The 504,840-nt window shown below is 41.9% G+C and overlaps 4 protein-coding genes and 3 long non-coding RNA genes across 13 annotated transcripts; 5 read left to right on the top strand and 2 right to left on the bottom strand.

Moving 5' to 3' along the window:
• Positions 1–10,607: 10,607 nt before the first annotated feature.
• khdrbs2 (KH domain containing, RNA binding, signal transduction associated 2) lies at positions 10,608–104,470 on the bottom strand. Of its 2 annotated transcripts, XR_011644477.1 has the most exons (13): positions 104,090–104,470; positions 90,897–91,024; positions 72,249–72,365; positions 60,362–60,508; positions 39,223–39,350; positions 36,568–36,751; positions 22,172–22,254; positions 21,581–21,639; positions 20,092–20,188; positions 17,148–17,194; positions 13,174–13,267; positions 12,235–12,288; positions 10,608–10,738 (listed from the first exon to the last, which is right to left on the bottom strand). XR_011644477.1 is itself a non-coding variant. In XM_034101211.2 (9 exons), the coding sequence occupies exons 1-9, from the start codon at positions 104,211–104,213 to the stop codon at positions 20,094–20,096; spliced, it is 1,065 nt and encodes a 354-aa protein (XP_033957102.1). In that variant the 5' UTR covers positions 104,214–104,470; the 3' UTR covers positions 18,281–20,093. The 2 variants fall into 2 exon arrangements, 1 of the variants encoding a protein (XP_033957102.1); XM_034101211.2 differs by lacking the exons at positions 10,608–10,738; positions 12,235–12,288; positions 13,174–13,267; positions 17,148–17,194 and having other exon boundaries at positions 18,281–20,188.
• Positions 104,471–117,500: 13,030 nt separating this feature from the next.
• LOC139435260 (uncharacterized) lies at positions 117,501–118,467 on the top strand. The gene is made up of 3 exons (XR_011644553.1): positions 117,501–117,664; positions 118,189–118,249; positions 118,333–118,467. It is a non-coding gene; the product is annotated as an uncharacterized lncRNA (long non-coding RNA).
• Positions 118,468–124,620: 6,153 nt separating this feature from the next.
• LOC117459410 (isoaspartyl peptidase/L-asparaginase) lies at positions 124,621–155,094 on the top strand. The gene is given in 7 exon segments (XM_034100191.1): positions 124,621–124,646; positions 125,061–125,230; positions 142,368–142,459; positions 153,264–153,427; positions 153,686–153,804; positions 153,956–154,066; positions 154,886–155,094. Coding segments are annotated over 7 exon segments (891 nt in total).
• Positions 143,511–147,157, top strand: LOC139435242 (uncharacterized). 4 transcript variants are annotated; one of them, XR_011644530.1, is made up of 5 exons: positions 143,511–143,991; positions 144,661–144,739; positions 144,837–144,945; positions 145,219–146,448; positions 146,812–147,157. It is a non-coding gene; the product is annotated as an uncharacterized lncRNA (long non-coding RNA). The 4 variants fall into 4 exon arrangements; XR_011644529.1 differs by having other exon boundaries at positions 144,834–144,945; XR_011644527.1 differs by having other exon boundaries at positions 144,661–144,945.
• A 14,228-nt stretch (positions 155,095–169,322) lies between the features above and the next one.
• phf3 (PHD finger protein 3) lies at positions 169,323–180,474 on the top strand. Of its 2 annotated transcripts, none has more exons than XM_034100802.1 (16): positions 169,323–169,430; positions 170,831–171,080; positions 171,479–171,604; positions 171,701–172,982; positions 173,340–173,616; positions 173,984–174,026; positions 174,335–174,446; positions 174,540–174,696; positions 174,798–174,914; positions 175,480–175,602; positions 175,691–175,835; positions 177,017–177,200; positions 177,284–177,431; positions 177,517–177,606; positions 177,847–178,042; positions 178,127–180,474. In XM_034100802.1, exons 2-16 carry the CDS (start codon positions 170,843–170,845, stop codon positions 179,866–179,868), a joined length of 4,980 nt encoding a protein of 1,659 aa, XP_033956693.1. In that variant the 5' UTR covers positions 169,323–169,430; positions 170,831–170,842; the 3' UTR covers positions 179,869–180,474. The 2 variants fall into 2 exon arrangements, with proteins under 2 accessions (XP_033956693.1, XP_033956692.1); XM_034100801.1 differs by having other exon boundaries at positions 170,827–171,080.
• Positions 180,475–181,197: 723 nt separating this feature from the next.
• Positions 181,198–456,794, bottom strand: eys (eyes shut homolog). The gene is given in 53 exon segments (XM_034100069.1): positions 181,198–182,387; positions 185,595–185,756; positions 185,868–186,040; positions 186,275–186,449; positions 188,781–188,925; positions 190,056–190,222; positions 191,329–191,511; positions 196,037–196,209; positions 205,397–205,620; positions 208,406–208,514; positions 222,671–222,747; positions 222,750–222,814; positions 248,924–249,109; positions 266,021–266,271; positions 276,571–276,574; positions 282,603–282,720; positions 282,901–283,051; positions 285,503–285,594; positions 286,031–286,221; positions 291,016–291,229; positions 291,716–291,840; positions 292,420–292,544; positions 295,365–295,564; positions 295,956–296,034; positions 296,363–296,534; positions 304,164–304,309; positions 305,675–305,782; positions 306,263–306,359; positions 317,525–317,784; positions 318,557–318,678; positions 321,806–321,927; positions 326,743–326,940; positions 336,652–336,765; positions 337,619–337,732; positions 343,918–344,031; positions 344,121–344,243; positions 351,063–351,296; positions 351,855–351,968; positions 352,490–352,612; positions 354,635–354,748; positions 356,752–356,874; positions 370,996–371,100; positions 372,259–372,512; positions 372,671–372,834; positions 374,511–374,650; positions 379,124–379,228; positions 396,264–396,423; positions 397,701–397,815; positions 399,414–399,541; positions 400,348–400,544; positions 447,915–448,031; positions 448,790–449,667; positions 456,757–456,794. Coding segments are annotated over 52 exon segments (9,204 nt in total). The 5' UTR covers positions 449,532–449,667; positions 456,757–456,794.
• On the top strand, positions 434,906–444,087 carry LOC139435168 (uncharacterized). 2 transcript variants are annotated; one of them, XR_011644437.1, is made up of 2 exons: positions 434,906–435,606; positions 439,774–444,087. It is a non-coding gene; the product is annotated as an uncharacterized lncRNA (long non-coding RNA). The 2 variants fall into 2 exon arrangements; XR_011644436.1 differs by having other exon boundaries at positions 436,222–444,087.
• Positions 456,795–504,840: the final 48,046 nt, after the last annotated feature.

Genomic DNA, 504,840 nt, shown 5'->3' with positions numbered 1-504,840 from the left:
CTCTCTGGTTGAGTCTGCGATTAGCTGCTTGCATCCACAAGTCAACAGCTGGTTTTGGTTCGAAAGTCTCTGTTGTCATCTTAGACAAGTGGATGTAATCAAATAAGTATATGAACATAACCAATAACCTACCATAGCCAATAACAAATGAATGTAACTTTTTTTATTTGTGTTGTTCATTCATATCTTATTTTACCTTAAAGGTGGGGTAGGTAAGTTTCAGAAACCGGCTCGAGAGATGGAATGCTCTTAACATCCCGATAGCAATGAATATCTTAAGTGCTTTGACAAAAAATCCATTACAAAATTTCATCTGTGGAAGCCGTAATACTGTAAAAAGTACAACCAATCGGATTGGTTGTACTTTTTACAGTATTGGCCTACCTGCCTGTCAGCCTTCCATCGGGGCACAAACTTATCTCGTGCCCTCATTGGTCATGTGCGCGTTCGTGTGTGTTGGAGGAGGGGCTCTATAAGGAAGTGGCAGATTTTCTCCGGTTGTGTATTTTCAAATTCTAGCGATCTCGAGCCGGTTTCTCAAACTTACCTACCCCACCTTTAAGGGCCTACACAGTTGTTATGCTATACCACATTGCCCTTTACTGGATGTCTAATGAGCTGCACTAAACTACATGTTAGCATTTAAAATACCTAGACATTCTTTTGCGGTTATTTTGTTGAAAGTAACTAAAAAGTAACTAAAGTAGTGTAACTCATTACATTTCAGAGACAGTAATATTGTAATGTAACTTATTACTTTCAAAAGATAGTAATAAGTAATATGTAATATATTACATTTTGGAAGTAACTTGCCCAACACTGCTTCTTAAGTACTTTCTTTCCTACAAGTAAGAGCCTTGAGTAGGCCTACCAATTATATTTAATGACATATTTCTAATGGAATTCAACCAAAACAACATAATGGAATTCATCAATTACTTAAAAGCATTAGGGTTCATTAAGAAACACAGGTTTCATAGCACTCAAAATGCATGAACTCTTACTTTCTTTCCATAATTATCTAACTAGTGTTACTACAATTGTTGATTAAATGCATTACTTGTTGTATAGAAAAAGCCAATTTATAATTAATGCTATACCTTAACTTTACCTGGTTGTTCCTTGACAAATTAACTGATGTTTGAGTTTTATACCAAGCAAATGCAGAAGGCAGGATTTCCTTCTATTTGACTTGCATGGTTTTTGGAGGTGGAAGAAAACCAATACAAACAGAAGGTGAACATTCAAACTCTTCATTTGGCAGGAAATTGATATGTATGTTTTTGCTGGGAGGCTGCCTTTGGCTTGAAATGTAAAAGTAAATACATCAGCAAAGTCAGTCACACATTTGTTTATAGAATCTGTCCTTGTCCTTCCTACAAGGGTTGTTCGGTGAAGATACACCTGTTGGCATCTGTCCATTGGTCTAAATCTGGAGATCCATGAGGGTCCATTACTGTCTCTTGATGACGTTCTTTGGTATTGATTGTAACAGCAGATACATTTCACTCCCATCAGCATGTTGTCCAATTCCTGTGAAACCTAGCAGTTGTTATGATGCAGTGTGATGTTGGTATCTTTGTGTTAAAAAAAAAAGAAGAATAAAAGAAACCTTTCCTTGTCGTCAGATGTAGGCCTACTGGCTCGATTTACATAACATTTACCAGGAGCTGTGACAATGCTGTTGATTGTGAATTTTGGGGATACATTTCTGCAGCTGTATGTTAAACGTATCATTATTCCTTGGGGTGTCGTCTCATTAACCTGACAGATGTGTGAGCCGCGCTGTTCATGTGATTAATTTTGCATTAACTCTTCCTAAGCTCCACCTGCAGCCATGCTGTCTGTCGCTCTCCTGTGTTGCTTTTCTAAACAGGTTTAAATGCACCTCTAGTGCAAGTTAATTTAAAAATGTTGCTCAATACTTCATATTCGCTCAAATAATCGTGATATAAAGTTTGCCTCACTGAGAATGGGCATTGTGTTCTCATCGTTGCAGTTATTTAAACATAAACAACATATTTTATTAAAATAATGTTGTATGTTCACCTTAAATAAATAATTTGGCTGTATCAATGTCTGTGTTTCCATTAATTGTTCTCTTCATTGCTTGTGTGGACAGGGTGGTCATATGCAAATATATCCACATACCAAAACGTATTGTGTATATTCCAGTACAAGTAGTACCCAACATTTATTTTGTATTCCACTACACTTTTTTAACGTGATTTATTGTGATAAAAAGTGTACCTTTGTGTGTTGAGAACAATTCTACTTCCATACTAAAACTCAGCATGCACTCTAAATCAAACCTAAAGAATAGTTCAATAGTGTGGACCGGGTTTATTAGACGATTTGTAAATAAAATATAAGCAAAATATTGGAAATACTCTTATTTGTGTTCTAGCTGAGTCAGGCAAGAAGATTGACCACCAGTAGGAAGCTTCCATTTTCACAGCAGATATTTTGGAAGGTCAAAGCATGAAAATCACAGGTGTAAATAATCGCATGGACGATGGCTCTAGAGTCTATTCCATTAAGTATCTGAGTAAGCTGTGTCATGACATGAGCATGCGCAACACCAGAGCCCTGCACCAGGCTCAGCTAAATGGAATGCACCCCTCATTAGTCTTATCAATTTCACCTGCGCGTTCCCTGCATTGACGAGTAAAACGTCCTCTGTGAAACGAGTCTTACAAAAATAACTGTACTAAAGCCCAGTTTTACTCATTTTTACATCAAATATGGTGCTACATTTTAAGATTGCCTTCCTTACAAAATAAAAACAACAGTGAATTTGCACCAAAAAGGCAGAAAGAAAGGCAGACTCAGGGGGCGCCCAGATGACACCCCGGAAATGATAGCTGGCTTTAATGTAACCAACCTAAGAGGAGTGGGTCAACATTGCAAGCAGGTGGGGCTAGAAGTATTTAGTGAAAAGTACAAAAACAACATTTCAACCAAAAGAGGATGACATGCCTGTTAGCATTATTATTTCCATGAAAGTATATTGTTGCATACCGTCATCTTATCTAAAATGACTTAATGCTAAATGCTACTTAATGCTAATGCTAACATGGCCATGGTTTATGTATGTTTATTATGGCACACTTTTTAGGAGTACAGAGAGGCTGGCTGAATTGACAACTAATGCTTTGTGAATGAACAAGCAGAGAGGTTGAAGTTGGAGCAGATGGTAAAGGACGTCACGGTGGAGACTCTCACAAAGCCATTTGGACAGGTGAGTATGACTCATTAAACTCCTCATATGAGAATGTGTGTGCACACCATGGTGTGTCAAAACGGCTGTATCTCCTTTGGTTTTATATGTGTGCTTGTCGCTGTTGTCTTACAGTTACTGTACTGCAGCGTCTACAGTTGTGTTGAGGGCTGTGGTAATTTATTATCCTGCTATTAATCCTATAAAAAGGAAATGTCTATGTGGCTGAATGTCTGTTGCACCCGCCATGGTCACTTTTATTTAATTATCCTGGCTTTATCTTCTTAAATGTTTTCTGTGTGCATTAAAGAAACAACAATATAACTTGTTGATAGTAGCTGAGGCAGAGCCATGCAGGCTTGCTGATTCCCCATGTTTTCCGTCTTTGTGCTGAGCTAATCTACCCAACTGCAGACTTGTCTCATATTAAACTGACAGATATGAGTTGTATTTATTTCTCTCATCTTACACTCAGCAAAAATGCAGTAAATGTATTTCCAAAAAATGGGCTACGTTGTCCATTAATAAAATAATACACAGTAACCAACTGAAATGCGGATGTAACATTAGTGTGAATGGCTGCCCCCCCAAATAATGTCTTACTTCCTCTCACCGCCAGTTAAGTGGATTCAGTCACACATTAAAAACAAATCTGCAGCAGAGTGTGACACATCAAAGAGGAAGTGGAAAGTAAACCCCCTTGTTAATAGAGGGTATTGTGGAAGTATGGACTGTGGGGTGTTGTGGGGACATAATGGCCCTGACAATCAACCAGCTGAGTGCCCATCCTTTTTCCCTGCAGGGAGTGTCGCTGGAGAGTAGCGCTGGAGCTTGTTGATGCTTCACGAGCTGACACAGAGTTAGGTCTGTGTCAGCTCTGAACAGACGGGAGATAATAATTCGAAAGATGAGTGTTGAGGAACCAGAGTTGAGAGCAATCCCCTGGATTTCCTCTTTGACTTTGATAAATTGATGAGCCAGAGCTCACTGCGGTACAACATATTGTTCCCCTTGAGATTGATGCACAAGAAAGAAGGTTTTTTCTCCCTCTTACTTTTAATGTTGACACCCTCCTAAAGAGGTACATCTTGATAAGTTCTAGCAGTATAAAAGGCTGAGAAAGTACATTTTGTTGCACACCATCCATTCCAATTTGAGAGCATCATTTAGATGAATGATGTATTTGATATCCTCTTTTGGTTAGAGCTCATGTGTTGCTATTAATGTGCTAGAGCCAGAGTGTGAAGCTGCTTCAATTTCATGTCGTCTCTCTTAACTCTTATCTGGCAAACTCTTCCAAATGCAATAACAAAGTAATGTAATTCTCTATCTTGTAGGCATGACTACGTGACACAGTTACAAAAAGAATATTATGACATTACATGTTGTTTGAGCTTCTCTGATTTTGTACTTTCAGAAGCAGTAGATTTATCATTGTGAAAACAAACCTTTCTTTGGCCCCTTCAAGTTGACACAAAGTATTTGCTCCATTAAATCCCACCCTGTCTTGGAACATTTATTAAAAAATAAATTATGTTAGAAATGATCTGTTTGAGAGGGAGAGCGGGGGAGAACAGGGAGCTCACCTCTCTCTCACAGCTGCAGTGGTTAATCTCTTTCTTGTGGTTCATAGCTTCAGAACCCCTCAGGGAGCTGGGATTTTTCACTACTGACATGCATTTTTCATCTTCACTGGGTCTCCAGCAAAACCCACTGTATAAACTGCAGTTTTCCCAAGCCCACTAATTGTCTATGGTTTGATGTCTTAGCTGTGGTAGGCTGCACACGTGTGCTCATTTTAGCCAGGAACTTCAGAGCGAGCTGCAAAGAGACTTCACAACACCTCACATGGCTTAATGGTACAGGCTACACTTTCACAGATGACTCATTCACACACCGAGCAACAGAAATTATTTTGGCCCTTATAGAGAAAATGAAAATGTGTCAGGCAAAAAGAGACCTTTCTTTGACCCATTCCCACAACACGTTTGAAAATGACGTCCGAAATGAAAGACTGAGAAAGTATTAATTAGAAAATGTCAGAGCCACTGTATTTGCCACTGTATTTGCAGAGTTGCGATTTATGAATCCTGAAAATGACCCGGGCTACTTACAGTTAAGAGAAGGCACTAATACAGCTCCACGGATTGCCCTACTGAAAAGGAGAGGTCAATTTCATTTCATTTCAAACCTTTATTTATACAGATAAATCCCATTGAGATCATTGATCTCTTTTTCAAGGGAGACCTGCTCAATGGAAGCTCGTAATCAACTTCAACAGCTCTCTGCAGCAATGCTCCGGGCATTTTACCAAAGAAACAAAGCAGCAGTGGAGTTATAATTCAGTAATGTTTAAACTGTGGCTGTGGAGTCTAGGTTTAATAATTCTATCAAAAATGATGGTTACTATGGAGCCCCAAAGGTGACAATATGGATTCCTAGTTAACAGAGACATTTTAGAAATGTAACTTAATAGACAAACATGTATTGTTAATTAGATAACAGAAATGGAGTGTAAAATTAAATATACCACTTTATATTTAATCTTTAAATGGACATTTTGGTTAAAGAAAAGAAGCAACAACCGTGTCTTATTTTTCCCTAAACTACTCAGTTTTATCTTTCCTAGTTTAATTTTTAACTCCCTTATTTTTTTGTCTTCATAAATATATAATACCATGTTTATACTTATACCTTATACCTATTTGACATTATTTTATTAACCATACTTTATTTATCTCAACACTATGGAAGCATTGGTTGTGAGGTGCAAAGTGAATATTAGCATCTCGGGACGGGTGCTGCGAGACTCCGCTGACCAGCTGGCGGGGATCTTCATCAAGATCTACAACCAGTCCCTGTCCCAGGCCATCGTCCCATCCTGCCTGAAAACATCCACAATCATCCCGGTGCCGAAAAAGAACACCATCGGCTGCCTAAATGACTACCGTCCAGTGGCACTCACCTCCACTAACGTTTTTGAGAAGGTGGTCCGTCCCCACATCGTCTCATCCCTCCTTCCCGGTCTGGACCCCACCAGTTCGCCTACAGGGCCAACAGGTCCACGGAGGACGCCATCGCCACAGTTCTCCACTCTACCCTGTCTCACCTGGAGAGAAGTGGGAGCTACGCACGGATGCTCTTCGTGGACTTCAGCTCGGCATTTAATACCATCCTCCCCGACACACTGGTGACCAAGCTATCAGTCCTGGGAGTATCCCATTCCTCGTGCCTATGGATTAAGGACTTCCTGACTGATTGCCCCCAGAGGGTGAGGATAGGCCCCCACACCTCCACGTCCCTCAGTCTCAGCACCGGGTCACCACAGGGCTGCTTGCTGAGCCCCTTACTATACGCCCTCTACACCCACTATCTCGTCCCCGCCCACACCAGCAACTCCATCATAAAGTTCGCTGATGATATCACCGTGGTGGGCTGCATCTCCGGGGGTGACGAGACCGCGTACCAGGACGAGTTGGAGCAACTGTTAGCGTCGTGCAAAGTAAACAACCTGCAGCTGAACAAGCTGAAAACCCAGGAAATGATCATTGACTTTAGGAGGAAGAAGACCGTCATGCAGCCCCTGTACATTGATGGAGGCTGTGTGGAGAGACTCAGAGTCTCAGTGTTCAAATTCCTGGGTGTTCACCTGGTGGATGACCTGTCCTGGAGGACCAACACCATGGCGACCGTCAATAAGGCACAGCAGAGACTCTACTTCCTGAGAATACTCAGGAATTACCACCTCAGACAGGACCTGCTTGTGTCCTTTTACCGCTGCGCCATGGAGAGCATCCTCACCTACTGCATCTGCGTGTGGTTCATCAGCTGCACAGCCGCAGAGAGGGGTGCGCTCCAAAGGGTCGTCAACTCGGCCCAGAAGATCATCGGGTGCCCTCTCCCCTCCCTGGAGGTACTGTACAGCTCTCGGTGCCTTAAGAAGGCAGTCAAGATCCTCAAGGACCCATATCACCCGGGTAACGTGCACTTTGTACGGCTGCGCTCAGGCAGGCGCTTCTGTACCATGTCTTCCCGGACAAACAGACTCAAGTTTAGTTTGTTTCCCAGGGCCATATGTGCACTTAACGCTGCTAATATTGAAGTTATCATGTCTTCCGTGCAATAATCATGTCTTCCGTGCAATATGAGGGGAATCGTGCAATTAATTTATTATTTATTTATGTACATATTCCCTATCATGTCTATTTAAGTCCCATTTCTTGTTTTTATATTGTCTTGTTGTTGCGTGTTGGCACCTTGAGTTCATATTGTAATTGTGTTGTACTTGTACGATGACAAATTAAAGATCTTATCTTATCTATTGCAGCCACATGCCCTTACACATTGAATGTGGCATTCATGAGTTGTCACATCTAATCTTTTGAAAATAGCTGAAGCATTCGATGATTACGTTTGCCCATTAGTTGTTGACTGTCAGTCATTGTGAGGAGCACTGAGTGTCCTTTGCAGATATGTGACAGGTCTAAGTATAGTTCCACTTTTGCAAAGAGTTCTCTATAGAAGCAGACTTTTGTTATATTCTCTTCATTTAAGCACCCAGGCATAAAAAGACTCAAACTTGACCTTGTCTAACAATCAACGTCAGAATCAATAGTCTGCTGTTTGCGCGTGGGCTGCATGGATCACCTTGCCTTCTGAGCAATGGCTTCTGTAGGTCTTTTTGTCATCCACATCTAATTCAAAAACTGTGCATCATTTCCTCGGCTGTGAAAAGAAATCCGATCTTGGCAAAACAAAAAGTTCATTGGGGACGTCAGTGAATCCCACATCACAGTCTCGCCTGTCGGAGGCATTTATCTGACATAGCATCTTGCACTGTAACTCATGGGGGGATGTAAAGCAGAAGGAGAGAGATACCTGTACGGCTGTCTTATTTCACAACAATCTGGGATGTATTTTATAAGCTGATTTCCATGACTGATTAGCTTACCTGAAATAATAACACACATGTAGTCTACATTGTGGAACAGAATGAAAACAGATCCATGTATGTACACTGATGCTATTACCAACATAAAACAGAAAAGCATTCAGAATATGAGAGAATTCATGTAACAGTAAACAACTTAGTTCATTTCGATTCTTAGAGAAATTACCATTTTAAAACATTATGCAGAAAAAATGGAACAACAGATGTCAGATTTGTACTCGGTTAACAGTTTTGGGCTTTTACACCTTTTAGATTTTGTGTTTTATCAAGTGTAGTGCAGAAATGAATGATGTAATGAATAATTATCTTTCATCATATATGTTCAAAAGAAGGTAGTTGCACATGTGCTGATTTATGTTTCTCCAAACTAAACTACTTCAGTTAGACAAATGGTTTTGAGTCATACAGTGCTCCAATGGAGGCTTTTTGAGTTCACATGAATGCATTTCAATTGACAATTAAGGAATCCTTCAAAAACAAAGTTAATATAGGGAGTTTGTATAAATCTATTTTAGATAAATATTTCACACACAGTGTTAAAGAAATTACATTTGGTATAAAATTAGGGCAAATTAACAGATGATATTAGCATAGTATCACAGTTAATCCTGTTCAGATCTGGAACACATATTTGTCTGTTCCTGTTTAGATTTGCTGGGAAATATACATAAACTATGGATTGTCTACTATCATTAGCAAGGATACTGTGGCATATTAACGCCTTATCCTGTTTACTTCTGCCTTTTGTGGTCTACACAGACTCAGTTGCCAAGCAAATCATATGTTTATTCATAAATAGCTATTTTATAATCTGAATATGGAGATGTATGTAACAGCTTGTATCTGCATTATGCATGGAAATATCCTCAATGGAAAGAGATTCAGACTCCAATGTTTGTTTAGGACATTATTCAGAGGAATCGGTTTACTGTTCAATTATAGAGACTTTTGCACCCAACTAGTGTCTGGTTGTGAAATGTGTCTCTTCGGGTGGACTATTGTTTTTCTTGGGGACCATGTTTTTTTTTTTAATAGCTGTATATTTTTCAATGTTCTTAATACTCCAAGGAAAGCTACATCCCGCCAAAACATGTTTTGTTACGAAGAAACAAATGTTGTACGTGCAGCTCAATAGTTGTGAAGACGTTTTGTGTACCAGATTTTCCCAGTAGAGAAGATAGTTAGCCCATTTCACTTGCTGCTTAGTTCAGCCACACGTGACGCACGAAGCAACACACCATGTCACAACTCATCTCGCCAAAAATAGCTCTAATGAAACTCGAGGGGGCTGGATTTTGTGCAATGAGACCTAAGATGAGATATACAGTAGTTGTCGGTCTACAGTAGCTTCTTCAAAACTGCAGCTCAAGCTGAACATCCTCACCTTCTGTCACCTGGCTTAGATCCCAGCCTGCTGTGGCAAGGGGGAACAACACAGAACTCATCAAAACACGTCAAGGACTCTGCACACCGTTTCATCAGTGTGTGTGCAACGCTGGTGAAGAGGCCTTTTAGACTCTGGAGATTATAAGCCTTCATTTTCTATTCTGGCTCATCAAGCAGCTGTCTAAACAGAGCTGAGTTTGCTCAGGTACCCGTCCCTGGCTGGGGGAAATGCTGTGTCAGAGTTATTACCATGCACTGTTTTGCATCATTGAACATTTCTGGGTACTCGCCTAGATCCTGACCCACTTTGATGTCTTTGTGTTTCAAATATTTAGATCAAGTGACATCGAGGAAGATAAACGCTCTGCTGTCTGACAGGCTGCATGGAGCAAATGAATAAAACAAATGCAAGATTCAGGGGTGAATGTTTTAATGAAATAAGTCTGTTTACACATTTGGGCATATTCATGAAATCCCTTTGCATCCATAAATATAAGCAGTGAGTTATCTTCTGCTTCAAATCTGACTCGTTAGCCCTGCAAGCTGTTAGAGTCGAGACGCTGAGATGTGCCCGGTTTACGAGGCCATCGATTTATTGTTTTGTGAATCCAACATGAACAAACAAATTCAGGGAGAAGACATTCATGAACATTCATTTGAACAGTGGGATGCGCGTATAGCTTCTATCAATCTCAAGTGTTATTCACCGCGCACCATATGTAGAGCTGCAGACAGCGCCATTCATTACCACTACCACTCGGAAAATGACACAAGGTGTGAGCTGTGTCTGGCTGCCGGAGGACATTCTGACGGGCTGCGCTGGTAAAGGAGCTGTGACAGTTGGCCAGGACGCCAGCAGTGGGCTCGACTTGCTTAATGAACTAACATGTTCATGTTGGCAGCACTAAGTGAACCATTTATTATTGAGCTGGGAACAGACACGGGGTTTGCACGGGTCCGTAATGACAGCAGCCACCAGATGACAACGTTAGATTTACCTCTAAATGTCCAATATTAGAATTGCATTTACTTTAATCCATATCACCGGCCACGATACAACATATTGTTGCGATAAAACTGAACAGAGGTGACATAAAAAACACTTGGATTCTTTAGTAACATTTTTTTTATTGTCCACCAGGAAAAATGTCTCACTGTTATCTTCTTGTACAGTCAACAACCTGCAACACAAAAGAAAGACAAAGAGAAACACATTCTATACTGAAAAGCAAAAAAAGAAATAAACAAATACATTCACATATTTAAAAGATTTGAAGGGCCAGGGTAGACATTTGTTTTGGCAAATAGGCTTAGTAGCTTTCTATTTAAAATAAATACATTCATTCTCTATGACTGTATGCTAAATATGTCACTAATTTGGGGAGACTGTTAGCTTAGCTAAAGATTATCAAACTGAAAAAAGGTAAAGCTCTGTCGAAAGGGACACAATTCTTCCTACTAACGCCTCCTTATCTGATTTGTTTAGTCCCTACATAAAAGAAGTTTAAAACCAACAATTTATGTTTTCATGGATGCTTTGAGATTGACTACTTCTTACTGTTTCGATATGCTGAGCCAAGCGAACCGTCTCCTGGCAGTAGCTTCATATTTAAAGGTCAGTTATAAGAGTGGTATCAATCATATCATCTAACCCAAAGCAAGAAAGCAAATAAGTCGAAAATGTCAAACTACTCCTTTCCGTCTATAATAATCAGAACTATTTACTTGACGGGCATGTTGTCATCTGTCTGAATTGATTCTGAGATGTTTGACAAATGACATTGTGTCCTTGTTATGCAGGAGTTGGTAGCCTATATAGCGTGAGCCTCTGAGCCCGATTCTGACATTTGGGCTGGGAGTGCATCAAAGGCAATACAGTAATTCCCCTCCATCCACTGGCTGTCTCTGTACGAAGCCCCCAGTTATAATCTGTCAACATGCGTCTGACATCCAGGGTGACGTTCAGTATGGAGATGCAGCTTTCAGCCAGAGACAATCAGCTCGTCCTTGAGATAGAGATGGAAGGAGATAGACCTCCTCACTCTCACCTCAACCTTTTCAAATGAGCATTTATTGTGTTGTTAGGAACAAATCGGTTCCATTATTCGAGAAAATAAGGCTCTAAGCATGAGAGCTGGCAGCCGTCATATATTTGTTCACACAGCCATTGACTGAATTAGTGAGTTCTCTCTCTCTCTCTCTCTCTCTCTCTCTCTCTCTCAGCCCATCACCACAAGCAGATGGTGACTGGAATGGACACATCGAGTTGTGCCACCTTTTATTTTCAGTCATACATATTCATACATATATTTTCACTTTTCTTGCCTCATTACCAAGGAAGGCAGTGTTAAAAATGATTTTGTATCGGAAAATAATAGGTCCACAATTACGGAAAAATGTAGACCTTTTCTTGTTGATCTTACTCATGAATCCCCCTTTGATCCCTGTGGTATTTATTTTCTCATCTAACTCTTGGCAAAAAGCGAAGAGTATTTCAAATAGTTCTGTATAAAGTTCAGTCTTTCGGCCAATTTTACCAACACCAGTCCAATAAAAAGACTTCAATGTAAAGGAAAGTACATTTAATTTAACAGTCCAACTTCAAAATGTGAAACCAATACAATACAAGGACAGATATTATTTGCATGCATTGTAATTCTAACAACGGCTTCCTTACCTGTGAGTCATTTGTCTGTCCTTGTTTCATGTTCCATCTTCATTCCTCTCATCTCTGTGCAACACATACAAGTTAATACAAACGGTAGTATCTTTATTCTTTACACATAAACAGATGCATAAGCAGAGAGTATTCACTAAATTGACTAATGTGTATTCTATTTGTGGCTGCATAAACATTGTTGCCAAAGGTGATAAACTTGGCAGATCAACAAAAACAAACAGCTGCCAGTTTGTATTGCGCCCGAGGCTGCAGCCCAGGACTGCCTAATGTGTAACAATCACCGTGGATCCATGTGCTAAGAGACGGGAAGACAGCTGCAAAGTCTTTAAGCACTCCATCCTTTGAGCAAGGCAAAAAGTAGTGGAGCTTTTTTTTTTTCATCCGTAATCTGTATTTGAAAGTTTTATCAGTGGCATTGACTAAGAAACGCATCAACCTCCGTGGAAGGCTTTGGGATTTTGACTCTTTAGCTGGCAACAGGCTAGTTATTCAAATGGTTTGAGAGCACTTTTGGCAAAGGCTGCATGAACATCAGTGGCTTTCACTGAGTTTCCAGCACTCATCACTTCCAAATCTTAGGTGCAAATAAACATGAGATTTAGTTTTAAGAAAGAATGGGAACACGTCGAAATAGGGGATTATATTTAAAGCTTTTCCCAATTCCTCAATTATCGAATCATCATTTTATCCTTGGCAATTATTCTTGAATGACAAAGATCCCTTCATTTGACTGACTGTCTTTGTCTTGTTCCTCGAATGTTTAATTTGAGCTTTGTATTTTGATGAAAAGCCCATTGTCAGTTTACAGTAATTTATATTTTCTAATATCTTTTTGCATTAGATTGATACAGCAATACTTCATGTAACCTCAACAACTAATCTTTTCGAAACTCGGTACTAAGCAAGAGTTGGCAGCTTTAAAGTTGAAATACGCACCGAGCTCCTCTGCTGACTGATGAAGGGCCCGAACGTGTCTGATGGCTGAGTCCAATCTTCAGTCCTCTGGGAGCAGATTCCCGAGCCTACTGCTCTGCAAAGAAGTAGACAGTAAGAAAATGCTTTTTTGCAGAAAGGGAGCATGATTTTAAATGGTGCTACAGTACTGCAGAGTTGGACTGTCTATTATTTCTACAATACAGCACTTCAGCACAGATTGCAGCATCACTGTGGAACAAACTCAACCAGCGTAAATCTTTTTGACCAACCTCTTCAGGCAACTAGTTGTTTATCATATAATAATATGTGAAACACATAGGTTGATAAGCATGCTTTTCCCATTTTAAAAACATTTGGATGAAATATTTTATTAAATCTACAGTTTTGATTCTAACAAAAACATATTGCTCCTCCGAAACCTATAATACAAATTTAAATTATTTTGCAAAAATTAATATTTGTTTTCAAAGTTTACAATAACTTCAAAACAACAGTTTGTCTTTTGACACATACAATTTTAAGATCTTTTTGAGAGTTATTATTGACTGACTCAATGGATTCAGAGAAAAATATGAGCTTTTCCACTTCTTCACAAGAATTTATTAACTGATATTATTATTGTTGGTGTTGCTGTCTGATCACTTTGCGTGCCACACTGCATTTGATTCCAAACAAACAACGCAAAGAGACAGGGATAACATATTTTCAGGTTTTGATTTGCATATAAACAATAATAATAATAATCCTTATATTTATTATATAATATATATATTAATATATATATTATATTTACAAATACACATTACACATACAGATCATACATGTAATGGTAATCTACTGTGGACAATACCCACAGGAGAAAATTCGGGTGAAGTGTCTTGCCCATGGACACAACGGCCTGACGCAGTGGGGCGGGAGCGGGTTTCGAAATGGAGTTCCCCAACGCCCCCTTGATCTGATGATCAAACGCACAGACCACTGCGCCACCCGTCCCTGTGCGTGAAACAAGATGGATCTACTTGCTAATATATTCTTAGCATGGCTATTGCTCGCAGCCTGTTTACCTTCCAAAGTAATAATGGAGAATGGAGAAGTTTATTTTTTTTACAAATCACGCACTCAAACAACTATTGATGCTGTATCTTGCTCTTCTGGGCCAGCTTTGTTCATAAATCTTTTTATGTATCAACAGCACAAGTGTGCAATTAAGATGGTAAGGCTTTGAATACATTTTCAAAAGAATTGCACCTTTGGAAGAAATCTCAGAAGAAGAGCATGAATTATGGATAAGCCTGCAGCTATCTGTCCATGGGGATTAAATGGAGCTGCATTTGCAAAGCTTTAAAACACAGGTCGGGGTGAGACATATAAACAAATAGGATTTAATGCAGAAACAGCATAAAAGAAAAGATAGAATTTAGTAAATGTAGGTATGGTGATAATATTAATTTGTTTACTTAAATTCTGCAGCTTTGTTTTTTTACATTTTGTTTGTACAATGCATCTACCCAACCTACACTTCTCCTCAAAGCAGCCTACTGTGATACTCTGCTCCTCAACTGGCAGATGATAAATTACCTCCAATCACACTGCACTTTAATAAAGTTTTCTTTCCTTTATTCCTTTTGTTTCCATTCTTTTAATTGCATGTCTTCGCTTTATTGTGTTTTAAATGAGATGTCAGATTTATAAAAACTGCGTATTAAACCATTTTTAGTTGATGTTAATGAGCTTTAATGGTGTATTCGTAAGAAGGAAATTATATTTCAATCCTTTGATAGTGTGCACAGTAGGGCAAGAACATTTTATTCTTAAAGGTCACCAATTATGCAGAATCCACTTTTGTATGTCTTTTGTACAGAAACATGTGTCCCCTCTGTGTAAAGAGATTCTGAACGTTTCAGGAAAAAAGATTCTCTCTCTTTTTGTCCGGATCCATTTATATAAAAACCTGTCAGAAAATGAGCTGATCAGATTTTGGCCACTTTATGATGTCATAAAGATTTGTTGGCTTGTGTCACCATTAGCCAATCGCCAACCAAGGTAACACCCCCACCTTATCAAGGGGCGTGGGGAGTGGCACCTTATTTTCTGTTTGGTATTTGGAGCCAAACACTTCAGAGACATGTTTTGTATATATCTGAGACCTATACTATATTGATGAAAAACTGTCACGATCTGTCTTTATTGTATTTTGTCTTGTCTTGTTCTGTCTTTTGTTTCATGTTTTATTTTGAAAGGTCTTCACCTCCTGTCTTGCCTGTTTCTGTCTGTGTTGTGTTTTGTCTTTAGATCTGTCTGTGGTTCCCTGTCGTTAGTTTCCCTGGTGTGTCTTATTACCCGATTGTGTGCACCTGGGGCCTATACTACGAAGCTGGTTCAACCTAACCTGGATATGTTTGAGTTAGCCGGTTGGCCTAATCCAAAACATACGCGCTCTTGCTAAACGGTCCTACGACACGGGTTATCAAGTGGATCGCTCAAGCCAGCCGTGTCCTATCTAGTTAGGTGCGCGTTCACATGAAAGGGGTGGTATTTGGAGCTTTCGACCAATCACAAACATGGAGAAGCGTACTGACAGCGCAGCGTCATACTTCCTGAATGAAAAGTCAACTATAATATTAGACATATGAAGAAGTTAAATTAAATATCCATGACTTAAACACTTTATCCAGGATCAAAGCCACAGAGCTGCACCTGCAAGGTAAATACAGCTGGCAAAAGTGTTTGAATGCGTCCATTAACAGGTTTATGATATCACTGCCCCGTCTCTAAGACACGATCTGACTTTAATTACATTTGACTCGAGAGTGTTTCGTCAATTTATGTGTTGCTTAAAATAATACTTCTGCATACAGTATGTGACACTGAGTGTTGCACGGCCAGATACGGCTCAGCTGACTCAGATCAGGAGATATATGATACATTATGAAGTGATATGCCGCGGACTGTACTTAATGTACTCTGATCCGGTTACTTATGTCGTGGCAGATATTTAAGTAAGCTTTCTTAACGCTAATGTTATAATAGTCAGATTGCTCTGAAGATGGAGGTGATATTCTATTAATGTTCACGTTCACACAGTCGGTGATTTTTGCCGGCCGTCTTTCCTGCAACGGCAGCTTTTCTGTATTTCCTTTCTCCTGTAATATGACTTGATCGCTTTAAACTCCGCACACTGAGCTCTGATTGGTCAGCAGGCATTTCTTTCTCTGAGTTGAGCTCTTAGCCTGCAACCTAACCTGGTCCCGACCAGGTTAGCCGCTAAGCATAAGTTACCATGGAGATCTAGCCTGCTAAAAAGAGAACCAGCTTCGTAGGACCGGAAAGCCGGAGTTTCCCCTGAATTTAGTTCCCCTGAATTTAGCCGGCAAAGCGAAAATCCTGCTTCGTAGTATACCCCCCTGGTGTCCCTGTGTTTTCTCCTCCCTCCTCACCTGTGTCTTGTTTGTATAATTAGTCTTGTGTGTATTTAAGTTCTGGTTTTTCTGTCTGTCTTTGTCGGTTCGTCTTGTGTCATGACTAGTTCGTCGGTGAGTGTTCTGTTTTGTCTTTCTTTATCACCTAGCCTTGAAATAAAGGAGTTTTTTCAGTTTATATCTGCATTTGGGTCCTGCTTCCAACATACACCGTAACAAAAACAGTATAATAGGGGACCTTTAATCCCAAAAAATGGACAAGTTCAATTGCTAGATAATATTTAGTATCAAAATCAACAGTTATCCATTAACCAATAGGAAGTTGGGTGTGTTTTAAACTGTAAGCCATGAGTCAGAGTAACAATTTAACGTCTTTGCAAATTGGTGGGTAAATTAAATCCATCATGAAGGCAGGATGAGCTAAACCTTCAGATTTTCTGTTCATTATGTCATTTAAATGTTAGACTTAAATCATTACAACAACCCTCGCTTCAAGTGTTGTAATTTGCATTGAACATGACAAACTAACAACATAATAATAATATTTCCACTCACCTGTAATGGTGGTCTCTGCTTTGACCAAATCACACAGCAGTGTGTTTCTTTAAATAAAGAGAAAAACAAAGAAATATAAGGAATGTGTTATTTTATTATTATAATGTATCATCAATAATAAATAGGTGACAGACTTCATGCAATATGTAATAAAACAAGCACAGAACATTTATACCATGTCATCACTGTGAAAAAAGTAAACCAATTCAGAATATCTTGAAACTTTATGAGTTTTGAGCAAATGTTTGGAATTTATTCACTGATGTTTAGTTTCCGGACATTATTTTTAGTATCTTTTATTATTTTTTCTTTTAAATCAGTTTAGCTGAAATTCCTTATGGACTATTTAGTCAGCGATAGGAAGGGATTTTATTTGGCGTTAAAAAGGGCAGGTTTACTTTTTTTTAAGTGGAAGTTAGCATTTTGCGATTTATATTAGTATTATTATTAGGGTTACCTGCTTAGTGTTTAGTCTTCTTTTCAGTCCCGTGATCTACACTCTTAATGTGGGTCGGGCTTCAGGTGTACTAATCAGAGGAGAATTCAAATTTCTAAAATGGACGTCAGCTGTGATGCACGGAAACTGTATATAAACAGTGCATATACAGCTTTTCTCAGGTTAAATGACAAAATGCAGAAAGAGGTTAGCAGAGTCAAGGATGAGGCGCAGATAATAGACACACTGAGTGCACACTATCAGAGTGAACATCAAGATCTACTTCCTGAATGGCCCATTATGCTCTTCACGAGGCAGCTTCAAACGCCGAGGGTCTTATTATGAAAGTAATATATGGGGACTTCTTACCTCTTTTAACTCCATATCATTCTCAGAGTCAATCTGTGTCTCTTTAATGATGTAAAACCTCACAGAATGGATTAAAGAAAGAAGTTTATTAGTTTCCAAATGATCAAAGATTCAAGGACGATAGAGCAGGAATATAAATTATTTAACAAATGAGTGGTTTGGGACAGGTTGGTGGGCTTTCTTTATGAAACGAGTTAGCCGCTACCTGGATTCACATGTTAACAAAGAATACGGATTAATAGTTCCTATTTAGAGAGTCTTACACACTGCGTTGAGGTTTGTTGTTTTTATTAAATGCTTTATGTACAAATACAGGTTACACACAGAACAAAGCACGCATTAGAAATGACACACTGTACATTGCTTTTTGCTTTCAAGCCAAACCATTTTTTGAATTTTTCATGATTACGGTTTCACACAATTTAATTCACAACATAACTAAGGCTAACTTTAGTCGTATCAACTCAGTTTTAACATGAAGTCATCTGAGGTTCATATCGCTATCAGTTAGGCTTAGGGGGAAACTTGAGGTGCGATTTAGATTTCGGAAAAACATTTCATAGTCCAGGCTATTTAGTCACTTAGCATTCAGGTCTTCAATTCTGGACAATGTTTGGTTTCCATCTGTTGCCTTTAATGGAGTTTGTCAGGTCATTTGTGCTCAGAGCGATTTGTGTTTCTCTGTCTGTCACCATAAAAAAGATGAAAAGTTAAAGCCACAGCTGGAATCAAAACAGGAAGTGAAGCGTCTGCAGACAAACACTTTATCTGCAGACTCTTCAAAAGACAAATTAACCACAGAAGAGTTTATGTGCGCAAAATGCGTACATGAAGCGCTACGTCATGAACGCAAGAAATCATACCCTCGTGGGGGCGCGCTCATGTGATTGGCTTAGAATGAAGGAGACATCTGATTGGCTCTAGATAGAAAAAATTCCATGTACGAATCGGGTAATCATCAGGGGAGTCTAAAAAAGCCCACACACGAATGCACAGCGATCCGTGCACAGAAAGCGGTTTGTGAATGCAGGTGCAGTGGATTTAAACGGAAAACCAATATGTGAGGATCAAAAATACATATGTAAACTTTTTTCTGTATTTGGGTTTTATTTACATGTATATGAAACGGAACACATTTGTGTGGATCTGGAAATACAAGTGTGAATCCTTTTGCGGATCATGAAGTACAAGTGTGAATCCTTCTGTGTGCATGCGTATTATGAGACTGTTCTGAGCCCATACAGAACTGCTTTTGATTTATTTTCAAACAAGCCAAACAATTTACACGTTTTGTGGAAGAAACATGTCTGGTAGAAGCGTGTCAGAACCGAACACATTTTAGCTGTAGGGTATGAGTCTGGGAAAGATCCACTTAAACCAGACTGAGCCTATAGCCAGACCAATCAGTGAACTGTGGAGGAAGGGGATGGAGGTTGAAAAAAGCTAATTTCAAATGTGAGGTAATGTTGGATTTGCAGCTGTTCCTGGTTTTCAGACCCATCCTGTCTTTACGCTCATTTCGAGTGACCCACAATTAGCTAAGCCGATGTGGACGCAATTTTTCTTTACCATGGACACAATTCTTTTGCACCTTGTAGTGTGTCATAGTGGAGGACAATAGACATGGATGTTTCACACACTTTTCAATATTCTAATCTACCTTTTAATGCTGTGTTGAATGACGTTGACGCATAGGAACAAAGAAATTATGAATATGACAAATATGAGCACCTTAAAAGGCACACATATTGTTTTCCTGGCATTACAGGCGTTGGCTAGTTAACCCTATTATTAACTGCACTAAAGGCAATGAATGGAAACTATTTCTCAAACATTACTCTGCAGTTTAATGTCAGAAATCTGAAATATTAGTATTTACTTTTTTTGGGAGGGAGCAGAGGAATTTAAAAGCTAAAAACAACCTTTCCCTACATGAATGAATGTCTCTTTTTTTGTTACCTCTGCATTTATAAAAACTGAATACTTCAATAATGTGTTACATATCAGGATATTGTGCTTAATGGGTTTTTTTTTGTATCCAAAGGAGACGAACAAAAAAAGGGAAACATTTCAACATTTTATGAGGAATTTAAAAAATATATAAAAAGTTTGAAATAGGAGGTCACATATCTGGAGCACCTTCAGTATCTACCATAGGGATGTTTTCTGTAGCCCCCTCTTGTCAGCCGTAAAACAGGGGCTTTGTGACTTGGACGGGAAGTCCCCCAGTCCTCCTCTGCAAAAAGAGTTAACACACATTGAAGGCAGCTGCTTCGTTCACTGTGCTGCCATAACTTCTGTAAGCTCGGGTGTTTAATACCTTCCTTTCACAACCCGTTTAACTAAAGCCAAGAACATTCAAACCAGCAAATGCTATCCCAGCGTCTCCCCACAGAAAATACATTTCACAAGCACTTGCCCTCTGTTGGCCCACTCCTGAGATCTGACTGTCAGCAGCCCCTTCCTTGAAGCCAAATTACATAAAGATGGCACCTCTGCTGCATGGCACATTGCACTGCTTCCTAATAAGAAAGTGTTTATGGAGCAGAAAATCCAATCATTGCCCCCTTGGTTTTGGGTTTGGTACGACCTCAACACCCCAATGCACAATGCATCGTGCTGAAAATGAATGAGCCTGCAGACCCTCTGTGACGACCAGCTTACTGCACCGCGCCGCTGTCATGGGACAACCAACGTTTAGTGATTTTAAAGGTTTTGATTCAATTAAAGGTGTACATGTTTTATTAATGGTTTGAGGAATGGAAATATGCTTGTGCTTATCTGACAGCAGTGATGTGTGCACAGCAGTGGTAAATAAGCCAATAGTGACAGCTTTTCTGGAATAAGCCAATGAGGGCACATATATCCAAAAGGCAAACACACTCCACCTTTTACAACGGGCATCGGTTCAGAAATATCAGTACAGCAGCAGACAGCATTGTGTGGCCAATACTCTTTTCTTGTGAGGAATTTAAATGAGGTCCAAGGATGTTTCTCAAAAAGTCTGTTTTTAAAATCATACACTGTGTCTTGTCTACAAATTCAAGAAATTCAATTCAACAAAACGGGGAAATTGCTTTTGTGAAATATTACTGGCTTAAATTCAGGTGCAATGATGACACTGGAAAACACGCCATGTGTTATCGCAGATATTGCTGCATGTGCTAAACTGACTATGGGGTGATAGGATGGCGTGATGTGATTTTATCACGGATTGCAATTCAAAACACAATAAGTTATACAATGTGAATTTCCATTAATGCAATAATTATAAATATCCTCACTTTAGTGACTTGAAAGACTTTCTCAATATCGTTAAGAAGGAATAAAACATGTCTGAAATACAGAAATTGTCTTGCAAGAAATCCCAGACTTTTATTAATGCAGCTGAACCTTTGGAATTATCATAACCTTATTTAAGATTGTTTGTTTGTGCCCTATCTTAATTTTCAAATAACCTACCAATTAATAATTATTTCCAACTTCATTTATGCTTTCATAGTGTAATATTATTACATAACAGCAAACTATTGACAGTAGGAGAAAATAGAGAGAGAAGAGATGACACATGAAGGGTGTGACTCATATTTGTATAGATGTTCAGCTTACAGAAATAAACAGTACTTACCATAGTTGTTATAGGTCTCATCACTGTTGCCATGTCCATATTCATAATATTCTGAAATACTAAAAGAGGATACATAAAATAGTTAATATCAAGAACAACAAGCATTTGTCAAGAATCCCGTAAAATATGAAAAGATGCTGACATATTTTCTTTAGGTAAAAATAATTTTAAATATACATGAGGTTGGCAATGTGTTTTATCTTATCATATACTTTCTTAACATGTCTTAACACAAAGCCATGTTTTTACAAAGCTCTGGAATTTCCAGTAAGCGCTGGGCTCTGAAGTTTTCATCAACTTTACTAAGAAGTATTTCTTCAGACAAACACAGCTGTAGTGAGAATTGACGGCAGCTTGACGGTGTACGTTTGATTAAGAACACCGACAGTGCCATGTTGCTCGCTAATATCTTTTAAATTATTTTTGGATTCCAGTGAAGAAGTCTAAGATATTTAGGGTTTTGGATTCACAGACAAAAGGCCAATTTGTTTTGGGATTTATTAACAGTACCTTTTATCATATTTCATTATGAGTGAAAGTGGACATACTGTATGGTGACTGTGCGTGTGCATGCGTGCGTATAAACTTCACCTCTTTGCCTGATTGCTGTAGTTTTCCTCGTAGGCTTCGTAACTGTCGTCGTCGTATTCTCCACCGTACCCATCGTCGTAGCCCTGTGAGGAAACACAGTTATTAAAGTCGACTTGCCTCCAAATCTCTATCCAGTCTAACTGGGTAGAGGTGAATGTAAAACGACCAATCCTTAGCTCCCTAGGCAAAGTCCATTACTTTGTGTCCATAATAAGAGAGGGAACAGAGATTATTGATTCAGGCTTTCAGGGAGCATGTCTCACTAATGGAAGCGTGATAGACAGCTTCTGACTCTCACACTGCAATATGGATCTGAACTATTGATAAGTAGCTACTTGAGAATCGCGCACAGAAAGCCAGCAAGTAGAGTCATGTTAAATAACAATTCAAATGGCTTCACAGCATGCACAGCAACAACAAAGACTTGCTGTATAAAGAATGTCACTGTTAATATGTGTACCTCCCATGCTGCTGTGAAGCAAGAACTAACCGCTAACTAACCACACAGCTCTTCTGTTCTCTTCCAAAACAGATTCTCTGTTGTGTTTGATGAGAAATCTGACAGTTTCATTAATGCTATATGTAATTGCGTGATAACAAAAAGCTGTCAACATGTCGTTTTAGTTTTTGATGACAAATGGTCAAAGAAGAGAGTACATTCTGTTGCAGGTTTGAGCCTCCAGTCCTAATATTCAGTTAAGAACCATCCACATCAGAAGACTCTGAGGCTTTGCATGTAACCTGGTTTTGAAACAATTCAAGTAACCATTATAACTTGGTTAGATGAACAAGAAACCACAGAGGGGCGCGCTAAGAAGATTTTAACATCAAACTATTTTAATAGGAAATTGATTACTATAGCATCTCATCACTTGCATGATCAGTCGGTTTTCTTCTTTCACTGTTACACTTAAAGGTGTCATTTCCACAGGAGGTAGAGAAGACATGTCCCCCTCACCTTTACAAATCCAATTGCTCATCAAAGTTGCTTTCAAATCAAGACTGTGCACTCGCAGCAGTTACGTTTTAGGAGCAGATATTATTACTTTAGGGCTCATGTCCTAGCAGGACAGAAAAAAATATGAATGTTATGTATTTAAAGCTAGTTCTCCTTGGACACTATTTACTGTACACTCATGCCTCTCAAATAAGGAAGCTAGTATTGGTCAGTTGAATGATAAAGCAGTCATTTATGTACCATTTTTATTCCAATCTAATTTCAATACTGCTACATTTTTCAGTACACAATATAAATAATTTCATTATTTCTTAGATTGAGATGCATGTACATTTATATAAATGAAGGAAACACATTTGTCTTTAGACCGTTCACCCACTTCTGAAACCAAACCGTGTGTGGACTGATCTATCTGAAGAGTGTACTCCACACAATTTTCAGTTTAATGGTTTATTCATGACAGAGGGGATAATGAATCCCGGCGGACAAAAGGTTTACGTAAACAGCTTAACCTGAATAACACCTCCACTGGAATAAGGCCAAAGTGTGTGAAGAACAGTAAACGTAGCCATTGTCTGCTCTTGTAATTGTGGGATCTCGCTCATTGAAGATATTTAGTAGAGTTTAAAGTGCTTATGTTTATTTTTTCATCATGATCTAATCTCTTCTAATCCTTCAAAGCTTTGCTATTTAAAATCGAGCTCCATGTAGATGCATGTGTGCAGCTCATCTTAGAGATCGAATACATTTTAAATCAACAGGATGGGATGTGTTGAAAGGCTTCAATAACCTGACGGGGTTTTAACAGTCCATTATTCCTGTATGCCTGTAACAATAGAGTAATATCATCTTGCTTTAGGTGTCGCTGCTTTTGGTAATGCTTTATGACACCAAAGCATATTGGTGAGTGTGGAGGACATCAAGTGCAGCAACACAAATAAATTACATTTTCTTGTTTCTAATGACGGGTATAGCTGACTCAAAAAGCTCTGGTTCCTGTGTGGCTTCATTTTTGGAAACATGAATTTGACTAAATTAAAGTTAGGGATTATGTCAGGGATTAAGTTGTTCAGGGGATCCAATACTTCTCCCTTTCTTGCACGAGTCTTTCCCCACAAAGGCCGAGTCAGAGACCTGCGTATCTCAGTAATTGACCGGTTTTGTTAGCAATCCCACGTGACAAATCGCTCCACGCTGGACTATAAATGTAAAGAGATCAGTGGACTAATTTCAGTCAAATGTGTTATTATGTCTTGATAGAGTTATGCAGGAATAAAGTAATGTAGCCTAAGACTTGAGTTCTTTATAGTAATATAGTATCATTTAAAGTGTGATTCTATTAGTAGCCTTTTATACAAATTATGAAAAATAACTCAAAAAAATTACATTGATGCTGAATTCATTTGAACCCCTCTTGTGTCAGCATAATGTTTGTTGTAGCTGTTTGTTAACTGGATGTGTGTGTGTGTGTGTGTGTGTGTGTGTGTGTGTGTGTGTGTGTGTGTGTGTGTGTGTGTGTGTGTGTGTGTACCAGTTATCTCGGTGTCAAGCTGCTGTTTACAAAGATGGCAGCTGTCCAGTTTATGCTTTTACATCTAGAGAATGTGAGGCTACTTAAAAAAACAAACATAGTTTCCAACCTTACACTGTATTCTAAAGAAGCTTTGGGCCATACTGTTAGGTATTTCTTCAAAACCTTAAAGCTTTTGGATCCTGTAAGTGAAGGTTAATTGACTGTGGGCCCAGAGTGAGGAGAGCATTATGTCTTTGTACATCTATAGTCTTACTTTATCATCTTTCTGAAACAAATAAACTGACTGAATAAACTGTGTCTCTTCAACATAAGCAACTCGTGTTAGCATGTCTGTCTAAACTGCTTATACTAGCTTTCTTAGACCGTAGCACAATGAGATCAAAAGATCTACCTACAGGGCCGCCCCTGCCCAATCTGTGTCGCGAGCGCGCGGGGGGGTGCTAGTGGACTAAACGGCGGATAAACTGTGTACACTAATTGCGCCGCATAAGCGCATAATAGTGCACCGCATTTGCGCTTCAGATGAGGAGGTGAGGCCCCCTCATAACGGCATGAACCCGTATGGCACAATACAACTCAGACTGGCTTACCTGTACGTCAATCAAGTGGCACATGCCTTAGTAAGGATGGATGATAGGCTTTATTTTTCCTTATTTTTTTTCCAATGCCATGCGATCTACCCACACTACCTTTGCGATCGACGTATTGGGCACCCCTGCCCTAGTACATAAGTAATGTGAGACGGATCATTTAATTGTTGTTTCCAACAGGATGGGTCTCTGCGTACACAACGTTGTCTCTCTTATGCTTCCTGGTCACAATTACGTGGATTATACACAATTTGATTTTGTGGGATATACAAATAATAGTAAATTCCTTTATGTTGCTACAAAAAAGTCTGTGAGAACAGCTTGAAATATTTGTTTAACTTTTTGATTTGTAAAATGGACAAATCTGAATAGCACTGTTAGTAAGAAGCACTACAACCCATGCAATATACTGTATAATCCTTTAATTCAGCATCAGCTCAGAAAGAACATAACAAAACATCTGTCTTATCTCTCAGCTGACCTCGGTATTCATTTGACATATGACACAGGCTTGGGTTCGACAAGGTGTTATGTGTGAATCGCCCGGCCCCTAATTAATGAGGCTTGATTCCACAAGTTTGACTCATCTGCAAAAACAATTAACACTGGTCCTTTTTAACAAGGCAGAGGGAATAAATCAAATGTTAACACAAGGGTGGAGAGTCCTCGCTCAGTGTAATTAGGACAGCAAGAACCTAGAGGCCCTTAGCACTGTGCTTCATTATCAATTGACAACCTGTATGGCCCCTGACAGTGACTGATCTTCATGGGGGGCTGCCTGTGAGTGCCTCTCCACGCCGCAGAGTGTGCAGGAAAATGAGATTTGCAGCCTTTTGTCTCAGTGAATAGATGCTGCTCTTTACCGCCTTCTACCTGTGCAAATTCAAAAAGCAAGAGCCCTTTGTTGTTTGTTTAACGCTTGAAGTAGGAGATCACTTTTGAATATATTCACTCAACTTGTGTCATGGTTAAATGCGAGAAAAGGGCTAATCTCTCCACTTGAGATTGATCCTTAAATGCTTTCAAGAAAGGTGACATTAAACAACATCGTGTTCGTCATTTTTTGGCTGAACGGATGCTCGAGAACAAAACAAACAAGTCTTCAGATGTAATCGCAGTACTTGGTGTGCTTGTAGGGTTTAGCATTAAGCTTCTGTCTGCTTCTTCCTTCACACTGGGCTTCAGTGCCTGATGATATCCAATTGGAGCCATTATGCATTGTAAGGCAAGGCAAGTTTATTTATATAGCACCTTTCAACACAAGGCAATTCAAAGTGCTTTACAAAAAACGAAAGACATTAAGAAAATGGCATTTAAAATCAGTCATTAAAAAGAAAAGATAATAAAAGAAACATTAAAAGAAAAAATACATGGATAAAAGTTACAGTTTAAGATGTGAATAGTTCAATTAAAAGCAGCGACAAAAAGAAAAGTCTTTAGTCTGGATTTAAAAGTAGTCAGAGTTGCAGCAGACCTGCAGGTTTCTGGGAGTTTGTTCCAGATATTTGGAGCATAATAACTGAATGTACCTGAGTCTTTTTCTCTATTATATAATCGAGTGGAAGTGTGTGTCATACAACTGTTTTAATAAACAGAAGGGTTATGCATGGAGAATTTCCATAATTATTCTAACAAATGTGAACTCAGCAGTGTATCCCAACCCATTGTTACAAAGCAATTAAAGGTGGCCTGAGAAACCGCTCAGCTACAAGAAATATACAGAATCTCACACATCTTTTTTGTTCATGAAATAGATGATATGGGGAGAATTTTCCCCCCGTTTCAAAAGGGTGTCCTTTTGCCTTTTCCACAGTAGATAGATTAGATTTTTTTTCTTCAAAGCCTCCCAATGCTCTGTTTAATCACATTATGGCATTTCCCGCACTGCCTCGGTATGGTTGCAGGGCTCAGGTTTAAAAACCAAGCTATGCGTTTCAATTTTTACCAGCAATTTGTACAATTCATGGTCGTTTGTCAGCGACAGATTCCTGCATGACTCTCCAGATTCCTCTCTTCTATCATCAGCCCTGACATTTAAAGATAAGATGTGATCCAAATGGGATTTGATCTCTAACATTAAACTGAGGCCATGGTCCCAGTCTATACAAAATGCCATCAATCACATATTTAATCTCCCTCTGCTTTCCCTTCTTCACGGAGCAACTTATCCTGATCACAGTGCCACACTGCTGCTCTTTCCGGGGGATGAGTAACATTTATTCATTACGGCCTGTTTAAAAGTCACACAATCTTGGTTATTACTGGTAATTTTAGCAGATGCACAAACCTGAGGCAACTGAACCTATCTTAGTATAAATGTGCTTATTTGGAAACTATAAAATACACAAAAAATTCATATTCTGAAAAGTGGCACCACATCGAATCACATGCTGTTTTTATATGAGCTTAATAGTGTGAAAACATGTTCTCTGGTACCAGTGTAAATAAAATAAATGCAAATGACAGAGAAAAGAACGGCTGATTGCTGAACTCGTGGTAATTTATCTCTAGAAAATACTGAATGACAGATCTGCATTTCAGGCACTTTCACTGTCAGGAGGAACAACAGTGTTGTGCTTAGGTGGCACACTTTTCATTTGTGAATAGATTATGTGCTTTGAATTCATTTTTCAATGCTCAGACCGTTCATAATTAATAAGAAACTCTTCACCTTAAAAGGACCAGACTTCTTCTTTTTAAAGTGAAAACAATTCTTTATGGATAACTGAATTACTGAAGTGAATATCAATTTATCTGAAATGATGCTAAAACCCCACCGGCACTTCAGCGTATGAGACGCAGATTTTTGACAGACACAAAGCAGATAATTTTGCTGCAATATGTTAACATCTCTCCTTAAAAGTCTGACTTCTAGATTAGAAGGGTTTCATTGGACGATGTGAAGAATCTGATAAATACCCGGCTGACCTGGACTATAACAAATCTGTTTGGCTCATTATGTGGAGGTGGTATTTATATATAGACTCAACCGCCTATAACCCACTTCACTTCTGAATGGTTGCTATCCTTTAAGAGGAACAATAATAGTCACTGTCACTGTATTAGTTTTACAACACTGACCGTGTGACAGAGTACATTCATCACTACAGCCTCCAGAGGAAGCCCTGTTACACGATGACCTGCTCCACAGCAGAAACACAGGAACTGTTTATAGGAACTGCACCCCAATGTATAAATAGTCTGTCAGTCATTTACTTTACACAATGACTGCAAACTACATGATTCATGAAAAACTGCATGCATATGCGCTAGGGCTGTGCATCTTCACTGGTCTCACGATTCGATTCGATTACGATTATCCTGTCAACGATTCGATTCGGTTCGATATCCCGGTGCATCACGGTGCATCACGATTCATACCAATGCGTTGCATCCTCAATTTTCTATATTACTGCACATGGCTTATTTTTCATCAATGCATACATGCAGTAAATACATATGAACTCTCTTTTTATTATTTAGAAAGTGCTTCAGAAATCAATAACATAAATGTCTTGACATTAATTTATAAACCAAAATAAATGAATTGTATAGGTCTAGCCTCCGTGTGTGAAGTTGTTCCATCCTCAAAAACAAAAAGCTAATGCTTCTGCAGTCTAGCTGCAGCTTCTAGCAACAGTCTTCTGTTAAGAAAGGACACTGAATGTCCTGAATGAGGCATCACACACAGGACTTGAGTCTGAACACAGCAGACAACAGGAGTATTTACAACAGCATATACAAACAAAAATAGTGCATGTGGGTGCACATTTACATTCTCTGTCTTACTGTTACATAAATCCCATGAATGTATGAGATTAAATTAGCTTCATTATATCTCAGTGATTAAGTGAATAATAAAGTTTCTATCGGGTCACCATCAGCCTGTCACTCATTATTTTCAGGGAGGGGGTGGGGCTTGGAGGAACGGAGAGGAGACGGTGATCGAGCTTTTTTCCTCCTGCCTTCACAAACTTTACACACGTATATATCGTCTGAAAATTGCTAGAGGACATTCATACTTTGCAATCCAAGACTTAATTAAATCCACCAAAAACCTGACATGATTGTAACGCGATTATTTTTGAAAAACATAAATCCCTGTCACACTCCGTGTCGCTGCGGCTCAGAGACACAGGGACCCTGTGTCTCTGACACGGAGTGATTGAGAGCGGGTCCTTCTGCTGTCGGTTCTGGACTGGTGTTCTTGTGTTGGTGGATAAAGCAGACTGCTCCGTGTTGCTATGCCGCTGTCACGTCTGTTCCCTGATCTCTGCGTCACCGACCGATTTGATATTAAAGTGACAGAAAAAATGTTATAGTAAAGCCGCGGCCAGAAAATCAGGAAGCAACGTTACCACTCTATAACCGATTATCTTCCGTCACTGCATCGAGACCGAATCGTCCACGTCCGCATCGCAATGCATCGTAGAAACGATTATTTTCAACACCCCTAATATGCGCTAGTTATACACTGAACAAAAATATAAATGCAACACTTTTGTTTTTGCTCCCATTTTTCATGAGATGAACTCAAAGATCTAAAACATTTTCTATATACACAAAATAACCATTTCTCTCAAATATTGTTCACAAATCTAAAAAAATCTGTGATAGTGAGCACTTCTCCTTTGCCGAGATAATCCATCCCACCTCACAGGTGTGGCATATCAAGATGCTGATTATTGCACAGGTGTGCCTTAGGCTGGCCACAATAAAAGGCCACTCTGAAACATGCAGTTTTGCTTTATTGGGGGGTTCTGGGGGGGTCCGAAAACCAGTCAGTATCTGGTGTGACCACCATTTGCCTCACGCAGTGCAACACATCTCCTTCACATAGAGTTGATCAGGTTGTTAATTGTGGCCTGTGGAATGTTGGTCCACTCTTCAATGGCTGTGCGAAGTTGCTGGATATTGGCAGGAACTGGAACACGCCGTCGTATACGCCGATCCAGAGCATCCCAAACATGCTCAATGGGTGACATGTCCGGTGAGTATGCTGGCCATGCAAGAACTGGGATGTTTTCAGCCTCCAGGAATTGTGTACAGATCCTTGCAACATGGGGCCGTGCATTATCATACTGCAACATGAGGTGATGGTCGTGGATGAATGGCACAACAATGGGCCTCAGGATCTCGTCACGGTATCTCTGTGCATTCACAATGCCATCAATGAAATGCACCTGTGTTCGTCGTCCATAACATACGCCTGCCCATACCATAACCCCACCACCACCATGGGCCACTCGATTCACAACATTGACATCAGAAAACCGCTCACCCACACGACGCCACACACGCTGTCTGCCATCTGCCCTGAACAGTGAAAACCGGGATTCATCCGTGAAGAGAACACCTCTCCAACGTGCCAGACGCCATCGAATGTGAGCATTTGCCCACTCAAGTCGGTTACGACGACGAACCGGAGTCAGGTCGAGACCCCGATGAGCATGCAGATGAGCTTCCCTGAGACGGTTTCTGACAGTTTGTGCAGAAATTCTTTGGTTATGCAAACCGATTGTTGCAGCAGCTGTCCGAGTGGCTGGTCTCAGACGATCTTGGAGGTGAACATGCTGGATGTGGAGGTCTTGGGCTGGTGTGGTTACACGTGGTCTGCGGTTGTGAGGCCGGTTGGATGTACTGCCAAATTCTCTGAAACGCCTTTGGAGGCGGCTTATGGTAGAGAAATGAACATTCAATTCACAGGCAACAGCTCTGGTGGACATTCCTGCTGTCAGCATGCCAATTGCACACTCCCTCAAAACTTGCGACATCTGTGGCATTGTGCTGTGTGATAAAACTGAACATTTTAGAGTGGCCTTTTATTGTGGCCAGCCTAAGGCACACCTGTGCAATAATCATGCTGTCTAATCAGCATCTTGATATGCCACACCTGTGAGGTGGGATGGATTATCTCGGCAAAGGAGAAGTGCTCACTATCACAGATTTGTGAACAATATTTGAGAGAAATGGTTATTTTGTGTATATAGAAAATGTTTTAGATCTTTGAGTTCATCTCATGAAAAATGGGAGCAAAAACAAAAGTGTTGCATTTATATTTTTGTTCAGTGTAGATAAGCAATCCTGGGCCATTTAGTCTCTGGCAGGAAATTGTAAAGCAATGTTTAAAAATGTTGTGCTTAAAAGGATGTAGGACAATGCAACTCCAAAATGCTGCGATAAAGGAAACAAAAAAGGGGCTGCATCAATGACCAATGGAAATTATCCATGTGCAGAATACTTGGCTTTAAATCAAGATATTTCCCCTGAATTATGAACTAATGTATTTGTATTAATAAGTTCCTACATGTAATTCATCATTTGTAAATTGGCAACCAGTGTGCTTTGACAGAATTGAAATAAGATGTTCCACACACTGATGGAGATGTTCTCAATACTTTGTGACTTAACTACATTGTTTGTGGTTCCTATATGTTACTCCAAGTCCATTGATTTTCACTAAAGACGTAACTCATCAAACATTTATAGTTTAACAAGTCTTATTCATTTACTCAAACAGCTGGTCATAAGTGGCAGTTATTAGTCAATGATTCACAAACAGTATTAAACAATGCATTTTTGGGCACTATTTTCTGCTGTGGATTTATACACTCAAATTTTCTACAGAAGCAGTGGATTAACTCAAAACGATAGTGCTGAAGGAAAATTTCCTTGAGGGCAACAGCGGGGCTCAGTGATGTGTTTTCAATAGTTTTTTTTTTTTTTTAAATGGGATTTGTTGGCAACAACACAAATACAATATCAAGGAAGACATCTCAATAACCTTATCCTTGAATTACAATTTGGCCTTGAATTATTTCACAGTGTAAAGTCAAAACCCAAGTTAGGAGTGCAAATCTGCTTTTGCTTTTGGCGGGGCTGCTTTATACGGTTTCAGTGAGTGTTGGACAAGTGATACTACAGGATTCTGCAAACCTTAAAGGTGGGGTAGGTAAGTTTGAGAAACCGGCTCGAGATACACTTTTTGTTATATTCCATGGAATGCTCTTAACATCCCGATAGCAATGAATATCTTAAGTGCTTTGACAAAAAATCCATAAAAAAATGTCATCTGTGGAAGCCGTAATACTGTAAAAAGTAGTAGATTGCCGGCCTGTCTGTCAGCCTTCCATCTCGTGCACGCACAAATGTATCTCGTGCCGTCATTGGGCGTGCCGTCATTGGGCGTGCATTGTAGCAGTACTTCAATGACTCGCCAGCAACAGGCGGCCACTTTCACCATGGCAGAGTTAGGTTCAACATCGTCTACTGGTGGTAAAAAAATAAATAATACGGAGCAAATTAGGAACAAAAACAAAGTGGAAACTAGGAGAATTCAAACCAGAGTCAATATCGGAGTTGGTTTTCAACGATGGCGACTACTGATGGATCACACCTATGGGCGTTATTCCCTATCTTTATTCAAGAGCGTGGTATTTAAATTTGAGAGCATACTTTATGTATTTATTTCCCTCAAACCCTGTCCTCGCACTCAAATAGTGCCTGCTTGCACTTAGATTTGCTCTGCTTCTGCTCAAACTGTACGCTTGCACTCAGATATATTGCTGCTTACAGATTTGTTCTGCTCTCAGATTTATTCTGTGCACGCTCGAAACTTTTATGCAACAATCCTGTCAAAATCCCTCAACCAATAGGAGGCCAGGTGTCCTTGCGGGTGCGTTCGCTTTACTTATTACAGCGTCCCGTAAGGGCGGTTACTCTTTGGTTTGTCTTTGGTGCGATGACAGGGTTTGAGTGAAGGAAATCAATAAAGTATGCTCTCAAATTTAAATACCACGCTCTTGAATAAAGATAGGGAATAACCCCCATACACACCGAGTTGAAATCTGACGCCGTGGTCGCTCTTTTTCTCTTGGACAGGTAATTATCTGTTTTGTATGGTTTACAATTCCTCTGAACTATATAGCCAACCTAACGGTACGTCCACACAGCAGCTTTTCAAAAATCTTGAAAATCTTGGAGCTGGGCGTGTCTGACAGCTTGGGGATTTTTTGCGAGCAATGCGACCAACAACCAATCACATGAATCTTCCGCCCCCGACATACAAAGCAAAAAACCCCGGGGATTTTATGCGAGCAATATATATATATATATAAACTCCCCAAACAGGCGAAAACCTACCACTTTCACCCACTGTCTCTGCCACCTCCATCCATGCCTGGTTCCTCCGGTTTGTATCCCGTTAATAGTTCTGGTCGTAAAGAACCGGGTGATTTGCTACCGTAATTTCTCGTTTGGAATATGAGGAAATTAACTGCGGTCTGGTTCTCCCTGCTTACACGCGGTTTGATTGGCTAGCGCTTCTACTGTCAGATTTGCATAAACGTGTTTGATTGGCTGGCGCTTCCAGCTCAGCTTCAAAAGTTGAACATTGCTCAACTTTTGAATCCTGGAAATCCTGGACATCCTGGAAATCTTCACTTCGCTCCCCCACAATGCAGTTCGACGAAAAGCGAGGCAAAGTGACGTCATCCCCATTCAAAGTCAATGGGCAGAGAAGCGTTGGAAGCGGTGGAAGATTCTTCTGAAGCTGCTGTGTGGACGTACCGTCATGTGCGCGTTCATGTGACTCCACTTCGAGCGATAGAATGACTAACAAAGAACTGCTAACAGAGCACTTATATACTAATAAAGGACTGGCTTAGCCAGTTGAGCAGCACTTGAAACGATTGGCTCTTTGAAACCTGATGTTCTTATATGATTCTGTTTTCCTCAAGGTTGTGTCTTCCTGGTCGAATGTACTTATTGTAAGTCGCTTTGGATAAAAGCGTCAGCTAAATGCAATGTAATGTGTAATGTAATGTGTGTTGGAGGAGGTGCTCTGTAAGGAAGTCTGAAGGAAGGGGCGGATTCTTTTCTGCTGTGTACTTTCAAATTTTAGTGCACTCGAGCCGGTTTCTGAAACTTACCTACCCCACCTTTAATGATAAACTCTAACTTGAGTCATTACAAAACCAATTTCACTCCAGGAGGAACAAAGGAAACTGAAAAAGAATAGAGCTGATGTAAAAGGATATAGCAAGGTGAGATTTGTGGCGGAAAGATAAGGATAAAACGTTCATAAATTATAAAGCATAAACGATACATGATAACTACCAGCTTCCTCGTGCTTTTCCCTTAAAGTGTCAAATCGATACCACCCTCGATTAGATGCAATTATGGACATTCTCACAGTATCACTTTTATGAGACAGACTGACAGTCCATCAATCAATAGGCTCTGGAGAAATCTACACGATACCCTCACACATTACAGCATTGCTTTGGCCATAGACAAATACAGGATGTAGCAAACGGAGATGTTTCTGCTGCTGATCTATTATTGTGTTCAGCAGATTGTACAGGATTCTTGTAGGGGAATAACAACAAGCCGTGTGTCCTCCGTGATTGAAAAACCAAACACACCTGGACCTTTGTATAAAGAGGTCGTGCTACGTTCTGGAAACATGCTCAAAGAAAATTGTTGTAATGTAGTAGGAAAAAAAGTGAGATATAAGGGAAGAAAATGTTCCAGACAAACTCATCTTTCCATAATACCCTAGTCTCTGCGCTCCCATCCTTCTTTCCAACCTCCAATTACAAAGAGAAGAAATGCCCCGCTTTTTACCGCTCAGAAATACACAGGCTCTACATCAGAACTCAATTTGGTTTGGTAATGAGACTGTGCTTGTGCATTTCCCCATGCAGACAGCCCAATCTTCAATTGCCAGCACACATGGGGGCTTTGCTTAGCAGGAAGGCTCTGAGGAAATAGACTGGTAAAAGCGTTGCCTTTTTTCATTTGGAGGAAACTTTGAGCTCACCTTGTGTAGTCTTTTCAAAATGACCTTGAGAAATTTCAAAGGACAAGCTTACCTTTTTAAATAAGGCTTTGAGTGTGTTTTGATATGGATCCCAGCATTATTTCAAGTGATGTGAACAAAGACTTTATAGACCCCCGGTCACGGCGTTACACTTCCAAGAGTTTCCTCTTTTTGCATGCAGCTATTCACAGTGCAGAGCTTCAGTGCTTTGCTATTATGTAAAATCAATGTATGTTTATTCAAGTCTTTTACTCTTACTCTCACTTAACGTGATCCATAGTACATTATGCTCTCATTACTTGTGTAATACTATTCACATTTGCTTTACTGCAGTCTGTACCTTTCAGGCAGCCATTTTTATCAATCTATTTCACCACAGAATGAACATCTGGCTCTCCCGAGGGACTGTGAACTGGTGCAGATAGACTTCATATGATATGATTCACATCATACCAAAAACATGTTTGCGTATCACATTTATCAAAGTCTGATATCAGAATGTGGATGCTTTCTGGCATTAACCTTTGGATTGTTTTACTTTTCATTTTACCCCATCAGAAGATAAGGTATCATTTCATAACTTCCTCCATGTTTCTTTTTTAAATACAAGATGTAAGTATGCAATTAGTTTGACAGGAGAACGTTTCTAATGCACAGCAGTCAAAAATATGACCAGTTAGAGCAAGTGATGGATAGATTTGTCACATCAAATGGAGCTCAACGCTGACATATCTCAGCACTCAATACAGTGAAACCTGAGCTAAAATGCACCTGTACGTGTACACGGAAAGGTGCTAAGCTTACAGACTTTTGTGGACAGGAAAATCTAGCTGTCCCGTAATAAAATGCCTTGTCCATGGGACAAAACTGTCAAAAGTTGCAAAGGTGACATCTTGAGACCAAACACTCCTCTTTATAGCAGCAAAGATACTTCCATAAAACCTAACATTTATTTAGGTTAATCTACTTTTGAACAGAACTAAAGTAATGCATTCAACCAATTATCATAATTCATTGACAGATTAATTAATTATTTTGTTTAATATTTATCAGCAAATGGCCTTGTTTTTGGCTTGAAGGTATGTGGGCCAAAGAATATCTATAGTTTTAAAATGTTTTAGGAAAAGAGGAAAGGGAATTTTTATGAAACTACATACCGAGCCATACCAAGGATGCTTATCAACTTTTAATACAAGCAAGTGGAATTTAATATTATTCTGATATGAATGGAAATCAATGGCTGCCAAACAGATACCAACATTGTTGCAAACATAATTATGGAATGCATTTAATTTAAGTTAATTAAATACATATTGTCAAAGTTTCCTGCTTGCCCTAATTATTCCAGCACATGTCCCTGAATACCTTACCTCTCCTTGTAAAATAAAGACTCATGCAGATTCTCATTAAGGGGATTAAAACCTGTCTGATATATTCACAGTTAAAGTCACAGCCATACTTTTCAGTGTGTGCAAAAAGGGTTGGACTTACATAGTCGTCGTATGACTCATGTGTGACTGCTAACAGCAGGGGTCTGTATCCTGCGCTCCCTGCTGCCCCCCTGGCTCTCGGGGCTTGTACCTCCCTCGTGAGAACAGTCGTGGGTAGTTTGCCGTGCGTCGCGGCTGCTGTCCCCCGAGGTGCTGCTGCACTCCTCCCTGTGCCTCTGTGGCCCCTGGGAAAGCGTCAAACAGACACACATTTGCCTTAAGAGTCTCACCCCATAACATGTCATGCAGTGATTTAAGTGAAAAGTGGGGTTAAGACATTAGGGAAGTTGTTGATTCCCTTTTATTGCTGCATATGTGCATGCTGCTTCAGTAGGTGGCTGCCGTACAGTCTGCTCGGGTGAAACACAAGATAAGCATAACCTCCGCTGGCACTGAGGTAGATTTTGTAATGATCAGAGGGCTCAAGAGTGTCACTTTGTGTCTCTCTCAGCTTGTCAAACATGCCTGTGGGACGCAGCGTGCTTATTTCAATAACACGGCGGAGCAGTGCCGAGTCTTTGTACAAAATCACACCTCCATCTGCCTGAAGCTGCACAACATTGTAGAATTACAAAGACCTATTCAGCACGGTCCAGAAAAGAGACATTAGAAGCCAAAGGACATGGGCAGGCAGGAGCATTTAAGGTGGATTGTTTCTTTTATGGGGGGGTATGACTGTCCAGTAGCAGAACCACAGAAAACACTGCAGGGATTGAAGGGTGGGTTTAGCATTGCTAATCTGTCTATTGTCCGCTAATTTCACATTTTTAACAGCGGCATGATGTAGGTGGGCTAGGATACCCTTTCTTCCTCTGGCACATCCTTCACTAGGTAGCAGCCCATTGTGATCCAAAAATACATCCTGTCAAAGGGGAATTACTGGTGCATATTTTTCATGGAGATTAACAATAATTGCTTATCGTTGTGCTACAAGGAGAAAATCTAGGTAGGGAAGTGGTGGTGGTGACTTTAAATTGTTAGCGTCAGGATTTAGCTCATTTATGCTACCTGAAATTAGGCCAGGTTTTCATTGCACACCGTACCTGGTTACTCCTTAGGGACCGCCACGGCAAAGGTAGATTACAAAAAACAAATTTTAGAGGAGACTTGAACAGGCCGACGTTTCATACGAGCAGCTGCATGCATGGCTAAGCCGATCAAATGTTCTCTGACACTAAGTTATTTCTGTAGCTGCTCCTGTCTGTATCCTAAAATCCCCATGATCTACAGTAGAGGACGTGGAAATCAACTCAAGACACAACTCGAAAAAAACATTAGTAAAGGATAAAACTTTTAAAAAACGATTTACAACCTGATCAAGTTTTGATGAACCATTAAATTCACCATAAAACTGGCCAATTCCTTTTTAATTTCCTACGGTTGAGTTTTAGTATGCATCATATTGCTACACATATCAACTGCTAGAGGTTGACATCTTTTAGGTGATGCACATAGACTGTATATGGTGATGCATCAAAGAAACACATGAAAATGATTTACTCATCATGAAGATACTGCTCAGCCATTTATAACAGTCATATTTTCATTTCATTTCAAACCTTTATTTATACAGATAAATCCCATTGAGATCATTGATCTCTTTTTCAAGGGAGACCTGCTCAAGTAGTTCCACATGAAACATAAAAACATAAATAGAACAACAAAAGGACATCATCCAGCATCATTTACATAATTATCCACATAAACAGGTACCAATAGCTTCCGATTGACAAGCATCCAACCGAGCTTTAAAAACATTTAGTGGCACCAGATTAAATATAATATAATTATTCACAAGTAATATATACGCTCAACGGAGCCCCCCCACCTAAGTGTATTATCATTTATTAATCTCATAATATATTTCTGCATGACAATGCGAAAATAAGAGTCCTCAAAGGGGGATGGGGGATAAGACAAACTGCAGTTAATACAGCTGTCATTCTTGTGAGAATGACTGACCGGGATCTTTTTTTTACTGTCTTTACAATGAACGACGTGTCCCATGGCTCATTGTTCCCAACACAGGCTAATAAAAAAATGGGCCTAGAGACGTGTTGATTTAAGGCCGGCGATGCATCTGAGCAGACCAACCCCCACCTGTCACTCAAAGTGGCCATGTCCTTAGCTAAACATAACTCCTAGCCTTTATATAATTTAAACAGTCGAGATATAAAAATAATGGTCTGTAGGGATTTCCGATTTTGAATTTAGCTGTAGATACCAGCCTGATAACATGTTTATATCTGCTCAAAAGTCTTAGTATTTTACCATGGGGTGTGTTGGGATTGATTTGATGTTGGAGCCAGCCTCAAGCACCAATGGTTGCCGCTTGGGTAAACAGTGTTAAAACGAGCTCTCTAAAGTTAAATAAAGCCCCCTGACAATGGAGAAAACCCATTTGAGCTCACCATGATGTACATATTAACATATGGAAGACACCTAACCTAACAGTAAAGATATATTTCAATTTTCTGCAGCAAACATCCAGCAAGTTTTCTGAAATGAAGTTTGCCACTTTTTCTCAGCAAACTTTTTGTAATAACCGTTACCTTCAGAAATACTAAAGTTCAAGAACTGTTATTATTGCATTAACACACAAATACTCAGTCTTAGAGCCCTTTTTCTTTCACACCGCAGTATTATAGTGCTTTACCCTGTGGATATGGTGGCTGCCGGTCGTGCACTCCTCACCGGCGCGCTCCTGCCTCGGCTCGACTCTTCGGAGCCGTTCAGCAGCGAGAGCTCTCTCAGCTGCTCCTGTCTGATCTCGTCATTGTAGTCCTGCGGGAAACAAAACACAGCAAGTCACATTTGTCTTCTGACTGCAACAGATGCTCGCAACAGCAGCATATGTCATCTAATCAAAATGATCTTGACACACACATAGGAAACACATGGTGTTGTTGAGTGTTGAATACTTAATGAAGAATATTTCCTCTTGGTTATGTTTGGACACAGCATGCTGGGAAGAGATTCGTATTGTAGGAAAAATCTATGTTCATAAAAGAGACTTGGATTCATTGTTAGAAGCAGTTAGTGGAACAACAGTTTTTTTGTTAAAGATTTTGCAGAACTAGTTTGAGATTTTGACAACAAATTGCCTTCTGGAAGGATGGGAGAAGAAATGGAAGAAATAACCAAGAAAATCATAACTTGATACCAAAACCTGGATGTTACAACAACATACAAATGTGAATTTAATATAAAAAACCTACTCCAAAGCAACAGCAAAAACACACCTTATTTTGTTACAAACAACTTTGTGAGAAATCTTGAAGTCTTTCCAGCTTTTTCTGAACCTGTTATCAAACATGATACGGATTATTACACATCAGATAAGGCAGCAGACAAAGCAGTATTCATTATCTTGTCATTGCTGACAGATAAACATGCGTATTTCTCAGAAAGCACACCCACCTAGAATGTGGAGTATCGGACAAAATATGTTTCTAATGACAGCAAAACAACAGAGGCAGCAAAGGCTTTCTTTGGTCTTCAGTGGGTTTGACAGCCACATTTTGTAACTTTTGTTGGGTCTTAGTGACTGAATGACTGGTTGCCACACACCAAAAAACCTACGCCATCCAGAACACACACAGAGGTTATTACAAACAAAGCTGGAATGACAACTTAGACCAAGTCTGCAAAAATATATTTCCAGAAAAGACAGTTACAATTGAGTTGGAGTTGGAAATCTAATCTATTATGATATTCTGAGTTGTGTCACCTTTTTTTAAGTTCTTATTTCATGACATTTGTTTTAATGTGTTGTAAGCTCATCAACACGACACTAATGAATTGGTGTTTACACACTGAGTTTGACAGTTTTGACACTGAATGTTGCCACACAAAAGCCTATTATTAGTTAAAAGTTATTCAGTGTGAATGGGAAACATTGTGAAACTGATTTATTGTCCAATTGTGTGAAAGGAAAAATAACAGAATGTAGTCTGGTGACTTTAACATCCAAATGTGCAATCACACTCTTCGTCGGCTCGAAAATGTCTTTCACCATAAAGTCATTAATGTTTGACTTTTCTTATTATTTGTATTCTTTTTCTTTTTTTTTCACCTTATGTTTGAGGAACACTATGCAGAATGAGCTTCAGTTAAAAAATTGACACCGTAGCTATAGTTTAAATTAGTAGCCAATAGTTGTTTAATATGCAACTTATACAAGTGTCTGGAAACTTCCTCCAGTGTCCATATGTGAGGATGGCCTTTACAATGAAGTGAAATATCTTGTGTCCTCCGGTATAATTCTTTGGGTTTTTTGACCGATATAACAGTGTGGAGCCATGTTTTGTTGTGTGTACTCTGCACTAACTAAGGTTGTGAGGAAGAAGCCTGCAAGCCGGTATACACAGATGTTATCACTGCAGACTTTGCAAATGTTTTACAAGGAAGAAAATACACTCGTTTGTTTAAACAAATGTAAAGCTTTAGTGAGTAACACTGAATGAAAAAAACAAACGTTGCTTGTTTACAAGAACACTCCACAGGGACCCTTAAAACGTTGCATATTCATAGATAACGCAAGGTTTTAATGAAGGAGAAGGAGTACATTGTCTTGTTAAAAAACAGACACACATTTTTCTGTACACTACTATACTATATGGCTAAATAATAACAACATTTCACATATTTGGACCTTCAACCTCTCATTTAGAAAAGTATGGGTTTCAATTCATTGTGGTGCTTTGTGGCAGCTTGATATTCTAGAGGTTCAATGATGCCAGATTAGTGGAACTGAACGGAAACACCAAAAGTATCACGTCATAAATTCAAAGAATATTTTTGTCATATGCAAGCATTGAATATTTTGAATATTAAATGAAATGACATGCAGCATTAATCTCCAGAGCATTAATTTCTCCTTCTCTCCCATTTATTTCTCATGCTTTAACATCGAGACAGCCTATGTTTAACATAGAAACATAACGATATGTTTACAGCACGTCTGAAGGCCACAGTACGGTGGTTTAGCCATATACTAGATCCTCAGTGCCTTGTGTTTTGCTCTCTGATGCCATCACCCCATCTTTTCTTGACTATCAGCTTGTCTGTACTTAACGTTTCTGCCGGAATGAACCATGGGCGTCAGTCTACTGCGTTTATCATAACCCCTAGTACATCACCAATGCCCAATAAATATATCTGTACACGTTTCACATACAAATTTCGTCCTAATTTTCCGGTCACGTTTTCCCATCTCTCCATTTACGTCAATGTGATATTAGTCAAATTGGGGACATATGAAGAACAGATTTTGACTCATGTCACAGAGGAAGAAAAAGCATCTGGTGATTTCCAAAACACTTGACACCTGGCACACATAGCTTCTCTTGTTAATGAATTAATAAGTCCTACAGCGTTGTGCTGGTTTGAAGGAGACTGGCAGGACATTTAATTGGAAAGCTGGCAGCTTATTCAAAGCACAACAAACGTGCCAGAGCTTGTAAAAGTTGACTGTTGACAGAGGCGTTAGCATGAGTACACAGAGATAAACCGCATTCTGAGGCTTCTCAGGTCAGACTGTTTGCTCACTCAGATTAATTATGACCATGCGTGACCTTGGACACACACACACTGCCCTTCACAGAACTATAGTTAGACTTGAAGGGGTCGGCACAGTATACGTGGCGATACCGATCTCTCTTGTGTTTGGGTCTACCTGCGACATGTCTCTGTTGCCGGCTGTGTTGATTGATTTCTTGCCTTGTTCATTTTTTATCTAGCCTCTATCGCTGTGATATGAGTCTGGTGGCTTATGGACAATTTATGAAAGAACTCCTCCTACATCCTTGGACATTTTTTTGGCAAAAACACCAGAAATGTTGGATAATCAATCTCAGTAGATCTTTAATTAAAAAAGATGGTGATCTCCTCTGAGACCTTGAGGGAGTCTAGTAATGTCATTTTGCTGAGTAAATATAATGCTCCAATAGAAACAAATTATGAAAGACAAGCAAAGACAGCACATCAATCCCAGCTTTTGGAAAAAGTCTTCTAGCCTTTGTTGGATTAATGATATTGTTCAATCAAGAGGGATCCACATTATCACTATATTGAGAGAACTATTATAATATACTAAAATGTCTGATTTATACACGTCAGTAGATGCATTGCTTCTCTAAAATAATTCAGTGCTAATATACATATTCAGAGATACAGATTCATGGCACCCAGGCCTGTGAATGAGCTGTTTTCCATGAGCTAGCACAATCTGAAGTGAGATATGTCTAATTTTTAGATCAGCTGATGAAGACGCTCTTATAAAGGGTTGCGTCTGCATAGCTGGATAGGCAGAATTTAAGTGTGTGATACTTCATGTTCCCTTACACAGCAGGTCAATTTGCAGGGCTGGACAAACTCATATTTGCAGGAATGGCAACCTCCAACCGTGAGTTTTTTTCAGTCCATGTCACCTGTGTCAATGTCCACATAGACACAAATAGTTGCTGACTTATATCAGAAGTTATATAAGTATATTTAAAGTTCAGTGAGAAAGAAGACTTTAAGAAAGACCTGTGTATACAGTAGTGAGCTGTTGCGACCTGGCTCAAAAGGCCACATCAAAAAGGAGACACAACATGTCAACGGGTAGAAAAATATGTTTATTAAAGAAAGTCATTCAAATTAGCCAGATTCATAGAGTGCAACAAAGTGGAGCAACTGAGAAAACCCGTACTTCATACTCAACCAAAACCCAGGTGTCTGCAGGGGAAAGCAGAGCGAGAACAGAGAGGAGCAGAGAGGCTTCAAATAGCTGCAGGACACCAGACCCAGGTGCCCTGAGTTACTGTAATCAATGCAATCACTAGAGCAATGCAGCACAGACAGAACAGCCACACCCTCTCTACTGATGGACCCACAGGGGCATCACAGCCCCCCCCTTAAGACGGGGCCCCAAAGGGGTCCACGACAACCCAACATCCTTCTTCTTAACTCCAGCTTTTTTACTTTCCTTCTTAGGACTCGAGGGCGCTCCTCCTCCGCCGCTGTCTTCGAACTCTTGCCTTGAGATTTCGTACTGCTTCTTCGCCTCCACTGCCTTTATGTCCCACTCCTCCTTGGGTTGGCTGGCGTTGAGCCACAGCATGTAGGCGCTCATTGGCCTCGCCGACCTCCTTCGGCCTCCTCTCCTTCGGCCTCCTCTCCTTCGCTTTGCGGGGTTTCCTCTCTTTCTTCTCCTTCTCCTTCACCACTTTGACTGTCTTCTCCTTCTTCTTTGTCTCGATCTCAAAGTCAAAGGACCGTGCTGGACCACTTTTTCCAGACTCCGAAACAGGTAGGTCAGTGGACATCCTACGGCTCTACACACGCGTAATAGTATAAACTGGAGACACACTTGGAAATTGCAAACCACTCTCATCTGGCTCCCCAGATGCCACCAGCCTGGAAACCATCAGAGGCGGTGGCACACCAGCCCACACAGCACTACCAGCGAGATCGTTGCCCAAAATCATATGTATCCCATCAAGTGGCAACGCGGGACGCACGCCGATAGACACAACTCCCCGTACCAGCTCACAATCCAGCACTACTGTATGACGTCGCACAGGAATCAAGCCCATCTCCATGCCCCTCATCAGGACAAAATCCCCCGTTTCTGTCTCTGACGAAAAAGACAACACTGACTCAACAATGAATGAGTATCTAGCCGCTGTATCACGCAACACCTTAATCGGCACATATTTGTCACTACCGACTACTGATACAACAGCTTCAGTGATGAACGGCTCAAAACCAGAACCCGCATCCGGGTCGGCACAAACCGGCTTCTTATCAGGCCCCATGCCCGAGCCTACACCCAACGGTTTTTTATCCAACACGGCAGAACAACACAGGGCTGGAGCAAGTGGTGACAAACGAGGCTTCCCCTTAGTTTCCAGCAACGGACACTGCTCCTTCCAATGACCCTCTCCTCTGCAATAATGACATAGGTCCACTTTGGCCCCCTCGGGTCGCCCTGTACCTACAAATCTACAGGAGGAGCCTGGTGAAAACTTTGCACCACCGCGGGCATAGCCATCGTCTTCTCCACGTTTCCAATCACCCCTAGAATACTTCTCAGTAAAACTGCCCATATGTGTCAACACAAAATCGTCTGCTAATTCAGCAGCTCTAAACGCGGTGGAAGGTTTCTGTTCATTCACATAAGTGGCCACACGCTGAGGGAGAATGTCTTTAAATTGTTCCAAGACAATGAGCTCACAAAGACCGTCAACACTTGCAACCTTTGCTGCCGCGCACCACCGCTGAAAATGAGAAGTTAAATCACGGATAAACTCCACATGTGTCTGCTTATCTCCCTTGACCCAACTTCTGAACCTTTGACGATACGCTTCAGGAACCAGTTCGTAAGACTTCAACACCGCTGATTTGACTCTATCATAGTCCAAAGCATTTTCGCCACAAACAGCTGAATAGGCTTCCTGTGCTCGCCCAGTGAGTACACACTGAAGTAACAGCACTCTGTCCGAATCTGACCAGTTCTCATTCATAACACTCCGTTCGATGTCTCACTATGGGATGCGCCTCATCGCGGAGCAAACAGAAGCATCAATTTCATTACGCCAATCCTGATTGGCTGGTGATCTTGACGTCAGCGTCAGGGAATTCACCTCCTATAAGTAGCTTGCGCCACGACGCATGCGTCATTCAAACACCTCTTCTCGCTTCAGAGCACATCTCTATAGTAGCCGGACAAGCTTAACGGTCCACAGACTGAACCCGAATATAACCATTTCGGTCGACGGGCGCTCGCCGGCTACTCCTTCTGCTTTTCAGGAAGACAGTAATACTAACGCCAGTTAGTATTGAAATCGACCTCGCCCTTCTCTTCCCCGGAAAGTAAGGTAGGTCTGATTTTTTCAAGCTAGCAACACACCTGTTGCTAGCTAGCTTCCCCTTACTACCGTCACCACGGTAGCGAGGATGCTTTTCTTTTTCTCTCTCACGGAGGAGAGAGAATGTTATGAATGAGAACTATAGGTTACTTACGTAACCCCAGTCTTCTGAGTAACATGAAGTGAGATGTCTCACCAGACGGCCCTCCTTGCTATGGTGAAGCGAGAAGAGGTGCTTATTTTGAATGACGCATGCGTTGTGGCGTAAGCTACTTATAGGGGGTGAATTCCCTGACGCTGACGTCAAGATCACCAGCCAATCAGGATTGGCGTAATGAGATTGATGCTTCTGTTTGCTCCGCGATGAGGCGCATCCCATAGTGAGACATCTCACTTCATGTTACTCTGAGTCCTGGGGTTACGTAAGTAACCTATAGTTCTCATTCATAACACTCCGTTCAATGTCTCACTATGGGATATTGTAGCTCCTGTATTGCCAGACGAGCTTATCTCGAAGATCACCGATCAACCAGAATTTAACAGGTGGAGTCCCGACTCAACAAGGTGCCCAGCACTGCTCGGGCCACGCTTGGAGCGGAGACGTCCAGTCTGTAAAAGCGGACAAAAGTGAGCGGCGAAGACCAGCTTGCCGCCGCACAGATATCCTGGATGGAAACACCCTTGAACAAAGCCCAGGATGTAGCCAGGCCCCGAGTCGAGTGAGCCCGCAGACCCAAAGGTGCTTGCAGATTCTGACTCGTATAGGCCAAAGCAATCGCCTCCACGATCCAGTGGGATAGTCGTTGCTTAGTAACAGGCTTACCCTTGTGAGGTTTAGCCCAGGACACAAAGAGTTGGTCATTAAGACGAAGCTCTTTTGATCTGTCCATATATGTGTGCAAAGCCCGGACTGGACACAATAAATCCTGCTGCTGCTCCCCGGAGGAAACCAGCTGCGGAGGAAATGCCTCAATGTCAATCGGGGTACACAAACCAACCACCTTTGGTGTAAAGGCAGAGTTGGGTTTCAACAACACTCTCGTTTGCCCTGGGGCGAACTGAGTGCATGAGGGATGAACAGACAGTGCATGGATATCACTGACCCGTTTAGCGGATGCCAGGGCCAGTAACAGCACTGTCTTGAGTGACAGATGTTTCATGTCAGCTCCCTCCAGGGGTTCAAATGGGGTCATTTTGAGCCCATTTAAAACCACTGCCAGGTCCCATAAGGGCACCAGCGACCTGGAGACAGGGAGGAGCCTGCGCGCTCCCTTCATAAAACGGCAAACCAAAGGATGTTGGCTAGCCGTCTTACCCTCAAAGCCCACATGGCATGCAGCAATAGCAGCCAGGTATACCTTGATCGTGGAAAAAGCTCTGTGTTTATCGATCAAGTCCTGTAGGAATGATAAAATCACCCCGATAGGACATTGAAAAGAGATGTGTCCTTCTTGAAGGCACCACTCCTCAAACACCCTCCACTTACAGTCGTAAAGAGACCTGGTGGAGGAAGCTCTCACACTCTGAATAGTGTTTATCACCTTCTGAGGGAGTCCCACTGTATTCAGATTGTACCACTCACGGGTCAGGCCCATACTGCCCCGCGCTCTGGGCGTGGGTGAAGGATCGCCCTCCCCGCCTGAGACAATCTGTCCCTGCGTGGTGGGGGCTGCCATGACTGCCCGCACAACAGCTGATATATCCCCGCCAGCCCGTATATTGCGGGCTAGGGCGGAAACATCAGAGTACATGTGTGGCGTTGCTCTTTCACTCTGGCCGGAGTTAAGGGGAACAGAACCAGGGGTGGGAACGTGTACAGAGGACCCGGAGGTTAATCGTGTACGAGTGTGTCCCCGCCTAACGGTGCGTTTAAATCGTGCATTAAAGAGAACAGCTGTCATTGAGCATTTTCTCCCCTTGCGAACAGATTTAACGCGGCTCCGCCGTAACGCACCCACAGCGGACTCTCGATCCTTGGATGAGGAGTCCAGTCTGCATAGAGTGGTGCACCCTTTGACAGTAATTCTGTCCCTAGGTGCGTAACCCCCGGTACTTGTGTCGTTCTCAGAGAGAGGAGACGTCTGCCGCTCCACGGGATCAGTTTGTGTGCCAGTGTGTGTGACTGGAGACAACGCAAACTCCCCTGGCGGTTCATCCACGATATCGTGTTGTCTGTCCTCACGGGGACATGAAGTCCTCTGAGAGAGGGCAGGAAGCATTTTGCTTTACGAGGACATTCTCCTCTGTAATCTGACTCCGCTCGGTGGGCTTTATAGATAAAACCCTTCTTTCTGGGAGAGAGAGAACTCTTCTCTCCAGAATGTGGGTTGACTCTCACTGGGTTTGTGAAAACAGATAAATTATAACTGTTTTGAGAAGCCCAGGCAGACATCGTGAGTATCTCCTGCTGTATGCTCCTTAGAGCCAGCTGGGATGTCACTCTTATGGCTCCGACCGGCACTGCGCATGTGTGTGCCGGTGGTGCCCTCACGGCTCCAGTCGGCACTGTGCCTGCGCGTGCCGGTGGTGCCCTTAAAGCCCTGGCCGGCACTGCGCATGTGTGTGGCGGTGGCTTCACGGACCCGTCAATAATCCGTCCTTTGAGAGATGCCGTAGCTGCTCTTGAAAGGGGAAGGATTGACGGGCCGTTCTTTACAGCTCTAGCCGGCACTGCGTACGCATGTGGCGGTAGTGCCCTTAAAGCCCCAACCGGCACTGCGCATGCGCGTGGCGGTGGTGCCTTCACAGACCCGTTTATTATCCGCCTTTTGAGAGAGGCCGTAGCTGCTCTCAGAAGGGGATTTATGGTTAACGGACTGTTTATTGTCTTTCTTTTCATTTTTTTAGGCTGCGCCCTTGGCCGGAGCCTGGATGCGTCAGCGGAAAATGGTTTATTCAGACAATAACGATGTGACATGTGTCTTGTGCGGACTTGAGGATGGCGTTGAGGCATCTCTCGAGGCGGCGGGGACACATTTAGAGCCGGGGAAGGAACTTCCAGCTCCGTCACGGAGGGGAGAAGGAGGGGCTGTCAGGCCGCTCGCTTCTTCTTCCTCGCCTGCTGGCCGAAATTCTGGGTCGGCTGCGCCTGGGCTACAGCCGGAGCCGGAGATTTTCTAGACCAACTCGCCCTCGTCTCCTGCCTGGGCTGGGGACTCGGGGCGGGCTGCGCCCTCTGCTGTCCCGGTACTTTGAACCCAGCAGAGCGCGGTGCAGCGTGGGCGAAGGGCCGCCGTTGCAAAGGCCGCGGCTGGACCCTTCGAGGGAGACAAAGGTGGAGAGCCTCGTCTTCCTTCTTTTTCGACTCGCACTTCCTTTGCATGGAAGCGAGAGCGGAGCTGAAAATCCCCTCGGGAACGATGGGCATGTCAAGCACATCTTCCTTTTCCCGGTCTGGGAGGTTGGTGAGGTTGAGCCATCTAGCTCTTTCCTGCACCACCATGATCCCCATTACCTTGCCCGTGGCCTGGACGGCGCAGCGTTGGACACGGAGACAAATGTCTGTGACCGCGGCTATCTCGTCCAGAGTGGCCGGTCCAGGATTGCTCGACATATCCTCACAGAGCTCCGCTTGGTATGCGGTTAGCATCGAGGAAACGTTCAGAGCCCTGGCGGACAATGCTGCGGCTCTGTAGGCCCGTTCCGTCATGATAGACTGGAATCGGTCCGTTTTTGCTGGCAGCGTGGGGTTCCTGCTTGGCGGCTGGCCCATCCTCGGTAGGAGGTGGGCTGCCACCAGCGGTTCCATAGGTGGTATGTGGAGCAGGCCGAGCCTCTCCATATCGTCACAGTCAAGGGAGGAGGCACCCTGGATTGGGGCCTTGTTGCTAAAGGGCCGGTCTCTCCACGAGACCGACACCTCATCCAACATCTCCGGGAAGACCGGGAGGAGTTGCCTCTTTGCCCTCGTTGTTTGGGAAAAAAGTTTTCCCTCGTAACGGGACCTGGAGGTCTCCTTGGCCACTTCGGGCCATGGGATGTCTAGTTTGGCCGCAGCGCGCTGACACACGGCTTGTAGGTCCATACTGAGACAGGGCGAAGCTGGTGTGCTGTCGCCCGGGGGAGCAGCCATCGCTCCCGGCTTTGCAGCCTGAGTCGATGACATGAAGATGTCGTCTTCCTGCTCATCCGAGTCAGACAGGAGGAACTCAGAGGTGTACTCTTCGTCCTCCATGCAGTCTAACTCCAGGACATCTTCCACGGGTGAAACCGTGGTGAGGTCCAGTCGGGAGCCCCAGCTTGGTATAGCGTGGGGCCCCGTTCCCGCGTTTCTTGCCGCCACCGGATCTCGGCCTGATATGGCGCGGGATTCCGGTTCTGCGGGTGCCGCTGTCGGTGAGCCCCAGACCGCGGTGAGGGGCTCCATCTCTGCGGCAGACGTCCCCGTGTCTTGATTGCCGGTCGGCGGATCAGTGGACATGAGGGGGTCCCGTCCCGACAGGTTAACTTGTTGCGCTAACCTTCGGTGGAGGCTCTTCACGGTGAGGCGGGCACAATGCCCGCACGAGCCGGGGTTGTCGATGGCCTCCTGGGCGTGTTCCAGCCCGAGGCAGGACGAACAGATCTGGTGTGAGTCTGTGCCTGACACTTTCAACCCGCAACCGCAGCGCCGAGCCTCCGAGTTCCTGACTCCTCTGGTGTGAGGGGGAGAGGCATCCATCTCGTTCGCCGTGAGGCGTGGAGAGGGTCCGCTCATGACAGGTACGTTCGAGAAATTATTATTTATTTTTTTACCGATCTGTCTTTTAATCCGGGGGAAAAAAGGACAGCGTGGGTATTTTTTTCTCTCAAGGATATTACCTGGTATGGTAATATTCCTGTAATCCTTTTCTCCTCCGTGGAAGAGAGAAGAAAAAAGTGTCCTTGCTACCGTGGTGTCGGTAGTGAGGGAAAAAACACAAGTTAGCAACTGGTGTGTTGCTAACTTGAAGTCAAAACCTTACCTTACTCCAGAGGAAGAACGGCGAGGTTGACTGTAATACTCTTCTGTGAGAGAATCGGGTAGCCGGCTAACGCCCGTCGACCGAAAATTAGTTGGGTTCAGTCTGTGGACTGTTAAGCTAGCCCGGCTACCGTTCGAGATGTGCTCTGAAGCGAGAAGAGGTGTTTGAATGACGCATGCGTCGTGGCGCAGGCTACTTATAGGGAGTGATTTCCCCTGACGTTGACGTCAAGAATCACCGGCCAATCAGGATTGGCGTAATGAGATTGATGCTTCTGTTTGCTCCGCGATGAGGCGCATCCCATAGTGAGACATCGAACGGAGTGTTATGAATGAGAACAGCTGACACTAACCACGTCGCCACAACACTATGAAAACAAAAAAACACAGACGCAACCCAAGGGGAAACGCCACTTAAGCCTAGCGGGGAATATCTCTTTTACAAAAGCGTAACAAACAGCAACATCTTACCTTCTGATTGGCACACAAAACCTGACGACATGTCAAACACTACAGCTTCCTGAAACCCAAAAGACATGATGTGTCCCCCAAATAGCAGCGACAAGCCAGTACACAGCTGGACCACAACAATGAATCAGCTGCTCAATGACACCATGTGCTCTGAGCACTACACACATTTTTTAAACAAATAACCCGTTGGACGAGCCCCCATTTGTTGCGACCTGGCTCAAAAGGCCACAACAAAAAGGAGACACAACATGTCAACGGGTAGAAAAATATGTTTATTAAAGAAAGTCATTCAAATTAGCCAGATTCATAGAGTGCAACAAAGTGGAGCAACTGAGAAAACCCGTACTTCATACTCAACCAAAACCCAGGTGTCTGCAGGGGAAAGCAGAGCGAGAACAGAGAGGAGCAGAGAGGCTTCAAATAGCTGCAGGACACCAGACCCAGGTGCCCTGAGTTACTGTAATCACAGACAGAACAGCCACACCCTCTCTACTGATGGACCCACAGGGGCATCACATGAGCAGATTGTTTTCTAGGATGTAATATAATAAGATTATTTTAATTTCATATGCGTAAATTCCTAAAGGGCACAGTCTTGTAGGATTTGTTTTCCAGCTAAATAAAAGTCTGAAAAACCATTAGAGAACATGCTGTCCTGTGTAACAACCTTGTGAAAATTGTTCTTATCTTCCCAAAGCACATCAGGCCCGTTGATCCAGCGGCGCAGAAGCAGCTGCAGCAACAGCTGTTTATCTACATTTTGATATAATGCTTGTTAAATTCGGTACTGTATATCAATATGTTTTCCCGCATGAGCTGCTCATTTATGCTCCTAACAAAAGCACTGGTTGAAGGCCTGGGCTTCTGATACCAAAAGTTTTAATTTGGTAGTATCATTTAGGACTTGTGCTTGTTTGTTTCACTTTATTGTGCTGCTTCGTAATTCAGGGTTGATACCGATTGCAGAATCTGTGCTACTATCAAGATCCTGATGCAGCAAAGAATAAGTGAACTACCACTGCACCTGAGAATTGCACATCTGCATAATATAGTGCGCTATTAAAGGACAAAATCTGCTACCATTGCGTGATTTAAAAAAAAAGTATTCTTTCTTAGGATTTCTTTCAAAGTTAGCTCAACATTCATTGCACTTCCTTCATTTCCACAGTAAATTGGCCAGGTATTGTTAGGAGAACCTGCTGTCTGGGTCTTTGCTGAAGGTAATAATGCAGATGACTGAACAGAAGTGGTTGCCCCTGCAACATCGGGCAAGTCTTCTGTCTCTTTATGTGGGATCATATGGAACAAATAGATTAAATGTAATTACGTTTTAATCGGCTGTTTATTTTAGTTTGACGTCATGTTTGACTTATGCAAAAACAAATTACCCTCACATATCTTCTTCAAGCATCTGTGTCACCCTCTGTCTGCCAAAATGCAGTCTGGCCCGCGATGAAGGCCACACACTCATCCTGCTGACAGCAGGAGCTCCTCTCCTCCTTCTCGCTTCTCTCAGCGTGTTTATACAGCATCGCACTGATCAGGTTCCTGTTTGCACTTTTTCCAGGGTGCATAACTGTGAGCTGACAGCACTGACAGCACTTCTGTAGTCAGATTTAGCTTCACGGCAGATCTGAGGGCTCGGTTTAGACAATCCACTTTTCCTCAGTTGCTTCAACGATAGATAAAACTCACAGTCAGACAAACTGTAGTCCTTGGCGGCCTTTGTGTGCTATTTCTGCATACATTCACCAAAAATACGGTAATGGTGCCTGTGAAATTGGAAATGGTCACACAGCTTGTTCATGTAATAGTGTGTTCCTTTTTCAATAATTGTGAATATCAGAAAACATGTGTAGAAACGGCATAAGAATTAATTAAACATTTAACAAGTTATTCCCTGTTTTGTAGATATTAGTTCACTGGGAAGCATGTTTTGTTAAAATCCAAGACATTTATTTTCAGATTTTTACATTAAAAGATTGTTTCTTTGCGTAGAAGACGGAGCACATTTGAGTTTTTGTTGGAGAGAGGTGTAGCAGTGAGCTCACTTCAGCTCTCTGGCTCTGGCACATACTTATTATAGCTTCCACCAGCGGTGTAAGTCACTTAACTAAACATGTGGCGCTGTGGGAGACGGCTCCATGTCTCTGTGATCCTGCCTGCTGCATCACTCTGAGCTGAGTTGGGTTTTTGAAGCATAATGTCGCACAAGCAGGGGTATATTGGTTACTGGAGCAGTGCTAGTTTTCCTGGTGGGCCGTCAGAGAAAAGCAATAGTGTTGCACACCAGCTGTCTCGAATCAGGCATGTCTGTAGCTAGATCATAAATTCAGTCAATATTTCCTCCTGGGCCAAATTGTATTTGGTGCATTCTACATTTTACATGCTGAGCTGACAAAAACTGATTTCAAAAAAGGAGTCTGTCCTGGAATTTCTCTAACATTGTTAAACTCAAGATAGACAGTTTAAACAAATTGCATCAAACTCAATCGTCCTCTTTGTCAGACCAGGTGCCGACATATCCACAATGCAACACTGTAGCTGACAGTTTGAATGGAGATCTGGGTGTGTAGAAGCAGCTGAAAGTTAACAATTTAAACACCTTCAGAGTTTTTTCATTCTCAAACTTGGTCTTGTATTTAAACCAATTACCACATTGGGTTAATTTCTCAGACTTTACACTGGACCTCCTGGAGCTAAAGGTTTTATACATATGCAGTAGTACTCCCCAACCCCAGTGAACAGACTTTGATGTGTTAAATCGATGTAGTCCCCCTTAAGTTAATCAAATCCGATAAACTAATTAACATTATGCTGCCTTTTGGAAGTATGAGAATTTAAAAATTGAATTAACAACATTAACAAGTTATCAAACCCAAGCTGATTATTTTCGACCAAACTAATGCCCAATAGCAATTCACTTGAAGTTGCATTCTGAAAACAGTAAAAGTCTGTTAATACACAGCGAAGCAATAACAACAAGATAAACAGCAGGGCACATTTGCCACTCTCCACCAGAGGCAGGAAACATCTGTTACTATGGATACTGACAGATGCCTTTTGTGTTACATTATGCAGTTTATTGGCAAAACTATAAGACCCCTGAGGCAGCATGCATGTGCTATAAATATACTGTTTGGTCTTTATTTTTTCTGGCATAAACATGACAAGTGGACTCTTAAGGGAAAGTGTGTTCATATTTTCTAATTTCATATTATATTTTTCATCAATAGGTCTCCCTTGAAAAAGAGATCAATGATCTCAATGGGACCACACCTGGATAAATAAAGGTTTTGAAATGAAATGAATACAAATAAATTATATATGTTTAGTATTAATTTAATAATATATAAAATTAGCAGGTATTATTTTAGTTTGGAATAGTATTTATAATAATGGCAACTGTATTTTAGGTTTTAGTGTTCACTGCTGGGACTAAATGGTTCCCCGCAAATATAGCAAACAGTGCCTTCTCATGCACAGTTATCATTTCAGCTCTTATGTCACTAAGTTAAACCTTATTGATTTGCTCTCTTCCTACAGTTCCACTGCATCATTAATTATTTCTGTTGGCAGATTTACACAAAAGACTCAAACTGTTGTCTGGCCTTAATGGTTTTACACTTGTATCGCATTACAGCCAACGCTATGTATAAACTATTTAGAAAACACACTGTACTGTTATTATAATAATTTAGAATACACAGTACCTCCTCTTTAACTACTGCAATTAAGCAAGAGCTGAGACTCTGCCAGTAATACATTTATTTTCTTGGAAATATAGTGTGAAAGTAAAGCATCGTGTTTACTGCAGTTTATACAGTGACCCCAGCTAACGATACACGAAAGCTCCAGCTGATCTGACCCTTTTTTACCACAACAAGCTGGTGTGGATGGCACAATGCAAATCACATCAGAGCACAAATGGGTTGTGAAGCAAATGAGCATTTCTGAGAAAATGTACGCCTGGTGTGCATTTACAGCACCAAACTGCTGAATGTCATCTCGGCAGAGGGTTGCTCAAAGCTTGTTTTACCATACTATTGAGCACAGTAACAGTTCCGAAATGTGCTCTGAATGCATAACTATAGGTTACTTAGGTAACCCCAGTCTCAGAGTAACATGAAGTGAGATGTCTCACTATGGGATGCGCCTCATCGCGGAGCAAACAGAAGCATCAATCTCATTACGCCAATCCTGATTGGCTGGTGATCTTGACGTCAGCGTCAGGGGAAATCACCCCCTATAAGTAGCTTGCGCCACGACGCATGCGTCATTCAAAATAAGCACCTCTTCTCGCTTCACCATAGCAAGGAGGGCCGTCTGGTGAGACATCTCACTTCATGTTACTCGGAGTCCTGGGGTTACGTAAGTAACCTATAGTTCTCATTCATAACACTCCGTTCGATGTCTCACTATGGGATATTGTAGCTCCCGTATTGCCAGGCGAGCTTATCTCGAAAATCACCGATCAACCAGAATTTAACAGGTAGAGTCCCGACTCAACAAGGTGCCCAGCACTGCTCGGGCCACGCTTGGAGCAGAGACGTCTAGCCTGTAAAAGCGGACAAAAGTGAGCGGCGAGGACCAGCTCGCGCTGCACAGATGTCTTGGATGGAAACACCGTTGAACAAAGCCCAGGATGTAGCCAGGCCCCGAGTCGAGTGAGCCCGCAGACCCGAAGGTGCTTGCAAATTCTGACTCGTATAGGCCAAAGCAATTGCCTCCACAATCCAGTGTGAGAGCCGTTGCTTAGTAACGGGCTTGCCCTTGTGAGGGTTAGCCCAGGACACGAAGAGTTGGTCATTAAGACGAAGCTCCTTTGATCTGTCCATATATGTGTGTAAAGCCCGGACTGGACACAACAGATCCTGCTGCTGCTCCCACGGAGGAAACCAGCGGCGGAGGAAATGCCTCAATGTCAATTGGGGTACACGAAACCAACCACCTTTGGTGTAAAGTCAGGGTTGGGCTTCAACAACACTCTCGTTTGCCCTGGGGCGAACTGAGTGCATGAGGGATGTACAGACAGTGCATGAATATCGCTGACCCGCTTGGCGGATGCCAGGGCCAGTAACAGCACTGTCTTGAGTGACAGATGTTTCATGTCAGCTCCTTCCAGGGGTTCAAATGGGGTCATTCTGAGCCCATTTAAAACCACTGCCAGGTCCCATAAGGGCACCAGCGACCTGGAGACAGGGAGGAGCCTGTGAGTTCCCTTCATAAAACGGCAAACCAAAGGATGTTGGCTAGCCGTCTTACCCTCAAAGCCCACATGGCATGCAGCAATAGCAGCCAGGTACACCTTGATCGTGGAGAAAGCTCTGTGTTTATCGATCAAGTCCTGTAGAAATGATAAAAGGACAATGACAGGACATTGAAAAGAGATGTGTCCTTCTTGAAGGCACCACTCCTCAAACACCCTCCACTTACAGTCGTAAAGAGACCTAGTGGAGGAAGCTCTCGCACTCTGAATAGTGTGTATCACCTTCTGAGGGAGTCCCACTGTATTCAGATTGTACCACTCACGGGTCAGGCCCATAGTGCCCCGCGCTCTGGACGTGGGTGAAGGATCGCCCCCCCCGCCTGAGACAATCTGTCCCTGCGTGGTGGGGGCTGCCATGGCTGCCCGCACAACAGCTGATATATCTCCGCCAGCCCGTACGTTGCGGGCTAGGGCGGAAACATCAGAGTAAGTGTGTGGCGTTGCTCCTTCACTCTGGCCAGAGTTGGGGGTAACAGAGCGAGGGGTGGGAACGCGTACAGAGGACCCGGAGGTCAATCATGTACGAGTGGGTCCCCGCCTAACAGTGCGTTTAAATCGTGCATTAAAGAGAACAGCTGTCATTGAGCATTTTTTCTTTATGCGAACAGATTTAACGCGGCTCCGCCGTAACGCACCCACAGCGGACTCACGATCCTTAGATGTGGAGTCCAGTCTGCATAGAGTGGTGCACCTCTGGACAGTAGTTCTGTCCCGAGGTGCATCACTCCCGGTACCTGTGTCGCTCTCAGAGAGAGGAGACGTCTGCCGCTCCAAGGGATCAGTTTGTGTGCCAGTGTGTGTGACTGGAGACAACGCAACCTCCCTTGGCGGTTCATACACGATATCGTGTTGTCTGTCCTCACGAGGACATGGTGTCCTCTGAGAGAAGGCAGAAAGCGTTTTAGGTTGGGGACCACCGCTAAAAGCTCCGGGTGATTTACGTGCGCCCGCTGGAGGTCTCGTCTCACACCTCCTTTGCATGGAGGCGAGAGCGGTGCCGAAAATTCCCTCGGGAACGATGGGCATATCCAGCACATCCTCCTTTTCCCGGTCTGGGAGGTTGGTGAGGTTGAGCCATCTCGCTCTTTCCTGCACCACCATGATCCCCATTACCTTGCCCGTGGCCTGGACGGCGCAGCGTTGGACACGGAGAAAAATGTCCGTGACCGCTGCCATCTCGTCCAGAGTGGCTGCCCCCGGGTTACCCGACAGGTCCTCGCAGAGCTCCGCTTGGTAGGCGGTTAGCAGCGAGGACACATTCAGGGCCCTGGCGGACAACGCTGCAGCTTTGTAGGCCTTTTCAGTCATTGCTGACTGAAAACGGTCCGACTTTGCTCACAGCGTGGGGTTCCTGCTCGGTGAGGGGCCCACCTTTGGTAGAAGGTGAGCCGCTACCAGCGGTTCCATGGGCGGCATGCGGAGCAGGCGTTTGCACACGGCCTGCAGGTCCATGCTCAGACCGGGCGAAGCTGGTGCGCTATCGCCCGGGAGAGTAGCACTTGCCTCAGGCTTTGCAACCTGAGCCGGTGACATGAAGGTGTCCTCTTCCTGTTCATCCGATTCGGACAGGAGGAACGCCAGGGCGTCCTCCTCGTAGTCCAGCTTGAGGACATCCTCCGCGGGTGAGACCATGACCAGCTTGGTAAAGCGCGGGAATCCGTTCCCGCGTGTCTTGTCGTCACCGGGTCCCGGCCTGCCAGGGCGTGGGATTCCAGTTCTATAGCCATCGCAGATAGTGAGCCCCAGACCGACACGGAGAGGGGTTCACTCTCTGTGGCGGACGCCCCCGTGTCTTGACTGCCGGTCGGCGGGTCCGTGGACATGGGGGGGTCCTGTTCCGACAGGCTAGCTTGTCTTGCTAACCGTCGGCTGAGGCTCTTAACGGTGAAGCGGACACAATGTCCGCATGAGCCGGGGTTGTCGATCGCGCCTCGGGCGTGTTCCAGCCCGAGGCAGGACGAACAGACCTGGTGTGTGTCTGTGCCCGAGATCTTCAACCCGCAGCTGCAGAGTCGAGCCACCGAGTCGAGCCACCGAGTCCCTGACTCCTCTGGTGTGAGGGAGAGGGGCGTCCATCTTGGTCGCCTCGTGGCGTGGAGAGGGCCCGCTCTCGACAGGTGGGACGGGAGAAAAAGGTATTACCACCTTGTCCTTAATCCGGAGGAAAAGGACGGTGTGGGAGAATACTGACAGTGTGGCAGTATGCTCCTTTTTAATCCTTTTCCCCTCCGTGGAGGAGAGAAAAGAAAAAACTTCCTCGCTACCGTGGTGTCGGTAGAGAGGGAGCGAGCTAGCAACAGGTGTGCTGCTAGCTTAAAAAATCGGACCTACCTTACTTTCCGAGGAAGAGAAGGGCGAGGTCGATTTTAAGTATTATTATTATTATTTAGTACTACCGTCTTCCTGCGAAGCAGAAGGAGCAGCCGGCGAGCGCCCGTCGACCGAAATGGGTATTTGGGTTCAGTCTGTGGACAGTGAAGCTTGCCCGGCTACTGTAGAGATGTGCTCTGAAGCGAGAAGAGGTGTTTGAATGACGCATGCGTCGTGGCGCAGACTACTTATAGGGGGTGATTTCCCCTGACGCTGACATCAAGATCACCAGCCAATCAGGATTGGCGTAATGAGATTGATGCTTCTGTTTGCTCCGCAATGAGGCGCATCCCATGGTGAGACATCGAACGGAGTGTTATGAATGAGAACCTTAAAAAGGGCCTTAAAAACAGAACTGGCCCCTGCTGAAAACATTTTTCAGCAGGGGCCAGTTCTGTTTTTAAGGCCCGACTTCTCATCACAACTGTTTGCACCTCCAGTCAAAGAGGCTCATGAGCTGCTGAGGGGCAGAATGGCATCGAAAGGTACATTAAATATGTTTAACAAGACCTCCTATGAAATATACCCAATTCTTCCAAATCTGTATTAAAGGTCTCCAATATGCTATTTTTAGGCATATATTATGGGTCTCAGATATAGAAAAATATATAGAAAACATGTCTATGATGTGTTTTGCTCAAAATACCAAACAGATCATGCATTTTAGATATCCCTCATATCCCTCTATGTCAGCCCTGTTAGAGAATGGCTGATCTGGGTCCTTAGCTTGAAAAAAAAAGAAAAGAGGAGGGGGTTTACCAGAAGATGAGTTCCTTTTTATTTCCTGCTTTTTTACACATGCTCTCTCCAGTACAGGTTAGCTCTGAGTGTTAGCGATGCTTGCTAATGTAAACAAAGACCATATTACATCCAAAACACGTCGGGCATAGTTTCTGATAGCAACGTTTCTGATAGTGCCGTGGGTCCACATTTCTGATATTACGTCATATCGGACGCAAATTTGGATCAGCTCCATTGTACCCCCTGTTTTTAGAGATTTGGGTACGGAGAAAAAGAGAGAGGGTTTTGCTTTCTGACACTTTGTGAGTTCCCTGGCACACCGGGGACACATATTTATGTATAAAAGACGTACAAAAGTGCATTTTGCACGATAGGTCCCCTTTAAGGAAGGAAATACATGCACCACATTCAAGGTGACGTTTAGCATTAAGCAGTGTGCCCAGTTAGTGAAACGGCACCTCTTAAAGTGTCAGTCTGGTCTTGGACTGATCTGGGAATTTAACCGGCAACCTTCAGGTACCAGACCAAAGTCTGAACCCAAGATATGTCTAGTTTTTACATGTAGTATTTTCTCTGAAAGTCTAACACAGAAACATTAGGAGCAGCTTTATAATGTAGCTATACTTGCTTTTTTCTGCAGACTGTAATTTGTACTAGGAAGGGTATTAGCTGTACAATGAAGATGCAGCATCATCCTACTGGCCCGGCGAGCAGAAATGCTTGTAAGAACAAGGTTTCGGAATAGGAAGAAACAACAACAAGTAGACTCATGCAGCACAACTCCTCTATAAGGCTTGTCACATTGGCAAAGCTTGATTAATATTTGCAGCTTAGACTCAGCAAGGGTACACAACATGCACATTAATTATTGCTCAGTTCTCCGGGCTATAAGTTGCCAGAGTCTTGCAAGTATTTTCATACTGCACATTAATTGCTGAATACATTAGTTTTCATTTGTAAGTAAGGGCATGAAGTGTAGAGAAGTGGCTGTAAAGCGGAGAAAGTGCTTATCGAACCCTTATAATAATAAACCCTGCATACTGTAAACTCTTGGAGAAACAATCATGTCAGCAGTAATAACTGATTTCCATATACTGCACACTAATGAAAAATAGGAGGGGGAAATAAGGTGAAGTATTAAACTTACTGGAACTAGGAATTTCTTTATCTCTTCCAAGGCGTGACTCATGCGCGAATAGGCCTCTCCAGGTGGAGCAAAGACTTCAATTAAAACGTGTAGATCATTACTCAGATGGGCGTATTTGGCCTCCTCGCTTTTCCTTAATTCTTCTTCCTGTGAAAAAACAAAAAAGCAAGTAAAATATGTGTACAGATAAAATAGAAACCCAATATGCACTTCGAGGTTGTTTGGGTTAGTGGTAGTAATTACAATATTGCACACCATTTGGATTTTGGAATCAGTTTTTGATATTGTACTGCATATTGAATAAAACAAAGCAAGTAGTCTATGCTGATGAATCATTATGAACTGTTGATTATATATTCCAGTATGTGTGTACAACAAAAACAAAATATATGATGGATAACACATATTTTCTCATCTTCTTTAATTACTATAGACTCGAAATAGGAGTGCATTATGACTTGTTTTGGGCTTGAAATTCAAAGTTTAGGAATTAGGCCTAGCCTGACTTTACTTGAGACTTGACTTGGGACGAGTGCAAAGTCAATTGGATACTTCACCAGTTACCAGACTGTTTACACAGTTCATGGCAATCCATTCAATTGTTAAGATATTTCAAAATTGGTCGGGCCAAAAACTTGCTAGCCTGGTTAAACATTTGTATTGAGCCACAAAATATTCCTGCTGTACTATCATTTTGAAAATAAAGATGTTTTGCTATGAAACACAACCTCTTTTTCCTCCTTTCATTACAAACATTTATTAGACTGACATGCTTCAACCAACAGTAACTTTTTGATTTAGTTTCAAGTCAAGGAGACACTTGAGAAATCACTACATTCATCACTGTAGTACCCACACAAAAACATCTCTGAATGATATGTGGCCTTTTCGTCACTTGCGTAAGGCATATGTCAACTTCCAAAGAATATTAAAAAAATAAAATACTGCTCATCTGACAACTACACTAAAATAACCTGACAAGAATAACGGAGAAATAGTACAGATCAGTCACATATTTGGCACGAGGGATGCTGTTAGTGAATGTGTTTTTTTTTTCTTCTAGAAATTGCATTTGGTGATTCTTTGTCAAGAAACTTCTGCAGGCTCGGCTCCAAAACAGCTCGGGGAAATGTTTAAATGGATTGACATCCTGTGCCTGAGACATGGCATATAGTTCATGTCATCTTGATGGACAGTAAATGATGAATTTGTGACCATTTGTGCCAAGTGGATGTGGGCAAAAATCAAGGAACACGACATAAATAATTCCCTCTGAAAAGGCAAATGTACAGTTAGAGTTTAGGAAGGAATATCACATCATGAGCAGGCTGATTATCTTTGGGCATTTCGTTTTCAGACAGCAAGGCAAAAAGAAAGATTAACGAGGTAACAAGGCGCAGCTAGGGAGGCAGCAGACCGATTAGCAGATGAAGGACAGGTGTGCCAGGGAGTAAAACACACAGGGGACGCCTGGTGGACAGGTGAGGCATGACATGTGTGATCAATAAAACCACAACCACACACACACACAGGGAAATGATGCAGGCACCTCCATGACGAAGACAAACAGTAGGTGCCATGGGTTCTATTTCGTCCCTACTGACCGCCAGAGGCGGTGCTAGGATATGGATATGTGCACTGGATATGCGCGCATGCGCAGCTCGAGTACCAATAACACCTGTGACCCACGTGACACCGGCTATATCCGCCGGTATTGTCAGAGGATCTGTTCCTTTTCATCTTCTCGCTGCGCGAGGGTACCGTGGCTATGTTTTCGTAGCCTACAGCGTTCAGGTTTGAGCGTTTGATCGGAGGGATTTCTCTGCAAACAGCTGGCCGCGTGAAGCTTCGCGACTGACAGTCGGGGCTACGGGTCGTTAGACGCGTCCTCCAGGAGCTGCGCCGGCTGTGCAGAGCCTCGACAGACAGGTTTGTGTCAGCTTGTTGCTGGTGATGGCTGTGTTTCCACACCCGCTCCCAGCCAAGTTGTCCTGATTACCGTCTGATTGTTTGTGGCTTAGACTTTCTGGTGACGACAGTGTTCCCGCTTCCTCTCCCATAAAGTTGCCCTTATGCTCTTCTGAAAGTTCTGCTTGTGGCGTTGTGCCCGAGCTATCATTAGCATTTGAGTCCCAGCTTTGGCTGCGTCCCTCATTCGATTTAGTATGGAAAGCCAAGAGTGTCATACTTTAAACCCGTTTTTCGTTTAGATGCAGAAAGTAAGGTAAGTACTTTCTATTTCCTAGAAGCTATTATCTGGTCTTAACATTTGTGTTCTGACTTGGTCGCTTGGTTGTTAGCAGCAGCCGCTTGGCTAACACCTTGCTGTTGAGCTTAACTATTAACTCAGGGCAGTGCTCCCGCTCCCTGTAGCATAGGGTTTGATTGCAGTAGCGCTAGTTCGTTGTATTACTGCTCCTAGTACTAGACTCCTAGCACTAGGATGATCTGCAGAGAACATCTTCACGGCGGGTGCTGTGTGCTCGGCATGTGCGGTTAGTACTGTAACCAGACACGGTTCTATGCGGGCTGTTCTCTTTCTTAGAAGCTAATTATCTGGTCTTAACAGTGTGTTCTGACTTGGTTGCTTGATTGTTAGCAGCAGCCGCTTGGCTAACACCTTGCATGTACGGTTAAGCTTCATTATTTAACTCAGCCGGTGAGGGCAGTGCTCTCGCTGCTGCTCCCGGTAAACGCATGGTGTGGTTGCAGTAGCGCTATATCGTGGTATTTACTGCTCCTAGTACTAGACTCCTAGCACTATATGCAGAGAACAATCTTCACTGTGTGTGCCGTGTTCTCTGCATGTATGGCCATTAAGGAGGATTTCGTCCTCCCAATATTATATTGTCTAGTGGGCAGCCGTTGGCTGACACTTTTAGGCACCGGCCACAGTTACTATTGTAACTAAGGTTCTAAGCCGGAAGTACTGGCCATAATTACTACTGTAACTACGGTTCCAAGCTGTGTAAGTACTGGCCATAGTTAATACTGTAACTACGGGGTTAAGCCGTAAGTACTGGCCATAGTTACTACTGTAACTACGGTTCCAAGCTGTGTAAGTACTGGCCATAGTTAATACTGTAACTACGGGGTTAAGCCGTAAGTACTGGCCATAGTTACTACTGTAACTACGGTTCCAAGCCGTGCACGTACTGGCCATAGGCAATACCGTAACTACGGCTCTATGCCGTGTAAGTACTGGCCATAGTTACTACTGTAACTACGGTTCTAAACCATGCAAGTACTGGCCAGAGTTACTACTGTAACTACGGCTCTATGCTGTGTAAGTATCCAAGCCGTGCAAGTACTGGCCAGAGTTACGACTGTAACTACGGTTCTAAGCCGTGTAAGTACTGGCCATAGTTACTACTGTAACTACGGTTAGATGCCGTGTGAGCCCTGGCCATGGTTACTGCTGTAACTACGGCTCTGTGCTATTATATTCTTTAGAAGCTAGTTATCTGGTCTTAAACATGTGTGTTATTTGACTTGATCTCGCTTGATCGTTACCAGCTAGGTGAAGGCAGTGCTCTCACTCCCGCTCCCTCTACCGGTAATGCGGATGTAGCTACATCCCTTTTTCTGTTCGGCGAGTAGTAGCACCGCTCTACTCTTCCCGTTCAGCAGGTAGCCGGTGAAGGCTGTGTTCCCGCACCCGCTCCCGGTTACACTGCATCTGGCGTTCGACTCTAACTTAACCAGTGAAGGCAGTTCTCGCCCCCGCTCCTGGTAGACGCCAAACGGCCTCGTTTTTCCGTTAAGCAGGTAGCCGGTGAAGGCTGTGTTCCCGCACCCGCTCCCGGTTACGCTGCATCTGGCATTCGTCTCTAACTCAACCAGTGAAGGCAGTTCTCGCCCCCGCTCCTGGTAGACGCCAAACTGCCTTGTTTTTCTGTTAAGCAGGTAGCTGGTGAAGGCTGTGTTCCCGCACCCGCTCCCGGTTACACTGCATCTGGCATTCGTCTCTAACTCAACCAGTGAAGGCAGTTGTCGCCCCCGCTCCTGGTAGACGCGGAACTGCCTTGTTTTTCTGTTCAGCAGGTAGCTGGTGAAGGCTGTGTTCCCGCACCCGCTCCCGGTTACACTGCATCTGGCATTCGTCTCTAACTCAACCAGTGAAGGCAGTTCTTGCCCCCGTTCCTGGTAGACGCCAAACTGCCTTGTTTTTTCTGTTAAGCAGGTAGCTGGTGAAGGCTGTGTTCCCGCACCCGCTCCCGGTTACGCTGCATCTGGCATTCGTCTCTAACTCAACCAGTGAAGGCAGTGTTCTCGCCCCCGCTCCTGGTAGACGCTAAACTGCCTTGTTTATTCTGTTAAGCAGGTAGCTGGTGAAGGCTGTGTTCCCGCACCTGCTCCCGGTTACGCTGCATCTGGCATTCGTCTTAATTTAACCAGTGAAGGCAGTGTTCTCGCCCCCGCTCCTGGTAGACGCTAAACTGCCTGGTTCCGTTAAGCAGGTAGCTGGTGAAGGCTGTGTTCCCGCACCCGCTCCCGGTTACGCTGCATCTGGCACTCGCCTCTAGCTCAGCCAGTGAAGGCAGTGTTTTCGCCCCCGCTCTTGGTAAACTGCTTTATTTACTAATCCAGCTAGGTGAAGGCAGTGATCTCGCTCCCGCTCCCTCTGCCGTAACGTGGGTGTAATTACATCCCTCTTTCTGTTCGGCGAGTAGCAGCAACGCTCTACTCTTTCCATTAAGCAGGTAGCTGGTGAAGGCTGTGTTCCCGCACCCGCTCCTGGCTACGCTGCATCTGGCTACCTACAGAATGGTTCATTCATGTAGCGCCTGTAGGGTTTCTCTTGAGCCCGAGGACAGCCACGACCGCTGCCCCTCCTGCCTCGGCCGCTTCTGGCGGTCAGTGGGGACGAAATTCGAGCATCTGAGGGAGGTTCTCACGGTAAACGCCTGCATGAGCTGTAGCTGCATGCCTCGGGTGCTCAGAGTGGCTCGAATCACTGAGGTGGAACGTCTGGCAGCAGCCAACAGACACCTCTCCTTGTCACGTACTCCTCCAGATCAATTCGGCCGTTCCCGGCGACTTGAGGGAGCGATGGCTTTGTGTGCTCCCCCCCAATAGAAGGACTAGAAATAGGCTGTCCTCTAAAGTGGATCGGCTAGCTGCCGATAGGGGCATGATGAAGTCGCCTCTTGGCCCTTCAGCCTGGGCCCGGTGTAGGGGCTGCTAGCGCCCCTCCTTCGGTTGGCACCCCTCCTTCGGCTGACGCACCTCCTCCGGTTGACGGAGAGTCCTCCGTCGCGTACCAGTCGAGCCAGGGGAGCTGTTTAGATCAGCTGCCCTGGAGGCACTGGAGTGTGCCGCCCAAGCTAGGCAGACCAGGCAGCAGCACTCGGTCCTCGCAGACCTGTGCCCACTCCCAGCAGGCCCAGGGGCCGCTCTAGCAGCCGCACTCAGCCGCTGGATTACAGGGGTGGTCTGCAGAGGTTTTAGCGGCCCACTCAACCGCCTCCCAATGACTTTCGTGCCCCATGTCACCCCGCCTTCCAGGCGGCCTCGTGCCCCAGAGCCTTACCGGAACCCCCCCCAAGAGGCTCCAGGGTCCGGGGGGCTGGGCTCTGAAATCCCGGGGGTGGTCGGCGGCTGCTTTCCCAGCAGCAGCTCAGTTTCTGGGCAGTCTGTACTTCCGTCCCTTGGGTGGTTTTCACCTTAACCCAGGGGTACGGACCGCAGCTCCGGCCCCTAGCCTTCGGCTGGGTCTAATTGACAGTCGTCAGCGATCCGGCAGGGGCCCTACCTCTGGGCCCAGAGTTGTCCGTCCTTTTGTCCAAGGACGCAATCAACCCAGTAAGACCCTCTGCTTAGCCAGGGGGTTCTACTCGGCATACTTTCTCGTGAGCAAGAAAGTCGGCGGATTTCGCCCGATCTTGGACCTCAGAGGAATCAACAGATTCCTGAAGGTGCTGCCATTCTATATGCTGACTACTGCATACGCACAGGTGGAGTGGTTCCCAACCGAGGGATGCCTACTTCCACGTGGGCCGGGCAAGAGGGTGCCTTATATTCAGTTCCTCCGGCCCTTGGGCAGACTGGCAGCTGCCTCGGCCGCTGGGCCCTTAGGCCCGCTCTCGTTGTGCCCCATGCAGATGTGGCTGAACAGCCTTCACTTGGACGCCAAGTGGCACAGGCACAGTGAAGTCAGGGTGTCGCAGCATTGCTCCACTCTCCGTCACGCTGGAGGGGCAAGGCCTATCTCTGGTAGGCGTGCCCATGGGCGCCATCCCATCCCATCCTCAGGGTGGGGTGCAGTGCGGCAGGGCAGGACCGTTCAGGGTCAGTGGTCTGCCCAGCAGAGTGCGCACCGGGTCAACGTGCTAGAGCTTCGGGCCGTGCAGCTTGCACTCACGCACTTTCTACCCCAACTGGGGGGCAAGAATGTGCGTGTTCCTTGGGGACAGCATGTACATTGTTGCTTAGACAACAGTCCCTTCTAGATAGTGGACGTTCTCACTCCACTCTGAATTTATGTGGCTGCGATTCTGCCCAACATGTTCGGGTCGACGGCGCCACGGCGGGGTGCCACAGGTCGGTGTCCCTCTTTATGAGAGGGGCTTTACGGCAGCGTCCCCCTTGCACCCCGAGGGCTCCGGCTTGGGACCTGCCCTTGCTGCCGGATGCCCTATCACCTCCTCCCTTCGAGCCCCTGGCCCAGGTGGGGCTTAGGTGGCTGCCCACAAAGGCAGCATTTCTGCTTGCCATAGCCTCAGGGAAGCGAGCCGGGGAGTTGCATGTCCTCTCCATAAACAATACATGCCCGAGGTGGGACTCTCATGCGTTGCCCTTTGGGCAAATGTGGCATTCCCGCCCGGGGTCCTTCCACAAACTCACTTCAATCAGCCTGCCCAGCTGGCACGCTTTGACATTCAGGAGTACGGCACATCGAAGTTGCTGTGCCCGGGGGGGGGGGCCCAAAGGGCGTATATCAAGGCTACTGCCTGTATACGGCAGGAGGAGCAACTCTTGAGTTTGCCCTGGCGGCACTAAAGGAGGTTAGGCCCTCTAACCAGTGGCTTCCCCACTGGGTTGTCGATACCATCTCACAGGCTTACGGGGCCAGTGGCCGCCCCCTGCCACCAGGCTGAGATGCCACTCTACAAGGAGCATCTCAACATATTGGGCTGCCCTGAGAGGGGTGCCCCTGGAGACCATCTGCGCCGCGGCGTCGTGGGCGTCTTCTGGCACATTCTCCAGTTGTCATCAGGTCAATGTCGCCACTCCCCATTCTTTGGGCGTGGTCCTTTTGCCGAGCTCCGCTGCTTCCAGTGGTGAGCAAGGGCTTGGATTCTTCATGACATTGTTGGTATAGGTCATCCAGTGCTAAAGCACCGCCTCTGGCGGTCATCCGGGACTCATAGAACCGTAGTTACAGCCGTAACTATCGTTCTATTTCGTCCCTACTGACGCTCAGTTCCCTGTCACTCAGAATTCTTGTGTGCTCGCGAGAAGATTCGGGGAACAGATCCTCTGACAATACCGGCGGATATAGTCGGTGTCACGTGGGTCACAGGTGACTTTGTTGTTATTGGTACTTGAGCTGCGCATGCGTGCGATGGACATATCCAGTGCTAAAGCACCGCCTCTGGCGGTCATCCGGGACTCATAGAACCGTAGTTACAGCCGTAACTATCGATTTCTGTCTCTACATTATTGTCAGATTACTCCCTTTACATCCCAGGAACATTAGATTTGGAAAGAAAACTGGTCTCTTTCTCTTATCAGAAATAAAAAAATAGTTTTGGCATTAAACAAAACCAAGATATTTCATAAAAATCAAATTAAAACAAAATACACTTTACTGTGTTTCAATGTATTTCTGGCTGGTTAAATGCCTCATGCTAATTCTAGCCCCTTTGTGTTCAAATCACTTCAACTCCACACTATCAGTTAAACAAATCCTTAAAACAAAAGAGTTCCACATGATAAATGAAGTAGGGGCAGGGAGAAATAAATTACAAATGCAGAGAGGTGTTCAATTTGGATAAGGGGCTTTGATTTAAAGAAAGTCTACCAGAAAGCACTGAAGTGAGGAAAGATGTCAATCCATGCTCCTAATGCAAACTGTTCAAAAGTCTGATGGCAAGAAAAGCCCAATCACTTAGTGATTCAGTCTTAGTCTTAACGGAGTCCCCGAGGGGCCCCTTCCTGAGGCTGACACTAACTTTAACGGCTTAAAGGATCTGTTAGCTCGGGGCCAGTCCTTACTATGTTTTAAAGAGACCAGTTGAATCATGAACTTTTTGTTGTGCAAATAATAGGAAGTGATGTCAGACCTTGTGGGTACGTTTTGTCATCTTGTATTAGTTGCAAAAGCCGCTGCTACTTAATTAACAATTTAGGGTTATTGATAATGCCAAAATACATTTAGTTGGAACCTTTGTGTATTCATACTGCACTGCAACAATTGGGTGTTGAGTGTTTAGCTCAAGGACACCTTGATGGTGGCTGTTAAGAGAAGCTAGAGAGCCACTCACCAAGCCAATCTGGGGATGCAAACTGTTGTCCTTGCATCAGAGGGCTGTTATCTACCCTAGAGGAGAAATCAGCTTTAATTAAAAATCACTCCTACAATTTCATCCGGCTTCCCATTCACTGTCAGAGAGCTTAAGTCATCATGGATCAGATCAAAACATGCATGTGGGCGGATGATCGTGTCCCCAAGTTGTTTCAATAGTTTGTCACTGGAATGTTCTGGAGAGTTTTACAGACAGGGCAGCACACTGAGATCAGTAACCATGACTGCAATATGCCTGTATTAAACCCATCAATACTTTATGTTTGCACTTCTATAAGGAACTGAAGAATCTCTCTGACCTTGCCGTGTTTGCTTGCAGCGGTGTTCAAAGAGGACTCTCAGCCTCTACACACACCATATTAACCAATATAGTGCACAAGGTGTTATATTGACCATATGGTCCATTATGTGTTGGTGGGCTGTTCTGATGCGAAATTTCCCAACATGAAAAATCTATAATACCCTACAGCTAGACAGATGCGCTCAACTGACAGACAGGATGAGATGGCAGAAATGTGTGATGACAACTTTTGCTTGTTGTGAGACTTTTGCTGTGTCTGTCCCACACTGTGACCAGCTGCCTGGAGTGACAGGCAGACGTTCAGTCACGACCTAACAGTCTCATCACGGAGTCCTTCAGACTTGCCCAGAATGTACACAAAATCAATATGGCACACAGGAAACACCGAGCTAAGGCAGATCGTTACAAAGCTGACCAGTAAGACACTGTTTGGGGTCTATTATTTTCCTTTGTGCTGCACAACGCTCCGTGAATCTGACTCAGACTGAATCTCCAGGTGAAACAAGCAGTACGCCATGTTACTCATACTGGCACTGAGTAATGACTCACAACTCTTTTCTGGAACCTGTAACTTGCTACCTGATCTTTTGTAGTTTGCTGCAAACTTCACTACTTTAATACACTTACCAAAACCTGTTCCAGCAACAATACTATACTCTTTTCTTGCTTTTGAATGTAATATTTTGTAACCTTCTTGTTAACCTCACTGTTCTAATAATTTCAAAAACAGCATCCATCGCAAACACCCCTGCCTATGCAAACACTTGCATAGGATTAAATGTCCGTGTTTATTGTATCTCACCATATCAAATAAACCTTCAATAAATATAAATCATTGATATAATAAATTATAAAAAGTCATTTTGCATGATGTGGTGTGTCGTGCAGAATCACATCTTTATTGATGCGTGCATGTAAACCATTGTTTTGCGTAATGCACCTCTTTCCTTCATTTATCACACTGCAGACAATGCGGCACACGAGTGAACTGAATAGACTTAGTGGCAGGATGCCAACATTTTAAATGAACTCTTGCACCGGCCAAGGCCCATTCAAATATGTGATGGTAAAGAAACGTTTCAGTGCACTTACTCGGACTGAGAGACAATTGATGCAAATTAGAAGCCATCCATTCGTTGAAGAATTTGGGGATTTATTAACTTATACAAAATCTTAGTCATCCGGAAGATTACATGGTGTCCACTTTTACAGGCACATATCATTAAATCATAACCTGATGCTGTAAAATATGTATAACTACAGTATATAATAATTATATCAATACAGATACACTGCTGTGATTTTATTACAAGTTCATCAAAACTGGACTCAACTCTTGCAGCTTAAGAACATCATGTGAAATTCAGAATACCTGAAAACACATCTACAGTTCCAGTTGTATAGCTCTTACTATTAAGTACATGACAACTAAGCCAACTCTGAATTCTGATTAAGATCATTGATATGGTTGAAAGCCCCAGAATAGCAAATAAATCCACCTTAAAGGTGGGGTAGGTAAGTTTCAGAAACCGGCTCGAGTGCACTAAAATTTGAAAGTACACAACCGAAAAGAATCCGCCCCTTCCTTCAGACTTCCTTACAGAGCACCTCCTCCAACACACATGAACGCGCACATGACGTCAGCAGACTGGTGAAAGTGGCCGCCTGTTGCTGGCGAGTCATTGAAGTACTGCTGCGATGCACGCCCAATGAGGGCACGAGATACATTTGTGCGTGCACGAGATGGAAGGCTGACAGACAGGTCGGCAATCCAATATATCAGTGTCGAGCCCGGCCCGGCTAAACGGATTGGTTGTACTTTTTACAGTACTACGGCTTCCACAGAGGACATTTTTTAATGGATTTTTTTGTCAAAGCACTTAAGATATTCATTGCTATCGGGATGTTAAGAGCATTCCATGGAATATAACAAAAAGTGTATCTCAAGCTGGTTTCTGAAACTTACCTACCCCACCTTTAAGCAAAGATTATTTGTTCTCAACTAAACTGCATATATATACAAATGACCAAGCTGAAATAAGTTGTATGTCAACAGCAACATTAGCTTTCATTGTGAGGTGTCTTTCTCTCTACCTGGCAAATGTAGGTCCAATATTCTTTCTCTTTTAGCTCTGTTTTTGCTCTCTACCATCTCTTGAGGGAAATGTCTGACTCCTTAACTGCTAAATGCCTCAATATGTTCACCAGCTAGGCAGTGACTGTGTCAGACTGTGTCAGTCTGCTGTTTGATGCTGAGCAGGTAGTGTAGTTTGTGAGCTTTAAGACCTTTTGTTCTAAACTAAAAAAAAACTGTGCCTACCGTGGCCAAAAGGATGCTGAGACAGTGAAACAATGAGCTGACACTGACTATAACGTTATGTGAAGCTCAAGGTTGCTACATTTTTTTTAATATACATAGCTACAAATCTTTGCATTTTAACGTCACCAATATTTTCTACATTTGATCGACATTTATTGTAAAAGAGCCACTTTAAAGCATTAGTAACAGCTGTTGCATTGAGTTACCTAAACATGTTCTTGATGCTATAAAATGCAGCTCCAGTTTTACCAAAGAGGTGGCAACACTGCAAGTCTTTTGTCAGGTCTAAATGTCTGAATCTGAGGCTACAGTAATAATAGCATTGTAACTCTATAGCGGCACAGATCTGAGATCTGTTAAAAGCGTGAACACCAGATACAGCACGCTGTCTGTGTACACGCTCGGATGGCTTTGGCTCCAGGGGAACACCAGTCAGCAGGATAAATGACTTTGGCAAAAGATTCATTACTCCACATTCATAATTGACTATTACAGAATATGCTATTAAACACCATACAGAAAACCATTCACATTTTCTTCTACATATATTTGTGAACTGAAAGCTATTAATTCTACTCTGGGTGTTATTCATCTCAGTTACAGCTCAGATGTTGTGGGTTAGAATATTCTTCTGGGCTTTTGTAGAATATCAAGTGCTTCGTTTTTCTGTAAATATTTACTCTTGATATCTCGAACCAGCCCAACAACTATATTTCAACACAAATCGATATCTTACCTTGCCTTTATCCCTCATGGACCCTTTGCCGAGGATTGACATCTTGACTCCCGTCTCCTCCTGTAGTCGTTTCATGGAATTTCCCCGTGGTCCCAGCAACTTTCCGACAAAATTAAACTGTGACACAGGAGGAAAAAAAGCAATCAGACGCCTTATCAACGCTTCCAACATTATGTATAGGAAGAGGACAAAATGGAAAAGACATGTTTTTCTGAAGACAGTCTTTATGTGTCGGAAGCTAAAGGAATTTAATACATTCGTGAAAAGGTTAACCATAAAATATGTCGGCTGCATGACCATTACTCAACTTTTATCAATATAATCTCCCATTCCAGTCGCCATTTATCATGCGAGAAAAATCTGTAGCCTATGATAAATCAATAGAAATATGCTCTGTGTGTAGCACATTAAATGGGAGTGAGACTCGTATGCACCCACCCATTTGCTTGAACTGTGCCCTGGCTAGTCGTGTATTTAATAAGGGTCATCTATGTCGTGCCGAGTAAACGAGAAAAGGAAACATGGGCTCAAACCAATAACATTCCTGAGACTGTTCCAGAGGTCAGTGCTGAGATAAAGTCAGTAATAATGAGTTTCTTCCCAATGGGAAATTAAGTAATACTATCCAGATGACAAACTGTCAGATTCAGGCCTCGGGGCTCTGACTATCATTCCCCTCTCGCTGTGCCCCAGCTACTGTTCACATTGAGAGAAGTAGCTCTGGGTGGTTGAAGCCGCAACAATGCTAAGATTAGCGGTAATTAATCTGAGAGATGAGACTCACACCTGAAGTCAAATGGGTAGTTTCTGAACAAAATACGAGCAAAAGATCAATTAAGCAACACGATATTTTTTCCTACTTAAAATACGCCATAAAAGTTACGTGTACCAGCTCACACACTTTTTTTTGTATTATTGTGAATGGTTTGACCTTGAAATGTTAGCTTCTAGATGAGATGATAAGAGCCCACCTCCCAGGCTGAACAGGTGGTCAGCCGCCCACCACAACACACTGGCCAACCCTAAAATGATATTAACCTTTTCACGAAGCGGCTTCTCCCACTGTGGCTGGCTGGATAATAACTTTAGTGCCAGCTGTGTGGCTGCTGCAAGACAACTCCGACAACTGCACACTCAGCTCATTTCATGAACATCATTAACATCAAGAGTGAGCGCTACATCTCAGGTTAGGGAGCCGCCTGGGGACGCGGAGATAAGAGCATGTTCTAAAAAAAGAGAAAGAAGAGTCCCTACTGTCCTTGGCTGTCCTCTGATCTGAATGATTAAGGCACCTACGTGGACGCCTTTCTTCACAGGGGTTGCTTTGACAGGACTATCCTATAGCTGACAGGGAGCTTGAGAGCAGATGGTCGCTGCAGCTAAGTTGAGAACGCGCACTGGGCGGTAGAAGAAGAGTGGCCTGTTTTCATTAAGCTAATGAATGTCTGGAGCCACTCTGCTGCTCCATGGCGAGCGATTTAGGCTTCAGAAAGGGGCATGGTTCGGTGTTAAATGAGGTTTGAAATGATGCAATGTGCCCCCCGCAGGCTCGACACTGATAACTATGCAGATATTAGATGGAAGTGTGTTGGTGGATACAACAATTACCCACAAAGACATTTGAGACATTGAACAAAAAGTGATGAAAGTTAATTTCATCTACTTATTTGTACTTCTAAAAGTGTCATTTCTGCATGAAGGACAAGTGCAAGATAAATTTGAATGTATTAATCTCCATATTCATTCTGAAAAGTAATTTTAATGAAGTTCAAGTCTACAGGGCTTTGAGCAGGAGGTGAAGGTTGAGTCACGTCACACTAATGTAAATCTGCAAACCTGCTAATTCATCTGAGCAAAGGACTTTCCACAAGACCCTCAGTGAATGAGGACTGTTGTATGTTGGTGTTTGGAAGAAGATTATGATCTTTGAAAATCTCACAATGGACAGGTATCATGGCCTTAAGAGCTCAATGCATTGCAACATAATAAAACATCTGCAAATGGACAAGAATTCATACCCCATTTTGACAGAAAATATCCACCGTGATGAACCCAAAGCAAATACTGAAAACACAACCAGATACGAAAACCCTAGCCAAATACAGAAATGCCCTGCATTCACAGAAAATGAAAGCAGTTATTTCCATAAAACCATTCATGCTCACACCTACGGGCAATTTAGAGCTGCCGATTAAATAATCTGCAAGCATTTTCATTTATTCTATTTATTTATTCTTTATTTACTTTAATCATTTTGTGCTGGAGTCAGGTTTCATAAATGACATTGGTTTAACACATCACATACTGTAAAGCAAGTCTGCACATTTACAAGTCAGGGTTATGTTATAGGTCATTGTGGGCATTCTCCGTATATTGCACATTTTCTCCATCTCTGATTGAGACTTTTTGAAGCACACAGACTTATCGTTTTCCTTTGAACCTGTGATGCCTCACAACAGCCCTGAGCGGGACCTTTTTAATATTCATTAAGACTTTGGCGAGTAAAGTCTGGCAACACTGTATGGCTTATCTTATACATTATGTAAAACAATATAACCACTGCTGTCTTAGAGATGATTTATTTATTTGTTGAAAGAAACCCTGTTTCTGCTGCAGGCTTAAGCATTCTATCTTTATTTCATACCACGTCACTGCAGTGCCCTACAAGCCCCGAGATCTCTGTAAACACACAGGAGCATCCCAGCCGGGTGTCGGAGCAGCCCACAAAAATATTTTTCCATACACTAAAAATAATGATACTTGGTTATATTTTACACTCTTATGACCTTGATTCTTTAACGCTAATTTTAAAGTAACACTAGATGTGAAAAGAAAGGCCTAAGGAAGCCGCAACAATGCTAAGGTAAGTGGTAACTAATCTGAGAGGTGAAACTCACATCTGAATTCAAATGGGTCGTTTCTGAACAAAATATGAGCAAAAAATCAATTAGGAAACAACACTTTTGCACTACTTAAAATACGGCCATAAAAGTCACATGTGCAAGCTTTTTTTGAAATAATTGTGAATGGTTTGACACACAATAAAAAGCCTAAGGAAGCAGTCACATAAATAGAAACTAAGAAACCTTGGGAAGATTTAACTTTATAACCAGCCTGTGTCTCTGCTGTAGTATAAAGTCAGTTCCCTAGAAAGCAAAAACTATTGAAATGAGGAACCTAAACTTCTTCAAGGTGCTGCAGATCTAATAAGACAAAAACCTTTTTCGGCTTAAGGTCTAAAAATGTGCGTGGTTGCCTCCCTGTAATGCATTGCAGCGGGGCCAGGCAAGATTTGCAGATGTCCAAAGGCACTGTAGGAGCCAATTAACTGTGGGTATAAAGGTAGGAACCTATGTGTGTTGGTGAGAGGTTCCGCCGGAAGGCCCATACAGTTTTTGACCACACACAGAACACACACACAAGGAGCACACACAGAGAACACGCACACACACAAACAGGGGATTAAAAACAAAGCAAAATGTATTGTGTAAACCATAAATATCGTGTGGTGAATGAAACAAAGAAACCAGTAAAAAGGGAAATAAATGGACAATTTCGAACTGGAAACTTTGTTTCTGACTTTTATTCGGCAGCAAACAAGGTGTGCGTCAATTACACCCACCAAGCTTAAAGCGTTGGCTTAGCCTCTACAGGCACTTTCTGCCAGAGTTGCAAGATGTGCTATTGGAGAAGTCCAGGTCCGGTCTGATAGGAGGATTAAAGCCTCAGGTAGAGGTTTAGGCTATAATGACAGTTCTGGATGACTGGGCAGTGAGCGTGTTCTCGGACCGTGTCCTCTCGGCTCCGCAGACATTAGAGGAAGCAGGAGGGAGGGGATTTACTGCTCACCTGGTTCACTGGTAAAGGTTTAAAGACAGGGATACCAAACTTGCTGTACATGGGTGCCACTTTTAAATATATATAAGCAATAAAGTCCCAGAACTTATCTTTCTTTGAAATGATTACATTTAAAATTATATGACTTGAGTCCTATAGGACAAATTCATTACTGCATTTAATAACTGTAACGGCATTTTAGATCTAGTTGGGTAACTTTTGAAAGAGCTTAAAAAACATTAAACATAGCTGGAATTAATGATTATTTATTAAGCATAAACGGCCCAAACCAGGGACCGAATAGATTGCATAGTTAAGCTCTTTTCATGACAAATACACATTTATGGGATTGGAATGATCATAATTGGTCTCTATCTTCTGCTCCTAATAGTTGTCTTCCCAGACTCTTTCCTCCCTTAATACTTTGATAAACAATCTCTGTACGTCTTTTTTTATGTTTTTTTAATGCACTCTGGCCCCTTATTTCAATTAAAGTACAGACATATCTTTTTTTAATCAATTACTTTGCAATGTGAATTAGGAGATTGATTGGCAGGCCACTCAGCACCCTATCTAAAAAGTGAAGTTAAGCATCACTGTATTGAGGTATGACTTTAAAACTGTTGACTTTGTTGAGGGTGTTTTCTCTGGTGAAAATATGACTCAAACCTATTTTCGCACATACTGTATGTTCTAAATCTTCACAGTTGCTATACATTTCACATAAAGATGAGAGTAAATCAGTTCAAATAAAAAAAATAAGTATAATTGTCTGTTCATTTGCAGAGGATAGCAAACCTAGATCTTCCCATCCTACCCGACATCTTCAGCTAACAGGAGCAGAGTTTTCTGGTAAAACTGTAACAACTCCCATGAATGCGTGTAAACCCTGAACAGTCACCCAGATGGATTCACACACAGAGTAAACAAAACAAATATCAGGATCCCTGTATATTTTAACAGGTGACAAACACCTTCAGCCAAGATCAATACAGACGAGCAGCCATTGATGCCAAAATGCTGAGAAGCTACACAAGCTGTTTAAGACCATGAACGTGTTCCAGGCACGCTGTGTTCTGCTGTCAGAGCAGCAGATACATAGCTTTTCAAAAGAAAAAATATATTTATACAACCTTCGTGCACGTCTCTAACAAACTACGGCTTTTAAATGACTAACGACAAACACCATTTATTTTTTCTAAATTGAATCTCATCCACTTTTGTAACAGAGAGCCAGAGCTTTACAAATCCTGCTCAAAATGCAACAACAGAGAATTGCACTCTTTCTTTGCTGTAAAGTATTCTATCCATAATGAGACTAGATACCATCTGGTATTGTAATCTTAATAAATGGCAAATGTGTTGACTATTCTTTGTTTTAACGCTGCATTTCAGGTAATTGTTGTCTTTTTCTGAACTTTACCTTTACTCAGTTTGTTATTCATATCCACATTACTAATGAGTATTCAGTCAAAATAGGATTGTGTCCATCCTACAATATTGTCGCAATAAATGAAATTAGCTGCTGCTCCCTAAATGTGGTTCATAAGAGTGGTGAGAGTGGACCAAAAAGCAAAGTGCCAGAGTCCGTAATCCATCCTTACAAGCACTGAGCTTCATAACATGTAGTCATTTGATACATTGTGTTTGATTAGAGCTGCTTTAATGAGGAGGCAAATGCTTTTCAAAACATTTATTCCTTTATTATGTTTATTTATCTGTTCTTCATAGCGGTCTCACCAAGTGTTGCAATTTGTTTAATTGTCTTCAGCTGTGGTCTAGTCTTCCATTTGTGTTGTTCACTGCATTGTGGGACAATATTGTTAATCAACAGCACACTTCAAAATCAAGTGAATTTATGCTGCGTGCTGACATTTAACTAGATGTTGTCACATTTCCAGAACGAATGCCCTTTCTACTGAAATCCCTGTTAGAATGATCGGTATAGAGCCGTGTCACTGTCTATGTGCTGCAATTTTGAACATGGGGAGCCATTTAACGTTATTATATCTCATTGAAATCCCAAAGTGGAACTCTGACGTTATCGTACAAGTGCTGAAATGTTATTCACCCTCAGTATTCCCTCTACTGTATTCCTCACTTATCTAGAAAAAACACCTTTCCACATGTAGGCCTTTCTTTGGCACACTGACATCTCTGCAAGACAAACATGGAATTCCTCTTAAGGTAGAGCACCGCTGCTGCAATTTATAAAGGTCACTATTACCCAAGACCGATATGCTCAAAAATAGGGCACCCGAAAGGACAAAATACACTTCAACATGTTGTGGGGTGCGCCTGTATGTACCTGCAGAAGGGATGGTGAAAGCCAATGAAGGTTATACTTTAAAAACAAGCTTGTTTAAATGTAATAAGAGCATAAATATGGCCATTATGTTTCTCACTAAAAGTGACACATACAGGTGCAGGTAGTCCCAGCACTGGACTCAGAGAAGCAGACAGTATTGGCCATTGAAAATCCATTTCATGCCCCAAGGTTATGAGATGCTAATCAAGCTGTCTCATTAAACAGCAGAGGATAAATTCTTGTTAGGCTATAATGAAAATGACTATGCTGCTTAATCATCTTCTTGTTTTTTTTGCTGAGTAAATAGTCATATCAGTGTACAATATCAAGGCTTCCTTAAGGTCGTTGTGAGAGTATCATTTGTTTACGTGTCAAAACCTGACGAGTACAGATGTACCTGGTGTTCTGCCGAGATCAACTCTGTTTCAAGGTTTCGTCACTTTTTGAGAGGAGATTAAAGAAAGTGATGGTGAGCTGGTGCAAAGCGCCAAGGCCAACTTATCTTGACAGGCTATACAACAACAAACCTAATGTAGATATTACAGCGAGTGGTGCACAAAACACACAAGTCGTCCCCCTGTGAATGATGCTTTGCAACTGCGACAGGTCTGTAATGAAATGCATCATCCCTCCAGGTTTTTACAGTAGCTGCAGCTTTAGCAAGTAAATCTAATCACTGCCGATTGTAGACTTTACTATTTTCTTGCATCAAACTGCTTGTTGCTAGCAGACTCTGACCAGAAGCCAGTGTATTATATATTATAATATGTTTTTAGCTATATTGGAGCAATATATGTATGTATTGTCCCTACTAAAAAAGGTCAATAAACTATAACAATGCTCACAATTGGCCAGTGTTGGAATGGACTAAATGGTTTTGTCTGGTGATGCCAAATAATATTTCAAGAACATTTTATTATTATATGATATACAGTATATACAGGGTTTTGTCCAAACCGGTTAATAGGGGCTCTGCGCCCTCTTACTTTTGACGTGCGCCCTCATACCAAAATGCAGATGTTCCTCTTTAAAATGTTAAACTGATGCCAGAAAACAATATTTATTTTCTGTAAAAACTGTATAATTACTCCAAAAATATGACAAATTATGTCCAATAGATCTTCTATATATATATTTCAAATGTTTGATGTGATCTCTCTATCTCTGACTCAAAGCCTGAGAAAGTTTCCGTCACTAACTTTGTTGTATTGTAACAAAATTGAATAACATTACCTTCTCATTGCAACTCAGATATTTATGCGCCTGAAGCTTGTTTTGTTATATTGTATCATCATCAATAAAATGCTACCTAGACCATAACATGATGCAATACCACAGAACAGACCTTTTTCTCAGCAGGCATGACATCATTTCAGGAGAATCACAGGTGGAACTAATAACATTAACGATACCTGAGCCCTGTAACTGACCAATGAAATGTAGCCATCAATAATTACACGTGTGTTTTTTCCTGCTATGACATGTCTTCAGTTTAGTGAAACCTCCCACAGTGGGTGTGTTACAGTGTGCCATCAAGAATGATTTAATCAGTACTGGTTGTTTCCCTGTTGGATCACATTAATCCTCCATGTGTCACGTCGTCAAATCCGAAGCCATGAGGAAGAATTATCCCCAGTAATAATTTAATTACTTTGCATTTAATTAAGTAGCAGCAATATGGCAGCTGTAAGCACGAATGAGCACTGATAGACTGTTGGAACGTGAAAAAACAGATTTATGACATTTTATAATTTGCCACCGGTGACAGAGAGCAAGACTGGGCATTATTGATTAGCATTGACACAAAGTGAAGTTTCAATGTGAAGTAAAAAAAACAATTAGTTTGTGACTCTCAGCAGAGCCCATGTTGCTCAAGTAAAAAGCCAAACGTCTTTTAAAATCAGTTTTCATGGCAATTAAACCAATTGTAATGTTTGTATCTGTTTTTTTTAATAGAATTGTTAAAGAAAACAGACTCGTTTTCTCTCGTTTGCCAATTGTTCAGGTGTAATGAATATTTAAACATGCATTCTTAAAGAGAATTCAACAATACAGGATACAGTAATATTTTTGTTGGAAAACATGTACAGTAAGTGTTGAATTATCTAAGTCTAAGTCAAAAATGTGTTTTTAACTTTAGGAAATTTGCTGTGTTTTCATCTTACTGATCTTTCTAAGCTCTGCATTACTTTTTTCTTCTTTTTTCCATCCTCTTTGCGGGCCGTGCCCCCGATCAAAGAGTTCCTTCATGTGGCTAATTACCATTAACTGAAAGTGCAGTGTTACCAAGATGTTTAAGATAGTGACCCAGCAGTGTCTTGATGGGTGCTGACTGTGCAATTCGGTCACAGAAGTTGTTGTTGGACAATAGCTCTGTCCCTCCGGACTGCTCTGCTTTGCTTACTTTGCAATAAAGAGATTTATTTTCTCTACTTATGTTCATTAAAGAGAACCAGGATTCTGAGCCAGTGTATTGTGCCTGTGAATATGTTGTTCATGATCATGTGTGTATGTTTTCACAACACATTATTATGACTCCCTTAACGGCGACAACCCAAAACTGGCAAGGCCTTTTTGCACGGTCCAAGGGCTCAGTGGTTCTCAGATTTATTTTTACCCCATGCTCCACTGGTTTTCATTAACCAGGAGCTGACTCACACCTGGGACACATGATCAATGCCAGAAAGTAAGATAGAAAAAAAGGACCTACAATCTTTTAATTTAACTCCAAATCTGTTGTCCGTCATAGTGTTTCAAAAGAATCAGTAACTTTTACATTGTTGAGAAGGAAGAGATTTTCACTTAATGTGAGTGTTAGGTTGTTTAAATAAACTCCTATGTGGGATTACATCAATTATAACCCCTTAAGAGTATGAAACATACTACTAAAAACATTGCTAGAAGTCTCTAAAATGTTTATTGCTAGATTTCCATGTAGTATGTGTGCTGTACATTCATGAAATGGTGTCATTGAGAAGCATGTTTGAATAGAACATAGTGTAACATTGGGCAGAACATGCACTTAATTAGGCAGACACACAGGGACAGAAATATACCCCTTGTACCCCCTTGTGGGTCTTCTGTTCCCAAGAAACTGTCTCAATTGGCATTTTCTTATGGATCTGAAATCTATTTAATAGAGTGAGGAGTTCCTGAAAACAGCTTAATTACTTTCTCAACACTGATCCTGAGGAAACAGCAAATTGATTTCTATGGAGTGTCCTGAGGGGCTCACTGGACTAAAACACACCACCTCTGCTCCTGAAGCCCCTGACATCCTCCTCTAGTCCTTCTCTAATAAGGCCAGGACAAAATCAGTAAGCCACAGTTTTAAAGCCACACAATTTGGCTCAAATTAAATAGCTATAGGATAATGAAACAAGATGTAGGGGCAAGACTTAACAGAGAAAGGAACTTGACTTGAGTTAGACTGAACAATGAACGCTGTCAGTCTTTTGTTGGGCATCTCTTCCCCATAACTCTTAACTGAACACTTACACCAGCAGCGACAACAAGAGAAAAGTGACCAGAAGTGATTCATCTCAAACGAGTGCTTGGAGGCAAAAAGTGTCAGATAATTGGGAAGCAGAGAGAAGGTCGACAAAATATGTTTGAGATTTTTAGGAGAGGAGAGTGCCCACTATGTTTTGTGTCGAGACCATTGCATTTGTCCACTCCAGACAGTTGGAGACGACTTGTTGACGATTCTGTCTGTTATCAGACCTGATGATTAAAGCAGTATTGTTGTTAACTGACAGCGAACATCAGACCCTGCAGGGTTTTTATAATGTGAGGCACTTGCAAGGTGACATTAAAACCTATGATTAGATTGAAAGAATGTGCACCAACAATGACAAGATGCATAAGCAAAGTATTATGTTTTAAAGCTTACAGACAATGTTGTTTTATGGGCCCCCTAGAATTAATAAACCTGAGCAAAAATCCTAACCAAGCATCCTAGACCCTTACACCACCATGTAACAAAACGCAGCATCTGCAGTGAGGCTGTAGGAGCCAAAATGCTTGTTTTTGCCTTACTTATTATTTGTATTATTATCTTGTATTTCTGTTTGCATCGCGTTTCATTCTTATTGTTTATCACTTCCGGGAATGGTCACGTGGGTGTGGTTTATTGGTATTTAGTCACCTGTTGGATGCCGGTTGGGAGGAGATGATGTAGGAAGAGGGTGAATTTGCTCCGATACTTTCTGTTGACCGTCAGGTCTGGAGTCGTATATTGTTTGTTTTTGTCTTTATTAAACACCATGGACTACAAATGACTACGGACTCTTATATGGAACGCGTCACAGCAAAGAGCATCTTTTAGCCTCTCAGCAGCTAACTCATAGGGAGTTATTGCCGCTACAGAGGCTATCAATTCTTACAAATCATCATATATCTCATAATCAATAACGCACTTTCAGATACAATTTAAAATGGTTTGACTTAAAACAACATTGTCAAAATTGTTTACCAGAGGAACAAAAGGATATATAAAAAACAGAACAATATTTACAGAAAAGAAAATGACTCCCAAGTGATGTGTCTGTCTAACTACAAATCAATGCAGTATTTATTGTACTAGCAGAGCAGGAATTAAGATATGTTTAGTTACAATCTGTGTTGCTACACTGATGCTATTATTCTTAAAGTTTCATCAATGTTCAAATGCGAACCCAGTGGAGTAGGTTTCCTTGATTACAGTAGCAGCAAAGCCTTTGGGTCTCCACAAGCAGCTGCGTGTTGTTGCTTAGCTGCCTGATGGAGCAGCCTCATTAGGCTGCATTTCAAACTTCGTCACTAATGACATTTCACCAGTCAGAATAAGGCGTACTGTGTCACACAGTGATTTATGGTCACTGTTCTTCACTGTACCCTTGAGTGCGTTTGTGCACTAAAAACATAGTGTTTTGATGACTACATCAAATAAGCAGACAGTGCTTGGTGACTTTCTATTAGCCGGTTTGAGGCTCAGTGGGATTTTCAGAGCAAAAGTATTTGTGCAAGGAGGTGAAGAAGGAGGGAGACCTGGTGTGCAGCTAGAACTAATGACTTATTATTAGCTCACATTTCCATTTCTGGTCAGTTTTTTTCCACATATAAAAAAAGGGTCCCTACAGGACAGAGGGGCTAAAGAACTGTTTTGTGTTCTTGATAGCTATGGACTGACTCAGCATGTGACGGAGCCCACACACAATAAGGGGCACACTGGACTTAATTATCTCAAAGGGTCTGAATATCTCTAAGGTTGTGGTGACTGATGTTGCACTCTCTGACCATTCCTGTGATTTCTTTGAGAGCTCTATTTCTGTTCACAATCTTTTTTCAAAAAGAGGTAACCACAAAGCGATATTTAACTGAAAATACTAGGGAAATGTTTACTCAGCATTTTTCTTCCACACTTGCCCCTGCTAACTTCTCAGTAAATGAGCTAGTAGATCATTTTAATTCAAAAATGAAAAATGTTATAGATGCCATTGCTCTAACTAAGGTAAAGGAAGTGACTGGCAAGAAAATATCTCCATGGAGAAAGGCCATGACCGTGAAAACAGAAAAAAGAGAGTGTTGAAAAGCTGAACGCAGGTGGTGAAAAACAAATCTCCAGGTTCACTTTGAAATCTATAAAGAGAGACTTGGCCTTTATAATTTAGAAAAACAATGCACGTGCCTTGTTTGCTACTGTTGACAGACTAACAAACCCCCCAGTGTCAATTGCCTCTGAATTTCTATGCCTGCAATGAATTTGCCTCCTTCTTCACTGACAACATTCAGAAAATTAGACAAGCAGTAATACCTCTGCATCAGGTACAGCAAATGTTTTGTCCCTGTGTCCACTTCAAGCACCATGACACAATTCCATCAGATTAATGATAAAAACCTAGAGGACATTATTCAACTTCTGAAATCCTCCTCCTGCTGCCTTGATATTATTCCAACAGGATTTTTCAAAAATGTTTTTCATTGCATGGCCTCAGAACAAGTAACTTCACTCAGGTGTTTTTCCACAGGCCCTGAAAACTGAAGTCATCAAACCGCTCTTAAAAAAGAATAATCTAGATGCTTCAGTAATGAACAATTATAGGCCCATATCAAACCTCCCATTTCTAGGTAAAATCTTTGAAAAATTAGTTTTTCAACAGTTGAGTAATTTTTTGCATTTAAATAACTGTTTCGATGTGTTCCAGTCAGGCTTTCTTCCAAACCACAGCACTGAGACTGCTCTTGTAAAGGTCTTTAACATCCACTTAAACACAGACAGTGGCAGAACTTCAGTGTTAGTATTATTAGATCTCAGTGCTGCGTTTGACACTGTTGACCACAGCATATTACTAGACCGACTGGAAAACTGGGTGGGACTTTCGGCAATGGTTCTAAATTGGTTTGAATCCTACTTAAAGGACAGAAACAACTTTGTTTCTATAGGTAAATACTAGGGCTGTCAAACGATTACAATTTTTAATCAGATTAATCACAACTTAAAAATTCATTAATCATGATTAATCACCATTCGAACTATGTCCAAAATATGCCATTTCTTTATGTATATTGTTGTGGGAATGGAAAGATAAATGAAAGAAGGCGGATAATATCCATTTAACATACAGTATCTATATTTATTATAACATTTTTCTGTGTGTCAAAATGAAAGACAGCCCACACACCTATCAATCATCAAACCGTGGGGTCTTAATTCACTACGTGTTGATTTCTATCAACGGGGGAGTACTTCAGGAAAGTCGACAGAGGGGGGGGGGGGGGCGCTAGTGGAGTACTTCGTGACCACAGAGTGTGAACGTTGTGATCAGCTGTTTTAGCGTAGTTGTCCAGTGAAGGGAGGAGTCTCCCTCCTCAGCCGGTTGGCGTACTTTTGGCACAAGTCCGTTGTACAGACCGACGTTAACAGCAGCCCTGTCTGTGCACACGGAGACCGACTCTGTCGTCCGGTGATCTAACCGCCTTTTGGAAAAGCTTCACAAGTACGTCGGTACGCAAATGCGCTTTGTGACACAAGTGACGGTACGCATTTCAGAGTACATAACCTGCGTACCAGTTATGTGCACCCCTGTGCTGTACTACAGCACAAGTATTCTCCGTCGCGACTTCCTGCAACAACCAATAGAGTCTGTCTGCAGACCGCAGCAAGGAGGCGTTTCCTATAGGGGCGTTTCCTATAGTGAACGACGGGAGCCGGGCTGAAGTCGAATAGTCCATTTAGCTTAGGAACCTTCCTAAAGGAGTGAAATGACCCGGAAGTCCCTCAGTGGCAGCCATGATAAGTGCCGTTCGAATTCTCTAGAATGATGAGAATGATAGGAAAGGAGGTTTCAAACTTCCTTTATCACCTCCTTTAGCTTAGGAACCACTGGACCTCCCTAACCGGCAGGAGAAGCGAAAATGCTGCCCCACAATGCCTTGCAGCCGCAGCATTTGCCGTCACTCAACAGTCGGCCGTTCACGGAAACAACCGATTATGACCGAGAAATGATATCATGAAAGTTACGGTGCTTATTAAGCATTTTAAAACATAGGTGGTAAGTTGCCAATGTGCTTTGTTTTGAACGTTCATCAGTATTATAATCAAAAAGAGAAATATGAACGTTAGTTTTCACTGAAATGATCAAATAAAGTCAACATTTCACAGTCTTTACTGAGCTGTGTGGGGTTTGTTCAACTTTTAAAAGATGTCTGAATGGTGATATACACAGTGATAGATGTTAAGGACTAACGTTTATAATAAATACATCTGTATTGATTTTAAGATCTTTAGTTCATACAATCATACGTATTGGGATCATTTGTATTAATGTGGACCGGAGGGAGAGGGTGACGAGCATAAGTTTCACTTTCCTTTTTTATTTCAATTCCAACGTTGGTCATGAAGAATATGTTTCTCTGTTGTCCACGTTCATAAAGCATAAAGCAACAGCATCAGAGCACGGTGCAGAGTCTCTAGATGAGTTTACAGTAGTCCCTCGTTCTTATTAAACATCCATGTTGTAGTCCGCTGTATAGAAAACTGTGGTTGCCATAGTTTCCCCACAGCAGCAGACGCACACAATGACGTCCGCTGGCGCATCATAAACACGTCGGATAGTGAAAGTGCATTCGGATTCTCTAAAGTACCGCAGCCTCTTCTCCTAAGTCCTTTTGAATTCTCCTGTCCACTATCCCTTAACCCCGTGACGTTTCACTCAGAGGTCAAGGAATAGACGATAGGGTTAGAATTTAGGAGCTGATCTTTGGACTATTCGACTGCAGCCCCTGTGTTGTGTCACATTATGCCTCCCCGTCATGAAATGCCCCCCTTGTCACGGGAACGCGCATTTCTAAATGATACGTTTACGCCTCTAAATGACACGTTTACACCATAGGTTTACACCTTAAAAAGATGTTTAAAACGAAAAGTAAACGTTCAGGATTTTTATTAATGGTAATATTCAGACTGTGAGTTGTTTAGTGGTAGCTCATAGTCTGATTCTTATGGTTTAACTTTCGCTCCGTATTTGAGATGTCGAAATTCATTCGTCACTTCCTTTTCAGTTTTTGTTTTTTTTAATCTTTTTTTTAATCATTATTGTTACGTCCTGTCTGTATAAACGTGCTTTAAAATGTATTGTTTAATTTTACATAGTTGTCATCTAATAATCAAAATATGTTTACAAATGTTACATAGTCTTTGTCAGCATATTATTATATGCGCTATGCGTACAAAATAAAAGTGTGACATTCATGAAACTTGCTCCATTTATTGGTACCACTCCTAGAACCATACCCTGAAAAATGCTTGAGGGTGGGATTCATAGAAACCTCTTTTTTGGGGGGGGGGGCATTTTATGACGCGCCTGGCCATCACGATATGCCCCCCCTTGCTATCTTACAAAATAAAAGTGTGACATTCCTGAAACTTGCTCCATTTATTGGTGCCAGTCCTAGAACCATACCCTGAAAAATGCTTGAGGGTGGGATTCATAGAAACCTATCGTGATGACCAGGCCTGTCATAAAATTCCCCCCCCCCCCAAAAAAAGAGGTTTCTATGAATCCCACCCTCGAGCATTTTTCAGGGTATGGTTCTAGGACTGGCACCAATAAATGGAGCAAGTTTCAGGAATGTAACACTTTTATTTAGAAATGAACGTATCATTTAGAAATGCGCGTTCCCGTGACAAGGGGGGCATTTCATGACGGGGAGGCATAATGTGACACAACACCGGCTCTCGCCCGCGAACGAGACGTTTTTTGTTTTGTTTTTGCGGAGGGATCTAGATCGGCATGAAGGCACGTTATGCAATGTGCAATGTGGACATTATCCCGCTTATTACACATGGACACATTCTCAACAAAGTAACGACATGACTCCCAATAATAATTTAAATGCTTTTATGGATTTAGAAAAAGATTTTATTGATTTAAAAAATAGTTTTTTGTATTGATTTAAATTGACATGCATCCGCTAAGAAAAGTAATCCGTTGTTACTGTTTGAACTAACGTAACAACGGCAGGAACTGCTTCTATAGTGTTTTTGAGGAGCTTTTTGATTACAGATTTGAAAACATCGTTGCTTGCTTTAAAAGTAGCACAATTCATTATGTCAAACCTTGAAAGATATCCCTGCCCTAATGCCAAAAGTAACTGGCAACTGAATATATGTCGCCGTAGCTATGATGTCTATGTCTGGACCGCTGCGTAAAAAGGAGGGTTTCTGACCCATTACGGCCCGTCTACACTACAGCGTCGACAGCGTCGAAAGCTCCAAGCTGCTCCAAGCTGCCCATTCACTTTCAATGGGGTGACGTCACGTAGCCGCGCTTTTTTGCCGAACTGAATTGTGGGTAGCAGAGCGAGGCGTCTCAGGCGTCCAGGCGACCAGAAGTTGAACAATGTTCAACTTCTGGTCGCCTGGGACGCCTGAGACGGAGTAGCCAGCGCTGGAGTAGCCAGCGCTGGAGTAGCCAGCGCTGGAGTAGCCAGCGCCAGCCAATCAAATCCCGTTTCCCAAAATCTGACAGCTGAAGCGCTAGCCAATCAAACCGCGTCTAAGCTGGGAGAGATATCCCGCCGTTCATTTCTATATTTCAAAAAAAGTCGGAGGAGAAACTAACTATCGCCGTAGCAAATCTCCCGGTTTTGTATGACCAGACCCTCTTCACCTCCCGGGATACAAACCGGAGGAACCAGGCATGGAGGGAGGTGGCAGAGACAGTGGGGGAAACTGGTAGGTTTTCGCCTGTTTGGGGAGTTTATATATATATTGCTCGCATAAAATCCCCGGGGGTTTTTGCTTTGTATGTCGGGGGCGGGAGATTCATGTGATTGGTTGTTGGCCGTGTTGCTTGAATAAAATCCCCAAGCTCCAGACACGCCCAGCTCCAAGCTATTTTTGGAGCTGTAGTGTGGACGCTCCGTTACTTCTCTTCCTACTTGTTGTCCCCCTCTTCTCCCCGCTGCAGCCTAGCAGTTGATCTCAAAGCACGCTCCCCTCTCCTGCAGGGAGAAAAACTATATTTATATACTTTATATAGGTTGATACAGTAGCCCCTTTTTTTAAATAGTTTTTATAGGTGTTGCCATCTGTTTTGTGTAGCGTGGTTCTACAAGCAAGTCAATGCATTAATTGGGTGGTATCTGAGAGTTACACGGGTCTGTAAATGCAATGAAAACAATTGGCCACAGCAAATAATTTATATTAAACATGTAATTTTTACTTTTGAATACTTTAGTACAAAGGATGTCTTGAATAATTTAAGTGATATATGTGTACACATATAAATCATTAGTCAAAACAGCGCTACATTTGATTTAATTAAAAGGTATAATATGTGGTAAACTGAAAAGCCCTTTGGGTGCCGAAAGAGCCGGCTCTTCTTGGTGAGCCAAATGATCCGGCTCAGCAAGAAGAGCCGGAATTCCCATCACTAGAACAATGACTTCTTCTGCAAGGATTTATAAAAGCAGCTGGATAAAAAAAGTTAGGAAACGCCCCTATAGGAAACGCCCCTATAGGAAACGCCTCCTTGCTGCGGTCTGCAGACAGACCCATCTCGCAACAACACCACGCCGTTATCAAAGATGTTCTATTGAGAAGACGATCACTACGTGACAAAAGTTTTCAAAACCGTGGCTGCAATCAATCTGACTAACTGCTGTCTGTGCAATTTACGCCGCGCGAGTTGACAGACTTTATTTTGCTTACTTTAACATCATTTCTCATGGTGGGGCTAAGCCATTTCTTGGTATGGGTGTAGCCTACCCCAGCCATACCCTGGCGCTGCCACTGGTGGCACGTATGGGGCGGGCCATTCTGCACATGCGTTAAATATTTTAACGCAATTAATTCAAAAAATTAATTACCGCCGTTAACGCGATAATTTTGACAGCATTAGTAAATACACATCTGAGTTGACAAATATGACATGTGGGGTTCCTCAAGGCTCCATCTTGGGGCCTCTTCTCTTTAACATCTACATGCTACCACTGGCTCAGATAATGAAAAACAACAAAATAAGTTACCATAGTTTATAAAGCATTGAAAGGTTTAGGCCAAAAATACATTTCTGATCTACTGCTAAATTATGAACCATCCAAAACTCTCAGGTCTTCAGGGACTGGTCAGCTTTCTGTCCCCAGAGTCAGAACTAAACATGGAAAAGCAGCGTTCAGTTATTATGCTCCAAATATCTGGAACAAACTACCAGAAACCTGCAGGTCCGCTGCAACTCTTACTACTTTTAAATCCAGGCTGAAGACTTTTGTTTTTGCCACTGCTTTTAATTGAAATATTCATATCTTAAACTGCACTGTAACTTTTATCTTTGCTTTTTAATGCCATTTTCTTAATGTCTTTCATTTTTGTAAAACACTTTGAAGTCCCCCCGTAGGTAGTTAGAGTCATTATTGGGGTTAAACTCCCCTCATAGGTGGTTAAAGTCCCCTACGTGTGCCGTTTTGGTTTCAAGACCCTGGTTCACGGAGGATACCAAAAAAGTCCTAGAAAGACAAGGTAAACTTAACTATGTGCATTTAAAAATAAAACAGAGGAATAGTTTCGGCGAAAACTAAAAGGTACAATGGGGCCAGATTATAATTTTCCAAAGGGGGGGTTTAGCATGAAACACTTGAAATAACTAAAGGACAAGTTAAACGAGAAAGTAGAAAGAAAGGGAGGTGATAGAAAACTATTTCTGCTAAAAAGTTAGCAATGATTGAGAGTCAGACCTAAACATTTCAGATGTGTGTATCTCACACTGCACTGTAACTTTTATTCATGTATCTTTGCTTTTAAATGAGTGTTTTTAAATGTCATTTTATATCAATGCTTTTAAATGAGTGTTTTCATTTTATAATATGTTTTGTTAATGCTCTTAATATCTTTCATTTTTACAAAGCACTTTGAATTGCCTTGTGTTGAAATGTGCTATATAAATAAACTTGCCTTGTCTTACCTTACATTGAGTGTTTTATAGTCGAAAACAGTCATAACACAGTGCTGTTGTGTCTCTTACCTTTGGATACTGTTGGATTGGAATGAGAACTCTTTCAGAGAGCTTGATATTTTTATTGCTGATGATATCTAGGTATTTGTTAGTGCTGCCATCTTTTCTCGATTCATCACCTTCATACTTTTCAATCTCTGCAGGAAAACAAAATAGAAGAAACAGATTAAAAGATCATTAGTTTATGTCTTTGAAAACAACATTAGTCAATATCTTCTGCATTACTTTGGAGCCAACAGCGGCATTGAAAAACAGGCTGGGGTCACATTGGGAGAAACGTTACTCTGCATTACGGTTAAATATCTTTCTGATTATTTTGTATCTCAGCTGTAAATATGCTCACATTGCAAACTTATAATTATATTAGATTATCCCACTGACTCCTGGTACCTCCTTTTGCATCAGGCTCTGTAATCTCATGATCCAGTAATTCCAATCAAAATAACAACAGAGGCAAACAGTCACACTCGCCGCGTTCTTCAGGGCTTTTGGCAGTCTCTGATCCCTGGGACTTGCACGAATGGTGTATTAAACTTATCAGATGAAAGTCCATTGGGCTGGTAAAGACTGGATCTGTGAACTCTCCTAGATCATATTTGCAGATCATTGGTTCCAATCAAACTGCAGGATAGGCAAATCTTGTGCAAATTAGCCCAATAGTTTCCCCAGCCCTTAATGTAATAAGATGAGAAATGAGTAGTGGATATTAAATGTCAGGGTGAGTTTGACAGGAACGCCCTGCGCAGAGCTATTTTCTTGATTGATGCATATTAAAGCACTTGAGCTGAACCACTCTCAATACATGAAGTGCTACAGAAATGAAGCTATCTCTTGTCCACCTAGCAGGATGCTCCTTGTAGTTTATAATAACCGTTGGAATTACAATTATCAGCCTGCAACACACGGGCTACACAATTAAGGACGTTCTTGAATGAGACCAAGAACGAGTCAGCAACAGCTACTTGGTTTAATTATTAAAAAACTCAAGAGTTCATTTAGTCTGGAGCACTTCACCGTTATCTGAGCCGTCAACAGCCAGTGGATAGAGCTGAGGTCAAAAACAGCTGCAGCCAATTGGATGTTTCATTACGGACAAATGAATGTAATGTATTATCACCGAACAACATTCGGATTGACGCATTCCTCAGTTTTTCTGTTCACCAAGGAAGGAAATTGCTCACAGAAAGGAATATGTTCTCATGAAGGGGCTGAATCCACCATAAGATTCATGTTTCCCTTCCCAGGATTTGACTAGTAGGCTAAAAGTAATGCCATGTTGAAACAGTGTTCTGGTTTATGTTCCCAGTGAGACTTTTCCTTGACGTGACCTTCTGGACGTCCATTACTCCAGCTTAATGATCCCTCTGTTCAGTTCCAACATTCACCCACTAGCAGTTCCTAATGGCCAGTGGTATCATTTTTACACCCAGGGTTCATTTGTTTGATATTGCTATTGTCTTGGAAATCACCAAGACAAAACTCCAACAGCTTGAAATGGCCCGATTTCTTCCAGCGTGACACAATCTCTCTGATTGTGCCTGATTGTCCGAGGAAGATCGTTTAAATTGGAACATGCCGTCTCCAGTTTTTTGCAGGTTTTTTTTGTGGGATGACTCTAACGAGGCTATAAGACTTCCTGGAAAAATTGAGCTGATCCAACTGGGCGGGTGCTAATAAATGAATGTTGAAAATTGTTGGTAATCAATTATGTAGAAATCGATACCAGATGGAGGAGCCTTAAACTACTAATATTAAGCGAAGAAAGAATTGTGTTAATCACTTTTGAAGAATTATTCCAGTCTAGACTATAATGTTTTCAATGCACTCAGTCTTATTTGAAAAATCTACACTATAGAGTGTATTTTCACATCCCACGATGAAGCTCTAATGGAAAGGACTGTATCGGTATACTCGGTGAACTCTGTGAACAGGTAATGCTTACTCACAACACCATCGCCTACCTCTGGGTACAGACTGTGCCTGAAAACCTTTGCTGAATCACAGGCAAACAGATTGAAAGACCCCTCCAACCTTTTATTCCCTTCAACACGTGGCTGATTCACACCTCCTTTTGTGACACTTTACACCAGACAGGTGTCCCAGTAAACAAAACATGTCTTTTAAAAATAGCATTTATGCGTTCTTGCCTGAGGAGAGAAATCAAACACAACCTTTACAAACAGAAACACATTTTGAGATAGCTCTGCTTTATAGACAGTAGACAGACAGGGTACTGATGAATACAGTATGTTTGTATACAGGAGGAGAATGTAGATTCAGTTCTGTTAGTGATTGGGTTCTGGGAATGTCAAAGATTGTCAGTGGGTCCACCACACAAACTAAAAAATATCAACAACTACTGGATGAATTGCAATGCATTGTGGTACATTCCTGGTCCCCAATGGATGAATCACAATAAAACGTTTGATTTTTTAGAGCTTCACAATTAATAGAACTTCCATTGAAATCACAATATGGGCTAGTGTAAAGGGCAATTCGATTTCTTTCAATGATAATGAAAATAATGATTTGTAAAGGATCAATCCCTCCAATATCGTGAATCATATCACAATTGGACTTTCAGTCGCAATTCGTTTTTATATCCAAATCAGGCAGCCCTAATAGGTGCTCCTTTTTGTTCTCTAGTGGCATCATCAGGGTAACATAATGAGGTTGATTAAATACCTACAAAACTATTTTTTCCCATGTCAATGTGGCTGACATTAGCATTAAGCTAAACGCCCTGCTGTGTATAAAAGCCGTCTCAAAAGAGCTGTTAGCATGTTCTCTCAACAATAACCAACGCACCATCAGCTAACACCCTACAAACAGCATATTTTAAGAACAAATCCTTCTACCGGCAATAAGAATTATCAGCAAAAGTGGATAACATTGTTATATAGTCACAACGTCCACATACAAAATAGCTTTGATTCGATGGACGGGTCAACAAAATATTGGGCATCAGGAAGATAATTTATTTGTTTTTACTTAAATTCAGAATACTTGTTGATTGTTAAAGTTGTGATAGTTTGAGTACTAGTATTTGCATATATGTTGGTTAGTCATCCCATCGTATAAAGCTCATTTGCATTTGAACAGTTTTTTTGTCCCAGTTTCAGGTTTGATCAAGCATTCATCTCTTGATATCCTCTAACAGTAGTTTTGGTCGCTTGGGTCAGAATTTGTTTTTGGCTATGTTTCTATAATGGTGAGTTTCACTGTCAAATGGACATGGTGTTTATATCTTATGAATACAGTAATAGTGTATTTCTAGCCAATGAACATGATTATACTCTGGAACAGCACAACATGGGAAACACCTTTATTCTGGTCTGCAGCCTGCCAGTGAACTCTGAAGAAGATTATGTGTGTGAGAGAAAAAGAGGGAGAGAATGAGGTAAATTATTTCCCTCCACAAAAAGAGTAAAATTAGCTTACAATGCTTACAATATATATATATATATATATATATATATATATATATCTGGGGAAACGTTCACATGAGTATCATCGTTGTCAAATATGTTGCAGGGAATGACAGGAGTCAAAAGATCAGAAGAGCGAGAATGTGCTTTGAAGGTCACTGGTTTCACACAGGATGAAAAATATCTCATTGGGGGAACTGAATGAGTAAAACACTCACGGTTATTCTGGGGCTGTGGATCCCCTCTGTTGCTCTGCCCAAACTGCTTCAGTGGAGCTGCTCAGTGACCGAGAATGAAAATACAATCTGTGGTTTAACTGGGCAGCTATACTAGATACATTTGTGCAACTGAAAAAAAAAATGGTCAGCCTGCCATGGCTTAAGGTTAAAACCAGCTTTGGTCTGTATGAAGCAACACAGACTGAGAAACAGTTTGAAGTTCATTTATCCTGGACACTAGTAAAATATCAATACACAGAACTGTATTCCTAGTTTTTATAATACCAGCTTCTAACGGAGATTTGGATATTCAAAGGTTTTATTGTCATATGCACAAGCTACAGTGTAGCAACGGAAAGGACATTCTTCTGACCTGAGCTCCTCCAACAATGCAACATATATAATAAAATAAAAAGTAGTGCAAAAAGTCTATATACATATCAATAGAATATGGGATGTGTACAAGAACAGAATATGAAATTAAATAATGTTAACTAAGACTAAATTAAATATGGTTTATTGCGGTGATAACTATTTATTTATTTAATTCTTGCCGAGCAAAAACCTATTTTTCTATTGAGGTATGGCAGGATGATGGACTGTGTTGCACTGATATTATCTCTCACTACTTGCACAGACTGGAATTCACCAGAAGCTCTCGTATATTTTGCTAAACGGACAATACCACAAACATAAATAGGCTACTGTGTTTGAACTGCTGCCAGTAAATAATAGCATGATGTATGCAGAAGTTCAATAACATCTGAAGAAGGGGGAATGGGAGCGGCACCATTTGTTGGGAGATAATATGTTTACTGTCGGCTGTTTATCCTCACATCGTAGCTTTATTGGATTCACTTGTTGTTTGCCATACAGTCCGTGCAACTAAAGCATGCACTTTCTTCTGCTGCTGGATGGGAGCTGTTTGTAAACTCTGTATGCTTTTATTTCTGATAATGTTGGTGTGTGGAAATTGTCTCTTACTGCACTGCTAGGGGGTTTATGTGTTGTTTCTTCTGATGGGTCAACAGATAAATGTGGACTCAGAGAAACCTCACACACTATAATACAGCCAAACACATCACTGGTCCCTATATAAAAAACTTTGATTAACTCCCACATTGTAGCGCTGACGTGCCACAAAGCGACTTGATGAGATAAAACAAGAGCATGAAGCTGAAGCTCATCACGGCCAACAAAGACAAATTTGATATCTGACGTGCTCTGTGCGTCCTTCCCAGTTTTCCACTGTGCTAACCTTTTATTTTGCAAACCTGGCTGAAACCTTGAATAACATGCAAAGGATTCGACAAGCATTAAAGAAAACTGCATAGTAAATGCTAGAAAAACATATTTGAACTTCCTATTTCTATCAGGTTTAGTTGCTGCTATCAATCTTTAAAAATCTGTGAAAACAAATCATTACTGTAAGATTAGAGTCACTTTATTTATATTTACCCTGCTAAATGTGTCAATACTGAAATTGAGTGATTATTAATTCCTTCGCTTTATTACTTCTTTCCTTGACAACTGCAGTTACAAAACGCAAAGGCTTTTTAGAGTGCAGCCATTAGCCTGAAGACGGCTAAATTATTCTTTGATTTCTTCCACCTACTGAGTGCTATATCTTAGACTTCACAATGCAAACATGAATCAATGTAAGTATTTTTCCAATACCTAATTGCTTGTTCACATCCAACACGGAAAGAGGTAGGGCTCCACAGTGTGGACCTCTGGGGGGTGGGGGGGAATGGAGGACGAGATGTGCAATTAATTCTGTCCTTATTCACTCTGGACTGGTGAATGTAAATGCATGGGGTTGGAAATAGGTTGGCCACATGCTGTTTATGTGTTTGTAACTGAGCCGCACTGAGGCAAATTGCATAGAGCCCGTTGACACACTGATAAAGTATTACATCTTCAAAGTAATTATAATGCCATCTTCATATTCTCTGCTGAGTGGTCGATGGATAGCGAAGTCAAAAACGAATTACTTTTCAAATTAATGACATATTAAAAAGCAGGCAACCTACACACATTTTAATCCTGATGGTGGTTGAAATATCATATATTTATTTTAACAAGTCGGACAGGATTGAAAGATTTTGTAGACAACATGGCCTAAAGTCATACATATATATATATAACACACATATGTTCTGTTTCTCTAGTAGTCTATATATATGTGTAGTATATGTTATTTTTATTCCATTATATAAACAGTGTGATGGTATTATACATGACATGTGTGACTGAAATGTACATATAATATACATCTGTAATTGTACAGTTATGCTTTATTATATCTGAGGGTGCATCGGTGATTGAATGTTTCTGTTATGTGTGAGGCATTCTGGCTGTTATACATATATGTGCATATGTTTCACTACCACTGGATATAACTCCTAGGTGTTTCTTGTATATTCTCACTGCTGTGTGCTTGTTGTTGAGTTCTCTGTGTGTCTGTCAACTTTCAAGCATGTGACATTTAACATTACCACAGTTAATACTGTCTTTGTTCAACAAACACAAGTTGTATGTATTCCTTCTATAGAGGGTGGAGGCTTGGCTTTGATAAGGAGGAGATGTGGGAATATATTTAATGTGGCTGACCATTTAGTGCTGTTGAATCTTTTGAAAGAAAATATCAATACACATATTCAGAAAGAAAGACAACATGGAGCTTGGAAAAATGATTATGATTAGTGGTGTCTGCCTTCACTTTTGTCCTGTTGATGACAAATGTCCAACAGAGCTCCATGAATGAGATCTGCAATTATTCCTCTGACTTGTTGAACCGTTTTTTTGTATTATATTTATTTTGGTCGTTTTTTAAAGTTGATGTGTAATTGAATTGCCATGTAATTAATAGTAAATGTCAATTTTGTTGTACTGTTGCAGCAATTATTGACCTATTTATTATTTGATTGATTGATCATCAGTTTTTGCTGTCTTGTTTATTTTTTTGCTTAGGCGTCCTGTCCCCTATGAAACTTGACTTCCTTGTCTGATTGGACGGTCTCTGTTAATGATATGTTGAACAGCACATTGGCTTCCATCAGCATAGTGGTTTATAAATAATGCCTAAACAAAGAAAAAGACCAATGTAAGCAGACTTTAAATCCCTTATAACAACAAATACATTTGCCTCCACACAAGCATATTGTGTGAACCTGTAATAAAGTTGGCAGTCACTTCAAATAAGTCACCTACAAGTGAACTGAAAGTGATTTATCAAACACATTCCCGAAGACTTGCTGTCATTTAGCTTCTTTCCTAAATGTGTGATCTAAACTCTTATTTTTATTTTCCTTGTTTTTCCTTTTTTGACTTTAAAAATCCCATTTCTATTTCTGTATTTAATGTTCCTGTTATATGTGAACATTGAGGCACAGTCTCTAAAATATCTTGTCTGTGTGCGCCGCTCCTTTGGCTCGTCCACTTATTTCAGATTCTTGAAATGCTCGCGACCTTGGAGTCTAATCTTATTCGACCCATGCACTTATTGTAACTCAGTCTTGATAAAGTGTCGGCTAAATGCTGAAAAATGTAATGCAATGTAATCACTTTCCTAAAATGTAATTTTTGTGTCCTTTTGATAGGTCATACCTAGTGCTGCGTACCTGGACTCACATTCAGGTTCAGGTCCGGACTCAAGTCCAGAGGTTCAGGTTCAGGTCCGGACTTATAAGTCCGGACCTGAACCCATGGCTTGTGTCAAGTTGTGTGAGTAACTAAAGTGAACTTATTGTGAGCTAATTATCAATTTAAAATTAACTCATAATCAACTCAAATTCAAACTCATCAGGTTTATTGTGCTCCCTTCCAACTTGTGTCTACATTTCTCTACAAAGTACAAATGTGCCACTTAGTCTACAAATGACTTATGACAGCAACTACAGTGAACTACTACAAAGTTCAAACATTTATTTCATTTACCAAACTAAAGTAACCAAACAGTCCCTGAGCTGACTGAGCCTAAATCCCTAAAGCGTTGCTGAAAGGTAGAGTGTAGAGTAGACTATACGCATCACACTGTTACACACCTAATATACAGTATAGGCTACACTCTAGTGACTGTACAGTCAGAGTGTACTGTACTGTCTGTGCACCATGTCTTTTCTACAACTCTACAATACATACTGTTAGAAATTAAAATCAATGTTGATATGGCGTAATTTTGAATTAAAAACACTAATTTAAATCACTTTTATTCTGAAAAAACCGAAAGTTCACACTATTAACTTAAAACTTTTATTCTGAAAATTCTTCACTTCCGGTTAGCATTAGCATGTGGCGAAATTCTACGTTTTCAAACCGTAAATCGAAGGTGAAATGACATGTGATGTTGTACACTGAGCACACTGGGATTAGCACTCATTTATTGACGCTGAATAACGTTTATCAGGGAATGTTTAAATAACCACAGACACCAGCATATACGTAAGTGCTAGTTTTTTTGCGAGTCCAAGTACCGGTTCCTGACGTTCCGGTTTTAACCGGACTTGAACCGAAACTTTTTACAAGTCCAGTACCGGTTCGGCGTACCGGTACGCAGCACTAGTCATACCACATGGGCTGCTGTTTTTCTTTGGCTATGAGCTGGGTCACTGCTGGATACTGAACAGTCCATAATGGATAGACTGATGAAAGCAGCGGCCATTTTTAAATAAGAGAGAAATAGATTAAATGCAAATCGTTTTTCAGAGAGAGAGAGAACTGCATCCTGTGGTGAGGCATCGTCCAAATCAATTATAACAAAGTTGTACGTTCCCGACTTATCAGGCCATGTATTTGTGAGGAAAGCCTGTGCCCCTGCAATATGTATTTGTACTGCACCATACAAAAACAGCAACTCTTTCTGGATGTAAAGTCTGATATTCAGAGTATAGAGTTCTATTTACTGAACAGTCACTGATTGAATCTAACCATCTCAACAACTAATTATAACTTCATTATCAGCTGACTGAAACCAAAGGCTAAAACAGTTGCAGTGTATTGCATGGGTTCATGCATTGTCTGATTAATTTGAATTTAAGTCAAAGGGTCATTGCCCAAAATGTGGTGTGAGCTTGTTTTCAATAAAGCCGTGACTGAACATTTTCCTCTGCCCGGAGTTGGCACAGTATATTCTCACATTGACAATGTGTGCAAGCAGAAATGGAAAAATACTGTAATTTGCTGCTGGTTACTTCCTCACTATCTAAGGAAGTTTCGTCCTTTGGCTAAATGGAAGGAGGACAAAGACATGATAATTAGAAAACTCATATATTATGTGGATTAAAATGGTGATTTGATAACAGACAGTTTCAAGACAAAGGCATTTTAAACTGAAAATATTGTACTCAATGGATATTAAACTGTCAAAATCATGACATTGCGTAAGTGAAATGTCTTAAAGGGCCCTTGAGCGGTGGGGGGGGGGAGAATAATACTCATAACTATGTATTCATTAGAATACAATGACCTGAAACAAAGAATCGTGTTTTCGTTATCCTAGATTCTACATAGGGAGTGGGTCCTCCTCACAGTCTGCTATGAGCGGACAAACTAAACACTGTCTCTAGAGGGCCTTTAGTGTTTTTACGCTACCTAAAGGCTAATGTACTTCTCCGACACGCTTGTATAACTGCAGTAACCCCGACCGCAGCCTGAAGTTTGTTGCTCATAAAGTAGAGTTATGGTAAGGAGGACCTCTGAGCAAGTAGTTAGGTTAAACGTTCTTATAGATACCACGGCTTTAGAAAAACAAAACATATTTTCTTGTCCGTGCTCTCTTATGCTTTACTTACTATGAGTCACAGTGTTGGTCCTCCTCCATATCTCATCTCATCTTTTATTCAGAGAAGTCTACATCTTTCAAATCTCATACAGATTTGTTTGTCCTGTCACTGTGCCTAGCAGCATTTGTGAGTGCATTTAAATATTACAGACCCTGTCAGAACGCTTAGTGACATTGTTAACTAGATCTGTGATTGAGAAAACAAATGTGAGAAAGTTCCCCTTTACATTACAAATATAAACACAGCAGTTTGTTTTTCTCAACATTTCCTCCCTGTCTGTTTTTCTTTTGAACTTATTAGGAATCACATTGGTTTTCATGGCATGGCCGGGCTACGTGGCATGTAGGAAAACCACTGGGATCCATTAAAGGGTTCCAGCTTTGACACTCACTTCAACCCACTTTAAAACAAACAACTACGCTGTTGTTTTTCATTAGGTGTACGCTACACTGAAATATGATAATAAGGTCTGAAAGGAGCACTTTTGTTGTCAAAAAACTCGTATACATGTTGTATGAAATCTATTACAACAAAGGAATTCATAAAACTCTTCCCTTTTCATCATCAATCCAGCTCACACTTTGCTCTAAATGGGAATTATTACCACCCACCACTATTGTTCCCAAACAGCACTAAATGTGCTCAAAAACACTCAAATGATTTGAGGCAACATGATTTAAACACTTATTCACTTGAAATGAAGCTGCTAAACTGAGACCATAGTGAGTCCATGCTGTGCTGTTTGTTGTGTATGATGAGGATTACATGCTTTGCTATTCAATGATTTACTAGCTGTGAATGTATACATCTGTCATTTGTAACTGTCCTCTGATGTGATTCTACATTATCTATGAGGAATACATGACAACAATAATACAAACTTTGTGGAAAGTTTTTAAAACTATTAGAGATGTTGCTCACAGATGATTATGCTGAACATTTTCAGAGATGATAAAAAGAACTGACAGTTTATTAAACTGATTGTCCACAATTGTGTTTGATGCATACTGTTCTGGGTTGACATTGGAATGCAGGGGATTATAATGACAATCTATTTTTGTTTGAATCCTTCTATCCTTCAGTACATTTGGCAAAGTGTGTTGTGTGAAGGATGATCCCATCTGCATCACAGTTAACAACAAGAGCTGGCCTGTCAGGTGTCTCATCAACACATTTCAGCTGCAAAACTCAAGGGGCGGGAGTCACCAGAGCACTAACACCCCGTCCAATCAGAACGCATTAATCTGACACAGATTTACTTTACCGCTTTCAACCAACTTGTCAGAAACTGTTCAAGCAAGAAAAGTGGTGTTTCATTCGGACAAAAAAGTAACAAATAATAATTGACTTAAACCAATTGGTCACATGTTACAGGAATATATGAATACATAAAGTAATATGTTTGAGATTACTTTACAGTAAATATGTACATTGCAGTAAGTAAAAGGTGTTTACCTGAAATGTTGTTGAGGATTAATATACCACATATGAAAGCATTGTGTTTTAGTTCGGTCATTTCATATCTGATATTTGCTATCTTCTGAGACAAACATACGATGCCAAGTTATTTCCTGATGGTTTTCTTGCCTCTGTTTTTAATTTGAATAGTCCTTTAAACCCATGTTGCCTGAACGCTTTTGACTCTATAGGCGCGTTCACACCGCAGTACTTTTCCCACTTTAGTTCCGATATAGTTCCAAAATGTTGTGTTCACACCAAAAAGAGCCGATACTAAAATTAGTTCATGAGAACCTTTTTACCCCCTTTTCCGTCCCTGCTAGAGAGCAGGGACTTTCGTGGGAGAAAAAGTTTCCTATGTCTGATTGGCTGGGCGGATTGCAAACCACGCCCCGTAAAACTCCCAAAAAGTTTTGTGAAGCCGCCATTTTATTATCCTTGCATTAGCATTATTAGCATTAGCCCAGCGCAGAAACGCAGAGAGACTAATTTATGGCAACACAAAATAAAACATGGGAGCGGTGGAGATGAGGAGGTGTCGGCGTTCTGGCGATTTACTCGGAAGGCTTCAGTAGAAGCTGCTGGGACTCCCAGCAGCTTCTACTGAAGCCAGTCCCCAACTCCGGGGACTTCCGGCCGGGGACTTTGGGCGGCAGTATACGCCGTGAAGTGGGTTGCGGCCTGCCAGTAAACCCAAAGCAGAAGAAGAAGAAGTGACGTCAGCGGCTTCATTTGCCTAATCCACCCCCACGGATTTATTCCGGTGTGAACGCGATCTGTACTTAGTTCATGAGAACTAAAGAGTTCTCATGAACTAAATTCTCATGAACCTTTGTGGGAAAAGTACTGCGGTGTGAATGCCACCAGACACCAGAATAAAAGTAAATTAAATCACCCAAAAAAGCACTCAAACCTTCAGAGCACTGAATCAAAACTACAGAAATATATTTTAGACCAAATGAGCTGAGCTGTGTTTTTGAGTTTGCTTTGTGATAATGAGCTTTGTTTGAAAGTGACACATTGTTAGCAAGTGAATGACACAGAGGCGTTCTGCAGTATCAAGTTTTATTTTAATGCTGCATTTTGGAGCTGATTATAATGATATGTTAGATATACTGTAAGGTTAAATCAGAAGAAAGACTGGAGAGCATTTGTCTCAGCATTAGATCCCCCCCTGTGACCTTGATGACAGTTTGCAGTCATAACTTGTGATAAAGAGAGAACAAAAAGACCATGCCACATTCACATTAAAGGTGGAGTAGGTACATTTGAGAAACCGGCTCGAGGTCGCTAGAATTTGAAAATACACAACTGGAGAAAATCTGCCACTTCCTTACAGAGCCCCTCCTCCAACACACACGAACGCGCACATGACCAATGAGGGCACGAGATAAGTTTGTGCCCCGATGGAAGGCTGACAGGCAGGTAGGCTATCCAGTTATTTTAGCCCGGCCGGCTAAAATGATTGGTCGTGCTTTTTACAGTAGGCTACGGCTTCCACAGATGACATTTTATTATGGGTTTTTTGTCAAAGCACTTGAGATATTAATTGCTATCGGGATGTTAAGAGCATTCCATGGAATATAACAACAAGTGTATCTCGAGCCAGTTTCTCAAACTTACCTACCCCACCTTTAATAGTGTTGCAGTTGTATTTTTCATAGTCTATCTATGACTCCTGTTACAAATAGCACTTATGTGTCAGGTAGATCTCCTCAAAATATCCGACTCATGTAATTTGATGAGTGTAATGGATTTTAAATCAAGAAAGTGTGTTAAATTTACTGAAAACTGAGTAATTATGTTTTGAAAAAGATATTGCAATCCTGATATGCTGAATATGCAACAGCTGTCAAAATCATAAAAATGAACATGTGTTCAACCTTAAAAATAAACAGTGCATTGTTTCCCCAGTTAATTATACATTAAAGCCAATTAGTAATTTTCCATTTTAAATCTTGGGGATCAGTATTGTGGATGTTGTCTGCCAGAGCTTGACCTTGGAGGGCAGTGGGTTACAATAGGAGGTGAGAACTCACTACACTCACTTTACTTTCTTTGTTTACTGCATTATTCCCTGGATGAGAAACCCCCAGAAAAGTTCTGCACTGGAGCCAAACAACAGCTGCCTGCATCCAACACACAGCACAGTGAACCCACTGCCATGAAACAAGCATTAAGAGTCAAGGGCAGTGGGTTAAAATAAACTCACATTGGGTCACTAATAGCCCACACAAATCCAACACTGATGGTTTTTAATCGCAGGGATCATGGTGAATGCCTCTGAAGAAGAGGACTTAAAATACCTGACTTACCTTCTGCAAGCAGACGCACGGCATGAACATAGGTGGGGTCCAAGCCCTTCTTCTCGGCTACCAGTTCAGGTAAGCACTTCTCCGGATGCATTGTTTTATTTGAGCAGACCTCTTCCCCAGTCATGGAGGTGAAGCGACAGAGGGCTGAGCGTCGGAATGCAACTGTAAACCTTCCCGCTCCGGCTTTTCAGTAGCTTCAATCTACCAGTCTAAAGAGCGCCACAAGAAAAAACAAAACCCTCCAAAAATAAATCGTCCCGGGTCTCCGAGATGCCTGACTGGAGGCTGAGATGTAATTCAGAGGTGTGAGCGACTGGAGGAAGCTTTGACTTGTGATTCAGAGGTGTGAGCCCATTTCCTCCACCGCTGCCTGCTGCCTCACCTCGGCACCCCGCCAGACACTCAGTGGGTCTGCAGCCCGCGCTGCTCCCCGCCCCTCAGCATCATTATCGGCCATATTCCGGGACAGGCGCTGCTGGAAAACAAAGCCGGCCCCCGTTGAGCGAAAACCAATTGAGCAATGTGCATGGAGGGAATGGATTTAAGAAATACAAATAAAAAAAGTTGACGTTGCAGTGGCTGACAATAATACCTGCAATATTTCCCTTACAAAATGAAAGAATATTAACTTGTATGCTTGTTATGTTGCCTATTAAAAAACTATTGCCTAAGGTCAAGGTACATTTGTTATAAGGTGCCAGTCCCTGTAAGAGCTATCAGTGGAGTCTATTAAGGTGTGTATGATAAGTTTAATTATGGATGAAAAGTCTTACTAGTAAGAAAGATAGTTCCTTATCTCCAAGAAAAAACATTCCTTATCCAATTAGTTTCTTAATTTAGCTGGGGCAAACAAAAAGGTGGCCTGTGAGTTTGTGTTAAAAGTTCCCTAGAGTAGCTCACACCTAAAACTACGTGTGCATTATGTAGAATATAATAGAATTGGGAGGGATGAAACCCTATTTTAATGTTCACAAATGCAGAGCACACAGCACACACAGTGACATTTGGCCTCTGCATTTAACCCATCCCTGTACCAGGAGTCGTGTACCCATGTACTTTATGGAGAAAGGACAGGTTTTAAACCCATGTGTCGCTGTCCGAGGTGCTGAACACTTGCTGCATGACTGATATTTCTCTTGTATTCTAAATGATAACCTACCACGAGAATACACCACAAAAAGGAGCTCTTTCTAATGTTGCATTTGCTTTTTACAGTAGGGCAAATATTCTGACTCATTAGTGCACTTGGATGTTAATCAGCCTACCTCGGTATATTTACAAGTAAACAATCCAGTATAAGAGTCAGAATAATGTATAGTTCTCACATCCTGCTGTGGGGGCTCAGGTAGTCAAGAAGAGCTATGTCTGCTTGTGAAGTGAATTATATGACACTACCTTAAAGAGGTTTCAATGTCAAGTTAATGCTTCATTAGGTCTTTATGAAGCAATGTCAGTGGTGTCAGCAGTGTAAGCATGCATCCCATATGAAACGCTTCCCTTGTCCCGTAGTATGATATTGGCTTGAGTCCTAAAGTCATCTGAAGCGCAGCACGCAGGCTGCTTTACTTACTCACTCTTCAGTTTGAGCAGAAGAGGCTGGTGAACGACCAATTGTAGCTCCACTTGACCTTTACAGTTGACTCCGACTGCACTGACCAGAATCACTAAGACTGTGAGGGGAATACACACTGGTGAATGAGAGTCCATTTGTATGAATCTATTATTGTTCTACCACAAATGTAAGACTATCAATAAACGTTAAAAGTATGAACATAAGATGAAAGTTTGTTGACTATGCCCACATAACTGCTGGTTACATAACATGTACTTTTTAAACACTATTTCTTCCATTTGACCTTTAAAGTATCTTGACATTGAAGATGAGTATGACGTTTGTCTTTGTTTGGTAGACTAATACATGGTGCAATGCTATTGGTTTCAGGGTCACAATACAAAATATGTTCTCTGTCACAACATGTGAACATTTAATCTGATTTCATTTCATTGATGTTGTTAATTGCTATTTCTTGTCATTCGTGAAATGGCATTATAAGATGGCAATACAGATCATAGCTTGTCCTTTGCCATTTCTCTTTATAATTAACAACTTATTTCTCTCTGAAATGAGACACAATTTCATTCTTTTGCTTGATGGCCAACAATAAGTGACTGGACCCATGTCGGCCAGTACTGGCTTTGCATTTCATGCTTGCTGAACCTTCACTGATTTAATTGCATTCAATGATGTGATTTATAATAATGATAATCCTGCTGTGGCTACTGATGGTAATGATGTTTATAACTGTTAGTGTGGTTAATCGTATAAAATGCACGTGAATGTAGACAGAAAAGACATTAACACACAATGTGCTCCTTCTTACTGAAAATATGGATGGGCAAAATAGCTTACATTGATGTTTATCAGTGCAGATGGGAAGAATACTTTTTTTTATCAGACGAGATGTCATTAGAGACAAAGAGGATTGCAAGTGACAATTTTAACTTAGACTCTCTCTGTATCAATACTGAAAAGTGTTCAAAGCATCCCATGCAGACTTACTGCGCTCTAGTGGTCAGAGTGCAATGTTACACAAATCATGGCTAAATGTATCAGCTTAGACCTAAATAGTGCAGCTGAAGGATAGGTTATATATATAACTAAATATTTTCAACTTTGTTTCCCTTATTGTCGTCAAAGTTTAAATGTCTGCAGAGAGGAACTGTGCAATAAGAAGAAAGGTGCCTGATCAAAACAAGTTGTTGTATTTGCAGTACTTGTTTATCTTGTGCATTCAGTGTGTAGGTCTATAAGAGTCTATATTTGACAGTATTGCACATTATTTACCTTTATTATTTGCTGGGGAAATGAAAAGGAACATGCATGAGGAAGGATAATTGGGAATTTTAACTTGTTGTTCAACGTTGTGAAGATATTTTTTACAGGGGGTTAACAATTATGTGTGAATCACAGAAGACCCTCCTCTATGCACTCATTGTGATTGTTTGGTCATCTAGTAAACTCTGGCCTCTTTTTCCCCTCGATATCTAATCAAGAGGTTTTCAAAATAAAGCTATATAAATGCCCTGCTATATAACACACTTCTGTTCCTTTAAAAGAATTGGCGTGTAAAATAAATCCATCTCAGGCCTTCCTGACCTTTTGACCCTTACAAAGCTTTTTTGTCTGTTTTTATTCTCAAACAACATCAACCGTCACACTATTTTGTGCAATACATATCATTTGAGATAATGCCTTAGAGACTTCATAAACAGGGACAGGCCATACTTTTATTTATCAAGTATGTATGTAGTAGGCTACTATTGGCAATGTTTTCTCTGTATTCCAAAAATACAATACATTCTACTCTGAAGCAACACTAATCGCTTGGGATGATATTAATGTAAAGGTGAAACATGCTGAAAACAATATTGCCTGGTAGCCTGGTACAGAAGTCATGCCTTGTCACAAAAGAGTGAGCAACACCTGACATCTCAGGCATATAGAGGCTTGTTTTGGAGGTTCCTTGTGGTTACATCATGATTAAAATGATTATGTCAAAATACATTTTAAAACATAGATTTGTCAGTCCAATGACACTTTCTTTTAAGGCAGTTATATGATATACACGTACTACTCAATGTTCAAGTTGGTCTACAGGGGTTTATTATGAAAAACTTTACCGGAAGTCTTACTTTGAACGATATGGCTTGACATTAGTATGCAGCATGGCATGCAGGCTCTCGGGAAAAACTCCCACAGGCAAAGGAAAGCTCCACAAAGTGTTCACATAAGTGTGTGATAGGAGAGGATGCATTGATTGTTAATACTGTAAGTACAAATGTGTGGCCTTTATTGGAAACGTGGTGAATGTTGCTTTGCAACAAGCAAAAAAGAGGTCAAGACTGAAAACAATAGTGGAAGCAGCAGGTGAATGTTTGGGGGTAAAGGATATAACCGTTGAAATGATACATGATATGCTAGCCCCCAATAATGATGATTCACAGATTAGTGAGTAGATTAATGTTTTTCTCATTTTGCAGTGGAATGCTCGAAACCTTATTGCAAATGGACAATAATTCAAGACCTATATATATCAGCTAAAAGAAAAACCAGACGTTATTTGTATTCAAGAAACATGGCTGAAGACTTATTTGAACTTCATTATTGGGGAGTGCTATAAGACATGATAGAAGTGATGGTCAGGTAGGGGTATGTGCAATCTTTATCAGAGAAGTAATGTCTTATAGTAGGCTAACATTTAAGAACAGTCTTGATTTAGAAATAGTGGGTGTCAAACTTTGGATTAATAAAAAGAAAATTAGTGTCCTGAATTGTTATAATCCATGTAATAAACTCAAAATAGAGGAATTAGACAGACTTTGTCAAGGAAATGAAATAATAATGGTGTGGTGATTTTAATGCACATAATACAATGTGGGGTGGGAGATCAACAGATTTCAACGGACAGGTAGTGGAGCACTTAATGGAGGCAAAAAAATGAGTTTCTTTAAATAATGGTCAAGGTACAAGACTCAATTTTAGAGATGGAACAGAGTCTGCGATCGATCTAACTCTGGTAATAAGTGAATTCGCTTCCGGTAGCAGTTGGGAAGTATTGGCAAATAACAGTATTGGGAGTGATCATCTTCCGATTATAATCAAGTATGATAAGTAATGTGGTTGAGCTAGACGGTATAATAAGATGGACTTTTTCTAAATCAAATTGGGAGATGTTTGCTAAATTGTGTGATAATGAAATTGATAAGATTGATATGGCAGGAAGTATTGATGAAATAAATGAGCAATTTACTTCAAATATAATTAAAAGCGCTAATCAAACTATTGGGAATAAAATTGGTAAACTTAGTAAATGTGTTAAGATGGTACCGTGGTGGAACAAAGAATGTAATGATGCAACCCGAAACAAAATCAGGCTGTTTGGAAAGTTAAGAAAGACACATTCATTACACAATTTATTAGAATATAAAAAGGCATAGGCTCAGGAAAATTGTTAAAAGAGCAAAAAGGGAATGTTAGAGAGGATTCTGTTCGAGTATTGGGAGAACTACGCCATTAGATAAAGTATGGGGAATGATTAAGAAGATTAGGGGAATTAGACAGCAGAGTAACTTGCCAGTGTTAGAGAATGGAGGAGAAATTGCCACTGGTGCTATGGAGAAGGCAGAAATTCTAGCTAAGAATTTTGTCAAAGTTAATTCCTCTGAAGATTTGACAGAAGAAGGTAAGATCAGGAGACAGGAAGTGTTAGATGAACATCCTAGAGGAAAGAAATTCATCGCAGAGTGTTGTAAATGTACCTTTTTCTATTCAAGAGTTGAGAAGAGCACTAAGTAAGTGTAACATGACTGCTCCTGGGAAAGATAATGTATGTTACATAATGTTGACCAAACTAAGTGATTTTGCATTTGGAAAGCTGCTGGAGATGTACAATAAGATTTGGGAGAAAGGGAAGCTGCCAATAATATGGAAAGAGTCTGTCATTATTCCTATTAGAAAACCTGGGAAAGATCCAACAAGTCCAGGCAGTTATAGACCTATAGCTCTGACATTGCACTTGTGTAAAGTTATGGAAAGAATGATAACAGAAAGGCTGACATACTATGTTGAAAAAAATGAATGAATGACTCCTTATCAGAGTGGGTTTAGAAAAGGGTGCAGTACTTTAGATCCACTGCTGTGCCTGGAATCTGAAGTCAGGAAAGCCCAAGTGAACAAGGAGTGTGTAGCTGTATTCTTTGATGTGGAAAAAGCTTACAATATGATGTGGAAGGAAGGATTATTAATACAACTGGACATTATGGGTCTGGGAGGTAACGTATATAATTGGATTATGGATTTTTTGTTTGGCGCACGGCCAAACAAAAAATCCATAATCCAATTATTATATAGAGTCCGAGTTGGCAATTGATATTCTCGAAGGCATGAAGTTGAGAATGGAACCCCGCAGGGGAGTGTAATTAGTCCTCTTTTGTTTTCTATCATGATAAATGATATATATATCTAATATTGGTAAATCACTTTTTGCAGATGATCTATTTGGAAAAGGGGCAGACATGTAAATTATATTGTATGATTCAGGAAGCCATTACGGAAATTGAAAGCTGGTCTCTGACATGGGGGTTTAGATTGTCGGTGGAAAAAACTGAAAAGGATAGGTGAGGAGGTTAGGTTAAAACTTTATGGACAAGAACTAAAGAAAGTGAAGACATTTAAGTTTCTGGGAATATGGTTGGACGAGAGAGTCACATGGAGTATTCACATTGATAAAGTAGTAGATAAATGTAAAAAGATTTTAAATGTTATGAGGTGCTTGAAAGGCACTATAGTGGGGGGCTGATAAATCTGCTTTGAGGAATGTATACACAGCCCTAATTAGATCAGTCATAGAATACGGACTAATAGTGTATGGTTCAGCTGCATTTTCTTCTCTAAAAGTTAGGTAGAGTCCAGGCACAAGCACTAAGGATATGCTGTGGGGCAGTCAGATATACACCAGTGTCGGCACTTCAGGTAGAGGTCGGAGAAATATCAATTTCTTTGAGGAGAAAACAGTTAATTGTTAATTGCTGGGCAAATCTACAGGACCATAACGATACTCACCCTACTAAACAAACTGTAAAAACAAGTTGGGAAAGTAACAAAATTAAAAACGAAATTTTTTGTGTTTCGGAATTATGTAAGGAATTCAAAGTTAAAGAATGGAATATTAGTCTGATGGTGTTGTTATCAGCTGTTTCACCATGGTTGCTACTTCAACCTGTAATATATTTATCTTTATTGAAACGGTTAATTTCAATGAAAAATAAAATCAATGTGCAGGCTTACGTGAACACGGTTCTACATGAACAATATGGGCAGTTTAGACAGATATTTACTGATGGATCCAAAAATCCATAAAATGGTAAAACTAGTTGTGCATTTTATGTTCCTGAGTTAAAGGTCAAAGTGGGAAAGCGAACGAGTGATCACATCGCAGTATACACAGTGGAGATGATGGCTATCTCACTTCAGTGAATAGAGGAAGTACAGCCAATGTGAGTGGTCATTTGCTCTGACTCCAGCGCAGTTCTGGAGACTATAAACAACTTCTCTTCAGAATGTCGTCAGGATATTCTACATGAAATTGTGCACATCATGTTTAGGTTAGTACATTGGGAATTGTTGTTCGATTTGTGTGGATTCCAGCGCATGTGGGTATTAGAGGTAATGAGGTAGTGGATCAACTGGCAAAAAATGGATTGAAAGCAAACCAGATTGATATAATAGTACCCATCAGTAGAACAGAAGTCAAATCAGTTACGAAAGTTGTTATCAAGCAACAATGGCAAAAGTTATGGGACAGTAACACTAAAGGAAGAAATGTATACCTGATACAAAGGGAAGTAGGAATGGAAAGCACTTGGGGGAGTCATAGAAGAGAACAGAACATTAACATTAAACTCATCACTGCATCTGATTGTAAATCATCCAACTGGCAATTGTGATGGTTGCCAACAGTCAGAGAAAATACATCATGTATTTTTTAGCTGCCCGGAATATACAAGGCAAAGACTCATTCTGAAAACTGCACTGGAACAACTTAAAGGTCACATGTCATTTCCACTGATCATAATTCCATTGTTGTGGTCTACTAGAATAGATTTATACTGTGCAATTTTCCAAACTCACATTGGTTTCGCATATGCATCTCTGTAAAGTATGTGTATTCACTCTCTCCACTAAACGGCTCGTTGCAGCTCTTGCCCCCCCCTCCCTGTGAGCCCAGTGTGCTCCGATTGGTCGGAACCAGTCGGGACGTTGTGAATCGTGCTAAGCTCCGTAGAGGTGTGATTTCCTTGTTTAGCGATACACAGCGAAACACAGCCAAACTCACCCTGAGCACACACAAAGTCACAGCTGAAGTAAAAACAATAAGTGTGGCTTGATATTGAGTAGGAAAAAGGTTGATAAACGCTGTGAGAATGGGTCTGCAGAGAGAATTTCGCCGCGATCCCAACTGTCTGTTATCAGCCTGCAGCCAGGGAGGAGAAATCAGCTGAGCTGCATGCACTGAGTGTGTGAGGAAGTCCGTGGATTGGTCAATTTGGACCAATCAGCGGGGGCTTAACGTAACAGCTCTGCGGACGTAACGTAACGGCTCCACGGATTGGTCCATTTCGTTCCGGGGACGACATGACATCATGATGTACCCGGAAGAATCAAATGGACAGTGACGTATCTCCAACGAGGCGTTTTGGGGAGGTATTTTCTGTTTTAGAGTTTTACTACCTACATGGTGTACTTTGAGGGTTTTGACTCTGCAGACCGTTACATGCATAAAACCCTTCATAACACACAAGGGGACGGGCAATAACCGGAAAAGCATGACATGTCACCTTTAACATCAAGGACATGGATTTCAAGGCAATATTCCCAAGTAACTCAAGAAATGAAGTAAACAAGCTGATCTGCAAGTTTCTCAAAAACACTGGTCTGAGGACAAGGATTTAACATGAACAGTAAATAAATTAACAGTAGGTGGCGATATATGCTCCAAGTGGAAGCGATTCGGCATTAAAGCGAAGAAGAAGAAGAAGAAGAAGAAGAAGAAGAAGAAGAAGAAGAAGAAGAAGAAGAAGAAGAAGAAGAAGAATGACAGCTGTCACTACCCGATCCGTCCCCCTGCCCGATCGGTACTGCGCATGTGCGAGATGGTCCGCCATATTGGACAACTCCGGACGGCAACCCAAGATGAACACTTGACACAGTGGCTTTTAGCAAAGCTCAAAAAGAAAACTCGAGAGAGATGAGTTATTGTTATTACAACGTGACTTCACTATTATTTAACAACTCTTTTTATTGGGTTCTTTTATTTGGGGTTAAGTACATTGTCAGAATAAGTGAGAAATGAATTTAACTTCTGTTAGACAGCCATATGCCATACATTTTTGAATACATTCACAGTAAATATTTATTCAGTATGATAGCTGTCTAACAGAAGTTAAATCCATTTCTCACTTGTTCAACATCATTTATTTAGCTAATACTATTGAAGGCTGCAGGCGAACCAATTCCGTGTTTCCAGTTATAACGCCGGGCTCCACCGCTGGCCGAAGCTAACGGAGCCGCAAAGGGCTAGCTACGGCTCCGGTTAGCTTCGGCGGCGGACTCCGGCAGACACCACTGGGATAATTGGGTCTCCTTTTAACATTTGCTCCCATTTAGCATTATGGGCGTCATAGCCATAGACTATAAAAGTCTTACCCAAGGCTGAGTCATAAACTAAACTGTATATATATATACACATGTATAAAGGGTTACGTCCTTAGCTGGCTAATAAGCTACATAACAAGCTAAGCTAACAAGCACACAAACACCTGCTAACGGGGTTAACATGTATAATATTATCATTTTACTCACCGAAAAAAGCTGAGAGTAGACTTCTTGGAAGTTCTGTTAGTACATTCAAGCGCACAGCACGACATTTTAATTGTCTGGTATTTGTAACAATATTCCCTAAAAGGCACAATCACCACGAACACGGCTAAAGCTAAAGGGTCAAGTACAGTACTATGACTAACTAACGTTGTAGCCTCTATGGTTGTAGCCTAGCAGAGTGGACAAGTTGCTGTTAGCTGACAGTGAGGCATCATGTACGTGTCCATCAACGTGACCACGCCCTAATTTATGCAAAAACTTTAAGACCTAATATAAATAAAAGGGTCGTGTTAGAAAACAATTCACTCACAGATCCATAATCATGAAGGTGGAATCTAACTATATCGATAATAAAAATGTATGGAGCCAGGGGTAGAAACATGTTTTTTTCTGCTGTAAAATTGGGCATTTTAACATGGGGGTCTATGGAAATTGCTCCTTTCTGCAGCCATCGCCTATCAGCCAATATATGAACTGCAGTGTGTGACACTTCCGTATTGGCTTCCCGGCTCTTCCCCAAGCGGCAAACTCTGGGGAACAGCCGGGAAGCCAATACGGAAGTGCCAGACCTCAAAAAGATATTTTATGTGTTTTTGTTTATTATTTTTATCAGGGAAGGAGATGCCTGAAAAACACTGCAGTGCCCACCATTTTCTATTTCACCAATGGCAAAGAACAACAGCCTAGAAGGAAAAGCAGGGTGAGTAACAATGACGAGGTAAGTGACACTCCTAGTTCAACTGTTAACAGCAAGGAGGAGGTTGCAGATGTCGACCATGGTAGTGGTGAAAACAGTCTTGCTGCTGATCAGAGCAATATCATTATGATACAAGGCACACCTGAGGAAGCCTTTGTTGTTCCACATGTGGAGCGTAATGACATTCCAACAGTCAATGCTTGTGAGGAGGATGTTGGTTTGGGTAGCAGCAGCCAACAAACAGACTCCGCCTCTGTTCACTCTTACACTTGGGCTTTAAACTAAGACGGGTCATACTGAATAGTTTGTGCACACATTTCTAACATGTGATCTTTCTTTCATGTAGGACGCTTGAGGGAAGTTGCAACGCCTCGGCCAATGTGATGTCTTCTCCACGTGAAAGAGATTGAAGGCATAATTTATAACTTGAGACAATTTTCCAAAAGTTATGACTTGTATTGGCTTAGATAGTAATGGATTACATCTAACACGAATCAAGATCGTATAGAAAAAAATGAAAGTGTAATCCTTAGATACAGAGGAAAAGATGTAATCGGATTAGTTTTACTTTTTTTAATAATAGGGAAACTCAGGAATACAATCTTATTCAAAACCTAAAAAGAGCATATATATGTAAAATGATCAAATGGTATCTCTTCTCTGGAAGCCGTACTGTTCTGTAGGCTAATACTTTAATTGTGAATCTATACACCTACTGCCTGAATCTGCTTTATGGTATTATATTATACATTTAAGTAAACAAATCATATTAATATTTCTTCTCTCCTGTGTTTATTTGCATTGCATTTGATATTGAGGTAATCCAAAACAAAAATAAAGTTATCACGTTACATTACTTTTATATCTTGATACTCACAGTTACTGGTTGTGTTTTTGGCAAGTAGCCCTCCCAACCCTGTACATAAGTTATATCATTTTAATTACTGATACAGTTGTTGCACATCTTTAATTTATTTTCTAGTGTACTTAAGTCATACAATGATTCGAAACCTTTACTTTTCATAAAATGCAAGATGTAACTTTCAATGTGGCTTGTGTATTTATCACATTTTCACGTGTTATTGTTAATGTAGTGGTGTTATAAACAAAATGTTGTCCTAAAGGAAATTAAGATGTTTTTTATTTGTTGACAAAAGATTTAAAGTTGATGCTCACATGTGGGAACATTTATGGAGAAAAATGTTTCTATTGTAAAACAAATATTTATCTGCATACTGAACAATTTAGAAACTCTCTAAAAGGTATTATCTTCTGTGACGTTACGACCCTGTAGGGATTGTGGGTATTGCACTTCATAATTACAGTCTATGGTATGCTTATGACATTGATGCCAAAATACATGGGATTAGGGGAGACCTTCTTGTTGTTTGCATTGTCACTGATAAATGACAGCGTAGTATTCATTGTCAAGATTTTGTGTTTTTAAACTTGGGACTCTTTTCAGACTGCTCCGGCTTGGGAAAAGATTTAAGCCTTAATGTGTAATGTTTTCTGTATTGTATGGTAAGCTTATCCTTTCATTTGATAGTCCCATTTGGATGTGATAGCTAACATTTTCAGTAAGCAGTAGACAAAAGAAGTGAAAATATGAATGTAATTTATTTTCAATATTTACATAAATACATAATTATTTTAACAAATAAAATAACAAAAAACATCATATCAAATACAAAATAAAAGGTTTGACAGACAGCCATGCCCAGCATGGGCCTGGAGAGCTGCAGAGTCCATTGGGGGAAGAGGGTGGGGTGGGTTGTGGGGAAGAGGAAGAGCAGCCATGTTAACAGTGTTATGGCTACAGATGTAATATCTAACTCAACATTAGCCATGACAGTCTGGGCTTAGCAATGGCCTTAGAATACATACTCTAAAAACAAAAACAGTGATACTGACATTTTAGCAGTTCACAGTCTTTGGAGGTGGTCTTTCAGGCAATTGGCTAGTGACTTTAAAAAAATATCATTTCACCTAGGGGTGAAATGAACTCCATGCTCTGGGAGAGCATGATCTTCAAGCCAGGGTGCCGATGGTGAAGCTGGTGCAGGTCCTCCTTCATCTGGTTCAGCAACTGAACACTGGGCACATCCCCCAAGTCATTGCCGCCACAGTGGATGAGGAGGACATCCGGGACTGCTCTTCCTCGCAGGGAGTAGGAAAAGAAAGGGAGGACACCTCTCCAGCGCAGTACACTCCAACCTCTCCAGCACACCCTCAGGTCGAGGCCAAGGTTGCTGCTGATGGTCTCTGTAGCTCTCAGGGCTCCACGCCGGACATAGCTGTCTCCGATTATCCATACAGTCACTATGGGAGGAAAACAAATGAGAGTAACAAATGCTTCAGATAATGAGGAATATCAAATTAAGTATAAAGGGTTGCTCATTTTGTTCCTTTGACAATAACATACAAAATAACTGAAATCACACCTGTATGGTTAAAAGTAACAAGAGAGCAACACCTCAAAAAACAGATTAACAGCACACAGTTTATATATATATATATATATATATATATATATATATATATTTATATACTGTGTGCTGTTTATCTACACATGTATATATACATATATGTATAGTATGTTTGTGTGTAATGTCAACCATCTGAAGTCATGTAAAGTAAGCCAGGACCATCAACTTACAGGTTGTGCAGTTTGGCGTGGAGGAGGTTGCCATCTCCTTTTTTCTTAATGCTGAAATAAATAAAAATGGTTTAATCAATATAAAAGCACCTTTCTTTTTCTACAGTCATATTTCATTAATTAAATTAAATTCACGCAACACTGGCCATATCTCTGCTAGTTTACAAAGTTTAGTTACAAATGACATTTATATTTGAAAAACGGTGAAGCACTTAAAAAACAATTGTATAGTGTAGGTTCAAGAACATTTAAATCAAAAGGACACGTTTTGTAAAGTTACAGGGTATCTTACCTTCAGAATATGCCGGGAACGAGGAGCAGTGACCACAAGCTGGGTTGTTAGCATAGGTTGTTAGCTTAATACTGAGCGCATGTTAGCTTAGCTTCTTAGCCTGAGCTAGGTCTGGAACGTCACGCTCTGTGCCAGCAGGTCCTGCCCTGTCCCGCCTCAGCACCGCCTCTTTGCCCTTATTTGGAGCAGGCGGGAGAAGGCGGGAGTTAGACTCTGACGTCACTGTCGAGCCGTTAGTGGCCGACTCCGCCTACTAAGAGAAGGTCCTCGCTGCGGAACGCGGAATGGGGCGGGGTCGGATAAAAGGCGGGGTTGGATGCCCGACCCCGCCCAGAGAAGAGTTCCGACATCTCCGTTCACTCAAATGGACCAGTTTTTTACAGCAATGGCAGATCGCGGAGCACTTCCGGGAAACTATTGAGAGGATCTGCGGCTAGCAGTGCAGTAGAGTTGTAGCATAATAGACCGTTCGTGATGGACTTTTAAAGGTAAGAAGACGTTTAAAGATTTATATTGCGGATATTATCAGAACATCTGAATCAAATTAACTACACATGTGTATTAAAGGATGTTAGTGGATTATCCCTTCAATCAGTATATTTGACGTTTACAGATAACAGATTAGGCTAGAATGCCGGATAACGTTAGCAACACACGTTAACCACGAACAGCCTATTAATCCGTTCTCTTAATGTTATTTCCTCCAACGTTGTGGAATTAGAGAAAAGGGGCTTCTTAACGTGCTTTTATCCGGGGTGGAGGGAGTTACATATTAGTTCAATATAACATTGGGGCGTGTGATTGTAGTGGGTGGAGGTGGTGAAATGAGGATATCCATTTTGGAGTTCAAGCTAGTATAATATAGTTAACGTTACACAATAATAAGGAAGAGAGCTATTTTTGTGATACATCGCTATCGAAACAGTAAACTAAAACGTAATTTATGGGTGAGTGTTTTTAGCAGTCATATTATGTATTCTGTTGATTATTACCTGTCTGTATTATGTTGCAGCTCAGCTGATGTTGGATTGATGGCAAAGAGAGAGGGACTTAAGTGAGAGTGAAAACACAAGGTACGTTTTAAAATAGGTCGGCAATTTCCCATCCTCTAGGTTGCTAGATGTATCTAACCCTTTCTCCTGTCTCCCTCTTTCAGCACAAGAACCCCAGGGGGATTCAATGGAGCCTAAAGACCTGCAATGAGACCCTCACCCTGCACCTGAGTCTCAACTCCCAGAGCTTTGCAAGCCTCTCCCTGTTCCTTATTTTTATTAAACAGACGTTAAGCTTCCCAATGGTGTGGTCTTCGTTTTGTGAAAAATATGATTACCTCACATATGTTGTTGCTGTTGTTGTCTTTTGTGATAGTTAAATTGCTCCTGCTGACTTGAGCCAGCCATTCTTTCCTCCTCTCTGTGTCAGTGGGGAAACCTTACATTCATACTCCTTTCTCTGAGCGCTTGGAGCATCCCCAGGCAGCACAGCATTTATGTTCAGGTTCAAATTTGAGTCGGACTTTTCTATCATTCTATGAAATGCAGTGCAATATCATTTGAAATATATGGACTAGATATGAGTATGCACAGAACTGACTAAATGAATAATCAATTAAAACAAATATTAAATAATATACTTAAATACACTATATCATTTAAAACAAATATTAAATAATGAACTTAAATACACTAATATAGAATATATGACTTTTTATACCACATATTTAAATACATTCATGCATTTAATTAGTAGGAAGTTTTTATATTTAGTTTTTAAATTATATTTAGTCGAGTGCAGATTAATTATATTTAGTCAGTGCAGATGATGCTGTTTGTGTCATTAGGATATCCATACACCCCGCCCATCGGACGTCCAGCCCCGCCCACATCCCACCCCGCCCCATTCCGCGTTCCGCAGCCAGGGCGCCCATAGATATATATATATCTATGCTATAGCCTACTAAGGGCTTCACGGCAACTCTGCAGAATCCTATGGGTGACGTCACGGACCCTACGTCCATTTATATATACAGTCTATGCTCTTCCCCAGAGTTTGCCGCTTGGGTAGTGACACGAGCAAAAACTTTGCAAATACTACGAATTCACGTGACTGTTGAGGAAGTTGTCTATCCAGGGATTACGCGAGAATATCAGGTATGAAAATAACGAATGTTTATTGTACATTTTGATTCAACCAGCGGCAAAAATAATGCCAGACAACTGTTGGCTCCTGAGAATAACATGTGGACTAAGTCCAACACTTGCAGTAATGTACACAGTAATCAATGATAAACTAAAGGTTACATCCCATTGTATATTATTCAAATGAATCAAAATGCAATCATGGTTATAGTTGTTTTGTTTTTGGAGTTACTCTGTTGAGGGAAAGTTTCATGTTTGTCTGCCACTCATGTTTCAAAGTCATTTTTTGCCTTGGGAAAAGAAGTTGAAACAAGTCTCAACAGTGTGCTCTATCTCATACAGAGTTCCCAATGAGTAAAGCCTTAGAATAACTCTAAACAACGAACATAAAATCATGTTAACAATATTGTATTTATTCCAGTTTAATGATTGTGATTGAAAAGCCTAAAGAGGCTCGTAAACATTTCAAAGAGGGATTTGTATTCCTTAATAATATTCGTAAACTTAACCATGTTGTAGCCTAGCTGAGAAAGGCTAAACCATATCAAAGACTACATTTATTAACTACATTATCTAATTTAGCTGTAGCTTTTATAAACAAAAAAAAGACATATTGGCCAGTCATTGAACCAGGGACCCTGCGGTTGAGAGTCAACTGCTTTCCAGCTGAGCCACAGCACACTCACTAACACTGTATACTACTTATTCCTGTATTTATTCATTTACTGATGTTTTTATTCCTACTTTTATTTATTTATAGGCCTACGTATGACATGTTCCGACCTCTATATGAGTGAGGGTCTGAGCTCTCTTAATTCCATTGTGTCACCGCCGGGCCCGGGTACAGGAGGGGTAATATCATTCTTTTTATACATCCATGGGTTATAGAGAGGCGAAGTCCCTCCCTTTCCGGGAGCCTCCATGGGACCCCGGAAGCGTAAAATTATACATTGAAGTCAATGGAGAGAGAAAGGTTATCTTTTGATCCCGTTTGAATTGTGCCACGAATGACACATATGATGTTTGTCAATTTAAAAGAATATTTTGCAAGTCAAAAAAATAAAAATGTGTCGTAAAACTGTGAAGTTACACATTTTTGTGTGTGAAACCGCTGAGTGAACTACAGGTCTCTTGGTCTCGCACAATACGCGTCACCATCACAAAGACGGCCGTCACGTTAGCAAATTTCACCTGTTTCTTTCAGAATGAGAATAAAAGTATAAAACTAGGTGAACATCACTACAAGTCTGGACACGTTGAGAGCTGTACATACACGAAAGGGGAGTTAGTCGGTTCTGTAAGAGCAGCGGGACTGGCTTTACAAGGTTTCGGTGAGTGCAATGTGTAACGTTAATGTCAGCTAGCTAACATTAGCTAACAAGGTACACTAACGTGTTTTGTTTCAGGAACTAGTTTTCTCCTTAAGAACTTCGTGGTCTCTGTGTATGCTGTGTGGATAACATTAGTGTTCACAAGAACAAGGTAAACTCCCGTGTTTTGTTTTAGTTGCTCTTCAGATTGAAGCGGCCAGTTTTATATCGACTATACTGTATGTGTGATCTCCTTTTACATCTCGTTGTGTCATTTGAGTTTATTTGCTGTGTGTAGATTCAAGGGTTTTGGTTATCTTGTCAATTTGTTTGGTTATCCAGGCACAGCTGTGTGTGACTCCCTCTGGTACACTGGTATGTGTTTTCCTAATGTAGAGAGCATTGATTAATTAATAAACTACACACTGAGTCTAGATCCTGACCAAATCCTTTTTTATTGTTGATCAAATGTTTTTCAAAAATGTATTCATACACATTTAGAAAAATACAATGTACAATCACAACCAGTACAACACACATTACAAAAAATACAGAAAAAACAAACAATAACAACAATCAGACAAGAGGACAAAACTATGGAAAAATAACCCCTCCCACCCCCAGATCCGGACCATCCTTGTATTATTGCTCATTCAAGCTATTATAGCATGCTAACAAACATGGTACTTACTTTATTTGTACAGATCTGCATGGGAGACGATGGCGCGATGCAGAGCGCTGTCTGTGATTGTGCACGGGGGATGTACAAATGCAGCCACGCTGCAGCATTGGCAATATGTGCCATGTGGCAGATCAGCTCCACAGATGTTGAGTGCCAGTGGAGGAAGCCTGGCACTTCCAAAGTAGTCCAGCCGGTGTCTCAACTTTACCAACAGTGAGAGGAGACATACAACCCACTGGCCAGAGACATCGCCACTCAGGATGTAGACTGGTTCAGGTCTGCACTGAGGGGCGCACAGTGTGGCATGGCATGGCTTTTGTCACCTGAGCCAGAGCCGCGGCCTCAACATCAGGCCATTGTCACCGAGCCGGAGCTGGTGAAGGGGCATGGGGGTCGGGGGCTTGAGGCAATGCTTGCCTCAATGCGACTGAGCAGAGACCAGCAAGCTGCCATCCAGACAGTGAAGTGTCCACCATCATTATACATGATGGTGTATATAGGATATATATATATATATATATATATTTGTATACATATCTGTAAATTGTATAATTTTATTTGATTTAAAAGTATTTTTGATCTCTCTGTCTATAAACACAAACTGAGTAAGATTGACAATAAAGTTGACTTTGAAAAATATATATATTCTTTATGAAAATAGTTGACTGTTGGAGAAATTAATTGATTTGATTTTCTGAAGTTAATTTAACTTTGGCGACCATGTAAGGTCATTATTAAAAAGGTACAATCAATTTGTTTAGGGTTGACTAAAATAATGATAAACATTTCATTTGGATAATTTACTGACAGAATAAGAAACTCAATAATGCTCTACTCACCTGTTCCTTTTTATAAAGTGAAACAGTTGAAACGATAGATTTTAGTAAACTTAAAAACAACCTTCTCCAAAAGCTATCAAGGAATATACCGAATACTTATTTTAGAACGTTATTACATATTATTTGTATATAGTTTGAATGATCCATAATTGACAGCTTGTGTTTACACTGACCTGTTACTCATATATTAATGTCTTTGTAACTTCTGTAAACCACTACCTCACTCATTTCTTTCATTCATCACGGTTCAGTAAACTAAGTGATACATGAACCAGTTTAATCATTATAATAACGTAGGATTGCAACTCTTTGAAACTGTAGGTGGCTCTTAAAAGAGCCGTTGTGTTTGGGTGTGCTGGTCTCGGGTCAGTCTAAGCCCTCTCTCCGCGGATGCGGCGCGCCAGCTGGATGTCCTTGGGCATGATGGTGACCCTCTTTGCTTGGTTCATCTTACGGGGGGGGCAGCTACATGGATGTCGGTGCAGTCCACAGTCATTGTGCAGTTGAAGGCAGAATGGATTTATTATTGACTCCGAATGAAGCACAACTTCATGTCATACAATACATTGACTTTATTTGTAATTGTGTAAAAAAATAAAGCATTGATTAGCAAGCAGGACCTTTATTATCGGATATTAAAACTTTATTATCGGATATTAAAAATTCAATTTCAAAACAAGTTGCCGCTCCTACAGTTTTCTAGTGCGTAAAGATGATTTCACTTGACCTATGCAAAATATCACACTCAATACATGTGTGTCTCTGGGGGGTGCATTGTGCCTTTGATGTATATAAATAATATACCATAACCAAATTACTATTACGTACAGTGGAAATCAGGTTGCCAGAGCAGGTCAGTGTGCATGTTCCTCAGGGTCTCAGCAGTTACAGGTGAGGTAAAGGAAATAAAAGAGGAAAAAGCTCAGTAACAACACTTTAAAGTAACAACACTTTGAATAATTATCTCTTCTAATAATTTTCTCTCAGTAATCACTCAACTACTGTCTTTCCAACAAACAGATTGACTCACCCTTACTGTCATCACAATGAAACATGTCCAGAAGAATGTCATGCAAAGCTATCAGTACTTGAGATTATATTGGCCCCAAAAAGAAGGACACGTGTGTGTGTTTGGTAAGATGAAGTGTGTGTGTGTGTGTGTGTGTGTGTGTGTGTGTGTGTGTGTGTGTGTGTGTGTGTGTGTGTGTGTGTGTGTGTGTGTGTGTGTCAGGGAGTGTATTGTGTGTGTCAGGGTGTCTGGGAAAGTGTATGTGTGTGTGTGTTGATATCTTGGTCAGGGAGTGTAGTGTGTGTGTGTGTGTGTGTGTGTGTGTGTGTGTGTGTGTGTGTGTGTGTGTGTGTGTGTGTGTGTGTGTGTGTGTGTGTGTCAGGGTGTCTGGGAAAGTGTATGTAAGAAGGTTTATATATATAGGATTACTTTAAAACAGTCCCAAATAATACATGTTCACTTCAATACAGTTCAAGATAATACCTGTTTACTTTAATACAGTTTAGAACAATATCTGTTTGCTTTAGTTTACTTCATGTAATAAAATAATAATTTCATGGTAAGGCTACCATTACTAAAGTAATGTAATGCTAACTAACGTGCTCGCTACTCGTCGCTACTAGCTAGGTAGCTAACTTGACTGTGTTCCATGCACAACACGTGTATTACCTGATATGTCTGATCCGGCGACTCCTGGTCCTTTCATCAGACGGGAATCGATAGAACGAGCAAGTGGTATGATCACTTATGTGATTACAACCTGGTACAAAGCACACATGCATCTTGTAAAAGTGAATTTATTTTTTAGCAATCTCTTATTTATTGAAGGGAATAAATCAGTTATGAGATCTTCTTCTTCTTCTTCGCTTTAATTACGAGTCACAACCACTTGGAGCATTATCGCCTGTGACATCACTTACGCGAGCCAGAATGGGATTTGGGATTTGTAGTCTTTGTAGTCGCGTATTTTTCATAGTCTTATATTTCAACAGTTTTACGACAAAATGTGACTTTTTTGACATGGAACATATTGTTTAAGATTGACAAACATCATATGTGTAGTTCGTGGCACAATTCAAACGGGATCAAAAGATACGTTTTCTCTCTCCATTGAATTCAATGTAAATTTTTCGCTTCCGGGGTCCCATGGGCCGGAAGTAGATGGGCGTGACTTCGCCTCTCTATATGAGCGTTGTGGTTCAACCGATCTGAATGACTTTCTGAAGCAGTCACGTGGTATTGACAGGCAGGAGGCAGCGAGGCTTCGTTTGTCATCGGTGACGTCACTGGCCCAAAACTATACAAGCCTCGATACAAGCTTCACAAAAAGCTTCGGGGATTACTCGACACACGAAGCCTCGGCGCAATACGTAACATCACTACTGTTTTCTATGTGAAGAAGTCCTGCATATGAAATAAACTACATTAGATGGATGGATTTGGCATACAAAGTGAACATTCTTACCATGCCCCCTAATGCAAAAGTTGTAGGGTAATAGATGTGTTAGCATTTTAGAAGGCCTTTCTGCATATTGTGAATATTTACATTTTTTATTGTAATTTTGTGTTTTTCCTTTACGATTGTAGATTTGATTGTTCTTTCTTGAAAAAAGTTAAACTAACCCTCCAAGGATGAGACACATTTTATTTTTTAAAAAACATGTATTTATTGAGTTTTTACATTAATGACATTACACAAACACAACTCAAAATTCCCCAGCATTAGACATACGGCAGATTACAAAATAATGCTAAAAAATAAATAAAATAGAAATCAGTTTAAAGTACAGACCAAGGATATAATTACATTTGAAAATTCAACAAAAATACAGTAAAAGTACAGTTTGGGATGAGACAAATTTTAAAGATATCATCAAACATACTTTAACACTGTGTTCTCCTGCAGGAGGATGTCAGCAGTGGTGGTGGTGCATGGGGGGGCGTGGGCCATACCTGTGGATGGAGTGAAGGCTGCAGCACGTCAAGGCTCTTCTGTGTTGAAAGGAGGAGGAAGTGCTCTGGATGCTGTTGAGGCAGCCGTGAGGGCTATGGAGGATAACCCTGCGTTTAATGCAGGTATACTGTACACAAATACTAGTTCACATTCCCATATTTAAACATTTATACCATGCAGTCTGCACTAGGTTAATGAGTATATATGCACACAAATTCAGTTCAGTTTTTCTGTAGCCCAATGTCTCCATCTGCTGGTGGGGATGCCAACATTCATCCAAACTACGGCCCAGGGGCCCCAGGGTGAACTTTTTGTTGCTAATTCTAAAATGATTATTGAATATGGCCCAAACCTAACATTTATTGTTATATATATATTAGGGCTGTCAAGTTAACGCAAAAAAATAACGCCACTAATTATTTTAACGCGATTAACGTATGTGTATTTTTTGTCCTCGGCCGCCCCGTAGTTTCAGAGCGCATCGAGTTTAAAACACCATCTACAACAGTGGTTCTCAAACTTTTTCTGTCAGGCCCCCCCTTTGGAGAAAAAAAAAGTCAGGCTCAGTGGCGGCGCCCCCCACTCTGAGAACCACGGACCTGCCGTCCGCTTGCGGCAGACCACACTTTCACGCTCACCGGCAGGCAACGACTGGCCATCGGGAGGACCGGGAGGGTGTGTGTATGTGTGGCGCGAGCGAGCAAGCGAGCGAGAGAGAGACCTTACGTGTATTGTTGTTGTTAGCACCTGGTGCTAGTTAGCTGCGCTAACGGATATAAGGAGCTGTTTAACTGAAAAAAGAGGAGCGACATATCTTCGACAGTCAGCACACTCAGCACGGGTAGTGGTGCTGCAGGTCTCCCTTGAAAAAGAGTTCTATGATCTCAAGAGACCAATCTGATTAAATAAAGGTTTGAAATTAAATGAAATGAGTGTGTGTGTGCAACACGTTCTCACTCCCATCCCGTCACATATTGACGGACGGTCAGGGCCCCTCCCCGTCGCTATATTACGTACAGGGTACCCCTTGCCCGTCAGGCTTCTACGGGCAGGGCGTCCCATAGACCTTCAATGTGGACAGCGGACCCCTTGACCGTCAGGCTTCTACGGGCAGGGCGTCCCATAGACCTTCATAGACCACGTGATCAACAACGATGGCCGTCCTTCGTGTTATTCTCGGTGGAAAATGCCTATTTTAAGGTTCATTTGGTCATTAAAATGCGTTTTGATGTCATTTCATGCGAGTAATGAGTTTTTATTTCTGATTATTTGTGCAGTACATGTACATGATGTTTAGTTTGCTAGTTATGACGAAGATTACTTCATGAATGTGTACACATTCATGGTTACTAAGGTGGTTGCTATGGACGCTGCAACAGCTCCCAGACCACGTGATCAACAACAATGGCCGACCTTCGTGTTATTCTCGGTGGAAAATGCCTATTTTAAGGTTCATTTGGCCATTAAAATGCGTTTTGATGTCATTTTATGCGAGTAATGAGTTTTTGTTTCTGATTATTTGTGCAGTACATGTACATGATGTTTAGTTTGCTAGTTATGACGAAGATTACTTCATGAATGTGTACACATGATTGCTAAAGTTTTTTTGGTGGAAATGTGTTTTTTCACAGCAAAGTCACCCTCTGTACTTGGACTTATTGGGAGAATCTAAAGGCAAGAACATCCCAAATATTCATTTAGGTCTTTATTTTAGACCTTTAGTGTTGCCGTCTGTGAGGAAAATACATGGGGCTCAGAGCCTCGTGTTTTTAAAATCTTTTTTTCCTTCTAATTTGTTATTCTTTTCAAAATAACACACTGTTATTTACTCACCAATAACACACAATTATCCTTGCTTTTATTTATTGGTTTAATTCCATAATCTCAGGCTTTTTTGGCGTTCGTCAGGAACTGAATTTCAAAATAAAAATAACCGGAAACAGACGTATTTCGAGCGATTACCCAAGATCCTCAGCTACGCTGATTGGATGTTTTAGCCGCAAAGCATGCTGGTATTTGGTGTTTATATTATATGAAATCCGGAAAACATTTTAAAAGAATAAAATAATACTTAATTCCGAGTGCTCTTGCTTTTGTCTTTGAAAGTCATCACATAACGGAATTGTAATACACGGTTCGGCTGCATTACATATTACAGATCTGCGGTAGTTCTTTATTTAGAGAGCCCTGATGAGAAGACCTTTGGAAAAACTGAGAAAATGCAGCCGAAACTGAATACTTGACGTGGATCATAAATATATCAACAATTAAAAAACATCTTCAATTTCTCTTCACACAATACGTCTCCTTGCAGTATCAACACTAATTCGGCTGACTTTTACATTTGATATAATTCATAGATAGGTTATATTTACACCATAACGGTGCACAGCTGATATAAAAGGACTTGTAGTTTTTAAAGATATTACTGATTTGAATTGGATTGAATTTTGAATGTAAATACTGAGTCTGAAATAGTATAGCAATATGCTGTAAAATTATGTGAAAGCATGAATAAAACTACACATCTTCAGATGTTGTACATACACACTAATAATACAAAGTTATTATGGCTGTGTGTACCTTGTGTGCACCGCCTAGTGGTTAAAGCACGTTATTGAATTATTGTTTTTATGTGTTATATTTGATTAAAAAAATATTAAGAGTACATATACTTTCATAAGGGGAAAGTAGAAGGTCTGTGATAGAAATATAGAATATAAAAAATCAAGAAGATACTATAAGTGATCTCTACAATAAATCAGTTTAGTGCAGGATGTACAAAGATATTAATAGGAGGAGGTCCATCCATCCATCCATCTTCTCCCGCTTATCCGTGGTCGGGTCGCGGGGGTAGCAGTTCCAGCAGAGAGCCCCAAACTTTCTTTTCCCTGGCGACATCAACCAGCTCTGACTGGGGGATCCCAAGGCGCTCCCAGGCCAGCGAAGAGATATAATCCCTCCACCTGGTCCTAGGTCTACCCCTTGGTCTCTTCCCAGCTGGACGTGCCTGGAACACCTCCCTAGGGAGGCGCCCAGGTGGCATCCTAACTAGGTGCCCGAACCACCTCAACTGGCTTCTTTCGACGCGAAGGAGGAGCGGCTCAACTCCGAGTCCCTCCCTGATGACCGAACTTCTCACCTTATCTCTAAGGGAGACACCAGCCACCCGGCGGAGGAAACCCATCTCGGCCGCTTGTATCCGCGATCTCGTTCTTTCGGTCATGACCCATCCTTCATGACCATAGGTGAGGGTAGGAACGAAAATGGCCCGGTAGACAGAGAGCTTTGCCTTCCGGCTCAGCTCCCTTTTCGTCACAACGGTGCGGTAAAGCGACTGCAATACCGCTCCCGCTGCTCCGATTCTCCGGCCCATCTCACGCTCCATTGATCCCTCACTCGAGAACAAGACCCCGAGATACTTGAACTCCTTCACTTGGGGTAAGGACTCATTCCCTACTTGGAGTGGACAGTCCATCGGTTTCCTGCTGAGAACCATGGCCTCAGATTTGGAGGTGCTGATCCTCATCCCAGCCGCTTCACACTCGGTTGCGAACCGATCCAGTGAGTGCTGAAGGTCGCAGACCGATGAAGCCATCAGAACCACATCATCTGCAAAAAGCAGTGGTGCAATCCTTAGTCCACCGAACTGCAGACCCCCCCCCCCACGACTACGCCTCGAAATCCGATCCATGTATATTACAAACAGGATTGGTGACAAAGCGCAGCCCTGGCGGAGGCCAACCCTCACCGGAAATGGGTCCGACTTACTGCCGAGGACCCGGACACAGCTCTCGCTTTGGGAGTACAGAGATTGGATGGCCCTGAGTAGAGACCCCCTCACCCCATACTCCCGCAGCACCTCCCACAGTAACTCCCTGGGAACCCGGTCATACGCCTTCTCCAAGTCTACAAAACACATGTAGACCGGATAAGCGTACTCCCAGGCCCCCTCCAGGATCCTTGCGAGAGTAAAAAGCTGATCCGTCGTTCCACGACCAGGACGGAATCCGCATTGTTCCTCCTCAATCTGAGGTTCGACAATCGGCCTGACCCTCCTTTCGAGTACCTTGGAGTAAACTTTCCCGGGGAGGCTGAGTAGTGTGATGCCTCTGTAATTGGCACACACCCTCTGATCCCCCTTTTTGAAAAGGGGGACCACCACCCCGGTCTGCCACTCCTTCGGTACCGTTTCCGACTTCCACGCAACGTTGATGAGACGTGTCAACCATGACAGTCCCTCAACACCCAGAGCCTTCAGCATTTCCGGGCGGATCTCATCCACCCCCGGGGCTTTGCCACTGTGGAGTTGTTTGACGACCTCAGTGACCTCCCCCCGGGAGATTGGCGTTGATCCCCCGTCATACTCCAGCTCTGCCTCTAACATAGAGGGCGGAGTTGTCGGGTTCAGGAGTTCCTCAAAGTGTTCCTTCCAACGTCCCAACACTCCATCAGTTGAGGTCAACAACGTCCCATCCTTACTGTACACAGCTTGGATGGTTCCCTGCTTCCCCCTCCTGAGGTGTCGGACAGTTTTCCAGAACAACTTTGGTGCCGCCCGAAAGTCCTTCTCCATGTCTTCTCCGAACTTCTCCCACACCCGCTGCTTTGCCTCGGCCACGGATGAGGCTGCTGCCCTTCGGGCCTGTCGGTACCTTGCAACTGCTTCGGGAGTCCCCCGGGATAACAAATCCCTGAAGGCCTCCTTCTTCAGTCGGACGGCTTCCCTGACCACCGGTGTCCACCAGGAGGTTCGAGGGTTACCGCCCCTTGAGGCACCTAAGACCTTGAGACCACAGCTCCCCACCGCGGCTTCGGCAATAGAGGCTTTGAACACCGACCACTCTGGTTCAATGTCCCCAACCTCCACAGGAATGCCCGAAAAGCTCCGCCGGAGGTGTGAGTTGAAGGCCTCCTGAACTTGGGCCTCCTCCAGACGTTCCCAGTTCACCCGAACTACACGTTTGGGCTTACCAGGTCTATCCAGAGGCTTCCCCCGCCACTCGACCCAACTCACCACCAGATGGTGATCAGTTGACAACTCCGCCCCTCTCTTTACCCGAGTGTCCAAAACATACGGCCTCAGGTCCGATGATACGATAACGAAATCGATCATGGACCTTCTGCCTAGGGTGCTCTGGTACCACGTACACTTATGAGCATCCTTATGTTCGAACATGGTGTTTGTTATGGCCAATCCATGACTAGCACAGAAGTCCAGTAACAAACCACCACTCCGGTTCAGATCAGGGGGGCCGTTCCTCCCAATCACGCCCCTCCAAGTGTCTCCATCATTGCCCACATGTGCGTTGAAGTCTCCCAGCAAGACTAAGGAGTCCCCTTCAGGAGCCCCATACAGGACTCTTTCCAGGGTCTCCAAGAAGGCCGAATACTCTGAACTGCTGTTGGGTGCATAAGCACACACAACAGTCAGAGTTTTCCCCCCCATAACCCGCAGGCGTAGGGAGGCGACCCTCTCGTCCACTGGGGTAAACTCCAACAACGAAGCACCTAACCGGGGACTTGTGAGTATCCCCACACCCGCCCGGCGCCTCACACCTTGAGCAACTCCGGAGAAGAATAGAGTCCAACCCCTATCCAGAAGTAAGGTTCCAGAGCCGACGCTGTGCGTAGAGGTGAGCCCAACCAGATCCAACTGGTACCGCTCCACCTCCCGCACAAGCTCCGGCTCCTTCCCCCCCAGAGAGGTGACGTTCCACGTCCCCAAAGCCAGCTTCTGCCGCCCGGGTCTGGTCCGTCGAGACCCTCCGCTTTCACTGCCACCCGTCTGGCAGCGCACCCGACCCCATCGATGTTTCCCGTAGGTGGTGGGCCCGCGGGACAGAGAAGCGGAGGTGTTGCCCACGTTGCCTTTTCGGGCTGGGCCCGGCCGGGCTCCGTGGCAAGCCCGGCCACCAGACGCTCGCCGACGAGTCCTCCTTCTGGGCCTGGCTCCAGAAGGGGACCCCGGGCTTCCTCCGGGCCGGGTATCCTCACTTCTTGTTTTTCCTTTCATGAGGTCTTTTGAACCAATCTTAGTCTGGCCCCTTGCCTGCGACCAATTTGCCATGGGAGACCCTACCAGGAACACAAGGTTCCAGACAACACAGCCCCCAGGTTCATCAGGGCACACAAACCTCTCTACCACGGTAAGGTGCTGGTTCTAGGAGGAGGTGCAAAACAGAAAAACGAATTAACCTTTAGTTAAACATTAAATATCAGATTAAGGTCTTCTTTTAAATAAGACAACAACTTTGGGGGTATCTATCTACAGATAAATATTAAGCCTGACAAAGTACTTAACCTCTAATATATTGCTTTCCTGCAATGTTAACTATGTTGAAGCACTTATTTTAACTGATATTATACATATGGATTATACTCTTATGTAGATAGTATAAGAAATGTGCAGAATTTGACAGTTTAATGGTGCAGGTACACACATATTGATAGATGTCTTGTAATGCACTGTTGAGGAACCTGTGACCCAAGTTTTTCATTCATTGCATAACTACACCGTAGTTGTGGATATGATATGTCAATAAACCTTTAAAATCTTGAAAGGGATGTGCAAAATAGCCATAATATATAGTCTTTAATGAACTATTAGTAGAGAATAACGAGTAATTAATATACTTTATTATTCGTTTCCATTAATGTCAATTGCAGATACATGTTTAGTCTTCTCAAGCACCAACTATCAAATATCTCTCCTGATTTTTGGCACTTGACAATCACCTTCCCTGAATTTTACTCGGGTGTAACTAAAGTCTGATTTAAGGGTTGTTTATATTTCACATCATTAATCAGAATCTGCAAAGTAACTCAAATAAGTGTAGTGGAGTAAAAATACCAGGTTAACCTCTGAATTGTAGTGGAGTAGAATTACAAAGTATCAATGAGCTGTCATGTGGGTATATATTAATGCTATATATTGATGCTGCACATTATGGACAGCGATTTTCACCCATTTATTAATTATATGTTTTACATTTGATAACACCAATGTGTTTAATACTGGCAACTTCTAATTGTGGGAAAAACGAAAACGTTCAGTAGAGACGTCCCATAGAACATTTTGCGAAACACAATAGTGTATTGCAGGGATCACCAACTACATTTGTCCAAGGGCCAAAATGTATCCAATAGACACAATCTCGGGCCAGTGATTTTTATATAGTCCACAATGCTAGTGGAGCACGCTCAGGTACTGCGGACCTTTAATTTATTATCTGAAACGATGTAATAACTTTTAAAACTTGTTCCAGTCACTTTGCCCCATGCATTCAGCAGCAGCAGGCCATTCACTTTGATTTGATCGTTATGAAATGTCATAATTTCGACAATAAAGAAATGCTACATAAACGTTATCTTGCACATTTTATCCAACCATCTCCGTTTCTAACTTTCAATATATTTGAAGAGATCTCTCTCTCTCACTGAGTGCGGGGGCGGGGCCTTACAGACACACTGCACCTCTCTCACTCACAGACATGCTGCAGTGCAGCGCTGTGCAAAGTTCACACAGTTCTGCCGGTAATGAATATTACATTTTGTGAGGAAACATTTCCACCAATAATTCCAATAAGTATTCCAAAATGTATTCACTTCAGGTTTACGAAAGTAACTGTAATCAGATTACTCGTTTTTGAAATGTAACGCCAGCTGAATACAGTTAGCCTACTTGATTTTTATATTCTGCGTAACGCCGTTACATGTATTGTATTACGTTACAAGCAGTCTATGGTTACAACCCAACCCTGCTTCTAGGCTACTGTCCCGCAGCTCCTGCCTCTCTGTTGGACTCCGTCGCAGCAGGGCTACTGCTGCGGAGGCGGAGCGCACAAAGCAGACTCTTCACAACGAAGGGTCACTTCTTCTTGAAGACAGGGAAGGTTTCGCAGTACGCAGTCTACTGTCCAGCAGCTGCTGCCTCTCTGTTGGACTCCGGTACTGCACCTTACTCACGACGTTGTAAAAAAAAAATGGGTGGGAGGCGAAAGCAGTAACCAGTGTGACCATAGACATATAAAGAGTAGACGCCGCATCGACCGCTGCTGCCTATTGGCGCTGACGAGCCGTGGGGCCGCCATCTTGGACCGGTCACCCGCTCCACTCAGTGTAATCTGTCTGGCAGGCGCAATGAAGTGTCAGCGCATTTTATCAATCATAACTCGCTGAATACAAAACTGATTTTCACGGGGGGGGGGGGGTTTCTGCAAACGTCATATATGTAGGCATGATACCGGACACATGATTCGGCGTATTTTAATATTCATAGTAGGCTTAACAGCAATAGAATATTCTGGTATTTGATAGCCTATGTTATGTATGATAGGTATTTTGCAAAAGACACACGATATATAATATATACACACACACACATAAAAAAACACTAATGGTCTATATATGATAGAGAAGCATATTGTGTAGGCCTATACTCAGCTATTTTAATAAGTTGAAAAATGAAGAAACAATAATACATTATACATAGACAGAAGTTATATATCAGTAAAAATGGATATCTATGTCATAGAAAATGAAAATGTACTTCTACATCTATATAAAAAATGTAAATGTTCAAGTTAAACACAAGAACATGACACCACCCCGCCCAAACCATATTTACACAAAGTTGCTCATGACACCCGAATGCCCCGTGCATGCGGCTCCTCCAAAGCATGACTGAGAACCTCTTTCTCATATCTTTGTCTTTGGGAAACCATCAAAATAAAAACGGGAGATTTGAGAGTCAACACAAAAACATTTTAAGAAGGAGGTCAAGCTTATTTTCTTCCTTCTTCTTCCTAGATAGATTAGATTAGATTAGATTTTAGATTTAGATTAGGACCCTTTGTGTTTCAGGTGACAAAGACTTCGTCAGGTAATATGCAATGGGAGCCTTCCAATGTCCGTGTAGGCCAACCACCATGAACACAAGAGCCTCAGTAGCAGCATCGGTCTCATTGTTTCCATCACCCATGTCTACAAAAGCAGACATTGACTGGTTATGTGGATTATATTGCACATGTTTTCTGATGGCCATGTCATCCAACATGAGTGAAACACATCCATATTTAGCCTGGTCGTCCTGGCATCTTCTCTCCAGCATATCCAGCATCATCTTGTTCAGGCCAGGCTTGCCATCCACCGAACACAGCCACCTGTAAAAAAATTGAGAAGTAGCTATTTAACGTACTTGCAACCGTAATTTCCAAAAATGAAATTGAACAACATTAAGACTACCTTTTTGTTGTAGTCTCTCTGAGGTATTTGTATGCCTTTGGACCATGTAGATGGAGTGTGAGGGCACATTCTCTGTGGTCCTTGGAGTACTCATGGCCCTGCTTTGCCTTCAAGTCTATTTGAAGATCTGAAATTGTATGAGAAAAAATTAATAAGTCCCCTTCATATAATAACAAAGGAGTTTAATAAAGAGTGTAAGAGTAAGATGTACATGAATCTCAAAGTGCTACTTTCATCTTCCCTGAGTAGAAATCAAGCCTCTTTGAGTTCTTCATTAATGAGGTTCTTTTCCCTCAAATCCCCCAAAAGAGTCCTCACTGTGGTCTCTGCCCTCTTTTCTCTAGCCATGGCATTCTTCCTCTCTCGCTCGAGACTCTCCACTCTTGCTAAAGCTTCATTGAGTCTGGCCTTAAGAGCAGTAGGAGAAGCAGGCGAGACATAGCTATGATCCCAGTAGAAAGAGGGATGAACATGGTTTGAGTGATGTTTCACTTCACACACAACACTTTGACACAACTAGAGTATGGCCCACATTCTTTCTTATAGTCATCACCTGTCAAAGCCACTGCCAGCATCATGCGTGCGTGTGTGTGTGTGTGTGTGTGTGTGTGTGTGTGTGTGTGTGTGTGCCAGGAATGCATGTTCAACATGTCTTCAATTGTGTGTGTATGTGTTTATTTGTGAGTGTGTTTAATATGAGTGGCAGCAAACAAGAGAGATGAGATTTGACTTTGTCTAGGACCATTATGATATGATGTTGAAAATAGAAATACTCACATCATTAGGCTGAGGTTGTGAGTGTGAGGTTGAAGCTTCTGGGTCGTCCTGAGGGGCCACAGACAGGCTCTCTTCAGCTTTTCTGGAAGTAGACGTAGTCCTGCCCTTTTCTGGCTAAAATGAAAAAGCAGAATACCACACACACACACACACACACACACACACACACACACACACACACACACACACACACACACACACACACACACACACACACACACACACACACACACACACACACACACACACACACACACACACACACACACACACACACACACACACACACACACACACACACACACACACACACACACACACACACACACACACACACACACACACACACACACACACACACACACACACACACACACACACACACACACACAATATTCTATTTACAAAATACAACCAATTATAATGTTGAATCTTACTTGTGAAAAGTAATCCCCCGACCCCTGTTCGCAATCGTCCGCCGATTTGCACAGCAATACGCCGCACAGTGTTCTGGCATCTTGAACCCTCTGCTGTCTATGGGTAGAATGTCTGTAGGATGACCGGTCCAAGATGGCGGCCGTATTTCTTGCGCCCCAGCAGCCAATGCGGCGTCTACTCTTTATATGTCTATAGAGGCTTCTCAATACTCAAATTTCCCCTCCTCGACTCCTCGACTCCTCGGTCCTCCGGTAGTGACCCGGAAATGAATTTCAGCGCGCCATTTTGAAGGACGTCTCATTTCTCTAAATGCACACCGAGGACCGAGGATCGAGCGTCGAGGAGGCTCTCTGGAGGAGCTATAACCGAGGATACACTGATGGTTCCTCCACGGCTCCTCCGCGGATGCATTTCCGGGAACGGTGGAGGCGTGACGCACGGCCGGACTTATCTCAGCCAATGACAGCTCTGCATGCATCCCCTGGATATTATTTTAGAAACTGCTCTCATCGCAACGCGATGTTTACAGTGAGAACAGCTGTGAGGTCCTGCAGAAAGCAGAGCAGTGTGTAAAATAAATATCACTCAGTATAACAGACCTACTCTCTTTATTTGCTTTAGTTTAGTAGATATATACAAACAAAGAGTCGATATTTTTCTAAAACCATTTAGTGCTTCACATAATAAAATACACAACGGCTGTAGCCTGATTATGCTTTAGGAGCTGTAGGTGTGTGTGGTACAGTGTGTGTGTGTGTGTGTGTGTGTGTGTGTGTGTGTGTGTGTGTGTGTGTGTGTGTGTGTGTGTGTGTGTGTGTGTGTGTGTGTGTGTGTGTGTGGTACAGTGTGTAGGTGTGTCCTGTACAGTGTGTAGGTGTGTGTGTGGTACAGTGTGTGCGCAGATGCGGCGGACAGACAGGTCTCAGTTGGTTTGGTGTCCTCTGCTTACTTTTAATACTTGCAAATACAACTTTTGGCCCGTAATTTCAATTCCCCATTTCAGCGACCAGAGAGAGGGGGGGGATATATCCAGTCTCTGATTGTGTTACGTTATTATGAGAGTGCTCTCATACTTTAAATTGCATATATTTATATAAATATATTTGTGTGTGTGTGTCCGCATCTGTAGCCTGTTATTGTCTCATTATACCGCACTCTCAATGAATTCAAGGTAAATATGTGGGGGAACAATGTTCAGCTGATCTAACAGAGATTATAAAATATGACAAAACACTCGACAGCTGATGCAGCTGTTGCCACGTAATAATGAACGGACGTCGCTTTAATATGACCGCTCAGAGGAGAGGAGTTCTCATTTCTTTAAACGTCTGCTGCTTCCCCTCCTCTCTCCTCGGTTCCCCTCCTCGGTCCTCCGCTCGCATCTCCTGTGGGCGGGACTAAGTCTCGAGGAGGGGAGTCGAGGAGGGGAGTCGAGGAGGGGAAATTTGAGTATTGAGAAGCCTCTTTAGAGTGTGACTACCCGATCCGTCACCCTGCCCGATCGGTTCTGCGCATGTGCGAGAGGGTCCGCCATGTTGGACAACTCCGGACGGCAACACCAGATGGACACTTGACACAGTGGCTTTTAGCAAAGCTCAAAAAGAAAACTCGAGGGAGATGAGTTATTGTTATTACAACGTGACTTCACTATTATTTAACAACTCTTTTTATTGGGTTCTTTTATTTGGGGTTCAGTACATTGTCAGAATAAGTGAGGAATGAATTTAACTTCTGTTAGACAGCTATATGCCATACATTGTTGCATACATTCACAGTAAATATTTATTCAGTATGATAGCTGTCCAACAGAAGTTAAATTCATTCCTCACTTATTCTGACAATGTACTTAACCCCAAATAAAAGAACCCAATAAAAAGAGTTGTTAAATAATAGTGAAGTCACGTTGTAATAACAATAACTCATCTCTCTCGGTTTTTCTTTTTGAGCTTTGCTAAAAGCCACTGTGTCAAGTGTCCATCTTGGGTTGCCGTCCGGACTTCCGGACCATCTCGCACATGCGCAGAACCGATCGGGTAGGGTGACGGATCGGGTAGTGACAACCAGTCACCCCCGTCGTGCGGGCCGGATGAGAATGTCTGGCGGGCTGGATGTGGCCCGCGGGCCGCCAGTTGGTGGTCACTGGTGTAGTGTGTAGTTCTGGGGGGGCGTTCGATTCCAGTTTTGGATAGTCTGGCGTGGTTTTGTTCCATTTCAAACAGCTGTTTGACACTCTGCATAACCTTGGCACACTGCCACTCCAACATCTAATCATGGGGACTGTAGTCCTAAACGATAGCTGGGGATTATGGGAGTGTAGTGTCTTCGGCCATCCTAAATTAAAAAATGTTGACAATCGCAATGATGCTCGAAATGTCCCTTATAGGCCTACGTCTGTTTCCGGTTATTTTTATTTTGAAATTCAGTTCCTGACGAACGCCAAAAAAGCCCGAGATTATGGAATTAAACCAATAAATAAAAGCAAGGATAATTGTGTGTTATTGGTGAGTAAATAACAGTGTGTTATTTTGAAAAGAATAACAAATTAGAAGGAAAAAAAGATTTTAAAAACACGAGGCTCTGAGCCCCATGTATTTTCCTCACAGACGGCAACACTAAAGGTCTAAAATAAAGACCTAAATGAATATTTGGGATGTTCTTGCCTTTAGATTCTCCCAATAAATCCAAGTACAGAGGGTGACTTTGCTGTGAAAAAACACATTTCCACCAAAAAAAACGTTAGCAACCATGTGTAGCCTACACATTCATGAAGTAATCTTCATCATAACTAGAAAACTAAACATCATGTACATGTACTGCACAAATAATCAGAAATAAAAACTCATTAGTGGCATAAAATGACATCAAAACGCATTTTAATGGCCAAATGAACCTTAAAATAGACATTTGCCTAACACGAAGGTCGGCCATTGTTGTTGATCACGTGGTCTGGGAGCTGTTGCAGCGTCAATAGCAACCACCTTAGCAACCATGAATGTGTACACATTCATGAAGTAATCTTCGTCATAACTAGCAAACTAAACATCATGTACATGTACTGCACAAATAATCAGAAATAAAAACTCATTACTCGCATGAAATGACATCAAAACGCATTTTAATGGCCAAATGAACCTTAAAATAGGCATTTTCCACCGAGAATAACACGAAGGACGGCCATCGTTGTTGATCACGTGGTCTATGAAGGTCTATGGGACGCCCTGCCCGTAGAAGCCTGACGGTCAAGGGGTCCGCTGTCCACATTGAAGGTCTATGGGACGCCCTGCCCGTAGAAGCCTGACGGGCAAGGGGTCCGCTGTCCACATTGAAGGTCTATGGGACGCCCTGCCCGTAGAAGCCTGACGGGCAAGGGGTACCCTGTACGTAATATAGACACACACACACACACACACACACACACACACACACACACACACACACACACACACACACACACACACACACACACGCGCGCGCGCGCGCGCACACACACACACACACACACACACACACACACACACACACACACACACACACACGCGCGCGCACACACACACACACACACACACACACACACACACACACACACACACACACACACACACACACACACACACACACACACACACACACACACACTTTGTATTGTATTATTGAAGGAGAGAGGTTCCAGGTTGAATTGAGGCGAATATTTGTAATGTTCAGAGGTTGTTGTGTTTAATATTCATGAGAATATTTGTCATTGTTCAAATGATAATAAAGATTTGCATAAAGCATATTTGTCCACTCATATGTTGATAAGAGTATTACAAACTTGAACAATATCCCTCTAAGGAACATTTAGAACCGATAAAAAATGTGCGATTAATCGCGATTAACTATGGACAATCATGCGATTAATCGCAATTAAATATTTTAATCGACTGACAGCCCTAATATATATATATATATACTATTATAAAACGGACAAGTCAAATCAAGCAATCTGATATACTAAGCGTATACCACGGGTAGAATTGTAAGTTACTTTTCACAACAAGTCAGTATCCCTCCGCGTCTGAGAAAAACAGTATACAAAAGCAGCGGAGAAGTAACGGGGCAGAAACCCTCCTTTTACGCAACGGTCCAGACATAGACATCAAACGGCAAAACATATTCAGTGTGCAGTTCCTTTGGCATTAGGGCAGGGATATCTAGATACTTTCCAAGGTTTGACATAATGAATTGTGCTACTTTTAAAGCAAGCAACGATGTTTTCAAATCTGTAATCAAAGAGGTCCGCAAAAACACTATCGACCAATCAGATTGCTTGATTTGACTTGTCAGATTTATAAATATATTTACATTTCTTCCGTTACGAAACAAACTTACAAAGCATAAGATGGAAACATTTAAGATTAACTTCGACCTCCGGGGGGTCTTACGGCCCGTCTACAATACAGGCATCGAAAAATGCTTTCAACGCTTCTCCCATTCACTTGAATGGGGTGACGTAGTTGATTTTGAATCTTTGCCGAACTGCATTGTGGGGAGCGGAGTGTGGCTTTGCAAGCATCGCGAGCATCAAAAGTTGAGCAATGTTCAACTTTTGAGGCTCGATGCTTGGCATCAGCCAATCAAAACCCGCGTATGCAAATCTGACAGTACAAGCGCTAGCCAATCAAACCGCGTGTATGCTGGGAGAGACTACGCAGGTCATTTCCTCATATTAAAAAAAATGGAGCGGTAGTGAATCACCCGGTGTTGTATGATCAGTCTCTGTTCATCTACCGGGATACAAACCAGAGGAGCGAGGCATGGAGGGAGGTGGCAGAGACAGTGGATGAAACTGGTAGGTTTTCGCCACCTCCCCCCATGCCTGGCTCCTCCGGTTTGTATCCCTGTATGTAAAGAGGGACTGGTCATATAGTACCGGGTGATTCCCTACCGCCACGATCATTTTCTCCTCCATTTTTTGACATATGGGAAATAACTGCGGTCTGGCTCTCCCAACATACACACAGTTTGATTGGCTAGCGCTTGTACTGTCAGATTTGCATACGCGGGATTTGATTGGCTGACGCCTCCGTCGAAGCGGCAAAAGTAGAACATTGCTCTACTTTTGCAGCGAGCACCGCGAGAGAAGCTACGCTTTGCTCCCACAATGCAGTTCGGCGAATCGTGACGTCACCCCATTCAAAGTGAATGGGCAGAAGCGTTGAAGCAGCAACGCACGCTGCCGTGTGTAGGGGCCGTTAGTGGCCACAGGTGCGAAAGCTCTCTCCAGAGCTACTGGAAGCCAAATCTCGGGGACCGGAGAAAGTGGAGCAATATTCTCACCACGCCAAGCAACAGCCTAGAACAACCTCAACCTATACAAGTAACCACGTAAGCCATGCTACTGATGCTGGACAGTTTTTCAGTGGGTGCACAATAAACGGCAACATACAAATGAATGTAAATAAATAGCCAAATAATGGATCAACGCTCTCTGTCTAATATGTTCGCTAGCTGTTAGTGTTGTTGCATAGCAACCACCTCGCACTATGTTTCGTGCAGAAGGCAACAGAGGGACTATTTTATTTTGAACATCATTATTTACTAATAAAAACTATTTAAATTAGAGTGTGTATTTTTCTTTCATATTGCCACACTTGGTAACCGTTTTATAAAAGCAATAGCTCACTTCAGGCCGTGATATATGCTCATTATATCACGGCCTGTCGTGAGCTATTGCTTAAATATATAATATTGTACTTCTAACATATATATTAAAGATATAAGTAAATAATAAGCCCAATTTTTCTATAAATTAAGTCAAATAAAGTTGACAACATTTTCTAAAAAATCTTAGTTGATAAAAAAACATCCCAATAACTTATTTTAATTAAAAGCTTGAAATATAACCTTCCTATTTACCCTTATTATAAGCAATCTGAGGCTAAGGTTTGAAGGGATTTTTATACAATGAAGTTACCCTACAACTACATTGCAGAACTTAAAAGCTATTGAATTCATCAAAACTAATATTACATTACATTACATTGCATTTAGCTGACGCTTTTATCCAAAGCGACTTACAATAAGTACATTCAACCAGGAAGACACAACCTTGAAGAAAACAGAATCATATAAGTACATCAGGTTTCATAGAACCAAACATTTCAAGTGCTACTCAACCGGCTATAGATAAGTCAGTCCTTTATTAGTATATAAGTGCTGTTTTAGCAGTTCTTTGTTAGTAATTCTATCGCTCGAAGTGGAGTCGAAAGAGATGAGTTTTCAGTCTGCGCCGGAAGATGTGCAAGCTATCTGCTGTCCTGATTTCAATGGGGAGCTCATTCCACCATTTTGGAGCCAGGATAGCAAACCGTGTTTTTGCTGATGGGAACTTGGGTCCCACTCGCAGCGAGGGTGCAGCGAGTCGTTTGGCTGATGCAGAGCATAGTGCACACGCTGGGGTGTACAGTTTAACCGTTTAATAAACATGTTAACATTTATTTTTATGTACCAAACAAATGTGTACGAGTAACAATCTGTTCATCAATAATGTGTCATTCACAGTACTGTGCTGTTTTTAAACTGTTGTGTCACCACCACCCTGTGGATATGAGAGGATGTAGCAGGCAGCGTAAAGCCTCTGTTTCCAAAGAAGGAAGGAAAAGTCTGTTTTTATCACACCCTCTCTGTCTGTTGCTATTAGATTCTATTAAGTTTCTCAGCAGATAAAAGCCCTTCAGTTCACATGCTGACTCACTCATAGCTTGGCACATCAGATTTTTATCCGAACCATTGTATACGTTTCTTTGGTTGTGATTGTAGGGCATGGATCAGCGCTAAATGCTGATGGATAAGTGGCTTCAGTGAAGAACATCGCCAATACTGTGTCACTGGAACGGGCAGTGATGGAAAAGGTGTTGTCTTAAATACTTGCTTTTGTCTTTCTTTGAAGAAACAGTAAAGACCACTAACTCAGGGTTTCCATTAGCCGGTAATTACCGTTTTTTTAGCTGGTAACATTTAATAAAAACCGGTAAATTCAAAACCTGCCGGTCAAAATGTCCGATACTCCGATCGATTGGCCGCGGATCATTATCGGCCAATATTCACTCTTAATAGTTTGATCTGTGCTCTCTATAAAGGCCGATCAGCAGAGCTGGATCTGATCGATATGGACATAAACGCGAGTGAAGTGTAACCAGACGCGCGAGAGAGATCAGATCAGCTGCTGCATAATCACCTGAAGCCCCACCCACTGTTTAGCGAGCTGCATGAGAAACTGACGGGCTGTCAGGAGAGAGGGGAAAAGAGAGGATCCGTTTCTCCCGTGTTATTGTTCAAAGTTGATGTAAACTTTTGAATATTGTTTGTGGAATCATTTATTGAAAAATGAATCTGAATTTTTCAATCTGTTACGATTATAAATTGAAGCAATATAAAAATGATTCCCATTAACTGAGTTTTAAACATCAGTATATCCGGTCCTAGTCCGGTAATTACCTGCTAACGGAAACTATAGGTTACTTACGTAACCCCAGTTGTCTCACTATGGGATGCGCCTCATCGCGGAGCAAACAGAAGCATTAATCTCATTACGCCAATCCTGATTGGCTGGTGATCTTGACGTCAGCGTCAGGGAATCCACCCCCTATAAGTAGCTTGCGCTACGTCGCATGCGTCATTCAAAATAAGCACCTCTTCTCGCTTCACCATAGCAAGGAGGGCCGTCTGGTGAGACATCTCACTACATGTTACTCTGAGGACTGGGGTTACGTAAGTAACCTATAGTTCTCATTCATAACACTCCGTTCGATGTCTCACTATGGGAAATTGTAGCTCCCGTATTGCCAGACGAGCTTATCTCGAAGATCACCAAACCAACCAGAATTTAAAGAGCTTACGAAATGCTTTTAGCACCTGTTAGTGGGCTTAGTATATGATAGAGGTTGCATTTGTATTGTGGAATGTGCCATATGATTTTTTTATTATTGATCTATTTTTAATAAATCACGATTATAACAGCATACAAAAGTTGTCAGTTAGTAACAATCGTTCGTTGCGCCGGAAACATCAACTTCGGCCATTTCCGGCGGTGACGTCATGAGTGGAACACAGCTGAGCTCAGTCCCGTTTGAATGCATTGAAGGGCCAAATATTACGACAAAGGATGCACAGCAATAAGACGCCAAGAATAATTGGCAAGCGATATGTTGTATGGGGATGTGGGGCCGTCTCAACATCTGGTTATGGGATGTTTTTGTGGCCAAAAAATGATCAAATGTTGCGTATATGGACAAAACAAGTGCGTCGTACGAGGCGGACCTTTGCTAGACCAGGTAACCCGGGGTCGATGAAACCGACGATGTGTGGGGCAGCACATCAAGAGATCGTGTTTCGAACAATCAACAATGCCCGCTAAGGAGAGAGAGTAAACGCTTTCTCGAAGGTTCGTTTTGCTTTCTTACAACGTTACGTTAACTCAACCTTACGTTTGCCATGAGGCTATGTTACTTCCCTTAAGAGCTAGCTGTCTTAGCTAACAACAGTTAGCAGCTAACGTTTTCTGCAGTTTGTGTTTCCACTGAAAAACGTGATGTAGTTATTTAAGGGTAAGTTAACTAAACGTTATCTTACAAGTAGAGAAAGTTAAGTTGTGTTTAAAATCGTCAATGTAATGCACGTTAAAGGTTTTGTGTTGAGCATGAAGTTAGCTTTACTGTAGCTCACCAAAGGTTAGCATGTTAAGCTGCACTTTCTGTGGCAGCTCGCTTAATACAAAGAGGGATTTTGTGCTTCATTGTAAACTTTTCTTACAAATGTGTGTTAATCTACCTGAAATTGTAGGGACAGTTTTTTTCTACTCAACTATACAGACCATTGTTGAGGAGATGCAAAACATACTGTAAATGAGTTGGGTCTGACATATACTTTGAGTAATGTTACTTTGCTGCTAAAAAATGAAACATTATCAGATGAGGACATCACCAAAGTGTGTGAGTCTGTCAGGGGATTTGATCTGTTCTTTGCATGTCGTACAGGGCCTGTACACACTGCTCTGGTATGAATTAAAAATATAATTGTAAAATGTATGTCTCTCGCTCTTGTCATCATTCAGGCTTTGCATTTGAACTCCTATGACTGGTTGCGGACTTGAAGGGAACGACTCCATGGCCTTCCTGACATCCAGGAAAAAGGTGAGATTCTAATCCATTTCAATGCCAACAGCAAGTCATTGTTTTTAACTTTTTTAATATGATTTTTTTGGGGAATTTCTGTTTTATTGGATAGTAGAGATCTACTGGAACCTAACACCAGAGAGAGAGAGATAGAGGGAGGAGATGATATGCAGCAAAAGGCCGAGCCGGATGGTTGCTGCTCCGTGTGGAGCGTGTTCTATCAGGTAAAGCACTTTGGTACCCAGTTATTTATGGTATTGAGTTTGAATTTAGCCTTTGGAAGGTCATTTCCTGAAAAAAACATTTATTTGTCTCAACATTCCTGTAATAATTTGTTTTTTATTGTTGATATTGTTTTGTTCTTTATTTTTGTTGTGAGAATCACTTTGCAATTGTGTAAGTGCTAGCTATATACATAATTATACTAATATTATTGTTGTTACCATCATTACCATTATTAAAAAAAAAATCTTTGTTTTCTTTATTTATCGCTGCAGAAAGGATCATGCCAGCCCACATCAAACACCTGATCAAGAACTTGTGAATCTTCAGGCAGAAAAGATGAAAACACCTGTTCAAAGTTCCAGTTTCCTGTACATGGAACCATGCCTGTCCTCTGTTCCACATGTCTTCAGTCAGTCCTGAGGCCTGTACTACGAAGCAGGATGTTCTCTTCGCGGCTAACTTCAGGGAAAACTCCGGCTTTCCGGTCCTACGAAGCTGGTTCTCTTTTTAGCGGGCTAGATCTCCATGGTAACTTATGCTGAACGGCTAAACTGCCCCGGAGCAGGTTAGGTTGCAGGCTAAGAGCTCAACTCAGTGAAAGCACTGCCTGCTGACCAATCAGAGCTCAGTGTGCGGAGTTTAAAGCGATCAAGTCATATTACAGGAGAAAGGAAATACAGAAAAGCTGCCGTCGCAGGAAAGACGGCCGGCAGAAATCACCGACTGTGTGAACGTGAACATTAATAGAATATCACCTCCATCTTCAGAGCAATCTGACTATTATAACATTAGCGTTAAGAAAGCTTACTTAAATATCGGCCACAACATAAGTAACCGGATCAGAGTACATTAAGTACAGTCCGCGGCATATCACTTCATAATATATCATATATCTCCTGATCTGAGTCAGCTGAGCCGTATCTGGCCGTGCAACACTCAGTGTCACATACTGTATGCAGAAGTATTATTTTAAGCAACACATTAAGTTGAGGAAACACTCGAGTCAAATGTAATGAAAGTCAGATCGTGTTTTAGACGGGGCAGTGATATCATAAACCTGTTAATGTACGCATTCAAACACTTGTTCTGTTCCCAGCTGTGTTCACCTTGCAGGTGCAGCTCTGTGGCTTTGATCCTGATCAAGTGTTTAAGTCATGGATGTTTAAAGTTTAACTTCTTCATATTTGACTAGTATTAAAGTGCACTTTTCATTCAGGAAGTATGACGCTGCGCTGTCGGTACGCTTCTCCATGTTTGTGATTGGTCGAATGCTCCAGATACCACCCCTTTCATGTGAACGCGCACCTAACTAGATAGGACACGGCTGGCTTGAGCGATCCACTTGATAACCCGCGTCGTAGGACCGTTTAGCAAGAGCACGTATGTTTTGGATTAGGCCAACCGGCTAACTCAAACATATCCAGGTTAGGTTGAACCGGCTTCGTAGTACAGGCCTCTGGACCCTATGACTCGGACACTAGTTCTACCAAGGCTTATTAGAGGTAAGAGTGGTAGGAGAGGAGTGGAGTTATCTTTGTATTTAGGCTGCAAGTCGACAAAGGTGATCAGATGCTAATAATGATCCGATTCATTTGATATTGATTGTCTGCCAATACCGAATCCTGATCCGATTCTTCTATTTCCCAGATAATACAGCTGCACCGTGTACACTAGCTCTATTTGTTTTTGCCATTGTAATTCACCATAAGCAATTGTTGACTGTAACGTCTAGACTCTATGCCAACCAACTGTAATTTGTAATGTATTATACTTTAACTGTTCTGGCAACCACAGCAGCCCAAATGTTAACGTAAATATTAAGTTTTCTTTTTACAGTGTACTTATATCTGTACATTTCTTTTCAGTTTGCTTCAAGAAGTGGCTTCAACAGACAGAAGTGCAGGTCAGATTGGGAAAGGCTGGACGCTACACAACGGGAAACATTATAGACATGAACAAGGAAAAACAACAAACACTTTCTTTGTTGCCTTGTTCTTATCATACATAGTGTTACGGTTTTTGTTACCATTTAAATATTGAATTCTATGTATTACTTTTATTTTAAATCAAATGCACCGGTTTTAGATAATATATTTATTTTGATGTGTAGGTTGATTTGCAGGTTGGTTGTTATTTGTATAATTATTGTATTGTTACTGTGTATTTTATTATATTAACTAGCTATTTATTAAATTAAAATACTATTGTGAACACTATACAATGTCTTTATTTTGTAGATACCAGAATACATGACACAATGAATCTTTGTAATATATTTATGTTCTCTTGTTTAAATAATCATACCAGTATTTAATGTATGCTGGTCACCTGGAATCCTGGTAAGCTCCCAGCAGGGTATATTTAATACTATTATTAAACATAAGCTGGTGATAGATGGATAAACCAGCCCTCCTGGCCAGCTGAAGTGTCCAAAACCCCTCTCCAGCCAACCATTCCAGCCTAATATATACTGGCTGGTCAATTTACAACAGCCTGACCAGCTATATGTATCTAAACTGGTTATTTCAGCAGAGTCATTATTATTTATTTACTATTTTTTGAGAATCTCTGAATTTTAGTCAAATGTATATACCAGTCTCTGTTCTGTTGCCTGAGCCAAGTTTGCCTGCTACATTACGATGTATTATTATTTATTTACTATTTATTGAGAATCTCTATGAATTAAAGTCAAATGTATACCAGTCTGTGTTCTGTTGCCGCATCGGATCTCCGCCAAATGAGTCTTGTCTGTCACTCGATTCTGTCTCCAGAGTCCGACATCAGCCACAGAGGTAGTGTATTATTCAACAGGTGTTCTACTCGTGACGTGCGTGACGTCACTAACCGGCGAAAGCTGTTTTGTTCGGAGCGGTCGTGTAACATCGGAAGTGAGCATGGAAAGTTGTAATAAACCACGATTTATAAATACTGCGGGCATATTGTCATGAATGACATGATTTCCCATTAATAATAGTATATATATTATCGTAATAAGAACAGTATTGTCCTTCATTTCGTAAGCTCTTTAACAGGTAGAGCTCTGACTCAACAAGGTGCCCAGCACTGCTCGGGCCACACTTGGAGCAGAGACATCTAGCCTGTAAAAGCGGACAAAAGTGAGCGGCGAGGACCAGCTCGCCGCTGCACAGATGTCTTGGATGGAAACACCCTTGAACAAAGCCCAGGATGTAGCCAGACCACGAGTCGAATGAGCCTGCAGACCCGAAGGTGCCTGCAACCCCTGACTCGTATAGGCCAAAGCAATTGCCTCCACAATCCATTGGGAGAGCCGTTGCTTAGTAACGGGCTTGCCCTTGTGAGGGTTAGCCCAGGACACAAAGAGTTGGTCATTATGACGAAATTCTTTTGATCTGTCCATATAGGTGCGTAAAGCACGGACTGGACACAGCAAATCCGGCTGCTGTTCCCCGGAGGGACACAGCGGCGGAGGAAATGCCTCAATGTTAATTGGGGTACATGAACCAACCACCTTTGGTATAAAGGCAGGCTTGGGCTTCAACAACATTCTTTTTTGCCCTGGGGCGAACTGAGTGCATGAAGGATGTACAGATAGTGCATGAATGTCACTGACCCGCTTGGCGGATGCCAGGGCCAGAAACAGCACTGTCTTGAGTGACAAGTGCTTCATGTCAGCTCCTTCCAGGGGTTCAAATGGGGTCAGGTTGAGCCCATCTAAAACCACTGCCAAGTCCCATAAGGGCACCAGTGACCTGGAACGAGGGAGGAGCCTGCGAGCCCCTTTCATAAAACGGCAGACCAAAGGATGTTGGCTAGCCGTCTTTCCCTCAAAGCCCACATGGCATGCAGCAATAGCAGCCAGGTACACTTTGATCATAGAGAAAGCTCTGTGTTTATCGATCAAGTCCTGTAGAAATGATAAAATCACCCCGACAGGACATTGAAAAGAGATGTGTCCTTTTTGAAGGCACCACTCCTCAAACACCCTCCTCTTACAGTCATAGAGGGACCTGGTGGAGGAAGCTCTCGCACTCTGAATAGTGTTTATCACCTTCTGAGGGAGTCCCACTGTATTCAGATTGTACCACTCACGGGCCAGGCCCATAGTGCCCAGCGCTCTGGGCGTGGGTGAAAGATCGCCCCCCCCCCCCCCCCCCCGCCTGAGACAGTATGTCCCTGCGTAGTGGGAGCTGCCATGGCTGCCCGCACAGCAGCTGATATATCTCCGCCAGCCCGTACATTGCGGGCCAGGGCGGAGCTATCAGGATAAGTGTGTGGCGTTGTTCCTTCACTCTGGCCAGAGTTGGGGGTATCAGAGCCAGGGGTGGGAACGCGTACAGAAGGCCCAGAGGCCAATCGTGCACGAGCACGTCCACACCTAACGGTGCGTTTAAATCGCGCATTGAAAAGAACAGCTGACATTGAGCATTTTCTTTTGATGCGAACAGATCTACCGCGGCTCTGCCGTAGCGCACCCACAGCTGACTCACAATCCTTGGATGTAAAGTCCAGTATGCATATAGTGGTGCACCTCTGGACAGTAGATCTGCCCCGAGGTGCATCACTCCCGGTACGTGTGTCGCTCTCAGAGAGAGGAGACGCCTGCCGCTCCATAAGATCAGTTTGCATGCCAGCATGTGTAATAGGAGAGAACGCAAACCCCCTTGGCGGTTTATACATGATATTGTGGTCGTGTTGTCTGTCCTCACGAGGACATGATGTCCTCTGAGAAAAGGCAGAAAGCGTTTTAGAGTGAGGAACACCGCTAAAAGCTCCAGGTAATTTATGTGCGCCCGCTGGAGGTCTCTGCTCCAGAGACCCCTCACCGGACGACCTCCGTAAATACCTCCCCAGCCTGTCAGACATGCGTCCGTGGTGACCACCTTCCGTGAAAGGACAGCACCCATAGGCACGCCCCGTACTAGAAAAGTCGGGTGCGGCCAGTGACGTAGTGCCATTATGCTTTTCACAGTAACCATTACTCTCCGCGCGCCATGGCGTTCAGGTGTAAACCCAGGAAGAGTACAGTCTGTGCTGGGCACAACATGCTCTTTTCTGTGTTTATTATGAAACCCAGGTTGAGCAGGTGCTTTACGAGAACATTTGTCTGCGTAATCTGACTCTGCTCGGCGGGTACTATAGACATAGCCCTCTTTTCTAGAAGTGAGAGGATCTCTCTCTCTAGAATATGGGCTGACTCTCCTCGGGCTTGTGAATACAGAATGCCCGAGAAGCGAGGGGGGGTGACAGCGAATTGGAGTTGGAATTGGAATTGGAATTGGAGTGTGTAGCCCCGTGTTACTGTCTTGAGAAACCCAAGCAGATGTTGTGAGCATCTTCCACTGTATGTTCCTTAGAGCCAGCGGAGATGTCACGTCTCTTACCCTCTGAGTCCCTATTTGTTGTGTTATGGGGCCCTCTAGTGTCTGAACACGGTGGTGCCCCATCTCGACAATCCTCACCGATACTGTGCATGCGCGTGACGGTAGTGCCTTCACAGCCCCAGCCGGCACTGCGCATGCGCGTGACGGTGGTGCCTTCACAGACCCGTCTATAATCCGCCTTTTGAGAGAAGCCGTAGCTGCTCTCAGAAGGGGAACAGTTGACGGACTGTTTATTGTTTTTATTGTTTTTCTTTTAATTTTTTTGAGCTGCGCCTTTGGCCTGAAGCCTGGATGCGTCAGCGGAAAATGGTTTATTTTAGAAACAACAACAAACTTGTGACATGTGTTTTTGCGGACTTGAGGATGGTGTTGAGGCATCTCTTGAGGCGGAGGGAACACATCTAGAGCTGGGGAACCGTGGACTTCCAGCTCTGTCACAGAGGAGAGAAGGAGGGGCTGTCAGGCCGCTCGCTTCTTCTTCCTCGACTGCTGGCCGAAATTCTGGGTCGGCTGCGCCTGGGCTGCAGCCGGGACCGGAGATTTTCTAGGCCAACTCGCCCTCGTCTTCTGCCTGGGCTGGGGACTCGGGGCGGGCTGCAACCTCTGCTGTTTGGGTATTTTGAACCGAGCAGGGTTCGAGGCAGCTTGGACGAAGGACTGCCGTTGTGAAGGCAGCGGCTGGACCCTTCGAGGGAGGCAGAGGTGGAGGGCCTCGTCCTCCTTCTTTTTCGACTCGCATCTCCTCTGCATGGAAGTGAGAGCGGAGCCGAAAATCCCCTCGGGAACGATGGGCATGTCAAGCACATCCTCCTTTTCCCGGTCTGGGAGGTTGGTGAGGTTGAGCCATCTAGTTCTTTCCTGTACCACCATGATCCCCATTGCCTTGCCCGTGGCCTGGATGGCGCAGCGTTGGACACAGAGACAAATGTCTGTGACCGCGGCCATTTCATCCAGAACGGCCGGTCCAGGATTGCTCGACAGATCCTCGCAGTGCTCCGCTTGGTATGCGGTTAGCAGCGAGGAAACTTTCAGAGCCCTGGCGGACAACGCTGCGGCTCTGTAGGACCGTTCAGTCATGGTCGACTGGAATCGGTCCGCCTTCGCTGGCAGCGTGGGGTTCCTGCTTGGTGACGGGCCCATCCTCGGTATGAGGTGGGCTGCCACCAGCGGTTCCACAGGCGGTATGCGGAGCAGGCCGAGCCTCTCCATACCGTCACAGTCTAGGGAGGAGGCACCCTGGATTGGGGCCTTGTTGCTAAAGGGCCGGTCTCTCCACGAGACCGACACCTCATCCAACATCTCCGGGAAGACCGGAAGGAGTTGCCTCTTTGTCCTCGTTGCTTGGGGAAAATGTTTCCCCTCGTAACGGGACCTGGAGGTCTCCTTGGCCATTTCGGGCCACGGGATGTCTAGCCTGGACGCGGCACGCTGACACACGACCTGCAGGTCCATGCTCAGACAGGGCGAAGCTGGTGTGCTATTGCCCGGGAGAGCAGCCATCGCTCCCGTCTTCTTGCTCATCCGAATCAGACAGGAGGAACGCAGAGGCATCCTCTTCGTCCTCCATGTAATCTAATTCCAGGACATCCTCCGCGGGTGAAACCATGGTGAGGTCTAGCCGGGAGCCCCAGCTTGGTAAAGCGTGGGGCTCCGTTCCCGCGTCTCTTGCCACCACCGGGTCCCAGCCTGACACGGCGCGGGACTCCGGTTCTGCAGCTGCCGCTGTTGATGAGCCCCAGACCGACACAGTGCGGGGCTCAATCTCTGCGGCGGATGCCCCCGCGTCTTGATTGCCAGCCGGCAAATCAACGGACATGAGGGGGTCCTGTCCCGACAAGCTAGCTTGGCGTGCTAACCGTCGGCGGAGGCTCTTTATGGTGAAACGGGCACAATGCCCGCACGAGCCGGAGTTGTCAATAGCTTCCTGGGCGTGTTCCAGCCCGAGGCAGGACGAGTAGACCTGGTGTGAGTCTGTGCCTGATATTTTCAACCCGCAGCCGCAGAGTCGAGCCTCCGAGTCCCTGACTCCTCTGGTGTGAGGGAGAGAGGCGTCCATCTTGTTCGCCGCGTGGCGTGGAGAGAACCCGCTCGTAACAGGTACGTCGTCGAGAAAAAAAAGTGTTACCAACTTGTCTTTAATCCGGAGAAAAAAGGACGGTGTAGGTCTTTTTTCTCAAAGAATATTAACTGGTGTGTTAATATTCTTTAATCCTTTCCTCCTCCGTGAGAAAGAGAAAACGTCCTTGCTACCGTGGTGTCGGTAGTGAGGGAAAGCAAGCTAGCGACAGGTGTGTTGCTAGCTTGAAAAATCAAAACCTTACCTTAATTCCCGAGGAAGAAACGGCGAGGTCGATTATAATACTAACTGGTGTGTTAGTATTAGCAGTCTTCTTGCGAAGCAGGAAGGGTAGCCGGCGAGCACCCGTCGACCGAAATTTAGATTTGGGTTCAGTCTGTGGACTGTTAAGCTAGCCCGGCTACCATAGAGATGTGCTCTGAAGCGAGAAGAGGTGTTTGAATGACGCATGCGACGTAGCACAAGCTACTTATAGGGGGTGGATTCCCTGACGCTGACGTCAAGATCACCGGCCAATCAGGATTGGCGTAATGAGATTAATGCTTCTGTTTGCTCCGCGATGAGGCGCATCTCATAGTGAGACATCGAACGGAGTGTTATGAATGAGAACTCTGCTACACAATTCTTATTATTGAAACATGACCGGTAAGTTTCAAATTTGTCCGGTAAAATTAATTCTGTCCGGACATTTGACCTGCGAGAAAAAATCCAAGTGGAAACCCTAACTATAAGAAATACACTTATTTGAATACAGATTTGGACTGAATCTTTTTTTTATTATTATTTTTCGGTACGGATTATTGTATTGCAGGATAATGAAACGGTTTTCAAATCCATTACATTTTTCTTACATGTCTGCTGCCATTGAACATGTCAGACATCCCATGTCATACTGACGGGCAGAGGTGCAAACCTCTTTGCAGAGAGTATCGGCATGGCCACCGTCCCCGCTGATGAACTGGTGACTGAGAATGAGAGGAAAGAGTGGGACAAACAAAAAAACTATGTAGCTGGAGTTATGGAGGATTTCAACTCTCAGTGGCAAGTATCTTCATCATTTAACCCATGCTATTCTTAAATTTCATTCATTCTTCACATCACCTTTTCATGTTAAATAGCATGGTGGGACACTACCCAATAAAACGTAAATATAATATATATAACCCTGGATCCTACTAGGCAGAGAATGTGCTTGTGTAAAGAGAGTTTAATAAAGGGTAATACTGCAGAACGTGATGATTGCTTGTTATATGCGAAGTGAAATATGTTATCCCTTACATCCTTTTGTTGTCATTCCAGGGCCCATGATACTGTTGGGGCGGTCGCTGTGGACTCTGATGGTAATGTGGCTTGTGCAACATCAACTGGAGGCATCAGAAATAAAATGGTTGGCAGAGTGGGAGACTCTCCCATTATTGGTATGACTTCATTCACTTTCACTGTAAAATAACATTTATAATTTCAGTTGCACTCCCAATGTTTTTATAGTATTTAAGGACACCAATGTGTGAAATCAAAAGAAAAGTAGATTAAATGGTTTTTTCTCCCGTGTTCTTTCTTGTAAATTAGGCTCTGGAGCATATGCAGACAACCTCAGTGGTGCAGTGTCGTGTACCGGCCATGGAGAATCTATTCTCAAAGTGACATTGGCCAGACTCATTCTTTCACATGTTGAACAAGGTGAAATATCACACTTTCAAACTCTCTACATTAAAGGTGGGGTAGGTAAGTTTGAGAAACCGGCTCGAGATACACTTTTTGTTATATTCCATGGAATGCTCTTAACATCCCGATAGCAATGAATATCTGAAGTGCTTTGACAAAAAATCCATACAAAAATGTCATCTGTGGAAGCCGTAGTACTGTAAAAAGCACTACCAATCATTTTAGCCGGCCTGGCTAAAATAACTGGATGGCCTACCTGCCATCCATCTGTGCACAAACTTAACTCGTGCCCTCATTGGTCATGTGCGCATTCGTGTGTGTTGGAGGAGGGGCTCTGTAAGGAAGTGGCAGATTTTTTCCGGTTGTGTACTTTCAAATTCTAGCGCACTCGAGCTGGTTTCTCAAACTTACCTACCCCACCTTTAAGACAGGCCACATATGGGTCGGACTTTATCTGGTCTTGATTTGATGTAAACGTAGTCATTATAACTATGGCTGCAGTTATTAAATGAGCTTGTTTATTAGAGTTTGTTTAGTTAGTTAGTTAGTTAGAACAAGCCTATAATTTAGACCAAAGGCAAATGAGGAAAAGTTAGATAGTGCGGGACTCAAATAATGAAATACGGTCTTATTGTCCTGTTTACTATGAGGTCCCACTTTGATGTAATTTTAGCTGTACATTCTGGCTTTCATTGACAATGGTTTGCAAGTTTTAAGAAGGTCTGATTTGTTTTGACAATGGCAGCAGGAACATGGACACACTTGTTAAAGGACATGACCACACATTGATTTCCTGAATATTAATTTTCCATTGATTTCCATATTTTCTCACAGGTAAATCTCTAGCAGATTCTTCCCAGTTGTCTCTGCAGTACATGGGAGACCGTGTCCATGGTGTAGGAGGCGCTATAGTCGTTTCTCCGTCAGGACAGTGGGCAGCAACATTTAGCACAAAGTGAATGGCCTGGGCAGCAGTGGATCAGGATGTTCTGTGGTATGGATTAGACCCAAAGGAAAAACTGAATGAAAAGTTAGGCCAATAACATTCAAAGTGTGGAGCTATAGAATACACATACTGTATTTCTTAATTGTTTTTCTACTAATTCTGGTTTGGTTTGGTTTGGTCTGTCATTGTTGATAGTTGCCACTGGTGTTTGTAGCCAAAGGAAATTAGTTGTCTTCATTAATTAGCATGTCAGAGCTACATACTGTATGTACAATGACATAATTGAGAAGCTGGTAGATATTATAAGTCTAAATCGGACGAGTTATAACTCTCACAGGCTCCGCTCTCTACTGGACTCTATGGGTACTCTCTTACCCCGCAAGCATTCTCCCACTGAGACTTCGATAGAGAGGCGAAGTCCCTCCCTTTCCGGGAGCCTCCATGGGACCCCGGAAGCGTAAAATTATACATTGAAGTCAATGGAGAGAGAAAGGTTATCTTTTGATCCCGTTTGAATTGTGCCATGAATGACACATATGATGTTTGTCAATTTAAAAGAATATTTTGCAAGTCAAAAAAATTAAAATGTGTCGTAAAACTGTGAAGTTACACATTTTTTTGTGTGAAACCGCTGAGTGAACTACAGGTCTCTAGTCTCGCACAATACGCGTCACCATCACAAAGACGGCCGTCACGTTAGCAAATTTCACCTGTTTCTTTCAGAATGAGAATAAAAGTATAAAACTAGGTGAACATCACTACAAGTCTGGACACGTTGAGAGCTGTACATACACGAAAGGGGAGGTAGTCGGTTCTGTAAGAGCAGCGGGACCGGCTTTACAAGGTTTCGGTGAGTAATATGAGTGTAATGTGTAACGTTAAAGTCAGCTAGCTAACATTAGCTAACAAGGTACACTAACGTGTTTTGTTTCAGGAACTAGTTTTCTCCTTAAGAACTTCGTGGTCTCTGTGTATGCTGTGTGGATAACATTAGTGTTCACAAGAACAAGGTAAACTCCCGTGTTTTGTTTTAGTTGCTCTTCAGATTGAAGCGGCCAGTTTTATATCGACTATACTGTATGTGTGATCTCCTTTTACATCTCGTTGTGTCATTTGAGTTTATTTGCTGTGTGTAGATTCAAGGGTTTTGGTTATCTTGTCCATTTGTTTGGTTATCCAGGCACAGCTGTGCGTGACGGTACACTGGTATGTGTTTTCCTAATGTAGAGAGCATTGATTAATTAATAAACTACACACTGAGTCTAGATCCTGACCAAATCCTTTTTTATTGTTGATCAAATGTTTTTCAAAAATGTATTCATACACATTTAGAAAAATACAATGTACAATCACAACCAGTACAACACACATTACAAAAAATACAGAAAAAACAAACAACAACAACAATCAGACAAGAGGACAAAACTATGGAAAAATAACCCCTCCCACCCCCAGATCCGGACCATCCTTGTATTATTGCTCATTCAAGCTATTATAGCATGCTAACAAACATGGTACTTACTTTATTTGTACAGATCTGCATGGGAGACGATGGCACGATGCAGAGCGCTGTCTGTGATTGTGCACGGGGGATGTACAAATGCAGCCACGCTGCAGCATTGGCAATATGTGCCATGTGGCAGATCAGCTCCACAGATGTTGAGTGCCAGTGGAGGAAGCCTGGCACTTCCAAAGTAGTCCAGCCGGTGTCTCAACTTTACCAACAGTGAGAGGAGACATACAACCCACTGGCCAGAGACATCGCCACTCAGGATGTAGACTGGTTCAGGTCTGCACTGAGGGGCGCACAGTGTGGCATGGCATGGCTTTTGTCACCTGAGCCAGAGCCGCGGCCTCAACATCAGGCCATTGTCACCGAGCCGGAGCTGGTGAAGGGGCATGGGGGTCGGGGGCTTGAGGCAATGCTTGCCTCAATGCGACTGAGCAGAGACCAGCAAGCTGCCATCCAGACAGTGAAGTGTCCACCATCATTATACATGATGGTGTATATAGGATATATATATATATATATAATTGATTTGATTTTCTGAAGTTAATTTAACTTTGGCGACCATGTAAGGTCATTATTAAAAAGGTACAATCAATTTGTTTAGGGTTGACTAAAATAATGATAAACATTTCATTTGGATAATTTACTGACAGAATAAGAAACTCAATAATGCTCTACTCACCTGTTCCTTTTTATAAAGTGAAACAGTTGAAACGATAGATTTTAGTAAACTTAAAAACAACCTTCTCCAAAAGCTATCAAGGAATATACCGAATACTTATTTTAGAACTTTATTACATATTATTTGTATATAGTTTTAATGATCCATAATTGACAGAAGCTTGTGTTTACACTGACCTGTTACTCATATATTAATGTCTTTGTAACTTCTGTAAACCACTACCTCACTCATTTCTTTCATTCATCACGGTTCAGTAAACTAAGTGATACATGAACCAGTTTAATCATTATAATAACGTAGGATTGCTACTCTTTGAAACTGTAGGTGGCTCTTAAAAGAGCCGTTGTATTTGGGTGTGCTGGTCTCAGGTCAGTTTAAGCCCTCTCTCCGCGGATGCGGCGGGCCAGCTGGATGTCCTTGGGCATGATGGCGACCCTCTTTGCTTGGTTCATCTTACTGGGGGGCAGCTACATGGATGTCGGTGCAGTCCACAGTCATTGTGCAGTTGAAGGCAGAATGGATTTATTATTGACTCCGAATGAAGCACAACTTCATGTCATACAATACATTGACTTTATTTGTAATTGTGTAAAAAAATAAAGCATTGATTAGCAAGCAGGACCTGCAGGAACAGAGCACGGTGATGGATGGAGCTGGGAAGAGAGAAGAATAAAGAAAACAGATCAACTTCATTTTCGGATATTAAAAATTCAATTTCAAAACAAGTTGCCACTCCTACAGTTTTCTACTGTGTAAAGATGATTTCACTTGACCTATGCAAAATATCACACTCAATACATGTGTGTCTCTGGGGGGTGCATTGTGCCTTTGATGTATATAAATAATATACCATAACCAAATACTATTACGTACAGTGGAAATCAGGTTGCCAGAGCAGGTCAGTGTGCATGTTCCTCAGGGTCTCAGCAGTTACAGGTGAGGGAAAGGAAATAAAAGTGAAAAAAGTCAGTAACAACACTTTAAAGTAACAACACTTTGAATAATTATCTCTTCTAATAATTTTCTCTCAGTAATCACTCAACTACTGTCTTTCCAACAAACAGACAATTACTAGCGGTAGACATTAAGGGTAAATAATGTCTACCTCTGGGCCGGTGGACTTGTATTATCACTGGCCCCACCATTGTAGCCACTGGCTCGGAGCATTCGTCCAAAAAAAAAAATCGACTAATAATGAAGAAAATGAACACATTTGTTGCAATAGTAATGTATACACTAACTACATTACTACTTGTACTACAACATTTGAATCATCAGTTCTTCCTCATTTTCCTCAATCGTTCATATTTGGTTTATTAAAATAATGATATTGTGGTCATTGTTAAAAAATGTCTGCTATTATTATTATTTGTATAATGCGCTTTCTGCCTTCCTGTCATTAGGAGTTAGATATGTAATGGCTATAATAGATTTGATTAGAACCTTCATTATCCTAAACTGCTGGGACATTTTGCCAATACCTTTATATTGTCTACTCTTCACTTACTTGTCAGCATAGGTCGGCATTGATGTACAGAGCCGACAGAAGACCTTGTTTATACTGGCATCATATAGAGAACCGCAGTGACGCGTCCTAAAACCCGGAAGTAAGTTAGCATTTTTAGCACTTCCGGTTCCTTCGTCAAAAAAGCAATGTATTTTCTCCATAGGGTTTTGGAAAATAGCTCGAAATAAGGTCTGTGGTTGACACAAATTTAAGAGATAAATCAGGTTTTGTTCTACGACAGTAGATACATCAGCAGTGACCCCACTGGTGATTTGTGAAGAGTTTACGTGTCTGAAAAACGATGGTTGTTACCGAGTGGCTGAATAGGACTACAGAAATGGTCGAGTCCGTTGTACGTCATTACGCCTACACACGTAAACACTCCCGCTAAGTTTGTTTTCCCCTGTGTTCTGCTTGAAAGCAAGTACCTGCCTATCTTTAGTAGCCTATCTGTAGTCTCTTTAGTATCTGTATATCTATATCTTACCATTAGAATCTCTATTTTTGAAATGGTCATTTTTAACACCGTAGTTTTATAAATTATAGAACAATTAATTGCCAGTGTTTTCCAATTTTACTCGGCAGTTCGTTTCATTGGCTAACGTTAGCTAAAGCTAGCGCTACTAGTTAGCTACGCAATGGTTTGTTGCTTTGCTCCGGGTTGCAGCCACAGGTCTTCGCATGAAACGTGCTCGTTCTATCGTTTCCCGGCCAATGTTTTCCAAAGGAGAGTCTGGATTCGTGCCATGAGGTAAGCTGACGTTACATTGTTGTCCATGTCACGGTGAAATGTAAATGATGGGTAGTGTATCGCCGTTTTAGAGATGGCACTGCTGAAAAGACCGCAAAATAAGTAAAGATAATGAATACATCCTATTAAAACCTGTGTGGCTTATATGATAAGTCTAATTAGTACAAGCAGCATAACGTTTCACCATGTAACTAAAGATTGTAGTCAGGGAAATCAGTTTGACATATTGAACTAATAACAAATCACCTCTGGCTGGCAGAGAACTCTCTGCTCCATAGCTTCTCTTGGACGTAACATCACATGTACATTTTACATTTATATTCAATTTAATATTCCATCCCTAACATACTTTTGTATATATAATAACTTATATTTTGTTTTTCTTGTTATGCTGCTGCAACACAAACATTTCCCCAATTGGGATCAATACAGTAATATCTTAATTAATTAAGAAATATAACTATTATAATTAGTGTAGCAGCTGACACCTATTTTCAATATGGATTAATCTACCTTTATTTCTTTAGTTCAATTTTGATCTATAAAAATGTCAAAATAGTGAAAATGTTCACGAGACAAAGTGCAAGGTTATATCTTTAGATGTTATGTTTTAGCCTATGTACTGTATGTCTTAATGCTCTTATTTGTGACGATGTGACTTCCATGAAACTAATATTTTATATCTTCCCAACAGACGAGCTGACAGGAAGCCTAACCCCCTAAACGCACCAGGAGCGTCTGCGCTGCGCCGCGTTACGGCTGCGCCGCGTTACGGCTGCGCCGCGGCGGTCGTAAGGATCGCGGCCACTCTAGTCAATGGGTGCTATTCCACCACACGCGCCGCGTTACGTCTCAGACGCGTCTCAGACGCGTCCCAGAAGCGGCTCGGCGCAGCGCTTCTCTAAAATTAGGATGAATCCTATTTTTGCCGCGGCGCAGCTGTAAGGTCGGACAGGCAGCCCCCCCCTCGCAGGAAGTGGAAAGGTGAGCATCCGGGCCAGGCCCATCCCGCGTATATACTAATTTAGCAGACCCCCCTCCTTCATCACAACACCTCCACTACGATACGCACAATGGACGACGAGGAGTTCATAATGGAAGTGGAGAAACACACCATTGTATACGATGTAACCAATGCTTTTTACAAGGACAACATCAGAAAGGACAAGGCCTGGTTTTTAGTCGCTGCAGTTTGTGGAGTGGAAGGTAACAACTACATATTAATGTTTTAAAGTTAATTAAGAACTGCGAGGCTGCACACACGACGCTCCGCTTCCGCAACGTTTTGAAACGCGCCTGGTGTGTTAGGTCGCAGGAGGAGGTCGCAGCGTGGCGCAGCCGCAACGTAACGCGGCGCAGACGCTCCTGGTGCGTTTAGGGGGTAACACTCTAACAACCACAACATTGCAAAGGCGAGTAAATGTAAATTAAAAACGATTCACAATTTCTTCTTCTTTCTTGCAGTGAGGTGAAGCTGACCTTGCACTTGGTGCCAGTAAGGATGCTCCTCACGCAGGCTGAATGTTTCTCTTCCTTACTGACACAGAAGCCCTTGACTTGCAATGCTTCACTAATTGTCATTTCCCTGGCTCCGTAGGGACACTTTACCTCCAGCACAGCGGGAGACCCTTCCAGACCATCTGGAGATGCCCCCAACACTCCTGATTGGGAGAGCCACAAACCTGACTCATGGACCTGCATCTGGGTTGCAGTGGTGAATGCCCTGACGCCCTCACATTCATTCATAGTCCCCCACTGTACAGACAAAACACCACCAAGGGCCTGTTGTTGCCCTAGCACCCTGGCAATAAGGGAAGCAGTCACACGCTTTGACCTCAGGACAGCTCCAACGTTGCTGGCAGTCAACCTTCCTTTCCTGAACAAATGCCAGTTTGGGTTGGTTCGCTGACCAGTGTAGCCACCTGAATTGCCCTCTGTTGCTCCTCAGACAATGCCATGCTTGCCACAATTGCCTCAGGTCCCTGATGCCCAACAGATTTGAGAATTTTAGGAACAGTAAGTGTTTCCAAGCTGTAGTGTTCCTCTTCTGGCTAAATATAGTAAAATAAAATAAACAGAAAAGTCAGTCAAGAGGTTTTGATTGAGAGGGGGGAGGGGGGCTTACAGAGTTGAAAAGATGTGTATGAAACACATGTGTTTACATGTGAAAAGACACTATTTTTCTGCCACCTCTTTTATGAGAGGACGTTGGAAGTTCACTAGTGCGCAACATACCTGCACCAGTTTATCTGCGAAGTGCCTCAGGTGAGATGGAATGAACTTTAGGATCCTAAATTCTTTCAAACGAGCATTTGCTCTCTCGACGTGAATCCTATTTTGTGCGATAAGCTTTGTAGCCTGTGCTTCACTGTGTGTCAGTTGGCCATGACAGAGGAATGGGGGAATGTTGACAGTGACTCCTTCAGGAAGAATGTTCTGGATTAAGAATCCCTTGTCAGCCAATATCAGATCTCCAGGTTTGAAATGCTGAAGAACACCAGAATCCCGTACTATCTCTTTGTCACTTGTTGATCCTGGGTATAGTTTGCTGCAGTATGTGATCACAGCGTTTGGTGCTACCCCCAGCAGTAGTTTGAAGGAGTGCATGCCACGGTAAGCAGAGTAGGTCTCTTTCTGGATATCCATTTGCTTGGGGATAGCAATTTTGATGTCCGTACAATCCACTATCATTCTGCAGTTTTGGATGTGCCGAAATGAAGAAGGCAAGCTGGTTTTATTTTTCTCCCGGCTGGGAACAGTACTCATTATATCCTTAAAAAGTAATTTATGGAGAACCTCTATAAATGTTACTATCACATTTCTGACAGTGCTTTCACCGCAGTGAAAGAGTGCAGCCAGATGAAGGTGTGTGTAATTATGACGCAGTTTCATGAGGGTCATGAAAACTTGGTCTTCAAGACTCAGTGATTTGGGGAACCAACCTTCTGGGTATGTAATGGAACCCTCAAAACGAGCAACATACTCACACACAGCACTGAATGTGTCTCTATCTGGCAATCCTGTCTCCATCCGAAGAACCTTTTCACTCAGCTGAGAGGCAGAATACTTGTCACGGCAGTAACTCTGCTTTGCCTTGGACTCCTCTAGCTGGATCTCTAGCTGCATTATGTGTCTTTGCTGAGATTGAAGTTTTTCTTCTACCGTGGTTGCTTGCTCCTCTGCATTCTCAGATAGTGGTTGAGGATCTTCATTAGCAGCCGCCTGTGTTGATGGACCTGCTTCGTCCTCAGTCATTAGACACGCAGCTCCTTCCTCCATTCCATCAATTATCCCTCTCAGACAGTAGGAATGCTCTTCTACATTCTGTGCTTCAAATGAAACAGGCCTTTTTCTCTTTTGTAAAGGAAAATGACAGCTGCAGATGCGGGAACTGGCATTGGGCTTCCTGTCAGCTCGTCTGTTGGGAAGATATAAAATATTAGTTTCATGGAAGTCACACCGTCACATATAAGAGCATTAAGACATACAGTACATAGGCTAAAACAAAACATCTAAAGATATAACCTTGCACTTTGATAAGTCTCGTGAACATTTTCACTATTTTGACATTTGTATAGATCAAAATTGAACTAAAAGAAATAAATGGTAGATTAATCCATATTGAAAATAGGTGTCAGCTGCTACACTAATTATAATAGTTTGATTTCTTAATTAAGATAAGATATTACTGTATTGATCCCAATTTGGGAAATGTTTGTGTTGCAGCAGCATAACAAGAAAAACTAAATATAAGTTGTTATTATATATACAAAAGTATGTGAGGGATGGAATATTAAATTGAATATAAATGTAAAATGTACATGTGATTTTACGTCCAAGAGAAGCTATGGAGCAGAGAGTTCTCTGCCAGCCAGAGGTGATTTGTTATTAGTTCAATATGTCAAACTGATTTCCCTGACTACAATCTTTAGTCACATGGTGAAACGTTATGCTGCTTGTACTAATTAGACTTATCATATAAGCCACACAGGTTTTAATAGGATGTATTCATTATCTTTACTTATGTTACGGTCTTTTCAGCAGCGCCATCTCTAAAACGGCGATACAGTCACTACCCGTCATTTACATTTCACCGTGACATGGACAAATATGTAATGTCAGCTTACCTCATGGCACGAATCCAGACTCTCCTTTTGAAAACATTGGCTGGGAAACGAAAGAACGAGCACGTTTCATGCGAAGACCTGTGGCTGCAACCCGGAGCAAAGCAACAAACCATTGCGTAGCTAGTAGCGCTAGCCTTAGCTAAGGTTAGCTAACGAAACAAACTGCCGAGTAAACTTGGAAAACACTGGTAATTAATTATTCTATAATTTGTAAAACTACGGTGTTAAAAAAAAAATACAGATTCTAATGGTCAGATATACAGATACTACAGATACTAGAGATAGGCAGGTACTTGCTTTCAAGCAGAACACGGGGGAACACAAAGTTAGCTGGAGTGTTTACGTGTTCGGCGTAATGACGTACAACGGCCTCGACCATTTCTGTAGTCCTATTCAGCCACTCGGTAACAACCATTGTTTTTCAGACACGTAAACTCTTCAAAATCACCAGTGGGGTCACTGCTGATGTATTTAATGTCGTAGAACAAAACGTGATTTATCTCTTAAATTTGTGTCAACCACAGACCTTATTTCGAGCTATTTTCCAAAACCCTATGGAGAAAATGCATTGCTTTTTTGACGAAGGAACCGGAAGTGCTAAAAATGCTAACTTACTTCCGGGTTTTAGGACGCGTCACTGCGGTTCTCTATTACGGAGAAAAGATACTCTTCTTCTTCTCTGTCTTCCGGTTGTTGCCTCTTTTGAATGACGAATACACACTACCGCCGCCTGCTGGTAAGGAGAGTTATTGCCACTCATGCACTGAAGTCGGTGCGGTGTGTTCCCGTGCGACACATGGCCAAAACGCAGGAGAACACGGCCAGGCAACAGCCGACTTCAGCGTCGGCTAGTCCTCTGGTGACTGCTTGGTGTGTCAGGGCCTTAAGACGCACCGAACAGCTGTTCGTGTGCGGGGTGATCGGGAAAGCTCTGTCCAAGAAACGCCTGGCAGGCTGGCTCTGCGAGTGCATTGCACATGCCTACGGACAGGCAGGGAGAGCCTGCCCCACGGGGGTTCGTGCACACTCCACACGGGCTGTGGCTGCGTCAACAGCCTTATTCAACGGTGTGAGTGTGGAGGATATATGCACAGCGGCGTCTTGGTCGACCCCAGGCCCCTTCATAAGGTTTTATCTCTTGGACATGTCGGGCTCTTTCTCCTCGTATGTACTTGCGGGGGCAACACAGGACTGGTAGGGGGGAGGGGGGTTGTGGGTCAGTTGGCATCTGACCCCCTCCCCGGACGTAACGCACCTTCGCTGTTCTCGGGCCTTCGGAGGGTCCCGGGAGTGGCGCACTGGACCCTTACAGGGCTGGAGGGCTGCTCTCCTCCTGCCGAGAGCAGGAGGGGGGGAGCCCTCCACACTTTAGTCCACACACTCGACACGGGGTCAGTGTTTGAGTGTGGGGCAGGGGCTCTGGCGCTCTCCCTGTTATCCTTAGGGATTCAGGGAGGCAGGCGTGTAGTTAGCCTTTTCGGGGCCGAGGGGGCTCTCCCCATCCAGGGTGGGGAGAGCCTCCGCATTCAGGTAGGCCCGCCCAGGGCCGGCTACGTCTATAGAAGTCTCAGTGGGAGAATGCTTGCGGGGTAAGAGAGTACCCATAGAGTCCAGTAGAGGGCTCCGCCTGTGCTAATATAACAAGGGTTACACTACGTAACCCGACGTTTTTGTTATCCCCTGATTTCTGGATTGAATATTACATTAAATACTAATTGAAAATGTCAGATCTTTTTTTCTTCTTCAAAAAACATTTCTTTTTTACATTATGTAAGTTTATTTCTCCCCATTAGCGTTTCTCCTCCCAGGACCGTCTATCATCACTCTTTCACACCTTTATACATAACGTTTTTTGCATGCCATGATAATCAGCTCTGGTGGTTAAAAATTGAAAGACTGTATTCAAGGTACACAGTGTGGACAAAACAACTAACAGAAAAGTGGCACCCGGTGATATGCATACAAAAAAAAATATCTGGTTACATATATGAGGTTAACTATTGGAGCAAAAATGATTGTTCTGTGTAACAGTAATGTGGATATAATGACTTATAATAGAACACCCATTACAATCTAGTGAGTGGAAATTACATTACTGCAACATGGCCTCTAAAACAAGGAAAAGACAATACTTTAGTCACATTACCACTAGACAATATCAAGTCTCATAATACTACATCAAATGTATTGCCCAGCCCTAAATGGAAGATGTATCAGTGTAAATGTGTTATTTTAAAATATAATAGACTGTTTACATCGGTATTCAAAACCATTGTATGCAGTTCTTTTTTTGTTTATCTTAAAGTGCTTTTAAAGTTCACCTGAACATCTTCTTTAAAATCTTCTTTATGCTGTTAAGCAGTTAAAAGGGTGGATAGGATTCAAGACCATCCTGCTCCAATTTAAGAATCAAGTGTTTGGTTTTAATTCAATAACATTTACTGAATACATAAATTAAGCGCTGATACTGAATCGTATTTTGTAATCACCTCTGAATGGACTATCAGGGGGTTGTTAACATAACAACAGCTTCATTCATGAGCCTCTTCATTTGGCCAGCAGCATTGTTGGCCCTGCTTCATCCTTTTAAATAATGGCTACTCAAACAGAGACAGTCACTGTATACAAACCTGATTCTGAATTTGAATGAGAAAGCAAAACCATTTACTTCCTGGTATATAAGTCATGGGGTAGCTCTTAACTGCTAGTTCATAAGTTGGTGGTTCACAAAACACTGAACTGGAGACCAGGAGTAGTTATTCTTTTGAAGTAGGGCTGCAACAAACGACTAATTTGATAATCGATTAATCTATCGATTAATGAAACGATTAATCGACTATTCGGACTATTACTGTATGCCTTGCACAATTTCTCAAACGCTCTTATTTAGCCATCAACTTTTAGATTTAGCTTGAGGTTGTTTTAGGCATGTCGAAACTAACAATGAAGACAATAAAGATGAATACTTGATTCCAAAATAAATATATTATTGAAATAACTTAAATTGTGAACAAAACTAACATTGCTTTTTATTCAAATTAAATAAATAATATTTCACATCAAAAGAAACAACAGTGTTTTAACAAATCGTATTAAATAATCTGATGACACAACTGTAAATATAAGAATAGCTGAAACTTTAACAAACTAAATAATAATAATAATATATAATATTTTTATAGCGCCTTTCAGGAAACCCAAGGTCGCTTTACAAGTCGGGTAGGAGGGGGGAGTAGGGGAAAAAGGCAGACAGGTTAAGGGGGTGGGGGGGGGGGGAAGTAGCGGACAAATAAACCTATTAAACTAACTATACAGTAGGGAAAGCCTTGGTAAAAAGGTGCGTTTTGAGGGCTTTTTTGAAAATGTCCAGGGTTGGGGCGCTGCGGATTTCGGGGGGGGAGAGAGTTCCAGAGGTTGGGAGATGCCACACTGAAGGCTCTGTCACAAAACGTCCGCAAATAACTCTGTTACCTCTAATCATTATGTTTGTATAATGTAGTTAGCTCCGTGTGTTGCTGCTAGCATACAGAACACCTGACGTGAAAACGTTACTGTGGACGGGGCTACAGAGCTACTAGAAAGACAGTGGAACCCGTTGCATTCCTCCGTCTGGATGTGGAGCACTTTTGCTAAATGTTTAGACAAATAGCTCGTGTTACCGCCCTTACATGCTAAACTCTTATTCCACTTTTGGTAACGAGCATTCTCCACATCGAGACGGGTAAAGTTTAACCACCTCGGAGCGCGTTCTCTCCGCCATCTCCCACGTGTGTGTGTTGCTGCATGTTGCAGCTGCCCGTGTGTAAACTGCCCCGCCCCCTCGCAAGCAGGCGGGGGAGAGAAAGATCGAAAATACATCATAGACGCATTTGTTTGTCTTTTTGCATATTAGAAACGAGTTGGCGACACTAAGACTACGATATAATGTCTTTGTAGCAATAATACATGACATATCTTTTTTAAATGTCTCCAGTACCGATACAAAGACCAATAAAGTTAGAGCTTAACGGGGTGTAAAACACACGTGATGACGTCACCAACGAATCGACGACTGAATTAGTTGGCAACTAATTTGGTAATCGATTTTAATCGATTAAGTCGATTAGTTGTTGCACCCCTATTTTGAAGCACAGCAGTATCCTCCTGGGCTTTTAATATAACTAACTATTATTTACAATTCTCAAATTACTTTTATGTTGTTCTTATAAGTAATCTCGATGTATTTCAGTAAATGGGAACACTTAAGATTCGTACTGTAGTGAAGGGTGTTGGTGCAGTGCTAAAGGTAAAAACTAAAGGAACTTGATCGTGGGCAAACTAAACTGTAACTGTCCTAAAAGTATGAAATAGATGTAGAAGAAGTAATTCAGATGCCAAGATGAGCAACATATATGGTATCATAACAATGTCCTGCTGTTGGTGTGCAGAGCAAAACTAGATGCATTCAGAATTACAGTTATATACATTTATAAAAGAGTATTTAAACTTTGCGCACCAAATTCCATTATAAAAAAATCCTTATCTCATCATACAACCCATGTCAGTTATTGGCTTAAATAATAAGAGATGGTGTTATAATGTTAGGATATTCTTGGGCTACACAAACTGCAAACTTGTAGGCTATGCAAGTTGAAAATGTTTGTGTTTACTCAAGAGTCCCAAGTCCAATTTTACTCAACGAAAGCTTTATGATCACAGGTTCCTTTGAAATGATTAACGACTGCATGAATAAGCCGACTGGTCATTTTCCCGTAAAGTTTAAAAGAAACCATGATCATTTTACTGAGTATATATGATCTCATAAAAAAACATAAATAAAGCTATAAATGATGTCACACTTAAACAAAAAAAGATGAATAAATAAATAATACATACACACATAATAAATACATTTGCTTTCCAGGCAAGAGGGTTTCAACTATTTCACATTGCACTATTTAATGCAGGGGTGTCCAAACTACGGCCCGGGGGCCAAATGCAGCCCGCTGACCATTTTGAATCGGCCCTCAGCAAATTCAAAAAGTACAATGTAATACGGCCCACAAATTAAACTTTTGCTTGACTTATATTGTACTTCTTATATATGTAAACATATATTACACAGTAATATTCATGTATTAATAAGCCCACTTTTCAAATAAATTCACTCAATTAAAGTTGGAAACATTTTCTAACAAATCTTAGTTGATAAGAAAAAAGGCCCAACAACTTATTTACATAACCAGCTTGAAATAGACCCTTCATATTTCCCCTTATTATAAGCAATCTGTGGCTTCACATATTTTGACGGATGAGCTGCCAACAGAATAAATGAAACCAAAGCTATGATGGCTTCTTTTGTCTTAAGGCATTATCAAGTATCAAGCATAATTTACCTATATTTGATTAATTTTGCTAACTTATAACTGAACTTATGAGGCAATATACCTCATCTCTAGTGGATGGCCCAGCCCTTCGTATATCTTTCTGTATGTGTGGCCCTCGGTAAAAACAAATTGTACCCCTGATTTAATGTATATGGAAGAAAGAAAATAGCCTTTCCACCTTTAGTTGGCTGAATACATTTCAAAAGTTAACATAGTTTGCTCTTCAATAAAGTTAACCCGTGTGGACACTTGTTTACAGAGCAACAAGATTGAAAACCCCGCAAATAGAAGTATAATGTAGACAAGTGTAATGTCCGCACCATCAGCTGCTAAGCTACCTGTAAACAGAAGCCACGTGACAAGCGGCGCTGCCTGTCAGGGTTTTGCAGCAGCAGGACGAATGACGGCCGAGTTGGAGGAAGTTACTGGGAGCAGCTGTGCTAGTATGTAACCCTAAACGAGTTGGAGACAGCATTGCAGTAAAAGAGAGGTAAGAGTATTATACGTGAATATAAATATTTCTTAATATCCGAATTGATCGCATTGGAGCAGATGCATGTGGGCGTGATCATCTAACGACCGTTAGCAGTACTCAGGCTACAAACAAACTTGGTAGCTTGAGGCCTAATGCTAAAGCAAGCGAACTAGCCTGTCTGACAGATTAAGCACCGAGCGGTCTAAATAAACGTTTACATATTTTCTGCAACACATTTTTGATGTTCTGGCCTTTATTTTTGTTGATGCAAATTATATTCACAGGATCAGTTCATGAATTTAAGACAGTGAGTTACCTAAGGTGGTAACTTCCTTCTTATGCTAGCATTAGCTTGCTAATGATGCTAGTGCTCTGCTGTGGATTGTTGTTAGCCGTTTTATAACGCTAGCATGCTAACTAGCACACACTTCATACATTGAGAGAACTAGGTCACAAACATGCTGTGTTTCAAATTGGGATTAAGTCATATTAGGGATCATTGCATAAACCCGTCTGGAGATCTGCTAACATATTAACGTAGCGTTTTTTTAATGCACTGTTTATTTCTGGCCTGCACAATATTGTGTAGTGTAACTTTATTGGAAGGAATGGGCAGCTTGCTGCTAATTTAATCATAGCTTTGCTTTTGATGGTTTTCCAAGTTGGTCATTGTAAAAGCTTTTATTGCACTTGCAGAAATATACCTAATCTGTATTCACAATGTGAAAGACCCACGGAAATGGCCACAACTGAGATCATGCGAGGTTATTTGAACGCAGCCTGACTGTAGCAGGACAGTAAACAGGCATCTACAGTTGATTGAGGCAGCACAGAAGCAACGCTTAAAGCTCCCCATCACTATATTTCCAACAACTTTTAAAAGGGACATTCCGTCAGTAATCAATCACTTTCAACTTTAATTTGTTTTCTCTACATGTTAACCTTTATAAAAGTGTTTAAACGTGGTTGGATAATCCAAAATGACCGACCATTCAGGATATAGGGGCCCTAAAATTGACCCCCACGTAACCTTAAGACACAGATATCATCTTTACAAATAAACAAAATTCATGGTTCCTTTAAAACCCCAACATGATTATGGTCCATAATAAACAAATGTCGACATACAGTATTATTTAAAATTAAATATTAGTTATCCATGATATGAAAATCTTATTTTTGTAATTTTGTGTTTATTATACACTTTGTACTGCCTGTTGCTTTGTATCACTGTGGAACATGGTAGTTTAGCCTTCAAAACTAATCTGCTCATCCTTACTAGCTTGCTGAGATAAGACCAAAGACATGCATCAAGATAGTTCTTCTATAATTATTCATATAATTGTTTTTGCTTGATCAAAATGGGTAACTGCTGTTTTTCCCTACATGTTGTCTGTTTGTTTTCATACAGGAAGGCAGCAGCATTCATGGATATTGTGGACAGCTTTAACAGTTTAATACCCAGTGACCAGTTGGACGACTCCCTGATAGCTGGTCAGAATTTGGAATGTGACGCGAGTAATGAGTTTGGGACAGGACTCCGGCTGGAAGAGTCGCTGAAGAACATGCTCAGTGATAAAGATCCCATGTTTGGATGTGCAAGCTCCTCTCAGTTCAACCTGTTGGACAATGAGGACTCCACTTTTCCAATTGCTGGCTCAACAGGTATGTCAACGGACAAAATACAAATGTCCAATATGGATTTGTATTGATACCAAACCTTGATTTGAAGCTTATTTACATATGCTACTACCAAAGCCCAATCTCGCTGCTTCACACTAAAAAGGCATTATAATTCACAATAGACCTTGCTAAAGGAGGTTCTAAGTATATATAACGGTTCACTTACATTTCACCTACTGCTAAGTTTTGAATTGCACACTAATATTGTGGTGTCAGCCCTATCAGGCTTTGCATTCAAACTATTTATTTAGTGTGTTGGAGTTCAATCTTTTTGACTGTTGTGATTGCCAATTCAATTTCTAGTTGTGTTAAATGTATACATAATTAAAAAAGAAATACCCTTGGTACACAGGAAGTTAAAATACCTGTATTTGTTTCAGCTGTTGCAGCTCTCAGTGATGGTTCAGCACCCACAGGCCTCAGCGGTGAACTGACCGATGCAGAGACTTCACAAGTCAAGCGACCTGTTGGCAGGCAGAATAAACGTCCAAGTCATTTAGAAAACGGTAAATTACTCATTTAGTTTCCCATTTCCACGATATGACACCGTCAACTATAAAGGGTGTGACATTTATTCTCTATGTTTTGTTTTGTTGTTGTAGAAACAGACACATCCACCAACACCATGACCCGAGGACAAATAGGAAGGGAACCAGCGAACAGGATCCGGAAGTCGTTTCTTATCGAGAAAGGAGTTAAAGGCGCCCAGCTGAAAAAAGAACTAATTCTGGGAGGACGTGTTGATATTAATGATCTTCAAGGTGCATTATGGCTGAATCCTTCCGTTGTATTGAGACGATTGACTGTCACAATTGCAGGATTTAAGATTGAGCTGCTTCCAGGACCCTCTTACACACACAATATTGAAGGGAGCCTTGATGGTGGCTTTGCGTATTCTGGGGACATTGGGTTTGCGGTGCTGCCTGGTGATACCGTCAGTGTACAGAATCCCACACCTGAGAACGTGGCAGTGGTGGCTGAAGTTGCTGAAGTTGAGAAGAGCTCTGCTGATGATGCGGCCCTGGGGCTCGGCCCGTATGTGAATCCCAACGACGTGCAGACCCCCAACGGGACTTTGATGGGGAGTGCCTGCACGCAAGAGACACAACATGACAATCATAGTGTTCCTGAAAAACTAAAAACCGTCAGTAAAGAAAAGGATGGCATCAAAGAGCCAGAAAACGTTCAGAATAACAGAACTACTGTTAGTAACAAGACTAATGAAAAGGAAAAACAACAGATTGTGGCCAAAACACTACCGAAGTCGAAACTAGGACTGCCTTCTAACAAGAATAAAGACTTGGTTTCTGATAAACCAAATAACACGGTGAAGGGACATAAAGTAACCCAAAACATGGCATCCAAAATCCAAAGAGACGACCTGCTTAGAATAAAAAATCTCAAGGAAAAGAAAGAAATGTCACCTTTGAAAAGGCCTGCAGAAATCACCCAAAGTGAGCATGCTACTAAAATCCAAAAGACACAGGGCGCAGGTGAGAGTAAAGGGAAGCCAAGCTCTCTCGGTAAGAAGAGCCCATCGTCTGGCAACCGCGTTGATCCGCAGGGAACAACTAAACACACGTCTCCACCAAATATCTCCAAGCCTGAGACGGCCTCTCAAACACCTGTTCGTCCAGGACATCCTTTAAAAATGACAGAAGAGGGGGGGCAGGAAAAGCCCAAACTGAAAAAGCCAGAAAAGATTCTTCAAAGACAGAAAAGTAAAACTCCAAGAAGCATCTCCGTGGATGAGCCGCAGCTGTTTATCCCAGACAATGCTCCTGCTGTGAAGAAGGAAAATGCTGAAGAGACACCCGCTAACAATGAGTCGGTATGGGATGGAAACAACTGCTGTGGCCTGTGCAAGAACCAGCACAATAATACGTAAGTGTTGCAAAACAGATCACTTTCTCACTCTGACATAATTGGTGTATGTTGTCGATTTAACTTTGCAGGTGGTTATCTTTTTTTTATAGAAATGTGAACAATTTAGAATTTGATAGTTGAACATTTACCCAGCACAACCTGCAATAGTTCAGTGGATATTTAAAGATGATGAGGAAAGGTACAAGTTACCACAGTGTTTGTACAAATATCAACAGATATTGCCTTAGTCAAATTAGTGTTTGTGAACAAAAATTGAATGGTTCTACCGGTGTCCTTATTATAGTGGGCCAGAATGTATCTGCTGCACAGAATGCTTAAAAAAACACCTTTTAATAATGTCTGCACTTCTTTTAGGTTCATGGTAGGCTGCGGTCGCTGTGAAGACTGGTTCCACGGCGACTGTGTTGGTCTCGACCTTACCAAAGTGCGCGAGATGGAGGAGGAAGATCAGATGTACGTGTGCTTGAAGTGTTGTGAGGAAGAAAGCAAAAAGGTGGAGCCCGAGCCCCCGATTGCAGCCAAACCAGAAGTTAAAGCAAAGGTGGAGGAACAGGATGTGAGGCCGCCCCCCAAGCCCCAACCAGGACCCTCCGAGAAACTCACCTCAGGAGGCGTCAGACCAGTAAGAAATGTAAGCAGTAACACTTTGAGGTCTTTGATAAAGCTGTTTGATCATACTTAAATGTAAATCTTTCGATATAAAGGATCATTTATTTGTTCCCCCAGGATATTTGATTTCATCCTCTATTAATCATAGCTAGTGTCAACACTGTACAATGTATTTATTTATTTGTTTGCTTTTACTTTGCACATGGGTGTGTGTATACCCACCATGGTTCAGGACATTTTCCCACACATAAATACTCACCCTGTATTTTCAATGTTTGGCCGTGGGTTAGAATATTTCATGTGGTGTCTTTTTCCAATTTAAATGTTGCTGTTTTATTGAATGTATTAACTATGATGAATGTGCCTTTTCCTTTTCTCTCCTAAAATAGGATCCAGACAGGAGGCACTCCACAGATGCAGCTGATAAAACAGGTATTTTTTAAGAAGTGTTTAGAAACTTGGATGGGAAGTTTTAACTACTATCTGACATATAATAGACCAAATGATAAATTAGGAAATTAATTAGCAGGTCATTTGATAATGAAAATAATAATTAGTTTCAGCCCTAAATGTAGTTACATCTACAACAAGTCTTGTTCAAAATAGAAGATAATACACATTATCTCTGTCTTTTCTTAGATATTAGATAACAGCCTTCTTGTATCACAACTTTGTATGAAATCCCTGTTGTCGCAGATTTCCCCTCCTGCTCAGTAGATATCTTCATTCTGTCTTCACAGGCTTTTATCTGAAAGAGTCAAAAAGCAAGTCGTCAGGTTCAAAGAAACCTGTGTCTGTGGAGGCGATCCGGCGAAGTGTGCGGGACTCTCTGAAAGAAATTCTCATACAGAGGTATGTTTTTCATGAGTGAAAGTAAAAGATAAACTGATATGTTTTTTTATTGAAAAACTAAGCAAATGACTACCTAAACTTTCTGCACCTCAGGTTGAAGGAGTCCGATTTGAATGTCTCAGTGGAGAAGGCCTCTGAAGTTGCCAAGAAAACGGAGAGAGAGCTTTTTCACTTGTATAAAGACACTGACAACAAATACAAGAACAAGTACAGAAGCTTGATGTTCAATCTTAAAGACACTAAAAATAATGTAAGTATCATTGTAAACCAGGCATGCTTCAAATGTTTTGAGTGTGCCTTTTGAGTTTTAATATATTCATAGTTACACTTGCTCTTCTGTTGTATTTTTAGGTCCTCTTTAAGAGGGTTCTCAAAGGGGAAGTTTCTCCTGGTAACCTGATTCGAATGAGCCCTGAGGAACTGGCCTCTAAAGAATTAGCTGCTTGGCGACAAAGGGAGAACCGACATGTAAGTAATGCTTTCCTGTGAAACTGAATATATGCCATCAAGTTTGTAAAAAAATGACAGCAGTCTTCTTAAAGCCCTTAACAATACAAAAGGTAGGTTAAAGGTGGGGTAGGTAAGTTTCAGAAACCGGCTCGAGATACACTTTTTGTTATATTCCATGGAATGCTCTTAACATCCCGATAGCAATGAATATCTTAAGTGCTTTGACAAAAAATCCATAACAAAATTTCATCTGTAGAAGCCGTAATACTGTAAAAAGTACAACCAATCCGATCGGATTGGATTGGATGGCCTACCTGCCTGTCAGCCTTCCATCGGGGCACAAACTTATCTCGTGCCCTCATTGGTCATGTGCGCGTTCGTGTGTGTTGGAGGAGGGGCTCTGTAAGGAAGTGGCAGCTTTTCTCCGGTTGTGTATTTTCAAATTCTAGCGATCTCGAGCTGGTTTCTTAAACTTACCTACCCCACCTTTAAGCTTGAAATGTTTTTCCCTTTATTTGGTTGTATTTTGGAATGCAAGACATTCAGCAGCCCTTTAAAAATAAATATATTCCTTATTTTACAGACTATTGAGATGATTGAAAAGGAGCAAAGAGAGGCAGAGAGACGGCCGATCACTAAAATCACACACAAAGGAGAAATTGAAATTGAAAGCCAAGAACCAGAGAAAGCACCTGAGCCTGAAGAGGTAAGGGCCCCAACAAATATTACTCTAGATTATCTAATGTTTTCGTGACATGTTTGCTTCAATGTCTATTATTTTCTCCCCTTGTCAGCTTGACTCACCTCCCAGAGTTACCGAAGTCACAGCTGAATCTCCAAAACCCCCTGAGGAGAAAGCAGAGGGTCCCGGCACAGAGAAAGACACAACCAACCAACACAAGTCTCACTTATTTGACCTACACTGCAAAATCTGCACAGGTAAACCCTGAAATAAAAAAGTTGTAATGTTAGTCATCAATAGGATAATCAGGGATAATCAATATGACACTTCTTTAAGATAACCTGTATTTTACCTTGCAGAACTCAAGACATGCTGGTCAACCGCTGACCTGTTTATTGTACGAGTTTGGTGAATCTGAATTAACCCTTTAAAACTGAAAATGACACTTTTACCACAAACGAACAGTAGAAAAGCAACTATTGATGATTCCGATTATTTTTCGATACTTTTCTTAAAAAAAGGGAAACAGTCTTAAATGTAATTATTGTGCTTTATATTTCACACCAGAACCATAACCACATTGGTAAGTTAGCTAAAAAGATAGCCATATTAGACAGTTATCATTGCCATTAATTGCCTCGGCAAACTACGAAAACGTTCATTTGTCACAAAATAAATTACACTTGTTTGACTTAGATTTGAGGGCATGGACTTGAGCATGATGTAATTACGTTATCTATCACATTCGCTAACCTGTCTGGATGCCGGTTGGCGAGGTGCTTAGCGAAATTTGATGTGTCTTGGTTTGCAGGGATCTAAAACATGTCTTACAGACAGGCCTCGTGGTGTCCGTAGGCTTGCCCTCACTGTCGGAGATATAGCTCAAATACTTCCAAATTTTGCTTCTGGCGTCTTTTTTGTCAACAAGCCGAGGCGCAGCGGCAGTTGCACTCGCAGCCATGCTTCTCGCTTTCTCACATGCTCTGGCAGCTAGCGCGTGCACGAGAGAGGGGAGGCACTTAGAGCGTGCTTGAGAGGGGAGGCTTGAGAGGGGCGGGACTGCAGGCACGGCTGCAGTGCAGGGAGTGGAAGCAGAGCGCTGAACACACACGGCTCTTATTAAAACGGCGCTTTCTCACCGGAGTACTTTCCCCCGTCATACTTAAAGTACCGAAACTAATGAAACGGAGGAATCGTAACGTTTTTAACGGCAGGGTATCGTGGTACCTTTCAAGTATCGGTACACCGTGCAACACTAGTCAGATGGTGAAAATATTCAAAATGTAGCATATAAACTTCTACTATTAGGTTGCTAAAATTAGTTTTGCTGCTGCCCTGGTCCACAGTAGTAAATTAGATGACATCACCACTTTCTATGTTTTTTCCTGCTGTCATTATCTTCAGTTACCAACTTGTGTTGTTTCTTTATTTGAAATAGGTCGTATGGCGCCACCTGTGGAGGAGGCACCGACCAAGGTGGTTAAAGTTGCCACTACAGTTGTCAGGAGGCAGTCCACCAAATCAGAAGAGACGAAGAGCGCGGGAACCCCTGCAGAGGACGACCTGCACCTCACCGTTTTAGAGGAAAGCTTCCGAAGCGCTCAGTCAGGCTACGATGGAAGGTAAACAGTCATTTCTGATAATGTGTGGTTCTCGTCTACAAGCTTAGTTTTTGCAAGCTAGCTCAATTTTGTATTTGCCACAGGTCGGATCATGTAGCTGGAAGAGATGAAGAAGCCGCTTTCCTGTCCAACCTGAAGTGCTTGTGGCAAGGACTCGTTCACATGCACGCTGTGGCCAAGTTAATGACAAAAGCCTTCCTTGTCTCAGGCACTTTGGACAACTTGACTGAGGTAACGTGGGAAAAAATGAATATATTTTGAGTAGCTAGACTAAGTACTGCCACTAAGGTTGGATCTTTGTTTCCTCTCTCAACAGGACCTTCCAGACAGCATTCAAGTTGGCGGGAGGATAACTCCACAGATAGTGTGGGACTACTTGGAGAAGATTCGGGCAATGGGAACTAAAGTGAGTTTTTGGCAGCTTTCCCACTGAAAGGGATTAAACAGCCTGTAGTAAAATGCTGTCATTAAATATAAATCACCAAGAATTACATAAGTTTCATTGTGATCAAGAGCAGCTTAAGTCCTTACAATTAACATCCACATGTGATGCATTATAAAGCTGCTCCATTGAAGATTTATGTGCAAACCTCTGGCACTTGCATTGCAGATTTTTTACTGACGCATGCTTTTTCTTTTATTAAAGGAGGTATGCCTGATCCGCTTTTCCCCCGAGACGGACGAAGATGAGATCTCCTATACTCTTCTGTATGCCTACTTTAGCAGTCGTAGGCGTTTCGGGGTGGTGTCCAATAACCGGAAACAAGTGAAGGATATGTATATCATTCCTTTGGGTGCCACTGAAAAAGTCCCACATCAGCTTGTTCCCTTTGATGGGCCAGGTAAAGATCATGAAACATGAATTATGTTCCTCTCTGTAGGTGATATTACATTTCTTATTTGACTTAATCTCTTCCTTTTGACAGGTTTAGAAAACAACCGTGCCAACCTTCTTCTTGGACTCATCATTCGCCAGGCACCTAAAAGGGAATTTCTTCCTGTGGACATGAATGAAACTGCCAGGATTATTCCTGAAATCATGCCCATCACCATTTCCACAAAAGAAACCAGAGCGCAAGAGGAGGAGGAGAAACTTTTCATCTCCTCCTTGACTACTACACATAAAAAAGAAAATGAAAAACCACTTAACCCTACGGAAGAAGTTAAAGAGCCGATTACAGAATCTTCGGAAGAACCATCTGCATCGGAGGAGCCCAACAATCAGGAGCCCCGAAAACCACTGCGCTTTCTTCCAGGTGTGCTATTAGGCTTGGGTGGGGAATGTCCACCTCTGCCAGATGTTGGAGGTAAACCTGCAACAACAGCAGATGACACCCAGAAGACCCAAGCAGCTCCAAAAACAGAGGCTTCGATTGGGAGCTTAAAAAGTCCAACAGCTGCTTCACAACGAGAGCGCTTTGTCATCAGGAAGAAAGACGCTAAATCTGTTAAAGCTGAACCGGCGCTACCCAACCCGACTCTTACATCTGTTGCTAACAACTCAGGAAAGGATGCCGCAGCGGTGACCCACAGTGCACCAGTCTCTCTGAAAGATAAGCCTCCAGATGTATCGACCGAAGCGTTTTTAGCGAGCCTTTCAGCAGCGCAGAGTGGGACTGAAACCAGCAGCGCTGCTTCTGCAAACAAAGGAGACGTTGGCCTTTTGTCTGAGAGTGAGAAAACACCATCTGAAGGGAATTCTTTGTCGCAGCCCCAACCCATGGCTCCTCCAGCTAATAGCTCCAAACCTCCTTTAAGTGGAATATTGAAAAAATCTTCAGCCTATTCCAGTGTGAATGAGGATAAAACAGCGGTGCTACAAAAGGATGAAGCAAGCCACCCCACTCCTTTGAGCCCCAAACCTGTTCCTGTTGTGAGCAGTGCTAGAAAAGAGCCGGTTACACTCTTTCACCAAGGATATTTACAGCTTTATCAGGCCAAGAGCAAACCCAAGGAAGAGAAACAAACAACTATTCCATTACCGTCGAGTGAAAAGGAGAACCCGGGCACATCCCAGGCTGATGCTAAAGCATTTCAGACAGTTTGTGCTCCCGCAGAAGAACCACAGGCAGTGAGTTACACAGAGATCAAGCAGGAATCGGTAGTGGCACCAGCTCTCTCAGAACACAAGGATGCATCCATCCCATCTCAGCAGCCTCAGGTACCTGGCAGCTACCCCACAGGCCCTCCTCCTCCTAACACTTTCTCCAGCCCACCCCCCCAGGATCAGAATCACAGTGCACCGTGGGTTCAGAATAGCTCGTCAGACGCTCTCGCTGCACTTCAATCACAGTACGCAGAAAGCTGCTCCGAACCAGCTCCCCCACCTCCGTCCCTGGCCAAAGAACACAAGCGTCAAGAGGAGAAATACAGCGATCCGTGGGAGAGGCCGCGCACGTCCGAGGACAGAGATCACCACGGGAGGCACAGCCATCACAGGGACACTAATCACGGGAAGAAGAGCCGGAACCACGACAGGGAGAGGAAGCGCGATCGCAGCCACGAGAGAGAGAGGAGCAGGCACCACGGACACTCTGACGACCGCTACGGCGAGAAGAGGAAAGAGAGACACCACAGCGACGATCACAGCAGCCGGAGTAAGGACAGACACAGAAACAGGAGGGACTCTGATTATGAGAATGGACGGAGAAGCTCAAAAGACAGTTAATTATGTTTTTTTTTTAAAAGCCCTGACAAGGTTTGGGGGGGCTTTAAGAAAGACTGTTGGTCACTAAACCGGTTCAAAACACTTGATTGTGAAGTTGTTTGTTATTTTATACAACGGTCCACAGTTTGTATGCCATTTCCTTCATAGAAGTAACCCATTTTATGTTAATAACAATACAGCCAAAATGAAATATAATTTAAAGTCAGATTGTGAAGACATGTTCTCTTCAAGCCAAGAAGAACTTAATATTGGAACATTTTAACCTTTTTACTGTATATATCCAGTTCCTTTTGAGCTGCCGTGCTGACTACAAACAATCAGTAAATGTTTTCAGTCTTGTGGGAACATACGAACAACGTGTGGACCATCTGGTGGACATTTTAAGTTGGCATGAATGTAACAGAAAACGTTTCACTAAGAACCTTGGAACAGCAGCTTTTCTCCCCCCTCCCCCCATTTAAATTCTTTTAAATTGCTTAATTATTTTTTAGACTTACTCTTTTTGAAAAGGTATGTACATTTTGGCTTGTAATATACATTAGAGATGAAGTGTGCCTTTGCACTGTGTGTTTCTGTACAGTTCGTAATAAAGCTAATTCTTTTTTATTATTGATTATAAAAAATGTGTTATTTCTTTCTAATTGTTATATTAACAAGATTTTAGACATTAGGACTTTAGTTTTATTTTTTTCTCGTTGGAAAAATGACTAATGTTAAAGCCTCACAACATATGTTTGAAATATTTAATCATAAAAGTTGTATTACATTTATTCTGAAACATCTACCCGTATCACATTGATTTCATCCTGATCTATATATCAGTCACATGGAAATCAAGCAGTACAATTTTGCAGAAACAAGTTTAAAACAGTTAAAGGTGGGGTAGGTAATTGTGGAGAAACCAGCTCGAGTGCGCTAGAATTTGAAAATACACAGCCGGAAAAAATCTGCTACTTCCTTACAGAGCCCCTCCTCCAACACACACGAACACGCACATGACCAATGAGGGCACGAGATAAGTTTGTGCACAGATGGAAGGCTGACAGGCAGGTAGGCCATCCAGTTACTTTACCCGGGCCGGCTAAAATGATTGGTCGTGCTTTTTACAGTACTACGGCTTCCAGAGATGATATTTTATTATGGGTTTTTTGTCAAAGCACTTAAGATATTCATTGCTATCGGGATGTTAAGAGCATTCCATGGAATATAACAAAAAGTGTATCCCGAGGCGGTTTCTCAAACTTACCTACCCCACCTTTAAGTGATAACATTTTAACCTCCTAAGTACTCTACAAAAATCTCCTCAGATACCATCACAAAATGTCACTACTATTCATTGCCCTCGTAAACATCGAATCCCTTACTATTCCTGAGGAACTGCAATTGCTTGGTATCTTTAAACAAAAAAACATTTCTTAGATTTCCTTCAAAGCCTTTTGAAAACAACCCAAAAGTAACAATTGATACATTTCTGTACACTTCAAACCCCCCAAAGTAAAGCTGACCTCCGTAGTTTAAAGCCACGTAACGCTCAAATGGATCTAAATCTTGGAGGACTCTCTTATTGTCCACCACCACCTGGATAATTGTGCTGTTTAAAGATATAGAGACATTGTACCACGTGTTGCAGCACAGTGTGACATTTCTGAAAGTTATTGGCAGGGAAAGCCTCTCCCCAAGATTTACAGCAACTTTGAGGTGTCCGTTTTCAAGTCCCACTGCAAGGTAGTCGTCATCTTCATGTTCAGCCTTCCCCATCCACATTACCAAACTGTTATTCGAGCTGGTTTTAAAGCTGAAAGAAACCTGTGTGTATTTAAAATTCCTCGTGTTGTATCTCGGGTCCTGGTATTTAACATATGAGCTTCCCACAAACTTGAGAGTGTCCGTGGCTATTTCTGAGTCGCAGTACCTCCCACCCAGTCCCAAAGGGCATATGCAGCGGTAAGAGGGGACACCAGATGGGGCACATAAGGAACCCTGTCTGCAGACGTGGTTTAAACAGCTTACAGACTGGTTACACACAGAGCCAGTCCAATATGGCGGACACACACACATAAATGAGTCACTTCCTGTTGACCTGCAGTGTCCTCCGTTTTTGCACACCGTATACCCACAGGCGGTCCCATCCCAGTCCCCCACATTTGCTCCACTAATAGCCCCCATCTCTGTTAACTCCAACTCTTCCCCGTTCAGTATGAGTTCTCTTAAACCCCCAGTGAAGCCCACCGGCTCCTTTTCTGTTGCATCTGTGGAGACGAAGCTTAAGGTTGACACGCCCCCGATGAAGATGTCAGTAGCAACATCGAGAGTGGCCATCCCCCCAGTCACATTCTCTCTAGTCTCCTTGTTGTCCAGACTGAGGAAGCCTTGGTGACCGACCCGGCCAGCCGTCACCGAGTGCCAAGTCCTCCCACGTGAGTCCACTCGCTCAACAGACTGCAGGATGTGGGGGCCATCCCCCAGATTGTACCGCAGCTGGACAAACCCCGATGTCAAGGAGAGGCACAAGAAGTCTCCTGTTGGAAGAAAATAAAATGGTCATACTTTTCAGTTGTAGTGATGTCCCTCTGTTAAAAAGTCAGTTCACCTACTGTTTTTGTAGTTGAAAAAAAGTACATTTGACAGGTTTAGATCAGTTTTCGACCAAACTCACAAGAACATTGTTTGTGGAACTCCTGACTGAAAATGTAAAGTTAAAAGTAAAAGTTAAAACTTTTATATGACGACATTGTCATGAACTACTATACTATTTTTGTAATATACCATGACTTTTTATGCTTTTATTTCATCACTGTTTTGACTTTTTGACACATTATTAGTGAGGTTACAATACGATACAAATATGCTAGATTTCAGATGCCTTTTAACCTGTTAAGCCCCAAGGTCCCCCTCTGCGGGTACTTTACTTTTTACAACACTGTGTCTCAGGGGATCTTAATATTTAAGAACCTATTAATGTGTTATACCAGATTAACGGGAATAATCTCAGCTAACTGACGATACAAACCATTTTTACCAAAACAAAACACAAGTCTCATAAGAAGCATCTAAATGACCCCTGAGCGAAAAATGCTAACGCACTTTGGCACAGACAGAACTCAAGATAAAAGATACCCTTATTACTTATCGTAGCTGCACATACAAGATATCCGATTAAAGCTGAGGTTCCACAGATTATTTAAGTATACCTATCATCACTGAGTGATCCGAACTCGCGACAGGGGAAGCAAACACAGACATCACAACACGTACCTTACGGAGCTTTTACGGGAGATCGTCTCACCGTAGCTGTCAATCTGATCAAAAGACTTGTTCAATGGCATTCAAACGAGAAAAAACGCAGATGAATCGGTTAATCCATAGGTTGATAATGTTTCTGTGTAATACTTTTTTTTATAATCCATAATTCCATTTTCATTCTCGCAAGGATCCTGGAGGGGGCCTGGGAGTACGCTTATCCGGTCTACATGTGTTTTTTAGACTTGGAGAAGGCGTATGACCGTGGGAGGTGCTGCGGGAGTATGGGGTGAGGGGGTCTCTACTCAGGGCCATCCAATCTCTGTACTCCCAAAGCGAGAGCTGTGTCCGGGTCCTCGGCAGTAAGTCGGACCCATTTCCGGTGAGGGTTGGCCTCCGCCAGGGCTGCGCTTTGTCACCAATCCTGTTTGTAACATACATGGATCGGATTTCGAGGCGTAGTCGTGGGGGGGGGGGGTCTGCAGTTCGGTGGACTAAGGATTGCACCACTGCTGTTTGCAGATGATGTGGTTCTGATGGCTTCATCGGTCTGCGACCTTCAGCACTCACTGGATCGGTTCGCAACCGAGTGTGAAGCGGCTGGGATGAGGATCAGCACCTCCAAATCTGAGGCCATGGTTCTCAGCAGGAAACCGATGGACTGTCCACTCCAAGTAGGGAATGAGTCCTTACCCCAAGTGAAGGAGTTCAAGTATCTCGGGGTCTTGTTCTCGAGTGAGGAAACAATGGAGCGTGAGATGGGCCGGAGAATCGGAGCAGCGGGAGCGGTACTGCAGTCGCTTTACCGCACCGTTGTGACGAAAAGGGAGCTGAGCCAGAAGGCACAGCTCTCTGTCTACCAGGCCATTTTCGTTCCTACCCTCACCTATGGTCATGAAGGATGGGTCATGACCGAAAGAACGAGATCGCGGATACAAGCGGCCGAGATGGGTTTCCTCCGCCGGGTGGCTGGTGTCTCCCTTAGAGATAAGGTGAGACGTTCGGTCATCAGGGAGGGACTCGGAGTTGAGCCGCTCCTCCTTCGCGTCGAAAAGGAGCCAGTTGAGGTGGTTCGGGCACCTAGTTAGGATGCCACCTGGGCGCCTCCCTAGGGAGGTGTTCCAGGCACGTCCAGCTGGGAAGAGACCAAGGGGTAGACCTAGGACCAGGTGGAGGGATTATATCTCTTCGCTGACCTGGGAGCGCCTTGGGATCCCCCAGTCAGAGCTGGTTGATGTCGCCAGGGAAAAGAAAGTTTGGGGCTCTCTGCTGGAACTGCTACCCCCGCGACCCGACCACGGATAAGCGGGAGAAGATAGAAGATGGATGAATTCCATTTTTATGTAAAAATCGGAGAGTAAAAGTTAGCTGCTAATGGTAGCCACCAGAGTTATCGCAGCTTCCGGTCTTGGCTATGCGGCAGTCTCATACATACACATTACCAAATAAGGAGTATGTGGGAGTTCCTCTCGATTCCATTGTCTCTGACGGTTAGAAAGAGATGTCAATCAGCAAAATCGGGCAAGGGGGGCCAGAGATAGGTCAAATCCACCCAAATGACCCCAGAAGTGTTTTCTTTTTGCTAAATCTCTCTAAAAAGGTCACATTTCACTTGTTTTGCATCAATCTTGATACAGGATACTTATTATATGTTATAGTTTGGATTCCTAAAGCTTTTAGTCTACCATCCCATCATTCAAGGGTGGTTTTCACTATAAGTAATTATTTTTTTTTTGGACGGACACAATTTACATTTTTTTACTGTGTTCAATCTGAATTTACTTTAATAATAATAATAATTTAATAAAAACATCTATATTGATTCGGACACTTCTACATCCAACTCACAGGTGTAATCTTGCTTTGAGAAAAAAAGATTATTAATTTAACCCTTTTAGAAGGGAAGATATGGTCATTTGTTCTGGGAATGTTATTTTCGAGCCTGAGACCTGAAAAACAGGCTCGGGGCTTAAGAAGTTAACATGGAATACTTGCAGTTTGAAGAATAATTAAAGCAACTTTTTTTACACGACAATACAGTATTATGGGTTCCAATTTGATATATATCTATTACTCAAAAGACTGTTTTTATAAAGGTAAGATAAGATAGAACTTTATTGATCCCAATATGGGACATTTTTGTAAGTGCAATGTGTAATTAAAGCAACTTTTTTACACGACAATACAGTATTATGGGTTCCAATTTGATATATATCTATTACTCAAAAGACTGTTTTTATAAAGGTAAGATAAGATAGAACTTTATTGATCCCAATATGGGACATTTTTGTAAGTGCAATGTGTATATCATTACTTTTTTTATTATACCGTGGAATAAAAGGATCATTGGCATATATAATGTTTGCCATTGTGGCAGAACATTGAGAGCAAATATATAGTAATCCTGGATACCAACACACTCACATTCTGCACCGCAAATGTAATATTTATTTTATCAAAATAAAGCAGGATATTAATGTCCTCACCAGATCTGGCACTGAGGTGCTGTGCAGTGTAGACAAGGATGCCATCAGGTGATAAAGGCTGGAACTGCAGCTGCAGAACAGTCCTGTGTCTAATGCTCATAGGTGGGAATGACATCCATGAAGACTGGTTACCGCTGAAGAACGGATCACTGATGGTCACAGCTGTCACAGGCAGAAAGATACAGCAGTTCAATAATTGAAAAGTGAAGGTCTTGTGTTAATAAATAAATAAAAAACACATATAATGATAAAGTTAAGGTTCAGTGGTACAACCTTTCTCGCAGTAGAGCCCTGCGGTCCCCAGGGGGCACTGGCAGGTATATCCATTGGGCAGGGGGATGCAGGTGGAGCCATGGGCACACAGAGGAGGGGGGGTGTGCTCCACATCACACACAGACACCGTCTCAGAGCAGAGTGCTCCCTTCCATCCAAATGGGCACTGGCAACTGCAGACGGACACAGGCAGGCTCTGTGAAAAGCTTGTAAACGCTGTCATTCCTTTCGCTATACTTGTACTGTGTAACTGAGTTTCTATAGCCTACTGATGTTTAGTCTCTTGGGAATATCAAGAACAAAAACATTGTCGGGGTGAATCCCTGTCATTTATAAAACCATTCACAAGAGGATTTGGTGCAAGTAATCAAAATGATTATACCAAATGTCATTTATTTTGTACTTACTACACCGATGAGCCAGAGTCCACGCATGTCCCCCCATTTCTGCAGTGAACATGAACACAAGGGGTGACTCCACACTGACCCACGCTGCGCCCAAAGGCTGGATGTCCCGCAGGCTGGCCCAGCATTTGGAACTTTCTGTCTCTTCTTGTGCGAAACTGCACATCAAAAATGCACCCTTTGGAAAGGACAAACACACACACTGTAAGTCAGAGGGGTATCTTTTTTAGGGGATAATCAGAGGAAACAGAACATTTTGAATTTTCCCTGAATGAGGTTTAATAGTGAACAAACTAAAATGTGAATATCCTGATTTGGATTTAAAATAGAATGAGTGAAAAAGGAACAACTCTGAGTTAATTTGTTAAATGGCTTTTGAATCGTGTGACACCACAGGGGTTAATATCAAGTATACATACTGAATTCCAAACGTTTTTATTGGATGTTAACTCTTGAATTTGATGGAATAAATGATCTGCAGTCTCTGTCATACACATCCAAGATGTCCGCTTTCATAATTCCAATCTCTTCCCCCTGTCATCATGCATCTCCCTCATCATATTTGCTTTTTGCTTTCATAATTCCATTTTACCAAGACAATATTTACTTTGGCCTGTACCTGCGGAGCACTGGGCCTTCTATAAATATAAGGCCTGAGCACAAGCCATGGAGTCATCTGCACACGCTGACTCCCATCTCTCTGCTGCATTAGTCATTGGCATAAACAGGATGCAGGGAAAATGTCATGCTCATTCATGAATATTCATGGCATGATGCTGTCTTCTTGGCAGACTCAAGTGATGGTTGCCGAGCTGCAAACATCCAAAAGCGAAGCAGATTCATGAGGAAGATTATTAAAGCTGGTTATTTTTTGTTTTGCTGCTCTCATGACATGCCAAAATGCTAGTTTTTGCCTTACTTATTATTTGTATTATTATCTTGTTATTACAAAGAAATAAGAAACCAGAAGAGCCAAGTCTGGCAATCATACATATGAGAGAAAAACATGTGCACAATGAATTTGCATTTGAAAAAAAACGCCTTACAAAAAATTGTTTCAGAATATTTTCTATTTAGTTCCTGTGGCAATCTTTAAAGATCCAAATAAAATGTACCACCATGCCAGTCATGTTGCAGTCATCATTTTATAATTTCATTCAGCAATTAAGGCCAAAAGCTTGTTTTGTTTGGTCACAGTGACTTTTGACCACAAAATGTTAACAGTTGGTTGGACATTAATGAAACATTTGAAGAAATACCCTCAAGGCGTTCACGAGAAAGGGAAGCAGAAGGTCACAGCAACCTTTACCTTTCGACCTTTGGTCACCAAAATCCAATCATTTCCTCCTCGAGTCCTAGTAAACGTTGGTACCAAATTTGAAATGTATCGCTCAAAGCGTTCCATATCACATTCACTAGAATGTTTTCTATAAATGAACACAGGGATATACGCATGTAACCCCAGTCTATGGTACAACCCCATTAATGTTGTTAGCACTGGTACTGACCCTCAATATCTTTCAACAAGTGTGATCAAAAAATATATGCATGATTTAAAAACACAAGCCTCCTCATTCCATGTTTTTTGATCAGCAGCTCAAATAGAGTAACTGATTTCCCCCCCCGCCCCAGCAGCCGCAGTACCTCCTCTGCCACCTTTCCAAAGGGGAGTGTGGATCTGTTGATAACTGGGAGTGAAGTGCATTATCAGTGTGTTCACTGCCAGCCATCATGATTAGGGCTCCAGGAAGGTCACACAGATCTGATTAGACGCTCATGAGTTCTCATTACATCCCGAGCAGAGAGGTTATGGTACCACCAGCGTCGCCTGACTCAGGTAGTGCTCACCATTACAGGGGAGTACGACAGGCTGATACAGCACCGCCTGACTAATGCGGTACCATAGCTGAGTCCATTTTGAAAGGTTTATTTGGCGAATGAATTACATAATGATAAATGAGCAAACACACAAAATCGCTCCAGTCCTTAAATACAGAAAAGCTCTTGTTCATCTCAAATGGATTAGCCATGACATCTTATAATAACCAGCTTGATAGCTGTAGTGCAGAGACTGCTGAAGCTGGTTATGATGATATTCATAGCTGTTGTCATCATTACGGTTATGGCAATTTTGCTCCACAGCCCCGAGCATTAGCAGCACAATGAATGCTCCCCAGAATACAATCCTACATGGGCTCACCTGAGAGAAAGCATAAAAGATGTTGATGATCACAAATGATAATTTGTATGGCAGCCTTGTTCATGTGACTTATCAGCAGTGGAATGGATTTGCACACAACGCAAACTGCAGAGGGGTGTGAAGTGATTAAAGGCACAATCAACCTCAACGCTCGGTGCAGGCCTCATACAGCAGTCCGAGCCTGTAACTCCCTTTTTCATTACACGCCTCCCCCTCTGCTTACAAATAGACCGAAATCTTTGGAGGAAGCACAGGTGCTTTGACTCCAGACAACAGTGTTGGGCTGTAATAAAGCTGTTGCTGTCTTACCCTGAAAGCCATTACGGAACCTGGATCCAAGTGGCAGGAGTTCAGGGGTGTACTCATTATATCCACCCACAAAGAGCTGGTTGAAAACATTGAGGCCCAGCAGGGGGCCTGGAGAAGATCCTGTTCTGTTACGTTGCCCGTCAACCTGAGAAAGGCATTGTAAAATGTCAATTTACAAGCACAACCTTGCCTTGCTGCCTCCACAGCTTTTCAATGTTGCTGCAGACTTTTTCAGCAGTGGTGGAGCAGCACTTGGATATTTTACCAGAGTTTAGGAATACTCTGTTACAAGTCAAAGTCCTGCATTCAAAATGTTACTCAAGTAAACCATCAAAATATACTTAAAGTACTAAAAGTAAAAGTATTTATTATGCAAATGAGTCCATCTCAGAATGGTATATAGTATATGTTTTGATTATAGCTATTGATGCATTAAAGTGTTGGTAAAGGTGCAGCTAGTTGTAATGACTTTGTATACTGCAGGGTAGATTGTGAAATTACTCCAGCTTTAAATACACTCCCATTTAAGTGTTGATTATATTTCACATTTTGTATCAAAATCTGTGAAGTAACTTAAGGTAGTAACTTGTACAAGTACATGATTTAACTCTGAATTGTTGTGGAGTAGAAGTACAAAGTAGCATAAAATGGAAATACTCAAGTTAAGTACTAGTATCTCAAAATTGTACTTAAGTACAGTACTTGTGTAAGTATACTGAGTTACTTCCCACCTCTGTTTTTCAGCCACACTTAGTTGATGCAAACATCCTTTTCCTGATCACTGGACCACAAATGATTTGTTGGTAATTAGCAGCCTGATGTGTTTCAGAAATCATTCACCGTACTGTGACACCATTTACATCCTGCATCCCCTACACTGGGCAGGACAGCTCTCTAAAGTGTTTATGGGCGGATGTACACAGTGTAATACATACAAAAGGTTGGACCAAAATGCCAATAAATGAGCGGTAAGAACAGTAAAAAAGTAAGATTCAGAGTTGAAAGTTGAATACAGTAAAAACAACAACAAGATAATTACATTTCTACTTGATACACATGAAAGTCAGATTGGAATAACATGAAATATTTTGTACACAAAATGCTGTTAAAGGAAATACACATGAATTCTTCCTATCCCTTTAACTATCTGGTGACTTAACCTTTGAATGATTTCAACCTTGAGGCTGTTTTCCAGAATAATTGTCTATTGAAGCTATACTGGCAGCCCAACACCTTTCTTATTAACAAAAAGGACACCTATCAACACCAAATCACCTTCAGCCATCCGGTTCTCTTTGACCTTCCAAACGTAACGGTGTGAATGTTGGTCTGCAGGTTCAGTCGATCACTGAATGTGACTGCCACGCCCGATCCAAGGTTGAATCTATGCACCACTCGGCCATTCCGCAGTCCCAAAACAAGGAAGTCATCTCCATCATCGCCTGGAAGACACATAAATAGTTTGTCACAAGCACAGTAGACATGATAACTGCAAACACTGACCTTACAATTACACCATTTACCGATCTACACCACTAAGCAGGATATGTATATGAATATATAGGGTTTGTGGGTGATAAGACGCATTGAGTACGTAGTATGCAGAACACTATGCGATTTTAAACAGCCATTAAAACATCATCAGTAAGACTGCATCTGTACTATAAACATACAAATACATTATGTTTGTTTGCTGCAATATTAACTCTAGTTTTGTTCTATATTTTGCCTCCTCTGATTGTTTAATTACGTGTACCTTGATGACTGCCACCCAATAATTAAAGATGCTACTTCATTAAACCAATTATCACACGAATTATTTGTTTTTTTATCTATTCTTACTTTGTGCCTTTGTACCATTTCAAACAGTGCTGCTCTCTCTCCTGACAAGCGTTTCATTATTCATATTCATATTGTTTTGTTATGCCTCCACCTTGATGAATTGTACTCTCAAGAGAAAACGAGTGCATACAATCCACAAGATCTTTTTTATTCCTTTGCCCTCTCCCTCGTTTGATGAAATGTGCTGGTGACAACGACACAGCAGTTACCTGCTACTAAGTCTGACCCTGCAGGAAGATATCCTAATTTAAAGTGATGGCTGCTGACAGCATCACATTGCACCTGCATCTCAAAGACTGTTGAATGCAATTAGCACTGATACTTTTGAGATGCTCAGTTCACGTGTTTGTTTTTATGCTAGCAATGCCATCTTGCTCCCTTTGAAAGTCAAGAACAATAACAGTTAGCTGTTAACAGCACCAGGATATCAACTAATTATTGGACTGCAGAAAGACTCATTTTGAATGTCTCTCAATCTGCCCAAAAATAAAATCCATTTAGGGTTTAAATTGATTGGAGGATCTCTGATGAGATTGAAAATCCATTAGTGAGTGCATTACAGCAGGCGAACACTTATTTGTAAATCTTTAATGAAGTATGAAAACAAAAAACGAACTAAGGGGACATTTCGATGTTTCTTTTCGTCTTTTCATTTGACCGGTAGAATGGTTTTAAATTGCTGTGCGGGTGTCTAAATTGAGCTCACCTTGTCCTTTATGCCCAGCGAACAGCATCAGGTTGTCTTTCAAAGAAGATGAATTATTGGCCAGTGTGAACTTCAGCTTGAACTCGTAGAAGAAACTCAGGCTCGGGATGGAGCAATACGCCACGAAAGAAGTGTAACCAAACTCATCACTTCCACTGAATCTGGCACGGGTAATATTGATGGCTGCAAAACAAACATTTATTTTACACATTTGTGTTAAAATGGGACTAGGGGTCTTTTGTGTCTGTGTGGCTTGAATTGAACAGGCCTGATTCATCTTCTCCCTCTCAGGTTACCAAAAGATGGCACTATTGCTACACATTACATACCAAGGCTTTTTGAAATATTTTCTTTTCTGAATCTATAAGATGATGACCTGTTTTCAAACACCATCACCTCTTCAGTCCTTTTTCTATTTCCATTAGTAGCTGTTTACAAAAGCTTCTGGCAAGCATGCATCGCTTCATACCTGATGTTCACAAGGGCAGCACAATAATCCCATGATATTCAATTACAATCTCAAATTTACTTATTCAGAATGCATGGTTGATTCGATAATGCCTTCTCTTGTATCTCAGCACACCATCTCTCTTTTCATTTGATTTTTCACTAGGGACTCGATGTAATTTCCCTCCCCTGCTCGTAAAAAAATGACACGATGTGCTGTTGTTATTTCAGCAGTGAGGATTCACAAACACAAATGCTCTTCTTCAACACCTTGCATACTCTTCTGCAGCCCCAGGCTACGGCTAAGAAGGGCTCAGAGCTCCCCTCTGCGACTGCCCTCCGCTCTGTGTGGTTGCTAAATTATTAATAAAGCTGGGAATGCTTCTGTTATCGTATCCAGAGTGGTAGAGCTGCTTCTGCCTTTTGTTTCCCTCAAATGAGTGTTGCAGCTATAGGTAGTTCTCACTTAGCTGTTTTGCGTGTGTTTCAATTGATGTTACACATGATCATTATAATGCCCTACAATAACAACTGAGCTCAGACTAGATACAAACATGTGAGCCATGATTACAAAGATAAAGGACCTTGGATTTGTTCATAAGAGACGGCTGTGGCTCAGTGGATAGAGTGCTGGACTTCGAATCAGGGAGTAGCAAGTTCGAGTCCCACTGCAGTCAGCATGTCGTTGTGTCCCTGGGCAAGACACTTCACCCCAAATTTGTCCTGTGGGGATTGCCCACAGTATTAAATGTAAGTCACTTTGGATAAAAGCATCTAACAATTGACATGTAATATATTAAGAGGCTATTTACTTTGTTCATGGACACACTACCCATGAGCTTACTGTACAAATAAAGTCCAAACCAATCCAAACTGATATTTGCAAATATTAAAAGACCAGTAATAAATACGAAACAATTTTGATTTGATATTCTGTTATTCAGTAATATTTTCTATCAAATAAGAGTTTGGGTTTTCGCATTTCTGATTACCTGATTTATTAATGAACTTTAAGTGCCTTCTAGCATCTTTGTCATATTATATTTGTACAAGCTTAAGTGGTTGGTATAATATCACAAACTGTACTATCTAATTAAATCTAGCAAAACAGATATGCTAGAATTACTTATTAATTAATTATAAATATTGTTTAAATAATAGTAGAAATTGTTATCTTCTAAATCTAAACTTCAGGTGCCACAGTTTCTAATGTTGCTATATTAAAATGTCTTTAAGTAGAAAGGGTCAAGCTTACAAGAGAGAGACAGAGAGCGTAATCCACATCACCCTGACTGTCTCCATAAAAACGGAGCATCAGAACAAATCTAAATGTAATTGCATTTCTTTTACATGGATTTATCTTTTGCAACTGATAACATAAAGTACAACATGTGAGAGCTATCCTACAGGCAGGTGGAATATAATACAGTCTCTCTAATCCTGTGAAAAGGTTGACTTTAGCATCAGTTACTTTTCGGTGAACCGAACAGCTTTCATAGAAAATCACAATGGTCTATATCCCTCTTGTGCTGAAAAGGTAAATAGGAATTCAGAAATAAATAACTGAGTACATTTTTAGGTTTTCGTCCCACATGTGACTAATTGAACGGAAGCCACCAGCATAATGAATAATGTATACTGATATAATTGAGGTTCTATTAGAAAAACCCATCATTGCATTATACTTCAGAATGAGGTTCAGTGCTGGTGAAAGTCACGTGCTTGCTGAACATATTACTAACAAAGAAGCTCATGGACTGTAGCTGTGAAATGCATCCATCTATGGATTATAACTTCACACTCCGTCAAATAGTATCACCTTACATTTACACTGCTGGGTATTTGAGTAATGTGCTGCAAACCAAAAGGAGCGGCAGAAGAAAAACAGAATGACATGCGGCGCCAGTCAGACTGTGAAACGCATTTTGACAAAAATGCATGTGGTCTGTATGGTGTCCATCTTAGCTGTCACAGTGCAGCTGGGAAACAACAACTCTCCTGAGTCTCCACTACTAAATTATTTTCAACCTGAGAACAATGCAAGGTTAACAGAAACTTTGCTAAATCAATACTCAACTGAAGTGCTGATTCTGAATAATGCTGAAAATGGATTGTTTGAAATATATCTATGAAAATATGATGACATGTCTACACTGTTTTTTGACTGTTGAAAGCAGTGTTCACAACGTTTTTCTGCCAACATCTTTTCTTCGCATCATCCCTCCCTGACTTGGAACATCTTTTTATTAAAAATACCATTGTAACTCAATATAAATGGCCAACATCTCATTATGTTAGACTTGGATTCGAGAAACAAGCCGTAGTACCGGTGTATGTCACATGTGGAAATTATTTTTGTCTTTTAATTCTAAACACAAACAAACTAAACATGAATATTTAACATGAGGTATGGGCAACTTGTATACTCAGGTTCACCATTAGTGATTGTGAGTGAAGTCATTTTGAATATTCATTCATGTTTAATGAGCACGACTCTTGAGGCCTTTCAGCATCAATAGCACTTATCTCTACAGGCTGGCTCATAGACCAAATCTATCCATTAACCTGCAGGTGGTAACATCTTATATTTAAAGCAAACATTTAGCTCTTTAAAGTTTCCCTGGTGGACATACAACTTTAGCTTTGTCTCAAATAAAGGGAAAAAAAACAGGCGAACTTCGGCTCTGATCTCATCTGATGTAATCAGGATTAAAATTCAAATGTCAGCCATATACTTAGTTTGACACTGGAAGGTTAGATTTTCCGTTCGGGATGTAGGTGTTGAAGGTCTGTCAGAGGCTGTGGCATGGCTGAGTGATTTATATGCCAAGCACCCTGCTGCTCCTAGAGTCAGGTTAGTCAAGCAAAACCCTTTTGTTTCTTAGAGCCACTGACTGTGAAGCCTCTCTCATGGCATTACTGTTAGAATAGAGACCTTAAAAATATCATTAAATACACTATACTACCAATAACAATAAAATATAATTCTATACCTTCTTAGGTTATCCCAATTTGGAGTCTACAGCTAGGTAAATGCTAATGTTAACATGCTAGCATAGTCAACATTACATTGCTTTAAGTGTTGATTTTAAAGCAGGTATGTACCATTGTCCCCATCTAAGTTTAGAATTTGCCAATTAGCATTTAACATAAATGGGAATGTTTGTTTTGCAACTACATTATTTTGTCATTAAGCAAAGTATTGGACAAAGATGTTGATGTGTTAACGCTGGCGGTGCCAGAGGAAAAGTCATGGGATCACCAAAGTCGGAGGGACTCTTGCTCTGTGGACATTTAAAAAGAACTTGATGGCAATTTTTCCAATATTTATTTCAGTCTGGACCAAAGTGTCTGACCATCCATCTGACATTGCTGTCCCCAGAGCCATGTTGCGAGCATGGCTAAAAATACAGCACGTTTTTACAGTCAAATTCAACAACAGTTGTCCAGTATGGCATCATTTGTTTTCTGCTAATCAGTTATCCAGGAGTCCTTGAATACATGCAAAATGTAGCTGTGCATTTTCTATGTCTTGGATTATTAAGAGACTTTATATAACAGCATTATTTGAGTTTCACTACTCAAAAACATAGTATTTAAAACAGTTTAGAGTCCGCCACAGAAATGTGTCTTCCTATTGTTGAATAATTTCAGGAATATTACAAATGTATCAAAGGATTAATAATACATTAGTGTCAGTCAGCAAATGACCCTTCATCAATTACTTGCTCTGAAGTTGTGGGATAGAAATAAGAAGTTTATGTTTCCATCCATTTGTGTTATAAATTAGTCTTTGATTAAATGGCGAAAAAGTGACCACAGATGGGCGCAAGTAACAGTAAGCGAGATTATTAATAACATTGCTGGCAATGTGAGAACACATGAACACCCTGCTGTTCAGGCAGAAACTTGACATTTTGTGAAGAAAGAAAAAGTTGTGAAGAAAAGTTGCTTTGAGTCACACGGCTAAATCTACAGTAGCAAGATATGAAGATCTTATGAACTAAAAAAAAGAGTAATTTGGGGTATTCAGCAAAGAGGCATAGAGTTTTCCCTTGATTATCTGACTATTGCTGGAGGAAGAGGTTTCTGCCTTTTCAGCACAATTTAGTTTCATTAATCCCTTTACTTAACAAGAAGCTCCTATGTTACCAACTGCTCAGGGCTCTAATTCACCAACTGTTTGCAGATCAGCCTCTTTATAAAGCTGCTAAATCTGCGGCGCATTGATCTGTGTGGAGCCCTTCTCTGTAGCACTCACGTTCATCACACAGTAGACCTTGTCTTCCGTACGGGCAGAGACACACGGCCTCCAACGGAGACTTTGGGATGCATGTTGCTCCGTGACCGCAGGGGTTGCGCTCGCAGGCGTTGAACTGGCACAGTCGGCCTGTGTAGAGCGGGGGGCACTCACAGAACCAGTCCTCAGCATCACTACACGTGTAGACATAGAGGGAGGCATCATTAGGACAGAGGTGAAAATGGACCATGACATTGCAGCAGCATGTCCAGTGGCAACACACACGGAGATAAGTGATAGAACACCTTGTGATGCATGAAAAGAACCTGAAAAGACGTTACAAATAAATGTGTCCAGCCTGATCTTCCTTGTGATATATATATATATATATATATATATGAGATCTGCTGAAACACTTGAAATAGAGTGAACATGTGGTGGAGAAAAATAAGAATCTTGTTATGGAGTTATTCATCTTAGCAGCTGCTGCAGAGGCAGAAATTACTTCTTTCGGGTGAAGGTAAACACCAACGCAGCCTGAAAAATAACAGCAGAAAGCAGAGATTAGTAGCATGTCAGAAAACGTATAACCATGTATTTTTTCCTCGATGCATGCATTTCCTGTCTTGGCTAGAAGGAGGGTGATCTAGCATACAAAGTAATATCCAGACAGGGACTTTTTAAAAAGCACCAAGATGTGCACAGCTTTGAAAGGTATATAATCAGATAGAGGAAGCATTGGTGGAGTTTCAAATCTATAAATTAATAATGTGTTTTGAGCAGCAGCACTGGAGGATGTATTTTGCTCTTAAGGAAACTGGCTTCTTGAGATAAAATATTTACATTCTGTCACCGAAGTTGAGCATTGTTAGATCTGACTGTATTGAAACATAAAAGGATTTTGTATCATGCAGTAAACATTTCTAGTGTGTGATTATTAACAGGCTGCGAATGTCATTTTCAAGACATTTAACAGCTGAGCACACTTTCATAGCCGATTGTGACCGCTATTTTCTAATTAACAGCAACAGATGAAAATTGTCGTGCGTTGAACAGAACATACTTTGCTATTTGTATAATCTTTGACAACCTGCAAGAGGAAGAATCAAATATTTAATAGAGCATCTCCTGGTGCAGTCTCTGTGTTTCAATGCTTTGGGTACTGCTAATTTGTCCCCAGCATTGTCAGTTAGTGTTTGTGTTTCAATGTTGACAACACACAAACTGCGTGGGCTTTCCTCCAGATGCTCCGCTTTCCTCCAGATGCTCCACTTTCCTCCCCCGTCAGAAAGCATGCAGGTTAGGTGAATTCATGGTAGGTGTAAATGTAACTGTGAATGTGTTTGTCTGGCTGCTGTGAGACTGCTATTTATCCTCCAATACTCCCCCTGAATATGATGGATGGATACACAAACTAAACCGTTATTCAAATTACAGAAATCTTTTTAAAATAAATGACTTGTGTATAGTACAAATCTGATACTATAGAAACCATGACAGTAGATCATTTTCACAACATTAAAAGCCATATTTTGAGTGAAGGCAAGATGTTCATGTTTCTGGGATCTTTAACATGCCTTTCTGTAGACACATCTCTATAAACTGCGTTTGTGATTTAATCAAATAAATATTCATTCATTTACATATTTTATGCATTCAAAATGAAGTTATTGTGTTAAATCTTACTTAAAGTGGACCTATTATGCTATATTGGAAAAATATATTGTAGGGCCATTCCCATACAAAACATGTCTGTGAAGTGTTTTGCTTAAAATACCAAATAGATCACCCATTGTAGCCATGCCCACTGCTCATACCCCTTTTCTGCAGCCCTGTTAGAGAAACGCGGATTTTGGGTCCTTAGCTTGAAAAAAAAAAAAAAAGAGGAGGCGGAGCCTGATCAGAATTCTACCGGAGATAAAGTTAAATTCTGCTGTGATAAAACGCCATCCTGTTCTAAACCACATCAAAGATTATTTCTGAAATAGTATGGAGCTCAAATGCTTTTTCTCTTGCGGGTTTATGACAAGGTGAGTTCCTTTTTTTATTTCCTGCTTTGTAAACACATGTGCTCTCCAGTACAGGTCAGCTATGAAGTGTTAGCGAGGCTTGCTAATGTAAACAAAGACGAGATTACGTCCAAAACACGTCAGGCATTGTTTCTGATAGCAATTTTCTGTGGGTCCGCTGCCTATTTGACGTCAGATCGGCAGCAAATCTGTATCCTCTCGTTGTACACCTGTTTTTAAAAGATTTGGGTACGGAGGAAAAGAGAGAGGGTTTTATTTTCTGACGCTGTGTGAGTTCCCCACATATATTTATGTATAAAGGACATCACAAAGTGCATTTTGCATGATAGGTCCCCTTTAAGTACACACAGGCTAATGTGAGTTGCAGTTTGGTTGTAAAAAAAGACAAATTAAATCACAACTTGTTAAAATATATCATGACAAAACAAGATTATCTTTAGATGTGTGAAGAGCAAAAAGATCAAATATCCCAAAGAAAATACAAAACATGTAACACAAGGTAATATGAAATATAACAGGAATATTCATATGTAATGAAAAGTAAGCACTCAAAACAGGCAGCAGATATTTCGGTCTCCTCAAGGTGTAACTAGAGGAGGCGCAGTAGCACAGTTGAGAACACTTTAGTCATAATTGGCTTAATAAAAAAAACGTGATGTGTGGGGTGACAAAAGGTTATTTTAATTTGGCTGAGGTAATCACTTTGATTATGTAATTGTTGAAATGTTTGCACACACACTTTAAATATGTAAATCCCAAAGGAATAAAGTTAGTGCTCTCACGCCGTTCAAAACCTACACCGCTGCAGCACAAGGGCTGGATAAATTATTAAGGAATACTACATTTTTTATCTAATGAGTACGAGATAAAATGCTGAATAATTGACCGGTTAGCTTATGATATCCCTGTCAGCTAGAACAATAAGCTCTTGGGCCATATGTATTTCTCACATTTTATCCCTTGTAAGTTATTTACAGAACACTTCCTTTTAAGTGCTTGTTGGTATGCAAATACAATCCTAAGGCCTTGATGAGGCTCTGCTGCCATGGCAGTCTTCAGTTCTCGGGATGAAAGCGTTTAGCCCACTTCATCCTTTGTTAAAAGCAGATATTATTTATAGAGAAGAACTGCTCTGGTACTGAAACGCCCTTTGCATTACAAACGGACGATTTGACACTGCTACGGACACTGTGATCCTTGGTGGGAAATCATTTGAAAGACAACTGACTCTTCACTCAATTGTTTGTCATCTGCATTTCATTATGAACAAAGGGATGAAGAGGTATTACACATGGTATCCACCTGACTCACTCAGGCTCCTGTTTTAGCAGACGGCTGTTCGATATTTCACTGACCTCTTCCAGGCACCCTTGCAAACGTTTCATTGGAGGCAAAGAAGGGTGATGTCTGTTAAGTCTCCACAACAGTATTCTTTGAAACACACCGCCATAGACAACGCATACTTTAGTTTAGATGATACTTGAAATGAAATCCTTAAAGGAAAGGAAAGCCTAAAGTGAGAGGGAACGTTTCTCAAGGGATCAGATAATATTTCTAAAAGGTCCAAACTTTTAAAGTATATACACACACACTTAAACTCTACACTTCTCGAATGTGCTGGTGTGTTTATAAAATTCTTATACAAGATTTATTTAGAAATCCTTAGCAGAACATGTCCTCTAAACTGCATTGCCTCCATGTATCAGAAATAAAGTTGTGCCTAACTATTCATAATTTCTTGACTAACGCAGGTTCAGACAGATAAATAATATGTGATGATAACATGTATTTGCTGGATATTTAAGCATTACTCAACCGTCAATTCAACCAGGTGGGATTATATCAAAAGTATTTTTCTCTTCAAACAGAAAACCTGTCCATTCCTTAGACTCCATGCTGTGATATAGCTCCATCACTGTTCTGCTCTCTCCCTTTAACACCAGCAAACTGTTATAGGCCAAATGTTCCAGACAACTTCTATGAAACAGACGTAACCTTTGCAATGAAATCAAATAAGACATGTTGAGCTGTATTGTTGTTTGAACCAAAACTGAAACAGTGATTAAAAGGTGAACGGAGACAAAAACACATCTCAAACTATCACTGATGTGAACACGGGGGGGGGGGGGGGGGGGGGGGAAGGAAAACATAAGTCTGAAAGGAAAGCAAATACAGCTATTAAGTGAAAAGTGGTCTGCACACTGAAGACTCTCTTTTGCCGATTTAATCAAATAACATGATGTTCTTTTCTAGACCGCAGAGAACGGGTTCCTTTAACTGGAGATGGCAAAATCTGCATCGACCAAATCTCAAATTCACCTAAAGGTTTCTCCAAAAGTTTCCAAAACTCAAACCACTGAAGTCAACAATGATCGATCAAAAGGCTAGTACAAACAAACACAGGGGCACAACACATTACTGATCACAACAATTATTTAGTGCCACATTATTTAGTGTCTAATGTTGCTTCCTATTTTGCAGATAGCTGTATGATTGATAACATGCAATTACCTGGTAGAGTCCTGCACATGTACATACTAATTACCAGGTTTAGGGTTAATTTAGGTCACATGATTGCTGTCTTTTGATGAATTCAATTGAGACATTATTACAAAGTCAGAGCTGTTATCACAAATCCAATTCAAACCATTCACAACGCTTTTCTACATTACTTTTATGGTCAAATGTCATGAAGCTACCAGAACACCAAGCTGTTTCACTTTTTGAGATCCAGAGTTATGCTCAGCAACTGTAACACAAGTTCTTGTTTTAGCCCTAAAAAACAAACCTAACAAAAAGTGTGGCTCGTTGTTGCACACGGTGAAATATTCTTAATAACAATTACCACCTGGAAAAACTCACTGTGGCCACATATTTGTATTCGTGCGCATGGCCGTAATTTCCACTGGGGACAGGGGGGACATGTCCCCCCCACTTTTCAAAATCCCGTTTGTGTCCCCCCCACTTTTCAATAGTGTTTAATTTTTTTATTTACGCAAGTGGTCATCACCACAGAGGATTACACAGCCCCTGTGTGTGTGCACATTTTGTGTGAGAGAGAGAGAGAGAATCTGTTTAATATAGTCGTAAAAAAATAAGGTAAGAAATTATTCCAATGTGTACTATACGACAGTAACATTTTTAAAATACAGTTTAAAGGGCAGTGATTAGTAAAATATGCATACATATGATAAAGAATGCTAACTAGGTAACATAAGATAAGGATAGGAGAGAGGAGGGAGTGAGGAGTTTATAAAATAAACAAGTTTAAATTATTTGTTATTGTTTGTGATCCTAAGGATTTTTTGATTATTGAAATATATACAGTTCTGTTTCATGAGTGTTGAGAGCTGTATCCAAAAATCCCTTAATTTCCCCTCAAAGTGCCACAGATCGATGAATTTAACTTTACATTTTTTTTTAAAAATCGTTCCCGGGGGAGCATGCCCCCGTACCCCCCTAATTGATGTGAGGTCCACCCCCAAATAAAGCAGGTTGACATTGATTGGATACTAGATACATTTGCACACTCATTATACACAACACATTTTGCTTGGATTTTTTAACACCATATCTGTAGAAAGGCAGTAAATGGGATTCAAATCGTTTTTCGTTGCGAAGGACCCACAGACCCCCTGTTTTGTGTCCCCTCCACTTCTCAAACCAAAGTTACACCCTTGTCCGTGCGCATTTAGAAACAATCCCCTGAAAAAGGACTGTTAACTCCTGTTAAAATCTTTCTTGCTAAGAACAACAGTGTCCAGCTGTTTAAGGAAATAACTGAGGCATTTTTACTGAGGCATTGATTTACTAAGAATCAATGGGCTTAGGAATGAGAGCAGAAGGCAGGGTAGAGAAATCTGAAAGTACTAATAGAATGACTAATGCTTTGGGTTTTTTCTTTTTTACTAAATGTGGTGATGACCTCAGCCTGAACACTTAATAGTAGCCTCGGATAGAAAATCTTTCTGATCATGTCAGATAACATAATTTCTATTCAGCACTGTCTGCATGAGACATTCTTGAATGTTCACGGAAGATTCCCCTCGGCCTTTTCTTCTTTCTGTTGTTTCTGAGGTCAGTTATAAAAGACAAATCAAAGCATTTCCTGTTCCTGTACGTTTTTATACTGAGTCATGAGAGACTCTAGTTATTTGAATACTTATATAATAATGATTATGCAAGTATGTCAAGGTTACACAGAAACGTCTTTTTAGACAAGAAACTGTGTATAAAAATAACCAATTCTGCAAAAAAAAGTTGTTTTGAATGCACTTGTCCTCCAAAATTCAAAGACACTAATGCAATGAACTCTGTAATGAGCAAGTTTTCTCTGAACATATTCTTCAGGGACTACAATTGCACTAGGGACGATAGCTATGTTTGTTTCTCAAGGTAAATTAAAATAATTGTTTCTTGGCCCTTGATTTATTTCTTGGGTACTTTGAAACAAGTATAGCTGGAACTCTGATTAAGATACAATTGGTTTCGCTCTCTTTGTGAGGAACACTTGCAGGCAGAGAAATTGAGCAAGGGGAGAATTGACTTTATTGGAGGTGTGTGTGTGTGTGTGGTGTGTGTGTGTGTGTGTGTGTGTGTGTGTGTGTGTGTGTGTGTGTGTGTGTGTGTGTGTGTGTGTGCTGCTGAAGATAGACCATCACAGTACTAACAAGACAGCATCTCTTCTGCAGGCAATTAGCCAGAAGAATCACCGTCTACATGATCTCTCCTCTATGTGTGTGTGTGTGTGTGTGTGTGTGTGTGTGTGTGTGTGTGTGTGTGTGTGTGTGTGTGTGTGTGTGTGTGCGTGCGCTAAGGAGGGAAAATATATTTCTATAATTCTCTCAGTAAACTAAATGTGGAACTATTTGTGTGATGTCTTTCAATCTGCTGTCTCTTAGTCCAATAAACAAAAACTCCCATTATGATAAAAATCAGTTAAAATCAATACTTACCTAATATATCCAAATGATTATTTCCTGATGCATCAGAATTTCATTGTCTTTCAGCTTTTCTTTGTTTAATTGAACTGCCAAGTTAATTCTTTTGAGTTACTTTCACTGCTCTCAACAACCATACACTACTTGCTCAACACTAAGCAGCAGAAAACCAAAATCAACAGCTAGTGAAAGTGAAGCATTTAGCATCTAAAATAAGTACATTGCGCTAAAAGCAAAACAAATATTGGACTTTCGGGATCAGGCTGCCAGAAACATGGCTCCATATCAATTTTAACACTTAATATAAATAACGTGTAAGTGAAAATCGCTGGGTGCAATATAGATGGTCTCAATTCATAGCTCCCATGCTGTTACTGAAGACGCCTACAGAGGTGGGTTTACTACAAAGCTAGTCATATTAGTATTGAAGTACAAATATTCAAGGTCTCAATTTATTAAATATAAACATGTCCTCAAGAGTGATCTTGTTGTTACAGAGCATCAACAAATTACTTTAGCATGACTGTGTCTCTTAAAAGAAATTCAGTTCTAGGATTTCAGTGTGCTATATTATTTAATGACATGGTCTCAGCAGCTTAGGTTAATAAGTGACTCAAACAACCGGCACTAGAGAGCTGGCTCTTATAAAAGGCCATAGCCCTTAGTTGCTGATTGCCTGGCTCTTCACATTGATGTCACTTATATACCTTACATGTAGGTATCCCCTGCCAACCACACACCATTATGCACTCAGGTTTAATATATATATTTCTGCATGTCTAAGTGAACAGAAACATTCCCATGAAAAGGCAGCATCGCCAATATTACCCTAAATGAACCCAAACCAAATCCTGTTTCATCCTATTATACTGCGGCAGTGCAATCCAGGGCAACTAACAGAATGAAGAGAGCTCCATGCACTCTGGGTGACCCCTGCATGCCTTGTAGTTCAAGAGGATACTGCATTAACGTGTATTCATCACACAGATAATTGCAAGGTGCACTCCTTTACACATGACAAGCCAGTGTGACCACAATGCCACCGGCTCTTAATTGGTATTCTTAGAACCATTCATACTATGGAATTTACGGCGCCCCTTTTTATTTCCTGTTTAATAAATGCAACGGTTAATTAACAGTGATATAACACAATGAAGAAGACATTTATAGCAGCTATTTTCAGGATTACCTCAGGTGAAAGAGCATCATATGTAGTTATTGCACACTTATAAAGACAGGCACAATTGCTGGTAAGTGGGGTGCGATGGCAGTCTGATGAGCTGCACTAGATAACGATGAAGGGAGAATAGATCTGCACATATTTGGCCTACCATGAAGGGACTTAGTTTGGCATAGGGATTGCCTTCACTGGGAAATGAAAACAGTGAAGATTTATAGAAAGAAGTGGAGTTTATCTTACGCTTATTTAACAATTAAGTGACTGACGATGAAACATTACATATTTCTAAATTTAAAAAATGTAATGAAATACTACCAATTGTTGTTACAAAAGATATCTTGTTTTTTGGAGGTAAAGAAAAGGTCAGAAAAGCAACAAAAAAAATGCTCGTTGAACAGAATTCCCCTTAAGGAATGCATGTTCAATGTTCACTAGTTTTAGCTCAGCTTTTGGTCTCCAACAACTTCTGACGGAAAATCCCGGGAGCTTTTCTGATACATGTATTAATCTCATCCATTTATTTGTTCAACATTAAGTTTCTCTTCAGCCAGATAACTAGCTGCTGCAGGACATTTGGGAAAATTGGTTCGTTATCAGTATTAACATTTCAGCATTTGATGCAATTAACAAGCAATTTATATAGATTTTCTGCTGAGTCCCAGTAAAATATTTCACAGTGCACTGTTAGCCTGGAGTAGGCTGACATTAAAATCAGTCCAATGTAGATAAGATAAGCTTGACAACTGAAAAGTTCTGCATTAAGAAGTGGTTGGTGCGGAGGAGGGAAGCCATTGCCAAAACTGTCATTTCCAGCTGGCTGGCTGGGTTAGTGTGTGCTCAAAGCTCCGACTGCAGAGCCACAACTCATTCATGTTTGTAGGGATTGGAAAAACAATTTAAAGTGGAATCTGGCTCTTACAGTATTGCTTCATACTGGGTCACACAGGCGGGAGGAAACCGCAGGTCTAACGTGTAATGACCCTGTCACTCATGTTACTGTACCGTTTTCATGATCTTCATTGTTTTTAGCAAAATGGTATTCTTCTTTCTTTGGCACGTACATGTATGTTACAACTCAGCTGCAGCTCACCTCATTGCTTAGGTAATTTATTGCAGGTCATTCATTATTATCATAGAGGGAAATTGCATTAGAGAAACTTATATTCTTAATGGCATTTAAGTTCAAAGGCAGTTTGGTGATATTTCATTAGTATAAAAGGTGACCCAGTACCTTACACACGTTCCTCCGTTACGACAGGGAAGATGTTGGCAGACAGGCGGGTCACAATTCTTGATGTTTCTCCCGCTCACAGCCTCACCCACCAGGTAAATCTCTTTTGAGTTGACCTGAAGCTGCCCGATACATCCAATGAATCTCCTTGCTCCCTTTGCACTCCCATCATGCATCTCCCAGTGGGATGAAACATCCCCAAGAAATATGGGTCCAAAGGTTCCCTGCAACAAAAAAAATATGGTAGAAAGCCAGTCATCAGTGTTATCGTTTAGTAAGTCACACTAAATCATAGGCTCTCAATATCAGTGTGTGCGTGACTATATTAACATTATTACATTAACGGGACCTAACTATATATTAAGATCAACAAGAAAGATTAACACTATCAGCTTCTGCTGCTCTTCAGCTTAATGCGGTTTTTGCATGACCTCGACACGAAACTGGAGTTATAATCGTTTCCTTTTCTGTCCTGCTGACATCATATGATAAGACACATGCCTGATACAATAAGAGAGAGGTAAAATAACAAAGAAATTCTGCAAGCCTTCTCTGATTTGTAAGGAAATTGGGAAGAATTCATGTAGATACATTCTGTGAACTTGCTACTTTGACCATAACGGTCAATTTAACAAGTGAGGCATAATTGTGTCTGTTACCAAAGCAGAGCTGCAAAAAATTCAAAAAATTAAGCACAAGACGGTATCATATTAAAACTAAATTAAACATTTCTTTGACCGCCGGATGTTCAGATGAATATTCAATACTACTTTCTATTTAGATGGTTCACATAACACTTCATACTCCCACTATGAATGATGATTCATTTATGAAAGACATACTAAAATGTATCCTAGCTTCATTACGCATAATTCAAGCCGATTATATAACCTTGTGACAATGGCCTTCAGAATACAGCCCTCCCCTGGGTCAAAGGGATTTTCTCTTTGAAAAGTATTGACCCCACCATTATAATTTGAATATATAAAAAAATGATGTTCAATAGAAACTGAGACCCTTTCATCTTCACATGGCTCACCTCAAGCTTTCAAGCCTATAAAATAAATAATAAAACAATGAACAAAACATGTTCACTTTTATTGCCACAGCTGCCAACATGTAAATGAGTACTGACTTCTTAGCATTGAATATATCAAATCTGGTCATGGTAGATATACAGACTGGCTTTCATATAAAAGGGTCATTACATTTAATACCTCACTTTAAAATGTATTCCTCTCATGTCATGTATTTAAATGCTTTGCATATAACAGACATTTTGTTATGGGAGGCTTTAGATAAGAAAAAAGAAATCTAAATTATGGTGCTTAGTTCTCCATGTGCTTTGTTTAGGTAAAATCTTGTGGATATTTTCAAAGTTATGCTGATGATATCCCAATTTATATGGCATACAATAGTATATAAATGTTCTGCCCTGAGTCTTTGAACATATACAAAAACACAGAATCTGACATTTTAAGATTCATATAAGCTGCTATGAAATCTGAGCAGTCACAATTGTTAAGACTTTGAAGTCCCTCACATGTAACAGTAATCATGACACCATGCTAGCACTTGGTGGAAAGGAGGAAAGGTGTCAGGCAGCTGCAGTGGACATAATCATCTGAGGTTCAATCAACACTAGCTTTAAATGTCATATCTGCTACATATTAGAAAGCATATAAAAAGACACGAGCACAGGGGTTCACAGGAATGTAATCTTACCACAGAGTTAAGAGCCTTTCAATCTTTTACAAAGTTGAAGATTCAAATAAAACAAGCAGCTGTGGCTGGATACTTTTATAATGAGCTGAACCATATTTCATGTGATATATCCAGCTATTGGCCAGAGATGCTGCATGACGGCAATGGGCTCATGTGACGACTTTATGGTCCCTTTAAGTGTGTTTACCATGTTTATGAGAAGAGCCCATTTGAAATACCCACATATGTAATATTCATGACTTTGTGAGTGGACTTGGAGCACTGTGTTCATGAATGCTATATGCTGATTTTTATGGTTCTATTTGACGGCAGAACAAGTCAATGTGTCCTCAGTTTCATTAACTTATTTCTATTAAGCATTAATATGCAAATGTGGTGCTATTTTGAACAAGTCACACTGAGAAACATGATGCCAACAGAAAAAAAGCTTCTTAAGTAGCTATTTTCCAACATGTAGAGTTCTATTTTTCCATATTGTATATATATATATATATATAATGATATTACTTTAAAAGCCCAACTGCATGGCAGCAATTATAACCCTAAAGTGTGCACAAACCACATTCTGATTAATTTAACTAGTGTTGAACGCCAAACAAAAATCAAATGATATACATTTCAAGTATAGCATTTAAATCATCGTAAACATTCATAGATACTGTACATTACAGTCCTAATATTCAGAGTTAAGGACCAGCCAACATGCAATAGTAGGGAAGATATTTGTGTAATGAATGTATCATTAACAAAAAAGGGAAAACAAATCTATAATTAAAAGACTATAAATACATTGAGGGAGGAAGTTGAGACATGTGGAGCCTGTGGGAAGGGTGAGTCCCTATCTGCCTCTTCGAAAGTGAAAAACTAAAATTATGAATTTAATAACAAATATAGGTGTTGTAAATCAAATTAATGAGCCAGAATGAAAAAAACAGGCTGTGATTAACAGGTGAGAACTAGCTTAGTGCTTCTTACATGTCACCATTAGGTACTACTGTGATCATCTGGGCAAATAACCTAACAGGTGCACACGTCTTTAACGGGAGCTCATGCTCCTCAAACATAAAGCAACTGCTGTTACTTAAAACTTGTTAAACAGTGTGCTCGCCTGGCTTTGATAACCTACGCTTAATCTGTTCATAATGTTTCTGTCATGTGTGTGTAACTACCATACAATGTGTGTAAACTGTAGTCTCAATAGACGGTAAAACAGGCATGGGTGAGAAATGCAAAGGTAAGAAAGTGATTGTGACAAAGGGTCGATTTGACTGCAGGTCATGTTACCTCTGACACGGGGTTTGACGCGTTCTCCTCGAGACGCTGAGCTGTGCCATTATCGGCAGCAATTTCAATCATACAGGACCCTCCTTGTTTGCCAACAGGCAGATTGTGTCTGTTGTGAGAGAAAAGAGAGACATGGGTTTGAAATATCTGACACTGAAAATAAATCCAGCAAAGCATGAAACATGATGGAGAGACAAACAGAGCGGTCACAGCATTAAAGCTGCTAATGTGACCATTGAGACTATACTGTAAAAATGTATGACTACTTATACATTTCACACTACGTTATGCACTGGTGGATAGGGTTGGAAGCAATGGTGCGTTTTTATCCCACTGTCCAAAAACCCCAGGAGAGACAACACAAATATAAAACGGCTTCCACGGCCGGATTTAAATAATAAATGCATGGATGTTCCTGCTCAGTGCTGCAGTGATATTCTTTAAGTTGTTGTGTTTCCCAGCAGATATATAAAATTCACAAAATGATGCCTGTAAACAAACAATAGATATACCATGAATTAGAATAGCCAGTCAAAAACTGTTGGATTTACATGATATGCATTACTGTTTCAAATAAAATATATTTAACAGCAACAATATTTCTAAGGATAAAATCAGCCTGCAACAAATACATTTTAATGAGTGCTCATTATGTCATTCAGGATTAATTAATTATACAAATGAGGGCACAAACTAGATATACATTATAAACCTAATGAGTAGGGAAGACAATTTTATCATTTGACCCTCTGTGTCTCTCTGGGGAAATACACAATGGCGCTAGTCATTAATGTTGCAGCCATAATGTTAAGTAACTGGTCTACTTGTGTCATATTCCAGCTAAGGCAAAGTCAAGTGATTGCCTCTCCCCAATTCATCATTGGCTTTACACCGACTTCATACAATAGCAGGCTCTCAGAAGGGTTGTACATTATGCAAAAGGTTGTCCAATCTGTGCCAAGCGCATAAACACCATTCCCAAAGTGGGAGTAATCTATATGACGCGCTTTTGTTCCGTAGGTTCATAGATCTGCAAATCTCCATATTCAGTCAACCGTTCTTTGCCTACGTATCATGTTGATGAAATATCTGCCATAATGGCCAGATGGAAACAATCAGGGCAATCGGCCTCCTGCTAATTTGAAACAGCCTTCCAGGACGTCTCCCTCAGGCAATCACACGAATACACCTTCGGGTAGGACTAATTACAGGTATGGAAATCTCAAGAGCTACTTTGTACACACAGCCAGTCCCACACACTGATACGTTAGGGCACATTTGAGACTGAAGATGTAAAATGCCACCTAACGTCCAGGGAAAAACGTGAATCAACATCTTTGAGGTTACTACGGGAGCTTGTTATTAAAACTGCTAATGCTGCAAAGACTGTCCCTATGAGACACAGAGAGCATGCTCACTAAGCAAACAGGATGGTTTTACTTGATGAGCTCTCGTGAGCACATTGAATGCTCCACCAGGCTAACTTACTTTGGTCTTGCTCTATGGCAAAGATGACTATTTATAAAGATGACTGCTTTACTTGGTCTAGTAGCCAGATAGCTATATATACCCCAAAGGCCCTCATCACCATCACACATAGACATACAAACACAAAACCACAATGGATTCTATTTCACAAACAAACATAGGAGTGTACTCCTTTGACCTGGCTGCTACACCTCCTCGGACGCAGAATCTGCTCTGTAGAGAGTTAACTAACTAGAGGGGCGTGGCACCTTAGCTGTGAGAACTCAGCAATCAGGCGTCCATTTAGGCAGCTGTTTCTTGAGCGTCAGCGGCAGCGTCAGACAGCCGAAGACATTGGAGTCCTGCGGGAGTCACGAGGGTGGCAAAGAGGAGGCAAATCCTACTCTAATTTGAGCTAAGTATCACTGGTGTCTTATTCTTATTTTTCTTTTGTTTAGCTTTCTAGCCCCTCATGCTATAATCATGTGTATTTTCTCCATTCCTGTTCATGTGTCTTCTCGCAATTTTCACTGGCCCCGTGTATCTCCTAATCGCTATAACCGGCCCGCTCTCGTCTATCCCACGTGCTCCACTGAGATCCAGCACCTAGTTTCAGGCGGCCTGTGGAACTGCCAGTCAGCTGTTCCTAAGGCTGACTTCATCTCTGGCTACGCCTCCCTGCAGTCTCTGGATTTCCTTGCTCTCACTGAGACGTGGATTACTCCATCCAACACATCCACCCCAGCAGCTCTCTCCACAGCATATTCCTTCTCCCATACACCCAGACCCACTGGCAGAGGAGGTGGCACTGGTCTCCTGCTCTCTCCCAAATGGAGCTTTTCCCTCTTCAAGCTACCTAACTTCACTCCTTCCACCTTTGAATTCCATGCCGTCACTGTGACCCATCCTATACAACTGACCATTGTTGTTCTCTACCGTCCACCAGGAGCCTTGGGGGACTTCTTGGATGAATTAGATCATCTCCTCTCACACATCCCTGAAACTGGCCCTCCCGCTGTACTTCTCGGAGACTTCAACCTCCAGACGGGGAAGATAGACGAACTAACATCTCTTGTTAACCACCTTTGCTTTCTCACTGTCTCCGTCCCCACCGACTCATAAAGCTGGCAATGTCCTTGATCTCATATTCTCAAGGAACTGCCACTACTTCTAACCTCTCTGTAAACCCGCTCCACACCTCCGATCACTTCTTCATTTCATTCTCTTTACCCCTTTCCAAACATAACAAACTAATCTCTTCTCATCCTGCACTTGTCCGCCGTAACCTTCGTTCCCTCTCCCCCTCTACCTTTGCCTCCTCGGTGCTCTCAGCCCTCCCTTCCTCTGACTCGTTCCAACTCCTGCCTCCAAACTCTGCTGCAGAAACTCTCCTCTCTACTCTCTCATCCTCTCTGGACTCTCTCTGTCCTCTCACATCTCGGCAGGCTCGTCAGTCCCCTCCTGCTCCCTGGCTAAATGACACACTGCGTGCTAATAGAACCGTCCTTAGGGCAGCAGAGCGGAAATGGTGGAAATCCAAACACCGTGACGACCTCCTAACCTATCAGGCTCTCCTCTCCTCTTTCTCTGCTTCCATCTCTCAGACAAAAAGCACTTTCTTTCAAGATAAGATCCAATCTTCCTATTCCAATCCTAAAAAACTATTTTCCATCTTCTCCACCCTCTTGGACCCTCCCAAAGCCCCTTCCCCCTCCTCCCTTCTGTCAAGCGACTTTGTTAACCACTTTGAAAAAAAAGGTTTACGACATTCGCTCTTCTTTTTCTGACTCACCCCTACTCACCGCCGGATCACCTGAGCCACCTTCAACCGGCACACTAACCTCCTTTTCCCCTCTCTCTCCAAGTGAGGTTCTTACCCTCATTACCTCTGCCCGCCCTACCACCTGTCCTCTGGACCCTATCCCTTCAAACCTCCTTCAGACTATCGCTCCTGATATTCTACCGTTTCTCACCCATTTCATCAACACTTCTCTAACTTCTGGTCACTTTCCAAACAGTCTCAAGGCGGCGAGAGTAAACCCTCTCCTGAAGAAACCCACTCTCAACCCGTCTGATGTTATAAACTACAGGCCTGTCTCTCTCCTCCCGTTCCTGTCTAAAACACTTGAACGCGCTGTCTTTAAACAACTCTCGTGTTATCTCCATCAGAACAACCTTCTGGATCCGCACCAGTCTGGTTTCAAGGCAGGTCACTCCACAGAAACTGCTCTCATTGCTGTCACTGAGGAACTGCACACTGCTAAAGCAGCCTCCCTCTCCTCTGTCCTCATCCTGTTGGACCTGTCTGCTGCATACGACACGGTGAATCATCAGATCCTCCTTCGCACTCTCCAAGAACTTGGAGTTTCAGGCTCTGCACTTTCCCTCCTCACCTCATACCTCAAAGACCGCACCTACAGGGTTACTTGGAGAGGGTCTGAGTCCGACCCTTGTCAATTAACTACAGGGGTCCCTCAGGGCTCTGTTCTTGGTCCTCTCCTCTTCTCCCTGTACACAAACTCGCTCGGATCTGTCATTAGCCCGCATGGTTTTTCATACCACTGCTACGCTGACGACACCCAATTAATTCTGTCCTTTCCCCGCTCAGAGACCCAGGTCGTCGCACGCATCTCTGCTTGTTTAGCTGACATCTCTCAGTGGATGTCCGCTCATCATCTCAAGCTCAACCTTGACAAAACTGAAGTGCTTTTCCTTCCGGGAAAAGATTGTCCCTCTCTTGACCTAACTATCAACATCGGCCCCTCTGTTGTTTCCCCGACTCAGACTGCAAGGAATCTGGGTGTTATCCTAGATAACAACCTGTCGTTTACTGCAAACATCGCTGCTACAAACCCGCTGCTGCAGATACACGCTTTTCAACATCAGGAAGATACGCCCACAGCTGACCCAGAAATCGACGCAGGTTCTGGTCCAGGCTCTCGTCACCTCACGCCTAGACTACTGCAACTCCCTCCTGGCTGGTCTACCTGCATGTGCCATCCGACCTCTGCAGCTCATCCAGAATGCAGCGGCTCGTCTGGTCTTCAACCTTCCAAAATTTTCCCACACCACGCCGCTCCTCCGCTCCCTCCACTGGCTTCCGGTAACTGCTAGAATCCACTTCAAGACACTGGTACTTGCGTACCATGCTGCGAATGTATCTGGCCCTTCCTACATCCAGGACATGGTTAAACCGTACACCCCAGCACGTGCACTACGCTCTGCATCAACCAAACGACTCTCTGCACCCTCGCTGCGAGGGGGACCCAAGTTCCCATCAGCAAAAACACGTGGGTTTGCTATCTTGGCTCCAAAATGGTGGAATGAGCTCCCCATTGAAATCAGGACCGCAGAAAGCTTACACACCTTCCGGCGCAGACTGAAAACTCATCTCTTTCGACTCCACTTCGAGCGATAGAATGACTAACAAAGAACTGCTAACAGAGCACTTATATACTAATAAAGGACTGGATTAGCCAGTTGAGCAGCACTTGAAACGATTGGCTCTTTGAAACCTGATGTTCTTATATGATTCTGTTTTCCTCAAGGTTGTGTCTTCCTGGTCGAATGTACTTATTGTAAGTCGCTTTGGATAAAAGCGTCAGCTAAATGCAATGTAATGTAATGTAAGAATCAGAAGAAATGGAGGCTGGGGTTTGAGATGAAACGCTATGTAATTTCTTATTGGGACTCCCTGTGCACCATTCATTGCAGAGTCTCATAGGACCGACAATAGCAAATTCCCAACTTGAGGTAAACAAACAAAAAAATGAATGAATATTTCATTTTCTCCAAACACGCAACACCACAATATGGCTGTGATCATTTTTAGTTACTCAATCATCATTTATGCATTTCTTCATCTGGCCAATGCTCTAATCACAAGTGATTTGTCATCTCTAACATCCTCATTTACACTGAGACTGGGTTGTGACTAATTCAACTTTCCCGAGGTTCTCTTCTGAAATATTATCTTGCAATGGTAAGGGACCTTGCAAGTATTTTCAGCACAGCACCTTTACACAGAGGTATTTGTTAAACCTGATGGCAGGTGTTTCCCTTTACAATCTTATTTGAACGTGCCTCCTTCACAGTCTCCTGCAGACAATTCATAATGAGGAAGGATCATCATTAAAATATTACTATTGCATAAAACATCTGAAAGTATTGGCAACAGATGGAAGTAAAACATCATGCACTGCGCTGGTGCCCTTGCAACAGTTTTCACAGGCTGGTAAGCAAATTCAACTTTTTTTTTAATGGATTATTATTCTATTCATATTTTAGATTCCTACAAAAGGCAAATGATAATGTGGAACACGTTAGTGGTTGAATTTATAATCCTGAAGTAATTTACTTATTTAGAGTCAAGAGTCTATTAGTTCTGCAGCTAGAGTCTGTGCTCAGTACTGTTTCAAACCTGTGAGCAGATACAAAGTAAAGGAGTCACACAGATGACATTATATAAAGAGTACCACCTGTTACTTTGATATGTGTTAAAACCAACATGCAGTAGCGTTATAGATCAGATATGATGAAAAGAGAGGGGGGAAATCCCATATGCTTTATAATGATGCATTGTTATTACATCACAGCACCTGTGTGTCAGGACGGATCTGTTTGTTAGCTTTTCCTTAAGTGCAACAAGCCCTGTATCAGACCATAATCTACACCTAATGCTCGGGCTCTGGTGCAGTGACTCTCTCACACGCAGCACTGCAGCATTTGGTGCATAATTTGTGCTCCGACTGGCAAACCTCAATTAATTTGGGTAGCCTGTGTTCTATCATTATATCGCCGGCAATACAATTAGACAGCACACAGTGAGCATCTTGGCATGGTTTCTTCACAAAAGAAACTCAAAGCAAGCAGGCCGAGCTGCTGGTTGCTTCTCCAATTAATCTTTTATGGGACTACTTGTCAGCGCTGAATGCTCTGTGATTGATAAACATACGTTGCCTTAGATTTGGCTTTTTGTCAAGAGGATGTGGATTTAAAAACAGAATGCTCAATATTAAGAATTCGCTATTCACCCAGTTGCACATATGGCATGGCACTTCTCCAAAATAAACGTTTTATTCCTCATTACTCTTCCAGCGATTAAAACCCATCGAGAAAGTGAGAAAAAAAGGGTTCTGTCCACTGTTATTGTGTGGTTCAGAAAAGGTAATCAATGGCTGTTTACTAATTACTTTTCCAAATTACAAAGGAATTACTTTACTCATTACTCAGATGAAAGACAATTACAGCAGCAATAATTTTACTTTTGAATTACCTACTATAGCCTAAACACATGCCAAAATGCAAAGTAGATAGATGGACACAAAACAGCTCTCTTAGCTTTTTATTAGCAAGCATGTGATTGGCCGAGGTTACATGAGGTAAACGCTTGTTTCTGACCTGAACACGAGAACTCACTCTGTGTGAGTTGATATTTTCTCACAGAACTAAGACATTCTGAAATCAATCAATCAACCCATGTTTATTTATATAGCCCAATATAACAAATGTTACATTTGTCTGAGTGGACTTCACAGTTTGTACAGAATATCAGTATGACAATACGACACTCTCTCGCCTTAGACCCTCACATCGTACAAGGAAAAACTTCCAGAGAAAACCCACAGCTTAAAGGGAAAAATGGGAGAAACCTCAGGGAGAGCAACAGAGGAGGGATCCCTCTCCCAGGACGGACAGACGTGTAATAGATGCCGTGTGTAAATCGAAAAGATAATAGATTTACAACATAGGTAGACCATGTCATACTACTTTGATATTTCTTCTCGCAGCATTTGTCTGTTGTCTTTCACTAACTGCAGCTGTTGCCAGGCAACATTTCACACCTACATGTGCATTTTTACATCAAAACAATATTCAATGGTCAGTGAATAGCCATTATATAATACTATTTAACAGTATCAAATTGAAACATGAATGTGTTTAAGTTAGTGAGAGTGGAGAGTAACAGTGACAGCAACATCTACTTATTATTTATTAATGCATTACCCACAACACATCCGTTTTAATATTTGAAATGTGCTGTCTTTTGTGAACTTTAGGTTTTAAAGCAAGAAGAAATTGCTCATGTAGATTTGAGACTTCAGGGAATGAAGGCTGTGTGACTCAAACATTTGTAACCAAAGGGAAAACATTGGTTTCATTAAAGGAGACAGGCCGAAATGTAAAACCTGTTCACATGAGACATATCTCAACAATGTCTGTAGTGCATTTACATGGGATAAGCAAAGTCTGAAATGTACTTTTAATACATTTGGAATAATACCAAGGCTCTGCGTAACAGCTGCTTATATTCAAAATATAACATATTCATGTTAATTTTATAAATATTATTATACCATTTAATATTATCAACATTTATCTGTATATAATATTTAAAATACTATGCTCTATAGTAAGATGAGCATGCTGAAATATATCCACCCTCTCCGTTTGGTAAAATATGAAGGGTAATTTGCAGTGGATTATTTTCCTTGACAAATTACGGACATGGCAGATTTACACAGGATTAAATTCACAGACGACCTTTGCAACTATTACCATTACTAGAGGTCCCCAAGAAATACCAGTCCCAGACGAATAAGGCTTAAGAGTGGGATGGGAAATCGTTGATGGTTTCTATTGAAGTTTTACAGTACTTGTACATAATAAGGTCATTTATATACAAAAATGTAGGATGGCTTAAAGAGGGACACTACGCCAATTTTATTTTATGAAGATCAGCCTACTTGTCACAAGGAGTAGTTCATAGCCTTGGTACCATGTCTCCTGTGGCTCTGGAGGAGCTTTTAAAGGCTGAGAAAATAAGGGTGATGTTGTAAGCTATTGAGTTGAATCATAGGAATTGCAATTCAAGTCGGAATTATTTAAAGAAAACTATATCCAATCACAAAATAAGTATACAGGCAAGGTATTTGGGTCCTTTTCTGTGCATTACATTGACATTTTAAAAACATCCAACTCAGTATTTCAGAAACCTGGGAGAAATGTTGAAGAGGAGATAGCCAGGTATTCATGTCTGGCTTAAACTGAACAACACCTTTTTTTTTTGTTAACAGAAATAATATGACATTGATATGTGCATCAAAAAACCCTGACTTTTTAGGCAGAAAATACTCCATCATAAAATAAATATTCCCAGCAAGTCAGAGCCATATTTGAGACACCAACCCCTGTTTTTTTACTGAAGAGAAGAAAAGCGCCCACAAAAAAAAGGCATACATTTGAATAATATACCTGCCTAGGCAGAAATGTGATGCTGCAGAGTATTATGTTTTACCTAGTTGATCTTTGAACATGTGAGGATGAAATGTACACCAACAGTGAATGCTTAGCACAATGGGATTCAACCAATAATGCGCACACCCTCACAAATGACCAGGGGAACATTTTTGGAGTCTCAAACTTTAATCATAGCAGTATTGCCCAGAACATCCCCAAAGGAAACCTTACTGACATCAAAAAGCCAAGCCAACAACAAACGTGTCGTCCCTAAATGAAAAATGACAGCACATCCCCCCTGCACACTCTTCTTTGAAATTACATGGCAGCAAAGGGCATTGCAGTATTGGCCTTATGTCTTTCCAACTTCACTGTGTATAAGGGATATCTACAAATGTGTTGAGGAATTGTAAGAAAATTATTTTTAACTATTTCACAGAAACATAAAAAACATACCTTGAAGTCGGGATGTTATTTTAAACCTTTTACTACCATTCTGCTTATCCATCATACGTTTCTTTACTAGAAAACACAATGCACCATTACATTCAGTACATGTGCATAGCTATTGATAAAGTGCCAGGATATATGTGAGCTATAATATCCCACTTTTCAAACTGGATTCTTCTTCACAGACTACAGTTTTATATAGATTATAAAGTCTAATCAAACACAAGCTCTGGGTCTACCCATCCAGTATTTTGCACGTTCATAGCAGCTTGTTTGGATCATTCAGATCCTTTAAGTAGAATCAGTTTCAGAAGAGGCTGATAAACACTTGATTACATTTGCAAAATGTCTGTCGTTAATAAGCAGTGAGCTGTAAGATTTTAAGCTGCAAGTGCTGCTATGTTGCTCAAGACATGTACTGTAAATAGGACTTTGTGTTGAAGCAGGAGCAGATCATTTTTTAAAGCTAAAACATTATATTAGCAGCAACAGCTGAGTAGACCACCAAATAGAGGGCTTTTAGTGTCATTTAAATAAGCCCCCCACATCAATGTGTTGTTTTGTACTCATCTTCCTAAATACGAGCAATTATATCATTATTAAAACTGCAGTGGTTTAAAGCCCAGAATGGAAACACATCAAGAGTGAAGTGCATCGTTTCATAGTGCCGTGCTTTATGTTGAACAGAGGTGTCATACCACTTCTTCCTTTCAACAATGCTTCATCAGTGCAAACAATAAAATGCAGAAGACAAATGTTTTTGTTTCCTGCAGATCAACGTGTCATCAGAACAATGCCTGAGAGGACAATATGTTGGTGGGGTGAGAAAAGAGTGAGATGCTGAAGAGTGAACAAGTTGAAAAGAGGTGAGTCTATGTGATGCAGTGACATCAGGCAATTCTCATTTTCCGTGTTTGGTCATTGGAGCTCTGGGATATTTACAGTTATATAAAACCCTCGCTTTGCATTGTATAGACGCTGAGAATTGATGCAGCTGTTTTCACTGTTGGCGACTATCATCCAAGGAAGGAAGGTATTTAATGCTCAACAAGACTAGATGATGTCATGTGCTCATTTGCATATGAATACAATTGCTGAACCGATCAAGAATAAATAGAGGCAAAGCTCAGCAGCAGCCCCATACTGTTTCTCCCGCTGGCTCACTGTGCCCCACAGGGCCTGAGCTGTAAGCCTGTGTGCGCACAACACAGACAGGAGATCAGCTGTGCATGGGGAAGCATTGTGATCAGACCTATTTGGATGAGACAAGCAAGTAGTGCGAATGCATATGGATCAGGTTCAACATTTGGTACCAAATCTGTTGCCAAATGCTAGCGATTCAACTGTTTTCCCTCGATAATACAAAAGAGTAGAAACATTTGCTGCTTCTGGCATTAAGAAGTAATTTCACTCGGGGATGTGTCTTAAGAAATGTGCGATATCTAGTGATAAGTGTGGAAAGATGGCAGAGGTTATTGCTTTATATAAATACATTGTCATATAACTGGGTTACTGTTATCTAACTCCAGCTGAGTTAATGCTACTGGGTTTATTTTATTTTTATATTATTCTGTATTTTTGTATCATTCATTCAGTGAAAAAGGCTTGTTGTGAGAAACCACGCCGCTCCTCCGCTCCCTTCACTGGCTTCAGTAACTGCTAGAATCCACTTCAAGACACTGGTACTTGCGTACCATGCTGCGAATGGATCTGGCCCTTCCTACATCCAGGACATGGTTAAACCGTACACCCCAGCACGTGCACTCCGCTCTGCATCAGCCAAACGACTCGCTGCACCCTCGCTGCGAGGGGGACCCAAGTTCCCATCAGCAAAAACACGTGGGTTTGCTATCCTGGCTCCAAAATGGTAGAATGAGCTCTCCATTGACATCAGGACAGCAGAAAGCTTACACACCTTCCGGCTCAGACTGAAAACTCATCTCTTTCAACTCCACTTCGAGCGATAGAATTACTAACAAAGCACTTAATAAAGCACTGGCTTATTTATAGCCAGTTGAGGAGCACTTGAAATGTTTTGGCTCTATGAAACCTGATGTATATGATTCTGTGTTCTTCAAGGTTGTGTCTTCTTGGTCGAATGCACTTATTGTAAGTCGCTTTGGATAAAAGCGTCAGCTAAATGTAATGTAAACTACTTGCCATGGCTGGGATCATTGTTTTCTCAAAATGGTAAAATAAATGATTCACAATTAGTTGGACTTTGACAAACAAAATGTAACATTAGTCTTAGCAAACTTAATCCTCTAATTAAACATTGTATTATGTATTTTGTAAATGTTCAAATAAGGTTACGTTTTTATTTTTAATTTTTAAATGGGACTAGCTTTTTTTTAGATAATGTACTGGTAAAGCTAAATGTGATTAAAAGTTGTGAAGTGTGCAAGTGCATTTTTACTTTAGATATTCAACTTTAATAGTCATAGATCATTAAGGGTCATTGAACCAGGCTTACAAGTTCTCTTTATGTGAGCAATATCCTCAGAACATTGCACATTAGGCAGAAAATGACTGGGTCAAGGTGTAAGGTTTGTCTACTGCAGCTACTTTTAAAGTTGCCAGTCTGCCGAGATCTACCAGTCCAAATAGAGAGGCATCATTACTGACAGCCTACTACCAGGAAAATACACACTCCTACTTGTATACAACTGTACGATTAATACTTCATAAAATACTGCAGATCCTTTATATTACCTCTTTCTAAACTACACACATACAAGTATTTAACTGAAGTTACACAACAGTGTTGTTGATAGAGTTTGAGTGGGTAATGTTTTCAAGAAACATTGAACAGTGCTGCCACATATGACACAGGAAAAAAAGAAAAGACACTGAACCGTTTCTTTGCCATTATATAAAAATAGTGTTGCTACAAAAGTATAAATTGGGCTTACTAATAAGACAACTCAGATCTGAAGCTACTCAGGAATCTGCTGCCAAAGTGCAATAAAAAAGACAAAATTAATAGAATCAAAACCTTTTTTTGTTGCATTTTAGTAGAGTATAAAAAGAAATGCCTTTAAAATAGGATGCAAACAACACTAGTTTCTTAACCTGAATTGATAATAGATTATAATCAATTTAAGTTTGCATTCTTATACCATTTTGTACAATAATTATAATGAATAAGTTCAAACAAACTAAAACTTACTAATTAATAACAGTATCTAACTTGAGTCTTTATTATATCAAAAACCTGTTGAAATGCTACTTTTACTGGCCCCAAAAGCGCGTCGCAGCCTCCAGGAATGCTTCTTTCACAACTTCGCCGTCTTTGAAAGACTTCATGTGTTTCGCAAGAACGTGACTGACACGATAAGATGCTACGGTAGCAGCCTTGCTCTTGTTGTTGGGCCTGGTGAAAATGGACTGCTGTGCATTTAGCTGTCCTTTCAGATCCCTCCCCTTTTGGGGCGTAGGGCAGAATTAGGAGGGAATTCCGTCTCGTAGCGTTTGTTTGTTTGTTTTGAAATGCCGCTCCTAAATTACCTTTCTTCGGTAAAGCCACGCTCGCATTGCAGATGAGACAGATAGACTAGAATTGGAATAGATACAAAAATAATCATCCTCCCACTCGGAGTGAAAATTATATATTTTGAGCTTTTTTGCTTCTGCCATAATTGTGGTCTTGTGTGTGTGCGGACTGTCACTCCTGTTGCCACGGACAACGTCAGCGAACTAGTGCCCACTGCCCACCAGCCAAGCCCAGACACATGGGGTCACGCCGGCCAATCACAAAGCTTTAATGCGTTCAAGTGCATTATTATGGCACAGGAAGTTTATGTGAAAGGACATTAACGATAAAACAGAATATTGTTGCATCTCGCGATCGACTGGGAATCTCCCCGTGATCGACTGGTTGGGCACCCCCTGGTACTGGATACGATACAGTCAAGGTAAGAGGGGCCACTTACAGGAAACCATCCTGCAACGATTTGCTGAAATGGCCAATTTTCTCAGCAGAATGAATACCAAAGTTTAATAATCCTAAATCTCTCTTTGAACTATCTGAGAGTAATCTATGAGATGCCATGTATGGTAAGTGTTTCTCTTTTTGCATAATATAACTGTAAAGCACAGAGAAAATATATCAACAACATAGAGTAAGCTTTAGTTGTTAAATAGCATATACCTATTTGTGCATGCTAACTTAATTATTGATGATGTTTATGTAAAGTAGGTACGTTTAACTATTCAACTAAAATCCAATGGAATACAAATGGAAATTTGTATCTCAATGTGTGTTCAATATTTTATTGAAATTAGTATTAGTATGACATGTCATTGAGTTTCTATGTATACTTTTCATAATAAGCATTGTACCAGCCCCAAAACGATCACTGCCAGCACACTGAATGATTTTCTTTTTTTTGACACATGTCAGGGTTATGACTGCTGTTCTGGAGGTGCACAGGGATCCAGGGCATTAAAGTGGGATTTATCTGATGCAGTGAGCTTTCATTGTACTTCTGTAATACCGCAGAATCAAATCTCTGATCAACACTGATATGGATAGCTGCTGTACATACAAGCTTTCACAGGGCTTTATCAAAGAGACCATGACATGGGACTTTGTGTAAAAACCCAATTGAAGTGGGAACAACTGAGCCCTGCACACACATCTTTTTTAACAGGTAAATGTGCAAATGTAACACTAAATACATTGCGTGGATCTATTGTGTTAATTTTCTCTCTCTCTTATTACCTCAATTCTTCTTTATAGGCATTTGAAACTGAGTGGAGGAAGTTACAAGTGAGGAAGGAAATTGAGGACTCACTTGAACTCTTCAACAAAACAAGTTATGAAGATAGAATTTCAGAAAATGACTTGGTGTTTTGAAAATGGTTTATTATGTGTCAGAGATCAACCATACATATCCGTAAAGATTAATCATTCTACAGACTGAAGGAGTTTAGTTTGGGGCTTCTTTTCATTAACTAATACTGTTAACACTTTTCACATCCTACACAAAGATATCCTGATTCACATCCTTTTTTAAAACAAATAAATGATAATCAATACAGGCAGTGATAATGACTTTGGAAATAGAATATTAAAGAACAGAGAGGAAGGTAGGAGACTTATCTTACCTGATTGTGATGGGCACCCATCTGTTGTTATTGATGTTCTGGCCCGCAACAGCATGCAGAACCTGACCGCTACCCACAACCCAAGTTTAGCAACAGCACTTCCATCTTGAAGGAACACATGAAGGAACTGCTTCCCCCAAGGTTCTGCTGTTGAGCTAAATGGAAAGAATGTATGTTTAGTCAAGAGTATTTTTTTCTGTATTGCCAACATTTTGTTGTAATGTAAGCAAGTATTTATGTAACTTTAGGATTAATTTCAACATACTGAATTAAACAAACAAGCCCAGTCAGAGTATGTGCAATGGAACATATATGTCTTAACAAAGGAGACATGGCTAAGGATTAAATGGTTTGACTTGATCATATGGGCGAAGATGTTATTATGCTCAGGTTAATTCCAATTAATCTGTACAGCTAACAGAAAACGGAGGTGCTATATAACAACAAGAGCAACTAGGACCAAGAAAAACCTACACATAACCAGCTAGAAGAACCTGATAAACGTCAGTGTGATTACCGCAAGGGCACAATTGTTTGTGATCAATACCTGGAAAATGAAAACCCAGAGGGGGGATTCTTGCATGCCAACAATTGAAATTGCACAACCACAACCTTTATGGGCTCAGAACAGTCTCATAATACACACATGCACACAGAAGGATTCAAACTTGTATTTCCGGATCCACACTTGTGTTTTTCAATGCACACACAAATGTGTTCCGTTTCATATACATGTAAATAAAATCCAAATACAGAAACAAGTTTTACATATGTATTTTTGATCCTCACATATTTGTTTTCCGTTTAAATCCCCTGAACCTGCAAACACAAACCGCTTCCTGTGCGTCTCCTCAATTCTAAGCCAATCACATGAGCGCGCCCCCACGAGGGTAGATGTCTTGCGTTCATGACGTAGCGCTTCATGTACGCATTTTGCGCAGTCCGGAGCTGACAGCTCCATGGAGCCTGCCTGCAGGCGCTAATGTGTCAGGACACCTCCACTCTCAGTACATTGCCACTTTCCGAACAGGAAATGCACGCAAATACAAGCCTTTATATTATTAACGTACAGCGCCACTTTCCGAACCATTGATGAATGCTTGTGTGCACAAAAACGGCAGGCAAAACCGTTTTAAATGTGTGTTTCCTATATGGCAAATACAGCTGCTTTATTTATGTCTGTATGCAGTTGTTGTGAGTGTGGAGGGAGCAGCTACTGGCCTAATCGACCAGTGCACTACGAAGCCAGTGCTAGACAGTGAACTGTCAACGGGGGGGGGGGGGGGGGGGGGTCATTATCGGCCGATATTCACTCTTAATAGCTTGATCGGTGCTCTCTATAAAGGCCGATTAGGAGAGTTGGATCTGATCGATATGGACATACACGTGTTACAGGCTTGGCCTGTCACTTTAAGAGTAGCAGCCGCAAGGGGTTGTGGGTTTTTGGAGTGTGTGTGTAAAATGCGGTGGCCAAGGCGAAGTGCGGAGTTATGAAGAGAGAGACGAAAGTATAGAGAAAGTGGTCAGAACGGGAAAAGTAACTAGTCTGTATGTAGGCCTATGCAATACAGTGTCAATGTAACTGATTAGTCTGAAGAACGTGAATAAACGGAGGTTCTTCCCACGGCACACGAACGCCCCGTTTGCATCCCTTTTCCCCTCGAAATGTCTGGGCAGCTGGTTACCCGCTGACAACGAGCCAAGTCAGAAACCACCGGTGTGTAACCGAAACTACGGTTTCGGTGCCGAGATACCGTTAGTAAAAAGGTAACAAACGCGAGTATAACCGGACGCGAGAGAGAGATCAGATCAGCTGCTGAGTCTGACGGAGACTCGCAGCTCTGCATAATCACCTGATGCTCCGCCCTCTGTTTAGCGAGCTGACCGGACTGCGCAAAATGCGTACATGAAGTTCTACGTCATGAACGCAAGAAATCATACCCTCGTGGGTGCGCGCTCATGTGATTGGCTTAGAATGGAGGAGACATCTGATTGGCTATAGATAGAAAAAATTACAAGTACGAATCGGCTGACCGTCAGGAAACCCACACACGAATGCACAGCGATCCGTGCACAGAAAGCGGTTTGTGTTTGCAGGTGCAGCGGTTTTAAACGGAAAACAAATATGTGAGGATCAAAAATACATATGTAAAACTTTTTTCTGTAATTGGATTTTATTTACATGCATATGAAACGGAACACATTTGTGTGTGCATTGAAAAACACAAGTGTGGATCTGGAAATACAAGTGTGAATCCTTCTGTCTGCATGTGTGTATTATGAGACTGTTCTGAGCCCAACCTTTGCTTATACACAAGTTTACCAAGAGCATCCTTGTGGACTCCACATAATAGCAATATAAACTCAGTGAACCAACAGTGCAAGGCTTATTCAATAAACACTGAACCGCCCCAGCCATAATAACATCTAATTGTTCGTATATTTGCATTGTCCAGAAAGCATACATTACATTACACTACATGTCACTTGTTAGACGCTTTTATCCAAAGCGACTTACATACATTCAGTACTGTGGACAATCCCCACAGGAGCAATTTGAGGTGAAGTGTCTTGCCCAGGGACACAACGACATGCTGACTGCAGTGGGACTCCAACTTGATATCCCCCTGATTCAAAGTTCAGCACACAAAGTTCAGCGCACTAAGTTCAGCGCACTATTTCACTGAGCCACAGCCTCCTCATACATGTGGAAAGTAAGAAGACCATCTGACTGAGTGTCAGACCGTGCTTGATGCGTCAACCTGGTTATTTTATAATCCAAACAACAAGAGGCTATTCCATCTGACAAAGAGCTTTCCACTTGCAATGACAGTCTATAGTGCAATGAACCAGTACTGCACCGCTATGAGCTTAATAATTTCCGCGTATCACAATGACTTCATTCTTTCTGGGACTAGTAGACAAAACAACCTTGTCAGAGTCTCAAGAAGAGGAATGTTTTTCACTAAACTTTACGGCTGTGGCATCTTGCAAATATTTGCAAGTATGGACTGAGATGAGTTAGCAGAGGGCTTTTGTCTCTAGAGAAAAATATTCACTTCCATCCACTTAAATAAACATTGTCCAGTGGAGTGATGTGGTCCGATCTTGTCAATGACGTTTTTGCATCCTATATGGAAGGTGAAAGTTAAAGAGCAGAGGTCCCTACCATCATTGATGACAGATAGGTCTGAGTCCTGCATCTATGATTTCTTGTTTAAAAAACATTAGCAGGACAGTAACAAGACAAAAAGAATGCAGCTTCATTAGTGCTGTCGGTCAAATCCTCTCCATGTTCCAAACTCTGTTTACAGCTGGTTGGGAGACAGGATTTCATTATAAGATATACCACTTCCCAGACTACAGCATCTTGTATGACAAAGAAAGCTTATGCTGGGCTTGCACTGAGTCTCTTGCAAGCGAGACAGTGCAGTGGGGAGCGACAGACAGCGGCCGCATTAATCCTCCCACACAAGCTATGATGGTCTTCATGAGAGAGGTACGACTTGGTTCTGCACAGCTGTCTAAGAAGACATGAGAAGAGTGAGAGGCAACATACGAATGCAGCTCAGCAAAGTAGACAGAGATAGAGCTTGCCACTCTTTTGCCTCTGTCAGTGAGGACATGGTTCCAGGGCAGAGGACAGAACAGAAAAACTGCAATGTTAGAGACTTAAAATGTTTCAGGGCTTTCAACAAGGCACATTTCACAGCTGGATTAGAGAGATTGACAGGGAACTACAAATCCAAAGGGAGTTGCTGAGTAGAAGTGACACTAACATGGCTGAAACCCTTGGATTTCACACTAACAATGATAATTGAGCCAGGACTCTGTAAGAGGGGTATGCAGGTGTAGGTCAATGGACTTGAACAGAGGTGTCAGCCTTGTGTCTCCACAATTCGTATCATCTCTCATGAAGTCATGGTACAGCTGGAGGATTTGGACACTATAGGAAAAAGTCACAAAAAGCTGTGCCCGTGTTTCAGGCTGCATGGGAACTGATATGAAAGCTCTGAACAATTCCTCTAGGGTAAGAAGGGCATCCGGAAAATCCCCATCTTTGTCAGAGGGAGGCTGCTGCTTAGTTTAATATGCTGCACTCTGATAATGCATTTTCTAAGCCGACTTGGAGGTCTTCCCTGTCATACGACTCAGCAAGAATGCACTTAACAGGGCCATATTACTAACCGCCTCTGCAGAATGGACCACAGGAGGAATATCTTGTTAATAATCCACCATATCCTCAATCTTCTTTTGAGAAAGGGAAAGAATTCTTCTTCCTCAGAAAAAAGCCAGCGAAGAGGAAAAGAAGGAAGAATGATTGGCTGCACAGTCAAGTTCCATTTGAACCTATTTTTGTTGCAGAATTTAGTTTGCACACATCGGGCTCGAGGGAAGTATCTTTCAAACGTCATTGTATTATTTGATGTCTAAAGCTTTTCAGGTTAAGTTCCTCAAGGATCCTTGGTCTCCTGATGTTCATTTAGACTATGCTACCAGCAAGCCATTTCATCTAGAGACACATCTCTTGCTCTCCTATCAAATGTATTACTGAGTTATGTTTTGCAATATTACTAAAACAGCTACATTATAAAATCATGACGTTAGAAGGTTCTTGTCACAGGCAGAGGCAAACCGAAGAAGAAGAAAAAGAACAAAAACATGTTCCAATGTTAATCTCCTGTAAATATTTAAAATGCTCTATCCAGAAGACTCAAGCACATTCAAAATGCTGTCCAATTCTAACAAGAGAAAATGTTAACGGATCTCACCAGTCCTAAGATCTGCACATTTGCTTCCTCAAGTTTAGAACTGAAATATTTAAATGAAACCTTTTGTGTGCAAAACCAGTGTGGCCTTGCTCCAAAGAACAAAGCTGAAATGTATGTCTTCATCATGAAATGAGGACTCTAAGTGTCTGTTCAGGCTTCCTGTTTTTCGCAAGGGTTGCTACAGGCTGACAATGCAGCTTTAATTCTCTTTAAAAAAGCTTAAATGATTCAAAATCCCCCAAAAAGGGATTCCAAGTCCCTTGCCCTAAATAGCCATGTTTTTTTTATTTGTTGTTTTTATTGCAACTGAATTTAATTTAATTGTATTTGCTAACATACAATGTCACAATGTGTATATGTACATTTGCAATGCTTTTGGAAATTAACAGATTATTAAAAATATTTGACAGTAATGCAGTTTAGTACAACATTGTTATACTTTGCAGTTTCTTTATTTATATATTATTAAATAATTGCATTTAGCTGGTAAATACAGTACATTGTAATTGTAAAAGGATGTTGCTACTGAAATGTTCATGATTATCTCTTGAATGCTAGTCTTTTAACTATAAAGAGCACATTTAAAGTGTTCTGCTTATTCGAAGAAAATGCAGCTTTGTAGCCCAACCTAGTCTCAAACTATTATTTTTGACATTATACTTTATCTTGTTTGTGGTGTTTAAGACAGATGTAAAGAGAACTTTTTCAGGAAAGCTTGAAAATGTAATAGAAAATGCATCAAACGTTGTGTTATACTGCAAATATATTGTGTCTGTCAGGGACTGTTTTAGCATTGCATACCATTTCTTGTGGCTGAGAGAGGCAGATCTTGAAATGTAACTTGAGGAAACAAACAAGCAGAAAAAGGCAATGTTTAATAATTTCATTTGATGCCTATTTTAGGTAAAGAAAGATTATGAATCTCAAGCAGGAAGTGGGTCTCTCCAAGTTGTTTGTGATGGAAGGAATACAGCTGCAGCAAATGAAGTCTTAAACACTGGGTGTAATGAAAAGGTGTCTGAGGTTTTCCAACAGCTGTGAAACAAAATATTTTTGGCCATTGTTATTATTTTTACCATGACAATGTTATATGTATTGTTATTATTCATTTTCATTATTGCATGTAAGTTCTCAAATGTACAGAATGTTAAATATGTTTTAGCTCACAAAGAAAAAGGTCTGATTGTCTGGTATTTCATTGTAGTTTTTCAAAAGCATGTCTGTGTGGATAGATGACACCAAAAACATAATTATGTTTGGCACCTAATTATCTATCATCATTGTTGCTAAACTACAGATTCAGTAGAGACTCGAGAGTTAATGAATTCAGCAGCAAAGACCGACAACAAAATCCACAGATGCACTTCTTTCACAATGTGCCTTTGTCTTCTCAAAGCACTCCTTCCCGCTTAGCACCATAACTCATTTGTTGACAATTATCATTTACAATAGATGTCAATGTTGCTCCATCTTTTAATTTTCTTCTGTAATGGTATTGTTCCCTACTGTCCCCATGGCCCTGTTACTGTGCATGGAACCTAACAGAGCGTTCGTCCTTTTGTCACCTATTCTCTCTGTTGCTCTCCCCCCCCCCCCCACTTCCTCGTATTTCTCTTCTGACAATTGAAGTCCAGAGGGAGACTTACATGTTTGCTTCAGGGGGAGGCGTAAGAAGGGGAGTGGAGAATAAGGAGCAGTTCTGGCGAAGAGATTCTCTGCATCTCAATGTATGTCTTTTCGTTCTCTTCTGATTAACTTTGTCTGTTTGATCTCTAGGGTTCTCTTTTCAGTTCCTTTCCTCTGATGTGAGAAGATGGTGCACTATGCGCCAGGAAGCATTACTAGATAAAAGGCACTGTGCCCTCTATATATGCTTTCTGAACATTCATCTCTTTTCAAGACAAGGCTCACAGTCTGCTTTCTGGCTTCCGTGTGCAGCAGCAGTGTAATATTGGTAATATGGTTATGGAAAAAACAATAGGTTTATTTAAACTACCCAACAATTATGATTATGTTTTACTATAGTGTTTAAGTTCAATTTTGTGAGGGAGGATGGCATAATGTTGTAACAGCAGTAATTATTTTTCAAACGTATCTATAAAGTAAATCTGTGAAGATTTAGACGAGCACTAACCTCAGATCAGCGTGGCAAGATAACTGGTGGCAGCGGATACACGAGGCAACTAATATTACAGGCTGAAGGTGAAGCTTGACGTCACAATCTAATTTACTTTGACATGTCACATCTGAAAACTATTTTCACACATTTTTCCAAGGGATCTTCCTCTAGCTAGCTCTTTATGAGATGCTCTCACTGCTGAGTAAAACATTAAATAATGAAAACAAAAAAACTATTCAGGAAAAAATGTCCTGTGTTTCAGTAGACTTTTTATTTCCAAAAATTATATATATTTAAATATTACAGATATATATATAGTTAAGGGATTTGTCTTTGTTCTATTTCATATTTCTAAGTCTTATAAATGCAAGATCTTTCATATACAGAGGATGCCTTTTTATAATCGTAAAGGTATTCACAATCAAGTATTAGAGAGCATCTAAGAATACGACTGAGAAAAAAGACACCTCAGTGTCCTTCTGCACTAATTTAATGAGCTGTTTCTCCAAAAAACATACCACAACACATATTCATTTAAGTACAGGGTAGAGAATCTTAAAAAAGCTCTGCTTTGCAATTATTCTGTTGCTCTCAAACATATTATTTGAAAGATGTAAGTATTTTCGGTAACACTTTATATTAAGGTACACAAATTAACCATCAACTAGTTGTTAATTATCATGCATATTAGCAGTATATTGGCTCTTTATTAGTCATTATAAAACACTTATTAATGCCTTATTCTACATGACCATATTCTACAAGTAATAAGCCATTAGTTGAGAGTTTTTCCTCAATAACCCTCTAATTAGGGCTTATTTATTGAAAGTAAGGAAGTTGTTGTACATGAGTTTTGGTCTTAATATGCGCTGCTCAATATGGGCCTAATAAGGCAGTAGTACCACAAGAATAGTTATTCTCCCATAATAACACTTAACAAATATGATCTCTTCTTATGCAACATGAAACTATAAGTGTTAATTGTATCTAAATAACTCAAATTAGGTTTTTATATCTAAGAACATGTTTGCTATTTTAAAGTGAAGTCTTGTTCATAACCAATAAGCTAGTAGTTTGACTCTAATTAGGTATTTCTATCTAAGAATATGTTCCCTATTTTAAAGTGAAGTCTTGTTCATAACCAATAAGCTAGTAGTTTGACTCTAATTAGGTATTTCTATCTAAAAATATGTTCCCTATTTTAAAGTGAAGTCTTGTTCATAACCAATAAGCTAGTAGTTTGACTCTAATTGACCTGAACATGTTATAACATGTTGTTATAATTATTAATTTGAGAATATATATATATTATTGTTGTATGTTTTTGTTTCTGACATGTTCAATAAACTGACTAATGAATGAAATGAACATGTTCCCTATTCTAAAGTTGCCACCTCTTCACACTTTGTAAATACATTATAGCACACAACTACAGAAATTAAGCTCTTAACAGTACATGAACAAAGTAGGCACACGTTGAAATATCTGTTTTATTAATGAACCACTGAAGAGAGGTTCAGACACATACCAAAACATGTCAATTTTCTCCAAGGCTGAGAACACATAATGCAGCCTGTACGTTTGAATAAAAACAGATTTTTTTTAACAGATTTTATTTATTTGTGATCATACTGTGTGACCTGCTTGTATGTACTTACACAATAGGTGTGCTGTTCTGTCTATGTGTTGTACTGTCTCAGTGTGAACATAGATTAAACAGCCCATCTGTTAGGATTTGTCTGTGTTGGTATTTTTCTTGTCCTTTTCTATCTTTGGGTTTCCTGTTTTATTTTGTAAAGTGTTCACCCCCGTTTCCTGCCTGTTTGCTTTCTGTCGGTTTCCCTCTCTGATTACCCAATTGTGTTCACCTGGTACCTATGTGTTTTCTCCTCCCTCCTCACCTGTCTCGTGTTTATGTGATTAGTCCTGGGTGTATTTAAGTTCTGGGTTTTCTGTCTCTCTTTGTCGGGTTGTCTTGTGTATTGGCTTGTCCTCGGTGAGTGTTCTGTCTGTCCAAGTTCTATTCGTTATCCTTGAAATAAAGGTATAATCAGTTTAATCTGCATTTGGGTCCTGCTTCCTTCGCTCTATCGTAACACCGCCAAACTCTTTTGAGAGCCAGGGAATGAGCAGCCATGCTCCTTTATTGAATTATTTGCAGTCCACTGACATTCAAACGGAGTGAAACTATACAAAAATAAGTTACAAGGCACTTAATGATCTCATATATGCAAGTGTAACATACACATATTAGCACATAGGACCACTAAGTGTAAACAAGGTAAATATAGCTAATGCTAGCTGTGCAATAAGCATGTGTACAGGCCATGGATGTATAATAAGAATGGTACAGGCTAGTATGGTTAACGCTAGCATGTATGCTAACGCTAGCGCGAATGCTAACGCATTTTCTCATTGTGTTTAAACCGTTTAAACATCTCCAAATGTCATCACATAAACACAATACATGTTACTCCTTACAGTGTATGTGTAAGAGTTACACTTACACTTACAGTCATTGCTTTCGGATGGAATTTACCCTTTTACTCTTCAGGTTGCAAAGGGAAAATTAGTAGCAGTCTACTCTACTGCAATGCTATTCAGTTCACTTTCTCCTATTTCCTGTACCCGGTTTCCTGTCTAACCTTCAGTATAAATATGCAAATATGAAACATACAGGTTAATATCACCTTGCTGTTGGTAGCTGAACTGAACTGAACCCCAACACATTCTTAGATATAAATACCTAATTTTGAATTATTTAGACACAATTAACACTTATAGTTCTCATTCATAACACTCCGTTCGATGTCTCACTATGGGATGCGCCTCATCGCGGAGCAAACAGAAGCATCAATCTCATTACGCCAATCCTGATTGGCTGGTGATCTTGATGTCAGCGTCAGGGGAAATCACCCCCTATAAGTAGCTTGCGCGACAACGCATGCATCATTCAAACACCTCTTCTCGCTTCAGAGCACATCTCACAGTAGCCGGGCAAGCTTCACTGTCCACAGACTGAACCCAAAATACCATTTCGGTCGACGGGCGCTAGCCGGCTACTCTTTCTGCTTCGCAGGAAGACGGTAGTAGGCTACTAACGCCGTTAGTACTTAAAAATCGACGCTCATGGAAGCACGGCATTCGTTTATGTCAGCTGCCCTTAAAGGCAATGTGAGCGTCCATTCCCATTGGATAACGGAGAATTGTACACCCGGAAGTAAGTATTCCTCTTACTGTCAATTGATTTCACAGTGATATCTGCACTACTCATCGACTAAAAAACACCAGATTATCCTTGTTAATTACACAACATTGATTGGTTTAAATTGTGTGCAATGCTTTTGTATTTTTCCCCTTCGATTCGAAGAAACAAATATTTTTTCTGAGTAAAGGATGGCAGAAGACACTACACTACCCAGAATCCCCAGCTATCGTTTGGACTACACCATGTGCTCTGTTTGACGTCACGTGATCTTCAAATTTCTTCCTGCAGAAAAAGAAAACATGGCCGAACTTCGTTTTATTCTCGGTGGAAAATGCCTATTTTAAAGTTAGTTTGGCCATTAAAATGCGTTTTGATGTCATTTGATGCGAGAAATATGAGTTGTTATTTCAGATTATGTGTGCAGTGGATGTACATGATCTTTAATTTGCTAGTTATTACGAAGATTACTTCAGGACATCGCGACGTTTTCATTGTTACCAAGGTGGTTGCTAGGGACGCTGCTATCGATATTATTTCTGTTATGTTGTGTAACTGTTTAATGGTGTTATCTTTATTGCTACCCCCTTCCCCGTCAATGTATAGTGTTGGTCCACAGCCTAAACATATTAGTTTAACAAAATCCGCATCTAAAGATAGCCTACGTTATTTTCCCCTGTGCAATTCCAGTCTCACATCTCACAGCACATCGTCATTAACAAATACCGGAAACAGACCGAAAACATTTAAAAAAAAAATAATACTTTATTCCGAGTGTGCTTGCTTTTCTCTTTGAAAGTCATCACATAACGGCATTGTAATACACGGTTCGGCTGCATTACATATTACATATCTGCCGTAGTTCTGTATTTATAGAGCCCTGATGAGAAGACCTCTAGATAAACATGAGGAACTGAAAACGTGACGTGGATCATAAATATATCAGCCATTAAACAACATCTTACATTTCTTTTCACACAATACATCTCCTTGCAGTATCAACACTAATTCGGCTCACTTTTATATTTGATCCAATTGGTAGATAGGCTGTATTTACACCATAAAGGTGCACAGCTGATATAAAGGGACACCTGGTGGTTAAAGCATGTTATTGAATTTAATTATTTTTATTATTAGATATTAATACGATCCCTATAAAGTATATTCATTACTCGTTATTCTCTACTAATAGTTAATTAAAGACTGTATATAATGACTATTTTGCACATCCCTTTCAAGATTTCAAGATTTTCTAAGGTTTGACATATCATATAGGCCTACACAACTGTGGTGTAGTTCTGCACTGAATGAAAAACTTGGGTCGCAGGTTCCTCAACAGTGCATTACAAGACATCTATCAATATTTGTGCATACCTCCAGCAATGTTAACTATGTTGAAGCACTTATTTTAACTGATATTATACATAATGTATTGTACTCTTATAAGATGTATGTAGATATTTCATCTCCGGCCTTGTCAGGTATTGAACAATCAATAAATAAAGAACACAGAATTGTTGAATATAAAACACAGCATTTGTGTGATTATACTAAATGATTTTCAAATAAACACAACTGCATATTTAACTGTTACACATGCTGATGTAACGCAAATGTTCCAACTTGGGATCAATAAAGTATATCTTATCTTAAGCTGATCGATGGCTACTGTCATATTTGCAAAATGTGCCTCTGAACCTTGACAAGTGCATGTTTCAGGCTTATCAATTAATGTAATGTAATGTAATGTTATCACAGGGGTCACAAACATAAGACCAGCTGTTAAATAAAGCTCTTCTGACCATAGCTGGCGTGTGGGTATATATATATTAATACTGCCCATAATGGGCACAAGCAATTTTCACCCATTTATTAATTATATGTTTTAAATGTGAGTGTTTCCTGTCCCCTAAACCTCCAGGGATGTACACAGTTGAATACTGGCAACTTCTTATTATGGGAAATACGAAAACGTCTTTTAAAACTACAACTCCCAGTAGAGACGTGCCATAGAGAACATGTTGCGAAACAGAATAGCCAGCATGTGTAGTTCTGGGGACGGGGTGGGGGAGGGGGAGGGAGGACGCGGTGGACCCGTTCAAATCCAGTTTTGGACAGTCTGCCGTGGTTCCATCCCATTTCAAGTGCTGTTCGAGAATCGGCTTAACCCTCGGAGCACACTCTCCAATCACAGAGCTTGAGGACTATCACGGGGTTTATCAAACAGAGCACATGGTGTAGTCCAAACGATAGCTGGGGATTCTGGGTAGTGTAGTGTCTTCTGCCATCCGTTACTCAGGACAAATATTTGTTTCTCCGAATCGAAGGGGAAAAATACAAAAGCATTGCACACAATTTAAGCCAATCAATGTTGTGTAATTAACAAGGATAATCTGGTGTTTTTTAGTCGATGAGTAGTGCAGATATCACTGTGAAATCAATCGACAGTAAGAGGAATACTTACATCCGGGTGTACAATTCTCCGTTATCCAATGGGAATGGACGCTCACATTACCTTTAAGGGCAGCCGACACAAACGAATGCCGTGCTTCCATGAGCGTCAAATCCCGACGCAGATGTGAATACATTGCAATCAGTTGAAAGCTATTTGCGTCCCTTTATGACGCTGAAGGAGCCTAGGAGCGTCACAATTGGACGCCACGGACACTGACCAAACGTCGTTATACGCTTAGGGAGTGAGAGTGTGTTGCGTGGAGAGACCGGCCCTTCAGCAACAAGGTCCCAATCCAGGGTGCCTCCTCCCTGGACTGCGATGGAATGCAGAGGCTCGGCCTGCTCCGCATACCGCCCATGGAACCGCTGGTGGCGGCCCACCTTCTACTGATAGGGTATCTACGAAGGTCACCCGGTGAGAGGTCTCTAGAGCAGAGATCTCCAGCGGGCGCACGTAAATCACCCGGAGCTCTTAGCGGTGTTCCCCACCCTAAAATGCTTCCTGCCTTCTCTCAGAGGACACCATGTCCTCGTGAGGACAGACAACACAATATCGTGTATGAACCGCCAAGGGAGGTTGCGTTGTCTCCAGTCACACACACTGGCACACAAACTGATCCTTTGGAGCGGCAGACGTCTCCTCTCTCTGAGAGCGACACAGGCACCTCGGGACAAAACTACTGTCCAGAGGTGCACCACTCTATGCAGACTGGACTCCATATCCAAGGATCGTGAGTCCGCTGTGGGTGCGTTACGGCGGAGCCGCGTTAAATCTGTTCGCATAAAGAAAAAATGCTCAATGACAACTGTTCTCTTTAATGCACGATTTAAACACACTGTTAGGCGGGGATGCACTCGTACACGATTGACCTCCGGGTCCTCTGTACGCGTTCCCACCCCTGGCTCTGTTACCCCCAACTCTGGCCAGAGTGAAGGAGCAACGCCACACACTTACTCTGATGTTTCCGCCCTAGCCCGCAACGTACGGGCTGGCGGAGAAATATCAGCTGTTGTGCGGGCAGCCATGGCAGCCCCCACCACGCAGGGACATATTGTCTCAGGCGGGGGGGGCGATCCTTCACCCACGCCCAGAGCGCGGGGCACTATGGGCCTGACCCGTGAGTGGTACAATCTGAATACAGTGGGACTCCCTCAGAAGGTGATAAACACTATTCAGAGTGCGAGAGCTTCCTCCACCAGGTCTCTTTACAACTGTAAGTGGAGGGTGTTTGAGGAGTGGTGCCTTCAAGAAGGACACATCTCTTTTCAATGTCCTGTCGGGGTGATTTTATCATCTCTACAGGACTTGATCGATAAACACAGAGCTTTCTCCACGATCAAGGTGTACCTGGCTGCTATTGCTGCATGCCATGTGGGCTTTGAGGGCAAGACGGCTAGCCAACATCCTTTGGTTTGCCGTTTTATGAAGGGAGCTCGCAGGCTCCTCCCTGTCTCCAGGTCGCTGGTGCCCTTATGGGACCTGGCAGTGGTTTTGAATGGGCTCAGAATGACCCCATTTGAACCCCTGGAAGGAGCTGACATGAAACATCTGTCACTCAAGACAGTGCTGTTACTGGCCCTGGCATCCGCTAAACGGGTCAGTGATATCCATGCACTGTCTGTACATCCCTCATGCACTCAGTTTGCCCCAGGGCAAACGAGAGTGTTGTTGAAGCCCAACCCTGCATTTACACCAAAGGTGGTTGGTTCGTGTACCCGAATTGACATTGAGGCATTTCCTCCGCAGCTGGTTTCCTCCGGGGAGCAGCAGCAGGATCTGTTGTGTCCAGTCCGGGCTTTACACACATATATGGACAGATCAAAGGAGCTTCGTCTTAATGACCAACTCTTCGTGTCCTGGGCTAACCCTCACAAGGGCAAGCCTGTTACTAAGCAACGGCTCTCACACTGGATTGTGGAGGCAATTGCTTTGGCCTATATGTACGGTGGCCCTGAAGTGCAAGACACCACAGCATTTCACAAAACACTACAGCATTTCACAAAACACTACAGCATTTCAGAAAACCCCGCAGCATTTCAGAAATCACCACAGCATTTCAGAAAACACCACAGCATTTCACATTGGACGGAAAGGGTATTCCTTTAGGGAGAACACTTCTTGTTTGTGATTGGACAGAGCCAGCCAGAGAAGCACTGCTGTGATTGGTTGTTTTTTCTGCCAGTCAAGAAATGACGCTTCGTGATTAGCCCAACACATCAGCCGTTAGCTGTTAGCACACACTCAGAGCTCACAGCTCCTCATATCTGTTCAGAAACTGGACAAAAGTTAAACATGTACAAACCACAGACTGTCTATGTCATGGCGAATACAGTCGCTGCTTTATTTATGTCTGTATGACGTTGTTGTGAGTGTGGACGGAGCAGCTACAGGTTAGTTTAGCCTGATGGATCCGATTCCGATAGGATTTACATGGAGATACGGCCCGCCCCCTCTCCAGCGTCTTGTTTGAATGACAGGAGTAAATACAGAATTAATGCTTTATTAACTCATGGTTTTTAAGGGGCTTATCTCCATGTAAATACTATGGTAGACCACCCAATATTCGCATCGCTCTAATCGCTCGAGTTTCACCGCGGCTGTCAGCTGTGTTTGCTCCTGTCAATGCTGTCATTCAAACAAGAGGCGCTGGAGAGGGGACGGGGCGTATCTCCATGTAAATCCTACAACAAAATGAACATATTTGACCGTGATTTAATTGTGATACACGTTTCAAAGTGATGCAGAAGTAACAACATACTGATAGCAGTTAGTAAAAACCATGAATTAACGCTTTGACAAGTCTGCAGACAAGACGGCAGGCGAAAAGCTTTTAAAATGCGTGTTTTCTGAATCGGATTCATCAGGCTAAACTAACCTGTAGCTGCTCCGTCCACACAACAACATCATACAGACATAAATAAAGCAGCGACTGTATTCGCCATGACATAGACAGTCTGTGGTTTGTACATGTTTAACTTTTGTCCAGTTTCTGAACAGATATGAGGAGCTGTGAGATCTGAGTGTGTGCTAACGGCTGATGTGTTGGGACCATACGTTGTGGGACCATGGTTGGGACATATTTCGCTGTCGGGTGTTGACCAATCACGAAGCATCATTTCTTGACTGGCAGCAAAAACAACCAATCACAGCAGTGCTTCTCTGGCTGGCTCTGTCCAATCACAAACAAGAAGTGTTCTCCCTGAAGGAATACCCATTCCGTCCAATGTGAAATGCTGTGGTGTTTTCTGAAATGCTGTAGTGTTTTGTGAAATGCTGTGGTGTTTTCTGAAATGCTGCGGTGTTTTGTGAAATGCTGTGGTGTTTTCTGAAATGCTGTAGTGTTTTGTGAAATGCTGTAGTGTTTTGTGAAATGCTGTGGTGTTTTCTGAAATGCACTTCAGGGCCACCGTATGTACGAGTCAGAATCTGCAAGCACCTTCGGGTCTGCGGGCTCACTCGACTCGGGGCCTGGCTACATCCTGGGCTTTGTTCAAGGGTTTCCATCCAATACATCTGTGCAGCGGCGAGCTGGTCCTCGCCGCTCACCTTTGTCCGCTTTTACAGGCTAGACGTCTCCGCTCCAAGCGTGGCCCGAGCAGTGCTGGGCACCTTGTTGAGTCAGGACTCTACCTGTTAAATTCTGGTTGATCTGTGATTTTCGAGATAAGCTCGTCTGGCAATACGGGAGCTACAATATCCCATAGTGAGACATCGAACGGAGTGTTATGAATGAGAACTATAGGTTACTTACGTAACCCCAGGCTCAGAGTAACATGAAGTGAGATGTCTCACCAGACGGCCCTCCTTGCTATGGTGAAGCGAGAAGAGGTGCTTATTTTGAATGACGCATGCGTTGTGGCGCAAGCTACTTATAGGGGGTGATTTCCCCTGACGCTGACGTCAAGATCACCAGCCAATCAGGATTGGTGTAATGAGATTGATGCTTCTGTTTGCTCCGCGATGAGGCGCATCCCATAGTGAGACATCTCACTTCATGTTACTCTGAGACTGGGGTTACGTAAGTAACCTATAGTTTCATGTCTTGTTAATAAGTGTTATTGTGGTAGAATTACTATTCTTGTGGTACTACTGCCTTATTAGGCCCATATTGAGCAGAGCATATTAAGACCAAAACTCATGTACAACAACTTCCTTACTTGCAATAAATAAGCACTAATTAGAGGGTTAATGAGGAAAAACTCTCAACTAATGGCTTATTACTTGTAGAATATGGTCATGCAGAATAAGGCATTAATAAATGTTTTATAATGACTGCTAATATGCATGTTAATTAACAACTATTGATGGTTAATTTGTGTACCAAAGTGTTACCGTATTTTCTTAACATGAGCAACACACATTTCGCTGATATTTCTCTTAATTTTTTGTTATGAGAAAAATATGAAAAAGTCCATTTCAGATGCCCCAAACTTTTGTTGTCACCCAAATGTTTGCTTCCTAATGCTGCATTAACACTGTGTTGACTGTGCAAACAAGATGATTTTTTCTTAACTTGGTTAGGGTGCTCTTGATCATCACAGACAGATATGCTTTATGGATTCTAGTTAAATAGGGAAGGCTTGTAATAATTTATATTGAAAAACGTCACATCACTTTAATTGGTGTCAGACAGGATACTGTATCTTTGTCTTAAATTGGATAGCTCCATGGCCTATGTGTGTTTAAGGCTTAGCTGACTGACCTTTCAAGTGCACCAATCTTGTATAAAGCACTAATTTAGAGCCCTCTTAGGTATTGAGATCTGGCTAATTAATAGCTCCTTAAATACAAAGATTTAAGTCTTTGGTGGAACACTTACGCATTCATGAGAGGCCAATATCAGCTCGGAGAGAAGCTATTATAACTCCAAGGAATGCAATGGTTTTATGGCATAGGTAAAAAAAAATTAAACATTTGAACAATAGAGCCAGGCCCGGTTCCAGAACAAAATGACTAAGGGTGCATCTGAGATTAGAGAGGGTGCAGTGGTAAAGTGCTATTTTTATAAGTGGGGAGTGTACCTAACACCCTCTATGGGGGTCCTCACCTCCTCTGGGGGGGGTCCGGGGGCATGCTCTCCCGGGAAGATTTTTTTTTAAATATTGAAGTTAAAACCATCAATCTGGTGCACTTTGAGAGCAACATTAAGAGATATATGGATCTATGTGCTCTTTGCTTGATTATGCCTTCCCAGTCCCTTATCACGTAGCCTATAACAGCATGGCGCCAGTTGTTGCAGCCAGTTGTGGTGAAGGCATCTGACTTACTTGAACCGAAATGTCTGCATGCATAGCAGAAGATGGCATCTTTTTTACATGAATATTCCAGCCAATCTCTGTTTTGAAACCATGAGCTGCAAAATGAGCGCCTTACCCCACTGTACAGGCGAGTTGGGTACTTTTTTAAATATACCTGGGCAGGCTCTGTTTTGCAGAGGTCCTCTGGCACTTGCGGGCTGCCGAGGGATGGTGGTGTTTGGGGCAACGAAGACGGCTGTGGCTGCTCCGCCTCTGTGGGCGAGGCGGGTAAAGCCAGCGAGTCGGGCAGGAGGACGTTAGTGTCCACGACAGTAACGTAATGTCCCCATGATCTGAATTGTTACCTGCAGTAGATGCAGTGTATGCTGGCGATAAGGGCTGGTTGTTTTAACCATTTTCTGATCCATCACTGACTGCTGTGTAAGCACCTTGCAGATGATGAATGTGCAGCGGCACAGGTCACGCGCACCTGACATAATAACGTTACTTACCGTTTAAATTGATCAAATAAATGCAGCAGACAATGCTATTCAACCACAATTACAATTTATTTTATTTCAACTATATTCTTCTTCTTCTTCTTCTTCTTCTTATTATTATTATTATTATTATTACTACTATTGTTAGTAATAGTCGGCAAAATGTAATATTTTTCACTTTTAATATTTTTTTTTTTTACTTTTAATTTTTCAAATGAGGGTGCATAACGACTCAACTGAGGGTGCAATGCACCCCCGTAGAACCGGGCCTGAATAGAGCTTACATATATATTAGGGCTGTCAAACGATTAACATTTTTAATCAGATTAATCACAGCTTAAATATTAATTAATCATGATTAATCACCATTCGAACTATGTCCAAAATATGCCATTTCTTTATGTATATTGTTGTGGGAATGGAAAGATAAATGAAAGAAGGCGGATATATCCATTTAACATACAGTATCTATGTTTATTATAACATTTTTCTGCATGTCAAAATGAAAGACAACCCACACACCTATCAATCATCAAACCGTGGGGTCTTAATTCATTACGTGTTGATTTCTATCAACGGGGAGTACTTCAGGAAAGTCGACAGAGGGGGGGGGGGGGCTGCTAGTGGAGTACTTCGTGACCACAGAGTGTGAACGTTGTGATCAGCTGTTTTAGCGCAGTTCTCCAGTGAAGGGGGGAGTCTCCCTCCGCAGCCGGTTGGCGTAGTTTTGGCACAGTTCCGTTGTACAGACCGACGTTAACAGCAGCCCTGTCTGTGCACACGGAGACCGACTCTGTCGTCCGGTGATCTAACCGCCTTCTGGAAAAGCTTCACAAGTACGTCGGTACGCAAATGCGATTTGTGACACAAGTGACGGTACGCATTTCAGATTACGCACATAACCTTCGTACCAGTTATGTGCACCCCTGTACCAGAGCCATATTATTACTATTATATGGCTCTGCCCTGTACTACAGCAAAAGTATTCTCCGTCGGGACTTCCTGCAACAACACCACGCCGTTATCAAAGATGTTCTATTGAGAAGACGATCACTACGTGACAAAAGTTTTCAAAACCGTGGCTACTGAAATCAATCTTACTAACTGCTGTCTGTGCAATTTGCGAGTTGGCAGACTTTATTTTGCTTACTTTAACATCATTTTTCATGGTGGGGCTAAGCCATTTCTTGGTATGGGTGTAGCCTACCCCAGCCATACCCTGGCGCCGCCACTGGTGGCATGTATGGGGCGGGCCATTCTGCACATGCGTTAAATGCGTTAAATATTTTAACGCAATTAATTCAAAAAATGAATTACTGCCGTTAACGCGATAATTTTGACAGCACTAATATATATATATATATCGGAGGCAGACAATATACATTTTGATCTAAGGAAAGAAGGTACATGGACCCTGTGTTATATTGTAATGCTTAATATATATGCAGATGTTTTAATTAGAGGTGAAAGACCTTAGACAACGTCACAGACTTATATTGGCAAGATCAATTTTGAGATGTCTGTACCATTTTTGTGGGATTTAATCACCTGTGGTGGTTACAGTTCTGTCAGATTTGCACCTGAATTGCTGGGGTGTCATACGGGGACAACCGTAGCCTCACAAGATCAAGGTGGTTGCAGTTTTTAAAACGAAGAGCTGCGATCCACGGAGACACACATTTGGATGTTTCTGGAGTCATTAGAGGACCCGCAGCTCAAGGCATTCATGTAGTGGCATTACCCCTAGGCTGGCTGGTACCTAACACATTGAAGGAACAGATGTATAATACACATAAAGCCGGATAAATGGAACAAAGTTCTCATGGCTCAGCTTTCTCAAAAAAAGAACCTGCTCACTCCCATTCTTCCAAAAACAATGCTCTATTGTTAAAAGGGTCTACTCAGTGGTTGTCAGGTCTACCTATCCAAATCTCCTCCAGTAACAAAAGATAATCTGTGTGTGTGTGTGTGTGTGTGTGTGTGTGTGTGTGTGTGTGTGTGTGTGTGTGTGTGTGTGTGTGTGTGTGTGTGTGTGTGTGTGTGTGTGTGTGTGTGTGTGTGTGTGTGTGTGTGTGTGTGTGTGTGTGTGTGTGTGTGTGTGTGTGTGTGTGCAGGTGTGGGAACAAAAGAGCTGATAGGATCTGGGTGTAATGTGGAGCTCATGGTTGTAGACAATACTCACAGATGTCTACAAATGCAAGGCTATCTTTCGTCCTTCCCCAAAGCATTGTATTCCACAATTGTATCACATAACATTAGCTTGTGGTAAAAAAAATATTTTGGGAAATACATGTTGCAAATGACCTTAACTCAACAGAACAGAAAAGCTGGTTCAATTATAATACTTTTCTTCTTAAATGTGTCTCAGTGCTTCCATGCCTTTCTCCTGTAGCCTTGGAAACACAGTAATCATCTTTGTGTCCAACAGGTCACTGAAACAGCAAAAAGATGAGTCATAGTGCTGATCTTTTTATCCGTCCAGTGATTTTAAAACAAATATTTAGAAATAAATATGTTTAACAAAGATTATAAAGAAACACCACAGGTAGTTATTACTCATCCTTTGTGTATGAACAAATGTTGTTATTAAAGTAGAATCAATTCAAATTACGTGAAGTGTTTTGTTTTTTCTATAGCGCCATAACCGTTGCCAGGCATCCAGCTTGCTAAAACTCAGAAACAGGATAATGTTTAATGTAACCAGTGGTAAATTAACAAAGCACAGGCTGTAATTTCTGCATTATTATTGATACAAAAATAAAAGATGTAATAATAAATAAATTATTTATTATTATTATTATTAATAATAATAAAAGATTGTGCACATTAATAACAGTGATAACAAGCGTGACAGTAACAAAAGGGGAGATAAGAACATCTCCTTAAGTTATAACTTATTAGGAAAACATTATGCAGTGTAGACTTACCCCTCTCTTCAGAGGATCTTGGGGACATTTGGAAGACAATTTACTTCTGATAATATCAAATATTATATACATCAGTTTTAGGTTTTATGTGCTTATTTATTCTTTGCCAGGCGTACGTTTTGTGTCTGCATAGCAAATATGAAGCCAGCTGCCGGTTTGCTTGTCAGGAACCTACAGTGGGCCCGGCTAGTAGATACTCTGGCACATAACCCACATAAATGGGTTGCCTTCATACTTTGTTTTGCAGAATTGCAGAAATTACATCGCTGTCAACCAAGATATCCAGTGATTATGGTAAGCTAACTCTCTCCTGCCTGTAATTGCATAGTGCAGCTTATGTATTCTCAAAAATGTTGCACAATTTCTTAAACTAAAGAGTATTTAATAAAACAAAAAGTTATGCATCCTGACACTCTAAACATACCAGTGTCCCGTTAATTAATTATGAAGTCAATATTTACACTATTACATACAGTAGCCTTATTAGAGGAAACTCTAAGCAGTTCATTTCATCTGTATGGCAGACACCGATCAAAATGGACCTTTAACCCACATACAAGGCACAGCAGCAAAGATATTAGCCACTTAACCCTCCGGTATCATTCGATTGGACTACGCAAATTAGTCATTCGAGACAAAAATGTCCACTGCAAAAGACTTTGATAAAAACATTATATTAAAAGGTTTTTTTTCACAACTTTTTTGGGTTCAATCTTTAAAGCAACTTCTACCCTAATAGAAAATATCAAAAATGTAATCATTTTCAGGATTTTAACCCTTTAAATGCTATTTTGAATACATGAAACCGCTGTTTTTTTTCATGATGAAAACAGAGGAAATGAGTTATTTTCCAAAAATACATATCTGGAGACTGGCTCTTTTTTTTTATAACAGTCTTGGATATGTCAAAGATTAGCAACAACATTGATTTTGGTGGATAATTAGTTTTTTCACAGAATCAGATTAAACAAAAAAGTCACATTAGCCACTCGCGGACAAAAATGTCCCATCCACTCCCATTATAACCACATATTTTGATCTCTCCACCATACCGGTATAACATCATGCATTTTGTAATGTCAGGGTTTTATATTGGAGGAAAATAGTTCAATGTGTCCTTTTTACTCTATATCACCAGATGTGACATTTTACCATTGAATTACATGCTTGTCATTTCTTGGTTTCTTTGCCTGTTGTATAATGGGGCCCTGCCAGCCATTGGAATACATGTATGCAACTAATATGATGTAGGTGTGTTGGTATGGATGTGGAATAGTGGTATCAGCTGAGAAATGTGTGTGTGTGTATGTGTTTGTGTGTCTGGATGTACAGTGTGTGTGCACAGAGACAACAATATACAGTAGATTTGGTTTACAGCAAGTCGCAGTTTTCGCCTCATATCTTTCTTTCTTTCTCTCTCTCTCTCTCTCTCTTTCTTTCACTCCCTCATTCCCAAACTCATACACACTCTTACATATTAAACCTCCTTATACCTTATGTGTGTGAGTGATTGTGTGTGAGAATGAGACAGGAGTAAGTGTGCTCTCATGAAGTTTTGTTTTTCATTTGTGCTGTTTCATGTGTCTTTGAGGTAAACGGATGTATTGTAACATCCCATCATGTCTGCTAAATTGTTCATGTCATGTTAATCAGGTTCATGTTATTGTTTCACGTTTAGTTCATAGCCCAAGTTCGATTTATGTTTAGTCAAGTCTTTTTGTTCACCTGTCTAGTCCTGTCATTGCACTTCCTGTTTTATTTTGTACTTACCTCTGGTCTCATTTCAGGTCCCCTTACTTCCTCCCTTTGTGTGTTTTCCCGCCATCGTCAGTGTCTGCCCCACCCCTGATTGTTTCCACCTGTTCCCCCTTACATCATGTATAAATAGTCCTGTCTCCCTTTCTCCTGTGCCAGTTCGTCTTGTGCCTTGTGCCATTTAGAGAGCCAGTTTGTCTCGCCAAGAGATTATTGTATTTTGTGACCATAGTCAAGTTTATTTAGTTTGTAATTTGCTTTGCTACGTTTTGCCTCTTAGGAGTGATTTTTTGTTTGAACTTTATACTTTTCCAAAGCAAAGACTATTTTGAACAAACTTTCTTTTGAGTCGTGCGTTTGAGTCCAAGTGTCTGTAAGGTTCCTAACATGTGTAATCTTGACCCAGCTTGACCTCGATGTTTTGAATTGTTTGAAACTTCTAAGTCCTTTGATAATGTCTCTTTAGCAAACAGACATACACAGCCAAACATATACTCCTTGAAGTAAATAAAAACACCTGGCTGCAAAGCCAAAGCTTCAAATATGTGTAGTTTGGCTGGATGGTCATTTCATTCCTGTGATACGCAACAAGCAGTAAGATGAAGAGGAGCTTCTCTGTGGGACAAGAGGTCTCATGCAGCCCGTAACTTCAGCTGCAGGACTCATCCTCTGAAACAGAAACACCCTGAGAAGGAGAATCTGGTGTGGATCTGCCTGAACTGTGCTTGAAAGGAGTCAGCACAAGGATAAAACACTTTTTTGCCAAACAGTTCATTTATCAGATGGGGGCAGAGAAGAAGGAACAATTCTGCCCCGAATCCAACGTTGATACAGAGGAATCGATGAGGTCCTTTGCTGAGGAGGTTGAGGAGCTGCAGAGGAACTGCTGAGGAACAACACGATGGTGATGAGATGTATGAAGGAATACAAAACCATTTAGATGGAAAAAGCCTGATGTTCCCAAAAGTGCTTAGTGATCTCCTCCTCAATCACACCACAAAGGGGATGATAGCACCAGAGATTGCCACAGGAGTAACAAGAATATTCATTGCGCCGCCACGTGAAGCCATGCTTAGAGAAATAATCAGATGTTTACGGTGGAGTCTGATCGTTCTTCGTCCGACCCTTCCCCTGAAAGTGGAGAGGACACAGAGGATCCCATCCCGTAGCTGTGCTACATTCCTCTGCACTATCCTATCCAATGTTTGCTCAAACATCTGTGGCATCAACATCCCTCCAGTTTGCCACCGAACGTCCCCATGCAGGTGTGTCATGTCGACAATACTGCTGATGATCTCAGGGGTAAAGAATAAATCAAAGAAGGATTCCACGTCATGAATTCTTATTTATGCCACTCGTAATGGCATAACGCGTGGGCCCTGAAACCAAACCTCTGGCAGCAGGAATGTAGCGTGGCGTTTCCTCGTGAGAGGGAAACCAGATTTGAAAATGTTTTGATGCCCACCCACTGCCACGATCGACACGATCCTCCGGATAGGATAGTGCAGAGCAATGTAGCGCAGCTTCGGGATGGGATCCTCTGTGTCCTCTCCACTTTCAGGGGAAGGGTCAGACGAAGAAGGATCAGACTCCACTACAAACTCCACATCAGATTCTCCTTCTCATTCTCCCTTGGACCGGGAGGGTGTGTGTATGTGTGGCGCGAGCGAGCGAGAGAGAGACCTTACGTGTATTGTTGTTGTTAGCATCTGGTGCTAGCTAGCAGCGCTAACGGATATAAGGAGCTGTTTAAATGAAAACACACACACACACACACACACACACACACACACACACACACACACACACACACACACACACACACACACACACACACACACACACACACACACACACACACACACACACACACACACACACACACACACACACACACACACACACACACACACACACACACACACACACACACACACTTTGTATTGTATTATTGTATGAGAGGTTCCAGGTTGAATTGAGGCGAATATTTGTAATGTTCAGAGGTTGTTGTGTTTAATATTCAAGAGAATATTTATCATTGTTCAAATGATAATAACATTTGCATAAAGCATATTTGTTCACTCATGTTGATAAGAGTATTACAAACTTTATATTAAAAAAATATTCCTCTAAGGCAGTGGTTCCCAACCTTTTTTCCCAAGGGGGGGGGGGGGGGGGGGGCGCAACAGCGGTAATTCAAGTTTAAAAGTCTCAAAAATGCTACAACTACTGTCACAAACTGGATGAATGTGATGTATTTTGTTAAAGGAGGAAGAAAGCGTAATTAAGGAGCACTATTGGAGTGACTTTGATGGTTATTGGACTCAGGATTCATTCATTTTGGATTCCCGCTGTATGAAGAAATTAAAGGACGGCGCAAGTGGAAACAATTCACAAAGGGATTAAACTGTTTAAAACACATGCTCAAAGTAAGCCGGATTTTGCCAATGTGTTTGTGTGGATTCAAAAGTCGTAAATAATCTACAAAATGGAGGAGACCAATCTGATCGGAGCAACTGTGACAAATAATCCAACTGAAACCGGCATGGACAATGACTATGTTTTAAAAATGCGCTTATCCAGAAAAGCCCAGTTTGGACACTTAACGCGCAGAAGAAACATTTATATTAAAGAAAAAATTATACATTTCTCTCTTTTTATGCCTATAATAGCTACTAACTTGAATTTGTATTCAAATTAATTAATCAATTATTTTTTATATTTTATTGTAATGTAGAGACAAGGCTTTTAGTGACAATCATGTATTGCGTTTAAAAAATAAATAAAAAAATAAATAAATATAATATTTGGCCTCAAATCATCTGAGGCCTGGCGTCCCCCCTGCGATCTTTGGCGCCCCCCCCCAACCCCCCTCTAAGGTACATTTAGAACAGATAAAATATGTGCGATTAATTTGCGATTGATCACGATTAACTATGGACAATCATGCGATTAATCGCGATTAAATATTTTAATCGACTGACAGCCCTAGCACCAACACAACCAAAGTTATTGCAAAATGAAAAGTGAAAAATGACCCATATGGACAAAAACGTCCACAGTGATACCGGAGGGTGACATTCTAATGGATAGTACTATTAATTGATATTTTTAATTGGAGGGTATAAACATAATTATTTCACTCACATGACACAAGTTATACTTTTTAATAAATGTATTCAACAAAATGGACATATTAACACAGATGCATGTTTTTTTCCTAAATGTGATCTACTTGCTATCAGCGTTGCAGTGCTTTTCAATGTTTGAAAGAAAATGGGACTGTACTCACTGTAGAGGATTGTGCCTTGAGCAGATCTGGTTTTCACTGTCAAACTAAGAATAACAGTGGTGTCCTTGAGCGTAGCAGGGAGATTATTAGTGGCACCAGAAGGCTGGAGATGGGATGAAAGGGGCTGCAGCTCCAAATAAGATGTGCCATCAAATGAGGGGATGTATACTGTGGTACCTAGAAAGAAAAAAATAGAAATAGATGAAATTCATTTAGATCAAAAGAGAAAAGCGAGTAGAATCCTACAATTCCTTAGAAAATAAATGTGTACTCCAAAACATTACACAACCAGACTTGTGTGAAAACAAAGCCCTACAGTGCTATTTGTTCGTCAACAGAACATAAATAGTTGGCTGCTGTGTGGCTTGGCAGCACTGAAGCTTGTCTGCGAGCAGAGTCTGCATGGCCTGTCAGTTATTTCCCAATGGATGAAAAAGTGAAATGACTTTAAGCAGAGGCGGAGGAGGTACCGGCTCAGGTCATCAACTCCACAAGCCAGTGATGATCTGCTGGCTTTTACACCGAGGACATTGTACACCTGTTGAATGGCTTGCTGTTCAGGTACATGACTGTCCATTTAAAATAGGCCACCCAGACCGAAGCTCAGGGGATTCTACCTTCAGAGTCCAGCTCTGAAGGAAAAACGCAGTTTATCCTCAGCAGAGGAGCTCTTAATGTACAGGATCTGGTGGGTTCAAGAAACTACTCTTTTATTGTCAGAGATACATGAATATCCTCTCATGACTCATGTTCACTTTTTTTTAGTGCTTTGATGTTGGATGAAATGGATTTTAAAAGCAGACATGACTGACTGACAGCATTAAGAGCAGAAAAATCAAAGACAAGAAATATAAAAAAGAGGCATTTGATGAAGATGTAACATACAGTTAGCAGTGGTCTTGGATTTTCTAGGATAGTGGCAATGGCGGAGGCAAATGGATGTTAAATCAGTGTCAGAGTTTAAGTAAGTAACAGGGTTTCTTAGTGATATAACTGTCACAACTCAGTATATAGTACATTTTCTCTGATAATGTGAAATCAGGTTAAACAGGAAATGTGCTTCTGAGGCATTGAGATTTGTGTTTTTTGAAATGTGTACACCATGTTATTGTGCCACGAAAATAATTAAGTAAATAAAGTTGCGATAATTTTTCAATTGCATGTATTATAAGCTACAATATGATAGTTAGTTAGTCTAAGCACTTTGAGTCATTGAAAAAGCGCTATAATAAATGTACGGAATTATTATTATTATTATTATTAGTTAAAGAAAAGAGGACTATGTGGCTGCTGTATTTTTGTTTTAATTTTCTGTTGGCCTGCTTAATCTGTGAGTCATATACTACTGGTGGAAAGGGCTCGAATGATTTTATTTATGACAACAAGGACAGCACAATTCCAGGATATAAGTCATTCATGTCTACAGCTTATCCTGAAATGGCTTTAATAGGCTCGAAAAGGAACCAAGTCAATAGTATGTGAAAATACGAGCAACGTTTGACAGATCGGACATCTCAGTGGCCTGGGGGACAGAAACGCAAACTAGGTCCAGTTTAATGATCAGTCACCAGACCAACAGAGAAGAGTTTTTAGTCATTTCTCAAACGGTCATAATCCTGTTATCTTCGCCTGTGTGCTCTGGCACTTTTTCGACACTTGCTCTTTTCACAGCCAATCGGAGTGGATGACACTTCAGAGTTGCACAAAGAGTTAAGTGGAGCAAACATGAAAGCCGATACTTCAAATTACAAAGAGCTTGGCTGAAAATAATGAATCAATCCTGTAATGTTTGTTGGCAATTTCTGGGTAACGCAGATTGAGCTGGCTCCTTTTTTAAAGACACCAGCAATTACAGAAAACACGCATTAGATGACAAAAAAAAAAAAAATTGGCAGCACCTAAGCAGTGTGTTGGCAAAGCAGGAAGCCGACAACCACTCATCAGGTCCCATTAGTGTCAAACACAAAAACAGAAAATGCTCACCACCTAAAAGTGTTTTCTGATTGCTTTAAAAAAAAAAAAAACCTGATCATCTTCACCACATTTACAGGAATCTCTCTGGTACTGATGTCTAAAAACATTACACTGAGGACCAATTCATATTTCATTTTCATAAAAATGATGCACAACAAAGTGAATTGTAGTCAATTAGGTACCTCCTGTTGTAATGTTACTGTTGGATGTTGTTAAACATGCACACAACAATGGTATGTTGTTGTTTAAAGGAAAATGGGTTGTCATTGGGATTGGATTGCATTAAAAAGGTAAGGGCAAATTAAAAAAGCAACCTATTTGACAAAGCTGGGTTTTAAAATAGTTCATAGAAATAATATAATGGAAGTTCAAATCCAAAAAGAAAAACATGCACAGTCGTGGTAAGGTAAAAGCAGACGAAAACACAAAACTGGGACAAAACTGTGCTACGAACTTTCATTTTATTATTCCTCTGGCAAACATCACAGCTTCAAATATACGAGAAGTCAGGACATAAGGTAATGAGCCGTAAAAGGAGGTCATGATCAATACAGACCAAGTCTGAATAATTTCCTGCCTGACTGGTTTCCTTTTTTTGCCAACTTCCATACCTTGAAGCCATTTACTTCGTAACTAATTTTTTTGATCACTTAGCTTTCAATTGAATGCTTACTTGACAGAGTGTCTTTGGCAAGGTCTACGACCCACTGTGTCTTATTTGGAGGGACAATTTATCATCGCTTAAAACTCTGACATGCTCAGATGAACTGGCTTAATCTTGACAAAACCTGTTTTACGGTTGGCTACTTGATATCAAATACTCACTCAACCACCAGGCACTGGCCTGCATTACGGTGTGTCCCACTAGAGGTGCAGAGCTGATGTCCAAACATAGGAGAGCAGGATTCACAGCTAATACGGTTCAAATGTCTTATTTTCAGGCCGAACATACCATTTCAACTAAATCTGACTCAGAAATAAGACTGAAAGCTGCATTGGTTTAACACTTAACTAAAACAATTTGAATAACTATATCATTGTTGAGATTTAGTGGATTTGGTGATATAGCAGATGTGTGCAGGCATTTTGTGTGTAATACTGTCTGAGTAATACATTTGACATAACACCTGACATTATAGCTTTAGAGAGGAGTTTAAAGCTTTGCTGTGTATGAAAATGTTAATATATTACCGTTCCCTGTTGTAATCTTAATCCTGCACTTACAAGCAAATATAAGATGCACGGCTCGGCTCGCTCACTGGTCACATAAACAGTAAGTAAGTGTAGGAGGGAGTATTGAGATTTTTAGGTAAAGGTAAAAGAATGTTATAGTGCCGCATACTGCATTTTACTTGAAGCATCTACAATCAGTATTTTACAATGTATCAAATGGCATGTTAGTTACAATGTGGGGGGTTTACCAAGAGTAATTAACCTACAGGGAATCATCTATTTGAGTTTCAGCTCATTGTTTAGCTTTCAGGATCTCATCTTCATATAGCATTTTTTTCTAATGAGCTATAATTACCCACAGTACACTACTTGCTCAGCACCAAACTGCAGACACAGAAAGAGACTATAGTTGGTCAACATAGTGGAGCATTTAGCAGTTAAAGAGACCGATTTGTAGAGAGCAACAAAGCCGACAGAGTCAACACTGGACTTATATTCACCATATGCTTTATGTTGCTTCTTAACAGCTGGAAATGTAAATAAGCAGATGTTGTTAACAGGTTCACCATATCAATTTAAAGGGTATGATTTGTCGGTATTGTGTTTGCTTGTTGCTACTCAACAAACTATAGGTTACTTACGTATAGGGTTGGGTATCGTTTGAATTTCCACGATTCTGATTCCGATTCCGATTCTACTTTTCGGTTCTTAACGGTTCTCAATTCCGATTCTTTGAGGGGCAGGGTAAAAAAAATGATTACGTTCTTGTTGAGAAAAACAAGCATATCTGCCTTCTCAGGCATACCGGGAAGAAATGTTTGAACATTTTAAAGCAAAATGCTTCAATCTGATCATGCACTTTAAGCAGAATTACTAGAGACTAGATCTAGGGGGTACATAAACACCCATATGAAAAAGATCGGTTTACATTTGAATAATTAAATAAGTATGTGAGCATAACCAATAACCCATAGCCAATAACAAATACATGTAAAGTATTTTATTTTTGTTGTTCATTCATATCTTATTTTACTATTTTATTTATGCATATTTTTTTATCTCTCCAGTTTAAAACGATATGTCTGGTTTACTGTCCTATAGTTTACATTGGAATGATTTCAAACCTGTTTTATCCCAATAATTGCCTTGGAAATATGTGTTTACATAAATTGTGATCAAAACGTTTGAGATCCACTGAGATAACTTAGACTAAAGTGAACTATCTAAACACTCAGAATCCTTTACCTCACTGAGCTGTAGTTATCAGCCTCAGTCTGACTGGAGAGGACTCTCCCTCCACATCATTGTAGAACAACCTGATCTCACCAGAATGCGTGACTCCACCACGACTCCTTAACACTCGTGGAGTCACGAACTTTGTTACATTTACGTGTCGCCACCACGCAAACAACCCCAATGTAAAGTGAATGAGGCTCCTTTGTCGTGGTGCACACACGCATTTCTACAACGTCCCGCAGTGAGCTTTTATTCTATAAAACGTTTTTTTAAATCTACTTTATAGCTTGTAGTAACTCACGGGAGGCTTCTTTTATTTTATTTGTATTCATAATTATTTTAATTTTTCGTCAGAATGTAAAATTACATTAGTTACGAATTTGTGTTCTCAAAAAACAGTGCATTGTGTGTAATGCAACTGTGATTTTTATTAAATTAGTTAGTTTTTAAGGAAGGCCAGAGCTTCAGCTGTGTCAAATAGATTGTTCCCTTTAGTTAACGTTATTTAAAAGATAATGATCATGTCCCCTGTATTGTATTACGAGCGTCCATTCCCATTGGATAACGGAGAATTTTACACCCGGAAGTAAGTATTCTCCTTACTGTCGATTGATTTTACAGTGATATCTGCACTACTCATCGACTAAAAAACACCAAATTGTCCTTGTTAATTACACAACATTGATTGGTTTGAATTGAAAAGAAGGGTTTTATCTATAATGCCCACCGAGCGGAGTCAGATTACGGAGGAAAATTTCCTCGTAAAGCACCCACTCAACATGGGCCTCATAATAAAACTAAACCCCGAACGCCACGGCGTACGGAGAGTTTTGGTTATTATGTAATGCGTAGTGGCACTACACCCGACTTTTCTAGTGCGGGACGCACCTACGGGTGCCGTCCTTTCACGGAAGGTCGTCACCACGGACGCAGGTCAGACAGGCTGATTTACGAAGGTCGCCCGGTGAGAGGTCCCTAGAGCAGAGACTTCCAGCCGGCACACGTAAACTACCCGGAGCTTTTAGCGGTGTTCCCCACCCAAAAACGCTTCCTGCCTTCTCTCAGAGGACACCATGTCCTCGTGAGGACAGACAACACGATATCGTGTATGAACCGCCAGGGGAGGTTGCGTTGTCTCCAGTCACACACACTGGCACACAAACTGATCCCTTGGAGCGGCAGACGTCTCCTCTCTCTGAGAACGACACAGGTACCGGGAGTTATGCACCTCGGGACAGAATTACTGTCCAGAGGTGCACCACTCTATGCAGACTGGACTCCTCATCCAAGGATCGTGAGTCCGCTGTGGGTGCGTTACGGCGGAGCCGCGTTAAGTCTGTTCGCAAGAGGAGAAAATGCTCAATGACAGCTGTTCTCTTTAATGCACGATTTAAACGCACTGTTAGGCGGGGACGCACTCGTACACGATTGACCTCCGGGTCCTCTGTACGCGTTCCCACCCCTGGCTCTGTTACCCCCAACTCTGGCCAGAGTGAAGGAGCAACGCCACACACTTACTCTGATGTTTCCACCATAGCCCGCAACGTACGGGCTGGCGGAGATATATCAGCTGTTGTGCGGGCAGTCATGGCAGCCCCCACCACGCAGGGACAGATTGTCTCAGGCGGGGGGGGCGATCCTTTACCCACGCCCAGAGCGCAGGGCACTATGGGCCTGACCCGTGAGTGGTACAATCTGAATACAGTGGGACTCCCTCAGAAGGTGATAAACACTATTCAGAGTGCGAGAGCTTCCTCCACCAGGTCTCTTTACGACTGTAAGTGGAGGGTGTTTGAGGAGTGGTGCCTTCAAGAAGGACACATCTCTTTTCAATGTCCTGTCGGGGTGATTTTATCATTTCTACAGGACTTGATCGATAAACACAGAGCTTTCTCCACGATCAAGGTGTACCTGGCTGCTATTGCTGCATGCCATGTGGGCTTTGAGGGTAAGACGGCTAGCCAACATCCTTTGGTTTGCTGTTTTATGAAGGGAGCGCGCAGGCTCCTCCATGTCTCCAGGTCGCTGGTGCCCTTATGGGACCTGGCAGTGGTTTTAAATGGGCTCAGAATGACCCCATTTGAACCCCTGGAAGGAGCTGACATGAAACATCTGTCACTCAAGACAGTGCTGTTACTGGCCCTGGCATCCGCCAAGCGGGTCAGCGATATCCATGCACTGTCTGTACATCCCTCATGCACTCAGTTCGCCCCAGGGCAAACGAGAGTGTTGTTGAAGCCCAACCCTGCCTTTACACCAAAGGTGGTTGGTTTCGTGTACCCCAATTGACATTGAGGCATTTCCTCCGCAGCTGGTTTCCTCCGGGGAGCAGCAGCAGGATCTGTTGTGTCCAGTCCGGGCTTTACACACATATATGGACAAATCAAAAGAGCTTCGTCTTAATGACCAACTCTTCGTGTCCTGGGCTAAACCTCACAAGGGTAAGCCTGTTACTAAGCAACGACTATCCCACTGGATCGTGGAGGCGATTGCTTTGGCCTATACGAGTCAGAATCTGCAAGCACCTTCGGGTCTGCGGGCTCACTCGACTCGGGGCCTGGCTACATCCTGGGCTTTGTTCAAGGGTGTTTCCATCCAAGACATCTGTGCAGCGGCGAGCTGGTCTTCGCCGCTCACTTTTGTCCACTTTTACAGGCTAGACGTCTCTGCTCCAAGCGTGGCCCGAGCAGTGCTGGGCACCTTGTTGAGTCGGGACTCCACCTGTTAAATTCTGGTTGATCGGTGATCTTCGAGATAAGCTCGTCTGGCAATATGGGAGCTACAATATCCCATAGTGAGACATCGAACGGAGTGTTATGAATGAGAACTATAGGTTACTTACGTAACCCCATACTTCAGAGTAACATGAAGTGAGATGTCTCACCAGACGGCCCTCCTTGCTATGGTGAAGCGAGAAGAGGTGCTTATTTTGAATGACGCATGCGTCGTGGCGCAGGCTACTTATAGGGGGTGATTTCCCCTGACGTTGACGTCAAGATCACCAGCCAATCAGGATTGGCGTAATGAGATTGATGCTTCTGTTTGCTCCGCGATGAGGCGCATCCCATAGTGAGACATCTCACTTCATGTTACTCTGAAAACTGGGGTTACGTAAGTAACCTATAGTTTTTTATGTACAATTTTACCATTCAATCTCATCCAACTGATTTTGCTGCCGTCACTCCTCGGCTCTTGGTAGTGCAGGCATTTATCAAACCTGGTAACTCCGGGTTTCCTTGCAGCTGTCAATCAAAGTCCAGTGGCTCCGCTCCAAAATCCCAGAAATGTTTCACGCGCGCGTAGACAGACTCCGCGAGGCTGACACTCCCGCGAGCGAGCAAGGAGCCTGTCTCTCGCAGAGCCGCTCGCGGGCGCAGAGCCGCTCGCGAGGGTTTAATCTGCGCGCGAGGGTCATTTTATGCGCGTGTAAAAGCACATTTTCCGCTCGTGAGTAGCTTGTTTTACGTGCTAGAATATTGACCCAAATCTGACTCCATATCAGAGCCAGGGGTGGGAACGTGCACAGAAGGACCGGAGGCCAAACGTGCGTGAGCGCGTCCACGCCTAACGGTGCGTTTAAATGGTGCATTGAAAAGAACAGCTGACATTGAGCATTTTCTTTTGATGCGAACAGATCTACCGCGGCTCGGCCGTAACGCACCCACAGCTGACTCACAATCCTTGGATGTAGAGTCCAGTCTGCATATAGTGGTGCACCTCTGGACAGTAGATCAGCCCCGAGGTTCATCACTCCTGGTACGTGCGTCGCTCTCAGAGAGAGGAGACGTCCGCAGCTCCATAAGATCAGTTTGCGTGCCAGCATGTGTAACTGGAGAGAATGCAAACCCCCTTGGCGGTTTATATACGATATTGTAGTCGTGTTGTCTGTCCTCACGAGGACATGATGTCCTCTGAGAAAAGGCAGAAAGCGTTTCAGGGTGAGGAACACCGCTAAAAGCTCCAGATAATTTATGTGTGACCGCTGGAGGTCTCTGCTCCAGAGACCCCTCACAGGTCGACCTTCGTATATACCCCCCCAGCCCGTCAGACATGCGTCTGTGGTGACCACTTTCCGCGATAGGACAGCACCCATAGGCACGCCCCGTACTAGAAAAGTCGGGTGTAGCCAGTGGCGCAGAGCCATTACGCATTTCATAGTGACCATCACTCTCCGCGCGCCATGACGCGCGGGGTCCAATCTGAGGGCAGCTACCCAGCTCTGAAACTACCTCATGTGTAAGCGTCCCAGTCGTACCACCAGAATGGCTGACGCCATGAGCCCCACCAACCGCAGACATGACCTGAAGAGAACATATTTGCGTGGCTGAAAATGAACGAGGCAAGCCCTGAAGGCTATCACTCTCTCTGCTGACAAGCGGGCTGTAAAGGACACCGAATTCAGGCGTAGGCCCAGGAAGAGTACAGTCTGGGCTGGGGACAACATGCTCTTTTCTGTGTTTATTATGAAACCCAGGTTGAGCAGGTGTTTTACGAGGACATTCGTCTGCGTAATAGCCTCTTGCTCCGACTGTGCGAGAAGGAGCCAATCGTCCAGATAAGTTTCCAGACGAATACCCTGTTGTCTTAACGGGGCTATCGCGGCTTCCGTACACCGTGCAAACACTCGCGGGCTGAGAGACAGACCGAAGGGAAGTACTCTCTACTCGTAACAGACACCCTGAAAGGCGAACCTCAGATATTTCCTGTGTGGGTAATATACTGGGATGTGGAAATACGCATCTTTCAGGTCGACTGATGTGAACCAGTCGTTTTGGCGCACGAGACGCAACAGAGATGTGTGAGTGAGCATTCTGAATTTGTATCTTTTGAGATATTTGGTCAGAGCTCTCAAATCTAGTATAGGCCGAATTCCGTTCACTCCCCGTTTGGGAACGAGGAAATACTTGGAATAAAAGCCGCTCTGACTCTGTTCGGCGTGTATTATCGATATAGCCTTCTTTTCTAGTAGCGAGAAAATCTCTTGCTCTAGAATATGGGCCGACTCTCCCCGGGCCTGTTAATACAGAATGCCCGAGAAGTGAGGGGGGTGACAGCGAATTGGAGCCTGTAGCCCCGTGTTACTGTCTTGAAAACCCAAGCAGAATCTGTGAGCATCCTCCACTTTTCGCTTCTCAAAGCGAGCGGAGATGTCACAGCTCTGTCGTCTGCCCTCAGTGTCTCTATTTGTTGTGTTATGGGGCCCTCTAGTGTCTGAACACGGTGGTGCCTTTACAATCCCGTCTATTGTCCGCATTTTGAGAGAGGCCGTTGCCGCTCTCAAAAGAGGGGCAGACGACAGACTGTTCATTGTTTTTATTGTTTTTCTTTTCATTTTTATTGACTGCGCCCTTGGCTTCAAGCCTGGAAACGACAGTGGAAAATGATTTATTTTGAAACAACAATGATGACATGTGTTTGTGTGACTTAAACAGGCAGCGGAACTTGCTGTCTTTGATGTTAAGTCCATTTCCCTGATGGCGCGAACTTAAAGGGACACCTCGTCCAGCATCTCCGGAAAGACTGGAAGGAGCTGCCTCTTCCTCCTCGCTGCTTGGGGCAAGTTCTTCCCCTCGTAGCGAGATCTGGAGGTCTCCTTGGCCACTTCAAGCCATGGGATGTCCAGCCTGGACGCAGCGCGTTGACACACGGCCTGCAAGTCCATGCTTAGGACGGGCGAAGCTGGTGTGCTCTCGCCCGGGGGAGCGGACATCGCTCCCGGCTTTGCAGCCTGAGCCGATGAAACAAAGATGTCATCCTCATCCGAGTCAGACAGGAGGAACTCAGAGGTATCCTCTTCGTCCTCCATGTAGTCCAACTCCAGGACATCCTCCGCGGGTGGAACCATGGTGAGGTCCAATTGGGAGCCCCAGCTTGACACAGCGTGGGGCTCCGCTCTCGCGGCTCTTGCTGCCACTGGGTCCCAGCCTGAAACGGCGTGGGGCTCCGGTTCAGCGGCTGTCGCTGTTGTTGAGCCCCAGTCTGACACAGCGCGGGGCTCAATCTCTGCGGCGGACGCCACCATGTCTTGATTGCTGGCCGGCGAATCAGCGGACATGAGGGGGTCCTGTCCCGACAAGCTAGCTTGGCGTGCTAACCGTCGGTGGAGGCTCTTAATGGTGAAGCGGGTACAATGCCCGCACGAGCCGGGGTTATCGATAGCCTCCTGGGCGTGTTCCAGCCCGAGGCAGGACAAGCAGACCTGGTGTGAGTCTGTGCCTGAAATCTTAAACCCGCAGCCGCATAGCCGAGCCTCCGAGTCCCTGACTCCTCTGGTGTGAGGGAGAGAAGGGTCCATCTTCGATCGCCGGGGTGTCGGCGTGGAGTGGACACGCTAGTAACAGGTACGTTACTAGCTTGAAGAAAAAAATCAAACCTTACCGTTATTTCGACAGAAAGAAACGGCGAGGCAGATTACAATATTAACTGGTGTGTTAATATTGCTCAGTCTTCTTGCAAAGCAAAAAAGTAACCGGCAAGCACCCGTCGACCGAATGTTAGCTTTGGGTTCAGTCTGTGGACCGTTAAGCTAGAGCGGTTACTGATAAATCGAGATGTGCTCTGAATCGAGAAGAGGTGATTGAATGATGCTGCGTCGTAGCGCAAGCTACTTAAAGGGTGGGTGGATTCCCTGATGTTGACGTCAAGATCACCAGCCAATCAGGATTGGCGTAATGAGATTGATGCTTCTGTTTGCATACGCGTTGAGGCGCATCCCATAGTGAGACATCGAACGGAGTGTTATGAATGAGAACTGTTATTGCTTGTATAAAAAAGCAACAACAAAAATGAATTAATGAAATGTACTCATAATACGAAATGACCTTAATAATTATTATATACTATATTATGATTATCATATATATTTTTTGCAGTGTTTAAATGTTTAATGACCAAGGTTCAGCTAATTCTGACAGCCCAGGAGCACAGCGGAGGGCCCGGAAGGGATCTCGGGCGGACGGCCCGGGGGCAAGGCAAAGTCCAAGGTGGGGGTCTCGGGCGGATGGCCCGGGGGCAAGGTAGAGTCCATGGAGGGGCGAAGACCACAGCAGGCAAACTCAGGGGGCCGAGCATGAGGGCGAAGGCAGCGGCAGGAAGAGTCAGGGGGCCGAGCATGAGGGCGAAGACCGTGGCACTCAGGGGGCCGGGCTCGAGGGCGAAGACCGCGGCTCTCAGGGGGCCGGGCTCGAGGGCGAAGACCACGGCACTCAGGGGGCCGGGCTCGAGGGCGAAGACCGCGGCTCTCAGGGGGCCGGGCTCGAAGGCGAAGACCACGGCTCTCAGGGGGACGGGCTCGAGGGCAAAGACCAGACAGCTCCGGAGGCCGGGCAGGAAGGCGCTGACGGGACAGCTCCGGAGGCCGGGCAGGAAGGCGCTGACGGGACAGCTCCGGAGGCCGGGCAGGAAGGCGCTGACGGGACAGCTCCGGAGGCCGGGCAGGACCCGGTGTCGGCCGGACAGGAACCAGAGCCGGTGGGACAGGCTTCGGTAGGATCCCCCACGGAAGAGGACCAGTAGTTGGCAGGACCCCCGGCGAGACAGGTAACGGCGGGACCTCCAACGGAACAAGACATGGGATTGGCAGGACTCTCAGCGGGTCCTCCAACGGAACAGGACATAGGGTTGGCAGGACTCTCAGCGGGTCCTCCAACGGAACAGGACATAGGGTTGGCAGGACACCCGGCAGAAGAGTCGTCGGCGGGACCCCCAACGGGACAGGACATAGGGTTGGCAGGACCCCCGGCAGGAGAGTAGTCGGCGGGACCTCCAACGGCACAGGACATAGGGTTGGCAGGACCCCCGGCAGAAGAGTAGTCGGCGGTACCCCCAACGGGACAGGACACAGGGTTGGCAGGACCCCCGGCAGGAGTGTAGTTAGCGGGACCTCCAACGGCACAGGACATAGGATTGGCAGGACCCCCGGCAGAAGAATAGTCGGCGAGACCCCCAATGGGACAGGACATAGAGTTGGCAGGACCCCCAGCGGAACCTCCAACGGCACAGGACATAGGGTTGGCAGGACCCCCGGCAGAAGAGTAGTCGGCAGGACCCCCAACGGGACAGGACATAGAGTTGGCAGGACCCCCAGCGGAACCTCCAACGGCACAGGACATAGGGTTGGCAGGACCCCCGGCAGAAGAGTAGACGGCGGGGCCTCCAACGGCACAGGACACAGGGTTGGCAGGACCCCCAGCGGAACCTCCAACGGACCAGGACATTGGGTAGGGACTTGAGAGGAGACTCGAGAGGGGACTTGAGAGGTGACTTGAGAGGGATCTCGAGAGGGAACTTGAACGGAGACTCGAGAGGAGACTTGAGAGGGGACTCGAGAAGGGACTTGAGAGTGGACTGGAGAGGAGACTTAAGAGGGAACTCGAGAGGGGACTTGAGAAGTGTCTTGAAAGTGGACTCGAGAGGGGACTCGTGAGGAGACTTGAGAGGAGACTGGAGAGGAGACTTGAGATATGACTCGAGAAGGAACTTGAGAGTTGAATTGTAAGGAGACTTAAGAGGTGACTCGAGAGGTGGCTTGAGAGGTAGCTCGAGAGGAGACTCGAGAAGTAGCTCGAGAGGAGACTTGAGAGGGAACTGGAGAGGAGACTTGAGAGGGAACTGGAGAGGAGACTTGAGAGGGGACTTGAGAGGGAAGTCGAGAGGGGACTTGAGATGGGTATTGAGATGGGTCTTGAGAGGGGACTCGAGAAGAGACTCGAGAGGGGACCTGAGAGGGGACTTGAGAGGGAACTGACGTCGGCTGGAGAGCCAACAGGAGACGAGGTGCTGGAGTCGGCCGGTACGCCGATAGGACACGGGGAGCCGGCGTCGGCCAGAGAGCCAGTCCTGGAGCCGAAACTGGAGTTGGGACCATGGCTACTGGGCCCGGTACTGAAGCCGGAGCCATGGCTGCTGAGGCCAGGACTGGGGCTGGGACCATGGCTCTGTGGGCCGGTTCTGTAGCAGGGACCATGGCTGCATGGCCCGGTACTGGGGCCGGAACCATGGTTGCTGGGGCCGGAACCATGGCCGCTGGGGCCAGAACTGGGACCGGAATCATGGCTCTTGGGGCTCGGGCTGCTAGCCTGGACTTGCGACTCCTTCTTTTAGAAGCTGCCTGAAGGCTCCGTGGTCCTCCAAAAGCCAGACGAGTTCCAGAAAACGACTCCTGGACAGGAGCAGGAACTGGGGCAGAAGCACTGGTTGACTCCAGACGGAAAACACAGAGACGTTTATAGTCAGCAGGCTGGAAATCACATACCCAGAGGAAGTTCAAAATCCAGCCAGGTAAGAATTTCACCAAGTCTGGTTTCTCCATAGCTAACCGGTGCGCCTCTACCAGAGCGGCCTCCTTCTGCAGAACACTGGACGCTCCCTTCCACCAATCATAGCAGCCAGCCAAATAAAAGGAAAAATGTTGTAGTTCCACCTCAAATGGATCATCTGCTGGGTCCATTTCTGGTTGGTTCGTACTGTCACGGTTGAGTGAAGGAAGCAGGACCCAAATGCAGATAACTCTGACTGTCACGGTTGAGTGAAGGAAGCAGGACCCAAATGCAGATAACTCTGATAAACCTTTATTTCAAGGATAATGAAACCATTTCAGACAAAACAGAACACTCACCGGTGAACTCAGTCACCAACAAAAGACGAACCAACACTGAACACAGGAAGAGACAAGACTAAATACAGGGAGGGGTAATCAGGAGACGAGAAACAGCCGGGCAGGGGAGGAGAAACACAAGGACAACAGGTGAACACAATCAGACAACTAGACACACCAGGGAAACTAACGACGGGAGGAAAAACACAGGGAAAAGGACCAGACAATAACCCAGGAGGAAAACATGACAGCAAACACCCAAACATACAAAACTACAAACGTGACATAACATGAGAATCGTGACAGAAACTCAATAATTGAAATTATACACATGACTTGATTAAAAGCACTAACTAACACTGACATACTGCATGTGCCCTGACACATACATATTTACATTCACATGTCATCCCTATGTGGCTCACTATATATCAAGTCAAGTGATAAACCGTTGTGCAACGTTTCAGAATAACAACATACTGTATACTAACATTAATGACATCTGTTGGTTTAACAATGAAGAGGCTGTAGGGAGTCATGTGCTTCCTGATATATGTCTTAGATGTACACTGTATGATATGTCAGCACTTCATAGGACACAAACAAGTCCACATCATTAGTCACTGGTTAGGATGATGCATCTATAATTAACCGGGAGCGGGGGCTATATCCTTCTCTTACTGTATGTCTATTCTTAATTCAATAAGATGTGAGGGCAAGGTTGTCACCCAGCAAAGTCGCAGTAGCAATACACAGACACTGTGTCAGCATGTAAACAGCCCCTGGACCCCTGTCTGCCTGACATCAGAACTAGTGTTGCAAAGCACATCGCTGGAAGAGTGCTCGTATGAGATTGCATTCTGTTAAGATGAGAGACTGAACTGCTTTTGAGGAAAATAAATTCCTCAAACGCAGCAGAAATGAATCTAAAAGGCCACTGCTGGTATTTAAACGAAAAGTTTATGAGTGTGACAAGTTAAGGAATAAGCAGGATATGACTTCACAGGCATGGAAGGAAAAGGCTGATAAGTCCTATAACTTTTTTAAAGATTTCATTTTTCATTGGAAAATATAAAATAACAAAATCATGAGAATATTAAACATCCGATTCCTTTTTCAGGGATGGTGATGGAAATATTATATGTTTTGTAGTATCATCATATAGTCAGATTATAATGCATGTTTGGCTTGTCAGAATTTGTTTCTAATTAGTAAAGGTTAACCTTGAACGTGCACATTGTCACACAGGCAATATGTCATGTCATGATATTTTGTAGCACTCTAGTAATTACCCTTCCATGAACCTGAAAGGTAAAATGACGAAAAAATAAATGAATGAATAAATTAGTTAATTAATCAATGAATGATTCATAATTCCTTAATCTCCACTGACTGTTTAAAAGTCGGCCATAGCTTCTTTAATAATTAGATTAGCAAAGCAGCATCTCTGTCACGTAAGCACCACATTTCTGCCACCCACAGAAAAACTAAAAATCAAACAAGAGTGAAGTTTAAAAATAGCATTATTTCTTTATGACAGTGCCTGGAGAGACAGATATAATTTTTTGATTACTAAAACACCAGTGAATTAGCATTTTCAGAACACATGGCAGAGGTGTCAAATAGGGCTGTAAAATGCACTCCGGATGCTCAAGCCATGTTAATGACTGCTAATGTTAGCTTTGGGGCGGCATGCTGTCAGATTTCCATGTATTCTGTAAATACGAGATAATGCTATCAGTTGAAATCACCTTAGGGGTTGTGAAGGTGAAAATCATTCCTGTTTTCATTTTTGAAAGTCTCTGCAATGCTAATATGAATTTCCATCTTTTCCATGCTGACAGCATACTTTACAATTATAAGAGTGACAGATAATCAATACACTACACACTACAGTACAAACTATGCATGATATGTTTTTTTTTACCTTTAAAATAAACAATTAGTTTCCACGGGAGGTATAGATTTGTGAATATGCTAAAAACTGCAGATTAGACTTTAGCGGATTAACTACGTTTAGTCCATTCCTCACAATTTCGCTTGTGATTTTTCTTTTCTTTCACAAAGGCAAAAAAACAACACCTCTCAAGCTTTTTAAATGGCGGGTATCGATCTTAGCACATCCCAATGCACAACAAAAAGTCTAAAGCTGATCTCGGCCTGCAATGCCGAAATCATGAATGATAAGCTAATTGGTCAATCACTGCTTGGGGGCGGTCCTTAGCCAACTGTCAATTTGAAATAATTAGCATTTCCATCATAATTACATTGTACAAAGCGCAACATGCAAAGCAAATAGAATAGAAGTACCTTTTTAATTCATGTTCGGGAGTTAATCATTTACTGTAGCTTAAGTGTAGGGAAGTGAACGTGATTATCATAACAACATATCTGAGATGTCAATCAGTTGACATCAGCAGCTTGGCTTGCCTTATCAAGCACAACATCAATTCATGTACGACTCTAGCATTACTGCTGCTGCCACTTCAGACAATGACTACAACAGCAAAATACAGGACTCTTTATTCTACGCCGTCAAACATGTCATGCATGGGGACGTCAGTAACTACATCATAAGTGCACTGAGAGGAAATCTCCAAAGAAGAAACTCTTTAGTATGCATGTCTTGTAGCGCTGTCTCCTTAACGTTGGAGCAGTTCGTACAAAATACATATTTTTTGGGAAAGAGCTGAGGTCCATTCGACAAGAATATCTAAGGCTTGCTAACATGCACAGCTGAATGTTGAGCAAATGCTGAAAGGTTGTGTCCTCATTCCCAATGAGCATTGGAGGTGAACATGGACACACAGCGTTGGTTCAAGCTTCTTATATGGATCTTTCATTTCATTAATCATATCCTGAATAATTCACATCGCTCAAAATTCCTAATGCAGCTCACTCTATTCTGCCTCATAGTGAAAGCTATTAGCCAAAGAGGCTCAGCATATATTAAGCAACATAATTTGTTGGCTGGCTCTTCATGATACCTCTACGGAGGTCACAGAAGAGGAGGTTTTTAAGCTTTTTACTGCCTGTGTGTTATATATTTCTACCACGTACACAAACTGTGAAACATTGTCAGATATCAACAAAAAAACGTCAAAATGTACCTTTCTCACAAAAAGTTCCCGTAAAATGAAGCGGGCATTGACAGGTAGGCAGAGATCCAGCAGGCAGCTGCACATCGTGACATGTTCCTCCGTTGAGGCAAAGACCATCAAAGCAAACTCCAGGTTCATGCAGAAGTTGTTTTGGAGTTTGTGCAGGAGCTGCCATTGTTGTTGTTGTGGTCACTCTGTCAGGATTGGTGGATTGATTTGTCCAACTTTTTGAGGAGTCTTCTATGGCAGACGGAGAAAATCTGTAAAATTTGACAAAAGTTTTAGTAGGAATTAAAATGGACTGCATTCCAAGGCAGCTATTTTATAGCATTATATGAGAACTACATCTAAAATTCTTCTGGTACAATTCCATATTTCATACAAGTGTGTTAACGTGTTCGGTTAATTTTAATTGTGTGAGCCCATAAAAATGTAAAAACATATTTTACTCAAAAAATGTCAGGTGAAAACTATATAAAAAGAATGGATCATGATGAAGCAACTTTATTTTTACTATACCTGCATTGGTCTATGTTGCTGCCGCCAATGGCATCAGATGTGTAAAAGCTCCTCAGTTTATTCATTTCAATCATTTCCATGCATCCAGTATAGTTGTGGAAAGGTTTTGCTCTCTACGGGACAAACACATCAATATTTTATCAAGACAATTGATTTTTTAGGAGCTTTTTTCCTATATTTATTATTATGCTGCCATTTTAGTGTTATACCCCTACAGTATACAACATGAATGTAACATGAAGGTAACTGTTTAATCAAAGACCGTTGAGAAACTAGAGAACTGTTAAGTCTTACCTGATTGAGTCGATAGTGTTGTGGCAGACCGCCTGTGAAGACGTGGTTTGTTCTTTGTCTGATGTGTCCCAACCAGTAATTACTTGCTGTACTTCTGATTTTCTCATGACCAGAAATAGTTAGCTCTGCCTCGCAGGGGGTCAGGTGTTGTCTATGAAAAAGTATGAACACTTCATGTGTTGATAATTCAATTATCACACCAAGCTCAAGAACACTTATTGTTGCTAACCTGTACATTTTGTTCTAAGAGAATAATGGGTTGTACAAGGGCACTTTCAGGTATCATTTCCACATGTGCAAAAATGAAATAGAGATGGATGATTTTGGATTTCTTTTTGTGACTTGCTGATATTTTCCATCTCATTTTGGCTGACCGCCTTTACTGATACTGATAAACGCACATATTTTATCACCTAATTGCAATAGTCTCTCCTTTGGTATTATTTATTTTTCATTATGCCTACTGTTATTGTAATACATGTCATCTCATCAGCCCATCCTTTAAAAAAAAAAGTTATATTTGTTGGCCAAAGCCCATACTTAATTTCAAAGCATTTATCTGCCAATTTCTATAACGCGTCATGATTATTTGGCATCCCTAAATAAAAGACAAAAAATGGTCTGACAGGAGTGTGCTGAGTTTTACAGGGAACTGTGACGAATGGATTTAGTTGTTTTGTTTACTCTCTGGATATATATCAATTGATCACCTACCTCTATTTTGTTTTCTCCAGGTATCCTAAACACAACTATTTTGGACCCCCCCCCTACAGCCATTCATAGATTTCAAAAACCAATTCTCCACTTTAGAAACAACAGGGGAGAGCAGATAATTACCTGAGTGTGGATCTGGTCTAACCATCTGCAGCTTGAGGGTACTCAGGCCACGAATGCACTGCCTCCTCTTTAGTGTCTCCTGATACCCCTTGTTCCCAGACCCAGAGTGGAAGTTAGGAGGCCCACGAAGCAATCTAGTCTGATTTGTTAAGCCTGTACTTTGCAGGCTGTTGCCTATGCCGGCTAAACACTCGGGGCATAACTCCGAGATGCATAAGTCCTTCCTCTAGAGCCCGGCGTGGAGAGGCGGTTAATTTAGAAGCAGTCTGCCAGAGCGGCCTGGCCCGCAGCCAGAGGGCACTGTGCTCACTGTCCTTGAGAAGTCAGCCCCACTGGATTTCTATTTAACATATTGAAAAGCGACTTTGACGGGAAGATATATTAAAAGTCTATAATGAGTTAGGCGGTGACGTTGAGGATGGCCATGGTGTTGTAGCTCTGGGTTAAATCAGACAAAGATAGACGGACTCGGCCATCAGACAATTACAAAGGATTTGCTTTGTGACACCAGGAACCATTTTTCCATACTCCCAACCCTCTAGTTATGACAGCTCTCTTTCTAGCAATGTCTCCAAGGGGTTGGAACAGAACATTATGATTGATTCATACTGCTGTTGTATTTCTATTGCAGAAAGAAAAACAGGGTTGGGCCTCGCAGCCCCTTAAACCTGATAGGCCTTTTAGCTGCATTAGCGTATTTAGGGCAGTGCAGCATTCTGCCAAGAAACATGAGGCAACCTTCACACTCAGCTTTGTTTCCACAGGAGATAATTATCTCACCTTTGGCACAACACGTTCATAATCACCTGCAGTAACTCATTATCCTTAATCTGTGTTTAATTCTGGTACATTTTCATTTTAAGAAAAGTTAAATGCTTTACTTTCTCTTAACTTCTATTAAAACATTTAAATGAAATGGCCCTTTTTGCAACATTGCTCTACCCTCAAATGCAAACTGATGAGTTGAACATTTGCCACTTTGTCTCCACTTCCAGCTCATACATAATAAACTTTTTGTCTTGAAACTGAACCACAATCTTCCTCATTTCAGAATATAATGGAGAGGGCTGGCAGGAAGATTGCACATGGGCACAACAATATAACCAAAGGGGGCCACAGCCTCACTTTAAATCATTTAAACATTGATTTTGTGCTCGGCTCTTGCTTGTTAATCTTTTCGTAATGAAAAACTGCAAATGAAGACTTTAGAACAGGCAATAAAACATGGTCAGTGATCGCTAATGCATTTTAATAGGCACATTCTGACGTTTGCTTTAGTTCTTTAAAATGTAAGCCCATTTACTCATTTGTAATAACATCTACATTCTCAGTCTGGTGATTTCTGCCAATTACATATCTTCCCCTGGTATTAGTGACAGCCCTTGTCTACAGAGAAAAGTCTCCCGCACTTGAAATGAGTGGATAACCGAGGATTCAGTTAATACCACCTGAGGTGCTAACGCTTTTCGAAAGCAACTTGTATATTACTAAGATCTTTTGTAAGCAGCTTATCTTGAATATGCCACTTTTTATTCTCATCAGAATATTCTCATCTGAAACAGACACATAATAAACTGCATCTGGGTTGATGTCTTTGTTAACTTGTAATTTAAAAAATGTAAAACGAAATAAGAAAATATTATATTTTGATATAACATGCTTTCTCTCAAATTGCACCAGCATAGCTTCTATAAAGCTGACCACAACACAGATCTGAACATTCACACCTTTGGTTTCTAAAGGTTAATTGAATATAACAATGCTGAACATACCTGATATTAACGATGTGAACCTGGCCATCAGCGACATGAGTTATTGTACTGATCCGTGTGACCTCTTCTTCTTCATTACAGCAAAAGGCGTACTGAAAGGGGAGAGAATAAAAAGGGATTTCTCATGTTTCTGTTCTATGAACTGTATAAACTGACTGCACGATAGCTGTCTTTTCTAGGCAAACATGAGAAAATCAGATTTAACGACTACAAAACCAGAGAATAATCATGCATAATAACCCTAAACATGTGTTTTATGACTTCGAAATGCAAAGATATACCCTGAAATAAGACAACAATCTTATAGTTTCTCAAAAGATAATATTAAGTCAGACAGGAATTCCATTTGAAGCATTACCTACCTGAATTTTTTCTTTTTATATCTTGTAATAGCTTTGTTGTTGCTAGCATTTATTTTTGAGTGGCAATTTTGTTATTTTTACAATATTTTCGATGTAATGTTTTGGGTCTGGGCAAGTGGGGTCATTGAAGGGGGGTTATTACAAAACCAATTACAAATAACAACAACAACAACAACAACAACAACAACAACAACCATTGAGCTTGAGTTTGTACCTGCAAGCTTCCATTCCAGATGAAGAGTTTCATGAAAAACAAATCACCGTTGGCCGGTCCTTGGTCCACATAAAGTATGGTTCCCTGGGATACTTGCGTCTGAAATCTCACAGTGATGTTGTTGAGTGCGCTGAGGTCAATACCCTCAAACTCCAGGTATGAATTCCCCAAAGTAATGAACATAGCTTGAATCTGGGAAAGAAAAAAGAAAAATAGAGTATCACTAAATGGGGGGAAAGGGTAAACAAAAGCAGGACAGACTTCAGTTTATGCATCTTCACAGTCAACGCTGCTGAGATTCTCTATTGATCCCTGAAAGGAGAATCCAACTTTTCACTCGCTTCCTCCACAGGGAGGTCAGTGCACAGGGTGAGAGACAGAACCACGACCTCAGAATTATTCAAGATGCAGAGTCTGTCTAAGGACACCACAGCAGGAAGGATGCTTGTTCCCACTGAGGCTTGAACAGAGACTTTCTGGTTTTGTTACTCTGCTTCACACACAGGTCGCTGCATTAAAATAGAAATGTAACCTCTGTCCATTAAATAACCTTGGTAACATGTTAGTAACACATCTTGAAAAGACAAATGCACAGTGTAGGCAATTTGGTGCGGGAAGGCAATAAGTAGTTAATTATCTTTCCGAAAGCAGAAAAAAAAGCTTTTAAAATCTCTTGGTAGCATTACAGTTTTGCTGTTTTGCTCACTGTACAGACATACTGTAAATAGTCTTATTTGCCAAAGAGCTGTGAAGCATGCAAATGGAACTATATTAGGCTAGAGAAGTCTTGGCTGACATGAACCTATTTGTACAAGTTTATTACATGGCTCATTTTATAGTGGGATAACTTGGCTTATATCATCCATGAGAATAGGCAATTATGGGATATTTCAGTAAAAGTTACACTGCTCCCAAGCTTATTGGGGGTAGTGACTCAGACAAACTTAAAAGACTGGCTCTCACTGCAATTGGAGGCAAGCATTAGGCATTGCTCATGCTCAATATATTTTTCATTTGAGGGAAGTAGTGCAATTTGTTGGAGAAAACTAAAATCGGAGAGGCTGTTAAAATGAAACACATTCCTGGTTGCACCTATCTCATGCTCTGTCTGTTCTTATCTGAAAAAAAATCATTACACTGGAGAAATCAGCAAAGCCCCTTTAAAGTTGTTGCTGTGATTAATCGGGCAGCTCAATATTTGTTACGCGTCAAATCCTAATACTGTAGGCTAGACCCTCTTTGATCTGACAGAGGGCCCCCCCAGGGCATTTGGCAAACAAGCTAACCTAAATACCCTCATTTTCTCTGGAGAGCATTACGACCAATACCCTGAGGAAAATCCCCTCACATAAAAAAGGGAGAATTATTAGCCGCAGACCTACTGTGATCTGTGACTTCATGAGGATAAATTCACACCGCAACAATGCAGTACTGTCTTCTGCTTCACTCCTGACAATGGGGTTTTCTAATGCTGATGATGGGATATTACTCCTTAGAGACAAAGCTATTCATTAATTTGAAAGCCTGTTTAGTCTGATGTAGGCTTTGATGCAGTCAGAGGCTGCTGCCAGGAGACAATATCATACCTCATTAGCAGTTAGCTTCAGTCGCTCCTTCAAAGGTCTCTGGTTTTTACCGCTACCTTACATTCTCATACTGGATTATTCCTACACACGTCTCAAGTCTAAATTGGAAATACATACACTTTACACAGTAGCTTATATTGTTGTCCCTTTCTTGTTTTGAGCACTATCATTATTTTCTGTTATAATATGAAACAAGCTAAATAATGCTGACCTAGGAATTTGTCATTACTATACTCTGTTCAAAGGCTTTTTCTAGTTTCAATAGAAAGAGAACTCAGTGGGAATATTTCTTTCCATAAATCTTTCAGATCAGGTTGAATTAGGGCCAGTCTTAGTACATGACCATAAAGGATGTGAGAACATTGAAATGAGTCATGTTACATGTAACTTGTAAAGGTGGAGCAAAACAGATGTCAGATAGGGTACGCACAGGATATTCCCCTAGAAGAATACATTTGGAGAAATATGAACTTACGATCAATTAAAATGGAGGATTGACTTGCGGTTGCAATATTTAATTGATATAGTCTTCATGTCCCATTTATTTTAGGAGAGGCAGGATGTAATTCCGGTTCCACCGCTGATTTATTGGGCAAGGTAATAGACTGACTGATTGAACTTGTCACAGGCCCGAGATAAAATACTGCTGAGGACCATTCTGGGACCCTTGTAATTTCACAGCCCTGAGGGAAGGAAAAAGGTCATCCTGTTCTGTACCTACAAAACTGGCAGAATCTTTTTTTTATATTAAAATACTGGTTGTAAGATGATTTAGTAGACAAGTAAAATACTGCTGACATGCACAGAGGAATACAATCCTAAATATAATAAGGTTCTTTTGTCAAGTTATATCTTTGTTGTCTGGTTTTAAAAATAACTGATGAAATTACTCATCAGTGACAGTTAGAGTACGGGAGCACGCAGTCCTTTAAGTGAAGCTGAAATCACAAATGTAGACCACTGCTTTTTTTTCATCTCGTGGAGCGTTCATTATTATTCATAACTGCAACACATCATGTGGACGTCATCATGACTCAACAGCAAAGTTGTGTCTCTGAATATATCTGAAAAGGTACAGACACACTAATATTCAGACACTGCCCACTCGTCGTAAAATAAACATGCAAACTATACATGCAAGTTAACTCAAGGTCAACGAGGTTGACTACCTCCAGACAGGGGACTGCATGTTGGAAAGGACCCCTCCAGCTAACCTCTTACTCATCAAGTGGATTTTTAGGAGCTTAAGTAATTTCATATTTGCTACACGTGGCAGCAACAGAATAACAGCTTCACCTGTGCTGTGTTGATCACTCCAAGGAAAGTCAACCAAATTGTGGCTTAGCTGCAGTAAGCCTCCCTCCGCCAGCAGTGTCCTCTCTAGATTCCCATCAGCTCTCATATTGTGCAGCTAAAATACTGTGAAGCTCAGCATTGAATAGTGAATTCTGGGGGTTGGGGATTAACCCAGAAGACAATCCTTCAATCTGTGGAATAATATGTCTTCAGCTACTCACTGAATCACTTTCTTCCATCAAAATTAAGAGGAGGACTGTTGAAGATGTTTTTAAATTCCCATGCTCTTTAGTCTTTGAACAAGAAAGGCTATCTTCTCCTGTCAGTGTACCATGTTAACTAGCCCCCCTATGTTTAAATTCCCAATGACTTGGTTTATTTCAAAGGTTGTGGAGCAGTCCTTAGGTTTAAAGGAGAACTGTCTGGGTCTATTTCAAGCAGCACCAAGGGCACTGCATGTGTGGAGATGGTGACCTAGTTAGATAAACTCATGAGTTTCTGGGTCCTCTTACTTTTAAACGTATTTACTTTGATTATGCACGTATATGTAAAAAGGTTAAAAGAGATGTTTTGGTGTGTAGAGGCCTGGGTTTGTTTTTCTTTGCCAGTGTCTTGTGTTTCTTTTAACCCTCTCTGAGCCGATGCAATATGCACTGGATGAAGGCTGGATCAGGTGCAGCGGGGAGGACTCCATTATGTTTGGCCCACAGTGATTTTCAGAGTGTCTCACTGAATTGGTTCAAGCTCGTCTCTGTTCAATAGGTCTGTTCTACAGCTCTGTGAACAGTTTCAAAGGTAGACAGACCTCATCTGTCAAGGAGTAACAATCTGCCCAGTACTCTGAAATCCTCCTCTAACATAGATGACTGAATCCAACCCCAATAACGTCAACATATTGTCTCCTGTGTCTTCATTTGAGTGTTAAGGATATAGCCAAAACTTGATTGGACTTACCCACTCTTTCAAATGATTGTTCTCAAATAGAAATTGAAAATGCACTTTCGGGGTTACAAACCTAGGACTTTTGTTCAACACAGCTGCACAAAACGACCACAATCTCTAAATCAATCCTGATATCTTATCGCCTGCTATGTTCCAAAGGCTATAAAATCACATTTGGAGTAGCAGCTCAGTTGGAGTCCTCTCTTATTGGAAATTGGCAAGCCTTGGGTAGCAAAAATGTTTAGTAGGAAGGACAAGAGAAGGATAGCGCTGTAATTTGTCAAAAAAAAGTAATCCCTGGACCACCTTCAGTTCAATTGATTGGTGTAATGGCCTCTCAGTTTAAATAATTTAGTGTCTCTTTCCTGCACCCATAATGTGCATGGAAGTAATAGCATAGTAATGGAAGCTATGACTTGATTGAGAAACGTTAGCATTTAAGTTGATGAAACCATTACGAACAATTCCTTTTCCAGAATCCCTGAGTCTGGGTTTTATAGTATAAAAATATCATTCATTATCATTTGATCTCAAGTTTTGCTCGCGAGGGGACAGTTTTCATCAAAAGTATGTAGAACCATCCTGAACACAGAAAGGTGAAAGAAAAAAGAAGGAGAAACTAATCTGAACTGATGTGAAATGTGCGCAGCTTTTGAAGTTGTACACGTCTTTCACAATTAGGATATAAGATACGTTTTAAGTATGCTTACAAAGACAGCACAGTGATAGCACACTCACGATATACCCCAGTGTGGGAAGAAGTATTCAGGTCTTTTCACTGAGGTAAAAGTAACAATACGATGGAGTGATGAAGTGTAGAAATACTCCATTACTCCAAGTAGTGCATTTAAAATCATCAAAATACTATAAATACTTTAAACAGTAAATTCATTAAGGGACACCTATGAGTATATTACTACGTTCTAAATGTATAAAGGGGGGGAAATCTCCGCCAGAAACTAGTATCATAATTCATCTTAAAGGGTATAAAAGGCCCAAAGTAGACACGTATTTTTTGTAAGAAGTCAGTAGCTCAAAGGATTGGTCATCACTGGTTTGTTCTGAGAGAAGCGTTGTATTTATAGGCTCACAGTGAACCTTGTTGGTAAAATCTAATGTTTGTATTGTGTACAATTTATCCATGACTTGCAATCCCAGCATACCCGTGGATTCCTCAGCTGCTGTAGCCGGGCCGATAGTTGGCGTTTGCATCCTAGGTGAGGAGCCGTGAGTGGTGTTCTTTACTACCCGTCGCCAAGGGAACAGCATCGGTAACAGGAGGCAGGCAGCTGACCTTGTTGATGCCATCTACACAAGAAAAGGCTTCTGGACATGGATTCAACAGGCAATCATCATAGTTGTGCTCGCAGTTCCTCCCCTGTGTATAGAAAAATAAACAGCCTTCAGATGTGTCAAGCAACTCTGCGATCAGATGCTAAATGGAATAAATGTTTACAAGCCTGAATAATTGAGACTGCATTAAATAGGGAGCATGAAATTGTGCATATTATTTTTTAATATGTGATGCAAGATAGTATTTGATTACTGACTAATCAATGATATCATATGTCATAATTTTCATTTGGTTTATAACGGAGGCTAAACATTTTTTATATACAGCAAAGTATTATTAGTAAACACAAATGTAACATGTTTATTATATGAGAAAGGCACAACAGGAATACATAATTAGACTATGAACAACAAAGAGAACAGGTAAAGGTACGTTTTTAACACATTGGAAATGACTGCCAAGAGAGGACTGAAGAGTTGAAGGTGTAAGGTTAATCAAGGTTAAGGTTAATTTAAAAAACAGAGAGAGAAAACAGACAGTGCCATGGGGAATAAGGTGGGGAGCCTCACACACAAATCCAGGACGACAGAAAACAGGTGTAGCCGTAGCCCGGATCATTCTGAATGCATATCCCCTGGTTGCAGGGCTGGGGAAGGCACTCATTAATGTCATCCTCACAGTGAAGGCCTGTCCAACCTGCCAGGAACAAAAGCCCACAGAGTGCCGTGGTGAGCCCAGACTCTCCCACTTCCACCCTCTGAAGTGAATATCAATCAGATTCTCTACATTGATTTGCTTCTTTTTGGGTTCACACACATACAAAGACAAGCAAAGGCTTTCACTAAAGAGTAAGAAGACACATACATTTTAATGAGCCTGAGTCGTATCGGCTTTTTATCACTGTCTTTTTTTAGTACTGTATAACTACACATTTCTCCCTGGAGAAAACTTCATGATTTTTGAATAGCTCCAAGGAACAGAGGCAATGTAGGCAACACGGTAACCTTGAGTGACACTTCATATGGCCCATTTCAATCCAATTTGGGCATTTTCTATGTATTAACATGCTTTACATATGGTAAAACTGACATCTGGGGCACAGTGAAGTGCTCTTGTTCACCTCAATAGTGTCTTTCCGTCTAGAATGTGTCTTTGTTACCCTGTTCAGGAGCCACAAAGCTTTCCTGTAACAGGCCTTATAAAGAAAAAGAATGTGCTTTGGTTGCCTCATTTCAAAGTAAATTGAGAAACTTGCAGGATGTCTGAGTGACTCACCTGACCTGCAGTGGCAGACGTAGCTATTAATAAGATCTTGGCAAATGGCACCGTTGTGGCAGGGAGCTGAGCAACATTCGTTAACATCCACTTCGCAGAAATCTCCCATGAAACCTGGTGGACAGCTGAGAAAACATATCATACTTTCAAACTGTGAGGCTGTTTCACAGAGCTGTCACTTCCTTGTTGTGCGGCTGACACACTGCATCTGTAAGAACAGCTTCTTTTCATTATTTGTCAAGACACACCATTTTCTTGTCAGTTGTTGCTTCTTATCTTAGAGTTTATTATTCAAAACAGACACATTGTTTTTGAATTATGAGAGCAGTGGAATTAGTAAGCTTAAACTGAAGAGAGGGTTCAAACCACCAACTAATGTTTTTTAATGAACGTACAATTTCAAGAACGTTTATGATGAATTTGGATTAGTTTACAATAATTGTGTTATTAGTGTAAGGATTGTTAAAGTCTGATTATTATCTGTATTTTCCCAAACTATTTGTTAAAAATTCAAGTCTGTACATCCAGATGTTTTCATAACAAAGAAATAGCAAAGCATTATGTAATGTCTCGTCTTTTATCTGGACCCTGAGACCTGTAATACAGTTTTCATTCATTCATTCATTAGTCGAACTGCACATTTTATATACATCCAAAAATAAATCCACAAATAAACAGTAACAAACCCATGATAAATTACTTAGGAGTTCTTATCAGAGCTGTGTGAGAAAACCGCTGTTCAGCGATGATGTTGCCAAAGGACTGCTCTCCAACTATGGCCCTTGTTGTTTTGTCAACAGTTTGGCAAAATGTATTGGTCATGTATCTATTTTTGATAAAATAGCAAAGACTAGGAAAGTACCTCCAATTTTACTTTAAATATTGCCATACGGATGTTTCAGGCAAGACGTCCTTCTTGAGTGTGTATTTTGGCAATTGTCCTAATGTGTTAATATCATAATGTTATTATATTCTTTGACAAACAGGGCCAAACATAACAAAAAACTCACTGATGAAACTTAAGTTTACAGATCACACACTGGAAATAAGATACCTTATTTAAAGGGGAGATAACACATAATGGATGATTCAGCGTGCATAAAATGAACGTGTAATTAAAGTGGGAATATTTATGTGTGGTTTAGTTTTTTTGTGGAATTGGAGATTTTTGGATGTAGATAGGCAACAACTTGAGCAAAGAGAGCGGTGCCACTTGATTCTGCAAATGTCATCCCAACTGGTTTTCAGTTATGTAGAAGAATCAGTCCTTCTCCAGAGCCTGATCATGCATCAAAGCTTCCTGAGGGCAAAGGGAAGACCAAGGTCTGCTGACTTGCATGGATTTCCAATTCACAATCAACAGACTGTAAACTCGTCGATCATCTTTGAACATATTTGACGTCAGAATATGTGACACAAGCAGAGCAATGGGAAATACATCATGTAGATTTACTAAAACTCTGATTGTTGTTTGAGGTTCGAATAATGATAAACAAACCCTGATTTCCTCTTTGGAAATATGATTTCTGTTGAAACTGAATCATACATATGAATTAAATCAGGTAACATCTGAAAAGGAGTGGTTACGAGGCTGAGTTTAAAAAGGGTCAACATGTAATATTCACACACCATTCAGATTAAAGAATACTGTATTGCATGTATTGTAGAAATGATGCATGACTGATTTTACATTTAAGGCCATTAGTAAGTGTGCTAGCCAGACCAGACACTCTTTATTCAAGTGGAAAAATGAATGATGTAAATGGATGTAAAAATCCTGTGACTGTGATGTAAAGGAAAATCAGAGGGACACATAGGAACCAGGTGTCACTCAAGATATTAGCTATACCTGTAATAATGGTTGGTGGTGTCAAATCCTGTAATTCAAACCCAAATAAATACAATTGGTGAATAGAACCCTTTTCTCTCTAAAGTGCACACAGAGCAAATCAAATTGCAGATCAGCAGGACACTAAAGGACATTGTTTGTCCTCAGAGCACATGAATGCATAACATATGCTATATTGCCTCCTTGTAGTATATACATGTGCCTACAACAACGTAAACATAAAACATGCTGTGCTGGGGCAGTAAGCAGTGCAACACATCAATATAAAGCAGTGTAAAGTGCACACAACCATTTGGAGTTGTGGTAATGATGATCACATCAGCACAGGGTTAGACAATGTAATCAACTGTAAGGCATCTAGGGAGCTGCTGTGTCAAATCTGCACACACGTACTACATACCTTGTTCAGATACACTTCATCACTCAAGGGGAGCATGTAAGCAATTAAAAGGAACGATTCACTTCACTTGCTACCAACCTGGACCACTGCTACGTTGTATGACTGCACAGACATACTCACAAGGATGGTACATTCAAGCACAAGAGGAATTTTTGTTAGAGATAAGTGCATTTGGAATACTGAAAGAAATCTTAACAGAAATACTTTTAAAAACTCTGCCAATCAGACTATGGCAGGTCATACTTCGGCCATGGAAGAGAAAGTCTCATGACGTCCTGAAACACATATCAGCCATGTGCTTCTGTTTGGGAGAGGGTGTATTTTTGGAGTAATGGGCCTTCACAACAATGGCCATTTGTTTTCAGGATAACAGACAGTCGTACAAATGGGATTTTGTGCAAATGGGAACATTTTCAGACTATTGGAGTTTTGAAATAAGGGGCCTTTGGAACAATGGCATGGCACCCTAGCGTACAGAGACATCAAATGCTTTCCAGGCCAATTGTTGCTTGTTACTGTTGCTAAGCTATGAGGCTATTTTTGGTTTAAGTGAGTCTCGACCGTTCCAATTCAGCAGGGCATGTTGTCCAAATCAGCTATGTTATGATATGTTATTACATAACTCCATCCACGGATAATCTTTCAGTATCATTAGATCCAAGTATTATAATACAAATAGTGCACTTCCTCACCTGCATGTAAAGTTTGATCCATCACCGTCAAGGCACGTAGCTCCATTGAAACACAGGGAGACATTAAAAGCGGTGTCTTTGCAGACATCAATATCAATCTCACACATTTTCCCTTTGTACCATCCTGACAGAAACATGCATATTTATCAATGAGATCCACACACGATCCTCCGTTAAAGCAGGGAAAGGATGCACATTCCTGGAAATGAAAAGACACAAGCACTTCAGCAATAACACTATCTATTTTAACAGGTACAGCCAAACAATGCATTGAGAAAAATGTCTCGGTAGTTAAAAAGCAGATAATCGAATTATCTATTGAAGTAAATGTTCAGAGAGACCTTGTAAGCAACTCCTTTTTATCTCTAGAGTCCAACACAAGCTGTGGTTTGAATCAATTAGGAATTAGACTAAGCAGTTCCTTTTAATCAGGTATTTGTACAATCCTTACATGATCCTTGTAGTTCAATTGACCTATCTTGTAGTAAAGTCAATAGAGTTTGTGATAGCAAAGGCCACACACAGATTACGAAATTCTCCCGACATTCCTCGTGGACAGACAGTAGCTTTATTAATTAAGCTCAACTCACGTCAATGTTTGTTTCACATCTGCTGCCAGTCCATCCAGATTCACAGACACAGGAGTAGGAATACACTCCATCTTTACAGCTGAGAAGGCCACAACAGATGGGGTTAGAATTCATCAAACAGTATGAAATTCAAACAATACACATTCATAAAATATGCAGGTTTTGCTTTATAGTTCATGCAGAACCTTTAGAGGCAAAATCATCTTTTGAATTAATGAGTATTGCCCCTTCAGGGGAATTCATGACTGTAATCTGGAGACCACTGAGACAACATTTAAATTCATCACATTAGCTACAACACGTGACATATGTCTCCACTCCACTATAATTACAAATAATTCTGTGCTATTTCTGCACTGCATTTTCACACTTTCTGTTTTAAATGGCGTGGAAAAAATCCGTACCTCCCATGGAGACAGGGCGCTGACATGCATTCATCAATGTTGGTTTCACAGTGGAGCCCAATAAAGCCATCAGGACATGAGCAGCGGTATCGATTAGACGCATCGATACATTTCCCATGATTTTGGCATGGGTTGGAAACGCACTCATCGATGTTCACTTCACACCGTGCCCCTGGGAAATGAAGCATATTTTATCAAGACATTAAATATTTAACAACATTAAGAGGAACGGTCTTTTTAGTACTTCAACAAAAACACTTTGCAAATTGTATGAAATCCAACAACATGGTTATAATCTGACTTTTGCTTATCTTTTCTGCAAAACTGAACAAATATATAAGAATGGCTCCGGAATACACTTTTTTAAGTCCTGAATGCAGTGGAAGTTAGAGGTAAACTACACAATAATAACACATTGTGGCCACAAAGATACATTTGTCGTTATAAGTTAATTCTCAGTTTATGTCTTTTAATGAAATGTGTTAATCATTATACAAATACTGTAGATACAACTTAATTTTTGAATGGTAACCCTAGGGTTACATGTGCCATTGTAAAGCCATGTTATGATTGAGGACTGTGTACCCCAATGACTGCTTAGTCAGCAACATCAGTTCTTTTCACTGTATCTAAAGATCATGTTTTACATCATGGCTCTCTACTTAATGGGTTTTTGTTTTTTGACTGATAATGTATTTTTGAGATTGTGTTGTGACTGACATTCATCAAACTAATTCTGACTTTATAACAAAGAAAAAACCCCACCGTTGCCTTAGTATATATCTATGTAGTATTAAATCATGATGGATTTGAAGCTACAGATCCTTTATGTGAATATAAAGCCTCAAAATCCATCCAGTCAAACTGCCCCTGTCTGCCAAATTGAAATCTAGATGTCAGGCCTATACATTTTTCACTAAACAGAGGTGGATGAATCTAAACCTTAAGGCACATACTGGACACACGTTTTAGCCCAGAATCCTTATGATAATAAGACTTTTAGCTTAAGTGTAGGGAAGTGAACGTGATTATCATAACAACATATCTGAGATGTCAATCAGTTGACATCAGCAGCTTGGCTTGCCTTATCACACAACATCAATTCATGTACGACTCTAGCATTACTGCTGCTGCCACTTCAGACAATGACTACAACAGCAAAATACAGGACTCTTTATTCTACGCCGTCAAACATGTCATGCATGGGGACGTCAGTAACTACATCATAAGTGCACTGAGAGGAAATCTCCAAAGAAGAAACTCTTTAGTATGCATGTCTTGTAGCGCTGTCTCCTTAACGTTGGAGCAGTTCGTACAAAATACATATTTTTTGGGAAAGAGCTGAGGTCCATTCGACAAGAATATCTAAGGCTTGCTAACATGCACAGCTGAATGTTGAGCAAATGCTGAAAGGTTGTGTCCTCATTCCCAATGAGCATTGGAGGTGAACATGGACACACAGCGTTGGTTCAAGCTTCTTATATGGATCTTTCATTTCATTAATCATATCCTGAATAATTCACATCGCTCAAAATTCCTAATGCAGCTCACTCTATTCTGCCTCATAGTGAAAGCTATTAGCCAAAGAGGCTCAGCATATATTAAGCAACATAATTTGTTGGCTGGCTCTTCATGATACCTCTACGGAGGTCACAGAAGAGGAGGTTTTTAAGCTTTTTACTGCCTGTGTGTTATATATTTCTACCACGTACACAAACTGTGAAACATTGTCAGATATCAACAAAAAACGTCAAAATGTACCTTTCTCACAAAAAGTTCCCGTAAAATGAAGCGGGCATTGACAGGTAGGCAGAGATCCAGCAGGCAGCTGCACATCGTGACATGTTCCTCCGTTGAGGCAAAGACCATCAAAGCAAACTCCAGGTTCATGCAGAAGTTGTTTTGGAGTTTGTGCAGGAGCTGCCATTGTTGTTGTTGTGGTCACTCTGTCAGGATTGGTGGATTGATTTGTCCAACTTTTTGAGGAGTCTTCTATGGCAGACGGAGAAAATCTGTAAAATTTGACAAAAGTTTTAGTAGGAATTAAAATGGACTGCATTCCAAGGCAGCTATTTTATAGCATTATATGAGAAGTACATCTAAAATTCTTCTGGTACAATTCCATATTTCATACAAGTGTGTTAACGTGTTCGGTTAATTTTAATTGTGTGAGCCCATAAAAATGTAAAAACATATTTTACTCAAAAATGTCAGGTGAAAACTATATAAAAAGAATGGATCATGATGAAGCAACTTTATTTTTACTATACCTGCATTGGTCTATGTTGCTGCCGCCAATGGCATCAGATGTGTAAAAGCTCCTCAGTTTATTCATTTCAATCATTTCCATGCATCCAGTATAGTTGTGGAAAGGTTTTGCTCTCTACGGGACAAACACATCAATATTTATCAAGACAATTGATTTTTTAGGAGCTTTTTTCCTATATTTATTATTATGCTGCCATTTTAGTGTTATACCCCTACAGTATACAACATGAATGTAACATGAAGGTAACTGTTTAATCAAAGACCGTTGAGAAACTAGAGAACTGTTAAGTCTTACCTGATTGAGTCGATAGTGTTGTGGCAGACCGCCTGTGAAGACGTGGTTTGTTCTTTGTCTGATGTGTCCCAACCAGTAATTACTTGCTGTACTTCTGATTTTCTCATGACCAGAAATAGTTAGCTCTGCCTCGCAGGGGGTCAGGTGTTGTCTATGAAAAAGTATGAACACTTCATGTGTTGATAATTCAATTATCACACCAAGCTCAAGAACACTTATTGTTGCTAACCTGTACATTTTGTTCTAAGAGAATAATGGGTTGTACAAGGGCACTTTCAGGTATCATTTCCACATGTGCAAAAATGAAATAGAGATGGATGATTTTGGATTTCTTTTTGTGACTTGCTGATATTTTCCATCTCATTTTGGCTGACCGCCTTTACTGATACTGATAAACGCACATATTTTATCACCTAATTGCAATAGTCTCTCCTTTGGTATTATTTATTTTTCATTATGCCTACTGTTATTGTAATACATGTCATCTCATCAGCCCATCCTTTAAAAAAAAAAGTTATATTTGTTGGCCAAAGCCCATACTTAATTTCAAAGCATTTATCTGCCAATTTCTATAACGCGTCATGATTATTTGGCATCCCTAAATAAAAGACAAAAAATGGTCTGACAGGAGTGTGCTGAGTTTTACAGGGAACTGTGACGAATGGATTTAGTTGTTTTGTTTACTCTCTGGATATATATCAATTGATCACCTACCTCTATTTTGTTTTCTCCAGGTATCCTAAACACAACTATTTTGGACCCCCCCCCTACAGCCATTCATAGATTTCAAAAACCAATTCTCCACTTTAGAAACAACAGGGGAGAGCAGATAATTACCTGAGTGTGGATCTGGTCTAACCATCTGCAGCTTGAGGGTACTCAGGCCACGAATGCACTGCCTCCTCTTTAGTGTCTCCTGATACCCTTGTTCCCAGACCCAGAGTGGAAGTTAGGAGGCCCACGAAGCAATCTAGTCTGATTTGTTAAGCCTGTACTTTGCAGGCTGTTGCCTATGCCGGCTAAACACTCGGGGCATAACTCCGAGATGCATAAGTCCTTCCTCTAGAGCCCGGCGTGGAGAGGCGGTTAATTTAGAAGCAGTCTGCCAGAGCGGCCTGGCCCGCAGCCAGAGGGCACTGTGCTCACTGTCCTTGAGAAGTCAGCCCCACTGGATTTCTATTTAACATATTGAAAAGCGACTTTGACGGGAAGATATATTAAAAGTCTATAATGAGTTAGGCGGTGACGTTGAGGATGGCCATGGTGTTGTAGCTCTGGGTTAAATCAGACAAAGATAGACGGACTCGGCCATCAGACAATTACAAAGGATTTGCTTTGTGACACCAGGAACCATTTTTCCATACTCCCAACCCTCTAGTTATGACAGCTCTCTTTCTAGCAATGTCTCCAAGGGTTGGAACAGAACATTATGATTGATTCATACTGCTGTTGTATTTCTATTGCAGAAAGAAAAACAGGGTTGGGCCTCGCAGCCCCTTAAACCTGATAGGCCTTTTAGCTGCATTAGCGTATTTAGGGCAGTGCAGCATTCTGCCAAGAAACATGAGGCAACCTTCACACTCAGCTTTGTTTCCACAGGAGATAATTATCTCACCTTTGGCACAACACGTTCATAATCACCTGCAGTAACTCATTATCCTTAATCTGTGTTTAATTCTGGTACATTTTCATTTTAAGAAAAGTTAATGCTTTACTTTCTCTTAACTTCTATTAAAACATTTAAATGAAATGGCCCTTTTTGCAACATTGCTCTACCCTCAAATGCAAACTGATGAGTTGAACATTTGCCACTTTGTCTCCACTTCCAGCTCATACATAATAAACTTTTTGTCTTGAAACTGAACCACAATCTTCCTCATTTCAGAATAAATGGAGGGCTGGCAGGAAGATTGCACATGGGCACAACAATATACCAAAGGGGGCCACAGCCTCACTTTAAATCAAATTTAAACATTGATTTTGTGCTCGGCTCTTGCTTGTTAATCTTTTCGTAATGAAAAACTGCAAATGAAGACTTTAGAACAGGCAATAAAACAGGTCAGTGATCGCTAATGCATTTTAATAGGCACATTCTGACGTTTGCTTTAGTTCTTTAAAATGTAAGCCCATTTACTCATTTGTAATAACATCTACATTCTCAGTCTGGTGATTTCTGCCAATTACATATCTTCCCCTGGTATTAGTGACAGCCCTTGTCTACAGAGAAAAGTCTCCCGCACTTGAAATGAGTGGAGAACCGAGGATTCAGTTAATACCACCTGAGGTGCTAACGCTTTTCGAAAGCAACTTGTATATTACTAAGATCTTTTGTAAGCAGCTTATCTTGAATATGCCACTTTTTATTCTCATCAGAATATTCTCATCTGAAACAGACACATAATAAACTGCATCTGGGTTGATGTCTTGTTAACTTGTAATTTAAAAAATGTAAAACGAAATAAGAAAATATTATATTTTGATATAACATGCTTTCTCTCAAATTGCACCAGCATAGCTTCTATAAAGCTGACCACAACACAGATCTGAACATTCACACCTTTGGTTTCTAAAGGTTAATTGAATATAACAATGCTGAACATACCTGATATTAACGATGTGAACCTGGCCATCAGCGACATGAGTTATTGTACTGATCCGTGTGACCTCTTCTTCTTCATTACAGCAAAAGGCGTACTGAAAGGGGAGAGAATAAAAAGGGATTTCTCATGTTTCTGTTCTATGAACTGTATAAACTGACTGCACGATAGCTGTCTTTTCTAGGCAAACATGAGAAAATCAGATTTAACGACTACAAAACCAGAGAATAATCATGCATAATAACCCTAAACATGTGTTTTATGACTTCGAAATGCAAAGATATACCCTGAAATAAGACAACAATCTTATAGTTTCTCAAAAGATAATATTAAGTCAGACAGGAATTCCATTTGAAGCATTACCTACCTGAATTTTTTCTTTTTATATCTTGTAATAGCTTTGTTGTTGCTAGCATTTATTTTTGAGTGGCAATTTTGTTATTTTTACAATATTTTCGATGTAATGTTTCAAATGACAACAACAACAACAACAACAACAACAACAACAACAACCATTGAGCTTGAGTTTGTACCTGCAAGCTTCCATTCCAGATGAAGAGTTTCATGAAAAACAAATCACCGTTGGCCGGTCCTTGGTCCACATAAAGTATGGTTCCCTGGGATACTTGCGTCTGAAATCTCACAGTGATGTTGTTGAGTGCGCTGAGGTCAATACCCTCAAACTCCAGGTATGAATTCCCAAAGTAATGAACATAGCTTGAATCTGGGAAAGAAAAAAGAAAAATAGAGTATAACTAAAATGGGGGGAAAGGGTAAACAAAAGCAGGACAGACTTCAGTTTATGCATCTTCACAGTCAACGCTGCTGAGATTCTCTATTGATCCCTGAAAGGAGAATCCAACTTTTCACTCGCTTCCTCCACAGGGAGGTCAGTGCACAGGGTGAGAGACAGAACCACGACCTCAGAATTATTCAAGATGCAGAGTCTGTCTAAGGACACCACAGCAGGAAGGATGCTTGTTCCCACTGAGGCTTGAACAGAGACTTTCTGGTTTTGTTACTCTGCTTCACACACAGGTCGCTGCATTAAAATAGAAATGTAACCTCTGTCCATTAAATAACCTTGGTAACATGTTAGTAACACATCTTGAAAAGACAAATGCACAGTGTAGGCAATTTGGTGCGGGAAGGCAATAAGTAGTTAATTATCTTTCCGAAAGCAGAAAAAAAAGCTTTTAAAATCTCTTGGTAGCATTACAGTTTTGCTGTTTTGCTCACTGTACAGACATACTGTAAATAGTCTTATTTGCCAAAGAGCTGTGAAGCATGCAAATGGAACTATATTAGGCTAGAGAAGTCTTGGCTGACATGAACCTATTTGTACAAGTTTATTACATGGCTCATTTTATAGTGGGATAACTTGGCTTATATCATCCATGAGAATAGGCAATTATGGGATATTTCAGTAAAAGTTACACTGCTCCCAAGCTTATTGGGGGTAGTGACTCAGACAAACTTAAAAGACTGGCTCTCACTGCAATTGGAGGCAAGCATTAGGCATTGCTCATGCTCAATATATTTTTCATTTGAGGGAAGTAGTGCAATTTGTTGGAGAAAACTAAAATCGGAGAGGCTGTTAAAATGAAACACATTCCTGGTTGCACCTATCTCATGCTCTGTCTGTTCTTATCTGAAAAAAAATCATTACACTGGAGAAATCAGCAAAGCCCCTTTAAAGTTGTTGCTGTGATTAATCGGGCAGCTCAATATTTGTTACGCGTCAAATCCTAATACTGTAGGCTAGACCCTCTTTGATCTGACAGAGGGCCCCCCAGGGCATTTGGCAAACAAGCTAACCTAAATACCCTCATTTTCTCTGGAGAGCATTACGACCAATACCCTGAGGAAAATCCCCTCACATAAAAAAGGGAGAATTATTAGCCGCAGACCTACTGTGATCTGTGACTTCATGAGGATAAATTCACACCGCAACAATGCAGTACTGTCTTCTGCTTCACTCCTGACAATGGGGTTTTCTAATGCTGATGATGGGATATTACTCCTTAGAGACAAAGCTATTCATTAATTTGAAAGCCTTGTTTAGTCTGATGTAGGCTTTGATGCAGTCAGAGGCTGCTGCCAGGAGACAATATCATACCTCATTAGCAGTTAGCTTCAGTCGCTCCTTCAAAGGTCTCTGGTTTTTACCGCTACCTTACATTCTCATACTGGATTATTCCTACACACGTCTCAAGTCTAAATTGGAAATACATACACTTTACACAGTAGCTTATATTGTTGTCCCTTTCTTGTTTTGAGCACTATCATTATTTTCTGTTATAATATGAAACAAGCTAAATAATGCTGACCTAGGAATTTGTCATTACTATACTCTGTTCAAAGGCTTTTTTCTAGTTTCAATAGAAAGAGAACTCAGTGGGAATATTTCTTTCCATAAATCTTTCAGATCAGGTTGAATTAGGGCCAGTCTTAGTACATGACCATAAAGGATGTGAGAACATTGAAATGAGTCATGTTACATGTAACTTGTAAAGGTGGAGCAAAACAGATGTCAGATAGGGTACGCACAGGATATTCCCCTAGAAGAATACATTTGGAGAAATATGAACTTACGATCAATTAAAATGGAGGATTGACTTGCGGTTGCAATATTTAATTGATATAGTCTTCATGTCCCATTTATTTTAGGAGAGGCAGGATGTAATTCCGGTTCCACCGCTGATTTATTGGGCAAGGTAATAGACTGACTGATTGAACTTGTCACAGGCCCGAGATAAAATACTGCTGAGGACCATTCTGGGACCCTTGTAATTTCACAGCCCTGAGGGAAGGAAAAAGGTCATCCTGTTCTGTACCTACAAAACTGGCAGAATCTTTTTTTTATATTAAAATACTGGTTGTAAGATGATTTAGTAGACAAGTAAAATACTGCTGACATGCACAGAGGAATACAATCCTAAATATAATAAGGTTCTTTTGTCAAGTTATATCTTTGTTGTCTGGTTTTAAAAATAACTGATGAAATTACTCATCAGTGACAGTTAGAGTACGGGAGCACGCAGTCCTTTAAGTGAAGCTGAAATCACAAATGTAGACACTGCTTTTTTTTCATCTCGTGGAGCGTTCATTATTATTCATAACTGCACACATCATGTGGACGTCATCATGACTCAACAGCAAAGTTGTGTCTCTGAATATATCTGAAAAGGTACAGACACACTAATATTCAGACACTGCCCACTCGTCGTAAAATAAACATGCAAACATAATACATGCAAGTTAACTCAAGGTCAACGAGGTGACTACCTCCAGACAGGGGACTGCATGTTGGAAAGGACCCTCCAGCTAACCTCTTACTCATCAAGTGGATTTTTAGGAGCTTAAGTAATTTCATATTTGCTACACGTGGCAGCAACAGATAACAGCTTCACCTGTGCTGTGTTGATCACTCCAAGGAAAGTCAACCAAATTGTGGCTTAGCTGCAGTAAGCCTCCCTCCGCCAGCAGTGTCCTCTCTAGATTCCCATCAGCTCTCATATTGTGCAGCTAAAATACTGTGAAGCTCAGCATTGAATAGTGAATTCTGGGGGTTGGGGATTAACCCAGAAGACAATCCTTTCAATCTGTGGAATAATATTTCTTCAGCTACTCACTGAATCACTTTCTTCCATCAAAATTAAGAGGAGGAATGTTGAAGATGTTTTAAATTCCCATGCTCTTTAGCTTTGAACAAGAAAGGCTATCTTCTCCTGTCAGTGTACCATGTTAACTAGCCCCCCTATGTTTAAATTCCCAATGACTTGGTTTATTTCAAAGGTTGTGGAGCAGTCCTTAGGTTTAAAGGAGAACTGTCTGGGTCTATTTCAAGCAGCACCAAGGGCACTGCATGTGTGGAGATGGTGACCTAGTTAGATAAACTCATGAGTTTCTGGGTCCTCTTACTTTTAAACGTATTTACTTTGATTATGCACGTATATGTAAAAAGGTTAAAAGAGATGTTTTGGTGTGTAGAGGCCTGGGTTTGTTTTTCTTTGCCAGTGTCTTGTGTTTCTTTTTAACCCTCTCTGAGCCGATGCAATATGCACTGGATGAAGGCTGGATCAGGTGCAGCGGGGAGGACTCCATTATGTTTGGCCCACAGTGATTTTCAGAGTGTCTCACTGAATTGGTTCAAGCTCGTCTCTGTTCAATAGGTCTGTTCTACAGCTCTGTGAACAGTTTCAAAGGTAGACAGACCTCATCTGTCAAGGAGTAACAATCTGCCCAGTACTCTGAAATCCTCCTCTAACATAGATGACTGAATCCAACCCCAATAACGTCAACATATTGTCTCCTGTGTCTTCATTTGAGTGTTAAAGGATATAGCCAAAACTTGATTGGACTTACCACTCTTTCAAATGATTGTTCTCAAATAGAAATTGAAAATGCACTTTCGGGGTTACAAACCTAGGACTTTTGTTCAACACAGCTGCACAAACGACCACAATCTCTAAATCAATCCTGATATCTTATCGCCTGCTATGTTCCAAAGGCTATAAAATCACATTTGGAGTAGCAGCTCAGTTGGAGTCCTCTCTTATTGGAAATTGGCAAGCCTTGGGTAGCAAAAATGTTTAGTAGGAAGGACAAGAGAAGGATAGCGCTGTAATTTGTCAAAAAAAAGTAATCCCTGGACCACCTTCAGTTCAATTGATTGGTGTAATGGCCTCTCAGTTTAAATAATTTAGTGTCTCTTTCCTGCACCCATAATGTGCATGGAAGTAATAGCATAGTAATGGAAGCTATGACTTGATTGAGAAACGTTAGCATTTAAGTTGATGAAACATTACGAACAATTCCTTTTCCAGAATCCCTGAGTCTGGGTTTTATAGTATAAAAATATCATTCATTATCATTTTGATCTCAAGTTTTGCTCGCGAGGGACAGTTTTCATCAAAAGTATGTAGAACCATCCTGAACACAGAAAGGTGAAAGAAAAAAAGAAGGAGAAACTAATCTGAACTGATGTGAAATTGTGCGCAGCTTTTGAAGTTGTACACGTCTTTCACAATTAGGATATAAGATAACGTTTTAAGTATGCTTACAAAGACAGCACAGTGATAGCACACTCACGATATACCCAGTGTGGGAAGAAGTATTCAGGTCTTTCACTGAGGTAAAAGTAACAATACGATGGAGTGATGAAGTGTAGAAATACTCCATTACTCCAAGTAGTGCATTTAAAATCATCAAAATACTATAAATATACTTTAAACAGTAAATTCATTAAGGGACACCTATGAGTATATTACTACGTTCTAAATGTATAAAGGGGGGAAATCTCCGCCAGAAACTAGTATCATAATTCATCTTAAAGGGTATAAAAGGCCCAAAGTAGACACGTATTTTTTGTAAGAAGTCAGTAGCTCAAAGGATTGGTCATCACTGGTTTGTTCTGAGAGAGCGTTGTATTTATAGGCTCACAGTGAACCTTGTTGGTTAAAATCTAATGTTTGTATTGTGTACAATTTATCCATGACTTGCAATCCCAGCATACCCGTGGATTCCTCAGCTGCTGTAGCCGGGCCGATAGTTGGCGTTTGCATCCTAGGTGAGGAGCCGTGAGTGGTGTTCTTTACTACCGTCGCCAAGGGAACAGCATCGGTAACAGGAGGCAGGCAGCTGACCTTGTTGATGCCATCTACACAAGAAAAGGCTTCTGGACATGGATTCAACAGGCAATCATCATAGTTGTGCTCGCAGTTCCTCCCCTGTGTATAGAAAAATAAACAGCCTTCAGATGTGTCAAGCAACTCTGCGATCAGATGCTAAATGGAATAAAATGTTTACAGCCTGAATAATTGAGACTGCATTAAATAGGGAGCATGAAATTGTGCATATTATTTTTTAATATGTGATGCAAGATAGTATTTGATTACTGACTAATCAATGATATCATATGTCATAATTTTCATTTGGTTTATAACGGAGGCTAAACATTTTTTATATACAGCAAAGTATTATTAGTAAACACAAATGTAACATGTTTATTATATGAGAAAGGCACAACAGGAATACATAATTAGACTATGAACAACAAAGAGAAACAGGTAAAGGTACGTTTTTAACACATTGGAAATGACTGCCAAGAGAGGACTGAAGAGTTGAAGGTGTAAGGTTAATCAAGGTTAAGGTTAATTTAAAAAACAGAGAGAGAAAACAGACAGTGCCATGGGGAATAAGGTGGGGAGCCTCACCACAAATCCAGGACGACAGAAACAGGTGTAGCCGTAGCCCGGATCATTCTGAATGCATATCCCCTGGTTGCAGGGCTGGGGAAGGCACTCATTAATGTCATCCTCACAGTGAAGGCCTGTCCAACCTGCCAGGAACAAAAGCCCACAGAGTGCCGTGGTGAGCCCAGACTCTCCCACTTCCACCCTCTGAAGTGAATATCAATCAGATTCTCTTACATTGATTTGCTTCTTTTTGGGTTCACACACATACAAAGACAAGCAAAGGCTTTCACTAAAGAGTAAGAAGACACATACATTTTAATGAGCCTGAGTCGTATCGGCTTTTTATCACTGTCTTTTTTTAGTACTGTATAACTACACATTTCTCCCTGGAGAAAACTTCATGATTTTTGAATAGCTCCAAGGAACAGAGGCAATGTAGGCAACACGGTAACCTTGAGTGACACTTCATATGGCCCATTTCAATCCAATTTGGGCATTTTCTATGTATTAACATGCTTTACATATGGTAAACTGACATCTGGGGCACAGTGAAGTGCTCTTGTTCACCTCAATAGTGTCTTTCCGTCTAGAATGTGTCTTTGTTACCCTGTTCAGGAGCCACAAAGCTTTCCTGTAACAGGCCTTATAAAGAAAAAGAATGTGCTTTGGTTGCCTCATTTCAAAGTAAATTGAGAAACTTGCAGGATGTCTGAGTGACTCACCTGACCTGCAGTGGCAGACGTAGCTATTAATAAGATCTTGGCAAATGGCACCGTTGTGGCAGGGAGCTGAGCAACATTCGTTAACATCCACTTCGCAGAAATCTCCCATGAAACCTGGTGGACAGCTGAGAAAACATATCATACTTTCAAACTGTGAGGCTGTTTCACAGAGCTGTCACTTCCTTGTTGTGCGGCTGACACACTGCATCTGTAAGAACAGCTTCTTTTCATTATTTGTCAAGAACACCATTTTCTTGTCAGTTGTTGCTTCTTATCTTAGAGTTTATTATTCAAAACAGACACATTGTTTTTGAATTATGAGAGCAGTGGAATTAGTAAAGCTTAAACTGAAGAGAGGGTTCAAACCACCAACTAATGTTTTTTAATGAACGTACAATTTCAAGAACGTTTATGATGAATTTGGATTAGTTTACAATAATTGTGTTATTAAGTGTAAGGATTGTTTAAAGTCTGATTATTATCTGTTATTTTCCCAAACTATTTGTTAAAAATTCAAGTCTGTACATCCAGATGTTTTCATAACAAAGAAATAGCAAAGCATTATGTAATGTCTCGTCTTTTATCTGGACCCTGAGACTGTAATACAGTTTTCATTCATTCATTCATTAGTCGAACTGCACATTTTATAATACATCCAAAAATAAATCCACAAATAAACAGTAAACAAACCCATGATAAAGTACTTAGGAGTTCTTATCAGAGCTGTGAGAAAACGCTGTTCAGCGATGATGTTGCCAAAGGACTGCTCTCCAACTAATGGCCCTTGTTGTTTTGTCAACAGTTTGGCAAAATGTATGGTCATGTATCTATTTTTGATAAATAAGCAAAGACTAGGAAAGTACTCCAATTTTACTTTAAATATTGCCATACGGATGTTTCAGGCAAGACGTCCTTCTTGAGTGTGTATTTTGGCAATTGTCCTAATGTGTTAATATCATTAATGTTATTATATTTCTTTGACAAACAGGGCCAAACAATAACAAAAAACTCACTGATGAAACTTAAGTTTACAGATCACACACTGGAAATAAGATACCTTATTTAAAGGGGAGATAACACATAATGGATGATTCAGCGTGCATAAAATGAACGTGTAATTAAAGTGGGAATATTTATGTGTGGTTTAGTTTTTTTGTGGAATTGGAGATTTTTGGATGTAGATAGGCAACAACTTGAGCAAAGAGCGGTGCCACTTGATTCTGCAAATGTCATCCCAACTGGTTTTCAGTTATGTAGAAGAATCAGTCCTTCTCCAGAGCCTGATCATGCATCAAAGCTTCCTGAGGCAAAGGGAAGACCAAGGTCTGCTGACTTGCATGGATTTCCAATTCACAATCAACAGACTGTAAACTCGTCGATCATCTTTGAACATATTTGACGTCAGAATATGTGACACAAGCAGAGCAATGGGAAATACATCATGTAGATTTACTAAAACTCTGATTGTTGTTTGAGGTTCGAATAATGATAAACAAACCCTGATTTCCTCTTTGGAAATATGATTTCTGTTGAAACTGAATCATACATATGAATTAAATCAGGTAACATCTGAAAAGGAGTGGTTACGAGGCTGAGTTTAAAAAGGGTCAACATGTAATATTCACACACCATTCAGATTAAAGAATACTGTATTGCATGTATTGTAGAAATGAATGCATGACTGATTTTACATTTAAGGCCATTAGTAAGTGTGCTAGCCAGACCAGACACTCTTTATTCAAGTGGAAAAATGAATGATGTAAATGGATGTAAAAATCCTGTGACTGTGATGTAAAGGAAAATCAGAGGGACACATAGGAACCAGGTGTCACTCAAGATATTAGCTATACCTGTAATAATGGTTGGTGGTGTCAAATCCTGTAATTCAAACCCAAATAAATACATATTGGTGAATAGAACCCTTTTCTCTCTAAAGTGCACACAGAGCAAATCAAATTGCAGATCAGCAGGACACTAAAGGACATTGTTTGTCCTCAGAGCACATGAATGCATAACATATGCTATATTGCCTCCTTGTAGTATATACATGTGCCTACAACAACGTAAACATAAAACATGCTGTGCTGGGGCAGTAAGCAGTGCAACACATCAATATAAAGCAGTGTAAAGTGCACACAACCATTTGGAGTTGTGGTAATGATGATCACATCAGCACAGGGTTAGACAATGTAATCAACTGTAAGGCATCTAGGGAGCTGCTGTGTCAAATCTGCACACACGTACTACATACACCTTGTTCAGATACACTTCATCACTCAAGGGGAGCATGTAAGCAATTAAAAGAAACGATTCACTTCACTTGCTACCAACCTGGACCACTGCTACGTTGTATGACTGCACAGACATACTCACAAGGATGGTACATTCAAGCACAAGAGGAATTTTTGTTAGAGATAAGTGCATTTGGAATACTGAAAGAAATCTTAACAGAAATACTTTTAAAAACTCTGCCAATCAGACTATGGCAGGTCATACTTCGGCCATGGAAGAGAAAGTCTCATGACGTCCTGAAACACATATCAGCCATGTGCTTCTGTTTGGGAGAGGGTGTATTTTTGGAGTAATGGGCCTTCACAACAATGGCCATTTGTTTTCAGGATAACAGACAGTCGTACAAATGGGATTTTGTGCAAATGGGAACATTTTCAGACTATTGGAGTTTTGAAATAAGGGGCCTTTGGAACAATGGCATGGCACCCTAGCGTACAGAGACATCAAATGCTTTCCAGGCCAATTGTTGCTTGTTACTGTTGCTAAGCTATGAGGCTATTTTTGGTTTAAGTGAGTCTCGACCGTTCCAATTCAGCAGGGCATGTTGTCCAAATCAGCTATGTTATGATATGTTATTACATAACTCCATCCACGGATAATCTTTCAGTATCATTAGATCCAAGTATTATAATACAAATAGTGCACTTCCTCACCTGCATGTAAAGTTTGATCCATCACCGTCAAGGCACGTAGCTCCATTGAAACACAGGGAGACATTAAAAGCGGTGTCTTTGCAGACATCAATATCAATCTCACACATTTTCCCTTTGTAACCATCCTGACAGAAACATGCATATTTATCAATGAGATCCACACACGATCCTCCGTTAAAGCAGGGAAAGGATGCACATTCCTGGAAATGAAAAGACACAAGCACTTCAGCAATAACACTATCTATTTTAACAGGTACAGCCAAACAATGCATTGAGAAAAATGTCTCGGTAGTTAAAAAGCAGATAATCGAATTATCTATTGAAGTAAATGTTCAGAGAGACCTTGTAAGCAACTCCTTTTTATCTCTAGAGTCCAACACAAGCTGTGGTTTGAATCAATTAGGAATTAGACTAAGCAGTTCCTTTTAATCAGGTATTTGTACAATCCTTACATGATCCTTGTAGTTCAATTGACCTATCTTGTAGTAAAGTCAATAGAGTTTGTGATAGCAAAGGCCACACACAGATTACGAAATTCTCCCGACATTCCTCGTGGACAGACAGTAGCTTTATTAATTAAGCTCAACTCACGTCAATGTTTGTTTCACATCTGCTGCCAGTCCATCCAGATTCACAGACACAGGAGTAGGAATACACTCCATCTTTACAGCTGAGAAGGCCACAACAGATGGGGTTAGAATTCATCAAACAGTATGAAATTCAAACAATACACATTCATAAAATATGCAGGTTTTTGCTTTATAGTTCATGCAGAACCTTTAGAGGCAAATATCATCTTTTGAATTAATGAGTATTGCCCCTTCAGGGGAATTCATGACTGTAATCTGGAGACCACTGAGACAACATTTAAATTCATCACATTAGCTACAACACGTGACATATGTCTCCACTCCACTATAATTACAAATAATTCTGTGCTATTTCTGCACTGCATTTTCCACACTTTCTGTTTTAAATGGCGTGGAAAAAATCCGTACCTCCCATGGAGACAGGGCGCTGACATGCATTCATCAATGTTGGTTTCACAGTGGAGCCCAATAAAGCCATCAGGACATGAGCAGCGGTATCGATTAGACGCATCGATACATTTCCCATGATTTTGGCATGGGTTGGAAACGCACTCATCGATGTTCACTTCACACCGTGCCCCTGGGAAATGAAGCATATTTTATCAAGACATTAAATATTTAACAACATTAAGAGGAACGGTCTTTTTAGTACTTCAACAAAAACACTTTGCAAATTGTATGAAATCCAACAACATGGTTATAATCTGACTTTTGCTTATCTTTTCTGCAAAACTGAACAAAATATATAAGAATGGCTCCGGAATACACTTTTTTAAGTCCTGAATGCAGTGGAAGTTAGAGGTAAACTACACAATAATAACACATTGTGGCCACAAAGATACATTTGTCGTTATAAGTTAATTCTCAGTTTATGTCTTTTAATGAAATGTGTTAATCATTATACAAATACTGTAGATACAACTTAATTTTTGAATGGTAACCCTAGGGTTACATGTGCCATTGTAAAGCCATGTTATGATTGAGGACTGTGTACCCCAATGACTGCTTAGTCAGCAACATCAGTTCTTTTCACTGTATCTAAAGATCATGTTTTACATCATGGCTCTCTACTTAATGGGTTTTTGTTTTTTGACTGATAATGTATTTTTGAGATTGTGTTGTGACTGACATTCATCACAACTAATTCTGACTTTATAACAAAGAAAAAACCCCACCGTTGCCTTAGTATATATCTATGTAGTATTAAATCATGATGGATTTGAAGCTACAGATCCTTTATGTGAATATAAAGCCTCAAAATCCATCCAGTCAAACTGCCCCTGTCTGCCAAATTGAAATCTAGATGTCAGGCCTATACATTTTTCACTAAACAGAGGTGGATGAATCTAAACCTTAAGGCACATACTGGACACACGTTTTAGCCCAGAATCCTTTATGATAATAAGACTTTTCTAATTAGCATCAGTAATAGTCATTCTTATTATTCATATCTTTTTGTTGTTTAAGATTTCTGCAAAGTCCCTAAACCAACCTTACAGAAGAAAATATTGCATGTTAAGGAAATCATTAGTAGTTAAATGACTGCAAGATGCAAAACCACCAAACACTGTTTCCTAAAAGCAACATGTTTTTACCATCCTCTTCAGCATGGCATGTTTTTAATCTCTGGACTCTTTGGTAACCTTTGATGTAAAGTGATCACAGGCTGACAGGGATGGTAAACAGGCGCGTAAAGTGTGTGTGAGGAATTTCTCTTTTTTTACCCCAAGTTACCTCGAGCTAAAAAATGAAAAGGGTTTGATATTAAAAGTATTTTAGATGGCTTTAATTTGTGACTCATGAGTATACAGCTTTCACATAAATATCATCTGAATTAAAGCACTGAGCAGAAAAGTGGTAAACTTCGATTTCTACAAAATATCAAGTGAATTCTTAAACTGTTATACAAGCATATGGACAGGGCTTATGTGGCTGATGATAGTAACACTAATTGCTAGTTTGTTAAATTTAGCAAACATGCAGTAATTAAAAATGTTGACTCACTAATATCTAGCTTCTGAAATCTGATGCTTTTCTCCTATTTTTAAAACTTGAAATTGAAATGTTTTGATCTGAAAATGTCTTGAGCCGTGGGAAAATGGGCATTATGATTGCGAGTCATTGACAACCCTGGGACAAATAATGTCTGCACCTACAGCAAAGAACATAACTACAGGTTGAACTCCAAGAATACAATAACCCATTATAATGTACTCAAATTATGTGCTTTTATGTCAAATGCTGAAACTCTGTGTGCTGCTATTTTTGCCAGGTCTCTCTTCTAAGAAATATAATTTATTTCTATAGGAAAAACCTGGTTAAAGAAAGGCAATATCAAAACAAATTTAAAAAAAGAACGTCAATGTCCCTGAGAGGACTCAGTGAAGTGCAGCATTGAAGTAATAGAAAAGTGTGCCACATACTGTACGCACTGTATATCCTTACAGCTGTGCCTACGCAGTACCATGTCTATAAAGGCACACTCCTTCTAACGGTACTGCACCAAATGTGCTGACTTAAAGGGAACATTTGTATTATACTGAAAACAATAACATATTCAGCATCCAGCACACTTAAGATAAGTCTGAGGATTCACAAAGTAAGTCAGCTATACTCTGAGAGTTGATGATATTCATTATTTATGCAGACCTCACCAAAATAGCAATGAGATCAGAGAAGAACTAAAGGGGAGGGGAGATTTCAAGCTGTGAGGGAAACACCAGAGAACACAAAGGCCCTTTCTCATTTCACTAATTTCCACTCCTCGACTCCTTGGTCCTCCGGTAGACACCCGGAAATGAATTTCAGCGCGCCGTGTTGAAGGACATCTAATTTCTCTGAATGCACATCGAAGACCGAGGATCGAGGAGACTCTCTGGAGGAGCTATAATCGAGGATACACTGATGGGTCCTCCAGACTCCTCCACGGTCCTCCACGGGTCCTCCGAGGATGCATTTCCGGCAACAGTGATGTTTAAAAGAGTCGTAACGCACGGCCGGACTTATCTCAGCCAATGACAGCTCTGCATGCATCCCCTGGAGTGGATATTATTTTATTAACTGCTTTCATCGCAACGCAATGTTTACAGTGAGAACAGCTGTGAGGTCCGTGCAGAAAGCAGAGCAGTGTGTATAATATATATCACTCAGTATAACAGGCCTACATTACTCTCGTTATTTGTATGCTTTAGTTTAGTATATCTACAAAGAAAGAGTCGATATTTGTCTAAAACCATTTAGTGCTTCACATAATACGGCTGTATCCTGATATCATATCATAGACTGCATATGTATCATATGCTTTAGGAGCTGTAGGTGTGTGTGGTCAGGTGTAGGTGTGTGTTGTACACGGGTTGTACAGTACAGTGTATGTGTGTGTGTGTGTGTGTGTGTGTGTGTGTGTGTGTGTGTGTGTGTGTGTGTGTGTGTGTGTGTGTGTGTGTGTGTGTGTGTGTGTGTGTGTGTGTGTGTGTGTGTGTGTGTGTGTGTGTGTGTGTGTGTGCGTGCGTAGATGCAGCGGACAGACAGGTCTTAGTTGGTTTGGTGTCCTCTGCTTACTTTTAATACCTGTAAATAAAACTTTTGGCCCGTAATTTATTTTCCTCATTGTAGCGACTAGAGAGAGGGGGGGGGGGGGGTATATCCAGATCTGACAGTGTTACGTTATTATAAGAGTGCTCTCATATTTGTTTGATTTTGAAATTGTATATATTTATATAAATATATATATATTATGTGTGTGTGTGTGTGTGTGTGTGTGTGTGTGTGTGTGTGTGTGTGTGTGTGTGTGTGTGTGTGTGTGTGTGTGTGTACTGCATATGTCCGCATCTGTAGCCTGTTATTGTCTTATTATACCGCACTGTGAATGAATACAAGTAAATATATAAGTCGTCATGAACACGCCCATCAGGCTGCTGTGCCTTCTGTCATCATTAATGGACGTCTCTTTAAAATGACCGCTCAGAGGAGAGGAGTTCTCATTTCTCTAACCGCCTGCTGCTTCCCCTCCTCCCTCCTCGGTTCTCCTCCTCGACTCCTCTGCTCACATCTCCTGCGGGCGGAACTAAGACACGAGGATAGGAGTCGAGAAGGGGAGTCGAGGAGGGGAGTCGAGGAGGGGAGTCGAGGAGGGGAGTTAGAGAAATGAGAAAGGGCCGAAGTGTCAAAATGAGTCTCTCTCCTGCCAACAAATCAGAACACAAGTTAGGAAACACTGATGTATAGATATCCAAGTGATAGCAGGTACTGCTTTTTCCACAGAAATGACAGTTTTTCCGGAGGAGTTCAAAATGAATAAATAGGTTGGAGCTAATCCCACAAAGCGGCATTGTTGTGGTTCTGCTTTTCACTAAAGGGGTAAAAAGAATATTTACCACCCACTCCTATCTTCCAGGATTCAACAAATAATTATAGATGAATGATTCATTGTTAAATATTCTGTTAGCTTTTCATTCAGGACGGATGCAAACAAACACAGTGATAATGGGAGCTGTGTGATTAATCATTAAAGATAATGAATATACAATATTTACACGGAAAAACCCCATTATGATCTCTCATCAAAGATTGTAAAACAGCTCTTTCTTCTGCAAAATATAATAATATATGTTTAATTTAGCCAAAAGAGAAAGCTATAATACAACTGAAAAACTCAGTGATTAAGGCAGATTTGCAACAGAATATGCTATGCATTAAATTTAGGTCAGACTAGTGTTAATTTCGTTGACTAAAACTATGACGAAATATGTTCGTCAATGACCTTTTTTTCCATGACGAAAACGAGACGATGACGAGACGGCACCGACGGCAGTAAACAATAACTGTAACGAAATCATCATGCAATATCGTTGACGAAAAGTGACAAGACGAAAATGTAGTTTACTAAATAAAAACTATGACAAAATCTCTCTTTACTTTCGTTGACGAAAAATGAGGAGGCGAAATATTATCAAAGATAACGTTAAATCTCTGATAGTTAGTTTTTCTCCCAGCAGTTCCACTTCCGGTGCTGCGGCAGAGTAGCAGCTGTTTCTGTGCTGCGCGCGGCGGTACATTTGAATTACACCGGGCAGCGGCACAATATGAACTGTCAGAAAGACTCGGGTCTAACTCATGGTCTAACTAACATTATTTAACGTAAAATAAAATGGCAACAACATGGCTTAGGAGCAGTGGTCGCGTTAACCGAATACCCCCCCCCCCGTCAGCGCGAGTGAGTGATAAATTGTGCACTCGAGGATAATAATGGATTATGACGGAAATGTTACAATCCTGTCCGTCAAAATGACTGACAACGAAAAAGTCTAAAGCCACCACTGCTTGGGAGAAAGAAACGATGTGATATTTGGGCCCATTTTCGCTACAATGAGGCGGAGAAAAAAAGCGAATGCATTGTTTTTATCAGAAGGGAAGCAATGTGGCCATAACACAGCTGGTAAAAACACCACAAACCTGACCAGATACTCTCTGCAAAGCTGCTTTCTTAATCATTCAACCTGTGTTTTTCATCAAATATGGACAAGATAATCTTATTTATTTATATACTAAAATGACAAATGATTGGTTTTGGCTAGACTAGTTTGACTGAAATGTTCTACAGTATATAATCTGATGACTAAAAAAGACTCAAAAAGTCATTGACAAAACGTAGACTAAAATAATTAGTTTTCTTTGACTAAAATAAGACTAAAATGCTCAGACTTTTAGTCGACTAAATCTTGACTAAAATGTTTACTGTTTTAGTCGACTAAAATAAGACTAAAATGCTCAGACTTTTAGTCGACTAAAACTTGACTAAATAAAAACAGGATGAAGGTGACTAAATATGACTAAAACTAAAAAGGAAATTTAACACAGGACTAAGACTAAAACTAAATTAAAAAATAGCTGACGAAATTAACACTAGGTCAGACGTCATCAAATACGTTAGGTCTTGGGCTGGCATTGTACACCAAATTCAAAACATGAATAGGGCTGAACTATGAATGAGATATGGGATTTCGTTTTTCATATTTAATGCTGAGGTTTAAAAAAGCTTTTAAAATATTTCACATGTGATTAGTAGCAAAACACATGTATAAACCAACTCTCTCACAGCATAAAGACTGGTCTCGGTTATCAATTGAGAAAACTAATACATTCAATTATCTTTTCACAATTAATGTACTGTCTCTGAAGCAAAATATCCATGCGAAATGGAAGAAAGGAAGAAATAAGGACCCAATCTTATTCATCATGTTCACAGTCAGAGCAAAATACTGAATCCACTGAAGCTTTTACAGCAAACAGCAAGGCCAGAACATCATCATCCGACAATGTGCTGACGGAGGAAGCTGCAACTATGTGCTGATTACACTGTACCATCACTCAAGGGAGCGTGCTCCTTAATGATGGGTGAAGAAGAGAAAACAGAAGGTGACGAATAGTGTGCTTAAACTGTGATTTATATAAACAAGATTACCCATTAATCATGTCGCTGTAATGACTTCTGACCTCAGCACAGAGCACGGTGCCTATGTACAGTTAAACAATACATTACTGTGAATACACAGCCTTTTAGAAACATCCTAAATGATTATTAGACCGCTGAGATCTTTGCAACTGCCAGGACGTTTGAGTGTGCTTCAAAGTGTTTGTCAATATGACACAAGAGCAACATCACATCATATAGATATAAAGCATGTGATTAGGTTCAAGCTATAACCAAAGGCGGTAAGTGAACAAGTGATTCCTTTTGACACACGAAAAGATAAAAAAGCAGCTTTAATCTGTCAACCCTCTAAGTGGGTCAAAAAGAGTTATAGAAAGGTAACATAATAATAAGCTGGTGTCAGAAATGTGAATAGAACAATTTCCGGCTTTTTGCTTCAATTATTTTCTCGAAGCTCGAGGGAAGTATTAGTCAGAACATTTACATTTTTTTCCTTTAAAAAAAAAAAAAAAAAATGTAGACGCACTATACCTTTATTTTTCATCATACAAAGTACAACGACATTTCCTTGGCAACTCTCACTGCAGTAAAAAATAGACACAATAAATAATCACTGACCAACAACAACGAAATAAGAAAATTCAATATGAAAAGCAATGCATGTGGGAATGAAATGTCATTATAGCTTAATAACCTCTTTGGAAGGGAGGAGATATAGCACAAAACTGATTTATTAGTAAGCACCTTCAACTGTAACAGTCAAATGAATCTTGGCATTTGATATACAAAAAAAGAAACACTCGACTTCCCTGATGGCTGAAGCAAATAATATGATAATACCATCAAGTGACACAATGAGTTAAAGTGATGGAGGAGATGACGCACCATACCATCAAAGCAGAATAACATTAGATCAATTCCAATCAGGCTGCACAAACAAGATGTGATGAAGGTGGAACATTTGCTTTTGGACTAGATTTAAAAGAAGCTACAGTCGCAAAATGAACCTTTTTGTGTTTCTTTGAAAAGTTGCAATACTAGTAGATGTTACCGGAGCAAATATTTTGTAGGAGTTGTAGATGGTTTGAGCCAATCCAAACTGTATCCTCTGGCCACTTGCTCTCTGGGGGAACCCTGTTTCCTCACATGAGCTTAGAGCAACAGAAAAAGTAATGACTTGTACCATGCTGTACGTAGGCCTAATAATAAAAGCTGCTGCTATGGGAATTGGGCCATGTGTGTCAGGTTGGGCTCTCCAGAGTAGCAATACCTCAGAGATTTCCCCCCCCCTTTCTCAACTGGGGAAGGATAAATTGATGATAGTGTGGAAGACAAATGAAATTAATCTTCCCACTACCTGACAGGAATCGGCTTTAGCGCACACACACATATACACACACATGAGCGCTAAAATAGCTTGATGCGTCTAAGTGGAAAATAAGACAAAATGGACTGAAGTAAAACAACAGTAGCATTCTGGGACTATGGACACCGATGAAATGAAATAAAGGCAACTAACTGATACTGAGATGTTTTTATCCGATTAAAACTGGTGACATGAATTTATCTCTTGTTACTGTAGCTTTACTGAAAGGCAGGCACTGTATCTTTCAGAGGCAGGCGGGCTAATTAAAAGCGAGTATTGAGAGGCAGTTTTTCTTTTTTTACACTAAGCCAGATCTGTGTCAGAGTTTCCTCAATAACGTGGCCGCAGCAGTTGTGATAAGCTTTTTAGACTCTCATATTGATCTTCATGTCACCTGAGGGCAAAAGAGCTACCTGAGTATCCAGGACGACAGACACACTCGAAGCCCCCGAGGGTGTTGATACAGATGCCCTCGTGTAGGCAAGGTGAAACTTCACACTCATTCACATCCAGGTCACACAGCGTTCCAAAATAACCAGCGGGGCAGACGCAGGTGAACCTAAGGAAGATGTGATAACACAATTATTAGGGAAGCAAATGCAATGGAGACCAGTGTGTTCGACAGTAATTATAGAAAACCTTGTTGTGGTCTTACAGTACTATAACCTCAGAATAAGTAGAATATTTTTTCTCAGTTAACTAACTCTGGAACATTCCATTAAGTGGACAAAACCTTTCATCCACACCCACCTAGACAAAGTAAAATGGGTATTAAGACGATTTTTTATATTCTCAAACTGACCTGAAATGCTATGAAGAATAACACACATTTGACAGTGATTACGTTTCCCTGTGTGTCCTTAATTTGAATTACATTTGATGAATTATAATAATTGGGGAGAGCTTAATCTGTCCAATAATGGGGTTTACTCAATTCAAGTCTCTCTCTGCAGCTGTCGGTGGGTTTAATATCCCTGACCACACACCTCAGAGGAGATGCTTATCCTATTTGTAAGCCAGATAATAAGAAGACATGTAATTAGATACGTCCGTGCTAAATCTAAACTAAATCTTTTCATTAGTGAGACACCTTCCTTTAGCAGTTAACCAATTACATTACTTTTTGCAATTTATGCTAAATATTTATAATGCCACAATTGAACTGTGATCTGAGACATTGTTGTCGACAATTAACACTTTTACTTGCCTGCGAGTCAATAACAATTATTTCAGATGGGTTTTTCATTACATATATAGTTGGACCAAAATACTTTCACAGAGTCAAACTCAAAGTTTCTACGAAGAGAGAAAAATAAGTCAAGGGTTCAGTGAATACATGGCAGTCTGATTCATCACTGAAGTACACATGGACTTGTTTGGCTTGTTGGGTCAGGGAGAAGGAGATAGCAGCATGTGCAGTGTTTGTGGTGGGCAGCGAGGTTAAAACACACCTGATGTGAACTCCCTGGACTGTGCAATCAGGGGAGAGCTCTGAGCAGGGCCAGGTCACATGGGAGCGAAATCATGATGGGAGACAAACTGGAGACAAACCATTTAGGACTCAAATTGGCCCTGGGACTTTGCTACCCATCTGTCCGACTAAGCCCGAAAGCCCCGGGGCTCCCATTACGCACAGCAGAGAGGAGCACCAGTGGAGTAAAGCCCAATCTAGATACATGATGTGTTCCTGCTGAATCCGCTCTCTGTCTTTAGAAGAGCAGCTTATGTATGTCAAGGATGAAGACAGGCTTGCTATATAGACTGGAACACCACCATCTTGTGTGTTTTCTTTGGACAGCCGTTTCGTTCATTCAATCACCAAAACAAAGACACAAATTAATTCTGCCTGCCCTTTACGGATATTTAAAAGCTCACATTGGATAAAGGCTAAGTCAAAGCAAAGGCAGAGTTTATTTTTACTTACTTGTTCACGAGGTCTTGACAAATGGCAGAGTTGTGGCACGGGCTAGAGGTGCACTCATTGATGTCTTCCTCACAGTGAAGGCCAGAAAATCCCATCTTACATTCACAGCTGGAAATGAAAAATCATTAATATTGATATTTAGTCTCAGATGGAACATTTGAATTCCCTTCTGGCACATGAACAGAACAGAATCAAAACCATAACATATTAATGATATTAATTACACATCTTATTTACTGGGTTTGCACATACAATACAGTGACATACAGTAGGCATTGGTTTTGACCATTTAAACGTAATGGCTGAATGAAAACAGGCAGATTTTATTTTTGCTGTTAAGAATATGACTTTATTCAATCTGAAATGGTACATAACTACATCTATTAAAATACATTTTAAGAAAGGCCACAAGATCAGAGCAAATCATTCAGGTCATTGTATTCAAATTAAATCACTGAAACCTTTACAGGAGTGAAGGTTACCAGTACCAATATTCTGGATTTACTAATGTTTAAAATGTCCATCACTACAATGCCTGACATTTTTCTTGCCTCCTAAGAAAAGCTGGTTATGGATGTCACTCTTTACCCGTAGCCGTTGACCCGGTCCACACAGTCGCCCTGGTTCCGGCATGGATTTGAGCTACACTCATTGGTGTCAATTTCACACCAACTTCCTTCGAATCCTGAAAGATAGATGAGATGGTCATGGATCAGGAGGCCCCAGTGGATCCTTAAAAGCGTCAGGGCCGATGATAACAAAGACCCCAGTGAATGCCATTTTAATGGAACTAGTAGCCCCTGTAGCATATATCATCGTCCAGCTCTCAGCACTAACTGTTTCCCCTTTGAGAGTGTATAAGTCTAATAATACGTTAGTGCCACAGACAAATTGGTCCGAGGGTTAGTGGTTTGGGGTTTGGGAGGTGTGTGGCTCTGTGCATACGTGTCTGTGTGTGAGAGAAAGTGAGAGAGTAGGGGGACATCTTATTAAGTTGGAGTAAGAGGGAGAAGCTAAACCCAAGAGCTCTTTTGCCCTCGTTCATTAGGGGGCTGAGGGGCAGGATGGCTAAGCAGATCAGCGTGGATGTTTTGTTGTACTTTTGAAGGCAGCCCTGGGAGCTGGTAATGTTCCGCCTGTCGGAGGTATTCCTCTGGTGCCTGGTGTGGTGGTGGTGATGCTTTACTGCTGAACAGTCCAAATTAAATGACTCTGTTATATGAAGTTAAAATGAATAATGCATGAACCACAAATACACAATTGAATAGAAGCAAATAATGCCCATAAAACCTGAATTTGTATATGAAAACTAAAACCTTATTCTGAATAACTACATTTGATGACATTTAATTACCACTCAAATTATAGCAGTGATTCCCACAGCATGTTAATACTTTGGGGGGCCCCCAAAGTATAATGGCTCCCCCCAAAGTATAATTTGTGTGTTTTTTTTTTTTTTCTACTCAGTGAGCACTCATTTGCATTTGCATTGGTGGCAATGAGTGCTCAGTGAGTAAAAAACTTAACTTAACTTAAAAAACCATAAATTATACTTTGGGGGGAGCCACCCATAAATTATACTTTGGGGGGAGCCATTATACTGGTAAACAGCCTCTATGGGCGCGAGTCCAGACCCACTTTTGGAATCAAATGATGACGTCAGTGGGATTATCTCCTTTATCAACTCCTAAACATCCCCGGGACAACATCACTAGCCCCGCCCCTAAAAAGGTGTGAACTTGAGCCAATCAAGGACTACTACTACTACAGTAGATCGTCCTTAGACGAGTTTGCCAACGGGTTCGCCAATCCTCACGGTCCTCCATACACCCGGCCAGCTCTGTGGAGCTTTCCACCCCCACATCCTTCCTCAGCACCTCCACGTATGTTGGCATGGGGCGCCCTCTTGGTCGGTGCCCGTGTGTTGGCTCCCAGAGTACTAACTTGCCAGCTGGAAGTTCCTGGTGTCGATGGCAGTGACCTGCACATTTCAGTTTCCTGGATGCCACCTTGTCACTCAGCCTGGGTAGCCCACCAGGACTAGCCCCGCTCCTACATTTTTGAGAGATTTCTGAGGAGATTTTTTTTGGAGATTTTTCATATTTTTGGAGAGAAATAAAGGTGGGTGCAACTTACAAAATAGCCATAAAGCTAGTTAGCATAAAAAACGCTAATTAGCATCTGCTAGCTAGTTACAACTTTTTAACACTTAAAGACCTAGACACCATCACCAGTTGTAGGTTGTCTGAAGTGCAGTGTTACTATGAAAATGCACTAGAATGCAGGAATTGAGAAAAAAATCTCAACATTTTTCAGAGTAGCCCAGAGTAGTTCCCCCAAAGTATATTTAATTTCTGTGGGAATCACTGTATACTGTAGCATTAACATTATTGAGTATAGAAACCATCTATCGTAATAAAGGCTTACAAAATAAATGTAAGCAGTGCATTTTTCGTTGTATATATATTTTTGGTTTAACAAATTCAGCAAGCAGTATTAAAAATATATTGTAAAACTCCTTAAATTCAATTAGTTTTTTTAGTAAGTTGTTATCAAAATAAGTAAAGGAAGGTTTAAGTCAAGTCAGAGATAAGATATTTAGAGTTAAGTGTCAAGGGCCAGGGATATTAAATAAACCTTAGCTTTTTTAATATTTAAGGCCAGCATTTGCTTCCATACTTTATGCATTTTGACACTGCTATTTCATTTGATGAGCTAAGAGTCGAAATACAGGAAGTACTGTACAATCCTACTCTTCTACTATTGAGCAGAGACCTCTACTGACTAACGACTACTATTGCAGCTCTCCCTGCCAAGCATAATTAGGGTTAAGATCAAAAAGTAGCTTATAAGTGTTAGCGATGTTATTGTTTCCTTGTCTCATTATGTTACTCCCGCTACTTTAAATTAAGAGCCATATATTTGGCTCTTGAACATATACATTCCCAGCTGAGAGCAGAATGTGTTGACAATGACGACATTTCCAATTAACAGGACATGAATGAAACCTTTATTGCCCCTTGGGGAATTTGTGTTGCACAAAAGAAAACAAAGAATTGAACATCAAAAGAACATCAACAACGATACATGACAGAACTGATGAAACATAAGCATCAAACACATGGTTTAATATTTGCAGCTGGTTAAAATTGAAGAAGATATGTTTCATATTATATTCTATAAACATGGATGCAGAAGTATCAATGAAGGAACATTTTTTAAATACTGCTTACTACGTGACAGTTACAATTAATTAGATATGTAATTGTTTTCCCGTATTGTTTGCAATCATACTATACATCTTGAGGTAACACCATGTATGCTTTGTAATGGCAACAATGCATTTCCATTTCAATGCTTTTAAACTGTACATAAAACAGATGGCAGACAACAACATAGCTCATACCTATTTGAGTTTAGATAGGTGCAGCAAATAGAGAGCCATTATTCGTGGTTTGCTATTCAGCCAGATGAAGGTCAGGTCTATTGATTAGTAAGTGTTGAATAAAATATGGCTTAACAACTAGATGGAGCTCTACAAGCAGCTCCCATTAGTAATCAGCTGAATAAACAATAAAGCATATTATTACGATAATACATGAAGAATCTTCTATTGAGCTAGAATGACGCTGATGAAAAAGTATGACAGCGACACTGAAGCAGCTCCGTGCATCTTGGGATGCGGGAGGGAGAGGGAATCCACGAGACCACAGAGCACCAGGTGAATTATGGGACAGTACAGGTTTCCCAGGCTGGTCTGTCAGTCAAAGCAATGGTGGAGCACCTCAGGGACCATTTCACATGTCACCGCAATGTAATGCATCTTCTGCCACTGAGCAGTGACTGGATGCTTCTTCTTGACAGAGTACGGAGAGGGATACCCAAGGCGTGTGTGTACGTAGTCATTCCATCATCTGGCTGGAGCTCCGGCATGTGATCACTGCCTCTGCCTGTGGATGTCTCCGAAGAGAAGAAATTGTGGGGAATCCTCAGCGGAGAGCGCAAACTAACTTTGATGGACGCTTCAATTGAAATATGAGTGATGTCTTCATTTTAAAAGTGTGTATTTGCTCAGGACTGCTACATCTGTGACTATAGTCTTCTCATCAAAGTTGCTGTCAGTTTGATGTAACAATTTCTCAGAGGGGGTTCATTTAAAATGATATTACCCTTTCACTCGTGCAATGTGGATTACTGTCTTTGTCTGTGGTGTCATCAGAGGGCTGTCATATGGTACATCAGATATCAGACGTCACTGATTGCATAATCTGTGTATGATTTCCCGGCTGCAACCAAATACATCAATTTCATTTATTTTTCTATCTGCGTTGAGTTCTGTTTCTCCAAAGTTAGACGTTTTAATTTGAAATATTTCGGCCTCTATTTGGCAGTGTACTGTATTTCAAACATTGCAAACATGCACAATCCCTGCAAGATTCATCAAATCTGTTTGCATTTAAAGCTTTCACCTCCAACTAAACAGAAATGCCCCAAAACTTTTTCTTGGAATCACCAAATCACGCGATGAAAAGAGTATGTATTTTCCTAAAAATAAACATGCATACTGTACCATGCATGTCCCATATAACCTGGTGAATGTGAGCGCACTGCACACATTGTTTAGACTAGTCGATTCTTAGGCTATAGCCATGTTTTTTTCGAGGTTCACATGAATCTGCCAATAAAATGTTCAGGTGTGTGATTGTTTACAGGTGATGAAGTAATTATATAAGCACTTGGGTTCATTGTCTCATGTGCATTAACAGCAGACATTTTCAAGGCAAACAGGGCAGATAGCCATGCAATTCAGTGAACACAACCAAGTTCCTGAGAGGTTTAACAGTTTACATTTGTGATGGGCTCTCTTGTACTGCACACGTTTGAAAATGATAATCCTGGAACATCATTATCTATTTGCAAATATAAAAGTTTACAACACAAGTTACTTAAATAAATACATTGATTAAAACAACAAATGACCAAATGAACCTGAATTAATTTATTATCTAGAAAGGCCTTGTTTGGTTTTGTATAAAATTGTATGTTTGTTCTAAAATGTTAATCTGCAAAAAGGGATACATCTGGCACAGGCAGACACATCATTAATTTTGCAAAAAACCAATAAATGTGGGCAGTTACAAAACAAATCGAAATGGGCAGACAAACCAGATATCAAATTAGTCTTCAGAGCCGGTTTCTAATCGGGGGTACATCATGCTTGTGAGGCCTTTCGGTGCACTGACTGTAAACTGGGTTACTTAAATAAGTGGGTTAAGGATAAATATCTCTTTCCATGTAAACACAAAACACTGCAGCCAAGTTACCCAGCAACCACAACTGGACCACCTCCTCAGTATTGCTTATGAATGTACAAAATGATTAAAACGCTGAGTTTATCTAAAAGTTGTTAAAAGGTACAGCTGTTGCCGTCCCAGGCAAATATACATTATGTAGAAACAAACCTCTTTCTCACAGCGGTGTGCAAGTACGTAACCACAGCTTAAACAATGCCAAACAAAATATACCCCTCATGTCATGATCAAACACTGTTGTCTGTGTGTAAATTCATCAACACTTTGTCTAGAACTTTATGGACCTTTCTGAATGGAGCTTTGGTTTGCCGGAACATACTGACAATAACAATATATTTAGTCCGATGGTTATAACCATTTCTTACATACAGTATGGCAAAGAAAGGCTATTGTTTTTTTAGCAGTCACCTGCACATTGAACAAGGGCCATGCATACAAATACATTAATCTCAAGAAGAGATGATATAAACCCGACCATAGCTAAAGCTAATGTCTATCTTCAGGTGAACACACCAGGGCTACATTTGAGCAAAATGGTTTCGTTTGACAGGAGTCTTTTTTTTTTCATATAACTGATGACTGTAAGTTTAGATTGTATCGACCCAGTAATAGAGGTACAATGCTGTGTCTTTGAGCTATGGCCAGGCATTACACATTAAACATTTAAGGGCATAGTTTCAATGAAATATCTAAGGTTTTTTAATAACAATTTGAGTAAATCACAACATCCACGTGTCCTCTATCGCATGTTGTCACAAGCTCAAAGAGCACTATGACTTAAAGTAAATCCAGATGCACTCATCTAGGCCGCCTTGGGCTGATGCCCTGTGCTTATAAGCTTCATGAGCTTTAGTGAGCACATTGGTGACTAGTTTTTCTTTTTAATGTTTGCCTCTCAGGACATGTGATTGCTGAAGCTTGCTATGGCTTGTTATGGCTTGCTATGGCTCTACATAGCCTGGCAGCTTTGCAAAAAGCAAAAATAAGCTTTACAAACAGCAAACATCAAAAAGTGATTGAAAAATAATATATAAATAAACAGAAAAAGACTTATGGAACCGTAAGAAAAGTTTCAGTGAAGAAAAGTATTTGGTGACATTTTGTTCTCCATAACTGAAAGTATGTATTCATACACAGAAGACTCCCTGAGTTCATTGTTTTCCCCAAGATCGGAAATTAAATCCATGCCCTTGGCTATATTCTACATGAAATGAGTATATATTGTCAGCACTTAAGCCAGTCTCCACCAGTTTATATTCAGACATTTGGGTATTTTTACCTGCTGAGAGGCATCCAGGAGTTAAACATCAATATGTTATCAGCCACCTATGGCTTAACATTTGTATGAAGAGAAAACTGCAGATACCACCAACATTGATGTTTTTTCTGTCCTATTTTTTATGCAGCTGTTGTTCAGGCAGGAACCAGAAGAAAGCTAAAATAGAAGAAATGAATCACCTCTTGCCCTCAGCAATGGAATATCACTAGCGTACTGAGACCTTTGCTCACTGAAGGTGCATGCCCTCATACTGAGCTAGAACACCTGCTACATTTTTATATTTTGTTGCCCCTGTGTGTGACTTTCAGAATATTAGACTAGATGCGTGTTCCCCATGGAGCTGTGATTTACATGCCATGAACTTTGTTGGAATACTGTCATGGACTAATATGTCTTTGAGAGATATTTCTTTGCAATATATTTGATTTCAGTAATTGGTTCGGTTTATTGCTTAAATTACAAAAAGCTTAAGTAATGAGTCAGAACACAACACAGTTTTATCGCCTCTCAGTGCCACTGCATATCTCTGTCTCTAAATGGACTTTTAACATCAGAGTGGCTATCTCCTGCTTACATTATGATTGTTATTATTAAGCATTCAATTGACGAATACTAAGCATGACAATAAATATACTGTAGCTCACATGAAATAAATAAATGCGATCGGAATTAAAGACGATGAAGAAAATCATGTTAATCTAGAATTCCGTCTTATAAAACACTAAGAATACAGTCAATTGACTCAGAGTATGTTGTTAGCAGTCTAGTCCCAGAAGTTAAAGCGCATTATGTTCTTTATCAGTATACCAAGACAAGAACCAAAGCCTAGTGATATTTACATCCATCTGGCAGGACAGATGGTTTAAAAATTAAAGAATATCTAGTATAAGTCATAGTATCTACTACCGCTATAAAACAGGCAGCGAACACATCTTTGGCATCAAATATTCTCAACACATCTTTTTTAATATCATGTTAGGTGTGTGTCAGTGCTCATGTTGGCACAGCTTCACAGTAGCTCATTAACCAACTGTTTGGTAGGACACAATCTCAATCTTGTGGAAGGTGAAGGCTAGTGTAGCATGCCATGCAAATAAAGGGGTTTGTATTCCATCTGGCCAGGAACACCTCTGGGGATATTCTGAGCCATGGAGACCAAATGGGTTTTGCATGTAAAGGGACTGCACAATGCTTCTGAATTAATTCACTCCACTGCAACAATCATATGCCTCCCCTGCACAGGCAAGCCGATTGTGCTCTTGCCAAATAGCCCACTTTTAAAATTGATAAACGCCAACTCCACACCCAATGAAAACGTAGTAATGGGCACAGCATTTTAACATATTGTAAAACATTAAATGCGACAGTCATTCAGTGCTCTTTCCATTGTGACAACAATCATACACTTTGTTATTGCCTTTCTGCAAATGACATAATTACCAATTGTTAATCCTGCATGTCGACTAGAAGACCCTTCTCTCTCATCACTATGTAGGATACATAATGTTTTGAGTTGTATTTTGTGCAGGTCTCAATTTAATTATTTACCATCCCTGAGATAACGCCAGTGTATTTTTAGTTTGAGATGTTTATATTTTAGAATTGTTTATTGCTACTCATTTAATTTCTGATTATGTACAATACCTTTTTTTATTATGCTGCTGTAACAATTTGTGTTTCCCATTTTGGGATCAATAAAGTACATTTTATCTTATTATCTTTTAAAAGCCCATCGCAATACAAATCACAATATGCCATATTATTTGAGTCTTTTCCACAAATACATTAATAAATGCAGTATTTTGTTGCATTGAATCATGTATCTCGTAGATTGTACTTTGTGTCTACATCTCCAGTTTCAGACTGAGTAAAAAACATTATTGTATCATATATTGTTTGTGTACTTTAAATACATTTTGAGACAGCAGTGTTGACAATAATCAAAACAATTGCTGGTCAAAATAAGCTCTAGAAAAAATTGACAGCTATGGCAACATGAAACATACAGTAGCATCTAGATCCAGTTTCAAACAAGAATGCAGCATTTTAAATGTGCCAATTGTTTTCTGCTAAGCAAGGACAGCCAACAGTAAAGATGGTGTGCAGGACTCACAATCTGTCGTAACTCTGCCTCTGTGGTGAGTGATGCTGTGCGTGTTTGTTCAATTTGTTGTGGTTGTCGGCCATCAACCCTCACCCCAACCTCTACCCTAACTCTCCCATTTTCCAGTTGCTCTTCTATCAGGTTTGGCACTCCCTGCTGAGGCGCCTCATTAGGAGGAGAGTGGAACATCTGTGCTGGTCAGGCAAGATGACTTAGGCCTCCTGGCCAGAGCCGCAGCGGAGAGTCACTGCTGGAAGAATACAAACTTCCTGCAGGGGCCCTCTACAATCAAGAGAGGATAACTGCTTCCTTTATATATTTTCTTTTAAAATTATTCTCTCAGCTGGCTCTGGCTTTATTCAGGCTTCAAGGTTGTCACGGGTGCACCTTTGTCGACAAAACTCTTTTCCATTGTTACTGTGTTTTACAAATCCTTTTAATGTACGCCCAGTAGGGAGCCCCTAATGGCTGCCTTTTAGTTCCCGTTCAACTGACTAACACTAAAGTTGCAACATCACCCCTTTTGTCGGACTCATCCTCTTGTGAAGTGTCTTGGGAAAACTATGGCCGCACACTAAGCTTGAGGACACTACACACAGTACAGAAGGTTTGAGAAAAAAACATCATTAAACCCACTGTGAAAGTGTTTAACTTTAATGAAAGACCCCTGTCAGCTGCCATCAGATATAGCCGGAAGACTGGCTATTAAAAAAGTTGGACAGCTAACATCCACTATCAGACCGTTACTGTCTCCTGGGTATCATCACAATAGATACCCGTGCATCTTCAGTTTACAAACAGCCCAGAAAGGAGCATGCAAGTTGAAGCCTTTTGCAACAACAGCTTCAGCAACAGTTAAGCTTAATGAGGTAGTATTTGTGTGACTGATTGCTATGACGATGGCTGTACTATGTTTATTCCAATCAGCACACTGGCGACGTCTTCAGTCTGAGCAAAGGTCAACTACTTTCCCAATCTACCTTCAATTCAATGTTTCTAATAATACTCGTGTTTTTAGACCTACATAAAATCTAGCAACAATGCATTTAAAAAACAAACAAATAACATACCCAAACATATTTGATGCGTATTCCTTTACCAATTTCTTTTCTCAAGAATCAAAGTAGCGAGACGGCTTTTTTTCCTACAAAAATAAGCTTGTCCGTGCTCTCTGGAGGAAACATGGTGTAATGGCAACACTTAAATATCTCCAACATAACTCAGCCTTTGTAGACTGCAATTACTTGTTACTCGTGAGCTGAAATACACACTGAGAAACATATACTGTACGTTGCTGTCCCTCCATCTCCACTGACACAATCCATCGACACATATATATTGTTTACACGATCCAATGCCATCAATACCAGCTTCATGTTTCAACACACCTATGTCTAGACGACTGATGTAGTCCATAATACAGCTTCATTAACAGCACAAGCCTTCATGTCTGCCCTGAGGCATGTTTACTACGGTGCAGCTGCCATGATTTCCAACTGTGCCGATACAGAAAAAGACACACATGGTCTGTATTTTAGTGTTGCTCGACTAAGCTGCACTTGGAAAATCTAATATGTGACATTTGGGCTGTACACCATAATTTCTCTACGAAAGAGACACTATCTTAAGTCAAATTAAAGGTTTCTAATTCAATACTTGTGTTGCCCATTAGCTTGTACACACTGCTGCCATACTATGTATGCACCAATGATTATACAACCATCTTCTTGGACTGAGACATGTTCAATATTATGTAATGTAAAATAAACTCCCATCTCCTTAATTCAGTTCATTTTCATACCCTGCATCTCTACCACACACCATGCAAATAAGCACAGCTAAAAGCCATGGGTGAAATGGCTAATTGGAGAGGATTTCATAACAAGTTAACCTTGATAATGTTTACTGTGTGGTGTCCTCTGTCCATCCAGAATGCGTGGGATGAGATTTGCTTATACTGTAGCAGTACATCTGGCAGACAGATTTCAATTTAATTAGGCCTGGGAATAATGTAAGACCTACACAATTTCCTTGACAAATATCCTACACTGAATGGTAAATAACAAGTCTGTAAAATTGCTGCACTGGGATCGAGCCACACATCGTATAACAGCTCTGCGTTTGTGGCGTAGTACTGTAGCTATGTAGGATGGATTTATGGTGAATAATAATGGAGAGCAGTGAGTCGCAATACTTGTGTGAAGTGAAGACGACCAAGCCCACGCAAAGCTCTTGGTGTAATGTATGCAGCCAGCACCTCATTTCCTATTCCTCTCTAAGGAAGCCTTCTGAAACTACCCCAGTCACTCTATTTATATCTGGCAACATCTTTTCATCTCTGCGCTGATAGAACCATTAGGTACAGCACAGCCATAGCATCTTCACCTGCACACTGACAGTATGAATGTTAAAAGACTTAACCATTTATAAATCCTAAGCTATCACAAAGAAAACTAATAAGACCTCATTATTTCAACAAGATGGTGGTCATTTCTTATGGCTCCATTGCTAATAGAATGGATATACGATGTGTGTTTGAAGTCTTAGTGTATTGCTTTACATGCATAAAGGAACCTGATTATATGAAAACATCGGAATTAGGACAAACGTTTATCTTCAAAGCGTTTACACTGTGTTCCCTTTTCAATATCAATACTCAGTGTGTGTGTGTGTGTGTGTGTGTGTGTGTGTGTGTGTGTGTGTGTGTGTGTGTGTGTGTGTGTGTGTGTGTGTGTGTGTGTGTGTGTGTGTGTGTGTGTGTGTGTGTGTGTGTGTGTGATGGGGGGAGTTACTATGCACATCCCACAACAAAAGCTACAAAATAAAAAGTTTAAATCTACATTTGATGTGACTCATGCAAAAAAATAAAAAATGTCTTTGTTAAAATAATAACATTTTTGAAACCCTCATACAGTTCAGGGAGGAGATACAAATGGTGCATGCTTCAGTATGACAGGTTTTTATTTTCATCTTGTTACCTGAACCCTTTGATCTATCATGTTTAGTTCGTTTTTTATACGAGTACTCAAAGTAGTTAACTGTGCAGGTTGTCTACAATCAGTACCTTCTTGAACAAAATGGTGCAGTTACTCTGGAAATGTGGACTGGAAACACCTCCCCACTATTACTATGAGTCTGGCGGTATGTTCACTCACCAGCTGGGCATCTGCAGGAGGCTGTTCCATTGGAGTGTGTCAGGCAGGTGGAGTTGTGCAGGCAAGGATTGTGGAGGGGGTCGCAGGGGTCATAGGGATGGGTGCACAAGGGGCCGCTGAAGAAGGGGGGACAGGTGCAGGAAAAGTCCCCAGGTACATCTGACTCCTGACACTGAGCTCCATTTAGACAGGGCCCAGAATCACACTCATCCACATCCTCTGCACAGTCCACACCTGTCCAGCCCAGAGAGCACAGACACCTTGGATACACCGGAGAGGAGATAGGGCACTGTAGAGGTCATTTTGGCATAAATAAAACTGAATCCTAAATAAATAAACAACTTATATTGGGTTCTTTTAGGGTTTGTGGTTGTCAATGAAAATAGCAGCTGTACTGTAAGGTTATGCACAACTACCACAGTAATTCAAACGATCCCCTCGATACATTTTCCTGCATGCACAGAAGTACACAGTGGTGCAGTCCATGTATTGGCACAGCACTCCTGGATCTTTTGTGAGACAGTGCAGGGAATTTAAAGGTTAATTGAACTACTGGTCGGGGCAGCTTTTAATTCTGGACAACTGAATGTAGGACACAGGAGGTTAGAGCACTGAGCGGGATTAAATGGAAATGTGACAGAGACAGAGACAGAGATGGGGACGGAGAAGCAGAGATTTCTGAAGTATCTGCTCTTAAGGCAGGTGAATATTCCACTTGGTGGCAGTGAGTACCCGAGCTCTACCATCCACTCCACCTCACATTCCTTTTCACCCTCCAACTTTTCCCCTGCGAGAAGAGGGCATTAGCTGAAGCAGATACACCAGCTTTTTCCTCCAATGAGTCACAGATCCCCTTTCATGCTGTGAGCCATTGATTGACTCATTTGTTTTACCTGCCATCTGCAATTCATTATCTCCGCTGCCAGTGGAAGGACATATTGCTATCTCTGAACGCCTTCTTTTTCTCTGCATTTCTCAAGTGACTGATGAACCTCGGGAGGACAGTGCCCTCGGGCCGGCTTGCACACCTACTTGTAGCTGTTAAGAAGGTCTGTGCAGGTTGCGTTGTTTTTGCATGGCTGCGATAAACATTCATCAATTTCTCGTTGGCAGAACTCCCCCTCCCAGCCTGAGTGACACACACACTCGTAACTCTGCAACACACAAAAAAGGAAACAGCATTATAATGAAATATAGTGACACCTTACATAGGCACTTGTCTTGGTGTAGTAAAGTAAGCCGTTAAAAGTCTATTGCTGTCATTATAATAGCAAAGCACACTATTACAATATAACTGTATTGTATATACATATGGAATCTGGTAATTAAGTTGCTGTGGATCAGCCGCAGGGCAATCTGAGACCACTTAGGAAACACTCATATTTTTGTAAACAAACAATGCTTTGCTATATACTCAATTTGCTCTAAAATATTGCAGAATAAAACCTCCTTCTTACAAAGAAAATCTTTCCTGTGGAATGATGTCTGAACTGTGAGTGTCATTCGTGTCTTGAATTATTACATTATGCCATGCAGATGTATTTCTTCTACCACCCACCTTCTGGATAATAGGCAGCCTGTTTTTTCCATGCCATTCGGTATAAGACTCCATAAAGCATACAATATTACCTCTGCATATTTTGTAAAGGAAGGATTTTATTATATAAGCAAACATGTAATATATATTGTTTGGATTCCTGGTAAATATATTGTTTCTACTGTACTGTAGAAAGAGATTTATAGCTCCTACTTCCATTTTCCTTTTTTTCTTCCACTCAAAGCAGTTTTTCGATGACTTGTTTTTTATTTCTTCATTGCAATATGCATCACGATCATTAATTATGATACAGTATATTACATTACGTGTTAGACGCTTTTATCTTGCCGCTTACGCTTGTCTTGCCCAGGGACACAACGACATGCCTAACCCTAACCCAGTGGGGTTTGAACCTGTGCTCCCCTGATCCGAACACCAACGCACTAGTCACACTAGTCCATTGCGCCACAGCCTCGCATATAAATGGTTTGTGTTAATATTACTTTCTAATGCAACTGGTTAAATATAAATTCTGGTCATATGGACAACGTTTTTTAGGATTCCTCATTGCCAACATCCTGTATATGGGGTTTTGGCTGCTGCTGGTTGAATGTATGCTAATCTGTATTTCATAAACAGGAGGGGAGCCGTTAAACTTTGTTGGATATCATTTTTACACTGTGGGCCCCATGGTGATGGTGGGGGGGGGCCGTCATCTCTTGATAAATTAGATACCTCCAGGAGCCTTCCATTACTTACCCCTGGCAATAGAGCATCATCTCATTTTTGCTGCTAAGTCACCTTCAGGGAGCGCGATTCTCCAAAATAAGCTAAAGCTCTGTGGGACATGATGTTCAGAGAGGAATATCTGCACTGTAAACAAGACTATGTTGTAGGGTTTATAAGAACCGACCTTATTTAAATAATGGGACAACAAAAAAGTTATAATTGGCAAACAGATAAAAGTTTGACAAATTTTTTTTAATTGTGACTCATATCGCTCCAAATTCCCTTTTTATGCGGTGTCCTTTTGTCTTTGGATTTGGAGTATTCAGTTTATCTCAGACAATTACACTGTAATGTTTTAACCAGGACATTTTGCTAGGGGAATTTCGAAACCTTGTCATAGAACTCCTTGTAGAATAGATCATAACATGAAGAGGGAAAATAAGCATTTGCCCTTCAGTTATCCTTACTACAGTAGCCCTTTTTTTATGGAAACACAAGAAAATGCTAGTCTGCTTCTGGTATCCCTGTGAATACTTAATACACATTTTTTTACAACATAATTACCCATGCCAGTATACTTCGTTAAGTAAATGATGGAGGACACTGAAAAGCAAAAATATGACACTGTGAAATTGAAACCTCAAAGCGTGGTGAAGCAATACATAATACGGCTTTAATTATCTACATAGAGTCAAAACCCCAAACTTGCTGTTATTCTTAAACACATCCCATCTTTCTTACATATATTATGCACTAATTTTAAAGAGCATAAACTCATTTTAAATCCACACATTTTGGGTGGACTATGCACCAGAAGTTATTTGTCTTTGTCTAAAGGGAAAAAAAGCTAACCCGAAAGACTTTATCTATGACACATCTGCTTCACTACTGCAATCTGTTAGCAAATAAGCAGCTGTTGGAAAAAGGCCCCTGGTACTCGTTGCACAGTTTGTAAGCAGCATGCAGTTCCCAAGGCCTTATTGCAGCTGCAACAGATCAATGTTATTGGCTGAAAAAAACACTTGAAAAACTACAAAAGTAGAGCTGTGCCTTGCATAAACTAAAGTCCTAAATGTTCTCTTCAACCCAAGCATGTGCATCTTTAAAAACAAAAATCATATGATAGAACAAATCATGTTCTATCACATGATGTTTTTTACTTGACATTTGACATATGAGTAACTTCCTGTCTATGCCTATATGCTAAACATAGCCAGGGAGGAAGAACCTTGCAACAAGTAATACATCATTTTAGAGGCCCTTTGAACATTTTAAATCACTGAATGGCCATAGAAAAATGATGCTTAATACATGCTTTTAATATTTGCTTTATGATCTCTAGGAACCTTTTAAATATGCATAATTACTGGGCAAGGATATCATTTTGCAAATAGACATATTCAAAATGGTCAATCTAATGCATTTCATGGTAAGAATATATACTATAAACTCTTGTGTTATTTTCTCAAGCTTACTTGGGTAACCTTTAGATCATTTTGGCACTTTAAAAGATCAGCAACAATGGCTTAATGGCATAATTGGCATGATTTGACTAATAGGAGATAATAATGAGGTTAATTTAATAGTCATTATGAGACAGCTTCTGTTCCCTTCTTGTTTCACCCAGACACCTGACACTTGCTTGAATCGCCTCCTGCTAAACACATTTTGTAAAAAGACCAATAAAGTCTGCCAGATTTGCCTGGAATATATAAACTTGATGGTTGTACAGCTGTAGCAGAGCCTAAAGCCATATGTTAGTGTTTTTAATAATACACCGCTATTCATGTTATTGCAGTTGTTTATATTTTACTGCAGAAGGAATGCTTTCAAACTTTAACTGCATGGCAGTCATCAAAGGTAATAAGCAATGCCTTATGTGGTTCAGGTCTGTCAATATGCAATAATACATATTAGTGCTTTGCAATGAGTTACCAACTGTAGTGATTTACATCATTTTAAATTCCATTTTATCAGGCTATTATAGTGGCAAACAAAGATAAGTGTGTACTTACCAGATGGAGGTCTCTACATATCGAGTTGGAGCTGCACAAACTGTTCACGCAGTCATCAATGTCTTGCTCACATCTCAGCCCAGCATAACCAGGATTGCAAAGGCAGTAGAATCCGTCTACAACTGAAACAAGATCAGTAGGACAGTTACAGCACCTTGCATCATAAATCCATTCAATCTACTCTCAGTAGGACATCTCTACACAGGTAAGAGCTGATTGCATCTACAAAGCACAACCCACCCTGTGATTTCATTCTTTAATGGATACAACCATTGAATAAACACTGTGTGCTGTATCAGTCAAACCTGGTAAATCCAAGTGACAGGTAACCTCCCTCTTCATCAGCCAGTTCGAGTTTGACACACTAACCATCTTTAAATTAACCTCCCAGCAAAAAGCCATTTGGTCTCTGTTTCTGCTTCTCGTTTCCTCGTCCCCTGTCTGTACTTATCCCTCTCTTCCTCAATGAAAGCCTGAAAGCCTTGTCATTTGTTTTCACACTCTCAACACACCGAATGAGCTGCAAAGAAGTGCGATGTCGGCCCATTTAAAGGGCCATTCTTTATTCACATGTTACAAATGCACTAATTTCTTCCATCAGAAGTTAGTATTTCCCACGTCTAATAATCCATTCCTTCCTGTCTTTAATTATTAATGAAGTTAAGGCGGGACTTATCATTCTGTTTCTCCTACACAACACTGGTGTACAGGCAGCCAGTGACAGAGGTAATTGCACTTCTTACAGGAGTGAATTTATTACTTCCCCAGTCAGGGTCCCAGGATTCTTCATTATCCCAAAGATTTACCACGTAATCTATGCTGTCACTCTGTCTTGGTGCGTGTAGCTGCTATTACTCTCATTAAATGCTTTAGGTCCTGGGTGGCAGTAGCATTACTCATCGCAACCACTGTGGCTATGCAGTGCTCTCCCTGGTGGCTGTGACTGGCTCGATGTTGCTGAGCAGCGGCCAATAGGTCCGCGAGGCCTGCTTCACTAACCTAAGGTGAACTGGCTGCACTGAAGATTAGTAAAGACAGCTGGCCGAGGTCTACTGTAGCATAGAGAAGGATAGGATACTCTCATACAGCAATCCACTGCCATCATTGTTTTTTTCCGGCAGAGGCCAGTTGAAACACAGCAAGATTTGGTTAAATGCCATAGCTGCTTGATGGTAATAATGCAACCCAGTCTCACGGCATTTCGTGTTCACCAACACGATTTTTAATCTATTGATTCGTGTTCACCAACACGATTTGCCCCTTTTTTTCGTGTTGCACAGCAGGATTTTAAAAGCAATGTATTTCTACTGCCTGCAGCACGTCTTTTTCTCCGGTGTTCTTACTCAATATCAAGCCACAGTTATTGCTTTTATTTGAAATCGTATAATTTCTGACTTTTGTTGCCGAAAATCTGAAATCTGTATTTTTTAAATCTTTTTTTCCTTCTAATTTGTTATTATTTTCAAAATAACACACTGTTATTTACTCACCAATAACACTCAATTATCCTTGCTTTTATTTATTGGTTTAATTCCATAATCTCGGGCTTTTTTGGCGTCCGTCAGGAACTGAATTTCAAAATAAAAATAACCGGAAACAGACGTAGGCATTTCGAGCGATTACCCAAGATCCTCAGCTATGGTTTTAAGCTCGCTTATTGGATGTTTTAGCCGCAATGCATGCTGGGATTTGGTGTTTATATGATATGAAATCCGGAAAACATTTTAAAAAGAATAATACTTAATTCCGAGTGTTCTTGCTTTTCTCTTTGAAAGTCATCACATAACGGCATTGTAATACACGGTTCGGCTGCAATACATATTACAGATCTGCCGTAGTTCTTTATTTATAGAGCCCTGATGAGAAGACCTTTGGAAAAACTGAGAAAATGCCGCCGAAACTGAATACTTGACATGGATCATAAATATATTCAACAATTAAACAACATCTTCAATTTCTCTTCACACAATACGTCTCCTTGCAGTATCAACACTAATTCGGCTGACTTTTACATTTGATCTAATTCATAGATAGGTTATATTTACACCATAACGGTGCACAGCTGATATAAAAGGACTGTAGTTTTTAAAGATATTACTGATTTTCTTTGAATGTAAGAATGTAAATACTGAGTCTGAAATAGTATAGCAATATGCTGTAAAATTATGTGAAAGCATGAATAAAACGTGTCCTACACTAATAATACAAAGTTATTATGGCTGTGTGTACCTTGTGTGCACCGCCTAGTGGTTAAAGCACATTATTGAATTATTGTTTTTATGTGTTATAAATAATATAACACATAAAAACAATTATGTACTCTTAATATTTTTTTCATCAAATATTATTTGAATACATATATGAAGAGTACATACTTTCGGGGGAAAGTAGAAGGTCTGTGATAGAAATATAGAATATAAAAAATCAAGAAGATACTATAAGTGATCTCTACAATAAAACAGTTTAGTGCAGGATGTACAAAGATATTAATAGGAGGAGGTGCAAAACAGAAAAACGAATTAACCTTTATTTAAACATTAAATAACAGATTAAGGTCTTCTTTTAAATAAGAGAAAAACTTTGGGGGTATCTATGTACAGATAAATATTAAGCCTGACAAAGTACTTAACGTCTAATATATTGCTTTCCTGCAATGTTAACTATGTTGAAGCACTTATTTTAACTGATATTATACATATGAATTATACTCTTATGTATGTAGATAGAATAAGAAATGTGCAGAATATGACAGTTTAATGGTGGAGGGACACACATATTGATAGATGTCTTGTAATGCACTGTTGAGGAACCTGTGACCCAAGTGTTTCATTCATTGCATAACTACACCGTAGTTGTGTATATGATATGTCAATAAACCTTTGAAAATCTTGAAAGGGATGTGCAAAATAGCCATAATATACAGTCTTTAATTAACTATCAGTAGAGAATAACGAGTAATGAATATACTTTATTACTCGTTTCCATTCATGTCAATTGCAGATACATGTTTAGTCTTCTCAAGCACCAACTATCAAATATCTCTCCTGATTGTTGGCACTTGACAATCACCTTACCTGCATTTTACTCAGGTCACGTGTAACTAAAGTCTGATTTAAGGGTTGTTTATATTTCACATAATTAATCAGAATCTGCAAAGTAACTCAAATAAATGCAGTGGAGTAAAGATACCAGGTTAACCTCTGACTTGTCGTGGAGTAGAATTACAAAGTAACAATGAGCTGTCATGTGGGTATATATTAATGCTGCGCATTATGGACACAATCGATTTTCATCCATTTATTAATTATATGTTTTACATTTGATAACACCAATGTGTTTAATACTGGCAACTTCTAATTGTGGGAAAAACGAAAACGTTCAGTAGAGACGTCCCATAGAACATTTTGCGAAACACAATAGCCAGCATGGCCAGCATGTGTAGTTCTGGGGGGGCGTTCGATTCCAGTTTTGGATAGTCTGGCGTGGTTTCGTTCCATTTCACACAGCTGTTTGACGCTCTGCAACCTTACGGGGACTGTAGTCCTAAGCGATAGCTGGGGATTATGGGTAGTGTAGTGTCTTCGGCCATCCTAAACTCAGAAATGTTGACAATCGCAATGATGCTCGAAATGTCCCTTATAGCCCTACGTCTGTTTCCGGTTATTTTTATTTTAAAATTCAGTTCCTGACGGACACCAAAAAAGCCTGAGATTATGGAATTAAACCAATAAATAAATGCAAGGATAATTCTGTGTTATTGGTGAGTAAATAACAGTGTGTTATTTTGAAAATAATAACGAATTAGAAGGAAAAAAATATTTAAAAATACAGATTTCCGTATTCTGAGACTCTAAGCCCCATTTATTGTCTGAGCCCCATTTATTTTCCTCACAGACGGCAACAAAAGTCCGAAATTATACGATTTAAAATAAAAGCAATAATTGTGGCTTGATATTGAGTAAGAACATGTTTTTATGAACGACACAGCTTCCGGTCTCCCACGACCCGACCGGAGAAAAAGACGTGCTGCAGGCAGTAGAAATACATTGCTTTTAAAATCGTGCTGTGCAACACGAAAAAAAGGGGCAAATCGTGTTGGTGAACACGAATCAATAGATTAAAAATCGTGTTGGTGAACACGAAATGCCGTGAGACTGGGTTGAATAATACAGCACAAATGTTATACTACTTAGAGAAACCCACTTTGACTCTGCACAACTGATGCAGAGTAATTTTAGACATCTTAAAACAAAATGTATCAAGGACATTTGTGCAGTTTCTATTTTATTTGTGTCCTTTACAATATATGTGAACCTTGTCAACTGAAATACATTACAATAATTGACGAACGCATGATAAATAAGCCTTAATTCAAGAATATTATTTTTGATCAATGAGTTTTTAAACACTTATGCTAGAAATGGAAGACATACAGTAGGGGTTACAATGTATCAAGATAGCCACAGGAAGAAAAACAATCTCCTGCCTTTGATTGTATTACTTTTGTCATTTATCATCCATTATTCAAATTACAACGCAGCATTGATGCTTAATAGATTTCCTTCTTCAGATATGTTAAGGAACTAATCAAGCCTACTCCAGCAGGTAATGTCCTAGATCCTCACATCAGATGAAATAACTCCACTCTCATAGCACTCTTATTAGCTGCAATGGTGACCTAATTGAAAACGGCCTGTCAGACAGTAAGTGAGCAGAACACAACTTGACAGATTCAATGTGTGTGTGTGTGTGTGTGTGTGTGTGTGTGTGTGTGTGTGTGTGTGTGTGTGTGTGTGTGTGTGTGTGTGTGTGTGTGTGTGTGTGTGTGTGTGTGTGTGTGTGTGTGTGTGTGTGTGTGTGTATGTGTGTGTAAAGAAGTGTGCTTCCATCTTGAGTGCCTGTTATTAAGCATGTGAGAAGGATAGGCCATTTCTTACCATCGTAGCAGAAACCATGAAAGCAGGGGCTGGAGCTGCACTCATCCACATTGATTTCACAGCGGGGGCCAGTGAATCCACGGCGACAGTGACAGCGGAAACCAAGAGGGAAATGGTCCTGATCCAACTCCTCCATACACACTGCACCATTCTCGCACGGATTACTGGCCTCACAGGGTAAGAACTCGCAATTATGACCTGGAGCGAAGCAAAAAAAACATGTACTGTAGGAGAAACCTTTAGTAGACAAGAATCTGTGAAGAAGTGCAATATAAGTGTACTACTGGGGTTAAGGATTAAACCCCTTTTGTATGTTTCCATCCATGATGTGTGGTAGAGTACACGTAGTGTCAAAGCCTACTCTTTAAACAGAAGGTCTTACAGGAAGCCTTGGTCCAGTAATTTGTAATTAAAAACATATGTATTGTAAATCCTGTCTCGTTCCTGTTTTAAAACTGAACCAAAGTGATAATCAAATGTAACTTTGCAATCACAGACTTCCGTCATAGTTATATAGAGAATCAAGCAATTTAGATGCATTTTTAGAACTGTTGTGTCCATTTCAGGCGCGGAACACTAGAAATGTAATTGCTTAAGATTTCACAGTACCCAAATAAAAATGAGTTACACATTTGAGCTTGTGACAAAACAATTACAAAACTAATAGTCTCCGTCCTTAGTTCTGTCAGGCAGCGCTGATTTAAATGAACTCATAGAAGCACACCTGTGGCTCTGTGGCGCTCAATGTTATTACTAAAGCACTAACTGAACATTAATATTTGCAATATCAAGATTTCCTGCCACTTTGTTTGAGCAAACTGCTAGAAATGAAAATGCCAGACACCATTACATTCAGATCATGAATAAAACCATTGACGAAAAACACTCTTCTAAAGCACAAATAAGAAATGCAATAGATCATGCTTATACTCACATTGCCTTAAAAAAACTTGATGTACAGTAACACAGTTATGTCCTATTTCAAAAATGTATTTCGGAAACATTATCAGTTAAACTACAATGACAACCTCACAGTTCTTTGTAAAGTGGTCATAATTTGACCGTAACAATTTGACCACCAAATGTCATCCTTTCATTAGTTGACTTTTCCACATTTGTAGAAATATCTTCAAGAAGCCCAGAGAATGAAACTGACAGACCCAGGAGAAAATTCCCAACCACGACTTTAGTCTGCACAGAAGCATACAAATTCCTGGTGAAATCAGTTTCTTATTTGTAGAGGAATTGCTAAACCCAAATGGGTTCTGCACGCCTTAATCAGAAGCATATTCTGTAGGCACATCATTGCTTTTGGCTGAGCCAGCAGGTTGTAGTATCCACAGCTGATTAAAGTTCTGTTCTGGCTGTGTAAGCTTGTTACAAAGAAATGTGATGGTAAATATCAAAATGTGGTACTTATACATTTTAAATACCTCTGGCATTATTGAACAACTGGTCGGTCAAACAGCAACATGCAATGGACAGTATTTAAATGATAGTTCTCATTCATAACACTCCGTTCGATGTCTCACTATGGGATGCGCCTCATCGCGGAGCAAACAGAAGCATCAATCTCATTACGCCACTCCTGAGTGGCTGGTGATCTTGACGTCAGCGTCAGGGAATTCACCCCCTATAAGTAGCTTGCGCCACGACGCATGCGTCATTCAAACACCTCTTCTCGCTTCAGAGCACATCTCTATAGTAGCCGGACAAGCTTAACGGTCCACAGACTGAACCCAAATATAACCATTTCGGTCGACGGGCGCTCGCCGGCTACTACCTTCTGCTTTGCAGGAAGACGGTAATACTAACGCCAGTTAGTAATTGAAATCGACCTCGCCCTTCTCTTCCCCGGAAAGTAAGGTAGGTCTGATTTTTTCAAGCTATCAACACACCTGTTGCCAGGGTTGGGTTGTAACGGAATACATGTAACGGCGTTACGTAATCAGAATACAAAAATCAAGTAACTGTATTCAGCTCGCGTTACATTTGAAAAACGAGTAATCTGATTACAGTTACTTTCGTAAACCTGAAGTGAATACATTTTGGATTACTTATTGGAATTATTGGTGGAAAGATTTCCTCTCAACATTTAATATTCAAGTAGTTATAGCCGAATCATCACAGCCCACAAAACCTATTACCGCCGCAGATGGACCAAAAAAGTTTGAAAAAAAATCGCGGGTCCGCTCGCAACGAAACATGGAGGAACAAAAGTCTGCGTTTAAATCGCCTGTGTGTATATATAGGTGTGTGTGGTTAAAACACATCAGCCTGCGGTCGCTCTTTAGTCTTTAGCCTTACTCATGATTATTTCTGAAGGTATACACAGTGAAGGCGGTGCGTGAAAGGCGGTGCGTGAAAGGCGGTGCGTGAAAGGCACTGCGCGGCGCACTCGTCTTCTCAGAGGCTGAGTTAACCCTCCCGCTGCCTCCTGGCGCTGCAGAGATTTCATGAAGTGAAGGAGGTTTTCCTTCTATAAAACAGCTGTGGGCAGCAGATACTGTGAGTGTCACGGACATGAATTCATAGATCAAGGCAGACTGGTGCACACACTGTTTTGCCAATCCGGTGCTTAAACTATAGCTCTACACCCCTGGCCGAAATGTCCTTAACATGAAGTCCGAGTTCGACATTTTAATTCATGTCCTGCCAACACTGGCAGGACAGAAGGCGACACGCCCGTTCTAAGCCGTGTCCCTCACTCCTCATATCCCAAGCTGCATCCCCAACAAGTGTATTATGTTGTTACATCGTTTCAGATGTGATGTTTCAGTTGTGCTCTTGATAAGCCATTAAAACAGTAAAAACACGTTCAGTTTCCTTTTGCTTTTTTGTGTCTCCTGTTCACCAAAACATACTGTGATGGAAAAAGAAAGTAATCCAAAAGTAATCTAAAAGTAATCTGATTACTGATTACTTTTTTGAGACACGTAACTGTAACTGTATTCTGATTACTTTCAGAGCCATGTAATCAGTAATCAGTAACTGATTACATTTACAAAGTAATCCTCCCAACCCTGCCTGTTGCTAGCTAGCTTCCCCTTACTACCGTCACCACGGTAGCGAGGACGCTTTTCTTTTTCTCTCTCACGGAGGAGAAAAGGATTAGAAGTATATTGACACACCAGTCAATATTCTTTGAGAACAAAGGACCCACACCATCCCTTTTTATCCGGATTAAGGACGTACCTGTTACGAGCGGGTCCTCTCCACGCCACGAGGCGAACAAGATGGACGCCTCTCCCCCTCACACCAGAGGAGTCAGGGACTCGGAGGCTCGGTCATGCGGCTGCGAGTTGAAGATAGCAGGCACAGACTCACACCAGGTCTGCTCGTCCTGCCTCGGGCTGGAACACGCCCAGGAAGCTATCTACAACCCCGGCTCGTGCGGGCATTGTGCCCGTTTCACCCGAAAGAGCCTCCACCGACGGCTAGCACACCAAGCTAGCTTGTTGGAACAGGACTCCCTCATGTCCACTGATTCGCCGTTTGGCAATCAAGACACGGGGGCGTCCGCCGCAGAGACTGAGCCCCTCACTGTGTCGGTCTGGGGCTCACTAACAGCGGCAGCTGCGGAACCAGGATCCCACGCCGTGTCAGGCCGGGACCCGGTGGCGGCAAGAGACGCGGGAACGGAGCCCCACGCCTCACCAGGCGGGAGCTCCCGGCGTGACCTCACCATGGTCTCGCCCGCGGAGGCTCGGCCTGCTCCGCATACTGCCGATGGAACTGCTGGTGGCAGCCAACATCCTACCGAGGATGGGCCCGTCACCAAGCAGGAACCCCACGCTGCCAGCGAAGGTGGACCGTTTCCAGTCGACCATGACTGAACGGTCCTACAGAGCCGCAGCGTTGTCCGCCAGGGCTCTGAACGTTTCCTCACTGCTAACCGCATACAAAGCGGAGCTCTGTGAGGATATATGGCCCAGCCGCTGCCTTCGCAGCGGCAGCCCTTCGTCCAAGCTGCCCCTAACCCTGCTCGGTTCAAAATACCGAAAACGCAGAGGTCGCAGTCCGCCCCGAGTCCCCAGCCCAGGCAGGGGACGAGGGCGAGCTGGCCTAGAAAATCTCCGGTTCCGGCTGCAGCCCAGGCGCAGCCAACCCAGAATTTCGGCCAGCAGTCGAGGAAGAAGAAGCGAGCGGCGTGACAGCCCCTCCTTCTCCCCTCTGTGACAGAGCTGGAAGTCTACGGTTCCCCAGCTCTAAATGTGTTCCCGCCGCCTCGAGAGATGCCTCAACACCATCCTCAAGTCCGCATAAACACATGTCACACACTTATTGATTTTTCTGTCATAAAACATTTTCCGCTGACGCATCCAGGCTTCGAGCCAAGGGCGCAGCTCGAAAAAATGAAAAGAAAAACAATAAACAGTCTGTCAACTGTTCCCCTTCTGAGAGCAGCTACGGCCTCTCTCAAAGGGCGGACAATTGACGGGTCTGTGAAGGCACCACCATCACGTGCATGCGCAGTGCCGGCTGGGGTCGTGAAGGCACCACCGTCACGCGCATGCGCAGTGCCGTCTGGAGCTGTAAGGGCACCACCGCCACACGCATGCGCTATGTCGGTGGGGATTGTCGAAATGGGGCTACAGACTCCAATTCGCTGTCACCCCCCCTCGCTTCTCGGGCATTCTGCACTCGCAGGCCCGAGGAGAATCAGCCCTCATTCTGGAGAAAGAGATTCTCTCACTCCTAGAAAAGAGGGCTATATCGATTGTACCCGCCGAGCAGAGTCAGGGCGGCTTCTATTCCAAGTACTTCCTTGTTCCCAAACGGGGAGGGAACGGAATTCGGCCAATACTTGATTTGAGGGCTCTGAACAAATATCTAAAAATATATAAGTTCAGAATGCTCACTCACACATCTCTGCTGCGTCTCGTGCGACAAGATGATTGGTTTACATCAGTCGACCTGAAAGATGCGTATTTCCACATCCCAGTATATTACCCACACAGGAAATATCTGAGATTCGCATTTCAGGGGATCTGTTATGAATACAGAGTACTCCCCTTTGGTCTGTCTCTCAGTCCAAGGGTGTTTGTACGATGTACGGAAGCCGCGATAGCCCCGTTAAGACGACAGGGTATTCGCCTGGCGACCTACCTGTACGACTGGCTGCTTCTCGCACAGTCGGAGCAGGAGGCTATTACGCAGACAAATGTCCTCGTAAAGCACCTGCTCAACCTGGGTTTCATAATAAATACAGAGAAGAGCATGTTGTGCCTCGCGCAGACTATACTCTTCCTGGGTTTACGCCTGAACTCGGTGCCCTTTTCAGCTCGCTTGTCAGCGGAAAGAGTGAAAGCTTTCAGAGCTTTTCTTGCTCTTTTCCAGCTGCGCAAACATGTTCTCTTCAGATCATGCCTGCGATTGCTGGGGCTTATGGCGTCAGCCGTCCTGGTCGTACGACTGGGACGCTTACACATGAGGGAGTTTCAGCGCTGGGTGGCCGCCCTAAAACTAAACCCCGCGCGTCATGGTGCGCGGAGAGTGATGGTTACTGTGAAATGCGTAATGGCACTGCGCCACTGGCTGCACCCGACTTTTCTAGTATGAGGTGTGCCTATGGGTGCTGTCCTTTCACGGAAAGTGGTCACCACGGACGCATGTCTGACAGGTTGGGGAGGTATTTATGAAGGTTGCCCGGTGAGGGGTCTCTGGAGCAGAGACCTCCAGCGGGCGCACATAAATTACTTGGAGCTTTTAGCGGTGTTCCTCACCCTAAGACGCTTTCTGCCTTTCCTCAGGGGACATCACGTCCTCGTGAGGACAGACAATACGACCACAATATCGTATATTAACCGCCAAGGGGGTTTGCGTTCTCTCCAGTTACACACACTGGCGCGCAAACTGATCCTATGGAGCGGTAGACGTCTCCTCTCTCTGAGAGCGATGCACGTACCGGGAGTGATGAACCTCGGGGCAGATCTACTGTCCAGAGGGGCACCACTTTATGCAGACTGGACTCTACATCCAAGGATTGTGAGCCAGCTGTAGGTGCGTTACGGCAGAGCCGCGGTGGATCTGTTCGCATCGAAAGACAACGCTCAGTGTCAGCTGTTCTTTTCGATGCGTGATCTAAATGCACCGTTAGGCGTGGATGCACTCACGCACGATTGCCCCCTGGGCCTTCTGTACGCGTTCCTACCCCTGGCTCTGATACCTCCAACTCTGGCCAGAGTGAGAGAGCAACGCCACACACTTATTCTGATAGCTCCGCACTGGCCAGCTATGTACTGGCTAGCGGAGATATATCAGCTTCTGTGCGGGCAGCCATGGCAGCTCCCACTACGCAGGGATATACTGTCACCCACACCCAGAGCGCTTGGCTCTATGGGCCTGGCCCGTGAGTGGTACAATCTGAATACAGTGTGACATGAAGCTAACCCTGGCAGCTGCAAAGCGAGCCAGTGGCACTCATGCGCTATCTGTACAGTCTTCATGCAGTTCGCCCCAGGGCAAACAGAGTGTGGTTGAAGCCCAACCCTGCCTTTATTTTAAGGCGGTTGGTTCAGGTACCGTATTTGACATTGAGGCATCCTCCCCGCCACTGTATTCCTCCGGGGAACAGCGGCCGGATTTACCGTGTCCAGTCCGTGCTTTACGCACGTAGAGGGACAGATCAGGGGTGCTTCATCATAATGACCAAGCCCCTTGTTTCCTGGGCTATCCCTTATAAGGGCAAGCCTGTTACTAAGCAACGGCTCTCCCACTGTTTGTGGAAGCAATTGCTGTGGGGCCCATACGAGTCAGAGTTCGCAGGCACCCTCGGGTCCGCGAGCTCTTTTGACTCAGGGTCTGGCTGCATCCTGGGCTCTGTCCAGGATGTCTCCCATCCAAGACATTGGTGCAAGCGGCGAGCTGGTCCTCACTTTTGTCCGCCTTTTAACAGTCTGGACGTTCTACTCCCAGTGTGACTCAAGCAGTGCTGGGCACCTGGTTGAGTCGGAGCCCTACCTGTTAAAGTTCTGGTCGGTTTGGTGATTTTCGAGATAAGCTCGTCTGGCAATACGGGAGCTACAATTTCCCATCGTGAGACATCGAACGGAGTGTTATGAATGAGAACTATAGGTTACTTACGTAACCCCAGTGCTCAGAGTAACATGAAGTGAGATGTCTCACCAGACGGCCCTCCTTGCTATGGTGAAGCGAGAAGAGGTGCTTATTTTGAATGACGCATGCGTTGTGGCGCAAGCTACTTATAGGGGGTGAATTCCCTGACGCTGACGTCAAGATCACCAGCCAATCAGGATTGGCGTAATGAGATTGATGCTTCTGTTTGCTCCGCGATGAGGCGCATCCCATAGTGAGACATGACACTTCATGTTACTCTGAGTCCTGGGGTTACGTAAGTAACCTATAGTTTCCTAGTAAAATTACTTGTCAAAGTGGCAGCACTATTGACACATCATTCTTACTTAACTGGTCATTTTATAAAAAATACACCTCCTTGAAGCAATACACAGATATAATCAAATCACTCTCTGTATTGTGACATTTTTACTAGACCAATCTCATTGAGAATCAACAGCCATTCTACAGCTGTTTGCCGCTCTCAGTTCCTTTGAGTCCTGGCAGCTCTCACAAACTCCAGGACTGAAAACAGCAACTATTCCACTGCCAATCCCCTTGTTTTAGTATTATCACACTTGTACTGTAATGTGGCAATCTACCATTTGGAGATACAACTACACTTGGACACAGAGTGGAATTGTGTAGTAAATCAAGGAAGACACAGGTTTCTCATTTGCTTTAGACGCTTGTGATTTGCGTGTGACCGAGGAAGATGAATGAGGTGCTGATTGGGTCTAACAACAAACTGGCTTCTGATTTTGTAGATGTAGCTCTGGCACAGCCCTGAACAAATCTATGCAGACTGGGACTCAAAACTGAATGATTATTCAAAGTGATTCAAAAGTAACTGCGTGTTGCACACATGGTTATTACCATGCCTGTCAATTACAAACTTTTCTCCCAACTTTTCAATTGAGACTCTCTTACTTTCTAATAGTACACGTGTATTGGTTCTATTACAGGTTCCCTTCATCTTTGACTATGAAAAGCCACTGCCATGCTTTATACTAGTAATGGTGTTACATGGGTAATCAACTTTGCCTCATTTCTGCCATACTTTCTATAGTGCTTTGAATTACAGCTGAAGACTTCCATGTTCATTTTCATGAACACTCTGAATCTTCTCCTTAAACTGTCAGCGGTCTTTGAAGTGCCTTTAATGTCATGTGCCTTTTTCAGGAGTAATTTCCTCCTGGCCACTAAAGTCTAGATTTGTGGAGTACTGCCCTGACTGTTGTCCTTCCAGGAAGATCTCACAGCCAACAGGCTCATTAGATCTGTCAGAAAAGTGTGTGAGGAATCTGGCTCAGTTAATGTTTTTTCACATTTGGTAATGACGGAGACCTTTTAGCTCCCATTAAATCACACTATTAGAATTGTATCCAGTTAAAGTTCCTCAGACTTTGTGGTCAAGTCTTTAACCCAACATATACAGTGCAGAGTGGGTCTCTAATAATGGAAAACAGACCTTGTTTGTTATGTTCAGAAAATTGTAGTCATTACCAAGACGGGACAAATTGAGCTGTGCCAACAAGTAAGCATCATTACAAATCTAGTCACCATTGATCAATTGTTTTTGGAGGTTCAAGTGGAGAAGTATGTTCCAAATCTACTTAACAACTGATGAAATCATAATTTATAAATGTTCAATTATATTAACACATTCCTATTGAAACATATAACTTAATATTGACAAAATATAAGATGCATTTGTTGCCCTCAGATTGTTAAATAATGTAATATTCTAGGTTTTATTTTTTACAAACCTAGTTGATACATACATTTGTGGTCAAATTAAATGAATTGTAATGTTAGCATTTTAACTTTGATTATCATCTGCTGGCCCTTAAATGTTATTATAAAACTAACATCAGGTTTTGGCTTCAAACATGCCCCTTTCATACCAACGCGTTTTCAGCTCCGGCTCGGAGCTGGAGCCTGAAAAGTACAGTTTTTTCCTGTTCACACCGCAGAGGCGCTCTTAGCTCCGGAATCCGGTTCATTTCCAGCTCCAAAAAATTGTCAGACTAGAGGCAAGAGCTTCGGAGCTAAGAGGCGGCGTCGCTCACGTCTCTCTTACGTCGAGGCGGGGGCAGGGGCATATTCGTCGTTGAAGTAGATGCTGAAGACCACAAAGAAGTCTTGCATTTTGCATGTGATGTTTGTAAAGTTCCAAGTAAAGTCGTCCCTTGTAAAGTCGTCCGATGCCTTCCATTTAGTTTCGTAAGAGGATAACCAAAGCGAACAGCGCTTCAATACAATCGGCCATTGTTGTTGTTGTCGATGTGAGGGATTTCCGCGCGGTTTGGATTTTATGAAGCAGGCACGTAAACGGTGATGTCATGACGCAGCAGCGGCAGCTCTGGGCGGTGTGAACAGAGCGGGAGCAGAAAAGGGAAACCGGAGCTGAACCAGAAAAGCTCCCGCTCGGAACTAGAAAAGGAAAAGCGCTGGTGTGAAAGCCGCTCAGTGATCATTTGTCACCAGATAGTCTCTTAATATGAGTCTAACTCCTTTATCTTTTGTTAAAAACATCTTCTACCCCAAATAACCCAACTACTTTTTTATTCCCATCGATATGCAACAATAACGCTGTACAGCTCTGTCATCTGACTAAATGATGAAAAGCTGTGACTCGTGTGACAGAAGCACCCACCACAGCTAACATCTCACTTAATTACTTGAGATTTCTTTATTTAACTGCAGGTAGCAAATGAAGATGTACTCATTTTGTTAGGATATGTGATGTAAGTTCAGACAGGTGAAAATAATAGTATGTGAAGTTAATTAACTTTGCTTTTTTGTCCCCATTCCCTCAGTGCTCATTACCTTTAAATGGAGCCGCACATTGGCAGAAGTAATTACCAGGCTGGTCAATGCAAGTGGCTCCATTCTTGCATGGAGATGAAGCACACTCATCAATGTCAAGTTCACACTCTGTACCTTTGACAAAGAAAAAAGAGCAAAGGTTGATTAATATGAAACGTTGATGTGTCGCTGGCATACATGTTTGACTTTTATCAAAGGAAACCAATGTTAAAATCACCTGTGCTTTGCTGTCTTAAAGATGACAGTTTGTTGTCCACATAACAGGCTGGTTACCATCACTTTAATACAACCACATCCTTTCATTTTGGTATAACCAGGGAATATATAAAAAAAAACAGCATGATCCTTAAATTCCTTTTATTTGTAAATGATTCTGGATACAAAACACACATATGTGGTGAAGGCTGAAACTAATGCTGTAAACAATGCTAAAACAGCTATATGATACCCATGAGGGCTCTATGTCGATGCAGCAAGGCATACAACAAAACTGATCATCCATTTCAGACACCATTTCTGAGTATTTAAAAAGTTTTCTTCAAAACATAAATAGGGATTCATTAATTGTTTTCAAAGGAGAGAAACAGGCTCCTTGGGGATCATACGATTCAGCACTTCAACCAGTTGTATTTTTTGTAATACACTGAATCTGTCTGCGTGAATTATTACCAATTATTACAAAACTGTTCAAAAGCTGTGTTTGACTGTTACGGGTGGAAAAACATGATCTTCTTTTTAATCTCGAGTTATTATTCATCTTGTACTTTCAACAGTTGGCATCACAGCATCACATGTAGGAGAATAATTATTCTGCAAGACTTCAAAATGTGTGCACGCCGGACTAAATCACTGTGCTGTATACTTTAAAGAGGAGCTGCTGATGGAAGCTGACTTCACTTTGAAAATGCACTTGAATTGATACATGTCATTGTCTGAAAATCTGAAAACATGAGGTGCATTCACTTACCTGTAAAGCCAGGCATACAGACACATCTATAGCCATGGACAAGGTCAAGGCACGTAGCATTGTGCAGGCAGGGGGAGGACATGCACTCGTCTATGTTGACTTCACAGTAGTTCCCTGTAAGGACATGAAATTAAAGCAGTCAGAGTTCACTACAGATTTGAGTTTGATGAACATTTCATACTCAGTTCTCCACTTTCCCTCAACTTAGTTAAATGTCTAATACGTTGCGTTTGACTTAAAACCTTTTTGTGGGGAATTTGATTGAAGGACGACAGCTTCAATCCCTTGGTTGAAGACAGCCGTCACAAACATTAAGTCAGCTGGATATTTTGCGTGAGCTTTTTGCAACACAGGGAATAAACATATCTTCACTGTTATGCTAGCAAAATGTATTTGACACTGAAATGTTGTTTTGAATATTCAACAAGGCTTTAAAAATCAAGGTTTAACAACACCACATCTACACTGTTTCTCCAAAAAACAACATTAAGAGTTTGCTCTTTTTTTCATACTCTATCTATTTCTATATAGATTTGGACACAAAGAGTAAAATATACATTAATATTATATGTTAAAATAATCAACGCTGACATTATGAAGCAGATACAGTAAGCTGCACAAAACTAAGCAATTTATTTTGCATTATCACTATCACATACATTTTAAGTGTCTCTGGATGAGACTGTTGTTTAGTGTAACATTCCAAAGTGAGAAGAGGTCTTTGTACTGTTGGCGCTGCTCTTCTTACAGATATAGGGGATGTTTTTTAACCTAATGGCCTCTGAGGTGGCTAAAGGTTAGCATTTGAGTTCATGAGTTCATGGTTGAAACACTCAGGGGTTAGAGATGTCAATACTGATGCTGAACGCAGCCAAAATCCTTGACATTTCTCAGAAACACTTAAGAGAAAATATGTCTACGAACAGAAGTGCAGTTTAAGCAATGGTTTGTTCAGTTTTATACTTAGTGTGTCACACTCCTAGGTTTATGTCACAGTTTTAGTGTTGTCTGTCTGGTTATGGGTTTTGGAAGTCTGTTCATTCGGTATTTTGTCTTCCTCCTTGTGTTTTGTCTGGTCCTCCTCCCTGTCGTTAGTTTCCCTGGTCTGTCTGATTGTCTCATTGTGTTCACCTGTTGCCCTTGTGTTTCTCCCTCCCCTGCCCAGCTGTGTCTTGTCCTGTGATTACCCTTCTGTGTATTTAGTCTAGTCTTCCCCTGTGTTCCATGTCGGTCCATTGTTTTCCCTCCATGTTATTCCACGGTCCATGTTCCTTGTGCTGCTCATTTGTTTTTGGATATTTTGGATACTGCCTTTTGCCACAGCTTTTATTATTTTTTTTATAAAAAACATTTGTTTTAAAAAACTTTTTGTTAAAATTCTGCATTTGGGTCCTACCTTTTCCACGCACCCTGACAGAATGGACCGACCACAAATGGACCCAGCAGATGATCCATTTGAGGTAGAATTACAGCATTTTACCTTTTATCTGGCTTGCTGCTTTGATTGGTCGAAGGGAGCGTCCAGTGTTCTGCAGAAGGGGGCCGCTCTGGTAGAGGCACACCGGTTGGCTATGGAGAAACCAGGCTTGGTGACATTTTTACCTGGCTGGATTTTGAACTTCCTCTGGGTGTGTGATTTCCAGCCTGCTGACTACAAACGTCTCGGTGTGTTCCATCCGGAGTCAACCCCTGCTTCTTCTGCTTCTTCTCCTGTCCAGGAGCCGTTCTCTGGAACTCGTCTGGCTTTTGGAGGTCCACGAAGCCTCCAAACGCCCCCAAGAGCCATGGTTCCGGCCCAAGTTCTGGCCCCAGCAGCCATGGTCCCAGACCCAGTTCTGGCCCCAGCAGCCATGGTTCCGGCCCCAGCAACCATGGTTCGGGCTTCAGTGCCGGCCCCAGTAGCCATGGTCCCTACTCCAGTTTCGGCTCCAGTACTGGCTTACCGGCCAACGCCAGCTCCCGAGGCCTGTCGGCATACTGGCCGACTCCAGCACCTCGTCTCCTGTTGGCTCTCCAGCCGTCACCAGCTCCCCGTGTCCTGTCGGCGTACCGACCGACACAAGTCCCCTCTCAGGTCCCCTCTCAAGTTCCCTCTCAGGTCCCATCTCGAGTCTCTTCTCGAGTCCTCTCTTAAGTCCCCTCTCAAGTTTCCTCTAATCCCCTCTCGAGTCCCCTCTCAAGACTTCTCTCGAGTCCCCTCTCGAGTTCCCTCTCGAGTCTCCTCTCGAGTCCCCTCTCAGGTCCCCTCTCGAGTTCCCTCTCGAGTCTCCTCTCGAGTCCCCTCTCAGGTCCCCTCTCGAGTTCCCTCTCAAGTCCCATCTCGAGTCTCTTCTCGAGTCCTCTCTCAAGTCCCCTCTCAAGTTTCCTCTAGTCTCTTCTCGAGTCCCCTCTCAAGTCTCCTCTCGAGTCCCCTCAAGTCTCCTCGAGTTCCCTCTCGAGTTCCTTCTCAAGTCCCCTCTAAAGTCTCCTCTCGAGTTCCCTCTCAAGTTCCCTCTCAGGTCCCCTCTCGAGTCTCTTCTCGAGTTTTCTCTCAAGTCCCCTCTCGAGTCCCCTCTCGAGTTCCCTCTCAAGCCACCTCTCGAGTTCCCTATCGAGTCCCCTCTCGAGTTTCCTCTCGAGTCTCTGTTCAAGTTCCCTCTCGAGATCCCTCTCAAGTCACCTCTCAAGTCAACTCTCAAGTTTCCTCTCGAGTTCCCTCTCAAGCCCTCTCTCAAGTCCCTACTGAAGTGCCGTTGGCGGTTCCGCTGGGGTCCTGCCAACTCCATGTCCTGTCCCGTTGGGGGTCCCGCCGACTACTCTTCTGCCGGGGGTCCTGCCAACCCTATGTCCCGTGCCGTTGGAGGGCCCGCCGACTATTCTTCTGCCGGGGGTCCTGCCAACCCTATGTCCTGTGCCATTGGAGGTCCCGCCGACTACTCTTCTGCCGGGGGTCCTGCCAACCCTGTGTCCTGTGCCGTTGGAGGTACCACCGACTACTCTCCTGCCGGGGGTCCTGCTAACCCTATGTCCTGTCCCGTCAGGGGTCCCGCCGACTACTCTCCTGCTGGGGGTCCTGCCAACCCTATGTCCTGTCCCGTTGGGGGTCCCGCCGACTACTCTTCTGCCGGGGGTCCTGCCAACCCTATGTCCTGTGCTGTCGGAGGTCCTGCCGACTACTCTCCTGCCGGGGGTCCTGCCAACTCTATGTCCTGTCCCGTTGGGGGTCCCGTCGACTACTCTTCTGCCGGGGGTCCTGCCAACCCTATGTCCTGTGCCGTCGGAGGTCCCGCCGACTACTCTCCTGCCGGGGGTCCTGCCAACCCCTTGTCCTGTTCCGTTGGAGGCCCCGCCATCACCTGTCTCGCCGGGTGCCTGCCAACTCCTGGTCCTCTTCCGTGGGGGATCCTGCCGAAACCTGTCCCACTGGCTCCTGTTCGGCCGACACCGGGTTCTGCCCGGCCTCCGGAGCTGTCCGTTCTTTGCCCTCGAGCCCGGCCCCCTGAGAGCCGCGTGGCCTTCACCCCTCCATGGTCTCTGCCTTGCCCCCGGGCCGTCCACCCAAGTTCCCCACCTTGGACTCTGCCTTGCCCCCGGGCCGTCCGCTCCTTGGGATCCGTCCCTTGGGGGGGGGGTTCTGTCACACTCCTAGGTTTATGTCACAGTTTTAGTGTTGTCTGTCTGGTTATGGGTTTTGTAAGTCTGTTCATTCGGTGTTTTGTCTTCCTTGTGTTTTGTCTGGTCCTCCTCCCTGTCGTTAGTTTCCCTGGTGTGTCTGATTGTCTCATTGTGTTCACCTGTTGCCCTTGTGTTTCTCCCTCCCCTGCCCAGCTTTGTCTTGTCCTGTGATTACCCTTCTGTGTATTTAGTCTAGTCTTCCCCTGTGTTTCATGTCAGTCCATTGTTTTCCCTCGGTCCATGTTCCTTGTGCTGCTCATTTGTTTTTGGATACTGCCTTTTGACACAGCTTTTATTATTTAATAAAGTTAGCTTTTTGTTAAAATTCTGCATTTGGGTCCTACCTTTTCCACGCACCCTGACAAGTGTAGGTATTGTTTGACCTATTGTTAATCCTTCCTCTGCATTAAAAAATAGCAACCATAAGTGAGGCTAATACTTTGACATTTAATTATAGGATGTTTAGCACTATTACTTACAAAAACCTCACTGAGTAGTGGCAAGACTACATTGAAACTCCACTAGCCTCTGGTAGCAGAACTTTGAGTGCTAGTTTTGTTCAGGACTGGATGAGCATCTGAAAATGTTACTCTTACAATACAAATCGAATACATCTTCATTATTAAGTCTCATCACAACTGTATTTCTTTTGCAAATAAAAGCCATAGCATTTTTTTTCTTCTTCTATACATTGAAACAATTATATTGTGTAAGTGCCCAATAAAGGTTTCTCTAAAAAAACCTGTTGTTTATGTACGTATTTATAATTTTAACTAATTTAAGGCAGTGGAACAATCAGATCACCTGCCACACAATATGAGCAGAGACAACAGATTGGATTTCTGTGGCTCTACATGTGCTTCAATAAAAGGTATTGAGAGGCATCAAAGTTGAATGGAATGTAATTAAAAAATGTGTTTGTTTCCATAAATATTTGATCGACAGCCAGAGTGAAATATACACTGAACAAAAATATAAATGCAACACTTTTGTTTTTGCTCCCATTTTTCATGAGATGAACTCAAAGATCTAAAACATTTTCTATATACACAAAATAACCATTTCTCTCATATTGTTCACAAATCTTCTCCTTTGCCGAGATAATCCATCCCACCTCACAGGTGTGGCATATCAAGATGCTGATTAGAAAGCATGATTATTGCACAGGTGTGCTGGCCACAATAAAAGGCCACTCTGAAACATGCAGTTTTGCTTTATTGGGGGGGTCTGGGGGGGTCCGAAAACCAGTCAGTATCTTGTGTGACCACCATTTGCCTCACGCAGTGCAACACATCTCCTTCGCATAGAGTTGATCAGGTTGTTGATTGTGGCCTGTGGAATGTTGGTCCACTCCTCTTCAATGGCTGTGCGAAGTTGCTGGATATTGGCAGGAACTGGAACACACTGTCGTATACGCCGATCCCAAACATGCTCAATGGGTGACATGTCCGGTGAGAATGCTGGCCATGCAAGAACTGGGATGTTTTCAGCCTCCAGGAATTGTGTACAGATCCTTGCAACATGGGCCGTGCATTATCATGCTGCAACATGAGGTGATGGTCGTGGATGAATGGTTATTTTGTGTATATAGAAAATGTTTTAGATCTTTGAGTTCATCTCATGAAAAATGGGAGCAAAAACAAAAGTGTTGCATTTATATTTTTTTTCAGTGTATATTTTAATCCCTGCGACACATTTGCTAAATGCCTGTAGTTCAAGGAACAGCAAAAAAATAACAAATTATAAAACATTAAGAAAAGCCAGTGAAACTCCTCAAATCCATCCCCAAGCATACAGATGTATATTTACTTTAATTTCAACAGTTCAGCTTTGAGCATTGATTGCTATTGGCAGTGGATCAGAGACAACTGTGTTTCAAATCAGATCAATCGCTGTGTTTAACAATAAATACATTTATATATGAATTGATTCACAAAAGGATTGTTGTTTAAAACACTTTTTTGAAATCACATTTAGCAACAATGTGTAGAATTATGTTCTGTTTTCCATGCTGCGATGTCATGCCATATATTTAAATGGCACTTAATTAGCATTGAAAAAGTTTAAAGATCAAAACAAGCAGATTGCAAAAGACCTCATAGTCAATTAAACATACCATAAAACGTGCCACACTATACACATCTTCTACATCTTGTCGACATTGTGTTATAATTAGAAATGTAAAGATCAATTATCATCGCATATTGTTTTTAATTAGTATAGTTCTTGCTATGATAAGATAACCAAACGGAGATTTTCTCGATGAAGAATTGGCTATCATTTGTATGAAGTTGATTTGACTATGTTTTAAAAGTAGAAAAGGTTACCTAATTAACTAAGACTTTACCATCCTTGACTTTGAGGTTAAGACACCCACAAACCTAATACATGATTCAAAATCTAATTTGACTGAATTTGAAGTTTTGTTTCTAAAAGGTCAATTGAAATGAAATGATCACATTTAAGAAAATGTGCCAACGAGCATTAATATATTAAATGTGTATTGTCTCTTTACTTAACTTTCATGTCTATAAGCACACTGGAATGGTATTGACTTTTCCTCCCACTCATCATTTGTAACTTACAAGTCAGAGCAATGTCTCACAAACAAACAGTCATGGTAAGAACATATCAAATAAAAATACCTGTGATTCCAAGAGGACACTGGCATGTGAAAGAGTTAAGATCATCAACGCAGGAACCTCCATTCTGACAAGGCTCACTGAGACATTCATTCACTTCAATCTCGCAGTCATTTCCTTGTAAAAATTACAACCGCACAACATGTTGACACATTGCTACTGCGAATAAGCTTACAAAGTATAACTTTGAGAAAGCTTTCACTTACCAATAAATCCAGGTGCACAGAAGCAATTGTAGCCATCGAGAGCATCTTTACAAACACTCAGGGCTCCACACGGCTGTTCTTCACAATCGTCAATGTTTACCTCACAAAATTGGCCTGTTAGCCCTGCAGAAAGAGGAAACAGAGTTCTATAGGATTTCTTCATTTGAGTCAGGGGGCCAACACTGATATTGCAACTTAAGTAATCGCTTTTGGGTAGAAGCTGTAAACCTATCCAGAATTCATGTTTAACCGCTTGACATATGGCCTAGCTATGTTGACATCTTTGAAAATGATTTGTTTGGTCATTTAATCATTGTATCATTGTAAGTGGTAAAATCGGACCTTTTTTCACAATGCTGACAAATTAGTGACAATTTGCTCTGTAATTTCTAACAATTTTGTAATATTATCCCTCATTATATCTCCTGTGAAAGTATGATCTTAACTATTGATTAAAAAAAAAAAACCAATGGTAAAACAATATCATAGCCTACCACATGGGGTGCTGTGGGTTGATACAGCAAAACACAGCAGCAATCAGTGAAGCAAAATAGTTATACAGTTCAAACTAATGGGTGGTATTTGAGATAATAAATAGTTTGAGTCTGATATTGTCGACTAAATAACAGTTACCTCCGGTTTCGACCACCAAGTGTTATAAAAAAAACAGGTATGCTAAACCTTTTTCCATCTACAAGCTAGCTAGCCCATCTGCTAGCTAGCTAGCAGCACAGATAATTCCATCTTTTCCATCCCAATTTGTCACTTCACCAACAGTCAAATTAAGGAGTACTGCGTGTACATGAGTTTTTGTGAGAATATGTACTGGTAAAATAGCTATAGCATCTATTACACATGTATATAGAACACTAGAAGTTTAAATCTGCTGGTTAGCTAGCCAGCTCCTGACATAATGTATAGCTAAAGATGTTGCAGTGATCCACTTTTTAATTTCTCCTCACAAGAATAGAGACTAGAGTAGTGATACTATGTATTTGCCTTTCAGATGAGCCAATATGGAGCCAGAGGGAGCTGTAGTGAGTAAAAGAAGAAGAATAGCAAATTATATTAATTGCTTTATTAAAAATGCTTTATTTGTCAACATGACTATGGGAAAAACAGGCAAGATAAACTACTAAGAAAAGCATCTGAGGATGGACTGAAATGTATTCAACTTCAAGTGAACGAGTAAAATACAAAGATGTACAATATGTTGATACTCTAGATCGGATTCAGGAGTTCCTGGACACAAAAGCCGAAGAGGTCCAGTGGCACAAGACATGCTATGCTGATTTTACCCATGCCGTTGTCATTGATCGTCTTAAGCAGCGCTTTGAAAACACTAAGGACACACTGGAACCTGCAAGCCGCCCTCGTTCCACTAGAAGTTCAATTGCTCCAGTCATTTGGGAAAAATGCATTTTTTGTCAGGAGGATAAGTCTCAGGAAAACCTCCACACTATTCAACTCTTACGCACATCGGAAAATATTCTTCAGCTGGCTCAGCTAGACACAGTTTTGAGATGCAGGCTTGCAGGAGTCAATGACTTGATTGCCGCAGAGGGCAACTATCATCTTATCTGCTACAGGGCATTCTCCAGGAAGTACCAAAGCACTACGCCAAGAGCAGACCCATATGCCATTTGCTTAGACAATGTGGCAGATGAGCTGAGAACTGGCCTTGTCAGGGGTGAAATATACTCTTTGAAAACTGTTTGGGAAAGATACTGTGAAATTATTGAAAACTTAAACTTGGAACCAGGAACATCAAGACTAAGCTTGACAAATTGCTTGAAGGGAAAGCATTATTTGTGCAATCATTGAGCCCAACGAAGCCCTTGATGATATTTCCTGAAATGACAGCTGAGGCTGCTCTCCAAAACCTAAAGAAAACAATGGATGATGAACAGGAATCCCAAGATGACACTAAAGGAATGAGAATGGCTAGTTGTGACGATGAGATACTGAGTTGGCTGTATTGGGTGTCATTAAAGATCAAGGCAGACATCAGGGAGTCCCCAAGACATGATGTAATGGGAGGGATTGATCAGCACCATGCAGAAGAAGAGATGCCTGAGAGTTTATACCTGCTGTTACGACTTCTATGCACTGATGATGACGACCAAGAAAATATGGATAAACAAACCGTGAACACAAAACTACTCAGCATTGCTCAAGACATTGTGTTCCTGGCATCTGGTCGACAAAGACCAACACCAAAGCACATTGGAATTGGAGTTGCAGTACACCAAGCTACACGCTCAAAGGGCTTAGTGCAGTTACTTCATGCTGCTGGGCACAGTATAAGCTACGAGTCAGTGCTGAGAACAGATACTGCTATAGCAAACGAGGCTGTGAAACAATACTTTGACAATGGTAGAGTATTTATTCCACAAAACTTTGTCAATGCAAAGCTCCCTGGATACATCGTGTATGCAAATGACAACATCGACATTAATGAAGAAACCCTTGATGGGAAAGGAACCTTTCATGCCTCCCAGACTGCAGCTTTCAGATGTTTGAGCTCAAGGATGCTAAAATGGAATCACAGAAGCCCCCTCCAAAATTCCATGGGCCAGTTACACCAGAAATGTATGATGCAGACACGCAACTAACTAAGCAATCAAATAACTAAGATCTTGCCTGGATTCTGTGCAGACAACAGAACTCGGAAGTTGTTCCATCTTGGAGTGGATTCAACCAGCTTATGTCAAAATCAGATCACCAAAAAACAGTAGCTGGAATGATGCCTATCATAAATTCTCCAGCACATGACTATGACACAATCTGGACGGTGTTACAAAACTGCCACAAAATGACTACACAGCTGGGCCAAAGGTACACAGTCATAACCTTTGATGAGCAGCTCTACTGCAAAGCAAAGATGCTTCAGTGGCATCACCAAAAAGAGTGCGAGAATATTGTTATTGTCCTGGGTGGCTTTCATGTGCAAATGAACTTTTCAAAGGTCATTGGCCAGCATCTTGCTGATTCTGGACTGAGAGACATCCTTGAGGAAAGTGGTGTGTTTGGAAAGAACACAGCTGAAAACATCATGAAGGGAAAGGGATGGAACCGTGTAGCCCGTGCACACAAGCTAACCTTTGAAGCACTTTGGAGAATATTGTGGCCAAGCTTTCTGCAATGGATGGAAGATAATGACTGCACAATCGACAACAGTTGCTTAGAGTTGGCAGATGCACTGTCTGGGCACATAGGAAGTGGAGAAATGGAAGCAGCTTCAGCATGCTATGAGGAACTTGTGCTGAAAGTTGGGGAGATTCAAGATCTCCTTGTACAGTTTGACAAGGCCAATGAAGACAAGCCAACCTTTACCTTCTGGAGACAGTACATGGACCTTGTGTCTATTCTCCTTGCGTTCACCCGGGCACTGAGATGTGGTGATTGGAACCTGTACATGTCAGCCTTCAAGAGCATGATGCCTTGGTTTGCTGTGTATGATCACACCCATTACACAAGATGGGGTGCTGTGTTCATAGCAGACATGGAACAGCTGGCACAGACAGCACCAGAGGTCTACCAGGGCTTCCTAGATGGTGATTTTGTAGCCAAGGAGACCAAACACAGCTTCAACGAGGTGCCTTTCGACCTTCGCCTTGAACACATCAATAAAACGGGAAAGGTTGCTGGAGGATTGATAGGCATCACTAGAAATGATCCAGCAAGAAACCGTTGGTCCATCACCTACAATGAACGTGCATCCTTGGCAGAGGATACCAGATCCCTGTTTGGACTGACACATGATGACGACGATGATGAGGAGACGCGCAAAGACTGCCTTCAATCAAGAATCAAGAGGGATAATCACGATGTCATTCAACTTGTTGATCAGTTCCAGAGATACAACGTCTTCCAACAAGAGCATATGTATGATTTAGTGTCGCTGACAACTGGTGATGTTGCCTCAGAAGAGATACTGAATGACCTTACACATGCTGCAGAGTCTGGCAAAAAAAACATCACTGAGTTGGTGAAAAAACTACTGGGCACAACGAACACAGACTTCCACGCCAGTCTCACCAAGAGAAAACCGAAAACATTCTCAAGCCTATACAGCACAGATACCAAGCTTGAACAACTCAGATCCAAGTGTGTGAAGCCTGACAGGGATATTTTTCGCCGCATCATTGTATCCATGGAGAGTGGCAGAGAGGTCAACATGGATGAGCTTCTCCAAAAAGAACTGTGTGCAGTCCCCCTGTCACTTGCCACAACATATTCAGTGCTCAGGCCTACAAACAAAGCTGACTTAGCCACCATACTACAAGCTGGTGCAAAGGAAACAGAGCTCAGTCCATCTGTTATGAGAACATGCACCATCATTGATGGAATGGCCTTAGTAAGAGCCATGGGAAAACCTCACAATGCATCAACCTTCGGGGAATATGCAGATGTGTTCACACAGAGAGTTGCATCTAATCTACATGGGAACGTCACCAGAGTGGATATAGTGTTTGATCGGTACCAACAAAACTCCATCAAGAGTGGAACAAGAACAAAACGCAGCACTACTCAGCGAAAGGTTCGCACAATTGTGAGTAGAGATGTAAAGCTACCTGCTAACTGGAATAGCTTCATTGAAATGGATGAAAACAAAGCCAACCTTACCCATTTCCTATCAACTGAGCTTGAGAATCATGTGCAGCTTTATGATGAGGAAATTGTTATCAGTGGAGGGTTTGAGGATCCTGAAAAAGTCACGTCAGCAGCTGGGATTGATGTATCTCCCCTACAAGCTACACATGAAGAAGCGGATACACGCATACTACTACATGCAGCTAATGCAACAATGAAAGGGTTTCAGAGGCTCATCATTCAGTGCCGAGACACAGATGTGTTGCTGCTACTACTTGTATTTACAAACCAACTAAGCCAAGAAGTTTGGATGAAAGCAGGAACAGCTAAGAAACCACGCTACATCAAAGTCCATCAAATCACACTACCAAATGAGATGCTCGATGGTCTGTTGGCATTTCATGCCATCACTGGATGTGATACTACGAGCCAGTTCACCGGAATTGGAAAAAGGACAGCATGGAAAGTGTTCCAGCAGTACCCGCATCTTCTCCACAACTTTGGTGAGGATGAAGTACCAAGTACCACTTCCCTATCCTTGGCAGAACAGTTTGTATGTAAGCTATATGACCTTAAGTCAACCAGCAACTCGATACAAGAAGTTCGCTGCACTCTTTTTCGAAAACTTAAAGCCAATGTTGATACATTACCACCAACAGAAGATGCATTGTCAATGCACCTCAAGAGGGCCCACTACCAAACGAAGGTTTGGAAACAGTCACTAGTGACACATCCACAACTGCCCTCACCAATCAATTGTGGTTGGCAGATGATGAATGGTATGCTGGTCCCCATGCTTCTTACCAAGGAACCTGTACAATCCACATGCGTACAGCTGACAGTGTGTGGATGCAAGGAAAGTGGAAGTCAGTGCAGTACCAGACAGTGTCTCTGTCGCAAGCCTGTTGGCTTGAACATGCCTAACCCCTGAGTTGCTCTGGTTCCTTCCGACCCTAACACTGGATTCATTTTATTGTTTTAGTTTTTATTTAATGTTTTTTGTAATATTTTGTATACATACAATGGTGCCATTACTGGGAGATATTCTATATTTATTGTGGGCATGTCATTTCGAGCAGGCAATCTGAAAAATTGGCCTGAAATGGCCTCTAAAAGTCACAAAATAATTGTTCAAACTTGTCAACCACCCTAGACCATCTTACATAGGTCCCCTCTTACCAAAAAAATATGTTGACAGCTTCTACCCAAACATGGCAGCAAAAGTGTTAACGGAAGCACTTTTCAGGATTGGCCCCCTGACTATTTCAGAAGACTTTAAAGTGATGCTTGTAGGCTGTAATATAACACCTCCTAGTAAAGACCTCCAGTATTGTTCACATGATGGTTAGTCTTTTAGGATTATTATTGAAAAGCAAAACAACTATGGTTGACTTTGTTCCTCTCTTTCCTTTTCTTCTTATGCACAATGACAACATGTACAAATACTGTGTTATCAATTAACAATACATATCAAAATGAGCAGTAACTTATAAAGAGCAACGTTTTGTGAATTGGTTCACTGTGATTTGCGATGATGTGTCATTGAAATAAGCAATATGCCCACAATGGCAGGAGTGAAAAAACAGCTACCTGGTCAACATGACTGGAAAACATGCACATTTTAAAGATATTTTAAAAAGTTATTCTGTTGGACAATAAATGTGTGTCAGATGTTTGCTGGAATGAAAAATAATAATAATTCTCTTAAATCCAAGTAAAAATAACCAACCTATTTGTTTGTCTTTTTGACAAATCATGACACAATTCATATTAGCCTTGACAGAATTAAAACACAAATTGCCTTGTGGTATATAAAAGATGATTTTCAGCCATTAATTTATGGACAGTTTGTTTATATATACATATAGACAATACTGTAGATGTAGATATATAAATGTATTCTATACCGAACATTATATGTATAATAACCTTAATTACCTGTGAATGACTGCAACAAATAGAATGATAATAACTAATTTGATCTAATTTCCTATTTAACCTGATTCAATCTTATTGTACCATACCATCTTAAAATAATATATTGTAGTGATAGTAAACAATTCCTTTCATAAAGTAGAAGCCTATTGGACCTAAAGTTGGCAAAAATACATTCCAAACATGCTCGCTGCTTTGAAGTCAGCTCACAACCTGATGAAGTGAGCCCTGACGTCCGCTTTTCACAAGGCTGTTACGTGTTGTTGCTTAAGGCCAAAGAGATTAGACTCCCACAGAGAAGGAAACTGAACAAGAGGAAGCATCAAACCGGGAGTTTGTCTGCTATATACATGATTCATTTGAAAGAATTTCCTCCATTTGAGTCAAGCCGCTGCAAAACGGTGCACCTACCTGGTAAACAATCACACTTGAACCCTCTTGATAGATCCAAACACGCTGAACCATGTTGACATAGGCCATCGACACAGTGGTTTATTAGTGTTTTGCAGTGCGGTCCAGAGTACCCATTTTGACACACACATCTATACGTGTTTGCCAGTTCTTCACAGAGGAGAGTTCCCTCAGGGTGGCAAGGATTTGACATGCATTGGTTCACAGATGAGGAGCACTCATTGCCCTGGTATCCTGTAAGAGGTGGGATCAAAGTAGTGATTGATGTGCGGCGCTCTGTACAGTATGCTCCTGACTTCCAACGTCTGGCACACATCATGGATTGTGATTTCACGTAATGTTGTCATTGCCAGTGTTCTTCCAATCTATTCACATAATATATCCAGCCAGACCCTAAAGCACTAAAACCAAGGAGGGATTTCAGCAACAGTAAACAACCTACAGAAGAATTGTAAATGTGGTTTGCAATTGTAACTAATTTGTGGATTTGTAAATGTGCTTTCTTATGATATTCACTCAGAATTTAAGGCTGTTTTGGGGATACCACATTACAACCATTGAGGGCTGAATACAAAAAAAGAGGGATTGATGTTGAATAAACCAAACACTGCATATGACACACTGTTGTTAATATGATTAAAACATGTTATTCCTACTCAGCACACTACTGCATGTTGTCATTCTTAGATAGATTACTGGAGCACTGACTAAAGAGATAAAAGCTATATATCAAAGCAAACATAGAGCTTAACAAAGGTTTTGCCAATCTGAAGTATGAAAGGGTTTTAATACCTGGAGGGCAAATGCATTGTATTTTCCCCGCTGAGTTGTAGAAACAGGTTCCTCCGTTACTGCACAACTCACCATCTGATGCACACGCTGAGACGGATGTGGAGCAATTCTTACCTGTGAGGTAAATACAAATTGTTAATTGAGCGCTATCAAAAAGGACACATGCTAAGAACACATCTCAATATCCTGTCCAACAAATGAGTTTGACCGCTGAGAGTGACAAACATTCATTTGTGTGTTCATTAATGAAGCCAGTAGGGGTGACACAATACAACTGCCATATATTTGCGCTATTGCAGTTTTTTACTCCAAGCCAAAGGCACACACAATTTATTTGGCCTAGTATTTACCTGAGTACATTGTCACATTACAGAAATATTAATATTACCCCCTTGCAGGTTTTGTTTATAACATTTAATGTAACCAATATATCATCTTTTGACCTATTTTTTCCCCCCAAATTCAGAAACAAAGACGTCTTTTTACTCAATCAGCTGCAGTCATTCTGATTTGGTTAATGAGCTCCTACATTAGACAATGGGGCCGCATTGATGGTTATCATTTCTGAAGTGTCATCAATCTGCACTATATTCATTAAAGTGTAAAATATGAAAATGATGACACAGATAACTCACCAGCAAAGCCCAAAGGACAGATGCACTCATAGTCTGCAACCAGGTCAATACACGAGGAATTATTGGCGCAGTATCCATGGACACATTCATCATAGTTGATTTCACAGTTAAACCCCCCAAACCCTGGTATGAAAGGAGAAAGAGAAATCTTATCAGTGAATATCAGTCAACACCAGACATGAAAAGATACTAATTAGTATCAAATTCAACCCAAAAGCAATTTATTGCTTTTGTTAAATTCTATATGACTTTTCAATGGGAGCTCATCACAAGTAAAAAGCGTATACATAAAATGGAGGGTTGCTTGCATGTGAATTTGAGGAAATAAATAAAAAATTATAAAGCGTGACATTTTTTTCATGCCCTTTCATTCAAAGTTACATCAGCACACTTGAAATAAAAAAAAAGCTTAAAGTCATGAAGTAAAAGTGAGTGCCGTCAATTTCTGACATTTCAGTCCCCCATAAACATATTCCACTGCATGGTCACGCTACAAAATGACTATCATTAGCTCTGTCACACACTGCAGCTACAGGAGACCCATGACTAATGCTCGGCTATCAGCACCATCGGTGCAGGTCAAATTCTCATCATTTCTCAAACTGACCATGGAACCAATTTCCACCTCTCTCCATGTCATAAAATTTGACAATTATCCTGACTTCATTAAAAATGCATAACAGGTTTCACCCGCACTCATGGTTTAATGAGAGGTATGTCTCGCACGTAAGATGTCAACTGGACCAGGAAATTATTGGAAAAATAGCTGAGATGTATTCCCTGTTACTCTAATGATGCGAGATACAATTTCTGATAGAATAATCTTATGCGATCAGAGAAATGAAAGGCAAATATCGGTTATCCTTTTGGGGATTGAGCTGAAAGCAAGTACAAATGGATTATTGAAAATCATGATGAATTAAGCAATCACGATCAGATGCAAGAAAACAAACCTCTTTTTGAGAATTCACAGGTTTACATTCCAAGAAAATACTAAAACAACTGATTAGTTCATATGCTTTGGCCGAGGTTTTATAATCAGCAAAATCACCTAGTGTGTTTGGTTTGGACAACATTCTGTTTACTTTCAACCCGTATTGCACATGCTTGTACAGGTGCTAAGATAAACATCATTTTGACGTCAAATAGAAGGCGAAAAAGAAGATAATGGCGAAGACTGGTTGAATGCTTATACATTCCCCAATTCAATGGAGGTGGTTATCTAGGTTTATATTTTCAGAACATATTGCGGAAAACCGAGTCTCCAAATAAGAAATAGTCGTCTGCGATGTGCAGGAGGTAATCTATTTGGATGGTAGTAATAACTTGTGAATGTTGAATGTTCTGTTTTGTTATGGTTCAGATATACTGAGGAGATGTTCTAGCAGACTGAAGAGGGATGTTTCAAATCAATTTTCTGCATAACTGAGTTCTTGCGTTCAGAATGTTAAAGTAATTGGTTTGAAAAAGATTCACATTTATATTGAAATAGAAACATGGTCCATTATCATTAAGATCTGAGTGGCAACATATTTATTTTATAAAAAAAATAAAAATGATATTAACAAACTTTCATTTTCTTTAACCATTTGAGACTGTGGACTGAAATAATTGGAACCAAGTAGGCTTCCATAATAATTGTTGATGTAAATATTGGATATATTGGTCAAATGGGATTTAGTAACAGTGCTCAATATTTGAGATGAAACTGCAATAGGGGATGTGATTACGTGGTTTCATAGTTGATCCTATCCATCTATGATTCGTATACCTACTGTGATAGTCAAAGTGAAAAAGGCTGTGGCTACATTTGTTTCGTATAGTTTCTTCTATTAGAGGGTTTTTTTCCTTGAAAGTTTGTTGAACATCGGCACTAAATGGAAGTCAACCTTGTTTCTAGATTCAAGTTGTTGCTGCAATGTAACTAAATCAAAGTCTTTTCATTTCCGTTTGCCCATTAATCCACCGTAATAACAAGGCATGAGTGTAAAAGTGTTTCTGAATAGCTATTTCATCTCAGCCAGGGTCATGTCTCCAGGACTGAAACCGGTTGGTTGCACACTTTAAACACCAACAAAGGACTGAATTAGCCATATCATCGCATTGTCTGGACTATTGGGGGGGTCTAATTGTGTTTCAACTTACCCTCTGAGCAGAAGCACTGATACAGGTCAATGCCGTCCACACACATACCCCCGTTCTGGCAGGGCTTTGAGTCACACTCATTGAGATTTACTTCACATAATGATCCTCCAAACCCTGCAGCATATGTAGAAAAAACCCATTATTGAAATCCTTTGTGCCTGGTTTCATTCCTCAGTCAATTAGGGTCAGCATGACTTTGTTTTCACAAACAAAAAGGTGTTTTTCAAAGCTTGTATTTATTCAAAGAGCTTGCTGGGCACATGAAGACTCAGCTCACTGGATCATTTAATCATGTTTAATGAGAGCCAGTCATTTCCCTTCTGATTTATTGCATTAAACAAGCCAGATCCAGTGATTTTTAAGATTAAAGTCAATCTATATACAAAGGGAACATCATAAAACAAATAACATGCATCAGTGAACATATGTAAATGCACTTACACAGACACCCACACACAGGCCATTAAAGAGAAGAAACATGTCAGCGTTTAAGGCACATTATTGCCGGTGCTACACAGGCTGTTTGTGGGTTAACCTAACACTTATCTAACAGAGTATTTGTTTTGTGTTTGCATTGTTTCACACAGTCAGCCAAGGACTAAAGATTAGGGTCCTTAGATGCTCTTTACAATTAGGAATGTGGGGGGGAAAATGAATATAAAGAAACTGTCAGAATAAGCAGTTTTACCTAAAAACAATACTGTAGGGCAAAACATACTGTACGCAAGAAAAACTAAACAAAAACAGCTGCTGTATTGCCAAAACCTGCAGAATGACAAAAAGGGTCTCATGCCAACTGGGTCTTTAGATGAAACAACCGCTTTTGGAGTTAAAATTATCTAATGGCAAAATTAAAATAAGGCTCGCACTGCAAACTTGTTCATAAATAAATAAATGCTAATGTTAAACAAAGAGATACTGCTGTCAAAAAACACAAAGGTAAGTATTGTCTCTGAAAATCTGCTTTTCAGGAGCGTTTACCATGTGAAAAAACTGGCAAGAATGTTGTTAATAAAAGGTTAGTACTGTATTTCTAGAATAATTAATACAAACACAACATCTCCTATTTTAAATCGATGAAACGTATTAAATTCTAGCAAAGGATTTGGTGTGAGGAATAAATAATGCTAGGTCAGAAAGTTGACAACGTGGGACAGGAGGGAGCGTATGAGTTACATGTTTTGCAACACATTAGGTTGGCAAGCATGGAATAATACAGATGCCAAGACTGCCGACCTGAAACATCTAGACAAGACAGCTTCTTACAGTTTGCCCTTGAGAAGTGATCTGGAAAAGCAGCTCGCCGCAGGGTTGCTTTCATTTACATAAGAAATCACTCACAATCCTTCAATTTGACATCTGCCAAGCATAAGTGCAACAGGAGTAATGAAGTTAGGGTTATTGATTGGGTTACATGAACTTCTATGCAATAGCCATTCATTTGCAAAAAGAGATAGTTGAACTGGAGTGGAGTAGTGTCGACTGAATTATGATCGGGCTGGCAGGAAACATTTTTATCATTTCAAGCACCGTAGCTGTGTCCAGAAATAAGCTGCATGCTTTCCAGTGCATGTACACGCAACTCTTTACTGGTCCTCTGTCACTTTCTGCACATATATCCTTGACTTGCAAGAGTCTGAAGCCTGATTACCCCTGGCAAGCCGTGGAGTTCCTAACAGGTCAAGCCTCTTCCTCTTACTCCTGTGTTATCCCTGTCACTTCTGGCAGCTACTGCTGTGATAACACTGTCATCCTCGTGGAGGGGAATCAGCGGGACTTGACTGACACACAAACAAAATTGTTTCTTTCTGCGGGAGCTGTCAAATTAATCTGCGAAAATCAGCGTAGTATTTTCAGATGGTTATAAAGGCGTGAAAATGTTTTCCACCTATTATTTTTACCTACTGTGTGATGCAGAAAGACAACTTAACACAGCAAGTACAATAAGCAAGTTTACTTTTGGATTTATAGACAACTAAACATTCACTGAAGCCGCAGTATGTACAGCCACCTATTCCTTTTAGTTAAGTGACCTTGAAGCATTACACATTTTATGATTTTGCGCCTGTTAATATACCTGCATGCTACATTTTACACCCGTTAAAGGTCCTGCTCACCTCTTTTGCACGTGCAAGAAACATTCTGTCCATCCTTGGTCTCACTGCATATTAATGTATGTTCACTGCAGAGTCCAAATGAGCACAGGTCAATATCCACAGAGCAATCTTTCCCCTTGAACCCTGCAATGAAAAAGGAATTAACAATAAGGAATTTCAAACAAGTGAAACCTTGGGAAATAAGAAACAAGGAATGAATTCATAAAACAACAGTTACACACAGTGCCCAACATATTTATGTGGCTGCTTGTTTTATGAGGTAGAGACACCTTTTCTATAGCGGATTAATGGGGGTATTGATTTTTCCCCTAGCAATCTACCTGCTATGCAGTATGCTAATTGAGTGAATCATTGACAGAGACCCACCCTACCAAACTGATCTATATCACATGTATCTGCCCCACCAAATGCACGCCTGGATGTCACTGATAGATACCCGTGTCAATATCTATTGTTGTAAATAAAGCACAGGCAGATGGTGAGAGGGATACTCATTACATGTGTTTGTACAAATACAGATGAGTTAAAGGGAGAAGACTAACATAGATTACTGTGTTTTTCTACTGACATCACACCTTTAATAATGGGGGTCGGGAAAAAAATGCAATTTACTGTCATATTCACAGAGGTGGATTGAGGCCGAGAATATCTGATTTGTGAGAGCAAAATACTTGAACAACTAATTTACATGAATAAAGGCTCTAAAGAGAAATATAACTCAATTAGGTCACCTTTCTTAGCAACCATCTACTGAATATAACAGATAGAGTAGTTACCAAGTTAGTGTGTTGTATAAATCATGTAGTTTGACGAATAACGATGTGTCTCTCTGCAACAGTTAGGTATTCAATTTATGACCGGTAGAGACTAAACCCATATTTAATGTTCTAATTAATTCTTGAATGAATTTCCTACTTATTTTATCTATTTGTTTCTGTGTTAATTGTTCCTGCTATTGGTTGTGTCAGGGTTTTATGTTGCCGTTGCCTTGTTCTTTTGCTCGTTCTGAATTGCCTGATGGATGTCTGCATAAAATACAAAAAATAACGTTCGCTTCTAAACATGAAGGATGTATCTATATCTCCTCCGCATTCATCTGTATGCAGCCTGCAAAGTAGGTCTCACTCACTGGCAAAGGAGTGAAATATTTCAAACATCACCTCCTAATGCAAATCCCTTTTATCAAGACTTGAATATACCCACAAGACAGCAGCTATATTAGATTATATACTTCCTGTTATAAGCATATTTTACATCAACACATCTACTGTATCTGGATGCTTGATGACCTTCCTACTACCCTTTTCTCATCATATTATGTATTGCCTGGCCTAGTTAATGGACAGCTATTGCCTCCAACAGAGTGTTTCAGAAGTGTTTAATAACCAATTGTGCATGCAATTCACTCCGAGGTTACTGTTGCATGAAGGAATGTCACATTTACAGTGTCACCATCTCCAAATGGGACTCCCTGTTCTATCTCACAGCTACTAGAGGCTCAGCCCAAAAAACAAAAGGTGAGACTTTTCACTTTATTCAAAATGTAGAGTAGTTAGAAGACATACTTTGATGTGTTTTTGAATAGAGGTTTTTGAATAGAGGTTTTTAGTCAGAGGCTAATGGTTACAGCCGTTGGTCATAACTGTCCCTCGGCTCAGAGAACTGCAGCACATCAGCACATTTAGTCATCTGTACATCACCAACGTTATGTCTGCTTCACTGAGAAACTGAAAATAATGTTTCTGGGTAAAAATCATCACATTCAGTTAAATACAATGGGACTAACTGTTTATATAACCTGTATTTAGCTTGTGTTGCTCATTACCTCAAACCAGAGTTCCTGGCTTTATTCTTTGCAAGTTAGAATAGTAAATACTGTACAGAATGTAATGAAATGTAGGGTGAAGTTTGTGAAGAAAATATTTTAATGAGATCTGTGCATGGGAGAATTTTAGTGTTTTCCCTATGTGTCCTGTTTGTAATTTATACAGGGCAAAAGGCCAAAAGGCCCTGCCTTCCTGTGGGGGAGTGTGGCTAATGCGCAGATGGTTTTAACAGACCAGTCCTTTGTGTTTAACATGTGTGATATCGATTAGGATGGAAAGAGCGCGAATATAGGCCACTATATTCTCTGTGTTGAATTGCGCTGTTCTGCTCTGTAATGGGCAGTGTTGACTCGGTATCTGTATGATGCAAGTTGTGTCGATATCTTGTAAACGCTCCCGGCCGTCACTCTCAATAAACTCAGGTGTTTGATTTAAAGCGGATTCCAGCTTCCATTTCTTTCATCACATTGCGGATCAGAAGTTTCTCTCACAGATTGGCGTCACGACAGGATACCAAAATATCTTCAGAGGCTGGTAAGTACATTTCTATTTTGAGATTGGCTTGCCAGTGTTTGGGATTGACGGTATTATACATTTCCTGAAAGAACTGAGCTGCTGCAATTTTTTTTTTGTTTCTCTACTCATTTACATTCGGAGGCTAATTATAACCTCGGGAATCGGTGTCAAGGGGGACGTTGTCCTGGCCGATTTTCCCCATGGTTGCTGCTGGAGCATGTGCTCACGGAGCAAACACGGCCCATGTAAAAACAATAAGAATATTTGGGGCTAATAAATAACCTCGGAATATCGAATTTCATCGATTTCCTCTGTGTGTGATTCTCGGAATTAAATCACCGGACAACTACACACAGCAAATATTCGGAGAGACCTTGAAAGAGAGCATCAGTAAAGTGGAGTTTCTGAATTAGAAGCAATGTGATAGATTTGTATTGAAACAAATCGACGAATTTAGGAGATTTCAGAGGATAAATTGCCTAAATCAACAGCACTTCTGCTGAGTTGCCGATTCTCTCCGCCCAGACAAAGAGAAAGGAACAGTTACATAGGCATTATTTCCGCGATTATTGCCATTTTTGAACTAAAGAAAGTGGTTGTACGTGGTCTGAGAATGTCATATATGAATTGCTGAATTTAGCTGTTGTGTTTTTGGGAAGAAACGGCGAGAAAAAATTAAAGTCTATGCTTTTGGACTAAAAAAAAGCAAAGCACCACTAAAATAAGCATAGTGGTTGTTGATTTGAGAATACAATTAGTTATTGCTCTTCAACAGATTGGAACAGTACTAAATGGTCATTATTTCCGCGATTATTACCATTTTTGAACCAAAGAAAGTGGTTAATACGTGGTGTGAGAATGTCATATATGGATTGCTGAATACAAGATTATGAGTAAGAAGGCTCTCATAATTAAACCGATATTTCTCTAACCCCCTCTGAAAGTCTCCCTAATTCGGATTAAAACTAAGCTGGAAGAGTTTTTGTCACGCTGAGTTGTTGAGAGTTTTATGTTTTGTTTGTCTAATTGCAGTGTTTGTTTTATTGTACTAACCGTTAAACATGGGTAATACTGTCTCCACAAACGATTCTGTTGGTAAGAGGACAAATAATTCACGCACCAACACACTTACAAAAAATCCTATTACAGACAGCCATTACACGCACATGTTTTCCCCCAATATGCCGTCTGGAATTGTAGGAAGAACCTTGGATTGGACTAAAGGTATGCCGTTCACATCGTTACTTTGTGAGCATTCACAACAGAATAGTCAGAAAGGACAGTTTGATTGGCCGTTAACGGGCACTTTTGACATGGCCGTGTTGTGGCAGGCATTCAAATTAATTGAACATGAGGCGAATTGCTCCTGGGATGTAACGTACATGAAGGACTGCGTTAAAGCTTGGATGACTATTGCAGAAAAAAGAGGTTATGATGAGCGGAAAAATTAAAAATCAGTTGGCACCGAGCGAGGCTCCATTGAGCTCAAAGCTCTGATTGATAGGGTTTCGAAATGCGCAGCTAGTTGTCATTTGCTTAGCCTAGAGGCTGCTTTTGATGTTAAATCAGAGAACATGTCCAGAATTAAAGAAAGACACGGAAAGGACGTCGCAGCCATTGCGAAATCAGTTATGTACGATTAGCTGAAAAGACAAGGGAAATCTCCCAGCACAGCTCAGCTAATTTCCATTTTAACAGACGCTGGGCTGCTGGAGGAAAAGCAGGCTGTAGCTCTCTGCGCACAAATAATTCCCGCGATAGGACTCTCAAATTCTGGGGCAAGAAACTCCGATGATGATTTATTAATGTCAGCTGCAGCTATCATGAATCAAAATAGGTTGACATATCAGGCAGGACAGTATAGACAACAAGATATTGAGCAGCAGGGACACAGTGAAGCGGACAGTGGAGACAAAATGCCAGATAGCAGCTCATTACACACCCCGACTTCTGGCTCCGCAACGAAAATGTCACACAATCCAAACACGCCATACGGCACCAGTTTTAAAAAATATGTCCCGCATTCAATTCTCACAAGACTGCGAACATCTCAGGATAATAATTCTGCTGAAGCTGTGACAGCACCGAAAATACTGATAGGAGAAGTTCCAGTTTATAAGCCTTGGACACCCTCTGAGGTTATGGATGTCACTAATCACGCTCCAAGTCCCACTAAAAGCCCAGATGAGTATCTGTCGTGGTTGACTAATGTCTGCTCAGTTTATAACTGTCTAGTTCATGATGTTAAACAGCTGATAATCCTAACATACAAGGCAGATTGGCCCACGTGTAGGGAGGAATTCAAATTCCCTGACTGTACACCTGCAGGTGATTGGCCTGCGACACAGACGCGTGATATGTGGATCCAGACTGTAGCTGCTATTGCAATCAGAACATGCGCCAAAACTCACACAGATTTTTCGCTGGTGACGGCTTGCGTACAGAACCCAACAGAAACTGTCCCAGAATTTCTCCAGCATTTCATGACAGTGTGGGATAATAATGCGGGCATTAAAAGAGAGGGCAATGATTTGTTCGCCATACAGACTTTGTTACATAATTTAATCCCTGAAACAGCTCAGGCGTATATGATTGGCAAATTAAAACATGGAAAATAACATTAGCCACAATACGCGCGCTACACAGAAATCAGATATTTCTGACCCCCAGAATTGCCCAGCTGATGCAAAAGTTGCCTCACAATACACAGGCTTATCAGAGTGCGGATAACTCCCAGCAGTTTCAGGGAAAAAACCGCACACAGCAGTATCAAAATCAGGGAAGATCACAGGGTTATCAAGACAAGGGCAGATAGCAGCAGAATAAAAATTCCAAAAAGTTGATGCCGTGTCACGTCTGTGGCGGAACGGATCACTGGGCGGGACAGTGCGAGCGGCGCTGGGGAGCAGAGCAGGATGCACAACCCTTGCCTGCTCTCCCCCAGCCCCCCCGCCACCTTGCATTACTGCCTCCCCCTCCCCTTAACAGTCAATACGACAGGCAGGCCCAACAGGGGCAAAACGGTCAGCAAAATCAATTTAACAGACGATAGAGGGGCCATGAAGAAATATGGTCAGATTCACAGCATTTCCCCATTCAAGCAGCAACAATTCGCCTTTCCAATAACCCGCGTGAAGATCCGATTATGCCCGTTGAATTCAGTGGTAAGGCGGTAGACATTTTGATTGACAGCGGAGCAATATTATCAGCAGTGCGCACGAAGGCAAAAGTGTGTGAAGCAACCAATAATTTTGTTACAACAATGGGAGTTTCTGGCATTCCTATGTCAGAGCACGTTTCAGAGAAAACTAATATGTCAATTGAAGGATCACATGTCCAACACTCTTTCATTATTTCAGATGGAAGTCCTATTAATCTAATGGGCAGAGATTTGCTTTGTAAATTACAAGCAACAATACATTGCACTCCAGACGGATTGTTTTTGACTATTCCTGACAGCAAAGTCTATCAAGCTGTCCAATTCATTCAATCATCTCAAGACAACCTTTATTGTTGGTCATTTCCAGATTTCAACATGATTTCTGTTTTCTCAACAACAGGAATTCAGAAAATTGCTAGCATTTCCCCTGTGTGTGCTTCTTTAATGTCCCTTATGCAGCCTGTATTGAATTGTCACTGCACAGCTGCTTTTAACCCATCAGATGACTATGCACTATCAGTAAGAGGTTTTTGCAACAGCTCAGATCAGTTGGAATGTGAACAGTTTCTATTTTTAGGACCCCAGGGGTGCGCATTGCCTGTTAGGCTAACACCCTCACAGCAGGCTTTTTATGCTGCAGACACGATCCCTCACCTCACAATAGCGGTCACTTCAGGAAGTGAACCTGAGGAAGTGGGGGCCATGGCAGCCCACTGCCATGCTCTGCTGAGGGCTGCAAAAGCTTCTCACACACACACACACACACACACACACACACACACACACACACACACACACACACACACACACACACACACACACACACACACACACACACACACACACACACACACACACACACACACACACACACACATAATCTAAGTAACCTCGGGGAAGAGCATTACATGCTGTATCTCTCTGAGCAACTTTCTCTCCCTCAAAGCACATTTCTTCATTTACAGCCACCTGCACCCACACAATATGGACCCCCTTCAGATTTTTCTGAGGTTCCGGCCACATTATGGGCTAAACACAAGAATCATGTGGGGTTTGTTTGTTCAGCCCCTCCACACAGAGTCACACTTAAAGCCAATGCCAGATTGCCAGCTATCAGACAGTACAATTTACCCCATAGAGACATTTTGGGAATTGAAGGAGTCATCCAATCTCTGCTCGATCAAGGCGTATTAATCTATACGTCCAGCCCGTGTAATACTCCGATTCTGCCCATACCTAAACACAATCGCCCTGATGAGTGGCGTTTTGTCCAAGATTTGCAAGCTATTAACGCTATTGTCATTCCAACAGCTCCTATAGTGCCTGACACTAATTAAATTCTTGCATCAATACCGTCAGATTCGAAATGTTACACAGTAATTGATTTGTGTTCAGCATTTTTCTCTGTTCCTCTGCATCCAGACAGCCAGTATCTGTTTGCATTTACTTTTAAAGGTAAACAAATCACATACACGCGCCTCCCACAGGGGTATGTAGAGTCGCCTACTGTGTACACTGCAGCGGTTAAGAGAGATCTGGACACTTTGGTCCTTACAGGAGGTAGTACCTTGCTTCAGTACGCAGATGACCTGTTGTTAGCTTCTCCCAACATGGACGCATGTCGCATCAACTCCATTCTGGAGTACTGCCAGACTGAGGTCACATACCTGGGTCACATTCTGAGGGATGGACACCGACTCCTCTCGCCAGCAAGGATTTGCCTTTTGAACAAAGTGGCACCACCCCGCACAAAGAAAGACATGCTGTCACATGACTGTGTCACAACGATTGACATGTCTTCTTCCCCCAGAACTGATATGTTGCAAACTCCTATCCCTAATTCAGATATGATTCTATACACAGACGGGTCTGCGAGCAGGCCGTCTGACACAGTACACTTGGCAGGCTATGCTGTTGTAAATGACTGGGAAGTTTTAGAAAGCCGGGCCTTGCCAAATGGCACGTCGGCTCAGGCCGCAGAGTTGTATGCTCTGCTGAGGGCGTGTATTTTGGCTAAAGATAGAGTTGCAACCATTTTCACAGACTCCAGGTATGCATTTGGTGTGTGCCATGATTTTGGTGTCTTGTGGAAAATGCGCGGTTTCTTAACATCGGCCGGTAAGCCTATTCAACATCATGCGTTAGTAGCTCAGCTATTAGACGCTATCATGCTCCCTACACAGCTAGCAGTAGTTAAGTGTGCTGCTCACACAAATTCTGATGATCCTATTTCGCGTGGAAATGCGTTAGCCGACACCGCGGCTAAACAAGCAGCAGTTTCCTGGTCTTCTATGGTGCTCCAATGCCCCTTGACACAATCCGCAGAGCCCATTTGTTTGCCTTCCTTTAATGATGTCGCGGACATGCAAGCCCACGCTGATGTTAGGGAGAAAGATGTATGGCTAAGACGAGGTTGTACACTTGACGCTGAGTCCAGCTTGTGGCTCCACCCAGACGGACGGATGGTCTGTCCACGTTCGTTCCTTCATGTTTTGGCACATGTTGCACATGGCAAATCACATGTAGGAAAAGGAGGGATGAATGGGATTATAAAGTCCCAATGGTTTGCTCCAGGCATTACACTAGCTACACAGACCCTTGTAGATAGATGCATGGTATGCCAGCAGACAAGACGAAGAAGTGGTCAAATTCAGCATGAACACTTACCGCCCCCCTCGGGGCCCTTTGTAAATATGCAAATTGACTTTTCACATATGCCACCATGCCAAGGATTCAAATATCTTTTGGTAATAGTGTGCCAGTTCTCCAAATGGGTAGAGGCCTACCCTACCAGAAAAGAAGACGCTAGAACAGTTGTGAAGTGTCTTCTCAAAGATGTTATTCCTAGATTTGGTGTGCCCACAGGAATTAACAGTGACAGAGGTCCAGCATTCGTTTCTAAGATAACCCAGAGTCTAGCTACAGTGTTAGGGTTCAAATGGCAATTGCATGTTCCCTATCACCCACAGAGCTCAGGCCAGGTTGAGAGAATGAACTTGACTATAAAGGAGAAACTCACTAAAACAATGTTGACCACAGGACTAAAATGGGTAGACGCGCTGCCGCTAGTTCTGTGCTCCATCAGAAGTTCACCAAATGCAACGACAGGGCTTAGCCCACACGAGGTATTGATGGGAAGGGTAATGTTCGCAGGATCTAGCCCCCCAGTAACACCCCACAAACTCACTCTTTTGTGGACAGATGATTACATGACTAACTATGTCAAATATCTAACTGACATGTTGAGAAAGTTTCACAAGCAGGTTGACAGGCTCCCCCAGCCGTGAGAGGAGCCCACGCACCCCTTTCAGATTGGTGATAATGTACTAATCAAATCTCTTGAAAAAGATGCTCTGTCTCCCAGGTGGAAAGGTCCTTTCCAGGTGTTAATAGTGACCAGAACAGCCCTAAGAGTACAAGGGAGACCGGAGTGGATTCACGCTACAAGATGTCGTCTCTCCCCTCTACCGGATGCTGGCGTGTGAAGGCAGTCATCATCATCGTCATGCTGGGTCTTCTGTACCTGGCCAAGGACGCCCTGCTAGATGGAGCTGTGGAAATCCTAACGACAGGTGGCGAGGGATCTCGCCCGTCTGAGGAAGAAAATAAGGTGCTCTTATCTACGAGCGCAGACGACTTGACCACTCAGGGCCCAGACCCTGAGGGCAAAACGATACCAACGGGCAAATCAGTGCCTAGCGACAAGGACAGGTTGTATCCAATCACCACACAGACATTCAGTATGGTGCAAGAGACACAACGAGAAAGAAAAGGAGGAAGAATCAGGAGGATTGTCTCCCTCCCTGATCATAAATCAGAGACTATTTATTTTAACTGTCCAGCTTTAATATGTGATCCATCTAACTGTATTATTATATTTTATGTGTCCTTAGTTCACTCAACGTGGGAGATATATCCAATGGACCAGTACTGTGCGGACGGGGTGGCGTCGGAGGGGGTGAGAATAGCACTCGACACCATTGAAGACATGCCCCCAGAACTGTGGTGTAGTACTAGAGAACAGGTTAAGACACTGATAAAGGATAAAGCAACATGTAGAGTGAGGAAACCAGATTACCAGGTTCCCAATCCAGGTGCTACTGCATGCAAACTGTCTGGACCAGATAGAAAAACAAATGTTCTATCCACTCCACTTAAACACTCAGGAGGTGATGTAGATTTTTCAAAAAAGGCCTTAATCACTCCTTTTAAACGAACTAAAACTAATTCTGCAGTAAGTTTAATGTTAGACTACGCACATGAACGTAATATTAGCAACTGTTGGCTGTGCCAAAATATGCCAGAATCCATGCATTCTCCCATGTTTAGCCCAATTCCTTTCACAAAAGCGGACTATAAATTAATCAGCTGGAACGATATTGACTCCAGGATTATGGATGAGGCTGAGGACTGCTACACTCCTTCATACCCAACAGACTCTGATAAACCATTACAGTACGAGGGTCTGGTCTCTCTCATTGTTGAGACAGTAAATACAAATTACCTGCCTGACGGTTTCAAACGATTGATGTTTTTAAAACTAATATATGTGAAGAAATACATTGACCTAGCTTTTGAATACAGATTCCAGTTAGCTCTGGTACAAATAAATTGTTCGATTAATTCCACAAGTCCAACATGCACAAAACAACCACACATGGCATCTTTATTAGCTGAAGCTTTAGTGACAGTGGTACCCTGGTTTGGCTCCAGAACAGTGGACTCCGTTGAGGTTAAAATACATGATTGTACGCAACCAATACCCCTAGGCAATCCCCCTACACGTGACTGTTCAATATATGTTCCCCCAATTGTAGTACATGAATGGAAGAATGTGTCCATCTGTTTCCAGAATGAAGCAGGATCTCACACCTCTCCAGATGTGGGACACAGCGACTGTAATACCATAGTGAGGGTAAAATTAGCCAGAATTCCCCTCCCACAGAGAGTTTACTTAGTTTGTGGCGACCGGGCTTATGGCTGCGTGCCGTATGACGTTTTTTATGGCACCTGCTATCTAGCCTACCTAATTCCTTTAATCCATAAAGTAGAGGCAAATGAGATTGCAGCGATACTTCCCTCTCTACACAGGAACAGCAGGTCCATTACAAAAGGACAACAGATAGCGAGCCTATTTTTGCCTTGGTACGGCATTTATGTTAGCAGTCAGCAGGAAATCATGGCATTATCCAAAGTAGTGGAAAATCATCTAAATGTATCAAACACAGCAATGTTAGCTGAACATAAAGAATTGCAAGAAGTTAGGACAGTAGCACTACAGAATCGCATGGCGCTGGACCTCCTCTTAGCTGCCCAGGGGGGCGCATGTAAAGTAATTGGTGTGGAGTGCTGTTCCTTTGTCTCTGACGCCACACCGGAAGTTATGGATATGATTCATGATACGGCTAACGGGATAAAAGAATTGCATGAAACTCATGGGTTTACATTTGGGGATTTAAGTGGAACCCTTGGATCCTGGGGAGCGTGGTTGGTTACATTTGTTGTTACTGTTGCAGTGTTTATCTTGGTTGTGCTAATCCTAGTGATTTGTTTGATCACTTTAGTTAAATTAGCCATACGCAGGGTTGCCAAGACTGCCCTCCAGGCCCCACAGAGGCTAGTGGGGTATTCTACTGTAAATGACACAATGTTGATGTACGACGCCGACCTCCCAGACCCATGGGTCTCCATGGCAGTTCCTGTACCATGGGTACCTCCTTTCAGGGATTGATAAATTGATTAAAGTTGACACTCAGAATAAAGAATAGATGTTTTGATTTTTCCTTCCTCAGGTTGTTACAATAAAATGTCTGACTTTTCCTTTTCAGATTTTGAACAACTGTATTTGAATAAAATGTATGTAGTAAGTGCCTTACTCTTGAATAAGTGTATTGAAGTAAACGTAAAGTAATGTTAAAGATTGAGGACACTGTACCTTTACAGATTACAGATTGATCGATTCATCACTGTGAATGTATACCTTAACTGTGAATCTTAACTGGATTCCTTATGATTCTGATTTTATACCTCAATTGGATTTCTTATAATCCTACATTCTAATTGTGTTTTAATAAGTAAGTAATTGCCTTGAAGTAAATCTTTAAGATGTAAGCTGATTTTGAATTTGTGTTTGATGAATGAGATTCACTGAGTGATAAATGATAAAAGATCTTGTTTTGAAACATATATTTTACTATTATATTTTTGTATTACATGTGTGTTATTATTGTGCTTTTGACAAAAAGAAATCAAACACTGAAGAGAGATGATTTTTCTATTATGGTTGTCTGTATCAACCATTGTGATTGACTGTTTCAATCTTATTCTGCTTTTGATGTAATTAATGTAATGAGAATCCACACAACTCTGAGGACGTTTTATTTGATTTAAGTATTGACTGAAATATTCTTAGACTAATGTTAATTGGTTATCAATAAATTGATAAAAGGGAGGATCTGTGAAGAAAATATTTTAATGAGATCTGTGCATTTTAGTGTTTTCCCTATGTGTCCTGTTTGTAATTTACACAGGGCAAAAGGCCAAAAGGCCCTGCCTTCCTGTGGGGGAGTGAGGCTAATGCGCAGATGGTTTTAACAGACCAGTCCTTTGTGTTTAACATGTGTGATATCGATTAGGATGGAAAGAGCGCGAATATAGGCCACTCCTATATTCTCTGTGTAGAATTGCGCTGTTCTGCTCTGTAATGGGCAGTGTTGACTAGGTATCTGTATGATGCAAGTTGTGTCGATATCTTGTAAACGCTCCCGGCCGTGACTCTCAATAAACTCAGGTGTTTGATTTAAAGCAGATTCCAGCTTCCATTTCTTTCATCACATTGCGGATCAGAAGTTTCTCTCACAAAGTTGATAGATCATTTAGAGAATTATTAGTTTTCAGTATTGGTTGAAACAGAGAATTGCAACATGCTCCCTTATTTTAAAGCAGCATCACATTCCCCTGGATTATATAGTTAAGGCAAAATGAATACGTTTGGTTCATAAAGGATTTGGATTAGCCAAATTCAGGTGACAAACACCAATCTATTTTTGCCTTGTGTTGGCTCTAAACTGTGTGTCCCTGTAGCAGTTGAATAATGTCATAATTACGAAATGTGATTTTAAATTGTCACTAAGTTTAGATGACATGCACATTGTAAGTGTCACTGCAAAATTACGAATTTAAATGGTGTTAACTTCACGGTCACGAGTCTGACGCATTTTCCAAATAACATAGCTGCGAAGAAACATTAGCATAATGCCCATCACTACAGTGATTGCGTGTTTTGATGTAAATCCAGGTGCAGATTAAATATTTGTATTTTTTTGTTACCAAGACAACACATTGGCTGAAAGATCCCTAAAAAAACTGCAAAGAGATACTGTACTGTAGATGCAAACAGTGAACTGTGGTCGGGTGAACAGGTCAGAACTCAGGATGGGAGAATAGTTACAGCCCAGAGTTGCTTCTTTTTGTATGTGTTTTTGTAGGCCGAAGCAAACAAACCTGACAGACCATGTATCTAATTGAATTTTTGAAAAGATAAAATGAAAAACACCCGTCTATAAATCTGTCAATGAAAACAAAGCAGTAATGGAAGCTTTACTGACACATTGGTGTTCTGTTTTGGCCCAAATCGAATTTGAGCATAGGGCAGAAAAACTAATAAGAGCATATTATTTACAGTGATGCATTTGCTGTGTCCATAATGTTGTAAAAACACACCATGAAACAGGTGCTGCACATGTTTCAAGGCTGTAAATGTTTAAATGACTTCACCCACATGTTGTTCTGATTTATTGTCCCGTAAAATAACAGGCAACTTCCCTAAGGGAAAGATACCTAAAACAAGATGCACCGTGAAAACCCAACAGCAGAGATATTGTTTCACTACATCACATTTAAACAACTTAAATATGAGGGGAGACTTTCAAAATACTACAAATATAAAAGCTTTCCAGCATTAAAATGTCCATTTCTTGCATCTTTGTGGAATATATTGAGAGAATAACTAGCAAAACAGAACTAGTTCCCAGTCCCAGAGTGTGTTTTGTGTCTGGTCCACACCTATGTTTTGTGGATGTATATGTGAAATACTTGCCTGTACATCATGTTGTGTGGATTCTGGCTGTTTACTATTGAATGTGACATTGAACTGTGGCATTCTGACTTGTGCAATCAAGTAGTGATTAAGTATTTTATTACCAGAGGGCAGAGTAAAATCAGCTGCAAACTGAGAAAGGCAACACCACCCTCTATTATGGACTGATTATGGATCCTTTTCTGAAAAACATTTTAAGCTTATAGAAATATGTGAATCAGGGTGTCACTTGATGAAAGGGCAATTCTGTGATCTCAGTCTAATTTGAAGACATTAACATGCATTAATACTTGGCAACATTGAAAACAGAGTTGTTTTCTTCCTGGTCAAATTTAACCTTGAATCAAAACAATTGAATGAGAATAAATCACCTCAACCAATAATAGAGATGTACTACTTCCATTAGCTTCTTAGAGGGCCTTTTCATATTATTTTTTAAACTATTATTTAGCCTTCATTCAAAATGGTGTAACTCATCCTTCTTGCCTTTGCTATTTTATAGGAGAAAACCTTGAACCATAACATACATATGTACATGAAAAATAAACAACTGCTACCATACAAATATACAATATATTGTACAAATGATTAGCATGATATTTATGTAAAAAAATGCTCAAAATAGACAAGTATTAGGCACTTACCAACAGGACAGTGACAAATATAGTCGTTTACTAGATCCTTGCACAAGCCTCCATTCAGACAAGGCTGCGACCAGCAGTCATTTACATTATCTGAGCAGGTCCTTCCTGCAGGACGAGGAGAGAAACAATAAACTCTAATGTCACAGGAACTACAGTTTAAAATTTGTTTCAGCCAATACGTTTTTCTGTCACTGTGGTAATTTCATTATTATTGAGTCGTTAAGCTCTAGTATGTGAATAATATTTCTAAACACATTCAGAACATATGCAGTTCAATTTCTGTTTATTTTCTAAACAAGGACCGGCATATGGTTTATTGGTGAAAGGGTTTTATTTCATGGGGCAGCTGATTGCCTCTGATTCCATTGGCTCAAAATGTGATTGAATGATTATGCGTTCAGCATGTTGCAGCTTGTATGTATGCAGAAACGGTGTAACCTCAATTTTATTACCCTCTAGGCCAGTATTAGATAGGGAATTGATTCTTGATTTTACCAACAAATGTAATGCTTCGCTATCCTGGCCTCTGGCGATATTTCAGACCTCTTAGTTCTCTGTGAGCTGGAGTGCTCATAGAGAACAAACAGCCTGACGTCCTCAGGCTCTCCTCATTGATGTGCACAGCTGTCTACACCAAAGGTAATTGTACCTTTTCCAACAGGACCCCCAGACACTGGCTTGTGCTGTGTTAATGATATACTGTAAGATACTCACATAATCAAGGTAGCTGCTGACTGTAACTCCAGACTAAATATACTGTACTGCACACGCTCGGATGCACAGCCAGATCGTTATGGCAGCCAATAATAATTCATTTAACTGCTTAAACCTTACTGCACCACTTTTCAATGTGGACATTTTCAACACACAAGATTGGTAATATTAACAATCGACAATGTGCCAAATGTCTAAGTTATAGTCAGACTTACTCACAACTCTTGTATTGTTTTAACAATTTACTTGATTTTGATTTGGCATAATGAGATAATATAGAAGGGACTTTTCTTTTTACATGTGCCAACAATAATATAATTCAAATTTTCAACGTGGATATTTCCCCTGACCACTTATACATATCAAACATCAATGGAGAAGCTCTACCTTATGGCCAACAATGGCAAGACAATTGTGATAAACCTGCATTTTGAATATATATTTCTCTCAAACTGTATACAAATATGTCTCTAAAACTTCTTATTCCTGTGAAGGCGTTAAATGGCAACAAATGTTCTCTCGTTCATTCCCAATCATACGGTCTCATACCCTCAAACCCTGGGGGACAGTGGCACCGATAATCACTGATCAGGTCCACACAGGTGGCGCCGCCTGCACAGGGGAAGCTGTTGCACTCATTTATGTCCAGTTCACAGAGCGACCCTTCAAATCCAAGCATGCAGCGGCAGGTAAAGTTATACTGCTGGTCTAGGCAAACGCCATGTTCCGAGCATCGATGGCCAACACAGTAATCAATGTCCTCTTCACAGTAGACGCCGGCGTACCCTCTGGGACAAAGGCAGCTAGCAACAGATTAAAGAGCATGTCTTAACACTGTAGAGGTAGAGGAGTTATTTCAACCCAGAAGGAAGAAAACAGTAAATGTCACAGCTTTTTACAATCATTGATATTCTTGTGTCTGAATGGCCTTGAGACAATCGAGATTTGTACACTCACCTACCTGTAACCATCAATCACATCCACACAAGTGGCTCCATTTCGACACCAGTGTTGAACACAATCATTGACATTGATACGGCAGTTTTGACCCGACCAACCAGGTGTACAGATGCAGGTGTAGCTTCTGGCATCATTCAACAAACAGCGTCCTCCGTTGGCACAAGGCTGTTGATAGAAGGGAGAGCTGTTAAGAGACGTGTTGTGAAAAATGATGAAAATATTAAATGACTTCATCTTTTATGGTGATATTTTAGATTGCAGTGCTGTTCAAAAATATAACCATTAGTTTACAATGCAAGCCCTAATCGTTTCTTGCTCCTGGCTGCCTGAAAATGAGCTCCATTACAGCCACATGACACACTCATGAATACTGATCAATGCTTTATACTGGGTACACTCAGTATTCCATGTAGCGTCTACATCATGTCTTACAAGACAAGATCAATGGTCATTGAGGGCTAAACCTCCCAAGAGTTTTCAATAACAAAACAGATACGCCTTCTTGCTGCTACATGTGTGTATATATATAGTGGAGGGGAAACAAAGGGGCTGAGAAGAGCTGGCTTATGGGAAGGAGGATAATGCAGACATCATGGCATTTCTGTACGGGGGCCAACACAAGGCTTTCTCCACGGTGAGTGATCATCTCCATCTGTCATCTGAAGAGGCTCATCTGTTTTTTTCAAAAAGCTTTTTTTAACTGCAGAGGGTCGATTCATCTATACCTAAAGAAACCAAGCATTCAAAAATACAGACATTGCAAATCTCCAGTGGCACACATCGGCGTCAGGTGGCAGAGGCCTTTTCAGTCCTGTAGATGTGCTCGCCTGCTGCATGCCAAAAGCAGAAGCCCTGACAATCACACAATTCCAGCTTTGTCTGCTTCCACCATGACTGCTTAACAAATCTGGAGGATGTGCTACAACATTCAAAAGTAAAAAGAACCTAAGAAATCTTCAATATACAGTACTGGGAATACATATTTTGTTCAACCCTATAACCAGTATTTTCGTAATTAGAGTCAGTGTTTGGTCAGCATCGTTTGGTTAACTTTGTGTTTTGGTTCTGTTATGTTTGACACAACAACATGTCAAATGCATGAATACAAGTCACAAGAAAGCAGGGAACTCACTCATTAGTCAATCATTTAATACAGCTCTTTTTCCACACCAACATACTGTACAGCTTCAGCACCAGCTGATTGCTGTGTTTATGGATTATTGCCTTTGCTGTCAATCTTCCTATGGGAGTTATGCTTATTTATATCCCTGTGTATAACAAAGGCTTATACCACACTTTAGAAATAAGATACTGAAATCATTTTGGATACCTTCGCACTGAAGTCCTCAATGTTATTTCTGAGTTCTGACTCACAGTTTGCAGTTATTTTGAAGGTTACTCTAAATAACTATAAGTATTCCTACTTTCTTAAAGTTAGCAGTAAAAGACAGAGCTTTCTGCATTTATATTCAATCCATTGGATTAAGTTCTTAGGCCAAAGGGCCTAACTGCTCACCTAAAAATGAGTCCATCATTTAAGATGACCCTGACCAGACATTAATGTGATCGTTCTATCATGTGCGTTATGTGTTCTTTTGTGACACAAATCATCAAAGAGAGTGCCGCAAGTCCTTTTAATACAAATTACATAAAAAGTCATCATTATTTTGCTTGTCATGGTTCCCTGCTGTTTGCTGCACTGCTGTTGAGAATACAATGACATTGCTGCAAGAGATATAAACAGAACATTTGGGAGCTCTTTAAACATGTACAGAACTTAAGAGGAACACTCAACAAAACAGCAAATGAGGACAAATAGACCGTTAACATGTTTTACCCACTTGAAGGGTTTGAGGGCAGGGAACGCGGCAGGTATATTCAAGGCCACCTGGGAGATCCAAACACTCTGTCTTTGGTGGACATGTGATGTTGGGTAGGGAACAGGCATCTATGTCAACTTCACAGTTTCTTCCCAGAAATCCTGAAATAAAAAAAATGAATAACAGTAAATGTGACTCATGTAATACTTGACTAGACCCACTGCACACCATTTCTTATTAATGTCACTCTACCAGTTCAGGCCTTGTGTATGTCTGATAAAAAAGCACATTTTTGATTGATCCTGTTTTGAAGCATATTGGATGAGGTAGAGTGCTTCCCTGATTTTGTAAATAACTTAAGCCTTAATTAAATATAGTTAAAGAGCACATATTATGCCCAATTTCGGTTTCATACTTGTACTTCTTTTGTAAAGAAATATATTTTGTCCGTCTGATAAACCTGTATTTACCCTGTGTCAATCTCTTTATGGCCCTTCTCCTAAAATAAGCTAAAATAGAGATCTCCAGACGGAGATAATCAGATGAAGGATGATGTATTAAAATGAACATGCCAGGTATGAATGGTTTGTTGTATCCCATGTTTTCTGACCTAGGCGACCCACAAAAACTGAATTGGGTGTCTTTTTTTTTTAAAAAGCTTGTGGGTTGGTAGGCACTCCAGATAATTAAATCATGTGCACAAGCACAGAAAAGTCTGTTTTTCATGATACGTCACCTTATTATTTAATCAAACCTGCTCCTTGAGCTCTTTCATTTTAGACTCATTATGTAACCATTATCAGATTTAAAAAAGGGTTAGTTAAAAAACAGACAGTTTTTATGAAAGGTGGTTTGATTTGAAATAGTTAAATGGATACCTAAACTAACATATCCTAAATATGTAAGCTTTAGGAGATTGTAGTGTGTGCATTCAACATTGAGTTGGTAATATATTCAAGGGGAGGTAGTGCTTGGAAAAAAAGAAAGTGGCCAAAAACAAATAATTCCACACATTTTAAGACTTTGCTCGGTACTGGGGTCCGGCACTCACCAGACAATTGTCTTTATTGTACAACTTACTTCACCCTGAGAAGATGAAGCAGATGAGGCATATGAGCGGAAGAGGCTTAGGTTTGCTGAGATAACATATGGGATTTAGTAGCAAGCCTGGAAAGCCAGGACGTGCCCTGAGGAATTTTGTTACCATGGATCTGTGGCCACATCTAGTAGCAGTTTACTTAGTGAGTTAGGGATTCATGATCAGGGATTACGGCTGGCTGCATAGACGTCTTCAGAGGCAGCTAAAAAGAGCAACCGATGGTCGTGTCTGAAAAATATCTATCCCGTGTTTAAGAGCAAATATCAGTGTCAACTCAGTAGTCAAACAACACTTTATACTCGCTGCATTATCGTTTTAGGCTTACTGTTGATATTAATAGTAAGAGGGTGAATACAGTCATTGTAGGAACATGTGTAATGTGAAAATAAATCTAGTATGAGCACAGTAACTGAAAATCAAAAAAAGCGCCAGAAGACCGACTTGATGTTTTACGCCAAAGATGTATTGGAGCTCGGCCAAGGAGAGCAACACAGGTGGATTACAAAGCTGTAGTGACGGTGTACGCTGCCATCTATTGTGAAGCTTCACCTTTCTCTCTGGGTATTTATATTACGCTGAATGCATTACATAAGCTCCAACTAATATGGCTATTATCTGCAAATCTAGGCAGGTGGCATAACACCAATGGGCCATAAATACCAAAACATGGTTACCTGAAGATTACCGAAATGAAACTAAGAAACCTACATTGTGATGCTTGAATAAGGGGATTAATAATTCCTGTAGTAAAATGTATGTTGCTAAATAAAGTGACAGGCCAATGTGTATGGGAACAGTCCTCATATGTGCACTGAGCAGGTGTAATGGGGGCGGCACATAATGACTGTTGAGCCGTCTGGAGTCTAATTCAACTTGACATCTGTGATGGGAGGTTCCAATTCAATAACCTGAATGACATAGCTATCAGCCAAAGCGTCATTCCTCGAACATCACAGCCAGATTAACACATAGGCGCTCACCCAAAAAGCACAAGGGAAAGTCATGTGATGTATTCGTATAAATTGTAACATCCAAATTTAAAAATGTATTTATTTGTAACACTGATCAGAAGGAAATGGAATGCATTTATATTGCATATATGCATATATATATAGTCTTTGCGAGGCTTTTAAGTGCTTTTCCATATACGAGTCAACAATAACCCAATTACACCCTTTCACACAGAGGCTGCCACACACGGTGCCACCTGCTGAGGTGGGCTATCATTTACACACTGTTGGCTATGCCATTGGGAGCAATTTGGGGTTAAGTTTATTCCCTGGGGATAAATTGTCATGTTGACTGCAGGGGCTGGGAATTGAACCCCCCGACCTTCCGATTAGACCACTCTACCTCACAGCCACAGCTTTCTCAAAGATGAAGATAACAATTGCTAACCGGTGATGTAAGCTTTTTGTGATGTTTTTTACAGAAAATTCCCCATTGCCTTTAAAGAAGGACTTTTATCATAACAAGTGCTTATGACGTGAGGTTTCCATGATATTGTTGCATTGCTGTCTTTAAAATTGAAGGCCTTCAAAATAGTTAGCAAGTTCTCCCTGTGTCGGAAAAGGTTTCCTCCCTATGTCAGTGAAGTGATCTGGAAACTCGTGATTCCCTGTAGGAATGACTTTGTTTTTCTGTCTGTGTTTTTGCCCTGAGATCGACTGGCAATCTGTCCAGGGAGTGCCCTACGTCTTGCCCGATGCAAGAGCATCCATGCCCTCACAACCGTGAGCAGGCAGATACATTGATGCATGGTTGACTCCTTGAGCTATCATTCACAATCTTTGGAACTATGGAGAATTGCGCCCCAGACACTTCAAGGGCTGACACAATTCATCAGCTGATGAAAATACCAAGCCACCTCTGAATGTCACCTCAAATAGAGACTCTAATGTGGCTTGCATCAGCAGCTGATGAGGCGAACAGCCTCTTCAACCCATGTGTCATTAACACTGATATTGTCCTTTAATGTTTGATTTAACAAGAGTGAACAAACAAAATGTTACATTTCCCTAAAGAGCCAAAAAACTTTTCCTGAGAACGGCTAAAAATAACAGCTTCAGAATCTTGTGAGAATAACTTCATTTGGCCACTAAGACGCTGTGCCCACACTGCAGTGAAATGTTCCAGGAAAGTGGGCAAGAGCAACTGCCAGACAAACTAACTGTGCCCTGCCAGCAATACCAAACTCCCGAGTGGTCCATCAGTTAACGTTCAGTGAATGTAAATTCAGACTCGGTAAGCAATTACAGGAAAGTGTTATTAATGGGAGTGTCATAATATAATATTATGACACTCCCTTTAATATATTTGCACAATTTGGTTGCATTATAGAGTTTTGGCAATGAGCGTGGTGATTTTTTCTCCGCTGTTCATCACAGGCCAAGGCTGTACACTGATACTGTGAATAATGTGACAAAGTCCCTGGCTCTGGCTTGCTGCCTCTGAAAGGCACAATAGAGCATGTTGAGACCAGTGAGAGACCTTTCATAATGGGTTTTATTCAACTTGTGGTTTTAAAATAAAAATAAATGTATAGGCTTTAATGAAAATGTGTTAGATTTAATATATTCCTTTTACTAGAATGTCATAGGAAGATGTTCTTCTGACTATGGAAAAAAGTTGTTGCTAAAAGCATGTAAACAAGCCAATGTGAGAGGGCGTTCACATGCATTTTCATTGGGAAACAAATCTGTTTGATTATTCCCCCACCACATGAATGCAGCACAAATATCATATCCAAAACATTAAAGAAAGTAAATTGGTTAATAGTTTGTTTATCTGCCCTATCATTTGGATCAACATGTTATGTGTTGCTCTTTGAAAAATGCAACACTCTTCTAATAAATGTTTAAAAAAAAAAAATTGGGCAAAATATATCTTATTTTGTGGAGGCTATGGAAAAATAACCCAAGAATAGAAAAAGGTTTTTAATTAAAAAGGGTAAAAGTAAGAAGTGTGATTCACATAAGGAATTCAATCATGCTGACTTCTCTATCTTAACTTCTTCAGGCAGGAAGTACAGCCTAGGGTCCCCGCTGGCAAGGACTAATAGTTGTTAGTTTAGTACTCTGAGATGGCTAAGGCCATATCCACTGCACACAAGGACGCTTCCTTGGTAGGACATGTCTTCCGAGTCAGGTCCTTCAGAAGCGAGGCAAGAATCCTTCCTAGCCTCGGAAAAAGAAGAATGGTGGAACAGGTGTGCAGGCGTGTCATATGCGAGGCCCGCCTTAAATGGAGTGCGATTTCCACCAAAGATTTTGGAAATGCGTCCGTGCGCAAAGCATTGTGGGAATTTTAAGACCGCGGAGGATACACATGTGCAGCCTTGACATTTCCCGCAACGAAGGACGCCGGCCTCGGTAGAATTCCAAGGATCCTGGACATTCCTTCGGCGGGACTCGATGATGTAGCATCCTTGAAATAGTAACACCCAAGGTCTGCAGCACGGCCTGCCATCACAGCTGATACAGATATCACTTAATTGTCATTACAAAACCCTCATTTTGAGAACTGCTCAACCTACCTGCAGGACATAGGCATTGGTGGTGTCCTAACAAGTCAGAGAATGTGCCATTGTGCTGACAGGGACTAGAGTCACACTCGTTGATCTCAGTCTCACAGTTCGTTCCTGAAAAAAAGGAAAAGAGGTAAAAAAACGTTTTAATTAGTTGAATTTGTATCGGATAACCCTTTTCACAAAGAGCTATTTTTGACTGATAACATATGGCATATTTCAAATATTACTGTGCCAAATGCCCCTTTTTCCTGTATGAATAGAAAATCCTAGGAACATGTACTGACCATATTTAATAAGCAAGTGTTCGCCAAACAATCCTTTTCTTTTTCAGGGGCTCATTATCTGAGTCCTCAAGGGCCTTACTAAAGGAATGTTCAGCGGCCTAATTATTGTTTAAGAGTAGGCGTTGCATAAAGGCTGAAAACCAGGGAGAACAGCTACTTTGGCCCTGTCCAAAAAATACTAAGAAACCAGCCTACCAACAACAGCAATAAGCACTAGATAACTGATTTGTATAATCAATGCAAGTTTCATTACAGCAAATATACTGGGGTTAGATGTCTCTTGACCTCTTGACAAGGAATACAGACGACCTGCAGTCTTTAAATCACTCCGACGTTGATATGTGTTGGTAAGCATAAATAAATGCATAAATTAATATATAAATAAATAAATGTGTGTGTATATTTATAGCCATTTCCACGGCCTGCAACTAATTGGCAGTAGATTAACTGTTTGCATACAGATACTAGAGTAGAATAAATTGTACTTGTAATACTTCTCTACACAAAGGGAAAAACTTATTTCCACAAATGTTGCTTTAAGAAAAGCCTCCAACAGCTTGAGCCCCACTTCACCCGAAACAATAATTAGGCTGCAAACATTCCTTTAATAAGATGCTGTATAGGATTCAGGCAGTGAGCTGCTGGAATTGGAAAGAGAGAGATGTGATTGGACAGGCTCACTTTCTTGTTAAAGTAAAATAAAACACTTAATAATGAGCTCTGTCCCGGCTGAAGAGAGCAGAAGAGCTGGGGGATTGCAGGTTGCTTGATGAGAGATTTGTTTTGTGCTCAGCTGCCTCAGCAGCTGCTAGTTCTACTAGTTCTGCTAGTCCTATCATCAATAACAGCGCAGCAATGACATGTAGCGAAAGTCCCTTCTTGACAGCGGCAACCTCATGCTACAGCACAAACACCATGATTGATATCATCTGCACAGCGGTTGCTACAGGTCATTATATTAAAAATATGCCATGCTGTGCCGCAGAATCTTATACAAATGTGTCCTACTAAAATCTGAGAAACGCCCACCCTCACTGATGGCTGTGAATTAATTCAATTATGCAGTGTCGTAGGCTTTTTTCATGAAATGTCAATGATATGATATATGGTGATTCATAAGATGTTTGTACTGCAATGTCTTATCAGTGATGAGGAACAGCGATGTTGAAAATCAATATAAATTAAAAATCATTTAAATTAAATTCAAGCAAAACACTTTTTGGACAATCATTATTTACCGGTATGTTCCTTAAAGTCTATAAATACTAATTGGCAAGTTAACATTTAAATAAAAAACAATTGTGCCATCCAGGTAAAGAAACTATAGGTTACTTACGTAACCCCAGGCCTGAGAGTAACATGAAGTGAGATATCTCACTATGGGATGCGCCTCATCGCAGAGCAAACAGAAGCATCAATCTCATTACGCCAATCCTGATTGGCTGGTGATCTTGACGTCAGCGTCAGGGGAAATCACCCCCTATAAGTAGCTTGCGCCACAATGCATGCGTCATTCAAAATAAGCACCTCTTCTCGCTTCACCATAGCAAGGAGGGCCGTCTGGTGAGACATCTCACTTCATGTTACTCTGAGTCCTGGGGTTACGTAAGTAACCTATAGTTCTCATTCATAACACTCCGTTCGATGTCTCACCATGGGATATTGTAGCTCCCGTATTGCCAGACGAGCTTATCTCGAAGATCCCCGATCAACCAGAATTTAACAGGTGGAGTCCCGACTCAAAAAGGTGCCCAGCACTGCTCGGGCCACGCTTGGAGCGGAGACGTCTAGCCTGTAAAAGCGGACAAAAGTGAGCGGCGAGGACCAGCTCGCCGCTGCACAGATGTCTTGGATGGAAACACCCTTGAACAAAGCCCAGGATGTAGCCAGGCCCCGAGTCGAGTGAGCCCGCAGACCCGAAGGTGCTTGCAGATTCTGACTCGTATAGGCCAAAGCAATTGCCTCCACAATCCAGTGGGAGAGCCGTTGCTTAGTAACAGGCTTGCCCTTGGGAGGGTTAGCCCAGGACACGAAAAGTTGGTCATTAAGACGAAGCTCCTTTGATCTGTCCATATATGTGTGTAAAGCCCGGACTGGACACAACAGATCCTGCTGCTGCTCCCCGGAGGAAACCAGCGGCGGAGGAAATGCCTCAATGTCAATTGGGGTACACGAACCAACCACCTTTGATGTAAAGGCAGGGTTGGGCTTCAACAACACTCTCGTTTGCCCTGGGGCAAACTGAGTGCATGAGGGATGTACAGACAGTGCATGGATATCGCTGACCCGCTTGGCAGATGCCAGGGCCAGTAACAGCACTGTCTTGAGTGACAGATGTTTCATGTCAGCTCTTTCCAGGGGTTCAAATGGGGTCATTCTGAGCCCATTTAAAACCACTGCCAGGTCCCATAAGGGCACCAGCGACCTGGAGACAGGGAGGAGCCTGCGCGCTCCCTTCATAAAACGGCAGACCAAAGGATGTTGGCTAGCCGTCTTACCCTCAAAGCCCACATGGCATGCAGCAATAGCAGCCAGGTACACCTTGATCGTGGAGAAAGCTCTGTGTTTATCGATCAAGTCCTGTAGAAATGATAAAATCACCCCGACAGGACATTGAAAAGAGATGTGCCCTTCTTGAAGGCACCACTCCTCAAACACCCTCCACTTACAGTCGTAAAGAGACCTGGTGGAGGAAGCTCTCGCACTCTGAATAGTGTTTATCACCTTCTGAGGGAGTCCCACTGTATTCAGATTGTACCACTCACGGGTCAGGCCCATAGTGCCACGCGCTCTGGGCGTGGGGGACGGATCTCCCCCCCCGCGCCTGAGACAATCTGTCCCTGTGTGGTGGGGGCTGCCATGGCTGCCCGCACAACAGCTGATATATCTCCGCCAGCCCGTACGTTGCGGGCTAGGGCGGAAACATCAGAGTAAGTGTGTGGCGTTGCTCCTTCACTCTGGCCAGAGTTGGGGGTAACAGAGCCAGGGGTGGGAACGCGTACAGAGGACCCGGAGGTCAATCGTGTATGAGTGCGTCCCCGCCTAACAGTGCGTTTAAATCGTGCATTAAAGAGAACAGCTGTCATTGAGCATTTTTTCTTTATGCGAACAGATTTAACGCGGCTCCGCCGTAACGCACCCACAGCGGACTCACAATCGTTGGATGTGGAGTCCAGTCTGCATAGAGTGGTGCACCTCTGGACAGTAGTTCTGTCCCGAGGTGCATCAATCCCGGTACCTGTGTCGCTCTCAGAGAGAGGAGACGTCTGCCGTTCCAAGGGATCAGTTTGTGTGCCAGTGTGTGTGACTGGAGACAACGCAACCTCCCTTGGCGGTTCAGCCACGATATCGTGTTGTCTGTCCTCACGAGGACATGGTGTCCTCTGAGAGAAGGCAGGAAGCGTTTTAGGGTGGGGAACACCGCTAAAAGCTCCGGGTGATTTACGTGCGCCCGCTGGAGGTCTCTGCTCTAGAGACCTCTCACCGGGCGACCTTCGTAAATACCCTATCAGCCTGTCTGACATGCGTCCGTGGTGACCACCTTCCGTGAAAGGACAGCACCCGTAGGCGCGTCCCGCACTAGAAAAGTCGGGTGTAGTGCCACTACGCATTACATAATAAGCAATACTCTCCGCACGCCGTGGCGCGCAGGGTTTAGTTTTATTATGAGACCCATGTTGAGTGGGTGCTTTACGAGGACATTTGTCTGCGTAATCTAACTCTGCTCGGCGGGCATTATAGATAAAACCCTTCTTATATATGGGTTGACTCTCTCTGGGCTTGTGAAAACAGATAATGTATAAATGTTTTGAGAAACCTAGGCAGATGTCGTTAGTTTCTCCTGCTGTATGCTCCTTAGAGCCATTGGTTTTATTGATTTTCTTTTAATCTTTTTGAGCTGCACCCTCGGCCTGAAGCCTGGATGCGTCAGCGGCAAATGTTTTATGACAGAGGAATCAATCAACGTGTGACATGTGTTTGTGCGGACTTGAGGATGGTGTTTAGGCATCTCTCGAGGCGGCGTGAACACATTCACGGAGGGAAGAAGGAGGGGCTGTCACGCCGCTCGCTTCTTCTTCCTCAACTGCTGGCCGAAATTCTGGGTTGGCTGAGCCTGAGCTGCAGCCGGAACCGGAGCATTTCTAGGCCAGCTTGCCCTTGTCTCCAGCCTGGGCTGGGGACTCGGGGTGGGCTGCTGCCTCTGCGTCTTCGGTGCTTTAAACCGAGCAGAGTTCGAGGCAGCCTGGGCAGAGGACTGCTGCTGCGAAAGCAGCGGCTGGACCCTTCGAGGGAGGCAGAGGTGGAGTGCCTCGTCCTCCCTCTTTTTTGTCTCACACCTCCTTTGCATGGAGGCGAGAGCGGAGCCGAAAATTCCCTCGGGAACGATGGGCATATCCAGCACATCCTCCTTTTCCCGGTCTGGGAGAGTGGTGAGGTTGAGCCATCTCGCTCTTTCCTGCACCACCATGATCCCCATTACCTTGCCCGTGGCCTGGACGGCGCAGCGTTGGACACGGAGACAAATGTCCGTGACCGCTGCCATCTCGTCCAGAGTGGCTGCCCCCGGGTTACCCGACAGGTCCTCGCAGAGCTCCGCTTGGTAGGCGGTTAGCAGCGAGGACACATTCAGGGCCCTGGCGGACAACGCTGCAGCTTTGTAGGACTTTTCAGTCATTGCTGACTGAAAACGGTCCGACTTTGCTGGCAGCGTGGGGTTCCTGCTTGGTGACGGGCCCACCTTTTGTAGAAGGTGAGCCGCTACCAGCGGTTCCATGGGCGGCATGCGGAGCAGGCCGAGCTTCTCCATTCCGTCGCAGTCTAGGGAGGAGGCACCCTGGATTGGGACCTTGTTGCTGAAGGGCCGGTCTCTCCACGAGACCGACACTTCATCCAACATTTCCGGGAAGACCGGGAGGAGTTGCCTCTTTTTGCCCCCTGCTTGGGGAAGGTGTTTCCCCTCGTAGCGGGACCTGGAGGTCTCCTTGGCCATTTCAGGCCACGGAACGTTGAGTCTGACCGCAGCACGTTTGCACACGGCCTGCAGGTCCATGCTCAGACCGGGCGAAGCTGGTGCGCTATCGCCCGGGAGAGCAGCACTTACCTCAGGCTTTGTAGCCTGAGCCGGTGACATGAAGGTGTCCTCTTCCTGTTCATCCGATTCGGACAGGAGGAACGCCAAGACGTCCTCCTCTTCGTCCTCCTCGTAGTCCAGCCCGAGGACATCCTCCGCGGGTGAGACCATGGTGAGGTCTAACCGGGAGCCCCAGCTTGGTGGAGCGCGGGAAACCGTTCCCGCGTGTCTTGCCGTCACCGGGTCCCGGCCTGCCATGGCGCGGGATTCCGGTTCTATTGCCATAGCAGATAGTGAGCCCCAGACCGACACGGAGAGGGGTTCACTCTCTGTGGCGGACGCCCGCATGTCTTGACTGCCGGCCAGCGGGTCCGTGGACATGGGGGGGGTCCTGTTCCGACAGGCTAGCTTGTCTTGCTAACCGTCGGCGGAGGCTCTTAATGGTGAAGCGGACACAATGTCCGCATGAGCCGGGGTTGTCGATCGCGCCTCGGGCGTGTTCCAGCCCGAGGCAGGACGAACGGACCTGTCGAGCCACCGAGTCCCTGACTCCTCTGGTGTGAGGGAGAGGGGCGTCCATCTTGGTCGCCTCGTGGCGTGGAGAGGGCCCGCTCTCGACAGGTGGGACGGGAGAAAAAGGTATTACCACCTTGTCCTTAATCCGGAGAAAAAGGACAGTGTGGGTCTTTTATTCCCGGAGAATACTGACTGGTGTGGCAGTATGCTCCTTTTTAATCCTTTTCCCCTCCGTGGAGAAGAGAAAAGAAAAAACGTCCTCGCTACCGTGGTGTCGGTAGAGAGGGAGCGAGCTAGCAACAGGTGTGTTGCTAGCTTAAAAAAATCGGACCTACCTTACTTTCCCGGGAAGTGAAGGGCGAGGTCGATTTTAAATACTAACAGCGTTAGTACTACTGTCTTCCTGCGAAGCAGAAGGAGTATCCGGCGAGCGCCCGTCGACCGAAATGGGTATTTGGGTTCAGTCTGTGGACAGTGAAGCTTGCCCGGCTACTGTGAGATGTGCTCTGAAGCGAGAAGAGGTGTTTGAATGACGCATGCGTTGTGGCGCAAGCTACTTATAGGGGGTGATTTCCCCTGACGCTGACGTCAAGATCACCAGCCAATCAGGATTGGCGTAATGAGATTGATGCTTCTGTTTGCTCCGCGATGAGGCGCATCCCATGGTGAGACATCGAACGGAGTGTTATGAATGAGAACACAGGTTTCACTATTTGTCTTTTAATCAAACTCCTGGACCTTTGGTGGATTCTAAACATACATTAACCTGGATGCTTAGTTTCCATGCCTTCTATTGTGGTCCACATAATACAAAAATATAGTAAATTTGAATGAGACTATCAAAATATATGCCAGCAGTTGTTGTTCGGTGAAAAACAAAGCCTTTTAAAATGAAAACCGAATGCCTGGGTTTGAGTAATGTTTCCTGAGTTATGATCAATGATAAGAGCACGGTGGTGTTTCTGGGCAAAGCTTCAAATTAAATTGGCCTTTCTTTGCTGCATGGCAAGACATTCTAAAGCAAAAATCCCAAGATGCCAGAAAATGATGAATTCTATCAGTCACTAAGACCTGCCATGGTGTAAGAGACAATTTTCCATTACTGAAGTGGCAACAGATTTCAGCTTTGAACAGAGGGGAAAAAGCGTGTTCATGTAGTGCTATGTAAGGGCTTATCTGACTGACAGGTCAGTGTGTCAGGACTTTAAGCTAGATTGGGAAATACGCTATAGGCCAAAACCTGAGTGCACTGGAGAAGGAAAAAAAATACATTCAACGGTTGTTTAAGCAATGAAACAATACTGTGGGGTACAATTGTTAACCCTATATAGTATTAACAATGTTCAGCAAGGATTAACATCTTTATTTATTGTTTTAATAATACATTTATTATAGAGAATGTAACAATCTAAATAGGGATGATGCTCATGAGCCTCTTTTGATATAGTGACTGACATTTATGATTTTATTTCTAAGGCAGAATTTACAGTTAATTCAAGCAATATTAGAAACTATAGGTTACTTACGTAACCCCAGGTCTCAGAGTAACATGAAGTGAGATGTCTCACTATGGGATGCGCCTCATCGCGGAGCAAACAGAAGCATCAATCTCATTACGCCAATCTTGATTGGCTGGTGATCTTGACGTCAGCGTCAGGGGAAATCACCCCCTATAAGTAGCTTGCGCCACAACGCATGCGTCACTCAAAATAAGCACCTCTTCTCGCTTCACCATAGCAAGGAGGGCCGTCTGGTGAGACATCTCACTTCATGTTACTCTGAGTCCTGGGGTTACGTAAGTAACCTATAGTTCTCATTCATAACACTCCGTTCGATGTCTCACTATGGGATATTGTAGCTCCCGTATTGCCAGACGAGCTTATCTCGAAGATCCCCGATCAACCAGAATTTAACAGGTGGAGTCCCGACTCAACAAGGTGCCCAGCACTGCTCGGGCCACGCTTGGAGCGGAGACGTTTAGCCTGTAAAAGCGGACAAAAGTGAGCGGCGAAGACCAGCTCGCCGCTGCACAGATGTCTTGGATGGAAACACCCTTGAACAAAGCCCAGGATGTAGCCAGGCCCCGAGTCGAGTGAGCCCGCAGACCCGAAGGTGCTTGCAGATTCTGACTCGTATAGGCCAAAGCAATTGCCTCCACAATCCAGTGGGAGAGCCGTTGCTTAGTAACAGGCTTGCCCTTGGGAGGGTTAGCCCAGGACACGAAGAGTTGGTCATTAAGACGAAGCTCCTTTGATCTGTCCATATATGTGTGTAAAGCCCGGACTGGACACAACAGATCCTGCTGCTGCTCCCCGGAGGAAACCAGCGGCGGAGGAAATGCCTCAATGTCAATTGGGGTACACGAACCAACCACCTTTGGTGTAAAGGCAGGGTTGGGCTTCAACAACACTCTCGTTTGCCCTGGGGCAAACTGAGTGCATGAGGGATGTACAGACAGTGCATGAATATCGCTGACCCGCTTGGCGGATGCCAGGGCCAGTAACAGCACTGTCTTGAGTGACAGATGTTTCATGTCAGCTCCTTCCAGGGGTTCAAATGGGGTCATTCTGAGCCCATTCAAAACCACTGCCAGGTCCCATAAGGGCACCAGCGACCTGGAGACAGGGAGGAACCTGCGAGTTCCCTTCATAAAACGGCAAACCAAAGGATGTTGGCTAGCCGTCTTACCCTCAAAGCCCAAATGGCATGCAGCAATAGCAGCCAGGTACACCTTGATCGTGGAGAATGCTCTGTGTTTATCGATCAAGTCTTGTAGAAATGATAAAATCACCCCGACAGGACATTGAAAAGAGATGTGTCCTTCTTGAAGGCACCACTCCTCAAACACCCTCCACTTACAGTCGTAAAGAGACCTGGTGGAGGAAGCTCTCGCACTCTGAATAGTGTTTATCACCTTCTGAGGGAGTCCCACTGTATTCAGATTGTACCACTCACGGGTCAGGCCCATAGTGCACCGCGCTCTGGGCGTGGGTGAAGGATCGCCCCCCCCGCCTGAGACAATCTGTCCCTGCGTGGTGGGGGCTGCCATGGCTGCCCGCACAACAGCTGATATATCTCCGCCAGCCCGTACGTTGCAGGCTAGGGCAGAAACATCAGAGTAAGTGTGTGGCGTTGCTCCTTCACTCTGGCCAGAGTTGGGGGTAACAGAGCCAGGGGTACAGAGGACCCGGAGGTCAATCGTGTACGAGTGCGTCCCCGCCTAACAGTGCGTTTAAATCGTGCATTAAAGAGAACAGCTGTCATTGAGCATTTTTTCTTTATGCGAACAGATTTAACGCGGCTCCGCCGTAACACACCCACAGCGAACTCACGATCCTTGGATGTGGAGTCCAGTCTGCATAGAGTGGTGCACCTCTGGACAGTAGTTCTGTCCCGAGGTGCATCACTCCCGGTACCTGTGTAACTCTCAGAGAGAGGAGACGTCTGCCGCTCCAAGGGATCAGTTTGTGTGCCAGTGTGTGTGACTGGAGACAACGCAACCTCCCTTGGCGGTTCATACACAATATCGTGTTGTCTGTCCTCACGAGGACATGGTGTCCTCTGAGAGAAGGCAGGAAGCGTTTTAGGGTGGGGAACACCGCTAAAAGCTCCAGGTAATTTACGTGCGCCCGCTGGAGGTCTCTGCTCTAGAGACCTCTCACCGGGCGACCTTCGTAAATACCCTATCAGCCTGTCTGACATGCGTCCGTGGTGACCACCTTCCGTGAAAGGACAGCACCCGTAGGCGCGTCCCGCACTAGAAAAGTCGGGTGTAGTGCCACTACGCATTACATAATAAGCAATATTCTCCGCACGCCGTGGCGCGCGGGGTTTAGTTTTATTATGAGACCCATGTTGAGCGGGTGTTTTACGAGGACATTTGTCTGCGTAATCTGACTCTGCTCGGCGGGCATTAGAGATAAAACCCTTCTTTCTAGGAGAGAGAGAACCTCTCTCTCCAGAATATGGGTTGACTCTCTCTGGGCTTGTGAAAACAGTGTAGAAAAGTGTAACTGTTTTGAGAAGCCCAGGCAGATGTCGTGAGTATCTCCTGCTGTACGCTCCTTAGAGCCAGCTGAGATGTCACGCTTACGGCTCCAGCCGGCACTGCGCATGCGTGTGACGGTGGTCCCCTTACAGCTCCAGCCGGCACTGCGCATGCGGGTGACAGTGGTGCCTTTAAAGCCCTAGCCGGCACTGCGCGTGGCGGTGGTGCCTTCACAGACCCGCCAATAATCCGCCTTTTGAGAGATGCCGTAGCTGCTCTCAGAAGGGGAACAATTGACAGGCTGTTTATTGGCTTCATTGATTTTCTTTTCATTTTTTTGAGCTGCGCCCTCGGCCTGAAGCCTGGATGCGTCAGCGGCAAATGTTTTATGACAGAGGAATCAATCAATGTGTGACATGTGTTTGTGCGGACTTGAGGAAGGTGTTTAGGCATCTCTCGAGGCGGCGGGAACACATTCACGGAGGGGAGAAGGAGGGGCTGTCACGCCGCTCGCTTCTTCTTCCTCGACTGCTGGCCGAAATTCTGGGTTGGCTGAGCCTGAGCTGCAGCCGGAACCGGAGATTTTCTCGGCCAACTTGCCCTTGTCTCCAGCCTGGACTGGGGACTCGGGGTGGTCTGTGACCTCTGCTTGTCCGGTGCTTTACACCGAGCAGAGTTCGAGACAGCTTGGGTGAAGGACTGCTGCTGCGAAGGCAGCGGCTGGACCCTTCCAAATGTCCGTGACCGCTGCCATCTCGTCCAGAGAGTGGCTGCTCCCGGGCTACCCGACAGGTCCTCGCAGAGCTCCGCTTGGTAGGCGGTTAGCAGCGAGGACACGTTCAGGGCCCTGGCGGAAAGCGCTGCCGCTTTGTAGGACCTTTCAGTCATTGTAGACTGAAAGCGGTCCGTCTTTGCAGGCAGCATGGGGTTCCTGCTCGGTGAGGGGCCCACCTTCGGCAGAAGGTGGGCCGCCACCAGCGGTTCCATGGGCGGCATGCGAAGCAGGCCGAGCCTCTCCATTCCATCGCAGTCCAGGGAGGAGGCACCCTGGATTGGGACCTTGTTGCTGAAGGGCCGGTCTCTCCACAAGACCGACACTTCATCCAACATTTCTGGAAAAACCGGGAGGAGTTGCCTCCCTTTGCCCGCTGTTTGGGGAAGATGCTTCCCCTCGTAGCGGGACCTGGAGGTATCCTTGGCCATTTCAGGCCACGGAACATTGAGTCTGACCGCAGCGCGTTTGCACACGGCCTGCAGGTCCATGCTCAGACCGGGCGAAGCTGGTGTGCTGTCGCCCGGGAGAGCAGCCCTCGCTCCAGGCTTAGCAGCCTGGGCCGATGACATGAAGGTGTCCTCTTCTTGTTCATCTGACTCGGATATCGTCCTCCTCATAATCCAACTCGAGGACATCCTCCGCGTGTGAGACCATGGTGAGGTCTAACCGGGAGCCCCAGCTTGGTAAAGTGCGGGAATCCGTTCCCGCGTGTCTTGTCGTCACCGGGTCCCGGCCTGCCAGGGCGCGGGATTCCGGTTCTGAGGCTATCGCTGATAATGAGCCCCAGACCGACACGGAGAGGGGTTCGCTCTCTGTGGCGGACGCCCGCGTGTCCTGACTGCCGGCCGGCGGGTCCATGGACATGGGGAGGTCCTGTTCCGACAGGCTAGCTTGTCTCGCTAGCCGTCGGCGGAGGCTCTTAACGGTGAAGCGGACACAATGTCCGCATGAGCCGGGGTTGTCGATAGCGCCTCGGCCGTGTTCCAGCCCGAGGCAGGACGAACAGACCTGGTGTGTGTCTGTGCCCGAGATCTTCAACCCGCAGCCGCAGAGTCGAGCCACCGAGTCGAGCCACCGAGTCCCTAACTCCTCTGGTGTGAGGGAGAGGGGCGTCCATCCTTGTCGCCTCGTGGCGTGGAGAGGGCCCGCTCTCGACAGGTGGGACGGGAAAAAAGGTATTACCACCTTGTCCTTAATCCGGAGAAAAAGGACGGTGTGGGTCTTTTATTCCCGGAGAATACTGACTGGTGTGGCAGTATGCTTCTTTTTTAATCATTTCCCCCTCCGTGGGGAAGAGAAGAGAAAAGAAAAACGTCCTCGCTACCGTGGTGTCGGTAGAGAGGGAGCGAGCTAGCAACAGGTGTTCTGCTAGCTTGAAAAAATCAGACCTACCTTACTTTCTCGTAGAGAAGGGCGAGGTCGATTTTTAAGTACGGCGTTAGTACTACCGTCTTCCTGCGGAGCAGAAGGAGTAGCCGGCTAGCGCCCGTCGACCGGAATGGTATTTTGGGTTCAGTCTGTGGACAGTGAAGCTTGCCCGGCTACTGTAGAGATGTGCTCTGAAGCGAGAAGAGGTGTTTGAATGACGCATACGTTGTGGCGCAAGCTACTTATAGGGGGTGATTTCCCCTGGCGCTGACGTCAAGATCACCAGCCAATCAGAATTGGCGTAATGAGATTGATGCTTCTGTTTGCTCCGCGATGAGGCGCATCCCATAGTGAGACATCGAACGGAGTGTTATGAATGAGAACATGATATTATTATGGAATTAAATAACATAGCTGTAAATCCGATAACATATTCACCTCTCCTATATGGGGTATCTGCTGCAAACATTATCACAGAAGCATATAGCTTATTTATAAGTATGTTCTGAAATTCTGTGTTGTGTTTATACTGTATTTGTCTCCACATGGGAGGTGTCAAAGCACTTGTGAAAATCAAACATGATGTTGTCTGTTTTCAATGAATTATTTGCATCTTTTTAAACCAAATGAAAAGAGCTAGGCTTTGTAACTCTGTAACAACAACCTCTTATGTTTGTGTGTCTCTCCCTTGTCCCCCTTGTCTTTTTTTTTAACATTTGTCAACTTTCAGAAATGTTCTGAGCTGGCAGCTAATTAGTAAGCAGTTTGCCAGACTACTTGGATTAAATGCAATCAGCAGCAGGCTTTAGAAATGTCAAGCAGGCAAGGCGACTGGTAAATAAGCTTCAAGGTTAAACAAAATAAAACATCCTTCATCACAGAATTGGCTTTGCTTTAAAATCTGTGATGATCTGTGACACACTTTTTGGCATGAACATTTGTGCAAATTATTTGTTTCAATTAATTTGCACTTCAAACACATTCAGTTGGTTGTAGCTGCTAGTTTTGGTTCTTCCCTGGTTGGGTTTAGACAATGTTTACAGCTAGTGTTTACTGCTGATAATATAAATGAATTGCTCAGTGGGGGAAGTTTTTCCTTGTCCACCTCCTAAAGGGGGCCAGAGGTCAACATTTTGTAATGCAGCAGCAACACATAAGCTGCTTTGGAGCAGTTGCTTGCTAACATGGGGGTTTTAACCAAAAGCTGCCTGCCTTCTAACTATGGTGCTCAGCTGGGGCCATCTGCAAGCAATGTAGAGTAATTGGTGTCTTTGAGTGATCCGTGTGACCCCCTGTCTCAATAAAAAATTGCTCTCCGGTGAGACATCACTATTGTGTTACAAGGTAACACACATTTACTAGGGGACGGTTCAAGATTGCTTTATGCTAGCTGTAAAGATATTAGAAAAACTGACTTCAGAAAATGAAATAAAGAGTCTTTATTATTCTGTCTTTGTTTAGATGCTGTGGCATCAGTGCATGGTAATACTCTTATTGTGTTCATTTGAATTAAATTGGACCTATAGAAATATACTGTGGGTTTAGAAAAGCTCCATTAAGAGAAATTACATTTTTTATATTAATTAAAAAAAGTCCCAAATTGGAATTAATAAGATGTGTGTAATCTAATGTGAAACATTGAGTTAAACATGAAGAAGTCTGCTGATCTTTTATTTGAATCTTATTAACAATAATACATTACATTATTATCAGTATTTATTTTACCTAAGTTGTGGACTTTTGATTATTTACATGATTTCTGTGTACTGTATATTTCAAACTTTAACCTTTTGCACTTTAAAATACAAGCAACAGGCAATGAAGAAACTTTTATAATTGATGGATCAATCTAAGGGTCGAATGTCTTTCATGAGTCTGCAGAATCACAGGCTGTAGCCACACGCAATAGTCACCAGAAACGTGTCGGGCCTGTAAGTGGCGCTGTACTTCTGCCACAAAATACACCAAAAGCAGCGAATAAGACTTCTCGCGCATGCAGTGGCGGCTGGCCCACTCCGCCCCCCCTCTTCCCACATGTTTGATTGTCATTACAAATTAAATATAGATAAAAAAATATATTTAAAAAATAATATATATTTTTTATTTTTAATGAACAAGGTAAATATGATATAGTTGGTATCAGTAAAATGTATAATCTACAATAAAATCTCGTTTAAAATTGTTTTACGATGTCTAAAGTTACTGATAAGTCAAATGTTTCCTGCCTGGCCGCGTGTACCATTACCCCCTCTCGTCCGGGCGGTAGAAAGGAGCCCTCAGCCAGAGCAGCCAGAGCAGCAGCAGCCAACAAGCTGACTGTTGCTATCTTTATAGCCTAATATGCTGCCGAAACATAATTTCAGCCAATCAGCGTCGTCAGATCTGATGCTCAAAGGGCTCCCTGTCAGCGCCCTGGCCTGTGTGTCTGAGTTGTTTGGACTCGTATCCAAAGTGACGCTACAGTAGTTGTCGAGGATGGCTGCGTCTGCAGGTGGAGTCTCTGGGTGCTGGTGGATCGCCGGAGCTGTAGATTAACATTTACATGCTTATTGTAGTTGTAAGGGCAATGCCTGTCGCACCATGGAGCATATGTGTGGGCTGGGCCTGTATTTTACAGGAAAGGAGTGAGCAGAGGGTGGAGTTGTCGATTCTTGTTCAGTTTTCATCTTCCTCACCCTCTCAAACTTTGAGTTGCGCGCACAGCTAAAGAGACGCGCTACCATGGAAACCAAACAATGGTGTAGCTGTATTAAAGTCAGAGTGGAAACAGTCGTGAGTAAATCTGATTTTGTCAGAAATCGGGAGAAATATGACCCCGGGAGGAAACCGGGAGAGGGCTATGAAATCGGGAGTCTGGCAAGTATGACGCACGCACGCTCGCACGCACGCTCGCACGCACGCGCACGCGCACACACACACACACACACACACACGCACACACACACACACACACACAATGTTCGTATTTAGTCTCCTGATTTTTAGTCTCCCCCCCCCCCTCTAACATCACCAGAAGTCATAATTTAAGGGGTCATTTCTCAAAAATGTCTTCCGGGGGAGGATCCCCCCGGACCACCCTAGTATGGTTTGATCCCTATTTCCATAGCCCCAGCATCACCACAAATATTTCCCATCAGCCACCACTGCGCGCATGCATGAGAGGCTTCTCAATTCTTAAATTTCCCCTCCTCGACTCCTATCCTCGAGACTTAGTCCCGCCCACAGAAGATGCTAGCGGAGGACTGAGGAGGGGAACCGAGGAGAGAGGAGGGGAAGCAGCAGGCGGTTAGAGAAATGAGAACTCCTCTCCTCTGAGAGGTAATTTTAAAGAGACGTCCATTAATGATGACAGAGGGGACAGCAGCCCTCTGTCTGATGGACAGATGTGTTCATGACGACTTATATATTTATTTTGATTCATTGACAGTGCGGTATAATGAGACAATAACAGGCTACAGATGCGGACACACACATACAAATATATTTATATAAATATATACAATTTAAAGTATCAGAGCACTCTCATAATAACGTAACACAATCAGAGACTGGATATATCCCCCCCCCCTCTCTCTGGTCGCTGAAATGGGGAATTGAAATTACGGGCCAAAAGTTGTATTTACAAGTATTAAAAGTAAGCAGAGGACACCAAACCAACTGAGACCCGTCTGTCCGCCACATCTACGCACTGTACAACACACACACCAACACACTGTACCACACACACACCTACACACTGTACCACACACACACCTACACACTGTCGCGTCGCGATGAAAGCAGTTTCTAAAATAATATCCAGGGGATGCATGCAGAGCTGTCATTGGCTGAGATAAGTCCAGCCGTGCGTCACGCCTCCACCGTTCCCGGAAATGCATCCGCAGAGGAGCCGTGGAGGAACCATCAGTGTATCCTCGGTTATAGCTCCTCTAGAGAGCCTCCTCAACGCTCGATCCTCGGTGTGCATTTAGAGAAATTAGATGTCCTTCAAAATGGCGCGCTGAAATTCATTTCCGGGTCACTTCCGGAGGACCGAGGAGTCGAGGAGTCGAAATTTGAGTATTGAAAAGCCTCAATGGTTGCCCTTCTCTTTATTCTCCGCGCTGGATTTAGCAGCAGAGGTGGGGTTTCGCCGGTCAACATGTCCGTTAAAGTTGAAAAGTGCCAATTAAAGGTCTTATTTGTTATTTATTGAGCTTTAAAACAAATGCATAACGACTCTATGTAATAATATAAGGAGGACGGAGCCGCTCTTTTCCTCCCGCTCTCCGTCAGTATCCGTGGTCTCATGCAGCTGGCTGATCCAGTAATGAGTGACCCGACAGTAGAAATAAACATATCTATAACTAGTTCACAGTTTGAGAGGTCATTAAAATAGCTAAGGGTGATGATCTAACTTGAAGTGTGTGTTTTGTTCTGCTCCATCACAGCGGGCGGAGCTGCAGGTGATCGTGCAGAGCTGCGTGTCTCCTCTCCTGTCCGATTAGACTTCACTCGCGTTTATGTCCATATCGATCAAATCTAGCTGGAAGCTCCTGCTGGGTGCACTGTCCTGCGAGATACCGGGACCTGGCTCGAAACACTGGGGCTATTGCGTCATCGTTATCAGGAAATGATCGTTATAGAGCGTAGACACGGAGCCGTTTGCCCCACAGAGCGCTTCGTCCGCAGATCTACCCACCTTGGGACCCGTTATCGTTATCTGCGTTTCCCTGTCAGCGTCGTGTGGCCGAACCGTCTATCTGATAGAGAACTGTAGCGGATACGACCGTTATCGTCCTTGTGTGGCTGCAGCTACAGTCTTAAAATATTCAGAAAATGAATGCCTTCACCAACTGTGTTGGATGCCTGCCTCACATATTTGCATAAGATACATTTCATTCAGTAAACATGTTGTTTAAATAGCACCAAATGTCAAAACAGAACTCAAACCTCTGCCAACAGCATGTTAATGTCAAGCTATACCAGTTCCACGTCAGATTTTTCCCAAACATCCATCAGTCCTTCCTTACCTGAAGACCAACATTGCCACTTTTGTGTTTTTACAAATTGATCCACATTTTTGAGATATCCTCCCAAGAGACAGACGGACCGCCGGATGGAAAGAGGCAACAAAACCAGATAAAAAAGCAAAGTTATCTCACCTGTGAAGCCGTGGGGGCACTTGCAGGTGTATCGTGGAGGAGAGGATGGCTGACTTGTTGTGATGCATGTTGCTCCATTCAAACAGCTGTTTGGCTTTATCAGGCAGGCATCGCCTACATATTGACAAAACTCTCCAATCCATCCTGGGGCACAAACACACTGCAGGAAAACAACACACTATTTGTTTGGGTATGTTAGAGCAGAGATTTGTTTTCCATTGTTTTTTCTTCTTCTACCTGAGCAAACTGGATTTCAAATTAAACAATGACCATGAGGAATACATTGTTGACTCTGTTTTAAGGACGATTGGTGGGTGAAAAGTGTGGAAATGTAGTTTATTTTCACCCTTGAGCTGCATGAATTACGAAGAAAACATTTTGCACAGTGTTCATCTGATGGGGTTGTAAACATCAGCGGCAGTTTAGACAAACTGACATTTTTGTTTGAGTTATGGTTTAAGTGGCTTTGATGCTCAGGTGTTGTCTATTGAATTTGTATTTGGGTGAACTGACATTTTTTTGCTAGAAATCTGCACTTTGCCCTAAGACATGTTTACGTTTGGTTTGCTGGAGTACAAATGCAAAGCATAGCAGTCAAAATACAAATCCAAAAGAACTGTTCTACACTATATTTACAAATATTAAATCCATTTGATCCAAACTCTGGTTTTATTCTGTCTGTAAAGAGCCTCTCTTTTACCGAGCAAATAAATGAGCATGCTGCATTTAATGAACTACCCAATGGTTTTTCATAAGGTAAAATCACTTCAGAAATACAAAACAAAAAAAATTAAACATTTAAAAATGGCCTATGTGCAGCGAACATAATTGTTTTGCTTTTGTCCGACCCTGGTTTAAGGAGCACCAATAGACAGTGCTGAAAAGTGCTTTAGATGAGGAACATTCACAATGGCCTAATGGAACAAGACTGATGGGGAATAATTAGGAGCTATGGGGCATTAGGAGCGGTCTCAGGTGTTGTAAAAAACACAGACATTGGAGGAGACTGAGCAATAGAAAGGCAAATTAGACCAGAAGCTGTCTGTTGGAGCAATACGTCTACATACTCACAGTGATCAATGGGTATGAATTGGATTACTGCTGTCTGGAGATATTTTCTATTAGTGAAGTTATTCTCTTTGTTTTTCTCAGAGGCAATACATAGACCATTTCTATCCTTGTGAAATCTGTAGTTTATATTTGTATTTAATTAAAGAGAAAAAAATCATAACATAGTAGCTGTCGGTTAGCATTTGCCAGTAAATCATCTAATTTAAGGATAGATGCATCTAGAAAAGAATATCACTTTATACATTATATACGCTATGTCCCTCTATCTTTATTCACTTCATGTTTATACTGTTTTTTGGTGCAGCATGAGTCATATTTTGCAGCCTACAGAGTATTTCATTTAGACTGTAACATTGAATTACTTACCTGATACCCGCCAATTACACTCAAGCACAATCCCTCATTCAGGCAGTTGATATTGAGCAGCCTGCAGTAGTCAATTATTTCTTCACAATTCTTCCCGGAAAACCCACTCAGACATCTGTTAAGAGGAGGTCAGTGTCATCGGATCAATTCAGCCAAAGCCTTTAACACTAACAAGCCATATGTGTTTCTTTTACAAGATTTATTGGGCCATAATTTTGTTTTCTACATGACCCGTTTGTGATACAAACGTGGGTGATTTATTAACTGCAAATAGTTTTTTTATTTTGTATGACCTGGATGGCCAAAACAGTGGAGTCGGATATCAACAGAAATTAACACGAAAATAAATTATAAATAACAGATTATACTTCGCTACAGCTGAATAAATCCCCCTTCATATTTTGCTGATACTGTCTTATATAGAAAATGCACCCATAACTTGATTTACATTCTTGAAACTTTAATACAGTGTTTCTTTGATTTGTATTATATTCAAGAGAATAAAGAGTGATTATAATGAAGAAAAACACAATTGTCAAATGTATTATTTTGGAGCCTCCATCACAATTTGTGTGACAATATAAAACTAATTAGTCTGTGATCTTTTACAGTATAATGTCTGGATTTAAAAGACATCAAATGCGGAAACCTCAAAAGAATAGTTAAATTAAATAACCAAAAACGTGTCTTACTTGTCTGTAAGAAAATGTGGACCACTGGACCATCCAGCGTATGAGTGTGGTTCTGAAGTCTTTTTTATTAATGTTAGAGGAAAATGACATGGAGAAATAAGCTCCACCGGCTCTGCAGACAATACTGTGAGTGAGATCAATGAATTGTATGTTGTGGTCTTCACATAAGATGCATTAACAATAAGCTAAGCCAACATTGAGGCTTAAGGTCTGCCAGAAAGGTTTGTTATAGTCCTAGAGCTCTTAATTACAATGTAATTATAATCACAATTATAGAAAAAGGACCAATTTGTGTCAACTCTTAGAGGGAAATATAACAATAGGCCCAATTCCAAATCACACCCTACCCACTCCCACTCTGTGGCGGAGTGATACTCGCAGCTCAACGAGGCTCCCTCCTATCAGATGGGTGTAAATACAGCGGCAAGCTTTGGAACAAACTCCCCTCTCTCCGGCAGAAACAGGAAATGCCGTAACTGTATGTAACAACGGTTTCAAATCAGCATCTCTTAGACAAAAAATAAAATGAATAACTAAAATAAAACTCCAAACATCTTTAATTGTGTTACTTTTTTGTAAAGCTCTTTTAGTTCTAGACCTGATGTTTATAAGCTTCTTAGTTCTTGCAACAGTCTGTAAATATACACAACTTTATAATAAAATGCATAGGTATGACTAAACACAGGTATGATCCTAAGTAAAAATAATATGAGGTTATCATGAGGTTGTTAACATCGCAATTTATCAGTGAATGTTTGCTGGAACTGTTTGTACACAGCTTGTTTCCTGACGGCATTGAGTCCGCTCAGGTCGGGCAGCAGGTGAAGTCAGCACCGATGCAGACTTGCTGTTTGAGGGCTTGATAACCCACTCCCCCTCCACACTCGTTGGTTTGGAACAGCACTTAATGTGGCGGACCCTCCGCGAATGCGCAATCGGTGGAGCAGTGTGTAGGGGTAGGATGTAGGATTGGAATTGGGCCAATGAAAGTGACCTCCATTCAATCTATGTTATGTTTTACCTGCAGAAATGCTCATTCCCTCTGGACACACAGGTGGCGTTGTTGAGACATGGTAAGGGGCTGCACAGGTTCTGAAGCCTCCTGCAGGCTGGGACCACAGAACCATCGCCACAGACACAATCAGAGGCCTGCACACAGAGAGAGAAACACACACAAGTCTTCCGTCAGCTCGGAAAACTGAGTGATTACACAAACATGACATAAGATCACTAACTGCAAGAACATTATCAATAGAGCAATTATTTGTGGGTAGAGTATCTTACCTTGATTAACTCACATTATTATTTGTTACTGATCTCTTCAATTATTTTTAACTGCTTCTAAGTAGGCAAGTAAATAACACGTATATGTTAATGGTGTCGTAATTCAAAGGTAAAGAGATTTTAACTTCATATTAAGATTCAAGAAAAATATGTAAGTCAGGCTGGAGAAATATCATCCATTATTTTGATAAATGTCCCTTTTAGACTGCTCTACTCTAGTACTCCAAATGTGCTGTGAAAATATGCAGTGCACTTGACAAACAGTAATGAACAAAACAAAGGTCAGGGGAAGACAATTAAACCATTACTGTATTTTCTCTGGTGTATCTTTGAGAACATTAGAAACTCCACTGCCTTTGCAAAATGTATGACCGCAATGGCATTGCTAGTGAAAGGTGAAAATTGCAGCAGGCATCTAATTGCAAAAAGCTTTTGACGAGAGGCATTTCAAACTGGCACTTAAACATGCGCTGGGTCATTCAATCAAAATGCTAGAGGAAGCAAGCTCTCATTCCCTGAGCTCATCTTCAGGAGGAAATATTAATTGCTGTTGCAGCCTTCAAAATGAGGCTATTTGATCTTGTTTCAAGACACTATATTCATTTTCATATGTCATTTCTAGTTTATCTCCCACCGAGATAAAACCAATAGGGGGAAATTAAAATCCTCACACGCTCCCCTGCAGTGCAGAGTTGTTCCTCCTGACATGCGTGTAACATGCAATCGTAGAACACTCTGGATTCGCAGTTGACACCCCCAAATGTTTCAGGACAACGACAAACAAATCCTTCGGGGGTGGGCTGACAAACGCCGCCATTTCTGCATGGATTTGGATCACAGGGGCCTTTCCTCTTCTCACAAGGTGGGCCTGCAAGGAGGATACAAAATGACAGCATTTCTATTCAGATTGTGGTAACTGTATTTACATTAAGATACTACATCGTGTCAAAGCCTGTCACTTGGTGTGGCCCTATCGATGTTTCCACATTCTACGTTAAAACCAAGTGGTTAACATCAAAGTCAACTGTATTGTCAATCTCCAAATTTGTTTGTACACACAGAAAGATCGAAATACTGTTTCCCACAGTCCCGAGGTATAAAATAACACATTAAAATACAAGAAAACTCAATAATTACAAAAAAACACTAAATAACCGTTTACTTAAAGTAAGCAGGATATATATAAAAAAAGGTGATGTACATAGTGCAAATGAGAGTGCAAAATAGTTCCATAGCAGTCTGTGTGAATGGGGGGGGGTGTTAAAGTCCCGGTCCAGTGGGGGCAGGGTGGAGAGGTGAGATAGAGGGGAGAAAGGGAGAGAGGGGAGAGGTGGGAGGGAGTTCAGCTTCCTGATAGCCTGGTGGACGAAGCTGTAACATGGGAAAGAACATGGAGCAGTTTTGAAATGGCTTCAGAGCATTTCAAGTTTCCTGACATGACTCATAATCCTCAAAGGAAGGGATGACTGACGTGTTTTATCAATAATTACACAGGACGGAGGAATGTGGCTTCTAATAATCAACGTAAAAGCAATACTGAGTGTAAATAGCATCGTTGCCTTCAGAATTATATGGTGGCCTCTGATTGATGATCTACTATAGAGCGTAATTGACCATTCCGATAACATCCTACTTAAGCTAACAAACCACACCAACTGGAAAATAATCAATACCAGCCAGCAGTAGTTATCCAGCACATGGGAAAATACAGAAAATATGAAAAACACTAACTAGGATAACTACAGTTCTTTAGATCGTGTACATTGTTATGGTTGTGCAAGACAAGTCATTATTAGAGAAAAGTCATTCATTTCAACCTCAGGACACAAAATATCTAGTGAATAGAATGGCAAAAGTTCTGAAAAGCTAACAAAACAATGTTGGGATCACTTAAACATGCATGGTTCTAGGGGGGGGGCAGGGGGGGCCAGTGCCCCCCTAACACTGACTTGGGACCCCCCTGTGGCACCCCTAAAAATTAAAAAATTAAAAGATTAAAAGATTTCTTGGCTGACGGAATAGGCGGAAGTAACAATATTTGTCATTCTAGTCGGACCCATTAGAGCAGGGGTCTCCAACACGTCGATCACGAGCTGCCGGTATCTCGCAAGCCCTCAATAGCCCCCACTTTACGAATATGTTTTTTTTTGTTTTTTAACGCAAGCCGTCATCGCCACGGAGGAGCACACAGCCTCTGTGAGCGAGCGAGACAGAGAGAGAGAGCACACCTTTATCTATTTAATGTGTTGTACAAAATAAAGAAATCATTCCAATGTGTACTATAGGACAGTAAAAAAAAAACAGTTTGAAAGGGGAGTGATTAGTAAAATATGCATAAATAAAAAGAAAGAATGCTAACTAGGTAACATAAGATAAGAATAAACAAGTTTAAATGATTTGTTATTGGTTGTGATCATATTCTAAAGATGTTTGGATTATTTAAAAGTATACAGCTCTCTTTCATGAGTGTTGAGAGCTGTATCCATAAATTCATTTTGTGCTCAAAGTGCTCCAGATTGATGCATTCAACCTTTCAAAACAAATATTCCCGGGGCTGCATGCCCCCGGACCCCCCTAGAGAAGGTTAGGTCCACCCCCGAATAAAGCAGGTTCAAATCATTTAATTGCATACATTTTATTTTAGTAAACACTGAAAACGGTCCCACAGACCCAAAACAGCACACAAAGGTAAGCGTATAATAATGTGTAATGAAACAAATACCAATAACTGTATTGCATTGTTTTCTTAGGTGTATGCGCAATTACTTCATACTGTCTTTGTCTTTTTCATCCTGCATTTATTGTGCCCCCCTCAGAAAATAACTGGCTCCAGCCTGGCCTCCCCAGTCAAATTGGTCTAGAAACGCCACTGTCACTCCCTGATCGTCCAGTAGCGATGCTTGGTCAGGGTCCTTTGGCGTGCAGTTGTGACGCACCGAGTCTCCTTCAGCTTCACAAAGGACGCAAAGAGCTTTCAACTGATTGCAATGCATCGGTCCATGTCAGCGGCACACTGTAAGAGTTTTTCCTGTAAAATAACAGTAAAGAGCTGGCCGCAGAGACACCAGCCATTTACTGTTATTTTTACGGTATCTAACTGTGAAATTATTTTACAGCCTATTACTGTAAAAGAAGATTACAGTACATTTCTGTATTTTGTTTTATTTATGGTAAAGAGCTGGCAGCAGAGACGCCAGCCATTTACTGTTATCTATACGGCGGCCATACTGTAAAACGACTTGACAGCCTATTGCTGTAAAAGAGAAATACATTATATCTTTCCTTTGTTTCAATTTACAGAAAAAGCATTGGTAACACAGACCCCAGAAGTTTATTGTAATGTCACAGTATCCATACTGTTGAACAATTGTTAAAACTAATTAGCAGTACAGAATATCTAAAAGGTTTATCTTAAATTGAATTCAAATATCATTCTAGCATTTTTGTTATGTTGGCTACATCTGCTTTAAAAAAAAGTCTTCGTAATGAAAATGGTGCAAATGAGAAATACACATTGATTTATATCCATCAAACAACATTTTATTTAAAAGGACAGTGTCAACATAAATAATGCTTTTCCAAAATACAAAAATGTTTGGACAATCCAGAGAAACACGAGATAAACATAGCAAAATAAAATCTGATAATAGCCTGGGAGACCTTGCATTAAACAATGTGTTTTAATACTCAAGATAAAATAATATGAACAAATAATAAATTATACAAATAATTCTGTGACGTAAACTACTTAAAAGATATTTCTCTGAATTTGCTGCTGTGGATTATCTCGTAACTGAACTAAACTAAAAGTATTTGGAGACTAAGAACATTGCATTAAGAACATTTGAACATCAACATTAGTAAAGACATTTTAACAATGTTATCGATAGCAGCATGTTTGCACGCTAATTATCTCTCTTTAAAATATATCTAAATCCAGTGTATTTTTTTCTTAATTTAAAAAGGGTTTCTAATCGCTGTTTATTAAGGTTGACCCTGAGAGTTTAAAAGTTGAAATGTTTAACTTCTGAACCTTATATGAACATCTTGAAATATAAAATCTTACTTTAAACTTTTACTTTCCTTCATTGTTTTTGTTTTGTGCTGATTGTGCTGATTTTTTCGTGTGTCTTTTTGTGTTGATTGAGTTCAAGCTAAATGAAGTCCCACTCAAAGTCCATTAGTTTCTTTATTAAGACGGACACATGTGTGTTTACCGTGGCAGACTTCTTCTGGACAATCCGTCCAGACTTCTTGGAGACGACCTTACCCTGGGCTGCCTTCGTGCCTCTCTCCGGATTTATACCAATGAAGCGCCTGAAATCAGAATAGTCTTAGATAAGAGACTGAATAGAAAACTATAAGGAATACATTGTAGTCTAAAAAGGGTAATTTGGATATTTCAGGTTTAAAGAGATTACCAAATTTGGAACACTAATTTGTATCAATTTTGGTCATTTATAATTTTTTGGGGAAATTGCCAGTTTAATAGTATGCAATTTGCATATTGACATTCACGCCTCATCCGAGCTTATAGGCATATTATAAGAGAGTCAGCTCTACTACAATGTATTGAAACAAATACATTGTTTTCAAGATAGAAAGATTGGACACGAGCATTAAGCAGCAATGTTTTTGTGTGCTGTTGCTTCAAATGTTTTTGTTTCCTGACCACAATTTACCTACTGGCAAAGAGATTTCTCATCATGGGAATGCCTGCCTGAGTAAATGTCTATGTCATTACTGATAAGTAACTTTTACCTTTCATGGTTAAAAAAAACAAAAACAAAAAACTACTGTATCCCTGTGCAAGGTTCAGTTTGTGGTTATTTAGGTTTCAAGATATGCAATTATCCAAAAGAAAAATCAAAAAACTATAATGATGACATACAAATGAAAGTATGTTTTACCTCTGAATGAATTCTAGAGTACAGGCAGCCTCTTCCTGGTACTGCAGGTTGAGCATGTAGAAGATCGCAAACAAGGCTGCAAGTCCCGTCAAAAACGTTGGTGTGATGCCCTCAAACATCAAACAGCCCTCAAGGGATATCATCCATCTTTCAATAGTGACTTGTCCTGTTCCACCTGAAACTTAATGTCAGAGCAAAAATCTTAATTCATCTCACCTTATCCAAGCATCCACCGGAGGAGGGACACAGAACTAGGGCCAACAGGGTGGGTGGACGGGGTCTGGAGGACGGGCTTGGGCTGACAGCCCAGGGGCACAGCGGAGGACCCGGAAGGGGTCTCGGGCGGACGGCCCGGGGGCAAGGCAGAGTTTGAAAAGGGGGTTATGGAGGGGCGAAGGCAGTGGCAGGAAGAGTCAGGGGGCCGGGCCCGAGGGCGAGGACCGCGGCACTCAGGGGGCAGGGCTCGAGGGCGAAGACCGCGGCTCTCAGGGGGCCGGGCTCGATGGCGAAGACCACGGCTCTCAGGGGGCCGGGCTCTCAGGGGGCCGGGCTCGAGGGCGATGGCCGCGGCCGGGAAAGTCAGGGGGCCGGGCTCGAGGGCGAAGGCTGTTAACAGCATTCCAACTATCTGTTATTCTACGCACGAAAAGTTTATTATTCCGCCGGTATTTTGGCCCTCTTCTCGTATTGAACATCGCAGAAACTCCGTTCAAACATCAAAACGTTCAGCTCGGTCGGGAATCGATGGCTATTACTTTTCTCATTCATAACTTTCATAATTCCAGAGATACATCCCATAATACATCACATGTTTAACCATTGAAGTCAATGGAGAAATTATTCAACTTTTCTTCTACAATTCTTCAATCTTCATGCGACTTCAACTGCTAACTGTTCATTCATACTTTCACTCAGAAACCCCATTCCAACTTTAAAATGTTACACATCTTTGTGACATTATTCATGTAACACAACTTCTAAATCTGAGTCTTACTTTTAGAGATATTAAACATTGTTCAGACCGTATTTTAGAGGTTTTCTTCAGATTTTAACATGAACTAGAGTGCGTGATGTCACAGCTAGAGGGTAGAACATCTTGAAATGTGCCTTCATATATTTTTTTAAAGCTGCCATAATTCCCAAACCCTACATTCCTGAGACATAATCTTTCATGACAAACGTAGGAAAACATCTCGTAGCTTGAAAAATGACAAATAATTAAGCAAAAATAATTAAACAAAATGCCTCTTGAGGGCATGAATTGACAAAAACGTTCAACTGTCCTCCATTAAACCCCATTGTAATTTCAGGCAGATATTTCCTCACGGTAGCAGCCGCACACCTTTAGTTAAATTGCCATTATTAACCCGAAAGTACACACAAATTACACTTCAGATACTCAACTTCCTTGACATGCTTCACGTTTTGAAATTTCACAGATATCTGTTACGGTTCTTCCACAACACGTTCACATGTAAGAGGTTTATCTTTCATTCAGAACAATGGAAACCTTTGATCTCTGGACGCCTCTTAGCTCAAATATGAACACCTGTGTCATGGAACACGATGATGTCATCACTCCAACTGACATGCTCAGAGCAGCAGACTTCAGATAGCAGTGTGCGTTACAGCCCAGCCGTGAAGACATCTACGGGACAGTTTTGAGATTTCTTCAAATGCCGTTGCTCACAATGCTCGCCATGAAACACGGCTCTCTCATAACGTCAGTGAAACTACTCCAAACGCCCCAAAACTTAACAAGTTTGGTAACAATGCAGCCATCAACGCATCTAAGTGTATTATGGGGTGTCATCAAATGCCGTTGCCATGGCGACAGACCACTCGCCATGAAAAGCGATGTGGCTGTAAGTCCAATCGACATGGTCCAATCGTTCCACAATCTTCACTTGTATATCACCGGTCCATGCCTCAACTGCTCTACGCCAAATCTGAGATCTCACCATATGCCGTTTCCATCCCTCGCCATAAAACATGATGTCGCTATAACTCCTATGAAAATGTTCAAAAAGTGCTCAAACTTCACATGTGTGCTAGCAGTCCAGCCGTGAACACATCTACGGGACAGTTTTGAGATTTCTTCAAATGCCTTTGCCATGGCAACACAATGCTCGCCATGAAACACGGCTTTCTCATAACTTCAGTGAAACTGCTCCAAACGCCCCAAAACTTCACAGGTTTGGTAACGATGCAGCCATCAACACATCTAAGCGTATTATGGGGTGTCATCAAATGTCGTTGCCATGGCGACAGATCATTCGCCATCAAGTTAGTTCAGAAGTTTGCAGTTCGAATATTCTGCTGCTTTTCCAAGCCTTTTTACTTTATTTTCTTCTCTCATCACACATGCAAGCCCCCAGTGTTCATGTATCATTTCAATCTAAATTCTTCACTTTCTTCTTACGCATTACATTTCAGCATAGCAGTTTAGCGATTTTCAGCATAAAGCATTCCCACTAGCAATTTCTTCAGGAATTGCATTCTCTAGTTAACCTTAACCCTCTGAAGTCGACCGCCACCGGCGCGATCAGATCATGTGAACTGTTCAAGCCAATGCCGCATAAAAACAACATAGCAGACATTGCCGACTTTCTGTCGAAAGTACTGGCTTGAAACTATAAGCCAGTCTTTGTTTCATTCAAATCGACCCAGTAAAAACGGAGATACGATGATTTAAAGTTGATACAAATATATTTTGTTCACCCGCTCAAAGGTATGAAAAAAGGAAGCACATATTTGAATATCTTTGCCCTATTTTATAATTTTACTGAACGGAAAATTATGCTGGAAACTGTGGATCCTGCTCAACTTCCGGGCATATACCCGGAAGGGGGGGCGGGGTTATCAGGAATAAGCATTGAGAAAGGGGGAGACCGTTCTTATTATACATCCATCCCCCATGGATGTAAACGTAAACTATAAGCTTGTGTTTTGACATGGAGAAGGAGGAAGACAGTCCCTCCTCAGCATGGATGTATAATAAGAACTGGATACAGCGTGGGAGGCGGGGCCTCATTCATATGAGAGTTGCTCATTAGCGCATGATGATAAAATGGCCCAACTTTTGAGAGAGTGAAACGTCACAGATTACCCGGCATGCCTGAGAAGTACCCGTATGTGCGCTCATAGCGCATGCCCAACTTTAACCAAAATGCTCGTTCACATCAAGCACGTCAATTTGTGTACACGTAACAGCACCGCGCGTTCATGACAGCATGGTAATGGATTGTTATAGAGAGTGACGCGTCCTAAAACAGCGTCCTAAAACCCGGATGTAAACTCCTTCCGGTTCCTTCGTCAAAAACGCAATGCAATTTCTCCATAGGATTTTGGAAAATAGCGCGAAATAAGGTCTGTGGTTGACACACATTTAAGAGACGGATCACGTTTTGTTCAGCCGGATAATATCCACATGTCTATCCTACTTTTATATTTTTCGAAGCATAAATCTAGTCGCAAGAAGCAAAATGCTAACGTTATGCTATAAAGGAACTACAGCTGGGTCGCTGCTTCAACGTCACGCCAACTTAAGATCCATATTCAAACATACAGATTGTAAATGGTACAAGTTGAAGTGTTTGTTTGAACAGTTTGCAGGAGGCAGGTACTTGCTTTCAAGCAGAACAGGGCAAACAAACTTAGCGGGAGTGTTTACGTGTGCGGTGTAATGACGTAAAACAGCCTGGACAACTTCTGTAGTCCTATTCAGCCACTTGTTAACAACCATCGTTTTTCAGACACGTAAACTCTTAAAAAATCACCATCACTGCTGATGTATTTAAAGTCGTAGAACAAAACTATTGGTTACTTACATAACCCCAGTTCTAAGATTAACATGAAGTGAGATGTCTCACTATGGGATGCGCCTCAACGCGTATGCAAACAGAAGTATCAATCTCATTATGCCAATCCTGATTGGCTGGTGATCTTGACGTCTACGTCAGGGAATCCACCCATTAACCCTTTGGAGTCGACCGTCACGCCGGCGTGATCAGATCACATGACCTGTTCAAGCCGGTGCCGCATAAAAACAACAGTCCGGACAAAATTGCCAAAATTGAAACTATATCCCAGTCTTTGTTTCATGCAAAAAGACCCAGTAAACACGGAGATACGATGATATAAAGTTAATACGTTTCAAAAGTATATCTTCGCCGTATTTGATCATTTTACGAATCGGAAAATACTGGAAACTGTAGATCCTGCTTAACAGGATGTATATGTGTATTTCTGTCGAAAGTACTGCACTCTAAAAACAAATGCCTTGGCTCAACAAAGAAAATCAACGCAACAGTTTGCATCGATGTTTATTGAGTTAAGACAACTTGTAATGAAATTGTCTTAAAGGTGGGGTAGGTAAGTTTCAGAAACCGGCTCGAGATACACTTTTTGTTATATTCCATGGAATGCTCTTAACATCCCGATAGCAATAAATATCGTAAGTGCTTTGACAAAAAATCCATAACAAAATGTCATCTGTAGAAGCCGTAATACTGTAAAAAGTACAACCAATCCTTTTAGCCGATGGCCTACCTGCCTGTCAGCCTTCCATCGGGGCACACACTTATCTCGTGCCCTCATTGGTCATGTGCGCGTTCGTGTGTGTTGGAGGAGGGGCTCTATAAGGAAGTGGCAGATTTTCTCCGGTTGTGTATTTTCAAATTCTAGCGATCTCGAGCCGGTTTCTCAAACTTACCTACCCCACCTTTAAAGCAACTAAGTTATTTGAGTTAGGAGAGAAGGCTTTTCCTCTACAATCAGAGGTGTTTTTAATTACCACTTACTTAATAATTGGTAGCATAAACACAAGTTTTTAAGTTGATTACTCCAAAAATTAAGTTGTTCCAACTTGTTTTACCACATTATTTAAAAGGAATTTTAAGTTGTATGTACTTAATTACCCTCATTGTGAACACACGTTTTTAAGTTGACAACCATTTATAAATTAAGTTGCTCCAAATATATTGTATTCAATAGTTTTCTTAGCTTTTTCATGTTTTTGCCTTTAAAGAAAATTAATTACACAACAAAAGTATTAGGCAATTCACTTTTTATTTTGAATTGCAGTTGTTTATTTCAACACATGATGTTTCAATCAGGAGAGACTTCATTTTGTTTGAACATGTATTGACACATGCCATATGATAAGGTGCCTGAACACCTGAAATCACAGCTGACTGCAGGAGAGAGGAGAACCATTTTATAGTTTGGCTGCAGCACGTTGATTGGCTGCTGAGAATGAGGTGAAATGTAATAGGTTAAAGAGAACGCCTGTGATGAGCTGATTATATGCAGCGGCGGAGTGAATGTATACACACCCAGTCTTCCTGAAAGAACTTGCGCTGAGCTTCATTTCAATCTTGAAATAAAAGATAAATTACACAAATTTAAATTGCCCCACAAATAATAAATAAACACATTAGCCATATTACCATGGGACATGGGGACACAGCAAATACATTCTGCCATCACAACGAAGTTAGAGGCCTTTGCATATTTAAAACCAGTGCCAAATATGTCAAATCTGTAAAGTTTTTGTAAAACTACAGAAACAAACTCTCAATGGCCACCAGTCTGCAGATCACATACATCAATTTCACAAAAGATGTAACAAAGATGTTTGCACTGCCGACAGTCATTATTTCAAACAGTATGAACACATTCAACGCAGAATGCTCCCTCATTCATTTGTTTCCCTCCACCACGATGGTTGCCATCGTATGGTCAGATCCTGGGGTGGACCGGTCACTGATGAAGGCGATATTCATGTCATTTTGAAGCACATTAAATAATAGGTTAGCGCATCAGAGATAATGAATTAGGTAATTGCATTCTTTTTAAACTGTCACTCTTAGCTAATTCAGAGCCATTATTACCAGCTGCTAAACTTGCAACGCTGGTGTTGTTTTCACCTATTGAGTCTGCATGTGTGTGTCGTCATGGCAATGTGGTCCTGAAGACACACAGAGGTGCTTTTGAGTCCTTTGCCTAGTGTTTACATGCATGTGAACAGATTTTGTCAATCACAACCGTGCAAGTTTTAGTGCATCTTCTCATCTTTTTTGCAGGTTCCATACAATACTTGAACTGGTTAAGTGAAGAGCAGAAGCCACTTTTCAAATGTTACACAATCCTTTTCCCATGCCATTGTCAACACCTATCCATGCTGAACGTTGCTAAGATATTATTGATTCGGGTGTGGCCAAAAGTGCAATATGCTTCAAAATGTAACTGACAGAGAGCAGTGCTTTTGTCCTGTGTCCACTGTGCCCGTGGATTTTATTTTATTTCAAGATCTTTAATTACGCCGCTAAACTCCTTGAAAAGGTCCTCTTCCTTTTCTCCAAGGTACACGACAAGGCAGCGGATGGCTATAGTTCTCTGCGTACTTCAATTGTATTGTGCTATTTTTGAAAAAGGAAAAAAAGAGAAATTACCTAAATTCATATATTCTGAACTGCCAACAACTTGCATTTCAATGACAACTCTAAATAACGATCCTACCTCAAGAAGCATGTCCTTGATCTGCTTCTACTGTAGATTCATTTTTTAATAAAAAGCGATATCACAATAGCAACCAAAGTATTTTTACTCTCACAGTAGCCTCTACTACTTTGTATCCTCTCACAGAACTATTCACAGTTCAAAGGCTGCTAATTTTGGTCAAACAGCAATTTGCCTATACAGTGCAACTACAATGTTATCTACTGTATTTGAATGACAAAAGATGACACTCACCTTAAAATGTCCTTTGTATATTTCTATTTGTCTTAACTGTGGGAACTTGTCCAGGCACGTTAAGTGGGAGTGGACTTGAAATCCTTAACTCAAGGTGGAGAACAATTAAGTTATCAAGCCAATTGCATTACTTACTACAACTTGAATTTTGTTTTAAGTAAATTAACGCAGAAATCAGAGTTCAAATTACACTCAATATTAAGTTGATGTAATTACCAACATTATTACGTCAACACAACTTATAAATTAATGTTTGCAACTTAAAATGTTTATCTAAATCAATTAACTCACATTTTTATCTTGTAACCATGAAGGTGAAGTGGAGGTGAAAGGTCGCCTGAATTCGTTTTTAGAGTGTGGCTTGGAACGATATGCCAGTCTTTGTTTCATGCAAAAAGACCCAATAAACACGGAGATACGATGATATAAAGTTAATACTACTATTTCAAAAGTATGAATAATGGAAGCACATATTTTAATATCTTCGCCGTATTTTATCATTTTACGAAACGGAAAATACTGGAAACTGTAGATTCTGCTCAACAGGATGTATTTACCAGGGAGGGGGTGAGGTAATCAGGTAAACGGAGTGATACGAAGCGAGACGAAAAGAGACGAAGAGGGGCAGCGGGAACCGAAGAGAGACGGGGGGAAATGGAGAGAGACGAAGATATACGAAGACAGGCGGCGGGAGACTGCGATTGAGGTAAAGTGACAGACAAACATTGAGAATTTAGATATAGTTAGATAGATTTAGAGTTTTGAAGATTCAACTATAATGAAGAGAACTCTGAACGTGAGTCAAGCTATAAGCTTGTTTTTTGACATGGAGGAGGAGGAGGAGCCTGTGATGTTGCCCTCTGTGTCGTAGTTGACAGAAACTGCTTTGAAGAGTGGCACAGATAAAGACAGAAAAAACAGATTTTTGTACATAATGTGTATATATATATATATTTGTATTATATTTATAATAACACTTTTGCCATATCAGAATGAAATCACATGTACATTATTTAAGCTTTTAAATGTTTTGTTGTGCCTAATGTGTCACTGTTGACAGAACTTGAGAAATGAGGGAAAAAAGTCTATGGATACACCTGTTATTTGTTCATAACATATGTATATAGGTTCATGCTACCTAAATTAAACTTTCACATTATCATAGTGACATCCCATGTATATATTTCCAGCATTCAAATGGTTTCGTTGTGTATGTTTGTGTTACCTATATGAAAAATAATATCATTTTCAAAATCTGTTTTTACGTTTTTTTGTGATTTTGGGTCCAAAATGTTCATATAGTATCTCAAAATGAGAGAAATAACTATCAGGTTATATAGGTGAGGTTGTCCTTAAAAAAAAGATACCAAACACTGACATGCCAAACATTTCTTAATGGGGTTTAGTAAGACAAATCAAATGTATGAGAAAAACGGCCAAATTAGCCCTGGACTCCAAAGGGTTAAGTAGCTTGCGCTAGGTCGCAGCGTCATTCAAAATAAGCACCTTTTCTCGCTTCACCATAGCAAGAAGGGCCGTCTGGTGAGACATCTCATTTCATGTTACTCCGAACACTGGGGTTACGTAAGTAACCTATAGTTCTCATTCATAACACTCCGTTCGATGTCTCACTATGTGATATTGAAACTCCCGTATTGCTAGACATGCTTATCTCGAAAATCACCAAAACAACCAGAACTTAACAGGTAGAACCCTGTCTCAACACGGGGCCCAGCACTGCGCGGGCCACACTTGGAACAGAGACATCTAGCCTGTAAAAGCGGACAAAAGTGAGCGGTGAGGACCAGCTCGCTGCTGCACAAATGCCTTGGATGGAAACACCCTTGAACAAAGCCCAGGATGTAGCCTGTCCACGAGTAGAATGAGCACGCAGGCCCGTTGGTGCCTGCAAACCCTGACTCGTATAAGTCAGAGCAATCGCTTCCACAATCCAGTGGGAGAGCCGTTGCCTGGTAACGGGCTTGCCCTTATGAGGGTTAGCCCAGGATACAAAGAGTTGGTCATTGCATCGAAACTCTTTTGACCTGTCCATATACTGTAGGTGCGTAAAGCACAAACTGGACACAGCAAATTCGGCCGCTGTTCCTCAGAGGAAACCAGCGGCGGAGGAAATGCCTCAATGTCAATGGGGGTACATGAGCCAACCACCTTAGGTACAAAGGCAGGGTTGGTCTTCAACAACACTCTCGTTTGCCCCGGGGCAAACTGAGTGCATGAAGGATGTACAGAGAGTGCATGCATGTCACTGACTCGCTTGGCAGATGCCAGAGCCAGTAACAACACTGTCTTCAGTGACAGGTGTTTCATGTCAGCTTCTTCCAGGGGTTCAAATGGAGGTTGAGTGAGTCCATCTAAAATCACTGCCAAGTCCCATAAGGGCACCAGTGACCTGGAAACAGGGAGGAGCCTGCGAGCCCCTTTCATAAAACGGCAGACCAAAGGATGTCTTTCCCTCAAAGCCCACATGGCATGCAGCAATAGCAGCCAGGTACACTTTGATCGTAGAGAAAGCTCTGTGTTTATCAATCAGGTCCTGTAGAAATGATAGAATCACCCCGACAGGACATTGAAAAGAGATGTGTCCTTTTTTAAGGCACCACTCCTCAAACACCCTCCACTTACAGTCATAGAGAGACCTGGTGGAGGAAGCTCTTGCACTCTGAATAGTGTTTATCACCTTCTGAGGGAGTCCCACTGTATTCAGGTTATACCACTCACGGGCCAGGCCCATAGTGCCCCGCGCTCTGGGTGTGGGTGAAAAATCGTCCCCCCCGCCTGAGACAGTATGTCCCTGCGTAGCGGGAGCTGCCACGGCTGCCCGCACAGCAGCTGATATATCTCCGCCAGCCAGTACATTGCAGGCCAGTGTGGAGCTATTAGGATCAGTGTGTGGCGTTGTTCTCTCACTCTGGCCAGAGTTGGGGGTATCAGAGCCAGGGGTGGGAACGCGTACAGAAGGACCGGAGGCCAAACGTGCGTGAGCGCGGTGCGTTTAAATCGTGCATTAAAGAGAACAGCTGTCATTGAGCATTTTTTCTTTATGCGAACAGATTTAACGCGGCTCTGCCGTAACGCACCCACAGCGGACTCACAGTGGAGTCCAGTCTGCATAGAGTGGTGCACCTCTGGACAGTAGTTCTGTCCCGAGGTGCATCACTCCCGGTACATGTGTCGCTCTCAGAGAGAGGAGACGTCTGCCGCTCCAAGGGATCAGTTTGTGTGCCAGTGTGTGTGACTGGAGACAATGCAACCTCCCTTGGCGGTTCATACACGATATCGTGTTGTCTGTCCTCACTAGGACATGGTGTCCTCTGAGAGAAGGCAGGAAGCGTTTTAGGGTGGGGAACACCACTAAAAGATCCGGGTGATTTACGTGCGCCCGTTGGAGGTCTCTGCTCCAGTGACCCCTCACCGGGCGACCTTCGTAAATACCCTATCAGCCTGTCTGACATGCGTCCGTGGTGACCACCTTCCGTGAAAGGACAGCACCCGTAGGCGCGTCCCGTACTAGAAAAGTCGGGTGTAGTGCCACTACGCATTACATAATAACCAATACTCTCCCCACGCCGTGGCGCGCGGGGTTTAGTTTTATTATGAGACCCATGTTGAGCAGGTGCTTTACGAGGACATTTGTCTGCGTAATCTGACTCTGCTCGGCGGGTATTATAGATAAAACCCTCCTTTCTAGGAGAGAGAGAACCTCTCTCTCCAGAATATGGGTTGACTCTCTCCGGGCTTGTGAAAACAGATAGTGTGTGACTGTTTTGAGAAGCCCAGGCAGATGTCTTGAGTATCTCCTGCTGTATGCTCCTTAGAGCCAGCTGAGATGTCACGCTTACGGCTCCAGCCGGCACTGCGCATGCGTGTGACGGTGGTGCCTTCACAGCCCCAGCCGGCACTGCGCATGCGCGTGACGGTGGTGCCTTCACGACCCCAGCCGGCACTGCGCATGCGCGTGACGGTGGTGCCCTTAAAGCCCCAGCCGGCACTGCCTTCACAGACCCGTCAGTAATCCGCCTTTTGAGAGATGCCGTAGCTGCTCTCAGAAGGGGAACAATTGACGGGCTGTTTATTGGTTTTATTGATTTTCTTTTCTTTCTTTTTTTTGCTGCGCCCTCGGCCTGAAACCTGGATGCGTCAGCGGCAAATGTTTTATAACAAAAAAATCAATCAACGTCTGACATGTGTTTGTGCGGACTTGAGGATGGTGTTTAGGCATCTCTCGAGGCGGCGGGAACACATTCAGAGCCGGGGGAATGAACTTCCAGCTCTGTCACAGAGGGGAGAAGGAGGGGCTGTCACGCCGCTCGCTTCTTCTTCCTCGACTGCTGGCCAAAATTCTGGGTTGGCTGAGCCTGAGCTGCAGCCGGAACCGGAGATTTTCTAGGCCAGCTTGCCCTTGTCTCCAGCCTGGGCTGGGGACTCGGGGTGGGCTGTGACCTCTGCTTGTCCGGTGCTTTAAACCGAGCAGAGTTCGAGGCAGCTTGGGTGAAGGACTGCTGCTGCGAAGACAGCGGCTGGACCCTTCGAGGGAGGCAGAGGTGGAATGCTTCGTCCTCCTTCTTCTTCGTCTCACACCTCCTTTGCATGGAGACGAGAGCGGAGCCGAAAATTCCCTCGGGAACGATGGGCATATCCAGCACATCCTCCTTTTCCTGGTCAGGGAGGTTGGTGAGGTTGAGCCATCTCGCTCTTTCCTGCACCACCATGATCCCCATTACCTTGCCCGTGGCCTGAACGGCGCAGCGTTGGACACGAAGGCAAATGTCCGTGACCGCTGCCATCTCGTCCAGAGTGGCTGCCCCCGGGTTACCCGACAGGTCCTCGCAGAGCTCCACTTGGTAAGCGGTTAGCAGCGAGGACACATTCAGGGCCCTGGCGGACAATGCTGCAGCTTTGTAGGACTTTTCAGTCATTGTAGACTGAAAGCGGTCCGACTTTGCTGGCAGCGTGGGGTTCCTGCTCGGTGACGGGCCCACCTTCGGTAGGAGGTGGGCCGCTACCAGCGGTTCCATGGGCGGAATGCGGAGCAGGCCGAGCTTCTCCATTCCGTCGCAGTCTAGGGAGGAGGCACCCTGGATTGGGACCTTGTTGCTGAAGGGCGAGACCGACACCTCATCCAACATCTCCGGGAAGACCGGAAGGAGTTGCCCGCTGCTTGGGGAAGATGTTTTCCCTCGTAGCGGGACCTGGAGGTCTCCTTGGCCATGTCAGGCCACGGGACGTTGAGTCTGGCCGCAGCGCGTTTGCACACGGCCTGCAGGTCCATGCTCAGACCGGGCGAAGCTGGTGTGCTATCGCCCGGGAGAGCAGCCCTCGCTCGAGCCGATGACATGAAGGTGTCCTCTTCTTGTTCATCCAACTCGGACAGGAGGAACGCCAGGGCGTCCTCCTCGTAGTCCAGCTCGAGGACATCCTCCGCGGGTGAGACCATGGTGAGGTCTAACCGGGAGCCCCAGCTTGGTAAAGCGCGGGAATCTGTTCCCGCGTGTCTTGTCGTCACCGGGTCCCGGCCTGCCAGGGCGAGGGATTCTGGTTCTGTGGCCATCGCAGATAATGAGCCCCAGACCGACACGGAGAGGGGTTCACTCTCTGTGGTGGAGGCCCCCGTGTCTTGACTTCCGGCCGGCGGGTCCGTGGACATTGGGGGGTCCTGTTCCGACAGGCTAGCTTGTCGTGCTAACCGTCGGCGGAGGCTCTTAATGGTGAAGCGGACACAATGTCCGCATGAGCCGGGGTTGTCGATAGCGCCTCGGGCGTGTTCCAGCCCGAGGCAGGACGAACAGACCTGGTGTGTGTCTGTGCCCGAGATCTTCAACCCGCAGCCGCAGAGTCGAGCCACCGAGTCCCTGACTCCTCTGGTGTGAGGGAGAGGGGCGTCCATCTTGTTCGCCTCGTGGCGTGGAGAGGGCCCGCTCTCGACAGGTGGGATGGGAGAAAATATATTACCACCTTGTCCTTAATCCGGAGAAAAGGACGGTGTGGGTCTTTTATTCCCAGAGAATACTGACTGGTGTGGCAGTATGCTCCTTTAATCCTTTCTTCCTCCGTGGAGAAGAGAAAAGAAAAAACTTCCTCGCTACCGTGGTGTCGGTAGAGAGGGAGCGAGCTAGCAACAGGTGTGCTGCTAGCTTGAAAAATCGGACCGACCTTACTTTGTCGGGTAAGAGAAGGGCGAGGTCGATTTTAAATACTAACAGCGTTAGTACTACCATCTTCCTGCAAAGCAGAAGGAGTAGCCGGCGAGCGCCCGTCGACCGAAATGGGTATTTGGGTTCAGTCTGTGGACAGTGAAGCTTGTCCGGCTACTATAGAGATGTGCTCTGAAGCGAGAAGAGGTGTTTGAATGACGCATACGTTGTGGCGCAAGCTACTTATAGGGGGTGAATTCCCTGACGCTGACGTCAAGATCACCAGCCAATCAGGATTGGCGTAATGAGATTGATACTTCTGTTTGCTCCGCGATGAGGCGCATCCCATAGTGAGACATCGAACGGAGTGTTATGAATGAGAACTTGTCTCCCACAGTATTTTTGAAAGGCCCCGTTCGTGTAGAATCTGAGTGCAATCAGCACCTGCAAGGTTGGGGAGAGCACAGCGTTTCGATCTGATCCGTGCTGGAGTTGAGGGGAGATCTCCTCGATTAAATCAAAAAGGGCTTGTCTGCCGAAACCTCTTTATCAGTTCACTGTCTGAATAGATGTCCAGTGGGTTTGTTCAATCACGGACGACTCTTTCTCTTCTTAATGCCCTTTCATTGTTAAACATGTAAACAAGACGCCCTGCCATCGTTAATATCCTTCTTGCCTGTTTTACGTTACTATGGATACTAGTCTGTCTTTCCGCTTTACGCCTGCTCCATACTAGGTGGAAAAGTTAAACCCGGGCGCAACACATACAGGGCTTAAGTCTAAGTGGTGCACTAGTCATAACTTTAGTTTGGTCTTAACCTTCGGTTCTACGTCGGACGTAGAGTTACGCCCAGCTTATGCCCAGCTGGTGCACTCCACTCCAGGTGAATACCCCACTTGTCACAATAATATTATCATGCCATTGCATATGATGTGGTATTTTAGAGTTGACTAGATATTGATTAAGGCAATAGACTATGATATTCAGTACAGGAAGCTTAGCAGCACCTAGACGGTGTACGGCTGCTTGCACCTCGCGTAAAACGACGGATACCGGAAGTACGGTGTCACCCTCGGCCCAATACCCGTATGTGTATGTGAAAGAATAGTGGTATAGGTGTTTTCAGTTTGAATAGATCTCGTGCTTGATTGACATCAAGCACGATGTATCTTGTCACGTGAGAAGGATTTCAAGATGGCACCTGTGTCGGCATGCCGCTCCCTCAGCTCTCTACCTTTAGCTATCCTGTTTTTGTTTTATGTTTGTCAGAATGTCCCTGCTCTGCTTGTCTATGATCGCCAAGCTCTCCTCCACCTAAGACCCTCACTGGAGTTTATACTGCTGCTCTACTGTCAGATATTCCCACCTACCTGCGCCGGTTGCCCTACATCCTGCCTCACCGAAAGCGCTTTAGGCGACGGGGAAAGCGTGGTGGCGCGCTCGTCCATCAAAAAGCACACCTGACGGCTTCTTCCGTGACTTATCCACGCATCAGATGTCATGGCCCTCCCGCTGCACGCCATCCGAGGGTTTGGTGGATTCGCCCTGTTTTTCCGGAGCTGCGGCCTCTGCTGGGCCCACTGGCAGCTCCTCCTGCCCGACTGACTGCTCCCGGTCCGCGCGGCGTTCAACACGCACATCTTCGTCAGCTGAGACGCACTACACCTTCGACCAGCCCGGAGAGAAAACTCTGCATGGCTTTGCTAAATTCTAGGTCAATAGCAAACAAGACGTTCCTGTTAAACGACTTCTTCACCTCTCATGATCTGGATTTAATGTTCCTGACGGAGACCTGGGTCCACACCGGCGAGTATGTACCGTTTTCTGAACTTCTTCCTCCCGACTTTACTTTCTTCAGCTCCCCCCGTACCACGGTGGGGGTATAGCTTCAGTGTTTAGAGCTAATCTCCAATGCCGTTTGCTTCACCCAGTAACTAGCTATGCTAGCTTTGAGTTGCAGCTTTTTGAATTGAACCTAGCCTCGCCTATACTCTGCGCAGTCGTGTATCGTCCGCCAAAGTAGAATAATGATTTTATAACTGACTTTTATGACTTTCTGTCCGGGATCATGGTGAAATATGATCGTGTTTTGATCTGCGGAGACTTTAATGTCCATGTGTGCTGCGAGTCTAAACCTCTGGTTAGGGATTTTTTAAACCTCCTCGACTCTTTCGGTCTCATTCAGTCTGTGGCTGGCCCAACACATGATAAAGGACACACCTTAGACTTAGTATTATCGTTTGGATTGTCTATCTTTGTGGATGAAATCTGTGCAAGAACGCGTATCTCAGACCATTTACCGGTTCTGTTTACAACCTCGATCCCTTCTGTAGGAGTCGAATCACATGCTCCTGCGCGTTGTCTGCGTTCAATTAACCCCTTGACTGCCTCACAGTTTGCAGATGCTTTTAATACTTATCCGATTTGTAAATTAGAGGTGAACTGTGCTTTTAGCGCGTTGAGCTTATCTCTTTGTTTGATTCGAAATGCACACTAATACTGGATTCCGTTGCTCCTTTTACGCTTAGACGCAACAAAGTTCTCTCAGAGCCGTGGCTCAATGATTGTACTCGCGCTTTTAGGCGCGCTTGTAGGCATGCAGAGAGAAAATGGAAAAAGGATAAACTTCATGTCTCCTTAGAAATTCTTCGTGCTTGCCTTTCTGATTATCAGACAGCAGTTAAAGTAGCCAAAACAGAGTATATTTCTCTATTAATCTCCAAAAACAGCCATAAACCTCGAGTTATTTTTAATGTCCTCAATTCGATCATTAATCCTTGTGATGCTTCTCCAATTGTGCCATCAACTAGTCTCTGCGATACATTTCTTAAAATTTGTATCGAAAAAGTATCTGCTCTAAGGCTAGCCTATACTAGTGCTACCCCAGATCCTGCTCCCTTTCTGTGCCCTGCTGTCCTCTACCATTTTGAGCCTGTATCCCTCTCTTCTCTTTCGGAAGTAGTCAAGCACCTGCGGCCGACAAACTGTATCTTAGACAGCATTCCCTCTCGCTTCCTTAGAGATGTTTTTGAATCAGTTGGAGCAAGTGTTTTATTGCTTGTAAACACGTATCTTAGCTCAGGATGTGTCCCAGCTGCCTTCAAACATGCCGTGGTTAAGCCACTACTTAAAAAGAAAATTCTCGATCCCTCCATTCTCGCAAATTTCAGGCCCATCTCCCAGCTACCCTTTTTATCTAAAGCCTTGGAGCGAGTAGTCTAGGCCAGCTGCAGTCGTTTTTAACCATGCATGGCATCCACGAAAAATGTCAGTCTGGCTTTAAACCTATACATAGTACTGAAACAGCCCTTTTAAGAGTTTTTAATGATCTGCTCTTAGCCGCCGATTCAGGCAGCCCAGCTGTCTTGGTGCTGTTAGACTTAACTGCTGCCTTTGACACTGTGGATCATAGTATCGTGTTTTCACGGCTTGAACAGTCCGCAGGTATTACAGGCTCTGCTCTTGCATGGTTTAGGTCTTACCTGACGGACCGTAGCTTCTCAGTGCAGCTAGGTGCCTTCTCCTCTGCCAAAGCCCCTCTTACCTGTGGGGTTCCCCAAGGCTCGATTCTGGGCCCCATCCTTTTCCTATTGTATATACTGCCCCTAGGTTCAATTCTCACAAAACATAATATCCCCTTCCATTGTTAGGCTGATGATGTACAGATTTATCTGCCTCTCAATCAAAATGCCAACTCACTACAGCAGTTGAAGGACTGCTTAATAGAGATTAAATTCTGGCTGAGCCAAAACTTCCTTACCCTCAATGAGAGCAAGACCGAGGTCATCTTTTTTGGACCCCAACCAACAGTCTCCCCGGTTGATATTCTGGGCTCCCTCAATAAAAATAGCCTCCCCTCTGTCATGAACCTTGGAGTGACCTTCAACAGCGCCTTTAAATTTGATAAGCAGGTTAGCACTGTAGTCAAGACCTGCTTCTTCAAAATACGACTATTTGCTAAGACAAAGTCGTTTTTATCTTTTAAAAAACTAGAAAGGGTTATTAACGCCTTTGTTACCTCGAGACTGGATTACTGCAATGCTCTGTATGTGTGTATGGATCAGTCCTCAATTAGACGCCTCCAGCTAGTTCAGAATGCAGCTGCACGTCTTCTCACTGGCCATAAAAAGCGTGACCATATCACCCCAATTCAAGCTTCATTGCACTCGCTTCCAGTTGGGTTCAGAATACATTTTAAACTCCTTTTATTTGTTTTCAAAGCCCTAAATGGGCTGGCTCCTGCCTATATAGCCGAACTCCTCCATCACTACACCCCAGGCAGAGCCTTAAGGTCGGCTGATCAGCTGCTGTTGATAGTGCCTAAGACCAGGCGTAAAACCCGAGGGCATCGAGCTTTCGTAGCGGCTGGCCCTAGGCTCTGGAATACTTTGCCCCTCCATGTGAGGTCGGCCCAGACCCTGGGGGTTTTTAAATCAACACTTAAAACTCACTTTTTCACTCTGGCTTTTGTTTAATTATTTATTTATTTAGTTATCCACAGAATTGATAATATTTTTAATATTATTAAATGTTATTAATATTATTGGGGTTTTATGGGGTTTCTTATGATTAGTAGGTTGGGGGCGGGGAGACCTTAGAGAAGGTTCTGACTGGACTGACTGGTTGCTATGTCTGGTTACTTGGAGCTGAGTTGGTATAACCCTGAATTAGATTAGAACATTTTAGAAATATGAGGAATAACCTCTTGGTTTTATAAACCGTTTTGTAATTACTTCTTCATCCATTTTTGGATCTCTGCAGGGTTTTCTTTTAAAACCCTAAACCCCCCCTTGGGGTTGGTCTCTCCCCTCTCCCTCTGCCGAACTAAGGTCCGGTAGAGGGGGATGGGGCACAGAGTCGCTTATCCAGGCGGGGGAGTGCATCTGACGAAGAGATAGGTTGTTGTGCTCTCTATCTCTGTTTCTTATCTGACATTTTCACCCTGGACTAGAGGGAAAGCGTTATTGGACGCCTTTTCAGTTCTATTTCTTACTATAGTCTTCCTACCCCGTTTACCTTGAACTATTCTAGGAGAGTGTGTTGACGTTGACTCGTTGGGCCTTTCCTCCTGTAGTTGTTTGTTCCCCAGTTCTTTCCTTTAACTGAATCTAGGAGAGGGCATTTAGGCCTCTCTACTTCCTTCTTTTGATTAGTTTAGTTTTTCACCCCCTTTCCCTTGAACTAATTTATACAGGAGAGTGCATTTACGTAGTCACGTTGTGCCTCTCGGTGTATACTTTGACTTTCTGTCTCTTTGGAGAGTGCTAGTACGTTGGATACGTTGGGCCTTTTCACTGTTGTCCCTCTTCACTAGTATCCCATGTCCCCTCTTCATAATTTGGGTCTTCATAATTTCCACCCTATTCTAAGGGGAAGCATGATGGTGTCTTTTCATTTCAATTTCTGGCTTTGTGTTTCTTCACCTCTTACTCGTTTGATATTTAGGAGAGTGCATTTATGTAGTCACGTTGTCTCTCTCTTCCTCTGTTTCTGGCTATTCTTTTCATACCCTTTTTTCTCAGAGAAGAGAAGAAATACTATTCTAAAAAGGAGCTGACACATGGTGTCTCTTCACTTGTACACTTGAGGGGTCAGAGTTCATATGGTGAGGGATTCCATGAGCGGTATGTGCCGGCCTGTGCCTTTACCTTGGACTTCTAATAGAACTGCTCGGGTCTTGATAGATTGAGTGGGGAAGTTCATGAGATCTTTCTAGAGGGTTATCAAGAATAACTTTTATCCAATGACCTTTTCCCTCTCTGTCTGTGTCTGTGTATTCTCTTGTTCCGATTAACCCAGCCAAATATTTTTCTTTTTTTGTATCTATATCTACGCCGGGATCCGGAGTCGAGGCTGATCCTCTTGCTGTAGTCCTGTGTCTTGGATCCTCTATCCTGAGTTCTGGATTAAGTCGTGGACGTTCGGGTCGTGGCTGAACCTGTCTCTGCGGTCCTGCCTTGGGTCTCGCCATGCTGCTTCCCTGATGGCTTCCACAGGATTGTAGCTGACATCCTCGTGGATTCATCTTCTTATTACAGACACATGCATTTCCTAACATTCGGTCTATATTCTGGAAAATGTATTATCTCTTCGATTTACACACGGCATCTATTGCACGTCTGTCCGTCCTGGGAGAGGGATCCCTCCTCTGTTGCTCTCCCTGAGGTTTCTCCCATTTTTTCCCCTTTAAACTGTGGGTTTTTCTCTGGAAGTTTTTCCTTGTACGATGTGAGGGTCTAAGGATAGAGGGTGTCGTTTTTCTCATACTGATATTCTGAACAATCTGTGCTGTTGTATTTGCTGTAAAGTGTCTCTACTGTAGGCTATTTTTATTATATGTACAGCACTTTGGCTCAACCAAAAATCGTTTATAAATGTGCTATATACAACTTGATTTGATTTGATATAGTGTGTCAAAATTAAATAAATAACTGTCAGGTTACATGATGAGGTTACATATCACGTATGTGAAAATGGCCAAATTAGCCCCAGGACTCCAGAGGGTTGATGTTGATGAGAAGCGTGCCTCTGAGTTGCAGGCGTATTGGCTCCGGTTCCCGATTTCCAAAAAATACTGTAGTTTACCTTTATTTAACCTTAACATAGAGTTCACGGTCAATGTGCTGTTAATTGCAATTGACAATCCCACAATGCTTTGCAAATAACAGTTAAGAGCTGTATTACATAAAAACAGTATGTTAATGTTGAACATTCGCCGTAATTTAACAGTAAAGGCTTACAGAGGAGAGAGGACGCCTGGCGTTGCTCTGTTCGCCGCTTCTCCGTCTGCGTTTTAACTTATTTGTAGCCTTAATTTAGTTCTATTCTCTTTTCTGTACTCTCTTAAAACTGTGTTTTAACACTTTGTCTCGTTTAGCTTCGTTGTTTTTAGCCCTTTATTTATTTTTTATTTTTTTTAAACCTGTGGCTGAAGTCTCCATACCCGCTACGCTGTAGCTAGCCACCTACGGTTATCGCCTCCGTGGATTTTCTGTCCAGTTCTTCAACCTCTGAGACACTGTTGGATTCCCCTGCCTCCACCAAGCATCTCCTGGGGACTTCCCGGACAGTCCAGCCTCGCTGTCCCGGGTTGAATAGCCTCTGCCTGGTCCGCTGCTTCTTAGCCAGCTAGCCAGCTAGCCCGCACCCGGCTCCCCGGCTGGGCCGCCTGGTCTTCATTGGCATGGAAATAAAACACAACATATCCTTGAAACCCCTCACCTACAACTGTCATGAATTTCCTGGACATTCTGTGGCCAAAAAAGGACATGATTTCATATCTCGCCCGCGTTACATCCACAGAAGCTCACGGCGAAAGTTTGTGTACTATGGGAGCACCGGCTGCATCCCATCGCTTGTGACTGAGGGACGCACTGGCGCATCTCGGGTGCGTCATCGGAACGCTGCCGCTCATGGGACTTGTAGTGCAATGTCACCATCTGCTTCGCGCCGTGGACAATCGTCCATAAACGATCGTTTACTCCATCCTCTTCAAAAACATGTGGTAGCCTCTGCCTCTACAACCCCTGTACACATTGTACTTTTTAATACACAGTCTCTCTCTAAGAAATCTGCTCTGATGCATGATTTTATCGACGACAATGGCTCAGACTTGATATTTTTAACTGAAACCTAGCATAAAGAGGGAGTTTTCTTCCACCTAAATGAAGCATCCCCTCCTGGATACAACTACATTGAAAAAGCCCGTGCCCATGGTAACGGTGGCGGCATTGCTGTTCTGCACAAAAAAACTATTATTCTCCAACCACTGACTATTCCCCATACTCAGTCCTTTGAGTGCCTTGCTTTTAAATGTTTTCCACCCAAATCCCTGACAGTTATACTAGTTGTACTAGTCTACCGTCCTCCAATGTCCCACTCTCTCCAACATTGTGATACTTGGCGATTTTAATATACACGTGGACTCCCCCAAATGCTCCATGGCTGCCGACTTCCTGTCCTACCTCCACTCACTAAATCTGACACAACATGTACATGGGTCCACCCACAATCATGGTCACACACTTGACCTCATCATCACCGGAAACATACCTGCATCAGACCTAAACATCTCTGATCTTGGAGTGTCTGACCATAAGGCTATCTCCCTAACGCTGACAATCCCATCCTCCAACCAGCCACCCCCCACTGAGAGAGTCATGAAGTACCGAAACATCAATAATTTGGACACTCCACTTTTTCTCAAAACCATAACCGCAAACCTTTCAACTGACCTCCGTTCGCTTTGCCCCGACGACATGATTGAGCTCTACAACGACACCATGACCACCACGCTCAACATCCTGGCTCCGGAAAAAAAGAGGAAAGCCACTTTCCAACGGTCCTCTTTCTGGTTCACGGACGCCCTACGCCGCATGAAAACCTGCGGTCGACAGCTGGAGAGACTATGGAGGAAGCAGGCTCTCGCCGTCCACCTACTGGCCTTCAGAGAACACCAAAGTGCCTATGCTACTACTCTAAAAAACGCCCGCTCTGCATACTACTCGTCAATAATAGACAACGGCAAAAGCAATCCTAGAACCTTATTCTCCACTATCAACCGCCTTCTCAACTCCACCAACACAGGCCCCCCAGCTGCCTCTCCAGAACTCTGCAATGACTTCTCTGCTTTCTTTAAAAACAAGATCGCAGATATCAGAGCAACCATTACAGCCTCAACAGTAGCTCGGACCCCACCCACCTGCTCTCCCTTCATCAACGGAATCACCCTCTGCAGCTTCAACGAGGTGACGTCATCTGCACTGCTAGCCATCATAGGCAAATCAAAGCCTACCAGCTGCTCCCTCGACCCCATACCCACCCCGCTGCTAAAAGCCTGTTCGCCAACCCTGGTTAATTTCCTGACAACACTCATCAACAAGTCACTACAGACTGGTGAGGTGCCTGTCCATTTCAAAACAGCAGTTGTCACCCCACTTTTAAAAAAAACAAATATCGACCGAGAACTCCTCTCCAACTACAGACCTATCTCCAACCTCCCGTTCCTTGCCAAAGTACTTGAGAAGGTCGTGGCCGTACAGCTCCAGTCTCATCTGTCTGACAATGACATGTATGAGACCTTCCAATCAGGTTTCCGCCCTGCACACAGTACAGAAACAGCCCTAATAAAAGTAGCCAACGACCTACTGATGGCAGCCGACTCTGGGTCACCCAGCATCCTGGTCCTTCTTGACCTGAGTGCGGCTTTCGACACAGTGGACCATACCATCCTCCTCCACCGCCTCGAGACCTACACCAGGGTGACGGACACGGCTCTGAAGTGGTTCTCAAGCTACCTCACCAACCGGAAGTACCACGTGTCTCTGGGGGGTTCCAGGTCTGACGACACCGCAATGACCTGCGGGGTCCCACAGGGCTCAGTGCTGGGGCCGATCCTGTTTTTAATCTATCTATTACCTCTGGGTCATATCATCAGACAACATAACATCAACTTCCACTGCTATGCCGACGACACTCAGGTCTACATCAAAACACAACCCAATACCACCACTATCCAAACACTAAACACCTGCCTGGAAGACATCCGCTCCTGGATGACCACCAACTACCTTCAGCTCAACAGCAGCAAGACGGGGGCAATCCTAATAGGCACCACCGACCAGCTTGCCAAGGCCGCCAACATTAGCCCCTCCCTTGATGGTCAGCTCATTCCTCTCTCCTCCGTTGTCACCAACCTCGGTGTAAGGTTTGACCCCACTCTGTCTTTCCAAGCCCACATCAAACATATCACCAAGACCTCCTTCTTTCACCTGAAAAACATTTCCCGACTGAAGCCCTCACTCTCAACTGATAACATCAAAAAACTGGTTCATGCACTCGTCTTCTCAAGACTAGACTATTGCAATGCACTCTTCTCCGGTCTCCCAGCCAAATCCATCAACCGCTTGCAACCTGTCCAGAACAGCACAGCCAGAGTTCTCACCGATACAAAAAGGTCCGCACACATAACCCCCATACTTGCACAACTACACTGGCTCCCAGTCCACTACAGGATCCAGTTCAAGGTTCTGCTCCTCACGTACAGAGCCCTGAATGGACAAAGCCCAAAATACCTCTGTGACCTCATTCATACCCAGACATCTACCCGCTCTCTCCGCTCCAGCCACGCTCCTCTTCTTTACATCCCCCGCACACGTCTCCGAACAATGGGAGACCGAGCCTTCTGCTCATTCGCCCCGCGCCTCTGGAACTCCCTCCCAGATCAGCTGAGATCTGCCCCTTCCACCGAGGTCTTCAATACCGGCCTTAAGACCCTCTTCTTTCGGCAGGCCTTCCAATAAACTTTGAGCATGGTACACCTGGAGTACTGCCATTTGTATCGCTATCTCCGACTTTTATTTTTGTACTCTATTTTATTTTTGATTTTTGATTTTTTGATTTCTTATTATTATTACAATTATTTGTTTAATCTCTCAAACAGTATGCCTTGTTGTGAAGCACTTCGAGATTTGTCTTGGCAGATGAGAAGCGCTATATAAATTAAATATATTATTATATTACAGTGCAGTTAAAGGCAATGTGAGCGTTGTTAGAAATTAAAATCAATGTTGATATGGCGTAATTTGAATTAAATACACTATTTAATTTAAATCAGTTTTATTCTGAAAAAAACTGAAGTTCACTTAACTTAACACTTTTATTCTGAAAATTCTTCACTTCCGGTTAGCATTAGCATGTGGCGAAATGCTATGTTTTCAAACCGTAAATCGAAGGTGAAATGACATGTGATGTTGTACACTAAACACACTGGCTTTAACACTAATTTATTGACGCTGAATAACGTTTATCAGGGAATGTTTAAATAACCACAGATACCAGAATGATGTCATTTAGCAACAGAAAAAGGCAGGAATTGCATTGGACCCGCCCCCAACGACGCCGGCCAATAGGAGAAGACCTCAGATGACAACAGGAAGAGCAAGCCAGGAATTGATCTCTTCTACCCCCTGACCTGGGCTGACCGGACGCATGGGGGGAGAGCCGCCACTCGCAAATTCCATTTGTACACCACCGCATCTTTTGTGTAATTAAATGCTGTTAACTTTTATAAGCTTCCCTTGACTCTTTTCAGTCTCTCCTGCCTTCAGGGTTCTAGAATTACTAACAGCGTCCATTATCATTGGATAATGGAGAATTTTACACCCGGAAGTAAGTATTCTCCTTACTGTCGATTCATTTTACAGTGATATCTGCACTACTCATCAACTGAAAAACACCAGATTATCCTTGTTAATTACACAACATTGATTGGTTTCATATGTGTACAATGCTTTTGTATTTTTCCCCTTCGATTCGGAGAAACAAATATTTTTTCGGAGTTTAGGATGGCAGAAAACACTACACTACCCAGAATCCTCAGCTATTGTTTAGGACTACACCATGTGCTTTGCTTAACAAACCCTGTGATTAGTCCCCACGCTCTGTGATTGGATGTTGGAGTGGCAGTGTGCAAAGTTTACGCTGAGCGTCAAACAGCACTATGAAATGGAATGAAACCCATCGACGTCACACTGTCCAAAACAGGACTCGAACGTGTCTACTAGGGGTCGACCGATTATCGGCCAGGCCGATTATCGGGGCCGATATTCCTCACTTGACCGATTATCGGTATCGGCCTTTTTTTTATAAAATTGCCGATAACACTTTGGCTCTGATGCGGCCGTTTCTCTGTCTGCAGTCACCACTCTCTGTACACGAACAATGTCCCGCCCACAGCGCTATCTGATAGGCTATTACTGAAGTGTCAATCAACACTGAAGATTTTCCGGGCGGGAGCCAGCCAGAGAGGCGGGACCTTCTCAGATTACAGGCAGGTGCGAAGAACGCAGACACAGAGCAGCACTGAGCGGCAGAGATATTCATGTGTTTCGAAGGTAAATCAGTTGAAAGCCGAAGTTCAATAAACATCCCAATCCCCTATGCTGAAGTTGCAAAAACAGCACGATCTATTGATCCAATTCTATCAGCTTCCCAGTCACACAGGTACGCGGGAAGTCAGTCAGCGTGCAGCGTCTCGCAGCGGAACTGCGGTGCGGAGGGGGGGCAGGGGCTGCGAGTGAAGCCTCGCAGTTTTTCAGGTTGATATGTGAAGCTCATTAGCTAATGTATTTAGCAAATGTTTAGCAAAATATTAGAAGTGAGGCTACTAGTCTAACGTTAGGTCTACTGTAATAGCCTCACTTTTAATAGTTTGCAAAACATTAGTTAGCACTAGTGTTTTGCAGTTGCTAGCAGCTTATTGGGATTTTATGCTAGACAGACAGGCATTGGTTTGATATAATAAATTAAGCATTATTGTTAGTTAAGCATGTCAGCATGCAGCCCCACTTCTTGTCTCTCTCTAACTCATAGCAGATGGCTGCACTAAAGAAAAGGGCACAGAGAGGAAACCAGTTGTAAGATGTTTAAAAGTTCATTAAACATAATATAGGCTATGCTTAAATGCATTTCAAAGAAGTTGTGTTGAGTTGTGTTGGAGTTTGTGTTATTCTACATTTTGACACCAAGATTTTCTGATTTTACTGCAAATGTATATCGGTTCCAAATATCGGTTATCGGTCTCCTTGATTACTAATAATTGGTATCGGTATCGGCCTTGAAAAAGCCATATCGGTCGATCCCTAGTGTGTACCCCCAGAAAAAATAGTGCAAGTAAATACAAAAAGAAAAATAGTAAAATAGTGAAATAGTGCAATAAGCAGTGCTTGAATTGGGCCGGTACTCACCGGTACGCAAACCAGGACTTCTGATTTTTACCCATCTGCTACCGTTACTTCTTACTGAGTACCGGCACAGTGCCGGTACGGCGGTACTCAGTAGATGCGTCATGAGGTGCCGCCGCTTTGCCCGCCTCGCCGCCGGAGCAGCCGTCTTCGTCGCCCCAAACACCACCACCCCTCTGCGGCCCGCAAGTGCCAGAGGACCTCGGAAAAACAGAGCCTGCCCCCAGGTATATTTAAACAAGTTCCCAACTCGCCTGTACATTGGGGTAAGGTGCTCATTTAGCAGCTCATGGTTTAAAAACAGAGATTGGCTGGAATTTCCTGTAAAAAAGATGCCATCTTCTGCTATGCCTGTAGACATTTCGGTTCAAATACATCTAACACAGATGCCTTCACCACAATTTTACCAGAGTACCAAACGCTGTCTCCTGGTACTCATCTGAGTAACTCACTAAAATGAAACACTATATGACAGTAAAACAAGAATAGAATTTAAAAGGGGAGTGATTTGTAAAATAAAGAAATAGAAAATCTATTTACAGTTCTGTTTCATATGGATGTTGAGAGATGTATCATAGATCTCTTAATTGTGCTCTCAAAGTGCACCAGATTGATGCTTTTAACTTCAATATTTAAAAAAAAATCTTGTGTTAGATCCACTCCCCATTTATAAAAATAGCACTTTACCCCTGCACCCCCTCTAATCTCAGATGCACCCTGAGTCATTTTGTTTAAGTACAGTGAGCCTTTCTAAAATATACAGTAAAGAGACAAACCCACCAGCATTATAAGATATACTATGACTTTGAGCCAAATTCTTGTTTTTGGGCTGTATAAATAAATTGACTTGAAACAGTTGCTGATTTAGAGTACTGGCACCTTTTTTATTCCAATTCAAGCACTGGCAATAAGAGATATACAAGTGATTGGAATATGATATATTGGATAAATAATTTCTAAGTAGCAGCCAGATGAATGTTATGGATGTTGTTTCAAAGTTCAGGTGTTTAATAGTCTTATGGCCTGTGGGATGAAACTGTCCCTGAGTCTGGTGGTTTTAGTCCGGATGCTGCGGTAACGCCTGCCAGACGGCAGCAGACAGAACAGTTTGTGGCTGGGGTGATGGGGGTCTTTTATAATCCTGAGGGCTTTCTTTAAGGTTAACCTGGTATTTTTACTCCACTACATTTATTTGTGTTACTTTTAGTTACTTTACAGTACTTCCTTCATCTCAGGTTGTTGTGTTTCATGCTGTGAGCATGTGAATTAAAGTTTGTGCTTGCGCATCACAGGAGATTTGGTTGGTCTGTGGAGACACAGGACACAGGACCCAAAAGCACGACTCAGAGACAGTTGTCCAAAAATAGAATGTTGTTTAATAACAAAACCTAAGTCGTACTTTCCAAAAATAGAAAGTATTTAAATAACAAAAACTAAGTCGTACTTCAAAACTCACTTGACAAAAGGTATATTTCTCAAAGTAAAGTTTCAGGAGTCAAAAGGCCAAGGTTCTCACGACATGAAACATAACGAACTGACATGGGACAAAGAAACACAAGGGCTATTTATAGGTGAGGAGGATGGGCACAGGTGAAAACTATCAGGGCAGGGCCAAGCAATCCCAAGGGTGGGAAACACACAAAGGCAGGAAATGTGGGATCTGGAATGAGAGGGAAGGATTACTTTCAAAATAAAAACAGGAAGTGACAAGATCAAAACACAAGACTAGAGTAAAAAACATAACTTGACCTAACATAACTGTCGACTCGAGTCACAACATGCAGCTGTCAAGGAAGTCAGGTCTACTGTAACATTGATATATAAATGAGTACTTGATCATGAATGGCAGTTCGCTGTTGTCAAAACAACTCGCAAGGTTATAAAGTGATGTGTGGTTCAGTCACCCCATGATCTTGCCAATATACACAATTATTTTAAATATGCATTACATTTTATTTGATCATGTTAGAATAGTCTTTTTGGAATAGAAAACGTATTGCTTTAACTTATCATTATGACGTTAATGTTGATTGCACGATGTAATGATGGTAGTATAATGACACCATCAGCGATTCAATTGGTTTAATTTAAGCCTCAGGTTCACTTTACAATTTGATATGCCTAATGGTCATGATGTTCCTTTCACAGTAAGCTTTCATTGTGAGAGACAAAGACAGAGAGAGCATTTTGCTTAAAGGTAACTCAACAATATAGCTTACATTAGATATCCCCAGGTAGCAGAACAGTGGGAGTAACGTTAACTGTGAAAACGCAACCAGGCCAGAAATGTATGAAAATCAAGGGACAGAAAATGTTATCAAAGCAATCCAACCTCTATTATTATCCCTTCCTCCCAGTGGCGAGCCGTGCCATTTATACCTAGGCTCTCTGACCTGATTTGGCTTGGCTTCCCATTTTGTATGGACATGCTTTTATTTTGAAGGCGAGTTTACGCTGTTGACAGGAAGTTGTTGTTACTATGGAAACAAGGAAAGCTTCACAGCGGGCGGAACTTGTCATAAAGTGGTGTATGGCCTTGTAGAGGGTAAAGGGGAACAGAGTCGCTTAGATAAGCGGGGGAGTGCATCTGACGAAGAGATAGGTTGTTGTGCTCCCTCTCTCTGTTTCTTATCCTATATCTAATAGAACTGCTCAGGTCTTGATATATTGAGTGGGGAAGTTCATGAGATCTTTCTAGAGTGTTATCAAGAATAACTTTTATCCAATGACCTTTTCCCTCTCTGTCTGTGTCTGTGTATTCTCTTGTTCCGATTAACCCAGCCAAATCCTTTTTCTTGTTTTGTATCTATATCTACGCCGGGATCCGGCGTCGAGGCTGATCCTCTTGCTGTAGTCCTGTGTCTTGGATCCTCTATCCTGAGTTCTGGATTAAGTCGTGGACTTCGGGTCGTGGCTGAACCTGTCTCTGCGGTAGTGTTAATTTCGTTGACTAAAACTATGACGAAATATGTTCGTCAACGACCTTTTTTTCCATGACGAAAACGAGATAATGACGAGACGGCACCGACGGCAGTAAACAATAACTGTAACGAAATCATCATGCAATATCGTTGACGAAAAGTGACGAGACGAAAATGTAGTTTACTAAATAAAAACTATGCCAAAATATCTCTTTACTTTCGTTGACGAAAAATGAGGAGACGAAATATTATCAAAGATAACGTTACATCTCTGATAGTCAGTTTTTCTCCCAGCAGTTACATTTCCGGTGCTGCGCTGGGCAGCAGCTGTGTGTGTCTGTGCTGCGCGCGGCGGTACATTTGAATTACACCGGGCAGCGGCAAAATATGAACTGTCAGGAAGACTCGGGTCTAACTCATGGTCTAACTCATGGTCTAACTAACCGTATTTAACAGAAAAGAAAATGGTAACAACAGGGCTTGAGGGCTTGGGAGCAGTGGTCGCACTCGCGTTAACCGAATTACCCCCCCCGTCCCGTCAGCGCGAGTGATTGATAAATTGTGCACTCGACCGACAATAATGGATTATGACGGAAATGTTACGATCCTGTCCGTCAAAATGACTGACAACGAAAAAGTCTAAAGCCACCACTGCTTGGGAGAAAGAAACAACGTGATATTTGGGCCCTTTTTCGCTACAATGAGGCGGAGAAAAAAAGCGAATGCATTGTTTTATCAGAAGGGAAGCAATGTGGCCATAACACAGCTGGTAAAAACACCACAAACCTGCAAAGCTGCTTTCTAATCAACCTGTGTTTTTCATCAAATAAGGACAAGATATAATCTTATTGTGAAATACGTTCGACTAAAATGACAAATTATTGGTTTTGGCTAGACTAGTTTGACTGAAATGTTCTATATAATCTGATGACTAAAAAAGACTCAACAGTTTTCATTGACAAAAAGTAGACTAAAATAATTTGTTTTCTTTGACTAAAATAAGACTAAAATGCTCAGACTTTTAATCGACTAAATCTTGACTAAAATGTTTACTGTTTTAGTAGACTAAAATAAGACTAAAATGCTCAGACTTTTAGTCGACTAAAACTTGACTAAATAAAAACAGGATGAAGGTGACTAAATATGACTAAAACGAAAAAGAAAATGTAATACAGGACTAAGACTAAAACTAAATAAAAAAATAGCTGACGAAATTAACACTACTCTGCCGTCCTGCCTTGGGTCTCGTCATGCTGCTTCCCTGATGGCTTCCACAGGATTGTAGCTGACATCCTTGTGGATTCATCTTCTTATTACAGACACATGCATTTCCTAACATTCAGTCTATATGCTGTAAAATGTATTATCTCTTCGATTTACACACGGCATCTATTGCACGTCTGTCCGTCCTGGGAGAGGGATCCCTCCTCTGTTGCTCTCCCTGAGGTTTCTCCCATTTTTTTCCCCCCTTAAACCGTGGGTTTTCTCTGGAAGTTTTTCCTTGTACGATGTGAGGGTCTAAGGACAGAGGGTGTCGTTTTTCTCATACTGATATTCTGAACAATCTGTGCTGTTGTATTTGCTGTAAAGTGTCTCTACTGTAGGCTATTTTTATTATATGTACAGCACTTTGGCTCGACCAAAAATCGTTTATAAATGTGCTATATAAATAAAACTTGATTTGATTTTATAAAGTCTGCGATAATAAAACCCACCCATTTAGAGGGAAGATATGATTGGTGTAGTGGGAATTTTTATTATTATCATCCTTATTATTATCCTTATTATGTCTTTCATATGTTTAAACCAAATGCTTCTTATTTCCTCTTGTTGTGCTTTTACCATTATTATTCTATTATATTCTCTTATGAGTTTCCCAGTCTCTGCAAGGCCACAGCTGTTTCAGCAGACTGGGAGACTCATACACAGTCAGACACATCACGAACTTCCCTGCTCTGAGAACCGTTATGCTATCTACTCAAGGCCACTGGGTGTCTCATCAACAATCTGACTGTGTGAACCCAGATTGTTCTCTTTCCCACTCCTTTTCTATATAACCTTTGCTTTTCCATTGTTCTGCGCACTCTCGCGCAGACTATTTTATACTCTGTGCGACTTGTGACATATTTATATTATTGTATCGTGTATTTGAAGCTTCAAATAAATAACCAAAAGACAGCTTTGCTTGATTCACCATTTATTTGTATTGTTCATTTGACTTGTACTCTCCAGCTGTGTTTGGGCCCTAGATTTCCATAACAAATGGCGTTGTCGGCAGGATCTCTGTATGCTTGATCGGGGAAACCTCTGGACGCTGGTGGGTTGCTCCGGGATCTTGGATCCTCCTCTACCCCGACATAAAACGTACAGGACGAGGGGACCAGCGCGAGGGGTGGAACCGATTGACTTCACGAGATCCAACGAACTCAAAGGGCTTTCAATACTCGGTGAGATGTGCAAAGTCTAAATTGTTTAAAGTTAAACGTAATTAAAACTCCATGACATCAGGAGAGGGACTGCTCGAAAACAGAGATATTTGGCATATCTAGCATCGACGGATGAAAAATAGTGTTTTGGTGACACGGAGTGTTTTGGTGACACTTTAATAGTGTTTTGGTGACACGGAGTGTTTTGGTGACACTTTAAAAGACTTTGCTATGGGGGCAAAGCAGGGGAGGGGGTATGTACAGCCTCCTGAGGGTCCGATAGTTGATGTCATGCGAGCAAACTATGGTGAAGAAAGTCTGGCTAAATTAAATATATGGACGGAAATGTTCGGATTTCCTAAGGGAGGTTCTTTGAGTAAATTAAAAATCAAAAACCTAAGGGATAAATTACAAGAGTATGGAGATGGGATGAAAAAGAAGAGTACAATTAAAGTAAAAGACTTAGAGAAACTGGACACCCATAGAAAGTGTTTATAATACTGGGGAGTAAAAAAAAGGCAGTTGGCCTTGGGGATTAAATAAAATATTAAGGTTGAAAATGAATGTGAAGAAAAGAAATACATTATTTCCAAAAGACATGTAAACCCCAGACATCTCTGTGTCCTTCCATTGCAGGCCTGAATGACCTCTCCTCGACTGGGTATCCCTTCCCTCCTCCGGCGTACAACCCTGGCAATCTGGTTGGAACACCTCAACCACCTCAACTACAAGCCCCAGCCATGCAGTCAGCGTCAACTCCAAGCTCGACAACAGCGGGATAAACAAACCCGATGCCCTAGGAGACCAAGCAGGTGTTTGGGAAACAAACCTCAGTAATGCCTTTCTCAACGGACTCACAGACACAGCGCAAGCTAAACAAAATGCTGGCCGCTCACAATACCGAGGGAGAGGCAGAGGAGGTTTTCAGAGGCAGAGGACAAGAAGCAAGACGTTCATTTGAAGAAAGATGTTTCCAAGTGTGGAAGTGTTGAACATTGGATTATGGGACTGCTCACAGAACACTGGAGTGGAGGCAGAGGGGGACAGCAGGGAAGGGGCCCAATCGAGCGAGATGGAAATTCAGCTAACCAGGGAAGTGACACACACACACACACACACACACACACACACACACACACACACGCATCATACATGCTATTGAGAAATTAGAAGAATTAGAGGACATGTCTGTAATTAAAAAGCGTACATATTTGAAATATGACTGAATGTTTGCGTTAAGAAATGTCCCACACATTTTTGGTTGATTCTGGGGCTACACATTCTGTGGTAAAAAAAAGGGTAGATTTGCCTGAATGCAAATGTAGTGATAGATGTATTCATATGCTGGGTTTATGAAAAGGAGAAGTTTCTGTACCACTTCAGAGTGGAGATAACGGTGTTGACAGTAATCCATTTCCCACATCAGTAAAAAACAGTTATTTTATCATCTGCCTGCCCAATACATTTACTGGGCAGAGATCTGGTTCTCCGGTTCGGCTTGGACCTCATTTTTCCACAAATGAGGGTCTTAAAGTCCGACAGCCATCTCCTACGATGGTTCAAAAAGTGTCATTTGATGATAAAGAACTGGTGAATGTGTATCAATGGGCTGCTGACATATCCTGATTTTCAGGAGTTGTTGCGTTTGACTGGTCAACGTGGTTTTCCACCTGCTGTGTGGAAACTTCTCATTTTGCATTGTACTGCTAACGTGGTTGAAAGATCCGTGTAAATGCTATGATGAGAGTTTTACTGTTAGAATGTGTGAATGATGAGCTCATATTTAAAAATGTATTGGAATTCGCTGGGTAGCACTATCTCTGTTAAGACTCACACACACACAAGACACAACCAGCTGTGTCAAATCCCAGGGGCGGTCCACACATTTCACTAGCCAGGGGGCCCCACTGATAGATGGAGGGATTTGGGTCCAATCGTTAAAGATTGGGAGTCAGTCACTGATTAGGCACCTACACACACAGAATATGTCATGTACTCTATGTCATGTGACGTGTATCAAAGGAAAATGTGCACAAACGTAGCCGTTCTGCGCACATTGCTGTTGGTTGAGGATAAGGTAATTCTCATATCTCTGAGCTTCCTGCCGCGCTTTCAGATGTGCCATACTCACTCTGGGCAGCTCACAGATATGACGTAGGGTTAATGTCCACGTTCACGTACCGTACCCATTGAAACGTGAAGCTGTTGATGGCCAGTGTTTACCTCTCTGCTTAAACAAGGGGTCATTATTCCGTGTAACGATTCCAGTGTTTCCTGTCAAAAAGATCAGAGACAAACCTCCTGACGAGTGGAGATTTGTCCAGGATTTACGATGTAAATGCAGCTGTGCATGCACGCTCGTCCGGAATTCTTATCTGATTATTTCCCAAGTTCCAGCCTCTGCAACATATTTACTGCCATAGATGTCTCAAATGTTATTTTTTCCAGTGTTCCGGTACACAAAGACAGTCAATTTTTGTTCACATTTGAATATAATGGTAAACCTTACACATTCACACGTTTGTGTTAAGACTAAATGTTAAAAAAGTCACTAAGCAACAGATGATGTCATTCTTGCGTATGTGTTCATAACACACGGCTGTTGTTATGCTTGCTGTGACGTTACATTAGTCCGTTCTCTGCTTGTAATTATGCCGTTACAAGCTTCAAAGTTGTATTTATCATCTGAATTTGCCGAAACAAGTTTAATATTCTGAAAGCCAATACTTTGAAGATGTATAAGTGAGGTGTCTTGAGTAGTCAAAATTACCTACAAATCATTGTACACACGTGTACATATTATTCTATTTTTATGCAGCTCTGTGTGATTTTGTAGCTACAATTCAGACTAATACACTACCAGAAGTGGAATAAGTACTCAGATATTGTAGTGAAATTAGAAGTACTCAGATATTGTATTTGAGTAAAGGAATAAGTACTCAGATCTTGTACTTGAGTAAAAGTAGAAATACCAGAGTGTTACAGTAACAGTCCTGCATTCAAAATGTTCTTCAAGTAAAAGTAGAAAAGTATTATCAGAATATAGTGAAAGTAAAGACAGTAAAAGTAGTCGTTGTGCAGATTGGTCCATTTCAGAATAATATATGTTTTATAATGATTGATCATGAAAGTGTTCTCAAAGCTGGTGAAGGTGCAGCTACTTTGAATGGCTTTTTATTCTGCAGAGTAGCTTGTGGATTTACTCCAGGTGGAACTAAAGTCTGATTCAACACTTGATTATATTTCACATCATTCATCCACATCTGTGAAGTAACTAAAGGTATTACATACATGTAGTGAAAGAAAAGTACACCATGTACCTATGACTTATGTTCACTTCCAACCTAAAAGTACCTCAAAAATAGTAATCAATAATGTATTGAAAAGTTATTTGCTGATTGGTTTTTATATCGGCTCAGCCAGGTTATATGGGAGGCCCAGTCTACGTACACTCTAACAACAAATGCCTTGGCTTAACGAAGAAAATCAAGGCAATAGGTTGCATCGATGGTTATTGAGTTAAGACAACTTCTATTGAAATGTTGTTAAAGCAACAAAGTTATTTGGGTTAGGGGAGAAGGCTTTTCCTCTACAATCAGAGGTGTTTTCAATTACCACTCACTTAATAATTGGTAGCATAAACACAAGTTTTTAAGTTGATTACTCCAAAGTTCCAACTTGTTTTACCGTATTATTTAAATATAATCTTAAATTGTATGTACTTAATTACCACATGTTGAACATGAACACATGTTTTTAAGTTGACAACTATTTATAAATTAAGTTGCTCCAAATAATATTGTATTCAATAGGGTTTTTCTCTTAGCTTTTTCATGTTTTTGCCTTTAAAGAAAGAAATTAATTGATTCCACAACAAAAATATTAGGCAATTCATTTTTTATTTTTTTTATTTTTTTGAACTGCAGGTGTTTATTTCAACACATGATGTTTCAAAAGGAGAGACTTCATTTAGTTTGAATATTGCCTGAAGACGGTTGACGTAATTTCCATTGTGTGCACACCTAGACCGGACTTAAAGACAGACAGGTTTTTATTGTTTGGACTTAAAAGACGTTCCTCTGACCAACGCTGACCTCATTTTGTATGTTGATGGGTCTGCCTCTCGCGACCAAGGGGGCACTAATTTATTTGTTTGTTTTTTTTTTGTTTTTTTTCCTGTTGTTTCAGATTCTGCTGTTCTCCGTTCTGGACCGCTTCCATGCCACCTCTCAGCACAGGCAGCAGAGCTCATCGCACTAACTGAAGCCTGCACGTTTGCAGAAGGCAAAACCGTGACTATTTACACTGACTCACGATATGCTTTCGGGGTAGTACACGATTTTGGGGCTATTTGGAAGTGTAGACAATTCCTGAAATCTGATGGCAAACCAGTACTTAACCATGTACTGGTTGCAGGCTTACTAGATGCCATTCTGCTCCCATCTGAGGTTGCAGTCTGTAAATGTGCCGCACACGCAAGCAGTACAGACCCAGTTTCCCTAGGAAATGCGTCTGCTGACTCAGCCGCAAAGGCCTGATTCCTCTCGCACCTCACGCACACTCATTTGTTAAAATCCCTGTCTCCTCCTTTACTGACAAAATGTCATCACTGACTTCCATGCAGCAGATAGCTACGCCAGTTGAGAAGGCTCAATGGAAGGCTGCTGGGGCTGTTTTTGACCTAAAATCCAGCATCTGGGTTGGCCCAAATACATTTTTTCCCTCATTTCGCTAAGTTGACACATGGGTGGGATCATGTGTCAAAAGGGGGGATGTTATAGTCTATAAATCAGGAGTGGTTCACAAGGGGATTCACAGTAACAGCTCAAAAGCACTGTGAAGCATGCCTAATCTGCATCATGCAAAATTCTGGTAGACCAGTAAAGGTTACAGGACCCGGAGCACATCCACCTCCCACCAGGCCATTTGAGCACCTAATGCTGGATTTCATTGAGCTTAGCCCATCAGAGGGGAAGAAGCACTGCTTAGTGGTGGTCGACATGTGGTCCAAATGGGTTGAAGCTTTCCTAGTAAAAGCACAGACAGCAAATGCTGTGGCAAAGGCATTACTGAGGGAAATCATTCCTAGATGGGGACTACCAGACAAAATTTCTAGTGACAACGGTTCACATTTTGCTAATGAGGCCATTACGCAGATAGGAGAATACATGGGCATGGACATCAGAAAGCATTGTGCTTATCACCCACAGGGTGGGGGTGGGGTGGAAAGAGAGAACGGCACAATCAAAAACAAACTAGCAAAATGCTGTGCAGACACAGGTCTGTCATGGACACAAGCTCTGCCCATTGTGCTCATGTACATGAGGATGCGGAAAAGAACACGGAGTCAACTCAGCCCATTTGAAATCCTTTTTGGGGCACCTCCACAGATTGGACTCAAGGCTCCAGGATTTCCTCTTCCCTCCACAACTTTGTGTGAGGATGCTATGTTGTCATATTGTGTTAACCTATCATCCACTTTAGCAGACATCCGACGTCAGGTAGCCGCAGCCTTGCCTACCCCTGCCACTGGTCCGCTTCACCGCCTTCAACCGGGCGACTTCGTGCTGGTCAAGGATTTCCGGAGAAAGAGCTGGAAATCCAATCGTTGGCAAGGTCCCTACCAGGTGCTTCTCGTCACCCAGACAGCGGTCAAGGTCGCCGAGAGAGCTACATGGGTCCACGCCAGCCACTGCAAGGTCGTGGTCACAGGAAAGGAGAAACGATAGAAACAGATGACAACAAGTGACATATCCAAGTCACCAACAGATGACAACAAGTGACATGTCCAAGTCACCAACAGATGACAACAAGTGACGTGTCCAAGTCACCAACAGATGACAACAAGTGACGTGTCCGAGTCACCAACAGATGACAGCAAGTGACGTGTCCTAGTCACCACCAGCACCACACTTGCACTACATACACCAAAACACACTACACACAAGGTGTCACGAGCGAGTGCCAGCTGAGCGGTTCCATATGCTCTCTGGTTCCTCGTTTGTGTTATCAGTGTGCGAAGTCTGACGGTCCGGGTCACGAAATCGACCGAGAGAATACACACACACACACTCCATGGAACATTTCCCCCTCGTGATGAGGGCTCGCCTGGAGAGACGACAACGCAACCGTGAGCAATGTGAATGCTACTGGAGAGCCTGGACAATCATAGAATGGTTCCTCTGCATACTTGCCATGATAGTTGTGTTAGGACTAGTCCTATATTTTATGTATCCATTTCAGCACACAGCATGTCAGCCAAAATCGAGGTATCTAAGAGGTACATGGGGAAAGCAGGGCGAACCACATTTATTTTATTTTGTTGTCTGTATGTATGTATCCGGCGCCGACCCGTGTGGCACATTTTACATAGACATCGCGCCCAAAACTCAGACCCCGGAAAAGCGTAAGCAACCTTTGACGCCACTGTTGACATCCATAGGTACATCTACATTTAATCTATACATAGGCAACCATAGCAACATTGATGTGGGTCAGACCAGTAGTGGGATCACCGGTAACGTCTGGTGGCACACTCTGAGATCATTCTTGCAGGCCGCAGGACAAAATGGGTCATGTTATGCATGCACCCTTTTCCCCCAGGACTCATCAGTGTCCGTGCCAGTTCGTCCGCGCTCTCTGACCCAGGTTGAACACCTCTGCGCGTTTATGGCTCTGACAAAGCCCATCAAGGATGAAGACAGCGTAACCGGGTGGCGTTATGCTAGGCAGCTTCCCCCACCATGCAGCAATCGGTCTGACTCCTCTTTGCGTGCATCCACGCTTGATACCACATACGCAAAGTACCAACCCGTCAGCCATGTGCACCCCAGTCATTTGAGAGGGATGAAACACAACCTCTGCATCCAGAGAGTTTACCACAAAACGTCTCTTACACCACCTTATTTTTTCCTAGGCACTACTACTGGTTGTACTCGCATCCTACGGAACACATGCGGTGACGGTGCTTACAAAATCTCGTATTGTCACATATCTGGTGCCCCTGAGAGAATCCTTTCTAACGTAGCATTCCCTGATGTTAAACATATTTCCCTCCAACTGGCCTGGCCCAGTGATTCTGGGTTTAGCGCGCCAGAAGATTACGTTTGGTTGTGCGGCAACAAGCTCTATCAAGTTCTGGCTCCCCTTTGGATAGGGACATGCACTCTAGTGGATTTGAATCCAGCAGTCACTGTACTCACGTCCTTAATGCACACGACACATCATTACCCAGAGTTCCAACACCCCGACCACCACAAGGTAAAAAGAGATATGACGTCCGCTGGAGCTAAATTCATGGGTGGCCTGTTCCCATGGTGGGGTACAGTAAACAATGCCCATAAAATAGATACCTTACACGTCCGGCTAGAGAATCTGACTTATGAGACGACTCAAGGCTTCCAGGCATTGACCCCATTCATAATAGCCTCTAGGAACATGCTCATGCAGCATCAATTCGCTCTTGACCTTTTGTTCGCCTCAAAGGGTGGCCTGTGTCATGTGATCGGTGACTCCTGTTGCACTTACATTCCCGACGCCACCAAGAACATCACTGACACCGTGCTGCATCTTAACAACCTGTTAGCTGACATGAAAGCTGATGACATATCCAACGCAGGGGGCTGGGACTGGTGGGCCTGGCTTACATCAGGCGGGTGGAAAGCATGGCTGGCTAGTATAGTTACACCCCTGGCGATCATTTTTGGCCTATTAATCAGTTGTACCTGTTTGATTATCCCAATACTGAAGAAGTGCGTTTCCAGCATGGTGTCCTCAGCTTTCGTTCAGTATACTACTATTCCATTACAAGACAATCCTTTGCGCCACAGTGAGATAGACCAGCTAGAATCAGAAGAGTCTGGTTCCGACACTACAATATAATCATGCGTACCCTCTTCTCTTATGCTTACATTATATTGGAGTCTGTCCTCCACAAAAACAGCCAGTTTTCTATGATATATTTGTGATGTGTTTACTTAAACCAGCGATGGAGTGTATTCATTGATGTGTTATATCAGTCTATCCTATCATTTGTTTTTTTCTATTGATCAAGTATGATCAAAAGGGGGGAATGTAGTGGGAATTTTTGGAGTAATCATCCTTATTATTATCCTTATTATGTCTTTCATATGTTTAAACCAAATGCTTCTTATTTCCTCTTGTTGTGCTTTTACCATTATTATTCTATTATATTCTCTTATGAGTTTCCCAGTCTCTGCAAGGCCACAGCTGTTTCAGCAGACTGGGAGACTCATACACAGTCAGACACCTTCCCTGCTCTGAGAACCGTTATGCTATCTACTCAAGGCCACTGGGTGTCTCATCAACAATCTGACTGTGTGAACCCAGATTGTTCTCTTTCCCACTCCTTTTCTATATAACCTTTGCTTTTCCATTGTTCTGCGCACTCTCGCGCAGACTATTTTATACTCTGTGCGACTTGTGACATATTTATATTATTGTATCGTGTATTTGAAGCTTCAAATAAATAACCAAAAGACAGCTTTGCTTGATTCACCATTTATTTGTATTGTTCATTTGACTTGTACTCTCCAGCTGTGTTTGGGCCCTAGATTTCCATAACATTGGTCAATTGTACTGTCATTTGACATTACTCTCTCGTTCAGTTACTATAGTGGGCCCTCTGTGAATTCATAGCTGGACCACCAATTAGCTCCCGTCTTCACAGTAACTCACAGAGTGGAGTTTCTTTCATTTAACCCTTCACATTCAAACAGAAACTGAATGGGCAGATTCAAAGGATGTATTTCTTTGGAAATGTTATTTTAAATACAATTAAATTAAGTTATTTTGGTAAAACTAATGAAAAATATATTTTTTTTAAATATTTTTTAATGTTTTTAAATATTATTTTGTAGAATATCTTAGGCCTAGAGGGCCCTGACGGCTCGCCACTGCTTCCTCCTTTATTAATATTATTATGATTATTATACCGCTGGAATTGCTGGAAGGGAAAAATAATGGTACTGCATTAAGAATTTGTTTAAACTTGTACTGTGTTTTATGTTGTTCTCAGTCATTGCTTGACCTAATTGAATGTAATATTATGCTTAAGAGTTACTAAAAATGAAATTGCCTGTATGAGCACAAGGTAATAGTCAACAAATTACGTCATACTGTTTCATGTCTCTTTATGTGCAGAAGACTTGGTTCTCCCTTAGTGGGTTGTTATATTCCATTATACATTTTTGCTGTATTACTATAAATGTTATTAAATCTTTGTTGTGCTTTCAGTATGTAGCATACCATTTTGTTGATTTATTAAATTGCCTACAAGTTAAGAATGACAAAAATGCTGCAATTATCATTGCTGCTTTAACCACAATATTATTCTATAATCATTAACAGCAAGTACATTAATAAAAAGGAAGTCATGATAACAATGTATAAATGACTTTCATGGTGGATTTTCACTGAACTGTAAACTAAGCAGACAGAGCTGCAGCCTGCTTCAAAAGCGTCTTCCAAGATAAAGTCATTCTGAACTAAGCAGTAGCCAGTAGTTTTCCAAAAACTGCAGGACCGCAACACTTTCACCAGCAGCAGAAGAACCAGTGTCGGGGTAAAGCCGCAGTGACATTGTATGCAAAGGATAAAGTTAGAATGAATTCCCTGCAGGTTCAAGGTGAATAAGATTTGATGTTATTCCCTGGTGAGAGTTTTCATTTTTGTGTTCCTCACAGGTGCCTACACATTTATCTTCCGAGTGACTCTTTCTTTGTATATTCTCTTTAATCCCCCTGCTGATACAAGTGCTCATGTCCCAGAGGCTCCTCATAGCCTCCTCTGTGGGCATCAATCTTACTCTGTACAACTTCAGAGATAGCTTTTTCTTCAACTTATTTTCCCCCAGAAATGCAGTTTTCATAACCACAATACTCAAGGTTACTCAAATACATACTAGCATAGTATGTTAAGGAACACTTTCATCTACCACACATACATGACAGAGATAATGGTTGTAGCACTCAACAGAGATACACGTTTTGCATGGTAATGTATGGTCTAATAGATTTTGTATCATTTGTATTTGTGCTGGCAAACCAAATTGTTCATCTCCAACACATTATGGCAGTGATTATGGACTGCAGCAATCGAATATACATAAAGAAAAAAACATTGTGTCAGTATCTAATTAAATAGTTTAACAAGGGTAATAACTATAATATAGTCCAAATTAAACTTTAAAAATATGATATCGCTACCCACAAGATTAAAAAACAATTAACACCTTATATCAAATGGAAATGGCCCCATAATAATGGTAATACCTTGCAACAAACACCCTAGAGACAGTGCAAAGGAGAGTCAAATCAAAAGAAAATCTCATTTGAAACGTCCCATGAGTTCCGCTCATTATTCTGTGCGCATAGACTTTGGCCTGTGAGGGCAGCCAGCGCTGGAGCAGCCACTAACTTCCAGGTGATTAATGAGGCAACTACAGCAGGGAGGTGGATGCAGCAGAAGCTCCACAGAACTCCCAAGAAGCTGATGGGACAGCAGGACACCATGATGATGCCAAAGCACCCTGAGGAGTCTGCTTACTTGAGAGAGTATAGCAGCAATTAAAGCAAATTAGATAAAAGCTGCAAAGGCACAGGGTGCATGCAACTTACCAATCTGTTTCTGATCATGTGAAATTTAAAAACAGACAAGGGCGGAACCTTTTACATTGCCATCGGTTTGGTTTGTTTTTCACAAAATGTCATCTTACATCAGTTATTTATAACAAAATACATGTTTGTGTTTTTTATTTAACTGGTGCTACAGCTAGATCATTTGCAGTCATGTACTTTTTAAAGCCAATGAAGAATACAGTTACAGTTTGAAGGGATGTAATATTCTAAGGGAGCTATATGAATGTTGAGAGTAAAACATAAAGGATGGAAGACTACTTTCAAAGTTTTTATGACATTACATTTAACCTACTTAGATGTTACTTTGATATTTAATAAAAATACACACTTTTTTTGAAAGAAATATATGACCTTCTGATTCAAGCATCATGCGTTCAACTCAGCCTTCATTTGGTATTCACTACATAAAGAGTATGAAGGTAAAGCATAATTGCCCCCTTTCAAACATTCAGAATCTTGCCATTATAAAGCTAAAATACTTTCTGAGTTGTTTTATGAAATAGTTTAAAAGGACTGGACCACCTGTACAGTTTAAAACTTCCTGTACTAGCATCACAGGAAGTAACCTTGAAATCTCCACAAATAATAAGCAGGAAGCATGGGCTGGACTTGAAGTGGCAAAGCAATGAATCAATGTGAACAGCCACCTGGAGGTTTTACCACAGAAAGTTAAATGCAAGCTTGTTTTAACAAGACAGTGAGATCCAGGGCAACCGGAAAAGCACAGAGGTCTTGTAACCCACTTGTGTCTTAAACCTAAGTGTTTATTACTAGAGCAAATGAGGCCCATTACCTAAATACTGTGTGAAGTAGTAATGTAATAAACAATCTCACCAGAACACAAGTGCCACGCAATGCTCACACAAGAGCCCCCAGCAACTTATCTAAGTAACACAGCAAGGAACATAACGTGGCTGCTAATAAAAAAAGAAACGTGACAATTTGCCTTTTATAAATTGTTTAAAGAGAGAGGCATTAGCATACACTAGACTTGACTTGGCAGTAACTTACTTCCAACACAACCAAAAGCACGATACACAGAGAGTTACGTAGAAATAAGAAAGATTATAAATCTAATGTAGAACACTGCCATACATTGATCTGCTGCGAAACCGGTTTAAATATAATGATATAACGTGTTTTTGCTTCATTTAAGCTGTTTCTGTTTTAGCGCGTGCAAACTTCTTCCTAGCAGCCTTCAAGAATATGACTAGTATAAAAGTTGGGATTTAATAGGCTCAGCAGAAAGAAAGCACAATAAATTACATTTTAATTGATTGCTGTAAACCTTTTGTTTTACCAACTGCGACACGCTCAGTTTAGCACTGGCTTTTTTACAACTGCATTCCACTGGTCGTAATATGAGGTATTAGAGTTGAAGTGGCCGCTTCATATATTATGATGACAAATATAACATCAGGTGGGATCAGGTTCAGAGCCCATGAGGAAATGCTGATCTTTTAAAAGATAAATTACTTTTGTATTTTTCTGCTTCAACATTTTCTAAAGATGGTTGCCCCTTTGACAAGGTAGTGACTATAGAACTGAGATTCAGATACATCGAAAAACTGATAAGCTATCTGTTATTCACATGTAAGGGATCAAAGCTGTATCAGCATTCAATTTATGGTTTCATGGTCACATTCAAGCAACTGAATAAGAGTTGCTTACCAGAGGATCCTGTGTCACAGATGCATTTAAAGGATGCAGGCGATCCTTGAACGCATGTCCCATTTTCACAAATTCTGTCACAGCTTTCTTTTCCAATGACTTCGGAGCAGTTCACCCCTAAAACAAATGGCAAGTTAGTTACGACAACACAGGAACACACATACAGGTATGGACATATAGAGATGTAGATACAGATATGCCTGGGTCATGAAGTTCATGGGGATGCAAATAAGCTATAGCTGATGCTATTTATTAGAAAATCTGATTGAAAAACAAAAAAATTAAATGAGAGCTATAGATGATATTGCTGCAGAGAGAGTATGTTGGCAGCAAAGAGACTAAGAAAGTTGCCATTTGGAATGCAAGCTGTTTTAATATTAATTCTGTTTGCGTTGTGTTTGGGGTCATGCTGAATGACATCAACTTGACGTAGAAATATTTGATTGAAAAGTCTGCTCAGTGTTTCCCCTAGGTTTACTGCTTTGGGGGGTGCTGTCTGAGCCGGGGGGGGGGGGGGGGGGGGGGGGGTGGGGATTAATGCATCAGTGTTTCAGGGGGGGCTTGGGGCTCTGTTGGCGGGGCGCAGCGCCCCTCCAAGACAATGGTAGGGGAAACACTGCTGCTTGTGTTACAAAGTAAGCTATTTTCTATATAATTGCTGTTAGACACATCTAACTGTCAAATGCATCAACCAGATTATACAACATTTAAAAATGACGTAGGATAACTCTAAAATAATATATGATTTCAAGCAATTTCATAGCAAAATATATGTAAATATAACGAGGGGGAAGTGAATTATCAGCTGTTTTTTAATCTAATTCAAAAGAAGTTAAAAGAGCTCAAGAGGTATTATCAGTTGGTTTTGTCCTTACCTGTAAAATGTGGAGGACACAGACATTTATATGTTCTGTGGTTTGGATCTGTGGATCCATTGCTCAAACAGACTCCTTTGTTTTCACACGGGTTATCCAAACAGGCATCAGACTTTTCACAAAAACTCCCAGAGTAGTGGTGGTGGCATCGACAGCGGTACGCACCATCCCAGAGGCCTGTTTGACAAACACCGCTCCCCGAACAAAGCCGAAGCAGAGGAGAACCCTGACAAAGTTGCGTTTTAACAGACACGTTGAGCCGTAGGCCAAGCTTGCACAGCTGCGTTTCCCCCACATGCAGAGCGATGAAGTAATGATGACCCGGGACCAGCCACTTGGCCTCGACTTGCTTCGTTCCATTTATAGTGTGGGGGAAAATAAACTGGTCTTTTATTTGTCCATTCGTTGAACAACTCTCAAATTCATCCTTTGACACATTGAGGAGTGTGAAGCCGTATGACTTCAGTGTTTCATCAGCAGACATCAGCAGTTTGTCTCCATGTTGCAGCTGAAGTGGGCAGATCTGTGGGAAGCTGTAAGCTGTAGTTGACTCCTCTCCCCCCGGAGAATTCCAACACTCAGAAACGCTCCTACAGATGTTTCCTACGAGAGTCCAATTGACTTGGATTGCGTGTTGTTTAGGGTGCCATTCAAGTGAAGCGTGTCTGTTGCAAACCGCTTGGCATTGGATCACGTGGACGGCCACAAAGACGGCTATCAAGTGAAGCAACGATGGACCCATGTTTCCAAGTCTTTCTATTTAATACAATTCAACCTGGGACTCTGAATTCTCTTGTCATCTGGAGAATGGATGAGGTAGATGTAATGTATGGTACTCCATGAGATGTTGTACAAGAATTGCACATGATGGTAATAACCTGAGGAAAACAAAGATTGTGATTAATGAAAAGGAAGTTGATTTTTACATCATGTTTTCTCTAATATTCTGTTATTTTCCACAACTTGAAACTTGATGAAAGCAAAACCACCCTCACAAACAATTTTTTTTATTGTAACACCAAGATTTCACTCCTTTCAATTCGACTTTTGACTTCGGCAAGTGTAGCAGAGCTGTCATAATCATATGCAGTGCTGCTGACCACCAAGTGTGTCACAGCGGCCTCAGCCTCCTTGAGGTTTCTACAGAGACTGACAATGTCAGATCAAATATTCTCTCTTCGCTGCCGGTGCCTAATACCTCAGTGTCATGCAGAGAGATGAGTTTAAGCAGACAGCATTGTCGTTCTCCCTCAGGCCCTTTTCATCCGTGTACACAAGATAATACAACAAAGTAGAGAAGGCTCCCTGCAAGACAGAAACTCTGCTCACAAGGGCTGATATGAGTATATGAGTAAGAAAATGTTGAATATGGAATACCAATATCAATAAAAGGGGGAGTGATGAAGTCAATGAGATGCAAGTATTGCCATGAAAAAGTGTCGGCACCCAGACGACCTTGTTTACACAAGAAGAGAATTTGACTATTATGTTTCACTGAACAAGTCGGAAAGCTCACACCTGATTTCTGAGGAAAAACATAATTGAAATTCAAATTAAGAGGAGAAAATGTGTGTTTGTTTTTTGTATGTACTAATATATTCAATTAATTATTAGGAGCAATGCGAAAGTTATTTGTTCATCTTTTTTTTTACCTTACTTTCATTTCAAACTGCTTTAAACACAATTTGTTACATTAACGTTATTAACAATGAGTAAAATGACTATTGTCAGAATCAGAATCAAGTTCATTGCCAGGTACGTTTACACATACAAGGAATTTGCTTTGGTGTATGGTGTATGGTTTTATGTGGAATGACTCACTTGCTTGCTTGTTTACTTTTACAGTAAAGTCAATCAGGGAAGAGCAACGTAACACTGTACATGAAGAGTTGCTCAGACTCTGTACATCAAAGGGGAAAAATCCGCCAGGCTGGTGGATCAACCTGCTGCATTTCTTTATTCTTTCACCTATTCAGTTTTTGAAATAATGTGATCCAAATATAGTCAATACAGTACTGGTGATTATGAGAGAGAAAACGTAATTATATACAAAGCACCTTAATATGATTTTTTAAACTTTCATGAGTAGATTTGCAAATGTAAGTTGTATTTAACCTCATTTTGAAACCAGAGAAAAATATCCATTCAATATAGCTGAAACTAAGTTAATGTTCCACATTTCACAGAACGGTCTCTCATATTATTTTATGTTAGAGTTTGCCAACCAAAAACAACCTTCCATCAGCTCTGGAGATATATTAGATATTAGTGAAAATAAAACAGCTCAATGCCACTGCATTAAAACAAAACAAAGGCAATTAGACTAATCTATTTATTCTGAAATGTGTCCATAATACGAAATAAAAAGCAACTCAAAAGAACATAATCAACCCCACAGCCAGGCTGGAATGATGTGTTCCTAAACTCTGCCTTCAATACATACAAATAAAGCAACTCCTGCCACTCAGGATACACATATTATAGTTATTTCAGACAACACAAAACCTCCCTATTTAACATGCATATATCTAGCAGTATTAGCTGCCTAGCATTAATGTAAGTTCTGCTCTATGTTCACCACACTTTGCTGATGTTAGAATGCTAATAAAAGAGAAACACAACTCCAAATGAATGCCAATGTTTCTCCATATCAGCTTGACGTGTAAATAAGCAACCCAACATTTTCATCAACAGTTTGATGCGCTGCCCCAAAGTATCATATACAGGTTTAACCAGGGGCAGACTGGCCATCGGGACGTTCGGGACAAATCCCGATGGGCCGGTACTGAAGTGGGCCGATCGGACGATGTGGGCCGGTCGGATATGTCGGAGAAGTCTAGCACCCCCACCCCATCCCCCCAGTTGACAATTTACTAGCGGTATATACTTGCGGTACCCAGGTAGGCTGGCGGTACCGAAGTGGGCCGGTCGAGAGTCCCGGGCTGATTTGTAGTCCCAGTCTGCCCCTGGGTTTAGCATTTTGTGGCAGTAATGTTGAATGACACCATCACCAGCAATGCATCTAGACAGGAGGCAGTGGTACTGGTAGTAGTTGCCACAATTCAATAATGTTATGATGGAATATGACCTTTTCTATTAACCATATAAGACCTTGGTCACCATGACGGAGATCCTGTCTCACCGAGATCTGTAATCCAAAACTGGAGCAGAGAGACAGCTGGGATAAAAAGACCATCTTATATCACCACGCATGTGACAGCTAACTGGCAACATCAACAAGCAGCATGAGTAATGGATGGATGCAAGAAGAAACACTGTAGCCAAGGATGAAACATGTGGAGGAAATACTGCCATTTTTTCCAGACCCAAATTTCCACAGATTTGCAGTAAAGCCTCACACATGCAAAGCTTAGTGGTTTAAATTCTAGTCAATACATTTGATCCCAATATTGATTTTTCACCACCTCTAATACAATTAGTTTCAGTACAATCCTAAATGATATACCTAGAGGCTGTTTTGGCTCCACACAGTTTGCATGATGAATGCAATTTGGACCCTAAAAGCACATTCATCCTTCTTAATTGTGCCGCAGTTCAAATTAATTTAATCTGAATCTTATTCAATACTAATTCATACCATTACAGCAATCTATACTCTTGGCCTCTCCTCAGATAAACAGGCCAAAAGATTTTCTGGGATATTAAGATGCCTTATTGATCTATTAGGATTATACTGCGGGCCCCTCGCTCGAGTGGTTCAAGTAATAAGGGCCGTGGGGTCAGAAGCAAGGTCTTATTTGTGAGGGGGGTCAACTAATTGTCTCACACAACCTACTGCTTTTATTATAGCTCAGGTTCACCTACATTTTAGGATGCCAATCACGCATGGTGCAGAGGGCAATGGATCAAGGGAGCTGTGTAAATCCTAGTTTGACAGATTACAAAAAAAAGGACATGACAAATGATCACATCAAACTGCTATGCCTGCATGTCATACTACAACATATGGGCTGCACTACTATAATATTTGCTCCATTCATCAATTAGGCGATGAACAGGAAGCGAATCATTGTTTCAGTTTGGTAATTGGATCAGTGTCTAAAATGTGAATACATACTCTGGTTTTTTTCATCAAACCTGGCTAAAAATGATGTGGCTGACTATTAATATTGAGTGAAGGCAAATTATAACATCATGTTAAAGATGTGGTTAAATGTAATCTTGTAAACTGTTGTTTATCTGTCGAAACTTGATTGAAATAAGTTGTTTGAAGGTGACGTTTTCACAGCAAGATAATATATATATTATTCAGGCCATTGTGACCTGTTCAACTTCATAACATTACTGTAGCTTTAAGCAGCTTATACTAATAATAATAGCTTGAATTTATATAGCGCCTTTCATGGGACCCAAGGTCGCTTTACAAAGAAAAACAGGAATAAAAACAAACAAACAAAAACAAAAGGCAGTCAGACAAACAGTCAGACTGATGATGGATAATATTTTGTTATAATCAAAGCAAATATGTCCTTTAGTTGTTTTCCTTGATATAGGTCCTGCAGGTCTCCCTTGAAAAAGAGATCTATGATCTCAATGGGACCAATCTCGTTAAATAAAGGTTTGAAAGAGAAAATGATTTTCCATAATCATGAAATGTACAGATTTGACATTGATTATTGAATTTCTGTTAATTGGTAGTTGGGTGCGCTATTTCTCACTACACTATGACAATTCATCTTTTAATTATGATAAAGATCAGCAGATAAAAAATAATGCTTGCAGAATAATAGGCTATTTCACATAACAATGCATACAGAATACAGATTAATGATACACTAGGCCACATCTCAAAACATTAAGTAATTTAGCATATAATGAGAAAAATGACTTTAGATTTTAGAACACAAGTAGAAAAGTTTGACTCATTAAGCCAATGTAGAGATGGTAATGAAGATGTTAGCTAGTGAGTGAAGCACAACTGTAGTTACAGTATAATGGCACTGACGCAGGTATAAGGAGACCCAGGTGTAAATTGAGGAAAACACTGTTGAGATAAAGCCTCCTTGTGCATGGTAATCTCTCATGATAATTTCCCTGATTCAGAACTTTTGAGATCCTGACAGCTGCAGTCACTGAACGTTGTTAGTGTATCGTTTGCCTGCTCAAGGATAGGGGATGACTTCTCGAAAGATTATATTGGTGCACGTCAAATTAAATAGAATAACTTTAACAATTCAATTTGTAAGCTTTCTACACTGAAGAAATATACTGCATTTCTGTTTTGTATACTATTCCTCAAGAACATCAACAATAAATGGCCCTTTACAAATCTCTTCACCTCCATCAAGTTCATGAAATGATTAAATCAGAAAGTGAAAGCATACAGTATATCCCTCGTGCTATCACTACATGAGGTATGAGACAAACAGACTTTATGATGGCCATTACAAAGTCCATGGTCTTTTTTTTTTTTTAAATCTCACCAATAAATTGGCAGAGAAGAAGAATCATTTCTCACCAGCGTGCCAATTCATTCTAAAAGCCATGTCCCTTCATTGTGACAAATAAAACCATCAATTGGAAAGTTATACGCCTGAAAACATCTCAAAGTAAAAACAGGCTTTAAATCAACTGGCACAGAACTCATTCCTCTGTCCATTCACCGTTGAGAAGCATATTTCTGACAACACTGACCGCGATGATGGATTGGTAGATGCTGTCACATTTCCGAGTAGGTTACGGGAGAATGAGGTCAACTACAATCATCATTAAGTGTTTTGGGAATAAAGGCACGTTTCTGAACACATTTACAAACTATTTCAGTTCCAAGATTGATGTGGGACCAGAAACATTATCACTACTTGGTCATGTGAAACATAATACAGTTACTCTGATATCCTGCAGCTAAGCTTCAAAACCTCTAAAAATTGGTTTAGTTTTCCATGTTCAATCCCCAGCGGGACGCCACCGAACAGAACTGAGCTATTGATGTGAGTGCTGCTGAGCCACTGGAGGACTGGCAAGTCAAACTGCAGCAGGCTGCTGGTCACAGACTGATCATTGGTGCTCCCTGGGTAGCTATCTGCATCAACACTAATCAGTTAGAACACTGATGAGCACCCCTGCCCTGCAACCCTGAAAACCAACTCCACGTCAATTTTCTCACTCTAAATGCTCAGTAATTGAAGCCAATGGAATAACCAAATTCGGCACAAAAATATCCGTATCATTTGTGAGCAGCTTCTAATTTACTGTGTTGTGGCAAAAAGAGAATGATATCATCTCAGAATGGTTACTAAAACAAGTTATGGTTAACATTGGCACATTTACCTTCAGAAATATACAGTCATTTGTTCTTTCTTTTTTATATAACCCCAAGGAGCATTTAAAACTGCAACTGTGGGATGTTTCATACACTGTAATACCTCAAAGAGGTTATAACCGTGGGTTAAATTAGGCCAGAGCCAGCAGCAGCACATATTCACCTGCATGACTTCACCTCTATGAATTGCTCATTTTTATTTGGGGCTATACCTTCATCAGTCACCAGCCCCCCCTGTAGTATAGACTGCAGTGTTTCCTGTTTATTTGGTGCCCTGGAGGAGAACCTCAATAAAGCAAGGTTGTGCGTCTTTGTTTGTTTGTAACACTTGTACAGTGCTTGGGGGAATTGTGGTATAACCTATTTCAGCCACAGCCCTTTATGAAAGAAATACTGCAGGTCTACGGTGCAGCATCGTCCCTTAATCATTAGCCACTGCTAGATTAGCATTAGGATTTTCTCACTCTAGTGAATAGGACAATGTATGAATTAAAAAGTTTCATTTAATTTTTCTTTATGTTCACTAACACTGAGCAAGCTGCTCCTGGGTGTAAACAGGTGTTGTTGTTTGAGTTACAGAAGTTCCTCTCACTTCAATCAAGGAAAACACAACACCAAACCCCCACCCCTTCTCTTGGAAAGCTCTAGTGTACTCACACAGAACATAATCAGTCCTCTTTTGTTAAGACTTTGCACTTCTTTTTCTCTAATATGAACCACAGCTCAACACAAGCCAACACCGGCTGAATCTGAGAATATCAGTATGTTTACCAGGTGAGAATAAAGCCACATGATAATAAAAATACAGCAACATGTTGTCAGATTGTAATCGTATTTGGTGTAAGGTTTGGTCACCAAACTAAGATAACTACAGTTACTGTGTTACACATGTTAAAACATTTAAAATACAAATAAAAACACTGTGGATAGAGTATCTTTGTGGATTGTTGGAGAACTGTTTGTGATTTACTATTTCCCCTTTATTTATACTGCTGGATTGATACGATTTCAGTTCTACATTCAGTCCTAATACAAATCCCCAAATAGAAAAACCTAAATAAAGAAGTTAAAAAAAATTATTGTGAAAAATTAGGGCATGTTTTAATGTGGTGCAGTAATGGCATCATTTGTGTGATACAAATATGCAGTTTGATTGTTGATCACTTCTGGCAGTATAGGAGGAGGCCGTTGTATTCTGTCACTCACTGAGGACTTTATAGCCACCACTATGTGTCTTTTGATGCTATGTTTGAGCTTCTGTGTTACTGAACAGTACAAGATAGTCAGTTCAACTATACCATACCAGGTTCAGAATGGTCTAAACAGGTACATCTGTACTAGCCATTGTAAGAGAGTCCACCTGCTGTGGCCTGTCTGTTATAGTGAGGGTGAAGATAAACAGAGGCTTGCCAGCACTGCTGCATCTCACACATTTTAAAGCTGAAGCAGGCCTGCAGCCAAGGGGTTTGTACTAAACAAGAGCTTAGCATTAAACTGAGCCGACGCGTCTCATGCCCCCATTCTTCAAGGCCCCGGATTTACCACTACTGTATGGCCGGTAATCTGACTAGTAGGGTGCTCACATGGACCATCTGCCGCGGCGTGCTGCTCCGTACAAGCACGTCTCTGCTGACTGACAGCTAATTGAGGTTACATCATGTGTGCCGGTAGGGTGCATGCTCACCATTAAGTTGAAAAGCTGGTCCGCTCTGGGACGGCGACTCGTAACAGCATTTTGGAGTTTCTTATCAGAGCTGAGAAGTGTCTCTCTCTGGGGGATGTGACAGCTGAGCCGGTGTACGCGCGCTCAGGACGAGACATGTTGCTGAGGTAATGTGATCAGACGCTGAGAGAGGGCTGAGCTGAAGGCGTGCCCGCGAGCCCCAGCCTGCAGAGTGTCCTTTGGGGCAGGGGGGGGGGGGGGAGTGTGCTACAGCCTGCCTGATTGATTATTTAATTAGTCCTAACTAAATATTCATTAGCCAAGCAAAGTCCTTATCGTGTGTAAACAACTGAAGCTCTGCTAGGGAAGGAAACATATTGTATAGGGTACCTGAGGGGTGAAATGAAGAACTACAAAAACTGCCCTGACTGTCCTATAAGTAATAATGGATCAAAGTAAACACTAAGAACCAAAACTTTTTCAAACACTTCAATACATTGAATTAGTGGCTATTCAAATAGCAAATACATACACATTACTGTAATACCTTGCCCTGCAGTGAATATGCTTTGACTGAGAATTAAATGGAGACTACATTATCGGTAATGCTGCCATTCAGACACTTGAATAGGATATATTTTTGTTAATTTCAGAGTAGGGCTTAAGGAGGGACCTGCTTAAATGCATTAATAAAGAGGGTAAATGCAGGTAGGCTATCTGAATGATAGTTTGAGTTTTACATTTGTTTTTTGAACATAGAAACATGTAAACATGATATTTTACTGGAAATCTATAATACAAGTATGAACATGAAAATGTCCTTTTTAATATTTGTGTAAATTCACAGTTCACTTCTTCTTTACTTCCTCTTCCTCCTACACAGGCAGCGAGAGTCTGATACCATAATAGTATTGTATTTAATTTATACCATATTTAATGTTTATCTGCCCAAAGAATGTTTTGGCAGCTTGTGAACAATGCTTTTGTTGCAATGACCTACATCCCTTTCACTGCACAGCTACATTTGCACCAGGGAGCTTCATTGCAATCAGTCTTGTGCTGCGTGTTGCCAAGCAACAGTATAAGTAAGGGGTTAAGTGCCTTGCTCCAGGGCTATTCGGTGGTAGTTGCTGAGGGAGGGGAGAGTGTTGGCCATTTCCATTTTAGATCCTTCCAGCTGGCCAGGGATGCCACTTGGAGACTGTACATTCATTAGCCTGTTCATCTGCCCCTAGCTAACACTGTCTGCCCAGGAAAGGAATCTAAGAAAGTCAGTTTAGTTATTCAGAGAAACGTCTTTCATCCCATCATAATTTATTTGTCCTGTCATTTGAAAGCACTGATTATCATGGCCACATGTCCGAAGCCCCGATATCATTATTTGACCCAGTTTTAGGTTTCACCAGTGGAGAAACACAGAGCGAGATGACAGATATTCTATAAAGGTCACTGGCTTGGCTTCTTTTCTTGATTGTTTGCTCACAGTAGGATTCACACATTTCATTTTTTACAAGTGGATATTCCCCTGTGATTCGTGCTTTATACTCATTGTGTCCTCTACAAGCTTTCTCCCAAGAGAAGCTCTGCAAATATTAATCTTGTAGTCAGTTTCAAGTAACTTCAGGATCAATTTTAAGATGACTGCTCTTATCAAAATATATCAGTATGAAGCACCTGCCTGACCTTAAGATTTGACATATTCTATCTTGTATGCTTATCCTGGTGAAAGACATGTAAGTTCTCACATTTGGTTTGCTTCCCCACTGTGACTAGATTAACGAGCTGCCCTTTTGTTTGTAGCATTGGCCATATTTTCTGCAGCTTTAGGTATCTTCATTAGATGTAGAGATATTGACCTTCAGTGCTTTTACGAGGATGTATAACAGAGAAAAGCAAGCATTTATCCATATAGCTCTGCAAACTATTCTGATCATTTCATATCCTCCTATACTGTAGCAAGTCCATGGCTTGTGTTTTCTTATTGCCTTTGAGATGATATGTGAAGAATGTGTATAACATTTAATTCCTAATTCAAAATTGGTCAATTTAAAACATGAAATATCTTTTACAACCATTGCAGTGAACTTGTGACTGCATCCGCCAGCCTGCATCTCTTTCTTAAAACCTCCTTATCACCAAACAAGAAATGAAAAAAACACTTTATAGTACTCCAATAAAATGTAATGCTTTCTATTAAACTAGGACATGTCTTCGAGAAGTGTTAAAACATAACTAAATGGAAACAGCTTTATTTGATCCAAACTACAGAATGTCAACATACCAAGACATCTAAGAAGTTGTCAGGACCATACAATGATCATATTTTAGGTTTCAAACGTTTGATTGACATTTGGCATATATGCATGTAGAACATATAGTTATTGAAAAAAGAAACAGTCTCTTTAAAATTAACTTAGGAAATAACTTAAAATATAAACAAAAGTTAATCCGCTGAGAGTCTACCATATTCCATCAGCAGTCATTTCTGTTACAGCACCTTGCTGTAGGTTAGAAAGTCTGTTGGCTTGAAGCACTTTACAACTGTATGTGCTGACTCAACAACTTGTTAATCAAGCCCACAGTTATGCACACACAGTCAGCTGCATGGAGCCCGCTGAGAAATCCTCAGATCCCTCTTGAATATAGATATAATTAGATTGTTGCACAAGATCGTGCTGGCTGAATTATGAACTCAGGCGCACACTGTATATTCACTAAAAATAATGTTATATACACTGAAGTGCCAGCTAAACAATATGGCACTTAAATATAAAAAATGAGGTTTGGCGTTCAGATATGCAAACATTGCTATCTACATTGTGTGGCATGTTTGAAATTAGCTGAACATTTGAGTTTATCCACATGTGTAAGATATTGTAATATTCTTCTAATATTGTAAGTTATTTACTGTGTGCAAATGTACAATTACTTATCCAACGAGAGCTCCAGCTACCCCCTGATCCCACTGGAAGCGTCTGCGCCACGCTGCGACTGCGCCGCGCTGCGACGCGCTCCTGCGACGCGCTCCTGCGACGCGCTCCTGCGACGCGCTCCTGCGACGCGCTCCTGCGACGCCCTCCTGCGACGCGCTCCTGCGTCATAACCCACCAGGCGCGTTTCAAAACGTTGCGGAAGCGGAGCGTCATGTGCAGCCTCGCAGTTGTTGGATGAACGTTCCACTTCCTGCCTGCGCTGCGCCGCGTCAAAAATAGGATTCATCCTATATTTTAGAAATTCCTTGCGGCGAGGAGCTTCTGGGACGCTTCGAGCCGCAACGCAGCACGGCGCAGCGAGTCTGGTGGAATAGCACTCATTGACTAGAGTGGCCGCGATCGCTAAAAACGCCGCAGCGCAGTGTCAAATATAAAAATAGGCCAAAAATATCAGAAATAATGATTATGCTGAAATGTCACAGAAAAACGTTAAAAATGAATTACTGATTCAGAGTGAAAATTCCATGTCTTAATTGCCTCTAAACTATAGGTTACTTACGTAACCCCAGGTTTAAGAGTAACATGAAGTGAGATGTCTCACTATGGGATGCGCCTCATCGCAGAGCAAACAGAAGCATCAATCTCATTAAGCTAATCCTGATTGGCTGGTGATCTTGACGTCAGCGTCAGGGAATTCACCCCCTATAAGTAGCTTGCGCCACGACGCATGCGTCATTCAAAATAAGCACCTCTTCTCGCTTCACCATAGCAAGGAGGGCCGTCTGGTGAGACATCTCACTTCATGTTACTCTGAGTCCTGGGGTTACGTAAGTAACCTATAGTTCTCATTCATAACACTCCGTTCGATGTCTCACTATGGGAAATTGTAGCTCCCGTATTGCCAGACGAGCTTATCTCGAAAATCACCAAACAGACCAGAACTTTAACAGGTAGAGTTCTGACTCAACCAGGTGCCCAGCACTGCTTGAGTCACACTGGGAGTAGAACGTCCAGACTGTTAAGAGGCGGACAAAAGTGAGCGCCCAGGATGCAGCCAGACCCTGAGTCAAAAGAGTTCGAGGACCCGAGGGTGCCTGCGAACTCTGACTCGTATGGGCCCCAAAGCAATTGCTTCCACAAACCAGTGGGTTAGCCCAGGACACAAGGGGTTTGGTCATTATGACGAAGCACCCTTGATCTGTCCCTGTACGTGCGTAAAGCACGGGCTGGACACGGCAAATCCGGCCGCTGTTCCCCGGAGGAATACAGTGGCGGGGAGGATGCCTCAATGTCAAATATGGTACCTGAACCAACCGCCTTAAAATAAAGGCAGGGTTGGGCTCCAACCACACTCTGTTTGCCCTGGGGCGAACTGAGTGCATGAAGGCTGTACAGATAGCGCATGAGTGCCACTGGCTCGCTTGGCAGCTGCCAGGGTCAGCTTCATGTCACACTGTATTCAGATTGTACCACTCACGGGCCAGGCCCATAGAGCCAAGCGCTCTGGGTGTGGGTGAAAGATCGCCCACCCCCGCTTGGGACAGTATGTCCCTGCGTAGTGGGAGCTGCCATGGCTGCCCGCACAGCAGCTGATATATCTACGCTAGCCAGTACATAGCTGGCCAGTGTGGAGCTATCAGAATAAGTGTGTGGCATTGCTCTCTCACTCTGGCCAGAGTTGGAGGTATCAGAGCCAGGGGTGGAAAAGCGTACAGAAGGCCCGGCGGACAATCGTGCGCGAGTGCATCCACGCCTAACGGTGCATTTAGATCACGCATCGAAAAGAACAGCTGACACTGAGCGTTGTCTTTCGATGCGAACATATCCACCATATCCACAGCTGGCTCACAATCCTTGGATGTAGAGTCAAGTCTGCATAAAGTGGTGTACCTCTGGACTGTAAATCTGCCCCGAGGTTCATCACTCCCGGTACGTGCATCGCTCTCAGAGAGAGCAGACGTCTACCGTTCCAGAGGATAAGTTTGCGCGCCAGTGTGTGTAACTGGAGAGAACGCAAGCCCCCTTGGCGGTTAATATACGATATTGTGGTCGTATTGTCTGTCCTCACGAGGACATGATGTCCCCTGAGGAAAGGCAGAAAGCGTTTTAGGGTGAGAAACACCGCTAAAAGCTCCAGGTAATTTATGTGCACCCGCTGGAGGTCTCTGCTCCAGAGACCCCTCACCGAGCGACCTTCATAAATACCTCCCCAACCTGTCAGACATGCGTCCGTCGTGGTGACCACTTTCCGTGAAAGGACAGCACCCATAGGCACACCTCGTACTAGGAAAGTCGGGTGCAGGATGGCTGACGCCATGAGCCCCAGCAATCGCAGGCATGATCTGAAGAGAACATGTTTGCGCAGCTGGAAAAGAGCGAGACAAGCTCTGAAAGCTTTCACTCTTTCCGCTGACAGGCGAGCTGAAAAGGGCACCGAGTTCAGGCGTAACCCCAGGAAGAGTATAGTCTGCGCGAGGCACAACATGCTCTTCTCTGTATTTATTATGAAACCCAGGTTGAGCAGGTGCTTTACGAGGACATTTGTCTGCCTAACAGCCTCCTGCTCCGACTGTGCGAGAAGCAGCCAGTCGTCCAGGTAGGTCGCCAGGCGAATACCCTGTTGTCTTAACGGGGCTATTGCAGCTTCCGTACATCGTACAAACACCCTTGGACTGAGAGACAGACTGAAGGGGAGTACTCTGTATTCATAACAGATCCCCTGAAAGGCGAACCTCAGATATTTCCTGTGTGGGTAATATACTGGGATGTGATAATACGCATCTTTCAGGTCGACTGATGTAAACCAGTCGTCTTGTCGCACGAGCCGCAGCAGAGATGTGTGAGTGAGCATTCTGAACTTATATCTTTTTAGATATTTGTTCAGAGCCCTCAAATCAAGTATTGGCCGAATTCCGTTCCCTCCCCGTTTGGGAACGAGGAAGTACTTGGAATAGAAGCCGCCCTGACTCTGCTCGGTGGGTACTAAAGATATAGCCTTCTTTTCTAGGAGTGAGATAATCTCTCTCTCCAGAATGAGGGCTGACTCTCCTCGGGCCTGCGAATGCAGAATGCCCGAGAAGCGAGGGGGGGTGACAGTGAATTGGAGTCTGTAGCCCCGTGTTACTGTCTTGAAAACCCAAGCAGATGATGTGAGCATCTTCCACTGCATGCTCCTTAGAGCCAGTGGAGATGTCACATCTCTTCCCCTCTGAGTGTCTATTTGTTGTGTTATGGATTTTCGACAATCCCCACCAACACTGCGCATGTGCATGCCGGTGGTGCCTTCACAACCCCAGCCGGCACTGCGCATGCGCGTGGCGGTGGTGCCTTCACAGACCCGCCTGTAATCCGCCTTTTGAGAGATGCCGTAGCTGCTCTCAGAAGGGGAACAGTTGACGGGCTGTTTATTGGTTTTCTTTTCATTTTTTTGAGCTGCGCCCTCGGCCTGAAGCCTGGATGCGTCAGCGGCAAATGTTTTATAACAGAAAAATCAACCAATGTGTGACATGTGTTTGTGCGGACTTGAGGATGGTGTTGAGGTGGCGGGAACACATTCAGAGCTGGGGAACCGTGGACTTCCAGCTCTGTCACAGAGGGGAGAAGGAGGGGCTGTCACGCCGCTCGCTTCTTCTTCCTCGACTGCTGGCCGAAATTCTGGGTTGGCTGCGCCTGAGCTGCAGCCGGAACTGGAGATTTTCTAGGCCAGCTCGTCCTTGTCTCCAGCCTGGGCTGGGGACTCGGGGCGGGCTGCGACCTCTGCGTCTTCGGTGCTTTAAACCGAGCAGAGTTCGAGGCAGCCTGGGCAGAGGACTGCTGCTGCGAAGGCAGCGGCTGGACCATTCGAGGGAGGCAGAGGTGGAGTGCCTCGTCCTCTTTCTTTTATATATAGCCTTCTTTTCTAGGAGTGAGATAATCTCTCTCTCCAGAATGAGGGCTGACTCTCCTCGGGCCTGCGAATGCAGAATGCCCGAGAAGCGAGGGGGGGTGACAGCGAATTGGAGTCTGTAGCCCCGTGTTACTGTCTTGAAAACCCAAGCAGATGATGTGAGCATCTTCCACTGCATGCTCCTTAGAGCCAGTGGAGATGTCACATCTCTTCCCCTCTGAGTGTCTATTTGTTGTGTTATGGATTTTCGACAATCCCCACCAACACTGCGCATGCGCATGACGGTGGTGCCTTCACAACCCCAGCCGGCACTGCGCATGCGCGTGGCGGTGGTGCCTTCACAGACCCGCCTGTAATCCGCCTTTTGAGAGATGCCGTAGCTGCTCTCAGAAGGGGAACAGTTGACGGGCTGTTTATTGGTTTTCTTTTCATTTTTTTGAGCTGCGCCCTCGGCCTGAAGCCTGGATGCGTCAGCGGCAAATGTTTTATAACAGAAAAATCAACCAATGTGTGACATGTGTTTGTGCGGACTTGAGGATGGTGTTGAGGTGGTGGGAACACATTCAGAGCTGGGGAACCGTGGACTTCCAGCTCTGTCACAGAGGGGAGAAGGAGGGGCTGTCACGCCGCTCGCTTCTTCTTCCTCGACTGCTGGCCGAAATTCTGGGTTGGCTGCGCCTGAGCTGCAGCCGGAACCGGAGATTTTCTAGGCCAGCTCGTCCTTGTCTCCAGCCTGGGCTGGGGACTCGGGGCGGGCTGCGACCTCTGCGTCTTCGGTGCTTTAAACCGAGCAGAGTTCGAGGCAGCCTGGGCAGAGGACTGCTGCTGCGAAGGCAGCGGCTGGACCATTCGAGGGAGGCAGAGGTGGAGTGCCTCGTCCTCCTTCTTTTATATATAGCCTTCTTTTCTAGGAGTGAGATAATCTCTCTCTCCAGAATGAGGGCTGACTCTCCTCGGGCCTGCGAATGCAGAATGCCCGAGAAGCGAGGGGGGGTGACAGTGAATTGGAGTCTGTAGCCCCGTGTTACTGTCTTGAAAACCCAAGCAGATGATGTGAGCATCTTCCACTGCATGCTCCTTAGAGCCAGTGGAGATGTCACATCTCTTCCCCTCTGAGTGTCTATTTGTTGTGTTATGGATTTTCGACAATCCCCACCAACACTGCGCATGTGCATGCCGGTGGTGCCTTCACAACCCCAGCCGGCACTGCGCATGCGCGTGGCGGTGGTGCCTTCACAGACCCGCCTGTAATCCGCCTTTTGAGAGATGCCGTAGCTGCTCTCAGAAGGGGAACAGTTGACGGGCTGTTTATTGGTTTTCTTTTCATTTTTTTGAGCTGCGCCCTCGGCCTGAAGCCTGGATGCGTCAGCGGCAAATGTTTTATAACAGAAAAATCAACCAATGTGTGACATGTGTTTGTGCGGACTTGAGGATGGTGTTGAGGTGGCGGGAACACATTCAGAGCTGGGGAACCGTGGACTTCCAGCTCTGTCACAGAGGGGAGAAGGAGGGGCTGTCACGCCGCTCGCTTCTTCTTCCTCGACTGCTGGCCGAAATTCTGGGTTGGCTGCGCCTGAGCTGCAGCCGGAACTGGAGATTTTCTAGGCCAGCTCGTCCTTGTCTCCAGCCTGGGCTGGGGACTCGGGGCGGGCTGCGACCTCTGCGTCTTCGGTGCTTTAAACCGAGCAGAGTTCGAGGCAGCCTGGGCAGAGGACTGCTGCTGCGAAGGCAGCGGCTGGACCATTCGAGGGAGGCAGAGGTGGAGTGCCTCGTCCTCTTTCTTTTATATATAGCCTTCTTTTCTAGGAGTGAGATAATCTCTCTCTCCAGAATGAGGGCTGACTCTCCTCGGGCCTGCGAATGCAGAATGCCCGAGAAGCGAGGGGGGGTGACAGCGAATTGGAGTCTGTAGCCCCGTGTTACTGTCTTGAAAACCCAAGCAGATGATGTGAGCATCTTCCACTGCATGCTCCTTAGAGCCAGTGGAGATGTCACATCTCTTCCCCTCTGAGTGTCTATTTGTTGTGTTATGGATTTTCGACAATCCCCACCAACACTGCGCATGCGCATGACGGTGGTGCCTTCACAACCCCAGCCGGCACTGCGCATGCGCGTGGCGGTGGTGCCTTCACAGACCCGCCTGTAATCCGCCTTTTGAGAGATGCCGTAGCTGCTCTCAGAAGGGGAACAGTTGACGGGCTGTTTATTGGTTTTCTTTTCATTTTTTTGAGCTGCGCCCTCGGCCTGAAGCCTGGATGCGTCAGCGGCAAATGTTTTATAACAGAAAAATCAACCAATGTGTGACATGTGTTTGTGCGGACTTGAGGATGGTGTTGAGGTGGTGGGAACACATTCAGAGCTGGGGAACCGTGGACTTCCAGCTCTGTCACAGAGGGGAGAAGGAGGGGCTGTCACGCCGCTCGCTTCTTCTTCCTCGACTGCTGGCCGAAATTCTGGGTTGGCTGCGCCTGAGCTGCAGCCGGAACCGGAGATTTTCTAGGCCAGCTCGTCCTTGTCTCCAGCCTGGGCTGGGGACTCGGGGCGGGCTGCGACCTCTGCGTCTTCGGTGCTTTAAACCGAGCAGAGTTCGAGGCAGCCTGGGCAGAGGACTGCTGCTGCGAAGGCAGCGGCTGGACCATTCGAGGGAGGCAGAGGTGGAGTGCCTCGTCCTCCTTCTTTTATATATAGCCTTCTTTTCTAGGAGTGAGATAATCTCTCTCTCCAGAATGAGGGCTGACTCTCCTCGGGCCTGCGAATGCAGAATGCCCGAGAAGCGAGGGGGGGTGACAGTGAATTGGAGTCTGTAGCCCCGTGTTACTGTCTTGAAAACCCAAGCAGATGATGTGAGCATCTTCCACTGCATGCTCCTTAGAGCCAGTGGAGATGTCACATCTCTTCCCCTCTGAGTGTCTATTTGTTGTGTTATGGATTTTCGACAATCCCCACCAACACTGCGCATGTGCATGCCGGTGGTGCCTTCACAACCCCAGCCGGCACTGCGCATGCGCGTGGCGGTGGTGCCTTCACAGACCCGCCTGTAATCCGCCTTTTGAGAGATGCCGTAGCTGCTCTCAGAAGGGGAACAGTTGACGGGCTGTTTATTGGTTTTCTTTTCATTTTTTGAGCTGCGCCCTCGGCCTGAAGCCTGGATGCGTCAGCGGCAAATGTTTTATAACAGAAAAATCAACCAATGTGTGACATGTGTTTGTGCGGACTTGAGGATGGTGTTGAGGTGGCGGGAACACATTCAGAGCTGGGGAACCGTGGACTTCCAGCTCTGTCACAGAGGGGAGAAGGAGGGGCTGTCACGCCGCTCGCTTCTTCTTCCTCGACTGCTGGCCGAAATTCTGGGTTGGCTGCGCCTGAGCTGCAGCCGGAACTGGAGATTTTCTAGGCCAGCTCGTCCTTGTCTCCAGCCTGGGCTGGGGACTCGGGGCGGGCTGCGACCTCTGCGTCTTCGGTGCTTTAAACCGAGCAGAGTTCGAGGCAGCCTGGGCAGAGGACTGCTGCTGCGAAGGCAGCGGCTGGACCATTCGAGGGAGGCAGAGGTGGAGTGCCTCGTCCTCTTTCTTTTATATATAGCCTTCTTTTCTAGGAGTGAGATAATCTCTCTCTCCAGAATGAGGGCTGACTCTCCTCGGGCCTGCGAATGCAGAATGCCCGAGAAGCGAGGGGGGGTGACAGCGAATTGGAGTCTGTAGCCCCGTGTTACTGTCTTGAAAACCCAAGCAGATGATGTGAGCATCTTCCACTGCATGCTCCTTAGAGCCAGTGGAGATGTCACATCTCTTCCCCTCTGAGTGTCTATTTGTTGTGTTATGGATTTTCGACAATCCCCACCAACACTGCGCATGCGCATGACGGTGGTGCCTTCACAACCCCAGCCGGCACTGCGCATGCGCGTGGCGGTGGTGCCTTCACAGACCCGCCTGTAATCCGCCTTTTGAGAGATGCCGTAGCTGCTCTCAGAAGGGGAACAGTTGACGGGCTGTTTATTGGTTTTCTTTTCATTTTTTTGAGCTGCGCCCTCGGCCTGAAGCCTGGATGCGTCAGCGGCAAATGTTTTATAACAGAAAAATCAACCAATGTGTGACATGTGTTTGTGCGGACTTGAGGATGGTGTTGAGGTGGTGGGAACACATTCAGAGCTGGGGAACCGTGGACTTCCAGCTCTGTCACAGAGGGGAGAAGGAGGGGCTGTCACGCCGCTCGCTTCTTCTTCCTCGACTGCTGGCCGAAATTCTGGGTTGGCTGCGCCTGAGCTGCAGCCGGAACCGGAGATTTTCTAGGCCAGCTCGTCCTTGTCTCCAGCCTGGGCTGGGGACTCGGGGCGGGCTGCGACCTCTGCGTCTTCGGTGCTTTAAACCGAGCAGAGTTCGAGGCAGCCTGGGCAGAGGACTGCTGCTTGCGAAGGCAGCGGCTGGACCATTCGAGGGAGGCAGAGGTGGAGTGCCTCGTCCTCCTTCTTTTATATATAGCCTTCTTTTCTAGGAGTGAGATAATCTCTCTCTCCAGAATGAGGGCTGACTCTCCTCGGGCCTGCGAATGCAGAATGCCCGAGAAGCGAGGGGGGGTGACAGCGAATTGGAGTCTGTAGCCCCGTGTTACTGTCTTGAAAACCCAAGCAGATGATGTGAGCATCTTCCACTGCATGCTCCTTAGAGCCAGTGGAGATGTCACATCTCTTCCCCTCTGAGTGTCTATTTGTTGTGTTATGGATTTTCGACAATCCCACCAACACTGCGCATGCGCATGACGGTGGTGCCTTCACAACCCCAGCCGGCACTGCGCATGCGCGTGGCGGTGGTGCCTTCACAGACCCGCCTGTAATCCGCCTTTTGAGAGATGCCGTAGCTGCTCTCAGAAGGGGAACAGTTGACGGGCTGTTTATTGGTTTTCTTTTCATTTTTTGAGCTGCGCCCTCGGCCTGAAGCCTGGATGCGTCAGCGGCAAATGTTTTATAACAGAAAAATCAACCAATGTGTGACATGTGTTTGTGCGGACTTGAGGATGGTGTTGAGGTGGCGGGAACACATTCAGAGCTGGGGAACCGTGGACTTCCAGCTCTGTCACAGAGGGGAGAAGGAGGGGCTGTCACGCCGCTCGCTTCTTCTTCCTCGACTGCTGGCCGAAATTCTGGGTTGGCTGCGCCTGAGCTGCAGCCGGAACCGGAGATTTTCTAGGCCAGCTCGTCCTTGTCTCCAGCCTGGGCTGGGGACTCGGGGCGGGCTGCGACCTCTGCGTCTTCGGTGCTTTAAACCGAGCAGAGTTCGAGGCAGCCTGGGCAGAGGACTGCTGCTTGCGAAGGCAGCGGCTGGACCCTTCGAGGGAGGCAGAGGTGGAGTGCCTCGTCCTCCTTCTTTTATATATAGCCTTCTTTTCTAGGAGTGAGATAATCTCTCTCTCCAGAATGAGGGCTGACTCTCCTCGGGCCTGCGTATGCAGAATGCTCGAGAAGCGAGGGGGGGTGACAGCGAATTAGAGTCTGTAGCCCCGTGTTACTGTCTTGAAAACCCAAGCAGATGATGTGAGCATCTTCCACTGCATGCTCCTTAGAGCCAGTGGAGATGTCACATCTCTTCCCCTCTGAGTGTCTATTTGTTGTGTTATGGATTTTCGACAATCCCCACCAACACTGCGCAGGCGCATGACGGTGGTGCCTTCACAACCCAGCCGGCACTGCGCATGCGCGTGGCGGTGGTGCCTTCACAGACCCGCCTGTAATCCGCCTTTTGAGAGATGCCGTAGCTGCTCTCAGAAGGGGAACAGTTGACGGGCTGTTTATTGGTTTTATTTTTATTTTTTTGAGCTGCGCCCTCGGCCTGAAGCCTGGATGTGTCAGCGGCAAATGTTTTATAACAGAAAAATCAACCAATGTGTGACATGTGTTTGTGCGGACTTGAGGATGGTGTTGAGGTGCGGGCTCGGGGCGGGCTGCGGGCTCGGGGCGGGCTGCGACCTCTGCGTCTTCGGTGCTTTAAACCGAGCAGAGTTCGAGGCAGCCTGGGCAGAGGACTGCTGCTGCGAAGGCAGCGGCTGGACCCTTCGAGGGAGGCAGAGGTGGAGTGCCTCGTCCTCCTTCTTTTATATATAGCCTTCTTTTCTAGGAGTGAGATAATCTCTCTCTCCAGAATGAGGGCTGACTCTCCTCGGGCCTGCGAATGCAGAATGCCCGAGAAGCGAGGGGGGGTGACAGCGAATTGGAGTCTGTAACCCCGTGTTACTGTCTTGAAAACCCAAGCAGATGATGTGAGCATCTTCCACTGCATGCTCCTTAGAGCCAGTGGAGATGTCACATCTCTTCCCCTCTGAGTGTCTATTTGTTGTGTTATGGATTTTCGACAATCCCCACCAACACTGCGCATGCGCGTGGCGGTGGTGCCTTCACAGACCCGCCTGTAATCCGCCTTTTGAGAGATGCCGTAGCTGCTCTCAGAAGGGGAACAGTTGACGGGCTGTTTATTGGTTTTCTTTTCATTTTTTTGAGCTGCGCCCTCGGCCTGAAGCCTGGATGCGTCAGCGGCAAATGTTTTATAACAGAAAAATCAACCAATGTGTGACATGTGTTTGTGCGGACTTGAGGATGGTGTTGAGGTGGCGGGAACACATTCAGAGCTGGGGAACCGTGGACTTCCAGCTCTGTCACAGAGGGGAGAAGGAGGGGCTGTCACGCCGCTCGCTTCTTCTTCCTCGACTGCTGGCCGAAATTCTGGGTTGGTTGCGCCTGAGCTGCAGCCGGAACCGGAGATTTTCTAGGCCAGATCGTCCTTGTCTCCAGCCTGGGCTGGGGACTCAGGGCGGGCTGCGACCTCTGCGTCTTCGGTGCTTTAAAACCGAGCAGAGTTCGAGGCAGCCTGGGGCAGAGGACTGCTGCTGCGAAGGCAGCGGCTGGACCCTTTGAGGGAGGCAGAGGTGGAGTGCCTCGTCCTCCTTCTTTTTCGACTCACACCTCCTTTGCATGGAGGCGAGAGCGGAGCCGAAAATTCCCTCGGGAACGATGGGCATATCCAGCACATCCTCCTTTTCCCGGTCTGGGAGATTGGTGAGGTTGAGCCATCTTGCTCTTTCCTGCACCACCATGATCCCCATTGCCTTGCCCGTGGCCTGGACGGCGCAGCGTTGGACACGGAGACAAATGTCCGTGACCGCTGCCATCTCGTCCAGAGTGGCTGCCCCCGGGTTACCCGACAGGTCCTCGCAGAGCTCCGCTTGGTAAGCGGTTAGCAGCGAGGACACATTCAGGGCCCTGGCGGACAACGCTGCAGCTTTGTAGGACCTTTCAGTCATTGTCGACTGAAATCGGTCCGACTTGCTGGCAGCGTGGGGTTCCTGCTTGGTGACGGGGCCCACCCTCGGTAGGAGGTGGGCCACTAACCAGCGGTTCCATGGGCGGTATGCCGGAGCAGGCCGAGCTTCTCCATTCCAGTCCACAGTCTAGGGAGGAGGCACCCTGGATTGGGACCATTGTTTCTGAAGGGTGCCGGTCTCTCCACGAGACCGACACCTCATCCAACATCTCCGGGAAGACCGGAAGGAGTTGCCTCTTTGTCCGCGCTGCTTGGGGAATATGTTTCCCTTGTAGCGGGACCTGGAGGTCTCCTTGGCCATTTCAGGCCACGGGATGTCGAGTCTGGCCGCAGCGCGTTTACACACGGCCTGCAGGTCCATGCTCAGACAGGGCGAAGCTGGTGTGCTATCGCCCGGGAGAGCAGCCCTCGCTCCAGGCTTTGCAGCATGAGCCGATGACATGAAGGTGCCCTCTTCCTGTTCATCCGACTCGGACATCCTCCTCGTAGTCCAGCCCGAGGACATCCTCTGCGGGTGAGACCATGGTGAGGTCTAACCGGGAGCCCCAGCTTGGTAAAGCGTGTCAACAAGACCCGTTCCCGCGTGTCTTGCCGTCACCGGGTCCCGGCCTGCCAGGGCGCGGGATTCCGGTTCTGTAGCCATCGCAGATAATGAGCCCCAGACCGACATGGAGAGGGGTTCACTCTCTGCGGCGGACGCCCCCGTGTCTTGATTGCCGGCCGGCGGGTCTGTGGACATGGGGGGGTCCTGCTCCGACAGGCTAGCTTGTCGTGCTAACCGTCGGCGGAGGCTCTTATGGTGAAGCGGACACAATGTCCGCACGAGCCGGGGTTGTCGATAACGCCTCGGGCGTGTTCCAGCCCGAGGCAGGACGAGCAGACCTGGTGTGTGTCTGTGCCCGAGATCTTCAAACCCGCAGCAGCAGAGTCGAGCCAACCGAGTCCCTGAATCCTCTGGTGTGAGGGAGAGGGGCGTCCATCTTGTTCGCCTCGTGGCGTGGAGAGGGCCCGCTCTCGACAGGTAAAATGGGAGAAAAAAAGATGTTACCACCTTGTCCTTAATCCGGAGAAAAGGACAGTGTGGGTCTTTTATTCCCGGAGAATACTGACTGGTGTGACAGTATGCTCCTTTAATCCTTTCTTCCTCCGTGGAGAAGAGAAAAGAAAAAAATTCCTCGCTACCGTGGTGTCGATAGAGAGGGAGCGAGCTAGCAACAGGTGTGTTGCTAGCTTAAAAAATCAGACCTACCTTACTTTCCCGGGAAGAGAAGGGCGAGGTCGATTTTTAATACTAACTGGTGCTAGTATTACCGTCTTCCTGCGAAGCAGAAGGAGTAGCCGGCGAGCGCCCGTCGACCGAAATGGGTATTTGGGTTCAGTCTGTGGACCGTTAAGCTTGTCCGGCTACTGTAGAGATGTGCTCTGAAGCGAGAAGAGGTGTTTGAATGACGCGTGGCGCAAGCTACTTATAGGGGGTGAATTCCCTGACGCTGACGTCAAGATCACCAGCCAATCAGACTTGGCGTAATGAGATTGATGCTTCTGTTTGCTCCGCGATGAGGCGCATCCCATAGTGAGACATCGAACGGAGTGTTATGAATGAGAACTTAAATGTTTGAGGTGATAACATTAAGACATCATATTTCATACATTTATATGTCGCAACACTTATTCTGCCCCTGAGTTATGCGACCTTTCCCGGTCTCTTAACTGCATACAGCAGGGCTCTGGGGTAAACGCTGTTTTGCTGTATGAAGCGTATGCTCATTTTATACAAATGCAATATATTATCTTGCAGCTCCCCAAACTGACTCATAAAAAGCATATTCCCATCAGGTTTGGAGGAAGAAAACATGTACAAAATGAGTAATTGCTGCAAACAGAGGGAAATGAATCTGTGTTTGCACAGTTAAGAAAATTCTTAACAACCGCAGAGCAAACACATATGATCACAGATACCACAGAGGTGAGAGAGGCAATGTTGTAATGTATACAAAATATGCTGAAAAAGAGAACAATATCAGATATGAGAACAATCAAAAAACAAATGGCACTATAGTTATGGCAATGCAGAAATTGCATCAACATGTCGTCTAAGTATCCTAACATTTACATATTATCACGTTTTTTTAAATAGTAATGAATCATAGTTGTATTGGAAAACATGAATTGTGATTGCAAAGTGGGCTTTGCTGACTGATTACTCCTGGCCGAGTTGATAGAGTAGAGAGGGCGCTGGAAACAAGGACACTGCCATCTTTCCCTCTTCACCTCTGGGATTTAAATATTAAACATAAAGGATGGCAGATTATTATCCCTGTCACCTTGCCTTAAGCAATGATATTCTGTTTTTACAGGGCCATCAAGTACCTGCTGTGTCACATATTAGTGTGATTTCAGGTTCTCTGAAATGTTTATGAGGCAAGTGAATTAAGGGACAAACCACAGAGGGTTGTTTCTTCAGGCTCATAAGCATTGGTTACAGTCTGAAGTAGTTAGTGTAAAGTGAGTTTAAATTACCATAATGAATTTGATTTATTCAGTAAAACAACTCTGAATTTAATTGAGGTTATTGTTCATGCAGATTTATAAAAAGTCTGAGATAGAGTCTTTGGGTCTGTCGTTTACATTTAATGTGAAATATACGATGTTGTTAGGTAAGAGCTGTCAAGCTATTTTTATTGTCCTAATCATTTAACATAATGGAGAATGATCTTTGCATAAAAGTTTGCAACAAACTTACATTTACTTTACTTAAAGTGGACCTATCATGCTATATTTGAAAAATATATTGTAGGGCCATACCTATACAAAACATGTCTGTGAAGTTTTTTTTTCAAAATACCAAACAGATCACCCATTGTAGCCATGCCTCTTACTGCTCAAACCCCTCTTTTGAAGCCCTGTTAGAGAAACACAGATCTTGGGTCCTTAGCTTGAAAAAAATAAATAAGAGGAGGTGGAGCTAATGCCTGATCAGAATTCTACCGGAGATAAAGTTAAATTCTTCTGTGATAAAACGCCATCCTGTTTAAACCACGTCAAGGATTATTTCTGAAATAGTATGGAGCTCAAATGCTTTTTCTCTTGCAGGTTTATCACAAGGTGAGTTCTTTTTTTATTTCCTGCTTTTTAAACACATGTGCTCTCCAGTACAGGTTAGCTCTGAGTGTTAGCGAGGCTTGCTAATGTAAACAAAGACGTCCAAAACACGTCAGGCATTGTTTCTGATAGCAACTTTCTGTGGGTCCGCTACCGAATTGACGTCAGTTCGGATAGAATCTGTATCCGCTTGTTGTACACCAGTTTTTAAAAGATTTGGGTAAGGAGGAAAAGAGAGAGGGTTTTATTTTCTGACGCTGCGTGAGTTCCCCGACGCACCGGGGACAGATATATATGTATAAAAAGACATCACAAAGTGCATTTTGCATGATAGGTCCCCTTTAATTGAGAATCCCTACTTATCTTTCTAAATTCAACACAAAGACAAGAAACTCTAAATTAACATTGTTGACAATTTACAAGTCATTAACTTATCTTTAAAAAATATATATAACCTGTTGTATGTTTGAAATGTGGTGCATAGTAGATCATCAATTAAGCACAATCAAAAATGAGGCTGTTGAAACGTAGAGGAAAATTATATTAATAAACCACAGGTCTGAAAATAGCTCTGTGAAAGTCAATGCTCAGAGGTCAATCTACTTAGAGCTAGTACAAACTGCTAGTGAGTGCTGGGAATAAAGAGCAAATGTCACATGTGGTTCTGGTAAGTGCACACAGATTTGTCATTTCACATTGTGCATTTTTGGCAAGCCAACACATAACATGTCAGTGCAGGAAGAACTCAGCATTTCTATTTATTTTTATCTAGCCCGTTTCCATGACAACATTATCAAAATGCTGTTGCTGTCATTTTTTTGTCAGGACCTACCTGGGTTCATTCAATTCAATCAACACTTACATTGAATATGGTTTTACTGAATGCAGAGTACTTATAGATAAATAAACAACATTCATAAATTCACCACTAATAATGTTCCTGCTACCAGCAATATAAAGCTTTGTGGCTTTGCCTGTATTCAAAATGAAAATGGGTTATCTTAAATTCCACAAATTACAAATAGGATAGGGGAGATATAGTAGAAGACTTCACTTCTGTGGCCATAAATAGACTAAGATGGGTAATATTGTAAACCATTTCAGCAAAAACTTGTTTTCAAAAACTTTATTCAGCCAGCTGCTGAAGGATTTCACACTAGTTTAAGGAAAGCTACAGAGTCAGAGGCATAATATTACAAGTAACTTTGTAGTGTCCTAGGAGAGCTATGTGAAATCCTCAAAGCCAGAAAAACATAAATCATCAGTGAAGCACAAGACATATCACTTACCGAGCTGAGCTCTGCACTCATATGAAAGTCCGTGCTGGAAAAATCAGTGAAGTAAAAATGTCACCTGTCCATACTGGTGTGCTTCCTGGCTGCATCCTCAAAGTCTCTCTGTGGCTTCATCTACAGAATAACTTAGAATAACAGATACTGTACCCTAGTCTCCTTGACACAGTTTATTTTCTCACAGAACTTCTAGCATAATTCCTGTCTTAGAAACAGAGTATAGTGTACCAAATAAAAAGTACAAATACAAAATCAAAATGATGATTCCAATACCCCTGACTAGCTCAGTACATATGATTTCTAACTCTAAAGAGCATGCTGGCAGCAAGTAAAAAACTCATTACAAAATACTGGCTCAAAAAGGTTTCTTCTTTTTTGTTCAACTTTGTTAAACACCTACAACTTCTACAACAGATTACCTACTCTATGTGACTCAACAAAATAAAAACAACAGCTTAAAATGGCAGGTATATATCAGAAATATCTTATCGATTAGAACATATTTACTGTATGTAATGTAAGTGTTACAATATTTAAAATCAGTCATATTTACCTAGTTTTACCACAAACTCATGTGTTTTTCATTTTTTTGCTTTTAAAATAAATGTGAACACATCCATAAATAAAATGCTAAAAATAATTAACACCAAGAGGAACAAAGGCAACAACAATTTGTGATGAATAAGGGAGGTTAAATAAGCTGTAGTTAAATCCTGTTTGCCATTAGCTGCTCACTTAATGATTGAATTATGTTTCTATGACATTTGTGTCCTTTTTAGTGTTGTAATTAGAGAGAGTAATTAACAATACGTTGCTCACAGTTGCTTATTATCCATTCCTACCTCAATTCTAATACACAATCAAAACAACTTATTGAGAAGGTCCTCCTCCTGACATATAAGGTCCTTAATGGGCAAGGTCCAAGTTACATTATTAACTCCCTTGTAAGCTACAAGCCATCAAGAACAATGCGACCCTCTGCTGCTGTTTTTTTAAGTTCCAAAAAACAGCGGTAAAAAGACGTTTGGTGATGCAGCTTTCATTAACTATTCCCCAAAGCTGTGGAACCAAATACCTGTAGGCATCAGGGAAGCCAGCTTGGTGGAAGTCTTAATAAATAATAATATAATTTAGCCTTTTAGGAAGCAAACTCCTGCTCTATGCTGCACTTACTCAATGTATTGCGATGCATTTTAACCTGTCACCTGATTGTGTGTTGAATTTGCACTATCCTCCTTTTAATGCACGATTTCATTGTTTTACCTTTAATCTAATTGTATTTTGTATATATGTCTACTCTATGCAATTTGTTGTTTGTTTTTATGTCTTTTACTGGTATCTGTATTCTGTGTGATATACATTTTCTGTGAAATGTCTATGTGAAGCACTTTGGACTGCACTTATTATTATTATATTATTATTACTATATTATTATTATTATTATATTATTATTTTGGCCTCAGCTCGAACTAATTTTAGTTTTGTTTCGCCATCAGCTTTAGTGTTCGGCCGAAACACTTTCTTTAATGGAATTCAATGCAACACAAGAAGCATGCCAGCCGTCGCTCTAACCCCAAACCAGCTCTGGGACTGAAAAGTGTTTCTGTACTGTGTTGCTGTAGGGGCTATTCTCCCTGCATTGTGCCCTTGTTTCCCATATTTCATTCTACACTGCACTCATCTTGGTGTTTTTCTACTGCCAAAATAATATAAAATATGTAGTCATCCATGACAACCTCCATGTTGTTATCAAGGGATGCTTTTTTTTGGCTTTTGGCTGTAGCAGCATTATTTATTCATCTATACTGAGTGCTATTTGTGCAGTTAGTGATGCTCTGAGGAGATCATTTATTCAGCTGTGAAGTAGTTCAGATATGCAAGCTACCATTTCACCATCTTTTAAAGTGAAAATGGATAGGTGGGTGATCTGAATGCAAGAACATACACTTGTTGTTTTGTGAAGCTGGCCAGACTACACTGCCTTACAGCAGAGGTCACTTTTAAGCATTCACTGAGCATTGGGAGCCACTGAGGAACAGAAATAGGGAACCAAATAAGTCTCTGTTGGCATGCTTTTGTTATGGTTACTATAGTGATAGTGCTGCAAACATAATCACTTATGTCTCTAAGGATTTCAACTATTCAAGGTTAATAGTTTTGTATTGAATATTTTAATTTGTGTTTCAAGAATTGTAGAAATGTATTTTCTGTGCTAAGTCTATCACTTTTATAGCAGGATGTGACATATTGAAGGGAAATGGCAGTACATTCTCATGGTTCATATAAAGATTAAACTGTTGCTTCAACCAGACAGTGGGTGGCATTTACATCTTCAACACGTCACCCCAGAGATTTTGTCAGACTGTTACTGAATATGGAAAATGTGGCCCATGATACTGAAATAACATTGGATTTCAATTTGATATGTGTCATCTGCAGCTTAGTCTGGAAACTTCTTGCAGACCTGTCAAGAAATCACACCTCTACAAATCCAAACTTTCCATTACGTATCTCTTAAAATGTACAAAACTAAATGAAGTCCACCTTTGAAGTGTTATGTATATTTAATACCATCCACACGATATGATCCCTGACACATTTATCCTGATCGGCACATCTAATATAGTTCTAGTTCAGGTTATCTTATTAATATGAATTCACTTGACCCATTAGCAGAGATTTCTGATAGCCTTGAGTTGATGAATACCTTCATTTTTCTAAAGATTTTATTTCCAGACTTTCTATTAAAATTAAAATATATAATTGGAGTCATAGGATGAAGCACAACCTCCTTTTGACCTAGTTATCAGTTGACCTGGTCTCCCTCCAACTGAATCATTACTTCTGTGCTGTGATCCAAACCAGACAGCACTCCTGTCCATTAGCCACAGGTGTCTTCAAGTCACTTCTGACTTTGCCAGGTCTAGCTGTAATTCCCATGATATATTATGGGATGGTAATTGGATGGGGAGTAGCCATGACTCAGAGTGGCCAGAACATGAATCAAGTTGGACAGAGCATATCTTTGTACCCAGCGACACACCCGAGGTCATAGCTGTTTGTTTTTTTGTTAGATGGATGATAACGACAGTACTAACATTTTTACTGTTGTGCTATCATGATGGTTATTTTGATTTCCTGTCCTGCATCCTTGAACTGCTGCTGGCTGATGACACACTGTGTGACAACCATGATTTAAAAGATACAAAAATAGAGTTGACATTGTTTATTAGCTAATGTGATTTAGAATGGTATTTGTTTTGCTTTGTTGTATCTAGCTCTAAAGATAGTATATTGTCATAAACAGTTAGACAATTCATCGCTAAATACATGGCTGATGATGTGTTTTCGTCTTTAAGAGTGGAACATATGCTTATTTGATTTCTGAATAGAGAGTTAGATGAAAATATTGATACCACTCTCATGTGTGTCTGGTAATGGCAGAGAAATAGTCTGGCACATATACCCGTTAAACCAAAACATGTGTTTGTATTTGTTTGGTACAGACTAAAGATTTATTGCTTTATCTATTGAACTTTAGATGTGATGGCAGGTGGATTTTTATCACCATTTGGACAGAGCCCATCTAGATGTTTCCTCCTGTGTCCCAACCCAGTCTCACGGCATTTCGTGTTCATCAACACGATTTTGAATCTATTGATTCGTGTTCACCATCACGATTTGCCCCTTTTTTTCATGTTGCACAGGACGATTTTAAAAGCAATGTATTTCTACTGGTAACGTGTTTCGTGCCTGCAGGCTGCAGCACGTCTTTTTCTCCGGTCGGGTCGTGGAGACCGGAAGCTGTGTGGTTCATAAAAACATGTTCTTACTCAATATCAAGCCACAGTTATTGCTTTTATTTTAAATCGTATAATTTCGGACTTTTGTTGTCGTCTGTGAGGAAAATAAATGGGGCTCAGAGCCTCAGGATACTGAAATCTGTATTTTTTAATCTTTTTTTCCTTCTAATTTGTTGTTCTTTTCAAATAACACACTTTTATTTACTCACCAATAACACTCAATTATCCTTGCTTTTATTTATTGGTTTAATTCCATAATCTCGGGCTTTTTTGGCGTCCGTCAGGAACTGAATTTCAAAATAAATATAACCGGAAACAGACGTAGGCATTTCGAGCGATTACCCAAGATCCTCAGCTATGGTTTTAAGCTCGTTGATTGGATGTGTTAGCCGCAATGCATGCTGGGATTTGGTGTTTATATTATATGAAATCCGGAAAACATTTTAAAAGTATAAAATAATACCTAATTCCGAGTGCTCTTGCTTTTCTCTTTGAAAGTCATCACATAACGGCATTGTAATACACGGTTCGGCTGCATTACATATTACAGATCTGCCGTAGAACTTTATTTATTTATAGCGCCCTGATGAGAAGACCTTTGGAAAAACTGGAAGAAATGGCGCCGAAACTGAATACTTGACGTGGATCATAAATATATCAACAATTAAACAACATCTTCAATTTCTCTTCACACAATACGTCTCCTTGCAGTATCTACACTAATTCGGCTGACTTTTACATTTGATCTAATTCATAGATAGGTTATATTTACACCATAACGGTGCACAGCTGAGAGAAAAGGACTGTAGTTTTCAAAGATATTACTGATTTTCTTTGAATGTAAGAATGTAAATACTGAGTCTGAAATAGTATAGCAATATGCTGTAAAATGGTGTGAAAGCATGCATAAAACTATACATCTTCAGATGTTGTACATACACACTAATAATACAAAGTTATTATGGCTGTGTGCACCTCGTGTGTACCTCCTAGTGGTTAAAGCACGTTATTGAATTATTGTTTTATGTGTTATATTTGATTAAAAAAATATTAAGAGTACATACTTTCATAGGGGGAAAGTATAAATATAGAAATATAGAATATAAAAAATCAAGAAGATACTATAAGTTATCTCTACAATAAAACAGTTTAGTGCAGGATGTACACCATAGACTGTATATATAAAGATGTACACAGATATTAATAGGAGGAGGTGCAAAACAGAAAAACGGATTAACCTTTATTTAAACATTACATATTAAATATTAAGCCTGACAAAGTAATTAACGTCTAATATATTGCTTTCCTGCAATGTTAACTATGTTGAAGCACTTATTTTAACTGATATTATACACATTAATTATACTCTTATGTATGTAGATAGAATAAGAAATGTGCAGAATATGACAGTTTAATGGTGGAGGTACACACATATTGATAGATGTCTTGTAATGCACTGTTGAGGAACCTGTGACCCAAGTTTTTCATTCATTGCATAACTACACCGTAGTTGTGTATGATATGTCAATAAACCTTTGAAAATCTTGAAAGGGATGTGCAAAATAGCCATAATATACAGTCTTTAATTAACTATTAGTAGAGAATAACGAGTAATGAATATACTTTATTACTTGTTTCCATTCATGTCAATTGCAGATACATGTTTAGTCTTCTCAAGCACCAACTATCAAATATCTCTCCTGATTGTTGGCACTTGACAATCACCTTACCTGAATTTTACTCAGGTGTAACTAAAGTCTGATTTAAGGGTTGTTTATATATTTCACATAATTAATCAGAATCTGCAAAGTAACTCAAATAAATGCAGTGGAGTAAACATACCAGGTTAACCTCTGAATTGTAGTGGAGTAGAATTACAAAGTAGCAATGAGCTGTCATGTGGGTATACGGCATTAATATAATGCTGCGCATTATGGACACAAGTGATTTTCACCCATTTATTAATTATATGTTTTACATTTGATAACACCAATGTGTTTAATAATGGCAACTTCTAATTGTGGGAAAAACGAAAACGTTCAGTAGAGACGTCCCATAGAACATTTTGCGAAACACAATAGCCAGCATGTGTAGTTCTGGGGGGGCGTTCGATTCCAGTTTTGGATAGACTGGCGTGGTTTCGTTCCATTTCACACAGCTGTTTGACGCTCTGCGTAACCTTACGGGAACTGTAGTCCTAAACGATAGCTGGGGATTATGGGTAGTGTAGTGTCTTTGGCTATCCTAAACTCAGAAATGTTGACAATCGCAATGATGCTCGAAATGTCCCTTACAGGCCTACGTCTGTTTCCGGTTATTTTTATTTTGAAATTCAGTTCCTGACGAACACCAAAAAAGCCCGAGATTATGGAATTAAACCAATAAATAAAAGCAAGGATAATTGTGTGTTATTGGTGAGTAAATAACAGTGTGTTATTTTGAAAAGAATAACAAATTAGAAGGAAAAAAATATTTAAAAATACAGATTTCAGTATCCTGAGGCTCTGAGCCCCATTTATTTTCCTCACAGACGGCAACAAAAGTCCGAAATTATACGATTTAAAATAAAAGCAATAATTGTGGCTTGATATTGAGTAAGAACATGTTTTTATGAACCACACAGCTTCCGGTCTTCCACGACCCGACCGGAGAAAAAGACGTGCTGCAGCCTGCAGGCACGAAACTTACCAGTAGAAATACATTGCTTTTAAAATCGTCCTGTGCAACACGAAAAAAAGGGGCAAATCGTGATGGTGAACACGAATCAATAGATTAAAAATCGTGTAGGTGAACACGAAATGCCGTGAGACTGGGTTGTGTGTCCAGTCTTTATGCTAAGCTCAGCTAAGCTAACTGTGTACTGGATGTAGCTTTGTATGTTAACTATATAGAGGAGCTTTAGAGAAAACATGTTTTTTTTTACATTTCTGTGTCTGTAAATGAGTTTCAAGTAACATTATAACGTCATACACTTTCTAATTTGATGTCATACTGTAATGATTTGAAGTATCTTCTGTATTCGTTTACCATCATAACTTATAAGAGAGTATTTTGTGGTGGGACTGACGACAGCTTCTTCTTTTTTTACTACATTTATAATGGTTTTAATGAGGTTAAAATACAATCATTTGCAATGATTATTTTCATACATTCAACGATGGGGTATCTCATAATGAAAGAAGGCCAACGTCAACAAAATCGCCCTCCACGAAAATATCTTAATATCCACAATTGTAGCTGCAATTACAAATGAGTATCAGAGCAAAAGCAAAATGAATATAACCCGGTAACAATTGGCTGGTCAGGGAGTTTGAGACCATATCTCTAAAGAAGCTTTTGAATGCGAGCTGCATTGCATTGTCCTTGCTGCACCCAGTTTCCAGCCCATGGTTATCCACCAGGTGCTTGAACTGGATCAATTGGGCCTTTGTGAGGCTTCAGAGGCTGCTCGCCTTGGAGCTTCCCTTAGTCAGCACGCCGGTTCCTTAGATGTAATATCCTGTTTCCATACTGTGTGCTGAAAGTTATTTGTTATATTTCCCCTGGCACTTCATACAATATGTTGTTCAGATGAAGTGTGCCTGTGCAGTATAATAGCTGTTTGCTTACGTTAGATACATTGCAATATTTTTAATTGACCTTATAGGATAACGGTCCGCAGACTATAATGCTGCATTGATACTTGTTTGGTAGAAGTCTCATTTCTAATTTCTCTTAGTCATGTGCACTACACACTTTCTACATCCCTGTTGTAGGACTTCTAAAGTTCCTAATGAATTATTCAAAGCAAACATAACAAAATGAATGCATACATGTTTCCTCTGGGCTTGTAATGTATCTTTTTAAAACATTGTGTTTTTTTGTGCAAGGTAGCGCAATTCCCTAAAGACACGCATCATCAAAGGCATGAGTCAGCCTTGTAATTGAAAACTGAATTATTTCCATATGCAATGCTATGATAATGTCAATAACATGATTTCACTAGTTTACATGCCCTTGAGACCCCTTACCCACATTGTTAATCAAGAGCCGTGAATCGCAATGTCGATATGTTACCCCATTCAGTAATAAATTCAGACCTGTGGGGATAACGACAACAAATATATGTTGGTATTGTTTTGGAATGTCATCATTTTTGACCCAGTTACCAATCAGACTTTATTTGCACAGACAGCAAAAATCTCTGCATCTATGCTCGGAGGAAGAGATTGACTCCGCTCATTGCATAATCATGTATTTCTCTTTGTTTGCTATACTTAGAGACTAACCTGACACGCATCTGAAACAAGGACGACAGACACCTCAATCCTCATACACTGTTTTCCAAGGACTTTTAGCTTTGGTGTATGTAGACCTGGCATTGTTAACAGCAGGAATGTGTGCCTAGTATGCAAATACAGCAGATGTTGTGATATGTAGGGGAAAGCAGAGTGCTTCCTCTCAGGATATGTTTTACTTGCTGGCAGAGCTGAAGGTTAGTGTCTGAATCAGGCTGGATTAGGTGTGTTTTTATTTACAGATAAAATAATGTTTACCACATCAATTAACAGATTCCTCAAACTATGGTCTGAAGGAATATCTGTTCCAACAGGGGACTTCCAAACAGAAGGGAAGCTGGTATTGCCAAGTATGGAGGCAGCAACAACGCCAACACCTTGACAGAGCTTAGACTGCTCACTTTAAAGTTATGCAGCCCTGGTTGGACTCAGGCAGGTGGAGAGGAGGGCTGGGAAAAATGTCAGATGAGTTGATATGTTCCGGATGAAATATACAGTACCTGTGTGAGTAATTGATAAAGTGTCCATGAAACCTGGAAAAGGCTCCCTTGAACCCAGCATTTTCAACAGAAATAATGTTGTTGAAGTCTGCCCTGAATTTTAGACTTTTTAGTGATGGAAGTTCAAAAGTCACTATGAGAAAATGGCAGGGTGAAAAAGGTTTATCGGGTTGTGTGGTAATATGATTTCAGATGTTTGAAAAGCATGGGCCTTGCCATAAAAGAAAATGTCTCCTGACAAAGAGTTTCTGAAAGTGTACCTTTCAAAGGCTGTGATGCTGGTTTGCAGCTTATTATCCATCCTCTTCTTTCAAACAAAGACCTGCCTTTTATTTAAACCCTTAAAGTTCAACCTGAGTGGCACAGAAAGGCTGCTGCCTGTTGAATAGGAGCAATGTGTAAGATGATCGATTATGGTGAAATTGTATTGACCTTACCTTAAACAAATCTAAATGCAGTACACTGTACACTACAGCCAAAAGAAAAAGTAATGTTTGTAATGTTTATTAGACCTAGTTCTAATGGATGCTTTACTGCTCTCAGATCACAGTGATTCAACCATAAGGGTGTGTTTTGAAAGCTTTTTAACCCTCCACACTAATGACAAAATGAGCACTCAGACACAGCCACCATCTTTTGAAATACACAGACAGCGTACTCCCACTCACTCTGCTCCCAGAGTCTCTGTTCTGCAGAAAATATCTCCTGCCAGTATCAACTGCTCCCAGTGGGTTTCTGTCTTCACCGTACGGGGTGGACAACAGATAGACATCGATCCTCCTTTGTGCCTCAGGCCATGCAGTTACAAAACTGAACAGGACAACAACAAAAACCCATGCATGTAATGTAGAAACAACTTTCCCCAGCTATAAGTAGCAGCTGAATAAATGCACTTACTCTTATGACCTGTGCGGTTATACGACTGTGGTTGAGTTACTGTGAATCACTCTGACCTCAAACAACTCCCCGGATTAGCTGTAAAGATAGAAAACGTATTGGATTGGAGTTCACTGAAGCTAACAGAGCATGAACTAAACTGAAATGAACCAGCACCTAACTGAACTGAGTTGGTGGTGTATAGGATGAAATGATATTCCAGAAATGCTAAATGAGGTGTCAAGCGAATGAAATGTGAATATGAGCAATTAAGAGATTCACCTCACCTCACCTCACCTTTACTTTCGCTCAATCCAGGTAGTGTTTATACTAAAGTGGAAATGTATGTCTGGTTTCAGGGTTACTGCTGCAGAATAAAATACAGATATCTGACAGTTTGGTGATGTACTGTAGCTCTTGGCACAGAGGTACCTGTAGTGTCGGTCTGCCGCCAAAAAATGCAGACTAAAATACAGAGATTTCTTCCATTTTTACAATATCTCAATAAATATAAAATGGAAAAAGAATGCTTGAAACAACCAAAACACTCAGTAGCCTTGTGGGTGTTCAAAAGTCAGCTTTTTGTCAGCTTGCTTGTTTGTTGTTGTTTATTTTTACCATTGGAATCCCTCTTACTAGTGTTCAAAGAAAGATACATAATAGGGTTAACTATCAATAGAACTCTTTATAATTAGACTTTGAATCCCTGTTGCCTTGCACCTTGCTCACAGAGACGGGACACGTTTTGGGGTCATAACATTTTTTGTAAATGTCTGGTTAGCACAAATGCATATTAATGAAGTGGTGTGTTTGCAGAGGAGAGAGCACAGGCCATGTACGAGGCAGGACAAAGGGATTGTATTTTATAAGCTCTCTAATAAAGGTTTGGAACCATAAAATCAAGATGTGCACTGATGCTACAGTAGGTTGTCAACCTGCTCCTGTGACTACAATTACTCTCAGTGCACACCCGAGCCGGTTTATATGAAGCATGTAGTCTGTTAAATACAATCATATAATTATGAAGGATGGTGAAATATATTAGATAATTGAAGTGCTGTTAACAGTCTTTGTCATAAAACTGGCTTTAAGTAAATGTAAATGTTTATAACCATGGTACATTTTAATCCAACGTCTGAACTGGAGTAAAGCTTCACATACTGACTAATTAGCATGAGGACTGTAGCTGTGACTGGCTGGCTGGTAAATATGTGAAAGAATTGGAACAATGTGACCTTTTGCAAATATAAATGTCTCTCACAAGACAATATAATTGGCTCCGCTGAATAATACAGGGAGGACAATTAAGGATAACAACCACATATCGTTGTCCCTAAACAGTGGTGCAATGGATTTGAAAAAGAAATGATTCAAAGCTGTGCCTGCAGGCTTTTCGGCTAACTTAGCATGGCATTCATACGTTCACAATAACTCTTTACATTTACAGTAAATGTACACTTTGCTGATTAGACGCCTTTCTATTTAAATAGATTAGCCACGCGGTGTGCTGCACGTGCAGGAAATGACAGTGTAATTACTGAGATGACTGCAGCGTCCCAGAGACCTGCTTTAGCTTACTGCACAGCTGACAACCAACAAGCAGCTCGGCCCCTAAATATGACTTGTCATGTCTTTGTAGTGTAGCAGAACCTGCAACACACAGCAGTACATTCAAACTGATCTCAATCAAACACATGTTTTCACTACACTGTGAAGAACATGAATTTAAACCTTTTCAACATCTATCATTTTTGACATTAGATAACGATGGCAAATAAGTTATAAATGTTGCATTCTTCCACATTCATAGTGTGTAACATTTATAAGATAAAAATAAGAACACTATATTGTTTATTTATAAATGAGTTTGTCTGCTTACTTTTATTCCTGAGGAGTTTGTGGAGCCTGTGCAGTACTGCTGCTGCAGTGAGGCCGTGCTTGAGGAGTCTGTTTTTTTGTTGTCAGCAGGATTTTTTTTCTTCCCACTCCTACATAATTCATAACTCTGTCCTTCACTTTCATATAGTTCTAGTTGAATGCAAGTCAACCCCCTCCACATAGACACAAAAATAGATTTGAGTTCTGAGCATCCTTTTCCTGGCACAGTAAACCCCCTAACTTCCATCGACTTGAAAACTGAAATGTGTTTATGGCTAAGTCTGCCTCAGTGATGATTATAATGGAGCTTGTATTTGCACTGGTACTCAGTGTGTATGTGAATAAGTGGTTTTATTATTGTAAAATAAATCAATGTGACAATCAACTTTTCTGATATGGTGAAGGAGTATATTTTAGCCTTTTTACCACAATGAAATGGAGCGTTTCTTTCAGGAACATTCTAAGTAATCAACATCTATTTTACTTTCATCAACATTAACTACACTATGGCCATTGGTGGCCCGGAAAATTATTTTGAGAATACAAATGTAAACATTTTTTTTTTTTTTTTTTTTTTTTTACAATATCGGACCGACAGTCGCACATATAGGCTATAATGTCCGAATAGAGAATCTACCTACACCTGAAGAATGCTTATTTACCTGTATCCATGTTGAGAGTGAATGACACACAGCACAGGCACAATCTGGCAGCGGGGTGCACTGACGCTGTTAGTGGATCAATAAGTAGGTGGACAGCGCGTGGTGCTGACATAGCCAACATGCGGTTTGTGGAGTGAAAAAAATAACACCAGCTCACTAAATCATTCAAACGTAATGTTTACTTATGTGAACAGTAACAAAGTGCAGTCAAAACATTGACAACAAAATCGGAGAAGCCGCTTGATCATGGAGGGCGAGGGGTAGTGGTGCATATGCTGCCACCCCAGTTGGCAGCTTTGTTTTGAAAGAAAGGTTGTGGCTCATCGGACATTTATGAGAGAAAATCCCTAATGTCCGAGAGCAAGTGAATACAGCACAAGACGCGAGCCTTGTAACCCCATCCACCGGCCATGGCGCGAGCATGGAAATGTGATTGTCATTTGAACGGGACGGCGCAAAATGAGAAGCATTTGGTCTACAATGACAGAGAAGAGACTGTCAAGTTTGGCTGTACTCAACATTGATTCAAACGCACTAGCTTTGGATCTTAATAAGCTTGTGAGCAGTGGCGGACTGGCCATCTGTAGAATCACAGAACGGCACCGCAGCGACGCTCCCCCCCCCCCCATTGACAGTTCATTAGCAATGATTAGCAGAAAGGGAATACACATATTTTCAAGTTTACAAGTAATCCTGTAAATGTTACATGAAGCATCAACTGTGCAATTAAGGGAAGCTAATTCTCCGATAAAGTTGGCATGCATGTTTCAAGTGTTGTCATTTCTTCTAGGTTCAGTCAGATTAAAAACCAGACCCCTACAAGAGTAGACTGCTAGTAACTCTGGATAAGAAAATGCTTTCAGCAACAATACTAATTTATAGAGGCTGAAAAAACACAAAAAAGATGCATAATTTAAAAATATGTCAACTATTGAGTACCAGAGAGAAAAATGATTTTATAAGCAATATTATGATATGTTTCTGTTTGGTGTTCATCTTGTGCCATCTGGGGACAGCAATAAGGCCAAATATCTAGTCTGTCTAAATGTGCTAACTGCATTTCTTGGGATGTGTTTCCAGAATAGGTCAAATCATGTTTCCATTAATATTTCAAACATGCTAAATGGAAAAAGATGTTCATACGGTCTCGGCGTCCAAATAGCTGTCCCCTTTTCTAATAAGACAATATATATGAGAGACAATTTCCAACATCAGATCGGGACAATGGCTCTATCAATTTCTTGTTGGGCCATTTATCTTACCAACATTGATGAATTCATTATGGTGACAATTTCTGTCACTATAATGAAATGCCACCCAAAGATTGGCCCCTGGTTGAAATGGAGAGCAGATATATCTACCCCCAATTATTATAAAATTTCACTCCTTGGGAGATCCATCTTTCTTCTTCGGGCTGATATTTACTACGCACGCTATTGTGTCTGCCATCGCTGAAGGTCCCTTGACATCTAAAAGAGTTTAGAACATCCGCCTTCAGCATGCACTCTCCTTTAATTGGACCCTTTACACAGGTTTAGACAAAGATGCTTTGATTATGGCTTATTAAGGACCTGTATCACAAGTACAAATCCACATTTGTATAGTATATCATAAGGTCGATATAATGTTAGTCTTAGAAACATCATTTTTAAAACCATACCCTTCCATTAGCATTCATTAATTAGCTGACATCAATAGCTTGATGCAAACTAGAACAGAATAGTGCCCATTATGTTTTATTTTATTTAATCCATTTAAAATGTGGATGTATGAGTAAGTAGCCAATAATAGAAAAAAAGGCTCACTAACAATATCTCCTACACAGGCAAAGCATACTCAAAAGCCATTTGGCAAAACGCTTCAAAATGCTGGAAAATAAAACAAAACACACTCTGATCACGATCCTCACAAGATGTTATCACTCGCCCAGTGCTGGAAAAGTTTGGATGGGATGTGTGTCACTGGATTATCTTGCCTACATCCCCCCCAGGCTTTCATTGGAGATCTGTGACATGGGCACAGGCGTTTAGTGCAACTCCCAAGTGTCACTGGCAGCACAGCAGGGACCTGCAAAGGCTCCAGGAAGCACCATCTATCATTGTCATAGACCAATCATCCACATCTGCAGGGCCTTCTTTCCGCAGCAACCATGGACACCCATTAAGCGGTCTCACTGACCCTGTTTTGGTATATATTATTTCCCTTCTACCTTGTTTTTTATTATCAGGTTAAAACATAAATGGTGCTGCTACCATGTTGAATTCACAGCAATTACTGTTTGATGAAATTGCTCATAAACGTCAGGGCAGAGTTTAAGTTTTGCTTGCTACAGTAGATATCCAGTTGGATTTGGGAACTCAATTCTCCGGATAAAAGTCGAGGTCATTTTAAATTCACGATCGAAAGAACATCCTTCTGTGTTCCACACCAGATAAGAAACTGTTTATACGATAAGCGTTATTGGATATTGGACTTTGAATATTCACAAAGGGGTCATCCTGTAATAGACCCTGTGTAACCACAATTGCGAAGGAAATTGAAGTTAATTTCTTTATTTCTCCAGAGAACACCCAGCTATATAATTCAGGGGCGGTGAGGAGAGTATCTCATGATGACTATTCTGAAGACAGATATGATGATGGGGAGATAAGGTCAATAAAGTTCACATTGAAGCTTACTGTGTCAAATCCCTGCTAAATATGACGTCAAATTATATTTACAAACATCTCTGCATAAATGCCTATGTGATATACTTAAAAAATATGGTTATTTAAATAAATACAACATAATGAAACGTTTTTGGAGGGACTGGATGCAAGAAATGCTACATGATTGACTCATGTTGAATTTATCATCAATGTATCCTGAAGCATTCCTCTGCACCAATGTGATTTACGCAGATATTCTAGACTGATATTTCCACTAAAGAGCAATATTTCGGACTTTTTGAATAATGTCTACTACTAGAGTTTGCTTGAGCCTCATGTGTACATATACAAATCATGAGGCTATAGTCATGCTCCTTTTCTGGGATTAATTCTAACATTAAACTCATGGAAAAGTCATGTGTGCAAACTGTATGTTGTGAGATTTGCACAACCGTTGCCCTGTTATATAAGGCAAGGCAAGGCAATTTATTTGTATAGCACAATTCATGCAGTGATGCAATTCAAAGTGCTTTACAGGATCAAACAGATAAAACAAAAATACATTTTTACGATGGCGAGTGAGAAGAAATACAAAAACACACACGCAATAATTAAAAGAAAGAAAACCATGTTAACAGTTCAAAAATTACAAAATGTATATAAGCAAAAAAGTATTGGTAAGAAAACATTTGGATTTGAGTTGAAGTTATAGCGCCCTGATGAGAAGACCTTTGGAAAAACTGGAAGAAATGGCGCCGAAACTGAATACTTGACGTGGATCATAAATATATCACAATTAAACACATCTTCAATTTCTCTTCACACAATACGTCTCCTTGCAGTATCTACACTAATTCGGCTGACTTTTACATTTGATCTAATTCATAGATAGTTTATTTTACAACCATAACGGTGCACAGCTGAGAGAAAAGGACTGTAGTTTTCAAAGATATTACTGATTTTCTTTGAATGTAAGAATGTAAATACTGAGTCTGAAATAGTATAGCAATTGCTGTAAAATGGTGTGAAAGCATGCATAAAACTATACATCTTCAGATGTTGTACATACACACTAATAATACAAGTTATTATGGCTGTGTGCCACCTCGTGTGTACCTCCTAGTTGTTAAAGCACGTTATTGAATTATTGTTTTATGTGTTATATTTGATTAAAAAAAATATTAAGAGTACATACTTTCATAGGGGGAAAGTATAATATAGAAAATATAGAATATAAAAATCAAGAAGATACTATAGTTATCTCTACAATAAAACAGTTTAGTGCAGGATGTACACCATAGACTGTATATATAAAGATTACACAGATATTAATAGGAGGAGGTGGTCAAAACAGAAAAACGGATTAACCTTTATTTAACATTACCATATTAAATATTAAGCCTGACAAAGTAATTAACGTCTAATATATTGCTTTCCTGCAATGTTAACTATGTTGAAGCACTTATTTTAACTGATATTAACACATTAATTATACTCTTATGTATGTATAGATAAGAAATGTGCAGAATATGACAGTTTAATGGTGGAGGTACACACATATTGATAGATGTCTTGTAATGCACTACTGAGGAACCTGTGACCCAAGTTTTTCATTCATTGCATAACTACACCGTAGTGTGTATGATATGTCAATAAACCTTTGAAAATCTTGAAAGGGATGTGCAAAATAGCCATAATATACAGTCTTTAATTAACTATTAGTAGAGAATAACGAGTAATGAATATACTTTATTACTTGTTTCCATTCATGTCAATTGCAGATACATGTTTAGTCTTCTCAAGCACCAACTATCAAATATCTCTCCTGATTGTTGGCACTTGACAATCACCTTACCTGAATTTTACTCAGGTGTAACTAAAGTCTGATTTAAGGGTTGTTTATATATTTCACATAATTAATCAGAATCTGCAAAGTAACTCAAATAAATGCAGTGGAGTAAACATACCAGGTTAACCTCTGAATTGTAGTGGAGTAGAATTACAAAGTAGCAATGAGCTGTCATGTGGGTATACGGCATTAATATAATGCTGCGCATTATGGACACAAGTGATTTTCACCCATTTATTAATTATATGTTTTACATTGATAACACCAATGTGTTTAATAATGGCAACTTCTAATTGTGGGAAAAACGAAAACGTTCAGTAGAGACGTCCCATAGAACATTTTGCGAAACACTAGCCAGCATGTGTAGATCTGGGTGGGCGTTCGATTCCAGTTTTGGATAGACTGGCGTGGTTTCGTTCCATTTCACACAGCTGTTTGACGCTCTGCGTAACCTTACGGGAACTGTAGTCCTAAACGATAGCTGGGGATTATGGGTAGTGTAGTGTCTTTGGCTATCCTAAACTCAGAAATGTTGACAATCGCAATGATGCTCGAAATGTCCCTTACAGGCCTACGTCTGTTTCCGGTTATTTTTATTTTGAAATTCAGTTCCTGACGAACACCAAAAAAGCCCGAGATTATGGAATTAAACCAATAAATAAAAGCAAGGATAATTGTGTGTTATTGGTGAGTAAATAACAGTGTGTTATTTTGAAAAGAATAACAAATTAGAAGGAAAAAATATTTAAAAATACAGATTTCAGTATCCTGAGGCTCTGAGCCCCATTTATTTTCCTCACAGACGGCAACAAAAGTCCGAAATTATACGATTTAAAATAAAAGCAATAATTGTGGCTTGATATTGAGTAAGAACATGTTTTTATGAACCACACAGCTTCCGGTCTTCCACGACCCGACCGGAGAAAAAGACGTGCTGCAGCCTGCAGGCACGAAACTTACCAGTAGAAATACATTGCTTTTAAAATCGTCCTGTGCAACACGAAAAAAAGGGGCAAATCGTGATGGTGAACACGAATCAATAGATTAAAAATCGTGTAGGTGAACACGAAATGCCGTGAGACTGGGTTGTGTGTCCAGTCTTTATGCTAAGCTCAGCTAAGCTAACTGTGTACTGGATGTAGCTTTGTATGTTAACTATATAGAGGAGCTTTAGAGAAAACATGTTTTTTTTTACATTTCTGTGTCTGTAAATGAGTTTCAAGTAACATTATAACGTCATACACTTTCTAATTTGATGTCATACTGTAATGATTTGAAGTATCTTCTGTATTCGTTTACCATCATAACTTATAAGAGAGTATTTTGTGGTGGGACTGACGACAGCTTTTCTTTTTTTTACTACATTTATAATGGTTTTAATGAGGTTAAAATACAATCATTTGCAATGATTATTTTCATACATTCAACGATGGGGTATCTCATAATGAAAGAAGGCCAACGTCAACAAAATCGCCCTCCACGAAAATATCTTAATATCCACAATTGTAGCTGCAATTACAAATGAGTATCAGAGCAAAGCAAAATGAATATAACCCGGTAACAATTGGCTGGTCAGGGAGTTTGAGACCATATCTCTAAAGAAGCTTTTGAATGCGAGCTGCATTGCATTGTCCTTGCTGCACCCAGTTTCCAGCCCATGGTTATCCACCAGGTGCTTGAACTGGATCAATTGGGCCTTTGTGAGGCTTCAGAGGCTGCTCGCCTTGGAGCTTCCCTTAGTCAGCACGCCGGTTCCTTAGATGTAATATCCTGTTTCCATACTGTGTGCTGAAAGTTATTTGTTATATTTCCCCTGGCACTTCATACAATATGTTGTTCAGATGAAGTGTGCCTGTGCAGTATAATAGCTGTTTGCTTACGTTAGATACATTGCAATATTTTTAATTGACCTTATAGGATAACGGTCCGCAGACTATAATGCTGCATTGATACTTGTTTGGTAGAAGTCTCATTTCTAATTTCTCTTAGTCATGTGCACTACACACTTTCTACATCCCTGTTGTAGGACTTCTAAAGTTCCTAATGAATTATTCAAAGCAAACATAACAAAATGAATGCATACATGTTTCCTCTGGGCTTGTAATGTATCTTTTTAAAACATTGTGTTTTTTTGTGAGGTAGCGCAATTCCCTAAAGACACGCATCATCAAAGGCATGAGTCAGCCTTGTAATTGAAAACTGAATTATTTCCATATGCAATGCTATGATAATGTCAATAACATGATTTCACTAGTTTACATGCCCTTGAGACCCCTTACCCACATTGTTAATCAAGAGCCGTGAATCGCAATGTCGATATGTTACCCCATTCAGTAATAAATTCAGACCTGTGGGGATAACGACAACAAATATATGTTGGTATTGTTTTGGAATGTCATCATTTTTGACCCAGTTACCAATCAGACTTTATTTGCACAGACAGCAAAAATCTCTGCATCTATGCTCGGAGGAAGAGATTGACTCCGCTCATTGCATAATCATGTATTTCTCTTTGTTTGCTATACTTAGAGACTAACCTGACACGCATCTGAAACAAGGACGACAGACACCTCAATCCTCATACACTGTTTTCCAAGGACTTTTAGCTTTGGTGTATGTAGACCTGGCATTGTTAACAGCAGGAATGTGTGCCTAGTATGCAAATACAGCAGATGTTGTGATATGTAGGGGAAAGCAGAGTGCTTCCTCTCAGGATATGTTTTACTTGCTGGCAGAGCTGAAGGTTAGTGTCTGAATCGGCTGGATTAGGTGTGTTTTATTTACAGATAAAATAATGTTTACCACATCAATTAACAGATTCCTCAAACTATGGTCTGAAGGAATATCTGTTCCAACAGGGGACTTCCAAACAGAAGGGAAGCTGGTATTGCCAAGTATGGAGGCAGCAACAACGCCAACACCTTGACAGAGCTTAGACTGCTCACTTTAAAGTTATGCAGCCCTGGTTGGACTCAGGCAGGTGGAGAGGAGGGCTGGGAAAAATGTCAGATGAGTTGATATGTTCCGGATGAAATATACAGTACCTGTGTGAGTAATTGATAAGTGTCCATGAAACCTGGAAAAGGCTCCCTTGAACCCAGCATTTTCAACAGAAATAATGTTGTTGAAGTCTGCCCTGAATTTTAGACTTTTTAGTGATGGAAGTTCAAAAGTCACTATGAGAAAATGGCAGGGTGAAAAAGGTTTATCGGGTTGTGTGGTAATATGATTTCAGATGTTTGAAAAGCATGGGCCTTGCCATAAAAGAAAATGTCTCCTGACAAAGAGTTTCTGAAAGTGTACCTTTCAAAGGCTGTGATGCTGGTTTGCAGCTTATTATCCATCCTCTTCTTTCAAACAAAGACCTGCCTTTTATTTAAACCCTTAAAGTTCAACCTGAGTGGCACAGAAAGGCTGCTGCCTGTTGAATAGGAGCAATGTGTAAGATGATCGATTATGGTGAAATTGTATTGACCTTACCTTAAACAAATCTAAATGCAGTACACTGTACACTACAGCCAAAAGAAAAAGTAATGTTTGTAATGTTTATTAGACCTAGTTCTAATGGATGCTTTACTGCTCTCAGATCACAGTGATTCAACCATAAGGGTGTGTTTTGAAAGCTTTTTAACCCTCCACACTAATGACAAAATGAGCACTCAGACACAGCCACCATCTTTTGAAATACACAGACAGCGTACTCCCACTCATCTGCTCCCAGAGTCTCTGTTCTGCAGAAAATATCTCCTGCCAGTATCAACTGCTCCCAGTGGGTTTCTGTCTTCACCGTACGGGGTGGACAACAGATAGACATCGATCCTCCTTTGTGCCTCAGGCCATGCAGTTACAAAACTGAACAGGACAACAACAAAAACCCATGCATGTAATGTAGAAACAACTTTCCCCAGCTATAAGTAGCATGAATAAATGCACTTACTCTTATGACCTGTGCGGTTATACGACTGTGGTTGAGTTACTGTGAATCACTCTGACCTCAAACAACTCCCCGGATTAGCTGTAAAGATAGAAAACGTATTGGATTGGAGTTCACTGAAGCTAACAGAGCATGAACTAAAAACTGAAATGAACCAGCACCTAACTGAACGGAGTTGGTGGTTTGTATAGGATGAAATGATATTCCAGAAATGCTAAATGAGGTGTCAAGCGCAATGAAATGTGAATATGAGCAATTAAGAGATTCACCTCACCTCACCTCACCTTACTTTCGCTCAATCCAGGTAGTGTTTATACTAAAGTGGAAATGTATGTCTGGGTTTCAGGGTTACTGCTGCAGAATAAACTACAGATATCTGAACAGTTTGGTGTGATGTACTGTAGCTCTTGGCACAGAGGTACCTGTAGTGTCGGTCGTGCCGCCAAAAAATGCAGACTAAAATACAGAGATTTCTTCCCATTTTTTACAATATCTCAATAAATATTAAAATGGAAAATAGAATGCTTGAAACAACCAAAACACTCAGTAGCCTTGTGGGTGTTCAAAAGTCAGCTTTTTGTCAGCTTGCTTGTTTGTGTTGTTTATTTTTACCATTGGAATCCCTCTTACTAGTGTTCAAAGAAAGATACATAATAGGGTTAACTATCAATAGAACTCTTTATAATTAGACTTTGAATCCCTGTTGCCTTGCACCTTGCTCACAGAGACGGGACACGTTTTGGGGTCATAACATTTTTTGTAAATGTCTGGTTAGCACAAATGCATATTAATGAAGTGGTGTGTTTGCAGAGGAGAGAGCACAGGCCATGTACGAGGCAGGACAAAGGGATTGTATTTTATAAGCTCTCTAATAAAGGTTTGGAACCATAAAATCAAGATGTGCACTGATGCTACAGTAGGTTGTCCAACCTGCTCCTGTGACTACAATTACTCTCAGTGCACACCCGAGCCGGTTTATATGAAGCATGTAGTCTGTTAAATACAATCATATAATTATGAAGGAATGGTGAAATATATTAGATAATTGAAGTGCTGTTAACAGTCTTTGTCATAAAACTGGCTTTAAGTAAATGTAAATGTTTTATAACCATGGTACATTTTAATCCAACGTCTGAACTGGAAGTAAAGCTTCACATACTGACTAATTAGCATGAGGACTGTAGCTGTGACTGGCTGGCTGGTAAATATGTGAAAGAATTGGAACAATGTGACCTTTTGCAATATAAATGTCTCTCACAAGACAATTATAATTGGCTCCGCTGAATAATACAGGGAGGACAATTAAGGATAACAACCACATATCGTTGTCCCTAAACAGTGGTGCAATGGATTTGAAAAGAAATGATTCAAAGCTGTGCCTGCAGGCTTTTCGGCTAACTTAGCATGGCATTCATACGTTCACAATAACTCTTTACATTTACAGTAAATGTACACTTTGCTGATTAGACGCCTTTCTATTTAAATAGATTAGCCACGCGGTGTGCTGCACGTGCAGGAAATGACAGTGTAATTACTGAGATGACTGCAGCGTCCCAGAGACCTGCTTTAGCTTACTGCACAGCTGACAACCAACAAGCAGCTCGGCCCCTAAATATGACTTGTCATGTCTTTGTAGTGTAGCAGAACCTGCAACACACAGCAGTACATTCAAACTGATCTCAATCAAACACATGTTTTCACTACACTGTGAAGAACATGAATTTAAACCTTTTCAACATCTATCATTTTTGACATTAGATAACGATGGCAAATAAGTTATAAATGTTGCATTCTTCCACATTCATAGTGTGTAACATTTATAAGATAAAAATAAGAACACTATATTGTTTATTTATAAATGAGTTTGTCTGCTTACTTTTATTCCTGAGGAGTTTGTGGAGCCTGTGCAGTACTGCTGCTGCAGTGAGGCCGTGCTTGAGGAGTCTGTTTTTTTGTTGTCAGCAGGATTTTTTTTCTTCCCACTCCTACATAATTCATAACTCTGTCCTTCACTTTCATATAGTTCTAGTTGAATGCAAGTCAACCCCCTCCACATAGACACAAAAATAGATTTGAGTTCTGAGCATCCTTTTCCTGGCACAGTAAACCCCCTAACTTCCATCGACTTGAAAACTGAAATGTGTTTATGGCTAAGTCTGCCTCAGTGATGATTATAATGGAGCTTGTATTTGCACTGGTACTCAGTGTGTATGTGAATAAGTGGTTTTATTATTGTAAAATAAATCAATGTGACAATCAACTTTTCTGATATGGTGAAGGAGTATATTTTAGCCTTTTTACCACAATGAAATGGAGCGTTTCTTTCAGGAACATTCTAAGTAATCAACCATCTATTTTACTTTCATCAACATTAACTACACTATGGCCATTGGTGGCCCGGAAAATTATTTTGAGAATACAAATGTAAACATTTTTTTTTTTTTTTTTTTTTTTTTACAATATCGGACCGACAGTCGCACATATAGGCTATAATGTCCGAATAGAGAATCTACCTACACCTGAAGAATGCTTATTTACCTGTATCCATGTTGAGAGTGAATGACACACAGCACAGGCACAATCTGGCAGCGGGGTGCACTGACGCTGTTAGTGGATCAATAAGTAGGTGGACAGCGCGTGGTGCTGACATAGCCAACATGCGGTTTGTGGAGTGAAAAAAATAACACCAGCTCACTAAATCATTCAAAACGTAATGTTTACTTATGTGAACAGTAACAAAGTGCAGTCAAAACATTGACAACAAAATCGGAGAAGCCGCTTGATCATGGAGGGCGAGGGGTAGTGGTGCATATGCTGCCACCCCAGTTGGCAGCTTTGTTTTTGAAAGAAAGGTTGTGGCTCATCGGACATTTTATGAGAGAAAATCCCTAATGTCCGAGAGCAAGTGAATACAGCACAAGACGCGAGCCTTGTAACCCCATCCACCGGCCATGGCGCGAGCATGGAAATGTGATTGTCATTTGAACGGGACGGCGCAAAATGAGAAGCATTTGGTCTACAATGACAGAGAAGAGACTGTCAAGTTTGGCTGTACTCAACATTGATTCAAAACGCACTAGCTTTGGATCTTAATAAGCTTGTGAGCAGTGGCGGACTGGCCATCTGTAGAATCACAGAACGGCACCGCAGCGACGCTCCCCCCCCCCCCATTGACAGTTCATTAGCAATGATTAGCAGAAAGGGAATACACATATTTTCAAGTTTACAAGTAATCCTGTAAATGTTACATGAAGCATCAACTGTGCAATTAAGGAAGCTAATTCTCCGATAAAGTTGGCATGCATGTTTCAAGTGTTGTCATTTCTTCTAGGTTCAGTCAGATTAAAAACCAGACCCCTACAAGAGTAGACTGCTAGTAACTCTGGATAAGAAAATGCTTTCAGCAACAATACTAATTTATAGAGGCTGAAAAAAACACAAAAAAGATGCATAATTTAAAAATATGTCAACTATTGAGTACCAGAGAGAAAAATGATTTTATAAGCAATATTATGATATGTTTCTGTTTGGTGTTCATCTTGTGCCATCTGGGGACAGCAATAAGGCCAAATATCTAGTCTGTCTAAATGTGCTAACTGCATTTCTTGGGATGTGTTTCCAGAATAGGTCAAATCATGTTTCCATTAATATTTCAAACATGCTAAATGGAAAAAGATGTTCATACGGTCTCGGCGTCCAAATAGCTGTCCCCTTTTCTAATAAGACAATATATATGAGAGACAATTTCCAACATCAGATCGGGACAATGGCTCTATCAATTTCTTGTTGGGCCATTTATCTTACCAACATTGATGAATTCATTATGGTGACAATTTCTGTCACTATAATGAAATGCCACCCAAAGATTGGCCCCTGGTTGAAATGGAGAGCAGATATATCTACCCCAATTATTATAAAATTTCACTCCTTGGGAGATCCATCTTTCTTCTTCGGGCTGATATTACTACGCACGCTATTGTGTCTGCCATCGCTGAAGGTCCCTTTGACATCTAAAAGAGTTTAGAACATCCGCCTTCAGCATGCACTCTCCTTTAATTGGACCCTTTACACAGGTTTAGACAAAGATGCTTTGATTATGGCTTATTAAGGACCTGTATCACAAGTACAAATCCACATTTGTATAGTATATCATAAGGTCGATATAATGTTAGTCTTAGAAACATCATTTTTAAAACCATACCCTTCCATTAGCATTCATTAATTAGCTGACATCAATAGCTTGATGCAAACTAGAACAGAATAGTGCCCATTATGTTTTATTTTATTTAATCCATTTAAAATGTGGATGTATGAGTAAGTAGCCAATAATAGAAAAAAAGGCTCACTAACAATATCTCCTACACAGGCAAAGCATACTCAAAAGCCATTTGGCAAAACGCTTCAAAATGCTGGAAAATAAAACAAAACACACTCTGATCACGATCCTCACAAGATGTTATCACTCGCCCAGTGCTGGAAAAGTTTGGATGGGATGTGTGTCACTGGATTATCTTGCCTACATCCCCCCCAGGCTTTCATTGGAGATCTGTGACATGGGCACAGGCGTTTAGTGCAACTCCCAAGTGTCACTGGCAGCACAGCAGGACCCTGCAAGGCTCCAGGAAGCACCATCTATCATTGTCATAAGACCAATCATCCACATCTGCAGGGCCTTTCTTTCCGCAGCAACCATGACACCCATTAAGCGGTCTCACTGACCCTGTTTTGGTATATATTATTTCCCTTCTACCTTGTTTTTTATTATCAGGTTAAAACATAAATGGTGCTGCTACCATGTTGAATTCACAGCAATTACTGTTTGATGAAATTGCTCATAAACGTCAGGGCAGAGTTTAAGTTTTGCTTGCTACAGTAGATATCCAGTTGGATTTGGGAACTCAATTCTCCGGATAAAAGTCGAGGTCATTTTAAATCACGATCGAAAGAACATCCTTCTGTGTTCCACACCAGATAAGAAACTGTTTATACGATAAGCGTTATTGGATATTGGACTTTGAATATTCACAAAGGGGTCATCCTGTAATAGACCCTGTGTAACCACAATTGCGAAGGAAATTGAAGTTAATTTCTTTATTTCTCCAGAGAACACCCAGCTATATAATTCAGGGGCGGTGAGGAGAGTATCTGCATGAACTATTCTGAAGACAGATATGATGATGGGGAGATAAGGTCAATAAAGTTCACATTGAAGCTTACTGTGTCAAATCCCTGCTAAATATGACGTCAAATTATATTTACAAACATCTCTGCATAAATGCCTATGTGATATACTTAAAAAATATGGTTATTTAAATAAATACAACATAATGAAACGTTTTTGGAGAGGACTGGATGCAAGAAATGCTACATGATTGACTCATGTTGAATTTATCTCAAATGTATCCTGAAGCATTCCTCTGCACCAATGTGATTTACGCAGATATTCTAGACTGATATTTCCACTAAAGAGCAATATTTCGGACTTTTTGAATAATGTCTACTACTAGAGTTTGCTTGAGCCTCATGTGTACATATACAAATCATGAGGCTATAGTCATGCTCCTTTTCTGGGATTAATTCTAACATTAAACTCATGGAAAAGTCATGTGTGCAAACTGTATGTTGTGAGATTTGCACAACCGTTGCCCTGTTATATAAGGCAAGGCAAGGCAATTTATTTGTATAGCACAATTCATGCAGTGATGCAATTCAAAGTGCTTTACAGGATCAAACAGATAAAACAAAAATACATTTTTACGATGGCGAGTGAGAAGAAATACAAAAACACACGCAATAATTAAAAGAAAGAAAACCATGTTTAACAGTTCAAAAATTACAAAATGTATATAAGCAAAAAAGTATTGGTAAGAAAACATTTGGATTTGAGTTGAAGTTGAAATTAACTTGCGACCGAGTCTAGTGAGCCAAGAAGTTCATTTCAAGCCATGGTGGCGGAACACAAATGAAATGCAGTTTATTTTGGTCAGTAAAAACGTTTTCATGAGCCTATATTCCTCGCATGCTTATCACTCACTTTACACAGCCTGTAGCTCAGCCATGAAATCCAACTACAAAATGTAAAATGACTGGTCAATCAAAATATATACATCCCAAATCTCAATGCACCGAGGGTTCTTACAAGACATTCACAGGCGTTAGTGCTTGCTGACCGCTCTGCCCACACTGCTCCCACGCTCCCGCAGCTTGTTAATGCAGATTCCAACAACGAGAACCTCAGGCTTTTATTCTCTCGGTGCAGATCATGAAATAGGACGTTGGCTCATTCAGTTTGATGGAGCTCGCTGCTTGGGCTTATCCAGTGAGACAGTGCCTCGGCTGCTGCCTGTGCAAAGATGAGCTCTGGCTGTACACATCTGGAATAATCCACCTGCACCTCTGGAGAGTGGTATCAACTCAGTGCATGCAGCCATGTTTCAGCAAACCTGTGTCAAAACAGCTTACAAGCAGGATAATGCATCATTTCATTTGGTTGTCCAAGCAGCAAATGGCCATGTCAATAACTGTGTCAGTCAGTCATGAAGGCAACCATTTACATCTAGCATTAGCATTTTATTTCAGGATTTTAAATTATTCCAAATCCCAGAGTACACATTTCCACAGGCCTTTTATTTCTCCTCTGTTGCACACATATTGTTTGTCTTAAAATATATGAATATCATTTAGCTCAACCCTTGAGTAACTTGAATGGATGTCTATACATCAATCATAAATGAACGCATAGCTGTAGAGGACAGCTGTTTTGCCCCAAGCTGGAGAATAATTGCTTCTGCCTGTCCTTTTGGAGACAGTCGTTGTGATAAGCTGTGTTGAACAGCAGAGAAAGAAAACATCCTGCAGCAGAACAGCCATGAACACGATTGATGTCTGCGACCGGGACGTTTGACTCTATCCAGTCGAGCTTGTGAGGGATCATTCAGCTTCATTGAGCTGTACTGAAGTTTTGATCAAATTGTTTTTACCACAATATTTTCTTTACCTGTTGCCAGACATTACCAATGGATGTCATATAATCGGAGGATCAAATGAAAGCAAATGTGATTGGCTCAAAAGCTAACAAATGTTATGTGATGACCTTTCACTAGGGATACTGTAAAAACGGTTTAACAGAAGATATTTAAGTACAAACATGGTTTACTTCATGTTTCGAGTTGAAATGCAAACTCCTTCTCTCAAGAGCATTACAATTTTATTTTTTGTTGTTAAAATACACGACCTAAATTGAAAAATGTAATATAGATATTTCTAGTAGAACTATGATTAATTAGCATCCCAACGAATAAGATCTGACACATATTCATTTAAATCACATTACATTCAGTTAGAGATATATATGTTGTATTTAATGTATTTAATGTTCATAGACACTTTAATTAATATGAGCTTTTCTAAGTTGAAGAGAATTCTATTGATACAGATCATAATAGAAATACACTACAACGACAAACCTTTGCTTTCACTGTAGGTTCAGTTGCGCTATTTGGCAAATCCTGAAGAAAGTGTATCCATTTATTTGGCCATGAATAAAGATGACATCATTTTGCCTGACACTCACATAGAAGTTAAATGACGCATTCATGATTTGGAGCATTAAAACTGTATTTCAATTCATCCTTGTGTTTATGAAACCACTTTTGTATTTGTTTTGTGTTGTGCTGGGAGGCATTAGCATTCTGCAATATTGAAACATAATGAGGGAACACTGTTTGCACCATAGGATGTATCTGGTCCTGCAGAATATCTTGATATTCAGTGGGAGCTACTCATAATGCATTGCAATCATGGGACCTATTGTCTCTCCTGCAGGTGGGCTGTCCATACTATTACAGCCCCACCATCAGCATCATGTTAAACAGTCGGTAGCAGTCATTGCATTTTGAATGCAATCTTTCTTTTTTTTCCAGACTGAAGCCCATCTAGATCTTCAAAAATGGCCCTGAAATATGACTGTGTCCTGTTGCCCTGAGGTAGACCTACACGTATTCTGCTTTTTATAGTAAACCTTGAACACTGGAAATTGATCTTATATTAGTTTGTTGCAACATTTGATTCATTATATGTCCTTGGTTCTCTGATTATTGTTAAATTGTTACTGTATCACCTGAAAAATATAAAAATCATTATACAATATACTTGCTTTGTCACCAGACTCAGGGACAGTTTGATCCCAAAGGCCATACGACTGATAAACACCTGAGCTCTGTTAAGTGCCCCGTTAAACATTCCTGTTGTCATCTTGCAATAGACTCATTTATATTTTTTCGAACACTAGATGTGGCACTGTTTATGTTGCTAATGCTGTTGTTGTTGTTGTAAATGTCATTTTTTGTTTTTATTTCTCTTACATGACTATGCGCACTGCAACATTTATTTTGTAATTATTTATTTTACTTGTTCGAAATAAATGTATCAATCAATCAATATAAATAGTTATCACAGCAATAAACCGTATTTAATTGTGTCTTCATTTACATTATTTAATTTCATATTCTGTTCTTGTACATATCTCATATTCTATTGACATATATAGAGACTTTTTGTACTACTTTTTATTTTGTATTTGTGTATTGTATTATAATATGTTGCATTGTTGGAGGAGCTCAGGTCAGAAGAATTTCATTGCCATTTCTACACTGTAGCTTTGTGTATAATGACAATAAAACCTTTCAATCTTGAATCTTGCTCTTAAGAAATTGTTCCCTAATGTGCAGCCCCAGTTCGACTGAGTCTCCTCTCTGCTGGGCAGAATGTGCCACTGAAGTGTGTTTGGAAATAGCCTACATTTGTGGTATAATCCGAGGCGGCACGGGAACAAAGAAGAATTTGGGTGCTACCTGCTACACTTTTCAATGCATCAATTCAGGATATTGAAAAACGAAACTGGAAAGAACAATTTAACCTAAACTTGGTCTCAAATTATTCATTTTAAATACATTATTGACCTACATTCTGTTATAATTCTCATAATATTTCCAAAAACTGGATGTAACAGGGAAGTAATAATATTATTTCCCTCCATTTCTTGAGTCCTGTGTTACAAGAGCATGGATTTGTTGAACTGCAAAATTATGATTGGTTTCCTTCACATTTGATTCCAAATGAAGCACACCAGGCACAATTCATACGAAAATGAGGGCACA

The sequence above is a fragment of the Pseudochaenichthys georgianus genome, chromosome 15, assembly GCF_902827115.2.
Source record: "Pseudochaenichthys georgianus chromosome 15, fPseGeo1.2, whole genome shotgun sequence".
Taxonomy (NCBI): Eukaryota; Metazoa; Chordata; class Actinopteri; order Perciformes; family Channichthyidae; genus Pseudochaenichthys; species Pseudochaenichthys georgianus.
Note: the sequence above shows the minus strand (reverse complement) of the source record. Positions and strands in the feature narration are given on the sequence as shown.

Excerpts from the sequence above, each read along its gene's own strand:
- khdrbs2 (XM_034101211.2), bottom strand. The coding sequence starts at position 104,213 with ATGACTGGGGAAGAGGTCTGCTCAAATAAAACAATGCATCCGGAGAAG. Across the intron at positions 39,351-60,361 it reads TAAAGAAATTCCTAGTTCCA|GACTACAATGACGAGATCAG; the intron begins GTAAGTTTAATA and ends TGTTTCCCGCAG. Across the intron at positions 21,640-22,171 it reads TACAGCAATCAGGCAAAGAG|TATTTCAGAATATTATGAAT; the intron begins GTGAAGTTTATA and ends ATCCTCTTTTAG.
- phf3 (XM_034100802.1), top strand. The coding sequence starts at position 170,843 with ATGGATATTGTGGACAGCTTTAACAGTTTAATACCCAGTGACCAGTTG. Across the intron at positions 173,617-173,983 it reads GCGTCAGACCAGTAAGAAAT|GATCCAGACAGGAGGCACTC; the intron begins GTAAGCAGTAAC and ends CTCCTAAAATAG. Across the intron at positions 174,697-174,797 it reads TTAAAGACACTAAAAATAAT|GTCCTCTTTAAGAGGGTTCT; the intron begins GTAAGTATCATT and ends TTGTATTTTTAG.